The sequence below is a fragment of the Cricetulus griseus genome, chromosome X (assembly GCF_003668045.3).
Source record: "Cricetulus griseus strain 17A/GY chromosome X, alternate assembly CriGri-PICRH-1.0, whole genome shotgun sequence".
In the NCBI taxonomy this organism is placed as follows: Eukaryota; Metazoa; Chordata; class Mammalia; order Rodentia; family Cricetidae; genus Cricetulus; species Cricetulus griseus.
The window spans coordinates 118925287-119444014 of record NC_048604.1 but is presented as its reverse complement, the minus strand read 5'-3'; the positions used below and the strand labels follow the sequence as shown (position 1 = coordinate 119444014).

The 518728-nt window shown below is 40.6% G+C and overlaps 4 protein-coding genes, 3 long non-coding RNA genes, 1 other non-coding gene and 2 pseudogenes across 15 annotated transcripts; 6 read left to right on the top strand and 4 right to left on the bottom strand.

The window, feature by feature from the left end:
* The first annotated feature begins 18651 nt into the window (after positions 1-18651).
* Trnaq-uug lies at positions 18652-18723 on the top strand. Its single transcript has one exon. It is a non-coding gene; the product is annotated as a tRNA-Gln (tRNA).
* Positions 18724-31473: 12750 nt separating this feature from the next.
* On the top strand, positions 31474-360383 carry Cask (calcium/calmodulin dependent serine protein kinase). 8 transcript variants are annotated; one of them, XM_027433192.2, is made up of 26 exons: positions 31474-31666; positions 101040-101170; positions 163884-163989; positions 199193-199270; positions 203239-203311; positions 252523-252625; positions 258288-258463; positions 263842-263964; positions 270730-270813; positions 280296-280395; positions 293511-293632; positions 309712-309789; positions 312141-312221; positions 317933-318121; positions 321685-321763; positions 323572-323657; positions 326380-326448; positions 329514-329582; positions 330975-331010; positions 332557-332753; positions 336787-336902; positions 344421-344501; positions 344594-344674; positions 347842-348044; positions 355103-355186; positions 359000-360383. In XM_027433192.2, exons 1-26 carry the CDS (start codon positions 31608-31610, stop codon positions 359174-359176), a joined length of 2781 nt encoding a protein of 926 aa, XP_027288993.1. In that variant the 5' UTR covers positions 31474-31607; the 3' UTR covers positions 359177-360383. The 8 variants fall into 8 exon arrangements, with proteins under 8 accessions (XP_027288993.1, XP_027288994.1, XP_027289000.1 ...); XM_027433193.2 differs by having other exon boundaries at positions 101040-101152; positions 359000-359176; XM_027433199.2 differs by lacking the exon at positions 330975-331010 and having other exon boundaries at positions 101040-101152.
* Positions 88766-100169, bottom strand: LOC103163846. Its single transcript, XR_003488464.2, has 3 exons — positions 97885-100169; positions 92574-92754; positions 88766-90365 (listed from the first exon to the last, which is right to left on the bottom strand). It is a non-coding gene; the product is annotated as an uncharacterized LOC103163846 (long non-coding RNA).
* On the bottom strand, positions 214894-215877 carry Gpr82 (G protein-coupled receptor 82). Its single transcript, XM_027433203.2, has one exon. It carries the CDS (start codon positions 215875-215877, stop codon positions 214894-214896), a length of 984 nt encoding a protein of 327 aa, XP_027289004.1.
* Positions 237619-238829, bottom strand: Gpr34 (G protein-coupled receptor 34). Its single transcript, XM_035450220.1, has one exon. The coding sequence runs from the start codon at positions 238741-238743 to the stop codon at positions 237619-237621; it is 1125 nt and encodes a 374-aa protein (XP_035306111.1). The 5' UTR covers positions 238744-238829.
* A 32556-nt stretch (positions 360384-392939) lies between the features above and the next one.
* Positions 392940-395623, top strand: LOC113839159 (annotated as a pseudogene).
* Positions 395549-399102, bottom strand: Nyx (nyctalopin; the record flags this gene model as incomplete). Its single annotated transcript, XM_027433120.2, has 1 exon — positions 395549-399102. A coding segment is annotated over one exon (1449 nt), but the record flags the coding sequence as incomplete, so codon positions are not given.
* Positions 399103-407073: 7971 nt separating this feature from the next.
* Positions 407074-407612, top strand: LOC100770301 (annotated as a pseudogene).
* A 6327-nt stretch (positions 407613-413939) lies between these two features.
* LOC118239394 lies at positions 413940-415150 on the top strand. Its single transcript, XR_004771353.1, has 3 exons — positions 413940-414087; positions 414553-414675; positions 415093-415150. It is a non-coding gene; the product is annotated as an uncharacterized LOC118239394 (long non-coding RNA).
* A 90391-nt stretch (positions 415151-505541) lies between these two features.
* On the top strand, positions 505542-507550 carry LOC113837762. The gene is made up of 3 exons (XR_004771405.1): positions 505542-505853; positions 506005-506226; positions 507132-507550. It is a non-coding gene; the product is annotated as an uncharacterized LOC113837762 (long non-coding RNA).
* Positions 507551-518728: the final 11178 nt, after the last annotated feature.

The following is a 518728-nucleotide window of genomic DNA, read 5'->3' as shown; positions in this document are numbered from 1 at the left end:
TGTGTGTGTGTGTGTGTGCCCACCCTGTGGCCATCCCAACTTCCTTAAAGGAACTGAATTCAAATTGCTCATGGTAAACACAGATAGTTTTGTTGTGTCTTTCTTCTTTTTTGCCTCATTTATCTACTCTGCCAGTGTGTGTTGTGTTTACCTTTCAAATAAACCACATGGCCTTCTGCCATTGCTTCAGGGCTTGGTTCTGAAGGAGGGAGGCCAAGTCTAAAACCTAAGATACATTTTGTTGTTGAGACAGGATCTCACAATATAACTCAGGCTGATTTCAAACTTGAGATCCGTTCTACCTCACCCTCTCGAGTGCTGGGATCACAACTGTGCACAACCATGCCTCACTAATCTAATCTGAATTCCGGTGCTTCTCTGGTGAATTGTCCTGTAATTGATCCTTGTGCCCATGGCGATTTCACAATCTTGAAAAAATTATAATTAACAAGGAATAGTACTCTGCTATGATTTTCTTCTAAAATATGTCTGAAATTCAGAGAATTCATGGTAAGCAGTGGATTCTTAGCTTTAAATGATTAAAGAAAACTTGGCAAACAGTCAATGATATTTATTCTCTCATAGCTTAAACATAATCTTTGCCTGAAGTGTAAAGGTTATTGTTCTCATTTGAATGTTGTGCTTTCTCCCTTTCACATCCGAGGTGTGACAGATACATGTGCCCTTTGTTCTCTGAGACTTTTTAATATGCAATAATTATCACACAGAGACTACAGTTGTATATCTTTACAACCATCTCTCCTCTCACCTGATCGCTGTATTTAAATGGCCCAGTGGTCTCTTTTCTTTTGTGTTATTCCACCCAAGGAATGTGAGCACAAATATTTAGGCTCCATTGGATTCCCTAAACCTAAGTCCATCCAATGACGAAACTGAAAAGCTTTCTTTGTCCCCAGTAGATTGATTAAGCATGGAATTCCATAAAGCCACCACAGTCCTGTGAACTGTGAGGCTAGGATATATTGAGTTAATTTGTTTCAACAAAATTTTGTAGGTTCCCTTATATGTGATGATTTTCAGGTCTAGTTCATTGACACTTCATGTAGCAAAATAATTTCATTCAAAAGAAAGCACGCAAACTGCAACTTTTGCAGATTTATTTTTCATAATTTATATCATGAATACTAATAATTTCCATCCCCTATTCCCCTCCCTCATCCCTCTCCTGCTGGAACCCTTCTCAACCAGCCCCCCCCACCTTCATCTTTTCCTTTTGTGTGTGGCCACTGAGTTGAGTTACAGTTTCTTGCCAGAGGATGGGTGGGAGGTTATTTATTTAGGCAAGAGCAACGTCTCAGTGTCTACACCCCTAAGAAAGTGACCTTGCCCTGGAGTGTAATATTAGTTTAAGATGTGTTACATTTATTTATGCTGTGTAACATTTAGTGATGCAAAGATATGCTGCATTCTTTTATTTTGCATTTGTTTAACTCTGTAAAGCTGTGTTACTTTGCTTGCCTAAAATGGCTGATTGGTTTAATAAAGAGTTGAACGGTCAATGACTAGGCAGAAGAGAGAAATAGTCATGGCTGGCAGGCAGAGAATAAATAGGAGGAGAATTTTAGAAAAAGGAGGAGTGAGAAAAGGAGAAGGAGAGGAGGATGCCAGGGCCCAGCCACCCACCCTCACAAGTAAGCTATGAAGTAAGAAGGAAAGAAAGACATAGAATAAAGGTAAAAAGCCTAGAGGCAAAACGTAGCTAAAGAGAAATGGGATAATTTAAGTTAGAAAAGCTGTGTAGAAACAGGTCAAGCTAAGGCTGGGCATTCATAAGTAAGAATAAGTACCTGTGTACTTATTTTGGAACTGTGTGGTGGGTCCCCAAGGAGAAAAATCCAACTACATCCCCCAACAACTGTTCACTGCCCAAAGTCTCTCATGGGTTTCACTCCCCCGTGGATGATGAAATGTTGGTAGGACCCAATTTTGTGCAGTTTTTGTTCATATAACCATGACTCCCAGGAATTCATGAATGTAACAGCTAGCTCCTATCTAGAAGACATAGTTTTGCTGTCTATTTCTCCACCCACTGGCTCTTACATTCATGTGTGACGTTCCCTGAATCTTGGATAGTGTTATATACCTATCCAGAATAGGCCCAAGCACCCCACCCTCACTTATTCCTGACATTTAAGCAAGTTATGGGTTTCTGCATTAGCTGCTGCTGGCCTGCTTCAGTAAGAAGCTTCTCTGATGACAGATGAGCACAGCCTTAATCTATGGTATAAACACAAACATTTAGAAAGACAGTTTGACAATGCGACCATTTAGCAAAGCAATGAGTAGGTTTCCACTTAGGTTCTATGACCTCCTTGGCCATAGGCTCTTGACAAGATTTACTGTTATATTTTATGACTTAAATTTCTACCCTCTGCAGGTGTTGAGGCAGAGGAAGGGCACGCGCGTGTGCACACACACACACACACACACACACACACACACACACACACACACACACACACACAGAGATGTTTCTCAAAAGGGACCAGATAGCTAAAGTACACCATGGAGCCATATCCCCAGGAAAGCATTAACTTATTTGTACTCCTGACCTGGTCATGAATGGTAAAGTAAGCCTTGGAGGCTGGGAATCATTTAAGGCCAATGTCACTCTGAAGTGGTAAGAGTGGGGGGACTTGGGCAAGGTACCATGAACAGATGCTACCCTTTCTTATGCAGTATCATTTTTTCTAAAGTCAGGACTAAACGGTATTCATAATTGTTTGTGGTGGTGGTTTGTTTGGTTTTGGGTATTTTGGTTTTGTTTACATTTTGTCTATGGATTTTTGAGACAGTCTCACTATTTATCTGCTTAGACTGGCCACAGAATCATCATGAAGCTCGGGATGCCCTTAGATTCATGAAGTTCTTCCCTCTGTCCCCTATGCTGAGATTGCAGGGTGTAGTGACACCACACCTCATTGAATTTACAATCTTCAATGGTGTGACTACTGGCTTCTAATCCACAGTCTTCCAAACAGTGTTGCCACATGCAGTACCTAAAATATTGGGTGAATAAATAAACAAATGGTTTTCCACCCAGTGTTATTGTTATAACTTAAAGGAAGCAAAACTCATTATACAATCTTGAAATTCTTTCCAAGTGTGCTCTCAAAATAGCATCCTCCCAAAATAGCATCTAAAAAGCCACGCAGTATGACCAAAGGTGTAAGGAAATTGCAATTTGCACCATTAGTGGGTGTACAAATAAGAAAGCTTTCTAGAGACCTATTTGTCAATATTTACCAAAGACTTACATGTACACACTTCTAGACCCAGTAACAGGAGAGAGATCTGGAAGACTATAGTAAAACCTGTTTATGGCAGTTTTAGCACCATTATCATAGACAGAAATGGGGTTTGTTTTTAAGTGCTTAGACTTTACTTTTAGAGCCGTTTTTGGAGATTTGTATTTATTTACGTGTATCTGTGCCACATGTACTTGTGAAGCGTGAGTACTCTTAACAACTGAGCCATTCCTCCACTCCCAGAGTTTCAGTTTATAGGAAAATTGAGCAGCAAGTACTGAGAGTTCCTTTCCCCTCCCATCCACTCTACCAATGTCTAGCGTTACAATGGTACACTTGTTAATAGAATGGTACATGTGTTACTACACATTGTTATTTACTAATGTTGTTAGTTTTTCACTACTTGGTATCATACACGCTATGGATTTTTCCAGATACATGACATCATGTGACCACCATTATTGTATAATACAGAAATATTTTCCTGGCTGAAACATCCCTTAGGTTCCTCAGACGCATCCTAATCCTTCTTCCCTTCAAGTTTGAAAGGACTGTCTTTTTAGTTGCTATAGTTTAGACTGAAACATTGTTTAGAATAAACACCTCTGAAACACTTGAAAATTATATGTTTACTTTTATTAAAATTTCCATCATTTTAAAGATACTTATCATTTTGCAAACTAATCAATTTGCTTTTATGTGTAGGTATCCACTTGCCGAAATTTTCCTCTTCTCACCTTCCCACATTTGAGCAGATACCCCCATCCCATCTATAGCTGGAATGAGCCAGATATCATCTGAATGCCCCTATCCCTTGAGTTCTGACATCTTTTGAGCTGCAAAATCTATTGCATTTATATTGACTTATTGTCTATGAATTGGAATTCAAAGCTTCTGAACTGACCATAATGCTTGATTATTGGAAAGGTATTTTTTTCCTGGTGTCTTTAGGAGATTGTTAGTAGAGCTGTTGTTTGGCACTCGTCTTGTCTTCTTTTGATTTTTTCTTGCAATTTTCTTTCCAACCCTAATTGCAGTGGGAACTGATTTCACAGTATCACATCACTCAAGGCCTCTTGACATTGCTAGCAACTTGTTATTTCTTCTCTTCATTGCTTCCTTCAATTCCCCCCAACCTGATTTCTATTCTAAAGCATCCTGTTAGAAAACAAACAAACAAGAATGTATCATAAGGAAAACTCATAACTAAGAATTCATGCTGCATTCTTCATATTAAAAGGCACTTTGGGGATTGCCTTCATTTCTACCAACAATAAGCATTTTCCCAGGGCTTAACAAAGGCTCTACTTTAACTGTGTATAAAGAGACTGGCAAAGTCTAACACTATATTAAAATGCTGATATTATCATGTTAGATTATACAGATAACACATAAAGATTATATTGGCTGAATAACTTGCTTAAAGATATTTCAGCATCACTTTATTACATTTTTCTTTATTGGTTGTCTAACAACATTAAAAAGCATCACAATGATTTTCATCATACAACTGTGACAGGGAAAGGGGAAAAAAAGAGAACAATGCTATGTGTTTTTATTCCATAATACACTGTTCACTTCAACCAGCATTTATTGAGCGTGCACTATGGCCTGAGAAGGTTCTAGGGGTCGTGAATACAAAGGCAAATGAAACCAGGAACTCAGAACCTGTGCTGTAGGCTAGATTTTCCAAACACACACCTTGAAATGGGATTGAGAATCAGTATGTATAAGATGAGTGTGAAGGGGGGTGATACTGGATCAAAAGAGAAGCTGCTGACTGTTATCTGAGTCTTCCGGGAGCCCTGGGACAAGAACTGTCCATCTGAATTGTCATAAATCTGCTGACTGAAGCTGGACATCCCTAGCTTGACCAGCCATAGAGCGTAGGATTCTAGGAAGGAGTCTGAGATAGAGAGGGAACTCTCTATGTCATGTGACCTAGTACAAAGGTCTCTCTCTAACAGAAGCAGCCTTTGGAGGGTCTGACCACCCTTCCTGCTGCTGGTGAATCTGAGCAGTGCATGTTGATTTCTACCATAGTCTAGTGGGAAGAATACAATTTTATCACAATGGGAGGGAAACTATAATAAATACATGTTCAGGTTACTACAGAAATAAAGGGCAGAGACTGGGCCAGAGAAGGGACAAAAAAAGACTATTGTACTAATGTATTATTGTATAGTTGGATGAATATAGAAAACAATAAGGTACTGTTTATTTTCTAAAACTAGGAAAAGGGAATTGTGCATAATCATCATGTATAAGTGCATTATGGGGGATTTCACATGTGTGAATGCCAGAGAACAGCTTCTCTCCTACCATCTTTACATTGATTCTAGGAGTTGAATTCAAGTTACCAGGCTTACATGGAAAGTACTTTTACTGCTGAGCCATCTCAGTGACCCAAAAAAAGGGATTTTGAGTATTTTCACCGTAACAAATGATAAATGTTTCTGGAGATGAATGTGTTTAACCTAGTGTGAACACTATGCAATTTATGCACATATTGAAACATCATCTGGTAACCCATAAATGTGAACAATTTTTTGTTTTCTGTATCTGTTAAAAAATCAATTCAGTAAAATATAAAACTAGATTTCAAAAGATTTCTAGGGACAGGTTATCTGTCACTCAAATAGGAGGTAGGGCTACAGATGCTGAACAATGAAGAAAAATTTGGATTTTCAGGGCATCCTTTAGCTTGAGGATCTCCAGTAACTCACTTTATTTGGTATCTCTGTGGATTGAGACTTTGAATAACTTAATTATTTTCTTTCATAGCAGGACAAATAAGCTCTTTGAAACAATTTAAACACGATGCCAAGAAGAAATTTTAGCCAAGACCAAGATTTTAAGCACTAACTTGAGGGGCAAATATTTTTGTTTTGTTTTGTTTTGTTTTCTGTCAGTCTATTAAAGTATTCCAATCTGTGGAGGTGAGGGATTCTGAGGCAGCACCCAGGCTGGTTAGTCATTGAAGGCTTAGCCACTGTTTATTGGTTGTGTGGTGTGAAACATGTAGCTCTAGGGAAAGTGCCAAAGAACTGACTAAATCTTCATATTTTTAAAGTAATTTTGCTATCAGATAGACACAGTCCAACTCATAATCATTGCCCAAAATATAAATGAAAGAATAAGGTCGGGCGTTGGTGGCACACACCTTTAATCCCAGCACTCAGGAGGCAGAGGCAGGCGGATCTCAGTGAGTTCGAGGCCAGCCCGGTCTCCAGAGAGAGTGCCAAGATAGGCTCCAAAGCTACACAGAGAAACCCTGTTTCGAAAAACCAAAAAAGAAAAAAGAAAAAAAGAAAAAAACATCAAAATATGACTAAGGTGTTACTCGACACCTGTTGCCACTCACCACTGAAGTGTTCAAAATCAGCTTCAATGCTCACATTGTTTGCTTAATGTCAAGCGAAGTCCATTGTATTTACATATGGCAATGATTTCAACCAGGGCTTATTTAATGGGTGGAAGACCAATCCAGTCAAATAAAACTCTGTGATTAGAAGGGGTTTACACTTCCTTTAATGTTTGCTTTACTTTTGCAGTGCTGGAATTTGGAACAATGCTTGAATGGGAGACCCATGTTTTCATTTTATATAGGGCCCACCAATCATGTAGCCAATTCTGATCGCCAAAGAAGAAAATGTTTACATTGTAATGTCAATTCTTGTTTGAGGTCTATGATACATCTAGTGGTAAGATTATATTGGAATCTTAAAACTATAAACATGTTACTTTTTTATCTTGTAGTTAATTAGAAAACTACACATTCATTGTGAAATATTTGGTAAATATATGAAATTTAATAAAAGCATCTTGCTGGGCGTTGGTGGCGCATGCCTTTAATCCCAGCACTCAGGAGGCAGAGACAGGCGGATCTCTGTGAATTCAAGGCCAGCCTGGTCTTCCGAGAGAGTGCCAGGATAGGCTCCAAAGCTGCACAGAGAAACCTGGTCTAGAAAAAAACAAACAACAAAAATAATAATAAAAAATAAAAGCATCTAGAGACTTGGTTCATGTTACCTATTAATGAAAAGACATTACTATTTTTGATTGCATCTTATAATATCTTTTAAAGAGACATTCTTTAAATTTTTACATTTTATCTTTATTTGTGTATGTGGAAGTGCCACAGTGCCACAGTGTGTGTGTGTGTGTGTGTGTGTGTGTGTGTGTGTGTGGGTGGGTGGGTGTGTGTGTGTGTGTGTGTGTGTGTGTGTGTGTGTGTGGGTGTGTGTGTAGGTCAGAGGGCAACCTAAATAATCAAAGATTCTTTTTCTATCTCACTTTATTTCTTCCACCTACGAAGTCCGCTTTTCTGTGTAACCTTCCATGTTCACAGGTTCTCAGACATGCTGTAGTGGAGTGAGTACTATTCTGCCTACTACAGTTTCCATTCCTGACACTATTCCTAGCATTCCTCATCCTCCCCAAACTAATCCCTTTTGTTCCTATTGCCTAAGTATCCTGCTACTCTCCAGCCACATATCAAAATAGCCCTTCATTTAAATGACAATTAAACAAATAGTGCTCCAGTCTGAACTGTAAGGAAGAGAAATCACTGCTAAGGGGTTCGTTCCCTTTGAAGTTTCCTCTCTATATTTATCCTGGGTAGGAAGCCCCATGGAATTAAGTTGATCTCTGTGTTTTTCCTGACTGCTTGGATCTGTGTGGAGAACATACATCTCATGTTCAAGTTCTTACTACCTTAGCCATTTCTCACTTTAAAAAAAAAAAAACAGTATTTTCAGCATCCTCATTTTTTTTTGTATTTTTTTCTGCATTCCCTTAGTTTTGGAGTCTGGTAGGAGAAGCATCTTTGTAGTAACATGTGAGGTAAAAGATACAGGGCTGGAGATGACCAGACCTTCTTTCTGTCAGATATCTTGTCACAGCAATGTAAAGGTAACTAAAATACAACAAATGGGGGGCTGGAGAGATGGCTCAGAGGTTACAAGCACTGACTGCTCTTTCAAAGGTGCTGAGTTCAATTCCTAGCAACCACATGGTGGCTCACAACCATCCGTAATGAAAACACTGTATATATAAAAAGAAAATCTTTTTAAAAAATACAACAAATATTATCATTCTCAGCTAAGAGCTCATGGCATCTATTTCATTGGTCATGAAAATTAAAACTCTGGATTGGGTGATGGGAACAGGGGGTTGGGTTGGGACTGGGAGGAGAGGAAGGAGGGGAAACTGCAGGCAGGATGGAAAATAGGTAAAAACTAAATTTATTTTTAAAAAGTAAAATTCTGGAAGTAACATTTTTATGCCTGTAAATAATGTTGTTTTTTCATCATCAACCATCTTCCTAAGCTTTCTTCCAACTCAGTCTCTAACCTGTTCACTCCATTTCATATCCCACCACCGGGAACGGCACCAACAGGAAACAATACAACACCTTCAAGCTAGAAGAATTGGGAGAGGAATTACTTACACCGGGGTTACATTCAGAGAAATCATACCAAGTAGAAACTGTAGAAAGCCTTCGGAGTGAGCCGTCAACAACCCTGAAGTGAGCCGTCAAGAAGCAGTTACTAAAAGTTATAGAGTCATGGAGGGCTAGAGGTTAGAATGTTTACCTAGCATAAGAGAGGCAGAGTTTCATCCCCAGCATACACACACGCACGCACGCACGCACGCACGCACGCACGCACGCACGCACACACGCAAACACGAGAGGGAACAAATTTGACACTTTTCATATCAGGGGCTTGAAGTCAGAGAAGAAGGAATGGTGTTCTGTGGTTAACACAGTTTGACTTCTCAGGACATAGAGTAGGGAGAGAAGGCATAGTGAAAACAAGGAAGGCGAATGGCATGTTCCACACCACTGCATGCAACCGGTTATTCCTCATCTTTCTGCCACACTGAAGCCCAAACACTTTTGTCCTTCATTCTTGCTCCCCTACATTGCAGCTCATGTTCTCAATATGCAGGTTTGATTGTGGTAGATTAATACTTAAAGTCCCAAAAGATAAAAATTTCTACCATGGGCCCAATATCATTTAAGGGTTTTTTCCATCACTACCTTTGTTCCTGCCTACTTTCAGTTTCTTTCTTTTTTAATGAAAATGTTTTTATACAATATATTTTGATCATAGTATTTCCTTTCTCCTAACTCCTCCTAGATTCTCCACACTTTCCTACCCACCCAACTTCATGTTCTCCCTCTCTCCCCCCTCCTCTCCTCTCCTTCTCTCTCCCGCCCCCACCAAAAATAATGAAAGTCAAAACAACAAAAAAAGTACGACAAAAGATATCAAAAAGCACAAATAAACATGGAGTACATTTTTATAGGCCAACTAATTCTGGGCATGGGGCCTGCCCTCAGGTGTGGTTGATATACTCAGTGCCACTCCATAGAAGAATTTTTTTACTTTGCAAGCAGGTGTCAATTGCAGAGTGTGTCTTGGTTATGAGCAGGAGCTCATATCCACTTCCCCTTCTCGTTGCTGGGAGCCGGTTTGGCTTGGACCTGTGTAGGCCCTGTGCAGGCTGCCACAGTCTCTGAGTTCACATGTGTACCAGTCCTTTTGTGTCTGGAAAGCTCTGTTTCCTTGGAGTTATTCACCACTCTGGCTTTACAATCTTTCTGCTTCTTCTGCATAGATACCTGAGCCTTGATGGAAATTTACACAGCTACCTAAAACTGGACATTTTGCAGAGACTGAGAAACTTTGGAGTATTCCCTAAAAAGACTGTCCTTACCAAAACCCAGGTCTTTCTATTCCCATCACTAGTCATAGCCCGCCAAAATCCATAATACAAGTGCTAAAATCACAAAAGACCCAAATTCCAAGGTTATTATTCCAAATACTGAAAATATTGAATGCCAAACTCTTGAAACAAAGACTATAGGAGAGAAATAGAAAACTAATTTGCTGGAAAGGCCTGGACGTATAACGTACCAATGATGAGAAATTTAGATTGACCATGTATCATTTTTCTGCACTGGCATTCATTACAGGTGAGGAAATTCTAGGGACTCTTAATAAATCAGATCTACACTTACCTAAAAGAAAGCCAGAGAAGTTACTGGCTAATTCTAAAATAATTACATGCACCATAGGACAAGAAGATATATAAGGAACTATGTTGCTGTTTAAGCACCTGTATTATTACAGTTTTTAAGTTGCATTTAGTGTGTGTGTGTGTGTGACATAATTTTCATGGTGAACAGGTGGAGGCCAGAGAACAAATTTCAGGAGTTGGTTCTCACCTTCTATTACTTGTACCTAAAAACCAAATTCAGGTAGTCTGGCTAGCATCAAACCTGCTGAGCCATCTTGCTGACCTCATCGCTATTGTTTTTGCCAAATCTGTGGTCTATGTATGAGTGAGTGTGGAATGGATTTCCATGTGCCCAAAACAACATAGAAACATTGCACAGATGATGAGAAAATTCCATTCGACATGCTCACTTGTATATGGAATCCTAAAAGGACTTTAACAGGGGCAGTGCCCAGCAGGAAATGAATGTGACTGTGTAATATTGTCTGAGAAGCTGTGCCCTAAAGGAAAGGAGCAACTATTTATGATAATGCAAGACTTCAGAATCTATTAGCTGATGACCTTGTATGGAGTCTCACCATATAATTGCTCACAATCTATTCCTGTAGTACGCTTCTTCCATATGTCAAAATTATGTCAAAACAACTAATTTGGATATTTCTATTTCTATTTTTCTTTTTAGTTTTTTCCTGCTAGTTTAAACTGTCAATATCATCATCATCATCATCATCATCATCATCATCATCATCACCATCATAATCACTATTATTACTATTAGCATCAACTTATGATCCTCCTTCCTCCACCTCCAGAGTGCTGGGATTACAGGTGTGTGCCACCATGCCTGGCATCTTTATTGTTTACAGTTTCCTTGATATGCTGTTCATTTATATATCACTTGCAGTTCTGGAGGTACAAGCTATACAGAGTTCTAATTAATTTTGTGCATTTGTTACAAATTTAACTCCACAAAGCACATATCACAACATTGTCCTTGTGTGTAAGCACTGGGAGTGTATATTCAAATGTTGAAATTTTTCAATAATGAGGAGATACTCTGTTTGTGAACATGGATTGGCAGCAGACCCAATTCTTGGCTGGGCATAGTGAAACACATCTTTAATACCAGCAAAGGCAGGTGGAAACCTGTGTGTTCAAGGTCAACCCAGCCTCCAACAATTTCCAAGCCAGCCAGGGATACACAGCAAGACCTGTCTCAAACAACAAAAGATAAAATTACTTAAGCTAACCATTCTTGGGTTCTATTCATGAATAGTGAATGAATCGTTCTTTTGTTTTTAATCAATTTTGTCAATAGTCTTGGTTTAAAAACTAAGGATGTGTAAAACTCTCTTGTGGAAACCCACTGCTTTGTAACCTAATTTTAAAATATAATTTTTCATAAAGGAGTATGAGCACAGCTACCCTGCATTGTAAACAATACTTCCCCCAAAAGACTTGGGTTATTAAATGAAAATCTCAGTGCTAGGCATGAGACAACTCCCTACAGATTGGACCCAAAACAACACAGGCTATTGCCATTGTTCTTGGTTATCTACCATAACTAAATGGTGAGATCTTATTGCTAAAGACACAACACACTTGGTTGCTAGACATAGAGAAATCAAGCTGGAACTAAGATCAAACTTCTTCCCCGCAGGCTGGCTTTCACAATTCTAGAAGGTGGGAGCCTTGGAGGATAAAAGTCATCAACGGTATTACCTAGTGGTGAACCCTGGGTGCTACAAGACTGACCTGCCAGGCAAGATATTCCCACTGGTGCAATAGTAACATGAAGGCTCAGTTTGGGTTTGAGGACTGCCTCTCTGAAGGTTGTGATTCATGCCTGGTACTGTAAACCTAGTCAAAAGTCCATGGCTTGGGAAGTCACAGGTCTTGGCAGAGGTAGGGGTAGGGAATCAACTACTATTGTTCTCTTAAACGGACACGTTATCAAACTGCCTTCTAAATATTTATGGTTATAGCTATAGATTACTGCTGCTCTGAACATTGGCCAGAGAAGCTTCTTTCTGCAGTGGATAGCAGTTAGTGCAATGACTCATAATTGGTCCAAGATCTGAGAATAAGTGGCTGTTGAGTGCTTAGATCAATGAGACATCTATATTGTGGTGGTAAGAATGAGAATGGATCCCATAGGCTCATATGTTTGATGCTTGACCCCCAGTTGGTGAACTGTTTGGGAAGAATTGAGAGGATGGCCTTGGAGGAGGTGTGGCACTGGGGGTTTGACTTTGAGGTTTCAAAAGTCCATGACAGGACAATTTCTCTCTCTCTCTCTCTTTCTCTCTCTCTCTCCTCCCTCCCCCCTCTCTCTGCAACTTGCAGATAAGATGTGAGCTTTCAGCTACTTATCTAGCACCAGGCCTGCCTGCCTGTCTGTCTACCTGGTGCCATACTCTGTACCATAGTGCTTATGAACTAACCCTCTGAAACTCTAAGCAAGCCCCCAATTAAATGCTTTCTTTTATCAGTTACCTTGGTCATAGTGCCTTGTCACAGTAACAGAACAGTAACTAAGAAATATATAAACCCATCCAAACTCAGGGAACATTGCAGAGGAAGGGGCAGAAAGAGTGAAAGAGCCAGAGGCGGCAGGAATGCCGAGAGATACTGTCTGTCAGACATTATAGCCATTGCATTCATGAATCCACTTCAGTTATTGTTGCCTACCCAAAACTTGCACAAGATAAAACCAACAAGATCAGTCAATATTCTAGCAGGCCGTACTAACTGGACTCAGTATTTTACATATAAGGAGGATATATGAAGGTGGGAAGGGGATGTGTTGGGTAATATAGTAGGTGGATCAAGATATACTGTGTGCATGAATAAAACTGTCAAAGAATAAAGATTTTTTAATAAAGAGAAAAGAAGAAATGAAAGAAGGGATATCTCACTGGTATTACAGAAGTAAAAGGGATTATTAAAAAGATGTTAAACAACACTGTTAACAAATTAACAAATTAGATAACCTAAATGAAGCCTAAAAAGACTCACTCAGGGAAGAAATCTGAATAGGCCTATAACACATAAAAAGACTGAAATTGTAAAAAAGAAACATCTGAGATTAGCCCATACTGGATAGGCATGTCATCTCAGCACTCAGGAGGCAAGAAGACAGTGTGTTTGAAATCAGCCTGGCTGCTAGAAAATCTCAAGAAACTTGTGCTGCAAAGTCACACACACACACACACACACACACACAAGGGGTTATCTCTCACAGTATTTTGATAACAGCAGTTACACACCTGAGTGTACTCAATTACTAACCACAGTGATATGCATTTACACACTTACTTCTTGGTCTATTTATGCTTGCATACGGTTTGTCTACTCATGGCTCTTACACCTGTGCAATCTTCTTATGCCTTGTACTTTCTGTTAATTTAGTTACCTTAATTGAGCTCTTCACAAAGCAATGAGCCTCTTTCTGTTTAGTTTGAGAGCCTCCATTCGTGAGTAGTCTATATGGTCTTTCATGTGATAAATCTACTCAAAAAATATCCCCTGTTTCCTTAAAATATTCATTACAAAACATCTTGGACGCCAGCACTCTTTTTAATGTTTATTATATTGCTTTCACCTGCAACACCTGAGTGTTTATGCCTACAAAAATATGTATGGTTTTGTTTCTGATTTTAATGTGCAAAGCAACCTATAAAGTGTTCTGTCATGTTTTCCTATGCTTCTCAAATTGATGTTCTTTTAAAATGTAAATAAATGTGTTCAATGAAGTTTTAAATTATTTCCTCCAGAATATTTTGGGGATTTTAAATACTAGGAACTTTAGATGTTTGTGGATTTCAAAATTAGGCATTGTAGCATTTAGGATTTGTCTTTTAATATCATGGCCTTGTATAGGTATTCTTCCTTTTATGTGTGTGCTTCCCAACATCTAATCCAACCTTTGGCCTAGCCCATGCCTCCTCTAGGGAAGCCTTACCTAACTTCCCACTAGCACATTCCTAGTCTAGGTTAAGTCCACATTTTCCTCAGGATGGGATGGTGTCATTCTAAGAATATCTTAGTTTGGAATTCTGTGACCACTAGGTATGCTCCTTTGATGAACTCAGTTCCCCCTACCTAGGTACCAAAATGATGAAAATTTAATTTTAACAAATTACTTAAAGGTTGAATTTACTCCTTTGAATTCAAACAGGAGCTAAAGTGGATGTGGAAAAGAAAATTAACTTTAAAGCCCACTTCCATAGGCATCAGCTAGAGAAAGCAATCTTTTCCTTGCAAAACTGTCCTCGGTCTCTTTGTTTCTGAGAACAGTGTTATTTTCCATCATTCTCTTGCAAGCACTTCTCCAGCATAGACACAGTGCCAAATCTCCCAAAGGAGAATTTCCTACAAGTTCCTTGTAGGGGACAGTGGAACTGTCTCCATGTTCTAGACATAAAAGATGACTTAAGTGGGTGCCACTCCGCATGTGCTCTTCAACTTTTTGTCCTGACTCTTGGGTCAGAAAGGACAGGAATTCATGACTCAGGACATTTCAGCTTCTAGACTAGCTGCACTGTTTATTCCTCTCACTCTAAAATCTGATCTCAGCCAGCTGTGCTGATGTACACCTGTAACTCCAGCGTGTGGTAGGCTAAGGTGGGTTGATCACGGGCTAACCTGGGCCATATGATGAGACCTTGTCTTAAAAAACATGTCTGGAGCTGAACAGATGGCTCAGTGGTTAAGAGCACTAACCACTTTTCCAGAGGACCCAAGTTCAGTTCCCAGCACCCACATCAGATGGCTTATAAGTGCTTGTAATTTCAGTATTTCAGTTCCAAAGGTTCTGAGATGCTCTTCTGGCACCCTCACACATGACATTCACACACACACACACACACACACACACACACACACACACACACACGGTCTTAAACTGTCTGATATCAAATCAGGAATTCAGTGACAGCCTGAACTACTTGAGACACTGTCTCAAAACACAAAAGCAAATAAGAGACCATGATATTGAGTGATACTGTTATTTGTGTGTAGATGTGATTTTGGTGGGTTCTGAAGTTTTATCTCAAAGGGTTGCTAAGGAACTTAGGTGAGATCCTGATATGTATTAAACAGAAGTACAGCTGATGAGGTGAAGCCTAAGTCTCAGAGGAGATTAAGATGTTTTTACTGTAGACAAAATTTAGAGTCTTATTTATGAGACTCAAAGAAAATTTCAGATTTAAATGTAAGAAAGAAGTAATGCCATATGTAATCTCATGTATTTTCAGGCCTTAAGTATATTTCTTTTTTTAATTAATCTATTTATTTTGCATCCCAGTCACAGCCTCCCCATCCCCGAAGCCTCTCCCCCATCCTACCCTCCCAGTTCCTCCCCCTATTCCCACCCCCAATCCTCTCCTCTCCAGTCTCCGTCCAGGAAAGAGCAGGTCTCCCATGAGTATTAATAAAACATGGCATATCGAGTTGCAGTAAGACTAAGCACCTCCTCATGTGTTAAGGCTGAGCAAGGTGACCTAGCATGAAGAATAGGGTCCCAAAAGCCTATAAAAGAGTCAGAGACAGCCTCTGTTCCCACTGTTAGAGTCCCACAAGAGGACCAAGCTACACAACTATAACATATATGCAGAGTGCTTGGGTCAGTCCCATGCAGGCTTCCTGGTTGTTGGCTCAGTGTCTGTGAGACCCATGAGCCCAGGTTAGCTGATTGTGTGAGCCTTCCTGTGTGTCCTTGACCCCTCTGACTCCTACACTCCTTTCTCCTCATCCTCTGCAGGATTCCAGAACTCTGCCTAATGTCTGTCTGTGGGTCTCTGCATCTGCCTCCATCAGTTGCTGGTTGAAGCCTCTCTGACAACAATTGGGCCAGGCACCAATCTGGTCACAGGAGGCTGTTGCTAGGAGTCTAAGCTGGGGTCCTCCTTGGAGACTCTCCTATGCCAGGTTTCTGCCTGACCCTGAAATGCCTTCCCCCAGTAGCCCCCACTCAGCACTCTCCCCCTCTGCTCCCACCCAAGCCTGATCGTTCATGTTATCATCCCCACCTGCCCTCAGTCCACTCACAAAATCTCGTCTATTTCCCCTTCCCAGGGAGATCTGTACATACCAGCAATCCTAGCACTTGGGAGGATGAGGTAGGGGATTGTGAATTGAAGGCCTCTCTGGGCTACATAGTGGGACTCTGTTAAAATAGGGAAACGTGAGGCTGCAGAGGTGACTTAGTAGTTAAAAGCACTGGCTGCTCATTCAGAGACTCCTAGCTCTATTTCCAGCATCCAGGTGACAGCCAACAACTGTCTGTAACTCCAGTTCCCGGAGATCCAATACCTTCTTGGGCTTCTGTGGACACCAGACATGCACATGGTGCACAGAGAGGCATGTAGACAAAACAAACATGTACATAAAAAAAAAAAAAAAACAGGAAAGGCACTTATAAGGAATACATCTTAGAAGATGAGGGAATAGTTTGGTCTTTTCTTCTTTTGAGACAGGGTTTCTCTGTGTAGTCCTGGCTGTTCTGGAATTCACTTTGTAGACCAGGCTGGCCTCCAATTTACAGAGATTCTCCTGTCTCTGCCTCCCAAGCGCTGGGTTTAAAGGCGTGTACCACCATGCCTGGCTTAGTCTTTAGTATTATTTAAAAGCATTACATCAAGTTGGGCATTGGTGGTGGTACATGTCTTTAATCCCAGCACTTGGGAAGCAAAGGCAGGCAGATCTCTGAATTCAAGGCCAGCCTGGTCTATAGGAATGATTTACACGACAGTCAGGGATACAGAGAGAAGCCCTGTCTCAAAAAAGAAAGAAAAGAAAAAGCATCACATCAGATAAAGAAGTTGCATTATCAAAATTTTTGCCTACGCTGGTTGGTGGCGCACGCCTTTAATCCCAGCACTCCGCAGGCACAGGCAGGCGGATCTCTGTGAGTTCGAGGCCAGCCTGGTCTCCAGAGCGAGTGCCAGGATAGGCTCCAAAGCTACTCAGAGAAACCCTGTCTCGAAAAACCAAAAAAAAAAAAATTTGTTTTACCTACAAATACGTTCACCATGCACATGCAATACCCATAGAGGACAGAAGAGAACAGATCACCCAAAACTGTCATTATAGACAGTTATAAACTGTCATGCTTGTTTTGAGAACTGAACCAGGGTCCTCTGCGGATACAACTGCTCCTAACCACTGAGCTATCTGTTCCAACACCTCTAGCCACTCTTTAATTTCAAGTTCCTGGCCCAAAAGAATTTCTAGAGAATCAGACCTCTGGTAATGAAATCATAGTCTGCTTGTGCAACCCTGAGTGAGTTCTATCTAGTCCTTCAGAGACAAAGCAGGATGGCAGGGCTACATTCCTTCCTTTGACCACAGTTCTATCTATGTTTGGTCCCACTTAAGCCAGTAGTACTTCCAACACATGCCCAAAACTACCCTTGCCCTATCCTAGCAGTTCTGAAGTTCTCTTTTGTCCCTCCCTGAGTACAGTCCTTGCGGAACCATTCCATGGGCATGGCTTTCTTTAGTGTCATAGTAGCTTTAGTAGCTTCTTCACTCTTAAATGTCTCAGTAAGCTCCAGCATGTTATAATACCACCAACATCCCCCATGATTGTGCAGTCAGACATATGCCTGTTTTCTTCCCTGAGAAAACTGCTTCCCAGTTCACATCCACCAGCTACCATATTTAGGAACCTAAATATGTTCCTCCTACAGGTTTTTGAGGCAGTTGCTCTACTAAAAAAAAAAAAAAAATTCTAGGCTCTACCTCCACTTGGGTTTAGGGTGTTATCTTCACTGCAGAAGGAAAAGAGAGCTTTTAGAATTGAAATGAAAGAAAGCAAACTGCTATCCTAATTCCACTTTTAGATGCATTTCTCTTCATTCTAAATCTAGAGCTTTGTGATTTCTCATTCCTTGGTCACCAAAGGCCATCATCAAGAGGTGAGGTGATTTTCCACTTTTTTTTTCTATTTTATTTTATTTTAACTTTTTTTTTTATATCTGGTTATTTAGGTTGAGTGACAATGTAAATTCTTTTTTCCCCCGGATGTTTTTTTTTTTATTTGAATTAGAAACAAGATTGTTTTACATGTCAATCCCAGTTCCCTCTCCCTCCCCTCCTCCCCTACCACTCTCCCAACTAAAACCCTACCTATCACATATCCTTTCTGCTCCCTAGGGAAGGTGAGGCCTTCCATAGACAGTGTAAATTCTAAACCCAAAAAAATAAATAAATAAAAATAAAAAACAAACCTAAACGTCAGGAAATGCAATTAAATTCCATCTGTAACCATGAATTAGGCATATGAATTGGCTTTTCTGAAACTAAAGTTGTCCTTAAAAGGATGATAACACACCCTATTTTGCGAAGTGGTCTCATGGTGTAATGGTTAGCACTCTGGACTTTGAATCCAGCGATCCGAGTTCGAATCTCGGTGAGGCCTGCTAGCCTTTTGCACTAGGCTTTTATTTTCTAACAAAATGGCTGGGTATAGCCGGGCAGTGGTGGCACATGCCTTTAATTCCAGCACTCGGGAGGCAGAGACAGGCGGATCTCTGTGAGTTCGAGACCAGCCTGGTCTACAAGAGCTAGTTCCAGGACAATCTCCAAAGCCACAGAGAAACCCTGTCTCGAAAAACCAAAAAAAAAAAAAAAAAAAAAAAAAAAAAAAATGACCGATGAGAACCCCCCTCCCCGTTTTTTGGTTTTTTGAGACAGGGTTTCTCTGTGTAGCTTTGGAGCCTATCCTGGCACTCACTCTGGAGACCAGGCTGGCCTTGAACTCACAGAGATCGATAACCCCTTTTTAAAGGTTTGTTTTATTTTATATATGTGTATGTATGTCTGTGTGTGTCTGTGTGTGTCTGTGTGTGTGTGTGTGTGTGTGTGTGTGTGTGTGTGTGTGTGTGTGTGTGTGTGTGTGTGTGTGTGTCCATGAAAGTGGATCCATGTGTTTGCAGTGGCCAGCAGGGGGCGCACAATCCTCTGAAGGGGGAGTTACAGGCAGTTGTGAGTAAGTAGACTTGGGTGCTGAGAACTGAACTCTGGTCCTATGAAAAAGCAGCAGATGCTCTTAACTGCTGAGCCATCTCTCCAGTCCCATGAGCTTTGGGGCTGCATGAGGTCTGTGCGGGAGGGTATTGCACAAATGAATTTTGCTTGCAGAGGCCAGAGCTGTGGGATCCCCTTGGAGCTGGGGTTACAGGTGACCATGAAGTAACCTGATGTTAATGCTGGAAATCAAACGCGGGTCATCTGGAAGAGCAATACAGGCTCTTCACCATTAAGTCATCTCTCCAGCCCTGTTTGTGAACATTTTTAAATTGACGTGTTCGGGGGTTTGTTGTTGGGTTGATTTATAAATATTGTCTCCCCTTCCATGGGTTACCTTTCTATGGGACTTGCTACGTAGTCCAAAGTGGTTTAAAATTGGGAATCTCCCATCTTCCCTTACTGAGATTACAGGTCTAAGCTATCACACTCAGTCTTACCTTTTCGTTCCAAGAATGTTTCATTTCTAAGCAAAGTTCCTAATAGCAAATTGAGAACAAAGGAGAGGAACAGCTATTGCCAGACGTTCCAACTTGCCTCCCCTCCCCCGCCACCAAGAGATTGAAGAGATGTTAGCACAGACTACTCATGGCCAGAGGACATGTAAAACTGTGAAAAGGAGGTTCAAGTATCAGTTAGTGTGGCAGATTGGGGACAAGGAAAGCAGAGGGCATAGCCGCACTCAGTGGGGCTGTGCTGTATCCAATGAGAGTAATAACTAAGCTAGTTATAAAAGATTCTTGTTTATGTGGGGGAAAACATAACATATATTAGCCGGGACAGTTTAGGACAAGCAAGCGGGATTGCTTAGAATGACCAAGCCTTGATTACCGAGGAGAGCACCCTGTCCCCCTACCCCTCCCCCCTCTTCCTTTTGGGAAGTAAGAACACAGCTTACACTCCTAGACATACTGCAGTCCTACTTTTTCCTCTCTCTTCTCTAGGGCTGTGCCCGGAGAAATCTTAAACCTTTTGTATCCTTGAAATTTTTTTCTTCTTTCATTTTTCCCACCACCACACTCAACATTTGATTGTACTCGTTTTGGACAAGGTTTCACTGTGTGGCCCTTGCTGTCCTGGCACTTGCTATGTAGACCAGTCTGGCTTTGAACTCACAGAGATCTGCCTGTCTCTGCCTCCCAGGGTCAGGAGGAAAGTCATGCCACACCATACCAGGGTGATTTCATCTTTGGTGCACAGGAATTTTAAATCTTGAGGTAGCCTCATTTACCTATTTTTAGTTTGGTTGCTTTTGCATTTTACATCATATGTAAGAAACCCTTGCCATAATCCAATGTCACAAAGATTTTACTATTTGTTCTATCCAGAATTTTGTGGTTTTAGGCCATATGCTTAAGTATTTGATGCCTTTTCAGTTAAGTTTCAAATATGGTAATAGAAAGAATCCATTCTTTACGCATAGATACCACTTTCCCCATCATTACTAAGGGAAATAATTCTTTTCCTATTGAGTGATCCTTGTATTCTTCTTTTTAAGACTTGTTTTTATTTTTATTTATGTTTCTGTGTGAGTGTATGCCAACTTGTGTTCAGATGTCTTTGAACTAACTTAAAATGTAACTCATGAAGGCTGACAAGATGGCTCAGTGGGTAAAGAAGCTTTCTGAAGAAGCCCAGTACCTTGAATTCAATCTCAGGGACTCATTTGGTGGAATGAGAGAATTCACTCTCACAGTTTTCCTGTGACTTACACACACAGACTACAGTGTGTGCGTGAGCACACGCCCGCGTACACACATGAACAACCAGCTAGGTGTGATGGCATACAAATAAAATAAATAAATGTAATTTAAAATTTTTTTAATGATAGCCAGGAATTGGTGGCACATGCCTTTAATCCCAACACTCGGGAGGCAGAGGCAGGTGGATCTCTGTGAGTTGAAGGCCAGCCTGGTCTCCAGAGCCAGTGCCAGGATAGGCTCCAAAGCTACACAGAGAAACCCTGTCTCAAAAAACCAAAACAATTTTAATGTTTAATAAATAAATAAATAAAATCATTTAAATGCTTAACTTTTCCTTTACTCCTTTCTATCTCTTCTTTTGATACCAACCAAAACCCTAAGCTGCTTGTCCCCCACTCTGAGCTTTCTCTCCGTATCTCTGAATCCCGGCTTCCCACCCCATCTTCAGACAGCTGCTTGCAGACCTCTGTTGCTGACCTTGATTCAAAAGGCATGCCTTTTTTCCCTTCTGCTTCTCCATCTCCCTCCTCTTGGCAGCTGCTGAGATTTACAACTTGCCTGCCTTGTGGTTTTTCTTTCAAACTCTAATAAATGGAGCTTAAAAAAAAAAAAAAGATGGACAGAGAAAATCAGTTGATTTAACTGACTATTGTACCTTTGGTAACTACTATATAATAAAGGCTCAATAAAGTCTTACTCAATGAGCAAGTAAGTGTTTAGACATACACACTGCTGTGCTTGGCGCTTAAAAAAACTTCAGGAAGCAGAAACTGTCATTGTTGTTATTCAACCCATTGTATCATTTGCCCAAGGCAAACTCTGCTTAGTCTAAGAACGCAGACCTACCGCTGCCTCTGAGAAAGCCAATACCAGGGTGCAGAATGACTCAGGCTTTGAGACTTGGCAGAGCTGTTTCCCACACTGGTCCCATCTCTTTCTAGTTATATCGTCCTTGGCATATCACTCAACCTTTCTTCAAGCCTCAGTTTCCTCATCTGGAAAAGGAAGGCAATGATACTTACCTCACAAGGTTGTAGCATGGATGAATGAAATATGTGTAACATTCCTTGGATTGCCTGGCATTTATAATGAGCCCTCAACAAATGGTCCTTCAGTTATTTCTTTACAAATCATTAGGATCTCTCTCTTTCCCCTTAGTTCATTTTAAAAGGTTACTTTCTTAGCTATTGTCCCCATTTACAAGACAATTTAAAAGCCATAACCAGGGTAAACAGGTTTGAGTGGAAGGTATTTGATTAGTACACAGGAATTGAAAAATTCCTGTCAGACCTGAGAGCTATGGCAAACAGTATGTGTATTTTTTTTTCCTCTTGACCAAAATGGAAAATATCACGTGAGTACAGAGCCTGGCATTATAGATCACTTCTGTGAGAATAAGGATTTTTAGGAAGAGAGCCTCCATTTATTTTTGAGAAAATAAGATAAGAAGGAAATCCCTGCCTGAGAGGTCTGCAGAGTCTCAGCGCCACAAAAGACCCCCAGCAAGGATCTGCTTCCCCTGAGCCTGCAGAGGGTAAATGATTAAACTTCCCAGCGTTGATAGGCTTGTATTTCATATCGGTGACTTATTAATCACTTGACCTTTTCCACAGTGCACTTAGCATAGTAAATTATACTCCTTTCTAGAGAAGCTTGGGTGACTTAACATGACTCTTTGTAATGCAGCCAGGCCCAAGCTCGATAGAAGTCACGCACTGAACATATTGCAGCTCATCTCATGTTTTTCCGTGTGTGACAGTTTAATGCCAGCCTGGAAAGAATGAGCTAGGAAATCCAGACAAAAGAAATTAAGGAGGGGATTTAATTCCCTATGTTTACCTTTGAAATCTCTTACATCTAAGCAGGAGAAAAAGCTCCAATGCTGTATGAGATTTTTAATTTGTTTCCCCAGACAAAAGATAACTAATAAACCTTTTTCAATTATTAGAAATCAATTCAATGGCCTTTATGAAGATCTGTCAGCTATGATGCCGTTGACCATCTCCTCCATAAAAATCTTGATCTTTCTGTTACATATTTCCATTTTAAAGATTCCAATCATTTTATTTCTTTAGGTTTCAAACTCTGGTTCTAACTATGAAATGGTTCTCTAACTCGATTCAAGAAGCACATGAAATTGTCTGTCATAATGTCACATCCCTGTAATCTTAGCTTACTGGAGGCTAAAGCAGGTGGATCATGAATTTGAGCCAGCCTGGGCTATACATAGAGAGACTTAACACAGTCTCAAAAAAAATGTGAGTTGAGAATGTGGCTCAGTGGTAGAGCACTTACCTAGAATTTAGAAGCACTGGGTTCCTTCCCCAGTATTGCCAACACACACACACACACACACACACACACACACACACACACACACACACACACACAGGCACACACTCACATGCTTGGTTTTCTACATACAATGGAATGATGTTCCTATAAACACATTATAAATTGAAAATACCTTAAGTATAAATGCATTTAATATACTGTGTCCCATTCATCCCATCTTAGTCACACAGCACACTGAGGAGCATTGATTATTTCCTTTGTGATCATGAGGCTGACTGGTGTGGTGATATAGTATTTATGATTTATTAAAGCTTGCCTGAGGATTCAGAAAGCAAAACCAGCCTCAAGCCATAAAAGCTAGGCACACACCTTTAATCCCAGCAGCCACAAGCTAGGAGGTTGTGGCACACACTTTTAATCCTAGGGCTCAGGATTAAGAGGTAGACAGATCTCTGTGAGTCCAAGGCCACCCAGATCTCCACAAGATTGACCCAGTGCTAAAAAGAAACAGCTCAAACAAAGATGCATTCAGCATCTGGAATCACACATCTTTAATCCCAGCATTGCGGGGTGGGGGGAGGTATATAAGACAGGAGCAAGGTCTCAGTATGAGGCATTCATTCTCCGGCCACGTTGAGGATAGGAAGACATTGAAGTCTCAGGATTCTTCAGCCATGCTGAGGAGAGGCAGCAGTCTGAGGTTTAGTGGAGCCAGGATCGCCTTTCAGCCTGAGGTAGAATAAGAGCTAGTGACCAGCTGCTTTGCTTTTCTGATCTTCAGCTTGAAGTTTGAACCTCAATATCCGTCTCTGGGTCTTTTATTGATTGTGCTACAGACTGAGAGTTGCCATTGATGCTGCTGATGCTGCTGTCCATCATCACTAGAGAAGATCAGACCATATACAGCTATCCTGGATAAAGATGCAAGTTCAAAACCCAATGGATGGTTTCTACTGAATTCATGTCACTTTTTGACAATAGAAAAGTTGGATAATCATAAACCAGGGACTGTCTGCAGTCTTTCACTTATTTAACAAATACACATGGAAGAACTAGAGTGCTCCACACATGTTCTAGGGGCAGGCATGAAGGAACAACACTATAAGCAAAGGTCAATAAAGGAGACTCTCAGGAATTCATGAGATCTGTAAAGCGATTCACTCATTAAACATTTGCCAAACATCTTCAGGAGTTTACTACACACTAGGCCCAATTCTTGATGTTGAGATTTTTCTTTCGTGAACACAAACTGGATATCCCAATCCCTGTCCAGTGAATAGGATAGGACAAGCAGTTGAGGGTAGTAGCCCAGTGAGTACAGTGGGCAACATATAAGTGTAGGCTGGTAGGACAGTGGATTTGGAGTAGAGACTGACAAAATGGAAATAAAGGGAGGAATCTAGGAATCTAGATGAAACTTTGAAAGAAAAGTTGACAGGATGCAGTGACTAGGTGAACTGGAGACCAAAACAGAGCACTAAGACACAGTCAACGCTAGTGTTTTTAACTAGAACAGGAGGTGGCCTCTGCCTTTCTCTTGAGTTTCCTTTGTGGCAGCATAAGGGTGGACCCTGATTGATGAAATGAGGTGAAGACTCGTTCCCTGCCTACAATGGTTGGTCCCGCATAGTTAGGAGCCTCACTGTCAGGCCAATGAGAAAAAAGAAAACTTTGAGCATGGATAATAGGTCCTGACAGAGAAGACTCTGTTCTCTTGTGTATCAGCTGGTGAAGTCAGAAACACTGACAAATGTTTTGATAGTTCAAGGGGAGAACCTAGAGACCCAGTAAGCATCTTATGACACCGAAAGATAAAGCCAATATGGAGGCAGAGGTCTGTGAGTTCAAAGCCAGCTTGGTCCACAAAATGAGCTCTAGGCCAGCCAAGGCTACCAAACCCTGTCTCAAAAAAAAAAAAAAAAAAAAACAAACAAAAAAACAAAAACAAAACCAACCCATGAGATAAGATAAGATAAGATAAGTTTACAGGACTGAAGCTTGAAGAAACTGGGTAGCAAACATTTATATCCAGGCCCTCTCCTGCTCCCTAGAGAGTTCGTGTACATTTCCTATGGATTTCCCACCCTAGTGGGGATGTCAATCTTGCTTTCTTCCCCTCAAGATAGTTCTCCAAGCAAGTGTTAGAGAAGGGATTATTCAATTTTAGGTATATAAGATTCATTTGATGGAAGCATATAAAAAAGAGATACCTGTGGCTGGAGAAATGGCTCTGTCATTAAATAGCTCTGTCATTAAGAGTATGTACTTCTCTTGCAGTGGACTCTAATTCAAGTTCAGCTCCTAGCACCCACTTTGGGTAGCACACAGCTGCCTGTAACTCGAGATCAAGGGGGATCTGAAGCCTTTAGCTTCCTTGGGCACTGCGCTTATGTACACACACACACACACACACACACACAGAGAGAGAGAGAGAGAGAAAGAGAGAGAGAGAGAGAGAGAGAGGGAGAGAGAGACACAGAGACACAGAGACACAGAGACAGAGACAGAGACAGAGACAGAGACAGAGACAGAGAGACAGAGAAAGACAGAGACACAGAGACACAGAGAGAGATGCACACATATAATTAAAATTTTTAATCCTTTAAAAAAAGATTCTAATATACAATCCACGAACAACTCCAATGGAATCAGATTTGTTAGGTTTGGGGTAAGGCTTGGGAACCTACATTAAAAACAAAAGTTTTGCAAACTTCCAGATGATTTTGATGAAATTGTTACTTTCAGGTTCCCCCAAAGTTAACCTTGATAACAGATCCATAAACAAGTGAGTCACTAAGGTAATGATACTCCAAGAGAAAACAGGAAAAGATAGAGGAGGGGAAATGAAGAGGAAGAAGCTAAGCCAGGGTGTGAATTTAGGTAAAGGCCTGCAAAAGGGCACATACCTTGAGCTCAGTCCTTCAGGGAAGCTATGCTGATCCCTTTCCCAGACAAGGGAACTGAGCTTCCACATTCTTGCACTATCAGCGATTGGCTAATAGCTAACAGTCAGATGTAGGAGACCTAAACTCTCAGGCATTTCCATATTGCAAAATAGTTCCAGCAGCTTGTGGGAAGTCATCGAAGTCACAAGCATAGTCTTTGTAAGCAAAACCATGCTGAAGCTGGAGTGGGGAACTCAGAAATGCTGAATGGGATCAGAGAGGATTGAAATAATGTATTAGAGGAGTTTCCTACATTTTATAATGTAATGAAGGGAGAAAAAAAGTGTGCACCAAGTACAAAAGGAAGAACTACTTAAAAGCATAATTCCAGGGCTGGAGAGATGGCTCAACAGTTAAGAGCATTTGCTGTTCTTCCCAAGGTCTTGAAATTAAGTTCTCAGCTTTAGGTGATCCCAAGATCTGTTCTGGTGTGTGTGTGTGTGTGTGTGTGTGTGTGTGTGTGTGTGTGTGTGTGTGTGTTTTGCTGTGCACACACACAACAACAGACACAAACACATTAATAAAAAAAATCATTAAAGTGTAGCACTCCATTTATGCACAGGCCTAGGGAACGAAAGCTGACATAGAAGTCAGTATCACTGAAATCAAGCATTTAGTAGGTAAACTCTTTAACAGGGCATTTATCATCTACTATCTGGCTGCTGTCTAGTTCTCTAACATATTATGGCCTCTTTCTTCCTATACTGTATGACCCAGGACTCCAAAAGAACATTGTCCTTTTTTTTTTCAGGGAGTATATTCTTGATCACCTCCATAAATCCATAAATGTTATTCTCTGTTGATTACCCACAGACCCCAATCCTCCCAACTGGCTAATTTCTATACTTTTTCAGTCTTGGTGTAAACATTTCTTCAGTTTGGTCTCCCTCAACCAATATATACATATTGATAGTTAATTGTGGATGGATGGATAGATGGATGTGGTGTGTGTGTGTGTGTGTGTGTGTGTGTGTGTGTGTGTGTGTGTGTGAAGGTGTGGTCTATCATCTGTGCACATAGGTAAGCCAGGGGCTGAAATCCGGGTCTTTCTCTATGCCGCTAACTTATCTCTTGAGATAGGGTCTCTAGCTAATTCCAAATCTTACTGCTTCAACTTGACTGGTTGGTGAGATCTGAGTTGAGGTCCTTATGCCTGCACAACAAACATTTCATCCACAAGTCATCTCCCTAGCCTATAGGCCCTCTTCAGATTGGCTGCCTCAAACTTCCAAAACCCTAAGGACAATTACTTCTCATAATTATTTGCCTGATCCTTGTTTTCTTTTAGGGCACAGCTAAAAATGGACAGGGATTGTGCCTGCCTTATTTGTCACTTTAGCCCTGTTGGCTTGTTTAAACATTCAATCAATGACTAACAAACAAAGACTATAAAGTATTGAAGTATAAGTGTAATCTATATTGTTTTAACTGGAACATTTGAGCTTAGAATACCGGTTTGTGCCATGAGGCAATAACTTTATTCCAGTTGATAACAGTGTCCATCTTAATTTTATTCATTAACTCAGTGATAATTTATATGATTAAACAATCAAACTGAAGAATGAGGCTGATCTCTAAATTGACTAAATTAGGCTTGTGCCACACTGCCTTCTGTGTGGCCCTCATCCTAGTATTTCCCTGGAGTGTGTTTTCCCCTTCTATATCTGTGTAATCCTGAAATTATATGGGAGCTGTGCAATCTTCAACATCTATCCCAATTTTCAGAAATTCAAACAAGCACTCAAAATCATTGGAGATTTGTAATGATGTCTAAGAATCAAATTTATGTAGTATCTACAACATCCTTGAGGCTTTTGGAGACTTCCAAAAAAAGTTCAGACTTATCAGTTATACACTAGTGGTATATCTAGATTTTGATGGCAATAAACGGTAATTTTCCCATGCTAGATAGATTGCTAATTGATTATTGGAGACTGTTCCCCACCTGCTTCTTTCCCATCTACCTCGGTAGAGAAGGTAAAAACACCCAAGTCCTTAGCCTCCCTTGCAAGTGAGGTTGCCTGCTAGGTGACTCTGAAAGGGACAAGTGAGAAGAGAAAATGTATTTGATTTCCTTAATACAGATGAGACAGGGAGTAAAAAGACCTCACCTGCCCTTCCTGCCTTCTGGTCCCATACTGTTGATGTTTGAAACAATGGCATCCATCTTGAGATGACAAAACAAGCTAAAGGAAAGAGGCAAACGATCAAGGATGGCAGAGTGGAAAGAACAAACTAGGTCACTGATGAAACTGGGGAGTAGTGGATCCAATGTCAGTAACCACACATCTGCAGACTCCTCATTAAATGAGAAAGTCACCACCCTTGTTTGTTTAAATGACTGTTACTAGAAGATTCAGTTATTAACAAAACCGAATCTAGCTTTAACTCATGCAAAGAGTTACTTGAACATTTCCTTTAATTAACTAAGACAGAATTGAATTATTAACACTTGATCATTTACATTGGGGGGGGAGTATTGAATTTTTGAAAGAAACTTAGAAAAAGTAAGTTTATCTGAAAGGTTTGGTTATTTTCATCCTGGAAGCAGACAGGAGCTTCCGCTTGCCATCAGCTGTGATGCAAAGTCTTGGCGCTGTGGATCACTGAGACTTCTCTGTGTGACTAAATACTCACAACCTAGGAGCTGGGAGATGTAAGCCCTAGCTGGAGGGAAACTTTTGAACTTTGTGCTGATGGGAAGATGTTGAACCATTCAAGCAAGGACTGACCAGGAAGAGTCAGGAGCAGATAAGATTAGAACAACCCCTATGGTGGGGGGCTGCATTGATTAACTTAATGAATCTAGTGTCTACCTCTCCCGACAAAGACTGAGTCTAATCCCACATCAAACCTAGAACTGCTATCACATAGTGGTGGTGTGGGGTGGCTCTTGGTAGAGCAACCGACCTATAAATCCCCCACTCCTGGAGATAAGGGAGTTGGACTCTTCTCAGTTCTAACCCAGCTGTCTGAGAGCAGAGACCATGCCTGTGCTTACAGTTCTTCCTTTCCCCACCCCCACGTCCTTTTCGGTTTTCTAACTGTCCGTTTCTGCTTCTGAGAGGAATGCTCCATGAAAGACAAACTCCAAAATGAAGTAGATAAACTCAAAACTAAAGGCTTAGCATAGCTCAAATATGGGCTGGAGAAAGGAAGCTAAACTGGCAAGGTGACTTGTGAGGATTTATGTGCACTTCAGAGCAGAATGAGTGATGCCTTATTCATTAGGTGGCAGGTAGACATGATAGGTTGAGGTAAGCTACTTGTAACTGTTGTGCCCTCAAAGACCAAGTTTCTTGGGCTCTGAAGCTCATTCACAAAATCTTTGGGAAACGAGGACAACCTTACGCAATTATATTTTCCTCTGATTTGCTTTTCAAAAAGGAAGAAAGAAAAGAAAGGTTTAGCTACGAAATATTTAACAGGCAAATCTCCCAGCCTCTTGAGGAAGCTTTCAAGGGTTTGTGCAGATCGTTTCTGAAAGGGAAACAGGCTGCGTCTTCACCCTGCCCTCTGCACTTTGGTACATAGTACTTTAAAAATACCGCGCTGAGAATTTTAAGAGATGATTTCTGGAAAGCCGACTTATGAACTAATTGGACACTTCTGCCGTGTGGAGGAACAAAGACTTCTTTTTTATTGGTCTTCAACTAAGGCATATACCTGTCTCATGGCGTTGGCTCCTTCTGCACATGCTCAGTTGAACAGAAATCTTCATATTGCATATATCCTAGCACAGCGGCAACACCCACAGCCTTACCCCGTGCCTGACCCTGTGCAGCCATTCCTTCTAGTTACATTTTTATGCGGAGAACTCCAACATTTGTAGGAAGTACAGTAAACAAAGTAGATGCTGGGGCTGGGGAACAATATACAATGGATTGAAAGTCGCCTTATGTCACTATCTTCCTGACCGCTCTCTCTAGTTTGTCTAGCAGGAATAGGCACACTGCATAGATATTTGGTGAGTTTGGGGCAGGAGGCAGGAGAAGCTGTTTCTCGAGTTCCCTGTTCGTTCTTGCACACCTTCCTCTGCAGTTTTTGTTTGGTCCTTTCCTTGGACAATTCTCCCCCTCCCCCACCCTCATCTTCATTAAGGAATGGCAGGGTGCCACTAAAAGCATCCGCCGCCAAGTGCCGTCCTGAGTGACAGTCTCTCTCCACCTCCTCTCTGGCTTTTCCATTCATTAGAACCCTTTCCCTGCGTTTTTTTTTTCCCAGCCCCAAACTGGGAAAGGCTTCCTGAGGTTACGAAAGAACGGGGAAAGCTGCCAAAGTGCTGAGCATGCTGTCCCAAAACGTGCATACTGCTGTGGACCCTTTGTCCCCAGCCCCCTTTCTCCACTTGGTCGCAGCTTGAGAATAGAGGCGACGACCTCCACCAGCCCCACCTCAGTAGCCGCAACCCGCGGAGCTCCGCCAGCCGACCCCCAGCGCCCTCTAGATTCCCCGCGCTTGCCGGTTCTCCGTGACGTTCCGGGCGCTGCGCGCATGCGCCACGGGGAGCGCTTTCCTCGCGCCCCCCCCCGCCTCCCCCCGTCCCCCGCCTCTTTCCGCGGTCCCCGCCTCCCAAAGGGCTGGAGTGGGCGGGGCCTGCGCTCCAGCAGCCGCGCGGGCCGAAAGGGAGGAGGCTTAGTGTGCGCGAGGCGGGTGCTCGGGGCTGGCAAGCCAGGCGGCAGCTGAAGCTTAGGGGAGGAGCTGAAGGCAGCGGTCGCCGCTCCCGCCCGCACTGAACACTCATCCCGCGAAGCCCCCTCCCACACTTGGGCGGGCGGCGGCGGCGGGAGGAGGAGGAGAAGGAGGAGGGAGCGTCTCTGCCGCCGCCTCCTGGTCCCCAGCGCCGATCAGCCGCCACCACCTCCCTTCGCGACGATCCTCCTTCCATGGTGCTGTCGCGGCCCCCCCTGTAGTCCGAGCTGCCCCGCGCCGCGCCGGAGTCGGTCTCGGGCAGAGGGAGCGGTCGCGGCCTCGCGGCCCGCGCGGGCTGACGAGCAGAGAGTGCGGCGCCTCGCGGGTCCCCGAGGGTCCGCACGCCCGGCAGCGCGGCGGCGAGCGACAGCGCCAAGAGCAGCGGGCGGGCGGGCGGCGCCGGGGCCCGGGCCGCCCTCGCTCCCACGCCCCGGCCCCGCCGCCCGCGCCGGGGCGGCAGCCGGCAGAGGAAAGGCGCTGCAGTCTCCGGGCCTCGCGGCCCCAGTTGAGCTTCCTCGGCACTGAGGGCTTGCGGGTCCGGTGGGGAGGACGCGAGCCCGGAACCCGGGCACTGAGCTCTTGGGCGCCCCCAACCCAGTTTTCAGAACCCTCCACGCTGCGGCCACTGTCCCCTTCGGACCATGGCCGACGACGACGTGCTGTTCGAGGATGTGTACGAGCTGTGCGAGGTGATCGGCAAGTGAGTCTCCACGCGAGGGAGCGGGAATGTGGAAAAATGCATTTCAGCGATGCCCGGGGCCTCCCGCACCCGCTCCGGGCCTGCCCCCTGCCCTCTTTCCCTCCCCTCTGCCTCCCTCGTCCTCTTCACCCTGGAGTATTTATAGACGTGTACCTGGATCTCCTGCCAGGAGAGGGTCTGGGGGCTTCTCAACGACCCGTGGAGGCCAACGAGCCCGGGTCGGCCACCCCATAAGGCGTGGGGCGGGCTCCCTGCATTTTATCTGACGGTTACACAGGGACGTGGCAGGACCGATTTTATAGTTGCTTCCTGGGAACAGTTGGGGTTATTGTTACCTTTCCTGTACCATAGACCTTTTCACGAAAAGAGCAGCCTGCATTTCGTGTGCGTGTGTGGAGAGAGCGAGGAGCGCGTCCAGGGTTTTTAATTGTGGGGTGTGTGTCTATTGTGCCAGGATATTAGACAGATGCCTTTGTGTTCACCCCGTGCCCGGATTTAAGAGGGTCATTGAAGACGGGTGCGTCCAGTTTCAGCAAATTCTTCACCTGCCTTAGACGAACGTAGAAAGAGTTAGGGGCACCCAAATTTTTAATGCCTCGTTATGCAATGACTGTACAATCAGTGCTCGAGGCTCCCTTCCACTGTTGTTGGGATGGTGGTTAGCGTGGTAGAGCCGTCTGCTTTGAGTCACCGGGCTGGTCTAGAATATAGAACTGACAGTCCAAATGCTCATCCTTTCATCTGTGTTGTATAATTACACTAGGGAAAAGAAGGGAATCAGATTAATCACAGTACTGATTGAGAATTAAATCTGCAGTTCCTCATCTAATTGTCCGGTCCTGAAATCTGTTTTGAATTGTTTCCTTTTCATTCTTGTCAAACAATATTCCAAGTGCACAATCCTGCTAATTTGCTTGTGAGGGAAATGCTGGCAATCTGAAGTTGATTTCCTAGCTCAGCGTGTATTCTGTGGCTTTGGAAGTTGAGATGAGATTTAAGAGCGATTTTTGCTTATTTAATAGGGCTCGTTAGATAGCTAGTATTGAAATATTTTCCCTCTTTTTGGAAGCGGTGCTTTATTGTCTATTTTAAGGTTCACAGTTGGGAAATGAAACCAAGACAGAGCAGTTGGCTCTACCTCTTTTAAGTTGTCTGCAGTATACTCAGTTTCAATTTTTTGAGTACTGATAACTCATTTTTTCCTCCATATTGAGGTATTACATTGCTGCTCACATGGTGAAATTGTGGGTAGAGCTTGCTACACTCTTTTCTTAGACCCAAATGCTTCGAGGACGCATTACTCCTTGCCCCATTGTTCAATGACCAGCCTGTCTGTTAGGAGGAAGATGTCCAAATGTGTCTGATAGAGTCGTGGTTGTGCCCTAGAGCAGCGCTGCCCAAAGCTATTTAATGAGAGCCACGTGTAATTTATAATTTTCTAGTAGCCACATTAGAAAGATTTAAAACAAAAAGGTACAATTAATTTTAATAAAATATTTATTTAATATATTACATCTGAATTAGTGATTTCAGCATGAATTTTTTGCAATACTGTGCATCTTTTCATACTAAGCCATTTAAATCCTATGTGTGTTTTATACTAACAGCACATCTCGATTTTGACGCTAAGCTAAATTTTCACCAGAAGTACTTGATCTGTATTTAGGTCTCATAAAATTTGCATGTGCAAAAGTAGATTCACATACTCAAGTTGTTCCAAACATACATAAAAGTTTTCCAGTAACGGAATTTGCTATTTCTAAATTTTAATCAATTAAGCAGAATGCAAAATTTACTGCCTCAGTTGGATTAGCCACATTTCAAGTGCTTAATAGCCACAGTCGACTACCACATTTCTAGAGAAAAATATAAAAAAATCTCCTTCACTTCTTCATTGTTGAGAGCACACAAAGAAGGTAAATTAGATGTTTCTCAAAACCACCCAAATGACCAGGTGTGAGTGAGTGATGTTTGTTGTATCTTAGTTATGGCTGTTGTAAGTGAGCCTGCAGTTGGAAAATGTGGGATTACGATGCTTTCATATATTATGATGTTGGAAAATAGCCATAACTGAATCAATAATGGTGACTGCTTCTGATTCCTTCAGGTCTAAAAGGATGACAGTGTGATCCCCTTGGATTTTGGAAAGTGGTCAGTCTCATGTTAGCAGTCTTTTTGCACTGACTTAAATTTGATAATATATTTTCAGAAGACACCCCTGGTAGAATTAAGTTTATCTATTCTGTTGTTTTGCAGCTACATAAGGAGGAAGAAAGAACGAGCTAATTTTGAGATGCTAGGTAGTCAGTGGCTGCCTGCACTTCTGTGAACTGTGAAATTTCATTCCTAGTCTACAAAATCTGACTTGGTGTCATTTATAAAATGCCATTTCTTGAAATAATGAATCCAAGATAGTCTCAGTGTTAAAGAATGTAATAATGGTGTTTTCCAGCCTGTGCAAAGGTTGAAGGTTTCTCCAGTAAATTGTGTCAGTATATATTGATCCTGAAACTGAAATTCGTTTGAGATATTTTTTTTTTTTGCAGGGACCTAGACAGCATACATTTAAACTAAGAATTTGTTCAGTTATGAGCTTAAACAGAAAGGCCTTGCAGATCATCATTCCTCCTGAAAATCTTTTTGTTGATTTCTATCCAGACTCTACAGAATTTTGGTTTTCTTTTGTATCAAATTAGTATCACAAATTGTGTTTACACCACAATGTCTTAATAGTTTTAGATTTTCACTAAGGTTCTTTAAAATAGATTGCAGTTTTCAAGACGTATTGGCCACCCACTCACTCCTCTGCCTCCCCATCCACCCACTCACCCATCACCAGAGCTAGGCATTATTGGTGGTGTAAAGCAAATTTCCAGTTTGTTTGTTTGTTTGTTTGTTTGTTTATCTATCTGATTTCTTGTTTGTTTGTTTGTTGAGATAAATGTAGCCCTGGTTGGTATGGAGCTTGATATGTAGATCAGGCTGCTCTTGAACTCATAGATCTTCTGAGTGCTGGGATGAAAGGTGTGTGCTGCCACACTTGGCTTTAATTCCAATGTAATTTAGATCCCCCTTAGATGTCTTTTTCTTGGTTAAGAACATGGCTCTAGGTAAGGAGGTTTGAAGGGAGATGCTATTTGGAATATATTTTTTTGTAGTTGTTGCAACCTTTACTCTTGCTAAAGCTATTTTGAAAGAATCATCTATCTTAATTATAAAGATTGGGAAGATGCCATTTCTTTTTAAAAACTTAAAACTCCCAGAAACTCTTCAATGCCTCTTCTTTCCATCACATTTTTCATATGGAATCTTTCAAGTTATTGAAGGAAATTCAAAAAACTTCCCTGTTTGTTTTTGAGACAGGGTCTTACTATATGTAGCCCAGGCTGGCTTGGAACTTGATTTCTAGACTAGGCTGGCCTCAAACTCACAGATACCTACCTGCCTCTGCCTCCTACATGCTGTGATTAATTGTATTTTACCACCATACCCATCTAGCCCCCAATCTTCTTGTTCTAACAAATGTAGCAATTACTGGAAATAAAAGGTATTACACAAATGCAAGTTAATGACTAATTTATGTCATAACTGTCCCTTTTGCAGATTTATAGTGTTGTAGGTAAATGTAAAACCAGTAATAGTATATGAAAGAAGTTTAAAAAAACAGTTTTAAATTAAAACATAAAAAAACAGCATTGTTCTGGCACAAGCAGTGTTTGAAAAAGGATCACAAAATGTACAATTTTTAACTTGTGGAGGATGAATATTTGTCTTGGATTTTAGGATATTCAGTAAACTGGAACTTCTGACTCTCCTGCTATGCTAAGACATAGACTAAAATTGGGATGATGCAGCATGACCCTTGCTCAAGGATGACATGCAAGTTTGCCAGGCATGCTGTATTTGCTTACACCCCAAGAGCACTTATCATATTTAATTACAGTTACTTATTTATGGTCTCTACCTAGCTAATAGGTAGCTTCTTGAAGGCAGGGAAATATATAACACACATCTTTCCCCATTGCTAAACACACTGCCTGCAATGTAATAGTCACTCATTAGCTGTGGAATAAATTGAGGAGTTTTAATAAAATCTCATTAAAAGACAAAAAGTGTATTTATCAACCTCGGGGTAATTATTGTCCCAAAAGGCAGAATTAGTTTAAAGTAGTGGTGCTCTACCTGGCTACATATTAGAACTATCAGGGGAGCTTTTAAAATGATCAGTGCCAGGCCCTGTGACAGAGCAGTGTAAGACAGACTCTCTGGGACATGTCAGGTAGTTTTTAAAACTACATCAATCTTGGGTGAAGAGTCACTGTTTTAAAACTTAGCTGATATATGCAGTTTTCTGGGACTAGCTTTTCAAAGGCTTAACATTTTTACAAAGCAGAGTAAATATGTTTTGTAATGCATTTAAGCTATCAGACCAAAACATGGATTTTTATCTTCTATGCACCTATGTCTCAGAGGCTGTTGTGTAAGAATTTCGTTTCAGCCTGTGTTTGGCTTTGGCTTCATGGGCCTTTTAAGATTCACATTGATTTATGACACTCATCTAATGCTAACATGGTGATTGTTTGATGTTTGAAACAACACAGAACAAGGATTGCTTCAATAACCATTGATGATAGTTTTCTACTACAATGGCTTAATTTAATAAGAAATTCATTAGTTTAGTATGGATTGTTTGCACACACATTTGATTAAAAGAATGGTTAAGTTACTTACATACTTTAAATTCTGTACCTGTGACTACAATAATGCAATTTGCCAGAGAATTGAGTTAAATGCAGTCTTATGTAAATACTGGGTTAATAATATAGAAAATATATAATTAAGCATGAAAGGAAAAACCAGCTTTACTGATTTGTACTAATCACTCTGGATTTCCCATATATTGATTATCTCAGTGATTTTGAGTTCTAGTACCTCATGGGGAATTTTACATCATGCAGAAGAATCTTACTGAAAATTTAAGTGGATCATGTACATAAACTAGTTTTTAATGTTAGCAGAAGGTCATATGTAAGTCTGAATGATTTGAAAGTTTCCAAAAGCAAGTAGTGTTACAAGAAAAAAGAACATGATCACAGCAATAGCCATGTAGTAATGCAAATGAAACACACAGTCACCAGCTACATTTCTAAGAATCTAGATAATTCCAACACTTGAGATTCAGCCGCCTTTCCACAGAAGACAACCTACAGAATTTTGGGACAAGGTCAATTCCTGAGCAGTTGATTCTGGGGCGCTCTTGGGGGGAAAGTGAGCTCTTCAGTTACTTGTCTATGTACATATCTTTTTATGTACATTTTTTACCAATTGTACTTTGTCATTTGCAACTTCTTCCTAAGTGTTTCATGTGGACTCCAGTAACTTCCATAATGGTGACATACTTTGTGTACAATTTGACATCCACAGTTCACCTTCCATTTTTCTCTTGTGTATATAAGCATCACACAGTGGACTATATTTCTGATTTCCCTTAAATTGTGTTCTTAGATATTTCCCTTACATTGAAGTTCTTGCATCTTTATAACTATGATCAATAAATTATAGAAATAGGTGTACCACAGTGCTTTGAGATTGTACTTGAATGGTTGTCTTTTTGTAAATGTTTCATACTTTAACTGTGAGTTTTAAAAATAAAAATAATGTTTTATAACCTAATGACTATTTGGCAAAGGACATCAACTCATCTTTCTAATATTAGGCATCTTACTTGTATTGTGTCATTTAATTTTAACCCTTTTAGAGAGAAGACTGAGCACAAGAGGTGGTGAGGAGTAATCTGGCCAAGATCACATGGGGTTCTATCTGCTTCTAAAGATTGTTCCTTTTGGCCACATTCTACTGGTGTGAAAGAGACTGCATTGGACTTCTTTAAAATAAGACTGATTTTCACTTTTTCAAATTTATTACTACAAAAGGCGATTTCTTTACTTTCCAGTTATATTTCCAGTATATAGTATAGTTATATACTATTCCTTCCATCATTGCTTCTTTTTTCTCTTGCTCCAAGACAGTGATTCTCAGCCTGTGGATCATGACCTCTTTGGGGGTTGAATGGCCCTTTCATAGGGTTTGGATATCAGATATCCTGCATATCAGATGATTACATTATGATTCATAACAGTAGCAACATTACAGTTGTGAAGTAGAAATGAAACAATTTTATGGTTGGGGTTGCCATAACATGAGGAACTGTATTAAAGGGTCACAGCATTAGGAAGGTTGAGAACCACTGCTCTATGATGCAATATTAACATTTACCAAATTAACTGAAAAATCTACATATTCTTTAGCAGTGGAAGTAAGGACTCTTGACCATCTATCCAAAATTTAATTGGTACTCCATCTCCTTCACTCTTCAAGTGTTTATTTTCCAGACTAATTCTACACTTCTAAGCCAGAAGTAGTAAGGTTTTCCTAGATAGGCATTTGCTGGATTGTAGGGTGGGGTGATTTCTTATGTCCCGTGATAAATACTGAATTGCATTTTGACTTTGAAAACCATGTCCTGAACTAAATCTGTCTCAGCTGGTCACCAGCACTGTTCAATTAAGTAGTCAAAAGGCTCCTTTTGTACAGTTACTACTGTAGAGTAAGTATCTGTCACCAGCCACCAAGCTGATGAGATGTTCTGCTTTCACATTTTTGGAGCTTATATTTTAGTTGCAAATTTATAATACAGATTGCTTTTTTTGCTGTATTTGTGTTTTGTAGATTTTTGATTACTGGCTTTTAAAAATGATGCCATTTCCATTCTCTTGCTTGCATATGGCCATGAATTAGACAGAAGCCTTTCACTGAGTGACAAAGTAAATATTTGATCTTTTAAATTTTACGTTAAGTTCTTGGTATTTATCACACTTACATCATTCCACTATAGAGATCTTAATTCTTTCTAGTATCAAGGATCCTTGTCTTTGGATAGTGCTAGTATACCCCTCCTCCTCTCCTTTCTCATCCTCTTTCCCTCACATCTAGTCACAACACAAAATGGGTATTTAATCATTCCTAAGCCAAGATATGTTTTTGTATCTAAGTATACATTTTTTTTCATTTCAGCTTCTTGTGTTCTGTTATTGGGTTCCTGTATTATGTTTTTAAGCCAAATTTCCTATTTCTTTTAGTATACTTTTTTGGCTTTAGAGCCATTATTGTACTGTTTTATGTACAGTGAATGAACAATCCATACTCATCCTTCCCTTCATTCTTTCTTCTTTCTCCCCTGTGGTTTATTCTCCCAAATACATTATATTGCTAGACATGATGTGACACACCTGTAATTCCAGCACTTGAGAAATAGAGACAGGAAGAACAGAAATTCAAGACTAGCCTCGGCTACATAGGGAGCAGCCTATGTAGCCTATATTGAGGGCAGCCTGGGCTACATGAAATTCTGTCTCAAACACACACACACACACACACACACACACACACACACACACACACACACACACACTATTGAATATGTATTTGGTGTATGTCAGTCTGAGATTATTGTCATTTTTGCTGGTTAGTTTTTGTCACCGTGACACCAACTAGAGTTATCTGTGAAGAGAGAACCTCAACTAAGGAGTGCCTTCATCAGAATGGCCTGTAGGAATATCTGTCGGGTATACTTCTTGGTTAATGAATGATGTGGGAAGGCTTAGCCCAAGTGGATGGTGCCATTCCTGGCAGGTGGTCCTGGTTTGTATAAGAAAGCAGGCTGAGCAAGCCAGTAAGCAGCTTTACTTTTTGATAACTGCCTCTGCTCCTGTTTGAGTTCCTTCCCTGACCTCCCTCAATGGTGGACTGTGACTGGGACATGTAAACCAAATAAACACTTTCCTCCCCCAAGTTGGTTTTGGTCAATGTTTTATTGCAGCAGCAGAAAACAAACTAGGACATCACCAAACCATATATAGATTTTACTGTGTATTGAATGACAGATGGTTTATTCAGTTACAGAGGCGTCTACCCCTGCTATGGTATGCAGATAGCCATTATGTCACTGCTGTTTCATGCATCCATATTTGTGCTTTAAAGAAACATAGTTTTGGTTTTTTGGTTTTTTTTTTTTTTAGCTTGTCTGCTTCATCTTGTTTCCCCTGAATATATGATTTCCTTGCTTTGGGGCTTGTAAGGCAGCCCCATAAGATCCAATTTAGTCACATTTAGGCACGATGTAGCCATTTTCTTCTTGATAGAAGGAATGATATCTACTTCACAAGCTATTTGCGTAGATTAGTGATTATTAGTGCAGCATAAGTGTCTTTTTTTAATTGTAGGATGTCTCTGCCATACTCAAACTTCTTTTGGCAGTTATGAACATAAGTTTCAACAAATTTCAGATATGTACTTTCTCAATGCTAAACACATGCTCTGTTACATAAATAATATGAGGAAATGAACATTCTTTCCTACTGTGTAGGTAAAGTCATCTGAGGTGCTAGTATTTATTCATTTATCAATTCATTTGTAGCTGTGAAGCCAGGAGCAAATTAGTTAACAACTCTGAGCATTAGTTTCTTTGCCTGTACAATGAAAGTGATAGTACATTCTCCTTAGGGAGATTATGAGAATTAAATGATACAACCTATGGAAATGTCTACATGTTTTTATTTTAGTTGGATTATTATTATTATTCAGTGAACACTTGAAATCTCTAGCCTCAAGGAGCTCTCTATCAATAAAAAGAGTAAGATGATTAAATCTAGACAATATCTCATTAGTTCTTGAATCCTGATAAGGCAGGAGTCGCAGCTGATTTGTTCACACTGCTGTCTCTGCATAGTTCTTCAGCTAGCATGCAGAATGTCATCAGTAGAGAATATTGAGTGCGAAATCCAGAGACAGAGTGACCACCTAGCAGGACAATAAAGTTGAGGAAATCTTGTAGAGGACATGAAACTTGAAGGGTTTGTTAGTCTCCTCCTTAGGTAATTTTTGAAATGTTAGGCCTGTTTCCTCGTTTCTAAAAAAGGAGTAGAGGAATTCAGGTAGAGGAACTCGAATAACTCTTAGGAAAGTTTTAAGACTATATTCAAGAGAATTTAGTGTCTTTTAGCAAAAAATTGTTATATACTAGGAAAGATACTCTGGAGTCTACAGCTTTTCAGAATTTGTGAGTCTGTCCTAGGCTGTAGTTTTACAGTGCTATGGAAAGCTCCAAAGATTTTGTCAAACAAAAGGTTTGTATCACACTTTTGTATTGTGACATTTGGTAGAATTAATTAATTGTTCATAATCTGAGATTTCATGATGAAGAAAAGGAAAATCTAGGACTGGTGAGATGACTCAGGGTAAAGGCACTTGCTACTAAGCTTGACTACCTGAATTTGATTCCTGCTGGGACTCACATTGTGGAAGGAGAGAGCCAATTCCTGCAAGTTGTTCTTTTGTGTGTGTGTGTACACATATACATACAATACAAATTGTAATTTTTTAAAAGAAAGGGGAAGTCCTAGAATATGTATTTAAAAATAACTATATACAGGATTTACTAAATTTATAGTGTAATCGTTTCCCAGATTTTGTTATGACAGCAATTTCCATGTCTTAACTGAGGACGAATGAGACAGAAAGACCCTAAAATTGTAGTCTGTGAAAGATTGGGCACTGACTGTAAATTACCTAAATGCATACTCTGTAAGAGTGATTGTCATGCTGGAAGAGGGTGGTCTACTTAGACCACGTCTATGGAAATAGGTTGATTTCAGAGGACAGTTAAAGGTATCCTATTCTCTGATCCTTGAACAGTGTTATGTATATTGCATCATTTAGGTTAGAAGTTTTGCTGACTGGCCCTTTCTCCCTTAACTCATTAGTTTAAAAAGAGAATTGTCTGACTTTATTTGTATATGAATAACTTCCTGTATAATACTTAGGCTTGATATCATCTTAATTAGGACTTAGTCCTAGTAGTATAATATGACATTATATTTGAGATTATCTTTTTTGTGAGACAGGATCTCAACTTGTAGACCAGGCTGGCCTCATTCACTGACATCCACATACCTCTGCTTCCTGATTATTGGGGCAAAGGCATGGGCCACCATGCACACTTCAATATTATCTTTTTCTCTTTTTTAAATTTAAATTAAATTAGAAACAAGCTTGTTTTACATGTGAATCCCAGTTCCCTCTCCCTCCCCTCCTCCCCTGCCCCCCACCGACCCTCTATACTATCCCCTTTCTGCTCCCCCGGGAGGGGGAGACCTTCCATGAGGAATCTTCAAAGTCTGTCATACATTTGGAGCAGGGCCTAGGCCCTCCCCCATGTGTCTAGGCTAAGAGAGTATTCCTGTATGTGGGATGGGCTCCTAAAGTTCATTTGTATCCTAGGGATAAATACTGATCTACTACCAGAGGCTCCAGAGATTACCCAGGCCTCCTAACTGACACCCATGTTCAGGGGGTCTGGGTCAGTCCTATGCTGATTTCCCAGATATCTGTCTGGGTCTATGAGCAACCCCTTGTTCAGGTCAGCTGTTTCTGTGGGTTTCTCCAGCCTGGTATTGACTCCTTTGCTCATCACTCATCCCTCTTTGCAACTGGATTCCAGGAGTTCGGCTCAGTGCTTAGCTGTGGGTGTCTGCTTCTGCTTCCATCAGCTACTGGATAAAGACTGTAGGATGGCATATAAGGTAGTCATCAATCTCATTATCAGAGAAGGGCATTTAAGGTAACCTCTCCACTATTGCTTAGATTCTTAGTTGGAGTCATCCTTGTGGATTCCTGGATATTTCCCCAGTGCCAGAATTCTCTTTAAACCTATAATGGCTCCCTCTATTAAGGTGTCTCTTATCTTGCTCCTCTTCTCTATTCTTCCCCTCCTCTATTCTTCCCCCTGACTCAATAGTATATTTTTAAAAATGAGTTATTTACTTTTATGAGTAACCATGTGAGTGCTAGGAACCCACAGGATCCTCTGCAGGAGTACCATGTGTCCTTAGCCACTGGGCCATCACTCCAGCAAGGTAATCTTTTTAATATGTAGTTTTCTTTTTTAAATTAAATTACTTGTGAAGTAACTAGATACCTGTAAAACAAACAGGATGCTGTTTTCACTGAGAACATTCTTAAGTATATTTCACATGAGTTTGAAAAAAATCATACTATTCAGATAACAGGTCAGATTGAGAATATATTTAGCTCACACTACAATCAACGTATTTTTAAGAGAAAAACCTTTACTAATCATACATTTTGTAAACTATGCTTTTTTTTCTTAAAAAGATTTCTCACAATGGACACATCTACAAAACACTCTCATACCTGAGGCTCAGGGAACATTGAGGAAGAAGGGGCCAAAAGATCTTAAGAGCCAGAGATAAGTGAGGTTGTGTCTCCTAGTAATATCAGAAGCCACACTCATAAGTCTCACCAAAATGACTGCCTAAACATTAGCTAAGCAAGAATGACGCCAGGGAGCATGCCAAAATGGGTAGAGAGAAGCCCACGAGGCTTCAGTCCTATAGAGAGAACTACCACTGATGAAAGCTGTGAGGGAGAGAGGCGGCCTTCCCCAGGGAAGAGAACACCAATTGGTTGCCCAGTGCCAAACAGCCCCGAAAATACACAGACAGGTAGCAATATACAGACTGAATAGGTTATATTTAGGAATATATCTTTATATGTTATAGATGCATATACATAGGTTATATATATGTGTGTATATATATATATATATATATATATATATATATATATATGCATACAATAGCAATTAGTGAAAAAAGAGGCCATGGATTTGGAGAGTGGGGAGGAGTATATGGGAGGTTTTGGAGTGAGGAAATGGAAAGGAGAAATGTTGTAATTATAGTCTCAAACATTTTTTAAGAAGATTTCTTTCATGGCAATTAAACTGATCTGTGTAAACGTCTATTCATGTGAAAATGCTTTGTTATCATCATTGCAGAAAAAGCCTGGAAATCTGAAGAGGGAGCATTCAAGGCTTGCTGCTACACCTTTTAGATTCTCCACAATAATATTTCTTCCATGGCTGAATGTTCTCATTATACTGCTGGATGGTGCTTCATATTCTATGACCTGTAAGCAGGTTTAGTGGACTTTAGTTAATGTCTGGAACCTTGGGCTTCTTGGTTAGACTTAACCTGGTGGCTTCGTTATTAGGCTTACAAATATGAATATGGATTTGATGGCCTCATTAGCACATATCCCCTTATTTCCAGATCCATTTCAAGATTTGAAACAAAATGCAATTTAATTGTGGATCCAGGCATGATGGCTCATTCCTGCAATTCCAGCACTTGGAAGACTGAGACAGGAGGGTTATTATAAATTCAAGCCTAGACTGGGTTTTGGAGTGAGAAACTCTCTTAAAATGTACCCCTTCAAAAAAAAAAAAGAAATAAGTATCCTAAAGAAGCTTTATTTCTAAAATTATTCATTTGTTTGTTTACTTGGCAGGGTCTCCTTGGCTGGCCTGGAACTCACGATGTAGACCAAGCAGGCCTCAGACTCACAGAAATTCATCTTCTCAGCTTCCTGAGTACTGAAAAGGCATACACCGTCATGCCTGTTGGAAAATTATTACATAATGGTTCACGAGATATTAGTATTTGAATTATTTTCTTCTATTTCATTTTTTAATCATTTTTTATTTAAAACAATCTTTTCTCATTTTACAAACCAATACAAGTTCCCACTCCCTCCCTTCCTCCTGCTCCTCCCACTCCCCCCCCCCACTCCTTGGAGTGGGTAAGGCTTCCCATGGGGAGTCAACAAAGTCTGGCACATCACTTTGAGGCAGAACCAAGGCCCTCCCCCCAATATCTGGGCTGAGCAAGGTATCCCTCCAAAGAGAATTGGCTCCAAAAAGCCAGTTCATGCACTACAGATAAATCCTGATCCCACTGCCAGTGGCCCCACAGACTGCCCAAGCCACACTACTGTCACCCACATTCAGAGGGCCTAGTTTGGTCCTATGCAGGTTCTCCTGCTGTCAGTCCAGAGTCAGTGAGCTCCCACTGTCTCACGTCAGCTGTTTCTGTGGGTATCCCCAAAGTAGTCTTGCCCCCTTTTGCTCATATTGTCACTCCTCCCTCTTCTATTTCTTTATCTCATAAAAGAAGAATGGGGAGCTGGAGTGATGGCTCAGCAGTTAAGAGAGCTTGCTGCTCTTGCAGAGGACTCAAGTTCTGTTCCTAGCATCCTTGCTGGGCATCTCACAAGTGCCTCCAATTCAGCTCCAGGGTTCCAGTGTTATCTTTTGGTCACTGTGAGTAACTGCATGCACATGGCATACATGTACACACAGACACACATACAGGCTCATAAAATAAAAGTGCCCCCCTCCTTTTTAGAGGGATATTAATAACTGACACTGCTGATTTTATGAGGTTCTTATGAGCAGAAGATGGCATGATTTTCAAAAAGTCTTGCCAGGCGTTGGTGGCACACACCTTTAATCCTAGCACTTGGGAGGCAGAGGCAGGCGGATCTCTGTGAGTTCGAGGCCAGCCTGGTCTACAAGAGCAAGTTCCAGGACAGGATCCAAAACAATACAGAGAAACCCTGTCTCAAAAAACCAAACAACAACAACAACAACAAAAAACCCAAAAAGTCTTAAATACCCTAGACTTATATAAGTTTTGTTGGAATGAAGCACATCTACTTAGAAATAGTCTTTGTTGAATTTTCTTTGATTTTGAAAGGATGATTTACCTTATAAAAATGTATGTATGCGTGCGTGTGTTTGTGCCTGCATGAGAGAGAGAGAGAGAGAGAGAGAGAGAGAGAGAGAGAGAGAGAGAGAGAGAGAGAGAGAGAAAGAGAGAGAGTGTATTGAGTGGCCACAGTGCATATGTGGAGGGCAGAGGACAACTTGTGTAGTTGGTTCTTTTCTTGTATCATGTTGGTCTCAAGGATCCAATCCAAGTCGTAAGGCTTGGTGCAGTGAGTATTTTTACAGACATCTTCCTGGGTCCTGCCTTTGTCTTTAAACTATTTTGTGTTGTCTTTATGAGCCTTACATTATATGCTTTGCCTCTTAGGTAGGATTTAGAACATATTAGGTCAAAATGTTGACTATTTGAAGGTGAGGTATGTTTATTTTACTGATGGAGCAACAATAAATTAACACTGAAGTCAAAGCAAAGAGAAAGAATGTAAATTAGCTTAGCATGCTTTTCTTTTTCCTTAAATTGTAAAATTTTAGTTGATTTTCAAATTTGAAACTTCAGGTGAGAAACATGTGTGTCCAATCAGATATGAATTTAAACTCTTCAACATCTGGTTAGCTTGTAATGAAGAATGTAAGCATTCTAGGAATGTGTTAGCAATGCAGATCTTAGCCGGGCGGTGGTGGTGCACGCCTTTGATCCCAGCACTCGGGAGGCAGAGGCAGGCAGATCTCTGTGAGTTCGAGGCCAGCCTGGTCTCCAGAGAGAGTGCCAGGATAGGCTCCAAGGCTACACAGAGAAACCCTGTCTCAAAATACCAAAAAAAAAGAAAAGAAAAAGAAATGCAGATCTCAGACCTCACCTTGACCCTTCAGATCCGAAGCTAAAGAAGTGGAATACCACTATCATTGCTTTAACAAGCCCCCCAAGATAATTCTGATGCACACCAAATCTTGAGAACTATCTATCCTCCTAGATCTCTGGATCAGTAAATGATGATCTACAGCCTAAATTGGTTCCTACCTGTTTATTGTCTATGGCTGCTTTTCTATGCAGGACCATTGTCCACTGAGCCTCAGCTATTTGCTGTCTGGCCCTGTAACCCAAAAGCCCATTGATCCCTGCTTGAGATGTAGTCTTATTAGTGTTTCCTTGTGAGTAGTTAAAATCATTAGGTAAACACTCATGTCTGCCTTTATACATGACCCTCACATTTCTACAAGCCCATTCCTCTCTTTAATATCAACTTAGTCACTCAGTGACTAATGTTCTACATTGCCCTTTTTGTGCTTGGTAATAGTACTAACTGTTTGATAATGCTATGACCTTTTCTCACGGATTCATCGCTGGTATGTCCTCAGTGTTACTATATTCTAGTATAATCTAATTTAATCGTCTCTTGTAATCTTCCTTTCTCTCTATTCTTAACTGCCTTTTTTATTTCCCCAAGACAAATCCTACTTTGTGACTGTTACGTTTAGGAATCTGTGAGCTGATTGCTGTGCCTGGAGTACTCTTATTCTTGTCCTGCAGTGCTGGAGTTGCTTGCATGTCACCAGAATGATTGGAACACATAGATATCTAGTATTTTGGGTAATCTGAGCATTTCCTGGGAGAGTTATTGTTAGCATTTGCACATCCAACCAAGGATGGTTGTTCATGTCTATAGTTGGGGTGCCATTTGGAATTCTTGATTTTTCCTTTGAATTTGCTCTAAGTTGTTAAGGTGAATGGTGGTCAGCTTCACATAAAATATAAGGAGTGACTTTACTACAGTTTGGACTGGGATACTTTTGTCTCCGCACACCACTGAAGGAAAACCAATGGGTTTCTTTGGAAAGAAAGGCCATTCCATAGCCTACTGCTCTAGTATCAAAAGCACAAAAAGTGGTTCTGTTGCAGAAGTGATTCCATGCTTGCATTTCTTTTCCTTCTACGACTGATGTTTTAAGTTAGAAAGTAGTATTTAACTAAGTGATCCTGAGCTATCTTTCTTACTTACTTGGTTTTGGTTCTTGATTTATCCCACTCTAGGAAAGTAGTCAATTAATTTCAGACTGACATGACTGAATTAGCCTTTTTTGGTTTTTACACTTTTCCAATCAACTTCTAATTCATACCTTTTGCCCTACTTACTCATCCCAGTGGTGAGATACAAACAGAGAGAGAGAGACAAAGTCGAGTACACAGAATGCAGTCATTCAGGTCTGTTGCCCAAGGCAACTAGCCTATCTGTCAGATAATCCGAGTTTTGCCGTTTCCTCAAAATAGTGTTGGAAGGGAAGAATTTTTAAAATTATTTATGGCGATGACTAAATCGTGAACTCTTTTAAAAAGGTAGTGTTATTTTCCCAGACAGTACCATCCACCCACAGGGATTGTCTGCTTTTTATCTTTCTGCTTTATCTAGCTGAAATAGAGGTCAGGGGTGGGTGATGATAGAAGTTTGGTAAATTGCACTATACTTTAGGTAAGAGGAATGATCCGGTGGTCTGTGCTGTGTTGTCTTGTCCTTGTGCGCAGAGGTGTCTGGGACAACCCTACAGAGTCAGAGGTAAGCGTCAGTAATTTTTCTCACTTCCTTGGCAGCCAGTTATGCTTGAGCTGAGTGTTCCTTTCAGAGAAGCAACTGCTGTAGATAAATTCTGTCGAATGTGGGTTTTGAACCATTTGCAAGGCTATAATGTTCAGATTCAAAATTTCTTAGTAAGCAGAGAATGTTATTTAAGAGTGTTTATGCTGCAGTATCAGATGAGGCTCATTATGAAATAGACATCTCACCTAGGTCTTCAGGTAACAAGTCTGTCTTCTTTTTGACATTTTTTAATTTAAATTAAAAACAATCTTAATTTACATACCAATCCCAGTTCCCTCTCCCTCCAGCCCTCCTATTCCCCCATCCCACCCCCATCCACTCCTGAGAGAGGATGAAGCCTCCCATGGGGGAACCATCAAAGTCTGACACATCATTTGGGGCAGGACGTAGGCCTTACTCCCTGTATCTGGGCTGAGCAAAGTATTTCTCCATAGGGAATGGGCTCCAAAAAGCCAGTTCATGCACTAGGGATAAATACTGGTTCCATTGCCAGTAGCCCCACTAACTGCCCAAGCCCTTCCCCAACTGTGTGTTTTCTTTTAGTACTAGTTTAATACTAATATTTTCTTGCTTCAAAAGCATTGGAAGTCTCATAATGCCTCTAAACACATTAATAAACATAGAATTTTATTCTAGATATTGAACATGATAGTAGAATTCTATCTAGTACTAATAACTAATTAGTTTCCCTAATTTTTGAGAACTTTTAAATTGTTGGGCTTTATAATAGGAACCACCTTTTTCTATCTTTTGCATTGATTTACCTTTCTTCTCTCCTTGCCGGATTATTAATTGTTTTACTAGGACCATTGAGTGCAGTGCTGTGACCCTTTAATACATTTCCTCATGTTGTGGTGACCCCCAACCACAAAATTATTTTCATTGCTACTTCATAACTGTACTTTTGCTACTGTTATGTATTGTAATTATCTGTGTTTTCCAATGGTCTTAGGTGACCCCTGTGAAAGGGTCATTTGACCCTCAAAGGGATCACGACCCACAGGTTGAGAACCACTGATCTAGTGCGATCCATGATGCTAGACTTTCAGTCAACTAGCTAACCCTACCTAGCCTTGAGCAAAGGTAGGTAATATGGTAGCTGCTAGGAGCAGCTGCTTCAGGTTAGTTATTTGTGCAAAAATGATTTCTAAATCACCAGTGGACTCATGAAAAAGTGTACAACATTAAATCATTGCTAAATGCAAATAAGAAACCATAGTGACAAACACTTGACACTTAGGATGGCTAGAACTAAAAAGATGGATGGCTGTGCTTACACAGGTGGCCCTAGTTAAACTAATGGATCATAAAACCAAAAGTCATGAATCTGGGAAAAGGAGAGGCTCACATGAATGGGAGGAAGATAAAAGAGATTGGGAAGAGAAAGTAACCAGAATGCCTTATATACATATGAAATTGTCAAAGAACATGCTTAATTGATTTGCAAAAGATGAATGATAACAAGATTGTAGATTGATGAAAATATAAAGTGGTACAGCCACTGTGGAAAACAAGCTTTCAATTCTTTGAAAAGGTATAGTTTCATGTGACCCAGCAATTCCACTGTTAGGTATATAGACAAGAGAATTAAAAACTTATGTTTATGACAAAAGTCATAAGCAAATTATAAAATATTCATACTAACATTATTCATAATGGTCAAGATGTATAAACAACCCCAGTGTTCATTGTTGGATGAACAGTTAAGAAAATGTCATAATTGCACAGTGAAATATTTTTTTGGCCATAAAAAGATTGAAGTATGTGTACAATTTTCAACATAGATTCCCTCTAAAAGTTATGCTAAGTGAAAGAAAGCAGACGTAAAATATCACATGATGTATATAATTTCATTTCTATGAAATGTCCAGAATACATGAGTCTTTTGAAGGAGAAATTAGTGGTTACCAGGAGTTATGGGGAGGACAGGATGAAGAGTAACTGGAACTGGGCATGGGATTTCTTCTTTGGTCTCTGGAATAGTGTTTGCTAATCAGGGCACAACTTGGAATATACTAAAGCCCATCAAATTGCATACTTTAGAATAGTGAATTTTATTACCTCAATAAAAGTTTTTTGTTTGTTTTTTGTTTTGCTCCCTGGTAACATCAGCCGCATTTCATGTGTTCAATAGCTTTATGTTGCTAGTGGCAATTTGTCATCAACTAAAGCTTTGTTGGATAGCACTGATCTAGAGGAACTGAGATTCTCAATTTGGGACCCCTCCCCCCCAAAAAAAGAAGACAAAACAAACCAAACAAAAAACAAAAGAGGAGCCACAGTTTGTAAATCACAAAGAACCTAAAAGAGATTTGAAGAAATACTGCTTTTACTCCTTACTATCTGACTGTTCCATTAAGAGATTTCCCCAGCCTATTTCCTATCATTCTCAAATGTCTGGTAAATGCTATTATAATTTATATCTTAAGAATGATGCAATCGAGGCGTTACTCGGTATTAAGAGATTTTCATAGCTAGCGGGGGCCAAGCCAAGTTTCTAATCTATGTTTTTAGTTTCTAGTCTAAGGACTTATATTTTCTTCACTTGTAGTTTGTGATTTTCTTCTGATCCATCTTTTTTGTCATTGGAACTATTTGTATTAGTGTCATCTTAGATGTATGCACACACTTAGTGATGTCACCTGACTGAAAGCATAATGCATGTACCTCATCTTTTGTGAAGCTATCTATACGCATAGTAACCCTTTTTGCTATTCCCATTTCTGTAGTTAATTATTTATCTCTTAAGGAAACAATTATTCACTGTGTCAGGCAACTTTGAGGGCCCTTGTTTCACCTGGTTGAGATTTGTATGACATCCTTAGATATAAGCAAGTGTGCTGACAAAATTATTGTTTGTGACACTGTGACACATTGAGACCCTTCCATAGTGCTTGTGTTAGTGACTCTAACAAAGATGCTGTCTTCTAGTCATTGCATCACCCTTTTTTCCACACATAAGCATCTTCAATCCCCCACCTAAGTAGCATACAACTTGACTGAACTTTGCCCTTTTTTTACGCTCAAATTTCTGTTTAGTATTTTTCTGTCCATAAAACTTTGTCCATGAAGTTCTGTGTGTATTGGGGGATGGGGTGTCTCTGTATATATACAGTGTATGAACATATATGTTTGTGGGTGAGTGTGCTCATACCAACACACGGAGGCCAGAGGAAAATCTTCTCTTAATGCTTTATTACTCTCTACCTTATTCCTTTGGGACAGACAGGGTTTTTTACTGAACCTAAAGCCAACAAACCCCAGCAATCCTCTTGTCTTTACGGCCCACAATATTGAGGATACAGGAACATGACCATGCAAGTGTGAAGACCAAATGTCAGATCCCTATCATCTAAGTAAAATTTCTGAGTGTGGCAGCACTGGGGAGGCGGAGTCAGACAGATCCTTGGATCTCACTGGCTAGCCAGTCTATCCAAAAGGGTGAGCTCCAGGGAAAGTGAGGGACTGTCTCAAAATATAAGTTGGAGAGAACTGAAGAAGACACCTGATGTTCACCTCTGCCCTACACATGCACCCACATCACATGTGTGTACATGTACACATGATGTACACATGAACACACATACACAAGTCAACATCAAGAAAAAGCAGAGATCAACCGGGCTTTGGTGTCACACACCTTTAATCCCAGCACTTGGGAAGCAGAGGCAGGCGGATCTCTGTGAGTTCGAGGCCAGCCTGTTCTACAAGAGCAAGTTCCAGGACAGGATCCAAAACAATACAGAGAAACCCTGTCTCAAAAAACCAAACAACAACAACAACAACAAATAAAAAAACCAAAAAGTCTTAAATACTTATATAAGTTTTGTTGGAATGAAGCACATCTACTTAGAAATAGTCTTTGTTGAATTTTCTTTGATTTTGAAAGGATGATTTACCTTATAAAAATGTGTGTATGCGTGCGTGTGTTTGTGCCTGCATGAGAGAGAGAGAGAGAGAGAGAGAGAGAGAGAGAGAGAGAGAGAGAGAGAGAGTGTATTGAGTGGCCACAGTGCATATGTGGAGGGCAGAGGACAACTTGTGTAGTTGGTTCTTTTCTTGTATCATGTTGGTCTCAAGGATCCAATCCAAGTCGTAAGGCTTGGTGCAGTGAGTATTTTTACAGACATCTTCCTGGGTCCTGCCTTTGTCTTTAAACTGATTTTGTGTTGTCTTTATGAGCCTTACATTATATGCTTTGCCTCTTAGGTAGGATTTAGAACATATTAGGTCAAAATGTTGACTATTTGAAGGTGAGGTATGTTTATTTTACTGATGGAGCAACAATAAATTAACACTGAAGTCAAAGCAAAGAGAAAGAATGTAAATTAGCTTAGCATGCTTTTCTTTTTCCTTAAATTGTAAAATTTTGGTTGATTTTCAAATTTGAAACTTCAGGTGAGAAACATGTGTGTCCAATCAGATATGAATTTAAACTCTTCAACATCTGGTTAGCTTGTAATGAAGAATGTAAGCATTCTAGGAATGTGTTAGCAATGCAGATCTTAGCCGGGCGGTGGTGGTGCATGCCTTTGATCCCAGCACTCGGGAGGCAGAGGCAGGCAGATCTCTGTGAGTTCGAGGCCAGCCTGGTCTCCAGAGAGAGTGCCAGGATAGGCTCCAAAGCCACACAGAGAAACCCTGTCTCGAAAAAAAAAGAAAGTTTTGGCTTTCTTTTAGACAGGATCTCTGTGGCCTGGCTGATCTTTACTATGCACTTGAGACTGATCTCAAACTAGCACTCCTTCCTCAGTCTCCTGAATGCTAGGATTACAGGCATATGACATCTTAACTGAATGAGTATTTTGTTTATATTCCTTAAATCCTTGGTCTGTCTTTCTAGGGTTTTTCATTGGGTCAGCATAATTTCATGAGTAGTCAATGATTGGCTAGTTTTCCTTAAACATTTTGAGCCAGTAAGCCTTGCATATTTTGTTAGCGATTGGAAAATACTAATACTTAGGAAAATACTAAGTGAGATATTTGTATGTGGAGTGAAGCCTACATTTGAATTTCAGGTAGTTTGAAAGTCTTTGCGGAGACCTGAATTCAGTTGTCAGCATCCATGTCTGGTAGTGGTAGGTAGCTCACAACCCCCTGAAACTCCAGCTCCACAGTATCCAAACCCTATTCTGGACTCCTTAGGTGCCTACACTAATGTGCACATAAAAACACATTTATATATGACTTAAAAATAAAATCTTTAAAAATTTGCCTTGACTTGTTGACTAATGAACCTCTAGTAGAACACCCATAGACAAACCCATACAGCACTGGACACCAGAGTTTTTATAAAGGTATCAAACATTAATTGGAACAAGCCTAGACAATAAATGGTGCTGTTAGAAGATTGAAATTAGAGCCATATCTCTCATGTTGCATAAAAAATCCAAACTAGATCAGAGATATTAAAACAGGAAACACTGGAACTGCTAAAGGAAAACAAAGGGGTAAGACTTCAGAATGTAGGGACAGGCAACAGATTTGTGACTATAACCCAGTAACACAGGAAACAACCCTATTAATTACCAAATGAAATTACATGAAAATTAAGCTTCTGTGCAATAAAAGAAACTGACAACATTTAACCTTTAGAGTAATACAAACTAAAACTACTTTGAGATTCCATCACACCTCATTGAGAATGGTAACCAGCAAGAAAATAAATGAAAACAAATTCAAATTGGGATATAAGAAAGGGGAGCCCTTGTATGTGATGGGAAGTGTAGGCTAATGTACCTCTATAGGAATCAGGTAACCCAGCTGTACCATTCCTGGGCATCTACCCAAAGTATTCCTACTACAGAGGTACTTGGATATCCATGTTCATCAGTTCCTTTCACAAAAGCAAAGAAATGAAATCATCCTGGATAGCCATCAAAAGAAGGTGGCATTATGAGAGTGTGTGTGTGTGTGTGTGTGTGTGTGTGTGTGTGTGTGTGTGTGTGTGTGTGTGTTGGAGTTTTATTCCACAATAAAGAAAGACATACCTGGGATTTCGCAAGAAAGGGTGGAACTGGAAAATACTAAGTGAGATAATGAAGGCTCAGAAAGACAAATATGCTTATGTTCTTTCCAATATGCAGATTCCAGCCTCTAACCATAAAATGATGCATATCTGGGGGGGTATGGGCAAGGAACTAGAAATGGGCACATGACAGGGAAAAAAGAGACTCTAGCAGTGATCAATAGGGAACACAATTAAAGAGGAAGAGAAGGATTTTGGGAGAAAGTATGGCGAGGAAGGCAAACTGATGAGGGATGGTAAGAGAGACCCAGCCAAAACCAAACGTGTGAAAACCTATTACTTGGTTAACTAATACAAAAAAGAAGCACACACACACACACACCTTTACTCCACACAGAGTTTGTGTAGAGCCTCATAACCAGACAGCAGTAATAGGTATTTGGGACCCTCTCCACTGCTTCTTGGGCTTGTACATAGCTCTGCACATATGCACAGTGTTCCTGAACCTCCAAAGTACATCAGTGCTTTTAAGCCTTGTGTTGTTGTGTCATTTTGAAGAGCTCCCATTTACATGCTTGGCTATTGTCTTATTTACCTCAAAGAAATAGTGCCGGTTTAAGCAGCTGTGGTTTTTGATTGTTCATTAATGATTGCTATTCTTTTCAGTAGTGCCCCAACAATGGGGTTCAAAATCAAGTCAACTCCCTTCAGTGACAGTGTCCACAAAGCTACGAGACCACGGAGTTCTGGTAAGGGATGAAAACAGCCCCGTGTCAAGTGCCACAGACCAAGATGCTGGTCTTACCTATCATCAGTAGGCAGAGGCCTCGTGCCATTTTTCTGTCTTGCCTTTCCCCATAGGTTTATACTGTATCTGTAATTTGATAGCTTTTCATTTAGTACAAGTATTTTCTCGTGTTCTTGATAATTCATTATAAATAATTTCTGATGACTGTGTGTCATCTCATTTATTTGAATGCCTCATAATTTGCTTGGTGATTCCCCTATTATTGTACTTTAGATAATTACTTGTATAATTTGACTGGCTTTCCCAGTAGGCTCTAACCTCACAAAAGCCTGGAACTGTTTTGCTTTTTCACTCTCAGTGCCTAACATAGTAATTTTTGTTTCCCCACTTTTTAAAATATTCCAGTTAGTACTTTAGAAAGGTGTTCACGCGCATTTTTTTAAACCAAGAATGGAGTTCCAGGAATGGAACGGCTTAGTCAAATGATAGAGACATTAAATTATTATTGGCTGTGTGTTAGAGGAGAACTTGGTGGAGTCAGTTTTCTCCTTTCACCTTCACATGGATCCCAGAGATTGAACTCAGGTTGCTGGGCTTGCAGAGCAAATGCCTCTGCCCACCGATTTATTTCATCAGTCTCAATATTTCTAAAGCTCCAGGTTTAGAAACATTGTCAGTGTGATCCCTAGAAAACTGACAACAAAATGTTTGATTTTAGTGGCAAACTAATTATCTATTGTATTGTGCATTTGGCAATACTGATTGTGCTTATTGCTTAAGACTGTTTGTTTTGCTTTGTTTTGAGACAGGATCTCACTATGTAGCCCTGGCTGGCCTGGAATTCACTGCATAGACCAGGCTGGTCTCAGACTCAGAGAAATTTGACTGCCTCTGCCTCCCAAGTGCTAGGACTAGAGTTGTGTGCCACCATGCCTGGCTTATCAATTACATTTTATTGACCTGATAGGCAAAGAATGGTATCACATAGAACTGTATTTTATCTTTCTTTCTGATCACCAGTGAAAGTATTAATTTTCATTTTTAATTTTTAAAATTTTTCTTGAGCGGGTCGATGGTGGCACACACCTTTACTCCCAGCACTTGGAAGACAGAGGCAGGTGGAACTCTATGAATTCAAGGCAGCCTGGTCTACAGAGTGAGTTCCAGGACAGCTAGGGCAGTTACATAGAGAGACCCTGTTTCAAAAAGCCAAAAATTTTTTTTTTACAAATTGCTAATTTGTTTTACCTTTTGCCCTTTCATTGCCTGGTACTTTTCTTTTTAAAAAAATACATTTTGTATAGAATATGCTTATAGAATATACGTTTCCCCTCCCCCAATCCCTTACAGGGCCTTCCCACTTCCCCATCCACCCAAATCCACACCCTTTCTTTCCCTCTAATTTATATAGATTTCATATAGAAAAGATACTAATCTGTTATTACCTTTTAAATATATTTCAAATTTACTTAAACATTTTTTCCTAATGAGTTTGAATGTTGAAAAACTAAAAGTCATCTAGAAGAAGCCTCTATTTGATGTGATTGGATATCATCAGTGGTCTATTAAAGAGAGAAGAGGTTATTTCCAGTTTTAAACATGGGCTATAGCCTTTGCAACTTCTAGCTTAATATTAACAGATATTTTAAAATATGTATTACAAATTTTAATTGACATAATTGTACCTATTTATTAGGTATGATGTGATAATAATATATACTATATGTAACAATTAGATCAGAGTGAGCTATCAATATGGTCATCATTTCAAACATTGATCATTTCTTTGTGTTGGGAACATTCAAGATTTTCTGTTGAGACAGGTCTCACTATGTCTCTGGCTGGCCTGGAACTCACTATATGGACCAGGCTAATGTCAAACTCAAAGATCTGCCTGCCTCTGCCTTATAAGTGCCAGGAAAGGCATGTACTACCATGTCCAGCCCAAGATTGTCTTTGTTCTAATTTGGTATAGATAATTTTTGTCAACCACATTAACTATCCTTTCTCTATCTACCTACCCCCGTACCTTCTGCTATCCTTACCTGCCTCTGGGTACTACTGTGTTTTTAGCTTCCACATATAAGTGAGAACATGTAGTTTTTGTCTTTCGGTGGCTGGCTGATTTCACTAGTTCTGTCTTCTCATTCTGAGTTTATACATCTTTAAAGTGGAGTAATAATGAGCTGTAATCTGACTGTTGGACCCTTTCATGTCTCAAATGTTTTGCAGCTTTGTCACCCACATTTAATATGGGATCACCTTTATCTGGCTTTTGCAGCAACCTATAATTAAGAATTCCAGAAATACCTACAAAACTAGCATAAAAAGAAACATTTGTGAACAAACATAAATGACTCTTGGTTCATAGACATTTTAGTTTGTGGAGCTCTTGAGCATGTGCACTTTCCAGTAGCCAGTCAGTGTTGAGCAGTCAGTGTGCTCTGGCCATTCATGAAATCTCATCCTGTGAAGTTTGCTAAGTGGAAGTTGTTTAAAACCACCTCTCCTGCCTCCTCCTGGTGGCGCTTGCCTTTAATCCCAGCACTTGGGAGGGCAGAGGCAGGCACATCTCTGTGAGTTCGAGGCCAGCCTGGTCTCTAGAGCGAGTGCCAGGATAGGCTCCAAAGCTACACAGAGAAACCCTGTCTCGAAAAAACAAAACAAAACAAAACAAAAAAAACCCACCACCACCACCACCACCACCACCACCAATAACAACAAAAAACCCCACCTCTCCCATAGTTAGATTGTAACAGTCCTTTTCTTTACTTCTTTGGTTGTTTTGATGCTTCCTGAGCATCATGGAAAAATTCACCTACATTTTCTTCTTTTGTTTTGATTTCTTATTGTCTTTAGCTAATCTGACATTTATTTAGTTTTTGAGTGAGTAGTGGAGATACTAAGTCTGGAGAATTAGTTTTTTTCTACTCTCAAATTGTGTAGCAGGATTCCCTCCTCACACCCCAGGATAGCAAGTGCTTTCTTCAGAGAGACAGATCAAAGACTTCATTTCCATTTTCTCATAATTAGAAAAGTGGTCAACAGAAGAGAATAAGGCTTGTCCTTGGGAGTGGAAGTCACTCTTACCCCTTGGGGTTAGGGCAGATGGAATATGGAGTGAAGAGCAGGGAAAGAGGAAGGAATAAAGGTAGAAGGGGCAATGTCACAAACACACTGTCAGAAACATGGATGGACTTATTTGTGTTTTTCACAATGCCAGAATTTGTTAAATAATAATAAATATACTAGCTATGTTAGTTTCCTTGGCTGCAACTTGTCAAGTAGTCCCAAGTAGTCTTTTACTGTAATCCTAATTATTAATATTTAAACTCTTAGATCTCCCTCCCATGCATGCCTGTATATTATATATCTCACAGTAATTTTATCTCTATCATCGCCCTAATTACCTAGCTTACAAAATGGCCATAAAAGGGCGGCAGAGAACTTGTAGAATTGTAGAGAGTCATTTCAGAGTTTAGATATGTATAAACTGGGTTGGAAAGCTGTTGGATGTATGAAGCTAAGCTGGAGGTGTTTCAGGTCCACAGGGTTGAGCTGGTGGGCCTTAGAGTTGAGAACAGCTGCATAGACACACTGCACAACTGTGGAAACTGTAAAAGGTAAGATGCAGGGACCACTGGGCCTTGGGGGTGAAATGCAGGGTCAGATCCTGATGGAAAAAAATGGATAGACTGTTGGATGGCCATTCCAGGTAGACTGTGCCAGTCAGCAGTGAAGATGGAGCTGAATCCTGTCAATTCCTTGGTCTCTTGACACACAGAGATAATAGGTCAGATTATAGGGCAGTGGGGCAATCACCTTGTTAGGTGTTCTCCTTTTATGAGGTCCAGTTGGGGGCAATGCACCATTCTTTGATCTGGTGTTGGATGAGTTCTTGGGCCTGTTTTTTCTGATGTGGATTTAATATACTTGTGTATCAATACATACCAGTCTATTTTTGCTAATTCTATAGGGTGGTGCCATTTTACTTTTAGGAATAATCAGTGTCTCATAAGCAGTGCTGCATAGGTGGTAATATATATGTGTACAATAAAGTACAGAGTCCTCCTGCTTGAGTACTGCATGCAAAATGGAGCCAAATGCTGTTTATAGAATGAAGTTACCCAGAGCAAGGTACAACCTGAAAACCACTGTTTTATACAATTTGCAGTAGCTTAGAGCAGAGCACACATAGCACTTTCATCCCAATAGAGAGGAAGTGGGTCAGAGAAAGAGAAAAACAAGAACTGAAAACTTGGGCAAGAACAGAGCTAATTAGAAGTAGGTATTTCTCCAGGTGCCCTTTACAGTACCTGGACTCTTCCACAAATGGACATTTGAAAGGATAGCTGGTCTCTAATTAAACAATAGTGGATAAAGTAGCTTATTTACTAAGCAGTTTAATAAACGTAGTTATAGTACAGTTCATTAATAAAGACTATACCTACAAAGATGTAATTAAAAAATGTTCTGTCAAACTGTCCAACTTGAAACCATGATTTGCTGGAACATTCTTCATCTTATGACTTCCTAGTATTGCATGGTAAACAATATTCAGGAACTGCTATGAGGCAAGAGTTCTTAGTAGAAAATGTGATTACATGGTAGTGTTTGTGCTAGGCCTAGCTTTTTAAATAACTTTAAATGACTAGTGTTAAATTTTATCTTCAAAATGTTTGGCATTGATGGATTCTGTTTAGTTTTCCTGCCATTTGTTGATATCATGAGTAACTTCAGAGTGATTCACCAGCTTTGCATTGAAGCACACAGATAAGAACCAACCAACAGGGAGATTGGGTTCTACTGCAGAGTTGCAGTGTCCTAGGGTAGTTACTTCTCTTCCCTTCCCCTGGAATACACTAATGTCAAGGCCTATACTTTTTTCTTCTCCCAGGGTTAAGCCATGGATGTTCTTGCTAGAAAGCACAGCCAAAGCACATGGAGCCAGTGCCCCCAAGTTCTTCAGACCATCTGGAACTACCTGTGGCTGCTTTGTAGTCTAAAACTTCAGATGGTTTTATGATCTGTTGGCAGATGGCTAAATTGAGAGATGCTTTGTGTCGGGAGTTTTCATTTATCTTGCTTTTTTATTCTACAGTAGAAGGGAAAATGAAATGGAGGAAGGATACATTGAAAGTTGTGCTTTCTTGACACCTATGGGACGTCTGCCCCTTTCTGAAGGGAGATGGAGGAGTGTATTGGGGGAGGCGGTGGGGAGGAGTGGAGGGAGGGCAAACTGTGATCGGGATGTAAAATAAATGAAATTTTTTAATTAATGAAAAAAGGAAGTTGTGATATTTTCTGTGATCTGAAAAACACTGATACTTCTCAAAATATGTAGATAGATGATAGCATCACTGTTTAGGATTGGGTGTAATTTTTGTTCTTTGTTTGGTTGGTTTTCGTTCTTTCAGATTCACATTTTTTTACCTGGAATGAGCTAAGGCAAATTGGCATTTATCAGAGTTAATGATGTAATAGATCTGATTTATTTCCTTCCTTCCTTCCTTCCTTCCTTCCTTCCTTCCTTCCTTCCTTCCTTCCTTCCTTCCTCTTTTGTCCATCCTGGAACTTTCTATGTAGACCAGGCTGGCTTCACACAAAAAAGCCACCTGCCTCTGCCTCCCTACCTAGTGTGGGAAAGGCATGAACCATCATACCCAGCCTCCACAGATATGATTTATTGCTGGTGTCTTCAGCAGTGAGGCTTAAAGTAATTAGAAAGGTGTCACTACTTTCTATAGGTTTCAAGAAGAGTGTTACAAATCTTTTTATTCAGTATTTGTTGACCTGATGTGTCTGGCATATTAAAATAAAGTCTTGGAATCTACTGAAAAGGGTAAAATAGCCCTAAACACACACTGTATTCTGACTGCCCCATTTAATTGAACTGAAGGTGATTCCTCAATTTAACGTGTTAAGTTTTAATGTTTCACATATCTGGCTATTTAAGAGCATTTATCTTAGAAATGCAGCAATACACTCAGGCTTATTTGCATGGGTATCTGATAAAAATTCTAAATGTATTAAAAATTTGGTTGTTTGGCTAGAAGTTTGAGATTTTTGTGTGTATTTATGTGCATATTCTCTCTCTCTCTCTCTCTCTCTCTCTCTCTCTCTCTCTCTCTCTCTCTCTCTCTCTCACACACACACACACACACACACACACACACACACACACACACACACACAGCTAGCCTAGAAGAAAGATACATGCTCTTTGGTCAGAAGTCAGAGGAGTAATATGAGAACATGTTTAGGATATACCTGTGATGAAGAATTTGCCTTTGGTTTTTTTATACTATATTCCATTTTTATCTCTATTTTTAGAGGGTTGAGACAGAGTTTATCTGTGTAGTTCTGGCTCTCCTGGAACTCACTCTGTAGACCGGGCTGGCCTCAAAGTCACAGAGATCCAACTGCCTCTGTCTCTCTGAGTGCTGGGATTAAGGTGTGCGCCACCATTGCCCAGCTTTTTTTTACCTCTTGATTCATGTTTTATTTTTTGGTCATTTTCCCCAGAAGTTGTTACTTCCATTTTTCAAAATCTAATACCATTTAAGTAACTACATGTAAATAAATTTGTACAGGAGAATATGAAGCGTATTTAAACCTTTTGGCTTTTTCCTTGTATTACTCTCTTAAGTCAGCCCAGATGGTGGCCATTATGGATAGTAATAGCAAGGAAGAAAGCTGTTACTGCCACAGTGTCTAGCATATGGCCCCTTATTATGAGTTTGTGAACTAGCGTCAAAGGTGTGTTGCAGCATGTATATTATGCAGAGTAGCTTTTAGAAAGTTTCTGAAGCTTTCCATCTACATCAGCCTAGTAGCATAGATTAGATAACAGATTTAGCTTTTGTTTTTAACTCTGGCAGGTAACTGCATTTTTTTAAAGGAAACCTTTTCTTATCTAGTCAGATTTTCACTTGAAATTTTCTTACCTACTTCATGGTCTTAATTGGTACCTTTTAAAAACTAAGATCCTGGGGCTCTAGATACAGTTCAGTGGTAGACAATTTGCTTAGTCTGGGTTCGACCACAAGCACAGCCAAAAAGCCCCCAAAACAAATACTCAGGTCCTTTAGCATTAGATACATTAACTTGTAGCCTCCAGTAGAGGGTATATGCATACATGCCTTTTGCCCCCTGGAGTTGGGTTCTGTGTTATTTGTGTACATGTCTTTGTAACTTGTTCTACATTGCTTCCTTTTAATGGCCTTTTAAAGGTAACATTTCTAGACTTTCCAAATGTTTTCCTGTGTGTTGACAAGGACATTGAGAGATCTTAATAGGGGCTAGAACTGTGACTAAGTGGTTAGAGCACTTGTGGAGCACACACAAAGCCCTAGTTTCCATCCCCGGTATGGGAGGAAAAGTTAATGGACTTCAGAGAGAAATGTATTGTAATAATACCTGTTTTTAAAAACATGGGTAGTGAGATTTTAATGGATTTTAATATTACTGAAATTTCAGTTATATTTTTATCTTGGGTTGTTTCACTGTTCTCCTTGAGATCAGAGGGAGCTGTGATATGTACTATTATCATAACAACAGATGATTATGCCTAGTCAGCAGTCAAATGTATTCTCTCTGGAGAAACAAGAGCAACAGAGACCATTGGAATATACCCTTTGATCTTTTTTATGCTCCCTCTATCCCGGGAACATTGTTTCTTTGGTATAAAATCAGAACTATAAGCTCTCAGTATACTTGGGACAGCATAGCTGTGTCCTTTAAATGAACTTAAAACCTAAAAAAGGTGTTGAGTATATTAAAGCATAGCAAATTATTATACTAGAGGTGAAGAATAAATTACATATTATAGATTTAATTTATGATTTATGTATTCATGGTACATGAGGGTTTAGGGGTTTATTGTTTTCTTATTGTGTTGTGCCTGTGATATGCTTTTGCAGGTGTGCATGTCATGGTATGTGTGTGGAGGTCAAAGGGCTACTTTTGGGACTTGGTTCTCTTCCATTTTTTATGTGGTTTCTGGGGATTGAACTCAGTTTTCCATGCCTCATTGGCAAGTGCTCTACCTGCTTGAGCCACAGCATAAGTCCTCTGTTTTCAGAGCTCCCCCCACCCCCTTCCCCGAGACAGGGTTTCTCTGTGTAGCTTTGGAGCCCATCTGGGCACACACTCTGTAGGCCAGGCTGGCCTTGAACTCACAGAGATCCACCTGCCTCTGCCTCCCGAGTGCTGGGATTAAAGGCAAACACCACCACAGCCCTGCCAGAGCTTTTTAAAAACACTTATTGTGTATATGTTCTTCATGTCAGTTATATGAGATTAGTCAGTTTTCCTAACTTTCTCATCTCTGGATGGATAAACAGCTGTTTTAGTTTTTTTAATTAGTTATTTTTATTTTGTGTGCATTGGTGTTTTGCCTGCATGCTTGCCTATGTGAGGGTATCAGATCTCAGAGTTACCGACAGTTGTGAGCTGCCATGTGGGTGATAGAAATGGAACCCTGGTACGCTGAAAGAGCAGTCAGTGCTCTTAACCACTGAGAAATCTCTCCAGCACCCCCCCCCCCCGTTTTTGTAAAAATCTGAATTATACAAAGTTGAAGAATTGGGTGATTTAATTAAATCAGCATTATTTAATATTTAGAGAAATCTTAACACACCTTCTCCATTCTAAGGTCTAAAGTTTGTCTTTGAATCTGTGAGATCTAGAGTTGAGAAGAAACTGAAGTTTATACAAATAGAAAATAGGTTCTAAAACATCGAACCAATAGCCCTTGAAGGGCATATTCCCAGTTTATTGGCAGTGACTGTCCTGGTCAGTTACCCATGCCTGAACTGGACATATGGTAACATGGGAATGATAAATTTGTAGTGATCTGACTAAACTGTTACAACGTTTTAAAAGTACTCCATAGAGCTTTTTCTTACAGATTCTGTTTTGTCAGGTATATTAGGAAAAAGTATGGACAATATCACAGTAAGCTACAGAATTTTGTATATATCATTAGGATTTAAATTTTCCTGCCTGTACAGAAAATCTAAACAATGGCCTAAGTAAATTTGTGTTCATTTTCCCAGAAAATGAGAATTCCAAAGTATATTCCATGGCTGGTATGGTGTGTCTAAGGTATTTGGGACCTGGCTCCTTCTAGCCTTTCTATCAACTATTATATATTTAGGGTTGCAAAACAGTCCCCAAGTCTCTATTCATCATGTTTATGTTCCAGCCATGTTGAAAGACAGGACAAGATGGTGCCTGCCAGCTGAATGAGCCCTTTTGACTGAGCTTTCCCATAAACCAAATCAAGTGAAATCTGCTTTTATCTTACTGACTGAATTATCTCATGTAACTATCTCATCTACTACTAAGCTGGGAAATGTATTTTACTTGTATATTAGTGCCCAACAGCATTGGGCTTCTGATAGCATGGAAAAAAAGGAGAATGAATATTAAGCAGATGATTAATAATCTTAGCTACAGAATTAACTCTGCCTATCTAATCCTTATACTACTATCTTTCTGAACAGGTAACTGCCCTCCTTGTCCATGATAAAACATCTGCATATTGTTATCATTAAGCCCTCAGTATTTTGATGATGTACAGCCTTCTCCATTAGGATAAGACAAAGAATTTTGGCTCAGATTCAGAGGCTTCAGTCTATACTCCTTGGTTTCACTGCTTCTGGCTCCTTGGTGGTGGGAGCTTGTGGCAGAGGTGACTTTCTTCGTAGAAGAGCAGGAAGCAGGGACAGGGCAGGATAAAATACAACCCCCAAGGACCAGCTGGCAGTGGCCTACTTCCTCTAATTACATTCTGCCTTCCAAAGTTTCTGGAACCACTCTTATGTAACATTGCCAGATAGGGACCAAGCTTTTTTTATGGTGAGACTTCATACTCAAACCAACCCATAATAAGAAAAAAAAAGAATAGATTAACTAGAGAAAGTTCCTGCCCTGAAAAGATGAAGTAGAAGTTATTATTTCTATTGGTCAGGGAAAGTAGACTCCCTGCTCTGGCTCGTTGGATGACCTATGTGAGAAGAACCCATCTCTTACTCTGCTATCCAGAGTGACTGTCTTTGCCTGGAAGGCAAATTTGTGAGGGGAGTCCCATTATCATAGGTGAACTTTTCTGTCCCACCAGCCAGCTCCCAAATAACCACACAGAGACTTATTATTAAGTATAAATGCTCAGATGATAGCTTAGGCTTGCTTCTGACTAGCTCTTATAACTTAAATTAGCCCATTTTTATTAATTTACTTGCTGTCATGTGGTTCATGGCTTCTTACCTCACCTTGTACACGTCTTGCTGGTGTCTTGCTCTCTCTTGCTGGTGACTCTGCTCTTCTTTATCCCAGAGAACTTTCTTGTTGTCCACAAGTCCCATCTAACCTTTTCCTGCCTAGCTACTGGCCATTTAGGTCTTCATTAAACCAATGAGAGCAACACATATTCACAGTGTACAAAAAGATTATTCCACAATATTGTGATACCTAGAGGTTTTCCTTTTACCCACAGAGAATCCCCCAGGCTGTCCTTTTGGAAGTTCTTTATCATTCTTCCTTCTCTCTGTCCCCATATCAAGTACTAGAAGTAAAACATCTTTCTTGGGTACTTTGTAGCTTCACAGCCAATGTCCTGTTGATGTGAATTTAGGACCATAATTTATTTTAGAAATTTGATAGTTTTTGTTTGCTGCAAGACAGTCATGGGATTTTCATTGTAGTGTTTACCTAAAAAATGTATAGGATTTTATTTCTCTTTCTTCTTTTAGTAAAAGAAGAATGGGAAAGAACCCAGTACCTGGAAATGGAGGGAAGACAATCAGAATTTGAGGATTATCCTTGGCTATATGGAGAGTTCATTCTCCACCTTATTCTGTTGAGTCAAGGTCTCTCACTGAACCTGGAGTTAGGCTGGCAGCCAGCAAGCCCCAGAAATCCTCCTGACTCTACCCACCATTGCATTCAGATTACTGGTGTGTGGCTACTCCCAGTTTTTTACATGGGTACTGGAGATTCAAATTTGAGTCAAGGCTTTCATTTTCCTGTGATATAGGTGCATTCTTTACTTGTTGGACTCAAAAACTAACAGAAATTAGGACTAGAGAACATGATTCTTTTCAAGGACAACAATGTTTAGAAAAGACAAGTTAACAGTATGAAAATGAAGATATGTAGACATGCTAAGAAGGAAATTAATCAATGTGGAGGAGGTAAATGGTCAAGAAAAATGGGCAAGGTAGTCTTTATGTGATACCGTTGAACCCAAACAGATAGTATGGTAGCTACTTAAACCAAGTAGTGCAATTTACTCTGAGCGGTAGCTCCTGCTTGTAGTGAAGGGAACCATGATCAAGAACAAAGTAAACCCATTGCTGGTAGTTTATATTTACCAATATTAGAACCAGTATTAGTTACTTTCCTTATTGCAGTGACAAAATAACCACAAAAACAGCTTAAGCAAGGGAAAGTTTATTAAAGAATGTTTTTATTTAATTTCATGTGTACCAGTGTTCTCCTTGCATGTATTTTTATGTGCATCATGTGCATTCCTGGTGCCCACAAATGGTCAGAAGAGGACATCAAATCCTCTGGAACTAAAGTTAACAGATTGTGAGCCATCATATGAGTACTGGGAATTGAACCTGAGTCCTCTGCAAGAGCAATATGTTCTCTTAACTGCTGAAATATCTCTCCAGCCCTGGAAAAAAAGTTTTATTTTGGCTCACAGTTTCAGAGGCATTTCAGTCCATCAGGCCTCTTTTGTGTGGCAGCAGAAGAACGTGGCAGATGTTTGTTCTCATCATAGCCAACCAGGAAGTATAACACACTGGCTGGAACCAGGGATGAGTTGTATTCTGACCTCCACACATGTGATGGGGTATACATTCTCTCTTACTCTGTCATTTTTAAGCATATATCCATATATACTAATAACTATGAACAAATTTTTCAAAAGAAAAATAGTGCTACAAACTGGGGATTAAGCATTAAAAATATGAGCTGGTTAATGAAACATTAGATGAAAAATATAATAGGAACTATTATATATAATCACTTCCTTCTTGAAATAAATTCTTATGCTCTGCTTTCTATAGTACTTACTTTGAATATTCTTTTAAAATATTTTTATTTATTCTTTGACAATTTAATACATGTATACAATGTATTTTGATCATATCTACCCTTCCAGATTTCCCCTCCCACTTCCTCTGAACCCTCTCAACACACACCCCTCTCCCACTATTGTGTACCTTTTTTGCGTGTAACTCACTGAGTTTATTTAATACTGCCTGAATGGATATAGGTATGGGAACATTCATGGGCAACCTAGCAACAGCCAAATACTGCCAGCAAAAATTGACTCACCTTTTCCTAAAATCTATCAGTTGTCAATAGGTTGTCAGCTAGGGATGAGGTATTGTGAGTGCCTCCCTTATCCATGCTGGAATTTTGACTGGCTTGATGTTTTGTTGATCTTGGTTATGAATTTATGATTACATAGCTGCTGTGAATTTATGATTACAACACCTATGATACAGCTAGAAGACAGCATTTCACAGCATGCACACACATATTCTTCAGTTCTTTCTTTCTGTTCCTACAAGCCTTTGGTTAGAAGGAGAGTGTTGGTTGATACAGATGTTCCATTGATACAGATGCCTATTGCCTTACATATTTTTAGTTAACATTTATGAAAATATGCTCAATCAGTTTTAGTAAGACTTAAACCTTATAAACACTACTTTTTAGTAGTGTGCTAGACTTAAGAGTTAATATGAAAGACAAGTTCTAATAGAGAACTTTTCATGCTATTAACTTGAAATGTATTTTTTGTAACTTTTCTACTTTGCTAGTTTTCTTTAATTATATCTTTTAAAAAAGGTAAAGAAGAGACTAAATAGCGTGTGACATTTACTAGAATTTCATCTTCTAAAACACCCAAACAATTTTACAACTTTTAAAACATTAAGAGAAAAATCATCAGAAAGTATACTTGTGCACCAGTTGTCAGGTATTTTAAAAATGTTTTGCTCACATATATTAATTATGCAATACAATGAGTTTCATTTTCTTAAATGCAGAATGTATTTAGATCATTCACAATAATGCATTCAGATCATACACTCACACACCCTATTACCCCCTCTTGTCCCTCTCCTAGTCCCTCTGATTCCTTGATTGTCCTCTTTGCTACTTTCATGTCTTTCTTGGTGATCCATTAAGTGTATTAGAGTTGACTACAGGAATGTTTTCAGGACCATATGTACCTTTTGAGTGGCTATACCTCTGAAGAAAAATGTCTCTCCCCCCCCCCATCAACCATTAAATGTGTCTCAATCCTCTTGGAGAATTTGGAGCCCCTTGAATCCCTGCCCTTTTTCACAACAGGTTGTTGATGGGCCCGGTCATGTGCAGGTAACCGCAGCTGATGTGTGTTCAAGAGTGCAATAGACATTGCATGTCTAGAAGTCGATATTCCACCAGTTCTCCACTCTTCGGTTTCCTCCAGCTCTTATTTTTTCCCCTTATGTGATATTCTCTGAGCCTAATAGAGGTCCCATTTGTAGCTGAGCATTCAACAGTCACCTATTCTCAGACTTTGAACAGTTGTAAGTCTCTACAGTTACTACTGGCCTCCACAAAAAAGTTTTTCAACCAAAGCAGTTGTTAGTTATTACATTAGAAATCAGGGTTTAGTAATGGTAAATAATAGTTGCTTTATTATTTCTTAAATACCAGGCATAATAGTAAACATTATACATCCTTTAATCCCCAGAACAATCCCCAAAAGACAGATAATATTATCCTGTGTTAGTTTTCTGTCATAGTAACACCTACTTGAGATAATCAGATTGTAATGAAAAACAATATATTTGCCTCAGATTTTGGAGCATGATCAATTGTACCTATTATATTTTGCATCTGTGACAAGGCAGCCCATCATAACTGTAGAGGTAAACTGCTTGCCTCATGACTGGGTAACTAAAGAGACAAAGATGTTTGGGGCCCTATACTGTACCTTTCAGGGGCACACCTGCAGGGATCCTAAGATCACCCATTATGCCCAGTTTTTATAGGTTATACAACCTCCCAAAGTACCCCCCCCCCCGTGTAAGCCAGAGGTTGACACCATTTATCATGATCAATTGTTCTCCACCACCTTATTTTATGAGGCAGAGTCTCTCACTGAACCCATGGCTCACCCATTTAGCTAGACTATCCGTCCAATAAGCCTCAGAGATTGTCTTGATGCTGCCTTCCCAGCACTAGGTTTACAGGAACATGTCACCTGACTATTTTATGTGTGTGTTGGGCATCTAAACTCAGGTCCTTATACTTTCATGGTAAGTACATTTCCAACTGAGCCATTTCCCTAGCCCAGCACATGAGGGAGATTTAAGATCTAAAGCATTTCCTTTCTTTATAGAGATTTGTAAACTGAGGCTCAGAGAGATGTAAGCCATAAAGTTGACAGTCTAAGTTAATTTGATTCTGAGTCTGAGATTTTTAGGCATAATTATGTATGGCCCTTGCCATTTGGGAATTCATTTTAATAGGGGGAAGTAAACAGAAATAGCACATTGAATTATTCCATGTTCTTAGTTTAGATATAGTTGCTGTGTTCCTTTGCAGTGTCTGAAAACTATATGCAAAAGATCTTTGGAATGCTTAGTGAACTAAAATGGTATTTCAACCCCAAATGGTGTGGAACTTTTGGAAAATATTTATTCAACAAAATTGGTTGAGAAGTTGTTATGTTTTGGGTTCTTTTTGGCCTTGAGGATACAGTGCTGACTAATGCAGGAGATTCTGTTTCTGTCATGGAAATCACAATTGGAAAGAGAAACATGTTAAATAATTCTATAAACAAATGTCTAAAATTCATTGATGCCTAATGCTATGAAGGAAAGTCACTGAGGTTCTATGATAGACATTAAAAAGGAAATTAAACCTACTTCAGAAGTGAGAATTAATGGAATGGTCCATTTTCTGAGGTGAGATCTCTGAATTTCCACAACCTAATTATTTTATCGCTGAGTTTTGTGACTCCTGATTCCTTGTTCTTTCTGCAAGTATACTACAGACCTGTACTGGGAAGAATGAGCTTAACTTGATCTGAGGGGAGTGAAAAACAGTTCTTTGAGGTGAGTCCTGATGGATTATAGGTAGGTGCTGATGTAAAGGAAAGGTATTTTAGACTAAGAGAAAGTTTGTATAAAATTTCCACAGAAGCACTGGGAAAGAGAAGAAGCTAATCTTAGGAAGATGATTGTGATTGGTGTAGCTAGGTGTGATACAGGTCTAGATTTGTTTAGAGATGAGTTAGGAAAGGTAAGCAGAAGATAAAAATATTTATGTAATCAAATCTGGTTTTCAGAGTATTATTTCTATTAACCTTTCTCCCATCAATTAAGTGAACCTAAGAAATGTGAAATTTTATTTTTTTCCATTTTCTAATTGCTAACATTTTAAAAGGGAAGCATATCAATATTGACTAAAGTAGTTTGGATAATGAGATGTCTTATGGTTCTAAAAATATGCATTTGGCAATAATAATGATGGGAATCGCATTGCCAAAGTGTAGTGGTTTGAATGAGAATGTCTCCCATAGGCTCAAATACTTGAATACTTGCTCTCCAGTTGTTGGAGCTGTTTGGGGGAGGGAGGTTAGGAGCTAGAGCCTATCTGGAAGAAATACATCACGGGGGCCAACTGTCTCTGCTTTGTGGTAGAGGTTCAAGATGTAAGCTCTTAGCTTCTCCTGCTTCCATGCCTTCCTGTTGCCTTGCTTGCCTGCTATAGTGAAATTTTATCCCTCTCAAACCATAAGATAAGATAAACTTGTTCTTTTTTTTCTATAAGTTGCTTTGGTCGTGTTATGTTGTCACAGCAGCAAAAAAGTAACTAATACACAAAGCCAAGGATATTAATTAGTAAAATGCATGAGGGGCTTATAGCTAAGCTGATGCTTATGTATTATAAGATTATACAGTTAACTTTCCATGTCTGAGTCCCACATCTGTGGATTCAACCAACCAAAGATTAAAAATATTGAATCTCTACTAACACTGTACATGGTTTTCTGTATATTATCCAGTATGAAAGCTACTTATAGCATTTGCATCATATTTGGTATTTTGAGTAACAGAGAATTTAAAGATTGTAGGTGGATATGCCTTAGTTCTATAATAAAAATATCCCATTTTATATAGCGAGCTAGAGTAGGAATCATTACACATAGATAAGGGGGAGGACTGTATTATCATTCATATAAGATCAAGTCAACTAAAAAAGAAAGGTGGTACTGTTCATTCTCTCTCCCCCTCTTCCTCTCCCTTCTCCCTCTCATTTTCTCTGTATCCCCCCTCTCATTTGTGTGTGTGTGTGTGTGTGTGTGTGTGTGTGTGTGTGTGTGTGTGTGTGTGTGATATGGGGATGGGACCCAGACACTTACCCATGCTAAGCAAGTGCTCTACCCCTGAGCTACAAACCCAGTCCCAAGAATCAGCATTGTTGTATTTTTCCAGTGCTAAGGATTCAATTTAAGGCCTTAAGCATGCCAGGCCAAGTGCTTTACCACTGACTTTCATCCATAGCCCCTGCAGAGAAAGTTGGAATGACTTATTGTATTTTATGTACATGAGTATGCTTGAGTGTATGTGTGTTTACCACGTACATGCAGGCACCATGGAGGCCAAAAGAGTGCATCAGATCCCTGGGACTGAGTTTTACAGGTGGTTGTGAGCTGAGTGAGGTGGGTACTGGAATTGAACCTGGGTCCTCTTCAAGAGCAGCCAGTGCTTTTAACCACTGGGCTGTCTCTCCAGACCTTGAAGATAAAGTTTTCAATCATGGTATTCCAAATACTTTCTCTTGATGGAGCAGAGAGTTTTCTTAATGAACAGAGGAGGAAATAAGAGATCAAGTAAGAGGAAATAAACAGTGAAAGCGGCACAGGGGTGTTGATATGATATTGAGAACTACCCATGAATTACATGCTCTGCATCGGAGCTGGACACTACTAATCTTTGGCACTAAATGCTGAGCATTCTGGAGTGTGAATCAGTATTTTACTTTTCAAAGCTTCCTCTTGGTGTATACCATGACACATAGTAAGTACAGCAGAAAATCAAAAGTGTATGTAGTTTACTCCTGTAAACTAGCACCCAAGTAAAGAAATTAAAACATTACCAAAAGCCCTATTCTTTAGTTCTTTTAGTTACTTTTTCACTAGTTAGAAGTACCAGGAAGCAACAAAAACAAAGCAAAAAGAAAGAAAATAAACAACCCAGTAACAGTATAAAGACATAGGATCAGTTTCCCCAAAACAGCTTATTTGCAGCATCACTAATAAAACTAGTACACTGAAATGATCTAGGAAATACCTGGAAAACCGCCAAGCAAAGGATGAAATAGTTGTCTAAAACTGATCATATAAGGATCAGCAAGATGGTTCTGTGGATAGTCACTTGCAATCAATCTGATGGCCACCTAAGTGATCCTAGAGTCTGCACACAGTGGAAGAAGGGCCGACTTAGTTATTATCTGGCCTCCATGTGTGTGTCTCCCTTCATGCCCATACAAGAAAATACATACATGTGATAAGTTTTTAATCATATTTCTGTGGGCATAGCTCATGCCTTATATAGTTCCTATAACCCACTATTCTAAACAGAACAATATGTTTAGTTTTTCACAGCCAAGGAATGTGCAACCATTCTCACTATCTGATTGTCTAAGAAATAGTGTAGCTAGCTCCCTGAAATGAAAAACAAGTCAAGTATTGAAAATGGATACACAAGTCTTGAATTGACTGGATACTTTTGGACTTGAGTCATTATAAAGAAACCTAGTACTATTTAGAAGACAGAATGTAGGTTAGTGCTTAGAGAAGGTGTCTTAAATATGAACACAACATAAGGTAATTTAAATTCGTCCATTTAGGGAGACACTGCTGTAATTGTCTCATGTATTTGGATTTCTTACAGCTGTTTAGGCAGAAGGGAATGGTTACCCCATTCACCTGTACTGGAAAAAATATTTTCCCATACTACACTGGAGTGTTTCCCAGGCAACAAAAGCTTATTACTGAAATAAATCTTATATTCAGTAAGGGGCAGGGCTTGTTCCTGCCATCTATTGCACAACTGATAAAAGTTTGGAAACAATTATAATTCATATCCCATAGTTTGCTGTTTTTGTTGATATAACTAGATAGAATATTTCAAGTAGCATGGGATATATGTAATTACATTTTATATTAATTTCCAAAATTCATTACTTGTAGAATTTAACTTAATACTATTCTGATTGTTTATTGTAGGCTCAGCCATCCCTGCTACTTTAGATTAGCAGAAAATTTACATCGCCTCTTCAGGTTGCCATCAAATCTTTATAATCACTTCAACAGAAAGACGTCTCCACAAAACATAGGGGAGAATGTCAATTTTAAAAACACTTGTTCTTTGAAGTAGAAATAGCATGTATTTTGTTTGCCTCTAATGTGTCAAAATCTTGTCCTTGGAAAAAAGTTTGTGTCCATGTAATAAAGACATTCAACATCAGAACGTTTGCTTTTTATAGTAAATGGTCAAAGAAAAATAATTTATCGGATGTTAGGCTTTCTTTTTGAAGGGTCTATTAGTTTTATATTGTGATACAGTTTTTCTTCCCTAAGAATTAGATATATAGCTAGTTAGTTGATGGCAATTCTTTTTACTAACACTTTATGCACTCTGTTCTGTTTTTAATGAGATACAAATAAAAATGTTTGAAATAGGAGTAACCACTTTAAAACATCATATGGACCATAAATATGCACAATTTTATGTCAACAAAATGAAATGAAATTTAAAAACAGTAAATGTAGCAGAATTATCAGGACACATCCTATTCCAGTCTCCAGTGGAAAATATTGGTAATGTTCTTGAGATTGACAAAGTGTTGTTAAAGTTTACATTTAAAATCAATTATATATTTATGGTTTTTTTACAGAAAAAATACATTACATCCCAACCAGTTTCCCCTTCCTCTACTTCTCCCAGTCCCTTTCCTTATCTCCCCCTCCCCCAGATCAACTCCTCCTCTGTTGTCCTAAAAGGACAATTTAAATAATATAAAAATTACACAAAAAATCTGCTGGTGAGATGGCTCAGCAGTTAAAAGCACTTGCAGCTAAATTCTGATAACCTGAGTTTGACCCCAAAACACAAAAAGTGAAAGGAGGAAACTGACTCACAGTTGTCCTCTGACCTTCACACACATGCTGTGGTATATATTCACATACATGTGCACACACATACATACAGGTAATTTTTAATTACATAAAAAGTCAAACTTGAATTTTAATGTTTATTCCATTATGTGAACAAGACCCAGAGTCATCCTGAGTTTTAATAATCATATCACAAGGGTGCAAATAGTGGCACTTATATTTTGGCAGTAACCAACAGCTCTCTAATTGAACTTAAGGGCTGCTCAATGGAAGGGAATTCATGCCTAGCCAACTACCCATGACTAGTGAGGTTTTCACTTTTTTCCAAAAGCCCTGGTGTTTCACATGAATCTTGCACTCTTGAGCCAATATGGACATTTAGAAGGAAACAAAATAGAGTAGTAATATGATGTGAATGAAACTGTTAATGCTTTTAGCTCTGTCCCTGTCTCTAGTGCCTTGTGTGTCTATGCATGGGTTCATCTGAGATGTGTGAGAACTAGTGATCATCTCTTGCATTTTACAGGCATAGAGTCACCAACAAAACAAGGGGCTGGATCAAGTAATGCCTTGGAATCATCTCCACACCTGACTTTATTTTATTCTAAATGTATCTCTTGTTCCCAGATACAGCTCTTGTTCTTGGATATATCCAGACCCCAGAACCATGACCAAATGAATGTTATAAATTACCCAATCTGTGATAATGTTATCCTGGCACAAAGTGGCATGAGAAATTGTAATTATATAGATATCAAATACCCACTACATGCCAATCATTCATGTAATTCTCACAATAATTCTGAAACAATTATAGTTAGTATTAGTTTCTTTGCCCCATTTTACAGATGAGCAAACTGAGGTACAGAGAAGTTAAATAACTTGGCAACAGCCCCCAAATTCATAACTGATTCAACTAGATTTCAAATTTTAAAATTCCTGCTTCAGACCTATATTTGATCCCCACTAAAATTATATAAACTTTATCTCTTTTATTAGAAGTACACTCATGTGTTACATGTGTCAGAGAATTCCAGCCACCTAGCAGTGGCCTGAGGTGCATCATCAGTGTTCAACCAACAGCAGCCAGCAGGTGCGCAGCAGAAAGCCAATATAACCTTTCAAAGGAAGCATTAGTATGCCTTTATGATTGTCATGCTTCATTTAAAATACATTCTTGTTTCCCTTGCAGTCATTTCTGTCAGTCTCCTTCCACTGTGATACCATTAATGCACTATCTTCTAGCATTCCGTTAACTTTAGATTCAGAGAGCTTAAGCAGGTCCAGATGTTGGCACAGAGAATGAGGGTCAGGTGTCCCTGTAGCAGTGCTGTAGCCCATTGGGAAAAGGCTAATAGACCTTACAAGTACAATAGAGAAACGAAGTCACAGAACCTTCAGCTGAGAAAGAAGGCCACAACGTTTAGTTTGGTGGTAAAGAAGACTCATAGAAACCTAGAGACCCAAGAAGTATTAGTATGGTGCTTTTCAAATACTCATTGTTTCAATCAGTTCCACTCCTATCAAAGATACGAACACCAAATTTCACTCTTTAAAGAATGCATTATGGAGACCATTCTCTTGCAAAAATGACTTTTTCATTCAGGGTAGAACTCTCCCAAGATTTTAGCTAAAGCAATGAAGACAGATTTGCTCTAATGACTTTAGCACTATGTGCTGTGGTTAATAGTTTATTTAATTTTCAAAGCATTGTACATTCAAATCAAGTACTAATCCAAATTAGTAAGCATCTGTTACTATTCATGTTTGTCTCTGTTCTGAGGATAACAGTGTTATGGCAAGGCTAAGGAGTGTGGAGCTGGGATTGAAGTAGCCTTCACTAATGCTGCCAAAATCACATCATATTTTCTGTTTACCCTGAAACATTTTATTATGACATTTAAGGTTTAGGCTGAATGATGTCTTAAAAACGGCTAATTTTATCAGTAGTATATTACCTGTATATGAGATTTTTACTATCATTTGATTTGCTTACCTAGTATCAAGATCCATTTTATCTGTGTAATAAAGGAAAACAGCAGATGTATAGTACTTTAGCTTATTTGTATTACAGATCAGATAAGTATTTGTGGGAAACCACAGGCATAAAACAAGCTTTAAAAATGCAGTCTGTTATATGGAAGTTACAAACTACAGTCTCATTAACTCAGATAGTAACTCTGAATTTGTGCACTGTAGAAGTACAAGAAGTTTTGTAAGTGAAGTGGTAATAGCTTTTTTGATGTGTTCCCTAGAAAGAATTATGAGTCATAATTTTGCCACTTGATAAACTCTTTGTTGTTTAGTGCTTCTAGTATTTTTCCTAATAATATTACAATCAAAGTAAAATAATTCTGTGCAGTGGAACTCACTTCTGTTACACATAGCTGACTTTCTAAAAGAGGTTTGAGGAAACCCTAATTGTCTACAGCCTGCAGTGAATTGCACAAAAGATGCAGTTGGAAAGTTTTGATTCTTGGCATTTTTTACCTTTTCCTTCCATACTTGCCTTTCATTCGGAGCACTTAGTGTTAAGTGGTATAAGTGTGTCTTCTTAGAAGATAATTGGATTCTCATAATTTTCCCCAAAGGAAGAAAGCAAGGTCAGCATTGACTTTGCATCTTCTTCTTGGGGTGTTCTTTGAATGGAGTTGGTGTTGGTTAGGTCAAAGTCAAAAGTACGCGTTGCTTTTTGGCTGAAATTTAAAATTAATAATATAATAACTAAATATTTTGGATGAAAAGCCTTTGTGAAAATCTTTCAGGTAGTATTGAAGTGATCTTTTCCATCTTCTTGATTGTTGTGTTGAAAAAGAAAAAACACTTTTCTCTTGTAGACTAGGCAGGCTGGTCTCAAACTCACAGAAATCTGTCTGCCTCTGCCTCCTGAGTGCTGGGATTAAAGGCATGCGCCACCACTGCCCGGGGGAAAAAAACACCAACCCACTTTTCTATAAGGTTTTCATTTATTTTACTTTCTAAGCATGAAGTAGATGGTTATAATGTGGGACATTGAAAGAAATCAGGAGCAAGTGTGCAGCTCTGAGCTTTCTTAATGCTGTGACCCTTTAATACAGTTCCTCATGTTGGGTTGTGGAGACCTCCAACCATAAAATTATCTTTGTTGTTATTTCATAGCTGTATTTTTTGCTACTGTTATGAATTGTAATATAAATATCTGTTTACTGATGGTCTTAGGCAACCCCTTTGAAAGGATTGTTCAACCGGCAAAGGGTTGCAACCCACCAGGCTGAGAACCGGTGCTTTAGGGCATCTTCACTCTTGCCAGGATAGTTACAGTCTTACTCTCCAGTCTTACACTATTAGAGACCATGCTTTTCTCCCCAATGCCACCCCCCCACACACACACACACAAATGGAGAGACTGAAGACTCTTCCGGAAAGTAGTCTGTTCAGTACTTATCTCATTATAGGTCTTGGGGGTACTTGTGATATGGTGACAAGGAGATCTCTTCTCTGACTGTAGTGTGACTGGATTAACATAATAAAATATTAGTTAGGAATTCCTTTAAAACATCTGGAAAAGTTAGCTTTCCTATCTATTGGATTTTAAATTTTCCTTATTTGGGAGAAATCACCCAGAATGTAATTTAAGAAGTGAAATCCCGCTGGGTGTTGGTGGCACACACCTTTAATCACAGCACTGGGGAGGCAGAGACAGGAGGATCTCTGTGAGTTCAAGATCAGCCTGGTCTACAGAGTGAATTTCAGGACAGGCTCCAAAGCTACAGAGAAACCCTGTCTCGAAAAACCAAAATCAATCAATCAATCAATCAATCAATCAATCAAATGAATGAAATCCTAACATTTCAGACTAGAGAAAGGTAGTAAGACTAAAACACTGTGTTGTCTGCAGCTAAGATTATGTGAGTATTAGGATGATACAACCAAAGAGAATCCTTAGAAACCAAAGCAAGGGAGGATGGCTAGCAATGAAATATGTCGTGGAGCTATTGGAAATGGCTCAGTGGTAGGTTTGTGCATTATTTAATATACAATTTTCTTCTCTGTACTTCTTATCCAGCCAATGGCTTGATGAGTATCCTTAATAGGCCCCAAAGCATCTACCAACCTTTGGGAGGCAGAGGGATCCCCATCCTTCTACATTTACTTTTCCTTTTTCTTGGCCTTAATGGTTGGCAGCAGATATAGTACAGATAAGTGGAAATCTCATAGACCTTACAGCTACATAACATTTGTGTTAGAATTCTAGCTCTTCGGTGTGGAGCATTGCATAACATTTTAAAATTAAGTCTTGATGGTTTTCTGCATGAAACCTTTTGTAACACACTTATTAGAGTACCTGGCAGTCAGCAAGTGTCCATAAAATGGTAGCAATACTACTATTGTCATCCTCTGGACATATCCAAGATATTTATTGAATGTAGGAGCACCAACAAAATGGAGGGATTCACAAGTGTGATAAGGATAAAATATATTAAAACTACTCGAGTGCTGCCATTAAAAGTCTGTGTCCACAGCTGGTCTAGACTACTTTCTTAATGAGCCTTCCCCTGGCTGCCCTATAAAATACTAAAATCCACCACAACCCCACTTTAGTTCTTCAACCCCCTTGCCATATTCTGCTTTTTCCCTTGTAGACTCATTTTCCTTATTGCAGTTTATAGTTTGTTTTATTATTTGAATATTTCTTCCTGTTTGGACACAAGGCAGTAATAAATTTTAGTCTCTACATATCCTGTTTTATTTTTTATTTTCATTTTATTTTATGCAATTTTTCTGAAATCACTCCCAAATCTATTACTTAAAAAAGCCACCCCCCCAATTTGAAAGGTAGACATCTCTTTTAACCTTTTTAGTGATTAGCCTTAAAATATCATATACCATGCAGTTGTCAAAGCAATTCTAACCAGTCTCAATTTTTTTCTGTCTCAGACATTACAAGGATATTAACACATTTAACTTCAGTTCCCCCAACATATAATATCTATAATGTATTTTAATGTTTTCTATACTTGAAAAACACGAGAATGTGTTGTTTTTACAGATGACTTTTGTGTAGGTTTGCCCATGTGTGTACATCTTGTTTTCCCATTCATTTTGCTGCATTTCTGTTTGAAATATGAAGTTTCTGTTTCAAAAATTTGTTGAGTTTTCAGCAATTTGTTGAGTTTTTAGATATTTGTTGAGAGATTTGTCTTCTATGACAAACTATCAGCGTGTGTTTATCTTTAGTTTCCTTCCATCATCAAGTAATTTCCCTTGGTACAGAAATGGTTGAATGACACTTTATTTCAACACATAAAATACATGATTATTTAATTGTCTTCTGATTTCTATTATCAGCTGTCACACTGTCTTTAAAAATAATTCTCTTTGTAACCTCAGGTTAATAATATTTTTCTCTTTCATTATTTCGTATTCTGTGCCTAAGTACAAATTTATTTTTAACGATCCTATAATTCACTGAGAATCTCAAGCTTGTAGATAGATATGTTTGATAAAAATTCTCTGACAATATTTTGAGAAATTCTGAACCATTTCCTCAAATATTGTCCTAGCTCATTCATTCTCTCCCTCATGTCTTGCTGTGCTCACAGTCAACATATTACAACTTCTTACTTCAGTCATCTTTATGGAACCTGGCTCCTTGCTTCTCCATGGATTGTTCTTCATAGTTCTTTCTTCAGCTCTCAGTTGCACTAAAATCTACTGAGGAAGGTTTACATTTTGGCTTTGCATGCCAAAATACTATTTTGGCATCATATGCCTTTGTGTTTTATTCTAATTCTTGCTCATTCTAAGATAACAGTATTTATTTTCATGAGATTTGTCTTCCTGTTGGGAGGGATAGAGTTTGTCACTGTTAAGAGTGCCCAATCGTAACTTCTTTGAGATTCTATGGACCACCAGGTGAGAGGGAGCCAAGTCCCCAAATTCATGTAAGGTCATGTATGCTTTTGATTTACCTCCAATCTGGGAATGATTCGGGGGCAACTGAAAAGGAGTGGTATAATTCTCGCATGTTGGCTAAATGTCTTTTTTCTCATCCATTCTTCTGAGGCCCCTCTGAGTTAAATAAGATGGTTGATTACAAAGGGTAAAAAAAATGTTCACTAAGCAAAAACAGATCCCTGTGGTTGAAGTTAACACTATATGTCCTCATCTCTGCCTAGATTTTTTTCTCTTTTTGAGACAGGGTCTTGTATATCCTTGGTTGGCTTTGCACTTGCTATATACCCAAGAATGATCTTACACTTCTAATCCCTTACTTCCTGCCTTTACTTCCGTAGTGCTAGGATTGTTAAGAATGGGCCACCATGTCTAGTTTTATGTGGTGCTAGGGATCAAACATAGGACTTCATGCATCCTAGGCAAGTATTCTAACAACCGAACTAATCTATAGCCCCTTACCTAATCTTCAACCAGAAAAACAGAAGTATCTTATAAGTTATTTGATACTTTCAAAAAAGTCTCTCGGTTTCTATCCACACTCCGTGTGTGTGTGTGTGTGTGTGTGTGTGTGTGTGTGTGTGTGTGTGTGTGTGTGTGTGTGTGTGTGTGTGTGTCTGTCTGTCTGTCTGTCTGTCTGTCTGTCTGTCTGTCTGTGTCTGTTTGTCTATCTGTGCAAGTTTTTTGTTCTCAGTAGGAAGGTTGACCTAGGCTACCTGTTTCACTATCATTGAAAATAGCACTCCCTAGTTATTTCTTGGTTCTTAGTGTTAGCTAAATGATACTCTTGTAGTGTAAGTAATAGCATATTTTAGGGGGGAAATGGTGAAGGACTTACCCCTAGAAGTCCTGTCTTGTGTGTATGTGCTAGATATTTCTGTTATCTTCTGTATTACTCAGGACCTTCTGAGGTACCTTCCATCTCTGTTTCGCAGTTCAAATAAGGGAGTCTCTAAAATGTTAAATAACTTGGCTCATATCATAATAATTAGTAATGATATGTGGGATCCAACTCATGGTTTATGAACTCCCAATTACTCCATAATAGATTTGACTCAAAGAAGAAAATGTTGAAGTCTATCAAGAATGGCTTCTTTAAAGAAGACAATTTTCTAGTTAAAAGATGTTTGGAATCGGAGTGCTTGTACTACCAAGTTGCCTGGGCATGCCAAAAGGAAGCTGTAAATTCATCATAAAATGTTAATGTACAAGGATTCTTGGCTAGTATAATGAATTTGGTTTTCCTTAGTTCAGTGGTCAGTCAATGAAGGTGTCTAAAAAACCTCACATGTTGAGGTTAGAGAGATGGCTCAGTGGATAAGAGTGCTTGATATGTAAGTATGAGGACCTGAGTTCAAATCCCCAGTACCCACATAAGAAGCCTAGTGTGCTGCACAAAACCTCAGTGCTGTTGGGTAGAGATGGGAGGATAGTTGGGGCTTGCTGGCTTCCACTCTAGTTAAAATGGTAAGCTGTAGATTCAGTGAGAGACCATGCCTCCGGTAAATAAGGTAGAGCATGATAAAGCCTAACATCTAATACCCTCTTCTAGTTTTCACTTGTATACACACATATCATACACACACATGCGCGCCCGCGCGCGCACGCACGCACGCGCGCGCGCACACACACACACACACACACACGCACACACACACACATACCACCTCAAAAGAAACCTTACATTTAAAACATGTTCTTTGCTATGATTGCTCCATTTATTTTGTGTCTGTACTAGATATCTTTCATGCATTATTCTATATGTTTTCCTATTGGGTGATATGAAAGAAAGGATTTGGCTCAAGCATAAGACATGGTAATTGCATAGGTATTAGTTTGAAAATGAACTGACGAATGGATATTGGCTAAAGTGTTTTGGGGGACTTGGGGGGGTGGTTTGGTTTGGTTTTACCTGTCTCGTGGCTATCTACCAATTTAAACTCATGCTCAGCATTAATTTGGAACCATGACTTTTTAAAGTCTCTTTCTGCCTGTAAAAAAATTGATTATATGGATAATATAGTTTTCTTTCCACTTAGCATATCTTATGTTGGTAAACTATTAGAATAGCTGAAACTCATATTTAATCATACAAACTGAATTGCTTTTAGTGAACTATTGAAACATGTAACAAATTACTGTCATAACTGTTTTGATGAAACTTTAGGATGGAAAACTTTCTGAGCTTTAAAAGAGCTATGTTTGGTTCTCTGCCATTACAAGGTGCTATTTTGGAAAACATCTCAAGTTTACAAGGCGGGTTTTCAGTCATTAGAATAATAAAGTATGTAAGCACAAACTGTGCCCAGTGGCCTTCCTCAAATGAGACTCCTTTTCATAACGTTTCTACAACTTCCCCAAGTATCACTAGCAGCTGAGGAACAACTGTTCATAACACAAACCAAAAGGGAACATTTCCAATCTAAGCCACAGCATCTCTCCCTTATAAATACAGCTAAACTGTCCTGAAAATGGGGTCATGTAAAAAACAGTAAAAAGCTAACTGAATTTTGGTATTAAAAAATGTAGAGAGCAGTCAGGAACCTTAGAATTTTAATAAAAATAGCAAGCATTAATTAGCCCACTAGATTTTCAGTTTACCTTCTATTTGCTCCTAGACTGAACACCAGAGAGATCTACAAAACATGTCATCAAGTGACACAGAAGACAAAAATCTCCAAAGCACACTTCCTCTGACAAAAGAATCAGGAAGTAGGAAGCCCAACAGAGACCTAGTCAGACTTACTCATCCCTGCTGCTCCACACTGAACCCCTATGGAGCCAAAATATCCAGTCCCTCTAATCCCTTGTGCCACAATTGGACCCTAGCAGGTAGTCTGATCTGACAGCAACTACAATACCTGGTCATGTCATCCTCTGTGCCACAACGCTGGTCCATGTGGTCTGAAATGACAGCAGCAATAGTTAGGTTATACCTATCTCTACTCCTTGCTGCCATCAACAAGGGGTATGTTTCATAGGTTGCAGTCATGTCTGCATCTTCCCTTTACCCTGTGTCTTAAGGAGACCAAGGCTCAATAGCTTCTGAGCTCTCTCCCTCAGAACTGCCCAATGATAAATAATATGTGGCCCTGGGAAATACCTTTTGTCCCTACAGATGATATATCAGTAGAGATTAGATTGGAGCCTGTCTTGGTTTCTTTTCCTGTTTCTTTAACAAAATATTCTGGCACAAGTAACATAAGGGAGAAAGGATTTGTTCTGGCTTAGAGTTTAGGGGTATTATGGTGAGGAAGTTGGGGTGGCAGAAGCTAGAAGGAGCTGGTCACATCGCATCTAGTCAGCAATCAGAGAACACTGAACGCTTGCTGCTGCCCACTCCCCTCCTTCTCTACCTAAGTAGTCCAGGATCTGAGCCAGGGAATGGTGCCATTAACAGAGGGTGGGCCTTCCAACCTGAAATAATTCAATCAAGGCAGTTTCGTAGGCATGTCCAGAGTCCCATCTTCCAGGTGATTCTAGACTCCGTCAAGTTGACAATGAATACTAGCTATTACAGAGCCCCAGAAGAATAAGCCAGAACAGCCTTAGGAAATTAAACTTCCATTGGAGCTAAAACCTACAGAAGCACTCTATGATCTATCTATACACTAAACCTAAGCATGGAGGCTACCTGCCAAACTAAGGGATCCTATAATCCCTGCTCCCTGAAGAATATACACACTTACCAGATACTATCGGCACAACTAGTACCAGGTAAAACAATTTAAATGAGAATACGAATTCAACTGACTCCAAGACTGAGATGAAGCAGATATTGGAATGATCTGATGAAGAAGATTTTTGTTCAGGAGTGCTAAAGTTGTTCCGACAATCAGCTGAATGAAAAGATTTGCAAAGTGTAGCCAGAGCATTGCCTCATTAATTAAAATGTAGAAGAAAATGGTCAGAATGGTATTATAACTTTTGGCTAGGCTATTAGGAGTTACCTTCAATTGCAAAAGGGAGAGGTGGGAATAGAGCACTCAGGATTTCACTTTCACTTGTTTTGAGGGATATGGTTGGTTGTTCTTTCCTTGTTCTCCATGTTCTGTTGTGTGCCTTATTTATTAATAGGAAGTCATTTAAGTACTGAGAAGTTCTGTTCTTTGGACTGGGTACAGTGAGCATTACTGACTAGCATATTCTATTGTTGCATTGAGAGACTTTGGTTTCTTACCTAACTTAATTTTTTTCCCTAAATGTTTTGATATTTTACTATCTTGCTTAAACAATTATATCCACTGTACTCTTATTTTTAGATTTCTTTGCCCAAAGCAATTATTTTCCAGATCATCTACTTTACTTCTTTAGACCTAGAAACTGATTACTACAATTATAATTCAAAACCTATTTTCTGCTGCCCTGCACTGAGCTGGGTAATTGAGTGTAAATGGTGATTTCCTTTGCATGCTTTGCCATTGTGTTAAGTGGGGTTTTTTGGTTAAAAGACTAGAGGTTGCCTGCTGAATATGCTTATATTAACAATTGTAAAAGAAAGTAAATTACTTTGGGGAGTATTAATGAATAGATATTTAAATTACATAGCTAAATCTTTTCCATCCTTTATTAAGCAAACAATTAGATTAACACCCCCAAGTTATTTAATCAACAGTTTATATGCCATATTTGGGTATTTGTTACAGAGAAAAGTGATATTTGCATGACTCCTAAGACATTACAACATCATAATTCATGTTGTTATTTTAAACATTAAGATTCAGAATATATATATGAGTTTACAAGGGAACAAGTTTAATCCTTAGAAGAAAGATTCATATCACTGTAGCATCAGTTTTTCTAGAGAACACCAATGATTAGTAGTTTCTACATGGGTGGTAGGGGTAGAGCACAGCAAGGGAAGGATGCTTGTCCCCAACTACAAGGCTGGGTCACTAACATGTTACAGGATATGAGGGGGATATAAGGTAGGTCTTCATGTGATATTTCCCAACCTCACTTGACACCGATTTCTTCCTTTAAAGAACGTCACATAGCCAGGCAGTGGTGTTGCATACCTTTAATTCCAGTACCCAGGAGGCAGAGGCAGGTGAATATCTATGAGTTCAAGAGGGCTACACAGAGAAACACTGTCTCAAACAAACAAACAAAAGAGCTCCACAAGATACCAATTTAGGGTGTTAGCTAATTAAATTTATATAACCTTAAGCAGCTAAAATGAATATTAGGGGAAGGAAGGAGTATTGCTGGCCTCAAGGTTTCTTTTACTAACTTAGTTTAAATTAGATACATTAATTTGATGTAGTTTCCAGGAGGTTTAACTAGGGATCTTTAAAGCATGGTTCTGAACAGGAAGAGATTAATAACACTCCACAGAGATATCACTGAAAAACAGACCGTTAAAGGTAGCTTCTAAGCCTAAGTATTAATCCCACCTCACTCTTAGGGGCAGTTGTGATAATGGCTTCCAACAACACTATTATATGATAATGTGCTGTCTTGAAAACAATCTGTTAGTGACATAGCAACAAAACACATTACTTTAACGGTTTGATTTACAGTATAATTTCACACTCTCAGACTTCAGTAATGATTAGTTTCAGTTTATAAGCATTGGATTATGCACAGAAAATTTGACAATTGTGAATATGCTAGCACTAATTAGAAGTAATTTTATTCATGAACACTAGTAGAAAATTAGTAAAAAGGAGAAAAAGTAAAGACGGTTTCAAAAATACTGTCTCTCCAGTGGGCCAGTATCTGGTGTGATAGTGTGCAGGGCAAACTTTCTTAGATATTTGGTCATGGTGTTTTATTTCTGCAAGATACTAAAGTCTAGGAGCTTGTCTTTCAGCATGCTGACACTCACCTTTAATCCCAGCATTCAGAGGCAGGTGGGTCTCTATGAGTTCAAGATAGCCTGGTCTACAGAGTGAGTTCCAGTACAACCAGGGCTATATAGAGAGGCCCTGTCTCAAAAGAAGTTTTTTATGTAGTATATTTTGATCATGTTCCCTCTCTCTTCCCAACTCCTCCCAGGTCCAAGTCCCCCTACCTCCCAACTTTATGTTCTCATTCTCTCTTGCAAAAACAAAACCAAATAAAACCCACAAAAATAAAAATCAAAACAAGCAACAAGACAAGAATGCCAACACATACATACACAAAACAAACAAAAATATTGAACTACAGAATTTGTTTTGTGGTGGCCAACTACTCCTGGGTATGGGACCTACTCTGTAGTGTGGTTGATATACACGCTGACACTCCATTGAAGAAAACTAGTTTCTTGATTAGGGGTGGGAACCCGGGTCTACTTTCCCTTCTCGGTGCTGTGACCCTATGTGGCTTGAACCTGTGTAGGTTTTGTATGTGTTGCCACAGTCTCTGTGAGTTCATGTGTGTATCAGTCCTGCTGTGTCTGAAAGACACTGTTTCCTTGGAGTCATCCATTCCCCCGGCTCTTATAGTCTTTCTGTCTCCTCTTCCACATAGATAGATCCCTGAGATTTGTGGGGAGAGCTTTGATGAAGACAACCATTCAGTGCTCCAAAGTCTTTCACTCTCTGGACATTGTCTAGTTGTGGGTCTCTGTTAATTCCCATTTACTGCAGATAGAAGCTTCTATGATGTGGTTGAGAGAAACACTGATCTATATGGGTATAGTAATATGTCATTAGGAGATATTTTATTGCTATGTTCCTTTGGCAAAATACAGTATTAGCTTTCTCCTATGCCCATGACCTGTATGGTCTCAGGTTCTTAGTGTCAGCTATAGGTTCCATCTAATGAAGTGGACTTTAAATCCAACCAGAAAGTGGTTGGATACTCATATAACATTTGTGCTGCTATTACACTAGTATATCTTGCATTGTTTTAGGCCACAGGGTTTATAGTTGAGTGATATTGATGATTTATCTTTATCTTCCAGTAGTGTGTAGTAGTGAAGCTTCTAGTAAGGTACTAGCTCTGTATTTGATGGCATACATAAGTGTTATCTTCTGCAGTAGAGCCTTATCATTAGTTGTAGAGAATAACCAATAGCCTTGGCAATAGCCTGTGATGTTTTAAGGGAGTTCCATGGGATCCCGTTGATCAACAACTCAATAAGATATAACCCTTTCCTGACACTGGAGGTTTTACTTGGTGGCATACGATATCTAGAAAGGCATTGCCTCCCCTATTATTTAGATTACTTTCACACATGTATATATTTTAGACTTATACAGTAAGAGCTTTCCATGTGGGTTCTCAATGGCCTTTAACATTAGTTAGTTCTTATTATTTTTCTTATCAGATTACTTTGTAGCTTTTCTATAGTGTGGTGTTTCTAGCAGTCTCTTGAGGAGAAGCTTAGGACATCATCTGTTATCTCAATGGTTCTCATTTATGACAGTGGCTTCAGTTACTTCCTGTTTACTGATGATTTAAGAAGACAGAAAATATAAATTTAGAGTTTGTAGTTCCTTAAGTCTGAGCTCCAGTCCTCAGCCTATCTTAGTTTTAGTTTTCTGATCTATAAGATAGGAGCAAGTGTTGTATTATGGGTGATCTCAAATACTGAGAGAATCTTTGAAAAGTCCTAGCAGCTTGGCACTCTGGTATGTTATAAATAGTATTTGTTAATGTCTTAATCCTCCTATCCATGCTGACCCTTACTCCTCCTTTTTGCATGTGCATGAGCTCCTGTGGGGTACGTGCAAAAGCATGTGTGCACATACCTTGTGGCAATCAGCAGTCTATGTCGTATTTTCCTCAGCTGATCTCTGCCTGGTTTTTTGAGTAAGGACTCTCACTGAACATAGAGCTCACAGATTTGGCTAGAGACTGGCTGTCTAGCAAACTCCAGTAATCCTCTCTGTGCTTCTGGCACTGAGATTATAGATGTATACCACTGTGCCTTAGTTTTTGCTTGGGTACAGGAGATCCAAACTCAGGACCACATACTTGTACAGCATGCATTTTACCAACTGAACCATCTCCCCAGCCTTCCTACTACTTCCTTAAAATTTCAGGTTTTTACCTTTCTGCTCTTTCTAAGTCTGGACCTGGGTGTCCTATGGAAATAATGCTTAATAAATAAACTTCCAAATATATTCCCTTTCTTTCAGAGTAATATTCCAGTTCTTTGCCCCATGGTTTCCCTCTCTCATTTATCAATACCATTATTTACTTAATAATTATTGTCAGAAATCTATCAGTAGTCCATCAGTTCACCCTCACTATGCCTCAAGATTGTTTTTCAATTTATATACTAAAGTGTCTCTCATTTTTTCCTGTTAAATTAGTTCAGGTCTTTACCTTTTTGTTGGGCTAACATAGTAACTGCTGCCCTGCCCCCCCCCCCCCACATCGTCCACTCTCCCTTTCCAGCCACTTCATACCCTCCAGTTTTTCCTGCCAGCACTCAGAATAGCACAAAGTATGCAGCACACATTGCATATTTCATGTCACTCTAGGCCATTGCACGTGGTTTTGGCCACCTTTTGAATTTTCTATCTCCTTTTGTCTTGGAAATCTGTTGACCATTTCTTGCCTTCCTAAACTTCCCTGTCTCATAGAAGACTTCTCTGGCCGTTTTCCTATACATAGACAATACACTTGTAGCATTGTGTTGTTTAAGTACTTAGTTCTATAGACTCATACTAACATCATTGATACCAATAGCAGTGTCATCTAGTGTTTTTTTTTTTTTTTTTTTGGTTTTTCGAGATAGGGTTTCTCTGTGTAGCTTTGGAACCTATCCTGGCACTTGCTCAGAGCCTATCCTGGCACTCGCTCTGGAGACCAGGCTGGCCTCGAACTCACAGAGATCCGCCTGCCTCTGCCTCCGGAGTGCTGGGATTAAAGGCATGCACCACTAATGCCCGGCTTAGCGGGAGTTTCTTAGAAATGGGAATTGCTTTGCTAAACCTTCTTATCTGTGTGTCCTTTTGTTTTTATATTTTTTTCATTGTAGACAATGATGTGAATAAATAAATTGTGAACACATCGATTGAATTCTTAAAATGTCAGTTTTTCTGTATCTGTTTCTGGATGTCCTTTATCTATTGTGCTAAGAGGATCTACACATGTATAATGAAGTCAAAGTTTTTTGTTTTTTTTTTTGGTTTTTTGAGACAGGGTTTCTCTGTGTAGCTTTGGAGCCTATCCTGGCACTCGCTCTGGAGACCAGGCTGGCCTCAAACTCACAGAGATCCACCTGTCTCAGCTTCCTGAGTGCTGGGATTAAAGGCCGCGCCACCAACGCCCAGCCTGAAGTCAAACTTCTTTGTGCTGTTCTCTTAGAGCACTTCATGTTTTCTTATTTCTTTTTGCCTATGTATAATCTCCTTCCTATTTCTTACACTTAAAAATAATTTCTCTTTTCTTAGCAGCTTTTCTTGAGCTGTGGTCCATCATGTGTGAGTTGGCAATGTCCTTTTTCCTAGTTCTAACCCATCACCACTATTATCAAAGTCTAGAGCACTTACTCTGAGCAGTTTGCTATGTATCTTCTATAGTTCTCATTAAATAAAGGGTGAACGCATCATATATAGTGTTAGACTGGATGACAGCATGGAGCATGAAAGCTAAAGCAAGGCCTACTAAAACTTTCATTAAATTATTAAGGTTTGGCAGAGGTACTGATTATGTCAGTTTAAGTGCTACGTTAGTAAATGTTCTTAACAAGTGAATGTTAAGTCTTAACTCTCTGAAGACACAGGTGAACCTGATTTGTGCTGTTAGGTTAGTGGAGATCTATTGCCAGCTTTTCAAAGTAAGCTTTTCTATTCTGTTTTCAAAGAATGTCATCAGTCTTTCGTTGTTAACATTTAGACGGCAGTTCCTGAGACTTCCTCTCTCAGCTGCTAACAATTGCCAGTAGCTCCTTGGCTAGGGGTAGAACTTTGTGCCCATCTCCCCTCTCCATGCTGGGATTTGGTCTGGATTGGGCTTGCACAGATCTTGTGCATGCTGTCACACATGCTGTGAGTTCATATGTGCAACTTCCCTGCTGTGTCTAGAAGACACTGCTTCCTTGTAGTCATTCACCACTTGTGGCTCTTACACTCTTTCCACCCCCTCTTCTGCAATGATCCCTGAGCCTTTAGAGGAGGGGTATATATAGTATATCTGTTCCATTTAGGGCTGAACCTTCTGTATTCTCTTATTCTCTGCACATTGGCTAGTTGTGGTTTCCTGTGTTGATCATCTACAGGAATCAGAAAGTTCTCTGATAAGGACTGAGTGGGGCCTTCATGAAGAGTTTACTTCATACTGTGTCCATTTAGCAGAATACAGTAGTAGGTTCTCTCCCAGGTTCTGTGATCTATCTGGCCGTAGATTCTTGACCTGATGCCAGGGATGAGATTTATCTTGTGGAAGGATCCATACATCCAATTAGGAAGTGGTTGGTTAATTCCACATTGGTGCCACTGTTGTATCACTATTGAGCATGTTTTGGCCAGCCACTCCTTGTAGCTCACTGGGTTGTTAACAGCAGGGTAAGACTCATGATGACATTTCTCCTCTGGTAGAGTGCATGCACTTTCCATGAAAGCTAGCCAGTAGGGATGAATCTTCCAGTTCAGTACCAGCTTGATTTCTGTAAGTCCTGTAACTCAAGTGTATGGCATCTTCAACAATAGGGCCTGATTGTCAGGTTCTGGAGGGAAGCCAAGAGCATTATTAATGGCTTGTAATATTTGGAGATCTTTGGGACCTGACCAGTAACCCATTCCTGAGACTATGCCTTTTATTTGTTAGCCTCTTGTGTCTGGTAGGGGTATTGTTGCTTTGTTAAGATAAGTCCATTTTAATGATTTCTATTTATTTATAGATATATCTTAGGAAGATTCTACAGTAGTAGGTTTCCATATGACTCTTTTTGAAAACTCTTTATTGTGATTTATCTCTTCTAGTTTCCCTGTTCTACCCTGTCTTCCTTTCCCCACCCCAATTTATCCTTTCCTTACCATGAGTCCCCTTTAACCTTTAATAACAGTGCATTCTATCTCCTCTGCCTCAAAAACCGCATCTCATGGCCCCTTAGTAAGTTCCTGACCTCTGTGGATATTCTAAGCAAACCACGTATATCTAAATGTAATAAGTTTAATAAGTAATCTAGAGATGATTTTTAAGTATACAGAAATTTTTGTGTAGATTATACTCTAATAGTTGCCATTTTATATAAGGGACAAAAATATCAGTGAAATTTAGTATTCTTGTGGGGGTCCTGCAATCAATCCTCTTCAGACACCAAGAAATGTGAATTCTTGCCTTGATGAATGTCATCTAACACATATTTTCCACATGAAGCCTTCTTGTGCCTAGACACATTAGACAGCACTTCATCACTATGCTTGGGGACCATCTTGAGTAGTGAAACCAACAAAAAGCACAAAATGTAAAGCATGAATCAAATAGACTCCACTAAAGGAATTTGTTTATAATGTGATCGTGGGAACAAGAAGAGGGAATATTATCTCATTTTACCTCAACTGGCCTAATGTACAGTTCATCAGGAGACTCAATTTTTGCTGCGGCTGTGTGTAACTGTTAACTGTAAACATGCTTCAAGTATCGATTTCAAAGGTTACAAATAAATTTAAGCAAGTAAGAAAATTGACAGATATGGAATCTGAACAATTAGGATCAACGATATATGAACTATTATATTTATATGTGTAGTAAATGTAGGTATAAGCCTTTATAGTTGGCCTTCACTTTCTTTGGTGTTTTCTTTCCCTTTAAAGATTATTATTCATTGTTTTCCCACATACCTGATAGTACATTGTGCAAATCATTATAAATATGACAAAGTTTCCAGGCCTACAATATGGACAAGTTTACCCTATTTATTAAAAGCTTCCTAATAATACAGTTTTTTTTTACTTGCAAATCTTTCATAGGGTAAAAATTTATATGATAGAGGTAGCATAAAAATTTGCATATTGAAACTTAATATTCTAAATTTATTTCATTTAGATATAAAGTTATAATTAACAGTATCGACTTTATTGTGTTTGAATTACCATTGTTTTCTTCATTAATGCGTATCAAGCCATTGGAAATAATTTGCATTATACAGACATATAGAAATTAAGGCTTATTTGATTAGCAAAATCCTAGAAATTTATCCACTCGGCCACTAAAATATTTTAAAGGTAAAAAAAAAGCAATGTATGAAGGAATTTATAATATATATGTGTGAAGAGTGATAATAAGCTGGGCGGTGGTGGCACATACCTTTAGTCCCAATACTCAGGAGGCACAGGCAGGTAGATCTCTGAATTCAAGGCCAGCCTGGTATACATAGTGAGTTCCAGGACAGCCAGGACTGTTACACAGAGAAACTCTGTCTCAAAAAAAAACAAAACAAACAAACAAAAAAAAGAATGGTAATAAAATAACAAGTTACTAATCTAATGTCATAGTAGGAAGTAGAATATCACTATTGCTTTCAAAAATCTTCTCTTTATTTCTCAATCTCCCTTCCTGTTTAAACCATCATCTTGGCCTTTATAGTCATTATTCCTTTTGATTTATTTTGTTGTAGCTTTATCTGAAATGTGTGTCCCTTAACAGTATACTGTGTTGCATACACAAATTTAGCTATGTAAGCAAAGGACAGTATTGCTGCCATCCTATGAAGACTTTGAAAAGTGGAATAGTGAAAAAGAATCTTTCTTATAGTGTGGCTTCAGATGCCTGGAACTGTTTAGAACTCCATTTTGACAAGTCAGTTAGCATGATCACTTGCAAATCCTAGAATTTGGGGCTTTTGCCAGGAAGGAAAGGAGATTGGGGCTGTTGTGAAAGTAAGCTGTTGTGAAAGATTCAACAGGAATGTAGTCTAGAGCATAGGTCTTACCTCATTTCCTGCTCTTGAGCCCACTGACACTTGCCTCTAGCACTTAGAAGTACCTGAAAGCAGGATGCTGGAGTGGAGTAAAATGAAGGTCCTCACTTGGTCCATACAGCAGAAAAGAACAGGAGATCTCATCAGTCCATGGCCAGAAAATGCCAAACAGGAGACTCTGGATCCAACACACCTGACAATTGTGTTTCCAGGTTAAAAATGTAGTCAGTAGTTGTGGGAACCCCCTGTCACACAGCCTGGATTGGTTCCCCTCTCTATATTTGGGTGCCTAACAGTCAGCCTGGAACTTCCCTTCTTTACATTCCTAGGGATTTCCTTCATCTGTCTTCTGTGTTGAAGCTCCTATTTGAAATCCTTTAGTGTCTTTTTAATCGGTACACTCGTGTACAAATAGACTCTATAATAAGTTTCCCTTAATGTAGGCATGGTAAGTAAATTGTTGACCTTCCAGTGTCTGAGAATACCTTGATGCTCTGGCTGGATACAGAATTAAAGGTTTGAGGTCATTTTCCTTCATTATGTGTTCTTGTTCTAGTGCTGCTATTGAATGCCTGGAGCACCGTATGTGAAGTGCGGTCATCTTTGCTTTCTGTGCACTCTTACCTCCATATCTGGAAATGTGAAAATTTGACCTCACAATGGTGTGTGTATAGACTTGGCTTATGTATTTTGCTGAATCTTCTGCAAGGCCTTTTAAGAGGAATTTTTTTCTATTTATTATTTTTGCTTTGCTTTATGGGACATTTCCTCAGCACTGCCTGCCAACCTTTATACTGAGTTTTAGGATCCTTTGTGTGTTTATTTTTCCAAAGCCCTTTTTTGTTTTCTAAAATTTCTGGTTTTGTTCATTGTTATTAAACTTTAGAAAGGAATATTAATGCTAATTTTTAGTGTTTATTTTGTTTGGTCTGTTTCCTCTAAATTATTCTTTCTGTTCTTATTTGTCTCTGATTTTTGACTCTTCTCCAGAAGTCTTAAGAGCCATGGTTGTCTGGTTATGATTATAAATTATGATTATAAAGCATTGTTTCAATTGGTGGCTGTATTACCCCCTCCCCCAGGCAACATTTGAAGACATTTTTTGGTTATTAAACCCTGGGGTAGGGGTTATTACTAGTCTTCAGTGAATGCAATGCATATTCCTAGACAAGAAAACATTTAGCCCAAAATGGTAATAGTGCTAACTTGAGAAATCTCACAGCAGAAGGACTAAAAGCTGATTGAGAGACAATGAATCTCTCTAGAAGGTGATCTAATTAATTTAGGGCATCTTAAAGTTTTCTAATTATGACTCCTTTTCACCTGAGAAATTTTATGCAACTTCAGGTAAAATTAGTACACAAATCAATCACTTACTTTACAAGTCATAAATAAACTTATTTGAAAACAATTCCTTTGTGTATATATAGTTTTACCATTTGTTAAGGATGAAAGCAAATTTTCACACTAAGCCATTGTGCTTATTTTTACATGAATTAAATTTTGGCTGAATGTTTGAAACGAAAGAGCTTAGAGCATATTAAATATTTTTCAGAGTTGATTGATACTGATGTTGCAATTGTCAATGCTGAGGTCATTGTTTTTCATAAATACAATGACAGAAATGTGTTTAGAACCATTTTAGAAATTGTTAAAAATTCTGTCTTGATACCAACCCAAAATGCATTTAATGATTTTTTTATGAAACCCAAGTCAGAAACTCAAACAGTAATTTTAAAAGTCAGTCATTCTAACCCAATCCAATCCAAAGGTACACTAATTTATTATATGCTCAGGAATCATAGTAGGAAAATATTAAAGGTCTGTTTTCATAATCAAAACATTATGTTTCTATAAAAGCAGAAAACATTCTATGTACAATAAGTGCACTGTAGTTCATAGCATCAGTCTCAAATCTGAGCTAAGGTGTAAAATGGCCATGCTGTGTTTTCAAAACCAAAGCTGTGACTACTGCCAGAAACACCTCAGATTCATTACATGTTTGGTTTTGAATTAGTCTTTTCGGGGAGGGGGGCATTGTTAAGCATGTGAAACCTTTCACCATGTTTTTTTGTATCTGCTGTGTCTGTGACACATTCAGTTTTGTGGTCTCATAGGGTCACACCCCACATTGTAAGAAGCTGGGATGTAGTTGAATGATATAGAGAACTTCATGTTATCTTTCATCTTTTCCACTAGACTGGTTAAATATTCAATAGGAAAAAATTCATCTCTTAGGGTTAAGATCCAACTTTCAACATTCCCTCTGATAGGAAAAAGGACTGAGACTATCCAGAAATATATGGTATATTGACAGCTAGAGATCTAACTTCTTCTTTAACACATTTCTTCTAGTTCTAGCTTCATGAGATTCTTTTTTATTAAAAAGTTTATTTCATTTAATATACCAACCCCAGTTTTCCCTCCCTCCCCTTCTTTTTTTCTGTCCCCACATCCCCCTCTTTCCACCCCCCATCCACTCCTCAGAGGGGGTAAGGCCTCCCTTGGGGAGTCAACAAAGTCTGGCATACCAAGTTGAAGCAGAACCAAACCCCTCTCCCCTGTAACAAGGCTGAGCAAGGTATCCCTCCATAGGGAATGGGCTCCAAAAAGCCAGTTCATGCACCCAGGATATGTCTTAGTTCCACTGCTACCCCCCATCAACAGATAAGTCACATAACTGTCATCCACATTCAGAGGGCCTAGTTTGGTCCCATGCAGGTTCCCCAACTGTCAGTCCATAGTTCATAGTCTGTGAGCTCCCAGTAGCTTGGGTAAGCTGTTTCTGTGTTTTCCCCATCATGATCTTGACCCCCTTTGCTCCTGCCTCCCTCTCTTCAACTGAACTCCAGGATCTCAGCCCAGTGTTTGGTTGTGGATCTCTGCATCTGCTGCCATCAGTTACTGGATGTAGGTTCTATGATGACAATTAGGGTAGTCATAGATCTGATTATAGGAGAAGGCCAGTTCAGGCATCCTCTCCACTATTGCTAGGAGTCTTAGCTTAATCTTGTGGATTCCTGGACATTTCCCTAGCACCAGGTTTCTCCCTAACCCCATAACGGCTCCCTTTATAAAGCTATCTCTTTCATTGCTCTCCCCCTCTGTCCCTCCCCAACTTGGCATTTTTGATCCCCCACGTTCCCATACCTCATCTCCTCCCTTCTACCCCCTCCCAATTTACACAGGAGATCTCATCTAATTCTCCTTTGGGCCCTTCTTGTTACCTAGCTTCTCTAGAGCTGTGGATTATAGTCTGGTTATCCTTTGCTTTGCATCTAATATCTACTTGTTAGTGGATACATACCGTGTGAGATTCTTTATTATTCTGTAATGTAAATGGGTTTGGTTTCAAATAGCCTTTCTTGTTTTCTCTAAATCAGCTCTTCCAAGTTTGCTGCATCAGTTAACATCACTGCATCTATGTATGCTCTTATCCCTCAAATTTGATTATTACTATTTCACCTCTCTTGTTCTCTCAGTCCTTTCCTTAAACTCCTTCCAGTAGATTTGGCGAATATGTTGGATGCACTGTGCTAGTTTATCTTGGTATTCTGGAAAGCAGCATACTAGTTTCATATAATTCTAGTCTCTTTTTTTCAAATATATCTTCTAGCTCATTAATATCTGCTTTGATCTTAAAATTTTGAGACCAGATCTCACTATGTAAAGTTGGGTGGCCTAGAACTTCGTACATAGAGCAAGCTGGCCTCAAACTCACAGAAATCTGTATGGGATACCTCCACAGGACTTCATCAAGGAAGCCCCAGGTGTCCCCCAATACAACACAGGTTCTGTCAGTACTTTTAGTTATCCACCATTAAAGGCTATGACTCTTTGCTAAAGACACTGCCTACCCTGCTTGCAAGATAGAAAGAAAGCAGGCTGAAACTGAACTGGAAACTTCCGTCCTGCTGGTGACCCTCATAGTCCCAGAAGGTGCTACTCTGCAGGCTTCTGGGAGAGAAAAGGATGGGTCTTACCCATCTGTGTACTCTACAAACAGTTAAAAAAAAAACTGCCCAGCAAGATGTGCCTACCTTTACAATAGTGGCACAATTGTTGTGGGGATAACCAACTACCATCTTATAAGATTTGAGGTTTGTTCCCAAGAGAGGAACTCACAACTAGGACAGTAAGCCCACTTCACGACCTATGCCTGAGGAGGTTGTAGGCCCTACTGATGTAACTAAATTGATACAGCATCAAACTACCGTCTAAATATGTATGTTTATACCCATTGACAAAGGTTACTCTCAACCTTAGTTAGAAAAGTCTCTCTTTATAATGAACAGCAGTAAATATAGAGAGACCAGACTCATATATCCCTAATATTCTGAGAATATGTGTTGGTTGAAGGCATAGTCCTAAACAAGACATTATACTCCACCCTCTAAGGCTCAGAGAGCACTGTGGAAGATGGGTGTAGGAAGTATAGAAAAGCCAAAAGATAAGCCTGTGAGATACCATCTTCTGAACTCAATATAACTGTCACAATCATGAACTCAGCAACTGCAGTTACCCTTGCTGGCCCACATAAGACAGGCCATGTGAATAGTCATGGAAAAGGAAGGGACTCATACATCTTACTGTTGCACTATTGGCTATTGACAGTTTCTGAGAACAGGGCAATAATTGTCTCTAGTTACATATCCACGGCTGAGCCTACCAGGCTCCAACAGATTAGCTCCAAACCCATAGTAATTTGTACAGCCCTGATTAAACACAGTGGGTCCCAGAGAAAAACAAATAGACATGAATAAGAAAGTTGTGGGAAAGAGGGGGTGTATGTATAAAGGAGTAGTAGTGAGATGAGAGAGATTGAAATTAAGAGTGGTTAGTATGCATTGTGTACATGAATTCAATCGTCAAATAGTAAATTTTATTTAAAAAAATTTAAAGCCCATAGAATTATGTAAGTTCCATTCAATATTTGGTATTTGTAAGGAGTTGAATAGAAAGTGTGTGTGTGTGTGTGTGTGTGTGTGTGTGTGTGTGTGTGTGTGTGTGTAGATGTGTGTATGTGTGTTTTGTCTTGTTATGCCTTTTTATTTTTGAGACTCTCATACATATACAGAATGAAATATGATCCTATTTACTCTTAACTTCCCTCTCTAGTCCCAAGATCTGCAACACAGCCCCTCCCAACTTCATGCCATTTTTTATTTAATGACTCATTAAGTCCAGTTAGTGCTGCTCATATGTGCATGGGTATGAGGCTATCACTGGATCATAGGGAACACATCAGTCACTGGAGCATAAAAAACCCACCACTCACTGGATCCTGGGGAACTTACCAATCACTGGAGCCTGGAGAACTTACCAGTCACTGGAGCATAGGGAATCTACCAGTCATTGGAGTATAGGGAGCCCACCAATCACTGGAGCCTGGGAACTTACCAGTCACTGGAGTAAAGTGAACTCATCAGTCCCTGGAGTATAGGGAACCCACCAGTCATTGGAGTATGAGGAACCCACCAGTGGCCACATCACCCAAAATAAGTAAATAAGCAAACAAACAAATAAATAAATAAATCCCCCCCCCACCGCAATATTTAATCAAATCTGAAAAGCTATCAGTTACACATTCTATTTTGGTCAATACTCTAGTAGAGAAAGATGACTTATTTTCTTTCACACCAGTACTCAGGAATTGACTATACAGTACATTTTTAAAACTTGAAGTAGAAATGTCAAGTGTCAATAAGGGTACAATCCAAACTGAAATCTGTTCTTCCTGGATTTTTATCATTCCCCAAACTGTCAACCAAATATAACTAGTAAATATAATATGGCTATACATTAACACTTTATTACCCTTTCCATTTTTGTAAAAGACCAACTCAAATTATATCTTTTATTAGTATCTGTTGAGTTGCAAGTTGTGAATGAAATCACAAGCAGTCTCAGAGTGTGGTTTGATGTCTTTTAAGGTTATTAAATTGGCTCAGCATACCTTTGTTAGCTTCCTGCATGTCATTAAAGAAAATTCTTTAATGTGCTTTACTTACAACTTGTGCTCTGGTCTTGAAGAATTCATAAATACACTCCTCTTTCAGCCTCATTAAATTAGCTTAGTGATTAGTGGCTTTAACTTGATTTTTATTCAGATTTTTAAAAGTAGTTTGAGATTATAATGGCATGCTTTTCCCTAGTTTTTCTTCCCGACAAGTCCTCCTATTATGTACTGCCCTGCTCTTTCAAATTCATGGCCTCTTTTTCTTTAATTGTCGTTGTTTTGTGCATATGTGTATGTTCCTATTTTTTTAAAAGGTGGTTTGTTGTCTCATTGCCTTTTCTCTACTTTCTTCTTACCTATATTAGTTTTAAGAAAGGGTAGCAGGAGAAGCTTATGCTTTCTTCCTTGCCTTTATTCAAGCAGGAAAGAGGTTTTAAAATTGACTGGATTGACCACAAATAATTCTACAAGCAAAACTTGGAAAATTTCCAAAATGATGCAGTGAGTTGAATCACACCACACAAATGTATCTATAACCCTGAGGAGTTTTGTGTGGACAAAAGCTGATTATGTTAAATATTTCCTGAAATTGCATGCTATTGTCAGACCAAATAATCACAAGCAAGACATCCATGTTAAATATGGAAACATTTGTGTGAGTCCTGCCTCACATTGTGCTGTCACAGATGAATATTTTTAATGGTTTTGAGTGATTATGGAAAAGGTTTTCTTTGTGTAGATTTCTGAGCTGGATGTTAATATTATTAACCCTTCCGTGATATTAGCTTTGCTGTTTGGAGAAAGACTTGAGGCTGGATGTAACTGATGGCCATGATGATGGCAAGGCATTAATGTGATTTGAAAGAAAAATTTTATGTTTCTGTTTCTGTTAGATTAAATTTGTTTTCTGGTTCTCTAAGTGAAAAAAAAATAAAGAGAAACATTATTACAAGTCAAAGGAACACTATATAAATTATTTATTTTCTTCCTCTATGTACCTTGAGCACACATATAAGTATTCTATAAAAGCCAGAGAAAGTGTTCTTTTCTCTATCTTCCACCATTAGAAAGTGAAAAAAATGTATATATGCACGTATGCTTTTGTATCTAATGGTTATATCATAGTTGAAGTGCCAGTTCCACACACAAATCTGTCTTTGGGTTAACTTGAACTGTGACATCTATTTGATATTTATTCATCTCAAAGAACTCGTGTGTGTGTGTGTGTGTGTGTGTGTGTGTGTGTGTGTGTGTGTGTGTGTGTGTCCTGGACCCCAGATATTGACATTTTATTTCACTCTTCATATCCAACTGTGTGGCAATATTGAGTTGCTGATGAAGATTGAAGGGAGGAGTGGGTAAGCAAATCACTAGACTAGTACAGTATTAGTACAGTGGTAAGGCACTTCATTTCTCATGAGTGAGAAAGGTTTTTCAGTAGTCACAGCAAAAAAAATGGTAGCTTGAAAATTATGACATGGCAAGAAGTAATAGAAACTCAGAAGGATATGGTAGTAAAGATTAGGTTTAAGAAACAGCTGGCCTGAACAAGGAGGAGCACATGGACCCCAGACTTCTGTCTGGGAGGTCAGCACAAGACTGATCCAGACCCCTGAACATGGATGTCAATGAGGAGGCCTCTGCACTCTAGGGGGCCCCTGGTAGTGGATTAGTATTTTTCCCTGGTGTAAGAAGGGATGCACTCTTGCCCCGGACACATGGGGGAGGGCCCAGGATGATGCGGTAGACTTTGGGGATCCCCCATCGAGGGCCCTACCCTGCCTGGGGAGTGGAGGGTGGATGGGGGGCAAGTGAGGAGGTTGGGGGAGGGTTGTGGGGGAGGGGAGGGAGAGGGAGAGGGGATTGACATGTGAAGCAAGCTTGTTCCTAATTTGAACTAATAAAAAAAATATTTAAAAAGATTAGGTTTGTGGGCAAGATAAGAGGGATATGTTAACAATGCTTTAATTTTTCTGCTTCAAAAACAGTATTCTTATATGAATGCAATAACAATTGATGAAAAGGAGGCTGAGAATTTGAAGAATAGTGTGGAGGGGTGTATATAGAAGGGTTTGGAGGGAGAAAAGGGAAAGGAAAGCTGTCGTAAGTAAAATACAATCTCAAATTAAACAAAAAGGAGTATGTCTCTGTATACTACCACTTCTACAAACTTCCCTCTGTTTAAGATGTTTATAATTATATGGAATTACTACAGTTATTGTTTGCCTTGAATATAAGGATACTATTTAGAATTTTTTAATTATCTTGAATCAAAACCCTAATTATTTGGCTCCCATTTTTTTTTGTTTTAAATATCTTAAAATGATGGGTTACCTTTGAATTAGATAATAATGTTCAAAATTAAATCAGTTAAATTTTATTGTGAAGTTCTATATGATGATTAAAATATGATAGGTCACTGGTTATATAGCTTGGCTGTGGTAAATAAGGAAACACAGTAAGATATTGGTCAAAAAGAGGAACTTAAAATGAATTACAATTGACTTTTTGTTTTCTAGGGGTCCCTTCAGTGTTGTACGGCGATGTATCAACAGAGAAACTGGGCAGCAATTTGCTGTAAAAATTGTTGATGTAGCCAAGTTCACATCAAGTCCAGGGTTAAGTACAGAAGGTAAGAGATGGATTTCAAGTAAGTTATTTGATGTCTGGCTTTATTCCATCTCCCAAATCCATTTATCAACCTATCCTCATCTGGGGGTGGGGAATCGGGGTGTGATATAGTGGGGAAGTGGGTGGAGACAGTCTGAACTCCAGTTGAAACAGTTGCTCAGAAATCTAAAAGATAGCTTTTGAAATATGGAAGGGTTTTAGTCATCTGGGATCTTTATGAGCTTGTTTTTTTGTTTACTAGAAAGAGAATGAAATATGATCATATTTTTTAGGGTTTAATTTGAGTCATGTTGTGTGAGATATAGGATAGAAAAGGCAGTGATTGCAAAGATGATAATTGAAGATATAAAAGCATCCAAGGTTCTTCTAAATATAATTTACCACCTTTAGGATTACTATCTAGTATAACTAGAGGATTTATATTTGATTCACATTTGGCTTAATCACATAGAATTTGTGAAAGTTGAAAAGTCAGTAGTATTGGAATTTGTAGGGCTTAGAATTATGTTTTAAGATATTGTTATATATAAATGTGCATTTAAAGTTACTTATTTTTAAAAATAGATGCCATAAGTCACACTAAGGGTAACAAAGCTGATTATTATATTGACTTTTCTAATTAGCCTATCTACTAACTTTAGACTTCCACAGCCTTCTTTTTAGTCTTGCTTTTTAATCTTAAAGCAATGCAATTGAGAGATTAGATTAGAAAATTCAAGGTGAAGTATCCCATTTGTGTTTTATCCAATTAACTTGTTTTGGAAATTAGAATCTCACACACTGTGAGCTCCAACTTAATCTATTCCTATAGATTTTTATTCAGGTTGATTACTTTTAAATATTTTGTGACTCTTTTATAAAAAGAAAAAGTTTTTTTCTCTTTTGGGGGTGCCTGCCATCCAGCTCCCAAATTAATCACACATGGAGGCTTATTCTTAGGAATGTCGGGCCTTCGATTGGCTTGTTTCTAGGTAGCTTTTCTTATCTTAAATTATCCCGACTACCTTTTGCCTCTGGGTTTTTCCTGTTCTTTTACTTCCGTAAATCTAAACTCTTACTCCGTGGATTGCTGGGTAGCTAGCCCCAGAAGTCGCCCTCACCTTCCTCATTTTTTCTTTCTATTTATACTTTCTGCCTGCCAGCCCAGCCTATCCTTGCTCCTGCCTCAATATTGGCTTTTAAGCTCTTTATTAGGGCCACCAGGTGTTTTAGACAGGCACAGTAACACAGATTCAAAGAGTTAAACAAATGCAACATAAAACAAAAGTCACACACCTTAAAATAATATTCCCCAACACTCTTTAAGTTATTATTATCAATATAATGTTTTAGAAGATTCTTAAAAATTACTACTAAGAGGCTAGAGAAATGGCTCAGTGATTAAGAGCACAGGCTGCTCTTCCAGAGGACTTAGGTTTGATCCCAGCAACTGAGGGCTCACAAACCATCTGTAACTCTAGTTCTAGGGGATCCAATGCCTTTTTCTGTCTCCTGTCAACACCAGCCATTCGCTTAATACACAGATATGTAAACAGACAAAACCCCCATACAAATAAAATATAAATAAATAAATCTTTTAACAAACTGTTTTCTTTAAGTTACTACTAAGAAAGAATCCCTTACTGATTTGTTTTCAGGTTAAAGGGTATGCATCCAGTTAGATTAAATAAACATGACCATACTGCGGGAGGGAAAATCTTACAATAAAATTTAGATGTTTCATAGTTGATGATTTCATTGTCAGAACTGGCCATTAGCTACTTTTAAATATAGGTTATTTTATATGCTTAGCAAAGTGTAAAGTTTGCCTGTCAGTGGACTTTACAGTTAGTTTTTTCCTTTGAACTATTTTATGTTTGGTTGTGTTGTTTTCTTTGTAGTGCTGGGTCTCAAACCCAGGGCCTTAGGCACAATAGGCAAGTACTATTTCTCTTAACTTTCATTTGTCAGTAGTCTATTAAGGGAAACCTTTCTGAGTACTGAGATAATTTTGTCCAAACCTGATTATTAAACAAGTAGATGTTTTGAAATACTAAAAAAAGCTCTGATATTGTTTATAAACTTAGTAAGGTTCTAATTTAAAATTACAAATACTAAATCAATTATTAAATCACAGTAACATAAGTGAGATATTCTTATATAACATTACAAATAATTGAAAAATGAATACTCTAGCTTATTTCTTAGCCCCAAATTTTTAGTATCAAAGATTTGATTTTTCTTATCACTATACCTAATTGTGTGTCTTTCCAGGGTAACAATATTTTTAAAGGAGACAACTCATTTGTCTAGAGTGGATTATTAACAGATTTCTTTAGCCAGATCTCTGAAACTCTAAACCCAGAACATGAGTGAGAGTAAATCTCTATTACCACTTAGAGCAGAGCATGGCTATTTATATCTTTAATTCTAGAATTTAGGAGGTAGAGGCAGAGACAGATGGATCTCTATGAGTTCAAGGACATCCTGGTCTAAAGAGTTCCAGGCCAGCCAAGACTATATACTGAGACCCTTTCTCAAAAAAAAAAGCCCCCAAATCTCCACTTTGTCAGAGTGTCTAAATTATACACCAAATTTTAAAAAGGAAGGCAGTAGTATATACAGTTTATTTATATCCCTGGTTTGAATTCTGTCTCTACTTAATATGAGATATAGATATAGATATAGATATAGATATAGATATAGATATAGATATATGTTGTAGTTCACACTTTCATTGTTTTGGTGATTAAAAAAATGTCAAGTTCTGTCCTGAAAGCAAAACAAAGCAATTCAATTGATCCTTTATACTCTATATCTCTTTGAACCAATTGGAATCTTGTATTATTTTTATATCAATGTTATCTACCTACCTACTTTAAATGATACCCATTTGAAATCTTCATATTACCCATGGCTTTATCTGGTTTAGGTCAGAATTCAGTGGTATTCTAGTGAAACTACGCTATTGGCATATTCATGGTAAGATCCTTTAGTTTTTCCTGTCTTTATCAGCACAGTGACTTACTATAAGTTAACCAAGAAACAGAACCAAATTTCACATTTAGTTGTTACAATAAATTTTTCCACCATAAGCTGCCTGAGCCCCACCGCCATATGTGTGCTTTACGCCAGCCACCTGCCAGAGTTAGGCCCAAATGAATACACAGAAACTTGTATTAGGTTCAATTCTGCTTGGCCAATGACTAGGATTCCTCATCTGTTAGTTCAGTCTTAATTAACATAAATCTATATTTTTTATGAGACTTATCTTATCAGACGCCTTGTTGGTGTCCCTCCTGGCTGGTGGATCACATCGTGCCACTGGAGCAGGAGTGGAGGAGAAAAGAGGGCCCTTCCTGTTTCTCCTTCGCTTAAATATGAGTCTCCTTGCTATGTCACTTCCTGCCTGGATCATCACTTCTCTACTACATTTCCCAGAATCCTCTTTGACTCCTAGTCCCGTCTACTTGCTGTCTCATTGGCCAAACAATATTTCATTTAACAATCAATAAGATAAACATATACAGTACATTCCCCATCATTTAGTGCAGTCTCATTTTTTTGTAATGGAATGCCCATACCCTCTATTGCTCTTATTCACACTAGTTTACTTCATTTTGACTTTGTCACATTTTATTATATATATATATATATATATATATATATATGTGTGTGTGTGTGTGTGTGTGTGTGTGTGTGTGTGTATGTGTGTGTATGAAAGAAATAGTAAATTATTATATAAAATACTCTGAATATTGACCCATTTATGACCTTTCTTCCCAACTAATTTTATTCCTTTTCTAGTTACTATAAGCAAAATGTCTGCTTCTTTGTCTTCTATTCCATTTATAAATTTTTAGGATCCAAAAATAACCTGTTCCATGGCAAAGCATATAAGACATACTATATTAAGAAGAAACAATTTTTGAAATGACATTTAGCATGGTAAAGCAGAACCCATAAATTCAAGTAAGACTAACTAGAAATATCTTTGATTTCCAGCCATTTAAGACAATTTCTTAAGCAGCAAATAATTTTAAAACTCTATCCCTTATTCTTACCTTACACATATCGTTCTTCCCTTTGGCTTGTGGTTTATTTGACCCTTCTCATTGCCCATTTTTTTCCTGTCACAATATCTGTTTTTAAAATATATTATGAGTGAGATATGGTTGAACAGGATTAAAATCCAAAAATTAGGTGGAGACTTGAAGATTGGAAGTTGAAGTTCATCCTTGCAACTTAGTAAGTTTGAGGTCAACCTATGTTACACGAATAAGTAACATACAAATTTAATTTTGAAACAAAATATTTATTAATCAAAGATAACTAACTACATAGTTCAATAAATTTTAAATTTGTATTGTCTTACTGAAGAGTCCATATTATCATTTGAATATTTATTCTTTATTTTTTGCCATCAATATTCTAATTTTTTGCTCAATAAGGTTTTCATATTACATAAAATCCAATAGTCCCTTGAAAATAAAAACAGGTTTTTATGTATATGTTCATTTTAAGTTTAGAAGATTCTGAGGCATATCACTCCTAAATGGTTTATAATTTCTTCCGTCATATGTATAAAGATGTAAAATTGCTTGTGAGATGAGTAAAAGGTTTCTACTAAGTGAAAGCAAATTGAATTTATGTTAAGATATTCCTGACATGGGGTCAGTGAGATAGCTGAGCAAGTAAAGTCACTTGCCTCTAAGCATGACAACTTTAGTTTGATCCCAGGAACCAACATGGTAGGAAGGACTTGACTCCTGAAAGTCATGTTCTGACCTCCACATACACACAAGCACACAGAATGAACAAATAAATGTAATTAAAATTCTGAGATTTTACTTTTTATATGTACATGTCTGTGTGAATATGTATAGGTTTCTATGGAAGCCAGAAGGTGTCAGGCCCACTGGGGCTGGAGTTACAGATAGTTGGAAGCCACCTGATATGGTTGCTGGGAACCAAACTTGGATCCTGTAGAAAATCAGGAAGTACTCTTAACCACTGAGCCATCTGACCAGCCCCTGATTGGAAGATAATTTCATCCACATGTGTACAAAAATACATCATACATGCATTAGTGAATTTACTAGATTATTACCATTAAACTTTTTTTTTTGGTTTTTTGAGACAGTGTTTCTATGTGTAGCTTTGGAACCTATCCTGGAACTCATTCTGGAGACCAGGCTGGCATCGAACTCACAGAGATCCTCCTGCCTCTGCCTCCCAAGTGCTGGGATTAAAGGCGTGAGCCACCAACGCCCAGCTTACCTCTGAACTTTTAATTAATACACTCTTTGTCTCTTATTCTGCTGAGCCACTAATTAGATTTTGTTTTAAAAATAGTATCAGAGTTAATTCAGGCAAATAAGGATATTAAAAGATATAAAACAGATAGAATTAGAAACTGAATAAGTTCTGAGTTACTTTTAATTTTATTTACTTATTTTGAAGCCTGGGTTTGAAACCAGAGCCTTGATCATGCTAAGTATATGATGTACCAGTGAGCTATACTCCCTGTCCATAACCACAGTTTGAATAAAGATTGGTTAGTGAAAGATGATCTTTTTGTGTAGGCATTTCCTAAAAGTTCAAACATTCTCTCCTAGAGGAAAGAGAAGACTAGTGAAACTCATAAGGCTTAGGAAGCTTAGAAAGTTGTAAGAATCTCTTCCCAGGATTCTATAAGAAGTAAGAACTTGCTGGAGAGACAAAACTGATAAAAAGCTGTCTACAAAGCCCTTAAGAAAAGCGTAAGCAAACCAATCAGGATTCACTGGCCACACATAAGAACTAGCTGGGTGATGGTGGTGCATGCTTTAATTCCAGCACTCGGGAGGCAGAGGCATGTGGATCTCTGTTAGCTCAAGACCAATCCTGGTCTACAGAGGGAGTTCCAGGACAGCTAGGGCTGTTACACAGAGAAACACTGTCTGGAAAAAAAACAAACCAAAGAATAATTACTAAATATTAAAGAACAATAATAAATCTTTGATAGAATATTCTGATTTTACAGGTGATATTATGGTAAAAAAAATCCAATTATAAAAAAACTAGCCAATTAGGAGGTTTTCATTGAATGAAGCTACAACAACAAAAATACAATTCATGCACAAGCAGTTGAAAGGAGCAAGCAACAGGAATTATCTATGATCAAATGCAGATATTTTAATTAGCTGTTTTAATATGCTCAGAAAAATAGAAGAAACCAGTATAAAATGAGTAAAAGAAGGCATAAAAGCAATATCCTGACAAATAGAAAATATAAGCAATGAGATAGAAACTACACAAGCAAAAAGAAAAGGTAAATAGTAGAAATTTTGAAGTTGAAAAGCAAATCATCCAAATGAAAAAAATAGACAGAAGAATTATAATCAGAAGACTTGAAGATAGGCTCATTAACATTATATAGTTGAGGAACAAAAGCAAAATAGAGACCCTTCCCCCAGAAAACCATCAGGCATACCAAAATAATTATACTAAGAGTGCTGAGATTGTAGGAGAAGTGGAAATAGAATGTTTGAAGAAATCCCTGAGGACATAATGGCACAGAAGTTTAGTAATCTCTACATAGATAAACCAAAAATATATATCATAATCAAACTGTCAAAAATTATGGACAAGAAAAGTTCCTAATATAAATCCTACCTTATTGGTAATAGTATTAAATATAAATGAATTCAAACTAATTTCAAGGCAGCGATTGGCACAATGAATGAAGAATTGAAGAACATGTCCTGTAATATATTATCTACAAGAGGTACATTTTATTTTATTTTTATTCAATGTATCTAATTTGTGTATATGCATACATGTGCATGTACACACTCCACAACAACATGTATTTAGTAATTAGAGGACACCTTATAAGAGTTGGTTCTCTCCATCCACCATATGGGTCCCAGTGATTAAACTCAGGCCATAATGCTTGGCAGCACACACCCTTACCTGTTGAGCCATTTTTCTGGCCTAAGTCACATTTTAGATTCAAAAGGCATTCAAGTTGAAATGGTAGGAAAAGATTTTTCATTCAAACCATAACCAAAAGAATTTAAAATACCTCTACATAAAACAGAACTTTGTATTTGAGCGATAATTTATTTCGGGGCTGAAGAGATAGCTCAGTCAGTGGATTTAAATTCAGTCCTCATAACTCATGTTAAAATGTCAGCATGGTGGCTTCTGCTTGTAATCCTTGTACTTAGTACAGGATGTAGCAGAAACATCTCAGGGTGCTCTGGCCAGCTAGTGTAGCTGGTGAACATCAGCCAGGTGGGAGACCCTGTCTCAAAAAGCAAGGTAGATAATGCCTGAGGTGCAACACTCAAGGTTGGCCACTGAACTTTACATCATATGCTCACATACACATGAAGAGAGAAGAGTCAGGGAGGAGAGAGAGAGAGAGAGAGAGAGACAAGAACAGATTGGAGAGAGAGGTGATAGAGTCAATATACAGAAGCAAGGTGATAGAGTCAATATACAGAAGTCTATTGCTTTGATATATACTAGCAATCAGCTATTGAAATTTAAAATAGAAAACCATTATATTAACATAAATTGAAATGTCTATGTATATACTTAACAAGAGTTACATAAAGAAATCTTGAAGCTTATGACTTTTTTTAAAGATTGAAATAAATGGGGAGGGTCTTTTTTGTATTTGTGGATAGGAAAACGGTATTTTAAAGGTCAGTTCTTCCCAAGTTAATCTATAGATTCATTGCATTCTAAATTGTGATTACAGATTCCAGCTAACTACTTTTTGGATATTGACAAATTGATTCTAAAGTTATATAAAAAGGTAAAATATATAGAATAGCTACCATATCATTCTAGAAAAAAAAACAGACCAATGCTCAACTCCAGAGCTTACTTAAGAGCTACAGTCATTATGACTGTGGATATTAGTGAAAGAATATATATGTAGACTAGAGTTCAGAAATAGAGCCACACAGAGATAGCTTATTGATCTTTGACAACACTGAGGAATCCATCCAGTGGAAGAAAGGCATTCTTTTCAATAAGTAGAGCTGAAACAAGAGGCCCATTCTCATGCAAAGCAATGACTCTAGTTAGAGATCAGAATGGGAATCAGGCAAGTTATCTACACGCTGCATTCCTATTTAACATATTGCTGGAAACAATCATAACAAGTTTAGGAAAAGTTAATATACACATATAGAGAGGAAAGGAAGAAATAAAGTTTTAGTTGCAGATAACATGAGTCTGTGTACAAAATCTCTAGGGAAAAAAGACCTAAAACTAGTGAAATTGATGAAACAAATATACTAAACAATTATATACTGTATCCCAGAAATCATAGTTAAAAATTCAAAACCATTTAGAATTAGCTAACACAAAACCAAACTCTTAAATATAAACCACACAAAGCACATATAAACCTGTTACATTGTAAACAGTTACACAACTCTAAAGAAACAATCTCTAAATAAATGGAGGCCAATTATAAAGAACAAAGAGGCTATGATTTTGAGAGTGAGGGAGGATGGTAGAGGCTGGATGGTGACATAGGACAGGATGGAGGGAAGAAAGGGAAGGGGCAGAGTGATGTAATTCTGTATTAGTAAAAAATGTATTTGAAATGATACAAAATATTTCTGTTCCTCAGGAAGTCTACTGTAGCTATGTCTAGTAGAGTTGTGTGTGTTATAGGAAATATTGCTCTAATTTTTGTTCGTTCGAATCAGACAATGACCAGATAGAAGCACTCACTCTACCACATGAATTCTGGAGAGAAAACTCAAGTCATTAGGCTTGGTAGCAAGAACCTGTCGAGCCACCTCAGCAGCTCACAACTGAATTTTGACAGATTTAAACCCGTTCAGTGAAGAAAGCATAATATATTTAAGCAAATGGCAGTAGAGTAATTGGACATCCATAGGCCAAAGTGGACTTCAATCTAAACATGTATAAGATTTATTCAAAATGGCTCACAGATTTACATGTAAATTTTAAAGCAATATCACTTATATATTATACCAGAAAATCATTGTGTTTGTACATTAGATGAAGAATTGTTAGATAGGATAGTAAGTGCACAATTCATACATTAAAAAGCCAGTAAGAAAATAATTCAGTTACACGTTAAGAAAAAGTACAAAAACTACACAGTAGTATGTTCAATATCATTTTTCAGTAGGGGAATCAAAGCAAAAATGACATCCACTACGTACTTACAGGAAAGTTTGAAGTAAAAGTAATGATACCTTTTTCTGGCAACAATGCAGAGAAAATGGCTTTTTTCATATATCACTACTGGGACTATAAACTGGTATTCTAACCCTGGAAAATAAGAAGTTAAAAATTCTAAGCAAACCCTTTCCACACAACCCAGCCATTATATTCAAAGAAAACATACATCCCAGAGAAATTAAAATTACGTTCATGGCAAGATCATAATCAAGTTTTTATTGTACTTCTATTCATACTGCATAAAATTTGTAAAGTACTGAAATACCTTATAAGGGGTTAATAGTTAACTAAATTGTGGTCCATCTGTGATGTGGAATACTACTGCACGATAAAAAGAAAAATAGTAATGCATTGAACAGTTTAATGGATCTCAAAAACTTGTGCTTCATTTTAAAAACTACCTGTAAGTATCATTTACTATATAGACTCCTTTATGCAAGTTTCAAAGTGATAAAAGTTTAGAACTGCAGGACAAACTGATAGTTGTCTGGTATGCAGAACTGCAATGTTAGGGTAAAAAATCATGAAATATGATCAATGTGATTTTAAAGGAATAAAATTAGGCTCATTGTGGAATATCTTCTTTGTGGAACACAACTGATTCCCATTTTGTTGGTGACAAGAATTTGCACATAATGATAATATTGGATAATTTTACATATAATGTATTAATACATGTAAACCTATGAAACCAAATTGAGGTCTATTGTTTGTATCAATGTCAATTTCCTGCATTTGATATTGTACTGAGATTGTGTAAGATGTTACCAAGGTAAGGAAGGACTAGGTTAATGATATACAAAGCCTCTTTGTATTACTTTTGCACATTTCTGTTAATGTATAATTATTCTAGAATAAAAGATGTTCTTTAAAAGTTTCTTTGTGGTTTGTACAATCTTCTACAAGAGTAATAATTATCTGTCAAATATTCAAGAGTATAGGAAAATGCATTTTAACTAAAGGTTTGGGTTTCTAATAGCTCAAATTGGTACATACAGGCAAATTGTGATTGATGTAACTGAGAACATCATCAAACGCTGTTACTTGCTTTTCCTAGGAAACATGAATATTCAATAATTCTAATTTACATAATGAATTTACATTCATTTTGTAGGATAATTACTGGTTTAGCGAATTAATCTATATCCCCTCGTTCTACATGCAGAAAGCATATGAGAACCTTTTCTTTGCAGTGATATTTCTTAGTGTCATCCTTTCTTCTGCTATGGTATATATAGAAGTAACACAGCAAATACCAATATATTAAGGTTTATACTTTAATTTTGTCATGTAAAATACTATAGAGTACAGTTCCTCATCAGTTTCATCATGCGTTATGAAGTCCTGGTCACAGATTTAATGAATCAAATTGTAATTAGTGGATTAGTATTTAAAATGAAAACACCCATTCCTTCAAGCATTATTGAATTATCCTGTGCGTGTGAAGCATAAATTCATTTTATGTGGAGTTATCACATAATCATCTTTAGCATTGATATTATAAACAAACATGGATTCCTGAGAATCATAAAATAATTAGCTTGACTAATAATTTAATCACTTTATTTTCAATAGTTCTGTGGTAAAAACAAAGGATTTTGCATTGAATGAAATATTGGAACAAAACTGGTTGGAGACCAGCTTCTAGCTAGTGGTATAATTTTCTACAGAACTATTTTCACCATTTCTGATCATAGTTCCCACTTTGATACTGCATGGGTAATTGAGTAGTATATTCTAAAAGATTTTCCATTATTTTTTTCCTATACTGTTGAAGCATATATTAAAAGCAAAAGGAATTTATATGCATCTTAGGTGATAGAATTTGCTTTTTTAAAATCAAATTGCATTGATAGTACATCTTTGGCTATTTTGAGTGAGTGAGTGAGAGAGAGAGAGAGAGAGAGAGAGAGAGAGAGAGAGAGATTGTGTATATGTGTGTGTTTCTGTCTGCCTTTCTGCCTACCTGTCTGTCTGTATTGAACCCTGTTGAGCTAAAAAGTCAACTTTGAAACAGATGCATCCATTTTTTAATGATCACTTGTGGTGCCGTGGCAATTATTTCTGGATAGCTACATTTAAAATAAGATGCACATCTTCCAAATGTGAAGTTTCTGATTGTCTTGCTAATCATATCCTGCAACTAGTTCTGTCAGAAAGTGCTAATGTGTCTCTGAAGTGGAGCAATTTACAGTGACTATTCTTGAGATCATCCATGGGGGAAAAGAGAGCTCTGATTTCTCACATACTTTTTTTTAAACCCTTTAAGAATGTGGAGACAGGGAGGGTCTAGGCCCTGCTTCAAGAGATATGGCAGACTTTGAAGATCCCCCATGGAGGGCCTCACCCTCCCTGGGGAGCAGAAAGGGGTTGGGATTGGGTGTCAGTCGGGGGCAGGGGAGGAAAGAGGAGGGGAGGGAGAGGGGGCTGAGATTGACATGTAGAAGATGCTTGTTTCTAATTTAAATTAAAAAATTAAAAGAAGAATAAACCAATCTGTCAAGTTTAAAAATGAACAATAACTAATTAGTGATCTCTAGTATCATACTGTGATTCTGTACTCACACATGCACAAATGTTTAGACAAAATAAGATATATCACAGAAAAAAAAAGAATGTGGAGACAGTTTTGTCCAGATTACCTGCTCCTACAAGTATACAGCTGTTTGTTAACTAAAATTACTCCAACTCCCTAGGTGTAATTCTAGATGTGATTATTTAATATGTTGACTGTAATTTCTGATATCAGGATTATGAATGTCTCTTAATCTGGACTTTCCATCTCATATACTAGATGTTTTGATAAAGAGGCTGTCATGTTTACATGTTTATATATTAGGCCTCTCAAAGCCCTTTTGTTTATATACTCAATTCATCTTCATGTCACATTCAGGAAATATAACAGTATGAAAAACTGTAAAATGAGAGCCTCTTCTCAATATTTATTCTGAAATGCATAAAATAGTATCTTAAGGTTGTCTCACCTCCACCATATGTGGATTTTAAAAATTTTTCCACTTCCCTCTTTTATATAAATAGCTACCTTTCTTTCAAATCTTTATTTCATTATCCTTTACATTATATGATTTAGGGAATTCCTTGGAAGCCATGAAGATAGACAACGATAGGTATTTTGGTAGGTTGGTGGATGCATAAATCCTGCTAGGTGTAGATGGAAAAAATTCTATAAAATAAATGTAAGAATTTTATAGTGTAGTTGATGATTATAATATTTAAGTCCAAAGTAGCTTAGGGGTAATTCTTATATGTTTGAGTTGCTGTTATTATGGATAGATGAATAGGCATTTCAAAAAACCTAAGAAATCATCTTTTGTTATTAAGGTGGTTATTCTACAGAGGTTTGAATTATGTAATTGAGTGTATATTTTTAAAAAAGCAAATTCTAACTTAGTAAGGAGAGCATCTATTCAAAAGGATTATTGCACAAAAGAGAAAGAGGCTTTTGCAATTTAGTATGGGTAAGAGTTTGTATTAGTCCCACTTGCAATCTTATTATGGTCCACTGAAATATGTACAAAATCTTCAGGATGCCAAACACAGGGAGTGTGATATGTTTTATAGCAGAGAACTGTGTGTTCATTGAACATTTATTTACTTCTCAAAGATTAGACAAAACAGATTTTTATATTGTTTTTATTGATTAAGCAGTTGAGCTCATGAATTCTAAGGTAAAGAATAGTAGTTCAGGGAAGTGAAGGAGCACCATGAATCTCAGATGAGTCATAAAGGAAAGGTCTCTTCACTGTAAGCTGTTTTCTAAAACATCAAAGTTGGTAAATTTATTAACTTATGCTATTTTTCAAGATTAAGGGGTTTAAGTAAAATTAACAAGTGTTCAACAGTAAAGACTTTGAAAGGTTACTAATATTCACTCCATTGTTTTCATATTCCTAGTTTATACAAGAATATATTGTTGGTCCTGCTTTTCTTTGGCAAGGACTAGACTTTATTGTCAGGAATTTTTTTTTATCTACAGTCTAACCTAATTATTCATGGGCTCCAGATTACTAGATTCATCCAAGCACAGATTGGAAGTATATGGGGGGCAGATGTGTCAGTACCAAACAAGTACAGAATTGATCTTGTCATGAATCTCCAAATAGTATAATTCAGCAACTACTTGGGGTTTGAAAACAACCCAGACATGATTTCAAATGCTGGGTACCCCTTAACAATATGCCCAACAATATGCCCATCAGCAATATGATGGGCATTCAAAGAAACTGAAGCAGTCTGTCTGGTTGAAATTTGAAACACTTGGGGATAGTATGGGAGTTAAAAATTTTAAGTGTTAACATGCATTACTGTTCAGTAGAATTAAGAATTCAATTTGATGGCAAAAAAGAATTTAGAGAATTGATACTTGAATTTTCACTCTGTAACAGGCAGTCTTCAGACTGGGGGTTACAAGTGTTCCTAAGTGTTTACAAAGACTTCCACACAGCACCAGACATAGGTGTTGCAAAGGAACAACTTTCTGAATTCATCTCTCTTATTGTTTCTAAAATTGATATGCTTAAGAAAATGCTCATGATGGATATACAGTTTTTTCTCTCATATTTACCTTCCATAATATTTTATTGTCTCACATTACAATGAGTCTTCTTCTCTCCCGACTAAAATATTGTAGTGTGTTGCAATATCTATAAAAGTCTCTAGAATGGCAGATAAAGGGAAATGTTGAAAACTGGCATCAGGGTTGAAAAAGGGAATTAGTTAGATTGATTCTGTTTACTTCCGGTAAAATTCATGGAACACTATCAACTTGCTACCTGGTAATCACTAAAACTAATTATTTATTAAGTCATTGTGGAACTCATGCTATATAAATGAAAAAGAAATTTCTCTTACAAAGAACCAGCCATTTGCATCTACTTATTTCAAAAACAATAATAAAGTTGAATCAATAGAGAAGAAACAACATATAGAACAGAAGAAATATTTGCCAACTGTATATCTGGCAAAGGATTAATACCCAATTATATATGTGACCTTTAATACATACCCCAAATAAACCCAATTTTAAAAGCTGGCTAAAGGCCATATAAAGGCCATACCTGGTTCAACAGGTAAAGGTTCTTGCCTGAATACCCGAGTTCAATACTGTGAACACATATGATGGAGGAGAAGAATGCACCCTGCCAGTTGCATGCATGCATTGTGGTACATGCATACTCACTTATGAGCAGGCATGCATGGGCATATTGTTCAATTACAAAGAAGAATCAGAACCCATCATTTGTAGCAAACTGGTTGGAATTGGAGGACATTTTGTTTAATGAAATAAGTCAGCCAGAGAAACACAAATACTGTATGTCCCATCTTTAAAACAAAGAAGTCGAACTGAAAACAAAATAGTATTACTGGAGTCAGGGAAGGATGAGCTACAGGTGTTCAGGTAGTTAGAAGCAGGGAGATAAAAGCAGGCTGGATTTGATTAGTATATGGTATTTTCATGTGTTGAAATACCAGACTTAGCCTCATTAATAAGTAGAACTTAATGCAGGTTAATCAAAAATGAAATATTAAAATGTCTTATTCAGATGTAATTTATACACCTTAAAATTCAGTCCTTTAGCCTGTATATTTGAGTAGTTTTCACTGGTGCAACTCTTACTTCTAGAATATTTCATCAACTCCCCAAAGGAACTTTTTGCCTTTTGTAGACCCACGATCCTCCCCCACCCCACCCCCTGCCACCACCTGGCAACCTTGAATCTACTTTGTCTCTAATGGATTTATACATTTTGGACATTAACGGAGTCATACCATAGAAGACCTTTCACTTTTAACATATTTCAAAACTTGCATTTACACATTGTAGATTGGATCAGTGCTCTGGTGGCTTTTTTTTTTGGTATATATGGTATATATCCATTCATTAATTGAAGGTGGGTATTGGACCACTTTATTAGCTGTAAGGTGTAATTCTGCTATTAATATACTATCAGTCTTCATTCATGGTTTTTATACATTATGCATTCATCTATTCAGCAATATTTCTTTGTACCTCTCAAACTAATACTCAGTGGCACTTTTGTGGTCACCCACAAACCTGTAAAGCAGTGAAATTTTTGAATTGCTCAACACTTGGGTTCCTAGTTGAGGTTAAACAGTGCAGCTCTTTGTTTTGGCTATCATTCTATAAATGAGTGTCCTTTTCAAGGTCTGTTTAGTTCCACACTTCAAATTTTTGTACTTTTTACTGTTGATTTGGCTTCTTTAAAGTAGCCACTAAGTATAGTGCCAAAGTGTTGCCTAACATTCCTTAAATGTAGGAATGCTATTATGTGCTTAAACAGAGGAAATGCATCCTTCAGATATGAGTTACAGAGCTGTTGGTCATGAGTTCAGTTAGCAGATGAACAATATATGACAAAAAATGTATCTTTACACAAACATCTATAGAGGATGTGGAAAAATCAGTTGACCAAAAATGTGTGACCAGAAATTCACAGGAACCTAACCCTCTATTTCTTCTGAAGAGCAATGGTTCAGTGTTTATTCCATGTATGGGATGACTTAGAAAATATAAGTACTGGGCTGGAGAGATGGCTCAGAGGTTAGGAGCACTGACTGCTCTTCCAGAGGTCCTGAGTTCAATTCCCAGCAACCACATGGTGGCTCACAACCATCTGTTATGAGATCTGGTGCCCTCTTCTGGTGTACAGATATACATGGAAGCAGAATATTGTATACATAATAAGTAAATAAATAAATTCTTTTAAAAAAGTGTTACTATTAAAAAAAGAAAACATAATTACTACGAATAATGAAAAACTCAATTGTATTAGTTTTCATGGATATATATGTTCACAATCTTGTGAGTGTACGTTCAAGAGTAGAATTGTAGTAGTATCTGTAACACTCTAGGTTCCATTCCCACTACTAGCATTGCTAGGCTATATGATAGCATCTTGTTTTTTATGAACAAGTTTCCTCAGCCGTTATACATATAAAGATGACAGTAGAATTCAAATTTAAGTTAAACATCGTCATATTCTACCAGGAAGTGGCTTCCTTGTTGGACAGTATGGGAATTGACCTGGCTCATACACCCGTAGCACATAAGAGTGATTATATTTTGTGATACTTAAATATGCATAGCTTTCAAGGGACCCTAAAGAGAAATGCCCAATTTTAAGGAACATTTACAATTTTCCTAAAGTGGATTCTTTGTTTTTTTTTTTTTTTATTGTATCAACTTTTTACCTCCTGTCTCACTTCTCTATTGCCCAATTCCCTCTTGGCCAGTTTGTAGCATTGCATCTAGAATGCTTAATCCTTATGTAGGAACTTGTTAAGCCTAGAAGGGGATTAAGACAGTCTTTTTAAGTTGACAGTTTCACATGAACTCAATGCTTTTAGTATGGTGAAAAATTGAGTATATAATGAAAACATTTTAATAACAAGTATCAAAAAGAATTGTGTCCATAAACAGAAGCACAAAAGCTTCTGTTTATAGTAAATATTGTATCCATTCCCAAATGATAATCATGTTCTACTTTTTAAAGAGCTGTCATGTGCTACTCGTCATTTGCTATTTGAAACTCAAGGCATGTTGGTAAGTGCTGCTTATCAATGTGTTGTCATATTTTATCTTCTGAAAAAATACATTTTGCAGTTGTGGGAAGTGATAGAACCAGGTGAATCTAAGTTGATCTGTGTTTTGGACCCCAAGACTATATTTTAGTCACATTTCAGGTTGTCCTCCCCCACTTTCTATCACAGTGCTCAGATTCTCTTGGCTGCACATAGCCCACACCTCAAAACAGAAATGTATATAGGTGAAGTAAAGTTGAGGATATTTTTCTCGATTTTTCCAGCTTAATTTATTCTTACCATCTAGAATTGTGACTGCCACAAAATAGACACTTGATGAATATTCAGTGAATAAAGAAATACCATAAAATTTTTTTAATGGATTGATGTTCTAGGGATACTAGAGTAAAGCAATGATGTGGTATTAATAGTGCATGAAGATTTCTACTTGTTGGTGAAGGTTGTTGCGCCTGGAAAAGTTTAAATGGTAATGTTACATACCATGGTCAGTCCTCCAAAGTTGAACTATAAAATTTATAATACATGATTCTAATACTGCTTACCCCCTTTACCCTGGCCAACTCTCTAGTTTATCCAAACCACTTAGTTTTGCAAGCTTGTTCTGTAGCTGTCTATTATTAGATCATATATTCAGTTATGGTAGTAGCTGGTGATTCTTTCTCATACTATAAGAAGTCCAGTCTAGGTGTCCTCAAAGTAAAGCCTGCAAAGATTCCAGAGGCAGATCAAGAATGAGCAAAAGACTTATAATATTTCAAGATTAAAAAAAAAATTACTCACATGGTCAGCAACTGGTTCACAACTTAGTCATCAGAAAAAGCCATGTTAAACCACAAATTGGTAGCACTGTATTACTAACAGAACAGCTAACAGTGAAAACAACAATGCCAGTTTCAGTGAGGATGTAAACCAACCAAAACTCTTCTAATTTAAAGCATAAATTTGTAAACTGGAAGGATCTACCAAAGCTGACATACATACCTAATGACCTTGTGATTAGCATTTCCACTCCATGGGTGTACACACAATAGAAATATCTCAACATATATCTACCAAAAAATGAAAGTGTACAAGTGTGGTTTTAGTATAATTCTTCATGATATTCTAAATTAGAAACACCCATGTTCCAAAAAGGATATCACAGTATATTACAGAGTATTCATAGTGAAGCAATAAAAAGAGAATGGATGAATCTTTGTTATGCAAAAAATATAGAAGACTCCCACAAGCATCCACAGCCAAGCATTGGGCGGAGCTCTGGGAGTCCTGTTAAAGAGAGTGAGGAGGGATTGTACAAGCTAGGGGAAGTCAAAGTTATTACAAGGGAGTCCACAGAAACAACTGACCTGGGCTCATAGGCTCTGGACGGACAGCTAGGAAGCCTGCATGGGACCCACCTATGTCCTCTACACATATGTGACAGTTACCCAGCTTGTTCGATTCCTAGCAGTTGGAGCGGGGTTTGGGGGACCTATTCCTCATACTGGGTTGACACGTCCAGTCTTAATACAAGGGGAGGAGCTTAATCCCACCTCACCTTGGTATTCTATGCTTTGTTGACACCTATGGGACACGTATGGGACACCTGTCCCTTTCTGAACAGAAACAGAGAAGGAGTGGATTGAGGTGGGGGATGGAATGGGAGGAGAGGAGGGAGAGGAAACTTCGGTCAGGATGTAAAATACATGAAAAAATTTAAAAAAGAAAAGGATAGGAAAAAAGAAGCCAGGCATAAAGAACTACTCATGTTGGGCTGAGGAAATGGCTCAGCAGATAAATGTGACAGCTGCACAAGCCTGATGACCTGAGTTTCACATGTCATGCTTCTGCAATCCCAATATACTGTATGTAGGATAGGATGCTCAGGCAGGGTACTTGCCTACAAGTTCAGGTGCCAGCTAGACTGGAGTATGCAGCACAGCAGCAGAAACAAAGGGATACCCTGTATCAACAAGATGGAATGGTCCTCGAAAGTTCTCTGACTTTCACATGCATGCTGTGGCATGTCCTGCCCTCAGCATACACATATATACACATAAAATAAGATTGCTCATTATATGGCCACATTTATTTAAAATAGAAAACTACTGTAAGTAATCTTATATTTGAGTTCAAATTAGTAGCTACCTCTGAGAGAAGACAGTGGCTACTGGGGAACAGAAGGGCTACTAAGCTGTTGGTTGTACTCTTGTTTCTTGATTGTTAAAGAATTCGCTGAACATTCAGCAAGCCACACACATAGTTTACATGCAATGAGTAGGTATGCATAGTGGTTTGAAAGAAAATGTCCCTCATAGGGAGTGGCACTATTAGGAACTATGGCTTTATTGGAGTAGATGTGACTTTGTTGGAGGAAGTGTGTAACTGTGTGGGTGGGCTTTGAGGTCGCCTATGCTCCCGGCCACTCCCAGCAGACAGTTCACTTCCTGTTGCCTATGGATCAAGATATAGAACTTTCAGCTCGTTCTCCAGCACCATATATGCCAGCACACTGCCATGTCCCTCCATGATAATTTTTTTCATTTTATTTATTTATTTTTTATTTATTTTAATTAGAAAGAAGATTATTTTACATGTTAATCCCAGGTCCCTCTCCCTCCCCTCCTTTGCCCCCCCCCAACTAACACCCTACCTATCCCATATCCTTTCTGCTCCCCAGGGAGAGTGAGGCCTTCCATAGGGGGTCTTCAGTGTCTGTCATATTCTTTGGGATAGGGCCTAGGCCAACCCCCTTGTGTCTAGCCTCAGGGAGTATCCCTCCATGTGGGATGGGCTCCCAGAGTCCATTCCTATGCTGGGGATAAGTACTGATCCACTACAAGGGGTCCCATAGATTTCCAAGGTCTCCTCACTCACACCCACATTCATGGGGACTGGATCAGTCCCATGCTGGTTTCCCAGCTATCTGTCTGGGGACCAAGAGCTAAACCACTGAACTGTAACAAGCCACAATTGAATATTTCCCTTTATAGGAGTTGCCATAGTCATGGTGTCTCTTCACAGTAATAGAAATCCTAGGTAAGACAGTTGTATTGTTCTAAGGGAAAGAGGCAGGAACAGTTTTAATACGTTATTTTGTCCATTCATGTGGTAAAGATGAGGTAGTTAGATATTTATATTTTAAATAAATGGGTTTTATTTGTTCTCAAAAGCTTTCTTTGAATTTTGTGCCAGGAAAAAGCTTATTAGGTAACTATTCTGCAGAATAGTAATGACATGGATGAGTACAAATATGTATACAGCATAGATAATTGTGGGTCTGGTAATCCAGACAAAAGGTCGTCATCTCAATTGTAAACATTAAAGAAAAAAATTACTCTGGTCACTCGTAAATCTGGTGTTATCCTCATTGGATACTTAGAAAATGATGAAAAGTCATTTGGTTCAAAATGATTACAAAACTATTTAAAATTATAATGTAATGCCATTTCTGAAATGTTTAGGAAAGAATTTTTCTAATCTGTTTGAACTGGCCTTGTATTTTCTGCACTTTAACCTTTATTTTGGCTTGCCTAAATTTCTTCCCTATTAGTGTGGTAAATTGTATCCATTCTCTGATTTACTTCAGAAATAACTGCCAGCAGATTTAACACTACTATTTGAGGAATGATTGCCAAATTACTCATTATTGAGTGTAAAGTTAGTAAGCAATGCTGGCTTTCTGAGAAGCTTGGCCAGTTTGTCTCTATAATGTGTACATATTTTGAACACTTTCAATATGTGAATGAAAGCACTGCGAAGGATCTTTGCTATCTCCACTGTAATTGCTTGCTTAATCAGTTCTGTTGTTTAGCTAAGCTTTACTACCTAACTTTGTACTGTTTTGAAAAATACTTTAGAAGATTTCATACATGATACTTGTGTTTACATCATTTCTACCCTACCTCCTCCCCGTTCCAACTCTGGTGTCCCCCCACTTCTCAAGTTCATGACCTCTTTGTGTGTGTGTGTGTGTGTGTGTGTGTGTGTGTGTGTGTGTGTGTGTGTGTATGTGTGTCTGTGCACATATGTATGTATAGAATCTGATGCTGAGTTCACTTAGTTTTAATGTGATCAACTTGTCCCATGATATTTGAGAATGCTTCTCTTATTCATGGCGATTAAGTAAATGACATTTCTATCCTGTTGAGTTCTTATTAAATCCAAGAAAAGTTTAAGGTTGTTAAGTTCTAAGTCCATTATAGGTAAAAAAAAAAAAGGCTTTAGTTTTTCTTTCAGATCCATCAAATCGGGAAAAGCCTAGGAAGAGCTGGAGTTAGACATGCCAGACATTCCAAATTGTCTGTACACCATGACCTCAGTTTTCATGAGGACAATGATGCTGTCTTCACAGGGCTGGCAATAGATTAAGAGTAAGGATAAGAGTGTGTAATTTCCCTGTCCTCTGTCGTGACAATGTATCTTCAATTTGTTCTGGAGTTACTTTGATCTTAGAAACATCAATCTCATTCCTACAATTTCTGTTTGATTATTTTATTTTCTTTATTCCCAAATAAAACTACCAGCCATGAAAAGACAAAATGGTCTAATACTGATAGCAAAGTGTCCAAAATATTTTAAATAAAAAATCAAACATCCTCCTGGATATTACTGTTTCTTTTCAAACTCACTGTCACCAGAGTGACTAATAAAATTAATTTTTTACTTCATAAGTCAGACATTAAAGACAGCTAACTTGTGGAGGGCTTGAGTCTACTACCATGTGAATTCTTGTGTCTTTCCCTAAATTCATAGTTGAATTCCAGTCTCCAAGGATTAGAAGGTAGGGCTTTGGGAGGTGATTAGATCACAGAGATCAAAACCCCATGAATAGGATTAATGTCTTTTTAAGGAGACCCCAAACTCAGTTTCTTCACTTGACAAGTGAAGATGATATAGGAATGTGATTGTGTGGAATAATTTGGATATCATATATAATTATGTAAGGCAATGACATTAGTAAGAAGAAATACTGCACACTAAATACCAAGCACTTTGCTAAGAGATTGCTTTATCATTATCTCTTTAGTTCTCACAGCAACCCAGTTTGTTGTGCCCAGCTGGCAGAAAGGAAAATGGAGTTTTAAAATGGAAATAACTTACATAGCTGGCATTATAAGGCCAGAATTGCAACAATTTAATGTGAGATGTTACTCTTAAAATCTCTAGTTTAAATCATTACACCATAGAATACAAAATTAGTATATTGATGGCAAAAATAAAAAGCAAATATTCAAATAACTATAATATGGAATCTTCAATAAGGTAATACACATTGAAAAGTTATTGAATCATATACTGATCTTAATTAATAAGCAAAATTGCTTATAAGCATAAGATGAGTAAAAGATTTCTACTAAATGAAAGCTAAGTGAATTTATATTAAGATATTTCTGGTAGAGGGCCAGTGAGACAGTGGGTAAAGGCACTTACCACCAAACATGACGATTAAATAATAACAATTTAAATTACTATTATTTACTAATAACAGTACTGTTATTTAGAAAAATGATAGTAATAAATTTTAATGTAAAGACTTATTTTGAATGAAATTTGGCAATTATTAGACTACCCTTACACAAAAATGTGACATTTTAAAACTAATCTCTCCAGGACAGCCTCCAAAACCACAGAGAAACCCTGTCTCGAAAAACAAACAAACAAACAAACAAACAAACAAAACTAATCTCAACCACAAATCCAAGTGGTGTGATGACAGGGCTATCCTAAGTTAATAAGAAAATGATCCACAGGAAATTTCTCTTCCACTCTTCTTTATTGGTTTGAGTAGTCACAACTTTTTGGTGTTGAAGAAGAAAGGATATAGATCCCATCTCTGAATGAGAAAGAAAGAAATTTCTGGCTGCCTTTACTCTGTCATACCAAATACATTTTTAAACTCAGACTATTACCTTAATTGTTTGAGTGAGGATATAGTTGATCTTGGTCCTTATTCCATCTTAAAGCAGTATGCAGATGTCCTCAATTGAAGATAAATATGACAACAGTGAATAATTTGTCTCTGAATCAAAGACTAAAATAAGTATATATTGTGTTCTGCAATTAGACACTAAAATCCAGTCTAGCACTATTCATTAAAACTGAATTTTAATGGTTTTACAATCAAAAGAAAATTATTTTAGGCAGATTATTTTTGTATGCTTTTTAGCATGGTTCTCAGGAATATTATAAGGAAACAGATAACAATTGCCTTTTGAACTGTAAAACAGTTCTTGTTTTTGCTAAATGTTTGGGTCTACAGAAACCAAAAATCTGTAAGGACACATCATCAGTGGTAGAATATCTTGGAAGACAATGTGAAATTCTTTTGTAAGAAAGTGTTTAGATTTGAGCACACTGGTATGGTGTGATCACAATAGACAGATGTAGGTGGTTTAGCTGAAAAAAAAATCATGTAAGGAAGTGCACTTGCTGTTGTTGCTTTCATAGTGTATTTTTAAATGTTTGATCCTGAAATAAGGGGAAAAAATTCTAAAGCCATTGTCTTTGATTCTATTTGTAACCAGTTTAATTTCTATAGTTTTGAGAATTCCAAGGAATTGCTGAATACTTTTATCATTTTAAATAATCTGGTTGTACCTGAGCGGTGTCATTCATAGTCCCTTCCCAAAATGGAAGCCAACAGCCATTATTTGAACAGGAAAAGTTTAGTATGATGAATTATTTCCTCCTGTGGTATGGGTTAGTAAGGATTATAGACTCTGAAAAATAAATATAGGAATAGCAGGCATAAGAAATAGCCACTACTCCAAGGGCTGAAGTGGAACACTTAGGCAGGGGTTTGGCCACTCTCCAGTAGTCTAACACGAAAAATAAAAACCCAGAGACTGATATTGGGATTCAAGCTTCAAGCAGAAGATCAGAAAAGCAAAGCAGCCAGCCAATAGCGCTACCTCAGACTGAAAGGGTTGATCCTGTCTCTATGAGCTTTCCTCCAAGCCTTAGACTAAATCTCAGAATGCAGCCTGAGACACTGGGTTCCTGTCTTTTCTATACCTCTCTAGGGCTGGGATTAAAGGTGTGAGTTCAAATTCTCTTTTAGACTGATTCACTCTTGTGTAGGCCAGGGTGGTCTTGAACTCAGAAAGATCCATCTGCCTCTGTCTCCTGAGTCCTGGGATTAAAAGTGTGTACCACCACTGCCTAGCTTCTATGCCTGACCTCTATAGTTTGTGGCTGGCTTCGAATCCTGAATCCTCAAGCAAGCTTTATTAGATCATTAATAATATTACCACACAGTAGCACCGAGATTCAAGCCTTGTTGAAGAGAGCATGTGGCAGCTAATTGGCGCTCAGGTTTGCTCATCATGGTGGTAGGAAACAATGGCAGTCTGCCTTCTAGGGTCTACCGGAAGCCATCTCCAGGAGTGTGCAAAAAAAAAAAAAATGACTAAAGATGTGCCTGAGGAAACTGGTCACAGAGAGAGTACTCTACCAACAGCACTCTGCTGAAAAGCTACCTAAAAAGGTTCTGAGAGACACTGTGCATGCATGGACAGGTGCCACATGCTAAGCCACAAAAATTAAATTGCATGCACTTTGACACCTTATAAGGAAAAAAAAAAAAAAGACGCAGGAACCAGAGAGCAAAATACTTCTCCGGTATCCCTGCCGTGCACTCTGTTGACAAAGCTTAATGTTGTGCCAGCCTGGGGAGGGGGTTTGTGGGGAGGACAGGCGGCATTCAGTCCAACTTCAGTAGTGCATAGCAGTCAATGAAAGATGGAAATACAGAGACTGTGCATTAGTAAGTAGTGTAGGGGCATGGAGCCTTTGTATTGAGCAATGAATATAGTGGAGGTTTTGTTGTATTTTTTTTTTTTTGAGACAGAGTCTCAATCTGCAACTCAGACTGGCCTTAAACTTCCACCTTGTCCTCCAGAGTGCTGGGATTATAGCATATACTATCATACTTAGCTGAATATAGTGTGGTTTGTTGTTGTTGTTTTAGCTTTTAAGTTAGCATACAAATCATTGAATGTCAGTATGATGTTTTCTTGTATACTTTGTTATTCATTCCCTCCCTGCCGCCCTTCCCTGTCTCCTTGTCCTTCTCCTGATGGTCCCATCTCTCAGGAGACTTCCTTTCTTCTTCTGTGTCAATTTTATGCCATTACCTTCCTTTTTCTGTTTTTACCTCTCCCTTAAGATTATTTTCCCTTGTAAGAGTTTGCTTTCTAGTTTCATGACTTGCACCCAACACAGATGGCATAGCTTAATGCCATATTGTACCTAGCTACCCCCATCTTAGAATACTTGGCAGTGTTTTCATTTTATTTTGCTTTCTTTTCCTTATTTCCCTTAAATGGTTAATGACTAATACCATAGCATATCCACAGTAGAATTGTTAGTATTAATTTTTATCAATTTGGGAAAATTCAGTTTTTAAAATCAAATTTTACCTAAAATATCATCCACATAAATGAAATAAATGCATGATTGGATTCAGAATATCTGTTAGGCCATATTGTGTATTTGGGCTGGTATGGCAGGATTTCACAAATATTACCTAGAGAATTTGTGTAGAATAATATGAATGACCAAATGAATTTTGGTGAAAATGCTATTGCTCTGTATATTAAAGTAAAAGCCAAGATTTCTCTCTGAAAAGTAAAGTACTTTAAGAAGAGTATGAAGAAGTAGATGTGATCAAATGGATTCCTTCAGTAGTATGTCATATAAATGCCAAACACCACGTTAGGACATTGGGAAGTGATAAAACTAATAATGCTGTCCTAGACTGTAGTTTTTTTTTTTTAACTATTCAGGGGCCCACCACCCAGCTCCCAAAACAATGCACAGAGATTTATTCATACTTATGAATGCCTAGCCTTAGCTTGGCTTGTTTCTAGCCAGCTTTTCTAACTTAAATTATCCTGTTTCTCTTTAACTACATTTTACCTTTCTTTATTCTATATATCTTTCTTTCTTACTTATTCTGTGGCTGTCCCCTGGCATCATCCTCTCCTTCTTTTCTTGGTCCTCCTTTTTTCTCTTTGCTCTCCTCCTGAGCTTAGATTTCTCCTTTATTTTCTCTGCCTGGCAGCCGCACCTATTTCTCTCTCCTGCCTAGCTATTGGCTGTTCAGCTCCTTATTAGACCAATGAAATTTTTTAGTCGGGTAAAGTAACACAGCTTTACAGATTTAAACAAATGCAACATAAAAGAATGCAATCCATCTTTTCATCATTAAACAAATATTCCACAGCATAAACAAATGTAACTCATCTTAAACTAATATTCCACAACACTGGAGACTAATTTATTCTATCTTTGTAATAACACGAGGTGTATTCCTTTGTTGCCTTTCTCCATTCCCACTTACCAACACATAAGTTGGGGCTCAAGTTTACTCATTGATGAACATTGCAAAACTCTTTTTATAGGCTATTCTTCATTTTCACCCCACCTCTATTTTGTTCTGCCAATGAACTGCAATGTTTTCTTTCTTAATTACTATTTTCCTCATTTCCCCCAAATCTTCAGAACATATTGTTAATAGTAGCTTTCTCTGTATGTAACCCCCTTTGCTTTAAGACTGAATTGAAGCACTGACATTAAATTATCTGACATTTGCATTTCCAGGACATTCATGTTTCATGTTACTTCCCAACAGGAATGCTTTGTTAGGTTGATTTAATAGATCTTTATTACCTTCTTCATATGTTACATACTAAGTAGCAAAATTCAACCTACTCTAAAGAATGTCATGAGGCAGCGAAGGAAAATTTATTTGGAATCTAAATTCTTTTTAATTTATTTTTATTTAAATTAGAAACAAGCCTGCTTCATATGTCAATCCCAGATCCCTCTCCCTCCCCTCCTCCCCCACTCCCCCTCTCCACCCTACCCCATATCCTTTCTGCTCCTCAGGAAGGGTGAGGCCCTCCGTGGGGGATCCCCAAAGTCTGTCATATCATCCTGGGCAGGGCCTAGGCCCTCCCCCATGTGTCCAAGCCGAGAGAGAGTCCCTCCACATGAAATGGCCTCCCAAAGTCCATTTGTATGCCAGAGGTAAATACTCATCTACTACCAGAGGCCCCATAGATTGCCAAGGCCTCCTCACTGACACCCACATTCAGGGGGTCTGGACCAGTCCCATGCTGGCCTCCCAGCCATCAGTCTGGAATCCATGAGCTCCCCCTTGTTCAGGTCAGCTGCTTTGGTGGGTTTCACCAGCCTTGTCTTGACCCCTTTGCTCATCACTCCTCCTTCTCTGCAACTGGATTCCAGTTCAGTTCAGTGTTTAGCTGTGTGTATCTGCTTCTACTTCCATCAGCTGCTGGATGAAGGCTCTAGGATGGCATATAAGGTAGTTATCAATCTCATTATCAGGGGAGGGCATTTAAGGTAGCCTCTCCACTGTTGCTTAGATGGTTGGTTGTTGTCATCCTTGTAGATCTCTGGACATTTTCCTAGTGCCTGATTTCTCTTTAAGCCTATACTGGCTCCCTCTCTGATGGTATCTCTTATTTTGTTCTCCTCTATTCTTCCCCCTACACGACCTTCCTGCTCCCTTATGTCCTCTTCAACCCTCCTCTTCTCCCCTTCTCATTCTCCTAGCTCCCTCTCCCCTCCCCCATGCTCCCAATTTGCTCAGGAGATCTTGTCCCTTTCCTCTTCTCCAGGGGACCATGCATGTCTCTCTCTTAGAGTCCTCCTTGTTGCCTAGCTTCTCTAGTGGTGTGGATTGTAGGCTGGTAATCCTTTGCTCTACATGTAAAATCCATATATGAGTGAGTGCATACCATGTTTGTCTTTTTGTGACTGGGTTACCTCTCTCAGAATGGTTTCTTGTAGTTCCACCCATTTGCCTGCGAATTTTAAGATTCCATTGTTTTTTTTCCCACTGAGTAGTCCTCCATTGTGTAAATGTACCACATTTTCTGTATTCATTCTTCAGTTGAGGATCATCTAGGTTGCTTCCAGATTCTGGCTATTACAAATAATGCTGCTATGAAAATAGTTGAACAGATGTCCTTGTTGTAGGAATGTGCTTCTTTTGGGTATTTGCCTAAAAGTGGAATTGCTGGATCTTGTGGTAGACTGATTTCCATTTTCTTGAGGAGTCACCATACTGATTTCCAAAGTGGCTGTACAAGTTGGCACTCCCACCAGCAGTGGAGGAGTGTTCCCCTTTCTCCACATCCTCTCCAGCATAAGTTATCATTGGTGTTTTTGATTTTAGCCATTCTGACTGGAGTAAGATGGTATCTCAGAGTTGTTTTGATTTGCATTTCCCTGATGGCTAAGGATGTTGAGCACTTTCTTATGTGTCTTTCAGCCATTTCAGATTCCTCTATTGAGAATTCTCTATTTAGTTCTGTACCCCACCTTTTAATTGGATTATTAGGTATTTTGGAAACTAGCTTCTGAGTTCTTTGTAAATTTTGGAGATCAGCCCTCTGTCGGATATGGGGTTGGTGAATATCTTTTTCCACTTCTGTGGGCTGCCGTTTTGTCTTGCTGACTGTGTCCTTTGCAACTCCTACAAGTTTAATGCGACAAGAAACAAGATTCTCCCTTCGTATCTCCAAAAGGAACCAGCCCTGCCAACAACTTGATTTTAGTTTAGTAGGATTTATTATAGAGGCTGACCTCTAAAACTGTAAAATGATTATTTTGTGTTGTATAAAGCGTAGAGTTTGAAGTGATTCACTGCCAAAGCAACTTGCTCAACTACTGCTCAGAAGGGAAAGTGACAACTTCTTCTATGACAGTGAATTAGTAAATGAACTTGTTGGAGTTACGTCACTGAAAGTAAGGAAAAGGATGTGTAGAGGTGCAGAGTGGTGAATTAGTAGACTTGTTGTGCAAGAAGTTTATTGCTGTTAGCTGCTGGTGAACTCCTAAAATATAAATTGTTATTTTTACCTAAAAATTAGGACAAAGGTCTGAACAAAAGATGAAAGAAACAAGGGAGGAAGGCTACCAGGATCATGAAGTATACCTCCAGTTTATAAAAGGGGGTGGCAGAGCCAGAGTTACCAAAACAGATTTGGAGAATTATCCTCTGAAAATGCTGTTATCAAAGCTGAGAGAAAAAAATAATTTCTCTGGTGTCAGAAATGGTTTAGAGACCAATTGATAGAATAACTGTGATGTCAGTGGGATTTGTCAGCATGGAAATCAGTGGGAACCCTGGCCAGAGCATTTTCTGTGCTTTTGTTGAGCCAGAAACCAGATTGCAGTAGGCTGAGGAAGGAATAAGCGGAAAGGAAGTAAATACAGGATACTTTATGAGAGGAAAATTGCTCTGGGAATATTCCAGAGATCTTCCAGAGTGGGAAGAAAAGAGTCATGTGTAACAGGGGTGTTCCACTAGATCCTGGCTTCTTAAACTGTGGATAGCAACCCCATATGACATCATATAACAGAATATGGGGGCTGTGAAAATTTGGCAACCAGAAACAGTTTCTGAAACATCCAACAACCAGAACTTGATTTAGCAGCAAACGCATACTGAATTTGAAAGATTTCTAGCAGCATTCACCCATATTACATCATGTGGCTTCGCTGTGGCCTTGCTTCTGAACACACAGTGCACACACTTTGCACTCCATCAGTCACATGATGTAATACTAACAAACCCCTCAGCTCAGATTCCACACTATCGTATGTTACAATTTAGTGTTTTCTTTGTACATAATAATTTTTGGCTTTTATAGAAACATAATAATAGTTTGATTATAGAATAAAGGCAATATTTCCCTATCATTGTTCCTTAGCATGTAAATCTCAAATAAGTATATCATTGAATTGTGTTTAAATGCATTTTTAAATTACTGTTTCAGTTTCTGGCTTTGATTTCATTTTTTTAAAATCATTAATTAAATTTGGCTTTCAGTTAGTATAGAATTTCCAGCAATTTCTGAAACAGTCCTAAGTATATTTCTGCCATTTTATACTACATATTTATGCAAAGAGGCAATCTCAACATTTGCAATTATAAAATCAAAATATTGATCAACACTGAAAAACAAAGATGCTCTCTGTCCTGCAGTAGCCAATATCCAGCCAAAATTTTGTTCTTTGCAAATAAACAAGCACATCTATCTCATTAGAATGCAAATTTGCTTTCGTCTTTAATCAATAGTAAAATTATATGAGTGCCAAAGAATTGTTGTAAAGCTTCTTTATGATTTGTTATTAGTAAATATTTGATTTTTATATACGGATGTATACCTGAGGTTGGATACAAATTTCTTGAGCCAGAAAACGATTATAAGTAGAAAAGGTTTAGAATCCCTGCTCTAGAAAGAAGAACAGTGTGTAGAGTAGGGGTGGAGAGTAAGGGGGTTTCAGCATCAGTATTGCTGGAAGGTAAAAGCTATTAGGAAAGAGAAATAAAGCCTAACTAGTGGGAGTGATTTTTGATAGGAAACAGCTGGAGGGGGCACCCCTTGGCATAAACGAGAAGCTGTCCTTGTTAGCTCTAACTGCCAGTTTGACACAGCCTAGATCACTGGTTTTTAACCTTCCTAATGCTGTGATCCTTTAATACAGTTTCTCATTTTTGGTGACACCATCCATAGCATTATTTTACTTGCTACTTCATAACTGTCATTTTGCTACTGTTACAAATTGTGATGTAAATATCTGATATGCAGGATATCTTATATATGACCCACAAAGGGGTCGTGACCCACAGGTTGTGAACTGCTGGCCTAGAGTAACCTGAGAAGGGCATTTCAGTTGAGAGATTACCTGATCACACTTTTTGTCAGCATATCTGTAGGGTATTGTCTTGATGGCTAGTTGATGTAAAAGGGCCCACCCCTCTGTGAACAGGGCCATTTCCTCCATAGGTAGTCCTGGGTTATATAAGAAAGCTAGCTAAGCAAACAGCCTTCCTCCGTGGTTTCTGGTTTAAGTTCCTGTTTCACTTCCTGCCTTCACTTCCATCAGTGGTGGACTGTAACCTGTAAACTGTAACCTGTAAACTGACCTCCTCTTAGTTGCTATCACAGTAACAGAGAAGAAACTAGAACAGAAACTGAAGGCAGGAGGGGCCAGGGTTATCTTGTTGGTAAAGTGGGAAGCATGGTGGTAGATAGTACGGATAGATAGGTTCACAATAGCACCTGAGGAAAATGGAAGGGAGGGGCTAAAGAGAGGAGATTGCTAGGCCTCCTCAAGGGGAGACACTACAAACTTCTTGCCTTTTGTTCATTAAGAAACTGCCAAATTATTTCCCATGGTTGTTTTACTATTTTACTTTGCTACCAATGATAATACCAACAACATGTGAGAGTTGACAGCTATTCAGCAGCATTGCCAGTGCTTGGCATTGTCATCTTTTTCATTTTAGTTATTCTAGTGGGTGTGTCATGGTAGTTCATGTAGCTTTAATTTGTATTCACCTGATGATGACATACTTTTGTGCTTAAGGACCACTGTATGCTATTATAGCAGCAGCAGCAGCAGCAGCAGCAATAGTAATAGTAGCAGTATATTAGTAGTGTGGGGGGTGGGGAGGAGAGAAGAGGGGATATCGTATTTGTATTAAGTTGCAATGACTCATATATTCTGGATACTTGTTATTTATCAAGTATATATATTGCAACTTTTTTCTCACAGTTTTGTGACTTTCCATTTTATACACTTTATAATCTTTCAAAGATTAAATGTTTGTAATTTGGCAGAAATTCAGTTTGATTTTTTTTATTTTAAGGTTTCTAGATTTTAAGAAAACCTTGTCAGCAACAGGTTTATGAAAATTTTTTATTGTGTATTCTACTGTAATTGTAGCTTTTGCCATTACTCTTGATTTATGAAGCCCTTTGATAGTAGTTTATTTTTCAGTGTGAGATTACTGATGGAAATTCATGCATAGCTACTTGCTCTGTTGGTATTTATTGGAAAAGCTACCTTTGTCTATAAGAGTATTTTGACACCTTATCAAAAATAATATATTGTTCTGTCTCTATACTTTCTATTCTGTCCTATTAATATCAGATCCATGCAGTATGGATTACTCTATAATTAACTCTTAAGTTATATTAACTTAAATTCTGTCATTACTTCCAAAAATGCTTGGTCAATTCTAAGTTCTTTACAATGTTGTAAAAAGTTGTAGAGATAATTTCTCTTTTTAAAAGGCCTGAGGTTCTGATTGTGATTGATTTTAATGTACATACAAATTTGAGAAGAATGAGAAATCTTAAATTAACTATGTTAAGTCTTTCAATACATGAACATTTTCCTATTTATGTAGGTCAACTTTGTGTGAGTAAATTATTTTTGTATTCTGAAGAGTAGGGAGCACATGCATAGTTATTTTATTTTTAGGACTTTTGTGTGCTATCTTGAGTTTAGACATATTTTTGTCTTTCTAAAGTAAATTTTCTTGCATTTCATTTTTCCCCATATCCTGGCAACATTTGTTGGGTTTTTTCTTTTTTTATTTCCTTAATGGTAGTCATTCTAAGTGGAATGAGAAATAATCTCAAAGTAGTTTTTATGTTTTCCAGATTACTCAAGATGCTAAAATAGTTTTTATGTATTATTGACTACTTATGTTTCTTCCTTTGAGTATTTTCCATTCATTTATTGATGTGATTATTTGTTATTTTGATGTTTAATTTTTTGAGTTCATATATATTCTGGATACTAATTCCTCATTAAATAAATAGCTGGCAATGACTCCCTCCAATTCTGTAAGTTGTCTTTTCACTCTGCTGATTGTTTAATTTCACGCAATCCCATTTGTCAGTTCCTGCTATTATTCGATAAACTATCAGAGTTCTATTTAGAAAGTCATTGCCTGGATCTGTTTTTAACTTTCTTTTGACTTATTCTTTGTGTCTTTCCCATCACGCATCTCAATCTCACTTATTTCCCATTCCTACATATCTGCCCTCTGCCCTTGCAGCCTCCTCCCACAAAATAAAATAAAATTTACAAGAAAAAAAAAGTGAAAATTTCATCATGGAAGCTGTAGTATGACACAGTAAGTCACTCAGTAAACCCTTTTGTTCATGTATCTTTACTTGCTAGTGTTCATTGGGGAGTCATTGGTTTGGTTCAAGGCCGCTGGTTTCTGCTACATTCTCGATGCTGCACCCTCACTGGGACTCTTCTCAGTTATCCTGTTGTGGTCCTGTGTCATGGAGATCCTTCAGGTTCGGGTCTGCAGGACTGGCCCCTTCACATGTTCCCATAGATCATGGATGGTTGGATGTTGGGGGATAGGCAACTCATAACCCTGGTTCTGGGCTGGGGTAGTTGCAGGGTTGGTCAGCACGCCAGCTCTCCCCAGTCCTTCCACCAGGATGAGCTCCCTTGCATTGCCTTGGCGAGTTCACCCTTTGCAGTGATGAACAGGGGGGTGGAGCCAGTTCTGCCTTCAGGCCCTCGGTGTCAGCTCTCCTACACATATACCATCAGGGCTTGCTCTACTGTGTTGCCCAGTTGAAGTGCAGGGCCCACTCTTGAAAGTGCTGCAGCTCATAAGCAGCAGTGTCAACTCTTTTGCCCACCAAAGGTGGTAGGGGTGATGCCGGGATCTTTTTTAAAAAAAATATTTCTTTTATTTTTGAGATTTATAATATAATTGCAACATTTCTCCCTTCCCTTTCCTCCTTCAGATGCTCCCATGAACACCTTCTTGCCCTCTTTCCAATTCATGGCCTCATTTTCATTTTTTGGTGTTACATGCACCTATGTATGTATATAGATATGTATATTCCGAAGCATAACCTGTCCAGTCTGTATGATGTTGTTTACATGTTTTCAGGGCTGACTGTTTGGTATTGGATAAGCAATTGCTGGGCTCCTCTCTACTGAAAACTGCTACTCCCACTCCCAGCATTTTTTAGTTGCCTGTAGTTCTTTGTGTAGAAGGCTGAGGCCTTGTGGTCTTTCCCCCATCTACTTTGGCATGTCTATTGTTGTCATCCTTGTTCAGCTCATGTCTAGGCAGACATGTTAGTATATCTTCCTACATCACTGGAAGACACAACCTCCCGGCAAACATCTCGATCCTCTGCCTCTTACAATCCTTTTGTCCCTGAGTCTTAGGTGCAGGAGCATTTTGTAGGTATCTAGTAACTCTGCATTTTAATTGGTTGTGGTTTTCTGTGGTGGTCTCTGTCTATTGCAAAGAGAAGTTTCCTTGATGAGAGATGATGACTACACTTATCTGTGGGCATAAGGACAAATATTTAGAATGTAGTGAGGGATTACACTGGTTTAATAAAGTGGTAGGTGTAGGTTTTCCTCCAAGATCCCTGATTTCACTCGACATAAGCAGTTGACTAGGTTTCCATTCCACATATGATTTACCTCTTGTGGAGTGGTCTTAATTTCAATTAGAGAACTGTTGCTTACTGCCAAGGTATGTGTGCCACTACTGACCCTTAGGGCTATTTGGCCATGCTGGTCCTTGTTGTGGTTTATACTCTGACTAGATCTTAAACTGTGTTTTCCACAAATAGTTTCAAATTTGGAATCTTACAATAAGATCCTCTTTTATTTTATTCTATTTAAGCTTTTTTGAGACAGGTTCTTACTATGTAACCCTGGCTGTCTTGGAACACATTTTGTATACCAAACTAGCCTTGAACTCATCTGCGTCTGGCTCTTACGTACTAGGATCCATTTTGAGTTGATTTTATGTAGTGGGGGAGAACAGGTTTTAGAACCAGTTTTCTACTGTTTGCCTAGCACTGCTTGTTAAAGAGGCTTTTTCTGCAGAATATGCTTTGGTTACCTTGGCCAAAAATCAGAACTGTAATGACATGGGCTTGTTTCTGAATCTTCTATTCTATTCCATGTCGTTCGTTCGTGTGTGTGTGTGTGTGTGTGTGTGTGTGTGTGTGTGTGTGTGTGTGTGTGTGTTGTGTGTGTGTGTTGCTTTGGGTTTTTTTGCATGTTTGTTTCTATGTAGTATAGTTGAAATAAGATATTGTAATACCTCTGTAGCATTTTCCTTTTTGCTCAGAATTGCTTTGGCTATTCAGGGTCTTTTATGTTTCCATGTTTTTTTTTTCTTTTTTGGTTGTTGTTTTGTGTTTGTGTTTTTGTTTTTGGGGGACAGGGTTTCTCTGTGTTAACAATCCTGGCTTGCCTGGAACTCCCTGTGTAGACCAAGCTGGCCTTGAACTCACAGAGATCATCCTGCCTCTGCCTCTGCCTCCCCAGTGCTAAGATTAAAGGCAAGTACCACCACACCTGGCTTCCATTTGAATTTTTTTTTTTTTTTTTTTTTTGGTTTTTCGAGACAGGGTTTCTCTGTGTAGCTTTGGAGCCTATCCTGGTACTCACTCTGGAGACCAGGCTGGCCTCGAACTCACAGAGATCTGCCTGCCTCTGCCTCCCGAGTGCTGGGATTAAAGGTGTGAACCACCAACGCCCGACTCCATTTGAATTTTAAAATTGCCATTTTTAGTTATCTGTCAGTCTGTATGAGGGTTTCATTGAATCTTAGCAATATGAATCCAATCCATAAACATGTGAGGTCTTCAATGTTTTAAAGTTTTTATTGTAGAAGTTATTAATACCTTTGATTAAATTTATGAATAGGCAATTTTAAGCTATTGTGCGTAAGTGATGTTTCCTTGAGTTCTTCAGTGAGCTCATTGTTGTATAAAGAATCTACTAACTTTTGTGCCTTGCTACTTTTGAAAAGGTGGTTCAAAGATCTAATAGTCTTATAGTATAGTCTTTTAGGTCTTTGAAATATAGGGTTTATTGTGTCCAGATAATTTTACTTTTTTGTTGTTTGTATCTATTTTATATCAGTCTCTTCCCTTATGTTTTGACTAAGATTTCAAACATTATTTTGAGTAAGAATGGTAATATTGGACATCTTTTGTCTTATTAATTTTAGAGGAAATGATTTTAGGTTTTCTCTGTACCTTATATTTTAATGCTAATAAATGATTTCTTATTGATTGTTAGAAGTTTATAGAAAGTCCTCCAATTCAATTCACACTCTTTTAATTATGTTTTAATGTGTCTAAATAGTATTTTAAAGCCAGGCGGTGGTGGCACATGTCTTTAATCCCAACGCTCAGGAGGCAGAGGCAGGCGGATCTCTGTGAGTTCAAGACCAGCGTGGTCTGCAGAGGTAGTTCCAGGACAGCCTCCAAAGCCACAGAGAACCTGTCTCGAACCCCCCCCCAAATATGTCTAAATAGTATTTAAAATTATTGCAAATCCTTTCACGTAGTTTATAAACTTTATTCCTTATATTTGATTCTATTATATGTTTTAGTCTTAGTGTCCAGTTTTTTATATTAGGATACATGCATATAATTGATTTTTGATATATTAGTTGTGTTGTATCCTGCAGTCCTGCTAAATTCAGTGCTGGAATTTTGTGACAGATTTCCTCATGTTTTTCCCCCATGGCAGACTGCTTATGTTAACTGTGCCGTCTCAAATACACATCTTTTCTAATCTGGCTTTCTTATGGTGCGCTAGCTAGAACTCTACTCCAGTATAAAATTATAAGTGGTGTTGAGAACAAATGTGTCATCTTTCTGTTAGAATGCATTTGGTGTTTTACCATTATGTCTGATGTCAGCTGTGGGGATTTTTGTGTGTGTGTGTGAATGACCTTTTTCAGATCAAGAAATTCCTTTCTGTTCCTACCTTACTCAGGTTTTTTTGTTGTTGTTGTTGTTGTTTTTCAGGAATGAATATTGTATTTTATCAAGTGTTATTTCTTCATTTATTAAAATACTTACATATTTTTAAGTTTATTAGTAGTCACCTATATTGATTTCTATAGTAATAAATCAATTCTGAAAAATTCAGATCTAGCTGGTTTTGATACTATTAATCAGTGATGCCACATGGGTCTGGAATTTTCATTGAGGGATGGTTTTAACTTAAAAATGGTACTTTTGAAGTATTTTTATTAGTCCAGAACACTCTTCTTCTAGAGCCTGCTCCCCTCACTTAGTTTCATGGAGTTTCAAGCTATGCATACCCAAATCACTACGAAGGTGAGGAACCACAGTGTTCCTTGTGTAGATTTTTGAAGCTTTTCTGTGCCTTGCTCTTTCTTCTAGTGCCCAGAATAGTCCTTCTCCCTTGTCTTCCTGAAACAGTAATCTGTCTTCTCAACCCAGAGAAACTGTTGTACTCTTCTCTGTCTCCTCTATGTTGGAATTGGACATTGCTTCTAGAAAGAATTAGTTCAATATCCGAAAAATATTTGTTTCATACATTTGTTCAGCTTTCTAGTTCAGTGGGAAAAGGAAGTTCTCTTTCAATTAAACTTCCATGCTTAGAAAAAGTCTTCATCATGGTTTTTCATGTGATTTCAAAGAATCTTAATTCTAGTGACTTCCAGAAAGGAAGTCGAATTCCTTGTTGAATTCTGTCAAATACGATCAAACTTACCTTATTTCCATTGATGCTGTAGTTGGAAAATTATCACTACACTTCCAATGTGGTTAAAAATAGAAATTTGTTAGGATGAATAGGATCTTACAGTGATGAAAATTAATAATACAAAAATATGCCAGCAACAGGTAACATTTACTTAGCATTTTAGTTGTGTAAAATGCCTTGCTAAAAGGTGTCTCATTTTTCTCATTACAATTCTATTATATAGTTTCCAAATTATGCCAGTTTTGCTGGCAAAAGAACTGAAGCGTGACAGAGGTTAAGTGGCTTGTTCAGACTCGGAAAACAATCAAGTAAGTGGCCTAGATTCTAATGCAGTATTGTCAAAGTCCAGGTCAGCATTGTCAGTCTCTGAGGTCTTGTTCATAATCACTACATTGTACTGCCTTTAAGTGGATAGGCAGCTCTGACAGCTGAGGAATCGCCTTCAGAACTTGAAGTCTCAGATCCACTGCTTGGAGTGGAGTGGAGGGCGACATCTCCAGGTTTCATCGAGCAGTCTTCTTCAGTTGCCTTCTTAGTGCTTTTTCTACTTTAAAAGACCAAGCCTTCCATCTTTTAAGCACAACTTACATGAAGATTCTGATGACAGCTACATGTCTACATATGATTGGAAAGCTAAGAGAAACTATTGGAAACCTTGTTTTCCATTGATTATCATTTTTATTGTAACTAGGTTAAAACATTTTTTTTTTTAGTAATGAGGAAGTCGCATGGAAACGGAGGACACTACTGGAAACATGGTAATTGTGCTTATAATCACAAAGCTTCCAGTAATTTTCTATGTCTGAAATTATTTCAAAGTAAAAAGTTTTAGAAACAAAGTTTACTTAAACATAGCCATTCTTTGGTTTAGCCACTGATTGACTATATTAATTTGTTTCACTGTAATTTTATATCTAGCTATTTTTAATTTCTATTTAATGTTTTTAAATTAAAAAACAATTTGATGTTTCTAAAAGTGAACTGTGAAGTAAAGTAGGTGCATTCACATAAATATGTTTTCTATTCCTGATTCCTTCATATTTAATCATTTTCAGTAGCTTTTGTTCTTTATCTTTCAGATTATATAGTTTTGTTTCAGTATTATAAATGCTGTATTGTAAACACACATAAACACATCCTTCTTTATTGAAAAGTGGCATGTTTCATGTACTACTTCGCATCTTCCTTTTTGAAGAAAAATAGTTATTTTATGACTTGCTCCATAGCAGGATATGTAGATTATCCTTATCCCATTTGTAGCTCTAGATAGACATTCTTCAAAATCTCATTTGGTAAACATGAACTGTCTGCTATGTGTACCATCTATGATAGATTCTATCAGATGTAACGCATGGCCTTAATAGAATTCTCACCTGAATTCAACTTATGGAATTTAAAATTATTTGTAAATATATTCCTTTCTCCAATTTATAGTACTGGTTCATCAGTATTTATTTTTTTATCAGTTTCTTTTTTACTGAATACATATTAGAACAGTTTCTGCTTTACTTAATGTTGTTCAAATATTATTTGTAAACCTAATAGTGACTGTACCCCAATGTTTAAAATATGTGGATAGATGGTTGTAAAATGCAAGCCAGAAGTGTGTCAATAAGGGCCAGCAAATTGGCTTGACAGGTAAAGCCACCTGCCATACAAGCCTGAGCACTTGAGTTTAAAACCCAGAATCCACATAGAAGTGAAAAGAGAGAATCAGCTACACAAGGGTGTCCTCTGACATGGGAAACACAGACACACACAGACACACACACACACACAGAGTTTTCAAAAGATGTTACCAATGAATGTATGCTACTTCAAAATATTTTCTACCCTTGTAAATTCAGAATATATCACATAGTCTGACTTACTATATGTACACTGCCCTTTTGAAACCCCAGCATCTATTTATTGACTGTATTACTCCTACCATTTTCTTTTGGCTTTTTTTGGTCTTGGAATTTTGAGACATGGTCTCACTGTGTATCTTGGGCTAGCCTTGGAGCTCATAATTTTCCAGCTTCAGCCTCTCAGGTGTTGGTAGTACAGGGTTAAAGGTGTATGTTACCATACCTGACACTCTTACAATTGTCTTTTTATTTTCTGTTGGTTTTTTTGTTTTGTTTTCTGTTCTGAATATCACTTCTCTCCACCCTATTTTTTTTTAATTAAACCCTGGCTTTAAAAACCTGAACTTTCCCTCAAAGACTTAGGCAGTAGATTTGTGGGGATTTAGTCCAGAATTATAAATAATTATAACCCTTTGTCACAGAACCGGACAGACGTTGTAGATATTGTCCTTCAATTTCTATGTTAGGTCTATGGACAGTTTCTTTACACTACTTCAAGATCCTAACTCTGATTTTTCATTTCTAAGTTTGCTGTCTCTCCTTTATCTTGGTGACATCTTGGGTCTCCTTTTCTCTGTTCTCCAATCTTGGCGCTAAAGCCTATCAGTGGCATTGTTTGCCTACTGCTGGCTCTCCTGTCCATAACCTGCTATGCTATTCACTCTTGAACTGTGCATATGATTCTCTCTTTCCCCTCTGCCTCTCCCTTTCTTCATATGTCCTCCTGCTCTCTTTTCACTCAAGAGAAACCTTGGCCACAAAATATAAAGCTAGAGAGTATGCAGTCTTCCTAGGGACAGACATTTAATAAGGTTTGTATATGCTACTGCATACATCAAACAAAAAAGGAACATAGTTCAAGACTATGTTCATTGCATAAATGAGATTTGGCAGTCCAGCACCTATCACACTAGTCAAAGCATTTCCTACAGAGAAAGCTTCTAAGAAAATAAATACTATACAAGAAGTAGCTTCACAGAACTCTTTTTTTTAATTCAGGAAATTGATTCCATGTGCATGAAGTCAGCATTTTCTCTCAGCAGGCACTGCAACTAATGGCATTAATGAGACCCATGCCATATTAAAAAGACAGAAAGAGAATAAAATAGGCAAAACTGATAATTTTAAAAGGAAATTATTTCCAGTGGTCTGTTTGAACATTGTAATTAACCAAGAAATAAAATGAGAAAGGACCTTTTTAATTGTGGTTTTTAGCACTCCATTAAGAGTGGATCAAACTCTATGTGAATTGGGACAGTATAAAATGAGTGCTTATGTTTAAGTGGGAGAGCCATCCATATTCAGTACAGAGGTGTGGATTTATTTCAGAGTATCTTAGACTTAAGTGAGTAGTAGTATCATTTTGGTAATAATGCTTTTTAAATCTCATTTTGACAAGAGGATTTTAAAAAATATATAGGAGAACAAACACTAAAGTTGACTAATAAAGCTTATACAATAAAGAAAACAGCTAAAAAGACCTTTTTGTTATTGCTGTTGGTATACTTTTGTAGCCCCAGTAGACTATATCAATTTTGCTACCCTTGAAAACAAAGCTTTATAATTTGTAACATGTAAAACAATACCCCCCCAAGAGAGCCAGTTTTGAATTACTTACAAAGTCAGTTTTATCCAAGATCCCTGATGTTCCATTATTAAATTTAATAAAAAAGATGCTTCTCAGGTAGGTTCATTCACAGCTGGGCTCTCCTTTTCTATCTTTTTGCCTGTTCTAATTTGGTTTTCTTTTGCTGTGATAAAACATTCTGACCAAAAGCAACTTGGGGAGGGGCATTATTTCAGTTTGCACTTCCAGGTAACATTCCATCTCTCTGAGAAAGGAACTATACCCACAGCCCTCTACCACTTCAGCAGCAACACAGAAGTCATATCTGTCCTAATTCATTCCACCTCACCCAGCCCATTATCTGAGACAAACACTTGAAGCATTTATCACTGTTCCTTTTGTACCTAGCAACATATACTATTTCTTGACTTTATAGCTTTAAATATCACCAGTTATCACCTTACTGTTTCAAAAAATATAGCTCATCTATTAATTGCCTCTATCTTCCTTCCTGTTTCTCTTTGCTTTTCTTTGTCAATTTCTTTCTTTTTATTTATATTTTTAATCTTCTTAATTTTTTCCCTCCATTCTTTGTCCCCCCACACCTGATCCTTCCCACTCCTGGCCTTATTCACGAAGCCCACTTGCAAAATCTACTCTATTTTGCCATATCTAATTGTTCACACTTGAGTTATTGGTATAATGTGGTATTTACTATAATTATTGCACCTGAAGCAAATACTTGCCTGTGGTGAGTCTTTCTCTGTCCCACCAGCTCCCAAATAACCACATGGAGACTTCTTATTAATTATGAAACCTTGGCCGATAGCCTAGGCTTGTTTCTAACTAGCTCTTATAACTTAAATTAACCCAGTTCTACTAATCAATGTCTTGCCCTGAGGCTTTTTACCTCATCTATGTACTGTCCACCCTGCTTTCCTACTTCCCCCGAGTCTCCTGGCATCCCTGCCTTCTTCTTCCCAGCTTCCTCTGTGCCTGGAAATCCTGCCCAGCCATTGGCCATTCAGCTTTTTATGAAACCAGTCAGAGTGACACATCTTCACCGTGTACAAAAAGATTATTCCACAACACTTAGCATAGTTCTTTGCTGAGATTTTTTTGCGTCTTGTTGATTATTTATCCATAGGCTGTCCCCCTGAACTGTGTGAGTTCTCTCAGTCCATTTATTGTTTTTCATGATAACAGATGGTTCCCCTCTTGCTACATCTTGGTCTAGTTGATTGTCATTGAAGGAATTCCTCTGTGTTGGTGTCCCTATTTTCTAGATTTCCCATGTCTTTTAGTTTTGTTTTTCATTTAGTAGAGTATACTCTCTAATAACTTCCTGAGAAAAGGTACTTTTTTTCGAAATGCGAAAATGTGTTTATTCAGTTTTATGCTTTGATCAGTAATTTAACTAGGTATAGAATTCTTGGTCAGATGGAACCTCAAAGTGTTTTGAAAAAATTTTAGCATATATAAAGACTCATACATTGCAATTAGCTTGTTTACATCAAACCTACCAGTTATGTGACATAGGTATATCTTATAACATCTCTGCCTGTTTTTTCATCTAAGATTCAGGTCTCCAAATTTGCTGAGAGGATTTAGTGAGCTATGTATTTCATTTAGAAAGATATCTGGCCCAGTTTCTCTCTCCAGTAACCCCTGAAATTTCTCAGTAATACGCTTTACTGTGGAGTCTTATAAAAAGTCACTATGCTTAGGAATCTTTTTGTATCTACAAACTCATTGTTCTTTGGTTGAGAGGGAAAAAAATCCATGAATACATCCCTCCAGTTCCTCTGTTCTTCCTTTTTTGTTGCTGTTATTTATTGTAAATAACATGGCATATATAATTAGCCGCCTTTTCTTTCCTTCTTCTATCGCTTGTTCCTTTGTCCTGGCTTTAGTTTTTCAACTTGATCTTCTAACCCATCTATTTGACTCTCCTATCTTTGCTCTAATTTATCTAATTTCCAAAGGCATTATTCTGTTTCGCTTTTTAACTTGTCAGTGTTGTACAGTTTCATATCATTCTTACCTACTGTGTTAGTTTTTATTCATTGCTCCAACAAAGCATCTGAGAAAAAAAACAACTGTTTGAGTCAGGAGGATTTATTTGGGCACACCATGCCAGGGGCTTTAGCTCATCATGGCAGGGATGGCATAAGCAACTTACATAATGGTTGCCAAGAAGCAGACACAGAGAATGCTTATACTAGAGGGCTTTCTCACCTTTCCCCCTTTGTTTTACCTACAAGTCTAGCCTATAGGAGAAAGATCCTCTTTCCATAGTTAATTTCTGGAAATACCTTCAGAACCAACCAGAAACATGGCCTTACTAACAATCTAAATGTTTCTCAGTTCAATCAAGCTAATAATCAAGATCAATAATCACTGGTCCACTCTTATCAGCTTGACACCCAAACATGTCTCCTGAAACTGTAATGTTTTACCCATTCCCCTACCCCAAAAAACCTATCTAGTTTCATATTGCAAAAATATATTCATTCTATCGCCAAGAGTTCTCTTAGTCTTAACAAACGAAAACTGTTCAAAAGCCCAATTTCAAAATCTGAGACTCCATGCAAACTCTTAGCTGTGAGCCTCCATAAAATCAAGAAGACACCAGATATTTCCAGTGACACAGAGTTCATGTTTGTACTACAAAGGGCAAGCAGGAGAGTAGTAAAAAAGAGTGGGACTAAAACACCACTGAAAACCTACAGAGAAAACATTAAATCTTGTAAATCTATATGCAGCTTCCAGAATAAATGGTGGTGTCATATGAGTTCCAGGGAACTTGGGTGGCCCTGCCCCAATAACCTTAGTAGTTGCAGCCCATGTATCCATTGTCATGGCCTGGCTTTGTTCATTGCCATTAGCTGTCTTCAGCAGATATTCTTTGTTCCAGATATCTAACTTCCTAGGGTCTCCATTGCATCTTTGGCTTTACTCTTATAGCTTCCTGAATTTCCCTCTCAGGAGCTGCCTATGGGGACTGTCACACATTGCCTGGCCACTGAAATCTTGTTCTGATGCCTCCAAGACCCTACAACTCTTGTATTTTGCATGACTTCGAACCCAGCATCCCATGGACTATGCCAAAGTCTACCACAGTTCTAATAGGAGCCAGGATCCTTTAGGCCATGGCTGCAGTGGCCGCTGAGTGCCTGAATTACTGTGTAAAGGGAAATGCATTCTTAGGCAGCTCTGTGTAAGCAGAGAGTCCTGGATGTTTTTAATTACTTGTTATTAAAAAAGAAACTTTCCACTCTTGAGGCTTCAGTGGTGGGGTCTGAGTAATAGTTGAGATTCTTTCAAGGCATCTTTCCTATTGTCCCAAGGCAAAGTATTTGGCTTCCTCTTAAGGACTCTAACCTTTTCAGCACTCACACTTTCCTTGGCTCCAACTTTACACATTTCTGAGCAAATTGCAATTTTTTTCAAACATTTCTGTTCCTCTTTTTTGCTCATGATTTAATTTTGAATTTGGCTAAAAGCAGTCAGCAATGTTCATTCTTCAGCCTGAACACTGGGCTGCTCTGAGAATTCCTCCACCACATTAGTCTGCCACTTTTCTAGTCAGCTTCACACCAAATATCAAAGCAGGCTGCTTGCTAGAATGCAATGTGCTCTCCACATTCCTAAAACCATTTAGGTCTTAGCTCCCACCGGAATCATTAGGTTATATTTATAGCATTCTAGAGTTCCTGTAGCCCACATCTCTAAACTCTTCCAAACTCCTTCCATGAATCAATTCTAAGACTTCTGAACCACATTGTCAGATAGATGGAACAGTAACATCACTTCTCTGGTACCAATGTCCTGTGTCAAATACTTGTTCAATGACTTCCACAAAATATCTCAGCAAAATGACATTAAGAGAAGGAAGATTTACTTTGGGTTTCAAAGGTTTCCTCCTTCATGGTGAGAAGAATGTGGCACAGTTCACATCATGGTGGCCAGGAAACAGAATGTATGTGGTCACTGGCTGAATTGATTTTCATCTTTAATTCCATCTATACCCCCAGGCTATAGGATTGTGCGGTGATGTTCAAAAAAAGTCTCCCGCTCATAGTTAATCTCGATTGGAAACACCCACACAGACACACTTTCATAGACACACCCAGAAGTGTGCTTTATTAATCCTCTAGAGCAGTGGTTCTCAACCTTCCTAATGCTTCAACTCTTCAATACAGTTCCTCATGTTGTGGTGACCCCCAACCATAAAATTATTTTTGTTGCTACTGTTATGAATCATAATGAAAATATCTGATATGTGACCCCTGTGAAAGAGTTGTTTTGACAACCACCAGGGAATTTCGACCCACAGGTTCAGAACCATGGTTGTAGGTGCTTCTCAGTCCAACTAAGTTAATCAAGTTAACTGTTATATTCATCATATTTAACATTCCCTTTGTTCAGCTTTTGTGAGAAATGACCTCATCAGAAAAAAATTTTCTCTATTTCCTTCAGACTTTTTCTTTTTAGATGCCTTCCTCATATCTGATGACCCTTAGTCAGTCTCTCTCTCTCTCTCTCTCTCTCTCTCTCTCTCTCTCTCTCTCTCTCTCTCTCTCTCTCTCTCCCTCCCTCCTCCCTTCCCTCCCTCCCTCCCTCTCCCTCTCCCTCTCCTCCTCTGCCTCCTCCTCCTCTTTCTTTCTAGGGGGGAAGTATTAAATAGTTGCCTAGAATCTCTGGATATAAGAGTAACTTAACTATAAGTGATCAGAAAATAACTGAGACATTTTTGACAGCCTCATAGTTGTCTAGTAGGTTTGGCTTGGTTTTGTCTTAAGCCAGTCAGTTTAATAGAGAAGAATCTTTTGAGTGCCTGTCTTGGGCTAGAGGTGTATCTGCTGGGAGGATGAGACACACAGGAATATCTAAGCCTAATTGTAAGACAACTTAACTACATGAGGTTGTTTATTTTAACATGTTTGATACATGAAATGTCTAGTTGACTCTACCATTTAAGTACAACACTTCATTTTGATCTGAGCTATACATCTGGGGTCCACAGTCTCCAGAAAATAAGAGAGGAACAAATTACTTGGCCACAGACTGCTCCTGTACAAGTTCAACTAGTACTCTTGTTTTCTGCTCTACTGGCACTACTACCCTGAAAATTCCTAGTGCCTCCTATTTCTGAACTTCCTTCAGTAATTTGGAATTTTTTCACAGGCTTCCATTGTTATAACATATAGTTAGTTCAGGTTCTACAAAGAAGCAATTGTCAGGAATGATTAGAGGCATAAGACATTTATTGGGAAATGACCAATGAGGGAACTTGGTGGGTAAGGGTCCTGAGGAGGCTGAGAAAGCACTTAAAGTTATGTATGTCTGAATCCTTTAGCAATGTGAAAGAAGAAATAAAGGGAGAACAGAATAGGAAATTCGTAGACAGTTTTAAGGGTGTTTTGACCTCTGTAGCATACTACTTGGAATCCTTCTGCCAAAGTCATCCATCAAAGTCTCTTATCTCACAAGGATAAACTTGCTTTGGTATGCTCTTATCCCTTTTATCAGTAGCTGGTTGTAGCATTTCTAAGCATAGTCTTAGTGAGAATGCAGTGATGGATTCTGATACATGACATTCACTGGGGAAGCACAAACACACCACTCACTATTCACCCTGTCCAGGGCACTGACAACAGGTCAGAAAAAAAAAAACATTCCACTCAAGCCTAGCTTATGGAAGCAATGAGTTTATAGGAGTTTAGATAGGAGTTTATAGGAGTGCAGTTTATAGAAATGCTACTTAGAGGAGCATGAGTGGCTTAAAGGCATCACTGAAAAAGCCAATCCCAGCATAGATGGAAACCAGTGGAAGCTGTGTCCCTGGAGCCCCTGCAGGTAGCAGGGCTGATCAAAGTGTGCCTTCTCCCCAGAGTGGTTAGTGCTTATATACATATAACCTTGCAAAGGAGCTTGTAAACTGTAGGATTTTCAGAAGCTTCTTAGTTTTTTAAGTTTTAGTTTACTTCCTGGGTTGTATATGTTTCCTTTACTTCCTGATCTTATATGAGCCTCCTTCCTCTCCAGGACAAAGTACTTCTGTTGAGAGGAAGTAGTGTATAATAAATTCATTGTGCTCTACCTTGCCCGTCCTTTACACTCCCTGCCCTCATAGATGGAGGAGCACATCATAATAGTAGCCACATTTGGAGTTCAACTTCCTTTGATCCACTAACTGACCATTTACTTTCTCCTATCTGAAATTTGTTTTACTTATCCAGTATACTTCGGCCTCCTAATTTGTTTTCTTAAGCTACTGACTTTTAATTCATTTATTAAAATATTACCTGGCTTTCAAGGAGTAGTAGAGAGATTGGGGGAACTGGGGAATGGGTTTTATCAAAACATCTTATATGCATGTCTGGAATTCTCATATAATAAAGCAAGACTATGAAGAATTTATAGAAGTAGAGAAATATGTGTTTAAACCATTGATTAAATGGAAATACTAGTTCAGTTACTCATAAAGTTCAAACATAATTTATTGAACAATATGTGCTCTATTTTTGTTGTATTATATGGCTCTCTAGTAGTCCTATGTGAGCACACACTAAGGCCTGGTGGTGACTAATTTTATTTATTTTGAATAATGGCAAGGAATTGGTAACTCACACCTCATTGGCCATTCCATGCAGATCCTCCTTTTTTGGCAGGAGCAGGGGCTTTGTGCCATAGGGGAGAGTGTAGCATGACTTGATGCCCTCCTGGTTCTATATTAAGTGGTATAGATACCCTATAGCCTAAAGCCAGGGAGCATGACATCTGCCAGTATTCACCAGATGCTGAATGGACTTGGGATAGACCTTTTACCCCAGGAAGCTGAAGATGGCAGTTCTCAGTCAGCTACCAACCCCATCTGTGCAGCTGTCTTACAACTCAGAGCTATTTGGAAAGGGGTAACTATACCCACTCACCTTCTTCTCCTAAATCATCTGAGTTTAGCTGTAAGTGAAGGTGGAGGACTGGCTGCTCCGTTGGCTGTTTTCACGCGTTCACTGTAGGCTTGCCACAGTATGCTGTCTGCTGGTCACCTACTCTACCCTTTTACCTTAAGGTAATCTGAAATCCAGTTCTTTTTGCAAGACACACTGGGGAAGTAAGTTCCCTATACATTCTCTCTGATTGTGGAGGCTTTTCATTATTCTTACCCAGTTTCTCTAGATTGTACTGAATAAACGCTTCTCTGTTTGTTGTAAGTCTTTTGATATGTCTCCAGAGACTATAAATGGTTGTATTTGTTGGTTCTAACCAGCTAAATGCAGTAAGACCTCTGTACCTTCAGTGTGTGCATCCAGGGACTCACCCAATCATCGGCTGAAAATATTTGGGCAGAACTGTGTGTGTACTGAGCAAGTAGAGACTTTTACCCTTTGTCATTATTCCCTAAATAATACAGTATAAGTACTACTTACACAACACTTACATTGCATTGGTATTATAAGCAATCTAGAGAAGACCTAAAGTATAAGTTACATGCAAATACTACACTGTTTTATATAAGGTACTTTACAGCCACAGATTTTGGTATGGGGGTAGGGTTTTGGAAACCATCTCCTTCAGATAACTATGGGAGGATTTATATGTCTCTCCAGGTGACAAGTTTTCCCTGAGCTCCTCAGACAGCTGTCCTAGAACTCCACCTAGTCATTGTGCTGTAATGATTTTTGAATCTTAATTAAAAGTAATTTTCAATATTCTAATCAGGTGACTTGAACTGAGAAAACAAAGATTTTTCAAAAGATTTTAGGATGTAATTACTAAACTTTGATTAAGCTTTTTAAAAAATAATGCAGAGAGATGGCTTACCTGTAAGTTTCCTCCTGAAAGCTGATCAGTTCGAGATTTAAGAAGCACTGTGTCAGGGAATTAAGAACATAGATTCAGGAGTGAGGAGATGGCTCAGTGGGTAAAGTGCTGGCTGTGCAAACATGAGCAAGTTTGTATCCCCAGCACCCACCTAAAAGTCAGATTATGGAATGCACTGGTGACCACAGCACCTACAGGGAAGTAGCAGAGACCTGGGTCTCCCTAACCAGCCATCTAACAGAACAGTGAGCTCTAGCGTCACTGAGAGACCCTCTCTCAAAAACTAAGATGGAAAGGCAATTGAGGAAGACTTCCCAATGTCAACTTCTGAGATCCACATGTCCCTTCATGGGTGATGATGTCCCTTCATGGGTGATGCACCTGTGCATAACATATGTGAATAAAACACACACACACACACACACACACACACACACACACACACACACACACACACACACAGAGAGAGAGAGAGAGAGAGAGAGAGAGAGACAGACAGACAGACAGACAGACAGACAGACAGACAGACAGACAGACGAGTCCCTAGGTTCAAATCTTTGTTCTACAGCTTATTCTGTCAGTAATTTACTGAATTGCTCTCTGCCTTTGTCTAATATAAGTATTGTCTGCCTCTTAAAGTTGTGAGAATTAAGTGGGTCAACCCATTTAAAATAGAGCCTGACTCATACATACCCAGTAAAAGTTAGCTGATGTTTATTGTTGTGATAGACAAGTTAAGGCAAATCCTCATCACATTTGCGCATTATCTTATCTAGACCAATAATGATAGGGATAAGAGGAGTCCCCATACTCAAACCCTGAGGGCAATAAATTGCTGGTAGTAGACTGCCAATTGACAGCCCCTGTTGTCGCCATCCAAAATATCAATGAAACAGCAGTGGGGACCAAAGCAAAGAACCTTGGCCGAAGGAAAGATGACAGAGTGGATCAGAATGAGGAATGGGCTGCCGCCTGCACCAGTCAGACTGCTGCCCTAACAATGTTCTCCCTGACTACAGCAATGGGATGGCACCTGGAAGACAAAGCAACCGAAACTGTTCTGATTCCTTTTGACAGCGAAGTGTACCTACCTCTGTAGTGGTGGAAAGCCGATTGGATACTTTTGGTGGGATCAGTGTTCTTTCCCTCCCACTCCAGGCTGGACAACTGTTCTCTGATTGGTCCCATTTTTCACCTTTTTTTATGCACACACGTTCAGCCAATCCGGAAGCAGGTGGCTCAATGTAACTGAGTGGATGAGCATTAAAGAAACAGTCTTGTTGAGGTGCTTGTTCTTCTGAGGAAAAAGAAAAGGAAGACTGCCTTTAAGACAATCAGAGACAGGCTGGGAACAGAGAGAACTCAGTGAGGCAACCTAAAGAACTGAATCCACAGCTACAGAGGGACTCACTAATGCCTCAGTCTCCAAGACTTCTGCAACTAACAGGAACTCAATCCTGTGGCTGTTTCTAGCTTCCAAGACCCACTGCCTCAGAAACCTGTGTCTCTACACTTCAAGACCCGCCACTGCTCCGAAGACCTGCAAGAGTCATAACACTTTAATAGCTGTAACAACCCTGGCTAATGCCCCACAGCTACCAAGAGTTCAAATCTATTCCATTCTTAGCAGTTTCACAGAGACCTGTTTTTCCAGTTTAAAGTTGTTTGATCTCATTTCTGGCTGTTAATCCTGTGATAATAAAGTACCGGTCCTTCATAAACTCTTTCCTGTCTGCCCACCTCATTCTTGGAAAGGGCAAGAAAATAACCCAGTTGTTGACAAGAGAGCCTCCACCAGCCACCTCGATAATACTATCTGTATACATAGATCTTAGTTATATTTTTATTCCTCGCTGAGTATAGATGATTTTTAGTTCCCTCTAGTGGAGGAAAATCAGATACACTCTTTTTAAAAACCCCTTTCTTCAGAATTGTGATTATTTAATCTAACTACTCCTGAATAGGTAACCTATAGGTAACAAAAACACATATATAAACACCTTTAATTGTTAAAATTTTCATGAAACCTTTGGTCTTAAGTTTTCTTCTGAGAAGAACCTTGACACCATATTATAATATTAAATAATGCAATGTATAAACTACACAATGGCATAGAAATGCTAGGCATACATTACTTTGCCTAAAGCTGGTGTATTCTGAAATGGTAATACCTTGAAAGTATTCCATTTGCAATCATAGCAATCAAATGTCCAGGATAATATCCGTACCCTTTTGTTGCATATAAATTGTATGTCTTGACCAGTCTCTAAAAAGTCTGTCTAATCAATGTCAATATGACACTGAGAAGAGATTACCTCAGAATTTGGATGATTTTTAGCATCATCTTCCTTAGAAAGTATGGGATAACAGAGTGCTAGATTGGGAATCAAAACCTGTGCTCATCTTTCACTAGGGTTATAAATTAGCCATGTGAATTTGAGCATGGCACCTGCCTATCAGAGCCTCATTTTCTGAGTAAGATGTGAACATTAAAAGGGGTGTTACAATGATGGCTTAGTTCATTTTTAACAGACCATACTTTGACGAGGCATACACTTACTTCTGCGTGTCAAAGATATGTAATAGGCATAGGTTAAATGGGTCCTGGGTGCTTGGTGCTGCCTTCCAGCAAGACTGGTAGAAAGCTTGATCACCAGCAATGGGCTAAGTTGATAATGATGAGATCTTCAGGCATGGGGATGCAGGGGGAAGCGGAGGTTGCTATGTCATCACAACAGCATGTGCCTACCTCTGCTGAAGACCATCAGGGACAACTGTGAGGCAAATGTAAATGGGATTTTGGTGACTGAGTGGCTTTCATCAGGGTAAAGAAGCATAAAGTAGTAAATGGGAAAAGAGCATTTATTGCAATGCATTTCATAGGCATTTTTGTTCAAGTACATCATGAACTTTGACCGTATTCACCCTCCCCTACCTTCCAGGTTTTCCACCAATCCTTCCCACTAGTCCCCTTTCTTTTGTATGGGAATCAATATGGAAGTTCAAAAGAAGGTGCCTTTTAAAGCACATAAGCGTGGCTCAGAGAAGCCAAAGGGAACACAGCTGAAATAGAATGTAGGTATGTGGGACTTTTAGAGAAAAGGGGAAAAAGCCTTTAGATTCCAGTTATGTTGCTAAATGGGTCTGTCGACTGCAGTCAAGTCGTTGGAGGTAAAAATCAAAGCCATCCTGAAGATTATAACATTTTAATGCATGGAACAGCGCAGTGAAGGGTTTGGAGTAATATGATAATACCTGCTTTAAACTATGAGAACACTTTATTGTGTAGAATCAAAAGAAGATACTGATGGTGAAGGAGCCTGTTAGATGATCCTTGCTGTGATCCAGACAAGAGTTGGTGAAGACTGAAACTGGGGAAATAGCAGTAAGAGGAAGGTAGTTTTGACAAGTGATGAAGAAATAAAATGGACAGGTTTTGGCAGCCGTGACTACAAAGTGGAGGAGAAGCAGTGGGTTGTGTAAGGATAACTCCAGGAAGTGCCTAGATGAATGATTTCCCAAAAAGTTATAGATGAAAAAGTATTGTGAAAGAGGACATCAAACTATGTCACCGTGAGGCTTGGTAATGGGTGTTCACATTGCCATCTTTCAGTTTTCAGTTGGTTTAAATGATTTTGGTAAAGATAGGAAGGAATGATTTCCACCAAAAAATGGTCAGAGAAAAAGAACCATACTCCATGTCATGCACTGTACAAAGTGCTTTCACATGCTTTATAAACTCTCTAGACCTCTCCATAATTCTGAGGGGAAGTTTTTGTCTTCCTCTTCCCATTTTACAGATGGGGAAATTGAGGCTCTATAGGTGATACAGCTACCAGTTGTTGGAGACAGCATTTTAAAATAGACCTTTTGACTAGAAGTCTATTATACTATCATAGCATTAATCACCTTCCGAAAACTGTTAGTACTTGGAAGGATACGTGCCACATCTGTGGGATAGCATGACCAGCCTGGTTTGCTGTGACTAAGGGTAACTTATCAGGACACAGCACTTTCAGTTCTATAGCCAGGAAAAGTCCTAAGCAAACCAAAGAAGCTGGTATGAAATTTTATAAGAAATGAGCCGTTATCTAGTATGACCTAAATAATGTGTCTATTGTAATTGTTTACCTTTTGTTACTACTGAGTGAGCCCTGAGTCTTAAAATGAAGAAGAATTGAGGTCGGCCTGTCTACCTTGCATTTGTCTGTTTTCCCTAGCTCTAAGGAGCCTGCCTTGCTGTGGCTCCACTCAGCTGTATGTGAATCAGATGTGAGAAGCCTCTGCCACTCAAACTCCATTGGGTTTTTTTTTTAATATAACATTTTTTAATTTTTATTTTAGAGGCACTCATATTTATATATCCATCCCCCCATTCCCTCGCCCTCCCATCCTCCCATGTTCCTCCCCAACTCCCCTCATCCCATCCCCTAACTCCTCCCCAGGGATAGTGAGGCCCTCCACAGGGGACCTTCAAAGTCCTTCATATCATTTGGGGGCGGGCCTAGGCCCTCCTTGCTGTATCTGGGCTGCAATAGTATCCCTCCATAGGGTCAAACTCAGTTCTTAAGGAAACTTTTGTTTTATTCATCCCCAGTTTGATGAACTGGCAAAGAGCTATTCAAAGAAAAAAAAAAACGAAAGATTGATTATGAATGTACACTCTTTATGGAGTAAGAAATGCACATTTTGGCATTCTGCCTACAAAAAAAAACTAGAGAAGAGCTTTAGTGTCATTATTTGGCAGACACTCTAAAATTTATTTATTTCATTTTGTAAACATTTATGCACTAATTAGTGCATACTTTATATTATTTTGATATCAAAATGGGAAACAGCAAAATGAACCACATAGAATGTCCCCAAGGGAACTTCTCATAATTTTTCGAAGCACTGACAAATACAGTTAATGACAGCTTTATCTCACATCTCACATAGCATAGGGCTAGGTTTGGCTGCAAACAGATGAAATGATATGACTTGTACTTTTTAAAACCTAAAAAATTATTCTCAGAACTGATCATTGCAGGTGTACAAGGCAGAGCCTGAATTTCCGGGTTTGTATATTGCTCTCAGAAGAGCCAGAAGGTGGATTAGACGATTACCTTCCTGACCCTGACCTCACTCATCGTGGCTTCTGTGCTTCTTTTAAATGTCATTGCAGACTGTTTGGGGACAGAGCACCTGCTCCTTCAACAGACTTTCTGAATGATCTCTGACTCCAAATAAATTTTGAATTGCATATTTAGATAGCTACTACATTTTGAGTACTATACAAGAACCTTCCTGTTTTGATACTTCCTTATTTTTTAAAAAAAGATGAAATAAAAGATTTGTTACAAGGACAGGACAATATAACGCGTACCTAAGAGTTATTAGAACACTGGGAAAACAGAGACCTTCCAGAAGGCTGTTCCCTTGGGTCAGAGTTTCATTATGTATAAAACATCTTTTTGCCACTTTCCAGTAACTTTTGGGCAATTCTTCTTTGAACTAAAAATTTACTAATGTTTTTCAAAACTTTGTGACTGGTTTAAAAAGTTAAGACTAAATGGTTGACTATTTACCTGCACACACCTGTTAGCAAGCTTCTCTTGATAATATACTTTGAGTTTTGTCAGTAGACTAACAAAATAAAACACACAAATAATTTGGTGCTTGTATGTGTAAGTCTGCAAGTATTATCTCTATCCCTGATTTTATAGTATTTATTAAAACAATTATCTTATTCTTTACATTGGTGTTTTCCACAATAAATGTTAGATATTGATACTTTTTGATACACATTTGTTTCATAGTTCTTTTTGAGACAGTTTCACTCTGTAGCCCATGCCTAGCAGTCCATCTGCCTGGGACTCGATTTCCTGGGATTCCAGGTGTAAACTGCTATGCACACCTTTTATGTTATTCTATGAGATATTGTTGACAAAAGGATTTTATGACTAGATGGAGAAATCTATATAACTAAAAACCTTGGTAATAATTTCACTGTACCATAGGGATTCCTGATCTTGGTTATTTGCTTATTTGTATGTTAAAATAAATCACAGGTTGTTTTCTGGGGAAATTATTGGCCTTACTGGCTGTATTTTTTTCAGTGGCTCCTTCATGGAGAAAGGTGTGGTAAAGAGATGTAAATAGTAAGGAAATGTCTTACTGTGTGTCCTTTGGGAGATCCCCAGCTATCAATAAATAAATAAAAATAAAAAATAAATCTAGATAACATAATCAGGAAATATTATGCACTAGGTATGTACCTAATATTTGTTACTTTGATAAATTAGTTGAATTGTTATTGTAATAACATTTTCTTTTGCTGTTTAAACTTTATTGGATAATTTTTGTACAATTATCCAATTGTACAAAAGCCCTTCTCCGTCTGTAGTTCAACAAACTTTAACAAATGTATACATTTCATTGTCTTACAAAGCACACCCATCTCCCAAAATGTATGATGCTTTTTAAGACTTTAATATTGAGAGGTAATTGAAACATAAACTAGGGTTTCTCCAGTTTCCTTTTATAAAGTGGAGAATACCATGTTGAAACAGGCATCTGGTTTTTGTCGTAAAATGCCCTAATCTTTGCCTTTTTGGTTTATACCTCCACAAAAGAAAAACAAGCAAAGAACTGTACCTATTAGAGACATTAGGAACATTGTATTTAGTTACTATCATGCATAAAATATACTCTCAATAGTCATTCATATATTTGAGAAAATGAAACACTGAAACTTAATTTGGTTTGGATTTCAGTTCTTCTCTTTTTGGCTGTCTGATTAACATCTGTTTTATTAGTTGCATCTCCAAACAGACTTCCACCATATTTATGGTTGAGTAATTCCATGCATAAAAAGACTGAGAGCTATATTTTCTGAGACAAATAATTTGGTTTCTTTTTAATCTAATGTTGACTCTTAACCACAAATAGCTTTTTAAGCAAATACTTCTCTTTAAAAGACACTTTAATATCTCTGGAGATTAATATTAATAAAGAGCTTTGAATTTTTCACTTGGAACATTTATTAATATCTAGCTAGTAAGATCAATGATTTTTAGAAGTTAAACATGAATTAGCAATGACCTGACATTTTTATAACTTAAATACGAAGAAATTAAGTGACATTTTAGGCAGTTATTTACCAACTCATCATAATGAAAGACAAGTAGTTGTCACACAGTAATTGGCTTCATTTTATAGTTGATTGGTATTTTTACATATAGTATTGGCTTTATTTTAAATTTAATGTTAAACAGGGCAGTGTGTTTTAATGTGTTTGTTTCACTTACCAGAATCAAAACTTGAGATATACATTATCAAAATCTCATTTATTTTGAAATAGTCAATTCAGTTGAAATTAATTTCTAATTAATGCACATTTTTGTCTAGTTAAGAAACAAAGGAAAACCCTTTTAGTCCATCACTTCCAATTCCTTTTCTTCATTCGAAGTACAGTTGAGATTTTAGCTTATAGGTTTAAAAGGTGGACAAGAACACAAAGAAATTAGAAAATGCACAGAACTCTACCAGTATGTGAAAACAGATAATAAGATTTGTAGTAAAATGTGTGAAAGATCAAAGAAGTAATGAGTTTGCAGTTAAGCAAAATGTTTGTATGGATCTGTCTGAGCCTTTGGTCGTCACTTGTTAAAAAGGTCTTTCTTAGCCATGGTGGTATTACACATCTTTAATTCCAGCACTCAGGAGGCAGAGACAGGCAGATCTCTGTGAGTTCAAGGCCAGCCTGGTCTACAGAGCTAGTTCCAGGACAGCCAGGGCTATAGAGAAACCCTGTCTTGGGGAAGAAGTACAGAAGGAAAGGAAGGAAGGAAAAAAGGAAGGAAGGAAGGAAGGAATGAGAGAAGGTCATATTTGATTTACAGAAAAATAGCCTTATTAAAACAAACCTGACCTGTACTTTAGCCTTCATATTGGTTATTATATAAAGGTGAAACTCAGCAGCAGAAAATGACTTTACTACTGTAACTTCTCCAAGGTTCTGCTTAGATTTCTTTCTTAAAATATCATGTGGTCATTACTTTTATGACAACAAGGAAAAATATTGTCAGTACTGATTTTCATTTACTTATTTTGTTATTAACATTTGTTCAAATAAACACATTACTACTGGTCTTAATTATTTCTAGGACAACATTAGGATATTCTGTTTGAGTTTGGAGCTTGAGTCAGCCCTTAGTAATATAAGTTAGCCATTATTTAGAAATGGATGAGAATATTTCTGTGTGTTTTGTCAGGAAGTCAGTGTCTGGCTTCTGGCCCTCTGTGGTGACAGTGTAGCAGGAAGAAGCTGAGTGTCTAACATCCTTGCTAGCTACACAGCCAAGCCTGCATTACCATACTGGCACCATTCGCCAGTTGGACCTTGGGACATAGGTAAACTACACAGTCCTGCAAGCCATTATGGTGTAATATCTTGAGCATTGGGTTTTTGTCATTAGTCTTGTCCTCTACTGACCAGTTATATGATTTTTCCAACAGCTTATATCATTGAACCCAGGACCTCAGTTTCTTTCTCTGTAAAATGAGGACACACACACACATACACACACACACACACACACACACACACACACACACACACACACACACACACACACACTAGAGGAAGAGACCTGACTTCCACACTTTGTCCTCTAATTGCCACATATGACTTTGTCACACATGAGCACATGAGCATACAGTTAAATAAATAAATGTAATAAAGAAGAAAGCAAATGAACTTATCTAGACCAGTAACTTTCTAATTTGTAGCCACTATTCACATGTTGCTGTTAAACACTTAAATTGTGACTAGACTAATTTTATAGAGACTGTAAGTGTAAGACACATACTGATCTGGCACTAGGAAAATATCCAGAGATCTACAAGGTTGACCCCAACTAACAATCTAAGCAACAGTGGAGAGGCTACCTTAAATGCCCTTTCCCGATAATGAAATTGATGACTACCTTATATGCCATCCTAGAGCCTTCACCCAGTAGCTGATGGAAGCAGAAGCAGACACCCACAGCTAAGCACTGAACCAAACTCCTGGAATCCAATCGTAGAGAGGGAGGAGTGATGAGCAAAGGGGTCAAGACCAGGCTGAGGAAACCCACTGAAACAGCTGACCTGAGCAAGGGGGAGCTCATAGTCCCCAGACTAACAGCTGGGAAACCAGCATAGGACCGAACCAGGCCCCCTGAATTTAGGTGTCAGTTAGGAGGCCTGGGCAATCTATGGGGCCTCTGGTAGTGGATCAGTATTTATTCTAGTATATGAATGGACTTTGGGAGCCCATCCCACATGGAGGGATGCTCTCTCAGCCTAGAAACACAGGGGAGGGCCTAGGCCCTGTCCCAAATGATGTGACAGACTTCTTGATTTCCCCCATGGAAGGTCTCACCCTCCCTAGGGAGCAGATGGGAGGTGGGATGGGGGTTGGTGGGGGATATGGGAGGATGGGAGAGAGAGGGAACTGGGATTGATATGTAAAATAAGATTTTTTAAATTTAAATAAAAAAATAGACTCCTGTTATCAAAAAGACACATACCAGATCTCAAAGAGCACAAAGCTAACATTTTTTAAAATTTTAAATATGTGTTGAAATAATACCTTTAGTATATTGGTTTGAATATGATATTATTGAAATAGCTGATCTAATCTTCATTGAATGTTCCTGGGCAAACTCTTAAATGTAGGCATTTAAGTTCAGATACGATTCAGATTGCTATTTGAAAGCTAAACATTTTTGAAATTGTTCTTTCTTCAATCATATTCATAAATACCAAACCTAGCTTTTACCCATTGTTGAATAAGTTTACTGCAGAGTTGTAGCGCTAAGTGGTACCCAATTTTTATGAAAGAACTCTACTAAGTGGAAGTAAAATGAATAACGAAGATATTTTTCAGCAAAGCTGTTTTTAAACTTATTACTGAAACAGATTCCCTAGCTATTCCTTATTTAAGAGACTGATAAGCCAGTCCTAGTTCCGAACTCGCTTTATTGCTCTTGGACAGACCAAACTTCTTAGGAAATTAATAGTAATTTTAAGATTATACAGCATGTTGATTTCATTTTAATACGTTACTGAGTTGAGCTATAAAATTAAATATCATTAGTGCCTCTTTTAAAAGGAAATGAGTTCAATGAATGGGATGGAGATGCATGATGTGAAAGACAATGAATAAATAGAAAGAAGGAAAAGAAAAAAGGAAATGAGTTGATTAAATATGGTTACATAGTTAATTGTTAGGGCACTAAATAGAGAAATAGAGGATTGAACATATCTTTCAGTTTTTTTTCCGTAGGAAATTATAAAATGAAGTATGATGGGAAGAGAGGAGGGGGAGTAAGGAGAGGTGGACGGTGAACAAAGTAGTCACTCAAGGCAGAGGTGGCACCACTAAAGCCATGTTACTCACAGGTGTCTTTCATGCTAGTATCTTCGAGCACTCAGACAGTGGCACATTAAAGTAGTACCATCTACTTTCCAGTTCTTCCTTCCTTTGCTCATGAGTCAATATGTAGGCAAACTGTAGTTTTAATCCACTATGTCCTCATGGACTTAATAGCATTCAGTGGGTGCATATTTCCTTAGGTCATGTTCACATTTTAAAATGACCATTTTGAATTTCCTATTTTGGGAGTAGACAGCTAAAATGCACAAAGAATGTATCTGTGCTTTTTGAATTACTTCATTTAAATTTTTATTTTGATATTTGTTTTTTAAAGAATGCTTTTTGATTTGCACTATCTGCTTGATATTTGATTTCATGGAAAATAATTGTGCATCTTTTACATCGCTGTCCCTATCATTTCAAATTTATTTTCATATTGTCAGACTTGTGCTATCCTGGCAGCATTCTGATTTTAGTCTCCAAAATGTCAGATCTAATGACATTTATCCCACTTTGTTATCGGAAAGCAGGGGCCCCAGAAATTCTGTCTTTGTTTGGAGTGGTGGGGATTAAGACTAGACCAAGAGCTTGTTCAGCTGTTCACCATGCCATGCACGGGGGCGGGGCGGGGGGGCAGATCTGTTTCTACTAAAAGCTCTCAGTGTAACGAAGGTGTCATGTAGCAAAAGGTGATAGGAATTGAAGCATGTTGTAGTTACATGAAAGGGGCAAAATGGAAAAGAGCAGGAAAGAGACCAGCCTTTATTGTGGCAAACACTGAATGTGTTTGCTTTATGACTCCAGTATCAGAGCACAGAGTTAAAATTGCCTTTCATCAGAACAGAAACTAATGGGAAGGAGTCACTAATGTGGAAAACAGAAGCACGAAAGGGTGACTTCTGATAAAATGAGAAGCTAGGGAAAACATAAAAAGAAGTAATAAAATTCTCAAGCTTTCCCTGGAGTTGGGAAGCAGACCATTCTTGAGAGGAGAGAGCCATGCAAGCATCTGATTGATGTGTGGCTCAGTTTGACCCTACAACACGATTGTTAAGAACTTACCTCAGGCTAATCGGTGGTGGCACACACCTTTAACCCCAGCACTTGGGAGGCAGAGGCAGGCAATCTCTGTGAGTTCGAGACCAGCCTGGTCTACAAGAGCAAGTTCCAAGACAGCCTCCAAAGCTACAGAGAGAAACCCTATCTTGAAAATCAAAACAAAAAACAAACAAACAAAAAACACAAAACAAAACCTTCCTCATGGTTAGCATCTCCCTGCTCAAGCAGGCAGCTGCTTTGTTCTCTCCTCCGACGGTGCCTTCCCAACTGCTTCTGAGCAGAGGGGCATTTTTTCCTGGGCCTCAAATCTTCTCTTTTGAGGTTCACACTGAACACAGGCATACCCACATTTGCCCCCTGTAGCCCTTTCCCCCACATGCTCTACGTGGTCCTTTCCTGTGTGGCTTCTTGATGCAATCTTAGCACTGCCCTGTGAAGTCAATTAGTAGCCTCTGAAGGTACTGCATTAACCAACCCCATTCTCATTTAGGTCGCTAAAAGGAAGCCCTTTGTAGAAGTTGGTACTTGGTGTGCAGGTGGCAAGGACAAAGGCTGACATCACACCCAGTTTCTCACTCCAGATTCTGTGGGCTTCTTATCAATGCAGTGTGACTCACAGCCACACACAGGGTTTCTTTCACAACCCCAGTGATCAAACAAGCAAAACCTGCTTTGGTCCAGCCATTTCTTTTGCTTTTTTTTTTTTTTTTGCCAGATTCTTCAACTGTGATCACACTCACACCCATAACACAACTTAATGGAAATATTGCTGAGTTTGGAGCCGGGGTTCAAAGTTCGCTCTTGGGATAGCTATATATCTGTGTGATCATGAACATGTTTCCAAGCCTGAGTGAGCTTCCTCATCAGGAATGTACCTGCCACACAGAATGGTTGGAGTGCTCAACTCAACGAGAGAAATGATCAATTTTAATCTAGCATTAAATAGCCGTCTCTTGTATACTAAGCTCATCCCTGACCTGCCACATCCTTTCATGGCTTGAGTTCCAAGACCCTGCCTAGGGGCAACAAGGGAATGAAGAAATGGTAGGCACGAGAAAAGATGGGATCAGGTGGTCTGTCCTCTTGGATGGAGAAGCTACAGTACTCCTCCACCCCCAAGCTCAGCGTGGTTCTTACTTATAGCCAAATTGGTTTTTCGAGACAGGGTTTGTCTGTGGCTTTGGAGGCTGTCCTGGAACTAGCTCTTGTAGACCAGGCTGGCCTCCAACTCACAGAGATCCTCTGCCTCTGCCTCCCCGAGTGCTGGGATTAAAGTCTCGCACCACCAATGCCCGTCAAGGCAGGGTTTCTGGTATGCAGCTGAATCAAGGAGGCATGCTTAGCAAATCATAGCAAGAGCTGTAGGGGAACAGTCATCAGGCTGTAAACATGGTGGGGGGAAAGAAAGCTATATTTTCTGCATATACTGTCACATTCACATTTGGACCCAGACGGAAAGCTGTCATTTACCTATGCCAGAGCCAGGGCAAGTGTTGCCGTTTCCCATGGGTTTAAGGCATTGGGGTCCTTGTTGTGACCGTGCCTGTGTCAATAGCACACATTCACTCAAGGCATCACTAGTTCCATACACTAACTGACCTCTCTTTGGAATTTTACCAGCTCAGAATATTCATGACCTTTTCTCAGATTCCAGTCTTCTCCACCTATATGTACCTTTATTTCCTCTATACCCCTGACTTCCTTAACATTGTATTATTGATCCCTCCTTTTCTGATGGGGTCTATTCTGTAGTGACTTCTTTTATCTATTTTGCCTGTATGTGAGTAGCTTTTGTAAGCTTCTACCTGCAGCCCATTGCTCTTGTTGACAAGACTAAGTTGAATTAATAAACCAGAAAAGAGATCCTGTTATCTATGGTATTGTGTAGTCTGTCCTTGGTTCTTACTTTCTTGTCTCCCCTCTACATTCAAATATAAAAACACCACATGGTATTTTATACATCACCAAACAGGTATAGCACTAATAGTAGTGGAATGCCCCTACCCAAACTTAGTGTGAGGATGTTCATATTAATTTTGTTTTCCAAATAAGGCCTGTTTGTTGTTGTTGTTATGAGATACTGTCTCATGTAGTCCATATTGGCCTTAAACTCACCATCTGATCCTGCTACTTCTACCTCCCAAGTGCTAGGAGTACAGGCATGTATCATGATGCCCAGAAGGTACTACCTGCATTATCTGTTTGTTCTTCAGAATAACATTGCAAAGTACTTAAAAGATCCTGAGTTACCCAACATATTTTATAGATGGTATTAAAAAAAAATGTTTCCAAGGCTAGGGGTGTAATTCAGCAGCAGAGTGCCTACTTGTAATATACAAGGCCCTGAATTCCATTCCCATCCTTGCAAAAACCAATTAATTGTAACTTTGACTCTGTGTAAGCTGTACTACTTCTTTTCGTATTTCACATAACTTCTATGATATGTCTGTAAATGCTACAGTTTATTCTTATCTGACTTAAGGAAAACTAAAGCAAAGGTAAAATTCAAAAGCATAAATTGTCTTACTTATCAGCAGATCAAGGAAAGGCTATAAATTTGGAGGCAGAAAGGTGACTATAAGAGTTTATGGGAAATATGCATGTACTTATTTTACTTTGGGACAAGGTATTTCTTTGCTCTAAGAAATGAAAACATGTGTTAGTAGGAGCTTCCTCCAATAGTTACATGGAAGCTGACAAAAAGTATAAAAAGGTGTATTGCCATAGTCTTGAAAGGGTAAGAGGATAAGCTTAGTTTAAAACGGGGGATTTCATCTCTTTAGTCAGAGAAGTAGTCATGTTACCATAGATCATATCCATTCATTCATTCACCCTTCACTCTAATTGTCTTTTGTTCCTACCTAATGAAGTTTGTTGTATGTTTATTTTGCAGATCTAAAGCGGGAAGCCAGTATCTGTCATATGCTGAAACATCCACACATTGTAGAGTTATTGGAGACATATAGTTCAGATGGAATGCTTTACATGGTTTTTGAATTGTGAGTGTACATTTTATTTCTCCAGTAGAGTTTTAAGTGATGCTGGTTGTAGAAAATCTTAACACCTTTCTTTTCAAGTTTAGCAACAGCCATGGACTCATCTGTTTCAAGAGACCTGAAGTCCCAGGTAAAAAAAAAAAAAAAAAAAAAAAAAAAAAAAAAAAAAAAAAAAAAAAAAAAAAAGGATTTTCTCATTTAAGGTTACAAGTGGGAAAGAAACACAAGCTGGGCATATCAGGTACACATATTTTCAGCACACTTCAGAGAAGAGGCTCCAAAATGAACTAGAGTTTAAAGGGATAAGACACCCCAAAATATTCAGTTTACATCTTAGTGAAGAAGAGGGAGATGAGAGTAGAAGATTCCATGTAGGAAGTCTCTCTGGAAACTCAAAATGTGTAATAACATGCTTAAGTTTCTCTTTTGATATAATCATATTGTCATATAAAAGAAAACTTCACAACTAACAGTATCTTGATTTTAATATACTAACTGCTTCACTTGTTTCTCACATAATTTTGTTTAAAATGGAGCAATGCGAGCCAAGTACAGCTAAATAGTCTGCAGATGCCTAGATAAATGTCCAAAGTGATTATGTAAAGCTTTATGGGATGATGTTATACAATACTTTGTCTTGAATCTTATTCTATTCAAAATTAACCCAGGACTTCGATTAGGAAAATAGAAAAAGGAGGATATTCTAGCTTCAATATTCAACATACCAAAATCAGATTATGTATTGCTTCATAACACATTGTTCCAAAGTTTAGGGTTTTTAAGCAACACCCATGTATTAGTATTACCTCACTCTCTGTGAATCAGGAATGAGGCCCAACCTAGCCAAATCCTCTGGCTCTAGATCTCTCACAAGATGACTCTGGACCTTGCCAATACTCTGGCTGTTAGAAATCATGTACTGAGGGACTCATTTCCTAAGAGCTATTGTCCTGAGGCATCCCTTGGTCCCATGTCACATGGACTTCTTCATAACTAGCATGGCTACTAGCTTTGACGGAGCAAGCAACAGGAGTAGAGATCAGTCTTACAAGTTAATAACCAAAAGTTGAACATTTCTTCTGCCATATTTTATTAGCTGGAAATGATTCATTAGATCCACCTCACATTCAGGACCTGCATAGCAAGAAGTAGGAGTGTCTAGGAGGCATTTCACAAGTTGCCCCCTACAGAAGGCTAACTAATATGCTGCCTGTCTGTATAGAAATTTGTATCCAATGAACTGAAACAAAGAAAGTAAACTTGAAGACAAGTGCAGCGATGTAAGTGCAAGATCAGTGTGAATTTAATTATGACTATTTACTTGGAAAAGATGTAAATGTTTTGATTAGTTTTCTGCAACAGCATAGAAATCCTAAATGGAATCTTAGGCTACATTAATTAGAAAGTATATAGAATTCAAAACAAAGCCATACTCCTATCCTTACACACTGCTCTTTCTCCCTGGAGTGTTCATAGTAATCAGGACACCACAGTGTTTGTCGAAGAGGGTAACCAGAACAGAAAAGCCTGCCAATTTCATCCTAGAGTTGCAGCCTTCAAAACACTGGCTGACAGATGTGCTAGAACTGTGAGCTGGGCCTGCTATAAGTTGATAGATAAAAACTTTTCTTGTGGAGCTAGCTAGAAAGGTGACTCAGAGGTTAGGAGAGTTGACTTTAGCAACCACCCTGGGAGAGCCTATGGGCCATAACAACCAGTTGACCAATCAACATAGGGCAAGCCCTCCAAGCCTGGAGGCACACCAATCCTGAGCCTGTGTGTACCCCTAGTCACTCCCCTGACGCTGCCCTATAAGATCTCTATGCAGACGCTTCAAGCTGTCTTTCCTAGCCATCCGTCATGGTAGATGGATGAGAGGCCCAAGCTAACATGGGGTTAGCTCGTTAAACAACTATAATAAAGCCTCATGCAGTTTGCATCAAAAAAGAGAGGTGACTCAAGGTTAAGGCTGCTCCTGGAGGGGACCTGTGTTTAGATTCCCAGCACCCACATGGCCACTCACAACCACTCCAGGTGCAGAAGATGCATCGGCCCTCTTCTGGCGTTTGCAGGCACCACGAATGTATGTGGTACACAGACACGTAAGCAAAACACCCGTACACAGTAAGTTTTATTTTAAGAATATTACTTTCAGCACCTTGAATGTTCTTTTAAATATATTTCCTTCACAACAGTATAGCTACATTTTAGGAAATGTCCACTATGTGACCTACATGGCCAAATAGATCCTCTGTCAAATCACAGAGCCCAGTGAGACTTTCTTTCTGTCAAAGAAAAAAAATCTGGCTTCTCTTTTCTTTTTAAAATTAAAATGTTAATAGGCACGCTTATGACATTCATATAACTATTGATTTCAAATTTTAAAATAGATGAAGCTCTCCCATGAACACATTTTCTAGATATAAGGTAGTGCCTCCTTTTGTTCCTCAAGGCCTCAGCTTTGCTTCGAGGGCACCTTCCCCAACTGCCTTGGAAGGTAGACAGGCTTTTTGTGATAGGAAACAGTTGGTCTTTTGAGGTGGCTGATTGTAGATCCAGAGATATGAAAGGAAAACTAGCATTTGTTTTCAGGCAGACCAGATTATGGTAAATGAGGAGATGGAAACTGATGGCTTTAAAGCATCCGATGTCTGGAGTCCAGCAATGTGGCTTCAACAGATAAAAGCTCTTGCTGTGTTGAATGGGCCTGATCACCTGAGTTAAAGTCCCAAACCAGAATAGCCTGGAAGCTCTCAGGCAAGCTAGCCTGGAATATACAGTGCCCCAGAAACAAGGGAAACCCTGCCTTCACAAAGTGGAAGAAGGTGAGAACCAACCTTGAAAGGTGTCCCTTGACTTCCATGCACACTGTGGTCCTCACACGTGATAATAATAGGTAATAGGTAAGGTTTTTAAATCTAGTTCACATGTTACTTGGAAAGATTTTGAGCATTTCTAGACATACTTGAATCACAAATGAAGTGCTCTGAGATGGAAGAGCTCTTAAAGACATTGGAGTCACAGCTACCCAGGAATGTATGGGTTTTCTTATGCTAAGAGTCCACCATGGAGAGAACATGATCAATCTCTTCAGTTATTTGAAATACTGTTATCTGTAAGAGTATATGCTTCACTTACAGGCCACCACTAGAATCAACAAGTGACAAATTTCACCTTTAAGTAAGGAAAGGTCTCTAATGATAAGATTTAGTCCAGGGATGAAGCTGCTCTCTTACAGGGCACACACTTACCTGCTCGTACTCAACGAGCCATATCTATCCAAGAGGGCTGAAGGTAGGATTTTACTGTGAGACTGGAGAGGGTCTCTGACATCCCACTCAGTTTTAAGATTAAAATGCTTTTTAAATCACTTTTTCTGGTTTAATTTTATTCTTCACTCAAGAACTCTATCTCTGCCCATATTTTATTCTGAGGGAACTAGAAGCAGTTCTGATGGTTTGCTATGAAGTAATAAGCACAGAAAGCAAAAGCTTAAAATTTATCTACATTTTGACAGTCATGCTGGTTGTATCAGGGGGTCCCCAAAATAACAGTGTAGTGGAGACAAAATGCCCTTTTGTTATAGAATCTGGGTTTGGGCTTCTTAGTGTTGAGGTGGTCCTTTGGAGATTTTTGTGACTTGATTTTGTATGATAGCTTTAGGATTAAAATAATCCAGTGGCTGTGCCTCATTAAAGATAAACATTTACCAGTGGCCTAATCCTAATGTTAGCCTAAATTGATAGAACATGGCTGTTTTCTTTTTTCACCTTTCATTTTGGAAAATTCCAGATAAAAAGGAAGACTAATATCATGAAAGCCAGAACTGAGCTTCAACAGTTATCAAAACATTTGCTATTCCCTGTTCAAGCTGTCCTTTCCTGTTATCATCTGCCCCTGGAGACTGCTAAAGCACTGTCATTTCACCTAGAAACACTCCTGTTTTAAATGATAACACTATTATCATGCCTAACAAAATCACAAATAATTACTTAACATCATATCATATTCACTTGACTTTCAGTTTTTCCTAATTGAACATGAATCTTAAATGACAGCTATCTAAATTTAGAACGTTTTTATGAGCTCTGGGGATCCAAAAGTAGATTATAAATTCACAGCTAAAATAACAGAGATTTCTTTAAAAGGCCAGAACCAAAATAGAAATAGAAAACTCCTCTTTTCTATCATTATTTTATAAATGAGGCTTCACAGGGATCTTTGCCCCGGTTTTCTACCTCTTAATCTCTTGGCTTCAAACCAAAAACAAAACAAAACAAAACAAAACAAAACAAAACCAGAAACAGATTACTATAAGAATTGTGGTCCTATGGCTCACACAGCATTGCCGGTACATTTGTATGTGCCTCCACCTACTGGCAAAAAGAGAGAATGCATCTTCAGCTGCAGTGTGGATTAAGCTACTCCAGAATTTGTTCCATTTTCCTAGCAATAAATGCAATTTCCCCTGGTATTCAAGGACTTATTGCTCAAGTTATGAGGGATCTGGATCCTTTTCACAGTTTTATAATGTTGCATCAATACAGAGTAGACAGGGAAAGCAGAAACAAATGAAATTACGCCAATTGATTTTGTTGTTTCATGGCTTCTTGGAAGCTCTTATGAGAGGGAAAGGCTAGACTGATCAACACATTTAGATTACCAGCACGTTTTTAAATTTGGTATCCATTATCTGTCTTTGCTGCAGTCTATGTGTAACCAATACTCTTTTTTCTAAATCGTGCTCATGAAATTATATGGCATAATTATGTGCCTTGAGTATTAGAAAATCCCAGGAAATAGATGATATCCACATAATTACAAATAGTTTGTAAATGGAAAGGATACTTAAATACAGACTCACAGAACCAGAGTTGAACTGGGAAAGATTTAGAGCAATAGATTTCAAATCTTAGAAATTCCTTTGCAAGCCAGTTGTAATGGCACCCACCTCTAATCCCAGCACAAGGGAGGCAGAGGCCTGTGGATCTCTGAGTTAGTGGCCAGCGTGGTCTACAGAGTGAGTTTCAAGACAGCCAGGGCTACACATAGGAATTCTGTCTCAGGAAAGGAAGAAAGGAGCAGAGAAAGAAAATGAGAATGAATAAATCCTGGGGCAGAAAAGGGGGCACATACTCAGGTTCATCTAAGGGTTCAGTTTGAACAGATGCAGGGTCTTCATGGGACCAGGTGAGTGGAGTGACCTTTAAAGCCGGGCTAATGTTTAGCGATTATATTGTCATCTAAACACCACCTGCAGTCAGACTGTTAGACAAGTATATAGTGCCATTGCTTTGGGATTATTCTTCAATTTGAACCTGTCTGCAATGATTTGCCAAACTTATTTTAAAATGGATTCAGTTTTGAAGATAGGGCTGAGTTGTGTTTCCCCTCCAAAAAAATGAAATATTTGTTTCTCAGTAGCACATTCGGGCTTGTTTTTAGTACTGTCTGGTACTTGAGTTAAGCTGTAAATCCTAAATTGGCTGGCTAAGGAATTTTAATTACCTTATTATAGTATGATTACATATACCACAGGGAGAATTTTACAGTAATTAAATATGGATTTAAAACACATCTGACATGAAAACAATAGTTTTTTATCTTTTAAAATAACATTCTCAGTTTGTATTTTTGAAGCCTACAAAGGAGATAATAGGCTGGAACTGCTTTTTTTTACTTTAATTTTTGTCTGATATGGATGCACGGGGAAGGAAGTATTTGTGAAATTCATTAAACTAAGTGGAACTAATTATTACTTGCCAGCAATGCTGTGAAAGACATTTTAAGCGAAAAATGTCTTTGTCTCCTATCACACCACAAATATCTGGCCTGTAGTGTCGTAATTTATTTGAAGATCTATACATATTTTAAATAGCCTTCTCTAGTCTATTTGACTTTTTTTCTTACGTATGACGATACAAATTACTATCTGTGCAGCACACTAACATTTTTCAAACTCACTATAACAAAATGTTCAGTTGTTTTTAGTTCTAAATACTACCTCATGGTCCCCAAGACTACTCTCAGGTTGGTGGTTTACTTAAGAGACTCAAAGGATGTGTGATGGCATCCACAGCTATGATTTATTGCAGCAAAAGGAAATGGCGCATAGGTTCCTAGGGACAAGCTTCCAATGGTCTTTTCTAGCAATCAGTTGTGAAATGCTGCAAACCAGAGAATCTCATTAGGAATCCTATGCCTGCCACTACCAGCTTCCAGACTCCCAGAACCCAAGGAGATTTTCAGCATAAACTGTTGTTTGCACAGTTTAGATGCAGGGAGCCACTCTTTTCAGTTAGTGAGATAAGGGCTTCATAGGGTTCAAGTCCTCAAATGCCTGCCCATCAGTCAACATCAAAAGCAAGCCTGTCAGATCTCCCATAAAATCTGCTATGCTCATCCTGCAAAAACTGAAACAGAGAGAACTGGAAGGTAGATTTTTGAGTTGATTAACTCGCTCCACAAACCGCACGTAATTGCTTATAAAGATAATTATAAGCTTTGGGTTTGGAATTGTTTTTAAGTGTAATTATGGTATCATTTTAACATGTAGTAGAAAAAAATTTTGAGTGGCCAGATCTCTGAAGCAAATTGTTGATTGAGGTTTTACAGTGTGGCACATAGATTTTAAGCTTTGAAGTTGCATTTGAAAATAAATTACATTGATACTGTTATTAGAGAAATATATTTAGAGTTGTCACTCCAGTAATTTTTGTACAGCATATTAAATCTGATCTTCAATCCAATAAAACAATTTAATTAACTATATGCCTATACACCAGGATAAATTCAGTTGAGTTTTCTGGTATTTAAAAGTACAATTAAGCCAGGCGTTGGTGGCGCACGCCTTTAATCCCAGCACTCAGGAGGCAGAGGCAGGCAGATCTCTGTGAGTTCGAGACCAGCCTGGTCTACAAGAGCTAGTTCCAGAACAACCTCCAAAGCCGCAGAGAAACCCTGTCTTGAAAAACCAAAAAAAAGTACAATTAATTTTTAAGATGTAAAATCTTTATAATATACCTACTTTGTACCAATTGACAAATGACTGAAAAGTATAATGACACGAATAATGCCACTCACAAAACTTAATCAGCAAAGATTTTGCCACATTTCCTTTTATATGCTTAATGGTGTTTCCTGGTTTTTTTTTTCTACTTAATGGTCTTAAGCACCTTTTGTGACATTGGATCTTTTGAAAATAGTATTTTATGGCTGCAGTAAGGTACATGTACATGTGTGCGTGTACATATTTAATTTGATAATTTCCCTATCAGAAATAATGCTGTGTTTAATATTCTTTTAATGTATTATTTTATTATTACTTTATTGTTGTATATGTTTGGCCTGAGTGTATGTCTGTGCACCATGTACATGTCTGGTGCCTATGGAGGCCATCAGATCCCCTGGAACTGGAGTTACAGATGATTGTGACCTGCTATGTCAGTCCTGGGACTCAAACCCTAGTCCTCTGGAAGAGCAGCCAGTGCTCTTAACTGCTGAGCCATCTCTCCATCCCCTAATACATATTTTCATTAAATCCTTGAAAACTTGAGGAACCTATCAAGTCCAGTTTGTGCTGCCCATATATTGTTGAATCTGAGGCTGTCTACTAGAGAATGGTCAACCCACCAGCGGCCACAGCCTTAAAGAAAATTGACTGTCCCTCTCCCAGCAGCTTTCAACCATCAATAACTGTTCCTCAGTTAGGAATGGGTGCTTGTAAGTACCTTCCCCCTCCACACTGGAATGTTGACTGGCTTGATTCTATATAAATCATATGCAGGCAACCACAGCTGCTGTACGATCATGAGTACTCAGTCTTGTCATGTCCACAAAACACTGTTTAGCCCCAGTCCTCCCTGACCTCTGACTTTTACAATCATTCTGCAACCTTTCCCACAATACCTGAGCCTTGAAGATGGGTGTATGATATAGATGTCCCATTTATGGTTGAGCACACTACAGACACTTGACAATTAATATTCCTGTATACAAATACCTAAACAGAATTACTTTATAATCAATGTGAGTATTAACAAACACGATATTCATAGATTTAAGTTAATGCATATATCATATTTAGAATAATGCATGCACATAAATACACACCCTAAGGAATTACTGTAGAAGGAACATCCACATAAATACAACCTAAGTCAAGAAATAAAAATACTTACCAGCACTTCTATAGCCTTAATTCTTCTAACCCTTTGTGATCATAACCCCTTTCTCTGTAAGAAATCACTTTAATCTGTATGTCATTTTTGTGCTTCTGTAGCTATATCATCCAAATAAGCACCCTTGAGTAATATAACTCAGTGGCAGTTGTTTTCATATGAAAACATATAGTATGTATTTTAGATCTCTAAGACCCATCCAAGTTGCTTTGTCCTTTTTATCGCTGTATAGTATTGTAATGAACAAAGTCTTACTATTTATTCTTTTTAAAGTTGATGAGTATTTGGAGCTTTCTAGATTTGGCTATTTTGAACAATGCTTAAGTACACATTGAGAGAGACAGACAGAGAGAACAGGATTGGTGGTCGTTAATATATATTCAACTTCAGTTTTTTCTAGAAAATCACAATCTATTTTCTAAAGTATCTGTATGAACCCATCCTCCATCTGTGGATGCTGGCTCTCTAGGGTGATCTAAGCCCTAGCTTTCCTGGAACTGCCTTCATTTCAGCCTGCTGTTGGTCCTTACTAACAGCACTCCTGCTTTATACCCAGAATTATGTGTTCCTATACTGCATATCCCTCCTGATACTTAGTGTTGCCAGAACATTGTTTTTTTTTTATTTTGCCAATTGGTATGCATTAGGACTTCATAGTAGTTTTTCCTCATTGTCCTTCCTAATTGCCACTTTGAGTCCTCTCCATTCTTTAATGAAAAGGAGGTTTGTAGTTTTAATCTAATATAATGTATGAAATATTTTGCTTTTGTTAGCATTTTGTGTCTTAAGTTTAAGAACCACTTCCCAACCCTGAGAAAATAAAGATTTTTCTCCTGTACTTTATCATCCATCTGGAATTGGTTTGAGATATACTGTGAAATAGCAGTCCAGTTTCATGTCTTTCCATATGGAGATTCAATTGTCCCAGCACAGTTATTAAAGAGCCTCCTATGCAGTGTAGCCTTTACCATAAATCAAGCATCAGTATATGAGTGATTGTTTCCAGGCTCAGTTTGGGCCAATTGGCTTGCTTGCCTGGCATCGTGCCAGGAGTCTGTTGTCTTATGAGTTCTGGAAACTTGTAGAGCAGGTCTTTCTAACTGTGTTCCTTTTCAGGCATGTTTGGAGGACATTGTCTCTGCATTTTCCAAAATGGTTTTAGAATGTTGCTATCAGTTTGCACCAGTAAAAACCTAGAAAGAGTTTTGACATTAATGTTTATATTCAATCTTTATAACAATTTGAGAATATTTGACCTGCTTACAATAGTAATATTGAACCCTACAATTCATTAATGTCATATGTAGCTTTCCATTTAGCTCCTTGACTTCTTTCAGTGAACTTTAATGCTTTTTCTATGGAGAGTGCATACATCTATATTAGCTGTATTTAATATAATACATGTTAGATAATGACAACATCTACATCACCTATGTTTTCTTAGATTTGCTCATATGTATTTTTGTTTTAAGGGTGGATGAGCCTTTCTTATTATCCTCTCTTTTCCTTCTTTTTTATACTAACTGTATCCATTTCCATTCAGCAGGCTTTTATTCCAGTCATTAATTAGTAAAATCATTTGGATTTTCTGAATACAGATCACACTATTTGCATATGATGATTTGTTTTATTTTATATCAATTATGTTTTTAAATTACATTTATTTATTTGTTTGTTTTGGGGCTCACATATGGAGGTCAGTGGACAACTTTTGGCAGTTGGCTCTCTTCACTGTGTGGGTTTCAGGAAGGGAATTTAGGTTGTCAGTCTTCTTGGCAAATACCTTTACTCACTGAACCATCTTGCCAGCCAATAAATCTTTTTCATTTGTTTCAGTTTTTTTGCTTTTACTGGGGTAGATAAAGCATTGAGAAAAAATGTTGGATATAATAAGTGTGAATGGAAAATGAGTTTCATCAAATAATTTTGTCTTAGGGTTTTGATTGCTGTAAAGAGACACCATGACTATGGCAACCTTTCTAAAGAAAACAATTGGGGTGCCTCGCATAGTTTCAAAGGTTCAGTCCATTATCGTCATGGTGGGGAGCTTGGTGGCATGCAGGCAGACGTAGCTTTGAGTCCTACATCTTGGAAGCAACAGGGAGTCGACTGAGACTGGGTGGTATTCTGAGCATAGGACACCTCAAAGCCTGTTCCCACAGTGACACACTTCCTCCAACAAGGCCATTCCCACTCCAACAAAGCCACACATCCTAATAGTGCTACTCCTTATGGGATTGTGGGGGCCAATTACATTCAAATCACCACATTCTACTCCCTGACCCCATAAACATGCAACAATATCATAATGAAAAATGCATTTAGTCCAACTTCAAAAGTCCTCATAGTCTCAACAATGTTTAAAAGTCTAAAGTTCAAAGTCTCTCCTGAGATTCATGCAATCTCCCAACTATAATCCCCTATAAAATCAAAAGAAAAAAAAAACAGATTACATACTTCTAACATATAATGGCACAGGAGATACAATACCATTCCAAAACATAGGGAAGGAACATAGTGAGGAAATACTGGACAAAAAACAAGACCAAAAACCAGCTGGGCAAACTCCAAACTCTATCTCTGTGTCTGATGTCAAAATGCTTTTCAGATCTCCAACTCCCTTCAGCTTTGTTGACTGCAACACATTTCTTTCTATTGGGCTGGTTCTACTCCCTGTTAGCAACTCTCCTCAGCAAGTACCCCCTTTCCACCCCACCCCCGACTCTGGCATCTCTAACATCTTGGGTTCTCTAAGGCAATCTAAGCTTAACTTCACAACTTGACACAGTGGCCTCTCTAGGCCTCCATTCAGGGACCCCTGACACATGCCTGTCCTCAGCATCTTTCTTTAGGTGTGGAGGCAAATTCCATAACCTGTTTCTTCTATCCTTAACTCTAAAGCCGGAATCACATGGCCAAAGCTACTAAGTCCTGCTGCATTTTAATGGGGCTAGAACTTGGCCCCCTCATTCAATTACATCTTCACAAGCTTTCTGTCCTTCGCTGCCTAAATTTGGTTGTCTTCCGTAGATTAGACTGGCCTTAAACTCAAAGATTCGCCAGCCTCTGTCTTCCCAGTGCTGGGATTAAGGGTGTGCCCTATCACACCCAGCTCTAAACTTTTTTTATAGTTCCTTTTTTCAAATTGGAAACTTAACTGGGTGGGGTGGGCTCTTGCCCTGAGGTTTCCACTCTCTATAGTCCATTTTTTAATCCATTTATCTCTTTGAACACAGCACTTGGCTCCATTCCACTTCTGGTGCTCTTTTTCTCCTCAAAATTTACATTTTGTAATTTACCCTACTCAGCTTGCTCCTTTTCATTATAAATCTTCATTAGAGTTAACACTAATAGCCACATGACAGAGTCTACACAAGCCTGTTTTGAGATTTCCTCTGCCAACAGAATTAATTCAAAACTCTTCACTTTAGTCTCAGGCAGATACTTCAGACAAGGGCAAAAGACAGCCACTTTCTTCACCAAAATATCACAAGAACTATCTCTAGGTAATATACTAAAATTCTTCTCCTCTGAAACATCTTGATCCCCACAGTTCATCAAATCACAATCAGTATCACTGTCTTTCATGCCCCTACTAGTATGGCCCATTAAGCAACACTTAAAGCATTCCACTGCTTTCCTAACCCAAACTTCCAAAGTCCATATTACTCCAAACAAAAACATGGTCAGCCTATCACAGCAATACCCTAGTCCCTGATACCAACTTCAGTCTTAGGGTTTTTATTGCTGTGAAGAGACACCATGACCACAGCAACTCTTATAAAGAAAACATTTAATTGGGGTGGCTCACTTACAGTATCAGAGGTTCAGTCCATTATCATCATGGTGGGGAGCATGGCAGTGGGCAAGCAGATATGGTGCTGGAGTAGTAGCTGTGAGTCCTAAATCTTGCAAGCAGCAGGAAGTTGACTGAGACTGGGCTATATCCTGAGCATAGGCCTCAAAGCCTGCCCCCACACTTCCTCCAACAAGGCCATACCCACTTCAACAAAGCCATACCTCCTAATAGTGCCTCTCCCTATGAGATTATGGGGGCCATTTTCATTCAAACTGCCACAACTTTTTTCCATGTATTTTGAAATGGTCAGATACTGTCAGCCTTTAGTCTGTTAATGTACTGAATTGCATTGATTCTTGGGTTAATGCAACATGATTGTGATGTATAAATAATCTTTATAATTCATTTTACATATTGCTGGGTTTTGCTTACGCTCTCTACATTTATGCTTATGGAACAATTTTGTTATAATTTTCTTGTACTGTCCACACCAGGTTTTCATATCTATATTACAGTAGTTTTCTAAAGTAGGTGAAGGCTCTTCTCTTTATCTGGCTTTTCTTTTCCTTCTATATATGATCCATAAAGCTTACATCTGAACAAGTTTCTTGTGAAAAGATTTTCTGGTTTTGGTTCAGTTCCTTAAATATTTGCAGGAATATTCAGAAGTTCTAGACATCAGAATGATATATGTTTAGCAATGGATCCTCAACAGTTTGTGCATAAAGCTATTCGTAGTATTTTTTGGGTTCTGTGGCCATATCTTTTTCATTTAGGGGTGTGTGTGTGTGTGTGTGTGTGTGTGTGTGTGTGTGTGTGTGTGTGTGTGTGTGTGTGTGTGTAATCACATTTGCAGACATCAGAAGGCAGCTTGGAAGAGTTGATTATCTCACTGTATGGCTCATAGGGGTTGATCCCAGGTTATCAGGGATGGTGGCAAGTACCTTAGACATCTTGCCTCCCTATTTCATACCTTTTGATTTACATGTGTGGTTTTCTTGTGTGCTTCCTTTGTTGCTGTTTATTTTGTTTTGTTTTAATTTTATTTTTATTATATCTTTTATCTTTGAGGTTATACTATTCTACTTGTACCAGTTGTTGATATGTTTCTTTCCCTTTATTGTATTTATTTAGATCAATTTAATTTCTTTTGTCATATTTCCCTTCTATTCATTATGAAGTTTAGACACTCTCCTGTTACTTCATTATATAACCCAGAAATTACAATATATACTCCCTAACCCATCACATTCAAATATTTATAAGCAATTATAGTCCTGAAAAGTACAAGTTCTATAGAATCCATTAATTTCATTTAATATCTCTTTGACTTATATCCCATGTTTCATTTAACTATTTACATAGATAAAATATGAGTTATGTGTATTCACATCGTTCATAGCTTCTTTTATTTTAGTTATTTAGTTTTACCCCCACATTTACCTATCTTTGTTCTTTATTCTTTGAGCACAGCTATGGTTTTATCTGGGTTGGTTTTCCTTGTGTCAGTCTCCTAAGTACAAACCTCTATTTTTATTAGTTTTAGAATTTTCTTATATTCCCTTTCATCTTGGGGCTGTTTGTTGTGTAGAGAATTCGAGACTGGCATTTTCTGTCTATTAGGCATCATTCACTCTTTTCCAGCTTCCATTGATGTTGAGAATTCAGCTAGCAATCTGACATTTCTCTAAAGGTAGTGGTGGTTGTTTCTCAGGCTATTAAATTTTTTCCTCATCCTTTGTTTTCTCTGTGATGTATCTTAAGAATTGCGTCTGTGTGTTTTAGCCTTGCCTTGAGTTCTGTAAGTGTCTTAAATCACTGTGTTGATATTATTCATGGTTACACAAACTTCTCTGCAATTATCTCTTCAAATACTGTCTGTCCCTTTCACTCATCATTTTTTACGACCCAGTTAAATATACTTAGAGATAAAACTTATGATATTCTTTATGTATTCTACACTTTCTTATATTTTACATTTTTCTTATGTGTAAATTTATTTATTTTGCATCCCTGCTGCAGTTTCCCCTCCCTCCTCTCCACTCAGTCCCTCCCCCCACCTCTCTCTATCGCCCCAATCCACTCCTCCTCCATTTCTGTTTAGGAAATGGCAGGTCTCCCATGGGTATCAACAAAGCATGGCATATCAAGTTGTAGTAAGACTAAGCACCTCCCCATATATTAAAGCTGAGCAAGGTGACCTAGTATGAGGAATAGGATCCCAAAAGCATCTAAAAGTGTCAGAGACAGCCCCTGTTCCCACAGTTAGGAGTCCCACAAGAGGACCAAGCTACTGAACTGTAACATGCAGAGTGCTCAGGTCAGTCCCATTCAGGCTCCCTGGTTGTTGGTTCAGTCTCTGTGAGCCCTTGTGAGCCCAGCTTAGTTGATTCTGTGGGTTTTCTTGTAGTATCCTTGACCCCTCTGGCTCCTATAGTCCTTTCTCCTCCTCTTCTGCAGGATTCCCAAACTCCACCTAAGTCTGCATCTGTTTCCATCAGTTCCTGGGTGATGTCTCTCTGATGACAGCTGGGCCAGGCACCAATCTGGTCACAGGAGATGGCCAGTTCAGGCTACACATCTGCTATTGCTAGGAGTCTTACCTGGGGTCATTCTTGTAGATTCCTGGGAGATTGCCTTGGGCCAGGTTTTTACCTGATCCCGAAATGCCCCCCCACCCCCTTTCCAATAGCCTCTTTCAGTACGCTCCCCCTCTGCCTCCCCTTCCCCTCACCTTGTTTCTTCGGGCCTCTCAGGTCTGTTTCTGTCTTCAGCAATGCTGAATTGCTGTCAATCTGCCTTCTAGATTCTTAATTACACTTTTTAGCTTTGAGTTTTATAGTTTCCATTTCTTTTTAAGTATCTACTATATTGCTTTTTATTATTTTTACAAAACTTCAAGATAGATTTTTGTATTCTGGAAACATAGTAAGCTTCCTTACTTAATAATCTTGTCTCCAAGGACTCCACATGTCCATTATTTTTGTCCATTCTCTTTTTCTGGCTCTTTCTCAGCTACATAATTCATTTTGACTTTCAGCTGGAAAGTCTTGAAACTTATTAGCCTAAGAATGTTGCTTTTCTTCCTCAAAAGAGAGTTTTCTCCCTTTTGCTAGATACCCTCAGGCTCCAGCAGTTTGAAACTGTTTCAAAGTTCAAGACTTAGAGTTTTGCAGGATACCTAGAAATAAGGTCAGAGTTCAGATCTGTGGCTTGGCTAATTACTCACAACACACACCTAGATCTTTGTGTAATTTCACATTCCTTTCCATAAATATTTATGTTTGTATTCACACCAGTTGGAGATGAGCAGGTCCATGATTACTTTGTGTGTGTGTGTGTGTGTGTGTGTGTGTGTGTGTGTGTGTGTGTGTGCAAGTGTATGTGAGTGTGTATGGAGACCAGAGGTCGATGTCCAGTGTCTTCCTTAGTTTCTCTCTACCTTATTTTTTGAGACAGGGCTCTCACTATACATGGAGCTTGCTGATTGACTAGACTGGGTGGCCTATAAACCCCAAGGATTTGCCTGTCTGTCCTGCCAGTGCTAGGATTACAGACACACACCACTGTGCCTGGGCTTTAAGTAGGTGCTGGGGATACAAACTCAAGTCCCATTGCTTCTACAACAAGTACTTTATGAACAGAGCCATCTCAGCCCCCAAGTTTACATTTGGATAGGGCAAAATGATGTTTTGGGTTAAATGGCATTTATTTTGTCCTTAGTGCTATAAATGCTTCAAAGCATGTTTGCTAGTTTCTTTCTCTGCCATTCACTTTTTTGCTGTTTTTAAATTTTCATTAGACTCACTCATTTTATTTTATGTGTGAATGCCTTCCCTTTATGTGTATATGTGTGCCACATGCATGTTTGATGACTTTGAAAAATTTGAAGGTAACTGGAGTTACTGATAGTTGTGAGACAACATGTGGATGCTAGGAATCAATCCCAGGTCCTCTACAAGAGCAACAGATGCTCTTAACCATTGAGCCATCTTTCTAGCCCTAGAGAATTCTTTATTTTCTAAGCATGTTTGCCTTTTTCATGTGTTTCCAAATATTTCTCCAAAAAATGCTTGCTTTTGTTTATAGTGTTTGATTATTTTGCTTGTTAATCAAAAACATTAAGTCAGAAGGCTAAAATGCTGTCCATGAAGAAGTTACAAATAAACAAGAGGACATTCTAGGATGGGCCCTATATTATTGTTTAGAGTTTGAGGGCAACTCCAAATCATTCATTATATGTGCACACGTTCCCAAGCCTTCATTTATAAATATGCCTCTGTAATAGAAGGAGCCAGGGCTTCTTGGGAAAAAAAGTTTAATTCTAGGGCTGAAGGGCTGAGACAGAGAAAATGCAAGATAAGCCTGAAGCATCTTAGAGTGCCTAACGGTACTGAAGTGTTCAAAAGGATACATGAATATTAAAGAGACACAGAAAACAATCTGAAAGTGTCCCAGGTAGCCAAACCTAGAGCAATTGGAGCAGCAAACTAAAGTAGTATTGTATAACAACACAAAGTGTGTCAGAATGTGAGTACTCAGAGCTTACGAAGAAGACAATGAAGGGGAAAAAAGCAGCAGAGCTCTAAGCAATGCCAGGCACTCTGTGGAGACAGTCCTCCTTCCCTTGAGCAGCTTCCCCTAAGTGATCAGGCATTTCACCTCTGCTACTCTTCTCTCCACCCCTCAAGGAAAGCACAGACCTGACGTAGGGAAGAAGAAATGATCAGGCATTACCCAATTGAGGGATGCTATAAATCCTTGGCCAGTGGTTTCTTTCTTTCTTTCTTTCTTTCTTTCTTTCTTTCTTTCTTTCTTTCTTTCTTTTTTTGTTATCTAGGTCATTAAAAACGAGAAAAAACTAAGAAACTGTAACCTGAGGTGTTAACCCTGAGAGAAATTGCTGGTAGATGTGCACAATTTCTCTATATTTGCAACTTATATGTAAATATAAAACAAAAATGATCATTCACGGTGCTCCTTGAAGGAAGACTGTCCCTTAATTTCTATTCGTCCCCAGCCCTGAGTGCACAGCACTTAGTACCATAATTTTTAAGTTGTCTTTAATAAAAACTAAGCATAAACTAAAAATAAACCATGAGTTTACACCATTATGTCCAGCTTAAATTAGCAATTAAGATTTTCATTCATTAGATAATACAGTTCTGATATAATAGTTCTTATTAGACAGCAAACTATTAGTTGTAATATATAATTTTAGTACTGAAATTATTTTACCAAAAAAAGAGTTCTTTCTGTATGGAGATAAGTAGTGAAATATTTATGCATTACATGTTACATCTGAGATTTGTCTCAAAACCAGCCAAATAGCAGTCCAAGTCATCTCTGTCTGGTATAGTCTGCTTGATCATACTTTGCCCTCAAAGTCAGCCATGTAAAACTTTTGGTACCACGGAAGTCCCTGTTGGAAACTCCTATTCTTAAGTGTTAAGATGTTCATCAATCATACCTGTTGTTCCTGGGATCCACGATAGCAGTAACAAAGAAATCCTCAAGGGAGTTAAAAATTGGGGAAATAGAATTAGAGAGGTCAGTGACTGGGCCCTCCTTCAAGACCTATGGGAATGGGGCTGACGGTAGGCCCATGACAAGATTATACATAAAAGAAAATTAGCCAATGTGTTATGTCTTTTACAGAAGGTTTCATATTTTTAACATTTGAAATTTTCTGTAATTATTTTTTAGTAAAATAAATTACAGAATTTTTTAACTTTTAAAGCTATACATCTCTAAATCATATCTTAAAGAATTTTTAGTTTCTTACCATGTTAACACACTTGCTTGCTTCATCCCACTAGTTTAAATATATAATATAAGTATGACTACTATAATCAGGTTGGTATTTCATTACACTTATTTTTTTCTTTGGTTGTAGCCTTACACAGATACACAATCAAAATGCCAAGTTTTAAAGTAATTTGAAATATCTCCTCTTTGTGGTTATGCCACAGACATTATGTGGATCTGATTAGGTTTATTTGGGTTTTTGTTTGTTGGGGGGTGTTGTTTTTTTAGACAAGGTCTTACTATGTAGCTCTGGTTGGCCTGGAACTCTGTGTGTAGACCAAGCTGGCCTCAAACTCACAAAGATCTGCCTGCCTCTGCTTCTGCCTCAGCACCTCCCAGGTGCTGAGATTTAGGGCATTTGCCCACCCCCACCCCCTTCCCTTTGCCTAGCCAGTTGTTTGGTTAAATTTTTATTGAGATAATTGCAGATTCGCATGTCAGTGTAAGAAAAAACAGATCCTTCCAGGCATGGTAGTGCATATCTTTAATCCCAGCACTTAGGAGGCAGAGGCAAGCGGATCTCTGAGTTCAAGACCAGCCTGGTCTACACTGTGAGTTCCAGGACAGCTAGAGCCTGTTACACAGAGAAACCCTGTCTCAGAAAAAAGAAAGGAAGAAAGGAAGGAAGGAAGGAAGGAAGGAAGGAAGGAAGGAAGGAAGGAAGGAAGGAAGGACGAAAGAAAGAAGACATAGACTTGTAGATTTGCCTATTTTCCATTCTGCAAAAGTAGTGTAATGCCACAGCATGACTACTGACATTGATAAAATCTAGCAGTCTTATTTGAATATTTGTATCCATTTGTTTGTAATTGGGGGATGACCATCTTTTCTTCTGACTTAAATTTTGTTTGTAGGTTATTAAAACATCTACATAGCTACAAAATCAAACTTAGTAATAGGCTTCAATCAGAAAGATTGAGTTTTCATCCCTTCACGTCCGCTTGCTTCCCTGCCCTATTAGAAACCTAAATTTATTTTGTTATTCTCTTATAATACCTTGACTTTGTATTTTGAGTGTAGAAAACACTGTAGGATTTCCTAGTAGAAGGGAGACATTTTCATGCCTGTTTATACCTGATTAGTAACCCATTTGTGATACAGAATAGTCATTAAACCTTTCCTTTGGTGGTAGATATTTGGATTATTTCCAATTTCATTTTGTCACATAAATAACATTGTGCAGGCTTCCTTTCATACTGTTGCTGATGTGAAATTCCTTCCATAAATATTATGCCACCAGCATTGTAGGAAAATGTGAGCTTTGATTTTACATTGTGATTAAAGACCTGAACTAAATGTCAGTCATATTAGCTAGTATATATTTACCCCATTATGAAGCTGCTGTACTTATGTGTATATGTCTGGACAATGATGATTATAGATAAATTATGATGTGTTTTATGGACCTCATACATATCTGTGGACTTGGCCAGGTGTTGTTGATTACATTGGGTTTCTTGTCACTATATGACCACTGAATCCAAGAAAATTGTAATACTTGCCATTGTTTACACAATATCATTGAATCTTAGTAAAAGATGTAAAAAATGTATGCTCATCTTCATTTCTGCCAGACTCTTTTTTTCAGATTTTTTTATTTGAATTAGAAACAAGATTGTTTTACACGACAATCCCAGTTCCCTTCTGCCTCCCGTCCTCCCCACCACCCCCCCCAACTAAAACCCTTCCTATCACATACCCTTTCTTCTATTCTTCCCTACTCAACCTTTCTGCTCCCTCATGATCTCTGCATCCCTCCTCTTCTTCCCTTCTCATTCTCGTAGCTCCCTTCCCCCCTCTTCCCATGCTCTCAATTTGCTCAGGGGATCTTGACCCTTGTCCCTTCTCCAGGGGACAATGTATGTCTCTCTTAGGGTCCTCCTTGTTTACTAGCTTCTCTGGCAGTGTGGATTGTAGGCTGGTAATCCTTTACTCTATGTCCAAAATCCACAGATGAATGAGTACATGTTTGTCTTTTTGTGATTTAGTTACCTCGATTAGAATACTTTCTTCTAGTTCCATCCATTTTCCTGCATATTTCAAGATTCCATTGTTTTTTTCCACTGAGTAGTACTCCATTGTGTAAATGTACCACATTTTCTCTATCCATTCTTCAGTTGAGGGGCATCTGGGCTGCTTCCAGTTTCTGGCTATTACAAATAGTGCTGCTATGAACATCGCTGAACAAATGTCCTTGTTGTATGAATGTGCTTCTTTTGGGTATATGCCTAAGAGTGGAATTGCTGGATCTTGTGGTAGACTGATTCCCATTTTCCTGAGGAGTCGCCATACTGATTTCCAAAGTGTTCTGCCAGACTCTTAACAGTATATCTTAAAAGAATATTGCTTTCCTTAGCATATTCTTCATAGTTCTCAAGCACACAATTTAGGAATCAAGGGAATCACAAGATTTGATAGGTCTTTTAAGACAATAGCAAGGACTCAGGATTTTATCCTAAAGATTTGATTCCATCGCAAAGTATATATTCTTAGATTACCATTTTAAAAGGACTTTTTAGAAATAGTGTGGCTGGGAGTTAAGAGGAACACATTTGGACATAGGGAGAATCAGGAGACAATCCAAGTAGTTAAGTATCTACATTACATTAGTGACCAAGGTAGATGAATGTCAACAGACAGCAAAGAAAGTGAATATAGTCTACAAGTACTTGGAAATTAGAAGGAGTGGGACTTGATGATTGGATATAGGCAGTTAGGAAAAAGGAGGAGCCAAAGCTGACTCTCCATCTCTGACTTGAGGACTTGGCTTGTGATGGTAACTTTGACTGCTTTGTAGACCAGGCTGGCCTTGAGAACTCATAGAGGTCTGCCTTCCTCTGCCTCCCAAGTGCTGGAATTAAAGGTGTGCCCCACCACTGTCCAACAAAGCATAAGTATCTTTAAGATTTCTGTTACGTCACATTGCAAATACAGAGAGAAAATAAGAATAGCTTTATCTGATTGTCTCATTTCTCCTGCTTTTCTAGCATTTAGTATCCTAAGTTATTTACCTGGTCTACTATGGACAGACTTCTTTTGAATCCAGAATATTGTCTTTGTTAAACCAGGGCAAATCAAAACCCACTGTTGTTTCCATGGCAGGATGGATAAGTTTAATAGCCTGTGGGTGCCAGATTGACTACATTTATGGGAAAAGACATAGGCATTACAGCCAGGAGAGCAAGCATGTAGAATGACTAGAAATGTGAGTCAGAGTGTGTGCTTGGGGCATTTCTAATAATGCTAGATCTTACTTTGAAGTAAAGTATAAGACAAGAACATGACTGGAGATAAGTTTGAACATGTCATAATAAAATCATCAGTAATATTTACAACTTCATGCTGCACATTATATCTTTAGTCTTTTAAGTCTTCTGAATAGCCAACTGACTTTAATTGCAATGTCCATTTTGCAGATAAAAAATAACGATACTTATAAAGTTGCAGCTTGTTCAAGCCTACAACACTGTGCTGCAGCCAGAATTCTGACTTAGGCAGTTTGATTCTAGGGCCCCACTCATAATTACTATGCTATGTCTGTGTCTTTTGATTCCATGTTACCAAGGTTTTTAATCCATATATTTAACAAGTACTTATAGAATGCCTGCAGTGTACCAGGTATTGTTCGAAGTGCTACAGATTTAACAGTGAGCAACTCTAAGTCCATAAATACATGGACTTAATATTCTAATGGAAGAGATTAACGAGTATGTAATACTAAAAGTGAGTATTGAATGTGCCATTAGGAGTGGAACCAGGTGGGAGGTAGAAAATGCTGAGCGTTAAAGACTGCTGCTTGCTTCAGATAGGATATTCATGAAAGCCCTGTCTCAGGAAGTGACCTTTAATCACACGTAAATTTTGACTGTATAGGTGATAGAGCACATTAGAATAATTTCACCAAAATAATAATATTATCGGATTTGTACATGAGAGAGAGAGACCTCTAAATTCAGTATGGAAAACAGTAAAAGACAGTTGAAACAAAAGTCAGTGAAGAATTCCATGCAAAATACAATTTGGAGTTCAACTTCTCTATTTAGAGATGGGCCAAAAGCTCCCTGTAGGGAAGAGGGAACAGGAGTTGTGCCCACAAATAAAGTTAAGAGATGGATGGAGATCCTGAACCTGCTGTTATGGCTGAGGAAGACTCTGGTCAGCAGATATGGAGGAGTATTTCAAGGGGTCAGAAGACAAAGAAATCTCCACATAAGATTTAGTATTTGTGTTAAAAGATACAAGGCAAAGCTAACATCATAAAACTCTCAGCATAGAAAATTTGAACTCAAGAAAATGTATATAATAGAAAAAGGAATTTTGAAGTCTCCAAAAATTTGAGCTCAAGAAAATATAGATAATATGAAAGGGGACTTTGAAGAAGTAACAACCATAGAAAAAGAGGCTGTTCTATTTGATAAATGTTGAAAAAGTCTTAGAGTGTGTGGTATATATGCATACATGTGTGTATCTATCTGTCAGTCTGTCTCTGTCTTTGAAACTGATATGGGCCAGCTGAAAGGTGGTGTTGAAGAAGCAATAGAGAACAAAGAACAGTTAGTTTGAGATCTTAAGTATAAAAGAGAAACTCAGAACCATGAAGGCCAATTGGACAATATCCAACATACTTTAGGAATAGGAATTCTAGAAGAAGAGTATAGAAAGAATGATGAAAAGGAAAGACCTTACTAAAGAAATAATAGCCAAAAAAAAAATGGTCCCAAGTCGAAGAAACACTAGCTTTTCAGAAGTAAGTTTGGTAATAGATAGGTATTACTCATCACCTCAGGTCATTTGCATTTGTGCTGATTCACACCTATTGTTGTCCAGTACAAGCCACCTTATGAGTCCGGCCCCCAGTTAGAGGTAGAACGTAGGAGTTACTACCATTGACATAGGGTCCATTGTACATCTTGGCACCTCAGTTTATACTTTGCCCACTTGTGAGAATCATCTTGGCACCTCAGTTTATATTTTGCCCACTTGTGAGAATGAAATGAAATGCAAGAGTAGTTTGATCACTGTGTTACATTGCCATAGTCATTAATGCCACTTAGTACAGAGCCTCGGGATTAGAGGTTAAGATTTTAGAACCCCAGAGCCTATTGCTTACATTCCAATTCTTGCTGTACTACTTTGTAACAATGTGACCTTGGACAAATTACATAACATTTGTATTAAGCTTCAATTTCTTCACCTGCAAAATAATATTTGTCTCCTAGTATTGTTATAGGCTTCAAATTAATACTTACAAGCCACTTAAAATGGTATGGCATATAGTTAAATGCTCCGTAAATCTTTGGTATTAGCTATTAACATACCTGATTTTAACAGGAACATCTAGCATTTTAATCCCAGAGGAGTGACTAATACAAAATTATAGTAAGTGGGGATAATAAATTTAGGTTTCTGTGTGTTCCTGTAATACTCAAAGGATCAGTTTAGTTAACTGCTGGCTTTTATTTGTCCATATAAACAGTTTTGTTGTTTGCAAATTGGCCATGATGTTATTTGAACATTCAAGGGCTCATATTTTTTTTTTGCTTCGTAATTCTTGAAATTTAGAATTAATTTATAGGCATATAAGATGTCCTCCTCAGGACATAGAATTGGTTTCATTTTCTTCTTGTCAAGTTAGAACAGTTCAGTCTTAAGCAGATACCAATGCTTGTACCTGGTTTTTATTTATCAGTTTATAAGTACCAACATTAACATTTTATTTTAGCTGAGAAATTCCTGGAAGTAAGAATTAAACTAGCTGATTTGATTTCAGTATGCAAATGACAGTAAAAAAGCAGAAAACCAATAATTAACTGCATGATTATTTAAGACTATCCATACATATGTCAGATATAAGATTTCCGGGGAGATAGTGCCTGCCTAAGGAGCCATGTGAAAAAGCCAGTGTGGTTGCCCATATCTGTAAGCACAGTGATCAGGAGGTGGAGACAGGTGGATCTTTTGGACTCACTGGCATGCCAATGTAGCTGAATCTATGAGCTCCAGGTTGAATGACAGACCCTGTCTCAAAAAAAAAAAAATAACAGGGTAAAAAGCTATCAGGAAAGACATTGGTCTCTGGCTTCCACATGAGCATGCGCAGGCTCTCTCTCTCTCTCTCTCTCTCTCTCTCTCTCTCTCTCTCTCTCTCTCTCTCTCTCTCTCTCTCTCTCTCTCGTGCTCACACCACAGAAACAGAATTTAGATGCCATTAGAAGCAATCTGGTGCATTGACTGTGACTGATTTGGGGTGGCAGGGGTTCTGACCCAGCTCCCACCTACAAGGTGTGCAGGACTAGATCAGACCTCTAAGAAACTTGAAAAGAAATGTGTTTAAACTAGATGAGCTAATATACACAGTAGGTGAAGAGTTGCATGTAAAGTATTTGCATGATTATGTTTTAGAACTAATGATGGTAAGAAAGCAATTTAGGGAAGAGGTCTGAGTGGAAAAGAGAGACTCCAGCACCTTGGACTTTAGACACTGTAATGTACAAGAGTTACTGTAATGTAACTCAGGCCACTTAGTGTTGTAGGTGAAATCTATAGATAGCTTGGAAATAACAGTAGCTTTGAAACGTGTTACCTAGTGAGTTCCAGACCAGCGTGGGATGAATAATGAGAATTTTTCTCAAAAAAAGGTCTGTGGTGTGACTATTGTCACTGATATCTGGAGGTTAGGGAGATGGTTAGGGAGCTGTGGGGATTACTGAGAACAGTGAGCACACAATTAAGTTGCTATATGATAGAACAGGGACTGTGGTTCCCATCTGCCACCTTTTTTGACTAGGAAATTCACAGAACTTTAGAGAGGTATGGAACCATGAACAGCTAATACTCCAGAGGACTGCTGCTGCTACTTTAAAATGCTCTGTAGTTCCTTGAAGCAGGAGTTTTGGTTTGGTTTGGTTTGGTTTGGTTTGGTTTGGTTTGGTTTGGCTTGGTTTGGTTTGGTTTGGTTTTTGTTTATTTTTTTATCCACTAGGAGGCACCATTATCAAACATAGTTCTAGTGAGGAATTGTGAGGAACACAAGAATTACAAGTACTTTTGAATATCTGTATGCAATTATGTTATGTTATGTTATGTTATGTTATGTTATGTTGTGTTATGTTTTGTTATGGCACTCTTTTTTTTCTTTAAGACAGTGTTGCACTATGTGACCCTGGCCAGGATGATGTTGAACTCAGAGACCCACTTGTCTCCTGAGTTCTGGGATTAGAGTTGTGTGTTACCACACTCGGCCTTGTAGAACATGTTTAGTGATTTGTAAGTTTGATGGACAAGTCAATATCCCTGATCCAAAAATCCAAAATACCCCCAAATCCTAAAGTTTTGAGTAGCAAAGTAAAGCCACAGTGGAAAATTCTATACCTTGCCTTATGTGATGGATGACAGTAAAAATGCAGGCACATGAAAATTTTGATAAAATTACCTTCAGGTTATTTATAGCCTTTATATATAAAACATAAATGAATTTTGTGTTTAAACTGGAGTCCTGTCCCCAGGGTGTGTGTGTGTGTGTGTGTGTGTGTGTGTGTGTGTGTGTGTGTGTGTGTGTGTGTGTGTGTGTGTGTATACATGCATGCTCTCTTGCTATTTAAAAATCAAAAAGCTTTTGAAACCCAAAACACTCTGCTCTTGAGTACTTTGGATAAGCAAGACATTGCCTCTCCAGCTCCTAAATTCTCAGACACAGGGTAACATAGGCTTCCTTTGCACACTTCCCATGCTCAGGACACATTAGGGGTGGCCTAAACTAAGGAAGGCTGCCTGTGTTGTGTGTTAAAACAATATGGATCTGTACACTGATGGGCTAGCAAAGTACAAAGGAGGAGAATGTGTTGGATTTGTACCGCCTTCTCTCCATGGCCTTTCCCCCTTCCTTTGGTGTTCTGCCTACTTGGGTCCACTTTCCCTTACTTGATGCTCTTATTGGTATATTAATTTCTTCCATGATTTTGAGAATTAGCTCCTTCAGCACCCACTCAGAGGGATCTTCTTTTTTGTTCTAGCAAACATTCAGATCCATAAAGCTATGAAAGGCCACACTGGGCAGCAGATGTCCCAGAGTTCCCAGCTAGGCAGTATTGGCATTCTGTTTCTGTAGGAGCCCATTGAGCAGTACATGTGATAAGGTTCAGAAAATTATAGAGAATTTTGAATAGTGTAGAGGAAACTAGCAATTCAGAAACCCACCCTGCCCCTGAACAAAAATAGGAATACTACAGACCAAATTGAGTTTGTGTAACTTATCAGCAAAAGCCAACAAGTAATAGAATATTGTTTAACAGATCTTTGGTTAGCTTTTAAAACTTCAAAGGACCGAGGTTCACAAAGAAAAACATCAATAGGTTTTTAAAACTGCAAAAATTAATTTGATTCAATATTAATATAGAAGAGTTACATTCCATTGAGCATAGAGTTCACTCCAATGAAAGACACTGGGGAAAAAACAATTTTAAAAAGAAAGGGAAGCTATTAAGCTTCATATACAAGTAGGTGAGGACAAAAATAGATGATTCTCACCAAAAGAAATACAACTGGCAGATAGGCACTTGGGGCTATATTCAAATTAATTAAATTTGGCAATATATCATACTTGCTTTATTAAGCATTCTAGTGACTGAGACCTTTCTCCATTGACATGGTGGTGTTTTTTCATTGACAATCCTAAGCACTTCTCTGGTCCCTGCCTAGGTTCACGCTGAAAGAATATGATTGTGACCTCTTTACAGTATCCATAGGAAGGGGGAACTTATATTAGAGCCTCACACATTTCCTTATCCACCACAAACCTACCACACATGCTGACTCACTTCTGGGACTCCATCCAGGCTGTATTGTTCCCTGTTTAGAGAAGAAATGCCCTGAGACACTACCTTCCTCTAAACTACCCCCTTGGCTCCCTTCTTGCACTTTTGTTCTTTCTTTCATCCTCTTCCTACCCCTTTTCTTCAGAGCCCATCTCAGAGGCTACCTACTTCATGGAAACTTTCCAAATCCTTCAAAGATAGAACATCAGAAAGTGAAGATGCACTCATCTTTGCTTTCATTTTTTCTTCATCTCCTCTTGTGAGATGTAGGCTCTTAAAGGATAAGCTATTCACGAAAACTGGTCTTTGTATCCTCTACCTGTGGGAAGTGTTCAGTAACTGAATGAGGCTAGATACCCCTCCCAGGTATGGGATGGTATAGATGCAGGAAGAGTGAGAAAGGTGTCTGTGTGTGATTTCTTTTTCAGAAATGAACTCATTCCCCACAAATGCTCATAAATAATCACTGTTATATGGGGTTTTATAATGAAGATAAAGTTGTCTGCAGTCTAAGTGTATAGACCAGACAGGTGCTTACCTGTAAAATAAACAGTAACTGGCAGTATGAGTCTAAATGGTCATAGGCCCAGATTCTTAAAGCCCGCATCACGTGTTCAGTAGAGAGAAGAGTTGGGAGCTGTGATAGACAGGAAGGTTCATAGGAAGTTAATGAAGGGCATCAGTGCAGGTGTAGGAGTCAGACATGTATAAAATTACACAGAGGATACCCTAGACAGAGGCATAACAAGGGCCAAAGTATTATAAGGAAGAGACACTGGTTATGTAGCATTTGTGAAGATACCAAACAAAACCACAAACAAAGCTGTAGATTTGAAGAAAAATAAAACAAAATTAAGATTCTTTTTAATGAGAAGATTAGTTTGTATATGCAAGCATTACAGGACTTATCATCAAGTATACTGGACAGGCATAATGGCATATACCTATAATCTCAGCACTTAAAAAACTGAGTCAGGCTGGGTGATGGTGGCACACACCTTTAATCCCAGCACTCGGGAGGCAGAGGCAGGCGGATCTCTGTGAGTTTGAGACCAGCCTGGTCTACAAGAGCTAGTTCTAGGACAGCCCCCAAAGCCACAAAGAAACCCTGTCTCAGAAAAAAAAAAAAAAACCCTGAGTCAGAGGGAGCCCTATGAGTTCTAGGCCAGCCTGGACTACAAAGTAAGACTTTGGTCTTAAAAGATCAGAGGACTTATTTAAACGATCTCAATAATAGCACCTACATGTATCATTTAGGAGGGTGCGGATGGGGAGCTCTGCAGTCTGAAGACCACCCCCAACATGTTCATGTTCCTGAGCACAGTGTTTACTCTTATGTAAGAGTGTAAGTGTGAATTTCCTAGTCTAACATATTTTTGTTGGTGTTGGATTTGGGGCTTATAGGCATTCTTGTTTTTAATTTTTTTAATTAAAAAATCTTATTTTACATACCAATCTCAGTTCCCTCTCCCTCCTGCCCTCCCACACCCATCACCATTTCCCCATCCCACCCCCCCATCCACTTCTCAGAGAGGGTGAGGCCTCCCATGGGCAAATCATCAAAGTCTGTGACATTATTTGGAGCAGGACCGAGGCCCTCCCAGATGTGTCTAGGCTGAGCAAGGTATCTCTCCATAAGAAATGGGCTCCAAAGAGCAAGTTCATTAGGCATTCTTCTGTTACTACAATTTCGGTTACTTTCAACTTCCTCTTTTTAATAACTATGATAAACTATTCTCATTAAAACTGGGAAATATCCATAATTCTTCCCTTTAGAATAAAATGAACTGAATCAGGAACACATATATATTTTAAAGAGTCTGACAAACACTGTAAAGTTGTCTCTCAAAAATTATGTTGATTGTTGATGTATTTTTCCATGAACAATGAATTTGCTGACTAAAGAAAAGTTTCTCCGTGGCCAAGTTATGTGTGTGTGTGTGTGTGTGTGTGTGTGTGTGTGTGTGTGTGTGTGTGTGTGTGTGTGTGTTTTACATGGATTGTCTTCTTACACTGAAAGATTAGAACTATGCCCCAACTTATTCTAATGTAGTGCTGGAACTCAACTATATATACCAGATTGGCTTAGAATTGATAGCAACCCTGTCTGCCTCCACTTCTAGAATTCTGGGATTAAAGGTGTACACTGCCACGCCAAGGCCAATACCTCAGTCTTACATGTTTTAACACCTACTCTTTATTATCGATGTTAGAAATATTTTCTAATCATCACTATGAGCTTTTCCTTGAAAGATAAGTTACTGAGCATGCGGTCTTCAACTAACAAGTTTTAGGGGGATTTTATTGTTGATTTATTGATTTACTTCTAACACAACTGCATTATGATCAGGAAGCATACCCTGAATACTTGCTTTGGCTGAAATGTCTAGGTTGGCCTTTTACCTACATAGTAATTCATAATAAGCATTTAGGGGTTTTCTATGCTAGCAGTATGTCACAGCAGAATGTACTCTATATTACAATTTTCAAAACACAGCTGTGTGGCCTTTGGCAGGCTCTTCAGACATCTGCCAAACAAGAGTTCAGTCTCTCCTCTTAGATCAGCCAGGTGCAGAAGCATCAAGACCCTGTCACTTCATAGTCCCCCCAAACTGTCCTCCCACAGCTGCCTCCTTTGTATAGCTCACTTTCTGTGTGCCACCACCACCACCCACCCTACCTCACCACCACCCTTACCCAGGACAGAAGCAGCTCTTGTTGTTCATGTCTTTGAGCTCTGCTCTGTTCTCTGTTTTCAACTTGCTGTCCTGTTTGTTCTTTCAAGATGTAAAATATTTTTTCTAATTTCATCTAGGTTTTATAGTTTATAGGGAAAGTGCCGGTCAGAGAAATTTGTCTGGCCTTTTTAACAGTGTTCCTCAAAGAGTCATTTGCATACAAATGCCAACCTGCCTTCTCTTACAAGTCGGTATGCTATGAGACAGGTACAGAAACTGACTGTAAACATGTCGAAATTGCTGTGACAGTGGCTCTAAAATCCTAACGTATGATGCTGTGCTTTCAGCTCAGAATTATCCTTAGGCCAGAGTGGCAGAACTGGGAGTGGCATATTCTGATCCTTTTCAGGATGCACACAATCATGCCTTGTGAACTGTTTTGTTTGAGACATTGGCTTTGGATCATTTTCTTCATGAGTAATTCTTGATTCATATAGACAAAGAAGGAGCAGTTAAAGTCATTCATTCATTCATTCATAATTCCACCACTTTTCATAATGTATAATAAACCTCCCCTGGTTTCTCTCCACATGCAGTATAGAACCCCTCTCCATCCTTTTCCAAACAGGATTTCTTCTCCCTCTCATTTCACTCTCTTCGAAGACAACTAGGAAAATCTAAAACCTGCTTTTTGAAGATTCATGAACTGCTGAATAAATACCCCAAGATGGGAAAACAAAGAGAAGAGCAGTAAAAAGCCTTCTCACTTTTTTTAAAGTATTGTATTTTCAAATAGTGTATCAAAGGAAACAAATCATCAGTTTTGTGTAAAATTTCAAGGTTATTATATCAGGATTGTGTATATTATGAATATGTATAGATTAAAATTTATGGTGAATAAAATTTACATAAATAGCAGTATTTTTAGTTTTTACTTCTGTATCTCATGAAACTAAAAATTAGTGCTTTTACTTAATACCAATTAATGTTATGAATAATCAGATGGCTCTAATAGTAGAAGTGTACAGCTTAGTGGTGCTGGTGCATGCCTTTAATCCCAGCATTCAGGAGGCAGAGGCAGGCGAATCTCTGTGAGTTCGAGACCAGCCTGGTCTACAAGAGCTAGTTCCAGGATAGCTAGGGCTACACAGAGAAACCCTGTTTTGAAAAACTAAAATAATAATAATAATAATAATAATAATAATAATAATAATAATAATAGAATGGTGTTATCTTTCATGATCATCATTCTTGCTGAATAATCCTTCCTAAAACATGCCAACATATTTGAAAATGAGTTATACCTGGGATTTTGTTTAGTGCTCCTGGTTATGAATCTCTGAATTTAAAGAAACATATAATGTTCAAAAGACCTCATTTATTAATAACTAAAACACCAGAGCTAGGAATGTAGCTCAGTATTGGAGTGCTTGTCTGAGGCCTTGAGTTCTACCCTCAGCACTACAGTAAAGAAGAAAGGAAGGGAGGGAGACAGGGAAAAGAGAAAACTAGCTACATATTGATACAATACCTATGGAAGAAACTAATATCAATATTTGAAATCAATATAAAAACCTTAAAATTGTAACTTAGAGATATGAAAAGAAATAAGGGCTATATTACTCAGAGATATAAATATTAGAAAATAATAAATTCTGGAAGTTAATATGTAAATAATTCCATCTGAGCTAAAATATAAAGATATTTTGCAGTTTCACAAAATTGTTTTAAATTAACTGGAAGAAAAAGTTCATAAAGACAATGTGAAACTTAATTTTGCCAAATATTATAATATACTATTATAGTATTTAAAATTGTATAATACTAAATACAAGAATAGACCAGTCAGTGGAAGGGAACAGAAACAAACAAACAAAATCCTATGTATGTATGTGCATGTGTGAAGATTGACAATTGAGGGATTAGTATTTCAGATATGACCAGAAAGGAATGGATTGATCAGTTCTGATAGCTGTAGCACTGGTCAGTGAGTAATTCCTAGTTATTTCTCAGACTCATTCCCTTCTTAGACTTGGACCTCTCATTACTTTGCCACCTCCCCACCACCACCTCCTTCCCCCTTTATTTCCTGCCCTAGATCCATCTGAAAAGTCTTCCTTTAGCCCTCAGGACAGATTCAATTGTTTATTACTGTATTATGTGATCCATTTGGCTTTCTCCTTTACCCATCTTTTTGAATGGCATTTATCCTTAAATTTCAATGAAAATGGAAATCGCCTAAATAGAAGAAATTCTTCACTATGAGATTTTATTTTGTCAATTCTCATAGATCAACTAACCAACTTAAACTGCAGCCATTTTGCACTCCACGGTAACAATAAATAAAGAAAATGCTCAGCTTTCCTGATAATCAAGGAAATGTAAATTAAAGCAAGGATAAATGACTGCCTCCTGTGGCAAATATGAGAAAGAGCAGTCATTGATGAGGGCATGCTAGATGAGAGGGCCCTCTGCAGTAACAGTATGAATTGTTAAAATGTGTCTGGCAGCATGGACAGCAAAAGCATTATTATAAATACTTTGACCTAAGAATTCCCACTCAAGAATTCTCTTCTAGAACATGGTCAGAGTTGTTCACAAGCTTTGAGTACACAAGGGAATACACAAAATTTTAAAAATGCAAATTTTTTATATCATAATAAACATTTTGAAGAATCTGACTTGACATTGAAAATTACCCAAGGGAAGAAAAGAAAAGAAAAATGCCCACGAAGTATGACATTTAAGACTCCTAGCAATAGTGGTGAGGGTGGCTTATTAGGCCTTCCTGTTAATCAGATAAGTGACTACTCTAACTGTCATCATAGAACCTACATCCAGTAACTGATGGAAGCAGATGCAATTACCCACAGCCAAGCACTGGGCTGAGCTCCAGGTGTCCAGTTGTAGAGAGGGAGGAGGGATCATATGAGTAATGTCGGGTCAAGTTCGTGATGAGGAAAACCACAGAGACAGCTGACCTGACCCAGCGGAAACTCACGGACTCTGGACAGACAGCTGAGGAAATTGCATGAGACTGAACTAGGCCCTCTGAATGTGATCTGTTGGGGGAGGAGGGCTGGTAGTAGCACCAGGACCTGTCCCAGGTGCATGAACTGGCTTTTTCGAGCCCATTCCTTTGTTCAGCCTAGATACAATGGGGAGGGGCTTGGTCCTGCCTCAACTTGGTATGCCAGACTTTGTTGACTCCCCAAGGAGTGGATAGTGGGTGGGGGCACAAAAAGAGGAGGGAGGGGACATTGGGGTTGGTATGTAAAATGAAAAAAAGTTTAAATTAAACAATTTTACAAGCCTTATATAAATATGGGAATGTTTCATTTGCATAAAACCACACTAAGATCCAAATGATGTAATCAGCTGTTCATTAAAGTTCTATGTGCTCAGTCTTCTGCCTAGTATTGAATTGGAGTGTGTTGAGTATAAACTGGTTTTTAGGACTTTATACTCTTGTTGGACTGTTGTAGGGTGTGACAGTGTACACTTGCATAGTTGTAGTCATTGGGAAAAGCAATGGACACAATCAGACTGATTGAGTCCTGTTCCCATCACTCTATACAATAATTAGATTTACTTGACAATCAAACTGTCAACTTTACGGGGTGCTTACTTATAAGTATGAAAGGAGATCTGACAGACTGCTTCCCAAGAAATCTTGTAATACTAATGTGTGAGTGCCCTGACTTTCCTTACCAGGAATTTCTGTTTCTCAATATTTTACCTGCAATAATTATACTCAAAACTGACCTAGAGAATTTTAAAATACTTCATAAGCATTATGAAATATTAGCTGTTAATATTTGAATTGTTTTTTGGAAGTGATAATATTTTATTCTCTGCTGTACTCATTGCATATAAAACAATGTATGGCACTTGCTAATTGAATGTGTATATTTATAAAACATATATGAATGTAATAAATTTACAAATAGTGGGCTATACATTTGTAAATGGGAATTGATAGGAGAATACATATACAAAGATCTTAGAACAATACTGTTTCCAAGAAAATTAAGCCAAATGTACAACAGGAGCTTGACTATAAGACATCCAGGAGATATAGAAATGACTGTTTATAACAAAAGTGATAGAAATGAGTTTTTATGGGCAAAGAAAGACAGTCATCATGACATGCGGAAAGCCAAACCTGTTATAAACAATCAAACATGTCACACATTTTAAGAGATTGCTATGGGTAAAGTGTTTCCTTGGAGACTCAGAACCCCATCCGTGGTGGTTTATGCCTATAATCCCAGGACTTGAGATGTGGAGGTAGGAGCAAAGGAAGTCAGTGTGACAGCAATAGCTACAAAGGGAGTCTGAGGCCAGTCTGGGTCCTAAAAGCAAACACACAAATGAAACTTTAAAACAGACAAAAAAGACTCAGACATATATGTACTCATAGGGATTGTGACTGCATACATAGGACCCACATAAGCTCAATTCTGACAAAAACCCTACATAGATCAAGGAGAGCTCACAAAGACTCACTAAGTTGTTAGTAGCCACTGATGGCTGCTAGGGAAGGGAGACTGTGAATTTTCTTTAGGGAGACATCCCTGATAGGCTGCCAGAGTTCCAGTGGATGGTCCTATACCCATGCATATACTGGCAGCAGTGGATGGATTCAGTGTTTAAAAAGAGTAGCATTAGACATCCTCACATTGCTAACATATATTAACTGTGAATTGCTTCCCAAGAAATCTTGTAATACTAATGTGTGAGTGCCCTGACTTTCCATACCAGGAATTTCTGTTTCTCAATATTTTACCTGCAATAATTATACTCAAAACTGACCTAGAGAATTTTAAAATACTTCATAAGCATTATGAAATATTAGCTGTTAATATTTGAATAGTTTTTAATATAAGTAATTTATCTGAATTTCATGTATGTATCTGTATGCTTGTGTGTACTTAGGTTGCATGCAGTCTAAAAGGTATGGGTGCAGACTGTAGTTTGTTAGCAATTAAAAGCTGATAATCACTGAGGGAATTTGTTTTATAGATGGTAATGAAATGGAAATTTGAGTTAAGGTAGGTTTTAAATATGAAAAAGTATGTACAGGAGCATATGCCAGGAAAAAGGAAAAGGAAATGGTATATTAAGAAAGTAATATTAAGATCAGTCTATGTAGAGTTTGATTTTCTTAAAATGTCATGAGAAGGGGCTGGAGAGATGGCTCAGAGGTTAAGAGCTCTGGCTGGTCTTCCAGAGGTCCTGAGTTCAAATCCCAGCAACCACATGGTGGCTCACAACCATCTGTAATGAGATCTGGTGCCCTCCTCTGGTCTGCAGGGATACATGCAGGCAGAATACTGTATACATAATAAATAAAATCTTTTAAAAAATGTCATGAGCAGATTAGATTGAAGAGATCTTACCTCCAAGGTGAGCAATTGAGAAATTTTAAGTTTTGGGGCAAGGTAGTATTACAGGGTATTATTAAGTATTGAGTAATAGAAGGTAAAATAAATAAAATCTGTATTGGTTTATTCTTTTTTTCCTTCACAGAATGTAACTTAAATTTCTCATTTATTGGTGATACCTATTGCAAAATGTTGGGGGAAAAAACTTTGTATTCTTAAAATACAAAGAGAATTTGGTAATTTAATTCAAAAATTATACACACCACCTCTAGAGTTGTTCTCTTCTTAGACTTATTACTGTGATATTTGTGTTACTTGATACTTCTGTTAGCTTAATCTCCATAAAAGTTTATTTTTCTGTAGATTTTCAGCAGGTGGTTATAATTCCTTTACAATCAGTGTGTGCTTGTCATTGAAAGAAGGGGAGTTTAAATAATGCACAATCGTCAGTAGTCAGTCAGCTCCCAACAATGATGTGTTTGCTTTGATGTTGTCTTGGAAGTTCCTCTTTTCTAATGCTATTTTTCACATTTCTCTGCAGTATGGATGGAGCAGATCTGTGTTTTGAAATCGTAAAGCGCGCTGATGCTGGTTTTGTGTACAGTGAAGCTGTAGCCAGGTATGTGATCTGCATGTAATTCCCAGAAGTAAAGTGGAAGTAAGAGATGGAATTGGGAATTGACCAAGGAATCACGGGAAGTCACTAGCTCTTCTGTCTGCAAGGACACTGCTGGTGCCTCTGCTGATAACTTAGCTGCTGCAGTCTATGTGCAGAATCTGACAGTAGCTGGAAATGTGCAGTGAGTGGACAACCCTGGGTCTGCTAACATGACTGCTTTTACACACAAATGTTCTTATTTTACCCATTCCTGGTGTCTTTCTACAAAGAGGGCTTTGGCAGCCCAGGAACCATGTAGAATTAAGCTTGAAGGTTTGGCAAATTGTACCTCATTAGTTCTTTATGTTGCTTTTTAGTGATTTTTCAGATTATTATGTGACCAGTTAATCTAAGGAAAGCACATAAGAATAAGAGGAGCAAAATTAAAAGCACCATTTTTCCGATGAATATGTAGCTTCAGGCCAATATGTGGTCTCTCAACCAAGTGACGGCTGTTATACCAAGTGGAGCAGTAGTCATAAAAACCTAATGACTCAAAAGAGAAGTAAATATGAAAAAATATACTAGCCATGCATGCACTACACCACTACCAATATACAGCTTTCTGCTTTGGTTGGATTCAGTCATAGCATAATTATGCACTGGCAGGTTACTGATTTGATAACATGAGCTAGAGGATTCTTCCTCAGTCAATGGCCACAATATGGTGAAGGGTTCAGACTCACAAACCTACACAGATTGGTATAACTGTTTCAGAAGTGAGTTTAACTTTCCTATCGTTCTTTTTATAACGATAGCATCCTGGAAGGACATAGTTAGAAACAACTATGTAACTACCTTAATACAACTTCTAGCCCCATGTGGATTGGCTGAAGACCAAGAGGCCCGAGTGTAGAGGATGAAGTGGATGGAACTTGAGCACAGAACAATAATATGCTCAGTGTGAGATAGTTGATGTTTTTGGACTCTTGGAGCTGGAGACCAGGAGCTGGGCAGGGGGAGGGAGCAAATAAAGGCTTAATACATTCACTATACGATTTACTTGTATCACTGACATATAATAGAACGAAAGCTAAATATCCTCTTATCATGTGTATCATGCTCACTAAAGCACATTCTACATGTTTTTAAGTCGTGCTTCTATTTTGGAGCTTATATCACAATTTTTAAATTGTCACACTTTGTTGTGCTTCCAAAGTAGCAAGCATGCTCTAATTAATACTCCACTCAGTGTTATCTGGATTTTTCTTGTGGCATTGTTGTGAAACACCTTATTAAAGTAAATGGAACTCTCAGACTTCTGCACACACACATGTACACACACACACACACACACACACACACACACACACACACACACACACACACACACACACACACACACCTTTCTGAAAGAATTCAAGGAATCAAGGAAACTTCTGTATATTTTTTTTGTCACCAACCATTGATCTGGACCTAGGACCTCTTGCATGCCATGCCTGTCAAGTCCTCTACCCTCTAGTAGTCTTTTTGTTCACTTACTAAGAACAACATGAAGTAAGAAAAATCAAAATTTCAGAATTTTCATTCTTTGAACTTTTCCTCAATGAAAGGAGGTGATTTTTTTTCCTTTTGAAGCACAGCACTGAAGCACCTGGCATACATGGTGGCCACTGCTTTCCCTCTCATCTTCAGTTTTTGGTAACTTTTCTTAGTTTTCTTTCAACTTCAGTCCTGGCTCTACAGTTGGTCTGGGTCTCAGCATAGGCTTGTAGAAGTGATGTTATGCAGTTAAATGACTTCTGGGCTCCTGCAATCTTGAGACTTTACAGAAAAGGTAGCTATTTGTGTATATATCAAGATGAAAGCCTATTGATTTTTTTAAACCCACTTATATTTGCTGTTAAATGGTAGTTTTATGAAAGGAACTCTTGAGAATGGAGCAGAAAAGAACAGCAGTGGGACCAGTAAGTGACATTGCTCAGAAATGTTTGGACACACCTTATTGAAGTCTCTTCTTCCCTAACAATGAAAAGGGAAGCAGGGAGACTCAGGTGGCCTCATTAGCTGTGTTCCCCCTTATGCTAGATCAATAACAGGGTATAGAGAGTCTCCTCACGGTGTGTAGCATTTGGCCAGGTGACTTCTGACTTTCTTCTCTCTGGTTCTGTGATTTTCTATTAGGAAATTCAGCTTGTATGGGTAGTCTAGTGATTCCAGCTGCAAGACTTAGAGACTCAAATAATAGAATGACTAAAGCTGGTTTTTTCTAACTGGCTGAGTTTCAAGCAGAATGGCAATCATGGCACAAAGCACAGATCTGTGTAGTGCTTATTTAGTACAGTATAGCACAGCCCAATTAGTGACAGCCTCTGAGCTTTCCGTACTAATGAGTTGTGGAACAGGCTAACATTGGGTTGTCAGCTCCAGCTCTTAAAATCAGATTGATCTCTTTTCCTAATAACTATAATAATGACTTTACTGCAAGGTTGAAACCACTTTGACATTTGTTGTTAGCCATTTCAAGGGATCACAACTCCTCCAAGGTCTACTTTGAATGAGTAAAAGTCCTCAACAGTAAGTTAAATCCTCCTGACTTAAATAGAACTTAACTGCAGGCTACACTGGTCCAAATAAACCTTTATGTGTCTGTTCTCAGCGGAGCATCACACTAAGAACTGCTTAGGGCCCAGTTGTGGAGAGATGATCCATACAGGATAAAAGGCTGGTTTACTTTGAAGTTTGGATTGTTTTTTCCTGTACCTCTTATTTTATAATCTATTATAATAAATAAAATAATCCATATGTTTACTAGAGGGATATTTGTATGAGCATATTAGACCATAGTGTACCAAAGAGAAAACTTGATAGAAACCTTTCAGCTATAAAGCAGGAAAACTTTTTGTCCTAAGTCATAAACATACCTGTAAGGTCTTTTGTGAGTGCTCTAATTTAAATTGCTTTGTTTTATTTTAGTGTCAGAAATATGCTATCTGAAAGCCCAATTACATTTAATAAATAATACAATAAAATGTTGAAATAGAGCACTTCTATACAGTGGCTGCTTGAGATAAAAAGGGAGGGCATCCCTGTCTTGCCTTAGTCTGACTTCCAAATTTTGTACTTTATGATGGCATAAAAAGGATGTGCAGTCAGTAGAAACTACACTTTAGGTTTTCATGGACCAGTGCTATGCAGTGTGACATCGCTAATGTTAGTGTTTTGTGCATACTTAAGGCATACTAAGCTTAGACTCTAATGTTTGGTAATAGGTGTATTTAATGCATTTTCAACTTAGCATATTTTCAGTTTCAGATGGTTTCATCTAGATGTAAACCTATAATAGCTGCAGGAACATTTATTCTCTTGTCATACTCTGTCACTAGTTGACCCTGTTAGAACTTTTAAAGAAACACTAATTCTTCCTTTGTTCTTTACCTGTACCCAGTGGAAGCCTCTGCAGACCCCAGCTGTCTAGAAATAGCCTTGCTTCATTCAAGAGTACCTTCAGCTAAAGCCTGATTAACTTACAAAGAGAAATCGCATGTGTACAGGTTTTTAGATTCTCCTCTTGGCTAAATGGACACAAGGCAGAGAGCTGCTTCAGCTGACTGAAGACCACAACCCCTTTAGTCAGAATCATTCCGATAGCTTTGAGCAGTTTCCTTCATAGCAATTCAGTTTATCTAAATAGAGGTAACCAAGATATTAGAGGGGTTTATTTTTATAGTTTAGGCTTGTCTCTTTGGTGTGTTTATGCTCTTAATTGATTATGTGGAATTCTTTTGACTTAGATCAAAAAACATTCTGTTTCTTGAAGAAGTACATAAGTTTGTCAACTTATTTATTAAGTCACTGCTTTGTTTGCTCAAATGAAAGATGTTTGTGCCTAGCTAATATAAATGTGGGAATTATAAAGCAGAGGCAGCATGTATTCATTTTTAACCATGAAAGTTTTTACAGTTTTCTATTTCTCTTGTATTTTACAGCCATTACATGAGACAGATACTGGAAGCTCTGCGCTACTGTCATGATAATAACATAATTCACAGGGATGTGAAGGTAAGTATTTCTTGTCACTAACTTTAATGCTTATGAAAGGAAACTAGGTGCTAATAATAATAATAACCAGGAATTTTTCTTTAATATAGAGAGCATGTTAAATTTTGCTTGCAAATAAGAATCAATTATTTTGTATTCAGAGTCATTGTACTAATCCCTATCAGGAACACTGTTATTTCAGTTTCCTTAGGTTTTTTCCTAAGAGATACATGCAATCTAATGTTTTTCCTCTTTCTCCATGAGAGAAAAAGAAATCACAAAGCCAATAAATAAGGAAAACAAAACTTTTTAAAAAATTAACTGTATTCTTAAATTTATCATTTGTTTTTCTAAAACTTTTCTGCAATCAAATTTCTTTCTGACAAGTAAAGCTGAAGTGTTTTGTAAACTGAAAAAATAACAGGAGACAAGGATAGTGCCAAAGTAGCAGATACCCAAAACCAGGTTAGAGCCAAGAGAGAATGTTGTCTTGGAATCAGAGTCATCTTGTGATCTTTGCCGACTTCACCCCCATTACTTTGTAGCATCATTGTTATTTGTTAAGTAGTAAAAAATCAGTCTCAAGACTTCAGAGAGTCCATGCCTCTTGAGGTCTACTGAGAGCATGATAAATTTGGTTGATAACAATATGCTATATTTTAAAAGTTGTGAGATAGTATACTTTAAGTGTTCTCAAAACAAAAAATGATGAACATGTGTGATATAACATGTTAATTGGTTTAATTTAGCCATGCCGTTGTGAACATACTGTATTCTGTATCATAATTGTGCATGACTTTATTTATTAGCTAAATAAATGAATGGGGGGAAAAAAAAGAAAAAAATCAGTCTCAAAAGCTGGGCGGTGGTGGCACATGCTTTTAATCCCAGCACTCGGGAGGCAGAGGCAGGTGGATCTCTGTGAGTTCGAGACCAACCTGGTCTACAAGAGCTAGTTCCAGCACAGCCTCCAAAGCCACAGAGAAACCCTGTCTCAAAAAAAAAAACAAAACAAAAAAAAAAATCAGTCTCAAAAAAGAAAGGAATGATGAAAGAATCCAATTCATTCCAATAATGACTTCTTAAAAGCACACCTATCAGCACAAAATAATTAAAAATAATACCTAAGACTAGAAGAGACTTAGTGTAGATTATAAATCGTATTACAGATAGAACTAGTGGGGCTGAAAAATCCTCTCACTGAAAGTCCATATGAAAATAATAAAATTTTTAAATGAAAATAGAATCAAAAGTCTAGTAGTACAAAGTAGCCTGAGTAGCTTGATGAACAGGGGTATTGGGTCAGCTGTCATTGTACTTGCACAAGTGGGTACCATTTTAACATTTCATGTTAAAGTGGCCCATGGATGGAAGCTGCATAAAGGACAACTGCTATATTTTGATGGGACGTTACGTTATATCCTAACAGTAAAACATAATTTACTATAATAACTGTCTGCATATGTGGGGACTCTTATGTAATCCAGCCCCATGGTAATTTGCTGTATAGTCCTTAACAATTGTTTTTTTCAAATGTTTTGCTATAAAGCTTTGACCCTACAGTGTTCACAGCACTCTAGCTGCCATCTAGCGTGTACCTTACTTGAGTTCAAGACATCCAAGATCACTAAAACAGCCTTAAATTACAGTTATATCAAAATAGGCAGTCTTGTTCTGGTTAGGCCTTTCTTTACAAATGCATCTGAATCACAGTGTATTTGAAATGCATGTAAAGTTTTAAATAGAGGGATGCCTACATCCAGAATGTTCCTATGACCTTCGAAGATTTCCCCATTCATAATCCTGACATCACAAGTATCTTCTTTCATCTAATTGTGGAAGAAATTGGCAGTTGTAAGAAGTTCTCATTTGGCCTACTATTAAATTCATAGTAACCTATTTTCTTTTTTAAAATTTTTATTTAATTTAATTAATTTTTTTCAATTATTTTACATACAGTTTCCCCTTCCTCTCCTCCCATTCTCTCCCCTCGACTCCCATCTACCTTTTTCTGATGTCATTTCTGACTCGTGGTATTTCTGATGTTGGCTTCATGGAGTCTGTTTAATAGGCACATGGTGCCTCAGGAGCAAGAGTTTCTTATAATTGCAGGTCCTTCATGAAAGTTCACCATGTCCTATTTGGGGAAGATCATGCTCCTTTATCCTCAAGAGTCTTTTTAATGCCAGCAGAAAAACATAAGGCTGGTACCCTTGGAATACCATAGCCAAGGATAGTCTGTGAGCTAGGACTGAGAAGAACTCTGGAGCTATGGCCCTAGGGACTTGGACCCAGGGAGCAAGGGAGTGATCACAGAATTGCTGAACATTGGTGCATCACACTGCTCTTCGCTCTACCTCCTGCTGCTGTGCAAGCTCATCCCTCCCCTTTCTGGTGCGGTCATGCAGCTAGTTTTTAAACATAGCAGGAAGTCATGATTCTAGATAGAATGGACATTGTACTCTTAGAATATCAGTGAGGTTATTATTCTTTCTTCTTGTTCCATCCTTGTATTGAGTTAATGAGAAGTCTCACTCCCTGCCATTAGTGTCAAAAAACATAGAAGCAGGCCATAAAGAAGTCCAGTGGGCTTTTCACTCATCCCTGGCACCTTCTAAGGCCTTATACCAGAGAGTCTCTGAGGTCTTTTTAGCCCTACGCTATGCTTTCATGCTTAGCTGTGCTGACCCTGGCCTATCTAACCTTCAGCATGCACAGAGGTGATGGTCTTTCCTTCGAGGCATATTTTTCAAGGCCTTACTCTTTGACATATTTTAAGTGTTTAAGGAAATTAGGTAGAAGTTAGTAGTGGCAATTCTGGTAGCTAAAAGCTGAGAACCCTCATGAGCAAGTCTAAAACCATCTAATTAAATGCAATAATAGCAAGTGAGAATCACTGTAAAATGTGCAAAATACCCATTAATGCAAATTAATTGCACAATATCTTATTGTTCATTCTTTTCAGATGTGGAGAATTGACATTGGTGCTGTCATTATGAAAAGTTAATACTAAATAAACCAATAGATACATAATACTTTTATTTTTAAAATCTTCAGTTTGCAAAGAGAGTAAGAATTGTAGAAAACTGTCTTAGTATTCTATTGTTGTGATGAAACACCATGACTAAGGCAACTTTTTTTTTTTTTTTTTGGTTTTTCGAGACAAGGTTTCTCTGTAGCTTTGGAGGCTGTCAAGAAACTCACTCTGTAGACTAGGCTGGCCTCAAACTCACAGAGATCCACCTGTCTCTGCTTCCCAAGTGGTGGGATTAAAGGCCACTCTTATAAGAGAATGCATTTAATGGGAGCCTTGCTTACTACAGTTTCAGAGGGTTAGTCCATCATCATCATGGTGGGGAGTAGACAAGCATGATGCTGAGGCAGTAGCTGAGTACTTTGCATCCTGATTCATCAGCAGGAGGCAGAGAGAAAGAAACCAGGCCTGGCACATCCCCAGTCACACATCTCCAGCAAGGCCGCACCTCCTATCCTTCTCAAACAGTTCACCAACTGGGTAGGGACAAAGCATTCAAACATGTGAGCCTATTGGGGCAGGGGGTCTTCTCATTCAAGCCACCACAAAAGTGAACAGAGGAAGAATTGTCAATAGAGTATTACAATGTGTGCTTCTTTTACATTTAATGAATACAAAAAATTTTCTCCATGTATCCATAAAGACAAATAATTTACTCTATGAAATGCATACTGAAAACTTAAAATCTGTAAAACAGATTGTTAGTTATGTAATAGCATTGTGTGTAAAACTGTTTGCTCAACCATTTCGTGTGAATTCTGTTCTTGACAGAAATTTTGTCAATATTATTATATAAAGTTATAATTATGTATAATGCTTCTAATATAGTCAGATTGTGATAGGCCATGATATTTGATATAATAGCAAGCCAAGTCAAATAAACATGAAAGTAGTTCTATTTGACTTCTTCTAGTTTAGCATCTGTTTACATACTCCACCAATATCTGATTGCCTACTTTACACAGAGTGCAAGCCCTTTCAGAAAGAAAGAGACTAAGGGACACATCTTATTATATACTGCTAGAGTCTGGCCATGTTGTCAACACTAAGTAACAACTGGCATCATTTGCACCTGGGCAGTTTGGTTAGAGATAGAATGGAACTGCTCACCTCTGTCACCCAGACTGTTGGCCAAGGTCATGGAGCCAGCGCACAGAGGCTTCAGTCAGTCTACTGACAGATCAGCTCAGCTAACTGAAACTGGAAAGCTGACTAAGCCTTCTTCCTTCTCTCATAGTCAACGCTTCCCCCACTCTTTTCGTGTGACCCCATCTCCAGAATGACAGTGGCTCAGGTCTTCAAAGGAATGGAAGTTACCAGGCCTGTAGATGTCTAGGTCTCAGTTCTGGTTCCATGTCACACCTATGGCATTTGACTGGTCATATCAATTATTAAAAAGTCATGGAATTAGTCTGAGTTCCAAGGAAAGAAATAAAACTGTCTTTTGCACTGTCTGTTCTGTTTGTCTTGGGTTTTGTTTGGATGGTTTGGTTTGTTTGGGTGGTTTGGTTTGTTTGGTTTTAGTTTCTTGAGACAGAGTCTAATGATTGCCCTAGCTGCTCTTGAACTTGCTGTGTAGCTGAAGTTAGCCTCCTGACTCTACCACCCCAAGTGCTGAGATTGCAGAAATGTAATCCCACCCCTACCATGCCTGGTTAGCTGCATCTTTTTACTTTTTTTGAAGTGCTAGAAGTATACAAGGATAAAAGAAGTTGTTGGGTGTGATCTTTACAGACAGGCAAACCAATTTTTGCAGAGGGTGGTAACAATCATTACAAGTTGGCATCAGAGGGTTTCCTGAAGGCAATCTTGTATGATGAGGTAGTTGTGTGGGGACAAGCGAATATTTCACAGAAAAGGAACAGTGTGTGCAAAGGCCTGAAAGTACTTTTATATTAGGTTATATTAAATTAGTTTCTTTTTCTGAGGGACATGCCATGTAATTTTTAGGAAGCACTTAGAAAGCCACTGAAGAAGGAAATAGAGAAGTAATTCTCAGATTGCAAATTAAGAAATGACTAGGTAAAAGCACTGTATTTCAGTTGTCAGGGAGACCCAACAGAATGCTTGCAGTAGTGTTGATGGCCTTTATTCTCAGGTACCATTAGGCTAATGGTACCTAAAATATAGACATTTTGCATGAGTGAATGAAATATTCAATTTACTTAATTGATATTGTTGAATTGGGTACATTTTCTTAAGGCACTCATCCAAAAGATACTTTTTGAGCACCTATGTGGCAGACACTGTCCTAGGACCTGGAGCTATACCAGTGAACAAGACACTCACAGCCCTCATGGAGCTGACATTCTAATACAGGGAGACAGATAGCAAGTCACTGTGCAGAAAGAAGTAAACTGACAGTTTAGAAACTGAGAGGCATGCAGGATACAGAAGCAGGCATATTTCTGTGTGTTTGAGGCCAGCCTGATCTACAGAGCATGTTCCAGGATAGCCAGGACTATGCAGAGAAGCCCTGTCTCAAAAAGAGGCAGGGGGAAGAGGAGGAGGGAGGAAGGGGAACATAGAAGAAGGAGCTACAGGCTTAAATAGAGCTGTCAAAGCAGGGACATTGAGATGACATGGCACCCAAGCAAAGACTTGAAGAAACTAGAGGGAGTATGCTGAGCTGATACCTAAGAGTAAAAAAAAGCCATCCTTCTAGTACCGAGACATGAGCACAAGTGGCCCTGCTAGGACAAGCAGCATGGAAGTCACTATGGCCCAGACAGAGTGATCAAAACTCAGAATGAGTTAATGGAGACTGGAGAGGACTGTGCTCAGCTCAGAGCAGAGAAGCGTTGCAGGTGGCCAAAAAGAACAGAAAAGAGTGAGCAGTTAGATTGCAGCTAAACTTTGAAGGTTGTGTCAACAGAATTTCCTAATACTTTAGTAACTTACCTAAACTTAGTGAGATTCAGGTGCCTGTTCTAGTGGGTGATCCTGCCTGCTGGCACTGTAAAGCCTTCATACCTGTTTGGTCTCAGGACATCCATAGATCCAGGAACCCTCCAGCCACGCCCTCTCACATACAATACCAGTATATTTCACACAACTAATGGTTTAAATTTTCACTTGGTTTATTATGTTAATATTTTTACCACTAAACCAGCCTATCCAGGATGGTTTTTCGTCCAAGTCAGTGATTTGTCTATATGTATATTTACTTCATATATGTACATTTTGGTTTCTACAGTTGAAAGATTTTGTTTACATACTTTATAGTTAATGAAGAAAATGAAGATCATGACAGTATTTCACTTCCATGCGGGAAATTTAGATTTAATTTGTTTCATCTATCAATCAATCAATCGTATTTTCTCATTCTCTCCCTCTCTCTCTTCCTCCTCCTTGCCTTACCAGATGATCTAAAAGCAATAGATTTTAGATCAATTCATTGTACTTTATCCTCTGCTTAGTGGTTGTTTCCTTTTGAAATCATAATTAAGTCGAAAAGAGTGTTTTGGTTAGATTTGAGCATATAGTACTGCATAACTATAGTGGAAGCTGCTTGCTTTGAAGAAGCAGTTTCTCAAGAAATTGTATTTGCCTCAAGAAAATGTTTTTCTTTGAAGTTTAAGGAGCCATGTCATGATAATGAAGGATCTCCCAGCAGTCATACTAGTGAGATTGGGGATTTGACGCTTGGTGTGGGAAGCTGTCTAGGATATTGCAATATGCTTAAACAGTACCCTGACCTTTACCCATTAAATGCCAGTAACATCTCCAGCCCTCCAGGTTGTGACAACCAAAAATGTCGCCTGAGGCATAAAACTGCCCCCTGTTAAGACGCATTGTTGTAATATTATATTGCTTGTGGTTTGCCTCCTTGTGGACACGGAGGCATTCGTGCTCTGGTTTTTCTTTCTTTCTTTTTTCTTGCCATCTTCCCTTTAATTCTGTGTCTTATGAATGGTCGGGGAAAGTTCCATTTTGATTCAGTGCTATTTCCCCCATTTTGTCCTCTCACCCCTAATTCAAAGTACATTGAAGGGAAATCAGACTGTTGTCAAGGTCAGAGCATTTCCTGGCCCCTTGGCTGACTCTGGAAGAGCTGGCCTAATGCTCTCAGCTCCCCTGAATCCGAAGGCATTGCCTGGGTTTGCAGAGACCCAGCATTCTTCAGCCATCTGTCTCTCACTCTCCGTGCATCTGCAGGAATTGAAGTCGGAGAAAAGTAGCTGTTGAGCATGTAAACTGCTTGCCTAGTACAACGGCTCTCCATTCTGAGCAGGGCCTGGCCCAGGAAGTTTGGGAGCTCAGTTTTTAGTTCTCAAAACTGCTAGCCTCAGTTGCTCATACACTCAGCCTAAGGCCTCCTGCCTCATTGTTTCTGGTTGTGCTTCCTCGGTGGTTTCCTTTGCAGCCTGTGTCAGCACGCCTGACTGCTCTTTGGTTCCCTTCTGCTCTCGGTTCTCCTTTCACCTGCTGAGTGCCTAACTTTATCATAAATATGCATTCTCCGCACTTACAGTAAACAGTGGTTGCTGTAGCAGTGCTGATCTCCTGAAATATCCCTTCCTCTTGTGCTCACTCACTGACATTTCTTTTACAGCAGCTACCATGACTCCAAAAGTCCCTTGCTGTATTCTCTTTTAAAGAAGCGATTCTCATTAAAACCAATTCACTTTTGTATTCTTTTTAATTGAACATAGATTTTTTTTCATACAATATATCTGGACTACAGTTTCCCCTCTCCCTATTCCTCCAAGTTCCTCCCCACCTCCCCTCCCATGCAGATCCACTCCCTTTCTGTCTTTTTTGTAAGAGGCATACTGATAATTAGTACTTGCCCATTGCTCTTAAAGGTCCTTAAGCATCTTGTGCAAGTTTTGATTGATTGTAAGCTCATAGTCATTGGAATTTGAAAAGGGGCCCCACAAGTTCTTAAAGGATAAATATTTCTTTTGCTTATTAAAAGTAGTTCCTTCCACTACGCCTCACCTGAGGCCGGGGGAGACGTATGTCATAGAGCCAGACAGGTTTTAATATCAGTTATAAAACTTTTCTATCTGCAGTAGCTTTGAAATGGGATCAGTGGAGCAGAGGGCTATCACATGGCAACCCCCGGCTTTGAGCTACATGACCAAAATGCTCAGCAAATTACCAGTGTTCCCTATGTGGTTTGTCAGCAAGCTTTCCTTTCACACACTTATCCATCATAGCTACCACCCTGACAGACTGCAAGACCAGGAAGTCCTCACCAAGTCAGAACCATGGGTCATCTTCGTCTCCTACCCAGGAAGGGCTGACTTGCTTCACATTAAGTAGTGCATTCTGAGTTTTGTTTGTCCAGAGGTCATAGTTTGAATTCCTAGTTTATAATTTCACAGTTGCCTAAGGAGACTGTGTCTGAGATAGGAAGAAACGGAGAATCGTGCCTGTTTTCTATAGTTAAAATATTGTTTGAGACCTCTAAAATACAAATGGTAAAATTAGGGTAGATTTAGAAAGGGATACTTTATGTAAAATATTTTTCTATCATATTAAATAACAAATTCTTCAACTACTAAGAAATTTAACACTAGTCACCTGTTTAGGAAGTCATGCAAAGACAAATATGTTGAGAATAAACTCAGCATATAATTTAATACAGCTTCCATTTTCTGTCAGAATGAGCGATTTGAAGAGAAACCACATACCACAACCTCTTTACATGCCATTTTTAAATATAAGTAATTCTAGTTTGGTAATGTCATTTATCTTTAACATAGCAAATAGTACTGTAAAGCGATTTTTTTAAACTAGGGCTCACTATTTAGCCCTAGTTGGCCTGAAACTCACAGAGATCCACCTGCCTCTGACTCCCAAGTGCTGGGATTAAAGGCGTGCACCACCACACCTGGCCTATAAAGTGATTTTTCAAATTATTTTATGAGTATGGGTGTTTTTCCTGCATGTATGTCTATGTACCATGTGAATGTGGTATCGTTGGAGGACATTATATTCCCAGGAACTAGAGTTAGAGTCGTGGGCTACAATATGCATGCTGGGAATCAAACCCAGGTCCTCTGGAAGAGTAGCCAGTACTCTTAACAGATGAGCCATTTCTCCAGCCCTTTAAAGTGATTTTTAAATAATGACTTTTTAAAGTTTTATATGTGTTTTAAACTCTTAGTGCAGTGAATTATTATGGTATAGTTTCCATAAAAATTATGGTCATGTCAGTTCCTCTTAGTCTAATGAGTTTGGGGTTTAAAACTCATGTCACGTAAGGATAATGTGTTATAACTGGAGAAATCTAAGTATCTCAGGCAGTCTCCCAATGGACTCTGAGTTATTCTGTGATTTGCATATCTATAAAGTCACTATATCAAATACCTCAGTTTTCAGCCTGCACACAAGAAGGTCACCAGGAATTTGTAATTCTCCTTTCTCTCTGCATGTTACTGAACCAAAAATTCAATCAGTACTATGAAAGAGTAGGTACACAGGCTGGGGAGATAAGTCAGTTTGTGAAGTACTTGCCACACAAGCATAAGGACTTGAATTCAGTGGCCAGCACCCAAGTGTCACTAACATAGGCTTAGAACACATAATTGTAATCCCATTGTTGGGGAGACAGGCACGAACCTGATGTTTGCTGGCCAGTCAACCTCATGTAATCTGCAAGCCCCAGGTCCCAGTGAGAGAGCCACCCTCTCTCAAAATTAACATAGATGGCTCCTGAGAGGTAGGACCTGCAGTCAACAGTTGCAATGCCCCAGCGCACACACACACACACACACACACACACACACACACACACAGAGAGAGAGAGAGAGAGAGAGAGAGAGAGAGAGAGAGAGAGAGAGAGAGAGAGAGATGCACACACGCACAAACGCAACCAAGAAAACACATACTCAGGATATACACTGTTAATACCTGATACCAGAATGGGTACCAACTTTGGATATTTTCATCTCTCAGTTAAGGAAAGAAATAAAAACAACAAGGATGTTTCTGTATTGGATTTTTGATGAAAATTACACAAAATGTCTACTAATTTTGAGCACATAGCTCTTAGAAAATCTGTTCTACACTACTAGTTCAGGAACAAAACCTGCCTTGAAATTAAAGACTTGTAGTATCACATGAACTTAATGTAAACTTCTTTTTGAATACCAAAGTAATTATGAAGTGGAAGAGCAAAAACTGAGTCTTGATCCAGTTTCTAACAAAGTGATAAGTTGTGGCTAATGGTTGATTTTACTCAACTCTTTTTTTTTTCTATGTGAGAAGAGAATGGAAGTAAAAAAGAAAAAAGAGAAAAAAAGATAGATTACAGCTCCAAAGGAGCTTTCGATAATTTAGGGAACACAGTTTTTATTTTTGCTTTTTAATCATAATATATCTAATACAGAATATAATCACTATTTTTCTTACTGGTGAGATTATATGAAAGAAATTATCACTAAGAAATAATTACTTGTTAAATATATACTGGGAGAATTGAGATAACCACTTAATTATGCATCTGGATTTTTTTCATCAGTATGTACATTAGCATGCTTTATTGTTGAGATGATTACATTTATACTCATGAAGCACATACACACAGGACCTAACACACGGCAAGTACTGACTAACTGCTCGCTCACAATATAACAGTATCTAATTTAATAGTAATGATATGAATCGGGTCATATTTTCTGTTCCACAAGTAGAGAAATTAACACGTAAAGAGGGTAAGTAATTTGCCACGATTGTCCAGCTAAATAAGAGATGGAGCCAGTACTGAACCCAGAGAGTTTAAATCCAGTGGCCAGTCTTTTCTGTAACATGATTACATTTCTTCACCATTCATTCATTTAGTTTACAAAAATTAATTGAACATAACTATATGACAGGTACTGTCATTAATAATAACATTATTTATATTGGAAATATATGAAAATAGCATGAAGATGGACATATGATTATATGTTACATTGCTTTTTTGACAAAACATAATATGAATGTTTAAGCATATTTTAAGTGAAATCTATCTCTTAAATATTAGAAACATTGTTTATTGCCTTTCCCAGTAAAATGAGCCAGATAATATCAAATTTACTTTACAATGCATTATTCATGAAATTAGATAAGACTTAAATGAAGGTATTTCTTACTGGTTGACTTTTCCAGTACTAACATTCCTAGTTCTTTTTTTTTTTTTAAGTTACCAGCAAAATAAAATTTAGTCATAGATGGGTTCTTGTGTTAGGTTAAAAAGCAGGCAAACCCATAAGCCTTTTGCATCTTCATCCTTCAAGTCATAAAATATTATGTATTAAACAGAAGATCCACAGTTGACTGAACCCCCCCAAAAAAAAAGTTTGTTTGATTGCATACACAGTGGGACCCTTTTGATAGTCTCAACTTGTTCCTGAAAGTCTCTTCCATCTCTACTTTCAGCATAAGTAGAACTATAAGTCCAATTTTATGCCTATATTTGTTTATAAAACCCAAAGAGAGTTTCCTTGGTGACCATTGTCAACCCAGCTGTGACATGTTCTTAATTAATGTCACCAATAAATCACACAAATGCTTTCGTCTTTTGTGATGGTTTCCATCCAAAAGTCAACTTTATGGTAGTATATGTGGTGAATTAAGATTTTGTAAGAAGATTATGTAGTGTCTTCTTGAATGTTTTATCTAATAAAAGAAATATAATGGGATCTGTACTACTTCTGGCTGACGCAAGACAAGTGAGTATATTTTTGGCTTCTATTAAATAATTCAGCTGCTGACAGTCTTCTCTCTGGTGCAGAACATAAAAAATGGGTTTAAAAATACTATATGGAAGAAAGCAAACTACTAAGAGGACCTGGATGATCAAAAGGTGCTTTCTTACAGATCTGTAGGTCAAATCTCTCTCTGTAATGGAGGTACAGGTTCTTACTCTTCTCAGATGGCTGACAAAAGAATAGTATGATGTTACTACAACTAAAAATGAGAATCCAATAAATGTGGTTCCAATGAGACCTGCAATCTGAGAGATGCTGGCTCCCAATTCCATCCTCCGATTGTAGCACTGACTTTCTCCTTCTTCTGTAGCCTCTACAACTGAGTAGTATAGGATAACAGGAATAATTATGACCAGCACAACTCCCCATATGTATATACACATTTTTCTGGCAAAGTTGGGCTGGCGAAATCTTTTTAATAAGTGACCATAGAACATTCTCTCATAGCATGAGGTGGCCTCTTGCATGGATTCCTTTTTCATTAAGGTAGCATAACGGCTTATGGCAATCCAGCTTAAAATTAAGAGGCTGACAAACATACTTACATGCATGGATAGGGTCCCCAAAAAATTGACCAGTCTGCATTGTAAAGATTGATATTTCCAATAGAAACCCTTCAAGAAGTAGATTCCCATGAAAGGCATGGCAGTGCACACAAGTAAGTTTGCAGTCACAAGATTTGCCAGGTAGACATGCGTTGATGTTTTCTTACCTATTTTTGTTAAAAATACCCACTGAGCAAGTGAGTTTCCAAAGAGACCAATAATACACAAGAAGATGTAAATGATTGGTAAAGCTGTGGTAGAAATCATGGATGGTTGAATGCACGTCGAGTTGTTATTCATTTAGATCAGATTTTCTTGAATTTTATCACAGGAGCTAGAACAAAATTACATATACTTCATATTAAAACTATATGTGGTATTTAGGTTAAGTCTCTTTTTATGCTTTTGGGTAAAGCAGCAAAATGCACTGGATGAAGATAGAAGATCCAGATGGTGTCTCACCTTTTCTAGCTGTCACAGTGGTCCAGTTGAAGTAGAAGCAACAATATTTAAAGTGATAGGTGATGCCTTCGTCTAAAAAGCAAAATTTGATACAGTTAAAAATGCCTGAGATTTATCATGCATAAGTTAGAGGAATTTATAGTCCTTAGATTATAAAGCAATATGTAACTCATGGTAGGTTTTGCCTAGAAATCTCAATGCACACACATGCCAATGAGAAGACAGTGCTACAGATGTGGCCACATTAGCACACAGGTAAAACCTATCACTTTATTAAAGCTGTTATTTTTAAAACTAATACATAAAATCTAGTCTTTAGTTACATTAATTACATATAATTTCTGAGTATATTTATGGCTAATTTAAAACACTTTCTATAGTACTACTAGAAGGGTCTTTTTTTCATAATTCAGAAGTAAACCCAATTCCAAATGAACAAAACTCAGACAAGGTCGTGAATTAAACAGAAGAAAAACATTAAGACCAAGGGTAAACTCCAGTGGTCATTATGAGGTCATCAATAAGCTCTCATTCCAAGTAGTGCTAAACTCTCATACTTCAGTAAATTAAATTATGTGTCAAAACTATACTTGGTATGCTTGGTGGCTAGAGTACCATAATTTGTCCTCCTCTGTCATGTAGTATCTGTGTTTTGCAGGATTTGTTTATTTGTTTGTTTGTTTAGAGGATATAGTGTTTTCAACCCAGTGTAAATGCAGGTGTGGTTTTCACTTTTTACAAAGCTTTCATTTTTATTTTATGTGCATGGGCATTTTACCTGCATATATGCCCATGTACTATGTGTCTGCAATGCCTGCAGGGTCCTGAAAAGAGTGTTGACTCCCCTGGGACTGGAGTTACAGATGGTGGGAGCCACTATAGCTGCTGAGACTCACCCAAAGAGCAAGCAGTGCTTTTTACCTTGTTTTGTTTTGTTTTCAAGACAGGATTTCTCTGTGTAACCTTGGCTGTCCCAGAACTCCCCCTGTAGACCAGGTTGGCCTCTGCCTCCCAAGTGCTGGGATTAAAGACAAGCTTCACCATCACAGCCCAGCTGGTTTTTACTTTTTTTTTTTTTTTGAAACAGGGTTTCCCTGTGTGGCCTTGGCTGTCCTGGAACTCATTGTGTACACCAGGCTAGCCTCAAACTCACAGAGATTCACCTGCCTCTGCCTCTGCCTCCCAAAGGCTGGGATTAAAGGTGTGTGCCACCACTGCCCGGCTTGTTTTTACATTTTTTTTTATCTTATTTTTAAGTCTTTCTTGTTACAGAGGTTCATTTTTCTCCTTATTTACTCTTTTTCAGGTGAGAATAATAGAAAAGTTACTAGGTTCTGATCAATTAGGAATCATGATTTCTGTCTTCCAAAATTTCCATTATCATAGCAACTTTTGTTTCTTTTGAGGAACGTAATTTCTCTTTAGAATGCACCATTCAATGTTGCCCTCACTGTTCACTTGTGACGAACCATATTCTGTGGGTTTTTTATGTTGTATAGAAGAGTTTCTTTTTTTAATCACCTTCTCTCTTTTGATAATAAACATAAGAACATTTTCCCATCTTCTGACCTCTGCCTCTTGGGATTATTGTATTCTCTACCCCTCTTCAGAATCATGGTCTTATTATTTTCTGTATCTTGGATTGCATTTAAATTATATGTCAGATTTTAGAAAAATGAGGATTATTTCCTAATACATTATCATTTTTGCAACACTTAAACACTATGCAGTTTGTCTGCATTCAAACACCGCAACCCTTAATTAAGGTCTAGCACTGTCTTCCTCATTTTATTTCTTTACAGTTTTTATTTAGAAATTGCACCATATGTTTCAGAGTGCCTTTACAACTGGTGAATTGCATGGACTGAAGTTGTAGATAGTCTTAAATATGCAAGCCTAATCTGTGTAACATTGCTGATTTTAGAATCAGACAGATAGAGACTGAAGTGAACCAGTTCGTTTCTTAAGAAAAAAAAACCCTGTTCAAAGGAGAATTTGATTGTGCAGAAGGGCCAAAGCATCTTTTAAAGGATGAAGTTTCTTTTATGAAAAGCAGTAGCTTCTTCCTCAGAGACAAGGCACTGAGTGCTAAAAGCAGCAGAAGTAATGGTGCCTCCATGAATATCCATAGCAAATATTCCCTAACAAAAGGAGGGCAAGAGAATATTGAGAACGATCAGTCAATGATGTTGCATCACTACAGAAACAAATGACAACTAGCTCCCTCTCTTTGGCTTCCCAAATTTGTGTCCTCTTCAGTAATAGCCTTGGATTCTAAAGCTAGTAGAAAAAAAACAGTTTCTAAAATTTGTAAAATACCATTAAACTTGAGAAGTCAAATAAAAGTGAGCTCTTACAGAATTGCTTCCAAGAAAATGTCTCCAAGTGTGCATTCCCCTCAGCCAATTGTGTGTGTACACACTGGGTCTGCTCATATGACAAGTGGGAAAACTTCCACAACTCTAGCCGTTACTCATGGCTAGTTAAAAACTTGCTGTGCTGACTACCTTCCTTAATGATCAGATTTCACAGTTCAAACACTCTAATCCTTCCAGACATTTAGAGTTAACCTTTAAGCTAAAACGGAACAAAGAGTCACCCTTACCTGGATGAGGAGCTTATGCTGCCTAAGGTTATACTGTTCAGGGGATTGATGCAAATTTCAGACTCAATTCGCTGATCTTCGCTCTTCCAGTATCCTTAGCCAGTATGGATAGAGTCTTGCATGACACTAACTATAATGGAGAGAAAAGGGAAATTAAAGTATTGAAGGAAATCAATAGTTATGGTAGATGTAGCAACCACCTCCTCAAAAAAAAAATAAAACACCTCATTTCTCTATTTCTTTAGTGGGAGGAAGTTAGTGGGCAATCTACCTGTAAACATATTTAGTATACTTCCTTATGATTATTTCCTGAAGTAGTTAGCATTACTATTGCGATTGGCTGAAGTTACATTAAAAGGTTTAACCCCACACAGCTAATTCTTTTTCTGTGAACATGACTGAAGGAATCACTCTCCAGTAACTTAACAAAATACCAGTATAAATTCTTCTCTAAGCTTAACTACATCGTCATCTGTGAGTGGCTTCTTGGCAATCCATCTTTCCCAAGAGTAGAGGGAAACAAAAGTTCTAGTTTTATTTATACCAGCTTGTTCAAATCAAGTATCACTGTGCTGGATTAAAACCTCATGGACATCGGTGGTCCAGACGCTGTTTTGAGGTTGAAAAGGCTGATGCCCAGAGATGCTCACTGTATACACAGACTATACCCAGGGACTGGACCTCTCTCTCTCTCTCTCTCTCTCTCTCTCTCTCTCTCTCTCTCTCTCTCTCTCTCTCTCTCTCTCCTTTAATAAGAATGTATGATGGATTTGGGGTCCTTGGAAGTAGCAAATATGTTCCAGAACAAGTTACTAGTTATAACCAATTGTAAGGTTGTTCAGTCTGTGTACTCACCACTAAGTGAAGGGGAAATGTACATAGCCAGAGCCGTGTACATTTAGCACTGTACCACTGAGCTACCTGCATCCCCAGACCAGTTTTGCCAATTCTTGTTTCCAAATCCAAGTCAACTCTATCTGCTTACTGCTCATCTGGTATGTAGAACATCCAGAAATCGGGTTTATTCAAAGATTGATCCTGAGAAGCTGGAGAGGGCTATTAGTGGCAAAGCTTTTTTATCTCAGAGAACTGGGTTACAAGAAGGGCTTTCCTAGGGAGGGAAAGTCTGGCTTATGCAGTGGTACAATGGGCAGGAAGATCTGTACCTATTCCCCTTCCCCTTCTGGCAAGAACATAGTAATCAACCTTGACCTCCTGGGGCTAGTTACAAACACACTAGTTTTCTACAATTTAATCTTCACAGCAGTTTGTATGCTTTGTGTTGATTGATGCAGAGAATTAAAAGAACAAGGAGGGCTACACATTCTGATGTTATCTGAAAGTCACCAGAAGTTCAAGTTCTATAAATCTAAAAATTGTTTGACAATTGCATCTTCATCATTTTGCTATGCTTTTTTCAGCATTTAGCATATAACAAACGGCAGAAGAGGCCAAGATAACTCTGCAGGCAAGGGAAGGGGAGATGGGCACAGCTCTCTCCCCATTGTCCAACTGGAAACCCAACCTCCCCCTGCCTTTATAAAAGCCCTTTCCCTTTTGCAGTACTGGGGATAGAACTCAGGGACTTTGCATATCCCACAAGCCCTTTCCTCTACCTGAGTAAAAAAGGTGGCCATTGTCACATTCTTGACTGTTTTGGACTTTAGAGTTCTGTATCTTCCTTAAACAGTGCAATTCACTCAGATATTTATTGGGGTTTCTACCACTTTTCTAGAGGCATGTGGAGGTCACAGAAGTAGAATGGCTAACTATATGCTAGAGTTCCTTAAAATTCAAGGAAGGTGTGATGTGTTATATGGACTTCAAATGCTCTGTGAATTAGAAAATGGAAGAAACAGTAAATCAAAGTGGTTCAAAAAAAAAACCCTTGTTTGAATATTTGAAAAGTGGTGGAAAACGGGGCTACTAGTATTGAGAAGGTAGAAAATATTTCCAATAGTAGAAAAATTAATGTTAGGTGATAATACACTAACAAGAATATTACTTGTCAAGGAGACATTTTAAGAACTTTAAAACAAGTTGCAAGCTCTCTAGGAAATAAAAAGTGCCCCTTTGTTACAAGGAGTTTTCTTTGGTTCTTTGTGTTCCCCCCCCCCCCGCCATTCACATCTTCAAAGTTTTGCTTTCTTTGTCCACATGTAAATTCTCTTATCTGATCACTTCTTTTAGCATCTGCCCAAACAAGGTATTCTGATCTGCCTCCTGGAAGTGTTAGCTTCCCCAGTTCAAATCCTGCCTTGATTCATGTATCAGGTACAGTTTTTAAATATGGCCCCACAATTCCTTTGGAGTACTTCAGTAAGAGTGGCCCAAAAGGCAGGCATGTGCTCATTCAGTTTTGCAACCCATGGTGAGCTGTTTTTACTGACTCTGTGGACTTGGGGAGCAGGAGGGGCTTAAGGTCACATGTACCACAATCCCTCAAAGCCAAAAGCCAGAGGACATAAGCTAGCTTAGTCATACCTGAATTTATTGTTTCAAATGGGAAGTTATTTTTGGCTCTCCAAGTTAGTATCTAATCTGGCTGTAACTGGCCTTTTAAATTATCCATCTGACTAATCAGAAGTTCAGGGCATTGAGAGGGAAGCTGGTCTACAAGACAAAAACACATGTTTTATTTTGTTCATATTAGAACGTTACATTCTAAAGATCAGGGGACCATGGTAAGCCTTGTTCAGTTCAATGCTGCTTACCCAAGCCAGTTAGCTTAAGACGTGAAGTGTAGCCCTGTTACTCAAAGCTGTGGTTTGTTCAAGCTCACTGAACCTCCTGTTCGCTTCAGGATGTGGTGTCTAGCCACAGCCCTGTTTCCAGTTCTACTGCTCTCCGGCCCTCCTGTCTACTGTAAGAAGCTATAATAATGGGAGAACCATCTTTAACTAGAGTGGTAGGATGCGAGCCTCTTCTCCAGTAGCCCTAACAGGCTGGTGGGCTACGGCACCCATCCTACTATGCCAATTCAAGAAACAATGAGAAATTGTGAAGAGCAGAGAAAGGAGAGCTAATCACATGCACACGTCGAAAAGAGGAACAGACAAGTGTCTAATAACCCCCAAGTCCTTCTGCAGAGTACTGACATCAGCTCTAGGTTTTAAATAGAAGACAAATTGAGGCAAGAAGGCAAGAGCTGTGCATAATTAAACAGCCTTGGTCAAGGAGTAGCCAATACTTTGTGTGAATCGCCTTGTGGTCAACAGATCGTTGTCTCAGTTCTGGTTCAGCGAGGTGGTCTGTCGAAGTTCTTACTGTTGGAGGGGACAGGGTGGTTCTCAAGAGATGATTGCTCATGCTGTAATCCTCACTGTGGATGACTGTCCTAATCTAGTGGATTGGATCCAAAGGACTGCTGGTTTAGAATAATGGCTGGAGGCCTTTAGGCACCTTTTAGGCATCTGGAGTAGGACATGGTAAAAAGCCGATACTGAGATGACTCCTTTAGTTATCGATGATTTTTTTGATAGACACTCCATGGGTGATTAAACATAACAAGTGAGGCAAGGTAAAAGGGAGAAATGCAAAATGAAGTCAGAGATGCCAGGCTTACATTGTGCTTTTAGTTACCTGCAGGTCTAAATGAGAAGGCACTGATTTTTTGGAAGATCATGGTTTCTTTTTTCCCTCTTTTTACATGTATGGACGTATACGTGTTTGGATGCATACAGGTGCATGTATGTGTACACGGAAAAGCCAAAGGACAAACGCAGATTCTATCCTCAGAAACACCATCCACCTCCATTGGGCATAGGATCTCTCATTGGCATCAAGCTCTCCAGTGAGCCTAAACTGGCAGGCCAGCCAAGCTGCATGGATCCACCTGTCTTTGCTTGCCCAGCACTAAGATTAAAAGCACTCCACCATATCTGGATTTTTTTAATGGGTTCTGGGAATCAAACTCAGGTCCTCATGTTTGTATCAAGCACTTAACCACCTGAGCCTTTTCCCCAGCCTTCTAGCAAAAGCAGTCTCTAAGTATCTAATAAACATTGTTTATTAGTGCCCCCCAAAAGGTGTTCTTGCTTTTAGGAGCTGATTTCTTACCAAGCAGCATGAATACTTGTCTCAATAACTACTAAAAAACATAGTAGAGAATACTATCTAAAATTTGGACATTTATAAATATTGCCAATTCCCCTAGTTTCAATCCCAGCACCAAAGACAACAAAAAACGAGTTATCAAGCTTGTAAAGTGTCTAATGACAAAACACAGTGGACCTGGTAATCCAGGTTTCCCTGCCCTTCAGCTGTGGCTTCTGACTTTCTTACAGGCCTGAGTACGACAGCTAGCCATTACCTTTCAGGAATGCACAGCACAGAAACATTATAGCAACCTCCTTAGCAGCCATCATAGAATTGGCATCACCTCAGAGGTGGCGGCTGGGATGCAAACAAGAAATTATCAGGTTTAGGGGAAGGGGAAAAATCTTAGTAATGTATTAAAGAAATCAAGAAAGTATTGAAGGAAAGAGTTTAACTTTTGGCATCTTTGAATCAGCCGAATTTAATTCTTATCATGTTTCAGAACCAGCCATTCTTTTCTGTGTGTTCTTTGAAAGGCAAAGATAGAAATGGGCCAGCAGTTCTGTTACTATCGTGCCTGTGATATCTTTGCAGTGCTCAAAGAAACGTACTTTCTTTCCTTAAAAATAGAAGCACGTGACAAGATTCTGAAGGTAATGTGACCTGTTGCACTGGTACATATAAACACGCACACATCACACCATGAAAGAGCAACTGGGAATGCAGAGAGATTAAGGTCATTGGTCATGCACCAGTGCCCAGGGGTCTCCTCTGCTCCTTTCTAAGAACAAAGTTTCCTGGCCGTTTTATTACTAGCTACTTTTGAGTTTCTACATCAAATTGCCTTAAGATTAAGGCTGTGTTCCATGTCACTTTCTGTCTTTACCCAAGGAACGGGGTAGATATCAAGAAGATGAGGGAGAAGTGGCCATGAGGTCTTCCTTCCTGTGCCTGTAAGGGTCTGTATGTAGTTTCTCCTGTTGACAGCCCCAGATATTGGAACAATACATTTTATATAAACTGCTCTGCGAAAATTGATAATGGCTGGACATGGTAGCACAGGTCTTTAATCCCAGCACTCAGGAGGCAGAAGCAAGTGGATCTCTGTGACTTTGAGGCCACTCAGCTTTGCATAGAGAGTTCCAGGTCAACCAATGCTATACAATGAGACATGGTCTCAGAGAAGGGACAGGTAGGAAAAATGGGACTTTGATAATAAATGACAATCCCTTACCTACATTTTTATGATTATGCAGATGCATACTGAGAAGTTTTATGATATCTCTGAGATAAATGCTGTCATTCTAATTTCCAGATGGTAGATAGAGGTCCGTAGAGGACAAACACATTTTCTATGGTAACACAACTAGCATAGGGCCTTGATTTGACCTGAGTATTAAATGCTACTTGATCATGACTCAGATCAAATAGGATAGCACTCACAGAGTCAGGGTTATTGTTTTTTATTTATTTATTTAAGAAGGTATTTCATATACTATATTTTTATATTCTTTCCCCTCCCTCAAATCCTTCCTATCTCCCTACCCACCCAAATGCATGTTCTCCCTCCCTCTCCCTCTCTGTGTCTCTGTCTCTCAAAAATTAAAACCAAAAGTAATTGTGCATGTATGATAAATAACAAAACAAAAGCATACACACACACACACACACACACACACACACACACACACACACACACACACACAGAAAACATGGAGTCTTTTGGGGGGATATTGCTTTTGATAAGGTGACTGAGCAAGTATCTCCTTTGAACAAAATCAGATCTTACTTATGTACCCATTGCCACCTTTCCATGTAATCTTAGGGTCGCGCTTTCAGATTCTGAATTTAATGTTACCCTTTTACCCAGTAGATTTTAGGAATCATTGATGATTCCTGCTACACTGAGATCTCTTCCATTGGCACTTGCATCTTGGTAATCTTTTGATGTGTGGAAATGGGTCAGAGTTGAAGTAGTCATTTCAAATCATCATTCCAAACAAGCTTTGTTTGGAATCTTTCAAATAGCACTATTTATGGAGCTGCTTATGATATTTTCTTGTTGCCTTTTCTTTCATAAGAAAGCAACCTTAAATGTAATTCTTTAGTAAAACTAAAGCATCGGTGCTTGGCAATAATAAATTTGCTTGAGTTCCACATCTCCAGATATAAATACCTGACAGAAAGCAATTGGAGAGCAAAACCTACATTAAAATTTAACACAGAGCATCTCTGTAAGCGGCTCGCTTCTTTAGAACTTTGGCCGCCAGAGGGCAGTGTAACACCAGTGTAAGCTGAACCTGCCTGCACTGCAGTCATTGCCAGCTGGAAACTAAGCAAATAGAAAAATGTGCGGTTTGTCTTTTTAAGCCCTAATAAATCTAGAAATGTCCTTATTCTAGTAGATGAAAACACTTTAAATATAAATTAAAATAATTTAAATACAATAATTTCTGTCCTTAAGATGAAAGACAACTCACTCATCAGCCATGAATAGGATAGATCATTTAAGGGTTCTTTGGTTTGCTTTTGTCTTGTCTTGTCTTGTCTTGCCTTGCCTTGCCTTGCCTTGCCTTGCCTTGCCTTGCCTTGCCTTGCCTTGCCTTGCCTTGTCTTGTCTTGTCTTGTCTTGTTTGTTCTAATGACTATCATAAGAGTCGCCTCTGTGAAATATGCATGACTATAATTATCCTGGAGGTTAAGATGTGACACGCTGGGTACCCAGGAGAGAGTAAGGTGGATCTCTGTGAGATCAGGCTGTCCTCCAGGACAGCCAGAGCTACAACATGAGACCCTGCCCCCACCCAAAAAAAGAAAAGAAAGTCCAACATTTTAGCATGGGACAGTTTTGTGACCATCTTCCAGTATCTAACTTTTCAAATAAGATTATGGTGGCTGATGGATAGGATTTGGAAAGCCAGATAATACTAAAAGGCTTATAATGAAAATAACTAATAAATGCATTTTAAGTAGATTTTACCTTAACCTATCAGCTATCCTGACCCTTCCTGCTACAGGCTTCTCACAACTCAGCACTCTATATCAGGGACATGTATGTTGTTTTGTCCCTGAGGACATGGGGTTTGTCAGTCATTCTGCCACTCCCCATCTTGCCTGGGGCTCTCACATAGCTATACCATTCCCTCTTCCCATCTCACAAACAAAAGAGCTGACAAGTAAAATCACTCAAAGAGCTCACTTTTTCTTTAATCTTATATGTGTAGAAATTGATTTTATACATTCTTTTCATTTTAATCTACCATATTTCTTTTAATATGCTTTCAAATTTGATGTTTGGACTAAGGTTTTATATTTTTTTCCTCCAAGTACAGTAAGCTGGCTCTCTCCTTAGGCATTAATAAACTGTGTGTACCTTCGAGTCAGTTCACTGTTTCCTAGGGAACATTCCTCAGAGGAAGGGAAATTGTGCTTCGCAGAGGACCACACTTGTCCCAGGCAGGTCTTGGAGCTGTCACACTGCTTTGGTTCCTCTTCATATTAAAAGCTACATTAAATGTGCTATGAATCCGGGCTATTTCCTTTGTATGTTTTTTATCCACTATGAATAGCCTTTCCCTTTCTTTTTGCTTCCAGAACACTAATCAGCTTTGCAGTAAGACTAGAAGAAAAACCTAGTCCTGCTAGCTCCTAGTAGTTCAATCCTGAGAGCAGGGTAAATTGATGCAAAGATGATTATTCCAGAACAGCTCCTCCACACCACTGAGCTGCCCTCGTCGCTCAAGGTTTCAGTGCTATGAGGTCCATAAATCGCCAATCATTGGAGGCTCACATATGTTTACTTAGTAGTCTTCTCTCCCCAGTTGCCACAGATACTTAGAACCTTGTAATCTTTACCCACAAGATCTGACCCCATGTGTCCTGTGTTTTTCAAGCCTCGCTGGCCACAAAGGGGAACTGAATATGAGTATGCATGCAAAGCTGTCAGTTCCCTTTGCAGCCAGCTGAATGTGTTTGTTTAAAAAATATAGAGGAAACGGTGTTTTTCTTCTGAGTACAGACTGAATTTCCCCATCCATGTGAGCATTTCTGCTTCTGACAGATGGAGAGGGGGTGTAGAAGAGAAGAGGGCATGCGATTGTGAAAAACGGAGTCTTAAAAGAGAAAGTCGGGCCGGGCATTGGTGGCGCACTCGGGAGGCAGAGGCAAGCGGATCTCTGTGAGTTCAAGGCCAGCCTGGTCTCCAGAGCGAGTGCCAGGATAGGCGCCAAAGCTACACAGAGATACCCTGTCTCGAAAAACCAAGAGAGAGAGAGAGAGAGAGAGAGAGAGAGAGAGAAACTCGGGACACAGACAAACCTGAACTTCTTCAGAAGAGAAAGAGGTGCTGCTGAGAACAGGAAAGAAAGACAGCGGAAGGGAGAGTCCCAGCTGCTAAGAAAGTCTGCATTCCTAGGATGCCAGAGAGGACAGGATGGAAACAGACAAAAGAACTGCCGCTAAAGGACCGTCTGTAATGTCTATGCCAGCAGTAATAGTTGAAGGCATAAAGAACTTTTGATCTAGAAACTTACTGTTGGGCTGTGTTTGAAGATAGGGCACAGAGTGGCCATGGTGGTGTATGTTTGTAATCCTTGAACTAGGGAGAGTCCGTCAGTAGATTAGTGTGTTGGAGGCCAGCCTGGGCTTTATGGGGAGTCCCTGCCTCTAAAAGAATAAAAACAACACAGCAGGGAGATTAGGATTGCTACTTCCACTTGAGTTCCTACCATTGAGGAAGATTTTAGGGAAGGTGCCTTGTCACCTTTTTCCATCACAATGTGATGACTAGTTCAGACACCTAGATTATATAGAAAAGCCAAGGCTCAAATATATCCTAATGTGTTTTCTGGAACCTTTCTTGCTAAGTTTCAGAGTATGGTCTGGGTAGTGTATAACAGAAGAGATTTGCTTTCCTCTCCATCGCCACTGTTAGGAATGGGAGCCAGGATTCAGTTGCCTTTTGAGTTTCTCCCGGAGTTGACCTAGAGCAGTTTTCATTGTATACCTCCCTAGATCTCATGTTTACCCTCAGCTTCTGGCCATCGTTCTTTGTATAGTTCTGCCTTTGCCCTGGAAGTTGGCTATTTGGATAATGTACCAAATATTTCTCTGCTTGCTGGGTACATTCATTAACTCATTCAGACCTCTTAACAACTCTCTGAGTGAGGTACCGCTATTGCTCATGTTTTTGGTTTTTTGTTTTGTTTTGTTTTTCTGGAGGAGGAAGAGCTTGTCCAAGGCAATTCGTGAATGATGAAGCAAACATTTGAACACAGGCAGTCTTCTAGCCTGTCTATTATGCTACCTCTCTGCTCGTTATTTATTGAAATGTTATTAAGCTCTAAGTTGGATTCATCCTCACCACATTCTCCCTGTGGTCATATGAATGAGGTCATAGATTGTACTCCATAGCCATTGGGCAACACTAATTTCCTGGATTGTCTGAATAGGTAGCACTGTCTTTTCTCCAGTGCATCTTTCCCTTCGTTTTCTTTCATTCCCTAGTGAGTCACTAATTCTCTTTGTTAATATATTGCATCAAAACATCTGATCTGAGACATCGTGCTTCTTAAATGTGTTTTTACATATTTCTACATAAATGTTTGGGTTTTGTAGTTTTAGCCCTCAGAAAACATTTCTATTTTTATGTCCTTAGAGGCCTCCTCATTTAACACCTCTATTATTTATATCTGAAGTGCTAAGCTATCAAAAATATGATTTTGCCTACAAATTTTAGAGTCCTTGAGGAATGTATACTAAAAGACTAGTGATTAGCAAGATTTATTGATAAGGTTATTTTTTTTCCTGGCTACTTTTGCCTGGCAGAAAAAGCCATTGAACTAAGTATAAGCACATACAGGTGGAAGTTATTTGTTATCCATTTCAACAAGAAAGGATTTATGTCCAGACTATATAAAGAACTACTTCAACAATTTTTTATTAATTAATTTTTTCCCAGCCTGATCATAGTTTCCCCTCCTTCCTCTCCTCCTAGTCTCTCCCCCCAGCCTCACCTCTCCTCCATCCACTCTTTCTCCTTTCTCTTCAGAAAAGAACAGGCCTCCCAGCCATGACTGTAGACAGAAGTTTCTGTCCCGCCCAGTCTGGCTGCTGTTTAGTCCCAAATAAACACACAGAGACTTATATTAATTATAAACTGTTTGACCCGTGGGTCAGGCTTCTTATTGGCTAGCTCTCTCTTAATTATTAACCCGATTCTATTAATCTGTGTATCTCCACGTGGTCTTGGCTTACCGGTGATGCCCTGATCTCCTGTTCCTCGGCAGCCACATAGCATTTTCTCTCAAGACTCACTCTCTGCTTTCCTCCTCCCAGCATTCTCATAGTCTGCTAGCCATGCCTATACTTCCTGCCTGGCTACATCCTGCCTGTCCATTGGCTAAAACATCTTTATTCATCAGCCAATACAAGAAAGATATATTCACAGCATACAGAAGAACATCCCCCATCACATGACTTATCAAGCCGCAGTAAGACTAGGTACCTCCTCTGCTATTAAGGCTGAAGGAGGCAGCCCAGTAGGAGGAAAGGGTCCCAAAAGCAGAGAATAGAGTCAGAGACAGTTCTCTGTTAGGAGTCTCACAAGAAGACCAAATTATACAACTGTAACATGTGTGCAGTACCTAGGTCAGCCCCATCCAAGCTCTCTGGTTGGCAGTTCACTCTCAGTGAGCCCCTGTAAACCCAGGTTAGTTGATTCTGTAGGTTTTCTTGTGGTGTCCTTGGCCCCTCAGACTCTCATCGTCCTTCCTCCCCTCTTCCACAGGATTCCCTAAGGTGTGTCCAGAGTTTGGCTGAGGGTCTCTGTATCTGTTTCCATCAGTTGCTGGATGAAGCCTCTCTGATGACTATTAGGCTAGGAAGTTGAGCAACTAGGGAGGAGGTGGGGGATACAAATTTGAACAGACCATTTGTTTACACAAGAGAAAGCCTACTGTGGCAAGTGTTGAGGAGCTATGTTCCATTGCGCTAGTGATCAGGAAAGTGCATGCTGAAGCCACAAGGAGATACCATCTTATACCTATCTGACTGATAAAAAGTAGAGTGTGATGAAATCAAGTGTTGGCAAGGATGTGGACAGCTAGGAGCTCATTTCTGCCTAGTTGTTAGATTTGGTATGTAAGTAGTAAAATATAAGTAGTAAAATTGCTTTGGAAAATAAATGATCAGAACTGGGACATGGTAAAGACCTGTAGTCCTCCAGGCAGGCACTGTTGCTTGTAGATTTCAACTCTAAGGAACCTCCATGCAAGGACCCTGGGTGAACAGAAGACTGCTCTTTGTCATTGTTCCTACTAACAGAAAAACTGAAAATCACCTAAGTGCCTATTGGTAGAAGAAACGCATCCTAAAATGCTTCATCTGGGAAAAGAAACAAAGCCTCTGTGTTAGACACATAGATAAGCATACGCTTAGTGGGGGAAAGTTATAAAATAATAAAAAATAGGGGCTGGGGAGATGGCTCAGTGGTTAAGAGCACTGGCTGTTCTTCCAGAGGACCCAAGTTCAATTCCCAGCACCCACATGGCAGCTCACATCTGTCTGTAACTCCAGTTCCAAGGGACCTGACAGCCTCATGCAGGCAAAACACCAATGCACATAAAATAAAAATAATTGTAAAAAAAAAGAAACTAGAATTTAAAATAAAATAAAATGGTAAAATACTAGCTACACCGCATGTAAACTTTTAAAACAAAAAGTATATCTTTGTTATGCACGTAAGTGTTATAAGAGTACAAAACTATGAATTGTAAAGATATACATTAACTTTAGAAAGTACACTGTGGGGGACGCTGTGAGGTAAGTTAGTATTATCTAACTTTGAACTGTGTATATGAGTATTAGAGAATTGTTATTATTATCGCCACCTTCTGTGTTTAGACAAGGTCTCATTGTGTCACCCCAGCTGGCCCTGAACTCACTGTGTAGCCCAAGCTGGCCTTGAGTTTTCAATTTTCTTGCTTCAATCTCCTGAATGGCTGGGACTACAGGCATGCACCACCATGCCCAGCGAGACAACTTTTTAAGTAAGACCAAAACATTAACATATGTTACATTTGAGTCATAGGTCCTTAACTGTCTATTGTAGTGTAGATTTCCCCCTCCTTAAAATATGTTTCTAATTTTAAAAACTTAGCCAGGTATAACAATGCACACCTGAAAAGTCCCGGCATGACTAAACAGTAAGATCGAAAGTTCAAGGCCAGCCTATACTAAACATAACTGTTCTGTTTCAAGAAAACAATAATAGTTAATCAATAAACATAAGGTAAAGCTTGTATGTGAAATTACCAATAAGATAACTAATAGCTAACTATTGCTCCTAAAGTAGTTTCCCTAGGTGATCACAGCTCAAAGAGACATGCATCTAAACTGTAACTAAAAACTTTTCTAAAACTCCTCTTATAGTTCCTTGTGTGTTTTATGAACTCAAAACAAAATTAATTCAGGTAAAATGTACTATGTTACTTTTATTTTTTATTTGTTCTGTTACATTTTTTATTTGCTCTGATTTAGCTTTCAAGATTCAGGTTGACTTTGCAAGATAAATGTGTGACAACTAGAAAGCCGGTCTTGAAGGTTTGGGGATTTGGCATGATACAATTTTGATAAAAAATAAACAAAAGTTTTTGCCCTATATACATGTTAGGAGTACTTTAAGGTTTGGGAAGGTTGGGGTTTTTTTGGGAGGGGTGGTTTTTGGTAAATATTTTCTTGGGGTCTTGGGGAAATGACTTGGTCAATAAATTGTTCACCACACAAGCATAAATACCTGAGTTCAGTCCCCAGCACCAAAATGAAAACATAGGCCATGCCAGTACAGAGCTATGGGGGGCAGACATAGGAGGATCCCTGGGGCTTGTTGGCCAGCCAGTCTAACCTGATCAGAACTCCAAGTTCATTGAGTGAGCTTGTCTCAAAACTAAGGTGGAAAGTGATTGAGGAAGACATGCTGACCTCTGGCTTCCAGTGTGCACCTGCACACATACATGCACATGAATGTGTGCACATGAACATATAAAGACATCTTCTGGAGAGCTACAAAGATGACCACAACTAACAATCTAAGCAACAGAGGAGAGGCTGCCTTAAATGCCCTCTCCTGATAATGAGATTGATGACTAACTTATATGCCATCGTATAGCCCTCATCCAGCAGCTGGTGGAAGTAGAAGCAGACACCCATAGCTAAACCTTGACCTGAACTGGAATCCAGTTGCAGAGAAGGAGGACTGATGAGCAAAGGGGTCCACACCAGGCTGGTGAAACCCAAAGAAACGGCTGACCTGAACAAGGGAGAGCTCTTGGTCCCCAGACTTGGGGACCAGCATGGGACTGATCCAGACCTCCTGAATGTGGGTGTCAGTGAGGAGAGCTTGGAAATCTATGGGACATCTTGTAATGGATCAGTACTTATCCCTAGCATAGGAATGGACATGGAGAGATACTCCCTGAGCCTAGACACAAGGGGGTGGGCCTAGGCCCTATCCCAAAGGATATGACCAACTCTGAAGACCCCCCTATGGAAGGCCTCACCCTCCCTTGGGAGCAGAAAGGGTATGGGTGTTAGTTGGGGGGGTGGAGGAGGGTCAGGAAAGGGACCTGGGATTAACATGTAAAATAATTTTCTTTCTAATTAAAATTAAAAAACAAAAATAAATAAATTCCAGATGTGGGAGAAATGTGGGGAAAAAAAGACATCTTGGCAATTACTGTGGTGCTTAGGTAGAGTGAAATGACAAGGAAAAGCATTGTCTTAGCAGAGACAGTGTCTGTGTGAGGAATGAAAGTGCCTCAGTTTGCATTCCCTCAGGTAAATGCAGCTGCCCTTTCCACACCACTAGCAGATTGAAAGGCACTTGAATACAGTTTTAGTGTGACTCCCATTCAGTTGCTTGTGAACAGGAAGGAAGGAAATAAGAGACGAAGTGGAAATTCAAAATAAACCTCTTATCTCCTTTCCAGATCTTCCCAAGCAGCTCACCAAGTCTTCATCTGCAAAGCCACACAGAGCATTGCAGCAGCCACTCAGCTGGGCCATGACATGGACATTTCTCTACAGAGATTTCTATCATTGCACTAATAGAAAACTACTTCTAATCATCCACAGATGATCTAGTCGTCTATGTTTTTTAATGTTTATGGCCTCTTATTTACAACTAAATTTTAACTCTACTTATAATTGCTTTAGTGTGATACAAGGTGAAGCTGTAAATTGGCTTTTTATTTTACATTTGCTCAGCACTTTGCATTAAGCCATCTCTTCCTTCTTGAAGCTTTTTGTGATGGTTCCTTTATTTGCAGTGATTATCTCTCAGAAAGAGGGATTTGACAGTCACCTTGGAAGCTTTTCAAAACCATGCATGCCTTAACTTACAAAGCTTTGGGTCTCCCTCTGATTAGTTCCTGTCCCTGCCCCCCCCCAGAGGCATTCGCATGTCATACACTCCCCTTACATCATCAAAGTTGTTCTCCATGCCTGCTCCCTTGTTTTTCTTATTGAGGATAAGAATATATTCGGTATCAGTGAAGTAAGTTTCTGTTGTCAGATTAGGTATGCCTTATCTGAAATATTTAGGGCCGTAAGTGTTTCTAATTTTGGAGTTCTAATCTGAGAACATCTGCATACACTTTACTAATTGAATATCCCTACCCTAAAATTCCAGGATCTGCAATTTAAAATGGTTCAGATTTGGGAACATTTTGACTTTCCGATTTTAAAATTAGATATGTCCAGTACTACTTTAGATACCTAAAAAAATAGTTCTGCAGCATCATATTGTCTGTTGAGAAAATTCTATCTTGTGTTTATGAATAATTTTCAAAAGCCTTTAGTTGAAATTGTTATCACTTTATTAGTTCTATTTTTGCATAAGCAGGATGAATCCATTTTTTAAATTAAAAATCAAGGCTTATATAGAATTGACTTTTTCTAAACGGACATCTGTTTCTACATCTAGCCTGACTCTGTGCAGAATACTTTCCCAAAACTAGCAGCAATTGATGTGTCACTCAGGGAATGAGGCCATTCATGTTGTCCTTATATGGCATTGAATATGTGAGATATTATGTAGAAGCTTGTTCTGGCTGCATATATTTTACAAAATGAAGATACGCATGTACTTCTGAATTTCTTGTCTCTGTGTGTATCTAGAACTAACCCTTTTGTTGACAAGATAGAAGAACAGTATTTCCTATGTACATACACCAATGTACATACAAAGAAAGAAATAAAAGATTTTATCTAATAAATAACCCTAAATTTAGTGAATCCATAGCATATTTTTAAAAAAAAAACTCTAGAACTATTCTCAAGATTCAGATTATTTTAAGGAATAATTATAGATGAAATATCTATCACTAAATAACCCATTATGATATTACAGGTGGATAGACTTCAATCAAATTTTACTTTATTTCAAATAGCATAAGATAATTCATTTAATTATTATTGTTACATATGTGTGTAAGTGTATAAATGTATAAATACAACATACTGTTTCTGCTTAGTGTTGCTTATATGTATATGATTTCAGAGTTAGTCACTTGGTACTAGATAACCAGTTAGGGGTACCTCCCAGAGGAAAACTAGTTTGCCCTCTCTTGGCAATCGTTAGCTGTCTGTACCTGTTCATCTGGGGGTGTGGTCCAATGACATTTCCCTCATCCATGTTGGCAAGTCAACTGGTATTGTCATAATTCAAGTCTTCCTAAGCAGCCATATTGTTGAGATTTCTTAGGTATAATTTCTGTACCCTATCTAGAAGATACTGTCTTGCAGCAGATATCCTACTCCTCTGGTTCTGAAAGTATTTTCACATCCCTCTTCCACAATGTTCCCTGAGCCTAGGGTGTGGGGGTTGTGTTGTAGATGGATCAGTTAGTTGTGGCTGGGTAGCCCATGATCAATTGCTGTCTACATTTTGACAAGGTGGTGCTTTTTGCAGTGGTCTCTGTCTGCAGCAAAAGAAGCTTCTTTGAGGGCTGAAAGCTGGCTATCTGTGGGCATAAGGGTATTAAGAGTCCCACTGGATCTGACCTGAAAGCTTTCTCCTTGAGAACTAGCTTTCAAAGTACTGCAAAGTACAAGCTGCCAAGAGAGGGATGCAACCAATAGTTCTACTGAGCTATGACACCTGTGAGCCACAATAATAACCAGCATGACAAGATAATCTCTAAAGGTGCAAGAAGTGACATATTTTGGTAATAACCAACGTCTTTCTAATTGGATTTAAGGCCTGACGAGCAGGAGGGAAATCATGTCTGGTACTGTAAACCTAGGCAATTCTCCAGGGCTAGTGAGGTCATGGGTTTTAGAGGAGAACCTACTAGTGCCACAGTACTTAAACCAGTATAATTCCTAACTGCATTCTTAATACTTAATACTTTTTGACATTGATTTCCCAGCCAGTGGTCTAACTGGAGTTTTAAGAAGTATTCTAGACTGTGATGACACACACCTTCAATCCCAGCACTTGGGAGGCAAAGGCATGAGGATCTCTGTGAGTTCAAGGCCAGTTTTGTCTACACAGCGAGTTCTAGGCCAGCCAGGACTACATAGTAAGACTCCATCTCAAAAAAAAAAAAAGTAGTAAGTAGTCTTGTCGTTGTCATCTAGGTGCCAGAATAGCTCTGTGGGGAGAGAATTCGACTGCAGAAGCATTCTGACTTTTTAAAACAACCCATGTTCTGTGATAGAAACATATCATAGATTCTTAGAATTTGTCACAACAGCCTTTTACACATTTAGGCAATGACATTCTGGTTCTGTGTATAGCAGAAAAAAATGTACAGACACTGGCCAAATTTTTGCGCAGTTCCCCTAAGGATACTTCCTCTCTAGACTGCGATGTACAATGTTCCTTCCACTCTATTCAGAATAATGACTGGGAAAATGCTAATTATGCCCCTTTTTTCCTTTAAACATCTTTTCCTCCCCATCTTATTTATCCATTTATCTTTTCTTGCTTTGTTCATTCAACAACTACTTGGAAAATATTTAATGGTTTCTGACTTGCCAAGCTACACTGACGGAGTTAGTTCTAAGTCCCTTCTCCTTAAAGCTTACTATTTGTTCTTGAACATACATGAAGTTTTCAGTTTGCCCCTCTCAATTTTAACCTGCAGCTGTACAAAGTTTTTTACTCAGAAATTTGTCAAAGTGACACTTAGGCACCTGGCTTTAATACACATTAAGCTTTTTACCATGTTTGTGTCAAAACTCTTCACGTGTGACCATTAAGTTTAAATTGGTATGTGTGTTGTATGTTTCATGCATGCTTTGAACTTTTATTGTGTGTACATAAAGAAAATGATAGTGTTTTAATATTTTATATAAATGATTTTCTCTTATGTGTTTTTTGGGTTTTTTTTTGTTTTTGTTTTTTTTTTTTTTTTTTTTTTTTTTTTTTTTTTTTTTTTTTTTTTTTTTTGGTTTGTCAAGGCAGGGTTTCTCTGTGTAGCTTTGGAACCTGTCCTGGCACTCTTTCTGGAGACCAGGCTGGCCTTGAACTCACAGAGATCCACCTGCCTCTACCTCTGCAATGCTGGGATTAAAGGTGTGCGCCACCAACGCCCGGCCTTATGTGGTTTTCTTTCTCACTCAATACTACTTTTTTTTTGTAACGACAATTTTTTTTAAAGATTTTATTTTTTATGTATGCAATGTTCTGCCTGCATGTATGCCTGCAGGCTGGAAGAGGGCACCAGATCTCATTATAGATGGTTTTGAGCTACCATGTGGTTGCAGGGACTTGAACTCAGGTCCTCTGGAAGAGCAGTCAGTGCTCTTCACCTCTGAGCCATCTCTCCAGCCCCCAGTACTACTTTTTTTACTCAGTACTATTTTTTATGTGGGTGGGTATTTTGCCTGCATGTATGTCTGTGTACCACATTTGTTCATTGCCCCAGAAGGGGGTGTTGGATCCCCAGAAACTGGAATTTCAGATGATTGTGTGCCATCAGGTGGGTGCTGGGAATCAAATGAAGGTCTTCTGAAAGAGCAGCCAGGGTTCTTACATTTCTCCAGCCCACTCAATACTGCTTTCTGAGACATCCCCATGTTTGATGGATGTGTATGTACTTTCTTGCATTGAAGTGTTAAAGGTACTTCATGTTGTAAATAAGCCAGTTTACTTCTTCATGCTTTTCCTGGAACATCCTTAATTGCTCCCAGTTATGACAACTGAGCCTCATTGTACATATGCTCTTCTGTGTGTGTTTGCATGCTTCTATAAGAGCTGTACCTTGCAGTGGACTTCCTGGGTCATATTATCACACGCACACCCTCTTCCTCTGTCAGTGGATAGAGGAATCATTTATGAATCTGCTTTAAGTCAGTCCCTTTGCCAGGTCATTGGGTTCTTAGCTTATATATGTAGTATTTCAATTCTTCTCATTTTTATCTTAGGAGCGATAGTGGGTGGTCTCACTTTGATTAGAATTTTATTAACTCATTTGTTAGCAGAGATTTAGGCATAAATGCATACATCAGCAAGCAATATATGCTGTTGAAGTACCAAACATGTTTTCTGACATTTCAACACAATCCCCAAATTGCTTTATTTTTCAACATATTTAAAATTAGTATCAAGTGCCTAATTTTAGTAACTCTTTAGTGACTTGAAAAACAATGTCACTTCATTCATTTTGTTTTTAAATCCAGGAATTTCACTTAATGTTATAACTGATGTTAAACGTGTTAACAATAAGTTCTGAGAAGATTCTACATATAGTTCTAAAAATGTAAGGGATAATGTAAGCTTTTCTTTGCCTTGAACTATTTTACAGTTAAGCAAGTGAAAGATCACTTCTGAAGATCTGGGTTTTGGATATGCTGGGGCTTTGTTCCATAATTTTACCAATCTCAAGGAAGGAAGAAGCCGGCTGGTATCATTTTATTTTAGCACATTTGCCTCAGTTACCCTTAGTATTGTACTGCATTTTGGCTGCCACAGATAGATCATGCAGGGAATACCCTGGCTTAAATTCTGAAGTACTTTCACTTCTGCTTGCTTCACTTTGAAATCTTCTAAAAAGAAGTTGGCACATGATTTTGCGAATATTACTGGACATCAGGAAATACATGACTGGATCTAAGCAGCTGTTGAAAGCGGAAAGAACCAACATGATCTCATTGGTTTTGTGAACGATTCTCTTCCAGTAGCAAGAAGGCTCATTTAGCTGTGAAGAAATGTAGATGAATCGAAAGGCATGATAAGGCACAAAACATATAGTAAAAATGATCAGTACGATAAAGGAGTTCCGAGCTGTTGTAGCATATTTGCCAGAATTAGGAAATTTTGACCTCCTTTTAGAAATCCTTAGTAGATTCTTGCCAATCTTAATATATGAGAGGATTATCAGTAGGAAAATAAGCCAGAACATTACCACAAGAACATAGTTAAAAATTGCTTCTCCCTTTGCATTATGCCTGTCTCTGTAATGGAAACACAATGTGGAATTGTGCCCTCCCTTCTTCAGTGTCAAAATGATCATAGTTAAAAACCCAGCAAGAGCAACTGCCCATACTATACAGCAAACATAAATACTTTGCCTGGTGGTTATTGCCCTCCTTTGTTGTATAGACCGATTAATTTTTACATAGCGATCCAAACTGATAAACCCAAGCAAAATAATACTGATGTACATGTTCATGTAAAATAGCGTCCCCACAACCTTGCAAAGAATCACACCTAGTGTCCACTTATTTTGGTTGATGTGATACATTATGCGGAAAGGGAGGCAGAAGATGAGTAGAAGGTCTGCAATGGCCACATTAAGTAGATAAATTTGAATGGAATTTCTTTTGCGGTGGATGCCCAGAAATACATAGAGGGCAATGATGTTCCCAACCAGTCCCACGATGAAAATAACAGAGTAGAAGGTTGTTAACACTGTAGATAGTAGTTTTTCATCCATTGGACAGCTAGTATCATTTGGCACTGTGGAGAAATTTTGTGAGGATTCGTCACTGTGATTCGTTATAAAGTGCATTCCATAGGAGGAGCAAGGCCAGCTGTTAACTGAAGTAGTCGTCATTGTTACAGTGTGACTTCTCAGTGTCTTCTGTAGCCCTCAGAACAGAGTATTTAATGACATGCTCTTTGTGTGTACTTCTTTATTTCTTCATGTTTTCCTACAATAGAATGGCAAATATTGAGTCCTTTGCTGTGTTAATAACAGCTGCTTTAACACAAAACATAAATAAGGATTTCATTTTGGACCTTATTTGGGACCATTTGGCTATCTACACAATGTGTGTAGTAGCATTATTGCATCACAAGACAGCAAAAAATACAGTAGGATCCCTAACCTTTTCTGTTGCTATGGCATGTGTACAGAGTTCATTTCATTTTTATATTAAAATAAATAATTGAACCATATGAGCATCATTTCTTAGCATTGTTATTATGGGAATAGAGATAGTAAAAAGAAACAGCAGCTCATTTTTTCAAGGATGCATATAAATGTACCCTAAAGTTGCTTGTTGTCATGGGTGAGCTGAGTTCCCTGCTGACCCTGCCCAGCTTTTCAGAAATGCTTCCTGGCCTTCCCCTTCCCTTATAGTTGGCATCCATTCATTTTGACACACATTGCCACATGGTATTACTGGATAAGCTGTAGTGATCTCTGTTTCCACAGAGACAATAGAAAAGAGGATCCCAAATTTCTTCCTTCACCTAAGACCAAGATAGGAGTATTAAAATTACTTATCTATAGGAATGTAAACTTATCAAAACAGACCATGGCTGGGACCTACCTCCTTTCACAGACTCGTGTAGCACTTCACAGGAGAATTCAGTGGTCATACAGTACCAGATCAGATAGCAGCCAACAAACCACTCCCACCCTTGAAGCCTGGGGCAGTAATATAGATGGGAAACAACACATGGAGTCCAAGATTATGACTCCATGTGGTTAACTAACTACATTTTAATTATGCTCTGGATTATATCATTTGAGATTGTCACCAGAAACTTCTAAGTATGTCAATTCTACTTGGTCCCAGAGCTACTTGTTATTGGACAATTCTCATGCATTTGACTGTTGGGGCCTATTATATATGTAAGGATAATTCAAGCAGGTCTCCTCATATTCCTTTATTATAGTAACGGCCCTGTTTTTCTGTAAAACCCTTTCATGGGTGTAACATAAAAACTTTATAGCAGAGGGCAGATGAGATAGGGTAAAGGTATGTTCTGCCAAGCCTAATTACCTGAATCTGATCTCCAAGATCTACATGGTAGAAGGAGAAAACTGACTCCACAAGTTGTTCTCTGACCTCCAGATGTGTGCAGTGGCACATTCATGTCACACAATACATACATACATACATACATACATACATACATACATACATACATACATACATACATACATACATACATACATACGAATGAATAGATGTAGTGAAATTAAATACTTTAAAGCAGGGCTTTCAAAGTCATACTTAACTTCATTTAAGGACAAGTGATCTTTTCTAAGCCTTTTTTCTTATTTGTAAAAATGAAAAGCTTTTATGTGAAACACCCCTGATACATATAAGTGTTCAAAATAGTTTGCTTCGAGCCTAGGTCTTATAGCTTGGTGGTAGAACACTTGTCTGGTATGTGTGCAGCCCTGCTTTACTTCCCAGCACTGAAAACAAAAGCTAGCCTTAAAAAACTCGGTACCTTGCCTGGTGGTGGTGGCACATGCCTTTAATCCCAGCACTCAGGAGGCAGAGGCAGGTATAGCTCAGTGAGTTTGAGGGCAGCCTAGTCTACAAAGTGAGTTTCAGAACAGCCAGGGCTACCTGCACAGAGAAACCCTGTCTCGAAAACACCAAAACACCAAACCAAACCAAAGCATTTCTAGAGCAAAACAAAACAGCAAAAACCACCAAACTACTTATTACTGCATTTAGGCTTTCAATATACACTCTAAAATGCTTACTGAGAGCAGGGTCTCTGTGTTATATTCAAATGTTGTTATCCTAGTCTTAATTTCCAGGCAGTACTTATATGACTGTGAAATGTTTAGTTTGATCATTAGGCACCTAGATTTTTGTTGTTGTTTTTGTTTTTCCAAGGCAGGGTTTCTCTGTGTAAGCCTGGCTGTCCTGGAACTCTAGACTAGATTGGTCTCAAACTAAGAGATCTACCTACCTCTGCCTCCCAAGTTCCAGGATTAAATGCCTGAAGCACCACTGCCCAGCTATAAAGAGTAGATCTTAATTATGAAAATTAATTTCTTCTTGTTTTTGTCATTGTTTTATGGTACTGAGGATTGAACCTAGAACTTTATACCTACTAAAATTATATATTAGAACTAATAATTTACTGTCTAATAACAACTGTTATTATTACCACTGAGCCACATCTCGCCACAATATTTTTTGCTTCCTTTTAAATTAGGTATTTTTAGTTAGTCTGTAAAATGTATTTCACTAAATATGACATTTTTATGTGTGTGTCATTGTACTTTACTCATATTCACCCCACCACTCTCCCTTTCCCTTCCTCCTGTCCCCCTGCTTCCCTCCCCAAATAGTACTCCTCTGCTTTAATGTCATATGGATCGATAAATAAATAGACAGATATTTCATGATAATCTACATGTAAGAAAATATGCTGTATTGTCTTTTCACCTCATTGCTCCTTGTTCCCCATTTCTTAGACACATTCTTCTCCCACATGATCCTCCTGCTTTTATGTCTTCTGCATACTGTATTTTTACATCTAGAGTCTGCATATGAGAATAAGCATGCAACATTTGTCTTTGCAGAATTAATTTCTTGATTTGATGCTATAGAGAGAGGAAAATATTTGGAAGAATGTAGCCTCTCCTAAAACTATAGTTTGGTTAAGTACAGGCTTTTAATAGAAAGTAGCATTCAGCTTTAAATTTTGACAGAGCAAAGGAGTTGGTTCCAAGGAAGAGGAAGTGGCTGGTGAGGAGGAAGTTCTGTTAAGACATCTTGAGAACTGTCTCCATAATTTAGGACCATGGAGGGAGAAAGAGAGAAGGACTGGGAGGAAGGAATGAAGGAAGAACTGAGGCTTGGCTATGCTATGTCTCAGATGCAGGAAGACAGATTTCACAATGTTTGTAGGAACATGCAGGCCTGGTTCTTCTGGTCTGACATCTTAAAATGAAGAGACAATCTAGGAAGGGTAGCAGGCTGGTAATAATGCAACATGCTATGCCAGTAAGAGGGCAAGAAACCTCTGTTGTGTATTTATACAGGAAACTCTCAGATGCTCAGGTAGAAGCATCCTATCCATAGGTGAAAAGATGCTGAGACTCAGGTGTTATGACTAACAGCTCAGGAAGCTGAAGTGACTTGGAATAGGCATCCCCAAATAGTTCTTCTTCCTAATATATTTTAAATCCCGTTAGGATTAAGAACTAAGTCTGTTTTGTTTGCCTCTGTGTCCAGGTGCTTAGCACAATAAATATTACTGAATGAAAGAGGGAATTTAGGAAAAGTAGATGTAAAGTGTTAAAAGTACAAGTACTGGAAGCTTCCACTTCATTCACAGAAACCCAGTTCCCTGCGTTGTATCAGCAATATAGTACAGCCACAGCAAAAATTAACACCATCTTTGGTTTAATTCATAAGTCTATAGTGTTTTAAATAAAACTTGTTACTGTTGACCTGGATTCTGTCCCAGGCTGATAGCCTTCCCTGTAATATCATTTTTTTATCATCCTTGGTGGTGTACTTAAGAAAGACCATGCACCAAACAGGCAGAAGAAGTAGAATTCAAATTATATTGTAGAGAGAAGTTGAAGTAAAAAGGCATATTAACCTATAGACGAGTATGTTTTTGCAAGGTCATGGAGAATAGGATCTCCCCTTCTTATGTCTTCAGGGAGCAAAGCAAGTACCAGTGATAGAAAGTGCAGAGACAGATATTGCCTCTTTGTGAGTAAATGCTTTTGTAGAATGAAACAATCTAGCTTGGAAGGTACTAACAGTCTTTGTACCAGAAATTCAAAGCTGCAGCAGCACTCTGTAGAAGGGATTCTCAGTGGTACTCCAAACTGTGGATGAGCATCCCTTTGAGGCTTTTTAAAGATACCAATGTCTGGCTTCTTCCCAGATAACCTGTATCTGGAATGGGCTTTGTACACTGGTTTCTTTTAAAAGTTCCTGGGAGGTGTCCAGTGTGTAGAGTCAAAATTGAACTGAGCTAAATGGTCAAATGATGATCACCTAATCATTATTTAGCACTTGCTGTGATCCAGATACTGTTTGAACACATGATATAAATTCTTTTACATAGACTTTATAATAGTATGTTAGGTCAAGAAAGAGCCATAAGTAGGCTCTTTACCCATGACCTTAAAGCTCCTAAGTGGCAGTACCCAAGTTGAGGCTGCACTCTGACTCTGAAAACCCCTGAACCTCCTCAGTAAACTTCACTCCTATCATAGCTGATCACCATTTCCATATTAATGCTGAATTCTATCAGTCAATAGTAGTTTGACATGATTCTTTATCACTATCTACCTTGGTTGTCTTAGGGTGAGATTGTACCAGCTAGCTTTGCTCCTTTGGAAGAGTTATTAATCTTTGCATTTGCTAGGTCTAGAACAGTAAGCAAATAAATCTAGACTTCAAAGAAACAAACTATTGATCAGAATTTTCATACTTATTTCTAGGCCAAAGAGCAATAATCAAGTTGTTTCTAGGAAGATATTAGCACAAAGAACATATCCTGTAATATGCAAATATAATGAATCAATAATTAATAATGGTTGGACAGAACCACTAATAAATCTTTTGAACCGAGTTAGTGTCAAGTTGAAGGAGAATAAAGCAAAAGCAGTGTGTTCGACAGTCACAGGATCATGGCATGCCATACCAGATAGTAGATAGCCCAGCAGCTGATGACTATCAACCAATTCACAAATTATATCCTGTCTCAAACTTGGTAACTAACTCCTGTTACCTTTAAAGTTGGGAGCTGGGCTTGATGGCTCATGGATGTCTGTAATCACAGCTCCTTTAGAGTCGGAGTTAGGAGAATCACAAGCTCAAAGCAGTGCAGTTGAAAGGAGGCAAGAAGAATATCTAAATGGTAGATCAAGCACAAAGCCCTTGTAGTTCAATCTCCAATACTGCAAAAGTAAGAAAGTAAATAAGTTAGCTATACGTCAGCCGATGTGTTGGTGTCGTTCACTCATTATTATTATCATTTTATTTTTTTGGTTTTCAAGACATTGGTTTTCTCTGTAGCCCTGGCTGTCCTGGAACTAACTGTACAGGCTGGCCTCTAACTCAAAAATCCACCTACCTCTGCCTCCTAAGTACTGGGATTAAAGGTGTGACACCATGCCTGGCTTCACTAATTAGAATTAAGAATTAGTTAGAATTAATTAAGAATTAGGGATGTTTATTCATATTCCAAAGCTACTTGTTTGATGAGTCAAGAATTTGCCAGAAAAGACAAGAAAAAATGAATATGCTCTGTTCACATAGTGGACCTGACTTGTAACTCATACAGTAGTCACACTTCATTTGAGAATAGCAGGTAGTGTTTATTACTCAACAAATCCTGTTCTTTTTTTTTTTTTTCAAGACAGGGTTTCTTTGTGGCCTTGGAGGCTGTCCTGGAACTAGCTCTTGTAGACCAGGCTGTTCTCGAACTCACAGAGATCCACCTGCCTCTGCCTCCCGAGTGCTGGGATTAAAGGCGTGCGCACCAACGCCCGGCAACAAATCCTGTTCTTATGTTTGCAAACCCTGTGTGAGCACTTTTACACACACACACACACACACACACACACACACACACACACACACACACACACACACACACACACACTGTCCCCTTCCTACTTTCCCAGTTTTTCTTCAGTGGCTGCAACCAAGAAAATAGCTTTTGCCAGGCAGTGGTGGCACATGCTTTTAATCCCAGCACTTGGGAGGCAGAGTCAGGTAGATCTCTAAGTTCGAGACCAGCCTGGTGTACAGAGGGAGTTCCAGGACTGGCTCCATAGCTACTGAGAAACCCTATCTCTAAAAAACAAAACAAATGTTTAAAAAACGAAAATAGCTTTTAAAATACAACTTGGGTGTTATTTCTATCAATATCATGTGTTGAAATACATACCTATTTGATAATTTACTGATAATATGAATGAATCCATTCAGGCCATGCTTCAAAAGTTGCAGTAATTGCTGCATACAGAACAACAATTGAAAGCATGTTACTTGGGAAATAATATTAGTAGTATATTTAGGTCCACTTTTAATTTTAGTTGTTTGAATAAATTCTTTTTTAAAAGTATATAGTGGTTTCTTTTTCTTTTCTTGAGTATTCCTGTTATTTCCCAAACACAAAACGTAAATTTTAATTAGTCTGGTAAGTTCCCTAAGATAGTAATAAAATAATAAAAGATATTTAAGATAGGGAGACAATATAGTTTAGTGAAGTCAAGAGATTAGATGCATAGCTTGTAGTACATTACAGTTAAGTTTACAATGTCTGAAAATAACTTATAGTTGCTTTAAGTACCACTGCAAATCATGACACTATACAATGCCATATAAATGATGTGATCCTAAAGACAGACCCTCGTTTGAAAACCAAGCAGAGGTATTGTCCAAGCAGTTTACTCAGTGACTCTAAAAAGTAAAGATTTGCTAGTATCAAAATAACATTGTCAGCATACATTGAGCTTCGCTTTGAATGTTCACATAATCAAGTCTTAACTAAAACAGAGGCTTGTGTATGTAGTTTTAAAATATCAGAGAATACTTACAGTGGAGGCTTTCTTGAAGTAAAGGGACTAAACCCAACGCTCCCTAGACCAGGTTGTGACAGCTGGGCTCTCCCATCCGGTGATGGTGCAATTGGCTAGAGGTCTCTTCTTTATATTCACATGTGGTACATTTGTTTTTCCTCTTTTCTTTCTTTTTTCAGTGTGACAGCCCTTGGGCTCCTTGTGAAGCTATGAAAAGACCCCACTCTGAGCAACAGCTTCAAGCTGAACTTTAGGAAATTACATATTCTGTATGTGTCCCTTCTAGATTAAACTAGGGAGTGCTTCAGTCGTCCTCTAAAATACAAGCAGAAATGAGCAGACTCCCCTTTTCTAAGAAATGATGAGTGATCTGCTATATGGATTTTAGAATACAACCCCTGATTTTTGTTTCTTCTCAATTCATTTTACAAGTTGCTACAGCCATGAAATGATCTTTCTGCCCTGAATTCTACTAACATTGGTGATAGCTTTTTTAACTCCAGTTTTGCTGAAGTTTTATTTGGTCTCTACATTATTTTAGTATACTTTCATATCTTCCTTTAAGACCCTGGATTTATTTTCTGTAACAACCTTAAAAATTGAGGAGTAGGTGGGATTTGCAGTGCTAGTCTCTCCTCATCTCAACAATAAACTTACCCAAGTAAACTGGAGCGGTCTCTCCTATTTCAAGGAAAATCTGACGAGGCTCTGCAGCTTCCATTCGGGTCCTAGTCCACTATTTAACCACCATCAATTCATCTGTAACTGCTACCCTGCACTTGCGTGTCATTTCCCCTTTTGGTCGTAGTTTAGAACATAACCGTCATTCTCTACTTTAAGTATTATTTAACTCATTGGGCTTCTAACATTCTAAGTATTTCTGGGTATATTATTCTGAACATCATAGTCTCCAGAGCTTTTAGTTTGTTAATAATCTAATACACAAGACAATAATTAGACATTGCTAGAACAAAAATATTTTATAATTCTTACTTCCCCCTGAGAATCTCTGAGAAAGAAGAGGCTTACTGTCTGTCTGGCAGTCTTTTTTTTTTTTTTCTTACTGTGGTAAGCAACACATACCACTGAATTTACCATGTAACCAGTTTTGAGTGTATCATTTTCTGGTGCCAAGTGTACTTATATCATCATACAACACATCACTATAACATTTTCATGTTGCAAAATGAAAACTCTAAACCACTATATACTAATGTTCTCTCCCTCTAATCTCAACATTAGCAACCTTGATTCTGTGACATTGAGTAAAATAAACCTTTGGTGACTTACCTATTTCATGTAGCCTACTATCCTTGAGGTTCATCTATGCTGTAGCATGTAACATACTTTCCTTCATACTTGGAAGGAAGTCTATATATTCCATTGTTTAGCTATGTTTCATTTTTTATTCATTTATCTTTCAGTGAGCATGTAGGTTATCTTGACTTACTGGCAATTCTGAATACTGCTGCAACAAACATGTATGTGCAAGTATCTCTTCAAAATCCTGGCAGGATTTTTTTATGACTAAAAGAGTCATAAAGTGCTTCTTATCTCCTAAAATATAATATAAATACTATTTTTGTATTGTACTGTTGTCCCCCATGTAAACCATCCCATTTCAAAATTGTGTTGTTAAACTTTAGTGTTCTCATATTGTAGCCACATTTTCTCCTCAATGTCAGTTAGCAGTGTTGCCATCAGCTTGGAGTATCTTCTAGATCTTTATATGAGCCTGTCCTGTTCATTCTGAACTTTCTGTTTGTCACCATCTCCTCTTTATGTGAAACCCAACTTTAGTGAAGTTCAGCTCACCACCTCCCCCAGACCTGAACTTCCCCACTGAAGATGAGGACAGCTAGGTATAAGTATACAATTCTACACAATGGTCTGACTTCAGATTGGCTATCAGAAACCTTAAGTGGCCCCCTGGACAGCCATCGGGTCCTTAATGTGAATCCTAATGCCCTGAGTTCAGGAATTCTCAAAGGATGACTTCTGGACTGGTAGTGTTAATAAATCAGAAGCTTGTAACAGATGTACACTCCAAACCTGACCCAAGAGCCAGGAAATCAGGGGACGAGGCCCAACAATCTGTGTGATGCTTGTGCTAAAATTGGAAAGCTACTGCCCTGGTTCATCCTCCTTCAAAAATAGTGTTTCACACCTTCAGCCTTCTCAAACTGCCAGCAAACCCATTTCCTTCCCCCACTCTCACCTGGTAGCTGCTTTTCATTTCCCTAAGAAAATAAAAGTGGTTAGAAAGGAACCTCCTCTATATATACAGGGCACATCACATGAAATATATTTTGTATGCATTTTATTTATTTTTATATCCTACCAATGAGGAGGGAGATATTAAGGGGTAATAAAAAGAAGACAAAAATGAGACCTCTCTGAGCATTATCTGTCTGACAGTTTTGAATTTGGAAGTACAGGCATGTTTTATGTAATTAAAACGCCAAACTGTACAAATCTAATTAAACTAAATGAGCTTCATTACATGACAAAATGAAAGCATAACCACATGGAGAAGTTATTTTAGGTGCCTTTGAAAAACAGGATGGGGATTCAGGACATAATTTCAGACTTAACAAAAAAAAAAGCTATATTGTGCGATAGGTACAGTAATCAAAATCAGGAAATTTACATTGAAAGAGTTCCATTATGTATTTGACAATCCTTGTTACAAATTTCATCAGTTGCCCTAATAGTATCCTTTAGAGCAAAAAATAAAAACAAGATCCCATTTATCTGTGATACTTCTTTAGTTTCACTGAAACCCTTGAATGCAAAGCTAATTTTTGAAGAACATAAGCCTGCTACTTTCTAAAATGTCTCTTGGGCTTTTCTCTATGATTAGATCTAATTGTACTCTTTGCCAAGGATACCATGACAGTGTCACTGGCTTCTGAGTGCATCGTATCAGAGACCATGCATTATTGCCCAATCCCATTATTAGCAATGTTCTCTGTACCAGTACTGGTCTTCCAGGCTTCTCCCTTGAAATGTTGACTATTCCCCATTTGTAACTAGCAGGTATGTTGTAGGGAGGTACTTTGAGAATATATAAATATGCTATCACTCTTCAAACTTTGCCCAACTAGTTAGCATCCTTGTGAAGATTCTTACCTGGATCAATTATGTTCATGAAAACTGCAGGTGGTGATTTTTCCGATTCCACCATTATTCAGCTGACTGAAACATATCAAATGTAGTAGTCTATAAATTCATAATATAAAATGCTTGTGAGTCACCTTTGAAAGTTGCCTAGATATCAACTCTATATTCTGGAAATGGTTCATAGTGCCTTTATTCATAATAAATATCAAGAAAACAAGAGGAATGGAGAGATAGCTCAGGGCTAAGAACACTTGTTCTACAATGATGACCCATGTTCAGATACCAGCATTCATAAAAGCTGGGCATGGCCATACAGGCCTGTAACTTCAGTGAAAGGTGGTGGGTGGAGTCAGGAGGATCCCTGTGGTTTGTAGGTGTCCAGTCTAGCTCCAGGTTCAGTGAGCAACTTGTTCTCAGAGGTATAAGGTGAAAAATGATAGAGCATGACACCTAATGCTTCCTCTGACCTCCATGTTTACACGCATGTGCATATAGCACACACAGAGACAGAGACAGAGACAGAGACAGAGAAAGAGAGGAAACAGCTCAAAATGTCCATCCATAGGAGAGTAGAAAAATGGGCTGATTAATACTATGGAATCAGTAATACAAAGAAATGACTTCCTGATCACAAGAAAATGGCTAGATCTTGGAAATGTGCTAAAAGAAACCTTGCATGAAACAGGGCATATGCTTTCATATATATGAAGTCCAAACACTGGCAGAGCAAGCCCTTGCTGGAAAGTTCACCGAAGAGTGTGGGATGGCAGCAGACACTGGATGGGAAGTGGATAAGGAGGTTTCTGGGGGTGGTGGTATAGTCCTTGTAGGACTCTGGTTTGCACAGATGCACGTCATCAAAACTCTCTAGTAGTACATTATGACATGTGCATTTCATGCTATGTAAATTTTCCTTCAGGATTTTTACAGATACTAAGATTTTAGGATCCCAAAGTATGAATCTATGAAATGAGGCTGCTAACATCATTAAGTGAACAGTTGATAATAAATCTCATGATGGGTCAAACAAATAGCACCTGAACCTACAGTTGAATCCTGTAACTAAAGCAGAGCAACCAGTTCTTACTGATGAGATATAACAATTAAACCACATGAAGTACCAGTACATAAAACTGAAATTGAACCTGACTCTAATTAAGATTAGGGGAGGAGCTCAGTCCTGCCTCAACTAGACATGCCATGCTCTGCTCAAGCCCATGGGAGGCCTGCCCCTTTCTGAAGGAGAGAGGGGAGGTGGAAAGGGGGTCAAAAGGAGAAGAGAGAGGGGAAACTGTGATCAGAATGTAAAATAAATTTTAAAATGTTATTTAAATAAAATAAGAGTCTGGGCCTAACAATGAATCTCCATGAAATGCAGCAAAGTACAAAACATAGTAAATTACAAACCTTGTGCGTACCACTAGCTAAATCTAGACTATAGGGGATTTTTATGGAGGAATTTACTGAATATCTTAAATTACTACTATGAAAATTAAGGAGGGAAAAGAATATACTAGAAGGGGGAAATCAGTTCTGTAATACAGCAATATATAGGCCATGGATCCCATTTAATTTGGGTGTTTGTTTTGAGATAGAATCTTCTGAAGCCCAGGGTGACCTCAGAGTCACTGTTAATATGCAGTTGAAACTGCCCTTGAACTCTTCTGATCTTTCTGTCTTCCCCTCCCAAAGACTAGGTTTTGGTTCTTATTTTAAACTAAAGCACAACTATAAAGCATTGTTTTTATAATCAAAAAATTGAATGTAGTACAAGTATTATAGGGACTAGAGAAATGGCTCAGCAATTAAGAGAACTTCCTGCTCTTCCAGAGGACCATCACCCATGTCAAATGGCTCACAACTTCCTGTAACTACAGCTCCAGGGAGTCAGATACCCTCTTCAGCCTCTGCAGGCACTGCACTCAAACACACACACACACACACACACACACACACACACACACACACACACACACACACACACACACAAAAATAAAATCTTTTTTAAAAGAAAGGAAACTACAATCATTGCCTTTTTGATGTGGTAATGATTTATAGAAAATGTTTTACATAAGTTATTTATATTTAAAAATGTAATTATTTTAAGTCCTCTGTTAGAAGCACTAAACTTGGTAAGCAGATGAAATTATACAATTGGTTTTTGAGTATTTGAGCAAAAAGAGTAACTACTGAGGATAGATAACACAAAAATGGCAGAATAGGGGCCAACAGAATACTCAACTAGTAAAGATGCTTGCCACCAAGCCTGGTGACTTGAGTATGATCCCCAGAATCTGCATAGGGAAGGGAAAGTACTGACTTGTTAAAGTTGTCCTCTGAAATGGCACACACACGTGTAATAAAAAGCTTTAGCGAATGACAGAATGTCAATAATTATTTGTACTAGATGGGGTGGGTATATGGAAGTATATTTTCCCCCAGCTGTAAATGTTAAAAGTTTGAAGGGGGCAGGACTTATTCAGTTCCATATGTTCCTCTAACTGCATCCCCTATCTCCATGCCTAGCACAGAAAACTTTGGAACCTATCTATACTGTCTCCACATCATCTCTTCCCATTCCCTGCCGAACCTAGTCCAATGAACATTTTTATCTCCACTGTGCCACTGATACCACTTTCATCATGGGTACCAGTGACTTCCAAACTGCCAAATCTAATCATCTGTTCTCAGTTCTCAATTTAAAATGGCCTTAATAACATTGATCACTACTAAGCATTTCTTCTTGAAAAAAGTTTCTTCACTTGGCTTCTAAAATGCAAACTCTCTTGCTCATCTTGTTTCACTGCCTGACCATTCTGTTTTCGTTTGCCAGATTTTTCTCATCTTTCTGTCTTCCATTTACCCATTAAGACCCAACTCTCCACCCTCTTCTCCAATAGTAGTCACTCCCTTAGAAATTGATTCATTATCTCGGCTGTTAGCATGCTGTGGGTCCCCAAATTCACATCTCTAATCTCAGCCCCTACCCTACCCCATTTTTTAAGTCCTAGCAGTCAATAGTCCATCTTTCAAACTCTTCCCCTAGGATTCCCCATTTCAGTAAACAGTATCTTTATTTTCACTCCAACGCTAATTGCATGAACCTGTTTGTCAAGCTTGACCCATCTCTTTGTCTCACACATGTATCCATCAGCAATCCTCTCAGCTCTACCTTTAGAACATAAGCCCTGTTTGATAAGTTCTTGTGAATTCTAAGATAGCCAGGGCAACACAGAGAAACCCTGTCTCAAAAACCAACAACAAAATAACCATTCAATTCCTTTTACTCAGGGGTAGAAAAAAATAAAGAAAAGAAGGGATGGGGAGAGTGAACAAAGAAAAAGCTATTGGCTTAAGGGTCAAACTATAGTAACTATAAGTAAAATCGCATTGTAGCAGGAGGAAGTATAGCATATATTTTTGCTGAAACAAGTATAAACTGTCAATCAAATGAAGAGACTATTGCACAAAAAAAGAAAATTGGAAATAATTCTTAAGTCTTTAGAGAAAGTATTCAGAAGTGAGAAGAGGACAACGAATGCAGCAGAAGCTTTATTTGTTTATTTGAGACAGGGTTTCTCTGTAGCTTTGGAGCCTGTCCTGTAACTTGCTCTGTAGACCAGATTGACCTCAAACTCAGAGATCTACATGCCTGAGTGCAGCACTGTTACCCAGCCTCAGAAGCTTGTTTTTTAATAATAGGTTGATGTATTTTTTTAACACATGTAGTTTTATTGGGGGAGGGGGGCAGAAGACAATTTGTAGGAGTTGGTTCTCTCTACCTTGTGGGTCCCAAGTTGTCAGACTTGGGCAAGTACCTTTACTCTCTGTGCCATCTTGCCAACCAATTCCAACATTTTTTAGGTACTATTATATTGTATTATTTAGTTTTGTGTAAATTGAATTATTTTCCGTTAATTCTTATCTTTGGGTTTGATTGTCTGTTTTTCTTTTCAGCCCCACTGTGTTCTCCTCGCCTCAAAAGAAAACTCGGCACCTGTTAAACTTGGGGGCTTCGGGGTAGCTATTCAGTTAGGAGAATCTGGACTTGTCGCTGGAGGTAAGGCCATTGTAACATATTTGTTTGCCCCCTTCAAAACTTGATAACTTTAAAGTTGGTGTAAAATTTTAAAATAGATACTAATCCAGCCTGAATGTTTCACACCCCATTCTACCCAGCACTGTCCAATAGTTTACAGTTTAGTAACTCTGCTGTCATAACTAGAATTTTAGTCCCCTAAGTAGGCTCTGGCCAAGTGTTAGTGGTACACACCTTTAATCCCAGCACGTGGGAGGCAGAGGCAGGAGGATCTCTGTGAGTTTGAGGCCAGCCCTGTCTACAGAGTGAGTTCCAGGATAGCCAGGGCTACACAGTGCAACACTGTCTCAAAAAACCAAGAAGAAAAAAAAAGACTCTGGGCTTATAGTTGTAGTTTGGTGGCTGAGCACTCGTTTAGCATGTATGAGGCACTGGGTTCCATCTCCAGCACTGCAGAAAGTGCTGTGTAGGTTCCTCCATTGTGTCCCTAGCACTTCACAGAGAAGGTCCAAGGAAGCACAATATAAGAACAGCACACAAAGAGGTTAATGTTTGGAGCATAGAAGCTTTGGAAGTTGAACTAGACACATAAAGTCGCTTCTAGTATGTAGGGGTTTACCTTGTAGGGTTACAGTGTGTCTAAGTTTAAATTTCCTGCCATTTTCCTTTTTCTGTATGTCAAAGAATCCTGCTGAAGTCTCCAGCCTGTGTGTTTCTAAAGAGCAAATAGATAAACATACAGGCTGATTGTCTTATTAACCAAAGCAAAACATGGTTTTAAAATTCCTATGCCATTGGAGAAACCCACAGAAACAGCTGACCTCAACATGGAGTTGCTCGTGGTCCCCAGACTGATAGCTAGGAAACCAGCATAGGACTTTTCCAGATCCCCTGAACAAGGAGGTCAGTTTGGATGTCTGGACAATCTATGGGGCCACTGGTAGTGGATCGGTATTTATCCCTAGGACACAAATGGACTTTGGGAGCCCTCTCCCCATAAAGGGATACTCTCTCAGTATGGACACACTGGGGAGAGTATAGACCCTGCTCCAAATGATATGACTGACTTTGAACATCCCCCAAGGAAAGCCTCCCTGGGGAGCAGAAAGGGAATGGAATAGGGGTCGATGGGGGACAGGGGAGGGAGAGGGAACTGGGATTGACATGTAAAAGAAGCTTGTTTCCAATTTAAATTTAAATTTTTTAAATATTCCTATGCCATAATAGAAAAATATGAAAGTAAAAATAGTAACTTTTTCACTGGTGTGTAGAAGTAGATTCTAATTAAGATTTCAGTATTATGGGGTCTTTATTTATTCTTTTCCGCAGACTCCAGCCCACAGTGTTGTCCAGAGTTTACCTCTATTTCTTAGTTTTACAAAGTGTATAGTTCTCCATTCCACACTGCCAGCGTAGCCAGTGCTTTCTCTTTTTCACCTCCAAGTACTAACAGCTTCAGGAAGAATAACAACAACCCTTTATCACGGAGTCTTCAAGTTATACAGGTGTGGTGAGGTACACATGGAATCCCAGCACTACAGAGGCTGAGGCAAGAAGATTGTTTTGAGTTTGAGACCAGCCTAGACAATATAACATGACACTATCTTATAAAAGAAAACAAATGCTGATGTTAAATTTAAATGCTTTCCAAACCATAACTATCGAAATAGCTGTGTTACACAAGACATTTCATTCAATTTGGTTATGACTAGAGCACCTAGCAGTAACGACATGGACTGTCTTCTGAAAAAAATGAGTATAAATTATAAGTGTATTTTGAAAATCACTCTCTACCACATTCTCTTTGAAATTAAATTGTGTAACGTTCTTCTGATCTTACGTACTTTTCCAGCTAAACATTTCCAGTAACATGAGAATGTGAGAAATTGAGCCAAATTCCTCTTATATGTTCTGTAGTAAATGACTTTCTGTCAGTTAGTTACTCCAGATCTGTGTTCTGTTCATATTCTCTGTAGCTTGAACTCTATTTCATTTCACAAATCTTGATTGAAAGGAGGAAGTAGATTCAATTAAGTTTGCCTCCATGTTCAGCCATTTTCCTAAAATCCATGAACCCTCCCCCTAATTTTTTATTTTTCAACTAGTTTTGAACTCACAGCATGTCTATTATTCAAAAATTGCTATTCTCGATGCTCTAGAATTAAAATCCTTTTTAAACTTTGTTTTGAGGCAGGATTTCATGTGGCCCAGGCTGGCCTCCAATTTGATAAAGAATCGAAGAAGACCATAAACTTCTGATCCTCCTGACTCCACCTCCTGAGATCTAGGATTACAGATGTACATCATCACACCAAATTTTAATATGGTGCTGAGGATGGAACTCAGGGCTTGTACATTCTAGGCAGGCACTCCGCTGAGCTACATCTCCAGTCCTAAAATACTTCCTAATAGTCAAAATGTTGTCACTTCTTAATGAACCTTTCTATATATTCTTGAAGTAACTATTTTAAATATTGCAGTGTCTTTAAAAACACAATATGAATAAAGGGATACATGATTTCCCTTAGAAAAAAAGAGCTTCCCTATTGTTCAAAGTACTTTCGAAATTTTGCTAATGTTTATCAACTTTGGAACAGAAAGCTTTTTTTTCCCCTGTAGATTGGGATCTTGGATTACCTGGGTTTCCAAATAGAAAGGATTATCTCCTTTACATGTTCTATATGCTAAAACCACTTAACTCCATTTATACTTCCCCCATCTAACACTTGACTGATTAGAGAATCCACTTACCCTGAATACAACCTAGAAAATAATTACAATGTAGTAAAATCATTTACCTTTAAAATCCATTCATAGTCCTCTCTGTTGAGAAGTAAATGCACACACAGAAGGAGGACTTCTGCCTGGTTTTCATAAAACTGTATGATTTGTGCCCCCTTATAATTTGTACCTGCTATTCCATCTGCTTAGAATGACTTTTTTCATTTTATCTGTCAGGTTTAGTCTTTTGCTTGAAGACTAAGCTAGCAATTATTGCCTTTTTAAAGCAAGTACATTATAATTGTCATCCCTCTTTCATGTAACCAGAACTATCTAGGTTACCTACTTCCTTAGAAAATTTGATCAAGGACATGAAGTAACAGCAAAGACAAGAGATTTGTTAGGGGTAGGAGAGCCATAGCTCATCCCTCTACATATCTGCCAAACCTACTATGGTGTGAGGACCTAACAAGCGCTTTGGAAATGTTTACATCAAAGACTGGCAGATGATAAGCAACAAATTAAGAGTTTCCAAAATGGAAGAAAGCATGGCAAGAGGAAAGAAAATGAAAGCCTGAAGACAAAAAATATATATATAGTAAAGGTGACAGCAAGGCGGGGACAGCTTAACACAGAGATCCATCCTTACATACCTATGAGGTTACTGTAGTGGAGCTTCTTTGTTGATAGCCAGAATGACAGCTGCAAGTCACCACGAAAAGGCTGGCTAAAGTGTAACATCCTATGCAAAAAGTAGGAAATTGTAAAATGCCTTTCAAAAGGTAAAATAGGCTGAGTGTATGGAGATTCAAATCCTAAAGTATTAAAATGCATAACCACTCAGAACAACTCTCTCCCTGAAGTTTGAGGGAGGGTTTTATCATTGCATTAAAATTAGCATGTAGATATTTATGTAAATATCTGAGGTATCTCATAAGCAGTTGCATGTTTGGTTTGGTAATTGGTTTCCTGTTCTTAGAATTTTGTGATCAAAGTCATAAAAGTTAAGTGGTCGCAAAAAAAAAAGAAAAAGAAAAGTGAAAATTAGTAGCAAAAGCAAAGAGTTTAGTGAAGAGTTTCACATTACTGATGTAGTTGAAATTTGAAAGCCACCAGTGTATCTCTGTCATTCTGAGCAAATTCTTGACCTCAGAGCATACATCCTCTCAAAGAAAGAGTGCTAACTTCTCCATAGTTGATCAGTCTTCAGTACAGATGGATGGAGAGAGCCTCTTTGGGATGGCTGTTTCTGGACTGGGTGGTTTGGATTATTCCCCACAAGGAGACACACACACACAAACACACACAATGAGTCACTTGACCTGAGTAGGAAGTCATAGGAGTTGATCATCAAAGTTCCATGTGAACTTTTCAGCAGGTACCCAACTGTCCTGGGAGCAGTATTTCAAATAGTACCCTGAACCCTTGACCCTCCTTTTCCCTAATTCTGCCAGCCCCTGCTGTGTCCATCAGAACAGTGTTTATTATCCTGGGACTCTGCCTTGTCGAAGCTGCCAGTGAACTGAGAGGTTCAGCTTCCAACACTGCAGCTCCTTTATGCTGCTTGAGGAAGCAATATCAGACAATGCAGAAATAAAAAGTATGCCTTTCATCAGGTCCTCGTAGTCGGTACTGAGTTTTCGTTGTACATTTTAACTGAAGGTGTTTTCCCTGTTGGAACCCTGAGCTGACTCTTGCATTATGAGGAGTGGGAGGAAAAGCAGACTGATCTGCAGCAGAAATGGTTAGGCCTCTCCACCCCCGGCTGAGTTTGATAACCACCAACAGGCCTTTGCAACATATTCTCTGTAGATGGACTGAAAGATTTCTTAGGTTCTTTTTAAACTCTGGACCACAGTGAGATAAAGTATTTTTGCGATCTTCAAAGTAAAGATGATCTTGGATTCAGCATAAGAAGAGACAGTCGGACAAACAGAGGAAGGAAGGCAGGGCTGGGCCTGCAAAATGTAAGAGCTGCCAAGTCTGGTAGGCAGTGGCCCACCCCAAAGTCCTTTCCCTAGAGCTTAAGCCTTTTATTCCTCCATAGAGGAAAAGACTATCTTGAGGGTACTCAGTTAAAGATGGTTACAATGTGCAAAGGGAGGAAAAAGGGAAAATTCTTTAAAGATGAAAGTCAGAGCCAGATGGTACTTTGGCACTCAACTCCTATGAGCCAGGCCTGCACACCTTTAATCCCAGCATTCAGGCAGAGGCAGGCAGATCTCTGTGAGTTCGAGGCTAGCCTCGTCTACAGAGTGAGTTCCAGGACAGCTAGGGCTATACAGAGAAACCCTGTCTCAAAAATACCAAAAAGAAAAAAAAGAGCATTGCTTGGGAGGGAGTTCCTGATTTTGCTTTAGTGTACGCCATCTGTTTGCTCTCATTCTCTTCAAATGTTAACATTAGGAGTGAGCTAAATCCCATTCCAGTAATCATTGAGAATTGGCTACAATAACCTGATAGGAACTTGGCAGTTAAAAGTAAGTGTTTTGCCATCAAATTGGTGCTCACTTATGCCCTCTCCCCTGCCCCTGCCCCTGCCCCTGCCCCTGTCCCGGCTCTAAATTAGTACATTTAAACATCTTGAAGGAAGAAATAACTAGACCCAGTGTTTTCAAAAAGTGGTCAGATAAACTATTTTTTCCTTCCATTAATTCCTTTTAAAAGGGGAAAAGAAGTAGTGTAAGAACATTGATATTGGTAAATTTTTCATTCAGACTGATAATTGCTTTTTATTTTTGTTTCTCTGTGTAACCCTGGCTGTCCTGGAACTCACTTTGTAGACCAGGCTGGCCTCACAATCACAGAGATCCAACCAGCCTCTGCCTGCCAATTGCTGATATTAAGGTGTGCACTACTACCACCCGGCCAATGTTGCTTTTTTAATTTTAGATTTCAAGTAAAAAAAAAAAAACTCATTTCATAAAACCAGTTTTCTAGAATGTTGTTGTTTTACATATAGGACGCGTTGGAACTCCTCACTTTATGGCCCCAGAAGTAGTCAAGAGAGAGCCTTACGGAAAGCCTGTGGATGTCTGGGGCTGTGGTGTGATCCTGTTCATCCTGCTCAGCGGTTGTTTGCCTTTCTACGGAACCAAGGAGAGATTGTTCGAAGGCATTATTAAAGGAAAATACAAGGTAATGGATTATGACTTTTATTTTCCATTCAGATTAAAAGATCCCAAAAGGTGTTTTGAAGTTACTGTCTGTCTTTGCTCACCAAGGTACCCACTCCACCTTAGCAAAGGGCTGTATTGGCATCAGGGACCCAGTTGTCTTGTAAAGCACAGTGGGGTCTGGGTAAGTTTGAGTCACCATGAGCTCAATTCAACGAGAAGCAGACTTCCTGGGCCTTTCTTATAGTTAGGAAAAGGCTTTTACTTGTAAAACTTTTTTCTTAATATATAGCATTCAAATGGAAATTTCACTCAGGTACTTTAAGTCATTTCTTATCCTAATTTTAAATTCCCACCATCATAGCAGAAAAATGACTTTATAATACAGAGTAAACTGACATGGGCGTCACAAACATGTTTCATAACAATTCAGAGGTATTTTCTCTAAAGAATTTATTTTATTGATTTAAGTGTGTGTGTGTGTGTGTGTGTGTGTGTGTGTGTGTGTGTGTGTGTGTGTGTGTGTGTGTGTGTGTGTGTGTGTGCGTGTGAATGCAGATGCCTGCAGAGGCCAGAGGTATTAGATACCCTGGAGCTAGAGTTACAGGCAGTGGGGAGCCATCCAACATGAATGCTAGGACCTAAACTCGGGTCCTCCAGAAAAGCTAAGCCATCTCTTCAGCCCCAATATAGAGGCTTTTTGATACGAGTTAAAACATTCATATTCTGTAGCTACTGTGCATTGAAAACCTCAGCTATTATCATTGCCTTATATTTACCAGATTACTGCTTTCATTATTTTAAAAAAAAATAATGCTGTTACTGATATTGTGGAAGGTTGTATGAAAAAAGGCATACGGCGTCTCAGAAATAAGTAAGCTGAAGTTCCTCTTAACGTTTTTAGCCATATCCCAACATATGCAGCTGGTAGGGTTTGGAACTATGAGAATGTGTATCTTTGTATCTGGTCAAGGCACTTAATGTTGGAGTTTTTTCCCCCATGACCACTAAAGCTCTTGTTTTCTATTCAACTCAATCATTGCTTCATTTTTGGCCATGCCTGGTAACATAAGACCAACTACAAGTTTGGTAACACTAGACTCCCAAATGGAGGCCACTAACATTTTCTTTTCATTGTTAAGATTTATTTGATTTGTAATTGTGTGTATGTATATGTTTGTGTGGGGGTATGTGCACCAGAGGACAGGTGCCAGTGGAGGCCAGAGACATCAGATCTCCCTGCCACTGGAGTTACAGGTGGTTGTTAGTAGCCTTGTGTGGAAGCTGAGCCATCTTTCTAGCCCATAATGTGGAAAAGTAGTTTCAGAGTTGCAGCCTCATCCTTTTAAACTATAGTTAAAGCACATGGAGGTGAAAATGATGGATAATTTAGTTTGTTTGCCTTATGCACTGTCAGCTCATAAAAGCAAACAGTATCCTTCTGGAACAGAAAGAAGTCGTAAGTATGGCATTTTTCTGCTTCTCTTAGAGTCAGTTGACCACTAGTAAATAAAAGTACTACTCTCAAGGTAAATAAATACTCCAGGAGATTGCTTATTAAGCAGTCGTCACCCTCCTATCCTTGAAGATTGTGAGCGATTATCAGAAATACATAGACTGGGCTTTCTGGTTAAATGTTACCAAATCAAACGAAATTATAAATACTAATGTATTGGAAGAAATCAATTGAAAAATGCAAGGGCCAGGCATGATGGTGATGCCTTTAACCCCAGCACTTGGGAGCCTGAGACAAGAGGATCTCTGTGAGTTTGATGCCAGCCTTGTCTACATAGAAAGCTAAAGACTAGGCAAGGCTACATAGTGAGGCTGTCTCAAAAATACCAGAAAGAAAGAACGAAAGGAAGGAAGGAAGGGAGGGAGGGAGGGAGGGAGGGAGGGAGGGAGGGAGGGAGGAAGGGAGGGAGGAAGGGAGGGAGGAAGGAAGGAAGGCAAGCAAGTACCAGGTTAATAAGAATAACAGCAATGCTAGCAGCTGAGACATAGTACTTCATATGCACCCGGGAACTGCACTGAGCACTTCACTGAATCTTCTCAGCAGCTGATGGCATAATCACCATATAATAAAATCTCCCACCTGCCCTTTTGAGTTATAAGCATTTGCTAATAATAGAATTCCTCCTTTGTGTTTGTTCAGTTGCTAACTTCCTGGTTTCCAAGGCAATGTGCTTCATTCCAACAGCGTCTGGTATTTGATTTTGTCTATTTTTAAAGCATTGAATACTTATTTTTATGCCTTGGTAAGAAATTTGGACTGTTTGTGATGTCCAAAAATCAAGTTATTTTAAAATTTCCTATTCCTAGAAAATGGTGACAATATTATAGGAAGTGATAAGGTAGCAACTATACCATAATTTCTGTACCAAGGCGTAAAAATAAGTATCCAATGCTTTAAATACTTGAAGCTTTGCGCCTTACAACTTATTTCCCATTTTCTTTGGCTAATCTCACTTCTTGTTTGTCTTCAAGGCTTCCTTTACAAAAGACCCAGATTTTCATCAGCAGTTTAAAGTATGGGTCCATTTCTGCCACCTCTGTGAACTTCATGGGCCTTGTCTTTATTTTTATACATACTGTGATACAATCTGTCAATATGTACTGCTGCCTCTTTATTATGGAAATCATCGATCACACAAGGATAGGGAGAGTTCTCAGCTTCAATAACTAATATGTTATAATCTTATTCTGCATTTCACAGACTTTTAGGTTATTCCAAAACATCTCAGAAACTAAAATCATTTTGACACCCTGATGGTACTTATCAAAAGAAGCAGTAAAATCCTGATCTTGGACAATTCTAAGAAAAGCTCCATGACACCTTCTGAGAGTAGTATAGCTCAGTTGGAAGCTGCCCCTGCTCTTGTGATGGGACTGATTCTCATTGGCTGACTAGCTTGATCCTTTTTTCCATTGTCTTATTACATTTTTGCTAGCATACAAAACAGTGGGTTTCCTTATGACATTTTTGTGTACACACACACACACACACACACAAACATTTGTTCCTCCAAATAACCCCCTTCTGGTTTCCTGACATGTATATGTTTTAAATCTAGATTCTGTGTAGGAGAGAAAACATAGTATTTGTCCTCCTCCCTACATGCCGTCATTCTCCCCTTGCTTGCTCTCTTAAGGTAGATGTCAGAGAATACTATTAAACTGGAATACATGCTAGCATTTCAAGTAAATGCTGTTCAAATAAATGACTGTTTTCTAACCCAGGTTTTCTGCCCCCAATAACTCAATTTTATCTAGCTTTGTGCTAAAGGACTGTGTTGTCAGTGTTAGACACCCTCACAAAAAGAACAGGAAATTACCATTGCAAACCCTTTCTTCAAAATTTGTAGCCACCACTTTAGGATCTTTTCATTTGCCAAGAAAAAAAAATCAGATTTTGAAGATCCCATGAGTCCCAGGATAGGGAAAAAGGGTGTCTTAGTTAGGTTTCTGTTACTGTGATGAAATACCATGACCAACAGCAAGTTGTGGGGGAAAGGGTTTATTTGGCTTACAGATTACAGTCCATCAGTGAGCGGAAGCCAACATAAGAACTTGGAAATAGGAAGTGAAGCAGAGACCATGGTCCTATGTTGAGTATGGACTTGTGTCTCATGGTTTGCTCAGTCTGCTTTTTTATACAACTCAGGACTGCTGGATATGGCCTGGGCTTTCCCCTCCCACATCAATCATTAATCAAGAAAATCCCCACAGACTTATCTACAGGCCAATGGGATGGAGGCATTTTCCCAATTGAACTTCCCCTTCCTAGAGCTTCCCCTTGTGTCAAGTTTACCAAAAAGTAAAATAAAATAAATAAAATAAACACAAGAGAGCATAATTGTCTAGGCCCTGCTAATTAGTCACCACTTTCAAACAGGTCCATTGACCACAATTCCAATAGGGTGACAAGAAAATAGATCATCCCATTGTAAGAGCCCTTCCTAGCATGAAGATGCTTTTCCTCCCCATCTGTAAGTTCAAAGCCTGGCCTGAGCCAAAGCTCAGTATCTATTGCTAGCCCTTGGCCAAATTGGAATGATTCCTTCATGCTGTGATGCAAGTACTGTGATTTCCTTTGGCTTTAAATTGTTGTACTCATTCTCCATCATTTTCTCTTAAGAGGTGACATAGTGATTACGGCCAGCACACTGAGCCAGAGATGTAGCTCCTTAACAGAACACTTGGCCTTGCCTGTGTGAGGACCAGGGCTTTGTCTCCAACACTGAAAAACAATAGCAACAGTTACAAAAGCTATGCTACTACACGAAGCACCTGGCATCGAGCAGCTCCCATATGGTCATTCGATCAAGCAATTTCCTGGTGTTGAACCGGGAATAAGATCCACCTCCGTCACTACCTCCAGTTCCCACTTCCCTTCCAAGCTCCGAGCATTTTCCTTGAGTGTTTTTCTCATTTCTGGGCTTAGACATATCCCCTTTCCCAGGAGCCTTCCAGCCTTTGCCTCAAAAATCCACAGCCATTATCAGGAAGAATTTTTGAAAACTCGCAATTCTTCCTGTTTGGTTTTATTCAATTTTACCATACTAATGGGTTATCTCCTCTCTAACAGACAGAAGTGACTTCACCAAGTATAGTATACAAGTAGAATTGGCTATTTAGCAGAGTTATGATGATAGTGTATTTTTCCTTAGATTTTGAATAGACTGGTCAGAATATTCAATTAATGAATTTTTATAGCTTCACAATTAATGTTACTCCCAGTTTTGCTTTAGGGATTGTGTGCATCTTTCTTTGAGAATTTCTATCCAACCTAGGCTTACATCAAACTCACAGTCCCCTTGCCTTGGCCTCCCAGTCGCTAAAATTGAAGTGGTACATACAACACTCAGCACCTGATCCCAGTATTTGAAGACATTGCTTTTAGTGGGTGTGGTGGCACAGATCTGTAATGCCAGCACTCAAGAGACTAAGGCAAAAGCAACTGGAGGTTCAAGGTCAGCCTGGGCTACAGTGTGAGTTCTAGTCCATCATCGACTTAAGGAAACCTTGTCTCCAAAAAAAAAAAAAAATCTTTAATTTCTTCATTTCAAATGTATTCCAGTATTTTGTAGATCTGTATATTCTGCCCCTTTTAGTTGAGAATCAAAACCTAGAAACCAGAATCATGGTCATTCTACCTTTTAAATATTAAAAATATTACAATTTGGCAGCACCAAGAGAATAACTGCTGATCCAAACCCTCATATAATGAGGAGAACGATCCCGAAGCATTGCATGTGTTCTCCTTTTCCTTGGGAACCAGGTCTTCCGCTCTCTGTTCTTTGCTCTGAGAATGTTACATTGAAATAGTATAGATTATGGAATGGTAAACAATAGTAAGTGTTGAAGATAACTGTGGAGCTTTCCGTGTTCCCTCCTCAGATGAATCCAAGGCAGTGGAGCCATATCTCTGAAAGTGCCAAAGACCTAGTGCGCCGCATGCTGATGCTGGATCCCGCCGAAAGGATCACTGTTTATGAAGCCCTGAATCACCCATGGCTTAAGGTACCTGCACTCACGGGTCACCACCCACACTGGACTTAAAGGCTAGCAGCAGCAGTGCACCGCCCTAGAAGATGGAGCTTTTCACTCTTTGCTTGTTTCTCAGCCTTTCTATCACTTCTGTCCATCGTGCTTGCTGTCTTGCACCTTGTCTGAGACATGTAAGATATTCAGCTGTTGCACAAGGCACAAAATCACATTAAGAGAGAATCTGTGAGGGCAGACAGACTGTTGTCTGCCAGTACATCTACCAATGATGAAAAGGAATAGATGAAGTAACCATGTTCTCTTACATTACCTTTATTTTGGTGTGACTGTATACTCTGTAGGACTTCACTGGTAGGCGCTAGGTATAGACCTACTGATTTAGGGGAAAGGCACACTTCAAAAGATTTGGATCCCGTTTTTTCTAGATTAAGGGAAATCATATCTTGATGCATCAGGAAATAGTATTGTTTCACTAAAACATTCTGCTGTAATTCCAGGAAATTCTTGCTTTATAAGGAAGAATACATCCTCAGAGATGTTCAGAATTTTGCTGTTAAGTCACCAAAGTTGTCACTGATAGAACCAAGATGTTAGTGCAGCCTATCATGACCCATTATTTATGTTCTATATCCTGTCCCTTTCACTAACTAGATGGCATTGCTGCAACCACTTTCTTCTTTCCCACATTATCAGTTTTCTGGATCTTTTGGGCCTAATGTGTTGTGATTTGTTTTTATTGCTTACATCCACATGCATGCATAAACATCTGCCTAGCATGTGCAAGGCCCTAAGTTTGAACTCCAGAATCTCAAAACCTCAAAAGAAAACAGCTCTTGTCTAGTCACTACTGACCTTGACGTTGCTAAATCTAGTGATCAGATTCCAGAGTCAGAGCTTCTTGGTCTGTTGACAAAAGTTCCAGCTCCTGAAACTTTCTTCCCTTGGCTCCCAGGGTACCTGCCCTCTGTTTCCCTTCTGCTTGTCTGGCTGTCTTTCCTCAGGTCTTGCTGATTTTCCCTCATTTCCTTATCTAGCACATCACATAGATATGCCACTGACTGGCCTTCATTCTCGCTCCTCATCTTTTTCTCCATCTCACGCTATACCTAGAAGACCTCATTGAGTTTTACTGCCTTTAAGTGTCTATACATGATGAGGCCTGAATCCAGGTCTCTCTCCTGAAGTATTCGTCCTTAACCTGCTATCTAACTAGGTTTCCTGATACCATTCTGGTTTCACCCTGCCCTAGTCTTCTCAGCATGTTTCTGTCATTCTGGCCTCTTTGCTGATTGGTCCTCAGGCCACAGGTACATCAATGCCTCAACCCTCCTGGATTAGTCATACCCTTTGCCTAGAATTTTCTTTATCTAGGTTACTTTGTTCTTTGTTTCCCTCACCATCATCAGATCTTTATTTAGATACCAGTTTCTTGGAAAATCTTCCCTGGCTACTATTATACCATGCTGTTTCCCCAGGGATATGCAAGCTACAAAGATATGTAAAAATATTGGTTAATAATGTATTCCTGGAAATTTTGACATTTCAGTGAATCTTGATTCTCCTTGGAAATATGGTTTCTTAGAATGAGGGCTACTGTTCATGATAAAGCATTTTCCTAGCATGCATACAATCTCAAGTATAGTTCCCAATAACATTAAAAAGAATATTACTTTTGAAATATGCATTCAACCTTTTAATATTTTAGTACTAATATTTCTGATTTCCCCAGCAAAGAATAGATTCTTCAATATTTTTTCACTTTCTTAGTTGTAGTATTTTTTAAACAGCTTAGAAGATTACTATTCTTTTTTGCTTCTCTCAGTTTTCTCCAATGAAGATCTTTTGTCATTTAGAAGTTACTTTTGCTGCCAAATAAGGACAATAGTAGCTATTTAAGTCATTTTTAAGATCCTTTAAAAAATGTCTTAGCATTATATATGTTAAAGTGACTTTCATTATCAAAGCCTACCTTGGCTAATAACATATTTCTTTCTGGAAATTCTTGTCTCTACCAATGATTATAGTTCTCATTCTGAGTAGTCTGCACTCCATACAGAATAGATTCCTGGCACTGAAATGTTTTAAAATGTCAGTAGCATAAAAGGAAAAGTCTGGAAAGCTGAACCCAGAGTCACTTGCCATGTGTGAACTACTGGTTATTCTCATTGCTTACATGTCATCTAGAATCGAAAAAGTCAATGAGGAGATTATCTAGCTGGAAAGAGCAACTTTATATTACATTTAGCCCTTGTTAATGTATATATGTGTCACATTACAGGGGATGTAAGTTATGTTGATTTAGAATGGCTAAAATGTAAGGCTTAATGGAAATGCCCTCAGTAACTACAAAGTAAAGAAATAGAATGATGAATATTCTTGTAATAAAGGGTGTCCAAAATCAACATTGTTTTGAGTCAAAAATGAGAGCAAAATAATTATTTCTTTGGTTAAAAAGAATAGGTCTTTCTTATTCATTCCATGTTGAAAAAAATTTGAGTATTAAACCAAGTAATATATGAATGCCTTACAATTGTTGGCTTGCACCTGTTTAACATCTCTATCTACCTGAATTAATGATACTTGCTATGAATATCCATCCCAACAACAGTAGGATCAAGTACAGGCAGAGTTCAGTGTCACAGTTGTAGTAAACTTCCTAGTCAGAAAGGAAGCCAGAGCCAGGCTGTAAAATAGCCACAACGCTTTGTCCTACACAGATATCTTCCCCATGGGCTTTTCTTGGGGCTCATTGGTCAGTGTTACTTGTTCTTTGGCTCTTCAGGCTACAACCTTCTACCAAGGGTAGGATGTGTTAGGAATCAAAGCTATAGGAAAATAGAATAAAGAAAATAGCAGCAATATCAGCCTAAGCTTTCTCCTGAAACCCCAGGATCTCTAAAGTATCTACCTTCCTTTCTCCAGCTTGCAGTCTTGTAGCCATTACATTAAGTAACCCAGGGTCTTCACTCAGCAGAGGCATATGATGACATGTGCTTGCTCTGTCTCATCACTCACCACTAGGCAGTCATCTCAGTACTTCGCTTCTGAACTGATTTCCATATTGCCGATACCTAATACTTTGGGGAAGCTGTTTATACTATTAGGTAGGAAGTGTTTTCTAAATCAACTGCAAACCCCACTTGTTGCCACGCTTGCCTAGTTTTCCCACTACAGCTGGAATCAGACTTCAGTTACTCATATCCAAAACTGTGCTGTATCATAGTGTTCTCTTCCTCAAACTACCCATGCTCCTGTTCTACCTGCAAAATACAAGCAGAACTAAAAGCTTCTATTATTTGAGAGACACTATTAATAGAATGAAAAACAAACTACAAACAGAATAAATTCTTCCATATTATGTATCTGATAAAGGTCTTAATCTAAAGAATGTAAAAAATTCTAAAAAAAAACTCCATTAGAAAACCATATAATCTAATGTAAAATGTGAATACTCGAGCAGACATTTTTTTCACAAAGATACACAGATGACTGGTAAGCACAGGCAAAGCTGTTCAATATTAGTAGTCATTAGGGAAATCTAAATAATGCCACAGTGAGATCCCTGTACACTTGTGTTAGAGTGGCTAAAAGAAAAATTAACTGGGGCTAAACAGATAGCTCAACAGTTAAGAGAACTGGCTGCTGTTCCAGAGGGTTCAAGTTTGATTTCTAGCATTCACATGGTGGCTCACAATGATCTGTAACTCCAGATCCAGAGAATCTGATGCCATCTTTTGGCCTCCACAGGCACTGCACACACAGATACATACACATACATGTAGGCAAAACACTCATACATGTTAAGTAAATAAACAAATTAATAAATGACTAATCACACCTAGTGTTGACAAAGATATAGAACAACTGGAACTCGTGCTGTTACTGGGAATGTAAAAGGATACATCCAATTTGTAATACAGTTTGACCACCTCTTAAAAAGCCATTCTGTCTGTTCCTTAGATAAATTAAATGTATATTCATACAAAGACTGAGGTGCTAAGAAGCTTTATTACATATATTTTTTTATTTGGGTGGTGTGCCATTGCACACATTGGCGGGAGGGGTCAGAGGATAGCTTGTGGAGTTGGTTCTCTCTTCTATGTGGGTTCTAGGGATCAAACTCAAGTCATGAGACTTGTTAGCAAGCACCTTTATCCCTGCCGTCTCATAATAAAGCCAGCCTAGCCTTCCCCATCCTCAACATCCCTCCCATCCGATATGTGTCCACTGTCCCATCACTGCATTCTCTCTACATGTATTAATCTGCTTGCTCTTTATGAGAATTTCCACACATCCTCACTCCTTAAAAGTTTGTGGTGAGTACTTGCTCTATTTCGACCACTGTCTCAGGAAATAGTACCCCAACATTTGTTAATTGTTTGCTTAAGGACTGGCATTCTGGATAGCTCTGACTTGAATTTCTCAAATGGCTAGTGAGGTCAAGCAGTTTTTCATAATATTTATTGAGCATATTTATTTCATCTTTAGAGATCTGTCTGTTCATTTCATTAGCCCATTTGTTCAACTGCTTGTTTCTTAATTTTTGTTAGTCCTTTACATATTTCAGATACGACTTCTCTGTCAGGTGTCTGACCAGCAAATTTTTTTCCCATTCCATAGGCTGCCTTTTCAGTCAATTGACAGTTTCCTTTGCTATACAAAAGCCTTTTAATACCATCTGGTCCCATTTGTTGATTGTTAACCTTATTTGCTAAGTGACCCAGTCCTGTTGAGAAAAACCTTCTGTATGCCTATATTTTCAAATGTTTTCCCTATTTTCTCCTCTAACAGTTTCAGAATTTCAGGTCTTACAATTAAGCTCTTTGATCCATTTGGAGTTGACTTTTGTGCAGGGGTAAAAGATAGGAATCTCGTTTCATTTTTCTAAAATAAAATTCTAAATTGCTCTATTGGAACTCTAAAGGGTTGCCACAAAGGAAGTGATTTCTTTCTGGGCAAGGACTGAAGCAGACCTGCATGGAGTTAGTGAATGAATTGGATACCCTTGAAAAGTCTGTCCTAGTTGGAAGACTTGTGATTTTTGTAGTTCAGTTAGTTATTCCTGACAGTGCAGAATGCGAGTCAATATAGACTTAATTTTTGTTGTGGTTGTTGTTTTGAGTTGTTTTGTTTTGTTTTTCTCTCCATTTTTTATTTAAATTAGAAAGAAGATTATTTTACATGTCAATCCCAGTTCCCTCTGCCTCCCCTTCTCCCCTGCCCCCTCCCAACTAACTCCTTACCTATCCCGTATATACCCTTTCTGCTCCCCTGGGAGGGTGAGGCCTTCCATAGGTGGTCTTCAGAGTCTGTCATATCCTTTGGGATGGGGCCTAGGCCCACCCCCATGTGTCTTGGCTCAGGGAGTATCCCTCTATGTGAAATGGGCTCCCAAAGTCTATTCCTATGCACTACAAGAGGCCCCATGGATTTCCAAGGTCTCTTCACTGACACCACGTTCATGGGATCTGGATCAGTCCCATGCTGGTTTCCCAGCTATCAGTCTGGGGACCAAGAGCTCTCCCTTGTTCAGGTCAGATGTTTCTGTGGGATTCACCAGCCTGGTGTGGACCCCTTTGCTCATCACTCCTCCTTCTCTGCAACTGGATTCCAGTTCAGTTCAGTGTTTAGCTGTGGGTGTCTGCTTCTACTTCCACCAGCTGCTGGGTGAAGGCTCTAGGGTGGCATATAAATCAGTCATCAATCTCATTATCAGGGGAGGGCATTTAAGGTAGCCTCTTCTCTGTTGCTTAGATTGTTAGTTGGTGTCATCCTTGTAGATCTCTGGACATTTCCCTACTGCCTGATTTCTCTTTAAATCTATACTGGCTCCCTCTCTGATGGTATCTATTATCTTACTCTCCTCTATCCCTCCCCCAACTCAAACTTCCTGCTCCCTTATGTCCTCCTCACCCCTCCTCTTCTCCCCTTCTCATTCTCCTAGTTCCCTCTCCCCTCCCCCAATGCTCCCAATTTGCTCAGGAGATCTTGTCCCTTTCCCCTTCTCCGGGGGACCATGTATGTCTCTCTTAGAGTCCTCCTTGTTTCCTAGCTTCTCTGGCAGTGTGGATTGTAGGCTGGTAATCCTTTACTCTATGTCTAAAATACATATATGAGTGAGAACATACCCTGTTTGTCTTTTTGTGACTGGGTTACCTCGCTCAGAATGGTTTCTTCGAGTTTCATCCATTTGCCTTCGAATTTCAAGATTCCATTGTTGTCCCATCCCCCCAACCCCCGCAGAGTAGTACTCCATTGTGTAAATGTACCACATTTTCTCTATCCATTCTTCAGTTGAGGGGCATCTAGGTTGCTTCCAGGTTCTGACTATTACAAATAATGCTGCTGTGAACATAGTTGAACAGATGATAGACTTAATTTTAAAGTCCTCATTTTACCTGACAGTTCATGAGGAAGACAACCTCAGCACAAATATATATATGAAAATGTCATAATGAAATCTGTTATTTTACATGCTAGGTAAAATATTAGGTAGAAAAAGATAACTTCATATTTTTACAACCATTATAACTTTAGCCACAAGTCTACAAATTAGATGATCTATTACTTTAGTCCTTTATTCTTGCTAGAAATACTATTTAGCCATCAATTTTAGTGCTTATATCCCTTATTTCAGAATATGTGTCAGAATTTTGAATAAAATAACCAGTTTCCTAAAATTAAATCTAAACTTCACATCTAAGACTTGACCTTCATAATTCATGTTAAGCTTCTTCACTGTTTTCAGTAGTTGTATATGATCATAATCTTTTCTTATAGGAGCGGGATCGTTATGCCTACAAAATTCACCTTCCAGAAACAGTAGAACAACTGAGGAAATTCAATGCAAGGAGGAAACTAAAGGTAAATTTTAAAACCACCAAAATGTCTACTAGATGGAGTTGGTGATCATGCTTTTATTCTGCTTTGATTCCTACAGACACATCCTCATATTAGCCATTATTTTTGCTATAGCTAAATTATTTCTAAAGATTGTTGCCATTTCCGTAAACTTTTGTGTTTTTAAGATTATATTAAGTTAATAACTCAGTAGGAACCAAAACAAACTTTAGCAACTAGAAGACTTTATATTTTTTGATTTGTTTTGTCTTTAAAATTCATAGCAGAGATATGGTTATGGTATGAATCTAAGCTTTGTTTTCTCATACATAAATATTTTGACAGAAAATATAACATGACATAATCTATAATCCAACTACTGAAAAAACTGAGGCAGGAGGTTCATGAGTTTCAGGCCAGCCTGGGCTACATAGCAAAACACTGATTCAAACAATGAGAATAAGACTTTAAATTTTTTAAGTGCAACTGGTTTAACATTGAATCTAAAGTTGAACAACCATCATAAAGCAATAAATGAAAGCCCCACACCATAATCTATAAGAAAATGTTTGCAGATCACCTGCCATTCTTTATTTTTCCCAGTTGGTCTTCTTGCCACTATCCTTATCCTCTGCCTCAAAAAGTGAAAAGGCACAATGATAATGACCCCTCGAGGGGAGCCATTGTGAATTCTGAACTTTCTGAAAAAAAAATAGCTTTCAGTGGTGGAGGTATCCAGCACTATGGGGCAGCAGCAGGGATGGAGAGGAAATGACTGATGGTGCTTGATCTGTTAAGTCTGTTCTGCAAGGGCTGCCTGGATAATGGTTTCTAGTCACGTGACTCCTACCTGCTGCAAAATTTCTTGAGTATTTTCAGATGTACTAAATTATAATACTGTTAATTTATTATTCTTCATCCCTTGAAGATTATGAATGATTTTATACAGCTGTAGATTTTATGTAAGTGTTTGGAAAAACTCTCAGGTTATAGTAGTATCATGAAAGTCTGAAATGCCCAAAATTGTATTCATTAGCCACATGTACCTCTGTGAATTTAAGTTACTTAAAATTTAAAATTCCAAGTACCTGTTCCCCATTCATGCCATCATGTTTCAAGAACTCAGTAGGCTAGTACCTACCATATTGAACAGCACAGTTACAAAACATCCCCACCCTTGTAGAAGTTTCTATTTTATGCTAAATGCTGCTAAACAGCAAGAGAACTCTTCACATATCATTATTAATGTTGAACATTCTAATTTAAGCTTTTCTCTTAATTTTTTGTTGTCAGGACTTCAAACTGGCTCTTTTCTATCTGCTTTTCTAAAATCCTTGACAAAAATAATAATATTGCCATCATTGAGGTAGTGCCCAAAGAAGTTTCTGTTCTTTTAAGGGTTTCTCTGTGTGGCCCTGGCTGTCCTGGAACTTGCTATGTAAACCAGGATGGCCTCAAATCTAGAGATGGCCTGCCTCTGCTTCCCCAGTGCTGTTATTAAAGGCATGCCCCACCACTGCCTGGCCAAAGAAGTTGCTTTGCCTTGACATCTACCTAAGATTGTATAGGCATTAAATGAAAAAAATCAGTCATTCAGAGTAAAATTTAGTCAGCTCTTTTGCAGTTTGTTTCCTGTCCAATTGTCCAAAGAAACTGTCTGTGCTTCTTTCCTTAACTCTTCTCTAAATCTTTTTAATCCTTGGTCCTGCTTTGGCTTCATATAGCATAACGCTATACAAGGTTGAGCCTTACATTGCCCAAATACAGATGCTTCACTCAGGCTTGGGCTCACCCATCACAGGAGACATGTTCTTCCCCTGGTGCCACAGAAGCAGACTTAGACCAAAAATAGCCAAACTGGTGACTAAGATTCATTTGGTCAGGGCCAAACTATCACAACAAATAGGGGTCATGTGGATTTACCACATCCCTTTGCAGGCTATTTAAAGTCTCAAGACCAGCCAAGTAACATAGAATTAGAAACGTCAGCCTAATCATTATGGGCTTGTTTTCAGCTTCTGGCAAGGCTGTATTCCTGAGAATTGTCAGCCACCAGGTTAACACATGCCATGTCTGCTCTCCTCAAGGAGCTTATTCTCCTTATGCCTCTCCTATTAACTTCTAGAACAAAAGTTGTAACTTCCCTGGTTTACAACACCTACTACCCCACAGCTGATTTCCCCAAGTGAATGGCTAGGTGCCCAATCATTTTTTTTTTACTGCAGACAACTGATTTGAAGTTCCCCAAATGGTGCAGCAGCCTAATTTTTCAGGCTACCTTCGAAGTGATTAAAAAAGAAAATTCACTGAAAGCTGATTGTTACATTTTAATTACTGGTAGCAGAAGAAGTAAGAATCATGCAGCAATACAGAAGAACTGCTCTTGCTATGATGGGTAGGGGAATCCCAGTTCTGACCCTCCCTCATTGAAAGCCTTGAGAAAATTATCTAACATCTCTGTGCCTCGATGTGTGTCATTATCTGTAAAGTCTGCATAGCGGTAGCTGCTAATTCCTAGGAGTAGCAGGATTCAATGAGTTACTTTTAGAGCAATTAGAAGAACACCAGACTGTGGTAAATGCTCCAAAGATGGTTTTTACTACAACTCTGTGCTTTTTGTTAATACATAATTATGATTTTAATGGTAGTACCTTTGATTTAGTGATCTATAAATGATTGTAATTCCTGAATAAGCATTGTATACCATTTCGGATTCCTGCTAGTCATTCGACTTTAATATTTTAGAGCTTTTAGGAACTTTTATTACTTTTTATTTATGTATTTTATATGGCTAAAGGACAGGCAGTATACTAGCCATGCTAGGCATGTGGAGGTCAGAGGACAATTTGTGGGAGTTAGTTTTCTCCTTTCACGATGTGGGTTCCAGAGATCGAACTCAAATATTCGGGCTTGGTGGCAGGTACTTTTACCCACTAAGCAACCTTGCCAACCCTTAGGAACTTTTAAAAATGCATAAAACACTGGAAATATTTACTGAATAATCTCTGTTCTTATTTTTCTTCCAAAGATATTATGCTTAGGCTTTTCTCTCTTATTTTGATCATCATTTTCCTTTACATTATCTACAAAATGTTCTTCTACTTGTATAATTTTTTTTGGTTTTTCGAGACAGGGTTTCTCTGTGTAGCTTTGGAAACTGTCCTGGCACTCGCTCTGGAGACCAGGCTGGCCTCGAACTCACAGAGATCCGCCTGCCTCTGCCTCCCGAGTGCTGGGGTTAAAGGCGTGCGCCACCAATGCCCGGCCTTCTACTTGTATAATTATACTCACTCCCTTGCCACTATTTTCCCCAAGTAGTAGAGTGGTCATGTAACATGTAAGACCCTTAGGTGCCTGAAATCTTTCTGTCTTGCATTCCATGTATTCTGCTGTTTGTATATACAAACATGTTCCTGATAAAGTATAATAATAAATTAGGCACAGTAAAATTAACAATAACTCAAAGTAAAATGCAATAATTGTAACAATATGCCATTATAAAGGTCATTTAAAGCATATAAAATATTGACTTCTGGGATTTTTCCCTGTAATGTTTTCATACCAAGATTGTAAGTTATTGGAACTAAGGAAGAAGAGAAACCACTCTACACTTCTCATGTAAGGCTTTTGATCAACATCATCTGGAACATATCAGAAGTAGGGATAACTGGGTCGTAATATATTCAGACAAGGCTTCCATTTGGGAAGAGAATAAAATTGTCTTGGCAGATGAAATGGTTCCATATTGTAGAAAATCCTAAGAAATTCACTAGAAAGAACAAGTTCATAACAAGTATAGGTTATGAATCACTACAAACGCGAACCAGCCATTCATATATGAGCAATGAAGAGTCTTAAAAGGAGATTAAGAAACAAATCTATTCACTACAGCATAACAATGAAATGTTCAGGAATAAATCCAGTAAAAGAAATATAAGATGTGTACTAATATTCCTGGGAGAATTAAGAGTCTGAGTAAAGGGAGGTTTAATGTTCATGGCCCAGAAGACTGTGTTATCTAGGCTGTGAAGAGGATCTGTGCTCTGAGGTGTGGACTCCTTAAGTGATATATTAGTTACTGTCTTGATGTTACAACAAAATCCCTGACAAAAGCAATTTAATTAAAGACAGTTTACTTTGCCTTACTGTTCGAGTGTATGAGGACATGACAACCTGTATGAGGAAAGGAGTCATGTTGTGTCTGTCCACAGTCAGGAAGCCAGGAGAGATAGATGCCAGTGCTTGATGTCCTTTCTCTTTAGTCAGTCTTGGTCCCCAGACCAAGGAATGGTGCTGTGACAATTGGGTAGATCTTCCCTCCTCAGAAACTCTCATAGACTCACCCAGTGTTGGAATCTTTGGTAATTCTGAGTGCAGCCAAGTTGACAGTGGAAATTAAGCATCACGAGAGGGCATACTGCCTTCTATCTTGGGCACCAACTATTTATTGGCATGTGACTTTGCTAAGCTAGGGACAAGCTCAATAAGATATCTGTTCCAAAAGTTATCCCCTTTGCTTCAGGAATTATTTTGACCCCTAGAAAGCCTATTTCTCTATAATGAAGCAAAACACATTATATGCATATATGGAATTCTCAAACAGTTAAAAAATGTTTCATATTTTTTTTTTGGTTTTTCAAGACAGGGTTTCTCTGTGTAGCATTGGAGGCTATCCTAGCACTCGCTCTGGAGACCAGGCTGGCCTCAAACTCACAGAGATCTGCCTGCCTCTGCCTCCGGAATGCTGTTTCATAATTTTTTTTAAAAAAAATCTTTACATCAAAGTGGTATGTTTTAGGATAAAATATTTTGATCCCCTTCATTATCACTACTGGTTTTTATGTAAGCAGAAATTATCTGTTTACAATATCAATTTTCATTTCAATGTATTTTCTGTTTAAAATAACTTCTATTAAACAAATATAAGAGGACATAAATATAGGATTTGGACTTTAAATGAAAAAGTTCTATCTAAATAAAGCACTATTCTATATTTGAGTGAATATAATGCACTCAGATTAGGAAATGATGGTTTGAGCCAAGCATGGTGCCACACACCTGTAACCCCAGCACTGAGGAAGCCGAGGCCAGAAGCTTTCAAGGCCAGCCTAGGTAATCTTTTAAAAGCCCCCTTCCAGCAAACAGCTATAGTGAGTTGAAACCAAGCAGTTCGATTAAGAGTATAAAACCATGTACCTCTTAACATGAAAAGCAAGGGAAGACCCTCCTCAAGGACACACGTAAACTCTCAGCCTGCATGGAGTCTGTATGAGACTCAGCCCCTAAATATTCAGTCACAGATGGGAGAAGGGTTCCTGGGACCACACCCCAGCTTGAGAAGCTAATGGCAGTCCAGGCTTGCTGAGGGAGAAGTCATTATCTTTCTTAGTGTAGTCACAAGTGAGTTGCCGGTGTTCCAGTAGACAGCTCCACACCCATATCCATGCAGGCAGCTCTGGTTAAGCCCAGGGAGGTCCCAAAGGGAAAACAGACCCCAAACAAAAGGATATGAAAGTAGGAGGATGCAAGGGGATGGGTATGACCAGAATATATTAAATACATGTAGAAATTATAGAATTGTCAAATAAATTCTTTTAAAAAGGAAGAGTACACAGGCAAGGAAGATTTCTGACAACTTTCTATGGCTTTCCTTTACTGGTTTCACAAATTACAAAAGTATTCCTTGCCTGCTTCTCTGCCTGCTCATCAGTCTCCTCTAACTTCCCTTAACTGCATAAGACAAGGCATAGGAATGCTGTTTTAGTATTTGAAAAGCAGAAAGTTTTCATTTTATCATAGTTTTCTTAACAGATTTTGAATAGTCTTAACTTAAAAATTATCTTTCATCCTTAAAACATGCTAAAGCATCTTTGTCAAGGTTGAATAAACCAAAAAATGGAGAACTACTTATATAAGATACCGTTTATATTGCTGTACCCAACTGGCTGTTCACTAGCTGTAGTGTACTGTGAGAGTTGGCAACAGTGGCCTGGGGGTCCAGTCCAGCCTTTGAGGTATGTTAAGTTTTATTGAAAATCAACGCCATATATTCATATACATTTGATCTGTTGTTGCTTTTGTGTGGCAGAGTTGAGTAGTAGCAAAAGTAACTATGTAACCTTCTAAGACTAAAATATTTATGATCTATCCCTTTTCAGAGTAAAAAAAAAAGTTAACTACTGGTACAGTAGAAACCCTTAAATTAGGAAGAATGGTCTCAGTTCTGAGCACTGTTGTTTACTCTTTCAATCATAACAGGTTGCTAAGCCTGTCTGGACCTCAGGTTTCCCACCTATGAAATGAATCTTTTAGAATGGCTCTCAAAGCATAATAAAATTCTGTGACTCTGAGCTATTTTGAAACTGTTTTCCTATTCCACATAATTGCCTAGTGGAACCATGTATGGTCACTGAGCTGAGAAAACTAAATAAACCAAACTGCTAGTCATAGGCCAGAGAAATCAGGAACTTACTACTTCAAAGCAATTTTTCTCTCAGGTTCTTTTAAGTACTGGTGTAATATGTGTTTATAGGATCTTCAATTACAGAAGAAGCTGGGGAAAGCCTTAAAACCTAACACCAACATACCAAGAAACTTGGGTGAACTTCACTTGGAAATAAAACATCTCTAAAATTCTGATTTGGGTGTGTGGGAATTAGGATTCAATGCATGACAGTTCCATTCTGCCCAGCTTTTAGGGACCATATATAATAAGCAAAGTGAAATAAGATTCTTTTGTAGCTGTGAGAATGGGATAGCTGGCCATGCTCCCCTTGTCTGCCATGTTGTGGTGAGGGCAAGGGAAAGATGCCCTGCCCCCTGCCCCTGCCACCTGTGGTGGATGAGGGAGTTCACTCTCCCCCTTACCAGCGGAAGCACTCGGAAAAGTGGACCCTGCATCTCACCTGGGCAGTACAGTACCCTGTTGGCAGAGGTGTGGGTGAGCCAGCCCCAATGTTGTGAGCATGGGAGAGCTGTCTCTGTTACTCATCTGTCATGTGGTGACATGGGAGGGAGAGAGATGCCCTCTCTTCTCCTCCCTCCCTCCCCTGCCCATCCACACCTGAGGCAGGTGGGAGAATTGGCCCTAAGGTCACAAGAGCAGGAGAGCGGTCCCTGCCCCTCATCAGCAGCAGCAATTTGAAAGAGTGGCCCCTACATCTTGCCTGGGCGACACAGTAGATCTCGTCCTGAAGGTGTAGATGCGGGAGAGCTAACCCTGAGGATGGGAAAGGCGGAGAACTGACCGCACCTTTCATCCAGAGGCATGATGTGAAAGACACAAAGAATAAATAAAAAGAAGGAAAAAAGATTCTTCCATATAAAGAAGAAATCAGCATTCACTAATTTCTTCCTATATGGTTGATATATTCTGCATTCAAAACCTTGTTTTAACCCCATACTATAGGAAATCTAGGCAGTTGCCTCAAATAGCACTATCAAAACTACTTGTGTTTTTGTGTGTGTTTCACTTTTTTGTCTTTTTTTTTTTTTTTTGATGATCGTAGTGATGGTAGTTGTTACTGCTGCTGCTGCCATTTTGAGACATGGCCTTGCTATGTAGCCCAGGCTAGCCTGGAACTCCCACTATTTCTGCCTCAACCATAGACACAAAACATCACATCTGGCATTGGTTCTTTACTTCCTTTAGTCTATTTTTTCAATTAAAATTTAGAGAAAAAAAACTTAACATGACCCCTCCAAAAAGTGGACCGTGTGGAAACACATTGCCACTAACATTTTTATGTATTTACGAACAAGTTCCTACATACATGGCAGATTTATCTTTCCTCTCAGAAAAAAAAAATCATGAGCTCATTATTTAGAATTTACATAGAAACTATGATAGACCACTTTGGTAATTTGATATTTAAACTACCTAAGTGAATAATTCTATATAGAGAAATAAAAGATTTACACTTATGTTCTGCCTTTATTTTCGTAGGCTTAGTAATGGCTTATACTTCCAGAATGTTCAATAGCTTCCAGAGCACTTTTGTGTATATTAAGACTGTTGGCAATTTTATAAACTAAGGCACATCCCCTTTCATATTCTCCATTTACAGATTAAAAAAAAAAAACTAGAGAGGTTGAAGAGCTAGATAGTTCAGTCAGAAAAGTACCTCCTACACAAGCATGAGAACCCAAGTTCCATCCCTAGCACCCACAGAAGAATACACAATCCCAGCCCTGAGGCAGAAACAAGTAGATGGCTCCTGAAGAATGACACCTAGGTTTGACCTCTGCCCTTCACATGCACACATATGCACACACATCGACATAAACATGCTCAAATACACACACAAGAACAAGAAAACCTAAAGAGCTTTAAGGATCTACTCAAGCAGTGTTTCGTAGCTAGAACCAGGCAGAGCTAGAGAGCAAGCATGGCAACTTATGGCTTTTCCTATGACTGAAACAATAACTCCCATTGCTGTCCCACACTGTATAGTCCTAAAAGATGCCAGGCACTCAGTATGGCAGTACTTCTCTCCTAGGTTTCATAACCAGGAGTGATGTTCCATGTCTATAATACCAGCACTTAGGAGGAGGTAGAGGCAATAGGATCAAGAGTTTGGGGCATCCCCAACTACATAGCAACTTCAAGGCCAGTCTGTGATACATAATACCCAGTCTCAAAGATCGGGGAAAAAAATTACATGTAGTTGATTCTAATGTGCGGCCTGGTTGAGAATTGATGTGCAAGAGTAGTATAGTCATTGTTGCAAAAAGAGAAGAGGAAAAAGATTGAAAAATAAAAACAATCCTACTACTCAGTGATACTATGTTAATATTCTCATATATGTTTACTGTTTTATACTTATTAACTTTTTTCCAAAGAAGAAATCAGACTGTACTATTTTGAAAGCTTTTTTTCTTATGGTTTTTCAAGACAGGGTTTCTCTGTGTACCCCTAGCTATCCTGGAACTCCCTCTGTAGACCAGGCTGGCTTTAAACTTACAGAGATCTGACTGCTTCTGTGTCCTAAGTGCTGGGATTAAAGGTATCTGCCACCACTGCTTGGACTGAAAACTTTTTAAAATATAGTTTATTGCAAACATATTTCTATTCTACTAAATATCCTTCTGCCACATATTTTTATGATGACAGAGTCTTGTACTATGTGGTACATATGCAGGTTCAAGAAGGAATTAGTTCATACACTTTATTCTGAATTTGGAATTAGTGTAAAGTAATCCAAAATTGTTCTGAGAGCCATCACTCTCCCAGCCAGCATTTCTTACAAGTTTACTTTCTATGCCAGGCAGTGGTGGTGCACGCCTTTAATCCCAGCAGAGGCAGGTGGATCTCTGTAAGTTCGAGTCCAACCTGATCTATAAAACGAGTTCCAGGACAGCCTGTTACAGATAGAAACCTTGTCTGAAACAAACACACAAAACCAAATTTACTTTCTGAATAATCTTTAAGGTAAATAACCATTTAGGTAATACCTTATGTTTGTGTGTATGTTATAATTGTATGCTTTTTCATCTTTTTGTATTAGGGTGCAGTACTAGCTGCTGTGTCAAGTCATAAATTCAACTCCTTCTACGGGGACCCTCCTGAAGAGTTGCCAGATTTCTCTGAAGACCCTACCTCCTCAGGTAATTGGGAAATTCACTCATTCACCTGTGTGAATCAATTGGCGTCTATCTTTTCTCATCCATTCTGAATAATCTTTGCGGGAATTTAGTTAAGTACTCCAAGAGATTCTAAGGAAGTTTGTCACCCACCAAATCCTACCTACAGGTGCCTGGTTCCTCTTTATTTGAACACCAAAGCTGTCCTCCTCAAATGCTCCCAAACCAACATTATACCAGTTTCTTTTTACCACAATACTTCTTCCCCTTTGTACACTCCAAATTCTATAGTCTATTCACCCACCCCAGGGTCGTAATCAGACTCGCTGGGTCTTGATGATCATCTTCTTCCCCTGAAAAATCTTCTAATGTAAGAGCTTCCCATGTCAACCACATGGGATCAGACTTGGGGACAGCACTTCTTGAAATTAAGTCTTTCCGTGTAAAAGCTGTCTTGTGAGCTTTAAACAGTTACCAAGTTCTTCTCTCTGTAAAGTCTCTAACTTGTGTGTGCAAGTATTCAAGGAAGAAGCTCATAGAAGAGTTACCTGTTTTGATGAATGGTATGTAAGTACTCCTGGGGGGAAAAAACCTGCTAGTGCTTACACAATCATTCTATAAAATGCTCACATTGACATCTGACTAGTGAGGTGTTTTCCAGGACCATTCACTAAAACTCGAAATGACCAATTTAGATGCAGAGTGGTTAGAGTTCTTTCTTTTCTTTTTTATTTATTCTTCTCTCATGCAATACATCCCTATCACAGCCTCTCCTCCCTCCACACCTGCCAGTCTTCCCCTACACTTCCTCTCTCCCCCAGATCCACTGCTCCTTCCTTCCCCTTCAGAAAAGAGCAAGCCTCCCAGTGATATCAACTCAACAAGGCATAACAAGATGCAGTAAGAGTGGGCACAAACCCTCATATCAAGACTGGACAAGGCAACTCGGTAGGAGGAAAAGGGTCCCATGAGCAGCAAAATAATCAGAGACAGGCCCACTGTTTGGAATCCAACAAAACCCCCAAGCTAAACAACCACAGCATGTGTACGGAGGACCTAGCTCAGACCCATGTAGGTTCTGTGATTGCTGCTTCAGTCTCTGGGTCTCTATGAGCCCTGTTTAGTTTGTGGGCTGTGTTCTTCTGGTGTCCTTGACCCCTCTGGCTCCTAAAATCCTTCCTCCCCCTCTTCCGAGGAGTTCTCTGAGCTCTTCCTAATGTCTGGCTGTGGGGCTCTGCATCTGCTCCCATCAGCTTCCTGAGGAAGCCTCTCTGATGATTGGGCTAGGCACCGATCTATAGCAGAATGTCATTTGGAATCATTGCATTGACTTTGTCAGTCATGTTTGGTTCTACCCTAAGTCTCTTAGCCATCCAGCTTCCAGATCCTGTGGCTGTCCAGTGTTGGGCATGGGCTCCCTCTTGTTTATTTACTTAACTCCTGAGATGTATGTCATCTGGCCTCTGCTTTACTTCTGTTGAAGACAATTTTTTATGTGGTGGAATTTGTCCTTCTGATTGGTTTTCATATACTTAAACTGGCTTCTTCAATATTTGTGTATGAGCATTAGAATCCAAGCTTGAAGCCCTCCTATAGCATGAGTACTATGTCCCACAGTCAGCAATATGAGGACTTTTTCCTTGGTGGGTCTGGGAATGTCTGTCAATGCTCCTGCTTCTTCATGCACATACAGACTCAAAATCTCTTAGCAATCAGTGTGTCCCTGTACCATATACAAAATGACAGGACTGAGTTTCCCAGTCCAGCAGGTATGTGCTTCCTCCTTTTGACTTCTACCAATTGGGATATGAATCTTCCTCTTTTGAGTGAAGGTGATTTCCAAATACATTCAGAATCTTAGAGAAGTGACTGGGGACAAAGCCCAGAGGCTTCCTCTTGTGCTGCCTTAGAAAGCTGCCTGAGCCCTTCTGGTGCACTGGGCTGGGCCGTGGTTGTTATTATACACATGCTCTGGACCAGTTCGTCTCTTCCCTTTTCTTTCCTACTATATTTTGCTTCCATTCCCTAGACAGTTTTTAGAGCTTGAACATCTCTGTTCTGGCTTTCAGCAGATTACAGTTAACCTTATTTAGGGAGAGTGGATCCAGGCATGGATTTTATTTAATATTGGTGATGACATGATCGAGTCACAAGTTGTACTATATTTAGAGTAACTTATCTCTTTGGGATTTGTGGTCAGTGTCTATACCATCACTTTTGTCTTTTGAAATGGGTCTAGAAAACATTGTAGTCCTTGTAAATCACTTTTTGTAGACCTAATCTCCAGAATTTGCCTTTAATTAATATCTTCCTCTGCCCACTGAGAACATTATGAGGCCATAAATGTTCTTTTTCTGGAAGAGTTGAAATTTTTCTTCACAGAAAGAAATCATCTATACTCATAGACATGCTTATTTATATTAAGTATGTCTTACCACCTAGGTTTTCCCTTTTTCAGTACATTCTTTAAGTGGTTTGGTTGAAACAGTTTTGTTTGTTTGTTTGTTTGTTTTGTTTTTATTTTTGTTTTTTTTAGTATACTACTTTGTTTTAAGCAACAATGACAGCAAAACTTCCTCTGCCATCTTGCAGGCTACCCTGCAAGACCTCATATTAATTATTCACAATTCAGCATTCCATTTTGCCTTTCCTTTACTGCATTCTCACATTGTTATGTCCTTTTTCTTTTCTTTAATTCTGGGAACTTCATGATCTTCTAAGCAGTATATATTTTAAATGGCTATGGTAAATACCTGTAAAGGATCTTTTCCAGTGATGCTATCTGGGTGCTACAAACAAAAGTAGAAGAATTAAAATCTAAATGTAAATCACTACCCTCAATGAAGAGGAAATTTTTATATAGTCAGTAGGCAAAAGCAAAGGAGATTTTTAAAGAAAAGTATAACATTTCCTACATATTTCACATAGCTATCAGAAATTATTTGTACATTTCTAAAATTAATTTTTAATACTAAGCCTTTTTGAGGAAGGCATTCTGCCCTAATCAACATTACTGACCAAGCCACCATCTGCCAACCCCTGTCCTCTCTGCAGCCAACACTAGTGCATCAGTTGCAGAAAGCCATTTCTGTATTTTATCTAGATTCAAATAGAGCTTTGCACTTTTGTAAATGAAAATATCTACATTTGTTTTTCATTACTTCCATCTCATTTTTAGTAGTTCCATTAATTTTCAAACCTAGTCTTCTCTGTTTATCCTTATGCTTGTTTATTTTAAATTCCCAAAGTTATCTTTTCCTCTGTCTTTCTGTTTGAATTTGCACGGGTTTATTTTACACTACAAAACCAGAAGCACTTTGTGTGTTTACCTGCAAGTACATCCAAGCCCAAGTCGAGAGAGAGAAATGGCTGTAGAGCCTATACTTGTAGGGTGGTTCTGGGGGTGGGCAGGAAGGGCTGGGAAGACAGGGAACAGTATTTCTCCAGCTGCCTATTCTTTCCACAAACTGTCTTTGTATTCTATCTTCCATAGTACATTTTCTATTCTTATGAAATGATAGGTAGATACATTTTTTTAAATAAGCCTCACAAAGTAATAATTGGCAATCCTAATTTTGTCTCCCAAAATTTCTTAAAATTCTCTCTACAACATCCAAAGTTTGAGGACAGTGACTAAAGCTGCTTGCTCATAAAATATGGCATGTCATTTCCTTAAATTAAAGTTTATTATTGTAATGAGTATGCATTTGAGAAAATGTGAGTATTTAAAAATCACAGCTTAAAAATTAATCAGCTCCCCAACCTGTCATCCAAAGAAAGGTTGGGCATGTTTAAGTGTGTAATTGTAATGTAAAACAATTTTTTGATGAAAGATTCTTTTCTATTTCTATTATTGAACTTCATTATGCGTTTACTAGATTCGCTAAGGTTAATCTTATGGTAAACAGTATCTTGTTGCTTTGGTACTTAATTCAAAATAGAAATAGTCTATTGTCATATTCCAAAGCAAAGAATTTAGAATTAGATCCCAGTAATTGATGTCTGAAGTTTTTTTTGGGGGGTTGACTTGGTGGGGGACTGTGCTTGTGGCGTATCTAGTGGGCCCAACTATGGCTTGATGACCTGCTTGCTCTAAAATCTTGTTTGTCCTTTGTCCATATGCTGCCTTCCTCCTAGGACTTCTAGCAGCAGAAAGTAGGTATCCCTTTGTTTACCTCTATGGTTTATCTTTATGCAAAAGTGTTTGGCTTTGCATGGTTCATATTGGCTTGACTTTTTCCATGGCTATTTGTGTTTGGATATTTAAATGTGAATTTTAACACTGTCTAACCATAAAATGAGAATATATATATATATATATAATTATATATATATATTATATATTGATTTCCTGAGGCATTGTCATTCAACTTAATTTGTCACTTCTTTCAAAAGTTGGGGGGGCAGAGTTAAATTTTCAACCACACTTAATATTATTTCACATGTAAATTTCAAACACAAATATATTCTGGGGAAAAGGTAACATTTTATTTTGTCATTGGCTTTCAAGTAAACTTTTAGGGTAACTGAGTTTTGACAGTTTCATTACACATACACATGTAAAAATGTAATTTGAATATGTGAGAACATTGATCTGTAAGAAATATGCACACATAAGTAAGTAAAACTGAGACAGTCCAGATAACAGGAGTGGATTGCATCAATGTCAGTATTCAAAATGCAAAATAAAACTTTACCAAGGAAAGTAAATAAGAGACAAAGATAAATTTGAGTGCTAATAAATTCATTGTCACTTTTATTGCATTTGATATTTATAGCTACAAAAACTTCACCATATACTAGTGATCTGTGGCTGAGTACTGAATTGCCTCCTCCTCGCAGGCCCCATGGGTCCAAAGTAGGGGCATGGCTTTGCTAAGTGCCTCTGCCTCAAGATCTCTTGCGATGGCACTCCAGAGCTGAAGGCCTTTGAAGGCATGACTATAGTGACATCTTTGAAACCTACCCAGTGGTCAATAGAAAATTTCTGTTCCTCACTGGCTGTGGCCTTGTCTACAAGGCTGTTCACAACCTGGCAGCTTACTGCCCCAACACAAATGACTAAATAGAAGGCAAGAGTTGTTCCCTTGTTTTCCCAAGACAGGGAACAATTTTTCAACCATGCCACAGAAGTGGCATTCTATATGCTCAGTCCCCATGCCAGGAGAAGTAATTGATCACAAACAGTAGGGATAGCAGGGGACAGGATCTTAGGGGTCCAGCGGCTACCTATATATCCATGCTAATGGCTGTAAAAATGGAAATCAATCAAGCAACCAATCTCTTCCTCCCTCCTCCTCTCTTTCCTTTTTCCTCTCTCACTATCCTTTTAAATCAACCACAGCTAACATCACAATTGATAATGAGTATCCTATCAGTCATACCAATCTGTGTAAAACTTTACACAAATGAGCATTTAAGGGCTAGCAGAATATTGTTAAAGTACTTTGAAAAAATAGTGCCCCAAAATGTTACTCTTTATGCCTACTGTTGCATGTTTTCCTACTTATGCCTACTGTTGCATGCCTTTAATCCCAGCATTTGAGAAGCAGAGGCAGACAGATCTCTGTCAGTTCAAGGCCTGTATAGTGAGTTCCAGGACAGCCAGAGCTGCATAGTGACATCCTGTCTCAAAAATAAAGAAATAAAAATGAAGAATGTTACTTCTTGGAAACAGACTATTTCAATAAGCATGATGCCACTAGAATTTTAGCCTCTATGTGCTGATGAAACATTTATGTAGAGTTTCTTAAGAAACCTAAGCTAATACATTTTTGAGGTATCTATACCATAATCTACACATAATGAGTCTGAGATATGTATCATCATATACAAATTTTCAGAACTGAAATTGCTTATAGTGCATATGCCAGGGTTTAAAATACAGTTTCCATTGTGGGATTTCTTATTGCTTATAGCTTGATTAAAAGCCTGAATTTGCTTTGTGCATTGAAAATAAAAGCTGTTGGCTAGGAGTGGGTGAGAAGAGACAGACTGCAGTTAGACACAGGGAATATTTTTGAGTGATGACAGTGTTCATATAAATCGGTGAGCTTAACTTAATAAAGTACACTTTTGAGTAAGAAACAAAATTTTGAGACCAGGTGTCACTATGTAGCCCTGGCTGGCCTTGAACTCACAGAGATCTGCCTTCCTCTGTCTCCTGAGTTCTGTCATTAAAGACATGTGCCTCCAAATCTGGCAAAACAAAAATTGTAAGCATTATATTGCTTAGCTGGGGACAGGGTTCACACCTATAATCCCAGCACCCAATGAGACTGAGACAGGATAATCATAAGTCAAGGCCAGCCTGAGGTACACAATGAGACCCTTTCTTTAAAACAAGGTATCATGTTTACAAGGGAGAGCTTTGATTGGGCAATGAGAGTGTGTGTACAGTGCTACAGTGTTGTGTTAATGAGCCACTCCTGAAATAGGCAATAGAAGGTATTGCTTACCCTTCAGAAGAAAAGAGTTGCATTCACATGCTGCATTTGCCAGTGCTACCAAGTTCCATAGCTATACGTGTATATGAGAAATGCTCGCAGATCTTTCTTGAAATAACTGCCAGGTGAACATGGGAACAGCAAAGCCCATTGAATGGTGAACTTGAGACTTGTATACTTTGCTGTATCTAATTTTTTACCTGGAAAAGAATTGAAGTCTTTGCTAAACTGTTTCAGAGTGAAGTGACTGGTGTGAGTAACTCTGCCACTTTGACAGGGATGAGAAATACAATGAATTGCCAGATGGCTAGCTGGCTATACATATGCTAGAGCCGTACAGAAAGCTGCTAACAACTCCATGAACTGTGTGGTTGTCAGACTCTCTGCCCATTTGGAATTGTTTGTAGTTTGATATGTGTGGGGGGGGGGAGATTTTGAGAGGGACTTAGCGTACACTGACTCTGAGAACCTCTTAGTTTAAATATTATTCTGTTTATTTTTCTGTTGTCCCTTTGGGTTTATTTTTACTTGGTCATTTTTTGTGAGACTTTTCCACTCTTGAAATGAAACTGTTCTGGATCCAAAGCTTTTATTGACTTTAAAAACATATTCCTCTTTAAATAAATAGGCCTAGAAAACATTTTTAAGGTAGTTGACATATTTATGCTGTTTTGACTATTTTTTTCATAATAGCAACAGAAGACTTCACAAAAACTTTCTGAGAAGTGAGATTCTTAGGAAAAGTAGATATGTTTAAAATTCAAGTGTATGATTTTTAACCTGAATTTTTAGAAACACACACATGATTATTGAATGAACTGTGTGAAATATTATCCTAAGCCAGGATATAATTGCTTTTAGTATATTTATCAGTGTAAGAGTTTGGGTCAAATGCTAGAAAAGAACCTTATATGGTAAATGCAAATGAAATTAAAAAGAGAATAGAAATTGGAGCACAGCATTACTGAACACATGATCTTGGGGCATTGCTGAGGTAATATGTGGTTTGAGGTTATAGAGAGCACACTGGAACAGGAGTCACAGTTGGGTGCTGGGATTCATTCCTCTACTCCCTGCCTGAGAGTGGCCCTTGGCTAGGTTATTGAACCATGATAAGCCTCCAGTTTTTCAAATATAAAAACACTCAACTGCATAACAGGGTTATTATAAAATCACATAAGATATCAAGAATAAAAAAATAATTTCCACTATGATTTTTATCTAGGCATGCAAGTCATACCTGTAATCCCATCTCTTGGGAGACTGAAACAAGAAGAATTTGAGGCCAGCCTGAGCTATATAGTCAGACTCTGTCTCCAAAAAATAAAATATTTTCTATGGGCAATTTTAATAATTAGCTCTAAAATCTCCTATTTTAATCTTAGCTCTTCTATTTTAATACTTAGCTCTAAAATCTTCATAATTTGTTTAGAAAAATACTTTTAATCAAGAATTCTTTGATAAAGCATCCCTTTGAACCACACACTCTACAAAGCACAGCCCCGAATACAAAAGCAAATAGGAGTCCTGCAGTTGTGCCGTTAAATAGCTGTCTCCTAGGGAGAACTTGTGGACCACTTGTTGGCTGGTTTGTTTCTTTAAGGCAGTTAGAAATTTACTCAAGGATTTTATAGGAAAAGTATCATTTTCAGTCTTTGAAAAGTTCCTATATGACAACATCGATCAATAAAATGAATACAAGTAACAGCTTAGTCATCTGTGTGTGTGATTACCACTAGTGCCTGTGTTTAAAATCAGAAGCAATAGCAATGGAGAAGACCTATCGAAATCTTTGTGTCCATTTATTTTTTAACTAGGTTTATTTTATTTTATTTTATTTTATGTTTATGAATGTTTGTGTGTGTGTGTGTGTGTGTGTGTGTGTGTGTGTGTGTGTGTGTACACAAAAATCAGAAGAAGCACCATATTCTCTAAAACTGGAGTTACTGTGTGACTGCTGGGAATCAAACCTGGGTCCTCTGAAAGTGCAAGCACTGCTTTTAGCCACCAAACTAGCTCTCCAGCCCCATGTTAATTTATTTTTGTTAACTTTTTTCTTTCATTGAAAAACTATGGGCCTTTTAGATGGGCTTGGTACTTGAACAGAGATGCTAGTTGTACACATCTGTGAGCCCATAATGTGTTTTGTGGTTCTGTTGGTCAGCCCCAAAGAAAGAAATAACAAGACTGCAGGCCATGGTGGCACAGCATAGGCTGGAGGTTCTCTTATAAGTTCTAGATCAACCAGGGCTACATAGTGAGACCCTGTCTCCAAAAAACAAAAGCAGAAATAAAGAAATAATAAGACTATAAGAGGTTCTTTAAAAAGAAGCTATTGATATGGACACGGTTTGGGATGGAGTGTAGCTTAGTAGAAGGGTATCTGCCAGCCATCAATGGAGCCTGAGCGTCAATCCCCAGCTCTCAAAATAACAATAATAATGATATAACAGTGGTAAAGTGAAGAAAAGATTTTAAGATTAGAGCAAAGACATTTATTCAATTTTAAAAATGAAAGAAAAATTAAATTAAACAATTCACCTGCATAATTGCTGAAACTTAACATTAGGGACCTTTCTTCAGAGCTGTAAGTAAGTGACTTGAGTACAACTGGAGAAATGCTCCCTTTCATGAGGGACAGTACATTAAATGAATCTCATTTGTGTACAAGCTACAACTGGAAGTCACTCCAGAAGTGACAGATAGAGGCTTAGCAGACCATTGGAGACCATGGGATGCAGGCTAACAGATGCCTTCAATGTTTTCAGACAGACATCCATCCAGTGGGCCCATCAACGGATTCATCCCCTGGTTAAGGCAGGGACTTCCTGCTCATTCTCCTCTTTCTCCCCAACCCTGTCCCAGGAACTTTCATGTCAAAGTGTAGTTTTCCTCCTGCATACACCAATTTGAGAGCCCCTTGAGGCTTGAGAACATATTTCTGTTTTCCTTGAAGCCCCTACCTAGCACCTGGCATGAAGGAGAAGCATTCAGTTCAGTAAGGAACTTGGTTATGGATTGACACAGTAGGGTCAAATTCTTTTCCAACCTCCATATCTATGTATGAACCATAATTATAAAAGTTTCTTCTGTGCCTCCTAACATAGCCAATTAGTGTAGTAAGTTGGGAAAAACATGGACTTTGAAGCTAGACAAGCCCAGAGCTGAGCACTGGTTCTACCACTTTCTAGCTAGAACCCTTTTGGACCCTTCTGAAAGCAAATCTCCTATCTAGAAAAATGGAATGATGTCTGCCTTTATGTGGTGCAAATGATAACAATCTAAAGAATTAGGAGCTACCATTATTATGAATTCCTTTTATTTATTTTTATTATTTTAATTATATGTGTGTGCAGGAGGTATATGCTATGAGTACAGGTCCTCACAGAGGTCAGAGGCATCAAATCCCCCTAGAGCTGGAGTTACAGGCAATTGTGAGCTAGGAATTGAGCCTGGTCCTCTGCAAGAGCAGCAGGTGATCATAACTACCAAGCCATCTCTCCAGCCCTATTAATCATCCTAAAGGACTTAACCCAGTGCACAGCCTGTAGACATTATAAAATAAATGACATGCAGACCTGCCTTGGGGATTTTGCAACTCTTTAAAAAAAAAAAAAGGATAAACAAATGTCCAGTGAGTAACTCGTGGAATGTGCTGACAGGACAAGAATGTCACAAGTACTTGAGGAGTTCACAGATCAACCAATGATATACCCTGTTCGGGTACAGGTAAAAGAACTTTCCAATCACTAGCCTGGCCATCTTATATTCATTTAATACATGGTCATTTGTTGTTTTAATCTTATTAGTAAACTGCTAAATAGCGTATACATAGTAGCACAATAATTACTAAAAATGACTGAACGAAAATAATGACTAGGTTTTATGTTGTCTGTTGACTTTAAGTTTACAAAACAATTTCCTTAAATATTTTCATTGTTTTAGTTTCTTAACTTCAGTACTTTAGAACTGATTTTAAAAATGTGATAACCTCAGTGTCATTTAATCTGCTAGTGATGATGTACTTTAGGGAATCTGATATTCATAGGGACATCGGGAACTAATTTTTTTCTACATGTTCTCTTAACTTTCCAGATCTTTCAGTAAGAATGAACAAAATTGGTTCTGTGATGCTTTACAGGGTGGTGTTGTGTTGTTTGGTTGTTTTGTTTGGTTTGGTTGTTGCTACATTGAGCAAAGTAAAATTCTAAGAGCAGGTAAAAGGCAGTAGATTGTGCCCATACATCTTCAGGACTAGTGGAGGCAATGAGAACTGATTTCTACCTTGTACCTTTTGATCCCATTCAATATCTACTTAGGTTTCTGGTGAAAATCTCGATAGCCTGATAAGCATAAATTATCCAAAATGTAAAAGTACCACTAGTTACTTCTTAACAAATAAATGGTCAAACTGGCATATCCATGCCATGAACTGCAGCTCAGCAGCAAAGAGGAACTAGATGACTGCAGAGTATACTAGTTTAAAAAAAAAAGAGTCAGTCTCCAATGTTATATGCTGTGTGGTTTCATTTATATAACATCACCAAAATGGCAAAATGAAGGCACCTTGTGGATCTTTGTGTCTTTTTTCTTACAAGTGCATTGCATCTATAACTGTCCCAAAATAAAGACATTTTTAAAATAGCCACAGTAATTTCCATGTGGATAGCCACATGATTTGTGACTTAAACACCAAAAGTTTAATGTGCTAAATAGTGCTACAAAAAATCAGTAGCTTAGGTAGCAACTTGTTTTTGCTATTGTAGAAACATTGGAACATATGGAGAAGAACAGGATGAACTAAGTAGGGAAATGATAGCTACTGTTACACTTCTGGTGCATTTAGTTCTATTTTTACACTGTATGTATGTGTGTATGTACATGTCTATGTACGTGTGTGTGTGTGTGTGTGTGTGTGTGTGTGTGTGTGTGTGTCTGTCTGTCTGTCTGTCTGTCTGTCTGTCTGTCTGTCTGGGTTTTCTTTTTTACCGTAATTAGGAAATGTGTTACATGGTTTTGTTTTCTACTTTTCTAAATTTTATATAATGAGAATTTTCATAAGTCTTTAGTTTTTTTCAAAAACAATTTTTATCCAGCTATATATTCATTATGTGAGCATACTATAATTTAATCATTATCTATTATATTTGTCTTCCATTTATATGTTAAATATCCTTATACAGAATCTTCCTTTTTTTCTCTTTAAGGAAGATTTTTGCAAATGAAATTAGCAAGTTGAAATACATTAGCATTTAAAGTTTCTTGACATATGTTGCCAGATTACCTTCTGGAAGATAACACTGATTTACATTCTCACCAATGAGCCCATTGTAATGGATGGGATCTGAGACAAGAACTAGAAACTGTTACTAAAGTATATTGTACTTTTGTCTGAAACAGGGTTTTCAAAGTCAGCACTGACATTTTGGATGCTGTCCTAGACCTTGGACTATCCCTAGCCTCTACCACTACAGACCAATAGCCACCCTCCCTTCTGCTACTGTGACAAACCAAAATAGCCCTAGACATTAAGAAATGTCCCCTTGGAGAGCAAAATCCAAGTCCCCCCCAGGCTGAGAACTGCTGATCTGAAGACTTAACTGTGAATGAAGCACTTGTTTCTTAGACTTTCTTGCTATATACAAATGTTCCTCTTGGGAGTCTTTTCTATGGAATGTATATTTGCATGTCATCTGTAGAGTAAAACAAGTTGAGTGGTTCTTTAAGGCTATGTAACTGACTTTAATAATGCTCATAAGTATCTTTCACTAGTGATACCTGCGTAGTGGTCCTGAGGAAATGTAGGGAGCCTGATAACACTTCCATTTTCTTTGTCCTACCAAATGATTTTCCTAAAAATTTTCATGTGATATTTGGATGTGTCCTTTATGCGTATGCCAGTTTGTCTGCCATCCCTTTGTCTGTGGGTCTGTATAAGGTGCTGGGACAATGAGAATGACTTTGGTTCTCCTGACTTCATATGTATAATTTAGAAAGGAAAAAATTGACTGAGGTCTTGGCCAACTAAAACTATTTTTCAGCCGGGCGTTGGTGGCGCACGCCTTTAATCCCAGCACTCGGGAGGCAGAGGCAGGCGGAACTCTGTGAGTTCGAGACCAGCCTGGTCTCCAGAGCGAGTGCCAGGATAGGCTCCAAAGCTACACAGAGAAACCCTGTCTCGAAAAAAAAAAAAAAACAAGTATTTTTCAAAAATTCCAAGCTTATTTTAAGCAGCAAGAGCTCTCAATTGATGGTCTGTTTGCCTCATACCCATAATTGATTGTTCTCTTGGTTCTTGAGAGAATGTCCATGTGTAAAAGGCCCACCTGTGTTGTTTCTATAATATTGCAAATGCCTTGGGATCCTGATGCCCTTACTATCTAGATGATGTATATACCTTACTGTACCCAGATCTTCTGTCATAGTAGCCAGTTATGTTGACAGAGTGCTTTAAGTATACAAGCTTAAGTTCACTTTTAAAAACAAAAGACACAAATACTTTGTTGAGAACATAAGCACTCAAAATATTCTGCCCTTAAATGACATGAAGCACATTTAAGCCTCTCCTTAATAAAAAATGTAAGCCTTCTGAGTTCTGAAGCTCATTGTTATTAAATGCAAGCTTAAGGTTGCAATCTAGTGTAACATTGATGATGTACTAGCGGTTTCTTTTCCATTTCACCCTCCCCCCAGGAGCCGTCTCTCAGGTGCTGGACAGCCTGGAAGAGATTCACGCACTTACAGACTGCAGTGAAAAGGACCTAGATTTTCTACACAGTGTTTTCCAGGATCAGCATCTTCACACACTGCTAGATGTAAGTCTCGTCTTTTTAGTTTTCTTGTTTGGAGAACATTTAGTATTTGGCAGACCTTTTTACTTCATAGGGATTCTCAGATCTCTATCAGTTTCTTTGGTTCTATAAAAAATGGGGCAAACTACATAGTATAGATTCCAAACTGAAATAAAACATATGCATTGTACAAATGCAGTATATCCTCACCAGCCACAATGGGGAAATTGTATTTACTTATATTTATAAATAATGTGTGCATGCAAGTGATGAGTGAGTTTTTTAAAGAGTGACACAGCCCTAATTTACCAAGACATTTTTGTTTCTATTATAATAAACTGTTAGTCTTAACAGTCATTTCTTCCTATTGCCTTAAAACATTATTCCTCAGACATGCATATAGAAGTGATAAAAAAAAAACAAATGAGATACTGTGCAGTGGACTAGATATATTCACACACATAAATATTTAATATTGCTGGAACACTGGGATTCATAAATTTGGTGTCTTCTTCAAACATAAGAGGATGTTCCATCATTAAATTTGGCAGGCTGCTTCGACAGCAGATTAGGGCACAAATAAACAAACTGAAGAGAAAAGAAAAGAAAAGACAGGAAAAGAAAAGAAAAGAAACAGAAGCTAAACCAGGTGTGGTGGCGCATGCCTATAATCCCAGCACTTGGGTGGCAGAGGCAGACAGATCTCTGTAGTTTTGAGGCCAACCTGGTCTACAGGGTGAGCTCCAGAACATAGAGAGTTCCAGACCAGCCAAGACTGTGTAGTGAGACCCTGTCCCAAAAAAGAAAAAGAAAAGTATAGGGACAGAAAGTAGCAGTCCATGCCTACCTTCAGTTTAGTGTCAGAAAACTTGATTGATTTCTACAGTGAAATCTTGGATGGTTCCATGGTAAGAGTAGATGTCGGTTGTTTTTTGCAGGAAGCTCTTTGCCTTAATAAGAGAACAAAACTTGCTTTGGAAGACCTAGAACTGTTTGGTACTGCTTGATTCACCCACTATAGGGTGTAGATCACATTAAAGCAAAACTTTACAGGATGTTCTATAGAGTCTTCTTCTCCTGGGTAATACTATGGCAGAAATGGAGAAAAGACTTGAACTGATTGGTTATTTGATGACTAAATAAGTGTAGGATTCAGAATGGACATAGTTATAGTAACAGTGCTAAGATGCTCTGAAGAAAGAAATCTTTTGAGATGTATTTAATAGCACTTCTCAAGCTAAGTCAGGCACACATCTTTTCCTTTGAAGTCCTGTAGAGCCCCATTTTGATGAGGACCACTGTGGGGAAAGGTAAGCTAAGAATATTGTGTGATGTTTCAGTTTCACACTATATAATTATAGTTATTGAACAGTGGCTTCTGTCCATAAATTTGGTCAACTATCAGATTTTCTTCTTTAGTTTGACTTTGTGTGGGGGTGGGGGTAACATTTATGAGGCTGTGTGATACGTGTGTACATGTATATGCATACATGTAGAGGTCAGAGATGGACATGGAGTGTCTTCTTCGCTCGCTCTCTACCTTATTTTTTGAGGCAGGGTCTATCACTAAACCTGCCACTGTTTGATTTGTCTAGACAGACTGGCCAGTGAACTGAAGGGATCCTCCAGCATTGAGGTTAAAGACACAATGGATTCTGGGGATCTGAACTCGAGCCCTAATGCTTACATGGTGCACACTTTACTCACTGAGCCATCTACCCCTCCCTGGTTTGGCTTTTTATATAGTGCATAAATGAGTTGGAGCTCATTAACTGCTATAACACACAGTTCTAAATTATGTATGTAGGAACTGGAGAGAGAGCACTTGCTGTTCTTCCAGAAGACCCAAGTTCAGTTCCCACCACCCATATCAGACAGCTCACAACTGCCTGTAACTGTAGCTCCAGGAGATCCAACACCCTCTTCTTGCTTCTATAGGCAAATGTATTTACGGGCACATACTTACACATAGACATATGTATATAAACATAATTGTAAGTAAAATCTTTAAAATGAGTGTGCAGCTGGTAAGATGATGGCTCAGCAAGTGAAGGTGCTTGCTGCCAAGCTTAATGGCCTGAGTTCAATCACTGGAACCCACATAGTGGAAGGAGATAATTGACTCTTGTAAGTTGTCCTTTGACCTCTGACTTTAGAATATAAGGGACCTAGAAAATACAATTTAGACATGGGCCTAGATTGGGGATGTAACTCGGTGGTAGAATGCTTGCTTAGCATGTGCAAGGTCTTTGGTTTGATCCTCAGCATTCAGGAGACTGAGGCAGGAGGATCACAAGCTAGAAGCCAGCCTGGTCTATATAATGAGACTGTCTAAAAGAGAAAAGGCCAATAAGATGACTCAGCAGGTAAAGGTACTTGCTGCCAAGTCTGATATCTAAAGCCCACATAGTGGAAGGAGAAAACTAACACCATAAAATTGCCTCTGACCTCCTCACACATGCAATAGCATGAACCCCCCCACAAACACATAAACATCACACACACACACACACACACACACACACACACACACACACACACACACACAATAATAATAATAATAATAATAGTAGTAGTAGTAGTAGTAGTAAACAAATTAAAATTTTAAAGTGAGAGAAAGTAGGCATGAACAGCTCTTGGGGAGAAACTTTTAAAACTTTGTTTATCCATATTTCTTCTTCCACTACTCCATACCCCATGCTTGGTATGAATTGTTTTGTTTTGTGGGGTCTTTAGTAGTGACAACACAGGCATTTCAACAGCCATGGATTCTTTCAGGTTGCTGAGGCCCAGGGAACCATTTTTTGTTATTCTTCTTAATCCAATAATACTGTAAATATCTAAGTTTGAGACCAGAAGTTTTAAGTTGACAAAACAAACAAGAGTAAGAAATTCCTAAGGATGACTGAAGACCATCTGAGAGCTTTGTTTGTCCTAGCCATGGCTTTAAATTTAAACAACAAGTTTAGCATTCATTAGAATTTGGAGGGAACAAAAGTACCATGGCATTGAAGCACCTGCCATTTGCAGCAACATGAGTGAACCTGGAAAGCATTATGATTAGTGTAATGAGCCAGACACAGAAAGACAGCTGCAGCATGATGTCATTCATATGTGAGATCTAACAGTGATCTCACAGAAACTGAGTAGGAAGAATGCGCGGCTGGGGAAGCCCGTGGTGGAAGGATGGGGAGAGGTTGACCAGTGGTCCAGAGTTGTTGGGAAGAATGTGATCTGGTGATGTACTACCCAGTAAGGTGGCTTTGGTTAACAATATTGTATTGATTATTTCCAGATAGCTACAAGAGAGAATTTTAAGTATTCTTACCATAAAGAAATGATAAATGTAAGAGGTAACAGATATACTAAATACCCTGATTTGATTGCTGCCCAATGTCTACTTCTTAGACCATCACACCATTCTCTACAATTATTATGTGTAGATTTGTAAAAGAAAACCACTGGTTCTACAGAGGAAGATGTGTTCTAATTTGAATTCTAGTTTAATCTTTAGTTAGAAATGAGTCAAAAATCTCCAAATATTTGCTGCCTAACTATTCCCAGCACATGAACGCTGTTGAACACTGTTCCTCATTTTGTGGGCAAAAATAGAGAGAGGCATGAGGGAGACCTGCTTGGGTCAACTTTTTTCAGCCTCTGTTTAAAATTCTAAGGTACCAGTGTTAAAATTATCTATGTATGAACTCTCGAAGTGATTTTAGTAAGATATAATTTGGTGTGAGTACTAGTTGGCTGAGGCTGCCAAATCAAGTGGTTTAAAGCAGCCACTTCCAACTTTTGCTGGTTGCCCCCAACCCCTTGGCTTGTAGACACTTCCCTCCAAGCTCTGCTCTATTCCTCATATGCCATTGTCTTCTGTGCTTTAATCTGTCTTCACATGGCCTCCTTAAAAGGATACCAGCCATTGGGTTTAAGGTGACCCTGATCCAATATACCTCATCTTAATTACATTTGAAACCCTACGTTTCCAAATGTTACATTCTAGGGCTCTATGCAGAGCCGAACTTAGGGAGAGACAATTCAACTCAGTACAATGTGGAAAACTGACTTTGCTCTGAATTACCACTTCAATCAGGTATGAGTACTAAGTGCACAGGTCCAACAGAAAATAACTCAGTGTTATCCTGTCAGTTACTCACTTCCCGTTCTTGGAAATAAGCGCTAAAATATAGTCTTTGTCTTCTTATGGTCTTTTGAATCAATGATGGCTTAGAATTTGTTGATCATTTTTGATGGTTTTATTTTCAGATTAAAATGTGTTTTGAAAATGTTATTTCATAACAATTCTTAGTCTTCTCATTCTTAGAGAAATTTTCCTATTACAGAATAGGTGTTTGCTTTGTAATAAGGTATTATAAAATATTGTTAAATGGTACATTCATAATCTCTGGCACACTTTGACAACTAAGTTTCAATACTTCCCTGCCCATCTGCATACCTCTTGACTGCTAGCATGGAGTGCAGTTGTCTCAGTAGTGAATATGATGCCCTGCCTAACTAATATGATTTTGTAGGAAAGCTTAAGCTTATTCTCTAAAACAGTAACCAGTAAATGAATTGCTAAAACCACAAAGCCAACTCTAGGAGTAGCTCAATTTGGATGTTGCATCATAGTAGACTGTCTAATAGATTAAGTAGTGTTTTTTAAGTAGTATGTTAAAGTATTGCATTAAAAATAAACAAGTGTTGGAATCCCTTGTATTGCATATGACTGACATCTTTAATGTATTGCTTTACTGCTTAGAGAGAGTTCTAGTTTTTCCATCTAGCCTGGAAAACTACAACTCTGGATTTACTGTCTTGTATCTTTGAGATGACATTGATTTAGTAGACATGTTTGGAATAGAATATTTTTAGAATAAGTTTCCCAAAGGAAAAAAGAAGTATGACTTTTTAGCTACTTAGAGTCTGAGAAATAAGTTACAACAGTTTGAATGTATAACAACCTTGCCAGTCAGGAAATGCTAAAACTATTTCTCATGAATTCTGGACTTAAATGTCTGGAATGAGACACACTGAGGACCTTGGGAGGCCAAGTTCCTGGTAGCCCCCCTCATCCAGTCTCAAAGAGTCATCAGCTTTGACAGGTACTAACTAGCTGGTTGGTGGGCCCCAGCCTAGTGGTGGTGGTCTTTGTGCTGTTGTGTACTTTCTAGGGCTGAAGATCAAAGTGTTTTTGCTTTGTGGACTCATTTACTCTACCATTTCTAATTGGTTAGAAAAAAAAAACCAAATTTCTTATATTCCCATCTCCATAGTAGGAAAGTACTACAAGAAACAAGATACCTGAGAACTGGGTTCTTTTTAGTGTAGCTAGTTCAGCATACCATTAAACTTGATATGGTCACTTGTTTTGTTTTGTTTTGTTTTCTCTGTGTAGCCCTGGCTATCCTGGAACTCAGTCTGTACACCAGACTGGCCTCGAACTCAGGGATACACCTGCCTCTTCCTCCTGTGTACTGGGATTAAAAGCATGCCCCACCATCGCCCAGCTGGTGTGGTTACTTTGTAAACAGCAACAGAAAGCAAATACAATTAGTCATAAAGCAAGGGTTGTCCACTCCTTTTTACTTGCTTTTAAAAAGTTATTATCATGCCAGGCGTTGGTGGCCCACGTCTTTAGTCCCACGTCTTCTGCACTCGGGAGGCAGAAGCAGGCAGATCTCTGTGAGTTCGAGGCCAGCCTGGTCTCCAGAGTGAGTGCCAGGATAGGCTCCAAAGCTACAAAGAGAAGTCCTGTCTCAAAAAACCAAAAAAAAGTTATTATCGTATATTAATTGTACAAAATAATTGGTTTTGTTGTGATATTTTCATGTATTATTATGTTTAACTCCCCATAATCCTCTATTGCCCTCCAAACTTCTTCCATTATTCTCTTTCTTCCCATATAGCCATTTCACTCTCTTTTTTAAATCTAGATTCTCCATGTGAGAGAAAGTATGATTTTCTTCCTGAGCTTATTTCACTTAACTTGGTAATCTCCAGTTCAATCCATTTTCCTATGAATGACATGATTTTATATTCTTCTGCTATATTTTATACTACATTTTATTTATCCATTCAAAGGATCATCCACTCTTAACCACTTCTATTCAACATTATACTGGAGGTTCTAAGCTATCTAATAGAGCAAGAACAAAATTCAAAGCATGAAGGTTGGAAAGGAAAATATAAAATTATCCTCTCACAAAGATGTAAAAAGTTGTTCTCGGGTCTTTTTTACTTTTTTATAATTTAATTAGTCTTTTAAATTTCATTTTACATTCCAACCACAGTTCTCTCTCCCACCTCTCCTCCCACTCCTCTTACCTCCCCCCAGTCCACCCCTAGTCCACTCCTCCTCATAGGTGAGGGCTCCCATGAGTAGTCAGCAAAGTCTGGCACATTAAGTTGGGGCAGGACCAAGCTAGTCCCCCTTGCATTAAGGCTGAGCATGGCATCCCACCATAGGGAGTGGGCTCCTACAAGCTAGCTCATGTACCAGGGATAGATCCTGGTCCTACTGCTACTGAGCATGGTGTCCACCATAAGGAATGGGCTTCAACAAGACATCTCTCCAGCCCCACTTTAGTGCATTCACATTACTGTGCAACCATTGCCACCATCTGTCTCCAGAATTCTTTCATCGTCCTCAACTGAACTAAAACATAAAACAATGTCTCTATCACCTCTCCCTCTTAGCTCATGACAGCCACAGTTCTACTCACTGTCTCTATCAGTATTACTATTCCAAGAACCTCAGTGAGTCACACAATAGTTACCTCTTTTTAATGTTTTTTTTAATTGTGTGTGTGTGTGTGTGTGTGTGTGTGTGTGTGTGTGTGTGTGTGTGTATGTTGCTTAGGCACACATGTGCATAGTGCATCTGGACCTTTCGGGAATTGACTTTCTCCTGCAACCATGTGGGTCCTAAGGATTAATCTCAGAGGGTCAACAGGTTTTGGAGCAAGCAACTCTACCCACTGAGACATCTTACTAGTCCAGTTTTTGTCTTTTTTATGATTAGTCTATTTTATCTAGCGTCATAGTGGGCACCTGAACATATAAGGAATACACTCAGACAGACACACAGAGGGGTGCTATTTTTTAATTGAACAGGTTGGAAAAGTCTGTACTATGTAAGTTTTTAAAGGAAGAAGGTACTAATAGGATATACAAATATTTACTCCATAAAAGAAAAAAATGCCCTGGTGGTTTCCATATCCTTTTATAAACCATGGACTCACAATGATGCATAATCGTTCTTAAATGTGTAAGACATTTTTCTTGGAGGTTATAAATTTATAGCTCCTTAATTTTCTTGAAAATTCCATTTTAGCTTTTATAATATTTCTTTGAGACCTCTATGGAGTACCTTTGTGCTATCTGATGTTTAATGATACTAAGGAGATGTGGCCAGCCCCATCGTGCTGTCTGCACTGTCTCATGTTTCATTATGCCAATTGTTTATATTTAAGAGATGGGGTTTCCCATGCTGTCCAGGAACTCCTCTGATCAAACCTCCCAGGGTGGTGTTTATGCTGAAGATCTCAAGTTGGTATGTTAACTTGAGCAGAAAAATAGAGTTTAGATCTCAGAAATTTTTCCTCCAATTTACAACTTCAAAAATTCATCTGTGGTGGCTGCTTGTCAGTTCCCTGTATGTTAGTATTAAATCTCCTACCTTTCCTTAACATTTTGCTGCATTTCAAATCTATTAAAAGTGAAAAACATCCTTTGCCCATCACTTCTCAGTTCGCTAATGTGTGATATTGGAACTTGGTTCACAGTCACGGAAACTGTGAAGGAAGTTCCTAATAAGATAGTCTGTTTCTTATCTCATCATTGCATGCAATCTTGCTCATGCTCTTATTATCTGTCTTAGTAGGACTGCAGGCACATTTCATTATTTTGTGGCTAAGGACAGTGAACTTGAATTATTTTCCAACAGGAAGTTGCTTCAGTTGTCTTTAAAGTGAATGGTTGCTAATGAACTTCAGTGTCCTCTGTAGCTCTACAAGCCCATTCTATAGTGTCCTCTGTAGCTCTACACGCCAGGTGGTGGTGACACACACCTGTTAATCCAAGCACTCAGGAGGCAGTGGCAGGTGGATGTCTGTGGCTTTTACGGCCAGCCTGGTCTACATAGTAAGTTCCAGGACAGCCAAGGCTACACGGAGAAACCCTTTCTTGAAAAACCAGAGAGTTATAATGTCTCAAGTGGTTTATGTCATTGTTCTTTGATATGGTTTTCTCTGTGGGAGAAAAAAAAAGCAAATGTGTTACACAACCCAGGGATAGTTATTTCATAGTGCCTTCCCACTAATTTTATTTTAAATATTTAATGATAAATAAAACAATGAGTAATAACTGCTCTTTGAAGACTACAAAATCAAGAATGAGATGTAATGGAGTATGACATTTAAACAAAGAATATTTATTTAATGCTTTACAAGTAAATTAGAAGTGATATATTAATTGATTTCATCTTTCTGTTGGACAGCTCAGGAGATAGGAATTGCATATTACCACTGAGTTTACTCTGCTTTGTTTGTAACAGCTACGGTGTAGAATGCAGGTTGCCAATGGAGCTGCGCCTATTCTCTGTCTATGAGACAGAGGTGAAGTGTGTCCATGTAGCTGTGTGTGGTCGTATCTGACACAGTGCCAAAGACTGGCAGGGAACAGGCCTGTCTGGGAGTGACAGTGTGAGACAGCCAGTTTCCCTTGCAGCTGTTCACATTTCCTTGTTTGTGCCTTGATGCTATGTGTGTGGTTTGGATATAAATATACATAGTGCTGAACTTGAGTAGCTAATGGTTTTAGAAAAAGAATGCAAACAGTCATAGAGTTCCGCATCCTTGTTTTTCATCTAGGAATAATTTATTAACATCTTCCCTTCCTTTTCCCCACCCACTTCAGCATGCCAGCTTTATAAATATGCTTCTTTATCTTCAGCTTTATGGAATGCAAATAACAAAAAGAAGGTTTTTTGACGTTGCCAGACCACCGTGAATTTAAATTTCTACAGCAGAGGTTACAAGTTCTCACCCTCAAGTCAAAATCCAGGCAACCACTTGTTTGATAAATATTTTATTAAAACACAGCCATGTCTGTGCATTGTTAACAGCTGCTTTTACACAACACAACAGGCTTTAATAGTAGTGACAGAGACCAGATAGCCCCTAAAGCCTAAAAAATTTCTATTTGGCCAGAATAAGACTAAGATCTTAACATGACAAAACCTGCAATTGATTGACTAATAACTTCTAAATCATATTTACTTTATTTTTCCATGTTCTATAAATAGCATTTTCTCCAGTTTTACCCCCAAGTATTACTAAAGGCATCTCCCTCGCATGGGTTGTTAGTTGTTATGTATAGTCCCAAGAGATCTGGTGTGAGACAAAAGGCTGTGTTATCATTCTGTGCTGCTCTGGTTGTATAACAGTAATTGTAGCATTTCACCTGAGTAGACATTAGTTTTAGCTTCTGCATTGGTCAGCTTCTAGTTGCTATGACATAATACCCAGATAATCACCTCAAAAGGAAGAAATATGTATTTTGGGTCACAGTTTTAGAGGTTTCAGGCCAGTTCTCCTTATTGCTTTTGAGCCTGTGGGAAGGCAATACATCATTGCAGAAGAGGCCACCCACCTCATGACATGCAAGTAGTAAAGAAAAGGGAATGGAATACTGATATCTACTTCAAAGGTACAGCTCCAGTGACCTAACGTCCTTCTACTAGGTCCCACTTCTTAAAGGTTCTACCATCTCCCACTAGGGCCATAAGCTGGCAAACAAGACTTTTAATACATAGCTGTTTGGGTCACATTTATCCAAACTCTAGAATTCTCTTCAAAATGAAGGAACAGAATTATATTTATATCTCAGGTCTTTTCTATCTTGTTAAGTAAGGCAGACTTAAAATATCAAAAAAAAAGAATTAAATATGGCCAAAATGTGTTTAATTTCATTGAGGTAATTTTTTGTGTGCAAGCAGGAGCAAATAAAAATTGTATCTGGTTCCTTAAAAAAAAGAAACAGCTAAAATAAGTATTTCTGCTGTGCTTATTTTTGTGGTGCTCTACATTTTTTGCAATTATGTATTATAATTTCTATGTACAAGTTCAAATTTTTAATTTTTGAGGAAATAATTGTGCAATGTACACTGTGTCCTGTTACCTTATACTGGAGAACTCTGGGGTCGAGGAGAAGCAAAAGAAGCCCTTACACAGCATGTTCTATAATCATGAACATCAGACAGCCACTTCCTTTTTGCTTGTTGATACCCTTGATGTGGCAGGCATCCCAGAGTTGCTGCTGTCCTGAGGTGCAAATGTGCAGCTTTAGCATTGTTGGCGCAGCCTCAGAAGCACACACATGTCTCCAGCCCTGTGGTGTTACCCATAGCCCCTATTTCTGGGTCCTCTTGCTCTGTGCAAGCAGTCCTCTTGGACAGGACTCCATAAGAATGGCCTTGGACAGGTTACCCTCTCGGGTGTTTATTTGACTCATAGGAAGGACACGTTCTTACCTTAATATTTACTGGGGGTTACCCCAGGTGAGGCATAAAAGAAGCAGACACTAGTCACTTTTCACCTAAGACCTAAAATATCACATGTTGAGCCTCCCCAAGCAGGCCCTGAACAAAGCTAGCCCATTGCACCAATGCCGGCCAGTAAGTTACTGCAACGCAACAAGCCCTGGCCAGAGACCAATGCAAGGAACTCTCCTGTTTGCAACTTCCAGTTCCTGCGCAAGCTTTTCTGGAGGGTCCCTGTACCCTTCACTTTAGATGGGGGTTAAGAACAAGAAACAGGGGAAGGAAAATCAAATATGTTCTCTCCTCAAGCCTGTGATTCCTACACATGGCATGCTTGTGCCTCTGTAGGTAGAATAAGGCTTACCTAGGCCAAGTGCAGAAGTTAATGCTGACTGCTACGCAACAAGCCCTACACCAGCACTGGCAGCTTCCTAGTAGACTTGGTGCCACAGACTTCCTGTTGGCCTTGGTTTGAGATTCTAGAGCGTGTGTTTGTATGTGTGTGTGAATGCATGTAAGTGTCAGGCCATACCAAAGGCACAGAGGGGTTTTATCTGAGCACCTTCCTTACAATATAGCCACGAAAGCGATGAGACTCCAGACACATGCACACCACCCATCCTAAAGCTAGAACTGTGGTTCTTACTTCACTGTTGTCTGTTTTCCTCATCTGTACAGAGGCACCAGCCTTGCAAAATTAGCTGAGGTTAGATGGGTACATTTGTATTTAGGTCTCTGACTAGTAATTAGCATCTAGAAAATGCTCAATAAAAGAAGCAGTTGTCGATGTTCCTGGTAATGCAGATTGAGCACCCCTTATCTGAATTGCTCGAGAACTGAAGTGTTTTTTATTTGAAGGTTTTTCCAGTTTTAAATATTTGAGTACATATAATGATAATTTGGGATTAGGACCAAAGGCTAAACATAAATTTCAATTATATTTCAAATATATCGTGTACACACAGCCTGAAAATAATTTTATGAAACATTTTTAGTGTGCCTAGAATTTGATTACATCCGTCGTGTGAGATAAAATGTGGAACTTTCCACTTTTAGAGTCAGTTCATTATTTCTAACGTTTCAGATGGGGGGCATTTCAGATGTTGGAGCATTTCTGATTTTGAAATATTTCAAATTTGTGATTTTTTTCTTTTTTCCTTTTATTGAAAATAGATGTTTTTCCTCACATAATATATCCATAAAAGTCCCCTTCCCTTTATCCATCCCAGTTCCTCACCTCCCATCCAGATCCAACCCCTTTCTGTCTCCAATTAGAAAGCAAACAGGCTTCTTTGGGGGGGGTCTTTTTTTCTTTTTTTTCTTTTCAGATTTTTTTTTATTTGAATTGGAAACAAGATTGTTTTACATGCCAATCCCAGTTCCCTTCTCCCTCCCGTTCTCCCCTGCCACCCCCCAACTAAAACCCTACCTGTCACATACCCTTTCTTCTATTCTTCCCCTGACTCAACCTTTCTGCTTCCTCATGTCCTCTGCATCCCTCCTCTTCTTCCCTTCTCATTCTCGTAGCTCCCTCCCCCCTCTTCCCATGCTCTCAATTTGCTCAGAGGATCTTGTCCCTTTCCCCTTCTCCAGGGGACCATGTGTGTCTCCCTTAGGGTCCTCCTTGTTTACTAGCTTCTCTGGCAGTGTGGATTGTAGGCTGGTAATCCTTTACTCTATGTCTAAAATCCACATATGAGTGTGTACATATCATGTTTAGAAAGCAAACAGACCTCTAAGGGATAATAATAAAATAAAACAAAACTAACACATCAGAACAGGACAAAACAAACCAACAGAAGGAAAAGAACCCAAGAGACGGCACAAGAAACAGACCCATTAGTTTGCACACTCAGGAATCCCACAAAAACACTAAACTCGAAGTGATAATGTTACAGGAACTGCAGGGTAAAAAAAGAATAAAGGAGGAAGAAGAAAAAACGACAAGTGTATGTGTGTTTGTGTGTGTGTGTGTGTGTGTGTGTGTGTGTGTGTGTGTGTGTGATTTTTAAAAAGAAAAAGGTCCTGATGCAACATTATGAGACAAGGAACCTTCAAAGATACCATTGAGTTTGCTTTCTGTTGGCCATCTCCTGCTGGTCATGCAGCCCACCCTTAAGAATTGTTTCCCCAGTGAGACTTCCTTGGAGAAAACTAAACTTTCATTTGCAAGTGGTTATCAATAGAAGATAGCTTCTGGGTTACGAATGGGGACACATGTCCACTTCTCCTTTCAGCTCTAGCAACTCATCTGGTACAGACCCATCCAGGCCCTGTGCATGCTGCCTCAGTCTCTGTGAGTTCATATGTGCATTGACACTGCTGACTTATAAGGCCTTATTTTCTTGCTGTCCTCCACCATCTTCTCATCCTTATGCTCTTTCTGCCTGCTCTTCCACAGGGTTCTCTGAGCCCTGAGAAGAAAGATCTGATGAGACATCCCTTTTAGGGTTGAGTGTTCCAAGGTCTCTCACTGTCTGCATAATGTCTGTCTGTGGGTATATGTTCCCATCCACTTCAGGGGGATGCTTCTCTGATGATGGCTAAGTGGGACACTGATCTATAAGGATAACACAATGTTGTTAGGAGTCATTTTATTTCTATGCTTCTAGAACAGTGGTATTTGGACCACTGGGCCATCTGGTCTCAGGTTCTCAGTCACCCAAACAGTGGCAGGGATGGATTTCATCTTGTGGAGTGGGCAAGTAGAATGACTACTATTACTCAAAAGTTCGTGCTGGCTAGATTTCTAAAAACCCACAGAGCATATGAAAGCACCTGTAGTGGGTCTAGAGTGAGGTTCAAGGATGTCTCCTAGGCACCAGATAAAAGTCTTCAGGACAATATACTGACTTATAATTATTAGATGCCAGCAGAGTCAAAGCCCTGAGTGTTGGGCCTAGCACCAAATTTTTTTCTAAAAGAAACTAAACTGGCATAAAACCTAGACGACTATACTTGGCATAGTAAGACCAGGGTAAAAGTCAAGTCTCCAGGTTCAGAAATTGGGAAGGATGGGTGTTTGTTGCTCTGTGAGTAAAAGTTGGAGTACATTTATTAATTGTGTCAATACAAAGCAAACCTAATCATATCTGAAAGTATTGAAAGTGGTGTCAGCAATAGTCTTTGGTTATGAAAAAGGTAAAGCTTTTTGAGGTAAAGAATTTGCAGTGTAAACAGTGACAGTGCAATCAACCTAAAAAGCCTTGAGTTAAATTTGCTATTCTCTTAAATGGCCTTGAGATCTTACTGTTATTGTTATTATTATTTATCTAAGTTCTTTAAGCTGTAGTTATTAATACATTGACATCAGGGATAACTAAGTATTTTTAATTACACTTCTATTTGTATGTATGTGTGTGTGTGTGTACATGCACACATGCCACAGTACATGTGTAAAGGTCAGAACAACTTGTGTGAGTCTCTTCTTTCCTTCCACCATGTGGGTTCTAGGGATCGAACTCAAATCATCAGGCTAATGATAAGCACCTTTGCCCACTAAGCCATTTTGCTGGCCCACTAAATAGTTGTGTTGTTTTGGGTTTTTTTTTTTTTTTGAGACAGAGTCTCTTATGTAGTGCCAGCTGTCCTAGAATTCTATATATAAACCAGGCTGATCTAAAACTCACAGAGATCACCTACCTCTGCCTCTGGAGTGCTGGGATTAAAGGCATGCACCACCACTTTCAGAACCACTAAATGTATTTTTTTAATCTTTTTAAATTATATTTTATTGGGGAGGTGATGAGAATGTGCTCATGTGGGTTTCAGAGGACAGCCTGCCAGATTTGGTTCTCTTCTTCCACCATGTGAGTCCTGGGGATCGAGTTCATGTTTACATGCCTGGCTGACGGTATCTTTATATACTGAGCCATCTCTCAGGCTGACTGTCTTTTCTAAGTGTTAAATATTGTTTTATTTTGCTAAGAACACAACATGGTGTTTACTATCAATAAAAATTTATGCGTGAACTACAGACACAATGTTACAGGATTTATTCATCTTGCAATTATAATATATGTAAATGTTTCTGACTGGTGGTTTCTTTTGTTCTGGTTTTTCAAGTGGGTGACATTCACTTTGTTTGAGGTTTTCTTAATATTTTATATATGAATTATTTCATGTCTTTTCATAAGTTAGTCTGGGGAAGCTAGTCACTACATTATTTCTGTAAGCTGCGCATTGAGGTACACATCTTTAATTCTAATACTGGGGGTGGGGGTTAGAGACAGACAGAACTCTGAGTTCAAAACAAGTACATATCTACAAGTAAGAGGCCAGCCTGAGCTACATGGTGAATTGCAGGCCATCTAGGGCTACATAATGAGACCCTGCCTAGATATATTTCTATTAAAAAGTACATTTTTTCATTCCAAATGTTACTTGGCAATCACTAGAGATGTAAACCTTAAGAGGACAGACAGCATCCACATATATCCTCCCAAGGATTTGGCCAAACAACATACCACCAGTCCCCTAACGTGTTTTAAGTAGAGTAGCATTTTACTTTTCTGCTTAAACTATTAATTCAGTCTTCAATTCAGTAGTACTTTCTTAATTAATGATATCATATAAAATGGCCACTCCTATTTTCACTTTCTCTTAATCATTTTTTAATGCTTCAATAGGGATTTTCAAACATATGGTATACAAGTCATAAAGATTTTTCTGGCATCTAACTATAATCTGAAGAATGTTTAGAATCAGTATTTCACCTCTGGACTAGCATTAGTGTGCAGAGAAAAGTGGGGGAAAGGGACAAACAACCCCCAAATTTCAGAGAAGTTAGGAAACAGAAGCCATCAGACTAACCAAGGTCACTTTTAACTTTGTACTTTTCACAGCCTGCTATTGATTGTGGGTTAGTCCATTTGAGTCAGAACTAGCATTTTAATTGCACTTCTCAACTGCACAGTATTTTCTCTGATAAATTAAATTAATCTTCTTTAGCTAGTTGATGCTTGAATGGTTCATGTTTGTATAGGGGGTGTAAATTTATTTAGCTCTTTTTCAGTCTTGTCATGCTCTGAATTCGCAAAGACAAAAGAGACAAGTTTCTGTCTTGGCTCCCTTTTGAAGGCTCCAGCACTGATTCTGATGGTGAACATCCTTATCCTTAGTAAGACAAGAAAAACCTCTGTGAGAACATTCCTTCCAAGAAGGAGTTGGCTTTGCCCTTTCCCAAGATCTAGGTTTCTGTGAAAATTCTTTTAGACTCTTCTTGGCCAGAAAGCATTCTTTCATTTTACTCCAGTCACATTAGTGAATGTTGCTTCTGTCTGGAGAGAAACCCTGGGATTGCTGCTTTATTGACAGATATTAATTGCTAAGGATAGAATTTTGCTTCCTCTCTTTGAAAGTATTTACTTTAAAAGATATGCATGAAACTCATACTCTGACAAGTTCCTGTGAATGATGAACAATTGCAAAGAAGACCCACTGACATCATCTCTGACTTCTTAAGAGGAAAATATTGTTTGTTGAAGTAATGAACAGAAAACCGTAACTAGAGCAAAGCCTGATGAGTATTGATTGGATTTTCTCCTTTGCTTTTTAGCTGTACGACAAAATTAACACAAAGTCTTCACCACAAATCAGGAATCCTCCAAGCGATGCAGTACAGAGAGCCAAAGAGGTAAGTGACATCTTTTCCTCGAAGCATTTAGCATTGTCACATTTGCTACCTTTACTGAAGATGTTTGTGCTGTGTGTTAAGAGGCACACTCTTTAGGATCAAGATTTGACTCATACTCAGATTCCGACTGCTAAATTTATCGTTGAGCATCCATGTAGGGAAGAAAAAAGTCTCAGCAGCAGTAGTTCCCAGACTTCTCCTGGTTTTGCTGTGTAAATGAACATATTTATATAGTCTTCCCCTTTTTAATGTTATTTTTACTGCACCTGGTAGAAATAGACATGCCTTAAAAATCTGAGTTGCTTTTTTAATGTGGTACTATGTGGAGGTTAATTGACTTTTGTATAACAAATAACTAGACAGAATTCACAGAAGTCATTTTTATGCATCATCAATGATCAACACATAAAAGTTTGCCCCAGGCTTTTTCATACTTGCCTATTATAGAAGCATGGCTTTGCAGAAAGCTTGAAAAACAAAATTCACCCAGAATCCCATCACCCTAACACAGTAGTTTCCATTTTGGTATATTTTTCATTTGCATATAGAATTTGATGCATTAGCAATCAAAATATATTGGTTTGGGCCAAATATTATGTAATAAGCATTTTCTATCTCTAGTTGATCTTTATGAATATAGCACAATGACTGTGTAATTTTTTCTTATTACTGGAACGATGTAGAAATTACCCCATTGGTGAATACATTGTTGTTGGTTTTTTTTTACTGTTTGATCTTTTAAAGTTTTTATGCAAATAAATATTTCCTTTAAAAATATTTCTTACAAGGTATGATTAGTAAATGAAAGAGATTTGAAGACATACTCTCTTTCTTAGCAGATTTGTTTCTGGGTTTTGTTTTGTTGAGACAGGATCTCACCATATAGTCCAGTGTTGGGATGACAGGTGTATACCACCACAGCCAGCTTCCTAGCAGATGGGAAACGTGACTTTTGATATATATGTGTGTGTATATACAGCATATGCTTATATCCTCACTGAGAAATTAGACCATTGCTGCCAGGCCTTATCACTTGGTGAGAATAGGGTAAGACAAAGTTGTCTTAATTTGCCCAACAAGCCTTCTTTCGTTCTTTGAAAGGAATTACACTATTAGGAAGGAATCATGAGTCACTGCCCAATCTTGTCAATGCCCAAATAGACAGAAGCAGAGACACCCAGGTGAAAATCCTTTGTCCTAATTATACAGTTGAAAAATTTCCCCTAGCTTAGGAGATCACACCTCTGTACACAAGATCTAAGGCGTGAAGCAGAGAATACGCCAAAGAGAACTTCTGTAATCTCATCAAGCAATATGAAATAGCTGCATAACCAGCAATCATCAACAGGGCATTTGAGTAACAAACACCAGTATGAATGTGGATTGTAGGGTGCTGAAATCTGAGACTCGGGCCAAGTGAACCCCTTCCTGAAGTTCTGGCAGGTTGAGGCAGAAGAGTCATGCTGGTTGAAGGGCTGTGTGCCCATTACACCCAGTGAGTGGTGCTGAGACAATCCTGAAGCAGCTTCTGCAGATAGAGCAGTAATGGGTGCCTGCTCAAAAAACCAAGGCGCTAGTTGGCTGCTAGTCCTGGATTAAGGGGAACAGGTGGACTCCGTTTCTGGGTGAAAGGGAGAACGTTTTAAGAGCAGTTCACTTGCAAGCAGCATTTTCACCAATGCAAACAAACTGGTAATGCCTAATTGGCGAGGAAAACTTGAGTGCAGAAGAAAAACTGCTGAAGGTGTGTGAGTTATTAATTTTGGTCTTGGGTTCTCTGGAATTTCATCAAAGGAGCCATTGGCAGAAGCATGGTTTTCTCTATGTTGGGAGATAAGCATGGAGAACAGCATTACTTCCACTAGACTGCAAGGAAAATTACTTAAGTGTATTCTTAATTAATTATTCTACTTAGTTAGCCATTCTCTTGTATATTGTTTTCATTGAACCTCTGGTCATGTTTTTAAAGAACTAGCAGTGCTGTTCAGTTTTAAAGGCCATTACTAACTTTAAGTTGATTTGGGGATTGAATTTGAATTTTCTCATTAAGCTACTTGCGTTTCTTAAACCTGTAATAAATATGTGTTACAAACTTCCCATTTTGTTTTTTAGTGTTTCATTACCTTTGGGTCATAGCTGGGTTTTGAAGGCAAACTATTATTGCATTTATTTCATTTACTACCATCAATATCATTCTCATATTTTAATAATCTTTGAACTCAACAAATGTTTCCAAAGTAATTTCCTTCCCTTCTACAAAATCCCACTCGTGGTTTTTAATTTAAAGAAGTTCCATGCTTTGGAAATTTCATACCATTTCTCACTAGTATGTATCTTATTTGTTTTTCTAGGTGTTGGAAGAAATTTCATGTTACCCTGAGAATAATGACGCAAAGGAACTAAAGCGTATTTTAACACAACCTCATTTCATGGTAAGTAACACATCAGTGGACCTAAAGCATACTTTCACAAGAAGGTTTTAATATCCTTCATAAAATACTGCTAGTGTCATCAAATGTATTTTATCCTTGTACAGTCATCTATATCACTGGGATAAATTATGAGGAATATGCCATTAGGCAATTTTGTCATTGGAAGCATATCATAGATTGTGCTTATAAGACCCTAGATGATATAGGCTGCTAGTGTACACCAGGCTACACAGTGTATAGACATGTATATGGCATAGTCCTTGGAGGTGCTTAGAATCATAGTGAGCAAAACAACATGAAATTTAACAAGCACAAGAGAAATGATGAAATGGAGATAAAAGTGAAAACAAGCATATGAGGCTAGTGCCAGGATAGCAAGAATAGCACAACATGCATTTTTACAGTACATGTGTTGTTTCTTTGTTTTCATTTTGGTTTTGGTCCTGATTTATGTTTCACCTATGATCTCACTAAGTCGCCCAGACTAGCCTCAAATTCAGCATCCTCATGCTCCGGCCTCATAAGTGCTAAGATTATAAGCATGTGCTACCATGATTCAACTTTTTTCTAAATAGATGGAACACACTGTAAAATAATGACAAAAAGTATAACAGTAAAGAACTAAGCCAGTAACGTCATGGCTCTCTAGTGTGATCGCCCATGGATAACTGTATGTATTATGCTTTCATCTGACTGTGCAGTCTCTTTGTTTACACCAGCATCACCACCACAGCCATGTAAGTAGGCACTATGCCATGAAGTCACTAGGCCCTAGGACTTTTTCGGCTTCAACATAATCTTGTATATTTTGTATATCATTGACTAAAATACCATTTTGTGGTTCATGACTATAGTTTCAGACTAAGATTATAATCCCAGATAATAACAAATACTTTGATTTTATTGTTTTTGTTGACCTTATATCATAGTTGCAAAAGTGGCTCTTTAAAGTTGGTGGCGCACACCTTTAATCCCAGCACTTGGGAGGCAGAGGCAGGCGGATCTCTGTGAGTTCGAAGCTAGCCTGGTCTCCAGAGCAAGTGCCAGGATAGGCTCCAAAGCTACACAGAGAAACCCTGTCTCGAAAAGAAAAAAAAAAGTGGCTCTTTAAGAACTCTGTATACCTCAAATGGGGATTTGCTTCCTTACAGTTCTTATATAACTCACTAGAATTCTATGCTGCCTTAACCGCAGAGAGCTATAATTGAGAAACATTTTAATGAAAAGTGGCTTTGGCTTTTGCATTGTATTTATTAGGGTGGAGCATGTGCCACGATGCATGCATGGAGATCAGAGAACAAGTTGAAGGAGTCTTCCTTCCATCACATGGCTCCAGGAACCAAACTCAAAATGTCTTGTTTTAGACAGTGCAGAACTCCTGTACATTTTTCATTGGCTCCTGTGAAAAATGGGAATAACACTTGCATTTAGCCAGTTATTAGAAATTTGAAATAGCTAAGAAACTTTTTGTAGAAAAAAGTTCATAGCTATCTACTTACCTGCATTTCAAAAGCAGAATTACAGGGGTTGGCAAGATGGCTCTGTGTTTGAGAGTGCTTGCTGCTCTTCCAAAGGACCCAAGTTCAGTTCTCAACACCCACATCATGAGACTCATAGCTGCTGTAACTCCAGCTCTGGAGGATCCAACATCTTCTAGCCTCCAAGGTCATCTACACAAAGGTATATATACACAGGCAAATAAGCAAAAATAATACAGATCTTTTTTTCTAAACAAAATAGCACAATTACAGATGGTAATTCATGCTGAGTATAACATTTTTAAACAGCCACAACTGTAGATATGGAATATAGGCAAAGAACTGAAAATCCAGCAAACTACCCTCTGGATGAAAATACAACTTTAAAACCTTGTTGTTCTTACTGCAATTATTTATTTTAAATGCTAGTTTTAAAATAATAGTTATAATATAACATGTATCATACCCATACCTGTGAATTTTGACATATATGCTATTTCATTGTACAAGTAATGTTTCTAAAAGTTTAACATTGTCCTTCAAAATAACAATCTTGAAAGAAACAATCCCATTAAAGATGGGATTTAGTAAAAGGGACGAAAATGGTATAGAAATGCTTACAGAGCTTAGCAGAGGCCAGACCATAGTAAAGAGTCTAAGGTTTTCTCCTGGTTAAAGAATGATTGCAAGCAAGAAAATATAATCCAACCCATGCTTTCAAGGTTGTTCCTGGGCATAGTAGCACATTCCTACCATCATAGCACTTGATAGGCTGAGGCAGGAGAAATGCCACAAGTCTGAGTCCAACCTGAGGTATATAGTGGGTATCGGGCCAGCCACTACGGAGCAAGACCCTGTCTCAAAGGAAGGGATGGAAAATTCTGGAGTTCCCAAGTTGTAAATGGATTGTAATAGAGAGACCAATTAGAAGACATTGAAAGAAATAATGGAGGCTTACAGAAAGATGGAGATGGTGGCAGAGTGAAATTCCGTGTTGGAGATAATAGGAAACAAGACTTGATCATAATTGGGATGTAAAGTTGTGTGACTATCCTCATTAGTACAAATTGCCCTGTGAGGTAGACACTTGTAAAATGGCCTCCCTAAGGTTCAAGCCAGAACCACTGGCTTCAAAGCCCAGACTCTCAGAAAGCAGACTATTTGTAGTGCTAATAAATCTCCCCATAAGCTTATATTAAGCTTATCGATACTTTTTGAATAAGCATACATGTGGATAATGTCCCTTGTAAGAAGTAAAATTCTGAAATATATATTAAATAAGCTTTTAAGTACTAAAGTTTTCTGTTGTATACATACTTTTAATAATGATTTTTTTAAAACCCTGGTTTTTTAAAGTAATAACAGCTATGTAGAAATATTTTAATAAATGTAGTATTTTTGCTTTACCAAAGTTCTGGTGTTATTTTTAGCATATTTGATATTTTATACTTAATTTGCTCAATTATCTGGACTTTGCTTTCTAATCATTATAACCAGAGCATTTCACTTTCAATTACTAAGTACTTAAAGCACAGACACTTGGAAAATATTTGAAATAACTTAAAGGAGAGAAAATGAAGGGGCCGGTGAGATGGCCTGGCAGGTAAACCCTGATAACCTGAGTTCAATTTCAGGAACCCACGTGGTAGAAAGAGAAAACAAACTCCTGCAAACTGTCCAATGACCTCCACACATGTGCCAGAGCCAGCATGTTCATGGGTGCTAACACATGTGCACACACTGAAAACAAATAGACAAATGTAAAAATAGTTTACAGGAGAGAAAAATTAGGATAAATTTAAGCTCTGTATGGCAGCCCAAACCTGCTGTCCAGCACTCAGGATGGCAAGACAGAAGGGGTGCAAATTCTAGGCCAGCCTGTTTATATAGCAAGACTGTGTCTAGAAACAAACAAACTGCCAGCTATTTCAGCCTAGTACTAATTGTTCAATCCTACGCTGTAAGACATCTAAAGGAAAATATTTAAACTTTAGTTTCCTTATATGTATCGTATATATTCTTTTTTAACCTTATTCTGAGCATTCTATACAAATTTCCCTTTTCTATTTGCAAGTGAATTAGAACTGAGGATTTAGTGTTATTTTGTCATTAACAGCAGCAAATTCGGGTTAATATCAAGTGTGACCTTATTTGACAATAAAAGTTAAACTTTTTAAAAATTCAAGTTGAAGGCCAGGCTTTGGTGGTGCACGCCTTTAATCCCAGCACTCGGGAGGCAGAGGCAGGTGGATCTCTGTGAGTTCAAGGCCAGCCTGGTCTCCAGAGCAAGTGCCAGGATAGGCTCCAAAGCTACACAGAGAAACCCTGTTTCGAAAACAAAAAATTCAGGTTGATACTACTTTATGATTGAGGGCCTATTCTTCCTTATGAATAGTACATTAAATGCAAGTGCCTATTTATAAAACTTAAAAGGATGGATGGAAATAATCTACAAAAAGTGACATAAACATTTTATCCAAGTCATGGGACTTCAGGGCTGACCTCATCCCCATGAAAGCTTGCCTGTGTTTAGCAGTCAAAGTATCATGAGTCATAAAAGACATCTCTGTACTTGATATGATGAACCTGATTTTAACAGATGAATTTCTCTAGTTGGCCCCTTCCTGATTTGGCCTCTCTAAATCTTAGCTTCTTTGGTGACTACCATTAAAGCACAGAAAGGATCTGCCCATGTGTGATCCAACCTCCACACTTGGTAGCCACGGTTCCCAGGGCCTGAGGAGCTCTCCGTTAAAGCTGTGCATTGTCAGTGCCTTTCAATAACCCTCACCTAAACCTGCAGTTGAGAACAGTGGCCTGGGGTTGTGGCAGTATGGACCATTTCCATTAGAAATAGAATACATGGATTACTCTGAGCACCTATTGATGACAAGTCAGTACCATCTCCTTTCTGGTTTTAACACCTTATTCTTGCCCTGTATGCATAACTTTAAAATAGCTAAGTATGGTTCTGCTAAGCCTTTCAGGAAGTGATTTCAGATGGGGAAATACTGTTTAATTGCATTTCCATATCCACACATATCTTGTTACCACACATATTACAGAGGAAAATGAAACTAAATTTAGAGTTAGCATACACACTAATATATATAGTAGTATATCTGTATAAAGTTTCCAACAGACCAACAATAATCAGTTGTAAATTCTCTTTAAGCTAAGATTTCTCATGCTTATTAAAAAGGGTTTATGATAGGACAAAGCAGGATGATACCCATTTTAGAGAAACAAAAGAGATTTATCATCAAAGTTCAAAGTTCACCAAGATGAAATACAGATGTCAGTATAAAGAAATCATTTTTCTTATTTAGTGAGTTTTACAAAATGAATAAATAATCATTTTCAACTTAGGGGTAGGGGTGTAGCTCAGTTGGTAGAGTGCTTCTCTAGAGTTCACCACACCCAGGGTTACATCCCCAGCACCACATGAACCGGGTATGGTGATGCACCCCTGTGATTCTGGAGCTTGGGAGGTAGAAACAGAAGCACAAGGTCATCCTTTCCTACTTAGTGAATTCAAGGCTGACCTGGAATACATGAGACCCTATCTCAAAAAAATAATAATAATATTAATTGTCAGATTTATCCAAGAGCTCCAAAAAACAAAAATGAACAAAGCATTTCAAATGTTTCCGTTTCAGACTCGACAGCTCATTAAGTAAAGGCACTTTTCACCAAACCTAACAACTTGAGTTCGATCCCTACAACTCACATGGTAGAAGTAGAAAACTCCCGCAGGTTGTCCTAACCTCCACACAAACACCATAGCACATGTGTGTACTTACACGTGTGTGCCTACACATACACAAATTTGTAAAACATTTTAAACTTTCAATTTTGAATTCTATATGTGTGATATTTTAGAAAACTGGTGTTTTAAGTACATCTATACAGTTTAATTTTATTTCCTAAATCATGTTATAAATTAACTTCATCCTTTGGGCTGTATAAAAATATGATAAGTCTCCTTTAATCCCAGCACTCAGGAGGCAGAGGCAGGCAGATCTCTGTGAGTTCGAGGCCAGCCTGGTCTCCAGAGCGAGTACCAGGATAGGCTCCAAAGCTACACAGAGAAAACCCTGTCTCGAAAAAAAAATATGATAAGTCACTATATAATTGTCCATTCAGTTGTATGATATTACACATGTTTATGTAGCAGATTTCTGCTAGATTGGTCCGATAGCTGATATGTTTCTACTTTCATAAAAATGCCAGGCCTTACTTCAGACTCACGACGTAGTGGCACATGAAGTTTACAGTGATGAAGCACTAAGGGTCACACCTCCCCCGACCTCTCCCTATTTAAATGGTGATTCTCCAGAAAGCGCCAACGGAGACATGGACATGGAGAATGTGACCAGAGTTCGGCTGGTACAGTTCCAAAAGAACACAGATGAACCAATGGTAAGTAGGAAGCACTTGAGTTACAATCAGCTAACTCCAACCTGTAAAGGCTGCTACTCAAGGAGGAAGAGAAGGGTGGACATGGATGATTTGTGTAAAATATATATTAACAATAATAGTATATAATTCTACTGCAATCACTATGGCTGTTTACCTATTCAGTTGTCTTCTTCGTAGTCTGAATTACTCTGAAGATTCTATCTATATGGCGTCTTCTGCCTGGGGAACCTTTATAATGCATGCATTCCCTAAGGGTGATACACTTCCTTTATAGTCTATATTTTCCCAGTTTGTAACACTGTACTCAGAGTTGTTTCCTTATTGATTGGGACTTCCATAATTAGAAATGACAAAAACCATACTTGAACTAGCTTACACAAGAGGGGAAAGGCTTGTTTGTGTAAGCAATGAAAGACCAGGAATATATGCCACCCCCAAGTTCCTCAAGCTTTCATAAGTTCATACTCATCCCAAGCTGACCCAATACTTTCCCTGGAGTTTGCAATCTTGGGAACAGAAAGAACATGAGTCAGTTCTTCTCTGCAGAGAAATTTGGGGGCAGACAGAATGGAAAGCATTGACTATAATTTACTACTGTGCCTAAAAGGGTGTCCACAACATAGTAGGTTCCCATTCATGTTAGTTGACTTAATATAGAAACCTAGTAGCTTTAAGGGTTGGATCTCTGGTATGCCATCATTTCCCTTATGAAACTCAGTTTGACGTATGCATTCATCTACAGCATTTTCCAGAACACTGCTCTAAGTAACCATACATGCTGATTGACTGTACACGTTGGAAATGAAACCTGAACATTACATTTGAATGTTAGGATCAAAATCATTTTTGAAAACTATACTTTTCACAGTACTTGCCTAATCCTTCTGAGAGCTTCAAACTAGGAACCATGCAAAGTATATTTCATGGCATGGTTCAAATTAAGCTAGAATATAAATTCTCAGATAATCCCATGAAGTTTTCTGACAGAATGTTATTCTCCAAAGAGGCAAAATTGAATGCCTACTAATCACCACTTCAAATTGAAGACCGCCTTCCTATAAAGTGACCTTGTTAAAAGGTACATAATTCTGGGCTCCATTCCTGAGCCCATGAATATAAATCTAAAGAGTGTGCTTAAGAGTCAGCATTATTAACAGCTCCCTGTGTGATTCTTAGGACCAACCAGGTCTACTGCAAAAAAATATGTTTATGAAAATTTGTCTTTTAATAGGGAACATTTGAAAAAATATAAAATGGCCTTAAATGTAAGTACAAAACTTAGGCTTCTGGCCCTCTCATCTGAAACATGAAATTATGACAAATATTAAATTACAGGTAAGAATTGTTTTTGAGATGTTGGGCATCAAGCATCAAAGGACAGAGATCGGGGGGGGGGGGATACAAAGGCAGTAACACCAGTAATTTCACATCTTACCTTCCCAGTGCCTGGGAAGGGAGTTGTGAAGCAAAACAGGCAGAGTTCCTAGATTGAGGGAGCAGAGATAAGAATCTGTTGAGACCAAAGGTGTCTTTCAAAAATGGGCCAAATATAAGCATCTGTAGATACACCAAACCTAAAAGACTATAACTTTTTTCCCTTATGTCTTAAATCTCTTTCAAAGATACTTGGCGTTAGGATGTACAACTTGGAAAATGGACTACAAGGGTAACACAAAAGGTCAAATAGAAAGAAATGGCTGTGTGCTATTAGAAAGTTCTCATAAATGCAGTAGTATAGTATCACTCAAAGACTAAATACATATGTTATAATAAAGCCAAATGCAGCCGCTAAAGCAGCAACATGAGGGGTTGCAGATAATTTGGATTGGGGAAGACTGGAGAGACGACTCAGTGGGTAAGAGAGCTTGCTGAGTTGGGACCCAGCTCTCGTGTAAAAAGTCAGATGTGCTTGTAACTGCAGCACTGGAGATGGAAAGAGGAGCATCATTAGGACTTGTTGGCTGTCAGCAGACCCAAAACATACCATAAGATACAACAGAATGAGAATAAATCCACCAAAACAGAAAAAAGAGGTTAAAAGGGAGCACAAGAAGTTATATTTATGTTTATATCTCAAATACTTGAAAACTAAGTAACACAATTTGAATTAACCCATAGATAAAAGAAATCAGAAGGTAAAAAAAAAAAAGTAGAAATCAGTGGAATAGAAAACAGAAACTCAACAGCATCACTCAAGCAGAAGATCAGATTGGTCATGAAAAAAAATGGCTATTGCATTAGTGTTTCCTAAGGAGATGTAAACAAACATCTATTCACCCCAGACAGGCCTCAGATAATTCTACATGAACTTTTCCCCAAAACAATGAGAAGGAATTTTTTCCCAACTCATTCTATAAAGCTAGTGCTACCCTATAAAACCCAGATAGTAATATTATAAGGAAGTGCAGATTAGAATCACTCATGAATATAGATAAAAATGTCTAAACTTAATTTTAGCAAAGCAAATAAACAAAATATGAAAACACTAACATATGCTCATTTCAACAGTGTCTATACTAAAATATTAACACAGAAAAAGTTACCCTGGTGTCTGTAAAAAGATGATCCACCAATACATAAAATGTCCCAAATCATCTTTTAAAAAAACAAAAAACAAAATGTTATCAGTGAAGATTAAGCCCAGAATGCTGATTTATTTATAACTGCCAAAACTGTAAGCAGTGCAGTGGACAAATGAATGAGTAAGTTGTGTCTGAACAATGCAATACTGTTCAACAAGGACAAAAAATAAGTTAAAAAGAATTATAAGTTAAAGCAACCAAAATGAATGTGGTCCGTTTCTGAATAATACAAACTTAGCTATAGTCGAGAAAGGCCCATCAGTAGGTGTTTGGGCATAAGTGGAGAGCATAGAGCAATGGAAGTAGATAACCAACAAATAAGAGGAAACTTTTGGGGATAAGACACAGTCACCAGACTTTGATGGTTCCCCCATGGAAGGTCTCACCCTCCCTGGGGAGCAGAAGGTGGATGGGATGGGGGGAGCATTTGAGAATGGGGGGGGAGAGGGGACTGGAATTGATATGTAAAATAAGATTGTTTCTAGTTTAAATAAAAAATCTGGAAAGGGAACAAAAGACACAGTCACCATCTGATTGTAATGAAAGATTGACACATGTTTACACATGTTAAACTTAGCAAATTTTATAGTTTGAAATAATTTATGTGGATTATAAAATAAATATTTTGTGGAAGAAATATAAGGAATATACTAATAGAAAGTATATACCCTTGGCAGGAGTAAAATCCTTTAAAAAATAGTTGGCAACATAAAAAAACAGAGTGATGTAAAAAATAATCATAATCAAATGATTAAAAAGCACTATATAAAATGCATGCATGCTATTATAGCAATGAAAACACCTACAAGTAGCGTTTCTATCATAGAACAATGTGTGTAAAGTAATAGAGTATCTTCATTTTCTACATATTGTCTAATAATTTTATAACTCTTCTTATTAAAATTACCTACAGTAAAATCACAAATACAGTGTTTCCGTTTAATTGTACCCTTACCAACTTTATTTTCTTTTTTTAAATAGGGAATCACTTTGAAAATGAATGAGCTAAATCATTGTATTGTTGCAAGAATCATGCATGGGGGTATGATTCACAGGCAAGGTGAGCTCCATCTGTAATTCTTTCTTTACCATCCTTAATTCTTCCTATACCTACTGCTAGAAGTGGGAGGGGTCATTTTGTTTTCTCTTTATGGTTCACATAAAAAAGCTCTTTGTCTTTGAGTGTCAGTCATTGTAGACCATGTTCCTAAGCTCCATCCTCACCACTGGAATGAAATAAAGTAAAATGAAAACTCGAAGTACAATTTCATCTGTATCCCACCAGTTTTGATACACAACGATTTGTTATCAGTATTCTTATATTGCTATTATATTTTTTCATTGGCCCATACGTGATTTAGTATTTTTTATCATATTTGAAGATATTTTCTAAACATCTTTCTGTAACTTACTGCTAACTTAATTATGCTGTGGTCAGAGAGTGTGGTTTGTATGACACCATTTCTCAGAAGTTTAAGACTTTCCTAATGACATCGCACATTAATCATTTTTGTGAATCTGTATTTATGAAGAACCTTTATTTTTTTTAACTGCTGCATACAGAGTTCCCTATATAATGATTGGCTTGGTGTTGTTAATGTTTTTGTTTAAATCTTCTATGTGTTGATTAATTTTTGTATGCCTGCCCTACCAATATTTAAATATTCATTTATAGTAGTAGAGTGGACTTACATATTTGACTATAGGAATTAGGTACATCAGCCTCAAACTCATTATGTAACCAAGGGTGACTTTAAACTTGTAATCCTCCTGACTCCACCTCCTGAGCACTGAGATTAAGGTTGTGCACTACTGTGACCGGTTTTGATCACTATTTTTTGATAGTTTATTGGTATTTGTTGTGATGATTCTACCATCTTGCTTTCCTTGTTCATTTTTTTTGAGATTTGTTTGTTTGTTTCATTAACCCCTAAATACTAGCTTTTAATTTCAGCACCCTATTTCTGTGCTATTAGTGGTTACCTTTTAATTTTAAACTTTCTATATATTCAAGTTAAGCAATATCTTTATTATGTTTATTTATTTTTGTGTGTGTGCTCACAAGTGCACACATGCATGCACACAAACATTCACACATACACATGCCACAGTGTGTATGTAGAGGTCACAGGACAACTTGCAGGAGTCAGTTCTCCTTCCACAATGTAGGTTCCAGGGATTGAACTCAGATTGTCAGAATTGGTGGCAAGAGCCTGTTACTGCTGGCCCAGATTTCTTTTTATCTATCTTACTCTTCCTGGATCTGTATGGTAACATTTTTATCAGTTCAAGAAAACGTTCAACTGCTCAAACATTGCCTCTTCATTCTCTCTATACTTTCTCTTTTTCACTTACATTAAACACTCCTATATTCATTACATAGCTTTTATTTATTCTTTATCCATTCTTTATTCTTGTTTTCTCTTTTCCTTATGTCTTTATTTCTATGACCTATATTATATGTAATCTTTTGTTGTATCTTTAGGTTCACTGAAACTCTCCCCAGCCATGTCTGAATTCTTATTCAACTTATCCATTTATTAACTTATATCACCATTTATGTTTTTGTTTTAGAAGTACTAGTCATTTATCTTATTTTCAATTCTGTCTGTTCGTACCTGATAGTCTCTCATTGGGTTGTCAACAAATTTCTATGGCCATCCATCAAAACTGTGCTTTCTGAAAGTAGATCTCTCTTTTGGTTTTACTACATAAAAGTTAAATACTTCTGCAGCTAAATGTGGCTCTGTCTCTGAAAATTAGCTTTTAGATGTATAACTTATTTTTATTACATTGAGACCTTTGCCTTTTCATTATTACAAAAACATTTACTCACTTCATTTTTATAATTGTGTTTGATTTTTGTAGGTACTCTTCATGTCGGTGATGAAATTCGAGAAATCAATGGCATCAGTGTCGCTAATCAAACAGTGGAACAGCTACAAAAAATGCTTGTAAGTAAATGAAAGTTTTCCCTTTTCTACGATTAATTGTTAGCTCATTCGTTAGATTTTGATTTTTTTATTGCATTTATTTACTACCTGTGAGTGTGGTTGCACACATGCCTCTACTTCTGTGGAGTTCAGAGGACGGCTTAAAGGAACTGGTTCTCTGCTTCCTCTTTATGGGCTCCAGGGGTGGAAGTCAGGTTATCAAGCTTTGTGGCAAGTGCCTTTACATGCTGAACCATCTTGTTTTTAATTATTGTGTTTTTAATTAAAATATAATTACAGCATTTCCCTCCTTCCCTTTCCTCTCTCCAATCCCTTCTATAGACCATCCCCTCAATTCCTCTCACTCATGGACTCTTTTTCTGTTATTATACATGTAGAAATGTTTACATATATAAATACAAGTTGCTGAGTTAACTGTGTGTACATGCTTTCAGAGCTAACCACTTAGAATTGGATGACCAAGTGGGAGGCTCATCCCTGGCAATGACTAAGTCTCCCTCTCAACAGTCCTTAGTTGCCTGTAGTTCTTTGTCTAGGAATGGAGTCCCATGTGTTGTTTTTAACTTCAGCACTTAATCCACTGCTATTTCAGCCAACAACTGTGACTCCACAGTTACCAGCCTGTTTCTCTGGCAGAGGCCCAGCTGCTCAGGCTGCAGCCTGGTGGGAATTCTGTTCCCACAGGCAAGGGCTCAGTTGCTGCCACTAAAGGTATCTTTACCTAAATCTCTATCATTATGTTTATAAATAAGACTCAAGATTCAAAGGCTGGAGTGAAAACCTGCTAGCTCAGAGAAGTTAAGTAGCACCTTGCTAACCTTCTTTCCTCGCTAGAATCTCCCAAAGAGAGCATCCTTCTGCTTTGCCAAACAAACAAAACTGTACACCATTCTAAATCCCTCCCTACTCCTTCCATTGCATCTCTCTCTTCCAGACACCCTCTGATGCTCTAGGATTACTCTGTCAACTAGTTGCTAACTCAGCCTCCTGACCCAAGGTTCATTTTACTTAATTAGTGCAAATGCAAACTCAGGGCGCACAGTGTGATTGAATATCTGCTAACACCCATGAGATTTTCCCCTTCCGTGATAGCATGTCTATCAGTCTTCTCATTGTTCAGGTCCTGTTGCTGAGCCATCTTGATAGCTCTATTAACTTCTTACTTTGTAAATACATACATAATATAGAAGATGGAGAGATGCCTCAGTGAGTAAAAGCACTTGTGAGAGTACCTGAGTTTGGATGTCACACCCTTGTAAAAAGCAGGACATGGTCTCATCTGCCTATAACCCCAGCATTGTATCTGGTGGAGACATGAGGGTAGCTGGGGCTTGCTAGCCAACAGCCTATTTCCAGGTTCAGTGAGAGATCCTGTCTCAAAGAAATATGGTGGAGAGTAATAGAGTAGACTACTCAAACTCATGTTTGTCTGGCATGCACACGCATATGCACACAGGTGCTTGCACTCACATACCTACATGCACATACATCAAACACACATACAACCATATTGCCACTCATACCTTACACACACACTAAATAGATAGCTAAAAACACACACTGTTCTTCAGTCATAAACAGAACGAATGCTTCTTGTACCATCATGTATATGAAGTTGAACTTGTGCCACGTTCATTAAAATCCAACACCCTAGCTGGGCATTGATGGCTCATGCCTTTAATCCCAGCACTCGGGAGGCAGAGGCAGGTGGATCTCTGTGAGTTTGAGACCAGCCTGGTCTACAGAGTGAGTTCCAGGACAACCTCCAAAGCAATACAGAGAAACTGTCTCAGGGGGAAAAAAACCCTGCCAACTAGGAAATTGCAATGGAATTTGGAACCATTTTGCCTGCCTTTAGCAGTGTGGCCCTTTCACACAGCTCATCCTTTATCTGATCCTTACCAACCAGATATTTACAGCAAAACCTTCCCCATATGTACTGGTATAAACTAGTTTCTCACTGACCTCAAAAGGCTCCTGACATAGCAATATCAGAAACCTCTTTCCTGGTTAGCTGAGTCATAGCCAGCTGTAGTATGTCTCTCTACAATACAAGGGGGTAGAAAGTCATGGTAGGCCAGGCCGTTATTGACTGTACTCGGAAAAAAATCTGTATTGAAGTTAGGCCCTCAATAAAGAGCATTGACACCCTTGACAGACCCCCCATCTGTGTTGTAGCAAACAGGGGGAAAGTTTTGTTTCATGCCCTGGGTCCCTCTTTCTGCTCAGGGCAGCATCTTCTCATGCAATGAATACCTATTAGGCATGAAGTAAGCATGCAAGACTTGCTGTAATAAAAAAAGAGTGCCAAAATTGATAAAGTATAAGAGCAATTTTACGGAGATAGCATCAGACGGTAGCATATTTGATAGAATTTTTATGTAATTACTTAATCTCTTGTTTAGTTCAGTGTATAGTCATTTTTGGAAGGTATGTCATTTCGACTCTTTTTGTATTTCATGTCTACAAAAAGATAACCATCAGAGATCTATAAGAGCCTTCACTGTTAGGTACAAGCTGATCAGCCTTTACTTCACTGACCCTTTCCCAGAAACTTCTACCAGTAACCTGAGTGGTTCCTGTCTTATAGTGAGGTTTTATTTTAGGGCTGTGTGCTGTCGGGTGGTGCATACTAATTGCACCCATGTGTTTTGAATGGTTTTGCCTGTGTTTTGTTTGTACCATTAATTTGCATGAGAACTCTCCTCTTTTTTCCCCCCAGAGGGAAATGCGGGGGAGTATTACCTTCAAGATTGTGCCAAGCTACCGCACTCAGTCTTCATCCTGTGAGGTAATAACTCTAACAAGCCCCGCCTCCCATCTCCTCTGAGTTAACTAACTGTCTGCTGATGGCTGAATGTTTTTGCTTTCTGGGAAATTGTTTCTGCCTGTGCTGTTAGATCACTGCACACCAATTTTACAACGAAGATAACGGAACAGAGGGGGTCCCACCCACCTCCTCGGCCCCAATTCCATGCAGATATCTTCAGCCTTTCTGCAGCCAAATCTAAGCCAAATATAAGAAAGCTGCAATAACATAAAGCTTGATAAAGAAAAAAAATGAAATCCCGGAGGCAAAAATTACATCAGTGTTTCCAGGAAGTCCACGCACTTCCCTTGCTAAGAAATTTCACAGATAGTTCCAAGAATCTGAGGAGTGATCAACTTCTGTTGAGATACTGATGTTTGAATGACTGGCAGGTCTCAAGATGAGCATTAAGACCCTGATGAATTGGTAGCTGACTTCACGGCAGGGATGTAGGCTCTTGCAACATTTTGCAAAAGTCTGCATATACGAAATATCAAATAACTCATAAACAAATACCTTTTGTAGAATAACAACCCCAAAGTTTCTTTTTTTTATTTATTTATTAGTTCTAGTTAGGGAACATGTTTCACATGTAAGTCCCTTCTCCCTCTCCCTCCCCTCACCCCCATCCCTCCTCCCCCACCCCCAGCCTACCCCCACTCCATCCACCCACCACTCCCCAGGCAGGGTAGGGCCCTCAACAGGGGCTCTGCAAAGTCCACCAAATCTTCCTGTGCTGGTCCTGGGCCCTTCCCCATGTGTCCAGGGCCAGAGTGTAACCCTTCACATGGGATGGGCTCTCAAAGTCCCTTCTTGCACCAGGGAAAAATACTAATCCACCACCAGAGGCTCCCTGGAGTGCAGAGACCTCCTTATTGACATCCATGTGCAGGGGTCTGGATCAGTCTTGTACTGGCCTCCCCGACAGCATCTGGGGTCCATGTGCTCTCCCTTGTTCAGGCCAACTGTTCCTGTAACCCCAAAGTTTCTTAAAACAGATTTATCCCCTGACAATTAGAACTCTTTCAACTTATATTTTTTTCAGTTTTATGTTGTTCATTATAGTCAAAAAACTATTCTGTCTATATTGAGAGACACAGATTATCATAACAGTATCATTCTTTGGTTATAGCACATTCATCTCTGGTATTATTTATTGAAACTTATTTTAAATTTTTTCCTGTGGACCTTCCAAGTATGTTATTATGAAGTACAAGAGCTGGGGATATAGCTCAGTGGTAGAACGCTTGCCTAGCATGTATGAGGCCCTGGGTTCAATTCCTGTCACTGAAAATAAATAAGATATGAAGTATACATTTTCTAAAGGTAATTTTTAAAGGCTGGTAGCTAACTTATTAGATTTGTGCTTAAGAAAATTTGAAATAAAAATTATACTTTTCAAGTCTATAATGATGCTACACATCTCATAAGAAAACAATTCATCTAAACCTATTCAACATATGTATAAGAATCTGTGCTTTTGTCAAGTAGATTTTTAGTGAGCCAGTGACAATTAAAATGTCTATTTTGTTGGGTCTTGAGCTCCTCTTGGTGGCTTCCTATGGAATGTCAATTAATAATGTATTTCAAAACTTTGAAGAGCTTTTCCAGCTTCAAGATTCAGAGCATTAACGTTTGCTACTTAGAGTGTGAACCCTTCAGGGAAAGAGAGAATAGCATGCATACATTTTTATAGATAATTTAAATACTTTAAAACCATAGGTTCTCCTCACAGCACTTCTCATGTGTTGAAGAAATTGAATAACTAGATTGGAGGGGGAGGGTGCTAACCAGAAGATATTGTTAGTTATTAATACAAGTTTCTCTCTTTTTTCAAGGTGGTTGAGCTAGTTTGAGGGAGACACAAGTATTATACATATAAATTCTATACCTTTGAATATCAGGGGGAAAGTAATGATTCCCTTCTTTTATTCTGCTCACCTCCAACATTGGTTCTTGGTTTTGTTTTGTTTTGTTTTGTTTTTTTAGCCCTCCTGGGCTTGGACTCTTCTACCTATGGCAGCGCATCTCAAATGAAGGCTCATACTTCCGCTATACCCTACCCTACTGACTTTAATCCCCAAGGGTGACAAATAAAGATCAGGCCACTCAATATTATATGAGAATGTCCCTCTAAAGAATCTCATTCTATTTCAGTATTCTATTACATTCTATTAACAAATTCCAGAAGTTTTCTTTCAGTATTCTAGGAAAATATAAATTTTGAACCAAAGTTCATAAAGAACTCTACAAATTAAGTAGTTAAAGCCCTTATTTTCTTCTTCTCTTAGTGCTTTTCATTAAAGTTGACTTGATCACTAAGGAATGGAACCTGTGAAGGATTCTGAATGGGTTGAACAACAGAGAGATCTGAGAGTGTGGCTCTAGGGAGAGTGCTGTGGCTCCCAGGAATTTGGCCAAAGTAGAACATTGTTGCTTAGAGTTACTATTTTACCCAGTCTGCTAAAATGATACAAAGGAAGTGAGTTGTTCTCTGATGCAGCTTTCTCTTTTACCCCCATTAGTAATATTTATTCTAGAAAGGTCTAAGTTGATTACATGTGAAGTCCTTCTCTTAGGTTCATTTACTCTCAATGGAGTTACTTGGTAGTCCTTGATAGTGGATACCTAAAAACCATTGCCTACTTCTCAAACCCATTCTTTAACCTATTCTTTAATATAAAACTAGGCAGTTGAGATATTTAGCACAATAATACTGTGATATTTATCATCATGAGATATTTAGTAGGATCTTAATCTCATTCCTGGGGTCCAAATAAAAAAGCAAAGATAGTAGAATTTGGGATTCAGGAGAAAAATAATCATTAGTGTATGGCAACACCATCTTCACTTATAATATGGGAATCTTCAAACTACAAAAAAAGTTTTTTCATACTTCTGTGAAATCATGCAATTAAGTCAGTAAGGCACCTTTTGTAGCATTAACCTCAAAGGAAATGGTTGTCAGACTGTGGTTGTAACTGTTGATGTAAATATCTGTTTCTGTGCTGGTGTTCTGTGTTAATGAACCTTGTGTCTTATTTCAGAGAGATTCCCCCTCCACTTCCAGACAGTCCCCTGCTAATGGTCATAGCAGCACTAACAATTCTGTTTCGGTAAGAACTCTAGCTCCACACAGCCAAGTGTGACAATTTTGTTGGTGCTCACCTGCCATGAGTGTTTAGTTACATGTGTTCAGTGGAAAGATTGTCTTCTGCAGGCATACAAGGCTACTGCAGCAGCAGTGCAGTGTACTCCTGGAAAAACCTTCCTCAACATTTCCTTCTCCTTAAAAATCAGTTACATTTGAAGAAACATAGTTCAAGACTGCTATAATTGCTCTAAAATACCTCTCTGCCTCCCTGACAGTATGTATGACTGCTCAAAGGAATAAATAGAATTGTGTTTAAATTTCTTTAAGAATTTTTTTAATTTAAAAAAAATGATGAAGAAATATAAGGGATTTTGCAGAATAAGCATTTGGGTGTTCTTGGGTTTTATAGTCTTCCATTCTGAGGGATATCAGCAACATGTTATAGTTTCCGCTATCTAAGTTTACGAATTGGTGTGCCCTCTTGTTATTGTGGTACGTGCACATATTTTTGTGAATTATAAGCCTTGCCTGGATCTGAAAAGCAAACGGAACTGGCTTCCAACTGCACTTAAGCCACGCTGGTATCACATCTTTAACACAAAGTACATATTTGACTCGAACTTGGAAAGTTGCCATTTTTTTCAGAACTCTCTGTTCTGGATTATAGAAAGAATTGTTTAATCAAACAGAAGCATTTACATGTGCAGGTTTGCCATTTTTCTTGATAGCAAGTCTCTTAAGTTGCTGATGCTGCTGCTTGTCAGCCAGCTCTAAGAATGCAGCAGTGTTGCCTTTTGTCCTGACTTCTAATTTGCCCTTTAAGAATATATCGACTTTTTAATCAAATAAAGTCATAAATCATTCAAAGATCATCCCAAATGGAATGATATTCCAAGTATCTAAGTAAGAAAAATTGTACGAGAAAATTGTTCCTGTGTTTCCATTGTGAATCTAGGCTCCCAAAGAATTCCTTTTTAACAATAACATGTGACGCTTTTAAGATGGTAAAAAGCTATAGACCAATTAAATTTTTCAAAATCTAAACGGTTGCAGTGTTGAAGTTGAAAAAGACAACCGTTCTTTGGTGCTCAGGGGTTTTTGTAATAGGCTATTTGAACCGCAGTGGCTTTTGTGTTGAAGATGCTGAGTTGTTTCTTAAGAACACATTTTCTCTCTGCTTCAACTTACCTGCTTTCTTCAGCTTGCTGCTAAATGGCCTGGGTTTGATTTTTTTTTATATATATATATATATATATAACTCAACATTTCTGAGAAATGTAATAATGCATATGATCTCTTTACAACTTAAATCTAGTTCATTTTTAACCATATTGTAACAGAAACACACAAATTACTTTGTGCTCTTGACAAGTAAATGAAAATTTTTTTCTCCTGGGTTGGCTTTATTCTACAGGACTTGCCGTCAACCACCCAACCAAAAGGACGACAGGTGAATAGATACCCTCTATAGAAACTTCTCTAAACCGAGCTAATAGTCAATCCTTTATTAACCCTTTCCATCCCATAATGTCTGCATTTTGGACCATAACATTTGAGCATTGAAAGCTTGTACCATTTCATTTTAACACATTATACATGACTAATTTTCTATAAAGATTTTTTTCTTCACACCTCTGTAGCTGTGATGGTTATTGTAATTTCAACCTGATCATTTTTTGCTCACAGTAAGGAGGTTGGCCTTAGAGAGACTTACCTGCCTCTGGTGCATAAAGTTCATAGAATTCTAAATACAAAGTCACGCCTTAATGAACATTTTAAAGGATTTTTCTGACATTGAAAGCTAAATTAAAATTAAGTCTATATTTGCTTGTGTGTGTTTAAAAGCTACATATAATGAAAAACAGCATCAGTACCCTGGCCTTTATCCTGATATTCCTGTGCTAGTTTAGAAATGCTAAGTGCTGTGCAGCATCAGCAGGTACCTTTCAAACAGCCAGCACTTTTGCAGTGTGGATTTTAGGTACAAATGTAGAGATCTGTTCATTTTAAGGGCTAGATTGTTAAAATAGAAATATTATACAGTAGTTCCAAAGCCTTCAGGTTGGTTTTACAGTGACTTAAATGTAACTATTCAAACTTAACATCAAGAGATAGAATCGTGGAGGTTTTTTCCTTGAAATGTAATGCTAAAAATAAAATCTGACTTTAAGTTAAGAATTGTATAAATTAGTAATTGGTAGACTATGCCCACAGTTTAGTCTCAGAACTGCATAACTCAGGCAACCTTGGGTATAGTACCTTATTTTAAAGTACTCAGAATTCCAGTCATTCATAAAACGCTGCTTTGTTATAACCCCTGTCTGCTATCATGTCTCCTAAATTCACACACCATAAAGCTCAGGACCTTAAACCATGCATGCTTTGATGCTATGTACTGATTTCAAGTGTTACATTGACAAAGCAAGGGTTCCGATTCATCTTTATTTTCCCGCAAGAGTAAAGCACAAATACAAAGCCAAACTTCCTCTAAAGAAATAAAGTGGTATTTTGAACTTTTTAATATTGTTTGAGCTGCATATAACTTTGTCTGCAGTGTATAGAGACACTGCCAGTTGTCATGACAGCATCCAACAGCAAGATACCAACCCAGAGAGTTCTTGCTAGTTTAAGATAAAAACCCACCCACCCTGAGTGCCAGTTTCCATGCCTTAAAGGCTGCCTCATGGTCATGACAACATATCCATACCATCACCATAGTCATAGCCAATTTTAAAATTGGTTGGCCTACTGCTCTATACTATACACACATCCTATTACTCAAAGCAGAATTTACTCAACAAGTATTATAAATCTCAAAGTTGAAGCTGTAATTATTAGATGTGGCACCCTGTTTCTTGTGTCCTATTTCCATACATTGTTTCACCATCTGATGTCCTATTTGTGTTGTGAATCTGGATGTGTGGTTATTAGATTAGTGCTCGCTGTTTTCCTTCACATCACTGTGGCCTCCTTCCTTACAAACTCCTATTTTATAGATCTATGTAAGAGCACAATTTGAATATGATCCAGCCAAGGATGACCTCATCCCCTGCAAAGAAGCTGGCATCCGATTCCGAGTTGGTGATATCATTCAGATTATTAGTAAGGATGACCACAACTGGTGGCAGGGTAAACTGGAAAACTCCAAAAATGGAACTGCAGGTCTCATTCCTTCTCCTGAACTTCAGGAATGGTATGTTTTTGTTGTTTTATGATGCAACAATTCCCTCCCTTCCAGTTCTCAATTTCATGTTTTGTATTGTAAAACTTGCTTGATAAATCCTTTGCTTTGCTAACTGTACAAAATTCAACTGCCCTCGATCAAAGATCGCATCCTAAAATGAGTTATCTAAGAATTCTCAATGCTCAGCTGCTAGTCAGATACTGGTTCCAGTTAGATCTGCACATGGGTAAGGAAAGGAGGCTCAAAGACAAGCTGAGTGACTAGCCTCAGATCATTAGGGCAGAGCCCTCAACTCCTACAAAGTGTTCTGATCTTTCTAGAATGGCATTTTCGTCCAGACGTGGCTACCTCTTGCCCCTCTGTATTATTTTGTGATCATCCTACAACACCAGGAAGAAAACCTTCAAGTGCCATGACTCAGTGTCACTTGGGGTATTTAAAGACCTGTTCCACCGTTGGGAGAAAGGACAATCAGAAGCTTTGTTCTTTGCCTTACCATTCTTTAAGAATGGTCTTTCCGGCTCAGAAGTAGATGCTTGCCTGGCATGCCCTGGGTTCCATCCACAGAACAAGAGACAGAGAGGGGGAAAGATGACCTATTCTGTTAGAAAGCCGAACTTGTGAACTTGTGAAACAGGCTGAAGTCAGACAGGCATTTCAGACACTGTTTTTAACTGAGAGAAGAGAGTGTGTGTATCATCTATTAAATGTCCGTAATCTTACCCTCTTAAGTATTTGGCCAATATCTACCAGAAATCTAATACCAAAAAAGATAATTTAATGCCTGGGTTTTGTTTTTTGTAACTGTTGTAATTTTTTAAAAAGTGGCACATGAGAGAAAGATGCCATGCAACAGAGCTTGGGTGAAGGGGATTTTTTTATTGGGGGAAAGTGAATGGGAAAGGGGGAAAGGGAGAAGGGAGACAGCCTCTGGGGACAGGAGCAGCAGGAGAGAGGTGGGAGCGAAGGAGGGACAGAGAAGCAGAGAGAGACAGAGATGGGAGGTGGACAGGGCCCTTTTAAAAGGGAATGTAGTGAATGTGCACAGGAGGTGCTCTTAGTGGCTGCAGCTGAAGGTGTCTCCTATCAAAACCCCAAGGGCAGGCCAGTACAGATGACTGAATACTAACAGTAACAAAACATAACCTGTCAAAAGCTGGACTTCTGCCACACCCTAACCCGTACCCCCCCACACACACACAAATACTTGAACTTATTTAAAAATAATCAAAATATCAAGCCCATAAATATCTGCTTTTTCACCAGTCCTTCTCACTAAGAGATTTCTTGGTTAATCTCTTTGCCTTAATTACCTCTTTCAACTATCTCATGTTTCCCAAAACTATTATTGAATTTAGAAAGTCGATGAGGACTTCAGGTGTCATCATGTTACACATGGAGAAACAGCAGCAAGCCATTTGGCATTGCCTTTAAATCTGATCTGCAGACAGTTTAGCAGAAGCAGAAGGAAAGCAATTTCTAAGTCATCTTGTTGTTGTTGTTGTTGCTGCTGCTGCTGCTGCTAGGAATGCTCCATTTCACAAAATGTCTCTAGAGAGCTGTCATATATTATGAGTATTCATTCAGAATACTCAAGTGTGGGATGGGGATGTAGTAGCTCAAGTGGTGAAGCCCTGGGTTTGATCCCCTGCACAGAGAAAAGCAGGTGTGGTGGTGCAGGCCTATAATCCAGCATTTGGGATGCTTAGATGGGATGATCGGAAGCTCAAGGTCATCTTTAGTTACATAGAGTATCTGAGGCCATCCTGGGATACAGGAGACTGTAGTGGAAACAAATTTTAGGGAAGAAAAACAATAATTATGTAGATTCCAGGCTTCCTCCTACTTAGAGCAGCTATATAAATTATGAGCTCTTAGTCCTGTGCAGCAATCTAGAGAAACTGCAGTGGAAAAAGATGGTTTGCTTCTCGGCTATGCTGAGGTCTAGGCTCTTCAGATCAGTCTTCTTGCTGCACAGGAAAAAATGCTGCAAAAAAAAATGAAGGGGTGTTTTGTTTTGTTTTAATGAGCTTGAAAGCACTGAATAGCTGAAAGGGTACTGGGAAACTCAGCAACCAGTTGTTCTATAAGATCCTTTCATCAGAGCCATAAGATGGAGTACTCCATCTTACCAAGAAAGCATTTGCTATTATGCCAGAGAACCAAGAGTACGCCATAGGCTTAACAAAGATAGAATCTGTCAGGCACCCTTCCTCACATTGGGAAAAACAATTCAGTCAGTCAGGTATTGTGGTACCTATCTGAATTCCCATATAGTGTGAACTAAAGATGAAAATTTCCAGGAGTTCAAGGTTAACCTAGTTTACATAGTGAAGTCCAACCAGCCTGGGCTACAAAGACCTTCTTTCATAATGGAAAAAAAATTAGACTCTCCTGAAAATACAGGATTAATAACTGGTTTTTAATTTATTGAAACAAGGCTGGAGATGTAGCTCAGTGGTAAAATGCTTGCCTAGCAAGGCTGGAGATATAGCTTAGTGATTGAATGCTTGCCTAGTGTGTGGCCTTAGCAGGGAGTTTTGAACTGGGAGTGGTGGCTCATGCCTGTAATCTCAGAATTTGGGAAGGTGGAGACAAGAGGATCAGTTCAAAGCCAACCTTTTTTTCATAGTGACTTTGAGGCCAGCCTGGGCTACATGAAGTCTTGTTTAAGAACAAGAAAAAATGTCAGTAGTGCACATTTGCAATCCTAGCACTGGGAGGTGCAGGCAAGAGCATCCGGAGTTCAAAGTTATTCTTGGCTTACATAAAGACTTTGAGGCCACACTGAGATACATGAGAACGTGTCTCAAACAAAACAAAATAAAATGTACCATGGTATTAAAGAAGAGACAGGCAAACATTGCATTCATGGACTATAATACTCAATATTATAAAGATGTCTATCTCAGTCAAAATTCCAAGTTTAGAAATTGACAAACTAACTTTAAAGTTTACTTGGAGAGGTTGGAGAGATGACTCCAGGAGTAATTAAGAGGACTAGCTATGCAGTCATGAATCCCAGAGTTCATATCTCAGGACCCACATAGCAAATCAGGTGTATGCCTGCTCCTAGGAAAATGAAGACAGGAAGATCACTGAGACTTGCTGATTTCCAGCCTAGCTGAGAAAACATGAGCACCAGGTTCAGGGAGAGACCCTGCCTCGAACGAATAGGTGGAGAGTGATAAGGAGGACACCCAGCATACATACATACATACATACATACATACATACATACATACATACATACATACATAAATTATCTTTAAAGTTCATCTGGAAATGCACAAGTTCAGGGATAGCCAGGATATCTTGAACAAGGAACAAGGTCTTACTCAACCAAATGTCCAAACTCACAAAGGTGTAGTAATTCAGAGATGCTCACATAGACCAACTAAAGAGAAAGAAATCCTAAAGCACTCCCATAACAAAATAGGCACTTGCTATGTAACTAATAGCATTGCCCAGCAGTGAGGAAAGGTCTTCCTATTTTCAGTATATCCTGCTAGGAGACAAAAGAGACTGGATTCCTACTTTATATGATGAGCAAAAATCATTTCTAATATAGTAAAATATGAAAGACAAAACTACAAACTTTAAGAATTTCGATGCAATGTGTGATTGAGTGTGTCAGAAAGATTACCTGGGCTAATACATGGAAAATTCCTAGAAACATGCCTAACACTAAAATAGGCTGATGAGTGACAAATCCAGGATGCAAAACAGGCCTTCCTTAACTCATCATCCCATGCTCATCATACTGAATCTCATAACCACATTTGAAACTCATGACCCTTATTAACAGTTAATGTGGGCTCAAGGAACACAAAGCAATTTTAACATATGCTTGTAGTTTTAAACCATTTCTAGGAAGCTGTCATGAAAGCCAAAGAACGGCCATTATGTCAGTGATTTCAAGGACTGAGGAGGGAGGATATTCTTGCTATTTTGTGTAGCTTTCAAATGACTTTTTCTCTTTTCTCAGCATAAAACTATGCATTAACTTTGTTGGATTCTTCTTCCTTTCTTTGTGTACTAGGCGAGTAGCTTGCATTGCCATGGAGAAGACCAAACAAGAGCAGCAGGCCAGCTGTACTTGGTTTGGCAAGAAAAAGAAGCAGTACAAAGACAAATATTTGGCAAAGCACAATGCAGGTAGGAAAAGTATGTCTGTTTCTGAGGCCAGGTCAAACATCTCCAAGACCTAAACAAATCCAGCATTTACTTTTGGTCTTCAGAGTTCTCTTTCCAGAACCTTGTATCCTATGAGACCTTGACCAACTTGCAGATGCCTTAAGAACCTGTTATTTGGCAGAGCTCTACTTTATAGGACAAAGGTTGAAGACAGTGTTTAAATGAGTTCACCAGACCCAAGATAAATGATAAATAGGTATTTATTAGGGAAGGACATAACACAGATAAGAGTAAATAACCGCCGAGGTCTTCCTGCTCCAGAAGATGCAGTCTCTGCTCTCCTGCTCTCCACAACTCAAGAGAGTGCGAGCCCATGAGCCCGCAGCTCCTCTACCTTAAAAGATTCATGTCTGCACCTGAAACCACGCCCAAAGGGTGTGACCACTACTATAAGTTCACTGGCAAGGGAAGACGCCACTACAAAAAGGTGCTGTTTGGAGGTAGTATCTTCTATGATGAAAGAAACATTGAGAACCAAGTGTTTGGGGGTGTGTTGAGTCCCTGGAGTTCTCTCTGGCTGAGATTGACCTTGAGAGAATGACCCTCCCTCCTAGTTCCTCTTGGCCCTTGGATATGGACCCATGACAGTATTAAGGGCAAAGTTGCACAGAAGGGCCATGCTACAGGGCCTTTCTGTAGCTAGCTTGCAAGGGCACGGGTGACATGCATACTATCTTGAGATAGCTTCTGTGACTATGCATCTTCCCTCATAGTTCTTTGAAGTTCTTAAAAAAACACAAGGACATTATCTAGGCCCTCATTACCTTCCCTTCCCTTTGTCTGTGTGGAAGCTGGGATTGAACTGAATCACAGGGTTCACTGTTGTGTTAAAAACCAAAATGCATACCAAGAAAGTGTGATCTGTTATTGCACTTGAATTCCCAGCAGACCCGCAGGATGGCATCTAAACTGAAAGAAAATATGTGGTGGTATATCTAATTTCAATGACTTCTTAGTGTGACTCCTTTCATACGGATTTTTCCTGAGAAATTAAACGTTGGTGATAGATTAGTTCCCAAGGTTTCAGAAATAACTCCAGAATATCACACATGTGGCCATGAAAGTCAAATGACTTCCGTCATTCATACGCAGCAATTCAGTATGCTTCTGAGGAATCTGGAGTGTGGCTTTCTTTGTGCAATGTTCCAGCATGCACCAACATGTAAAAGACATTTGTGACTTCTGAATTCTTATTTCTCAATTAGAAGTTAAATGTAAGCATTTATGAACTTCTATGTATACTGAATGAATGTGAATGTCCACATGGGTTAAGTTGAAATGGCTCAATTAAATGAGGGCCCTTTCCCTTTGCACCAGTTACTCTGTGCATTCTTATTCCCAATTGAAAGTTTGTTTCTTATGTACTACCACGGTACAGTAGCCTCACAATGGCTTCTGTGTTGGCTTCATAAAGGGAAGAAATATTTAAAGCAGAGTATCTAGACAGACTAGCAACCACTATGTTTAAGTAATACTGTTTGAAAAACTACACAGCAGCAGCAGAAAATAGCTTGCTTTTCCTGAGACGGCTTCTCCTCTCTGCTTCCATCAGGCTAACACTATCAAGCCAACTCACAAGGAGATTAGTTAGATACGGAAAAAGTGATTAGCTTGGGTTGTAGCTTTTCGTAAAGTGCTTGCCTAGCATGTGAAAGGCCCTGGGTTCCGTCCCCGGCATCAAAATGAAAGAGGACATTCATTATCTAGCTCAACTTATAATTTGTATAGTGTTAAATGATATATAAATACTGATGACACTCAAATTAGTTTAAACCTAGAAAAGCAAAGAAATAGCTGGGTAAATCTGCTAATATGTCATTAGCTTTATACTCTACTAATTGGAAGGGATGTGGACATCAGTATTCAATCTGCCAATATTCTATGAGGATAATTAAGTGAATTGGTCAGAAAACTCTACTTCTCCAACTGTTGACAAAGACCTAGTCAAATCATTTGTTGAAGAATTGTGCCAGAGAATCAGCATCCTATCTGACAGCTGGTGATCCTCATTTTCTGTGATTCACATTTTCTGTTCATGGAGCACTGGGGCATCGCTGTGCTTCTTCCCTCATGCCCATTTGGATTCCCAGTAGGCAGTGTCCACTATTCCTGCAAATGTGACTGTCAGCCAAATAGGTGGCCGGAGACAGGATCATTAGCCTACCCAGAGGAAGTGTATGACTTGGTCACTTAGCCCACTGATGCCTTCAAGCTAGCCAGTCAGGTTGTAAACGTCAGTGGATCTAAGGTTCTTTCATCACTCAGCCTGGCAAACAGGTACCCTTGTGATAGATCTGAGTAATCTTTCAGTGCTCCATGGCTCGGGATGTAGCTCTCTGAGAACTGCTGCCTGTCCAGGGTAAAAAGCATTTGTCCTTGATTTAGACAATGGGATACAACTGTTTTCTTCTCCATCCTTTGACGTGTCATCTCCTATTCCCAAACCATGTGCCAAAGTTCTCATAAACTCAAACTGAGGAAAAGTAGTAACCTTAGCTATACAGGGGACAGAGGGCTACAACACTTTTTGTTGCCCTTAGTATTTTCCTAACCATGACCTCTTCTAGGCATCCAAGAAGTCCTTGTCATGCTTGAGGGATTGGTTGTCCTACCTGTCCATGTCTATCTACCTGACTTCAAAGAAAGTATGAGCAGCTTGGAAGGAAGATCCTTGCATAGCCACTTAAGTTTCTTTCTAAATCTTTGTGTTTCTGCTTATCTGGGAGTCTAGTCAGAATATTGCCGTCAGGGTTCCTTCCCCCACAGAGTTATGAGTTCTTCTTAATTTCTGCTCAGGAGAAGGTGGCCAGCTTTTATCCTGGCCTGTCTGCAATGTACTTGCCTACCTAAGCCTAGCATTCTTTTCTGTCACCATCCCTTCAGGATTCCTCTACTTTATCAATGAATGTTTCCATCTTGTTTATCCCAAGGTCCAGAAGCCTTTGCTTATCCCTACAAGAGATGAAGCTGTCAGGAGACAGCTGTCTGCTTTAGCTAGGATGAAGTTGCCTCATAAATTATCGTATTGCCCATATAAAGAATTGCTGTACACCTTCAGCAATGATGATCTGCTGGGGTGATGGTGCAGTTCACTTGCCCCTGAGGTGTCTTCATCATGCTTATCTTAGAAAGAACATCTGCTTTTTACAAAGTTACAAACTTTTTTTAAAAAATTAAAAACAAAAGTAACGCTACACTTGAGAAGATTTAAGATTAGCAAATTTTTAGTTACAAATAATTTTATCATTTTGTATTGGTTACAACATTTTATTCCCAGAGCTGTGTATAAATTGTGAGAATAAACCTGGCATGTATTGTTTAAAAAAAAAAAAAAAGAATTGCTGTAAAATACTGTTGGCCTCCATCTAGGTAAGGCAGATGCTGTGAAAACATGAAAGTAGTGTATTCTTTCATACCAACAACTAGCCAGATGCTCACAAGTCAAACTATATTTCTCAAGGATTTCTTTCAGGAACTGACCATAAAACACAGCACACACTATTCTTCCTATGTTGTGCAGTAATTCACAATAAGGTCATGAGTTCTGTTACCTGTTCGAAACCTTGGAAAATTCATCATGCATTTGTGACAAGTTCTAAATGTTATCATCAAAGTTGGAAATTACTTGTATTTTCAAGTAGAATAAAGGATAGAGATTTTTGTCAGCAGCACCATGAATTGGCAATAATAACATCAAAATCTATTATTTCTGTCACCAGGAAAATCCACATGTCTAGTTAAAGCAGAAGTTTGCCAAACTGTGCAGCCTACATCCTACATAATACAGTGGCATAAATTTCAACCATACACAATATTTAAATAATTTATGATACCACATTTGAAAATGAAATTATGTAACACAAAACTTTGAGTTTTAGACATCCTTGACAAAATAGTAAATGCAGCATCACTAAGCTACTTCCTTTTTTAGGGTCTATGGGTTGCTAATATCCCTTTTGGATGAGCATTTCATTCCCTAGTCCCCCCCCCATACACATACACCCCTGCTTTGTTTTGTTTTGCATTAGCTATCTGGCCACTACAGACATACTGTATCCTCTCTGAGCCAGTGCCACTATTTGAAATTCAGTCTTACCTGGAGTTGTTGGGGCGGGGGGGGGGGGGGTGTTCTTGTTTGTCTGTTTGTTTTTCAGCATTTGAAGCTACTTGTAGCCTTTCAAACACAGGCATGCATTCAGTGTTACAGCTTGCTTTTTTTTTCCCAAATAGTTGCTTAGATACTTAAATGCCTGAAATGTTAAGTAGCTTACCAGGAAATCAGAGAAATATAAACAAAGTATGCCAGGAAATAATTCTGAATTCTTGGGAATGAATTGGATTATGGTATGTGTAGCATTTACACCAAATACACTTTCTGCAAACTCATGAGACTTTCCTTTTAGCCACATGCGTCTGATGCAAACAGTATTGTCATCCTGCTAGAACCGTATTCTAGGTGCACTGAGCTTCCTAAGCCCAAGACTTCAAGAAGTCACTTTCAGAGGGTTGGAGAGATGGCTCAGTGGTTCAAGAATACTGACTGCTATTCCAGTGGACCTAGGTTCAATTCCCACTATCCACATAGCAGTTCACAACTGTCTGTAACTATAAGGTCTGACACCTTCACATAGACATACATGCAGCCAAAAGAACAGTGCACATTTTTTAAAAGTCACTTTTATTTTAGTTCATGTTACTGATTTAAACTTTTTGAGAAATTAGAAAGCCTGAATTCATTTTTTAACATGAGACATTAGAACAAAGGTATTTCATGTCCTCAAAATACTGCTTATGTGGGTGTATATGAACTTAGAGTATTTCTGGAATAGTGTACATTCTATGTTTAAACTATGTTTAATACTACAAACTAGTAATTGGCCTTTTTAAACTATCCTGAAGAAAAGTGGCCTATAGCCTCACTGACATTGGCATTTTTAATAATAAAAGTAGGGCTGGAGGTGTAGCTTGGTGGTAGGGCACTTTATTAGCATGTACAAGGCAAAGCTCTGAGTTTGATCCCCAGAACCATTGATAATAAGCTAATAAGCACACATAACTAGAAATTGCAGATGGTACAGGAATGTTCAAAGTGAAAAGTAAAAGGCACCTACATTTATTCTCTCTAAAAAGGATTCCTTATCATTCCCACATAAATTCTATACACGTACTAGTATATAAAATCCACTGGCTTTTATATAAGGGTATGATTGAATTTGTATTAAAATGAGTTTGTTTCTTAATGTGGTTTATTTACATTGTGTTTAAAATATTGCATGACAAAGTTTATTTTGTGCCTATTATACTTTTATTTTACTAATATATGAAAAGTCATATTTCAATGACCCCTGTACATTTTTCATGCTGTCTCACTCCCAATGGCCTCTGTGCATGTAAGTAACCTGTTGAATGACTATGCCTCTGTGTTTTTGATGATTTCATTTTATTAAGTCCTTTTCCTTTAATCAGCAAGCAATTTCAACCCTTTAAAAGTACAGTCTTTAAGTGTTCTTCTAATATACCTTGTATCTCTTATTTTGAAATATCCTGTTTTGCTTTGTTTTGCAACCCTATGACTATGTGGCATTTTTTATTTAGACCAGAGTAACCTCTTCATGCTACTCATTCATAGCTAAGATTCTAATGTTTAACCTATATGTTCATTTGTTTGTGGTGTGTTGATTGTTAGTCGCTAACTTGTGTACTTTTAGAAAATGACAAAGGCATAAATAAACAAGACTCAAGTTAGAACTCTAGAGAGAGAGGTCTGCCTTCCAGAAAACTTTGTGTCATCATCATCTTGCTCTTTCATGAAGCACTGGATGATTTGTATACCTTAAAACACATCAATTTGCTGATGACTTCTTCCCATAAGCATACTTTTCCTTGATAGAAATACGATTCAGGGCAATAGGTACAGAAAGCAATGCCATAAGCACTCCTGCTTTTATTTCTGCAATTCTCATCATTCCATTATCACGGTAGCACAGCAAGCTAGCTCTACCACAGGGAGTCTCATGTTCATTTTAATTTTGTGACCACGCCATTCTGCAAACATTTCTCCAATATAAGCTATTGCTAGAGAATCTTTAGTTTTTTACTCACCTTTTATAGAATCAACTTACCAAAAGAAAAAAATGCACAAAGACCCATTAATATGCACTAACCTTTATTTTAATACATTATATTTCTTTCTCTGTATATTTTGAGAATGATGCTTTTCATTCATTTATGTGTTTGTGATGTATTGCATTCCATGATATCTTATTTTTGCATCATAAGGTTCTTTGCTACTGTGCAGATCACAAATGTTAAAGACTGAGCTTATTCTCAAGATCATTTGGCCATATTGTTTCAGGGAGCAGAAGCTCTCTGCATGATTCAACCATGGGATCCACTTCACTGAATTATTTACCCCCTCTGAAATCCTGGGAGGACTAAGTATTTTAAGAGGAAACTTCACTATGTACTTGACAGTAGTTGGGTATGACCATGGGTGGGTAGATTACAGGAAATGCAGATGTCTGATTTCAGCCTTCTCATGAGAATTTTCAAATGTGTGCGAGAATCAGACCCTTTCAATAGCAATAATCATTCACTATGATAGCTTCCCCGTATTGCTTGAAATTGTTCTCATCATAGTGTTGTTGAGAAACACATTTCTGAAACATATTTTTAAAGTATTTCTCTGTCTATAATAATTAAAGAACTTCCTTTTCTTAAAGGTTTCAAAGCTCAGACTCTCCGTGATTATTTCCATCCTGTTCATCCTGATTTATCATGTAGCTTCCCATATAATTAATGGCTGACATGGTTTCTGGGCCAGGAATGCATGATTCCCTGCTTAAAAACCCATGCCTTCCCAAGACCTGAGTTACAGTACAATTTGTGAATGTTCTATTAAAAGCTTATAAAAATCCATCCAGAACCTGGCTTTGACAGATTGTAACATGCCACCTTCATCAATTCTAAAGGAGTAATAAAAGAGCAATAGCATTAAATAAAAACTGGATGACCATGCATTTCTCACCCATCTCTGGAAGCGCTACAGCTGGGCCTCACTCGCTTAACTTCACTTGTACCCATGGTCTACTTGTGTTGGTTACTGCCCAAAGAGTCTTTCTTTTTAACATTGCTAATTTCTTAGAATTGTGAAAAGATGAACAGCATGTGGTTCTGAGTCCACTCAAGTGATTTGTTGGAATACTGCATGAAAAACTATGAGGTATCCTTTAGAATTGGACTTTCATGCATGTACTCATCATCTCTTTGGTTGTTCCTGGTTCTCAAGTGCATTTTCATGGGCTTAAAAATGAAACTTTCCCCCATAATGGCACTGAGAATTAAATCACATGTAAGCTCCATATCATAAGCAGGATTCGTGATGTTATTGTAACTTAGTTTTTCCAATAAAATTATAATTCGCCTCCATGAAATATCCATCCCATGAACTTACCTTTCTTCTAAATCCTTGCATTTTAGTGTTTGATCAATTAGATCTTGTCACATATGAAGAAGTAGTCAAACTGCCAGCATTCAAAAGGAAAACACTGGTCTTATTAGGTAAGTTTAGCTTGTTTATTCTCACCTCCAAACCATTTTACAAATGTTATTACTAGCTGTTAATTTTACCACTCTTTTCAAAAATTACATAGGTGCACATGGTGTTGGGAGAAGACACATAAAAAACACCCTCATCACAAAGCACCCGGACCGGTTTGCGTACCCTATTCCACGTAAGCAATGGATCAATCTGAATTCTTTTTATCCTACCGTATTGTTATCATTGTAATATGCATATTTTTCTAATTATATAAATAATTTATAACTGTGTACTATAGGAAATTTGTAAAATCCAAAACAAGAGCAACGAAGGAAATGAGGAAATTCAAACTTATTTTCCAAGTAATAAGTACCATAAATGTTTGTTAAACCCCCTTCTAGGCTTCTCTTAATGTCAACATATACACAGTGAGGAGTCACAGCATTAGTCTTGTCCATTGTTGTTTGGAACCTAATTTCCCCAACAGTATGTCATAAACATTATCTAGATGAATGATTCTTTTAAAAAATAAGCTTTAACTGTTTTATATGTTTCTGTGATGCAACCATGTTTCTACCAATCATCATCTACATTATTGACTCAATACTTTTAAAGTCCAGTCAATGAACTCTTTGCTGTTTAGTATAAGGAATTCGAATCTGTAATATCTTTCAATCACCTTCAGTTGTCTATTTCATATTGTTAACCTCTTGCTCTTTTCATTTCACCAACTGTGAAATGGAGTAATCTCATGATTGTCCAAAGGTTCAAGAGTATGTGTATGAAACATAACTCATAGTTATGTGACCTATTATTTTATTTGTTCACATCATTATTCTGTAGGTTAACATTTCAGTTCCAAAAACTATCCAGAAGATAGGCAGGGTGGCAGAGCTCATGGAGAATGAATGACTCTAGAGCGACAGGAGTCCACATACCTATATACAGCACAAAAAGAGGCAGATACAATAGGACCCCTGCATGCTTGAGGCCAGCCAGAGCTAAATGTCAAGACTGGCTCCTTCCTGCTGAGTGTTCAGAGGCTTCCTGAAGCAAGGTCAATGTACACCTCAGAGCCAGGGGCCCTCAGAAGTGCACAGGTTAGCACAAGAAAAGCTTACTGAGTATTGCAATTGGTGCTAATGTGATTTTCTACTCAAACATTTTGAAATGTTCGTTCAGTTCTGGTGTCTTTATCATGACTATATTACATTTGAGTAATGTTTAGTTTCATCTTGATCACATAGCAGTTGAACTTCCTGGTTATTAAGTGTCTAGTTGTGTTTTGTTTGGTTCCGGTTAGTTTTTTGTTTTGTTTTGTTTTGAGACACAGTTTCTCTGTATAGCTTTGGAGCCTGTCCTGTAACTCACTCTGTAGACCAGGCTGGCCTTGAACTCACAGAGATCTGCCTGCCTCTGTCTCCCAGGTGCTGGGATTAAAGGTGTGTGCCACCACGGTGCAGCTAAGTAGCTTAGTTTTTAAAGCTTTCCTTTGATAAAATCAACCATGTCTGATCTCTTAAATACTTGACCCTGATGTGCATTACATGCACTGTACATTACCTGAAGTAATCTGTAATATTTCCTCAGATAACTGAAGATTAGGTATGCCAACTTCAGCTTTCAATGTAACTAGAGAAAGCATCCTCTTTGAGTTGGTGGGCCCATGTATTCAGCACAGAGTAGCATAAATTTGTCTTTATTCAAGGAAGGAAGGAAGCAACACAGAAGGAGGAAGTTGAGAGAGACGAGAGAACAATTAGGGAGGACAACAGGGAAGGAAGACAGAGATAGTGTATGTGTGTCCAATTGTGGTAGGCCTTTTGCTGATGTGACAAATACCTGAGGGAGGGGAACAACTTAAAAGGAACAAAGTGATTGTAGGCTCACAGTTCAGAGATGTCAGTCCGTCGGTAGCTGGCTTACTCCATTGCTGTGGGTCTGTGGTGAGATGGAATACCATGATGGCAAGAGCTTATAGCAGAGCAAAGATACTTACCTCGTGGCAGCCAGGAAACACAGAGAAACCAGGATAAGTTACAGGTTTGAGTCCAGCCATGGTGACATACCAAAAACCAGGCTAGCCAGGGTACAAAGTAAAACCTTGTCTCAAAAAAAAAATCTCTGAAGGACCATTTGACCTATAAAGCAGTTCACCACTTCCTTGCCTCGCCTTTTGGTTTAGTTCTTCTATGATAATCACAGCCACACCCCTTTAAGTCCTTTGTGTTTTCAGTATGGTGTGCCTTTTGCTATATGCAACAAACATTCTCATTGTGAAGTTATATAGACTAACACTATCTAGAACAAGTCTCAGTATCTAAACTGTCCAATTGAATAGTCCGCTGTCTCTTCAGTCATTGAAATATGGCTAGTGAGATGAAGAAACTGAACTATGTCACTACCATTCGTTTAAATGTAAATAGACACATGTAGTTACCCATTCTTTTATCCTTTCTTCCTTCTGCACGGACCCAAGTAAGCTAAGGGCTAGTAAGTTATGTTCATCTTGGGTCACCCTATTAGTTATTTTTCTGTTGTTGTGATAGCTTACAGAAAAAAAGTCTGTTTTGGCTTACAGTTCCAGGGGGTGAGAGTCCCTCATAGCAGGGTAGACATAGCAGCAGGAGCAAGAAGCTGATAGGTCACATTTCCAGCCTCAAACACAAAGCAGAGAGAGCAAACTGGAAATTGGACAAGGCTATGAATCTCAAATTCTGCCCCAAGTGACGTATTTCCTCTAGCAAGGCTCACACTCCCTAAACAGTGGGAGTTTAAACCATCGGGGGACCAAGTGTTCAAATACCTGACTCTATCAGGGCCATTTTTTATTCAAAAAGCATCACCACCACTTCATGTCTTTCCTCCTGGGGCAGTGTGAAATACATCTCACAACACTAAAATATTCACCAAACAACAAACAAGCCAAAGGAAAAATCTGATATGCTGCTGTACATAGATAAATACGGTTTTTAAATTGCTTCTGTGACATTATTGGAAACAGAGGCTATGAGACAATGTAAAGAATCAACGGCTTTTTTTTTTTCTTTTGAGACAAGGTGTCTTGTATCCAAAGCTGGCCTTGGAATTGTAATCCTCCTGTTTGCTACCTCCCAAGTGATGGAATTGCAGCTGTGTGCTATCATACCTGGTTTAACCAGCTTTTAAAAAACAATTGAGGAGCTTGCCTAATATACACAGAAGCCTAGGTCTCAGCACACACACACACACACACACACACACACACACACACACACACACACACACACACACACACAGAGTAATTGAGTTCAGTAACTCCATTGGGAGTGTAACTCATCAATCTAGCCATTTAAACCTCTCATGAATGAAATTTTGCAGATACAACCAGACCTCCAAAGAAAGATGAAGAAAATGGCAAGAATTATTACTTTGTATCTCATGACCAAATGATGCAAGACATCTCAAATAATGAGTACTTGGAGTATGGCAGCCACGAGGATGCAATGTACGGGACAAAACTGGAGACCATTCGGAAAATCCACGAGCAGGGGCTGATTGCAATACTGGACGTGGAGCCTCAGGTAATGTCCAAGCCACCCTGAACCTACTCCATCTTGCCTGCATGCTGATAAGCTCAGATTCTGAAATCCAAAATGTCATCAGAAAGTTTTGGGTCACGGAAACCATTTTCTAAGCCACAGGAAAATTTCAGTTCTCCAGACCGCCTGGGTCAACAGTCTAGGGTGCAAACTGACCAGTCACTGAACTCAGCGCACATAGCATGCATTTGAAAAGCACATGGTTCTCTTCTGCGGCTTATACTCAGGAAGGAGCTCGGTGAAGTACCCATTTGGGTCTGTGCCTGCCAGAATTCCTACACTTCCCCGACCTCAGGATGAGGCTCTGGCAATTTGTTATCATAGCAGCCCCCCTCTGATCTCCTGGTACAGCCCATGCTGGACCAGTAGAGCATCTGCCGATATCTTACATTGATCATTTGTAAGAGACTGATCCTGAGGTCTGGATGTGAAACAGCCATAGCTTTCATGAAAGTAGTTGTGAGTGCTTCCACCCAGGGTTAGGTGAAGCAGGGATTAAGAGCCCAGGTGGCTCTCAGCCTCTGCTATTTCCTTTCCTCGGAGGGGACTCAAAAAGGAGCTAGATACAAAGTTGATTGGTTTCGGGATTTGTAACCAAGTGTTCTGTAGGAAGCAATAGTGATAATAGAACTTGAGAAAGTTGAAGACTTTCATATAGGGATTGACATCACTGTAGCTCAGCAGTAAGGTGGGCACATGCTTAGCATACACAAGCAGAACAGAAATGCTGACAAGCTAATTTTTCATGTCTGAGCATAAGCCAAGTAGAAGTGGGGCTTAAAGCATGAGGAAAAGGACTTGGAGTTGATAGACATCAGAGGAAGTTGCAGAACAGGCTGATGGGGACTCTTAGGACTCAAATGTACCCTTTCCAAGATGGATCTATATCCCACATCTTTCATCACTTACACTAGATACGGAGAAATGTCCCTGGTTGAGCAGGCTCTGCTTCAGCAGAAGGAGACTTATGTACCTGTCCCAGACAGGGAAAAGCCCTGTTGAGGGGTCACTGCATGAGACTTGTTCTCATAGCATATCCCTAAATCAGTAGATTTCATTCTGTGTGACCTGGGCCCTGATGGCTCCATTTCTGGGCTCCAAGAGTCTAACCCATGGCCAACAGCTTCATCCATTTCCATTATAGCACCAAGTGGGGTTCTTGAACTCAAAACTTTGGAAATCACAATAGGATTTGGTTAGGGGCTAGGGAGGAGTACAACCATAGGGTAAACACTGTAGTTACGTAACAGTTAACTTGGACCTATAAAGAACTAAATATGATGATGTGTAACGCAGATTGATCTTTGTTTAACTACTAATCCCTCCTTACTAGGGATTGGAAAAATCTTCTGGCCAGGGGTGGCTAGAGGCAAAGTCTCAATCCTGGTCCTGGTCTTCGACATCCTCTCCTTGGGTTCCACACTGGTCTTCACCTGAACGTCGTTTTCTGCTGGTAGTAATGTCTCTAGCAGTATGCTGGCTGCAGGGCTCCTCAGATCCCTCTGCATTACCTCAGGCCACTTCCAAGGGCTTTCTGCCTTCCCTGCTGCTGCTGCTGCTGCCACCGCCGCCGCCACCACCACCACCACCACCGCTGCTGCCGCTGCTGCTCCACTCATAGCACCCAGCTGTCCCTGTCCCTTGCCCTTGCACAGCCATGCACTGCTCTGCACTGCTGAGCGGGAGACCCATCTCTCAGCCTCATCAGGACGTCCACAGCAGATCCTTTCTCCATTGCACTTGGCCCGGCACCTCCTCCTGCCGGGCACACTGGCCCCTGCTGCCCTGACTGCTGGATGAGCTCACCTGTACTTCCTCTCCTGCTTCCTGTTTCCCCTCCTCTCACAACTGTGATCTCTCAGTTCCACTGGCTCCTGAGGGTGGGCCCTAAGCATCCTGGCCTCTGCCCTAGGATGGCCCAGGGCCATCTGGCCCCTGTATGGACTGGTTGACCACTCTGGTCCCAGGCTCTCCTGCCCAGTCTAGACTCCTAGCTGGATGCTATGTATGGCAGTACAATCTGGGATACCTATAGAGTCCATACTAACAGGGTTCTGCTGGGCCTCCCTGCCCTCAGCCCACTCTCTCCAGGGCTGGGGAGCACCCTCATCCTACTTTCAGGATGTCTGTGGCCATGCGTGACTTACTCTTAGGCAGGGCCTTGTTCTTAGAACGTTTTCCTCTATGCTCCTTTCCCACCCCAGCTGTTTAGATTAAGGCCTCCACTGTATCTCAGTCTGATTCAACACACTTGTACAAAGCACTAATATGCCAGGCTATGTGCCAAGAGCTAAGAATACAGTTAAGGAGACGAGCTGGTGAGGATGTAATTCCTCCCTGCATGTACCTCAGAAACTCCAAAATAGGGAAAGTGCCTTGTGGCTTTTCTTGTTTAAAACTGCTCCGCCACTTGTCCCATAGGTGGCCCAGTGGATGACCACCTAACACTGGTGCTCAGCTCCCTCTAGGGACACATCTAATGCTTTGTGCCATTTTAATCTATTTCAGACAAGTGATGCTAAATTTGAGCACCACTACTAAATGATAAGATGTGGTGGTCCAACTTCAACCTGGAGGGCCGTAGCAGTGGTACTAAGCTAGAAAAAAAAAATATCCTGGCTGCTTTCAAAATAGCAAGAGATTATATCCCTGTACTGCCAGGATACTGAGGAACTCTATCAGTATCTCCTGCCATAGGTGAAGAAAATAGCTTAATGGAACCAAGCTTCTCCATCCAGGAGAAAGTGAGCTTTGAACTGTGTTGGGTTTTTACTTTTTTTAATGCTAAATCCCAACTTTTGTGCCATCATAGGCAAGGCAATCTTGGGCACCCTCTAGGTCTCCCACCTTATACATAATACTACAATTTAAACCTTCTTTTCTTTAACATCTAGAAAAGTCTATAGTGTATTGAAACTGAAAAAAAAAAAAGTATAAAGCTCATTTCTCGTGGAAATAAAACTTGAGGAACTAATCTATACCAATAAAGTAGAAACTGTAGAATAATAACTGGTAGGGAACTGGAACTTAATATAACGGTTTTTAACTTGATCTGTGTTCTGATTTACCAGTCAAAAGTGTTGCAAAGTTAATACTAGTTGCTAGGAGCAGCTATGCATGCCTGTAATACCAGCACTCAGGAGGCTATGGCAGGATGATCATAAATTCAAGGCCAGCCTGGACTAAATAACCAGATTCTATGTCCAAAACAGTTAATGGCAGATTGTTTGTAGTTTTGCCTTTGCTCAAAGAGGCAAAAGTTGTCAGCCAGAGATAAATTTCAAACATACTAGAAACTTAAACTTTTAAAAAAAGAGTCAGGGGCGGGGGCGGATAGCTCATTGGTAGGGGCGCTGCTTAGCGTGCTGGAGGATCCTAGGTTCCCATCCTCAGTACCAAGACCAAGAGACAGAGGTTATCACTGTTCTTCCTGAAGCCCTTGCATTGTGCACAAGAATAACTGAGCTGCTTGCCCTGTATAATTTGTAACTTTGCAATCCACATTAATCTAATGAAACCTGCATTGTAGGTCCTTAGATCAAATTAATTCTTTTTCTTTGGCAAGATAACCTAAGATTAATTCTTGGCCATACATAGATGAACTATAAAAATGAATATCTCCATAAATTACCTCTCAAAAATGAATGGTACTTTTAAATCTAGTATGAATCTAGTGATTATTTGAATCCAGTATGATGTTTCCAGTGGTTTTTCTAGAGTATGTGTTTGTTCTCCGTCTCTCTGTCTCTCTGTCTCTCTGTCTGTCTGTCTCTCTCTCTCTCTCTTTTCTCCTCTCCTCCTTTCTTCTCTCCCTTCTCTTCTTTCCTCTCACCTTCCCTCCCTTTGTTTCCCTTCTCCCTTTCAGAAAGAGAGATTTACTTGTGACTATTAACAAATTAGTATCTCACCTTAAATCAGAGGTTTGGAGTTCATCTTTAACTCTGATGTTAACCACCTGAGGGAGGGGACTCCTTATGAGCAGTTCCATTTCCTGTCCCTGAAGCGACAATGAACTTCAGCCAAGAACCTGGGCCTAAAATGGCTCTTGCTTGAAAACCATAACTAGAACAGGCTATGAGCTAGAGACTGTCAGAAACAAATGATGTGTGGTGATGGTGCTGAAACTGAAGCCTAACGAGACAAAGTCGCAGTCGGGATTCGCGGCACACTGGAATTTTGGCAAATGAAGTAATACAGGATAGAAATAGAAAAACATGGAAAAGACAGGGGAGCAATATGCTAGCCACAGGACCTACTGCAGTTGTTATGATAAACATTAAATTTGGTTCTAAACTTTGTCAGCTGTGGGGTGGGAGGGGGCACGGAGAGCTGATTTTTCAGGCACAAGAAACTTCTGGCAATGTGATGAACACGCCCTTCCTTGGGGCTTTCCTGCAGTTAAGAATCCAGTGGCCCTCCTTATTTACAGCTGTAGACTTAGGGCAGCACATGGTGCGTGTGTGGCTAGTCCACTGAGAGCTAACCTGCTGCTTTCCAAGCAATGAGTTTGTTTGTGCAGTAGCATGATAGCAGGCTAGAACTGAATGCACTCACAGGATTGGGTGGCTAGCAGGGTGGGTGACTAAGAAAAAGCAAACCATCTCACGTGGGGCATCATTGTTGTCCTCTGTGAATTCCATTCGGAATACAGGCTGTGTGCACTTCTAATCTGGCACTCAGACCTACTGTGTGTGTATCCATTGGAAATGATGGGAAAGCCTTATATCCTGTCTGATGTTGTATTCCCTTGCTGCCAGAGCATAGGAAGGAAGAAACAAAGACCCAGAATAACAGTGACAAAGCAGACATTTCTAAGTGAGAACCCTGGTTAGGCTTACTTGAATCATGTTCAGTCACAAGTAAACAAAGAAATGAGCAGCTACCTCTATCAAAAATGAACACAGGCATTCTTGGAAAGCATTCTGAGCCTGTGGCTTGACCACTAAAGAAATTTGGGCAGATAAGACAGTGAACCAGGTTCCCCTCACCTACCCAAAGACAGTCTGTGACCAAATCTGGAACTAGAATCCTAGTGCATGCTAGGCTTATACTCAATATCAGATTGGCTCTTAGAATTCTGTGTGCTTGGAGATGCCAGGAGAGCAGCAGCTCTCCCGTTAGACCTGCTTCAAAGGCCAGGAGACATGTTGTACAGATTAGATGTACTGTTTTTACATTTTTACTGAATCATAAAGGCAGGTTATGTGTACCATATTGAGTATAAGACAAATACCTGAACAAGACACAGCCTTTGCCCTCAAACCTCCCCCAGTGACTGTTTCCAGTGTGATTGATGGGTACTTAGTAATACACAGCAGAACCTCAGAACCCAATGGTAAACTTTCCAAATAAGCTGCCAGGTGTGGTATCTGCAACACAAGAGGATCCAGAGCTCAAGGTCCAGCTCAGTTGCTAAAATGCATGCCCTACATTCAAACCTCACCACTACATAAAACTGGGCATGTCTGTAATCCCAGCACTCGGGAGAAGGAGGCAGGAGAATTAGAACTTGGAAGTCATTCTTGTCTGTATGAGATTGTATCCAAAACAATACTTTCCGGAAACTAGGTTCTGAAGGATTATTCAGCCAAACAGAAAGGACAGTGGGAAGGGGTGGGAAGGAAGGATTAGACGTCCAGGCCAAGAACCCAGAAAGAGTTGGGCCTTTTCTAGGACTGAAAGTTGTTCAATAAAACCAATCCACCCAGCAGATGGAGCAGAGATGGGCAGAAGAGTTTAAACATGGGACCCAGCCTTTATGCTAAAAGGAGCATGTGTTTTCCTGCAATGCAGAAGGGGCTGTTGAAGGGTTAGGAGGGGAAGATGGAGTTTGTGTTTCAGAAAGAGCAGGTAGCAGTGGATTAGAATATGGATTTAAAAGCCCCAAAAATAGAGACAGGGAATCAGGCTAAAGGCTAACACTATAAAGCAGGCTAAGGATGGAGCCCAAGAAATAGGGGAAAGGAAACAAAAGTAAAGATCATTTACAAAGCAAATATATAGGTAACAAAATAGACATGTTTGGTTCTTGTGTCACGAGCAGCAAGCAGTCTGACGTACTGGTGTACACATGTAACCCCAGGCCAATACAGAAGGATTGCCAGTTTGAGGCCAGCCTGTATATACTAAGACCCTGTCTCAGGAGAGAGAAAACTAGAATTAAATAGAACACCAAGGTGTTTACTCTGGTGCCTGTGAGTCATTCACATGTCGGTCACGTGTGCGTTAGGTACCTGGGTGTGGTCAGCTTTGTACTGGGATGGATATTTATTACCTGTGAGAGTATCATGGCTTCCCAGGAGAGGAACAGAACAGTGAGCCTTCACAGAATTGCTGCGCGTCTCTGCAAACTACTCACTTGCATAGATTTGCCGCGTTTTGGAAAGTTGCTAGAAGTAATGTCAGAAGGCCTTCCACTTGAATGCCGTGTCCTCACGTGGGTCAAGTTATTGACTACAACCACATGATGTCTTCAGTGGAAGGACTTCTTGATTGTAGCCCTGAGCAAGGGTTTCCCTTCCTCCCATGAGTCCCACAGAGGGCCATTCACCAGAAGGCCTGTGTAAATGTGAATGTGGTCCACACAGTGGCTGCGGCCAGGGTTTGCCGTCTTTGGTTAGCAATTTGCAGTTTGATGCCTGACAAAGCGGGTTCCCAGTCAGCGTGAAGGCAGCCTGCAGATCTATGTCTCCCTAGAATGCATTTCCTGTCAACTAAAATGTAGTCCATCCAGTCACCAGGTTTAAATGAACATTAACCAACATAGTCAGTGGTAACTACTACAAAGAAAAAAATTAATTCAGCAAAGTCATGAAAGTCATAAGAAACATGTCCAATTTGTCAGCTCCTATTTTCTGAACCATTGTCCACCCTTTAGGAGGAAAGCAATATACATTACTTATAAAGTTGGTGCATTTAATTATTACTTGCCAAAAACCGGAACCAAGGCCTTAACATTTTGAGTTGTGTCACATCTTGTAGGCTCCTTTGCATGTTATCTTGGTTATTTCTTCCTCTAAGTGTCTTTCTTTTCCACACAGGCACTGAAGGTCCTGAGAACTGCTGAGTTCGCTCCTTTCGTTGTCTTTATTGCGGCGCCAACCATCACTCCAGGTTTAACTGAGGTAAGAGTGAACTTAAAGCGTGCTCTGTGGTAAAGAATGTGTGTGTTGTGAAGATACCTGAGCAAGGCTCTGCTTTGTCCTTACCTGGGCACTCTGATTTCCAGAGTGCATGGCCTTGTTCAATATTTGGAATTAGACTGCAGAAGCAGGGTTTTCTTCTGTGATTAGAACATTAGACAAATTCCAGCCTCCTCCCTAGCACAGTCAGAAGCATATCAGTCTCCATTTGCAGCAGGATGTCTGCTCCAGGAGATCCGATGTGGACTAGAGCAGTCAGTGAGACAGCCTGCAGCCTTAATCAATACATATGCTCCTGAAGTACAAGGGGAAATCCCCTCAGTTCCCAAGGACCGAGGTGTTCCAAGCAGACCCTACTGTGTTCCAGGCAGCCCCTACTGTGTTACAAGCTAGTCTACTGCCTCCCTGGCAGGATTGTGTTAAGACAGTGGCAGCCCCTGGAGCCAAGAGGAGCTATAAGGAATCTGTGACCCTGATGGCGCTGCCCAGGATCCCCCTGCCTGTGAAGACCCCTGGACACTACCAATCCTAGGAATGAGCTGCCCTGGGCAGGGAGCATCCTTTCTCACTTGCCAGTATGAACATTGTCCTAGGTTCTAGCCCCAGCACCACAAAAGGAATACATTTGGGGTGCTTTCAAGCCAGCTCAAGTCAGCCGTTGCCAGGCTGGCCCAGGTCTTACTTAGCAAGCCCTCCCAAAGGCTCTCTTCCTGGGAAGAAAGGGCGGCAGCATATGCTGACAGTGTAATTGTTCTTTTATTTCTAATTTAAACAAAAATCTAACAGTAACCACATCTGCTTCCTGTGGTCCTGAGCTAGGAAGATGCTCCTGTGCAGTTATCCTGATGAGCATGATTTTGCAGGTTCTAGAAAGCATCAGCAGACTCTTGACTATGTCTAGTGAATGCTGCCCCATATTTGCAGTACAGTGAGATCGAGACTTGGAAGTTGTGTGTATCTTTAATGTTTAGATTGACCTTTACTGCTCATATTTTCAGTCTCTGTTCTTTGTCATTTTCATTGGCAAAAGGCATATTCCTTTGTAAAATTCTACTTTCCGGTGTGTGTTTGAAACTCCTCATTGTGGTTAACGTTTTTCCTTGGTTACTATGTATTTTTCTTGAATTATCATCTTTGCTTTGTTTTTGTTTTTTGCCTGTTGTCCTGCCCTTTTACTAATTTTCCATAGCTGCCAAAATGGTGCAGAAAACTGCCTGTAAGTACCATCTAGGAGGTGATGGAGTGCAGCCTGTGTCTTTCAATAGATGTAGAATGTAGACAATGTGTTCCCATAAATCCTTGTTTTTGCTGTTAGACTAAAGGCATTTTGTTTTCACTGAGTTAAGCCTGCTTATATGTGAAGGGACAAGCTGCTACAAAATGAGGTGACCGAACCTTACCTTAGAGGGTGCAGACACAAGGAAGCTTTGTTGTTCCATAAAAAGAACTCTGTCTAGCCATAAATTTCCCTGAATGTTTGCATCAGCCCAATATTCTGAACAAACCAGAACCTGCTAGCAGTGTCCCAGGCCCAGGACCACATAGCACATAGAACCCCCTGGCACATAGAGTCACTTCTCAGGAACTGTGCCTCCAGGGACTGGTAGGAAGCACTCCTGCCTCTGGTGAAAAGGAGGGGGGTGTTTCTTATGGAACTGAGCCACAGTGAAAATACTGTGCTTTTCAGGTACAAGCAAAATGTGTGTATTTGGGACCTCAGAAAGTGACTAGTGACCTCAGCCACTAGTCATTGGGATACTCAAAGAATGTTGTGTCGTGCTTTGAAAGCCCTGTAGAGTGCCCACATAAGGAATATTGAATTCCTGGCTGCTCTGGTGTCTGCCTGTCCTGCACAGGACTGGAATAGAATTTCCTCCCTGCTCATGCCCTTGCCAGAGAGCTGTATCCTGAGAGAAGAGGAAGAGAGGTCCTTAGCCAGGGCTGGGTACCCAGCACTTCTTGGTCCCTTAAGGTATCACAATTTTGACATTGTCTAGAGACCAGATTCTGTTACCCTGAGCCCCATTTCCTAGTGCAATCATCCAGTTTCTTGACAATAATAGGCTTAACACTTACAAAAATCCTGAAAGGACTAGTATCAGTCAAAAAATGCTTGTTCTCTCAATAGCCTCTATTAAGCACCCCACTGTATGTGTATGCCACTCTGCTCAGCTCTGGGGCACAGCAATGGCAGAACATGCAATACAAGTCTTTATGCCCTGGCTGAGGAGGGGGACAATAATCAAATAAGCATAATGCTATAGATATATACATATGTATATGGAATAAGGCTCACTGGGGCTACACAGAGACCCTGCCCCTGTCTACTCCCTAGGGCAGAGGGAAGTGTGTGTGTGTGTGTGTGTGTGTGTGTGTGTGTGTGTGTCTAAGACTCCAACTAATAGTTTGCAACTACGTAGTGTTTGGCATATAGAGCAGAGAGCTTGTAGTTAATTTTACTCACAAAGTTCAAATTTGAATTTGACCTTTGTGAATTCAGCATTTGAAATTTGACCTGCCAGGTGTTGGTGGCACATGCCTTTAATCCCAGCACTAGAGAGGCAGAGGCAGGTGGATCTCTGTGATTTCAAGGTCAGCCTGGTCTACAGAGCTAGTTCCAGGACAGCCAGGGCTTCATAGAGAAACCCTGTCTCAGAAAGAAAAGAAGGGGAGGGGAAGGGAAGGACAAAAAGGAAAGGGAAGAAGAGGAAAGGAAAGGAAATTGACTCATAAAAAGAGAGAAACAAACTGTCTTCCTGGTGGCTCTTTAGAACACTAAAAGAGTATTCAAGGTGTGTGTGATGGCATGTGCCTATAGTCCTAGCACTTGGGAAGTTAAGACAGGAGGATCCTAAGTTCCAGGCGAGTCTGGGCTAGATAGTGAGACTCTGGCTCAAAAAGAAAAGCAATATTCTTGGGACAAGCTGGAAACTCCAAATTCCCTCCTGGTGTTGGCTCAGCCTGCGGAGAGTTCTGATGGTCTGACCAGCTGTGTATAGGGGTGTCATCCTTCAGCAAGCCTTCTTAGAGTTCAAGGCTTTGGAGTTGTTTTCTTAAGAGACATGAGTACGTGCAAACAGTAACATTTGCCTGGCCATTTCTAGTACGGACCAACTTGGGGGTGTTCCTCAGATGCCAGTTGGGAAATGACCTTATTCCAGCCATTATTTGTAGCATCCAGAAAGCTTTGCCTCCGGCATGAACTGCTGTCAAATGAGGGCTATTATGTACCATTCCTGGAACGCACTAAACCTTTTAGGTAGAAGGGGGGAAATACAACTTAATTTGTTATCCAAAGACAAGGATTGTTAGCACTAACACAGGGAGCTCAAATGGGCTTTAAGATTCAAGGGAAAGAGACCAAGGTTTCAACCCAGCCACACCAAATAGGAGGTAGCTCTGCTCCACCCTGGCTTACAGGAATGATGAAAGAACTGTAGCCACTGGAAGCCCATGGGGATAGGTGGCTCTGGGGATAGGCCCAGGTGGGCCTGAGTGGGGGCCATGTGTTTGCTGGAATGTTGGTTTTGTCTATTTTTCACAGTGACCCCTGTTGCATGTCAACCAGTCACTGTTGCCAGTGCAACTTCTATAACCCTCTCATCATAGGACAGGGACCATCATCTCCTGTCACACAGCCATCTTGGCCTCGTGCCCCACCATTGTTTAGTTTTGACCTGTTCTGACCCTGGAATGAACTGAAATGTAGAAAGAAAAAGACTACAACTGACTTTGCTCTTATATTTGCTTTGCCTTTCTCCCGTACCTGCCCCTCTACCATGCCACCCTATGCAGGATGAATCTCTCCAGCGCCTGCAGAAGGAGTCCGATGTCTTACAGAGAACATATGCACACTACTTCGATCTCACAATTATCAACAATGAAATTGATGAGACAATCAGACATCTGGAGGAAGCCGTTGAGCTCGTGTGCACAGCCCCACAGTGGGTCCCAGTCTCCTGGGTCTATTAGGCTTCTCCCTGGCTATCTGAGTATAAAACTGGGAGCCGCCTCCTATGTGGAAAAGCCTCTTTGTTATCGGCCTTGTGTCAGCAGGTCGTGGTCCCTAGAGACTACCTAGTTGTAGTGTGACCTACATTTATAATTATTGTCATGTCCGAATAGATAGGAGGAGAAAAACAATTACACACTAATTTAAAGAGACAGTATCTTTTTTAATCAGTTCTCCTAAACTTTAATAAAATGTATCTTTAAATGTATGTATTATTCAATCCTTTGGAATGTTATATTTTTGGAAATCATAGCTTTTTATTTCCAAGGCCCCTAAAAACTGCACAAAATAGATGCTGCTTTCTATAATCTATTTTAATAATAATAAACAATGATTCTGTTACCTTGACTGGGGGTGGAACACTACATTCTTTTTAGAGTCTGATTTTATGGATTGGAATATCTTTCTTTCCTTTATTTATTTGAAATAATTAGTCTAGTGATTACAAAACAGTCATAAATTTTTAAAAGCCTTTTTTCTCTCTCTTTTTTTGAAGTCCTTTATGTAACACCCAGATACTGTGATACTGTCTCTTTGAAGCACCCTGTAAACCTTTTAGAGATTTGAAGTTGGGTCTTGACTCTTAATGCATGTGGACAGTCGCGAGCGTTTATGCTGTCGGTGTGTCTGTGTTGGACAAAACAATCTGTAATTACAGCAAAGTACATTCCGTTCACGGGGCACACCCAGGGGAATAAGAATAAATTGCTATTATGACTAAGTTGTAAACCTATGCACATCCCTTGCATTTCGGGCAACTTTATAAAACAGAAAAAAAAAAGAAACTGATTTTTATTAATAATAATCACGTAGTGAAATGTGTTTGTAATTTTGTCTCAATTTAATTTGTTGTAAGGTGGGAGGGGGTATTGCTGGTTTCGCCATTTCAGATCTGTGTTGTCTAAGAGTATTAACGTTTTAATTAAGCAAAGAAATGCGGATTTTTAATCTGTATGGAATTGTTTTAAGCTCCCATTTAAAGAGAATATACTGTGCAATGAAGAAACCAGTTTAGGCATTTGCTATAAACTGAATTATTCCAAAAGAATAATCTATAACAGCTCTGTAAATTCCTTTAAAATGATAACTAACAGGACAGTCTGACCAATTTTTTTTAAATATACTTCATTGTATGTGTTCAATAATTAAATGCCTTTGGGTCCTTCATTTCATTGCAGATTTGTTCAGATCTCCAAGCTGCTAATTTTTTCAGTTTTAAAATTTGCTGAATGCTCACTGACCCATTGAAGGCCCAAGAGTGAGTATCAGTTGGCAGGGTAACAAAGCAGCCTGCCAGAGCACAGCTTGGAGCACATCTGACTCGAAGGGCCACCTGTGGTCTCTCCTTCTTCTTGCTCTATCCCTTGGCACAGGGGAGTCACCTGTCCTTGTTGCTTTAGAACCATTCACCATCTCATCCCCTGCCATGTGAGAATCACTGGAGGAGGTTCAGGCTGGGATCCTCAGACTCTTTGCCAGAGGCCACTAGTGTTCACCTTCATATGTTCGAGAACAAGGCATTGATGTGACTTTGGTCCTTGGAAACATACCATCACTTTCATCGCTTGTGGATTAGATGGCCTCTGTCACTTTGTGCCTTGGCAGGATGTGCAGAACGAGTTCTGGACTGAACGGCTCCTCTTGGGCACTGAACAGAAAAGGCATGCTTGTGCTCATACTCCTCCTCCATTCTCGACATCCCACCCTCCCCAGCTATTAGTACACAATGCCATTTGGTTTCTGTTTGTAGACAATTCTTTGTCAGTGCCCAGATGGGTCACAACTTACCCACAAGATATTGTGAGAATAACTTGTGTTTGCTCCTGCAGTAGGGGGACCAAATACCATACTAGAGACAGGTTCAACAGTGGCCTCTTGCTAGGTGGGAGGAGAAGATTCCAGGAGTTGCTTAGGGCTGGGTAGTGCTGACCTTGATCTAACTGGTGCCCAGGCCAGAGACCATTACTGCAGTAGTACTGACCATAAGCCACTCTTTCCAGTGGCTATGTACCTGCTCTACCTCTTCCAGTAAAGCACAAACAAAAACCACAACTAACATGGAAAACAGAGCTGTCCCTCCCTCCGATAGAATCCCTCACGATCCCACATGCTCTCGAGAGCTCATCTCCAGAGATGCTGACAAGGCCAGTCTGTAGCCATCTGCCACATTGCTGCAGGTAGAATGAGCATTGCAATGTGAAGCCAGCTTAAATGTCTGTGACCCCAGACTAAGAGATGCTCTGGCACTTGGGGGTCTGGGGGACTTCTCACTGACCTTCTGGGGCATCTGAGAGAAGAGCACAAGCAAGCATCCTTCCTGCCCTCATGCAGGGGGTGAAAACCCTGCTCCTAGAGTGCAGTGACTTCTCCAACAGGTCATCTGTTCTTTTCCACTAATGCACCACTCTAAAGCAGTGTGTTTATGACCTAGAGAAGAAATCACTTCTGAAATCAGTAATATGAGGACAGTCATACCTGGAGCAGAGGATACTGCTAAAAGCTTCCTGACTGCCTCCATCTCATCAGCAGAACCACACACACACCCTTTTAAATGATCAGAGATCACTAAATCAGTGGCCAGTTGAAGCGTGGGAAAGCCATATTGCGGGTCCTCTCTGCCATCCCAGCCCCACTCCCCACACCACGAGAGGGAGTGTTTGGATCTCCTAAGCCCTTTGTTAAAAAGATGGAGTGGCCTGATTTTTTAATCATAAGGCAGTAATTACTTCTCACATGCATCGTATTCCTATCTGAACACTGAAAAGGAAAGTGTCACTCAGTTTAATTTATCTGGAAGTTTCCCAGTGTCGAGAGAACATTGTAACTTTTTTAGATGCAGCCCCTGTCAGGTGAGATGGTTTAAAATATCTTCTCAGAAAGGCAAAGAAACCAGTTGACCTATTTCTTGCTATTTGCATTCAGAAGGCAGAGTCTCAGCCCATCCTATTGGTGACAGAATAAGTAAAGCTGCAGGGTCCCCCACCCCGCAAAGATCACTGGAAGTGACCCCTTCCCAGTATCCAAGGCCTGGAGCAGGCAGGCAGGCCAAACCATCCTTTGAAGGTACTGTTATCTTTTCACACTTTTCATCCTAGAGTTCTCTTGTTTTTCAATCAGGTGTCTCTTCATTAAGGCTACCAGTTTATTCTTCGCAAATTTCAGTCAACTGAGCCACCCTCCAGGAAGCAAAGGCTACCCAGAATGGAAACCACCCCTTAAGAACGAAGCAGCCCAAAGCATTCTCTTGTCTCCCACTGATGGGATGTTCCTTGAGCATCTCAGGTCAGTTTCTTACCCAGGGCAAAATTAAGCTTCGCTTGCCACTAACACTATTGAGAAAACTGCTTGGTTAGTGAATTCTTAATAAAAATGTCTCCTTGGAAAGAATAGAGGTCACACTGATTAGCATGCCATAAAAAGCCCCTTGCAGCCCTCATCACTCCTTGTTTCAGATCAGCAACGTGGTGGGCAGCTAGTGCTGATTGTTTATCAGAACTGAGCGCAGCATTCCCAGTCTAGTCTCTTAACAAGAGCTGTCTACGCCTAGGCACACTGAAGCCCCTATGGGCATCTTCCTTATTCTGCAGCTTGGGTTAATTCTTTAGAAAGATGCTTTGCTTCTCAGTATGGCTTTCAGAAGGGCTGCATGCTCTTCTCATCACTGCTTTTATTTGGGGGCACTTGCCCTTTTCTGGCCCCCTTTAGACATAGGGTCTCTCTCTTTATGTGGCACAGGACCATACTGTGAGGCCTAATGTGTAATCAATCGGCTGTGCTTGCCTTAATCTTGTGGGAAGTCTCAGATTGCCCAGCTTACAGAGTGAAGTTCAGCTATCACATCCATCCAGGAAGTAGGGGAAAAGAGGGACAGTGTCCCAACCTTCCCATTTGCACTTCCTGTGGGTGCCCTTGGCCCACAGCAGCAGCATCTGTATAGGGAGAGAGCAGCAGCATCCCTGGGGCAGGCATCCCCAAGTCTTAGCTGTTAGAGGGATGGGAGAGAACAGCCTGAGTTCCCACCATGTGTCACCTGACCCTCCATTAACTCCCTTGATTGAACCTGTGCAAATGGACCAAGCAAAAAGAAAATGGAAGGAGATGTTTGCAGCCACACAGGTCACCTCATTTCTAGCCCCCAAGCACAACTCCAGCTCTGTGTGTGGGCAAAACCTGGGCATGTGAAAGAGTAAGGTCCAGTCAAGTGTGTCTTTCTGGACCAGGGGAGAGTCTCAGAAGGACTTGTGCTTGGGAGTAGACATAGGCATTCCTCCACAGAGAGTGGCCTTGCCTTTATTTTTCATTTGGCAGAGACCAAGAATTGGGGGTTGGGGTTGATTTCCAGTCTTAATGTCGCCTGGGATGTCCTCTGCAGGCAGGTGGTGCTGAGACCACAGCATCGTGTTTCAGTGCAGTGTAGGTGCATTGCCATTCAGACTCGGTTCTGGGGTGGTTTTGCTTAAAGCTTTGCCAACGTGTTCTTTCTTTCTGTATGTATTATTGCCTTTTTATAAAAGGTTTTGAAGTATTGTCTCAGTGATAAAAAGAGAGAGATGTTAATGGTTGTTGTATATTTCACCGTATCCGATTGTAAGTATTCGCAGGGTACAGCAAAGCCTTAGCTTGCAAGAGGAGCTGAAGGGGTTGGAAAGGTTCGGATTCTTTGTAAATGTCCTGCTTTTCTTTCTCTCTGTGTGTATCTATTTACATGCCTTAGCACACGCCCTCCCATCCCAATCCCTTTGCCCTGTCACCTGAACAACCACAGTGCTGGTGGCAGTGCCAGCACAGTACAAGTCGAAACCCTAATCAGTTATCTCGTGTGACAGGGGAAGAAGAGAAACTGCATAGTATTCTTTGTAGAATATACCTATCTGTAGGATGCTGTGTAATGGGAAACCATAGACTTGGGCTTTCGTCATTTCAAAGTTGGAGAAATGTATGAATAAAATGTATAAAACATGAAAAGGCACTTGTCTCCTCCGATTCCAGGCCAAACAGCTTGGAAACAAACACCATGAAAGGTAGAAGAAGATGGCCAGATTTCAACCCCTCTGCATGGCTAGGCCTCTCAGATACTCCCCCAACCACCCAGCAAAGGTCTGTACCAGAAGAGTAGAGCATGTCCCAGGCTCCTGATGTCCATCCTGGAACCCTTCCTCTCCAGCCATGGCTATCACAGCCTTCAACTTGCATTTGGAGGCATATTTCAAATAACTTCTGATCTTTATAAAAAGGGAGACAACACAAGTTGTGACATCTCCTGGAAATAGAAGTCTAAATTGATTTCATGATGTAGGTGCCTCAGCTCCAAAAATGTGCCTGTCTGACGTTTGCAGTGAAAGCTGTAGGAGGAAGCAGTCCAGGCTCGTTGCTTAGCTTCGGTGCTGCCTTGTCGCTTGGTTTGCTTTGCTTTGATGTCTATCTAGAGTCTGGGACATGGCTTCTGCGGTGCCCCTGCTTACCTAGTTGACACACTCCCTACCCTGGTCTTATGCTTTTCCTGAGTAGGTAGGTGCAGAGCCCCACACGTGCCTGTGTTGCATACACCCAGAAACGAAGCTAAGCCCCGGTGCATTTCACATGCTCACCTGAAGACTCACAATAACAAACATGAATACGAGTGATTAGAAGCCAACACTTTATTCAAATTTCTCACTATAAGAGGAGTGTAGACATGATGAGGGTGATGGGGGCATCTCTGCTGGTCAGTAAAGTGCCTGCCAGCAGGCATGAGAGCCAGAATTTGATCCCCAGCACCAATGTAAAAAGCCAGGAATGGTGGCACAGTTGGCCTCCCAACCTAGCTGAAGTGGAGTACCTCAGGCCTCACTGAGAGACTCTCAAAAACAAAGAGAATAGCTACTGAAGAACGTGAGGTTGACCTTCAGCCTTCACACATATGTACACACACACACACACACACACACACACACACACACACACACACACACTGTGAGTGACTATCCTCCTAGCCAAGCAGACACCATCTTGGGGAGTTGAGCTATTCCCTCTTGCGGAAAAAAATCCCATTATCTGGGCTTGTTGACTATTTACACCCATTCATGAAGGAGGGGAGGGTCACAAGACCTCACCTAAGTGTGGCCACTCTACCACCTATTGTGTGAAACTCTGCCTTAATTGCATATGGCCAAAGGGAGGAGCTAGACTGACTGGGGACTAGGCTGGGAAGACTGATGGGGGCAAGGGGAGCATCATGAAGCTTGGACCCTCCTCACAGCTACTCACTGCCAGAGCATCTGGCTCAATTCTGATGAGCCACTGGAGGGAAATTCAGAGGAAACAGCCTGCTGAGACTTCACAAGTGACTTCTGACTGTGAGGTGGTAAACTGAGGCAGGAGGCGGGGAAGCAGAGGCTGCACATGGCAGGTTCACCACCAATTAACAGCTTTCACAGAATTTCTCCTAGAACATTCTTGAATGCAACGAATGTTCACTTTCTCTTGTAGAGTGGTGCTTCCAGAGATATCTGTGACAGTGACAACGCATCAGACCCAACACCTGGGATCTGTGTGCTTTCTTTGATATAACAGATATCTCAGTTACAGAACAAAACAAAGCAAAAACCACCCACTGTGATTTTTGCAGCTTCCCCAAATAATCATTTAACAAAACCTAATGGCAAGTTCTAATTTGAAAAGGATCTAGTCAAAACATAAAGCAAATATGCTTCAAAGCTACATTGCTGCTTCTGGGTCTACACGGGCATGAAGACCTCAAGCCAGGTCCCCAGCACCCATGTGACAAACCAGACACAGCAGCACAACACAGGACTGTAATGCCAGGACTGAGAAGGTAGGAACAGGAGGATCCCTGAAGCACACTGCCAGCCAGTCCAACATAATTGGTGAGCTCCAGATTCACTGAGAGACACAGTCTTAAAAACTAAGGTGAAAATCGATCGGCGAAGACTCCTGGCGTTGAGCTCTGGCCTCTGCACGCACACACACACACACACACACACACACACACACACACACACACACACACACACACACACACACCCCTACCTGCACATGAAGCCATGTGTGCAAGGAGGAAACGTGGAAGACTTCCCCTCCAGGGGCACTTGCCTCTTCCAGGAAAGGTTGCCAAAGGCTGGGGTTGAAACACAAGTAACCCGGAGCTCTTTTGACATCTGCTGCAGGCCAGCCATCTGCTTCAGATGATCCCAGACTGCCTGTGCCTTGGGTGCCTCCTAGAATTGGATCCCATTCCTCTATGAAGGAAAGACACATCACCCTAAGCTTCAAATAGTTTCTTCGGGAAAGTTCGATGGTATAATGTCTGACATACAACCAAAACTAAACTAGCTAGGGGCCAGCAAAATGGCTGAGCAGGTAAAGGTGCTTGCTTTAAAGCCTAACGACCTGAGTTCAATACCTGGGGCTCACATGGTAAAAGGAAAGAGTTCACTCCTGAAAATTGTCCTTTGACATGTACTGTGGCATTCACATATTCAAACACATACATACATACATACATACATACATACATACATACATACATACACAAAATAAATGTTTTAAAACTAACTAGAACCATGAAGAGAAAATAGGAAAGTAGATAACTATATCTGTACATACAAATAACAATATTGTGTTTGAATTTTAAATATACATACAATTAAAATACCTTATGAATGAAAAAATAAAAATGAAAAGGGGGGTGGACATGACTACTCTCTGGTTTTGGCACCAGATGAATGAAAAAATAAATAAAAAAGGAAAGGGCCTAACTGTCCTAGTATGTTGGAGGAGAAAGATTATTGTAGAGGCAGGGACATCTGGGAAAGTCCAGAGTGAGCTTGTCCTGACTGAGCCACGACGTGAGGAGAGGAGGAGGGGAGAGCAGATGCCAAACAAGAGGGGCAGCTGGGCCAAGAGACTGGCCAAGAGAGTAGATGAAAAGGCCAGGTAACCAAAATGGTTGATTCCATAGGGAAGGGCAGCTGGGGGAAGGGCAACCCAGAATCTGGGCTGGAAGTTTAGGGTAGGGGCTGGGTATGCCAGCCAGGAGGACCCTGGAACACGTAGGAACTGAAGGATGCTGAGAAAACCTGGTCCACTTTGATATGTTAGATAGGCATTTCCGTCCTTTGTCCAGGTTTGAGACTTAACACTTTATAACTCTGACACAGAAGCTGGGAGGGAGATAGCTTTAACATGTCTTAATCTCTACATTGTCAAGGGTAGGGGATTAACAGATTTTTTGTAAATCAAAGCTGGTAGTTGAGAGAGAGACAGAGAGATTAATTTAGCCAAAACTGGGGAGACAATTTCTCCATCTGCCTCTGCTTTGCCCATATAGCAGTGTTACAATTTATAGAAAAGATGAAGCAAAAAAAAAAACAGAAAATATGCATATTTAGATTTAGCTGTGGGCTCCATTTCCCAGACAGGGAGACAGTCTTTTTCCTGGCACCACAGATCTTAGGATGGGCTATTTTCACTCCAGTATGGTATTTCCTGTACAGAGATGGAACTGAAAAAAGACATTTTTTTGAAAACAGACCCTAATTCCTAGGAGCCTATTACATAATCACTAAAAGAAAAACAAGAAGTATAACTTCCAAGTTAAGTCAAACATACAGAAGCACAGAGCATAGAGGACAGTGTTAATAAAGTCAACTATCAATCTGGGATCTTCAGAATTGATAGAAGCCAGGCGTGGTGGTAATTGCAGCACTCTGGAGGCTGAGGCAGGAGGATCAAGACTTCCAGGCATAGAGAACTCAGGCCAGCCTGGGCTACAGAGATCCTATGCCAGAAGCAAATAGAGAATTAGGGTGGATTTGTCAAAAAACAAAACCATAGTGAATGTTCAGGCCCCTGTTTCAATCCTCAGCAGCTGCGGCTGGGGGTGGGGACCTGGCTAAAAAGCCCTAGAATCTTTTAAACACCTTCCAACACTGTATGTAATCTCCCCAAAGTGGAAGCCATGAGCTCTGCTCTCAGCTTCCCTGGCAGTAAACAGCAGACTGGGCTTGTGATCTGCAGCTCCTGCCCCCGTAGGACACCTGAACAGAGAAGAAAGAAGTCAGTGAGCTTTATGCTCAAGGTGGCAGCAGAGGCATACAACTGTAAGGCAGAGGTGCCTAAGGTGCTGACTCCACCAGGCAGCAGGGTCCATGGGGTTTTGCTGGCGCGTAGGGGGTGGGGGGTTGGGGGGGGGATCGACAAAACAGTTTGAGCTGTTGATTTGTTTGTTTTCCTATGGAACATCTGGTCTATCTTAGGTTCCTTAAGCTCCCCTAATACTTTCCCCCCATAATGCTGGGGATAGAACCCAGGGCTTTGTGCATGCTAGGTACCAATTGCATTTAAATTTTCTCTTTGCAAAATACAGAGAACATTACATAAAACTACAACCAATCAAAATGAGTAGTGGAGCCCAGTCCAAATGGATACACCTTCAAAACAACTCCTGCACCTAAGTCTCAGGGAATACTGCTGAAGGGGGGGGGCAGAAAGATTTGAAGAGCCAAAGGAGCAGGGACTTTGCTGGTGAGAGTGTCTCCTAGTAATGTTAGAAGCTACACCCATAAAGTCTCTTCAAAATGACTGCACTATTATGAGCTGAATAGGGATAACACCATGGGCATGCCAAATTGGATGGAGAAAAACCCATGAGGCCTCAACCCCACACAAAGAACTACAGGTAACTGAGGAATGCTCAAAGTGGAAGAAATAATCTTCCTCGGGGAAAAGCTCACCAACCAGTTCTCTAATACCAGACAGTCAGCCCTGAAAACATATATCCAAGTAACATTATACAGACTGGGTAGATTTTATTTATGAATATAGATGTGACAACAAGTAATGAAAACAGAGGCAATGGGTTTGAAAGACAGGAAGAAGGTATATGGGAGGGTTTGGAAGAAGGAAAGGGGAGAAATGATGTAATTGTAATTGTACTATAATCTCAAATCTAAGATAAAAGTAAATAAATATGAAATACTTTAAAACTTATCCAAAAAGCTACAAGGGGTCCTAGGAAACTGCTCAGTGGGTAAAAACACTTGCCACACAAGCATGATGGCAAGAATTCAGACCCACAGCACCACATATGAAGCCAGGCATGGTAACATGCTTCTGGAACCCCACATCGGGAGGAGGCAGAAACAGAAATTCTGGGGGTGGGCACTCACTTGCCATTCTGGGGGTGGGCACTCACTTGCCATTCTGAGGGTAGGTACTTACTTGCCATTCTGGGGGTGGGCACTCATTTGCTGACCAGCAGGCTAAGCTCCAGGTTCAGTGAAAGACTCTGTCTATAAAAAATAAATCAGTAAAGTGAGTGGAGAACCACCCAGGAAGATGTCAGACATCAATCTCTGGCATATGGCCATACACAAGCACATGCAGTAACACACATGTACACACATATATATACTCAGGCATACACAAAAGAAAATAAGTAATTATTAATAATAAAGCAAAAAGTTCCATGTACTCTTAGAGCAAATTTTCCTAACCGTATGCTGTCAGGCATCCATTTTGAATACAGGTTGGAGGTTCTCACAACAGAAGGGCTTAGTCACCCTTGATGGCACTTCCAGCTCCAGCTCTTTTCAGTTTCTTGTATTCATCGTGGGGGAAGGGGCAGCATTTGTTGTAAAAAGGAAGACAGACAGGCTTGAGATGGAAGCAAGAGAGGTATGTGGTTTTGAACTGTTTAGAACTGTCTCAGTTACTTTTTTCATTACTTTGACCAAATACTTGGCAAGAGGCAACGTAAGGGAAGAAACGTTCCTTTTGGGTTACAGCTTAAGACAGATAGCCCATCATGGTGGGGAAGGCATGGCAGCAGGAGTGGCTTGCTGGCATAGCAGGAGTATGAGACAGCTGGCCATACAATTTTGGCAGTCAGAAGCAGAGAGAGAAAGACAATATAACCCCCAAGCCTTACCCTAGAGCAGCAGCCCACTTCCTCCAGCCAGGCCACAACTCCTGTAAGTTCCATAACCTTCCCAAAAAGCACCACCAGCTGGGGACCACCTGTTTAAACACATGATCCTTGGGGGATATTCCCCACCCTTAGCAAGAATGACTTTCCCCAGCATGTGTCCTTCCTACTCAGGGAGATACTTAAACTCAGGGAGATGGAGCTCTACTCCCCACCTTAAACACCAAAGGATGAGAATATTCTTTCCCCTTTTCTCTGACAGGTGGAGGTGTGAGCAAAGTCCGACCCACTGTCCACCCCCATTGGAGTCTTTGAGTCTTAAGAAAGGGGGAAAATGAGACCGATATAATTCAAAGCAGAGATGCAAAAATAACTTCCCAAGAATTGTTCTGGGATACAGTGAAACCAAAGTGTGAGGATGAAGGAGGTGGCTCCGCAAGCACAGTTGCTGGTCCCAAGACTGCCAACCTCAGTTCTAGCCTCCAAACCACACAGTGGAAAGAGAACTGATATCAACAAGTTGTTCTCTCTCTCTCTCTCTCTCTCCACACACACACACACACACACACACACACACACACACACACAGGAAACAAAAATTGAGAGCTGGAGAGATGCCTCAGTAGTTAAGGGCACTTATGTACTTAGGGACCAGAGTTCAGTCCACAGCACCTACAGAGACATGTGAATCACTGGGACTTGGTGGCTTCCAGCCTAACCAAGGAAATATGAGCCTCAGATTCAGGTGAGACCCAAACTCAAAGAAATAGGCAAAGAGTGATAGAGGAGGACACCCAATGCCCCTTTCTGGCCTTCACACACATACTCTCATGTGCATAGACACATATGTACACATATACATACATCATACATATATACATACAAAAGTCTTAGGGATTCTGTTGCTATGAAGAGACACTATGACCATGGCAATTCTTTTTTTGTTTGTTTGTTTTGTTTTTTGAGACAGGGTTTCTCTGTATTGCTTTGGTGCCTGTCCTGGAACTCACTCTGTAGATCAGGCTGGCCTCAAACTCACAGAGATCCACCTGCCTCTGCCTTCCAAGTGCCTGGCCATGGCAATTCTTATAAGGAAAACATTTAATTTGGGCTGCCTTACAGTTTCAGAGGTTTAGTCCATTATTGTCATGGCAGGAAACAAGGCAACATGCAGGCAGACATTGTGCTGGACAGTTAGCGGAGAGTTCTACATCTTGATCCACAGGCAAGAGGAAGTGAACTGTGTTCCACATAGGGCATAGTTTGAGCATAGGAGACCTCAAAGCCCACCTCCACCATGACATACTTCCTCAATATGGCACACCTCTTAATATTTCCATTCTCTATAGGTCAAGCATTCAAACACACGAGTCTGTGGGGGCCATACCTATTCAAACCACCAGACAGACAGACAGACAGACAGACAGACAGACATCTAAATATTTGCTTTTCAAGATAGGGTTTCTCTGTGTAGCCCCTGGCTACACATGTAGATAACCCCTCATCTATGCTCCTGTAACTCCAAGAAACTCACTGGTTTACTCAGCTAGACTTGCCATGGAATCATTTCTTTATCTGTCATCATTTCTCTATCTGGAGTAAATAGAGATGTTTGTTCACAACTTCCCAAGAAAAGTCACATGACAAAGAAAAGTTGCAAATATTTCCCCCAAATTCAGGCTTTCTAATGTCACTGAAAATGATGCCAAAATACATGGCAAACCACTTGACACTCAAGCCTCTAGGACATATACCAAGTACCAAGTGAAGAATGAAGTGGCATCAGGGATGATCAGAACATGACAAGACCCTGATTCTGAAACTCTGAGAGACCCTTAGGAAAACCAAGGAAGCCCCAGATCCTTTTTCTCTGCAAAAGTCAAAAGGAAAGGGAAAAGGTATAATATAATTATTCTGTATCAACACACACACACATACACACACACACACACACACACACACACACGCACACGCACACGCACACGCACACGCACACGCGCACACACACGTATGCACGCATGCACGCACACAAATTTCATTCCATACTTCTATTTATTACAGTGTGGCTGTCATTGGGACATGGTTTTTGTTGGTTGTTATTTTTTTCCTTTCGTTTTTTAACATTTGTTTTTTAGAATTTCAAGCATCATTTCCCCCTCCTTCTCTCTCCAACTCTTCCCATGCCAACCCCACTCTCTCTCAAATTCATTACCTCTTCTTAGTTATTACTGTCACATTATGTGTATATAAATACAGCCTACTGAATCCATTTAGCATTGCTCATATGTATATGTGCTTAGGGCTGACCACTTGGGATTGGATAACCTAAAAGGGAGTTCATCCCTGAAGAAGATTGGTTGCCCCTCTTTTAGAGGTCATTAATTGCTTGTAGCTCTTTATCTAGGGGTGGGGTCTTGTGAGATGTCCCCTATCCATGTTGGGATGTCAACTGGTGTTGTCATTGTACAGGTCTTGTTTAGGCCACCATATTGTTAAGGTTTGATGGGCACAGCTTCCCTGTCATATCTAGGAGGCACTGTCAAGTAGCAGACATACTGATCCTCTGGCTCTTACAATCTTTCCACCCTCTCTTTGGTGATGTTCACTGAGCCATAAATGTAGGGTTTGTGTTCTAGATGTACTAAACGAGGATGGGCACCACATGGTCTATTATTCTCTACATTTTACTAGTTACAGGTTTCAGTGATGGCCACTATCTGCTACAAAAAGAAGTTTCTTGAAGGTAAGACCCTATTGCTGACTGGCTCTCTCAGACTTAGAAGGTGCTATGTAAGGTTCCAAGGGAGAAAAGCAATTAAAAGTCCTACCCAACTGTAAAGCTATGAACCACCACCATAACCAGCACAACAAGATATACCCTAGAGTACAACAGTGGCACTTACATCTTGAGGGTAACCAACAGCCATTTAATTGGATTTTGGAAGGAATTAATGCCTGGTACTGGAAACCTGAACTGTGATTGATGAGGTAGTGGACCCTAGAGAACATACTACTGCCACTTTTCAAAACAGTATAATCCCAACTGCATCCTAAATACTTATGCCCGCAGATAAGTACAGCTCTCACTGTCACCAGAGAAGTCTTTCGTTACTCTTTTTTTAAAGATTTTTTGCAGGGCAGTAGTGGTACATGTCTTTAATCCCAGCATTAAAGGGAGCCATTAATCAATCCCAGAATTAATTGGGAGTCAGAGGCAGGTGGGTCTCTGAGTTCAAGGCCAGCCTGGTCTACAGAAAGAGTTCCAGAACAGCCAGGACTCTGATACAGAGAAACCCTATCTGTCTTGAAAAAATTCTTTTTTTATTTGTGTGTGTGTGTGTGTGTGCACGCATGCATATGTGCAGGTGTTCATAAAAGCCACTGGATCCTCTGGAACTGGAGTTACAGAATGTTGTAAGCTGTCCAACATGGGGACTAGGAAACAAACTCAGGTCCTCTGGAAGAGCTTCGAGTGTACTTAACCAATTAGCAGTTTCTCCAGCTCCTTGTTGAGAGTCTTACTCTGTATCTCGGATTACCTTGGAACTCATTATACAACCCAGGCTAGTCTCAAACTAGAGATCCTCTCACCTCTGCCTCTCAAGTGCTGGGATTATAGGCATGCACCACTGCTCCTGGCCTGTGTCATGATTTTGATAGGCATGAGTTCAAGCATGCTCATTTTCCTAATATGTAAGTTTTATTCCTAAGGCAGCATTAAACATATCTCTGTCATTATTGTTTACCATGGTCTTGCTCTCCATTTTAAGTAGAGTAACTCAACTTTTTCTGGTTCTGATTATCTGAGAGTATGAGGAACTTCAAGGACAATTAGGGCTTCTCTGAATATATTACCTTAACAGAAAATCAGTATCTCAATAGGAGGCCAATGACATTATTTGGTAATGTTTGAAACCCATCCCTGAAAACACTCTTAGCAATCTAGGAATAGAACATCTGTGTTCTAGAATCAAAAACTGTTGTATGATATTTTGATTGTGTTCTGACAAATAAAGCTGTCTTGGAGTTAAGGGCAGGGCCAGCCACTAGCTGACCAAAATTAACCATAGAGGTTTGGAAGACTGTAGACAGAGAGGAGACAGGAAGTAGTAAGGCGGTCTGAGAGAGGATCTCAGCCCCTTTTGGACAGAGGAACGAAAGAGGTAGGAGGCAACTAGCTTCCCTGTTCTCTGATCTTTCAGGTTCTTACCCCAATATTTGACTCCCAATTTTTTATTGATAAAAATTAGATTAATGCTTTTAAAGCATTCAAGCTAGTTTAAGTATAGAGAGAGTGGAAGCTACTAAGCACAGGGGTACTGTTGGAGAGAAAGAAGAACGTCTAATGTTCTGTGATATGGTAACTATGGTTCAGGACAACCAATTAATAGAGATTATTAATTGTTCCCAGAACAACAACAACAACAACAAGGCATCTATCTGGGTTATAGATACATCAGTTACATTGATTTGATCATTGCACATTCTATACATGTACTGAAATGCCATCCTGTATTCCATAAATATGTACAGTTGTGCTTTTTTTAAAGCAAAGCAGGGTTGATAAGATGGCTCAGCACATAAAGGAGCTTGCCACCAAGCCTGATGACCCGAATTCAATACCCACGACCCATGTGATATTGTAAAAGGAAAGAACCTACTCCCAAACATTCCCTGACCTCCACATGGTACCATTGCCATGTACATGCCCTCACATACACACAAATAAATGTATGAATATAATAAAATTTGAATTTGAAGACTAAAACAAAAAGGTAAAGCAGATTGGTAGCACATAGATTCAAGCCTAGCATTCAGGAAGCAAAGGCAGGAGGATGACAAGTGCAAGGCAGCCTAGAATACATAGAGTTAAACACTGTCTTAAAAAGAAAGAGAAGGAAAGGAAAGGAAGAAGAAAAGACTATAAGGTCTGTTGCACTCATTACTCTATTCATGACTGTGAAAGAAACCTGACAAAAAGCAACTTAAGGAAGGAAGGTAGGCTGTGGGTCACAGTTCAAAAGGATACGGTCCATCGTGATGAGGAAGACATGATAGCAATGTGAAGCAGCTGGTCACTCTGCATCCTCACTCAGGAAGCAACAAGAGATGCATGGCGATGTTCCACTCACTTTTTCCTTTGTATTCAGTGCAGGATCCTGGCCCATAGGATGCTGTCATCCATATTCAGGATGGATCTTCCCTCCTCAGTTACACCCCTATGGAAACACCCTCAACAATACGGTCAGAGGTGTGTCTCCTACGGAGTTCCAAATCCCATAAAGTTGACAAGGTTAGCTATGACACTGGGTGTGGTGGCCTTTCACCTCAGCACTCCAAAGGTAGAATCAGGAAGAGCAGAAATTCAAGACAAGTTTCATCTACTTAATGAGTTTGACGCCAGCTTGGCCTACATGAGACCCTGTCTAAAAAAAAGACAACAAAACAAAAGGTTTAACCACTTGTATTTCCAGCTGTTTCCTTCAAGATAAAACCATCCATCATAGAGTGAAGCTTGTGAAGATGTAGACTATTCTAAGGGGAGACGAAGCATTCCATCCTGCAGTAAGTGTCTCAAAGCTCAGAACAACTCAAAGTCTTCAGGGGGTCCCTGAGACTGGCCAGATTCACTAGGATCCCCAATCCCCAAGCACATAGAAGCATTAAGAACTGCTTAGGGACACTCTCAAGACAAGCTGAGTTGACTAGAAGTTCAAACCAGCCAAGCAGTCTAGAAGAGGCAGAGACCAGCTGGTTCCCCCATCTCCCCCCAAAATAAGAAGAAATCAACAGAGCACCCTGTAAGAGGTTCCAGTCACCTTACCTGCTTGAAAGAGGCTGTTGAACTCCCTGCAGGTTGTGTGGTGTAATCTGGGTTTTGAGGGTTTTTTGTGAATTGTCACCCATGCTGGGTGGGCTTTGGTGGTGCAGCTGTCTGAGTCATTTCTGTTCCAGTAAACTACCCCTCGCCCACATTCCTCCTACTAACCCTAAGTTAGACTTCGGTGGTATCTGTACTTAGGTCTATTATCAGTTCCCTATCTGGAGTGAGTAGACATTTGTTCTTATCTCCCTAGGGACAGTGTCACATGACACCAGCATATCTACACAAGCTGCTTATTAATTACAGAAAGAAAAGCACGTTGTACCAGGCACAGCCATGTCATTTACTTCTCAAAACAGTCTCAGAAGGTAGGTATCACTATGTCGACTTTGTTAGACACAGGAACTGAGATCATTTGCACTGATACAGATGGTCCTAAAAGAGATGACTCAGTCAGTAAACCGATTGCCATGCTAGCACAAGGACCCAGGTGCCATCACCAGAATCCATTTCAAAGCAAAAACAAGCTAAACTAACAAACAAATGGATGCATGGTGGCATGCATGTGTCATCCCAACACTGCCAGGGGTGGGGGTGGAGACAGGCAGATCACTGATACTCTCTCACCAGCCATTCTAACCTATTTGGGGAGTTCCAGAAGAAAGAGACCCTTTCTAAACAAAACGAAAGTGGATAGCATCTGACTAATAACATCAGAGGTCATCCACACTCGGATACATGCACACACACACACACACACAGAGAGAGAGAGAGAGAGAGAGAGAGAGAGAGAGAGAGAGAGAGAGAGAGAGAGTTCTAGATGGATGCTCTACTCCTATTCCCTGCTTGGCGTCCCTCGTGAGTTACTAGAAGTGGCCATGGGAATAGGGGAAGTATCCCATGGGAATAGAGGAACTGCTGCAGCTGGGGCAGGGGCGGGAGAGGAGGTAAGCTGGTCATGCCCAGTAAACAGGAAGAAGCATTTTAGAAGAGCAGGAAGTAGAGGGAAGTAGAAGCCCTGGAGGCTGGGCAAATACAAGCTCCTTACCTTTATCCATACTCATGCCAAGGCAAGGCAGACCTCCTCGGGCCCTGAGATCCAGCACAGTCCAGAGCCCAGGCAGAGTGTGTCAAGGCAAAGTTCCTCCCAAGCCAGACATGACCCCAGAGAAGGTTTACTTCAAGTAGAAACATAATTGCGCATGTGAGTGTGCCCATGTGTGTTTACATATACGTATGCATAGGGAGGCCAGAGGTAAATACCAGGTAATTTCCTGAATGGTTCTGCACTTTATTTTTTAATTTCCATTTTATTTATTAGGCAAAGAGTGGGTGTATGGTGGGTGTAACTGTGAGTGTGTGACTATGAGACCAGAGGACAACTTTTGGGAGTCGATGCTCTCCTTCCACCACAGATTCAAGCAGGGGGCAAACTCAATCAGGCTTGTACACAGCAAGAACTTTTTCCCAGTGAGCCATCTTGCTAGCCTATCCACCTTTTTGTTTTCATGGCTGCTGCACCCAGTTTTTACTGGGGTGCTGGGATCAAACACAGGTCCTCATGCTTACATTGCAAGTACTTTACCAACTGAGCCATCTTTCCAACCCTTACCTGTTCATATTTTTGTTGACCAGGTAGTGCAGTCTTCTGCTAGGTTCCTAGCAAGCCACTCCTTTATCCACATAGGTGTAGCAGTCTCCTTTCTGTAATAGCCCTTTTCCTACAATAGTAGAGTCTTACGTGTTAGCTGGGACATACATACTTTAGTTTCTCTTCAGCATACGTATCTCTCTCCCCTTCAGCGGGAGATAGAACTAATTAGGATAAATAACACTTCTCAGCCTCCAGTATGTTTTTGTTTGCTCATATGTGGGAGGAATGCAGGGATGTAGGCAAGTAACAAAAAATAGCATGCATTTATTTATTCTTTCACAATTCCATACACATCTATAATATATTTTGATCATTGCCCTCTCTTCCCACCAAACCAATCTTTCTTCCCAAGTCTCCCTGCTTCTCTCACACATTTAATTAGCATTGCTTGCATGGGCTTGGGGTGGGAGGTTATTTACTGGCACTACTGGCTAAATCAGGCTTTTTCTCCATTGCTTCATGGATGGATTCCTTTTTAAAGGTATTTGTTGATTTTTATTTTATGTGTATGGATGTCTTTGCGTGCATGTATGTCTGTGCACCGCATGCATGCCTGGTGCCCACGAAAGGCCAGAAGAGGATTTCAGATTCCCTGGAAATGGGGTTATGTATGGTTGTGAGCTGCTGGGAACTGAACCCAGGCCCTCTGCAAGAGCAGCCATCTGTCCAGCCCCCTCGCATTTATCACTTCTATAATGAGAACATTTAAAAACCTCTCAGCAAATTTCAATAAGCATTGCTAACTAGAGTCACCAAGCTGTCAAGGAAGGCTTTATTCATCCTGTGCTGTGGAATAATCCTTTTGTACACTGTGAAGATGTGCTGCTCTCATTGGTTTAATAAAGAGCTAACTGTCCAATAGCTAGGCAGGAGGAGGTTAGGTGGGAGAGCCAGACTGAGACAACACAGGGACAAAGGGCGGAGTCACTAGCCAGATGCAGAGGAAGCAGGATGTATAGAAGATGAGATAACAAGCGTGAGCCACGTGACAGCACGCAAATTAATGAGCATGGGTTCATTTAAGTTATAAGAGCTAGTTAGTAACAAGCCTAAGCGATCAGCATTTATAATTAATAATAAATCTCTGTGTTGTTTATTGGGGAGCCAGAGGTTCAGAGGAAAAACCCTGCCTACAATCCTGTGTATCTGCAACTTTGTACTAACATGTCTGCCATGCCGCAGCAGCAGGCAGCCTCCCTTCTATTCTCTGCTTTTTTAGTTTCAACTTGTTTCAGGTTCGTATAGGGATGAGATAGTGTGATTTTTGGCTTCCTGTGTCTGGCTTAATATCCTTCAGGTTCACCCATGTTGTCACAGCTCTGGACTGAATTATGAAAAAGAAATGCACTTCTAGTTTATCTCAACCTCTGGCACCGGAGTTTGTTACCTCTGCTGAGCGCCATGCAGCCTCCAGCAGTGACTCACTTTTCCTTGGCTCCAAAAAAAAACAGGGCTCCATGGCTATTTCTCCCCCTTCACTCCTCACATCAGCTCCTTGAGGTGAAAGGAATTTTCCTAATGAGGAAAATGGGAGCCGCAGCACTGCAGGCGGTGGAGGAAAGACAAATGATGCTGGCTTTGTCTTTCCAGAAGGCTGCGCCTGCAGCTGCTGTCTTAGTCAGCAGAAGTGCCAGGGGACTCAGAAAACACAGAGCCATCTCTGCAGTCACAATCAGAAGTCCCGAAGTGTGCGGGTGAATCTGGGTATCAGGAAAGCTGCCCTCAATGAACGGGAGCCTTTACAAGGCTCCTAAACACACACCTCTCAGTCTGAAAAGGAAAATGTAGAGAAAGAAAGAAAACACTTGAGAGAAGGGGGGAGGGGAGGGGAGGGAGAAGGAGGAGGAGGGAGGCTGAGGCAAGAAAATACAATCTAAAGAGCTCTAAAGAGCAGCCTGGTCTGTATAGTGAGCCCTTGTACCAAAACTAATTTTGTTAAAGAAGAAATAGAAATGGCCAATAACTACTTGGAAAAGTATCTAACATCCTTAGCTATCATCAGGGAAAGTCAGGTAGACACTGCTTTGAAATCCTATCTCACCTCACTCAGAATGGCTGTCACCAAGAAACAAAATGACAAGAAATGCTGCTGTGGAGAGCCTTTCCTCACTGTTGACTGGAGTATAAACTGCTCCAGCCACTGGGAAATCTCCATGGAGGTTCCTCAAAAATCTCAAACCAGAACTAACCATATGATCCCTTATATGTACAGCCGGAGTGGTATATACACCCACTGGAGATACTTGTTCATTCATCCATGTTATTTCCTTTATCTAGAATTCCTTCCACTGGGGAGACCTAAGCAATCTACCGCCGCTGCCACCACTAGATCCCAGTGACAAACAGAGACACAATTCCCCCTCCAAGTTCATTCTGAAAAACCAACGATATTCTTGGGCTTCCTTACAGAGCACAGGTGAGAGGTTACTTACAGGGGTGTGGGTGTCCCTCACCAACAACTAGCCACAATGGCTCTTACCCAACAAGGATGAAGGTTTCTCTATAGCCACATAGATGGAGCCCTCCTCCCCTAGTCCCCCACCCCACCCTTATATATTCTAACTCCTTCCTGAGGTCACCTGCAATTAGGGGAGAATTGCTTACACCAGGTGATGGACAGCTGTTGGCTACTCAGGTGAGAGTCTTGTGACCTACATGATGGGGTCTAAGCAAGCCCAGCTGGAATAATCCTGTTGCAAAGGGATCGAGCAGAACTCCGCAAGCTTGCTTGGCTAGGAGGACGGTCATGCACAGTATAGCTGCACTGCTCATGATGGATGGATAGATAAAGGAAGTGGCTATCAACACAGTGAGATCCTGTGCAAACATGGAGAAATCAAATCATAGCATTGCAGCAAAATAGAACCTGAGGTCACCATATTAAGTGAGCCTAACTCAGATTAAGGGGGAGAGGAGAGAGAGTGCAGTGGCATTCATATGACATGAAAGCCCAGAGAGGGACAGGAGCCAGTAAGAGGAGGCAGAGGATGGAAGAGGACAGTGAGAGAGGAGGACAAAGAATAGCAAAGTGTAATGACAGACGTGTAGGGAAACGTGAAATGAAGCTCGTCACTTTGTGTGCTGACTTTAAAAGTTCCTAGTAATTCTTTTTTAAAAAGATCTTATGTGTACGTGTTTTGCTCTTGTGTAATGAGCAAAGTCAAGTCCACTGTTTGCATAGAGTGCCCACAGAGTCCACAAGAAGGAATCAGATCCCCTGGAACTGGAGTTACAGATCCTTGTGAGGTGCCATATGGGTGCTGTGAACAAACCTAGGTCTTCTGCAAAAGCAATGTGTTCTTAACCTCTGAGCCATCTCCCCAGCCCCAATAATAATTCTTTTTTAAAGAGTAAAACTGGTTAATCCCAGCACTAGGGGAGGCAGAGGCGGATGAATCTCTGTGAGTTTTAGACCAGACTGGTCTAGTACATAGTGAGTTCCTGGCCAGTCAGAATTGCAATGTTAGACCTTGTCTTGGGAAAAAAAAAGAGTAAAACTGGATTGGAGACACAGCTTAGTGTGCTCAGCATGCACACGGTCCTGAGTTCCATCCACAAGGCACCTGAGCATGTGCACACGCACCCAGAGCATGGATGGGGGAAGGGCTCACAATTGCCACTAGTATCAGAGGAGTAATTGGCAGTAATTGTCAGATCAGGAAGGGAGAGTCAGATTTCTTCAGGTATGTGGCCTGGGATAGATTGCCTGTGCTCCAGTGGATGATCCTATACACCCTCATAAATAGCCCTAGTGTGTGTGTGTGTGTGTGTGTGTGTGTGTGTGTGTGTGTGTGTGTGTGTGTGTTTTAGGTCATGAAGTTGGGAGGGCACTGTGCTGGACAGCTTTTTTGACAGCTTGACACAAGGTAGAGTCCTCTGGGGAAAGGGACCTTCAACTGAGAAAATGCGTTCGTCAGATTGGCCTGTGGGCAAATTGATGTGGGAGGTCCCAGCCCACTGTGGCAATGCCACCCCTAGGCAGGTGGACTTGGGTTGTACAAAATGTAAGCTGAGGGAACCTGAGGAACAAACTAGTAAGCAACTCTCCTCCATGGCCTCTTCAGTTCCTGCCTCCAGGTTCCTGCCCTGGGTTCCTGCCCTGACTTCCCTTCATAATGGACTGTGAGCTATAAGATGAAATAAACCCTGTCCTCTCCAAGTTGCTTTTGCTCATCATGCTTATAAATAATAATCAACCAGGACAGGGACAGTGAGAGGAGTCTGGGAAGAGTGTGGAGAGGGGTAAGTGGGGGGGATGAATATGATCAAAATACATTGTAGACATTCTTCTCAAAGAACAAATAGAAATATAGTATTAACCATAAATTAAATTTTAAGCCATTTTTTAAAAAATAGAGAAAGCAACAAATTTCAACAATGAGACTTTCCTGGGGAAAATTGGTGCCCAAATTTCCATAAGCTATCATGATTCAAGTTGCTATGACCGTGCATATGTAGGCCTGTGTGTGAATGTAACTTTTCATTTCAGTGGGATGAGGGGCCAGGAGTGCAAATGCTATAACACATGATAGTTGTGTGTTTAATTTCATAAGAAACTGCCAAATTTCTTGCAGAGTGACTGGCTGCACTTTTAGACATGAGCCACCAGCATTGGGTGTCATAATTGGTTTTTATTTTTGCCATTCTGATAGGCATGTTGACTTACCTCACTGTGGTTTAGCTGTGCCCTTCTTTGCTGGCTAGTGATGCTGAGCATCTTTTCATGTGCTTATTCTCTGTCACTCCATCCTCTTCAGTGATAGGGCTGTCTGTGGCTTCTGCCCATTTCCTAACTGCACCATTGGGGTTTGAGATTCCTTCATGAGCTATGTGGTTTTCAAATACTTTCTCCCAGAAATGGGGATGTCCTTCTGTATATATGTTTCTCTTATTGGTTGATGAATAAAATGCTGATTGGTCAGTAGCCAGGCAGGAAGTATAGGAGAGGCTACCAGACCAGGAGAAGGTTGGGGAGAGGAAGGCAAAGAGGAGCCGCCAGAGGGACGCCATGTAGAGACAGAAGGAATAGTATGCCGGGGCATCACATGGTAAGCCAAGACCACATGGGAATACTTAGATTAATAGAAATGGGTTAATAATTAAGAGAGAGCTAGTCAGTAAGAAGCCTGAGCTGCTGGCCAAACAGCTTATACTTAATAAAAGCCTCTGTATATTTATTTGGGACCAAACGGCTTCAGGCCCCGGTGGGACAGAAACTTTCGACAACATCCCAGTCTGTGACTTATTTTTCTTCCTTTCTTTATTTGTTTATTTATTTATTTTGAATATCTGTTGACCCATGCATTCCATGGCATCTGTGTGGTCAGAGAAGAACCTGCAGGAGTCAGTTCTCACCTTCCACCATGTGGGTCCCTGGCATTGAACTCAGGTCATCAGACTTGGGAGTAACTGTCTTTCCCTGCTGAGCCATCTCACCAGTCTTGTAACTTAGCCTTCCATTCTATACATGTGGCCTGTTGCAGAATAACACTTCAATTTTGATGAGAATCTGTCAGTTTTTCCTTTTAATGAGTTGTTCCTTTTGACATCGAGTCTAAGAATTGTTCCTAGCTCCAAAGCCCCCCATCCTATTTTTTTTCCAAAATGTCTTATATTTATACTTAATTTAATGATTCATTTTTGAGTTGTTTTTCATATGCACTGTGAGATTTAGGCTGGGATTCCTTTTTGCTTTTTTATTTTTTGATTTATTTATTTATTTATTTATTTATTTATTTATTTTTGGTCTACAAACACCCACTTGCCCCAATGCCCTCTGTTGAATAGGCTCCCCTTCTTGATTATGGTGAATGACTCAAGTGCTTCACCCCCAGCTTGGGGAGGTGCTTTGAAGGCTGTGAAACCGTACAGTGATTCTCACCTTCCTGATGCTGCAGCCCTTTAATACAGTTCCCCATGCTGATGGTCTAGACAGTGGTTCTCACCTTCCTGATGCTGCGGTCCTTTAATACAGTTCCCCATGCTGACGGTCTAGACAGTGGTTCTCACCTTCCTGATGCTGTGGCCTTTTAATACAGTTCCTCATGTTGTGGTGACCCCCAACCATAAAATTATTTTCATTGCTATCATAGCTGTCATTTTGCTACTGTTATGAATTGCAATGCCAATATCTGATATGAGACCTCAAAGGAGTTGTGACCCCCAGTCTGAGAACCACTGCTTAGGAGGTAGGCCTGGATGGAGGAAGTGGGTCACTAAGGCCAAGTCTATAGATGTTACAGCACAGCCCCAGTTCTGATTTTGGGTTGGTGCAGCTCTTTGGTTCCTGTATACCACAGTCATTTGAGAAATCCCTGATATACACTCCTACCTCCATGGTCTGAGCCACTCAGCCATGCCTTCCCTAGTATTATAGACGGCTCTACAACTAAGAGCCAAAACCAATCTTGTCTTCCTTAACAGGCTCCTCTCAGGTATTGTGTCAAAGTGATGAGAACCATGGCTAACCCAGAGGCCACTTCTTTGGGAATCATTTTGAACACGGCTCCCAACCTTCAACTGTGAGCTCCAGAGGAGAAATGCCTGTCTCCTTACTGAGTACAGCAGGGACATTGACTCAGAGTCTGGGGCTGAGAGACATCCATTCAAATCCTACTAGCTATACTAGTATACTAGTCATCTACTAGCTATGGACCTTCAGCAAGTCATCTGAGCCTCTAAACCTCAGTTTCCACATCTGTAAAATAGGCCTAACTGCCTGTGCCACAAGATTGTTATAAAACTAGATGATAGAATCAAATAATTCTGTATTGACCCCCTCCCTACCTGGCACATAATAAGCCATGAATGGTGCTAACCATCTCATTTCCAGAGGAACACACATTTTGAAATAAAGGGAGAAAATTTTTGGAAAAGGCAGCTATATATAGCTTTAGGAGTAGGGTACAGAAGTGGCATAATGGGGTTCCTCATATTGATGGCAATCTCTGTAGTTATTTCTCCTTGGGTAATTGGGTTTTTTTTTTTCATGATATTAAGAGAATTATTAATAGGTATCACTGCAGGATACCAGGAGGGTCATTCAAGGACATTCTCATTAATAGCTATTAACTTATTAAATGAGGCAGAGGCTCACTGCAGGAGCCCAGCACTCATTAGCAGATGGGTTGCACAGCCTTGATTGCCCAGGTAATTTTCCAAATGCCTGCTCTCACTTTCAGGGATCTAACTATATTAAACAGAGAAGACGGCAAGTGCACTGGCTGCATGAGAAAAGAGTGACCAAAAAGAGGGATGGAATGGAGTCCTGCATCTACTTCCAATGATACATTCTTTGAAAACAAAGGAATCAAAGAGATCTGTGGGGACTGGAGAGATAGCTCAGCAGTTACGAGCACTGGCTGTTCTTCCAGAGGACCCGGGTTCAATTCCCACCCACATGGCAGCTCACAACTGTCTGTAACTCCAGTTCCAGGGAATCTGACTCCTTAACACAGACATACAAGTCAAACACCAATGCATACAATTTTTTTTGAAGAAGAGATCTGTGGCCCTGATTTAATAGTCAAAATTAATCAGGTATAGTGGCCCATGACAACACTTGGGAGTCTGAGGCAGGCGGATCTCTGTGAGTTCAAGGCCAGCCTGGTTCACATAGTAAGTTCTGGGACAGTCAGAGCTACATAGTGAGACACTGTCTTGCAAACAAACAAAAATTATAGTGCACAAGGAAAGACAGATTTTTATATTGGAATCTTGTAAACACACACATGCAGTACATGCACATTTAAGTGAATCAAAAGTACACTGAAATAACATATTTTACTATTGATATAAGCTAAAATTTCCATTTACTTTGTTATTTGGGGGTGGAAGAGATCATTAGTGTTAATTGCCAATAAAATCTAGAATCCCTTGGGAGATGTACCTCCGTAGGAATATCCTGATTGCATTAATTAAGAAGAAAAGAACCTTACCACTATGGGCAACATCATTTCCTGGCTCGGATCCTGAACTGAACCGCAACATTTGTCTCTCTTTCTGGTTCAAGCTCCTGATGCCTTAACTTCCCTGTACCTTTAACTGTGAGTAAAAAAGCCCCCTTTCTCCTAAGTTGCTTTTGTCAGGGTACTTTATCACAACAACAGGAAAAGGAACCAAGACAAGGGACTAAGGGCTCGCTGAGGGCTGAGCCCACAGCCCTCATGGGACGCACACACTCTACCACTGAGCTACCCTGAGCAATTCTGGGTTTTTAAAAGCTGGTAGCTCTACCAGTTTCATGACCCACTAATGTGCCAAAAGATGAGTGACAAAAACCAGGCACAGTGACTCATGCCTGTCATCTCAGCACTCAGGGGACTGGGGTAGGGTGTTTGTCATGTGTTCAAAGCCAGCTTGGGCTACAAAATAAGATTCTCTCAGAAGAACAAGAGTGAGCTATGAGTGCCCTCAGGCATCAGGATCTGTTTGCAGGCCAGTCGGGAACTCTGCCAGTGGCAACGATGGGGAAAAGCCTCCATAGGGCTCCCCATGGGTTGGTCTTGGTGGGACTCAGTCTGGCTAAAAACAAACTCTTTTTCTCCTCGTAGGGTCACAGTTCTAAAAGTCAGCAAAATTTCAAAGGAACACCCTTCAAAATTGTATGTTTACACGAAAGGCTTTCAATTTCATCTGCCTGGAGCACAAACAGAGGGAATAAAGGTAGCATTCATTCAGGAACTGAAGTTGGCCAGGGGGGACTGGAGGCCAGGCCTCACTCCAGCCTGTACCCCAGGCCACAGAGAAGCAGGCACCAAGTTGCTCTTCTAAACTGGGGGAGGACTTTATGTAGTGTGTCAGGGAGGAGAGAATTAGATGTGGGGGACAAAGCTATCTCAAGGGGGCAGTGACCCAGTAGTTACTGCTGATGACACAAAAGCAGAACTGTGGGTATGTTTGGTACCAGAACACTTGCCTAATACGCATGAGGCCCTGAATTCCATCCCCAGAATTGAAAACAAAATCATCTCCGTATGGCCCATAGACCCCGCTCCACCCACATTCCCTGAAAGCTGGATATGATGCTGTGCCAACCCCAGCACCCACTAGACATAGATGCAGGGACAGACAGGATGGCAGAGTTCAACAGTCCCTGCCTCCTGAGAAAAAACCATGGGCTGGCATCCGGAAAGGCAGCCTTTGCGTCTTGTGTGAATAGAAAAACAGAGCCCAACAGGGCCTCTCTAAGAGGAACCTGCAAATAATCTCAGAGAGGGCCCCTAAGAGTCCTGTATGACAGCACAGAGGAAGGAAACATTGGTTATATGTGTAACACTTCAGAGAAGAGATTCCACCTAGCCCGACACAGGTTGGGATATTTGTAGAGAAATATGTCAGTCTATATAGCCATAAGCTAACTGGAGTCACCATTACCCTTGTTTGCTCCTTGTGGCTCTTAGCAGCAATCTAAGCAGTGTAGAACTCGGATGCAGGAAAGACTAGAAGGTCAATGGTGGGCTAACGGGCTCTTACTCTAGTGGCCACACAGTAGGACTAAGTGATGTTCCTGGGGAAGTTCTGCAGAGGAAAACGACAGTGACTTTCCAGACATGGAATTTCCTAGGTGGAGTTTCAGAGGCAGGCTTCAGAACATCAGTTTGGTTTGGGAAACACGGAGACACCTTGGCGGTTCCAGGCATGTGGGTGAGGCCTATAAGGAGTCTGAGGACTTGAGTGCTGCCAACAGTCCCTCCCAGGAACAGCTGGTTGGCCTACTTTCTTCTCTCCCACTCTAACCACCCCTTTGGAAAAGTTTCATTCATCTCCCTTCCAGACTGCTAGGGATCCGGACATCAGAGACAACTTTGCCCAAGAATGAAAAAGAATAGGGTCCTCTCTTGAAGGAGGAGGGAGGGTGGCGGTGAGGACCAAGAATAAGGACAGCTGTGCCCAGCAGACCTTCCTCTGGAGGGAGTATAGTGCTGACAAGGAAGAGAGTGAGCAGTGAGGGCTGTTGACCATTCTTGTGAGGCCAGTACAAGGGACCCTTTTGCAAACCACCTTCGGACCTTCCCTCTGGGAACTTTGTCCAAAGATCAAACTTTGGGGAGTTAAGTATTGCAAAGTGAGTGAGTGTATGGAATCCATTTTTAAGAGCTGAGGGTATAGCCCAGGACCTTATGCCTGCTAGATAAGTGCCCTACCACTGATCTTAGAAAACTTTTATTTTTATGAGACAGGATCTTTAGCCCTGGCTAACCTGGAATTTTCTATGTAGACCAGGATGACCTAGAATTCACCAAGATCCTCTTGACTCTATTTCCCAAATTCAAGAATTAAAGGTATGTGTGGATAGCACACCCAGCTGGAAAACACTTTTAAGAGAAAAATATGAACTCTGTCTCTACCTTTTTTTTGTTTTGATTTTAATATATTTTTATTCTTTAACAATCCCATACATGGGGCTGGAGAGATGACTCAATGGTTAAGAGCACTGACTGCTCTTCCAGAGGACCCAGATTCAATTCCAGCACCTACATGGCAACTCCCAACTGCCTGTAACTCCAGTTCCAGAGAATCTGACACACTCATACAGAATATATATATATATATATATATAATATATATATATATATATGCAAAACACCAGTGCACATTAAATTAATAAATAAATCTTTTTAAAAAGAATCCCATACATGTATACAAGTATTTTGATGATATCTCCTCGCTACCCCTTTCCTCTCCCTAACTCCTCCAAGATCTACCCCACCCCTTTATGTTTTGTGAGACAAGCTCACTATGTAGCCTTTGAACTATCCTCCTGCCTCAGCCTTTCACATGCTAGGATAACAGACATGTACCGCCATGCCTGGCATCGTTCTGCTTTCTATCCCACCAATAGAAAGAGACCATAGCATCACTATTGACCTGAGCAAATGCTGTGTTCAGAAGCCTTGGCGGCTTCTCCCTGGAGTCACTGCCTCTTCAAGCAGTTCTGAGGAGTGCTCTATCTAATGAGACACCAAATTAGAGCCACTAATGCTGTTCTTTGCTGTGTTCACATATAGTCCCATTTCTCCTCTCCTGGGCACACAAGGGACCCTACTTCCCTGTCTTGGTAAATATAGTTTCTTTTATACCACCATCCACTGTTGTGTAGCACTTTCCTCCTTTATCGGAACATTTCATCCAGCAGGGAAGCTTCTTAAGACAACAAGTAAACAACCTAAAATAGCTTCAGGAAGTCCCTGAAACTGATCAGATTCACTAGGCCCCTCCCAAGAGGAAATAGTAAAGAACTGCTGAGAGCTGCTCTGGGAGGGACCAAGCTGCAAGAAGACTGAGACCAGCTCAGCTACCTAGGAGGAACAGAGACCAAGCTCAGCTGCCTGGAAGGGACTCAGACCAACTGAGGCACCTGAAAAGGGCACCCTCCAACCTGTTGAGCTGCCTGCAGGCTGTGCAGTGTGCTCCAGGTTTCCCCATGCTGGGGTGGGTTTTGGTGATGCAGCTGTCTTTGAGTCATTTCTGCTCCTATAAGTAACCACTCACCCAGACTCCTGAAAGTGACCCTAGTAAAACTCATAGGTTCACCAAGTTGGACTTTGGTGGTATCTATACTTTAGTCTGTTGTGAGCTCCCTATCTGGGTTGACGAAATGTGTGTGTTACATCTCCCCAAGAAAAGCCTGCCACACAACATCAACATGTGTCAGTTGGGTGAAAACATTTACAAAGAATGCTTGATTCTCCCAACCTCCCCTTCCCTGTGGCTGGAAATGCTGAAGTTGTGTTTTGGTAACAATACCTGAGGTGGTGGATCCCTCATCAGCCTGAGTCCCTGGGTAGTGATGAGGAGAAAGCCCAGTAAATGATGCCCCTAATAAGCCTACATTGGCTATATACCATAAGCAAGAAATAAACTCCAGCAAGACAGTGATGTTTGGGGGCTGTTTGTTACTGCAACAGAATATGACCAATCCTGACTACTACATACAGTTTTGCTTAGCAGAACCCATAGTACCTAACACTTCCCTAAGTGCTAACTAGCCAGTGATGGGGGAAAGTGCTGTACCTTTGCCTGGCTCCAGGGATTAACCTGACTGCGGTGATGTGGGAATGAAGAAATGACAAACACATGGATACATATACTATAGGGTAAAAGGTCTGAGCTCACTTCTGGATTTGAAAACTCACCAATCCTGAGCTCAAAATCCCACCAATCCCTGAGCTCACCCCAAGCTCAGGACTTGAAATCCCACCAATCCCTACCTTAGAAATATCCACTCTGGAAAACTCCTCCCCAAGAAACCCTATATGAGCCTGCCTCCTGCTCAGTTCCCGGCTGCTTCTCACCTGAGCAAAGGGAGCCACCTTCTTCTGTCTGTCCCAATAAATCTGTGTGTGCGGTTTGTTATACAGTGTGACCTTGTGGTATTCCTTGGCTCCCGATTACTAGGATTCCTTTCCCTTAGAGCTGCAACACTTCCATTGGGAAAACCTTGCCATTCAGAGCTGTCACACTGTCACACTTACACATGCACTGAAAATTAAGGATTGGGCGAACTGATGGAGAAGCCTCAGCACCCCAAAGCCCAGCATATTTATTATATAGAGTTGAACAGAGAGGCAGGGTTTAGAGTATACAGATGGATCAAGGGGACGGGTTCAGCTAATCTCAGTAGGGGTCGTCTCTCTAGGGAAGCAATCTTCGGGTTGTAAATCTCGAGTGGGGAGGACAGCTATGCTGGACATTTTCTGCCCACACTGTCATCATTCACACTTAGACCCCCAGGAAAGCTTTTCCATCCCTCTGTGCCTCACCGGAAGAAGGCTTTGCCACTGACATAGGGCTGAGGCATTGGAATCCGTGACATGACCGTGCACATGGCAAACATACACATTCACTCAGGACTTCATTCACTCAGGTCTTCCTCTGCTCCCCACAGGATAGACTTCAATGAGCTCATAATTGGAAAAGTTCACTCCCTGATCTCTTGAGAATTTACTAGAGCTACTATTCAGGCATCTCTGGATCTATTTGGCAATAAGGAGCTCCCACATTCCCAGAATTCTATTGGACTAGGTATGTCTGCAAAACTCTGTCTCCCAGGAGGCTATTTTAGTGTTGATCCAAGTAAATGTTCATTTAAAAGCTGGTCACCACACAGAACCACAGGGTTAGTTAGCTGTGAGGCTAACTCCTGAACCCATTCCAAATGAAAGAAAGGACATTCCTCTCAAGGTGACACCTTGTTCCCCAGTAACCCAGGCTGTGTGCCCACTGTGGACATCCATGGTTACCCAAACACAGACCTGCCCTCTTGGAGTCTCGTGATCTTCTCTCAGTCTCCATGGCCAAGACACAAGTTGAACAAACAACACATCTGAACTCATCAGATTTTCACATTTGGGAAGTAAGACATGCATAGAATCAGTCGCTTTGAAACACTGAAGTCAGTGAACAGCTTTACAGTCTGAATATTGTGACCAAATGAAGACAAGTCAAGATTTAGGAATCTAATTTGCTACCACTAGGAAAATGGCTACTCAAAAAATTTCATTTCACAGTTGTTGATATTTCAACACAGTATCATCATCATCATCATCATCATCATCATCATCATTTTGGTTTTTCAAGACAGGGTCTCTCTGTAGTGTTGGAGCCTGTCCTGGAACTTGCTCCGTAGACCAAGCTGGTCATGAACTCACAGAGATCCACCTGCCTCTGTCTCCCGAGTGCTGGGATTGAAGTAAATTTACTTGTATATTGTGGATGGTGGAAGGTTCTTGCTCACATGCATGCAAACCATTCATGCACAAGCCCAGAGACCGAACACTGGGTCCTCTATTCTATCATACTGTGCTTTGTTCCCTTGAGACAGGGTCTCTTCTGAACCTGGAGCTCACAAATGTTTTTTGGCTAGGCTGGTAACCAGCAGGTTCCAGCAATTCTCTTGTCCCCATCCCCCCCAACAGAACTAGGACTATAGACATGCTCAAGACCATGACCAGCATTTTACATGAGTTCTGAGGATTTGAACTTAGGTCCTTGTGCTTGCACAGCAAGCATTCTTACCCACTCAGCTATCTCTCCAGTTCCAAAAGTAAACTGTCTTTTTAAAATCATGCATGCTCAAGAGCCAGTGAGATGGCTCAGCAGGTAAAGATGCTTACCACCAAGCCTGACCAGGACACACATGGTTGAAGGAAAGAATTTCCACAGCTGTCCTCTGACCTCCACACATGTCATGCCATGGCATGAGAGCGCCTCCCCAGTGATTACGTGTAATTCGTTTGTTTGTTTGTTTGTTTTTCGAGATAGGGTTTCTTTGTGGCTTTGGAGGCTGTCCTGGAACTAGCTCTTGTAGATCAGGCTGGTCTGGAACTCACAGAGATCCGCCTGCCTCTGCCTCCCGAGTGCTGAGATTAAAAGGCGTGTGCTACCACACCCAGAATGATTAAGTGTAATTTTAAAAGCAAAAAAAAAAAAAAAAAGAAAAGAAAATGTGAGCCGGGGCAGTGGTGGCACACGCCTTTAGTTCCAGCACTCGGAAGGCAGAGGCAGGCAGATCTCTGAGAGATCAAGGCCAGCCTGGTCTACAAAACTACACAGAGAAACCCTGTCTCAAAAACAACAATTTACACATTTTTAAACTATAACCCCACCATAAAATATAAATTATAGCCACCCAGTATACACATATACACACAATATGAACAAGAACATGCAAATTACAGGTTTCACAATACAATGCTTGCTCTTTTTTTTTTCTTTTTTTTTTTTCTTTTCTTTTTTTTTTTTTTTTTTTTTTGGTTTTTCAAGACAGGGTTTCTCTGTGTAACAGCCCTGCTGTCCTGGGATTTGCTCTGTAGACCAGGCTGGCCTCAAACTCAGAGATCCACTTTAAGGCATGCACCACCACTGCCTGGCTACAATGTTTACTGTTATGTCACGTGTGACACTTTTTGACTTTCCTAGTCTAACATATTTTTGTTGATGTTGGATTTGGGGCTTTTGTGTGGTGCTGTGCTGGGAATGCAACACAGGACCTGTACATGCTACACACACTGTCACTGAGCTACATCTCCAAACCACTCATGCATTGTATTTGCTCTTAAATACTTCTCTTATTTGTGTGTGTGTGTGTGTGTGTGTGTGTGTGTGTGTGTGTGTGTATGTGTGTGTAGTACCTGTGGAGAAGAGGATGTCAGATCCCTGGAGCTGGAGTCATAGGTAGTTGTGAGATGCCCAACATTATTGCTTGCAACTGACCACCAATCTTCAAGAGCAGTGTGTGTTCTTAACCAATGAGCCATTTCTCCTGCCTCTTATGTGTTGTTTTAAATGCTGGTCATTACTCATTCGACTGAATCGATGGCCATTGAAGGAGAGCCCAGTACAGCAGGGGCTTCCTCCCAGACCCCAGATCAGGCACAAACCACACCCAAACACCTGCTTTCACAGAGATATCCTTTATTAAGCAGGGAAGAAAAGTTAAAGTGCTGTTTTCTGACTCAGGCAGAAAAACAGCAGCAAATGACCTTACAGGTATAATTTTTGAGAGGAGAAGAAGGGGAGATCTGTGTTAGAATGGGCTAGGGTGCGGTGGTAAGGGAGATAGGGGACAAGGGAGAAGGGGAAGGGGACAAGGGAAAAGGGAAAGAGGTATTTGTCCTGGAGGGACAATAGAGAGGAGACTGGTGAAGCCCATAGGAAAATGGTGGTTTATAAAAGAAAAAAGGGAAACCCCATGTTAGGATGAGGTGTTTAATTTTAATTGGGCATGTTAATTAGGTGAGCCAAAGGGGGCTTCTGATTGCTGGACCGTAGTAGTCAGCCTCAGGAAGAGGAAGTGGCTAAATAAAGGAATGGACCTTGGTGGCTAGCTTTAGGAATGCAATCTAATGGTTTTTAGCAAGGTAGAGGGAATGGGGGAGAAGGGTAAGGCCTGCCAGAGCCACAAGCTCGAGTGGGCTAGTGTCCCTTCACCCACTAGGAGGCAAGCAGTAGTATTGACTTAGTACTATTACTTAGAATTTCTGGGCATGGTAGCCCATGCCTGTAATCCCAGCAATTAAGGAGGTTGTGTGAATAGGTTCATGACTTCAAGGGCAGCTATATAGTGAGACCCTGTCACACACAAATACACACAAAGCATGTATGAAATTATCAAAGAATAAAAAATCCTATTTCTAAGAAAGAAAAAGTACCGTTGACATTGACAGCTTGGCTCACCCTAATCTGTGTGTGTTTTCAAAACTCACCTGTCTACATATAAAGAAAGGAACTCAGCACAGGAAGACTGTCCATTGCCAGGACTTTTGACAAATACAGCTGTCGCTGCTCAGTGAGGAAACAAACTGGAGCATCTATTTAGCAGACACATGGCACATTTGCTGACATCATCACCTGATGGCCCAGTAAGACCCTGTACCTATTGTGATCAGCTCGAATGGTTCTACTGTCAACTACAGACTGAGATGGGAGCGTGACTGACCAGTTTGTTTTCTTCAGTGATGAGTACAGAAGCCAGGTCCTCACCCATATTAGGCAAGCACTCTACCCCTGACCCACAAACCCCAGGTCACAGGCCAATATGCAGCCTGCAAAGCCCTCATGGCCAGGGCTCAAATTGCTGCCGAAGCAAAATATCACCATATGCTGATTCTGAGGCTGACAAGACAGTCAACCTCTGTTCTTTTCCATATCCATCCTGAGAAAAGCTGGTGTGTCAGGGGCCCTGGGTGGGACTTGGCATCTGTACCCTCCTACACTCCACACTGAGAGTCCCTGAACATAGACTGTAGGTGCTGGTAGACCTTTGCCCTCAGGCATGCAGTTGGCCAACTCCCACCCTGAGGAATCTGAGTTCCCCCTTCCCAGGTCCTTGCTGCTCTCTTGGTCATCAGTCAGCGTCAATACGAGCAGCTCATAATAATTTCATACCTAGGTCTGCTCACACCTGTGGCCCTAGCACACCAAGGTGGAAGCGAGAGGATCAGGAAGTCAAGGTGATTCCCACATACAAAGATGTGGAATATTATCTTGTAAAGTGGGAAGGATGGCCAGAGTCTACAAGTACCAGGGAGCCCTTGAGAAACCTCAGGTGTCCACAACTGCTGCAGCAGTTCTCCAATGACAAGAGTAGTTACTTATCTCGGGTAAAGAAAGGCAAGGCAATCACTCCAAAAAAACAGTAGCAAACCCTTGCTACCAGCTGTCTCTGAGTACACTGTAAGGAAAGCCAAGCAAAGAAGAGCTCTGCAGAGATGGCAAGATTACCTCAACAGAAGAAAGAACTGCAAAGGCATGATATTTGTTGAAAATCTGGTTGACTTGGAGGGCCCGCCTTTAGATTTCTACTACATTAATGAATACAGGCCAGCTCCAGGAATCATCTTAAACAATGAATCTACCTTTGGATGTTCGTGTACAGACTGCTTCTTTGAAAAGTGTTGTCCTATTGAAGCTGGAGTTGTTTTGGCTTATAATAAGAACCAACAAATTAAAGTCAAACCTGGCACTCCCATCTATGAACACAACTCAAGTTGCCAATGTGGACCTGATTGTCCCAATAGGATTATACAAAAAGGCACACAGGATTCCCTGTGCATCTCTAAGACTAGGAATGGTTGTGGCTGGGGTGTAAAAATCCTTGCGAAGAATAAAAGAATGAGTTTTGTCATGGACTATGTTGGAGAGGTAATCACAAGTGAAGAAGCTGAAAGGCGTGGACAATCAAGAAATCACATACGTTTTTGATCTGGACTAGGAACCTGATGAATTCACAGTGGATGCCGCTCGATATGGAAATGTGTCTCACTTTGTGAATCATAGTTGTAACCCAAATCTTCAGGTCCTTAATGTTTTCATCGATAACCATGATACTCGGCTTCCCATAAGAACCATAAAAGCTGGAGAAGAGCCGACTTTCAATTATCAAATGAACGGTTCTGGAGAATTGTCTTCAGATTCTATTGACCATAGCCCTGACAAAAAAAAGGGTCAGAACTGATTGTAACTGTGGGGCTGAGACTTGCCAAGGTTACCTCAACTGAAACTTCAGGAAATGGAGCTCATGATTGGGTTTTGTTTTGTTCTAAGAACTGAAAAAGTATTTGGGGTGCCTTTCTATCATCAAGATTATATGTGTATGTTAATGTACAACTTGTGTCTCAAGGTATTTGCAAAGTACATTACTGTTGCTTCTGAAGAGGACTGCAGGGCCACATAAATAGAATGTATTTGGTGGTTACATACTAAATATGGAAAGTGAACTATTTACAAATCACCATACACTTAGTTAAGAAATCTGAATAGACAAGTGTCCCCTTTAGTGTTTGAAAAGCAATGAGGCAATGGTTGTTACTATGAAACCTTTTACCATGACAAGCAGATAATTCAGTCTAGGTAAATGTACAGATTTTATTTTTTTTACTCTATTGTTCCTGCTTAATACTCACTGATCTTGTATTTGAGATAAATAAGCAGCACTGAAATTTTTACTGTATTTTCTACTTTTACATTAAAACATTGGCATCTTAACGATGTATTTCAGGTATGAAAATAAATGTGAAAAGCTTCTTTCAGCTTGATCTCATTTCAGCTTGATACCATTACAAAGACTGAAATTCTTTAAGGAGTTTTTAATCCTGTTGGAAGAAAATCTCTGATCACCTTCTCTAGAAGTCCATAGTCCTTTATGCTTCTTTGAAATGACATAACAGTGTGACTAAGAGGACCGTTGGCGTGCTAGGCAGGGTAGGTGAGTATGGAAGAGAGCCACAGCATGAACAAGTAGCTCTCCTCTAAACAGAAGATCAAGACCCCTGGAGAGCACCTGCCCTAATGGCAGTGTCATTCACATCATGTTACTGTCCCTGCCAGGCAGTTTTAACAGTTCTTTTCCACTAAATTTAATTATTGTTCCATTTTCTACATGTCCTTGAAAAGTAACCTATATCTGAACAGATACTTGTTTTATAAAAGAAATTTTTAGATAGGGTAAAACTAAGTTTGGCCAAAGTTATGTCTGATTGAACTTTCAGTAACCTATAGGGATTAGATGGGATTTCTCCCTGTGTAGTAAAACCCAATAAAGAAAAAACTTACTTTCATCTCTCTGGGTCTGGGGGTGTGAAAAGAAAAAATGCAGCAAATCCTGTCTTTCAGTGTCCCGATTAAGACTTCCGTAAGCTCTCTGCTCCAGGCTGTAATAGACTACCATAAGCTCAAGAAAAATGAACTGAATTCAGCACTAAAAATAAAAATAATAGTAATTTCATACCTAACGGACTTGTCCCGGCTGGAGATGCTCTACACTGCTAACAAAGCATCTTGTGGGAAGGGACACTCTTCCCACAAAAGAAATGCTAAGAGGACTCTGTGCTTCCTTAAAAGTTCCCAATCACATTGGAAAGACTCTGCAAAGTCTTACATTAGAGAAACCGGTTTAACTTCAACTTTAGCATTTTATAACTTAACATAGGCCTGACACTGCCTATACAATTGTGGCATAAAAGAAATGAATCTTTGTTTTAAATTCCTCTTAACACAGACCACCTGCCTCGGACCTCAGTCTCATCCCCATGCCCCTTCTCTAATGCCCTGTCCACCTTCCTGAACCTTGTTGTCCCCAAGCCCCTGGGCATTGAAGGAGGGAGTGGATCATGTTAGAAAAGACAGGATTGGATTTAGTGGGCTACTGAGGCAGGAGAGATGACATGGTTCTTAGTACTTGGCCAATCGAGTCCCACTTTAATTTAGGCCTTGTGGGCATTGTTGCCTAGGGTGGAAGGCAACTTCCATTCCTCACCCCCTCCCCAAGAGCCCATGCTTATTCTCCTCCTTTTCAGTGGATGCTCACGTGAGAAGAGCAGAAATGTATAGCCACATCAGTTGCACTTCCCTGAGTGCTCCTTTGCCTAGGGCTGTCTTTAGAGACAAGCTGTTTCTTCCACCCTCAGCAAGAACTTTTATCACCAACCCCAGTCGTATTCCCTCTCTTCTCACCAGACACTCCTAATCACAGCCTACTAAATCTTCCCCTTTTGACTAAAGTAGTTTGGGTCACTTCAGTGTGGCAGAGTCAGTCCCTGTGCAGGCTGAACACTACATACTGTGCCAGGGTGAGCAAGAGGCAAGAGGCGAAGAGAAACGTGATCTTGCAGCCCAAGACCACCACTCCATGAGAGGGAAGGCTGTCATACAGAGAGATATTGACCAGCTCCCACGTGGTGTTGGCTACTTCCTCCACAGGGGCCCTTGGGGCCAGCAATTTGGAGAGGAGACTGCTGAACCTGCTCACGGTGGTGGCCACTGGCTCTGGACTAGGGCCTGGACCGGATGTGGTGAAGTTCAGCTCTTCAGGGTCCACACACAAGCCATCAGAGGAGCGCTCAAAGACCACCTGGCTGAGGTCCAGACCGGCCACGGAACCTGGGGAGGCGCATGCCACATCAGCCACACGCCCAGAGCCCTCCATCCAATCGCGCAGCCACTCCAGGTGGCAGTCACAATGCCAAGGGTTGCGGAAGAGGAAGAGGCGGCCCAGGAAGAAGCCAGGCTGGAAAGCAGCCCAAGAGAGCATGGTGAGGCGGTTGCCATTGAGATGCAGGGCCAGGAGGCCCGACAGGTTCTGGAAGGCTCCTTCCTCCACAAAAGCGATGCTGTTGCGGTCCAGGTAAAGCAGCTCGAGTTCCACCAGGTCGGAGAACCAGGCACGCGCCACACGGTCCAGCTCGTTGCCACCCAGATTGAGTGTGCGCAGGCGGTGCAGGCCTAGGAAGGCAGCCGCAGGCAGCGCGGCCAGTAGGTTGTCATTGAGCAGCAGATGCTCTAGGGCACCGCAGTCGCTGAAGGCCCCGGCGTGCACTGCGCGCACGCGGTTGGCCTGCAGGCTGAGCGAGCGCAGGCGCCTGAGGCCCTGCAAAGAGCTGGAGGCCACGGCCTCGATGCGGCTGCGCTCCAAGTGCGCGTGAGTCAGGTTAGCCAGGCCGCGGAGCGCGCCGGGCACCCGGCGGAACAGGTTGTCGAAGGCCGTGAGCTCGCGCAGGGCCGGCAGCTCGGCCAGGAGACGCTCGGGCACGCTGAAGAGGCGGCAGGCCGCCAGATCCAGGCGACGCAGGCGACCAAGAGCCGCGAAGGTTCGCGCGTGCAGATAGCGCAGCTCGCCATTGTGCGCCAGGCGCAGCTCGGCCAAGCGCGGCAGACCCTTGAAGGCGCCGGGCGTGATGAAGGACAGGTTGTTGTGGCGCAGCGACAGACGGCGCAATGACGGCAGCGTGCCAAAGGCCCGCTCGCCCAGGATGCGCAGGCCATTTCTGTCCAGGTCGATGGAGGCCGCCTCGCACGGAAACTCAGCGGGCACCCGCAGGAGGCCCGCACGATCGCAACGCACGTAGCAGCCTCGTTCCACGCTGCTGCAGGTGCAGGCCGCAGGGCAGGCCTGCAAACAGGCCCCGGTGGCCAGGGTGCAGGGCAGGCCGAAGACCATCGCTGGACAAGAGAAGAAGAAAAGATGGAGAACAGTCGTCAGAGGTCACCCCAGTAGCAGGTTACAGACCCTCCACCGAGCACTGCATCATCAAATGGCCTCTTCCCATCTGCTAATCAATACAGGTGGCCCCACTTCCAGTGCCCTCCCCTTTGCTCGCCAATTACCTTAATCAGCAAAATCTATACCATAGTCCCTGCGTCCCGCTTTTCTCTAAGTTTCCTTACCTGTATCATCGAGGTGTGCTTTTAGAATGTGACTAGAGGATTTGTTGGTTGTGTGGGTTAGGGGGATCTCAGAGGGTGTCACTATACCCTACATTAAGGCCTGTGCTCCCCAGTACAGTGACCAGTAGCCACATTGGGTCCCTAACCATCTGAAGTATGCCCAGCCCAAATTGAGTAATACCAGTCTATAGAGGGTGCCAAAAAAGTAGAATATTACATCAACAATTATGTATGGGTTACATATTGAAATGGTGTCTTATATTATACATTGGGTTAAATATTAAACTTAATGCCCAATGTTTCTACCTTTTTAATGTGGCTACTTGGGAAATGTGTTTACATGTGGGGCTTGTGTTATATTTCTATTGGTGGCATTAGCCCCTTTCGACATAAGAATTCAATTTTCGAACTACCCCAGTGAGTCAATTAAGCCTAGGGAAAAAGGAATTAGAGAGCATGGGGATGGGGGGCATGGAAATGAAGGAAAAACCCATTATCATTCATTTCTTTTTCTTTAACAGTCACTTAAAAGTTAAAAATTAAGGATAATCTCAGATCCCAATAATGGTGGAAATAAAAACTGAGATATACAGAATGAACTCTCAGACAAGTTTCAAAGAAAGAAAGAAAGGGGGGATAGCATTTATTATGGGAGATCACAGTTAAGTGCAGACATGGGGGGGTGCATTTTACTGGGTTGTTTGAGCAGTTTGGGGTCTGGTGGTTTTTGTTAGTCACCAGGCTCAGTGGCTGGTGAGTCACCCTGCAGGGTTTCTTGTTATATTGTGATAAAGGACAAGCTTGTGCCATACATTGTCTATAAGGGAAAAGGGACACTTGCTGGGTTATCAGGTTATGAATTAAGGGCATGAGAAACTTTTATTTTCTTGTCCCCATGAGAATTCCTAGTTTCCTTTCCCCCATCTTATTTTACTTTATCTTGTGCCTGTGTGTGTGTGTGTGTGTGTGTGTGTGTGTACATGCAGAGGTCAGTTTTCTCCTTTCTATCTTGTGGGTCCCAGGGATCAAACTCAGGTCATCCAGCTTTCAAGGAAGCACAGAGTCCTCTTAGCATTTCTTTTGTGGGAAGAGTGTCCCTTCCCACAAGATGCTTTGTTAGCATCTTAGTGCTCTTACCTGCTGAGCTGTATCACCAGCACTATATGAACTCTGTTATTTTAGGGACAGCATATTAAATACACTATCAGTGACCTCCTACATCTCAAAAGAAATGATTAAATGCAGTTAAGTTCTACTCACCAGCCCATACTCTATAGAAACCTTTCTATATCATACTGGGAAAGAAAAATGCTTATTAATTTTGTTCTGAAAATTCAAGTGGGTGATCAACTAAAGTCTTCAAAACCTGCCAGCTCCCAATGTTGTTGCCACTGACAACAAACAGGATATCATGGTCTTCTTCCTTGTGCAAGGCTGTGGTCCCAAGCCTAGTCTGAGGACCAATAGAAAAGGCAGTATTAAGACTAAGGATATAGGCCAGCCTGACCCCTACCGAGGTGAGTGTACCCTCTGCTCCTGTCCTTTTCCTACCCAACTTCCCATTTACCCCGGATCTCTCTGGGCCTGCGCCTGCTTAGAGTGGACCCACCCAGGCAGGGAGGAGCTCCCTGAGTCTGGAAACACCTCACTCTTCCTTCTCCCTCTGTTGGCCTGACCCCTACTGAGCCTGACCCCTACTGAGTGAGCAGACTACCAGGAGAGGCAAGACCATCCAGAGCTGCAGACATTAAAGTCTTGGCCCACACACACCACCAGGTGACAAGAGGAGATAGAGAGACCCCACCTGCACCCACTGGAAGAAGAGATGGGAAGAAGACAGAATAAGAACACACTCAACAACGAAGAGGCCAATATGACACCACCAGAATCTAGGGACGCCACACCAGCAAGATCTGAAAAGCTCAACACAGAGGATGAAGAAGAGATGGACCTCAAAAATTATCTTAGGAAGATGATAGAGACCTTTAAAGTGGAAACAAGAAAATCCCTTAAAGAAATAGAAGAAAAAAACAAGCAAAAAATTACATGAAATGGAGGAAAAGACAAACCAAAAAATTCAAGAAATAAACAAATCTCTTAAAGAATCTAAAGAAAGCCAAGAGAAAACAACCAAACAAGTGAAGGAAACAATTGAAACAGTTCAAGGCATGAAAGCTGAAATAGAAACAATAAAAAAAACAGAATGAGGGGATGCTGGAAATAGAAAGACTGGATAAATGATCAGGAACTAAAGATGTGAGTATAACCAATAGAATTCAAGAGATGGAAGAGAGAATCTCAGCTATTGAAGACTCCCCTGGTGTAAGAAAGGATTTTGGACACATGGGGGAGGGCCTAGACCTGGCCCAGGATGATATGGTGGACTTTGGGGAGCCCCTGTCGAGTGCCCTACCCAGCCTGGGGAGTGGAAGGTGGATGGGGTAGGGGGCAGGTGGAAAGTTGGGGGGAGGGTTGGGGGAGAGGGAAAAGGGATTGACATGTGAAGCAAGCTTGTTCCTAACTTGAACTAATAAAAAAATTACAAAAAAAAAAAGACTGATGATGTAGCTCAGTTGGTATAGTGCATGGCTAGCACACACAAAGCCCTGGGTTCAATCCACACCACTGCATAAACTTGGTGTCTGGTACATGCCTGTAATCCCAGCACTCAGGAGGTGAGAGCAGGAGGATCTCAAGTTCTACGTCATCATCACAGCTGTATAGTAAGTTCAAGACCAGCCAAGGAGACATAAGACACTGTAGAAAAGAAAAGGAAGAGAAGAGGAGAGAGGATGGACCATTTGGTTTTCCAATCAAGTGATGTCAGGCAGTGTTCAATTTCACAGTTTATACAAGGAAAATGAGTGTCCAAGTGTAAATGTGCCCAATTTCTAGCTAGCACCCCTGGCCTGTCATGTCCCTCTCATCATGTACACAGTGCCTTGCCTCTAAGCCCCTGTGGGAACCTGGAGGCATAGACAACACAGGAGTATGTTCAAGATGCTTGTTGTTGCCCCTGTAGGGTTTCCTCAGCTTCCAGCATCTCATCTTTTGTAAACACTCCATGGTTTTTCAGCTGCTCTAAAGGCCCTATCAGACTTATCTCTGAGTGTTCAATTGAAAACTGGCTACTTCAATATTCTGCTGTTGAAGAAGCTTGATATAGCTTTCCCTTCTCCCTAAAAACTGCAAAATAGACATCGAGCTACCAGGAAGATTCTTAGAACTTATACCATCAGATTGGCTGTGAATATGATCTCTGTTGAATGGTATACCCTGCTAGGGAGGCAGGGCTAAAAGCTTTAACTGCCATCCTCCACAGAACAGAGGAGTGGCCTGTTCTCATCAACGCTTCCAACTAGGTCAAGTTGAAGTATCACATTTCCTTACCAACAGCCCTTTATTATATTCTCTTCCTTCTAGTTAAGAAAAGTACACTATCAATCCTGTGACTTGTGTTTCTCCCACTGAACAGCCAGTATTGTTCCAAGCACACAGTATGGCTCAATAAATGTTTTTGGAAGTAAATGGAATTGATGCCTTCCTTTATGAGCTTCTTGCCAAAGAATCCATTTGTTTCAAGAACTCTTTGTAGACAACTCACAGGATTATAAATGGTGGCTCACAACTGCCTGTAACTCCAGCTATAGAGAATTATATTATTAACTACAATTTATAATGCAATATAGATTATCACAACTGATACATAATTATCACAAGTGATGATGCAAGAGATCAAAAAGGTGATTGCTAACGTTTTTAAATGCTTTCAAGCTATAAAGAGATATGGAATGAAGCTTTCTATTGTATTTTGTTCTTATTTGTGTTTGGTTGATTGGTTGGGTTTTTGTTTGTTTGTTTGGGTAGTTGGTTGGGGTTTTGGGGTTTTTTTGTTTGTTTGTTTGTTTTGGTTTTTCAAGACAGGGTTTCTCTGTGTAGCCCTGGCTGTCCTGGAACTTTTGCTTTGTAGACCAGGCTGGCCTCGAACTCAGAGATATGCCTGCCTCTGTGTCCTGAGTGCTGGGATGAAAAAACATTCGCCACCATGCCCAGTTGCTGTATATTCTATTTTATGATTAAAATTTTGAGCCATGGCCCAGTGGTGGTGGCGTTCACCTTTAATCCCTGCACTCAGGAGGCAGAGGTAGGGAGGCCAGCCTGGTCTCCAGAGTTCCAGGACAGCCAAGGCTACACAGAGAAACCCTGTGTCAAAACACCAAGGGGAAAAAAGAGGTGGGAGGAGGTAGAGCACCAGGAAAGAGTCTGTGGGGGTACATCTCGTCCCAGGACTCTCGGTCTCTCCTTACTTCTGATGTCCACGAGGCAAGCAGCTGTGCTCCACCAAACCCATTCAACATGCCGTACTGCTTCACCACAGGCCCAAAGTGATGTCAGCTGAAACCATGAGCCACATTGTGCCTGTGAGTGCAGGGTCCACAGAGGACAAAGGGTCCTCTAGCGCTGCAGTTACAGGCAGTTTGGGAGCCACCTGATGTGGATTCTGGAAACCAAACATGGGTCCTCTGGAAAATCAGTACTTACTTTTAACCACTGAGCCAAGCATTTTTAACACGTGGATGTATAAGCTATTTCAACACACAGATTGTAGTTTATTTTAAATTTCTATGACACAGTCACCATGAGGGACTTATTATTGGTCTTTGAAACTTTGATCACCATTAGAAACAGTAAGTAATTTAATGGATTCATAAGCAGAATTTTAAGTTGAATCAAACCAGTTCTCAAAACAGACAAAACTCCAGTGTTAGCTTAGCACGTATGAAGACTAGGTATGGGCTTAGTAAGCCAGAAAAGCAGGGCACCAAAAAAACTAAAATATAATAATAATAATAATAATAATAATAATAATAATAATAATAATAATAATAATAATATTGTGGTGAGTTCTGCTTGCAATCATAGAGTATCTTCCATCAAATGAATATGTCTGCTGATAGCCACAGTGTGTCCATAAGTAATGCCACAAGGAGACTGCAAAGAAAGGTCTATGTGGGTGTGCTAACCGGGGCTTCACATAGGAATTACACCAGAGCTTTTAATACAAACCCAAGCTAATGGCATCAAGATCTTTAGGGGTGGGACCAGGCACTGGTATTTGTAAAGCTCCAAGGGGCTGATTCCAATATGCATTCGAAGTCAGAAAGCAAGGGCCTAAGCAGACCTACTTTATAAAATAGGGACTCATCTGTTGGGAGGTGGGGGATTTTACAAGATATAAAATGTGACTGCTGGGTGCTGAGAAGTTCCAAGAATAAGTATGTAATGAAAGAAGTTCTAAACAGGTGCCATAACAAGCACTTGAACAGAAACATCCATAGCCCAATCTTCATCCCATCCAAGAGATACAAACAACAAATACATCAACAGACGAATGGATGATGAACAAATGGGACATAGCCAAACAAGGAATATACTTTGGGTGTGCATGTGTGTTCATGGAGGACAGAGGTCAACATGAACTGTCTTCCTCAGTCACCACCATGTTGAGGCTGTTTCTTGCTGAACCTGGGGCTCTCCCATTCGGTTAGATGGCTCCTCCTCGGCGAACCCCAGAGAGCCTTGTGTCTCTGCCTCCTCAGCATTGGGTTTACAGGCTGGAATCTTGCAGCTCCTGCTGTTTACATGGGTGCTAGGAATCAAACTCAGGGCCTCATGATTGTGTATCAAGCAGTTTACGGACTGAGCCATCTCTTCAGCCCTCATTTTTAGTGTCTATCTCTTTTGAAAGCCATGTTCCCTATGCTTCACTCACTATACCCATCTTTTCCTGTAGATTCTTTTAGCATATTTATAAGAAACCTTCCCTTGCTTATCCTAATATAGAAGCTGTCTCTGGGCCTGCTCTGAAGGAAAATTAAGCTAGACAAGAAGGTATAGGAAGGCAATGAAGAAAACTGGAAACGGTAGATGTCTCTAAACATATAAAACCTCTCTTTTTCTCACCTTAATTGCCTAACAGCCAAGGGATTGTTTAAAACAAAAATAGCAATGTGTTATGGAGTTTATAACACACATGAGTGAAAGATATGAGAAAGCAACATAAATTACTTTAATAAAGATCTTCCATTCTACATGGATCAATGTAAGACGGGTACAGCAGCCTTGATCTGGAGAGGCCAATTTGAGAGAGCTACTTCTCAGACGTAACACTGTAAGCTGCCAAAACTTAAGAGTTAATCCAGTTGAGCTGGTCAGTCACCTAGCCAAGGGACCACCTCCCAAGAAGACAGGCTCACCTTAAACCATACTCAAAAGATAGGAGCAACAATTGTCCCTCTAATGAGACACTATACGTTTCCTTCCCAGCACTCCCACCTTGTAAGGACAGTAGCATACGGGGAGGTTAGTCTGCCTGCCTGTCTGAATTACTCAGAAAAGTAGAACTTTCCCTTTTCTTCTCTGTCCATGCTAAGCAAGCTCATTTGTACCTTGCCTGCTTTGGGTTTTTTTTTTCTCAAAATCTAATAAAATTGTCCTCAAGATTTCTTCAGTCTATTCTCAATTAGTTTTTGAGACAGGAACTCACTATGTAGCCCTAGCTGCCATGAAACTCACTCTGTAGACTAGCCTGGCCTCCAACTCACAGAGATCCTCCTGCCTCTGCCTCCTGAATGCTGAGGTTAAAGGCATGTGCCACCACTGCCTTGCCAAATTCTTTTAGTAACAAAATTCAGACTAAGACCTCTGAAAGGGTCTCCATGCTCCCCAGTAACATTTAACAACTCAACCTAAACTTCCCAGATTTAGTTCAAGGTAGACCAGCACAAATTGGACCTTCAAATTGTAATTCCCTGAAAATAAAAAGAATCTCAACCCCTACCTTACACCATACACAACGAACAAAATCTCATAAACCATGAATTTAGGAAATAGCTTAGGAACTGTGGCAACATATGTCATATGGGTGACATGATCATATACAATGCCACTAAATTTTTATGGGTTTCTTTTTCTCTCATAAAAAACAACTTTTTTAAAGTTTGAAAGTGTTTCTGAAAGACCCCGAAGGGATACTTTCGTAGAGGGAGACCCACACACCCAGGAACCAGCGAGGCCACGAACTGGATGTAAAAAACAAGAGGCTTTATTGGAGACGCGGGTACCCGGGGCGACTTAGCTTTTCTGAGGCCAAGCGCCCCGAGCCAAGGGAAAGGGGTCCTTATATAGGGAAAAAGGCGCAAGCTAGGAGCAGGGATTCTATTTGATGGTTCAAATGAGGCACAGAGCCATTCCAGATCAGCATATTCTCAAGGTCTGGTGTCTGGTACAACAGACTTGATTCCTCCCTCCGCGCCCAGGTGGCTGACCTTGGGGGCGGAGACCTTGGGACGGAGTGTTTCTCAACGGGGGGGGGGGCGTGGGGGCGAGGGGTGCTCGGCCCCAGCCCCGGCGCGGTGCCAGGGCAGCCCCGCCTGGGTGAACCGGCTTGGGAGGGAAAACGGCAGCCGGGGGAAGTGGAGGCCGGCGGGGGCAGGATGAAGGTGAAGCAGGGCAGCTCTGCGGCAGCTAGCAGCTCCCGGACAATTATCGCCCCGCGCTGCACTCTCCAGCCCATCCCGGCTGCTCCAGAGAGAACACCCAGCATCAGCATAGGCGGGGGGAGACAGAGAGGCAGCGGGCCTTTCATTTCACTTGTCATCCAGGCTGGCCTTGAACTCACAATCCCCTTGCTTCAGCCTCCCAAGTACTGAAATTACAAGTGTATGCCCTCAGGCCTTGCTGTAATAATCAAGTTTAAGAAGTGTTTGTTCGCCTTTTCGCCAAGATGGCGCCGAAAGCAAAAAAGGAAGCTCGTGCTCCTCCCAAAGCAGAAGCCAAAGTGAAGGCCTTGAAAGCCAAGAAGGCAGTGCTGAAAGGCATCCACAGCCACAAAAAGAAGAGCCGCACGTCACCAACCTCCCAGCGGCCCAAGACCCTGCGGCTCCGGAGGCAGCCCAAATGCGAAGGAGCACGCCCAGGAGAAACAAGCTTAGGCACTATGCCATCATCAAATTCCCCCTGACCACTGAGTCAGCCATGAAGAAGATAGAAGACAGCAACACACTTGTATTCATTGTGGACGTCAAGGCCAACAAGCACCAGATCAAACAGGCTGTGAAGAAGCTCTATGACATTGATGTGGCCAAAGTCAACACCCTCATAAGGCCTGACGGACAGAAGAAGGCATACTCTCAGTTGGCTCCCGATTATGATGCTCTGGATGTTGCCAACAAAATTGGGATCATCCAAACTGAATCCAGTTGGCTAATTCCAAATATACACTTTTTCACCATAAAAAAGAAGTGTTTGTTCATAGATTGCTAACATTACTTCATTGACTCTTACAGCCTTGCACCTAAGCATTATTCCTCTGGTCTCTGAAGAAAAGAAAGGAGGGGTAGATAAATGGCACTAATCTTTATCTTTCCACTAAGCCGTACTATCTGCCAGTCCACGCATATAATCTGAGCTCCTGTGTCTAACTGCCTGCGATATGAAAGAACTCCGAGTCTGACCTTTGAGGTGCCTTCTGGCACTCATTGTCCATGCTTCTATAGCCGTTGTTACCAACCACTGTTTCTAAGAAAACATGCCCCACTCTAAGTCCCATGGGTCCCTGCTGTCTCCTCCCAGGCACAGCTGTTTGCACCATTACACTTTGGTGTAAGCACATCTAATTGGATTCATTCCTTTTCCATGAAAATGAAGTAAGCACTAAGCCACTGGCCAGCAAGCTCTTGTGAGTGCAAGCACTGGGGCTGGGGTTCGTATGGAAGCCACATGGGATATGGGTGTGTTGATACAGGGCTATAATCCCAGCACTTGATGGGGGAAGGCAAGACAAGCTGGAGTTCAAGGTCATCACTGGCTACATAACAAGTTTGAGGTCAGCTTGAGCTACAAGATATCCTGTCTCAATGAACAAAAAGCAGCATGTGACTCAAAGCTGTGGAGAAGCAGAGGCCAAAGGCAGTGTGAGGGAGCCAGTGGACAGTCCCTCTACTCATAGTGCCATAACAAAGTGTCCTAAACTGGGGTAAAACTTGCTTGTAAAAATTCCCTGGGGTTCTGCAGGCTGGGAAGTCCCAGATCAAAGCAGATTCGGTGGCTGGTGGGGGCTAGCTTCTTTTTGCTTTCTCTTCATGGCAGAAGGGGTGGAAGAGCTCTCCAGCATCTCCCTCATAAGGACACCCATCCTGGGCTAAGCGTTAGTACACACACCTTTAGTCCCAGCACTAGGGAGGCAGAAGCAGGCAAATCTCTGTGAGCTCCAGGCCAGCCAGGAATACATAGGGAGACCCTGTCTCCCTCACCCCAAAAAAAGTGGTTTTACGAGTTCCTCCTTCATGGCTTGTCACCTCCCGAAAGGCCCTGCCTCCCTCCTCATTCTAGCCCACTGGGAATTGGGTTTCAGATATGACTTAGGAATGCAACCCAGACATTCAGAGAGAGCAATAGATCTGAGTTCCCACAAGGCCCTGCTAGAACTTTCTGTGTAGATTTCCTGTTCCCATTTCAGAAATCCACTGAACCCATCTGCATGGGTAAGTGGATTCTGCTCCTTACCACCAAATGGTCACTGGTTACAGTAGACATTTGACAGCAGAGAATATGGTGCCTCTAAAATACTCTTCCTGCAGAAACTCTCCTTCCTAACTTTGTCTAGCAGTTAGGGCCCAGAGTAAGTGACCTAGATTTATCAAGCAGACAGCCAGCAAGATTTGGAAACAGAAGGAGGCTTCAGGCAGAAACCATCTTCTGGCAAGGCTGGCAGGTAAGCTGTCTGGCTTTCAGATTTACACAGCGGTAAGGAAAAGGAAGAAAAAGATGGCGGATTGCTGGCACCCAGCACCTAACATGTTTCCCATGTTTAGGTATACCCACTAAATGGCAATGGCTGTGGGGTCTCTGCTACGGTTGCCCACTTCCTGATGTAGGCATTTCTCCTGTCAGTGAAGCTTCCGTTCAAGAATTCTAGGAAGACCTAATGTCACCAACTAAGCTCCCTATTAGCCTTGGAAGCCTAAAGCAATCCTATAGTTTGCAGCCAGATTATTTTTTGCATTCTCATGTGTGTGGGGGGGGGGGTCAGAGGACATCTTGTGGTAGTCATTTCTCTCCTTGTTCCATGTGGGATCTGAGGATCAAACTCGGGTTGTCAGACTTGTGGCAAACACATTTACTCACTGATCCATCCTGTTGGCAAAATTCTTAAGCAACAGCCTAACACAAGTGTTATAGTTTGGCTTTGGAATGTCTTTGCAAAGGCCCATGTGCTAAAGCTAGCTCTATAATCCCTGGAAGTATTAGGAGAAACCTTTAAGAAATAGAGCTGACTGGAGTAGGTCTTTGGAAGGAGGGTTGTCCTTGAAGAGACTACCAGGGACCCAGCCCCGGCCTTTCTCTCCCTTTGATGACTGAATGTAGTTGAGCAGTCTTCTTCTGCCACCTGCCACCTGCCACCTGCCACCCACCATGATATACTGTGCCATCTTGGGCCTAAAGTAGCAGAGTCAAGTAACCAGGGACAGATACCTCTGAAATGCTGAGTGCAAAGCAACCCTTCATCCTTCTTGGGTATTTGGTACAGAAATGTAAAGCTAACACAACCAGCCCCCTTTGTAGTAGGCTCCCTCCTCTTTGTCCCTGAGGAGCTGTGAACACTTCACCTTGCCCAAGAAAATAAGCTAAGTTCAGAACCAAAAGAAAATTCCTCCCTATCCTTTGCCAGAAAGTCTGCAAGAGTGAACTGAGAGGGTCAGGGCAATCCTGGCTTTTCTGTCTCCAGATGGAAGGTGGTGTCTCTCAGAATCAGCAGTGACGATTCCAAAACAAATCTCCTTGACTGTTCTGAGCTGAGTTCCATGGGAAATCCTTGGCCAGAAAAGCCCATTTGCCCAATTAAAATAAAGATTACAGTCTGTGAGAACAGAAAGTCAACTCATTTGTCTGTTGCTTAGCAATGTCTCCTCTCACAGCAGTATTTTGGGGACATATCCATCTGGAAATCAGAAGTGATTTCAGTGTTTTTCTCCTGGTCTAAGGAATAGCCAGGGGAGGACAAGAAATGCTCGAGATGGGCCTGGCATAGTCTGAGGTGAGGCTTTCCAAAACATTCCTTCTTCAGGTCTGGACCCTGAGGACATGTTCTTCTTCCCTAGTTCTCTCATACACTTTGGGTCTTCGGGGCTAACTCTCCCCCCCACTTTCTCATTCTGCTCCCTTGTTTTGGTGTAGCCCTGGCTGTCCTGGAACTCACTCTGTAGGCCAGGCTGGCCTCAAACTCAGAGATCCTCCTGCCTCAGCCTCTGAGTGCTGGAATTAAAGGTGTGCACCACAACTGCCTGGCTTTTTTTTTAATTCTTCTCTCATACAGTAATCCCCACCACAACTTCCCCTCCCTCTCTTCCTCCCAGTTCCCCTCCCCTCCCCCAATCCACTCTCTGCCTCCATGTCTCCCCCCAGAAAAGAGCAAGCCTCCCAGGGACATCAACTAAATACAGCATAATAAGATACAAGACCACATAGACTTTGGGGAGCCCCTTTTGAGGGCCTTACCTTGCCTGGGGAGTGGAGGGGGGATGGCTAGGGGCAGGTGGGATGTTGGGGTGAGGGGAGGGAGAGGGAGAAGGGATTGACATGTGAAACAAGCTTGTTCCTAATTTGAACTAATAAAAGAATAAAATAAAAAAAAAGATACAAGACCACAAACCTTCTCATCGGGGTCCTAAAAGCAGGGAAAAGAATCAGAGACATTCCCACTGGTGCTGGAGTCCCCCAGAAACACCAAGCCAACAACTATAACATAGCCAGAGGAGCTAGCGAAGATCCGTGCAGGTTCCGTACTGCTGCTTCAGTCTCTGTGTGCCCTTCCCTTTAAGCTTCAGACAGAATATCCCGTCATCACTTGGGTCCCCTGTCTGTATAGTGTGGACAGCTATGAGGAACAGGTGCACTGTGGTGCTTTGGACAGCTGGGAAGGCACTGGGCCAAGCCAGCAGTGGACTCCACAAGGCACTTGTCACAGGATTAAAGCTCATCAAGGAACAAATCCCTCAGAAGCAAGTGCAAATATGCCCCAGAATAGGAAGCAAAACACCAGGTGCTGAAGGCTTGGTCCCCAGCCTGTGACACCATGGAAAGCAGCGAAGCCTTTCAAAGACCACAGGGCATGTGCTATCATGAAGGGACACTAGGTCTTTAGCACACATACCCCTTCCTAGCTACCATGAAGTGAGTAGCTTGGCTCCACCCTGTGTCCCCCATGATCATAGTCTTCTTTTCCACAGCCCCAAAGCAATACATTCACAAACTGGAACCTCTGAAGGCATGCAACAAACCCTCTCCTCCTCAGCACTTATTTAGCTCGGGAATTTTTGCCACAGCAATGGAAAGCTAGCTGACTGGCACATCAGGTATCGGAATATTGAAGCTATCACTATGGAGAGACTGCAAAGGGTGTAGGATGGTCCAGCCAGGGCTGAATCGAATCCCATGGGGAGTTGTTCTTTTTTTTTTTTTAACTCGCAGTGCCTAAGCCAATTATAACAAGGGTGAACCCCAGCATTAGTGTGCTTTTCTGTTGTCTGTTTTATTGTCAATGCTAGGCATGGAACCCAAGGCCTTGTGCATATTAGAAAACACTCTGCCTCTTAGATGCTACAGCCACACACACAGGCCTTGTTTTGTTGTTGTTGTTGTTTGGTTTTGTTTTTGAGCCAAGGCCTTGTTATATAGTTCAGGTGGGCCTGGAACTCACAGTGTAGCCCAGGCTACCCTTGAATCTGTGTCCCTCCCATCTCCACCTGCCAAGTGCTGGGATCACAGGCATGCACAATTGTGCTTTGATGGAACATTGGTGTTTGTAAGGTTCCACAGCTTGGGCTGGGTGACAGTACAGTCTATATAGTACAGGGATTACTGTATGAGAGTAGTTTTTTTTTTTTTTAGAAAAGCCAGGCAGTTGTGGTGCACACCCAGAAGCCACATAAAGAAGAGCAGAACAGCTCGCACCTATAATCCCAGAACTGGGGAGGCTGATCTGTAGAGTTCACTAGTTACCCAGACTAGTTTACTTGGCAAGTTCCAGGCCAGTGAAAAACCCTGTCTCAAAAAGCAATGACAGTTCCTGAGGATGACATCCAAGATTGTCCTCTAGTCTCCTCATGCACACACACACACACACACACACACACACACACACACACACACACACACCAAGCAAATACAGCCCACGGGTGATCCAATGTGAAACCAAAACAAGAGTCTTTGAGGACTTTGTACAAATGGGATCCATCTGTGTTGTGCAAATGTTGTAGTGAGCTAGGTGTTGGGGCACCTGTAATCCTAGCACTCAGAAGGCTGAAGCAGGAAGGCCAAGATTTCAAGGCCAATCGGACCTACATAGTAAGACCTTACCTCTAAAGAAAGAGAGAAAGTGCCAAGGTGTAGCATGGAATAAGTGGCCTAGCTATGTCTCTCATGGGTGGATAAACAAAGGAATTGAGAGCGGATATGCATAAAAATTCATGGCAGCATTGTGAACACTAGCCAAAAAAAGACTACTAGTGACTATGAACCAACAAATGGGTAAGTAAACATGGCATGCAGTACACTGGAATATCCCACCTTAAAAATAAAAGTGATGGGCACATGCCAAATGTAGATGAAGGATGAATTTCAAAACCATGCGAACTGAGCTTCACAGCACAGGTCAGTTATCTCAGATACTCAGGCAGAAAAAAAGCTCTGAATCCAGCCTGGTCTATAGAGTGAGTTCCAAGACAAATAGGACTATGTAGAGAGACTCTGTCCCAAAACACTAAAGAGGAAAAAAATCAAAAAGAGTCCTGGGGTATAGGTTGGTGATAGAGGACTTACAGAGCATGTGTGAGGCCCTAGGTCCAATCCCCAGAACTGCAAAACAAATTATGCTTGGTGAAATGAGGTAGTCACACAGGGGCACATATCATATTACCTCCATTTGCAGGAAATGTCCAGAACAGGCAAATTCATAAAGACAAAAGGCAGCTTAGTGGTTGCCAGGGGCTGAGAAAAGGGACAAACTGTGAGTAACTGCTTGATAACGGCACAAAATTTCTACACTTCTGGACAGTGCAAAGCATGTGGGGACTAGATAAAAGTGATAGTTGCACAATGTCGTGATTGTGCCAAATGTCACAGTTTAAAGGAGTGGAACAATTTGTGTGAATTTTACATCAATTTATATTTTTAAAAAAAGGTTACAAGGTGGCCCTAAATCTGGGCAAACACCAGAAAGGAACTCTGAGTTTGTGACCTGGTGAGATGGACAGGCCAGCTCCAAGCTCCGTGGAAGCATTGCTGGCCAAGCCTGAGTGCCCCACAGAATGTTGTCTGCTGTTTTAATGTGGACCAGCTGGGGAGCTTTTCTCTGGAGGCACTAGGCTCTGCAAATATGTGTTTTCCCCCCTGGGGTTTGCTAGGGGAACGGTTACTCATGGAGTTTCCAACCACAGGCTGAGCTTGAAATATTTTTTCTTTTCATTGTTTGAAAAAGGCTTGTGCCTCGCAAAACTAAAATAGTATGGGAAAATGTGGTGTGGTTTCTGGTTTCAGCAGAATTTATTTAGCCGCTTTGGCTCTAGAAATCATTCTCTTCCCATTCCTGGCAAATGCTTCCCCAATTGCTCCTCCAGCTAAGCCTCGTGCTAAGCTTTCAAAACAGAACTAACTGGGGTAGACAGAAATGCAATAGGGGGCACCCTGCCATGGCCTCTGGCCCCAGATGACCCCAGAACTTTCTTCTTGCACCATGCAGGTACCTTTTGTGACAAGAAGAAAAGGAAGGAGCTGAAGACATGGCTCAGCAGTTAAGTCTTTTACGAAAGCCAAATTGGAGAACCTTGTAATCCGGCAAATCCACTCAAAACATATGAAACTGACTGGGTACCAAAAGAAAATAGGAAAGAAAGAAATCAGTGTGGTGATGACGGGTACAGGGCTTTTTCTTTCTTCTTTATTATTTTTGTTGTATGTATGCAGTTGTTTTGCCTGCATTTATGTCTCTGCTCCAATTTTGTGTGGTACCTGTAGAGGCCAGAATCGGGCATCATGTGTGAGCCACCATGTGGGTGCTGGGAATCAAACCCAGGTCCTCTGCAAGAGCAACAAGTGCTCTTAACCACTGAGCCATCTCTCCAGTCCCTCCCCCTTTTTTTCTTTTTACTTATTTTTGAGATGAAGTCTCATGTAGCCCGGGCTGACCTTGACTTATTTATTGTAGCCAACGGTGGCCTTAAACTCCTGATCCTGATGCTCCTGCCTCTATCTCTAGAGTGCTGGGTTTATATGCACGTGTCACCATGCCCAGCTCACGTGGTGGGCCCTTCAAGAACTGGAACTTCGTGTAAGTAGTTTGGTCATTGAGGGTACTGCTCTTAGAGGGGATTAATGCATTTCTTTTTCTCTCAGGAAGTCCCACAAGAGTAGATTGTTATTAGCAAGCCTGGCACCTCCCCAAGAATCTTTCTTGTTTCCTCTCTCACCGTATAATTTCATCCTCTTGCATATTCATCTTCTATGAGACCCTCACCAAGGCTGAATACACACTGCTGCTGCGTTCTTCAACCTCCAAAATGTTAACCTGAATTCACCTCTTTTTTTTTTATAAGATACCTAGCCTTGGACATTTTGGTATAACAACCAAAAACAAGCCCTTAACAGGAAGCAACTTAAATCCCTAACAATGGGCAGTGGAGGAGAGGATGGCCTAGAAGCCCTTCCCCTAGAATGAGAGTGATGACTACTCTCTATGCTATCCTAGAGTCCTCATCCAGTGGCTGATGGAAGCAGAGACAGACATACACAGAAATACACTGAGCTGAAATCTGGAACCTAGTTGAAGAGAGGGAGGAATGAAGAACGAAGGGGTCTGTAACAGGTTGGAGAAACCCACAAAAACAGTTGGCCTGAAAAAGGGAAAGCAGATCGACCCCAGACGCTCTTTGGGAGGCCAGTACGGGACTAATCCAGCCCCCTGATCATGGATGCCATCGGGGAGGCCCCTGCACTCCTGGGAGCCTCCGTAGGTGGACTGGCGTTTTGCCCTGGTGTGTGGGGGGGACTTCGAGAGCCCATCCCACGTGAAGGGATGCACTCTGTCTCTGAACACATGGGGAGGGACCTAGGCCCAGCACAGGAAGATTTGGTGGACTTGGTGGAGCCCCGGTTGGGGGCCCTACCCTGCCTGGGGAGTGGTGGGTGGATGGGGTGGGGGGTAGGTTGGAGGTGGGGGAGAAGGAATGGGGGTGAGGGGAGGGAGAGGGAGAGGGGAATTACATGTGAAACAAGCCTGTTCCCTAACTTGAATTAATAACAATAATAATAATAATAATAATAATAATAATAATAATAATGAGAGAAAAAAGAAGGGGAAATAAGCAACCTATGAACACTACTAAAGAGAAAAAACTTACTTTTTGACATCTATTATTTGGCTATCTACATTGCATGTAAATTAAATATTCTTCCTCATTCAAAAAAAATGTCAGTGTAATGGTGCCTAATATTCTGCTATACTCATAGATTGGTGCCTAACCTAATAGTCATCAGAAAGGCTTCATCTACCAACTGGTGAAAAACAGATGCAGAGACACACAGTCAAATGTCAAACATTAGGCAGAGCTGGGGGAATCCTGCTGAAGAGAGGGTAGAAGGATTGTAGGAAAGGACATTACAAGAAAACCCACAGAACCAATTAACCTGGACTCATAGGAACTCACAAAGACTGAACCAACTAACAGGATGCCTGTATGAGACTAACTTAGGCCCTCTGCATATATCTGATAGTTGTGTAGCTTGATCTTCTTGTGGGACTCCTAATAGTGGGATCAGGGGATGTCTCTGACTCTTTTTCTGGCTTTTGAGACCCTTTCCTCATACTAGGTTGCTTTGCCTAGCCTTAATATAAGGAGAGGTACTTAATCTTACCACAACTTGATATGCCATGTATTGACAATATCTACGGGAGGCCTGTCCTTTACTGAATAGAAATGGAGGAGGAGTGGATGGAGGAGAGATAGAAGAGAGGTAGAGGGGAAAGGGGGGAAACTGTGGTTGATATGTAAAATAAATAAATGAATAAATAAATGCATATCAAAAAAATCCCTAACAATGAAGGAATATATAAACAAACACTATATCTATACAAAGGACATGTTGCTTGCATTCAAAATCAAGAACCGCTGGTCCATACAATAGCATCAGTGAGCCTCCTACATATATTGCTCAACATGCCACAGTATCTGACTCTACAATGAGAGAATCCCCCTTGGAGTACAGTTATTCTCTCCCCCACACTCCTGCTTTCTTCTTTTAAATTCAGTTGCTTGAGACACAGTTAAGATTGCCTTCAAGCCAGGCATTGGTGGCGCATGCCTTTAATCCCAGCACTCCGGAGGCAGAGGCAGGCAGATCTCTGTGAGTTCGAAACCAACCTGGTCTACAAGAGCAAGTGCCAGGACAGCCTCCAAAGCCATAGAGAAACCCTGTCTCGAAAAACAAAAGCAAAAACAAAAACAAAATTGCCTTCAATAAAATGTACCCATTTCATTTTGGTTACTCCATCACTGACTGTGGCTCAGTTGTGAGACTCTAGCAAGCATGAAGTCTAGGCTTCAGAACCATGTAAAAAGTAGGCATGGTGGCATTCGAAAAAGGTACCCATTTTAAAATACAGTTAAGTAAGTATAACAAATGTTTACATCTACCACACAAACAATTCAGTCGAATTTCCAGAAAGCTTCTTCAAGTCCCTTTGGCACGAGTCCTCTCTGCAGGCAACAACAAAGCTGCTTTCTGGGCTGTAGATGAGCTTTGCCTTTGTAGGATTTCCCAGAGATGGTAGTAAATGGCTCTTTCACTCACAACCATGTTCATGGGGTTCTTCCATGTCGTGACATGTCAACTGACCATTACTTTTTAGTTCTGAGTTGACTAGACTGTGATAAATACTGGGGGTACCTTGACTAACATATTCCCTTCCCTGTTGAGCCATGCTGTGGTCTGAATATGAGATGGCCCCCGGTAGATGCAGGTATTGAGTGCTTGGTCCCAGCTGTTGAAGTCACTTTGAGTGTAAATTGAGGAAGTAAGGCCTAGCTGAGGAACTAGGCCTGGTAGATGAGTCTTTGGGTGTATCTTGCCCCACCCCCTTCTTGGATTCCCTTTTTTCTTCCTGGCTACCATGATGTTAACTGTTCTATTCCACCATTCCCTTCTTGCCACGATGGACGACCAAAACTGTGAACCACAAGAGAAATAAAAAGTAACTAGTGGTTGACATTTGTATTGTTTCCAGTTTTAGTCTGTTTTAACAAAAGCTGACACAGGGTGTGTGTGTGTGTGTGTGTGTGTGTGTGTGTGTGTGTGTGTGTGTGTGTGCACTTGTGTGTTTATGGACATGTATTTTCATTTCTCACTTATCTCAGAGTGGGATTGCTTGAGCCATGTAAATGTTTACCTTTCCATGAAACTGACTAACAGTTCTCCAAAATGATTGCATGTAGTGGCATCTTGTTCTGCCAATAGACTTGAGGTAATGGCCTTAGGGTGTGGCTTTGGTGTGCGGGCATGACCCCTTATAAGGAAGAGGAGGAGCCCACTCAGGCTTTCTTGGGTTGTGGTCACAACATCCTGGATTGCAGACTCTGCAACTCCAGGAGCAGAAGACCTGGGTGATTATTTGCCATCATTGTGTGAGTCCTGCGCAAATAAATATCTGTCATTCTTTATTTGGACATTCATGGACTTCCTTTAAGGTGCCTTCAGTTGCACCATTTGATATTCTTGCCAGAGATACATGAGCATTCCAGTCCTCTTATATTCTCATCAAGGTTTGATGTTTGTCAGTCTTTCACACTTTGGTTATTGTTATGGGTCTAAAAAATAGCATCTTGTGATTTTTACTTTCCTATAGACTTCTTTTAAAATGCAGTCCTTAGCCTTCTAGAAGGAGACTGAATACCTAGTATAAATGAGTGCATCCAACTGAGGAAAAGCATCTACTCTGGGCTGCTTCATGCATTCGGTCGACAAACAAGTATTAGCCACCCATCACCTCTTAGATTCTAAGGAAGAGAAGTGAACAAACAGGAATCTTGATGACTCGTGACTCAGTGTAGAGCAAGCAGGTATGAAGGACCCTAGAAAGCAAGTCTGAAATACAAATATGATGCTGTGAACAACAGGGAGATGGGAGATTGGTAACAGTGGAGGGGGTATGGGGGTATCTGTCCTTATCCACCTGTGAGTAGAAGCATGTCCCCAGGAAGACTGTTTCTGCTTCATTCAGTCTTGCCTCCCATTCCCCTGCTTCTGAATCAATTCTGACTCTCTCAAGTCCTGGTTTGAGGATGCTCAATCAGCCCTTTCCACCCCCTCCCAGAACAAGGAGGCAGATCGCCATCCCTGCCTGCTTCTTGGGAACATGTTGTTCTCATTGCTTGTGACTCGTCATCAGAGAAATAGCCTCTGTGCTGCTGGAGTGTGTTCTAAATGAAAGCACTAGGGGAGCTGGTCATTAATTTTAAGTGTGTCTATTGTTAGCGAATGATGTCACCACTGAGCTTGCCAAACTGTCACAAGCAATCTAGATGTCTTTCAGGGTTCTGTAGCGGAGACAGCTCCATCCTGCAGCATGCAGGCTCTGAATACTATCTGGGCTCTGTGAGTGGCAGCCGAGCTTTGGGTACTCGTTGAAAATAATACTGACTCTTGGAAGCAAACATTCTGTCCCCATGACTCAGTCAAACTTCTCCTTTCTAAGGAGGAGAAATGGCAAGATGCTGGCTATTAGTGATTATATAAATGTCAACTCCCGTCCTTTGGAGGCTTCTCAAGTAGGAAGTCATATCCTATTTATCATGATGTGCCTGTGCCCTATTGACGATTTTTATTTTGGGTTTTTTTTTATTGATTGATTGATTCTCCATTAAGGAATGTAGGTTTCTTAAAGACAAAGGCCATGTGGTTGTACCTGTATAGCATCCCTTGCACACGCTAAAGCTATGTTGTCTGTTGCTTGGTGGAACAGAGCATGTCCAATTTAAAAAAAAAAAAAAGATGGAATATAGAGTATTCTGGTTAGCTTTCACTATCAATTTGAAACAACCTGGAGCCACCTGAGAGTGTATATTCAATTGAGGAAATCCCTAGATCAGATTAGCCTATGGTCATGTCTGTGAGGGATTATCCTGATTATTCACTAATTGCAGGAAGGCACAGCCTACTGTAGGCAGCGCCATCCCTAGGCAGGCAGTCCCGGGCCATATGAGAAATCTAGCTAAGTATAAGGCAACCAACAAGCCAGCAACTGAACTTCTTTGGCTATGAAGTGAGTTCCTAGGTGAGAGGTAACCCTATGTAGACTAGCCTTCCTTCAAGGTCCTGCCTTGAGCTTGCCTTGACTTTCCTCAATGTGACTTGAATTAATCCTTTCTTCCCCTTTGTTGCTTTTGGTTGGAGTGTTTTCTCACAGTGACATAAAGAAAACTAGAACACAAAATAAGAGAATCCTATTATTAGTATTTTAGAATCATCTGGAAAAATATTCTGTAACATGTACCATATACAAAGATCATTACATAGACTACCATAACTTCAAGTAATTAATTCCCCACAAAGAAAAACAGATTCTTTGTGTGGAGTCATTTATTGAAGAAATGAAAAGGAAATTGATTGATTGATTGATTGATTGATCGATTTTTTACCCTTGGGCTAGCTGAGATTTGAGCCACTGGAGAAAGTATTTTATGGCAAGTATTTCTAGGTGTTTGGGGGACAGAGGTGTTTTGGGACAATCCTGGGGATGGTTCCCAGTACCCTATTCATGCTAAGCACTCATTCTACCATGGAGCCACAGGCTGAGCCCATTTTTGGTATACTGACTGGAGGCAGGGGGGGTTAGGGGATGGTGGCATGGACTTGTAATACCAGCACTTGGGAAGCTGAGACAAAATGAGCTTTGGCCACATAATAAACCTAACCTGCATATATGAGACCCTGTTTCAACACACACAGAGTTTGAAAAATACAAATATTTAAACATCTATAATACACAGTTCCATTTCCCCCCTTGGGAAGATTTTGTTCCAAGACATTTTTGTTTTTCACTAAGAGAGCTTAAAATATGAAACTTTTTTAAAGATTTAGACTCACTATATATCCCTAGAACTCAATATGTAAACCAGGCTGGCCTCAAACTCACAGAGATCCACCTGCCTCTGCCTCCTAAGTGCTGAGACTAAAGGTGTATAGCACAACACCCACCTTGAATTTAAAATAGTGTGTCTATAAAATCACTGGTTTGGGGTTATTAACACTAATAAATTCACATCCAGGATATAAAAATATATAAGAATGTTGCCTTAAAAAAAAAGAACCCTATTCCAAAACCAAATCCAAGAACACATCAAAAAAAAAAAAACATCCACAATGATCAAGTAGGCTTCATCCCAGAGATGCAGGAGTGGTTCAACATATGAAAATTTGTCAATGTAATCCACCATATAAATAAACTGAAAGGAAAATATGCATGATCATCTCATTAAATGCTGAAAAAGCCTTCAACAAAATCCAACACCCGTTTGTGATAAATGTCTTGGAAAGATCAGGGACATACCTAAACATAATAAAAGCAATATACAGAAAGCTAACAGCCAATATCAATTCCACTAAAATCAGGAACAAGACAAGGCTGTCCACTCTCTCCATATCTATTCAATATAGTACTTGAAGTTCTAGCTAGAGCAATAAGACAACAAAAGGTGATCAAGGTGATACAAACTGGTAAGGAAGAAGTCAAACTTTCAATATTTGTAGATGAAATGATAGCATATATAAGTGACCCCAAAAATTCTACCAGAGAACTCCTACAGCTGAAAAACACCTTCAGTAATGTGGCAAGCTACAAGATTAACTTTAAAAAAATCAGTAGCCCTCCTATATACAAATGATAAATGTGCTGAGAAAGAAATCAGAGAAATATCACCATTTACAATAGCCACAAACAACATAAAATATCTTGGGGTAACTCTAACCAAACGAGTGAAAGACCTATATGACAAGAACTTTGAGTCTTTAAAGAAAGAAATTAAAGAAGATATCAGAAAATGGAAAAATCTCCCAAGCAGATAGGTAGGATCAACATAATAAAAATGACAGTCTTGCCAAAAGCAATGTACAGATTTAATGCAATCCCCATCAAAATCCCAGCATAATCTTTCATAGACTTTGAGAGAACAATACTCAACTTTATATAGAAAAACAAAAAACCAGGATAACCAAAAAAGTTCTGTACAATAAAGGAACCTCCAGAGGCATCACTATGCCTGACTTCAAGCTCTACTATAGAGCTATAGTAATAAAAACAGCTTGGTATTGACATAAAAACAGACACGTGGGTCAATGGAATCAAATTAAAGACCTTGATATTAATCCACACACCTAAAAACACCTGATTTTTGACAAAGAAGCCAAAATTATACAATGGAAAAAAGAAAGCATCTTCAACAAATGGTACTGGCATAATTGGAGGTCAACATGTACAAGAATGCAAATAGACCCATATCTATCCCCATGCACAAAACTCAAGTCCAGATGGATCAAATACCTCAACATAAATCCAGCCACACTGAACCTGATAGAAGAAAATGTGGGAAGTATCCCTGAATGCATGGGCACAAGCGACCACTTCCTATATTAATACCAGTAGCACAGATACTGAGATCGACAAATAAAAATGGGACCTCCTAAAACTGAGAAGCTTCTGTAAGGCAAAGGACATTGTCAATTAGACAAAATGGCAGCCTACAGAATGGGAAAAAAAAATCTTCACCAACCCCACATCTGACAGAGGGCTAATCTCCAAAATATGTAAAGAAGTCAAGAAACTAGACATCAACAAACCAGATAATCCAATTAAACAGAATTCTCACCAGAAGAAACTCAAATGGATGAAAGACATTTAAGGAATTGCTCAACATCCTTAGCCACCAGGGAAATGCAACTCAAAACCATTCTGAGATACCATCTTACATCTGTCAGAATGGCTAAGACAAAAAACACTGATGACTGCTTATGGTGGAGAGGATGTGGAGTCAAGGGAACACTCCTTCATTGCTGGTGGGAGTGTAAACTTGTACAGTCACTTTGGAAATTAGTATGGCAACTTCTCAGAAAATTTGGAATCAATCTACCTCAAGACCCAGTGATACCATTCTTGGGCATATAACCAAAGGATGCTCAATCATACCACAAGGATACTTGCTCAACTATGTTCATAGCAGCATTATTTGTAATAGCCAGAACCTGCAAACAACTTAGATGCCCATCAACCGAAGAATGGATAAAGAAAATGTGGTACATTTACACAGTGGAGTATTACTCATCGGTTTAAAAAAGAAAAAAGAAAAAACAATGACATCTTGAAATTTGCAGGCAAATGGATGGAACTAGAAAAAAAAACCACCCTGAGTGAGGTAACCCAGACCCAGAAAGACAAACATGGTATGAACTCACTCATAAGTGGATATTTACATGTAAAGCAGTAAAGCAAAGTATAACCAGGCTACAATCCACAACCCCCAGAGAAGCTAGGTAAAAAGGAGGACCCTAAGAGGGACACACATGGAGGGCACCAGGAAGGGAAAATAGTTAAGATCTCCTGGGTAAACTGGGATGGGGTACAAGGGAGGGGATGGGGGATGGGAACATGAGGGTTCAAATGGCTCAGTTTGGGGAGGGATGGAGAGGAAGAATAATGGAAGAGATATCTTGATAGAGCCATTATGAGGTTAGGGAGAAACCTGGTGCTAAGGAGATTCCCAGGAATCCACAAAGATAATCCCAGCTAAGACTCCTAGCAATAGTGGAGAGGATGCGTGAACTGTCCTTCCCCTATAATCAGATTGGTGACTACCCTAATTGTCATTATAGAATCTACATCCAGTAACTGATGGAAACAGATGCAGTGATCCACAGCCAAGCACTGGGCTGAGCTCCTGGAGTTCACTTGAAGAGAGGGAGGAGGGACCATATGAAGTGGGGGGGGGGGGTGTCAAGATCATGATGGGGAAAACAACAGAGACAGCTGACCTGAGCCAGTGAGAGCTCACAGACTCTGGACTGACAGTTGGGGAACCTGCATAGCACTGAATGTGGGTAACAGTTACGTGACTTGATCTGTTAGGGGGGCTGGCAGTGGGACTAGGACATATCCCGGATGCATGAACTGACTTTTTGGATCCCATTCCCTACGGAGGGATACCTTGCTCAGCCTTGATACAGGGAGAAGGGCTACCTCTACTTGGTATGCCAGACTTTGTTGACTCCCCAAGGTAGGCCTTACTCCCTCTGAGGAGTAGAGGGGGTGGAGGAGCACAGAAGAAGGGGAGAGGGGATCTGGGGTTGGTATGTAAAATGAAAAAAAATAAATTAAAAAAGAACTCTATTTCATATTTGGCTCCGGAGTTTTGTTATAAACAAATTAAGGAAAAACCAATCTACCACCTACTACTTTCTCATTTTCTACCCCTCCCCACAGTCACCCAGCAGATAAATCTGATCAGAGGGTACCCAGATACAGCTGTGACTGAAGCCACTTGGAGGCCCTACTCTCAAGGCAGAAGTCCTGTGACCCTTGCCTACCTTCCCAACCCAGAGCCACAGCAGCAGGACTCACCATGAAGAAGCAAGATCAGCATCCCTTGGCCTTCCTTGCACCTGGTGGCTTAGAGCCATTCAGCAGCTGGATCCTTACCTGCGGAGAGAAAAGTGCAGGTCACCAGGTCATAGGATACCCAAGAGGGGTCCGTTGCGAACTCTGACCACATCGCCATGCTTCCTTGACTATGCCCAGCCATTTTTCCCTTTTTTGCATTCATTCCTCCACACAAGCTTGTACTGTTAGACTAAGAGAAACCAGCGAGAAAAGCCGGCTCAGAAGCTCGCCCTGATTTCCCTGCGTCTACCCATTTGTAAAACCTTCATCAAGCGAAGGCCCAATGGGAACTCAGGTATCACTCAGGATTCGGCAAGAAAATAGACGGTGGAAAGCCTCTGGCCCATCCGACAGGTTGCTTACCATCCTGAGGGTCTGCCCACAGCAGCCCCAGCCCCTCCATCGCCCAAGAAATGTTGCAATAAGAAAGAAAGGCTAGAGCAGGGCGCACACGGGAGAAGAAAGAGGGCTGTGTGTGCAGATTTGACTCCTTTTTGTTTTTCCTGGAGATATAGTGGCTGGAAAATCGTCTGTATCAGATGAGGATTAGCAGAGATGAGAGGACGCGTCTGCCTTCTGAATCGCCAAAGCCAATGGCCGATTTTGCTGACACACCAATCAGTTTTATCCCAAGCGTTGGGACTGGAGCCTTCCTGCTCTCTCCATCTGCCAGGCCTCTCTCATTCCTTAAACCCTTCCCACATTCTGCCGGGTTCCCTGACCCCAGCCCTAGCCCCACCCACCAACAGTAAGCAGTCAGAAATCGGCTTCCTGCTCCCAAGTGCTATTATCAGTCTTTTCAACAAGGTCACATTATGTAACTTATAGGGCTGGAGCAAGGACCCAGCACTTTAACCTAACAGTTAAACAATTTGCCGATTTCATCTGTTTGGAGAGGTGGATGATCCCCAAGCAGACGGTGGCAGAGCCCCTTCCTAGCAGGCAAGATGCTTTGGTGTTGAGGCTTACAGCCATGCTTGGCCTAAGGCCATTAAGTCCAGTGTCGTGTTCAGAATCTAACTGAGGTTTTTACAAACCCGCCAGGCCTGGGTATAAGCTCTTGCCGCTCAGTTTGGTTTGTGCATGCAGGAGAGGCGACAGCTGCAGCAGCGCCTGGGAGCTGGGAGACTTGGCCCCAACCCCAGACCCTCTGATACCCGCATTTTAGCAAGTGAATACGGAGATTCCTCTGCCTGTCAGGTTTGTGGAGACTGATTCGTGTAGAGACAGCAGGAGCATGTCTCTCTGACCCCTTGGCCACAACTCAGCCATTCCACATGTTCCTGGTCCCAGCAGCTCCTCTAAGGCCTGAGTGGGGGTGGAAGGTGGCTGCTGCTCCCTTGTAAGACATCAGTCTCAAGTATCCATGAAAACCCACTAAATTCTGCCTCTGCTGAGAAGAAGCTTGGCTTTCCCTTCCATAAGGGCTCTGTGTGTGTGTGTGTGTGTGTGTGTGTGTATGTGTGTGTGTGTGTGTGTGTGTGTGTGTGTGTGTGAATTCAGCCATCTTAGGCTACTGTCCCCTGGGAAATTATTGTTTTCTTACACTTGGACCTTGAAAGCCAAAATACAACTGAATTGGTCTAACCTCTGATACAAAGGAACTAATGGAGATGGCGTAGAAGGAAGAGTAATGTAGGTGAAGGAAGAATTTTCCCCATCCCAGATGACGTCTTCATCCCTAGGTTAAGAGGCAGTGGTAGACATAGTCTTTGTAACCACCAGTCTTAGAGGTGCCCTCACGGAGCAGAGAGGCGGAGCTGGCAGTGAGTTCCGAAGGCCTAACACAAATGACACAAAACTAGCATTCCGGAAAAACACACCGGCAAACAAAGTCTCCAACCCTGGAACCACCCTGCTCCCCCACCACACACCCCCGCCCTGCTAGAAGTGCCTGAAGCCAGAGGCACAGGCACAGTGTCTGAAGATGCAAATGAGACAGGCGATCCATTAAGTTATGTGTGCGTCCACATGCAACAAAGCACGGGCAAGAAAACCCGTGCTGTTCAAAGATGTTGCAAAGCCCACACTATGGAACAGAAAAGCCTCAGCCTAGTGCAACGCTTACCATTTGAGCTGCTAAACTTGCCCCTGCTCTAGCTTCCTCCCTCGAAAGTGTCTTTTTCTTTTTTAAAAAAAAAAAGATTTATTTTTTTAATCATTTTTAGTTCTGTGTAGGTGGATATGTCTGCATATGGGTATGTGCATGCGAGTGCAGCTGCCTGTGGAGGCCAGGGGCATCTGTTCCCCTGGAGCTGGGTTACAGGTGGTTGTCAGACACCTGGCATGGGTGCCAGGAACCCAACTCCAGGCCTCTGAAAGAGCAGCAAGTGCTCTTGACCTTAACTGCTGAGGCATCTCGCCAGATCCCAAATGTGCCTTTTCTAATAAGCCATCCCTGCTTCTGCTACAATCTGGGTGTCTCCACTGCAGTGATTGTTCTGCAGCACAAAGCCTGGGACCCCTGGAGGAACCCACCAAGCCCATATCACTTGTACAGTCACTTCAAACATCCCTCCCCACTTCCGCCAGCCGAAGGCTGAAATGGGGCTATAAAATTGCGTCTGGTCACACCCGCAGCCCCTGTTGGCAGCTTATCAAGTTTGCCTTCCACCATCATCAGAGCTATGAGCCAACAGCTTTAGCAAAAGAGTCTCACTGAGGAAGACCCTTCCCACCTGTGAAACTGCTCCTCCCCAGTGGAAAGGGAAGGGGGACATTGAGGAACAAGTTGATGGACCAGCCTAACTCCATTTTAAGATTAGAAGCCATCTTCTTTCAAGATCAAAATAAGTTCATTCTTGTTTTCTGTAAAACTTAAATTTGACCATGTCTTGACCCTTTTTCTGGAATTTGACATGGTCCATACTCTATACCCCGACTTTCACGTGGAATAAGGTAAGATGTTCTGCCAAATAATTTTGAAATGTTTGGCCAAATTCCTACATAAAGAAAAAAATCCCCCAGCCCTTGGACACCTCCTCGTCTTGCAGGTTTTTTTAACACTATATAAACCCCACTGTCTTCTGTGTTCATGGCTGTGCTCAAACCCTGCTTTAAGGAGACAGCCCTGTCAGACAGAAAATAAAACTTGCTTAATTTGACTACAGGAATTTGGGTAATGGTTTTTACTCCCGCTTGGTGGCATTAACACTATCTGTAGTGAATAGACATATGTACACACACACACACGCGCGCACGCGCACACACACACACACACACACACACACACACACACACACACACAGGGAAGTCATACAACACTATGTCTCGATTTTTAAAAATGTAGAAGGCCCTTCTGTAAAGATTCAGGCATTATGCTGGCCTGCCCCTGTCACCTGGCAGAATGCACTCAGGCAGTACCCTGGTCGGCCCAGGGTTCCATGACTGTGTAGTCTGCACACAGGTGCAAAGGATCCCTTTAAAAGAAAGAGCCCTGCCCACTTACATTCTCTTTCCTGCTGTTCCCCTAGGGCAGACAGGACTTTTCCTGTCTCCCTCTTCTCTTCTGTCCTCTCTCTGTCTCTGTGTCCCTGTATATCTTTACCTTATTTTCTTACCTCCTCCTCAATAAAACATTCAATATGAGTCAAGTCTACAGGTCTTTGTTTCCCCATCTGCCCACCTTCCATCACCCTCCCCTGGAAGCACAGGACCAGAGACCTGCCATCTGCGGTCTCAATCCACTCCGCATTACTCCTAACACCTTCCCTGTGTACCTTTCTGGCTTTAGGTCATGATACATTTGACAGCAGGAGGAGGAAGAGTGTGGTAAGTGAAAATGTGAAAGAGAGGTGGTTCAGACCTATTTTCACCTTTGCAAGTCTTCTAAAGGAAGCTTCCTCACCAGAGGAGACAGGCTAGTGTTTCTGTGTTATTTCTTCCCAGTGGTTTGGAATTGACCACAATCGAAGGAAATAGAAAACTTCTCTTTTGCAGGGATTTTCAGTGTGACGGGACCTTTCACTGCACACTTATTTATGCATGACCCATGGACCTAAGACGCCAACCACTTATGGTCATCAGAGATTGACCTGAGACAGTAGCTCCAGTTTGTTCTCATATGCCAAAGAATGCTAATGTCAGACTCTTGTGAGGACCTGCAAAGCAGGGGAAGGCTTTATTCTGAGTTATTACAGAAGAGTGAGAAACTGAGGAAAGGGGGTAAATTAAGGAAAAGTGATGTGGGAGGTCCTTCTGTATGCTGTGATTATGTGTTGCTTTTATCGGTTGATGAATGAAGCTGTTTCAGCCAACGGCTTAGCAGAGTAAAGCCAGGCAGGAATTCCAAACAAAGATAGAGAGAAGAAAGACAGAGTTAAGGATATGCCTCTGAGGAAGCAAGATGCAAGGACATCACTGGTAAGCCACTACCACATGGAGGTACAAACATTAATAGAAATGGGTTAATATTTTAAGAGAGAGCTAGCCAGTAATAAGCCTAAGCCACTGGCCAAACATATATATAGTCTCTGAGTGGTTATCTTATAAGTGGCTTCGGGGACCAGGTGGGTGGAGAGAAACCGGTCCAAGTGGCTACATGGACAAAAGTCTCCCTCTACAGAAAAGTGAGAGAAACTCCTGAGAATTGGGGGAGGTTTACACGACAGGAGGACATCTGTTGAGTTCCCCTTTTCTAGAGTTTCTATAAGCAATGTTAGAAGCTAGACAAAGACTAAGAAAATATCTCCTAAGACTGGTTAATTCTCTGGGCTATCATGAGCTGAGCCAAGGAAGGGCCCACATGCTCTGCCTGCTTCCCTGGCCCAACCAGGGAATCTATCATAGGCTATTTATACACTACCCACCTAGTTAGGGGTAGCTGAAGCCCCTCTCTATCCATCTCTGACTCCAGCTTTGACCTTGACTGTCTGTCTGCTAGATGTTAGTCACTTGGCCAGTGTTCTAGTTTCATTCTGTTGCTGTGACAAATACCATGACCAAAAGCAACTTAAGGGAGAAAAGGATTTACTTGTCTTACACTTCCAAGTCACTGTTCCTCACTAAGGGACATCGGGGAATTGACTCAAGCAGGAATTTGAAACAGAAACCATGTAGAACCAATGCTTGCTGGCTTGCTCACAATCTCATGTTCAGCTAACTTTCTTGCACAGCCCAGAACCACTTGCCCAGGGAGTGGTGCTGATGTGGGAGGGCCCAGCCCACTGTGGGCAGCACCATTCCTTGGGCAGATAGTCCTGGTCTATATAAGAAAGCTAGTTAATCATGAGCCTGTGAACATGATCAACTTGTAGCTTTACCATGGCAGAGCATTGACTCTATGGGTACCAAGACATAACTGCAGTCTTTCTTACTTACCTCATGTTTAGCTCCTTATCTAGGCAGTGCTCAGGGGTGGTCTCCAAGCTGGAAGCTTCTTACCAGAAGCCATCTTTGCTAACAATTAAGCCTGTTCATTAGAAACAAGAATATGTGAAAGAACAATAGTGTTTTACGTGTGTTACTGGAGGGCTTTGGAGGGGCCAGGGCAGCCTGAGGTCACTGGATCAGAGCCCTGTCCTTCCTCTTATCAGTTATCTCATATCCAACTAATTAACTAAGCCCTCTAAGTAATCTTCTTCAGTATCTCAGACTCTTAACATTTTAATCCTTAGTCTTCCTTTTAATCTTCTTGATGCAGCATATGTAAGCAAGTTACAGCCCTCACCACAGGTCCTTTTCCCTCCCTCCCTACAGAACATTATCGCCTATCTTGGGCTCGTGCCTCCAGTTGTTCAAGGAATCTCCTTGTGTGCTCTCAGGTACTAAGCCACACTCTAGTTCTTTACCTAAAACCTCACTTCACATGCATACACACATCCCATAGAGACTAGACCATTGTGAAAGGCTGATGCATGTATGTCTGGCATGCTTAGCCTGACACCAAATGAAACCAAGAAGCAAGCTGTCCTGTTTCCCTTGTTGACAGGCAGAGACCTAGAGGGGAAAGAATTTTCTGCCATAGACCATGCCTTTATTTACGGATGCCAAGACTGTAGCATGAAATGTTCTCTGTCTCTCGTTCCTTCAGAAGCAGATCCTGGGACCACGACACAGATGGTATTACTTTGCTTGGGAGGTGATTGACAGAAGCCCCACAGGGAATAGGGAGGGTGGAAATACAGCACTGTTGTCAGGCACCAAGGGCCACTGAAGCTCACACTGCCCGGCACACACCTAAGCTCTTTCGGCTGCAGGGTGGGAAGCTTGGGCATTCATCTACCAACTCCTTCATGATTGACTGCCCCCAGCGGAGATGAGGGATTTTTTATTTGCTAGGCATCTTGAGCTATGCGTCAATATGATGTAGACACTCTGCTTCCCCAAGGCAGCTTCTGTTGGGCATGCACTGAAGATCCTGGGGCAGGAGGATTTCAAGCTTGAATTCAGGCTAGTCTCTGGGCAACACAGCAAGTCCAGGATAACCTCTGTTACACAGTGGGAGTTTGTCTCACGAAACAAACATGCAAAAGAGCTGCTTTTAGTGCCATCTTGGTGGGGTGGGAAGTTCGTGCAGAATTCTTTATGGAGGTTTTGAATAGCTCTCTCACCTTGAAACTATGGTGGTCGTGATCAGGAATCCAAGGCCATCCTTGGCTACCTAGGGAGTTGGAGGCAGCCTGGGCTACATGAGCTCATCTCACAGAAAGAGACAGAGATACCTTGGCAGTCAAGAATGCTTCCAGTAGCTGGGTGGGATGGTGCACTCCTTTTTAATCCCAGAGCTCAGGAGGCTGAGGCAGGTGGATCTCTACATGACAAGCCCCAGGCTAACCAAGGATACATGTTGAGATACTGTCTTAAAAAATAAAGCAAAACAAACAAGTGCTTCCTGCTCTTCCAAAGGATAGATTTTGGTTCCCAGCACCTGTGGTGATAAATTGTTTATGATTTATTAAAGTCACTGGAGATCAAAATACCAAAGCAGCCATACTAGTTAGTCATAGAAGCCAGGCAGTGGTGGCACACATCTTTAATCCCCAGACTCAGGAGACAGAGGCAGATGGATCTCTCTGAGTTCAAGGACACCCAGGGCTACATGAGATTGAATCAGTCTAAAAGAGTAACAGAGCTCACGTCTTTAATTCCAGCACTTGGGATCACATGACTTTTATCCCACCTCTAGGGAGGTAAGGACAGGAGTGTTTGGCTAGGTGGAGAAAGGAATAAAAGGATGAGAGGATTCATGGAGACAGGACTGCCATTTCAGCTGGCTAGAGGTAAGATCTACTAGCTTGGCTGCTTTGCTTCTTTGATCTTCAGCTCGAAACTTGAACCCCAATGTTTGTCTCTGGGTTTTTATTAATTTGTGCTACAAGCGCCCGTGTTGGACAGCTCATAAGCACCAGCTCCAAAGGATTCTTGACCTCTACTAACTTGCTCACCTTTAATCCCAGAGGCAAAGGCAGGTAGATCTCTGTGAGTTCAAAGATAGCTTGATCTTTGTATTGAGATTCAGCCCAGCCTGGGCTACATAGTGAGACACCATCTCAAAGGGAAAGTAAATCTTTAAAAAGAAAAAAAACCCTGGTATAGAAGCGTTGGTTACCAAGTTGGCATGGTACAGGGAGGGGTGTCCGACTTCTGCCTAGTACAAAGCTGCACCAGGATGGGTTTCAGTGTTTCACCTTGTTCTGGTAGAGGAGGCTGGCCCTTGAAAGCAACATAAACTGTAACAGGTCGGGGCTTTTACCATTTGGAAGACACATGTTCAGCCTCCTACAGTCCTTTGATAATTCAGAGACCCTGTCTCTAGGATGGCTAGTCTCTCAACCTTTGGTCTTTTCTCTCCTCACTTCTGCATCTGCATCCACTTCTCAACCTTTGTGCCAGCCTTAGCATCCCTGGTACCACCTCTAAGAAATAAGGATGCCCACCAGGCAGAGGTGGCACATGCCTTTTAATTCCAGGCAGAGGTAGGCAAATCTCGGTGAATTTGAGGCCAGCCTGGTCTACATAGCTAGTTCTAGGACAGCTAGGGCTGTTACATAGAGAAATACTGTCGAGAGAGGGGGGGAGGATGAAAAAGAAAAAGGAAAAAAGGAAGGAAGGGAGGGGGAGGGAGGGAGGGAGGGAGGGAGGGAAAGGAAGGAAGGAGGGAAGGAAGGGAGGGAGGAAGGAAGGAAGGAAGGAAGGTAGGAAGGAAGGAAGGAAGGAAGGAAGGGATTCCCTTCCCAGCACCCTCACACCTCCTCACCTGCACCACGTGCCTCATAGTTCACAGTGGATGTCTAGCCTCGGTGAAGGAGCTGTGCTAGATTCAAGGCTGCACCCCCACAGCACCTGGCCAGTACCACAGTTAGACTAGACATGAGCAAGGGAGACACAGGCAATGAGTCACTGGAGACCTGGGACCTCGGAATTCTCCACCCACCAGGTTCTGCACCCACTGATCTTGGTCTAGTTTCTTAAAGGTTGGATTGTGTCTTAAAGGTCACCAATGTGCACGCTCAAGAAGAGCAGCAGTTTGCAGATTTATACAGTGCTTGAACATGTGGGAAGATCCACCTCTTCCTGTGGTGCTGAGGTAGATCTTGTTATGATAAAGCATGAGGGGGATCTTGTGTGGGGCGACCTTGGTGGATTCCGTGTTGGGCAAGGTTGACTAAGGTGGAGGGACAAACATGCCAGGCAAACAGAGCTTAGTGAGACGTTTTATTAGAAAGGGAAAGGGGGTGGAGAAAAGAGGTAAAGAGACACAGAGACAAAGAGAGCACAGAAGAGGGGGAGACAGGAAAAGTACTGTCAAGAGAGAGGAGCAGGAAAAAGAGGAGAGCATAAGTAGGCAGAAGTCTTTCTTTTAAAGGGGCCCTCTGCACCTGGGATGACCAGAGCACTGCCTGAGTGCATTCTGCCAGGTGACAGGAGCAGGCCAGCATAAAACCTGAGTCCTTACAGATCTGGTCTGGGAGGAAGAGCTTGTGTTACTCTCTGTAGCCACATGTTCCAGCCACAACAGCTGAGGAATAGAAGAATTCCAAGTGCAGTCAGCCTTCCAGAATGCTAGGACTACATTGGTTAAGATAGGAAGATGAGAGCTGGAGCAATAGCTTAGTGGGTAAAGTACTAGTTATGAAATCATAAAGGCCTGAGTTTGGATCCCCGGCATCCATGTAAAAGCTGGGCATGGCAGTGTGTGTTTGTAATTCCAGCCTGGGGGCGTGGAGACAGGCAAATCCTTGGCACTTCCCGGCCAGCAAGCCTGCCCCAACTGGTGAGCTCAAGGTTCAGACTCTGCCTGAAAACCACAAGGTGGGGACACCGAGGAAGGCAATGTTATCAGTTAGGAGTCTTAATAGAGTTCAATTTTTCTGACAGTTAAAGAATTCAATCTTTAATCTCCACCTTGACAGGTAGCAGTGGGAAAAGTCTTGCTCGGTGGCAGACAGAATCAGCCATGAAGAATCACAGCCAAAGGAGAAAGGCTTTTATTAGGAAACACACACAGCAATAAACACAGACAGAAAAAGACCCTTGGCAAAGCAGAGGGCCTGGGGGAAACATCCAGTCTTTTCTGGATTTTTCTGGTGTTTTAAAAGTCTCTGAAGGGTCTTCCTCCCCTAATTTAAGGTTGGACAGCTTAAACAAAGATAGGATGGCTAATTGACCCATGACTATTGTGTAAGCATGTATTCATCCAACCTGAAACTCATCAGCAAGGAGGGTCCTACTGATGGGAGAGAAAAAGCCTACCAGGCCTTTGTTTTAATCTGCCAGGCTTTTGTCTCAGTTCAGAAGGGTGAGGAAGAAGCTGGCAATCTTGGAGGTTTGCCTTTTTTTATTTTCTACTCATGGCCCTTGAACCCATCTGTCTGCCTATCAGGGAATATGTCTAACTCCTAGTTCCTCAACACTGTTGTTTACCTCTGGCCCCCACATGCACATGCACACATACATACACAAATAAAGGATAAGACATATTTTATTTAATGGTTTGTTAGTTCAATTTATAACTTTCAAATATTTAGACACATGGTATTATGGCCCTCCCTGTGTTCTCTAACCCAGATGTCACAAATATCAGAGGCAAGCCTATGTTTGCCGTATAGGTGGAGGTGTCCACTGTTTGAAGAAGAGAACTGAAGCTTGTGCTGAAAGATCTAGAATAAAAGAATTTGGGTGATGGGCTGGCCTTTTTCTCTCACTTGCTGTCTCAGCCTGTGCCACATAATCTAAACCAGACCCGTGATTCCTCAAGGGAACTAGGGCCTCGAAAGGGCAAGAGACCTGCTGCCACAGGTGGCGAGTGTTGACATAAAGTGACTCTGCCTTAAAGGAAGTAAGAAAATAGTTTCTTCTGAGTCATGCATGAGTAACCAGAACCTGAGAACCTTGAATGCCATGTTCCACAGTGGAAGAGACAACATGAACTATATAGTCACAGAACAAAGCAAAGTTGTAAATCAATAAATTTCCAATTAGGCTGGTAAGAGCATCATGCAGACTGACTACAGCAATGCTGCTCCATTCATATTACATGTTATCTCCCAGTATTCTTTGTTTTAGGGTAGGTAGAGGCCAAAGGTATGCTAAGCTCCTTCTCTAATCATTAGAAGAATGTTAGGCCAGGTACCTGTAAAATGGTTCAGCCATTAATGATGCCTGCCACCAAGCCTGATAACCTGAGTTCAGTACCCCAAACCCACGTGATGGAAGGCAAGAATGGACTCCTGTAAGTTGGCCTTTGGCTTCTACTCACATGTTGTGGCATGCACACCTACGCACATAAACACACACACATTCTTTTATTTTAAAGAATTTAGGTCAGGGCTGGGAAGACAGCTTGGTCAGTAAATCTGAGTTGGATCCCCAGAACCCACATTTTTTTTTAAAAAAAAAGCCAAGGATGGTGGCAGAAAGAGACAGATCCCTGGAGCTTACTAGCCAACTAGCCCAGCCTACTTGGCAAGCTTCACACACTATCTCAAAATAAAGTGGATGTATTCTGAGGAAGGGCACCCAAAGTTGTCTTCTAAATTTTACTTGTACCCATATGTGCAGATGTACACACACACACACACACACACACACACACACACACACACACACACGATATAAAAATTAAGGCAAATGGCTAGTAAAGGTTATAAAACAAGACAATTTTGACTCTCTTTTCACAAAATTCCATCTCTCCACCCCAGGTTGTTCTGTTCAGCCTAATCAAGCTGTCTGAAGAATCTAATACAGACGCAGCATCTTCAGAAAACTTCAGTTCACAATGCTGACGGTGGAGCAAAGACCAACACTGCGGTCCTGCGGTATCTCCAGTAAAAAGACAAAAAGCCACTGCCTATGTGAGATCAGGAGGAGGCAGGTCATCCATTCTAATTTTTGTGAGTAAACTCCTAAATTGCTTTGGCCGAAACCATCCTTCTGATAGAAACCCTAGCTCCTTGTGGGACTGGGCAAATCCACCTAAACCAAGAGCCTGGAGTGAAGGAGGGGAGGTCACAGTTCGCTCATTCTGCTGACGCTCAGTGGAATGACGTCACCCCAAGGGCAGGCTCCGACAAAGTCGGGATGCAGACACATTCGTGCTTCCGGGCCCCAGGCACAAAGTGCGCCCCGGCAATGGAGGGACAGTTGGCCTCGAATACCCAGTATGAAGGTTTAGGTCCCTGTCCCTCCCTCCCTTCCGCGCTCCCTCCCTCTCTCTCTCTGGGCTTCGAAACTAGTTCAGCTCGCTAGCCCGGGATAGCAACCACGCGTGACACACTAGGGGATTTTTCCCCTCAAGGTCACGTCCTTGCGAAACTTGGGCAGCCTCTGCCAGTAACAGCCGCTGCAGCTCCGCCTACTCTCAAGGCCTGAAGGGGCGGGGCATCTGCTCGTAGGCCCCGCCCTCCCTGATGCGCCCATCAGAGGGCGCTGAGGCTCCGCTCTGGAACGCGCCCACTGCCATCACTTTATCGCCCCTGCCGGGACGCAGGCTCCAGCTTGGCGGCGCGTGGGCGATAGCCAGGCCAGGACAGCCAGGCCAGGAAAGGCCCCGGGCACGCCTGAGCCGGAAACCTTAGTCACGCACCTGAAGCCGCGGGAGAGCTGGCTGCTCTGGCCGAAGCCAAACCAAATGTCCCTCGTGGGAGGGTCTCCCAGAGTCCTACTCACCTGACCTGACCCTGGAGTCAGGAGGGTGGATAATAACCTAGTTTGATACAGCGCGTGAAGCGTTGCCCCATTACCCCAAAATATACTTTCCAGGAGCTACTTCTGAAATCGCGACTCTGTGGGGCCTCCAAAATAGAGCAGTAGAGCCATCTGTCTTGCCCAGGGGCGGGGGGGGGGGGAGCAGAACTCCGTGCAAGGCTGTTGCCAGTTGTCAACTCAACGTTCCAAACTCAAAGAGGCCTCTGGAACAATGATTGATGGCGCTGACATATGCTAAGAGGTGAAAACTGGTCCTGGGATAGGTTTCCTAAGCCACCAGCAGCATGGCCAAACAGCCGTTGAAATCAGTAGTTATAGACCTACAGAGCCCGTATGCTTTAGAATGAAATGTTGGAGGAAAGAAAAAATTGTTTACACCTATGATAATAAGGGTCAGGACAAGGCAAATGGGGCAGAGTCCCGGGATTGGGTTAGTCCGTAAGCAAATTCACTGCTTTTTGGTTAGTCTTTTTCTGAAAACTGAAAGTGAGGTGACCTTGATGGGCAGTCTGCGGCACACCGAAAATAATGCAGCCCAGCAGTTTTGTCTTTTTCTTTGTCGATTTTGTTAGAAGCTGTCAGTTAAAATAATCTCCTCTGATCTCTTCTCTTCCTCCAGTCTCTGGCCTGTAACTTAATTTAGAGAGTTTCAAAGGTTTCTTATCACGGGTACGTGGGGCAGGCAAAAAGCCCCGGGAACATCTGATTGCAGAAGACAAGCCGTCAAGGATACTTGGATCTGTGGAATGTTAAGCCACCGTGTAACTGTGAGTCTCTGCTGGAGAACAACTGCTGGGAGAGGCTGGAAGCCCTCCCTGCTGCTCTCAGATTAGCACCTTTTGCCATTTAGGAAATTAGTGTTTGACAGGCATACAGGAGTCTAGAGCTTGAGGCTGACCTCCAAAGAAAAGGTACAAAGGTTTCCGCTCCCTACCTGTCAAAGGATGGATCGAGGAACAAAGAAGTCTGTCAGGCCTGGAATGGGACAGGATCTGCCATCGCACAAGACCCCTGAAACACTTTTCTATTTCAGACCGGGAGAGCTTTAAACCCTTATTTTCTTCAGCATGGATTTGAATTAAAAACTTTGTTAGGTTTGAGGGTCACCTTGCCTGGATAAATGCAGCTACCACCCCCGTCAAAGAAGCCTCTCTTTACAGCAAAAGGAGACCATCACAGAAAATCACAACTGGAATATAGATATCAACAGATAATGAGGAGCCCAGCCCTAGTGACTGCATCTACCTCACAGTCCCAGCATCTATGGCTAAGTGAACATTAAGGAAGGGGGGGGGGGAATATGATAGCCAAAATATCAGGAAGTCTGCTGTGAAACAGTCTCTCCTAGAAATGGCCACATAAACAAACCACAACAATGGCAATTATCAATGGACATGTTAACACAGAAGGTGGAAAAATTCATGGGGCCCTGCCCCTAGACAAAGAGCTATAGACAACTAATGATTTCTGGAAGAAGGAGAATTAGCCCCCTTATTGGTTGTCCAATGCAGAGTGGTCGGCCTTGAAACTATATACACACCACCAACAAAAACGAACTCAGCGGATTGTGTGTGTGTGTGTGTGTGTGTGTGTGTGTGTGTGTGTGTGTGTACATATACATATACACACACATATTTAACAATAAAGAAAAAGAGGGTATCTACTTGAGAGGACAAGAGGACTTGAGAGGGGTTCAAGGGAGGGCAGCTGGGAAAGGTTGGCGAGAAGAATCGGAGAGGGAAATTGATGTAATCCTATTTCAATTATAAACATATTCAAAAGTAAAATAACAATATATAACATTACAGAGAGTAGTATATCATTGGTGGTAGGCATGGCAATGTACACCTAAAACCCTGCACTCAAGAGGCCCAGGTCCCCCTTTCTTAAGAAAGAACCAGTCAGCATGCCTCATTGACATATTTTCTAGGTGTTGTCTTATGACTTTCTATAAATTGTAAAATGACCAAAAGCACAGTAGGGAGGAAATTAGACTTCTCCACTTGTCCATTTGGCCAAACTCAGTAAGTCAACATTCCTTTACTAGTATCTGTGTCCTGCCTTACTTAAAAGCCAGGAAAACTAGCCAGCAGGTAAAGGCTCTTGCCACCAAGCCTGGCAATTTGAGTTCTGTCCCTTGGACCTACTTGATGGAAGAGGATAATTAATTACTGCAATTGTTTGCTGGCCTCCATATTGCACCCACACACATTAATAATCAAATAAAACGTTAAACTTTTTTTTTTTTTTTGGTTTTCCAAGACAGGGTTTCTCTGTGTAACTTTTCGAGCCTGTCCTGGAACTAGCTCTTGTAGACCAGGCTGGTCTCAAACTCACAGAGATCTGCCTGCCTCTGCCTCCCAAGTGCTGAGATTAAAGGCATGTGCCACCACTGCCTGACTATGTTAAACATTTTTAAATAAAGGAAATACAGAGAAACAAAGGCACCAGATTCATGGAAGTGTCTGCTAACAGTAGCACAGTAAAGAAGAGTGACTTTGTCAGGTGTGTGATGGCTCACACAAGTAATCCCAGCACTCAAGAGGTTGAGACAGGAGAATTGTAATAGTTATGATCTGTGATCCCCCACAAGGATGTTTGTCCTGGGGACAACAAGAAATGAAGTCTTCGGTAGTCCAGAGAGTACTCAATCAGCATGCTGATTAGAAAGAAAGCCAAAGGAACTCCTGAAGCAGAGGGGTTCCCACGCAAGATGCTATCTAAGCAGTGAGGAGGGTGCTTTTAAATAGTTAGAGAACAAAGAAAACATTAGTCAGGTAAGGCATAAAGAGTGGCTTGTCTCCTCCACGTACACAAGTGAAGCCATCCTACTGCTTCAAATGGATTTGCTGCCAGTCTGGATCAACTAGACAGAGTCATTTTCTCACTCTGCTGTCAGTTATATCAGTATACGGGGTGTATGACAAGCCAGAATATTGACTGGTTAGTTTCACCCAACCCAGACCGGGCAGTGGTGGTGCATGCCTTCACTCCCAGCACTTGGGAGGCCAAAGGCAGGCAGATCTCTGGGCTCAATGCCAGCCCGGTCTACATAGTGAGTTCCAGGATAGCTAGGGCTGTACAGAGTAACCCTATTTGGAAACAAACAAACAAACAAACAAACAAACAAAAAGATTGACCCATCCCAGAATGGTCCAGTGGCTAGGCTCACAGAGATGTCTCTTCAGGCTCGGATGGGTCTTGCTGTGGAAAGATCTAGCAATCAGAAAGATTTGTGAGTCAGGGTAAGAGGATATCAGTCAAGCTGACCAAGAGCCAATAACCACAGAAAAGGTAAACGAGAAGTCCCTTTCTCTCTTGGTTAGAGGAGCTAACCAGTAAGGAAGCCACAGGTTAGGACAGCCAGGAAAAGGAAGCCTCTGTTGTAATCTAGTTTGAGCAAGTATGCACCTCATCTGTTCTCCTTTGGTGTCCTCTATAATGGGTGACTGTCACTTGTTTGGGTTGAAATACGACAGAAAACAGTCTGTCTGTTTCTTGATGACATTCAATGGGAGATCATGCTGCTGTAAGGAAGTTTCTCTTCTTCCACAATGTGGCATGGACATGGAAGACTAAAATGGCATATTTAAAATCAGTGCAGACAGGGACCCTCTTGTTTTGACATGATTCTTGGGCTCTGGTTAGAGCTATGAAGTCAGCTACCTGACTGCTAGTTGGTGGGGTGGGGGTTTACCTTTTAGAGTGTCACAAAGGGTTGCTGTAGCATTCCTGACTCTGTGGGTCCCATGCTCAATGAAGGCATTGCCATCCATAAAGAAAACATAATCAGAGTTTGCAGGGGACTTCCCAAGTCTTCCATAACAATAGGAGTTTGTAGAATTATTGGTTGAGTCCTGTTTCTGACTATCTTCACTTTTGCCTTCCTTGAGGAGGAAGGTGGCAGGACTGAGGGTGTGGCATGTTTTTATTTACACAGCTGAGCCCTCCAAGAGTAAAGTCTGGTTTTTTAAGAATCTGTATTCAGGTAACCAGACTCCATTTTGATTCCAATTGCCCTGACAAGTTATTGGAGATAAACAGTCAAATCATGCCCCAAGGTCAGCTTAGATGCCCCTAGAACAAACAGTGACTGGCTTAGAGGCTCGGAGGCATGCAAGCCACCCTTTCGATTCAAGATCCAAATCCCAGCCAAGGTAGCCTATAGGTTATTGAGTGGGTCCCCTAGACTGAGTAAGCACCCCAAAGCCATTCTTTTTCTTCAAGCTACTTAGAAGCTGAAGTCTTTACTAGTGGAAGGGCTCAAAGCAAGGGCCCTAGAGGGTGCCTGCTCAAGGCCTTACTTAATTCCCTGGCCCTGGAGTCAGGGTTTGCACTTTTACTCTGCCCGGGTCTCTTTCACTAGCTGATATACAGCCAATCCAGAGCCTTTAGAATGCCCAATTCCTGAAACTCCTAAAATGGTTTAAGCGTTTTCGGTGGAGGGAAGGGAGAGATAAGCGGCGCCGGGCCCTCAAGTCTCTTTCTCCTTTAGGTAAGGCCCTGACTGACTCTTGGCAACCTCCTAGACCCTTTCAGCTAAGAAATTCAGACTGCTTTGCTTCTTTCTTGGGGATCTTCTATTTGTAGGAACACAAGAAAGAGGTCATCCATATGGCTTGAGAGCTCAAGAAGTCAAACAAGTCCCTAGCTAAAGCATCCCAAAGAGTGGGGCTGAGCCTGCATCCCTGGGGCAGGATCAGCCCGGTAAATTGGGCTAGCATGGGGAGTTGGGTCTTTAAAAGCAAGTATTGAGACTCGGAGTGTGTTTTAGTTAGAGTTTCTATTGCTATGTCCAAAAAGCAAGTTGGGGCAGAAAGAGAGGTTTACACTTTCGCAACATCATAGTCCATCACTGAGGGAAGTAAATTAACTCAAGCAGGGCAGGAACCTGGAGACAGCAGCTGATGCAGAGGCCATAGAGGGGTGCTGCTTACTGGCTTGCTCCTCGTGGTTTGGTCAGCTTGCTGTCTTATAGAACCCAGACCACCAGCCCAGGCATCAGCCACAATGGGTTAGGCCTTCCTCCATAAATTACTGATTAAGAAAATGCCCTACAGGCTTTCCAATAGCCTGATCTTATGGAGGCAATTTCTTTTCTTTTTTTTTCTTTTTTTTTTCTTGATGCAAACAGCAAGAGGCTTTATTGTAGTTGTTTAACGAGCTAACCCCATGTTAGCTTGGGCCCTTCATCCACCCGCCATGTGGATGGCTAGAAAGACAGCTCGAAACGTCTGCATAGAGATCTTATAGGGCAGCATAAAGGGAGTGTCTAGGGGTACGCACAGGCTCAGGATTGGTGTACCTCCAGGCTTGGAGGGTTTGCCCTGTGTTGATTGGTCAACTGGTTGTTATGGCCCATAGGCCCTCCCAGGGTGGTTGCTATGCTCTGCATGTCATTGCTGTGTACTTGTCAGAAGAAGCACACCCAGAGCTGTAAAGCATAGCACCACCAGCTAACTTCTGATTAGTTCCTTGCCACGAAGCAGGCATCTGACCTCCTAGTGACCAAGGCAAGGTTAGGGCAAGCACGTGTTTGGCTGTTATGGCTGCCGAAATGGGGAGCTGGTCCCTTCATTCCCCCATTTTTTTTTTTTTTTTGGAAATTCCAATCATGGAATTGCTGTCTCATGGAGGCATTTTCTTAATTGAGATTCCTTCCTCTTAGATGACTCTAACTGTGTCAAGCTGACATAAAACTATCTAGCACAGGATGTAAAAGGGATACAAAAAAAAGGCCTCCTTTAAGTCTAGGGCAGTAAACCATTTGGAGTCTTCTGGGTTCTAGGTCAGGGAAGTAGAATTGTCTCCACTCTCTATTAGGTTTTGGAAAACTCAGAATAGGGATGTTGCAGGGAATCACTAAATTAAACCCTACTGTTTCAGATTAGCTATGGTGTTTTGTAAGCTTTCTCATGACTCAAGTTTTAAATGTTACTGCTGGTGATGGGGAAACCGAGTCTTAGAGATGGATTTTAATAAGGAGGCGCAACTGTTCTTTCAGTCTGCCTCCTGGGTAGCACATACTCCTGAACTAATTTCAGTCTCCATTAAAGGAGAATGAGGTCCTGGCCTGGCCCCAATCCGGACATGAGATCTTGTCCCAGAAGAAGAAAGCTTTCTGGCACTAGCAGTTTCCACTGGGATGGGAGGGTAGGTAAAATAGCAAGCCATTTACTTTCGAGAGACTTCTGTCAAGGTGGTATTATCAGGAGGAGAACCGGGATTAGACTGAAGGGCTAACAAAGCAGTACCTGAATCTAATAGGAAGTTTATGTCTTGTCCCTCCACCATCAGGGGTACCCAAGATTCACATAGAGGTATTGGGTATTAAGTACAGGACAACCCCATGCTCCTTCAGTCCTGTTCTTGTTGGAGCAGGATCAGGTTACTTTCTGTCCACCTGTGCCTTTGCCACAGGGAAAGTGGTTCATCTGCTTTCCAATGTTTTGCTGACAATTGGGATAGGGTGGTGACACTTACTTTCTGTTTGGGCACTCCCTCTTGAAATGCTCTGTCCCTCCACACTCTCACACCATCTAGTAGGAGACACTAAATTCCAGCAGCTCTTTAGTATTGGAGGGTGGCCAGCAACAAGGTGGCCTTTATTTTCTTGTCACCCTCTTTCCCTAGTTTCCTCCTAGTCTAGATTATAGAACACCTTGGTGGCTTCCTTGAGGAAATTGTCAGATAATGTCAGGCCCCAGGGGAATCTTCTATCATTTCTGCTTGATGTCCAGGATCAGGGCTAACTAAATTATGCTCATGGCAGCAGATAGAGATAGACACAATTAAAGTGGTCTCTCAAGCTCGGGTGTCCTCTATTGACTCAGGATCTAAGTTGATATCTAGGAAGATTGTGTGGTGTCCTTTGCCCCCTGAGTTACCTAAGGAAGTTGGGAATCATTCACGAGTTTACTGCATTGCCTCTTTAAGCCTTCTAAGATACGAAACAGGAAATGCTGCAGACTGGATGTGGTGGCTCCCAGCACTTGGGAGGCAGAACCAGGCAGATTGCTGTGAGTTCGAGGTCAGCCTGGTCTACAGAGCAAGTTCCAGGACAGCCAGGGCTATACAGAGAAATCCTGTCCTGAAAAACATACAACAAAACAAAACAAAAAGAACCATATCAAGGTTTTCTGAGGGCTAAGGACATCAAAACAAAGTCCTTGTGGGTTGTAAAATAAACTGATGCTTGAGGGAAGGGTTGAGAAAACTAAAAGGCAAAAAATAAAAAAAAAAAAACAGATAAAATAGACACAGCAAAACAAATGCATGACTAAATGAATTATTATAAGCTGGATATTCTCATAACCACCATGAATGTCTACACAAGTCTCAGGCCAGCAAGGTGACTCAGTGGGTAAAGGCATTTGTCACCAAGCCCAATGACCTGGGTTCAATTTCTGTGCCCCGCCCATCTGGTGGAAGGAGAGAACTGGTTTCCACAGGTTTTCCTCTAAATTCTGCATGGGTGCTGTGGCATGCCTCTGTGCCCGAAATAGAAAGAAAATGTAACATTTTTTAAAGATGAGAATCTTTGGTCACCCAAAATTCCTCTGTAACGTCGGGGCATCCATCTTTAGCCTATAGACCCAGAGTGTCTGGTAGTTTTTCAATGAAGCAGGAATCTAGAAGGATCAAGATTAGCAAGTTTAGCAGTCACTTTTCTGTGTTTTCTGTGCATCCAGTTTACACAGCAGGCAGTCAAGAAGTCCTGGTAAGAGCAGTTTTTGTCCAAATGGCTATCCCTGGCATATTAAAGGCAAACTCCATAATGAGTTTCTTTGATGCCTATCATCCTCTCTGACATAATTGGTGTGGCCAGGAGCAGATGTGTCTCATTGTTAGGAAAAACTCTAAGTTAAGAAACCATTTTAAATATCATATTCTATAGGTCTTTGAAAGGTGTTGAAGATACTCATCCATCATCATATATATTTTTAAATGAGCTGTATAAACAGAATATCCAAACAACAATAGAAATATATGTAACAAAACTGAACTTAAATTTGTATCAATAAACCAAAATCCATACCAAAAAAAGAATCTTTGGACTGGAAAGATGGCTCCTTGGTTAAGGCCACCTGCTTTTGCAGAAGACCCTGGCTTGGTTCCCAGTGCCATGTTAAGCAGCTCACAACCACTTGTAACACCAGCTCCAAGACATTCAATGCCCTCTTTTTGTCTTTATGGGCACCTGGACACAGAAGGCATTTGCTCACACATTCACATCAATAAAGTAATAAAAGTAAATCTTCAGAAAAGATAATAACCCATTGCCCTGCTAAGGAACACCTTCATGCTTGTCATTTTAATCTCTGTACGTATTCAGGATGTCAGCTTTGACAGTAATCACAGAACTACACTTTATTGCTCAGCTATACATCTTCACACACTGAAGTTTAGCTTGCCTTTAAAATACTTTGTTTGAGGGCCTGGAGAGATGGCTTAGTGGTTAAGGGAACTCTTTGTTCTTGTAGTGGACCCTGATTCGATTCCCAGCACCCACATGGCTGCTCACAGCCATTTCTTAACATTGTAGGCTGGAGAAATGGCTCAGCAGTTAAGAGCTGTGGCTGCTCTTCCAGAGAACCCAGGTTCAATTCCCAACAACAGCATGGTGGCTTCCAAATGTCTGTAACTCCAGACCTAGGGATTTGACACCCTTTTCTGGCCTCTGTGGACACCAGGCATATGTGTGGTACATAGACATACATGCAGGCGAAACACTCAAACATTTAAAAAGTTAGCTTGTTATCTTTCCACATCAAATATAGGATTGGGCTAGTGCCTGGAAAACATTAGGTTCCCCTGAGAGTTTACCTATGTTGGCTTTAAGTATAGAGAAGTGTGAGGTTTGGTTCCCCCTAGATAGGTTGAGCAGCAAGGAGACATCGTAAGTACCTCCCACCTAGATGGAGGCTTTTCTCCTCTCTTGGATAGGCTCTTTCCCTTGGAAGTATGTCTAAGATTCGTGAATCTATGCAGTATTTTGCTATAAACTAGATTTACCTCTCAAAGCAAAGAAAGTTTGCATATAAAGAATCTCACACCACCAGACCACGGTTGTCGCCCCCCGCCCCCCTCCACATAAGTTTGATTGTAATATAATTCGATAATGAATACTTCCATCTGGGGACTATTTTCTTTCCCCAGCTGGTATTCAAACAAAGCTTGACAGCTCTAGGGGTCAAATCAGCCCCAGTTATTAAGGATCCACCCCAAAGGAAAAGAAACATGTGTGGTCTTTGACTACAAGTTGACCACCCGTAAAACAGCAAAGGGGAAAAAGGTTCCTTTTCCATTAGTCAAAGTTGGGGTATCCTCAATTTGCCCTCTGCATGAACCATGAGAAGGAATTCTTGCTCTGTGTAACTGGCTGGCTACTCAAGGCGGCTCAGCCATTCTAATTCCATCCAGATAAAATGATCCTCAAATGTTTCCCAAATAGGAAAGAAGAGTCTCTACTGGGGGCTTCTCAGAGTCCCCCCCCCCCGAGGAAAGGGCATTTGACCTGAGATAAACTGTACATACTCTAGAGTGAAGGGGGCTGAAGATAGGCATCATGGGTAAAAGTGAAGAGCTAGTCACAGAAATCTGCATCCAGCTAAGAAGCCTAGACCAGCCCAAACTCTCTCATTATATAGTGTGATGGGGGACAGAATGGGGAGAGTTGGGGTTAGACTTGTGTTCCTCATTGGCAGTGGACTAAGTGGCTATCATCTCCTGCCTTAATTCTGAGGATGGACCTTTCTCCCCTTACAGCTTGTATAGTCTGCGATTACATGGCCCAGACCTTTTTATAGGAGGGGGCTCCAGACATCCTGTTTTCCAGGGCACCAGGAACAGTTAAGGTGTGCCGGTCCAAGATTCTGTTTTAAAAATTCAACTCCTTAAGCCGGGTATTGTTGGCGCACACCTTTAATCCCAGCACTCGGGAGGCAGAGGCAGGCGGATCTCTGTGAGTTCAAGGCCAGCCTGGTCTCCAGAGAGAGTGCCAGGATAGGCTCCAAAGCTACACAGAGAAACCCTGTCTCAAAAAAACAAAGAAAAAGAAAAAAGAAAAACAAAACAAAAATGTCAACTCCTTGAATCGCTATCTGTTGCCGGGGCGGGGAAGGGAAAGAAGTCTGGCCCTGCCAAGAGTCCACTGTTTCACAGAGCATTCCGATCAACTGGGCAGGACTTCACAGGGAAATTCCACCACAACCTGTCTAGACCACTGAGGAGAGGGGGGTGGGAGGGATGGATCTCAGGACCAGTGCTCTCTGTCCCAGGGAATTGCACTTCAGGGAAAAGGAAACCTCCCAGATACCCATTCTGAAGGTCACGGTCTGAATACTGCCAAAAAATAGTCTTGGCTATCAGCTTTACCTCAGGGTGGCCTTTGGTCCCTTTGATCCAGAAATTGGTCAAAAAGGAAAGTGTCCTGGTGGCTGGCCAACATTCTGGCTCCTCCCAAAGAGGAGGTCTGGGAATTGATCAGAGCTGGCCCCATAGAGTCTTACACTGGAGTCTCAAGAATAGCTGCCATTCTAACTACTCTTAGGCAAGAGTGCCCATGATGCACAAAAGTGCCTTTTGTCTAACAGGGTAGAGGAGAAAGAGGCTGGATAGCACATTTTGATGGTGTTTTATGGAATCCCAGATAAAGCCTCAAAGCCACAATAGTCATGGTCTGTGACCTCGGGGCCATGTCATGTGAACAAGGAGGAATGAAGACTATAGATTTAAGAGAGTATGCTCGCCCAACTTGTTTATTAGAAAGAAAGCAAAACATATGCCTAGAAGACACAGGTTTTTCAATTATAATCTCATTACCAGGAATGAGCTATTTCCTTTGTGTTATTGATCAGGGAGGCCCTGGAACCCACCAAATGATGGCTATTGCCATTGCCCTTGGTTTCCCGCTGGAACTAGATGGTAAGGCCTTATTTCTCAACATACAACATACTTTGGTTGCAAGACATAGAGAAATCAAACTGGAACTGACTTGAAAACTTCCTCCCTAGTGGTTAGCTTTCACTGTTCCCAAAAGTGCTACAAAGGCTGCTGGGGTTGAAAAGCCATCAATGGTATTACCCCATTGTTGTGAAATATTTGATTACACTGTACTCTGCAATGTTCAAAAGTTAATTCAGATATTCATAACTGGTCAAAAGTGTTGAGAACAAGTAACTGTTTGGTGTTCGGCCCTAAATAGGTCATCTATATCAATCCCCTCTAAAGGTTCAGAAAATGTCAAAGAAGAGGGGAAGAAAAAAAATGTAAGAACCATCAATGGGTAGGGAAGAGTTCTGTGAAATGCTGTCTTCTTGCCATGAACTGTTGTGGTATAATCTTTTTGTACACTGTGATGATGTGTCTTTGCCAAGGTGCCTTCTGATTGGTTTAATAAAGAGCCGAATAGCCAATAGCTAGGCAGGAAGAGGTTAGTCAGGACTTCCAGGCAGAGAGACATAAGAGGAGATGTGATGGGAGATGTCCTTCTGTATATATGTTTCTCTTATTGGTTGATGAATAAAACACTGATTGGCCAGTTGTCAGGTAGGAAGTGTAGGCTGGGCTATCAGAGGAAGAGAATTCTGGAGAGAGGACGCAGAGAGAAGCTGCCAGGGAGACGCCATGCTGCCAAAGGAGTAACATGCCAGATTACGGGTAAGCCACAACCTCATGGCAATACATAGTTTAGTAGAAATGGGTTAATAATTAAGAGAGAGCTAGCCAATAGGAAGCCTAAGCAATGGGCCAAACAGTTTCTATTAATAGAAGCCTCTGTGTATTTCTTTGGAACTAAGGATAGCAGGACCAGGTAGAAAAGAAACTCGAGCTACGGAGATGAATCTAGATATGGAGGAAATGCCAGAAGACATGGGGGGAAACAGAAGGTGCAAGATGGGAGAGGTAAAAAGCCACAAGGCAAAACATAGATTAATATAAATGGGTTAATTTAAGTTACAAGAGCTAGTGGGACAAGCCTAAGCTATAGGCCAAGCTTTTGCAATTAATAAGTCTCTGTGTCATTTTTGTAAGCTGGTGGCCCAAAGAAAAGTCTACCTACAGTAACCTACACAAGATCAGCCAATGTTCAAAAGGCAGCACTAATTGAACTCAGCGGATTACAAAAAAAATAAAAGGGGGGAACATGAAAGGGAGAGGGGGTATATGGGGGTGACTATGATCAATATACATGTTGCATATATAGAATAGTCGACAAATAGGTAAAAGATATTCTATTTAAAAATTAGAGAGAGAGAAACAGAAACTCCCAAAGCAGGAGCCCCAAGAAAGGTTATCACTCAAGCAGCAAGGACAGTGTTTAAATAGTTGCAGAACAAAGAGCACAACAATCAGGTAAGGGATAAAGGGTGACCTTGTCTCCTCACAACAAGCTGACAGATTTCTTCCCTGGGCCAAGGCTCCCACCATAAACTAATAGAGTTACCTAAAAGCCATCAAGGACTTTGACCCGTGGAACCTCTGCAACTAACATTATATGAATGTTTGTCCAGACAGCTAGGGACAATCAGGGTCTTTCTGGAGCCAGTTCCTAAGGACCTAAGTTCCCTCTGTCCCCTGCCTCAGGATCATAATCAGTTCCAGGACAGCCTGAGCTACAATGGGAGACCCTGTCTCAAGTAAACAACAACAACAAAGCGTAATCCAGTGGCATACATCAAATCCAAAAAGAATTTAAATCTGTGAATTTAAATTCGTCTCCATAGATGTTAGAGGTTACTAGGACATCCAGCTGAAAAGTACTAACTAATGGGGGAAATTCCCACATTTATCTTGTCTCTCCTGTATTTTGGGATAACCAAAGAAATGTTTCCTTTATAAAAGAATCACAGTGGGCTTGCAGCTTGGCTCCATGATAGAGCCCTAGCCCAGCTGATAAAGACAGAAACAGTGGAGTAACAATATTGCAATAATATCAAGGATTCTACTATTCCGTATGTCAGGATATTTGATACCTCCTCCTGTGTGATGCAATGCAATATAACAGGAAGCACAGCTCAGGGCCTGGTGACACAGACCTAGAATCCCAGCTAGTCATAAGACTGAGGCAGGAAGATTACAAAATCAAAGCCTGCCTGGACTACCGGGTAAGTGAGTTTCAAGTCAGCCTGGCTCACTTAAGCAAGACCTTGTTAAAGGTCTCAAAACCAAATGTGAAAATAAGCACTAGAGTTAGTATCTGCCATGGGCAAGGCCCCAGGTTTAACCCCCAACACCAGAAGAAAAAAAAAAGAGAAAAGCCAGCAGCTTTGGTGCAGAAGTACACCAAACCAAAACCAAAGCAGAAAGATGTCAAAGCTCCAGATCTAACTGCCATTTAAAGAAATGTGACAGATGGAGAAATGTGCTGAATGACACCAGACAAATGCAGTTTAGCTAAATATAGACTGAAAGGTTCCATGTGGCATATGATCACTTATTTTCCACCAAATTAATAGAATGGGAGAACGTGAAAGGAAAAGAGGCTTCCAAGCAAAGAAAAAAAATAACAGAAGAACAGAAGAAACATCAAGTAATACAATTTCGGGGACAATCTTGAAACAGCCCAAAACAAACTAGACGGAGTGTCAGCATTCAAGAACTGGTTTCCTGATCGCTGTGATAATGGTCTTATGCTTCTGTTTTCAATGTTCTTACTTATTAGGGGAAAAAATGAAACAAATAGAAATGCCAAGGGTGAAAAGAAGGTTGCCTTTTGGATTTGACTTTAGATAGTGAAGCCGAACAAGTTTGGGGGGGGGCGTGACTAGGAGAAAAGGGGCCACTGTGGGAAGTGACTAATGAATGCATGGGTTCCCTTCACTGCTGCTGGGAATTCTGCACAGTCGCTTCTAAGATGCATGGCCCTCACTTGGCCCTTTTCAGATATAGCTGCTGCAAAGACTGTCTTCTGTTTTTCTCTGCATTTCCCTTCGGGCATCCCTTTCAGCTTCCTGCATCTGAAAATGGAAATGATCTATAAAAGGGAGGAAAGTAAGCAATCCAATTTTCCATTTTGAGTTAAGTAGCGCCACACATAAACCAGGACTGAAAATGCCTAAAGAGGAGAATGAGGCTCAGAATGGCTAAGTTTTATGGCCCGTTCGAACCTCAGGCTTTCTTTGTCAGCTATTTTGTTGTTGTTGTTCGTTATTTGTTTTGATACTAGTAGAGAGAAGGTAACTTAAAATAAGCTGTATTTTTCTTTGACGTGATCAGGAGGGAAACCCAGGGCCTGCTGCATGCTTGGCTCTACCACCGAGTCACACCCTCCCCCAGGCTCGATTAATCAATAGTTTCATCTGCATCCTCAAATGTGTGGGGGGTTTGTCTCAAATGTCTCAAGTGTCAAGCTTGAGCAAATTTGTATTCTTTATGTAAAGCCTATGAGCCTGTAAATGTCAATTCTTGATGGAAGGGAAAGAGGAAAGTTTCAGCCCACTGCTGGGCGGTGAGGAGTCAACCCCCCACCTCACCCCTACTCCCCTGACCGTCCCCAGCATTTCATTTTTCTCTTTTGTAGAATGGGCTGGGTTTACTTCTTACTAATTAAAGCCTGTGGAAGCACTTTTAAAGAAGGGCCTAAGATGTGTGTTGCTGGAGAAGTGAAAATTATCGTTAATATATTTTAATCATCATGTTAAATACCCTTATAGACACACCTACCTCTTCTCCATTCAGGCAGATTTGTGCTAAGGGATAATTAACAGTGATGATGTCATAATCGCAGATCGTTACTTTCATCCTGAGAACTGCAAAGTTTCCAAACACTGAGCCCTGACTGGACTGTGAAAGCACAGTTTATTTACAAATTCTCCGTACTGGAGTAAAAGTATCAGAGTAAAAGTGTGCTGGAGAAGAGAAAGCCCTTCGCTCTTTGTCCACACCGTAAGTGAACATCAAATTCACCCTCTGTTGGGAAAGCCTGATAAAAATTAAAAAAAAAAAAGTAGCAAGACAGGCTGAGAGTTCTAGCTTGGGCAATCAGAGGAACCACCTCTGTGAAGACCTACCTACTTTTTATATCTTCACCAGGAAATGAGGTGCTGCAAGCTTCCTGTCTCCTCTCACCAGACAACAAGTCCCCAGCCATCAAATGGCAAGCCCTCTGTGGGAAACAGGAGTCTAGTTCCTTGACACCCGGACCTGAGCTACACTCATGCAGCTCATTGAAAGTCCAGTGCACTTGGTGGGAAACAAGCGGTCCTTTTCCAGAATCTACAGGATTTGCCTAGAATGGTAAATCTAGGTAGGACTATAATGGGGGGACTCTAATGGGGGTATTAGGAATTAGGATGCCTAAAAGCATTAGCATGCTGACAGTGTGTGAAATGGGCCTCAGGCCCCACTACTACCCCAAGAACCCTGCCATCTTCAAGGGCATCCTCTCCTCTGTCTCCTGGTTCAGGTACCCTAAGCCATGGCTCTATCTCCATTCACAGATCCCTGTCTTTTATCTCATCTGTTTCTAGAAATGTTAACACTACAGTAGGCAAGACAGAGAAACTAAGAATTTTTCTCTCCCAAGTTCTGGCCAAACTGTAAATAAACTCACCCATCCGCATTTTTTTTTTTTTTTTTTTTTGTCATTTGAAACAGAATCTCACTGTGTAGCCCTGACTGGTCTGGAACTCGATGTGTAGACAAGGTCTCAAACTCACAGCAATTCCCCTGCCTCTGCCTCCTAAGACCTGGAATTAAAGGTGTGTGCCACCATGTCCAACTAAAATTTCCAGTGGTTTTACTTATTTGGGCAGGGGAGGAGGTGCCTCACTTGCCCTGTAGACCAGAATTTGGCAACAACTCACAGAAATCTACCTGTCTCCATCTCCATCCATATGCCACCTAAGATGTTTGCTTATGTAGTATGCGTCTTTTTCTTTTAATGTGGGAAACCATTCTTACCTACATCCCAGAAACAGGCTAGGGCAGGAGAGCCTTCCATTTACCCACTGACGTCCTGATTTCAAGCTTGCTCAGAAATCTGTCTTCCTCATTTGCCTCTTATTTTTCTCTCCATTAATCAACATATAACAAAGCTCCTCTTCCTCAGTTTCCCGAAACATCTCTTACCAAGGGTGATGTTAATTATAACAACAGATATTTAGTTTGGATGTGGAATAGCCATAGGGTACCACCCTACCCTACAGTGGGGTCTTAAGAAATCAGGATCCCTACAGGAAATACCATATCCAGAGTACAAAACAATCTACACCGAGAGCCCTGCACACTCCTATGGGAGAAAGATTTTAGCCAGAGCTGTAAATGAATCCTTTTTTATTTTAGTGGGGGTGGCTGATATACCTGCCATAGGTGCTTCTGAAGCCAGAGACCAGTATCAGATGCCTTCCTTAAATGTTCTCCTCCATACTTTTTGAGGTGGGGTCTCTCGTTGAAACTGGGTTTCATGGATTCAGCTAGAAGGATTGTCCAGAGAGGCCCAGAGATCACTTGTCTGTCTCTGCCCCCATCTCGGGACAATTGGAGTTACAATCACCAGCTGTGCCTTTCCTGTGCCTGAACCTGGCTTTCACATTTGTGCTGGGGATTCCAACTCAGGTCTTAATGCTTTTGTGGCAGACACTTTTTCCCACTAAGCCATCTCTCTAGTCATTCGGATGTATAACAGGCTTTTTCTTTTTCTTCCTTTCTCCCATTCTCCCGACCCCTCATTTTTCCAGACAGGGTTGCTCTGTAACAACAGCTCTGGCTGTCCTGGAACTCACTCAGGAGACCAGGCTGGCCTCGAACTTAGAGATCTTCCTGCCTCTGCCTCCCGAGTGCTGGGATTAGGGATGTGTGCCACCACTGCCTGGAGAGGTTTTTCTCCTAATTCAGGGTCTCACAGAGATCCCTGAAGATAATTTGAAAAATAGCAAGCAGTTACAGCTTCCTCCAGCCCTGCCAGGAAGCTTTCTTTGGCCATTCTCTCCTCTCAGCTCCATCTCCAGTCACAGTGCAAAGCCGCCGCCTTCTCCTTCACCTCCTTTGTCCTCTCCCCACATCCTCACCACATGTACTTCAAATTTTCATCCTTTTCTCAGGCTGAACAGTCTCAGCTCTCCCCTTCTCCAGCCATATGGGCTCATGAGCTTCCTTTTCCAACAAAGATGATGTCTCCCCCGAAGACTTCTGCTCAGGTATTCAGAAACGCTTTGATTAGTAGTTAATAAAACAGCCTACCTACTAGAAACATGATCCAGTGATGCTTTAAATCAGTAGCTCTCAAGATGCTTTTGTCTCAAGACTATTATAGCCCCTTTCTTTTTGCGATAGGGTTTCACTCTGGGGTGAGGCTAGCCTTGAACTCTTTTTTAAATTTTTTTTTCTGTATGGATATTTTGCATGTGTGCCTTGTGACTGTGAAGGCCAGAAGAGGACAAGAGAGTTGTTAGCCACCATGTGGGTGCTGAGAATCAAACCCAGGTACTTTGGAAGAGCAGCCCCTGACTCTTGATCTTCCTGCCTCAGCCTCTCCAGTTCCGGCTCTATAGACAGGAATCACTACACTTGACCTACACTCTTAAGCAACTTTGAGGACCCCAGGGAGCTTCTGTTTAGAGGTTTCATTTTCTGTTGTGGGATATTTGTACACTGTGTGAAAAATGTATTACTGTGACTGGTCTAATACAAGGCTAACCGACCAATAGCAGGACTTCCAGGCAGAGACAGAAAAGCTGTGAGAAGAGGAAGGAACGGAGTCGACAGCCAGATGGAGAGAAAGCAGCATGGGGAGAATAAAGGTAACCAAGCCATGTAAAAGAATGCATATTAAAAGATGTGGGTTAATTAAGTTATAAGAACTAGTTAGAAACAAGCCTAAGCTACCGGCCGAGCTTTCATAATCAATAAGAAGACTCCATGTTGTGATTCAGGAGCTGGCTGCAGGAAAAGAAAAATCCACCTACTGTTTATTGTATGTAGAACTGAAACGGAGAGTTTTAAAATGTGTCTCATCTTCCTGGCACTCAGGAGGCAGATCTCAGTGAGTTCAAGGCCAGCCTGGTCTACATAGGGAGTTCCAGAACAGCCAGAACTACACAGAGAAACGCTTTCTCAAAAAAGCCAAAGAAGAAAATATGTCTCTATCAACTTTAAAATGCCATTCAGGGCTGAGGGCATATGACTTAGTGGTAACAAGCTTGTCTAGCATGTATACCTTAAGTCCATCCTACGGGCATGGAACACAACTCTCACCTAAAGGGAATAAGAAATAGTCTATTCTGAAATAAAATATGAGTGACCGTGATGGCCTAGGAACACAGACTCAGTTTGCATCAAATACCATGTCCAACATAGTAACAGCTTCATGAAGGTTTTACAGCTATAGAACAAAATAAAGTCATAAACCAAGGTATTTTACCTTGGCTGGAATGTAAAGTAGACAGATTACAGCAAAGCTCGGCAGGCTTTGTGTAGTTTCAGGTGCTATCTGATGCTATTCTTAACTTTTGGGCTGGTGGAAGCTAGTGGTCTCAGGGATGCTAAATGGGACGTGGAAGTGGGAAACAAATGGCTACCAAGAGACTAAAGACAGCCCAAGATAATTTGGCTTCAGACATACAACATTCCAACTCTCCATAAATACCAAGTTCTAATCAGACATATAGAATCATTAACATAGATGTGGCTATTTTCTGCAAACTTCGGTTTACAATCCCTAGCATGTAGGGTCCAAGGCTACACAGAGAAACCCTATCTCGAAAAAACAGAAAGAAAGAAAGAAAGAAAGAAAGAAAGAAAGAAAGAAAGAAAGAAAGTCTCTTTCCTGTCTGACTTTAGAAGACAGCCAGATCCCTTATGTAGTCTAGAAAATCTGCCTCTTGGAGAAGGGGGTTGAAGGGGCAAAGATTATGATGTTAAAGCAAATGTGCCCACCCACATGTGGCATGGGCATACAGCCCTGCCCATACCAGGCTTTAACCACAAGGCAATTCTAGGAAACAGAGGAGGTCTGTCAATAGCAAGATGCACATGGGAAACCAGCACATTGTAACAGTAACAAAGGACAAGTTTGGCAAGAAAAGGCAACAAAAAACTTGACTGCAACTGGAATTAACTAAAGCCCAAGGAGCTAGATACATCTGTGAGGGATTTTTTTTTCTTAAATCGTTTGAAGTGAGAAGATCTACTTTTAACCCAGATCTTTTGAGGTGGGAAGATACACCTTTAACCTGGGCCATGCCTTCTGCTGGCAGCCCGTATAAACGACATGGAGGAAGGAAGCTTGCCGTCTTTGCTTGCCCTCATTCTCACTGGCAGGTCCATTCCTTCACTGGCATTAGAGCCTACTTCTTCAGGATCCCAGCATATACTGAAGAGCAGATGAGGTATCCAGCCTTGTGGACTGAGCCACTACTGGATTCTTGGACTTTCCATTCTTATAGGCAGTCGTTGGACTAGCTAGAACACAGCCTGTAAGTCACTCTCATAAATCCCCTTTCTATAGAGAGAGAGATTAATTCTGATCAGCACAGGAGTTTTGACCTGCTCCGTTTCTGACCTGGGCCGGTTCACCCCTCCTTAGGCAACCTGGTGGCTCCCCGCTCCTGGGAGGTCACCATATTGATGCCAAACTTCGTGCGGACACCCGATAGGCATAGCGCACTACAGCCCAGAACTCCTGGACTCAAGCGATCCTCCTGTCTCAGCCTCCTAAGTAGCTGGGACTACAGGCGTGCGCCACCGTGCCCGGCGAGAGAGATTAATTCTACAAACTCTGTTACTCTAGAAAACCCTGACTAATACAATTCCACTGGACCACTTCTTCCATGGAAAGGACACTTTGTCCTTACTGGAGTAGATCCTTATTCTGGTTATGGATTTGTCTTTCCTGCATGTAATGCTTCTGCCAAAACCACCATCCATGGACTTATAGAATGCCTTACCCACCATCATGGTACTCCACACAGTATTGCTCTGACCAGGAAACTAACCCACTTCACAGCCAGAGAAGTAAGCCCACAATTGTGGAATCCACTGGTCTTAAGGTGTTCCCCACCACAATGAAACAAATGGCCTGATAGAAAGATGGACTGGCCCTTTGATTTTATACGTTACAGTGTCAATTAGGTGGCGGCAGCCTGGGGGGCTGGAGCAGGGTTCTCCAGAAGGCAGTTTATGCTTTGAATCAGTGTCCAATGCATGGTATGACTTCTCCTGTAGCCAGGATCCACGGGTCCAGGAATCAAGGGATGGAAAAGGGAATAGTTCCACTCACTAGCACACCTCCAGTGACCCGCTAGGAAAATTTTTGCTTCCTGTTCCCACGACCTTAAATTCTGTTAGCCTAGTTGTTTTGGTTCCAGAGGGAAGAAACAAAACACTCCAGCCAGCAGACACAACAAACATTCCATTGAAGTGGAAGCTCGGACTTCCCCTGGCCACTTTGGGCTTCCAAAGCCCTTATGCCAACAAGCTAAGAAAGAAATAACAGTGTTGGGAAGGGTGATTGATCCAGATTACCAAGGGGAAATGGGATTGCTTCTCCACAATGGAGGAAAGAAAGATTATGTCTGGAGTGCAGGAGATCCATAAGGCAATTCTTGGTGCTACCATGTCCTGTGATTAAAGTCAATGGGACACTACAATAGCCTAATCCAGGCAGGATGACAAAGGGCATAGACCCATTGGAAATGAAGGCATGAGTCACTCCTCCAGAAAAAGAGCTAAGACCTGCTGAGGTTCTTTTTTTTCCAGTTATTTTGTTATTTTATTTTATTTTTGTTTGTTTTTTGTTTTTTTTTATTTTTTATATATTTGAATTACAAACAAGATTGAATTACATGACAATCCCAGTTCCCTTCTCCCTCCCTTCCTCCTCTACCACCCCCCAACTAAAATCCTACCTATCATATGTCCTTTCTTCTAATCTACATCTGACTCAAATTTCTGTTTGGTGGAGACAGATGCAGTTGGACTCAGTCTGATTGGTGGACACAGGATCACCCTTTCAGTCTGAGGTAGCCGTAAGAGCTAGTGGCTGGCCACTTTGTTTTTCTGATCTTCAGCTTGAACCCCAATATCTGTCTCTGAGCTTTTATTATTCATGCTACACTTACCTTAATTACTTACTCTGAAGTACAAAGAGGAGAAAAACAGAGAATTAATTCCAAGTATTCAGGTTAATAGTAGAAGCAAATATGAGTGCTAACAATTTTATGAAAGCATAACTGAAGATCTTAGGAAGACAGATTTATTCAGATCATCTACTGCTATGATTTAAAAGGAAACAAAGTTTAAAGTACCTTGCATAAGTACCAAAACCTGAAAATGAGGCAATACATAAAAATTAAAAAGAAGCATGGCATGGCAAAAATGTTAAAAATTCAGGTATTTCAGGCATTAAATGACAAGATGAATTCTTCTATCAAACGGTGGCTTCCTTGCTATAAAGCAATCTAAAAATTTGTTGCTTATTAGAAACACAAACCACCTGGCAGTGGTGATGCACACCTTTAGTCCCAGCACTCGGGAGGCAGAGGCAGGTGGATCTCTGTGAATTCGAGACCAGCGTGGTCTACAAGAGCTAGTTCCAGGACAGCCTCCAAAGCCACAGAGAAACCCTGTCTTGAAAAATAAAAAAAAAATAAAAAAAAAAAAGAAAAGAAAAGAAACACAAACCAAGAACATGTAAGAGGATATTCCTCCCGGATGCTGGGATTAGACATAAGCCACCCAAGCCCAGCTGTAGTTAGCTTTTGTTTTGTTTATTTAACAGTCACCTTGGAGTCCTCTGGACAAGTCATGGCCCCCAAGCCTCTGATCATGCCATCCACAGTCAAGTTCCAGATGAAAAGTGATGAAAAGCGTTCACAATATTAGTGTTTTTAAACTAGAAATGGCCAAGTCTGTAGTAAATACCTATAATCCTGGCACTCAGGAGGTTGAGGAAGGATTGCCACGAGTTGAAGGCCATTCTGGTCTACATAGTTCGAGAACTAAAGTGTTATTTATGTTGCTTGATCACACATGATGGGGGGGGGTTATGTAGGCGGAAATATGTCACGATGTACACTGCCCCTGGTTAGATATAGGCGGGGGTGTGTAGCCTAAAGTGCACAGCAAAATGACAGGAACAAAAGAGACCTTGTCTCAAAAATACAGTTGGCTGTCAAGAGGCTCACAGCCACCTATAACTCGAGATCCAGATGATCCAATGCACTCTTGGGCCGTTGTTGGTACCTGCACTTATGCCGCGCACACACACACACACACACACACACACACACACACACACACACACTTAAATAAAATCTTAAAAAGCCACAGTGAAAGCAAAGAACCAACCCATGTAAAATTGTCCTCTGATCTCCATATTTATGCCATAATATATATGCAGCCCTTACTCTATCTCTCTTCCTCTTCCCCACCTTGTCTCACACATACTCACAGTAACTAAATGAATTTTTAAGAAAAATAATACGAAGTTGGTCAAGAAGCTGGCCAAGATGTGAGACGGCTTTTGACCCCCAAGCCTCTGATCATGCCATCCACAGTCAAGTTCCAGATGAAAAGTGTTCTGCGCCTGGCTGTTGGACTTAGTCATGTGACAATGACAGCCTATGTGCTAGTCTACAGAAACTGCCTGACCATCAATTTCTTGATGACATTGCTCACAGATTGGTAGAATGTCCAGGTTTTATTCATCAAGATTACTAGGGGCACGCCTCACTGTCTGGAATAGGGCTCACTGTACTAAATCTCAGTGCTGACAAACCAAACCAAATATTTTGGGGAGACTGGAAACACAGTTCAGTTGATAGAGGGCCTGCCTAGCATATATGATGTCCTAGGTTCAATCCCCAATTCCACATAAACTGGAGAAGGGAGCATGCCTTTAATTCTAGCAACCAGGATGTAGGAAGATTAAAAGGTAAAATTCATCCTTGGGTACATATGAAATTTGAGACCAGCCTAGGTGTCTAAGTTAGGGTTTTTTATTGCTGTGAAAAGACACCAAGACCATTGCAACTCTTATAAAGGAAAACATTTCATTGAGGGGTCTCACGGTTCCAGAGGTTCTGTCCATTATCCTCATGAAAGAGAGAGAGCATGGCAGCGTGCAGGCAGATGTGGTGCTGGCTACATCTTGACCAAAAGGCAGCAGGAAGTGGCCTGAAACACTGGGTGGTATCCTGAGCGTGGGAAACACCAAAGCCGGCCTCCACAGTGACACACTTCCTCCAACAAGACCATACCCACTCCAACAAAGCCACCCCTCCTAATAGTGCTCCTCCCTATGAGATTATGGGGGCCAATTACCTTCAAACTACCACACTAGGCCACATGAGATCTTACCTAAAAAACAAAGGAGTAGGCCCAGAGATGTGCAGAAACCGGTACTCATGCGCACGCCTGCGTGCAATGCCCGTAGAAGACAGAACAGGGTGTCGAACCTGCTACAGGTAGTTGTGAGTTGCCTTGTCTTGGTACTGGGAAGCGAGTCATCTTCCCCGCCTCATCTCTACCATTTGTGGTTCTATTTCAGAGAATGGATGTGCTCCTGTGTGATCCCAACTCCCGGAGTCCTGCCAGGTACCTAGCAGGCACTCAGGAAATCACCACTGAGTGAAGTGATCTCTTAAAAGCCATTGGAGTTTATATGAATCAGACTCTTGGTCAAGGAAGGTTTCATTCGAACCAAGAACAGAAACTTGTCTTTCTAAATTCTTTTCCATGACAGGGAGAAAGTGGAGGATTTGAAACCAACAGAAAAATATGAAGAAAAAGAAGTGGAGGAAAAATATCCAAGTGTGATAAAATCAAGATGTCAGTCTGTGATCCCAGCACTTGGGAAGTGGAGGCAGGAGGATCAGGAATTCAGGGTCATCCTGTGCTACATGACAAGTTTAAGGCTAGCCTAGGATAATAAGACCTCACACACACACACACACCCATTCACATACACACACACACACACACACTCACACACTCACACACTCATACACACACACACACACACACACACACACACACACACACACACACAGAGAAAGGGGGGAGAAAGAGATTCCTGATATCTCATCATTTCAGGCTACTACAGACAGCAAGCAGTAGAAGGCTTTTAAGAATGTAATTAATCGGTCGGACGGTGGTGATGCACGCCTTTAATCCCAGCACTCGGGAGGCAGAGGCAGGCAGATCTCTGAGTTCGAGACCAGCCTGGTCTACAAGAGCTAGTTCCAGGACAGCCTCCAAAGCCACAGAGAAACCCTGTCTCGAAAAAACCAGAGAGAGAGAGAGAGAGAGAGAGAGAGAGAGAATGTAATTAACCAACCATCTGTGATAATAATAGAAATAGGGGTGAAATCATGATTAAAAAAAAAAAGAAAGAAATGGTGGCATTCTCCAAATAGAATGGTCACTTCAAGCCATGACTCACTAATCCTGAATTAGTGAGTGCTACTATATTGCCTTCTATCCTGGAGCACAAGGTCAAGATCCATCCCAGGCCCCACTGTAATGCTCTAAATAATGTTTGCTTGTCTTGGAATTATCTGAATTCATGCTGTGTTGCTTGTAAACCCACCTCATATTGGTACTGGAAACAAAACCATCTTTCCAGACCCTACACACTAGGGTTATCTGGGAAGATAGTGTAACAGGGTCCCAGATCTTAGCACAATGGTTCTCAACCTGTGGGCCATGACCCCTTTGGGGCAAATGACCCCTTTACAGGAGTTGAATGTCAGATATCTTGCATATCAGATATTTATGTTAGCAAAATTACAGTTATGGGGGCTGGAAAGATAGCTCAGAGGTTAAGAGCACTGGCTGCTCTTCCAGAGGTCCTGAGTTCAATCCCCAGCAACCACATGGTAACTCACAACCGTCTATAATGAGCAGGCATACATCCAGACAGAGTACTGTTTACATAATAAATAAATAAATCTTTTTTAAAAATTACAGTTATGAAGTAGCATGAAATAACTATGTTTGGGAGTCACCATAACATGAGGAACTGTATTAAAAATTGCAGCATTAGGAAGGTTGAAAGTCACTACCAAAAAAAAAAAGAAAGAAAGAAAGAAAGAAAGAAAGAAAGAAAGAAAGAAAGTCACTACCTTAGCACATCTGACTCCATGATGGAAGTGCCATTCAGGCTGCAAAATTCAGCACATAGACAGCACACCAGACAAAACTAAAATAAAGTCTTAATCCGTCAAAGTCCATAGTTCTGGAAAAGTCTCTAAATGTACTAACCTTGCTTTTGCCTTCTATAGTTCTATCTCTGGCTAACTGTTCTTGTTAACTGAAGTATGTCCACCCCAGGTTATGGTTTATGTGCTTAAAAGCTCACCCTGTGAAAGGCTCAGGGCTACACTGGGATCCCAAACACCCAATGTAGTCACCAGCCAGCTAGTAAAGACTTTCTATTGGCTTAAACCCGTGTCTGGGCAGTCTTCTCTGGTGGATACCCCATAACAATGGGACCTAAACTGAGACAATTCCCCCATCAAATTGATCTGTAGTCTGTAGACCATTTTCTTGATTAACGATTGAAGAGTGGACCCAGTGTGGGGCCACCCCTGGCTGGTGGTCCTTGGTGGTAAGAAAGCAAGCTGAGCAAACTATAGGGAGCAAGCCAGTAAGCAGCATCCCTCCATGGTCTTTGCTTCAGTTCCTGTCTTGAATTTGTCCCTGACTTTCTCTGATGATGGACTATAATGTGGAAGTGTAAACCTTTCCTCCCCAACTTGCTTTTGGTTGTGGTCTTTTTGTTTGTTTTGTTTTGTCTCTGCATGTAACAGCTCTGGCTATCCTTGGAGAGGCTGGTCTCAAACTTCAGAGATCCACCTGCATCTGCTTCCCAAGTGATGGGATCAAAGATGTGGGCCACCACCACCCAGCTTGGTCATGGTCTTTATCACAGCAATAGAAACCCTAAGACCTGTGCTATCTGAAAGGAAGGGTTTGATGAGTTCATTTTTTCCTTTCTTTCACCTGAGCTCCCGTTGTCCCAGCACTTCAAAGGAGTGCTGGGAGTACCTCCAAGATCTGCAGAGCACAACAACCACACCTTCACAGTATCAATAAAGAGCCACCTTTTCCTTATAGAAGAGTAAACAAGCATTGTACAAAAAAAAAAAATTTTCCTGGAATCTGTTTGTTTAGTTTTCTTGGGAAGGGTTCTCACACTGGAATCCAGGCTGGCCCAGAACTTTCAGTTAATCCTCTTGCCTGAGCTTCCTGAGTGCTGGGATTCCAGTCATGAGCCACCACACCTGGTTTTCCCTGAAGTCTGAATACCAGTCACAGCTTGCGGCTATGTCAGCAATGATCTGTCCACTGGATCCCAAGACATGCCCATGCAATTTTCTACACATATGCTTGTGACAAGTGGCAGCCTCTAAAGTGTGAAGCCTAGGGCAAGACCCTTTCCCCTGGGGCCACCTGGAATAGCCCTACCCATGTGTCTTACTTTTCTATTGCTGTGTGTGGTGGCACATGCCTTTAATCCCAGCACTCCGGAGGCAGAGACAGAAGGATCTCTGTGAGTTCAAGGCCAGCCTGGTCTACAGAGTGAGTTCCAGGACAGCCAGAGCTACCCAGAAAAACCAAAAAGGAAGGAAGGGAGGGAGAGAGGAAGGGAGGGAGGGAGGGAGGGAGGGAGGGAGGGAGGGAGGGAGGGAGGAGGGAGAGAGGGTTAGATTTTGTTGGGGGATTGCTTAAAGTTTTAGAGGGTATCCATGACCATCATCATGACAAGAGCATGACAGCAGGCAAGCAGGTATTTCACTGGAGCAATAGCTGAGAGCTCACATCTGATCCAAAAGTTGGAGTCAGAGAGAGAGAGAGAGAGAGAGAGAGAGAGAGAGAGAGAGAGAAACTGAATCTGTGTCATGAGTTTGAGAAACCTCATACCTCCTCCACCAAGGCCATGCCTCCCAGGCCTTCCTAAAAACAGTTCCACCAGATATGCAACAAGCATTCAAATGCGTTTAGCCTACGGGGGCCGTTCTCACTGAAACCACCACGTGGTGTCCTGGACTTACCCATGACAGGGAAGGAAAAGTCTTCCACAAAGAACCTTCTGGTCAACTAACCACCTGATTTGTTTGTCTTGTCTTAGTTTCATTTTTATTGTTTGAGACAGGGTCTTTCCATATATCTCAGACTAGACAGGCCACTGACTGGCCTTGGGCTCCTGGGCTCAGGTAACTGTCCTGCCTTAACCTCCTAAATAACAGGGACTGTACTCTGCCATGCCAACTGAGGCCCTTTTGTAGGGACTTCCCAGCAGTGGCAGCAGTGCAGGCAGAAACAGGTCTTTGGTAGAAAGACAAGTCGCAGCTGAGGCAGGCTCTGGCTGCTCTTTGATGAGGGCCTGGCTTATTTCACAGCCCTAGGGAAGCCTGCCAGAACTGAGAATGAAGCCAGCAGAGGCCATGTGGAATGTTCCCTAGGCCTGTCTGGCATGGCATGGGAAATTTGAGGAAGGAAACTGGCCAAGATGGGACCAGGATAATGAGGCAGATGTCACCACAGTGATTAACAATGAAATATGCACCAGCCCTATCTAAAAGCCCTGAGTGAGTTGGTGAAGTGGCCAACTGTCTTAGGGTTTTGTTGCTGTGAAGCAACACCATGACCATGGCAGCTCTTATAAAGGAAAACCTTTCATTGGGGCTGGTTTACAGTTCAGAGGTTCAGTCCATTATCATCATGGCAGGAAATATGGTGGCGTGTAGGCAGACATGGTGCTGGAGAAGAAGCTGAGAGTTCTACATCCATATCTGTAGGCAGCAGGAAGTGACTGCCACACTGGGCCTGACTTGAGCTTCTAAACCATCAAAGCCCACCCCTAGTGACTGTTATTCTTTTGTTTAAAAAAAAGGAAAAGAGAATGCTGAGGTTCAGGCATTATGCTGGCCTGCCCCTGTTACCTGGTGGAACAGGCAGTACCCTGGTCAGCCCAAGGTTCCATGGGAACTAAGTCTGCACGCAGGTGCAGAGGACCCCTTTAAAAGACAGGTCCCTGCCCATTTACTCTCTCTGCTTCCGCTCTGTTTCCTCTCTCTACTCTCTCTCTCACCTATGTGCTCGCTCTATCTCTCTGTGGCGACCGGCCATGGCGGGTAAGCCATTTACCCTGTTCCTTTCCTCTTCTTAGTCTCCCTGCTCTGTCGGGCCTTATAATAAACTTACAGTCAACATGTCTCATGTCTCAGCATTTCTCTTTTCTTCTTTTTAAACAAAATAATAACAGTGACACTTCCTCCAACAAAGCCACAGCTACTCCTAAGTGCCACTCCCTACGAGCCTATGGAGGCCATTTTCTTTCAAGTCACCACACCAACTTTGCCATTCTTCTTTTTTGTAGGCAAAATCACCTCTGGTGGAAGACAGAAGAACATGGGGAAACTACAACAAACAAATACCAACAGCCGATAATCCCAGCCATGATGTTTGTCTATAAAATGAGCTCCAGGCCAGGCTAGGTAGGTTACAGAGTAAGGCTTATCTTAAACAAACAAAGGTTTTTTGGGGGGTTCTCTCATGAAACAGTGTCTGACTATGTATACCTGACTGGCCTGAAATTCACTATATAGTCTAATCTGGCCTCAAACTCAGAGATCCAACATCTGCCTCTGTAGTGCTGAGATTAATGGTGTGTGTTACCACACCTGGCCAAAAAAAAAAAAAAAAATTATGCATTTATCTAGATCTTTTATTTCATTCACCACAATTTTGGATATGATCCTATATGTATTTTGTTATTTATGTTCATATGAATGGCATCATAGTTTTAATTTAACTTTCTCTTGCTTTGGGCTGCTTATTAAGAAGCAACTGACTTTTAAAAATCATATTTTCATGTATTTTTTGAATATTTCATACATATATACAAAGTATTTTGATCTTATCCACTCCAACTATTCCTTTCCCCCAGGACCCACCAGCTGCTCTCTCCCCCAACCTTATGTCTTCTTCTTTTGTATTATTATTATTATGAATATGTCCTTGAGGTTAGTTAGGTCTGACCATGCATGAACGGGAATGGAGTCGTCACTGGGGCACGGGCAACCTACTTGTAGCCACATCTCCAACAAAAAGTGATTCTTTCTCCCCAGCAGCCATCAACTCCCCAAAGCTCGTCAGCTATGGATGGGGCCTCAAGAGCCCATCTCCCCTTGCCTATGCTGGAATTTTGACTGGTTTTATCTTGTGCTAATCTTGTGCAGACGAACACGGTTGTTGTGGGTTCATCAGCTATAACATATCCAAAAGACAGCATTTACAATTCACCTTCCTATCCTCCAGCTGTTTTTATTCCCACCCCATTCCAGACCCTATTTCATTTCCCAGCAAAAAGCCCACCACAGAACACAATTGGAATTTTTGACCTATCACAGAGAAGCCAGTGCTTCATAACAAACTAGAATGCATGCTCCCTTTGTTTAAATAAATACTTAGACACAAGGCTGGTCCTACAAGCATTGGACTCTAAGTCTACCCCTGGGCCTGTGGACCTGAAGTGATGCCATGAGACTCCCCATGGGACAGGGGATTCACAATGAGTCTCCTTCAGACATGATCTGGGCAGGACACAGAAAGTCAGTGGTCCTTTACCATGAGCATTCTATGGGTTCTCATGGCAGTATCTGTGCAGAGGGAAAAGCTTAGATAACTTTTTGTGAATTCCTCATTGATGACCAGCACAAAGGACCCACCCATGCCATGCCATGCAGAATGTTGGACCAAAGGCCCTTGAGGAAGTCCTGTCCATCGTCATCTTTAAAGACCTTTCTCTAGCAACCCACAGGGCCCAGGCATGTGATACCTGCCCCTTTCCAGCCAGACTACATCCTCATATGTCTCCATTACCACCTGCACTATCATCCAGCTATACCACAACATGCATATTCTTGGGGTTCAGGAACATACCCTTGCAGCATGGTTCAACCCGAAGTTAGCAGCATGGTAGATAATGACATCCAAAACCAACAAATTGAAGCCCTGGTATGGCTGCAGATTCTGTCTGATGTGCTGATCTTTTGCAGTTTCCCAAAGCCTTTGAACTCACACTCAGCTGGACTCATTCCAATTGGCCAGGACCTGGGTAGACTCCAACGGGAAGACAAGGCACTGGAAGGTGGTACCAGTGGAACCTCTGGAGACCAGGCGGCTGAAGAAATACTACCAGAACTGGGTATGGTTTTTTCCCATGCTGCCCAGGAATACCTGCTCATATTTGTCCTTGAAGGCCAAACGGGGAGCTTGAGTGGAAGTAGTGGATGGTTTTACCAGGTTGTCATAACAGAAGAACAGCATATCCTCATCTTTGGAGATTCGAACTATGTAGTCTATAATGCCCAGATATTGCTTGTCTGCCAGGATCTGCTTGTCAGCTAGAATCTGCTTGCCAGAGTTCTGCACCTGCAGGAGCAACTTGACTGGCTTGATCCAGCCCAGTTGTCATGGGAATGGGACTGACTGGACAGCTGCAGCCATGGAGAAAGGAGCTGGCTAAGATCTGCTTGCCTCTGCTAAACTGATAAAGCTAGGGCTCAGCATCAATGCCATCACAGAGATCTGAGAGGGATAAAATTGAGCAGAAAGTGTAAACCAAATGGCCTCTGTCTCAATTAAAACGACAAAGACCTGCCTGCTATCGGAACAGCTTGCCTGGGATCTTCCAGCACAGCATTAAGTCTTCAGCTGTCACACAGGGCAGCATTAGGTCTTCAGCTGTCACACAGGACAACATCAGCCAGAACCAGAAGATCTCAGAGGTTTTACTACGGAGGAGAAATTTGGGGATACTGACCTACCTTAGTGAGGCAGAGTAGATCCATCAACCCAACAGTGTCCACAGTGTGGTCAGGGCCCTGCCAGGGATGACACATGGGGCAGTTGAAGCAAGCTGCAGATAGAGTCTGTTGCTGCCCATATTTTTGGAGATAGCCCCAGTTGCTGCCACCAGAAGCTGGTATTTTGCCATATTCACAGATCTTTCTCAGGGGTTTGAGAGCCATCACCTAATCTATTAAGTATACCTGATTTTAAACAAACTTGACTTGTTTGTTGTTACTTGCTTCAGGCTTAACCTTGACAACATATACAGAAGGCTAAAGGTTGCCCTTGTAAATGAATTACATTTGTACTTAACATGACTACAAGCATAGTTCTGAGCACATTTAAAAATATCTGATCACTTATAAGGTGACTGACCTTTAACTTGTAACTTGTATGTTTTATCTTTAACTGTTTAAAAGCTAATAGCTGTCCTAGTTACTGTAACACACCTTTAACAGTTAAAGTAATATTCTGCAGCATGTAGAAAAGTAACACATCTTTGCCTAGCTAAAATAATACTCCACAACAGTATTGGGCAAGACCAATGATGGCTTTTCTCTTCCGGCAGCCTGCATGTCTGTCTGTGCATGACCTGATACTTCAGTCAGTCAGATGAGAATATCAGATGAGAGAGAGAGAGAGAGAGAGAGAGAGAGAGAGAGAGAGAGAGAGAGAGAGAGAGAGAGAGAGAAGAATCAGATTCATTGAAAACAAAGTTGAAGAATGGCTGTGAGCAGCCATGTGGGTGCTGGGAATCGAATCAGGGTCCACTACAAGAACTAAGAGTTCCCTTAACCACTAAGCCATCTCTCCAGGCCCTCAAACAAAGTATTTTAAAGGCAAGCTAAACTTCAGTGTGTGAAGATGTGTAGCTGAGCAATAAAGTGTAGTTCTGTGATTACTGTCAAAGCTGACATCCTGAATACGTACAGAGATTATAATGATAAGCAAGAAGGTGTTCCTTAGCAGGGCAATGGGTTATTATCTTTTCTGAAGATTTACTTTTATTACTTTATTGATGTGAATGTGTGAGTAAATGCCTTCTGTGTCCAGGTGCCCATAAAGAGAAAGGAGGGCACTGAATGTTTTGGAGCTGGTGTTACAAGTGGTTGTAAGCTGCTTAACATGGCACTGGGAACCAAGCCAGGGTCTTCTGCAAAAGCAGATGGCCTTAACCAGGGACCCATCTTTCCAGTCCAAAGATTCTTATCTTTAAAAAATGTTACATTTTCTTTCTACTGTGGGCACAGATGCATGCCACAGCACCCATGCAGAATTCAGAGGAAAACCTGTGGAAACCAGTTCTCTCCCTCCACCATATGGGTGGGCCACAGAAATTGAACCCACAGGTCATTGGGCTTGGTAACAAATGCCTTTACCCACTGAGTCACTTTGCTGGCCTGAGACTTGTTTGTTGACATTCATGGTGGTTATGAGAATATCCAGCTGATAATAATTCATTTAGGGGTCTGGAGAGATGGCTCAGAGGTTAAGAGTACTGACTGCTCTTCCAGAGGTCCTGAGTTCAATTCCCAGCAACCACATGGTGGCTCACAACCATCCGTTATACGATCTGGTGCCCTCTTCTGATGTGCAGATATACATGGAAGCAGAATGTTATATACATAATAAATAAATAAAATCTTTTAAAAAATAATTCATTTAGTCATGCATTTGTTTTGCTGTGTCTATTTTATTTGGGTTTTTTTGGCTTTTAGTTTCCTCAACCCTTCCCTCAAGCATCAGTTTATTCACAACCCACAAGGACTTTGTTTTGATGTACTTAGCACTCAGAAAACCTTGATATGGTTCTTTTTGTTTTGTTTTGTTGTATGGTTTTCAAGACAGGCTTTCTCTGTATAGCCCTGGCTGTCCTGGAACTTTGGATAGAACAAGCAGTACTTGAATTCAGAAATCCACCTGCGTCCGCTTCCCAAATGCTCAGATTAAGGGAGTCTGACAATACTGTGGTTCTTAAAATGTCCAGTTATCTTGCCTTTGTTGCAGCCACACAGCTCATATAGAAGTTTTCTTGATGTCCAGATGTCTATTATATGTTCTAGCTATTCTGGGGCAGTCCTGATTTCAAAGCTGGTTTGTTCACTGCAAATCATTTCTTCACCATAGACACACAAGATCTTTAGGGATGTTGGTGAGGGTGGCTTGAATGTTTTGGGGGTAAGGAGTGTTCATATTGTGAAGCCTTGGCTCACCTAGAACTTACCATACAGCCCAACCTAGCCTCAAACTCTTGTCTTTTCTGCTTCAGCCTCCCAAGTGCTGAGATTATAGGCACTATCCAGCTAAAATGGAAAGCCCTGGGCTGGGAATATAATCAGTAGCTGGTGCCAGTCTAGATGCACCATCATGGAGGGTACCATGCCACACACCTGTAATCCTAGCAGTTGGGAGATGGAGACGCAAGGATCAAAAGTGCAAAGCAATCTTGGCTATACAGCGCGTTTGAGGCCAGCCTGGAATACATGAGACCATATCTTAAATAAAAAAATAATAAATGCAAACAAAGCACAATGTTTTTTCTTAATTTTTAAAGGTGTATTTTACCAGGCAGTGGTGGCGCACGCCTTTAATCCCAGCACACGGGAGGCAGAGGCAGGCGGATCTCTATGAGTTCCAGGACAAACTTTAAAGCTACACAGAGAAACCCTGTCTCAAAAAACCAAAAGGAAACGTATTTTATTTTTATACGTTTTAATTAAAATATAATTCTATGACTTTCCCCCTCCCACTAACTCCCTCCAGGCCCTCCCCCAAATTCCTTCCATGTCTCCCAACTTCCAATTTGATAGCTTTTCTTCCCCATTACCCTGTTAAATGTGAGTGTGTGTGTGTGTGTGTGTGTGTGTGTGTGTGTGTGTGTGTGTGTGTGTGTGCAAATATATGAATACAGCCTCCTGAGTCTGTTTTTGTTGTGTGTGGGGGGGGGGTTCAGAACTGACTACTTTGTATTGGACAATCAATTAAGGGGCTCATCTCTGGGAGAGGCTAACTCTCCCCCTCTCAGTTGCCTGTAATTCCTGGTTCAGAGGTGTGACCCGCATGACATTTCCCCACTTCTGTGTTAGCATATCTACTGATATCGCCATTGTTCAGATCTTGTTTGTGCAACCATTTCTAGGAGACTATTTCACAGCACACCTTGTGGTATTCTGACTTTTACAATCTTTTCACCCTCTCCTCCTCGATGTTCCCCAAGCCACAGACACAGAACTGTCTTGAAACTGTATCCATTGGGGCTGGGCTACCCATGATCCATTTCTTTCTGCATTGTGTCCAGTTGTGATTTTCTGTGATGGTCTCCTTTTGCTGTAAAGAAAAGCTTCTTGGATGGAGGGTGGCAGTCACACTTATCTTAAAATGTAACTAGGAGTTATGCTGCTCTAGCAAAGTATCGGTAGTAGATGCTCTTCTCAAATTCATAACCTTACTAGACCCAGGAAGGTGGCTAAGTTCCCAGTACCAAGCATTATTTCCCTCCTGTTGAGAGGGCCTTCAGTCCAATTAGACAGCTGGTGGTTACCACTAACATGTGAAAGTCGCTTATTGCACCTTTTCAGATATCCTGCCATGCTGGTAATTGTGGTTCATAGGTGTCGCAGCTGGGTAGGGCTATTAATTGCCTCCATCCCTTGGCAACCTGCATAGTATTTTCTTGTACTGTGGAAACTAGACCACAGTAGGAAGGAGGCTTTCAGGTTATATACAGCTTGAAGCGTCTGAGTCTGGTGTCCTGAGTGTATAGTGTCTTCAGCAGTAGGGGCTTACCTTCAACCTCTGAGACGACCAAATGCAACAGTCTATATTGTTTTGGGAGTCACTTGGCCTACCCTAACAAGCCATTCTCAGTGGTTTTCTTACACCCTGGGGTTTTGTTAATCTGTGGTTCTTGTGGGGAGGGTTGTTAGCCCTTGTGGCATAACTTCCTTTAAGAAATATATTCATACACTTGTATGTATTGTGTATGATTTTAGGTAACTATAAAGTGAGATTCCTTATCAAACAGACTTGGTGTCGTTTTTCCCCATCTTCTGTATTGACTTTTCTCCCTCCTCCCCAGTTTGAGTCCCCCTCCCAGTTTTTCCATTTCCTACTTCATGTCGTCTGGTCCTGCTATTCTTCTCTCAAGCACCCTTCCTCCATGGTCCCTTTAGTCTTTCCTGGTTTGTGTGCTTACTCGAGGTTATATATTCACATCTAAAACGTGGAGCTAAGAACCACAGATGAGAGAGAACATGCAGCATTTGTCTTTCTGATCCTGGATTACCCCACCCACTCTGTGTTAATGTCTTCCATTTACCTGCAAATTTCATTATTTCCTTTTTCTTTATAGCTGAATATTATCCCCTAGTATATATGTGTTTGGTTGGAACCTCCAGCTCACTCCTGCACAGTCTGAAAGCCCCATCTCTCCCTTTCTCCAAACCCCACCCTCTCAGAAAATCTCCAACAAAGAAAAGGCACCAAAAAGCCCAGTTCTGCATTCTTGGCAGATGTGGCAGCTCCTCCCCTGAAGTTGCCAGCATCCCAATTCCCCACCTAAAGCTGTCAGTTTTTGACCATACTTGGGCACAAACCCAACTTGTGGGGGACAGAGCATCACCCCTCACCTACAGACTGTACAACCTCCCTGCTTTAGTTTGGGAGCATGACTTCTGCCTCCGTCTCTGGGACTGGAGGACTCACCCAGAAGTTGCTTTGCTCAAATAAACCTGTTCTTTGACTTTTTCAATTTGGCTTGATCTGGCTTACTGAGTCAATGGAGAAACCTATTATCGTGACACAGAAAATCTATTAATACGTGCCATGCTTTCATTATCAATCTGTCAGTTGAAGTATATTTTGGTTGTTTCCATTTCACAGTTATTGTGAATAGAGCAGCCATGAACAAGGCTGAGGGAATTTCTGTGGAGTAGGATATCAGGTCCTTTGGCCATATGGTAAGGAGTTAAATAGCTAGGTCATTTTTTTCCAAGACAAGGCTTCTCTGTGTAGCCTTGGATGTTTTGGAACTCACTCCATACACCAGAATGGCCTTGAACTCAGAAATCCAACTGCCTCTGCCTCTGGAGTGCTGGGATGAAAGGTGTGCACCATATGGTAGACTTATTTTCAGTTGATTTTTTGTTTTTTGTTTGTTTTTGGTTTTAGGATTATCCACACTGATTTCCAGAGCAGTTGCACCAATTTGCACTCCCACCAAGACAGAATAAGGGTTCCATTTTCCCCACATCACCTCCAGCATTTGTTGTTAGTTGTTTTGTTGATCTTTGCCATTCTAATAAAGATAAAATCTTTTTCTGTTTGTTTGTTTGTATGTTTGGAGACATGGTTTCTCTGTGCAAAAGGCTGCCCTGGAACTCCCTTTGTAGATTAAGCTGGCCTCAAACTCACAGACATCCACCTGCCTCTGCCTACTGACTGCGGGGATTAAAGTTGTACATCACCACTGCCAGGCAAGATAAAATCTTAAAGTGTTTTGATTTATATTTTCTAATTGCTAGGAAGGATAAACTTTTTCCGAGATATTTCTTAGCCATTTTTATCTCTTCTCCCTGTTTAGATACCTGGCCCATTTTTTAATTGGGTCATTTGTTTCCTTGACTCTTTGGTTTTTTTTCTTTTTTGATTTGTCTATTTTGGGTATTAATCCTCTGTCAGATGTACAGCTGGCAAGATTCCCTTACATTCTAGGGGTTTCCTCTCCACTCTGTTGGTTGTTTCCTTAATTATGCAGAAGCTTGATGAACCATATTTGTTTTGATTAGCTTTTTTAAGGTTTGTTTGTTTGTTTGTTTTATGTGTATGCCTACATGTATATCTGTTCACCATGTGCATCCTGGTGACCAAGAAGGCCAAAAGAGAGTGTTAGATACCCAGGGATTGGAGTTTCACATGGTTGTGAGCTGCCATGTGGGTGCTGGAAATTGAATCCCCATCCTCTGGAAGAGTGAGCATCCAATGCTCTTAAATTGTTGAGTCTTCTCTCCAGCTCTAGTTTGGCTTTTGATATAGAATCTCTCTATGTAGCTGTGGCCAACCTGGCCTCAAACATTCAGCAATCCTCCTGCCTCCTGAGTGCTGAGATTCCAAGCCTCTACACCCTGCTCAACTGATGAACTACATTTGAGTGAACCAAACTATTAATACTTTTGAGATTATCTGTCTTGAACTACATTTGAATGAACCAAACCATTAAGTACTTTTGAGAAAGTAAGTCTGGAGGGGGAAACCTCAATTATCATGAAGATAAGTTTCTATTCTGGAAAAAATCTGTGCATACAATGCATTAAGGTCAGAGCACCTATGGGCAAGGAGCTAGGGAGAATGAGGCAAGAATAGTGGTGAGTATTTTTAGATCCTTTGCTCAGACGTTGTCCACCTTCTTGAGGTATAGTGGTTGACATTCAGGAAAGCAAAGATGATGAATACATAGATTTCTATTGAAACAGAAAGAGCTAGAGGGGATGGGCCTAAGGCAATGACCACCAAGGTCAAGAACGAGAAACAGGTCAGCAGACATGTCTCCAGGTGGGAAGCAGAGCTAGAAACAGGGACAAGGACAATGCATATGGAAGTGGTGGCTTTCTCAGTTGGCCGTCATCTTATGAGGGGGATTTGTTGACCTGGTTGATATAAGGTTGGGTCACCACCTTGTGTTCACATCTACTACTCAAGGCAGAATCAAGGCTGCTCCATTCTTTTCCTGAGAAGATGGGTGTGTTTCCTTAAGGTTCTTCTGGTCCATCTCACTGTCCCACAGGGCACATCACTGGCATAGAGAACTGGCTAGTGTCTCTGCCACAACCAAGCACTTGCCTTCCCATGTCCTACTTCCTATCTCCAGCAATTGGGCTATGGTGGTGGAAGCTGTTCTAGTTACATTCTATTGCTGTGGCAAATACTTTGACCAGAAGCAACATATGGGAGGAAAGAGTTTATTTCAGCTCACAAGTTACAGTTCAATCATGAGGGCATTCAGAACCAGATCTGTTTATTCTCCCACACATCACTACTGATGACCAAGGATCTCACTGACAGTCAGGGAAGTACAGCAGGAATCATGGAGGATGCTGTTTGGTGGTGTAGACTCATGCTTAGGCAGCTTTCCTATACTGCCCAGGTCTACCTGTCCAGGGAACGGTGCTGCCCACAGTGGGATGGCCCTCTTACAACCATTAAGAATGATGACAGTCCTCCACAGACATGTTCACAGGTCAACCTGATAAAGAGAATTACTCAGTTAAGACTCTCTTCCAAAGTGATTCCAAGTTGGAGCAAGTTAATATTTAAACCTTACCGTTGGTGCTGGAGAGTTGGCTCAGCAGTTAAGAGCAATTGTTGCTCTTACAGAGAATCCAGGTTTGGTTCCCAGCACCATCGTAACTCCATATCTAAGGGATCCAATGCCCTCTTCTGACCTCTGCAGGTACAAGGCATACACATAGTGCACATACATGCAGTCAAAACATTCATACACATAAAACAAATAAATCTAAAGAGTAAAAAATATTATCACAGGAGGTATGGCAATTCTAGAAGCTGAGAATATATTATTTATTAATTATATAACAGAAGGGATTTTGCAGATGATTAAGTTGAGGATCTTACAAAGGGGAACTCATCCTGAACTATGGTCACAGTCAGAGAAGGTGATGTGACAGTGGACAAAGAAGCAAGGGAGAGAGAACTAAAAAGAAATTTGAAGATGCTATGCTTCATGCTTCTGGCTTTGAAGATGACGAGAGAAAGATGAACCAAAAACTGCAGGCACCTCCTGCAAAGAAATAGATGCTCCCTGGAGCCTGCAAAAGTTCCATGGATTGCCCTTTACTGTTAGGATTTCTTTTTGTGATCGTTGTTTTGTTTTGTTTTGTTTTGTTTTGTTTTGTTTTTCGAGTCAGGGTTTCTCTGTGTAGCTTTGAAGCCTATCCTGGCACTCGCTCTGGAGACCAGGCTAGCCCCGAACTCACAGAGATCCACCTGCCTCTGCCTCCCGAGTGCTGGGATTAAAGGCGTGTGCCACCAACGCCGGGCCTACTGTTAGGATTTCTAACTGACCAAACTGAAAGGCAGCCATAAATGTTGTATTCTGTCACTTGCTTGTGGTCATATGTTACAGCAGCAACAGGAAACTTGTATAAGAGGAAATGGGACACTGAGGCAGGGATGGCAGATGTTGTTGGATCAGATTCTAGACAGGGTCGGTCACTGACAATGACTGAGCATGAAGCTGATTGAGCCTGGTACCTAGCAAGGTCCTCAGAAATGGATTTTGTTTGGTTTTGTTGTTGTTTGGTTGGTTGGCTTAGTTTGGTTTTGGTTTTGATTTTTTGAGACAGGGTTTCTCTATATAGCCCTGGCTGCCCTGGAAATAGCTCTGTAGACCAGGCTGGCCTCGAACTCACAGAAATCTGCTAGCCTCTGCATCCTGAGTGCTGGATTAAAAATGTGCACCACCACCTGACTTGTTGTTGTTGTTGTTGTTGTTGTTGTTGTTTTGATTTTTGTTTGTATTGTTGGTGTTGTTTCACCAAGGAAAACAGACAGTTGATTTGGGCCCTCTCCTCTGGCTCTCTTGGAGCCCAGGGTCTGTTAGCCCTTCTTATATGATACCCCACAGGCTACTTGAGATTAGTGGGTAAAAAGGCTTGCCTTACAAGCCTGAAGCCTTTGGGGTTTTATGGCTGTGAAGAGACACCATGAGCAAGGCAACTCTTATAAAGAAAACATTTAATTGAGGAAGTAGCTTACAGTTTCAGAGGTTCAGTCAATTATCCAATTATCGTCATGGCAGGGAGCATGACAGCATGCAGGCAGGCAGAGGTGGTGCTGGAGTTGAGACTGCTACATCTTGCAGGCAACAGGAAGTCGACTGTCACATTGAGTGAAGCTTGAGAAAAAGACCACAAAGCCCACCCGTGCGCAGTGACATACTTCCTGCAGAAGGTGTGGCCCAGATTAAAGATGTGCCCTCCAGCCTCAAGGTCTGGATTAAAGGCCTGTGTCATCCAGGCTTCCTCCAACTAGGCCACACCTCATAAGAGTACCAATCCCTATGAGTTTATGGGGGCCAAATATATTCAGACTGCCACACCTGATGACCTGAGTTTGATGGGGGGGGAGGTGGCACAAGATAAAAGGAAAGAAGCAACTCCTGCAAGCTTGTCCTCTACCCTTCATGTTCACACACCCCTGCTCACACAAGAAATAAATGAGACGGTAAAGACATAAATAAAAAGGAAAGGCTGCGAGTGTTGATGTACACTTCTAATCTTAGCACTCAGGAGGCAGAATCTGGCAGTTTTCTGTGAATTTGAGGCTAGCCTGGACTACACAGAGAATTTCAGGACAGCCAAGGGTTTGTAACTGAGACCCTGTCTCAAAAACAAGTAGAAACAAAAAGGTAAAGAAAATATGTGGGCCATGCTCTAGTGAGGCAGGAGAAGCCTTGTTAGATATTAAGAGGCAGTGTCATCATGACAAGGCTCTGGGGCAGTAGGAATGGATGCTCAAGTCACCAAGGAATGGAATGCTCTGGATAGAGGGAGGCAAATTTGCAGGTGACATCCTACCTGAACCACAAGTTAGCATGGTACCAAGTGAGTCACTCTGGCTGGTGAGGCAGGAGTTGGAAAGCTGTGGTGACAGCTGCCTAGTGATAGAAACTCTAGATGCTTCTGTTCCTTCATCCATGAAGTGGGATGGACCAATGCCTACCTTTCAGGGCTGTAATTAGGCCAAAGGAGATAAACTGCACAAAACACTTAGTGCAGTGTCTAGCACACGAAAAGTACTCAGGCTGTGATTACAGAAAAGTGCAGCTCAGCTGCAAATCTGGCGAGGTGGCCTGCGGAGGTGGAGAGGCTCTTTATACACAGGTCGGGTGGAGGTCTGTTGAATGCACGTACCAAAGTGACTCATGCCATATGGCACTGAGGCACCGAGTGGACAGGTCTCTTAGGAAACCCAGCAGATGGCTCCTGAGATGCTCTGAGATCCAGAACCAATGACCAGATCCTAAGCGATGCCTGAGCCTATGTTCACCTGGAGTAAATGTGCATGGTGACATGAGGATGCTCACCCCCATTGAGGATAAGCTTTGAATAGAAGCCACCAATCCTGTCTCTATAACACAGAGAAGGCTCCTGGATATAGCCAAGCAGTCCACTTCCATTCTAGGATCAGGCCAAAAGAGAGCATCAGTGATATCCAGCTGGTGCAGAAGGAGGCAGGACTGAGGAGCCATTTAAGGAGACCAAAGGGCCCTGAAGAGCTGAGCTTCAAGAGAGTTGTAGTGGGCAGAATAGCTCAGTAGTAGAGTGCCTGCTTAGCAATGACAGGTCCCAAGTTCATCAACAGAACAAAAAAAAAAACCAGCACAAACAAGAATATCAGCACAAACCCACAGGGAATCAGGGGCAGAGCGCAAGGCCTAGTACCATGGGCAATAGGGAAGTACGGGCAACTCCCCCAACATAAAACTTGGGTGTCCGTGAGTAAGTACTTCTACTGGCCTTCCATGTTGGGGTGTGCATGAGTCACTTTGGCTGTCTGAAGAGTTTGGGAAAACATTCAAATGTAATTTTTATTTTAGTGTCAAAATGAGAGCCAAGAACGTGAGCACTTTACATTTTGTGCTCAGGGAAGAATGAGATAAAGATTTTTTTTTTCCACTGGGGAACCAGACTTCGTGAACATAATCAAAGAGCCATCAGTTTCTGCCAGTCCTGAAACTTTCACTGTGTGTGCCTGCAGGTGTGTGTGTGTGCGTGTGCTTACGCATGTGATATTTTTAAATTATGTGGTTACTGTGTATCCTGTGGAGATCACAGGACAAATTACAGGATCTGAGTCTTGTCAGTCTTCGAAGCAAGTACCTTTGCCTGCTGAGTCATCCTGCCAGCCCCCTATTGTGTTCATGAACAAAATCTTCATGAAATTATTTGGTTAAAATGAAAAGTTTCAGTTGGACATTGTGGTGGTTTCAAACCTGAGCCTATGGGAGGGGCACATTTGGGAGGTATGGCTTTGTTGGAGTAGGTGTGGTCTTGTTGGAGGAAATGTATTACTGTGGAGGTGGGCTTTGAGGTCTTTTGCTTAAGCTTCACTCTGTCGTAGTTGATTTCCTGTTGCCTGCAAGCCAAGATGTAGCCAGCACCATGTCTGCCTGCATGTTGCCACGCTCCCCGACATGATGATAATGGACTGAACCTCTGAAACTGTAAGTGAGCCACCCCAATGGCTCATGGTGTCTCTTCACAGTAATAGAAACTCTAAGCAGACATAGTAACGTAAGCCTGTAATCGTACCACTTGAAAGATGTCAAAAGGTTCAGGAGTTTAAGGCTAGCCTTGGCTATATAGCAAGTTAGGGGCTAGCCTGAGCTGTATAAGACTCTTTCTCACCTCCCCCAACAGAAAGAAAAGGAAACTATCATTTTTGAATCATAAAAATAGATCTTAGGAGCTGGAGAGATAACTCAACAGTTAAGAGCACTTGCTGCTCTTGCACGGACTCATCAGTTCCATAAAAGCCATCAGTTCCAAGGGACCCTCTTCTGGCCTTTGAGAGTACCAGGCATACATGTGGTTCACAAACATATATGCAAGCAAAACACCCAAACACATAAAATAATCAAAATTTTTTTTCTTAGTTTTTTGAGACAGGGTTTGAAAGAAACCCTGTGTAGCTTCGGAGCCTGTCCTGGAACTCACTCTGTAGACCAGGCTGGCTTTGAACTCACAGAGATCCACCTGCCTCTGCCTTCCAAGTGCTGGGATTAAAGGCATGCACCACCACTGCCCATCAATATTTTTGTTTAAAAAGGTCTCATGTTGGATAGGCTCCAAAGCTACACAGAGAAACCCTGTCTCGAAAAAACCAAAGAAAAAAAAAAGGGTCTCATGTAAGCTGGAAAGGGCTTACTGCACAGCATGAGGACCATCTCTAGCACACAGATCAAAAGCCACTCATGGTGGCATGTGCTATCATCCCCAGGTTGGGGAGGCATAGACAAGAGGATTCCCAGGGCTCACAGGCCATCCAGTCTAGCTGAATCAGCAAGTTCCAGATCAAATGAGAGATCCTATCAACAATCAAGTGGGGGGGGGGCACTGAGATGGTTCAGCAAGTAAGCACATTTGCCTTCAAGTCTGACAACCTGAGTTGGATTCCCAGGACCCACGCAGTAGGAGATACCCAAGTCCCACAACTTGTCCTCTGACCTCCAGGTGGACACCATGACATTTACACACACACACACACACACACACACACACACACACACACACCAACACAATAAATAAATAAATACATTTAAAATTATAAATCTAAAAACTGAAGTAGTGTGTAACAAAGACACATGAGCTCATATGTGCACACATGAACACACATACACAATAGACTTAGGCTGCAGGCAGCTCTGTAGTGATTACTACTCAGCCACATGTTCTCTTTCAGTATATTCAATAAAAACTAGTTTTCAAATGTAAGTTTTGGTTATGTTGTTAGTTTTGCTCATGGTTCTATGGCTGGAACTCAAGTTTTCTCAAAAGGTGAACCCTACTCCCAGCTTGAGCATCTACTTTTTTAATCCATCACCCCATTACCTACCTTAGTTATGGAACCAGATTTGATTTGCTGTCCATACTTGAATTGTTAAAACCCAAATTTTCATCAATACCAACAAAAAACAAAACAATTACATGAATGTCTTCCCAGAATCACAAAAGATTTAACCAATGGTACTAATAGGTTTTCTGTCCCTCCCCTGGCTGACACAGTAAGCCAGGTCAAGTCGAACTGAAAAAGTATAACAACAGGTTTATTTGAGCAAAGCAACTCCCAGACAGGTTCTCCAGTCCCAGATATCAAGGCAGGATAAGTCATACGCCCAAACTAAAGCAGAGAGATTATATCGGTTGTAGGCAAGGTGTGATTATGTGTCTGCCACAAGTTGGGTTTGTGCCCAGGTATGGCCAAAAGCTGAGCAATTAGGCAGGAACTTGAGCAGCTGGCAAATTCAGGGGAGGAAGCTGCAGTAGCCACCAAGAATGAGGAACTGAGCTTTTTGTCACCTTTCCTTTGTTCAGAGACTCTGAGTGGGCAGTATTTGGAGAGAGAGACAGGAATGAGACATTCCAGATCATTCAGGAACAAGCTGGAGGTTCCAACTGAACAGGTACCAAGTGAGAATGCCAATTCTCCATAGTTTTTTATTCAAACATAAGCAATTGCTCCTATAGTTGGTAGACCATTTTATGAAGACAGTGTAGCTACTAGGAAGGCTCTGGTAGTGCGTATCACACTGTGGCCATCAACTAACCCTTACTGCTTCAGTAAATGTTTCTATTGTCATGCACCATAAAGACATGCTACTAAAACTGCCACTGTGGCTGCTTAAAATAGTAGTACTGATTTTGGGAGGAAAAAAGAAAGACTATAAATTGGATGCTCTGAAAAAAATTGGAAACTTTCAAAAATCGGTTTTCCAAACACAGAACCAAACAAAACAAACCTCACTCTTTCTTCTCTGTTCTAGACTGACAACATTCTCATTTTATTTATGTGAGAATGGTAGTCAAAAGGAACATGCTAGCTGGAGAGATGGCTCAGCAGTTAAGAGCACTAGCTGCTCTTGCAGCAGACCTGGGTTCAAGTCCCAGCATCTACATGACAGCTCACAACCATCTGTAACTCCAGTTTCAGAGGATCCGATGACCTCTTCTGGCCTTCACTGGCACCAGGCACACACATGGAATGCAGACATACATACAAGCAAGACACACATACAAATAAAAACTAATAATGAGGAGGAGAAGGAACATGTGGGCTGGGCATGGCAGCATGCACTGTAATCTCATAACTCACGAGGCTGAGGTAAGAGGTCTGCCTTGAGTTTGATGCCAAACTGGACAACATAGTGAATACCAGGCCATCTGGGGGCTACATAACAAGACCTTGTCTCAAAACCAAAAACCCAAACAAACCAAATACAACAGCATGAAGATATCGGTCTTCTCAAATCTGGAAAAGTAAGATTATTTGGTTGATTATCCAATTTGGGGTATGAGAAAAGTACTGACCATTGACTGTAAAGCATCTCCTAAGAACTCAGAGGGGCAGGTCAGAGAGATGGCTCAGCAAGTAAAGGCACTTGCCACCAAACCTGATGGCCTGAGAGTTTAATCCCCATGCTGAAAGGAGAGAACTGACTCCCACAAGTTGTCCTCTGATCTCCAAGAATGTTTGCACACACATGTACACACACCAAAGAAATCATTCCAAATCCCTTTTAAAGAATCTAAATTGATTCTGAGACAGGCCAAGAAAACTCGAAATTATAGAGAATAATTGATGAACAAGCTGACACCTGCCATTCCCGTGTGTGATTTTTGTTTCCTTCATCCCATAGTGGTAGCAGGGGAGATGACACTGCAAATAATGTCTTTTTGTGCTACTGAATTCTATGTGAACCATGTCCTATTGACCATCAATTTTGCAACCGAATGCTAACATGCATTTCAATAAGCAGTTTTCATTTCCATGTAAGTTGTACAATAAGTGTACAACTCTATTTGATTTTCTCTAATGTTGAAGGTATTTCTTATCAACATAGGACCAAGGAGGCCAGCACACAGTGAATGCCACAATGAAAGAAATACTTTGTTAAACTCAGTCCTGACAGCCATGGAAGCGGCATGAGCATCCTGACTGATTCTCTTGCTGGTCTTGTTTAGTGGGTTGGTTTCTGATTTAGGTTTTGTTGTTGTTGAGCAGAGTCAGGTGTAACCCTGTTGATCTTGTAGATCTTCCAGCCTTAGTCTTCTGAGTGCTGAGGGCCCACCACTCCTGTATTAGCTGACTGTTTGGTTTGGGTTTTGTTTTTTTGAGACAAGGTTTCTCTGGGTAGCCCCAATCTGGGAATTCACTTCGTAGACTGACTGCTCAGAAATCTACCTACCTCTGACTCCTGAGTGTTGGGATTAAAGGTGTGGGCCACCACCATCCTGCCTATTTGCTTGTTGAGACAGGGCCTCTCTGTGTAGTCCTAGATGTACTGGAGCTATGGAGACCAGGGAAGCCGGCCTCTGCCTCAAGAGTATTAGGATTGAAAGTATGCACCACCACACTCAGTTTTTTCTTTTCTGTAGTTGGACTTTTTCGTCAGGACCGTCTGCTCCCCAATAAAGACAGAGACATATTATTAATTATAAAAGCTCGACTTAATTAATTATAATTTAATTATAAAAGCTTACACTTGTCCCACTAGCTCTTGTAACTTAAATGAACCCATTTCTATTCATCTCTGTGTTGCCACGTGACTTGTGGCATTTACCTGTCCTCCTGCATATCTTGCTCCTTCTCTATCTTGCTGGCAACTCCTCGAAACTCTGCCCTTCTTCTTCCCAGTGTCCTCTGTGCCTCGAAAATTCTGCCTAGCTATTGATGGTTCAGCTTTTTATTAAGCCAGAGTGACACATATTCACAGTGTACGGAAAAAAAAACTATTCCACAATACTTTTCTTTTCTCTTCTTTTCAAGACAGAGACTCAGGTAACCCAGACAGTCCTTGAAATGACTTTAGAGCCAAAGATGACCTTAAACACCTGACCTTCCTTCTTCTACCTCTCAAGGGTGGGGATTACAGGCATGCACCCAGTTCCTGTCTGATTTTACAAATAAAGGTGTAGACTAGGGAATAATTTGCTTCGGCAACTGGTATAAGAGGAAGATGTTGTAAAAACCAAGTCACCTGTAAAAACATTACACGTGTAATGCCAGAGAAAGGTTTTGAACATTCAGCTATAACAGAGCAAATGTTCCTTCATCTTGTTTCTGCTGGAGCCACCTTCGATTTAACCTGAAACTGACCTCCCCTTTCTAGCCCTGCCATGAAAAGTCCTGTGGGAAAGTACCCAACCCTGTTCTAGAAACTTGGGGTCCAAATGCCCCAGTTCACTGCATGTTTTTTGGCTTCTGTTAAACTGCTTGCTTTCTTACTTACTTACTTTACCTCTCCCTGCAACTGACAACCAGGATGTAGCTTTTCTATGTTCTTTGCCTTTAAAAGCTCCCTGTAAAATGCATTTGAGGCTGCTCTGTGAGAAGTGTTTCTCTCCAAGATATTGATAGCTTAATACAGATTCTCAATTTGGACTTTGGTCAGGCTGAGTGGTCTTTGGGTCACTATGCTGTAGCCAGCTTTCTTGGACTGCCAGCCCCCAAAGCATGACACAGACACTAATTATTAGTTATGAATGCTTGGCCTTAGTTGATCTTGTCCCACTAGGTCTTATAACTTAATTTAACCTGTTTCCTTTTGTCTACATTTTGCCTTAGGACTTTTTACCTTTCTTTCATTCTGTATGCCCTATTTTCTGGCTGGCTGTCAGCTGCCAGGCTGGCTGGCCTCAGGTGTCTCCCTCTCTTTTCTCCCTTGTTCTCTGTCTGTGTCTCTGTCTCTGTCTCTGTCTCTGTCTCTGTCTCTGTCTCTCTCTCTCTCTCTCTCTCTCTCTCTTGTGTGTGTGTGTGTGTGTGTGTGTGTGTGTGTGTGTGTGTGTGTCTTTCTCTGTCTCTCTGATTCTTCATCCTACTTATTCTCTCTGACTGTCAGACCTGCCTATCCCTGCCTAGCTATTGACCATTCAGTTTTTTATTCGCCCAATCAGGTGCCTTAGGCAAGGTAAAACAAATGCAATACTTCTTTACATAATTAAACAAATGCAGCATAAACAAATGCAACATACCTTTACATAGTAATATTCCATAATATATTTACATAGTAATATTCCATAACACTACCCTATGACACCAGCCAACTCACTAAAGCCACAATCAAATAAAAATAATTTTACTATATTTTGTGACCAAATTTCCAAGAGGATTCTGAATCTATATAGAATTGGATCTGGTGGAAGTGTGAGGACTTCCTTTGAGGAAAGGCCAGATCAGTGGCTCTGAAGTAAAGCCGCAGTTGGCAGGCTTCTTTGAGATTGGATTATTAGTAGAACTATGTTTGTTCTGATTTGAACTGGCAACCATATATATTCTGTCCTCCTCTAACCTAGCCCCTACAAAGATACTTTGCAAAGGCTTTTAAGAAGAATTAGGGAGCTGGAGATGTATTCAGCTGGTGGAGTGCTTGCCTAGCATGCACAAAGTCCTGCATTCAAATGCCAACACAGCATAAGCAAGATATGGGGGCACATGTCTGTGATTCTAGCAATCAAGAAGTGAAGGCAGGCAGATTAGAAGTTCAAAGTATCCTCAGTTATAGGAGAAGAGGGGGGGAACCTTCATAAATAAAAAAATAAGAGAAAACAATGAAAATACAAGCACAAGAACTTTGTTTTGGTTTGGTTTGGTTTGTTTCTTGAGACAAGGTTTCTCTGTGTATCCCTGGCTATCCTGTAACTCACTCTGAAGACTAGATGTGACCCCCATAATCTCATAGGAAGTGACACTATTAAGAGATATGGCTTTGTTGGAGTGGGTATGGCCTTGTTGGAGGAAGTGTGTCACTGTGGGAGTGGGCTTTGAGGTTTCCTATGCTCAGGATACCACCCAGTGTCTCAGTCAACTTCCTGTTGCCTGAAAGATGTAGCAGCACTGTCAGCTTCAGCACCACATCTGCCTGCATGCCGCCATGCTCCTCATCATGATGATAATGGACTGAAGCTCTGAAACTGTAAGTGAGCCAGCTCAACTAAATGGGTTTTGTTATAAGAGTTGCTGTGGCCATGTCTCTTCCCAGCAATAGAAACCCTAAGATGGAAGTTGGTACCAGGGACTGGGATATTGCTGTGATAGGCCTATGTTTTGTTTTTTGGTTTTGGGGGATTTGGGGTGGGGTAATGTGGACTTTGGGACTTTGGATTAGAAAAGCAGGTGAACATTTTAAGTGCTGCTTAATGGGCCATACTAGCAGGAGCATGGAAGACAGTGGTGCTGAGTGTGATTTGATGAACTGGGTGGGAGGCGGGGGTCACTCAAGAGGTTTCAGAGGAGAAGAATTTTAGTATGTTGCCTAGAGATTGTTCTTGTAATATTTTGGTGAATAAACTGACTGCCTTTTGCCCTTGTCCAAAGAATCTCCCTGGGGGTAAAGTGAAGAATTTTGACAGAGGAAATCTCAAAACAGCCTACTATAGATTCTGTCGTGTGGTTTTTAGTGTTAACTCTATTAAAGATTTAGAATGAAAAGGAACAAGCTGAGCAGGGTAAATTACAAAATGTAAAATTTAAGGAGAAAAGGAACTCCAAAAAGTAAAATGGAACTAAGTCCTACGTTTAAGGAGATAAACAGGTTAAGAGGTGGAATAAAGGAGGTAGTGGCTTCGGGGCAAGATCCCACCCAGCTAGGTTCCCAACTTATAAAAAGGAATCAAAGAAAAGCTTAGAGGTAGATGTGATGGGACGGACGTGCCTTTAACCCAGCACCCAGAAGGCAGAGAGTGGCAGATCTCTGAGTCTAAGGCCAGACTGGTCTAGAGAGTCAGTTTTAGGACAGCCGAGAGCTTGGGCAGTGAAGGACAGAAAACTGGTGAAGAGTTTATTGAACAAGGGGGCCATGTTCCAGCCCCAGCAAGCAGCAGAACATGGCAGCTTTGGCCACATGGTTCTGACCTTAGAGTTAAGGATAAAAGAAACAGGTTATGAAAGTTTCTCCATGCCTAAAGAAAGCTGCTGAGGTCAGGCATGTGTCAGGGGTGACCCTGAATGGAGGCCTAGTAGAAAGGCCATTGTGTGAAGCTGTGAAGTTGAAGCCTGGATTGCCTTGGAGACAATGTTAGAGATGCCAGAGTTGTAGGACACCTGCCAAGGAGAGCTGCTAACAGGGAGTGGAACCAGCCCAAGAGAAAGAAGTGTGTTGCAGTCAACAAAGCTGAAGAGAGTTGTAGATCTGAGCAATGTTTTGACATCAGACATGGAGATGCAGATATTGGCATTTGCCCAGCTGGTTTTCGGTCTTGCTTTGGTCCAGTATTTCCTTGCTATGCTCGCTTCCCTGTGTTTTGGAATGGTAATGTATATCCTGTGCCTTTATATGTTGAAATATGTGATCTGCTTTTTTATTTTGATTTTTGCAATTGATTACAGTTAGGAGATTGCATGGGCTGGGTAGTGGTGGCACACGCCTTTAATCCCAGCACTAGGGAGGCAGAGGCAGGTGGATCTCTATGAGTTCAAAACCAGCCTGATCTACAGATCCAATTCCAGGACAGACTCCAATGTTACACAGAGAAACCCTGTCTCGGGAAATAAAAAATAAAAAAACAAAACAGAGAGAGAGATTGCATGGATCTCAGAAAAGACTTTGAACTTTGGACTTTAAAACATTGTTGAGACTGTGATATACTATGGGGACTTCTAATTGTGGGGGCCAGGGATCCTAAGCACACACTATAGTTGACAGCCAGCTAATAAAGACTTTCTATTGGCTTAAACCCATGTTCAATTAGTCTTCTCTGGTGGATACCTCATAATAGTGACAGGGCTTGAGAGGCTGAGGCAGGAGGATGGTTACAAGAAGCTTACCTGGGCTACACTGTATAACCCTGTCTCAAAGCAAAAAAAGGGACTGGGAATGTAGCTAGGTTGGTAGAATGTTTAGCTAGTATGCATGAGGCTCTGGGTTCAAATCTCAATTCCATATAAACCAGATTTATGGATTCACAACTGTAATCATACCACTCTAGAGGTAGAGACAGGAGGAACAGGGGTTCAACGCCATCCTCTGCTACATAGTGAATTCTAGGTCAGCCTGGGCTACACAAAACTTTGCCTCAAAGTGAGGAAAATGTAAAGAACTATGGCGATGGCTACTTGTGGGACACATAGAAGATGCAGCCATTGAAAACCAAAGATCCAGTTTTTAATTCAAGGTATCTATATCTCAATCTACTAGATAGTGGAAGCTTTTGTTGTTTGTTTTGTTGTTGTTGCTTGCTTGCTTGTTTTGTTTTTGTGACAAGCTTTTGCTATGTAGGCTAGGCTGGCCTCAAACTTTCAATCCTAGGGATACAGCTCCATGGTGGAACATTTAGCTATAAATTCTCAATCCATCTGCCTCAGCATCCCATGTGTGGATTACAGGTGCTTCCTATATCATCTGGCTTGATTTTGGTTTTGTCTTGTATACATCATATGCTCACTTTTATACAGCAATCTCTTTGTATCTATGCAATATAAAATGAGAACTCAGCAGAGCCAAATGTGCTGACACATGCCTCTTATGTCAGTCAGTACATGGGAGGATCAGGAATTCAAGGTCAGCCTCATTACATCAAGGGCAGCCTCACTACATAGTGAATTTCACTAGGTTCTATGAAACCCTGTCTCCAAAAACAAAACAAAACAAAACAAAACAAAAAGCTGGGTGTGGTAGATCAAGGCTTTAATCTCAGCATCCCAAAAGCAGAGACAGGAGGATCTCTGTGAGTTCCAGGCCAGCCTGGTCTACATAGAGAATTCCAGGACAGCTAGGGCTACATAAAAAGACCTTGTCTTATGCAATTGAGGTAAACATTCAAGTCTCAACTTGTGGTCTCCACACACACATACACTGGTAAGTACAAATGTGTACAAACGGGCACAAACATACGCCACACACAAATTCATTTACAAAGAAAATAAAGAATGAAGATCCTTTATAATACAAAGGTCTTGGGTTTACCCTGTAACCAAGATAAGCCTTGAGTTTTTTATTATACTGCTTCAGCCTCCTAAGCAGCTGTCTAAGTTTGAAAGTGGGACTGGAAAGATGGCTCAGCAGTTAAGAGCATGGGCTGCCCTTCTAGAGGACCTGGATCAATTCCTAGTGTCAGTATGGTGGCTCACAACCACCTGTAGTCCAGTTCCAGGGGATCTGATGCTCTCTTCTGGCTTCCAACTGCATCAGGCATCAATGTGGTATACATAAATACATTCAGGCAAAGCACTCACATACACAAAATGAGGTAAGTCTTTTTAAAAGTGTTTCTAAAGTTTAAATGTAGCTGGAATATAGGCCTCCACCACCAGGCCCAGCTTCACATAAATAAGTCTCTTAATGCTGGACATAGACCTCAGAGAGAGAGGTGGGGAGGGAGGGAGGGAAGGAAGGAGAGAAGGAGAGAGAGAGAAGATTGGCATTCTAAAACACAAGAAAGATTTGTAGCACTACTGAGGAGGCCATCTTGGTCCAGAATGCAGAGCAGGCCCCTGGCTGGACTTCAGAAACCACAAGCAGATGTCAGTCCTACATCCGGAAGGACCTGAGTTCTGAGTAAAGATTTCCTCATGGCCTCCAGCAGGACTTCAACCCTGTCAACGCCTCCATCTTAACCTGGTGATCTCTGAATAGGGCAGCTGGCCTGGTCACAGGAGACTTCTGACCTACAGAACAGTGAGCTCATAACTGAGTGCTGTCATAAGCCAACAAGTTTGTGGGAACTTATTACTCAGCAACAGAAATCCTGTAGGCTGTGTTAAAAGTATCTGAGAAAGCTGCCATTCACTGCTTTTGGTTGGAGAGAAAACAGGTGTAACCTCTACGGAGGGCAAGTTGGCAATATCTAAAAACTGAAGTTACTCATCCCTTTGAGCCCAAAGCTCTGCCTTTAGGGAATCCTCCTACAAATAGTTTCACACACTTGAGATATACATCACAGCTTTGTCTATGACAGCAAAAGACTGTTTGTGGTCTACATATATGTCAATATACAAGTCAGGCAAACACACAATGATATGAGCCCTCTTTAAGGCCATTGCAAATACACCAACACAGAAGGAGGTGCAAAAATTACATTTAGGTAAAAACATATGGTTTAAGAGGACTGGGGAGATGGCTCAGTCAGTAAAGTACTTGCCATACGCACACAAGGACTGGAGTTCAAATCCCATGTTAAAGCTGGGCATGGAGGCACAAGCCCACAATTTCAGCACTGAGGAGGCAGAGAGAGACAGGAGCTCTCTGACTAACCAGCCTGGCCCAGTCATTGAGTTCCAGATTTAGTGAGAGATTTTGTCCCAGAGACTAATGTGAAAAGCAACTGAGAAAGACATCTGATGCAGGCCTCTGGTCACCACAAGCACACGAGTGCTCAAGGACACCTCCACTTATGCCATAAGGTTTAGGGTGGTATAGAAAATGCTACTATTTAGGCAGAGGCTGAAAGGAAAACATAATCAGATGTGTTGATGGGTATCTGTGGAAGAAGATAAAATAGTCCAAAGGTTTCTTTGTGCAAAGGGGACAGGGAAGGAGAGAAACTGTTTCCCAATGACCTTTGTTCTCTTCCAAGAACAAAGACATGTTTCTACTACCTGGCAAGAAAAACAAGCACCAATAAAAGATTAAGATTGGTTTTGTTCATGTAGCCAGTTGAAGGGAACCAAGAAGGAAAGGAGGAAGGTTAAGAGAACAGTCAGGCCAGGCATGTCTGCCACTTCCCTTCTGCTCAGCTGAGCCCAGCTAAGGAACAAAGGGACTCCTGAGAAATTCGTCATTAGGTGACTTTGTCACTGTGCAAACATCAGTGCCTGTGGCTGCTCTTGGCCACCACAGAGTCCGAGTATAGGGCAAAAGCCTGGAGATTTGGATGAAGACTCCTGGTCCGTTTCTGAGAGAATGTCTCTCACCTTTATTGTGGAGCAGCCTTGTATACAAACTTACAAAAACCCCAGGTCAAAGGGTTCACAACAGGATATTGATCCCAGTGGGGTGAGGTCAGGAAAACAGGAGGTACCTGTGGTTATGCTGGAAAACAAATATTAGAGACACCATGGGGGCTGGGTTCCAACATCTCCCCCTTCTTTATATATAACAAAACAGTTATCAAGTAAGAACTATAAGATTTTAACCATTCTATCTTAGTGTGTTACTAAATCTATCTTCAACTCCATCAAAGACCATAGAAGGATAATATATAAACTCTAGAACTGACAGAGACATCTTGCTTCCTAGACAGTCACCCAAAGTTTCTTGGTAACGTTGGGGCATCCATCTTTAGCCTACAGGCCACAATGTGTCTGGCAGACTTCTCAGCAAAGCAGGACATTCTAAACTGTCCACCTGCATTGGCAGTTTGTCTGTCATCTTTTTTCTGTGTCCTGTAGAATGTCTGGCAGACTCTTTCATGAAGCATGGAATTCTAAACTGTCCTGCATTGGCAGTTTGTACTCCTCCATAAAGCAGGAACCCTTTAGGCAATTTCCTGTGGGTCCTGCATGTCCAGTTTATAAAGCAACAGTTAAACAGTTCAGACAAGAGTAGCTTCTTGCCCAAATGGCTGGTCTTGCCCTGTCAAAGGCAAACTCTATAACAAGTTTCTTGGATGCCCATCTTCCTCTCAGATATAATTGGTGTGCCAGGAGCAGTTGTGTCTCACTGTCAAGAAAAACCCTAAACTATTTAAATGCCATATTTTCTGTAGGTCTTTAAAAGTTTTGAAGAATATATATCTAGAAAACCTAACTAATATCAACAAATGAAGATCCATTCCAATACAAAGTAGCAACAAATGAGTATCCGTTCCAATACAAAGTATCAGCAAATGAGGATTCATTCCAATACAAAGTATCATTTCTATATCATATTCCTCCTTTTTCCTTTTAAAAGTGATTGACTGTGACCACTACCATTTCTAACCAACCAAATTCAAGTGAAAACAAATATTTGGATCACCTGGGCACTGCTTCAGGGGGTCCTGCCCTATGAAACCATACCAGTCTGGAAGGAATCCACAGCCCTTCACCTTCCATGGAAACAAAAGCAGACATTCCCCCCCCCAGTAGCCTGTACTTTAACAACTGTTGCTCCTTCCCCAGCAATTAACTATTTAAAGACAGCACAATAGCATTTTTTTTGTTCAAACATTTCTTTTGAACAAAACTCACAAAGGAGAGGAGATGTGAGGAGGAATGGCCATCCTTACCATAGCTTGGCATCTTTGGAGGGTCTTAAGGACTGCCACATCTTTGTCCATTCCTGTATGGTCTTTTTAGTGCCACTGGATACAGGGGATGAAGACATTGGGTTCTGCATAGGGACATAGTTCTCCTCACTGTCTCTGGAGTCTGTGTTGGTTATGCTTTGTGTGGAGATGGAACCGCAGTACTGAGAGAAGCTGGAGTTAAAGGTGTGGTTGACTGAGGACCAATACTTGGTGACAGGTGCCTTGAAAGGGAGCTCATTGGTGACAGCATTGTTTCTCCTGTCAAGGGGTGTTGGCTAGGTTTAGCAGACCAGCAGGTGGTTTCTCTGCCTCATGTTGGGTACGTGTCTTTGTTGAGAACTGCCCCACTGAGGTGTCTTGGTGTGCTGTGGTGGGGGAGCTATGGCTGAGTCCACTAGGAGGTCTCCAAATTCACTAGACAGGTTGTTGCTGGGTGCCTTGAAGGTGTACACATCCTCACTATCTGCCTCAGACCCTGTGAGGCTGTACTTGGTGTGGCTGTCTGAAGCCAGGCTACGAGGGAGGTCAAAAGCACAGTGTTGACTTGACTTGGGAAGGCTATAGAAGCCATGGACCTGACCACTGATTCTGATACAGTGTCTATTGTCCTGGACAAGTTTTTATGCGGCTGTATCACTCTCCTGTCAGGTGCCCTGAGATAAGCTGGCACTCCTTGAATTTTCTGTCCTTTGGTTTATGCATTGATGCAAGTGTTGATACTCCTGAGGTTCACTGGTGGACAAGGCAGGCTCGATGTGGCTTGACACAGGGGGCTGGCTAGAGTGTGAAAGAGATGAGGACTTCTTGCTTGGAGCAGATGCTGACTGGAGCTGCCGAACTCAGCTGGAGAAGAGCAGAGACTATGACTGACTGAAGAAAGGTTTCTCAGGGTGTTAGTGCTCTCTTTAGTCTGACTGAAGCTGCAGATCTGACAGATGCTCTGGACCCACCTATTCATGTCAGCCTCTGTCTCAGCCACCAGGTAGAAGGTGAGCTCGTTGGTCTTGATATTCCACAGGGGTTTCTTGGAGTGTTCATTCTTGTAGTATTCCAGAACATCTTGGTCACCAGTCATTTGACCTCTCCGCAGGATAAACCAGCTTTTCTTCCAAGCATAGCGCTCCGACTTTTTCTCAGGAGGCAATTTCTCCAGCCAGCACACCACATCCTTGCAAGCTGACTGGAGCCTGCAGCAGGCTCGAGTGGACAAAAGCACGGGCTGCTGGGTCAGCTGGCTGCTGGTGCACAGCTCAAGAGGGAGGGATTCCTCAGTGAATGATTTCTCGTATTTCTTTAATAATTTTCTTAGCATTATTACTTAATCCAAAATTAAAATGAAATCTTACCAGTACCTTGTCTCTTTAAACTTTCTGTGTGATTGACTGTGATCTCTATTCCAATCCAACTCTCTTAGGAGTTGAGGCACCCCTTTTCCAGTGCCTTTCCAATCCAACTCTCTCAGGAGTTGAGGTACCTATTTTCTAGTACCTTTTGCAATCCACCCTCAAAACTCCTTACTTGCTTGCCAGGCTTCTGAGGGTGATCTCTCAGTGTCCCCTTTCTTTCCCGATCTCGGTGGAATCTCCATTTGTGGCTGCTCTTGGCCATCAAGTCTGAGTATTGGGCGAAAGCCTGGAGATTTGGATGAAGACTCCTGGTCCGTTTCTGAGAGAATGTCTCTCACCTTTATTGTGGAGCAGCCTTATATACAAACTTACAAAAACCCCAGGTCAAAGGGTTCACAACAGGATTTTGATCCCAGTGGGGTGAGGTCAGGAAAACAGGAGGTACCTGTGGTTATGCTGGAAAACAACTCTTAGAGACCCCATGGGGGCTGGGTTCCAATGAGTGCCCTTAAACAAAGATGGCAGTGAAATCTTGGTTATTGGCAGTGTCACTGGGCAATCTAAGCATATGGGCGCTCCCTTGTATATGCTGTCTGTGCCAAGGAAAGTGTTAGACACATGTAGCTGTCTCTTGCACTGCCACTAACTCACTGGCTCATTTCTTTAGAGAAATGTCCACTTGCTACTTGGAAACAAAGATGTCTCCTACAAGAATGACTGCATGGGGTTGACTGTGCAACCAACCTTGTGTCACCCCAAGCAGTTGGTCCTTCTCCCAAGAACTCAATCCCGAGTGCCCAAATTTATTATGAGACTAAAACATGAACCAATTGATATTTTATTTTGTATTTATTTGGGGGTGGGGGACAGGGTCTTTGCAGTATAGCCCTGGTTGGCCTAGTACTCAATATATAGCCCAGGATGGCCTCTCTCAAACTCATGACATTTCTCCCAAGTTCTGGAATTGTAAGCATGCACCACCAAATCCACGCCAGTTAATACTTTATCCATGTTCCCTCCCCACTTTGAATGAAAATACTAGTTGGGTTGTTTTGTTTTGGTTGTTTAAGACAGGTTTTCATATATACCAGGCTAGCCTAGAACTCATTATGTCGCCAAAATGACCTTGAATTTTCCAAATTTTGTGACTACAGGCTTATGCCGCCATGCCTAGTTTATGCTTCAAACCCATGGCTTTGTGTATAACTAGGCAGTCACTCTACCAACTGAGCCACATCAATGGCCTGTAACTGTTTAGTTGAGAAACATCTACAAGATAGGGTACAACAGGTTGAGGGTTCTTGCCTCCAAGCCCGATGACCTGAGATCCATCCCTGGAATCCACGTGGTAGAACCTACTCCCACAAGTTATGCTGTGACTACCATGTGCACAGGCATATACACACAGTAAATAAAGGAATGTAAAACATTTTTATTTTATGTACATTGGTGTTTTGCTTGCACATATGTCTGTATGAGGGCATCAGATCCTCTGGAATGGGAGTTACAGACAGATATGAGCTGTCATGTGGTGGAAATTGAACCTGGATCCTCTGAAAGAGCAGCCAGTGCTCTTAACCACTGAGCCACCTCTCTAGTCCCAGTGTAAAACATTCTTAAATAAGAAAAACGCCTAAACTTTTTTAAAAAGGCATCAACATTTCAAGATTAGATGTCTCCTTTCAGTGGGTACCAGTATGGGGAGAACACTGGATAAGGTGATTTTAAAGTTGAAAGCACTTGACCACAATGTAATTCAGAGAAATGGCTTAACTGGTGAAGTGTTTGTCATACAAGCAGGAAAACCTGAGTTCAATCCCTAGCACACACATAAATTCCTGGTGCAGTGGTATGCCCTTGTAATCCTAGTGGGAAAAGGAGGGGCCAGAAACAAGAAGAAGATCCCTGGGGCTTGCTGGCCAACCAATCTGGCCTAACTGGTGAGCTCCAGGTTCAGTGAAAGACCCTATCTCAAAAACAATAAGGTAGAACTGGGCGTGTGTAGCGCCTGCACTACAACACTTCTAACAGAGTCTGAGGATTCAAATAAAGACAAGACAATGGGTCATTCTTGCAAAGAGAATGCCATTTATTTCAAAGGAGGAAAGACTTATATGCCAGTCAATAGGCACAGTGGAAAGCTACCCAGGTCAGAAGTTCATGTCCCCAAGTCCCTCTGGCAATAGGGATGGGCAGATATTTTGCATTCTTTCATTCAGTCCTTGTCGGAAGGAGGGAAACAAGGAAGTAAACGCCTAGTCACAGGGTGGGGGAAGGGCCCAACAGGCATGGTGGCACATGCCTTTAATCCCTGCATTCAGGAGGCAGAGGCAGGTGGATCTCTGTGAGTTTGAGCCCAGCTGGGTCTACCCAGTGAGTCCCAGAACAGCTAAAGCAACACAAAGAAACTCTGTCTCAAAGCAAGCAAAACCAATAGGGTGACAGAAGAAGACTTTTTTTTTTTTTTTTTTTGGTTTTTCGAGACAGGGTTTCTCTGTGTAGCTTTGGAGCCTATCCTGGCACTCGCTCTGGAGACCAGGCTGGCCTCGAACTCACAGAGATCCGCCTGCCTCTGCTTCCCAAGTGCTGGGATTAAAGGTGTGCACCACAAATGCCTGGCTAACAGAGGAAGACTTGAAGTTGGCCTCTGGTTTCTATATGCACACATACATCTGTGTACACACAGAGACATATACATGAACCCAGAAAAGAGAATGGAAACCAACCCCTGATGTTGTGGTGCATGTCTGTAATCTCAGCACTCAGGAGGAAGAGAAGGGGCGGGGGGGGGGGGAGGTCCGTCACTGTCATCTATGTTCCAGGATAGCCAAAGTTACATAACCAGACCCTGTCCCAGAAAGGCGTGGGGGTGCTGGAGAGAGGACTTAGCTCACTACTTTTGCAGCAGAGGACCAGGGTTTGGTTCCCAGTGGCCACATCTGGCCACATCAGGTAGCTCATAACCACCTTAGACTTCAGTTACAGAGAATTCTACATCCTCTAGCATCTGTATGCACATGATACATACACAAGTACATACAGGCACACATACACATAAAAAGAAAACTCTTTTTTAATTATATAAAACAAGGCAAAACAGGAAGAGAATTTAGAACAAGCTGAATACCTGGCTGCACTTTGCACACATATGTACACTGCATTCTGGCAGGTCTGAACTACAGGTTGGCCTAGACTCCTGATACTTCAGTTTGCCTTCTGTGTTTTGAGCTGTATGATGGTGGGCATGCAAATGTATACATTCTGCTTCTCACTTTAAGTATAGTAGTCAACAAATCATATGAGGTATCCCCCGTTTTCTTATAAAATGGGCTTTGTGTTCAAGGGGCTTGCCCAACTGCAGGCAAATGTAAGTGAAGCCAACCCTTTTCAGGAGGGAGGGACTCATCAGGTTTGACCAGAAGGTAAGGGAAGCGGCCACACAATCAATTTGGGATATTTTCTAAAGATGTAGTTTTATTTTTAATGTGTGTATTGTGGGTATGTGAACATGAGTGTAGATAGCCACAGAGGCCAGAAGGGTGTGTCAGATTCCCTGGAGCTGGGGTTACAGAGAGTTGCAAGCCATCTGACTTGGGTGCTGAATACTGAACTCAGGGGCCCCAAGGACTCTAACGACTGAACCATCTCTTCATATGCTAAGAAAGTGAAGGCGTATTTCCTCTGTTATTGAAGATGTGTTGATTTCTTTATGCTGTGGAATATTTGTTTAATGATGCAAAGATGTGTTGCATTCCTCTGTGTTTGTGTGTGTGTTGCATTCTTTTATGTTGCATTTGTTTAACTCTGTGTAGCTGTGTTACTTTGCCTGTCTAAACATCTGATTGTTCTAATAAAGAGCTGAACGGCCAGTAGCTAGGCAGGAGAGAGAAGAGGTGGGGCTGCCAGACAGAGAGAATAAAGAAGAGAAAAAAATAAAGGAGCAGGAAAAGGTAAAGGAGAGAGGACACCAGGGGCCAGCCACCCAGCCACACAGCAAGCCACAGAGTAAGAAGTAAAGATAGGTATAAAGAAATAAAGATAAAAACCCGGAGGCAAAAGGTAGATGGGATAATTTAAGAAAAGCTGACTAGAAACAAGCCAAGCTAAGGCCAGGAATTCATAACAAAGAATAATAAGATTCTGTGTGATTTATTTGGGAGCTGGGTGGCGGGCCCCCAAAAGAGCAAAGAACAAAGAGCCAAAGAACAAAGAGAAAAAGACAAGCTACACTCCTCCTCTAGTTTCTCACATCTACACACCATTTCCCTTGCTAGTGTCTCTGCCTAGGCCCCAGTCCTTCCTTTTTTTATGGCTAACACACTAGGGGTTTGTTTTGCTTTGCTTCATGTATGTTCATGTTTTGTCTGCATAGATATATGTACATGACAAGTGTTCCCGGTGCTCACAGGGGTCAGAAGAGGGAGGGTATTCAATCCCTGGAACCGGAGTTATATATGGATGTAAGCCATCATTTGGTTCTGGGAACGGAACCCATGTCCTCTGCAAGAGTAACAACTGTTCTTAACCACTAAGCCATCTCTCCAGCTCCATGCTAGGATTTTGAATTCAATTTGGCTCAGGGCTTTTGCTTGGTGACACCCTGTGATCCAGCTGATCTGGGTGGAGCCCCCTCCTTTGTGCCCTCCGAGCCTCCACTCACATCCCTGTTGCCTGTGTTGGCAGTCCCTTACACAGATGCTGACTCAAGGACTCGGAGAGCAGATGGTTTATTCTGGACATGACCCCAGGAAACACAAAAGAGAGATAGGGTAGGGAGGAAAGACAATGAAGGGTGTCTTTATGAACTGGTTACTACCATAGGGCTCAATCCTGTTGGGGAGCACCAGAGAGACAGTGTGGAGCAGTCTCAGAATTGTCCTCCTGGGGATACTGTACCACACACTGTTAAGCAGGAGCTCAGAGGTACAATATATACTTAGCATTTGTGAGAGCCAGGGTTCCAAACCCAATACCCTCCCAAAATATTAAAATGGTTAGTGTTACATTAGGCAATTTCTATGGCAACAGTAATTGTAATAACAATAAATACTGACTCAGCCAGATATAGTGGTACACCCTTAGGATTTCAGCACGCAGGAGATGGGGTGTCATCAAGGCCAGCCCCAATTACATACAAAGTTCAAAGCCAGCTGGGATGGCATAAGACACTGTCTCAAAAATATATAATAAAATAACATAAAAAGGGGGGCTGAAGAGACAGCTCAATCAGCAAAGCTCTTGGTGCTCACATACCTGGAATCCCGATGCTGGGACCAGACAGCCGGTGAGCTTCAGGCTCAGTGTGACCCCATCTCAAACACTAAGATGGTGCTGGAATGATGATTGGTGGGTGAAGGCACTTGTCCCATAAGCTTGGTGAACCCACATAAAGGTGGAAGGAAGAGAAGTGACTCCACAAAGCTCTCCTCTGACCTCGGCATGCCAGCTGTGCCATGTGTGCCCACACACCCATCCACCTCCACAATAACAATACATTTAAAATAATGAGGACAGCAATGTGCCTACTCATTCATGCACACCACCGCACTCATGACCATGCACACACAAAATCGCTCATTCATTAAAAACCCTGTCTCAGTAGAGAACAAAATGATTGGAGCTAGTATTCACCAAGGCCCATCTCTATCAACTTCCCTTCCCACAAGCACATACACCATTCACAGCTGGTCCTCTATTGGCACCCAAGCTGGGAGAGTGGGAGGGGCAGGAGGTCAGGACTTGTCCGCCACAACAGCTAGTGGCCTCAGATGGACCCAGAGCTTACAGAGCAAGCCATCAACAGCATCTGTAGTATTCGCCCTTAAATCTCTATGCCAAATGCTCATGTTGTTTCTTCTTCTCACTTCTGTATATACAGAACTACTTCTGGATGAATGAACGCACAACCACAGAGTTCATGGTAAGGGATTGAGAGAGAAGATAGACTTGGGGCCGGGCAGGAGGATCAAATTACAGACACTTTCAATGCTATCATGGGTTGTTGCCCTTAAGAAGTAGAAGCAATAACTTCAACAGGTAAAACTTGGCAGCTATTCAGGATTCCAAGTTCAAGGTCGTGTTAGGCAACTTAATGAGACGCTATCTCAAAAGCAAAATACAGGGCTGAGTGCTAACTCAATGACGCAGCTTCTGCCTGGTTTGGGGCCTAAGACTGGAACGGGGGGGGGAGCAGAAAACACAAGTTGCAAATCATAAAAATTCCCAGACGCTGAGCCTTTAATCCCAGCACTCGGGAGGCAGAGGCAGGAGGGTCTCTGTGAGTTCAAGGTCAGGCTGGTCTACAGAGCAAGTTCCAGGACAGCAAGGGTTGTTACACAGAGAAACCCTGTCTCAAAAAAAATACAGACAATTGGGAAAATCAGATCACATGAAAAGCAGGGGGTCATTTCTCTCATACTGGGAGTTTTGAGGCCTTCAGTAGCTCCAAACCTCCCTCTCCATCCAAGTAGAGGGCTGCTACTGCTTCTCAGTTTCCTTTTCAAGCCTAAATGCTATTAAAAGTAACAACAGGGGCAAAACTAACCTTACCCCAGACAGGAAGAACAAGTTGTGTGGAAATCAAGTGCCCATACTTAATTACCCGGCACTCCCTCCTGGCCCAATTCATGGCCATGAAAGTGACCTGCCCACCACCCTTGGGCCAATAGGTGTGTCTGTCCAAGAACTCCCGAGGCCTCTCTATGCTGGCACTTAGATTAGGCCATTACACCCTGGTGGTGTGGAAGGGGAAGGGAATTAAGTTGCTCCTATACCCTATGGTCTGGAGCCAGGCCCGGGACTCGCTGCTCTGAGCCACTGAGGGCCCTGAATCACCTGTTCTACCTAATATAAGAGCGTCTGCAGCAGGGACCCTACCATAGGGGATTGGGTGGCTACAGAGAACAAAGACCTTGTCTTCTATCGGCCTGGGACCTAACTCCACCTCCATACACAGAAACTGAATGCGCAGAGTCACACAGCGCATATAGCCCTTCTGACAGGGATCAGCCTAAGGTACAGGAAACAGAGAATGTTCTATGAGCTCTTGAGGTTCCTGGAACTTCTTTGTTGGTTTTCCTGCAGTACTTCCAGACTCTGTGGCACCTATCTCCTGTGCTGTCTTTAGGTGGGAGTGCATACAAGCTTGAGTCCCTAATGATGAGTGTGCCCGTCCTGATTGTCAGTGAGCTTAGCTTAGTTTCACCTGGCTCCTCCTCCTCCTCCTCCTGTCCTTTAGTGTTGGGAATTGAACCTACAGTCTCATGCATGCTAGGCAAGTACTTGTTTAATATTTTTTTAAAAACTTCTATTATTTATATGTGTTGTGTGGGGGGAATATCTAGAGGAGGATGTCAGAACCCTTGGAGCTGGAGTTGCAGGTGGTTGTGAGCTGACTGATGTGGGCTAGGAACTGAACGCTGGTCCTCTAGAAGAGAGTATCAAGGCTCTTAACCTCTTAGCCATCTCATCATCATTAGCCTCTTTCTTTTGAGGCAGGGTCTCTCTAATTTGATCAGGCAGGCCTTGGACTCATTCTGAAGCCAAAGAAGACCTTGAACTTGTCATCCTCCTGCCTCAGCTTCCAGACTTACTCAGGTTATGGGCCTGAGCCATTGAATCCAGATTCAAGGATCCTTTTTTTATTAACTAAAACTGTATCTCATTCACAGCACCCTGTTTTTGTGGCAGAACTTTCTAGAAGGAGCTCAGTAGATGTTGATGCCTCAATATCTGCCTGTAGTTTAATTTCCTTTTCTTTGTCTAAATCCATCCAGAGCAAAACTTTCTGTCTGGGCCACACAGCACCATAGAGCAACTCAAGATAAAATTCCTTGTCCTGTTGTAGCTCATGTACCTCCCAGACACTCCACATGGCTCTGCAATGCATGGGGGAATGGGGCATGGTGACAGAGTCTCATATCCTCTCAGAGTCTCAAATGGGAATTTGGCCAAAGACATCCACATGTGGCTTCTCTGGCACGTCACTCAACGTTCCACCCTTCTCTCTGGCCAGAAGCCCAGAAGAGTGACCTTGGAATCTGCTGCCACTCCTTTCCTGGCCCTGCCTCCAGGTTTCTGTTCACAATTCGTGGGAACCAGAAGGGATAGGTCATATCTTCCTACTCTAGGGCAACAGTGGCCAGACAGCTGTCAGTTCTCTATCTTGGGAAAGACATGTGATTTGAGTTCTGCAGGAGTGACTTGAGATCTACTCAAGGAATTTAGAAAAATCTTTCCTGTTACGAAGCAGATGGTTTTAGGCTACCCATGGAGAAAGTTGTTTGCTGGTTTGTTTTGAAATAGGCTGTGTAGCCAAGCTGGCCTAAAACTCATAACAATCCTCCTGCCTCAGCTTCCCTCTTGAACACTGAGATTACAGGCATCAACTACCATGCCACCCAAAAAGGTCATGTATGTACAATACAAGGTGAAGCTGGAGGCTGGTAAAACATAAATGGCAATGATACAAACAAGGTATAAATAATACAAACAAGAGTTTTGTCTACTCCAGACCAGCCTCGAACTCACTATGTAACTGAGGATGAGCCTGCATTCCTAATCCTCTTGCCTCCATCTCCCAGTTGCTAGGATTACAGGTGTATGTTGCCATGCCAGGTTTTATGTGGTGCTAAAGATTAAACCCAAGACTTGGTACAGGCTGAGCAAGCACACTGCCAACCAAGCCCCCACCCTCCTCCATAATGTATATGTATGTGCTTACATGAGTATCGTGTGTATTACAACACTTATGCAGAGGTCAGAAGGGGCCATCAGATCCTCTAGAACTGGCATTAGAAACAGTTGTCAACTGCCATGTGGATGTTGGGAACTCAAATTGGGTCCTCTGGAAAAGCAGTAAGTGCCCTTAGCCACTGAGCCACCTCTCCAGTCCCCTTCCACCTTACTTTTAAAACAGAATCTGCCATTCTGCTCTTAGCTCCCCAGTTTACTGGACTGGCTGGCCAGGGAGATCTGAGAATCCACCCATCTCCATTCTGGCAGTGGTAGGGTGACAGGTGGGTGCAACCATCCAGCTTTTTACATGGATTCGGGGAACCCTAGCTCAGGCCCCCCAGCTCACATGGCAGGCACTTTACCACCGGAGTCACCTCGACAGCTCCACAAAATCAACTTTTTCTTGTCAGTCCAATGGCGTTATCACCAGGCTCTTCCTCTTGTGATGCTTCCTTGACATCACTGCCACGGCCCCTGGAACCACATTCCCATCAGAATGTGTCCCAGCTTTTAAAATGGCCTTGGCTCCCCCATCTATACACTAACTGCCTCAATTTCACCTTCCAAGTCAAGATGGGAAAATAGCCTCCAGAACAAGGCAGCACAGGCCTTACTGACTCTCTGTGCCTGGCCCATTCTCCTGTCAGCCTGTAGAATCTTGTCCATCCTCCTGGACCACCTTGACCCATACTGCCCTTGACCTTTTTGTGGTTGGTGGAGCACAAAGCCAGGGCCTGAAACTTGTGTCCTCTCTTGAGTTACTGCATGTTTCCCTCCAGAACCATACAGACTGGCCCTGAATTTTTACCTAGTAGGAAGCCACATTTCCCAGTGTGACTATGTCTGGGACCCAAATTGTGTCATATGCTTCCTTGTAAATCATCCTTCCACTAATGCTTAGAAATGTCACTAAATGGACAGTCTAAGCCAGGCCTGATGGTACAGTCCTGTAATTCCAGTACTGGGGAGACTGAAGCTTGAGGATAAGAAGTTCACACCTTCATGGACTACACAATAAGTTCAAGGCCAGCCTCAGCAATTCAGGGAGAACTTATCTATCTTGAAATTATATTTTAAAAAAAGGAAGGGTGGGGATTATAGCTCAGTGGTGGAGTGTCTGCTTATATTAGGCCTTATGGCCATCACCAGCATCCCAGCCAGGCCTGGTAGCACATGAATGACATAGGTAAGGTGAGAGGATCAGGAATTCAGGGCCAGCCTGGGCTACATTGAGGCCCTATCACAAAAAGGCAAAAACTGAACAAATGTTTAAAATGCAGATTCCCAGCTCCCTGGACTCTCTGAAGGTAAACAGATATGATTTTTAATAATAACTTAAACTGAAATGCAGTTCACATCCCATATGGATGATTCAACTGGGGATGCAGCTGAGTAGTGGCGTGCAAGAGGCTCTGGTTTCCATGCCAACAATGCAAAAGAAGAAAACAAAGTGCACAGTCCAATCAGTTTTGTTGTAACCACAGAATTTTGCAACCATCACCACTACCTAATTTTTTTAATTTTTAGATTTATTTTGTGTATATGAGTGTTTTGCCTGTATACGCATCATGGTGCCCTCAGAGGTCAAAAGAAGCATGATGCCCTGAACCTGGAGTTTCAGATGGTTACAAAGCATCATGTGGATGCTGAGAACCAAACTCAAACTCAACACAAGAGCAAGGAGTGATCTTAACCACCGAGCCATCTCTGCAGCCCCTGTGGACTTTTAGAACATTTTGGTCTCTCCCAGAAGAAATCCCTTACCTATTAGCAGTCATTTCCCATCTTCATCCCCGACTCTAGTAATCTGCTATCTGCCTATAACGGTGCAACTGGGCTGGACTCCAGATAAACAAAATCATAAACTGGGCGGAGTGGTGCAGGCTTGTGATCCTAGCACTTGGGAGGTGAAGGTTATCCTCAGCTACTTACAAAATTCAAGGTCAATCTGGTTTCCACAAGACCCTGTCTCAAAAACACAAAACAAAAAACCCAAAAGCAAACAAGCAAAAATGGAATCCTACAGCCCCCAATATATGACCCTTTGTGTCTGGAACTTTAGCAGAAGGTTTCTCCAAGGCCTTGCATTTCGTAGGGGAATGAATGAGGCCATGCTTGAATTTTTGTTGTTTTGTTTCTTAAGACAGGCTTTTTCTGTGTAGCTCTGGCTGTCCTGGAACTCATTCTGTAGACCAGGCTGGCCTACGAACTAAGAGATCCACCTGCCTCTGCCTCCAGAGTGCTGGGATTAAAGGCATGAACCACCACTTCCCGGCTGCATGTTTGACTTTTTAAAAGAACCTCCAAACTTCTTTGTAAAGCACCTACAGCCCTTGACATGCTCTCTAGCGATCAAACAAGGGTCGAGTCCTTGACCATATGTTTTTGGGTTTTTTTTCCCCCTAAGAGCCACAGCGTGACTTAGTTTAGGCATTCCAATGTTGAGTTTAGAAGTTACTTATCTATCATCTGGAGTGTTCACCGAGACTCCTCAGAGGTGCTGTGGTAGCCTCAGATTAGACCACACACACACACACACACACACACACACACACACACACACACACACACACACCCCACACCACAGCCTGCAGTAGCCTCGGATTAGACCCACACGCACACTCACCCCAAAGCCCCAGGGTGGGGATGGAAAGAATGGTGTGCTTAGAGGCCTTAGCACTGCCAAGGGATTAACTACTCAGCACCAGACAGTCAGGGCGCTAAAACCTAAAAGCCCAAGTGATGAGAGATATTGAGGAGGAAGTAGCTGGGGGAGGGGAAGGACCCAAGACCAAGCCCAATCCTGACTCAGTCTTCTGAGCTGCAAATCCACCACTGCGATTGCATCATCATGGAGCCTCCGCAGCTCAGCCCTGACACGAGGGGGGGAAAAAAAAGACTAAGGCTGGTATCTGTTCCCCTTCTCCGCCCCCGGAAGGATGCTGCGTGGTTACCCGAAGCTAGATGACAGCACCTGCTGCGAGCGCCCCGCACCTCCTTGGTATTATTATGGTATTAGCCCTGCCTTGTCCGCGGGCGGGCAGAATAATTGGATGCAATGCTGCAATTGTTGCCCTGATCCAGCAGTTTTGATTCTTTCCTAGAGCCACAGGCAATCGCTCCTATCACTGCTCCCAACCCCCAGCTGGAAGACACTAAACTAAACAGGAAGTGGCCGTTTCTCCCAGGGGCGGGGGCTGTATGGGACTTCAGCAGTGGGGTTTCTTATCTGTGATGGGAACGGAACCTTTCAAGTTGGGGCGTGACTTTGCGCACTCAATGCTAAGAGCGCGCTTGCTCTTTCTCGCTCCTCCTCCCTTTTCCTTATCTCCCTTCCCTTCTCCTCCAATTGCCCTCTCCCCCTCACCCTCTCTCCTCCGCCGCTCCCTTCTTCACCTCTCTCTTTCTCCCCCCACCCAATAGCTTCCTATTTAAAGGTAATTTCTTTCCCCTACAATGTCTCAAGGGTATGTGCTGAGGGTTAGAATTCAGGCCCAGCATCCAGATGGTTGCAAATGAACATTAAACCGTCGGCGTGACTGCAAATTGTTAAACATGCACAACTCCCGGTAGCCAGAGTTTGGAGAGGGACGTCTTTTTGTTCGGTTTGTTTGTTTCTTTGTTTTGTTTGATTGAGGCAAGGTCTCACCGAGTACCATCGATAAGACTAGCAGTAATTCTCCTGCCTCGGCTTTACAAGTGCTAGGGTTTCAGACACTCCTGCCACTTGGGATTTGTTTTGTAGGAGTAGGTGTGATTGGGACTGGACCCTGAGACGTGCGTGTAAGAATGTAATGGAATTCAGCAGCTGCTCACACTGCAGCAGCCCTTCCCCCATGCAAACACAGACAAGCACCCTATCTAGACATTGTCTGCATATCTCTCACTCACAGACTTGCAGGTGCCAGGCTTTCTCACCTGAGTTTACATCAAAGGCGATATTGGAGGCTAGGCTACACATGCGGCTCCCCACCCCCTTCCCTGACTTCCGCCTGGCTCCGGGCACCTGCCCTGGAACCTCCATCTATGCGGCACACAATCCCAATTCTGCCACTTAGGCCCGGATTCCTCTCTTCAAAATCCTTGCTGTGCCTGCTGTCTGTCCATGGCGTTAATAACTCTTCTAATAACTATATTGCTTACTCCCAAGAATCTGTCTCTTGTCACTTTGAGCCCCACATCACAGATGTTTTTAGTGGGTATGCTGTCAGGCCCTTCACCACTGAGCTACACCCCCCCAGCCAGTTTTCCTTTTCAGTGTTTATTTTATTTTCTTATTGCATTTATCCATTGATTTAGTGTGCATACGTGTGTGGGCGCATGCGTGCCATAGCATGCCTGAGGAGACCAGAGGATAAACTGCTGGGAGCCTTTTCCTCCACCTTGTGTGTGCCGGGGGAGGGGGGAGGCGGGTCCTGAGAATGAACTCTTGGGACACTGGGCTCAGCAGCTGGCCCAGATTGGGGGGCGGGGGGGGGGGCGTTAAACAGTGAAACTTAAGTCTTTTGAGCTCCATTTGTCTTTAACCTGGAAATAAATGCGGTTTGTTTCTGTGTCCTGTCCGTGTGTTCCTTTTGGAATAGGTCAGAGTAGCACTGTGGCTTTTCTTTTGTCTGTGGGCTCAGCAGCAGATGGATGTAGGGCTGCTTCGTGTGCCTGTCCTGATGGCAAAAAGCAGAAGAGGAGTTAGCAATGACTCCATGCGCAGGAATCTGCCCTTTGTTTTCTTTTTGTCCCACAGGACAGCCGCTGCTTGCTCCTGGGCCACAACAGCAGGCCTCCCTAGCTTCCTGGAATTGTGGTACTTGGGCTGGTAGGTGGCAGATTGTGTTTCTTCATTTGTGGCTTTGGAATTAAGCCCCCCCACTTTTTTTTTTAGAAAAGCTAATGGTTTCCTTATGGGCTGCCACCCAAATTCTTGCTAAATTTTGCTCAGCCTTTATGGCTTTCTTGTGTCTTCTCAGCCAGCTCTCTCCGTCATGAATAAATAAACCGAAGTGAACCTCTGCCCTTTGCCTTTCCCGAAGCCAAATGAATCACCCAGCTCCTCCACTTCCCTCTCACAGAAGCCAGTGAGAGCATAGCTAGAGGGGACTCTACCCCAGGAAAAATCCAGCCAGCCCCCTGAGTTCCCAGAACAAAGAAATTCCAGTGCGGGTGGGGAGAGAGGAGCTTTGTTCTCAGCGGTAAGAGACCAAAGAACTTCCTAAGTGAGCCTAGAAATGTCACAGTGTTCTGAGGAACTAGGCATGGTGTTCCTTTTAGAGTGAGACAGAGCCCAAGCTCTGAAAGTCCTGAGCTAGCCAGGTTCAGTCACCTGTCCTCAAGAAGCCAACGTACCCAGCATGTGGTAGTGAAAAGCAGAAAAGGGAGACGTATTCTGCGGGACCACATTTCTAAGAAGAACAGAGCTCCAGTAAAACCCCCCAAGTCCATTTTCAGGATCCTAACCTTAGGATTCTGGTCTTTTATTTATTCCCAATTATATACATATATGTGATGAGCTTTGATCATATACCCTTATCACACCTCCTCCACTAAACTCATTCTTTCCCAAAAGTCCTCCTATTTTCATGTCTTTTTTGTTTGTTTGAGGCCACAGCATTTTTGTTGTTGTTGCTGCTGCTTTTTTTTTTCAGGGCAAGGATTTCTTTGTGAAGCTTTGACTGTACTCTGTAGACTATGCTGGCCTTGAACTCACAGAGATCTGCCTGCCTCTGCCTCCTGAGTGCTGGGATTAAAGCCTTGCTCCCAACCATCACTGCCCAGCTGAGGCCACTGCATTTAATTAGAGTTGCCCACCAGAACTCAGGGATGGGGTGTAATTTACTTGAACAGAGGTAATTTAGCAGTGGGTACGCCACTAAGGAATGATTTCTATCCCACCGCAGCCTTTTCCTTCACCCAGCATGAGACTCCTGGGGAAATTTCTGTTTCTTGGGGTCCATTGTCTCAATAGTCTGATAGCCAAAGGGAAAGAAACAAGTACTTATTTGAGACAGGGTTTTTCTGTGTGGTATTGGCTGCCCTAGCTCTTGTAGACCAGGCTGGCCTCACACTCACAGAGATCCTCCTGCTTCTGCCTCCCCAGTGCTGGGATTAATGACTGTGCCACCACACTTGGCTCAAGTCCCGGGCCAAAATAGCCGAGTCCCGTGCCAGCATGTGCGTCCTCGGAGGTCTTTCTCATCTTGCTCGGCTTCGAGAAATCCAGCTGAAGCGACTGAGTCCACGATGGAGACAGAAAAGGAGCAGTTCTGTAAACTCTTTATTGGTGGCTTAAGCTTTGAAACTACAGAAGAAAGTTTGAGAAACTAGTATGAGCAACGGGGAAAGCTCACAGACTGTGTGGTTATGAGAGATCCTGCAAGCAAAAGATCAAGGGGATTTGGATTTGTAACATTCTCATCCATGGTTGAGGTTGATGCTGCCATGGCTGCAAGGCCTCATTCCATTGATGGCAGAGTAGTTGAGCCAAAGCGTGCTGTAGCAAGAGAGGAGTCTGGAAAACCAGGAGCCCATGTGCCTGTGAAGAAATTGTTTCTTGATGGAATTAAAGAGGATACTGAGGAACACCACTTTAGAGATTACTTTGAAGAATATGGGAAAATTGATACTGGTGGCGCACACCTTTAATCCCAGCACTCGAGAGGCAGAGGCAGGTGGATCTATGTGAGTTTGAGGCCAGCCTGGTCTACAAGAGCTAGGGCAGCCAATACCACACAGAAAAACCCTGTCTCAAATAAGTACTTGTTTCTTTCCCTTTGGCTATCAGACTATTGGAGCCAGGATAGGCTCCAAAGCCACAGAGAAACCCTGTCTCAAAAAAAAAAAAAAAAAAAAATCACACCATGGTCACAATGCAGAAGTAGTTAGGCATTGTCTAGACAAGAAATGCGAGAAGTCCAAAGTTCTAGGAGTAGACAAGGAGGAAACTTTGGTTTGGGGGATTCTTGGTGGTGGTGGCAATTTTGGACCAGGACCAGGAAGCAACTTCAAGGGGGTTCTGATGGATATGGAAGTAAATATGGATTTGGGGATCGCTATAATGGGTATGGAGGAGGATCTGGAGGTGGCAATTTTGGTGGGAGCCCTTGTTATGGAGGAGGAAGAGGAGGATATGGTGGTGGAGGACCTGGATATGGCAACCAGGGTGGGGGCTATGGAGGTGGTTATGACAACTATGAGGAAGAAATTATGGAAGTGGAAATTACAATGATTTTGGAAATTATAACCAGCAACTGTGAGGAGCCGCACTCACATTCGCCATTACAAGATGGCGCTGACATCCGATGCCGGATCAAGTAAACAACGTTGGTATCCATGTGCTCAGTGTTTTTCCACTGCCTAGCCCCGCCTATTCCATGGCGTCATATAGGGTGACGAGTCATCCACCTATCCCAGCTGTACACGCATCGCTCAGAGTTTGTGAGCCTTTATTAGGGGACGGGATTCTTGGCTCGGGGTCTCCGCTCTGGTAAGCTTATGCTCTCCTCTCAAGACGCATTAAAGCTTTACTGCAGAAGGATCCAAATGTTCTATGTGGTTCTTGCCGGCAAGACTATCGCGCGGGACAAGCAACCTTCTAACTATGGCCCAATGAAGAGTGGAAACTTTGGTGGTAGCAGGAACATGGGAGGACCATATGGTGGAGGAAGTAGAGGAAGTAGGGCTATGGTGGAAGGAGCCGATAGTGAGCTTCTTACTACTTACCATGGGCTTCACTGTATAAATAGGAGAGGATGACAGCCCAGAGGTAACAGGACAGCTTCAGGTTATTGAAATAACAATGTTAAGGAAACTCTTATCTCAGTCACGCATAACTATGCAGTGACATGGCAGAAGACACCAGAGCAGATGCAGAGAGCCATTTTGTGAATGAACTGGATTATTTAATAACATTACCTTACTGTGGAGGAAGGATTGTAAAAAAAAAAAAAAAATGCCTTTGAGACAGTTTCTTAGCTTTTTAATTGTTGTTTCTTTCTAGTGGTCTTTGTAAGAGTGTAGAAGCATTCCTTCTTTGATAATGTTAAATTTGTAAGTTTCAGGTGACATGTTAAACCTTGTTAAGATTTTTCTGAAAAGCTATTAGCCAGGACCATGGTGTAATAAGACAATGTTTTTCATTTAAAAAATTTAAGTGCTTGTGTAGAGTTAAGAAGCTATTGTACATTTATGATTTAATAAAATAATTCTAAAGGAAAAGAAAAAGAATATAGTCATTCAGGTCTGGATTGTTATAACCTGTGTAAATTCACCTGGTCGGTCACACCCCACCCCCATTCGATGCCCTGGAGATGGAGCTTTGTTTGAGAAAAGAATTTGAACCAGAAGAACTCCAGGCAAGTTCTAGGTAATGTTGTGAATTTTCTTAGGAGCCACTCTGAAACCTCATCCAAGCCCAGGCCTCCAATGGCAGCCTCAAAAGTGGCCTCAAGTGTAACCTCCCTAACCTTACTGAAGCTCAGGCCTGAGGATGTACCTTCCTTTCCAGCAGAATAGCCTTTGCCTCCTCAGTTCTCTCTCCACCCCGTTTCACTGGTTGGTGACCACTCCCACCACAAAAGCAGTTTTTCCAGGGACATCAGAATCAATGTAAAAAAAAATGTATAAGCGGAGCTCTCTTGCCTACAAGTGAGTAAGAGTTTATTCAGGAAGCCAGACAGTGGTGGCACACACCTTTTGTCCTAGCACTCGTGAGGCAGAGACAGGCAGATCTCTATGAGTTCAATTCCAGCCTGGTCTACAGAGGGAGTTCTAGGACAAGCTCCAAAGCTACAGAGAAACTCTGTCTCAGAAAAAAAAAAGGAATTTATTCAGGAGCCAAATGAGAGGGAACATTGCCGAATGTAAGCGAGCATTGGCGAATGTGAGCGAGCATTGCCGGGGAACACAGATTTACATTACCCTGAATACTATGTCCCAACAAAAGTTTCATTACATTTTATAGTAATAGAATAAAGAAAGTCATAAATCAGACATCAGGCAGGTTAGAGTAAGCAGTAAAGCCTCTCTCTGTTGTAGGTCTCTGAAGACATTCTTCACTTTCAAGCTGATGGAAGCTGGGGGTCTATTTGTACATTCCAAAAGGATTTACCTAATAGCCATAAGGATGTTAGGTCAAACACAGAAGTGGGCAATAAATGGTTATTTAGAGGGCTCAGATAGCTGAAGAGAGTTTGGCTCTAGAACTGCAAATTCCAAGTCTCCATAACCATTGAACTGCTAATCGGTCAATCAGTCTTGTAGAATGTGAATATAGGTGCTGTCTTTTTCTCTTGGAACTTCTCTTTTGGTTTTTTGAGACAGGGTTTCTCTGTGGCTTTGGAGGCTGTCCTGGAACTCACTCTGTAGACCAAACTGTTCTCGAACTCACAGAGATCCGCCTGCCTCTGCCTCCCAAGTGCTGGGATCAAAGGTGTGAGCTACCACCACCCAGCTCCTGGAGCTTCTGTTAACACTAGCATCCATCACCTGGTACCGGCAGCCCATCCCAAACATTGTCCAGAATCAGCAATGGTCAGAAGATAGCTGTGGAAATAACTTGAATTAAAAAATAACTAGCTGGTGACTCTTACCCCTCTCCCAGCTATGTGAAAAGGAGCTCATTTTCCAGAAAGTTAGCACATGACCTACTGATACAAGAAGTCCTAAGCAAGCGCTTCTAGGAAATCCACTGAGAACTTAGCTACCCATCTGTCATGAGGACACTACCATTCTGACCCCAGGGCCATGGGTCACAGCATGACAGTATTCCTAGGAATCGACTGGGGGCAGATAATGACTGAAAGGGACATGAGAGGGGAAAAAAGAAAACCTTCCTTTGGAGTCTGGTTTGCCCTCCAATTGAGAGTTAGGAAAATGATAAAGCCAAAACTGCTTACGAAGATAATGCAAACAAGACATTCAAGCAAGGATGTTGAAAACAGCAAATAGGGGCTGAAGATGTAGTTCAGTTGACAGTAGTAGGCTTGCCTGGCATACACAAGGTCATGAGTTCAATCCCCAGTACCACACAAACCAGGTATGGTAATATACACCTATAATCTCAGCACTCAAGAGGTAAAAGCAGGAGGCTCAGAAGTCATTCTGAGCTACATAGTGAGTTCAAGGCCAATCTGGGTTGTATGATGCTCTAGCTAAGAAAAAAAAGTATAAGGAAAGAAGGAAGAAAGAAAAATAAATAACTTTTTGCTTATTTAGAGCCCAAATGTGTATTGAGTTGTACCATAGCAACACTCCTTACAATTTCATTCACTAAAGAAAACACTTGTTTTGTTTCTAGACAGGTTTTCTCTGTGTAGCCCTGCCTGTCCTGGAACTCACTCTGTAGACCAGGCTGGCCTCAAACTCAGAGATCTGGCTGCCTCTGCCTCCTGAGTGCTAGGACTAAAGGTGTGTGCTGGGTGGGATGGTGCACACCTTTAATTCCAGCACTGGAGAGGCAGAGGCAGGTGGATCTCTATGAGTTCTAGGCTAGCCTGGTCTAATAGTGAGTCCAAGAACAGCCCAGGCTATGTACAGACCCTGTCTCAAAAAAAGGTATGTGCCACCATCCTTGGACTTTGCTTAACCTTTAAGCCTTGTAAGGACATCCTTTGAAGACTAACTGAGAAACCTAGGGGAGCACATCTAGCATCACTATAAAGACATCTCTGTATGGCTCTTGAGGTGTCTACTCCCCAAAATGGGGATAGCTATGTTCTACTGTCTTTTTCCATATGATGATGAATCAGCCTGCCTCCATCTTAGGCTTGAAAGCCATAGTAAAGACAAACTAGGTCAACTCCTGTTTATGGTTAAACCTCTGTTTCTCAAGGATTGGGCAATGCATTACTTGTAACCTTAACTACAAAAGGTCTGTACTGTCTGTTCTAGGAAATGACAATTATGCTTTTGTCCCAAAAAGTTGTTATGACCATGTTGAAACCCACCCTTTGTTTCAAAAGGTTATTACGACCACCTGTTGTCATGACAACCTTGTTATGACCACCTTGCAATCATGCCTGTTTCAGGAGTCCTTATGACTAACTTGTTATACTTTTGTTCTGCTCCTGTAACCCCACCTATCTGCCTGCTAAATGCCCCCATTTGGAAACTCCCTCCCCTGAGCTATAAAAACCTTGTCTTCCTCACATCCAAGGCTGACCTCTTGAACCCCACCTTAGAGGGAAGTAACCAGTGTACACGAACAAAAAAAATTGCTTTAATTAATTTGGCCATGATGGCTTGTGTTGGTTGACTTTCTCCTCCCATCTTCCGGATTAACAATGACTATCTAAAAGTTTAACAAAACTTAGTTTCATTCTGGAATTCTTTAGTGTTGTCAAGGGTTTGGCTTTACCTGAATGGAGCTGTGTTATGGAATAATCTTTTTTACACTGTGAAGATGTGTCTTTGCCAAGGAACGTTCTGATTGGTTTAAGGAAAAACTGACTGGCCAATAGCTAGGCAGGAAGAGGTTAGGTGGGAAAGCCAAACTGAGAGGACCCTGGGAAGAAGGAGGAATCTGAGGAGTCCCCAGGCAGACTCGGAAGAAGCAACATGGGAAGTACATAGATGAGATAAAGGAGCCTTGGGGCAAGACATAGACCAATAGAAATGAATTAATTTACGTTTTAAGAGCTAGCAAAAAACAATCTTAAGCTATCGGCCAAGCACTTATAATTAATATTAAGACTCAGTGTGGTTATTTGGAAGCAGGCTGGTGGGACAGAAAAGTCCACCTACTGCCTTGTGAGAAAGGGAACTAACTTCTCAGAGCAATGGTGGCTATGCAGGGCTTCAAACCCTGTCTCCTGCCACCACTACTACCGACATCTCTACTGTCCTGAGGATGTGGTGAAGGTAAAAGGAACTCTCAGGAGTCCTAGGATGTTCTGTGGCTTGATATAAACGTGGGTTCCCTGGGTATATGCATGTGGCAAAATTAGTTGAGCTGATAACTTAAGATTTACATCCTTTTCTGTGTGTAAATAATATCCAAATAAAGCACTACTGACATTTAAAAAAAAGGAAAAGACATAACAGATAAAGAAAGGCACTTTGTACTTTGTAAAGCCTTTTGTTAGGGACTTTTCAAACCTTTCAGCTAACTATGACTACTATTCTACTTACAATGTCATTGACTTTGTTTTGCCTGTTTTCAACCATTGTATATTGCAACGATATGGGATGGACTGTTCTATTTGTTTGCTTTCTCACCCAGCATTATGACTTTGCTCACCACTGCTTCTCTCCTCAGCTTCTCTCTGGAACTTTTAGCCACCCTCTTGCCACTATTGAGACTGCCACCGTCTCCATTATCTTCTTCATGCTTTCAGTTCATCCCATTTATAATTAAAAAAAAAACCTAGCAGGCCAAATTAAAAAGATCATTCAGAAGTCTTTTATTGAGCCTAATACCAGAGACAAGGAGACTCTCCCAGGCAACTTGGAAAGTGAGCTAAATAGCCTGGTTACATAACTAGGAGAATGAGTAGGTCATGCAAATGAAGAATTCTATTGGTACCAATCACAGCACATCTTCCAGTTCCATGAATCACAGTCCCCAAATAGGGACTATTTACAGGCCTTACATATAGACCAATCACAAGATTCTCACTGCACCAGTCTCAGAAGAGGAGCTCCTCCCACCACTGCCCTCACCACAGCACATCGCAGCCCACCACACACAGGTGAAGATGAAAGAATAGCTGCAGGTTGATCTAAAGCTCACTAGGGTTTGTCTAGCCTGAGATGCTGTCTTCCAAGGCAGGTGCTGATGAGCTCTAAAGGACATCCAGGGCTGTTACACAGAGAAACCCTATCTCTAAAACAAAACAACAACAAAGAAGAGCTACTGTGGTCTCTTCACAGCAATAAAATATTGACCAGGACAATGGGAACCATTAAGCACACAGAAACCAGAGACACTGGTTTAAGGAGCCCTTGGTTCTCACCTCCAAGATTCCCAAGTGATCACCATGGTACTCCTCTGATTATACCTACCATCGGCAGGAAGGAGATTGCAAGGAGAGGGAACCACACACTTGGCAGTTACTAGTATTAGGATACTTCTGTTACTAGTATTAGGATACTTTAGTATCCCTTGTTAATCCCTTAACCACGCCAGTGCCTTTACAAATGCTAACTTTGGGGCTGGGGTGGATCCAGTGGTATAAAGTAGAGTTCTTAGTGGATACGTGTTGCTTGACATGAGCCAACCATGGCCGAGGACCAAGGAATCAGACACATGGAGAATTGGCAAAGCCTTTCCCCTGAGTCAAGGTTCAGAAAAGCAAAGCCTTCCTCTGTTCAAGGACTGGTATTTACCAGCGATTGACTGGTGTGTGCAAAAACTAGCAACTGCAGCTCCTGTTTTAGGCTGTAAACTTCTGGGAGGGAGAAGCTGCAGTTGCTAGTTTTCGCACACACTGGTCAATCGCTGGACACATAGTTAACTCCTCCCCTGTACTGTATATAATGAATGCACTGAGCTTCCGGGATGTTGCAGTAGTTGGTGCCACTCCAACAGAACCCGAACAGTCTATCGGACCCCACCTTTTCTGTCTGTGAGTATGTGTGTCTCTCCTTCATTGCCTCCCCATCCAAATCAGGTTTCCAGACCCAAGCTTCAAGGGTCAAGGCAGTAAACGGCTTGCCTTGGATGCTAGAAGCCATGGGTTCTGAGTACACACCCATGTTGTAGAATATGAGTTGAAGATGTGTTACATTCATTTATGCTGTGGAACATTTGTTTACTGATGCAAAGATGTGTTGCATTCTTTTATGTTGCACTTGTTTAACTCTGTGAGGCTATGTCACTTCGCCTGTCTGTAACACCTGATTGGGCTAATAAAGAGCTGAACAGTCAGTAGCCAGGCAGGAGAAAGGATAGGTGGGGCTGCTAGGCAGAGAAAACAAATAGGAGAAATCTAAGGAAGAAGAGTGGGGAGTGAGAAAAGGAGGAGAGGAGGACTCCAGGGGCCAGCCACACAGTCACACGGCCAGCCACAGAGTAAGAAGGGAAGAAAGATATATAGAATAAAGAAAGGTAAAAGGCCCAGAGGCAAAACATAGTTCAGGAGAAATGGGATAATTTAAGTTTGGAAAGCTGGCTAGAAACAAGCCAAACTAAGGCTGGGCATTCATTAGTAAGAATCAGTCTCCGTGTATTTATTGGGAAGTCAGGTGGCAGGCCCCAAAGAAAAAAAAAAACAACCAACTACACAACTGTATGCACACACACTTCAAAGTTGGATAGATAGATAGATAGATAGATATAGATAGATATAGATAAATAGATATTTCTCCAATGAAAAGTCTTCCCACGTGTTTTGCATAAAGAAAAAAAGGAAGTTATCAAAAAATGGTAGGAGTATGCTAGAAGAGCAGTGGAGCCCACCTGAAGGAACTCCCAGACATCAAATTAGAACAATGTGAACAACTACATAGAAAACATATTGGATCAAAATCTCCAGAATGAAATAAATAGCTATGCACCCCTACTGATTTAAAAAGGAATAAACCTGGGTGCGGTAGCACAGGCCTTTAATCCCAGCACTTGGGAGGCAGAAGCAGGCAGATCTCGATGAGGTCAAGGCCAGCTTGGTCTACATCAGTGGTTCTCAACCTTCATAATGCTGCCACTCTGTATTAACAGTTCCTCATGCTGTGCTGACCTCCAACCATAAAACGATTTTCATGACTACTTCATAACTGTAATTTTGCTACTGTTATGAATTGTAATGTAGATACCTGATATGCAGGAGATCTGATATGTGACTCCTTTATAAGGGTCATTCAACCCCCAAAGGGGTCAACCCTCAGGTTGAGAACCACTGGTCTACAAAGTGAGTTCCACAACAGCCAGGGATATGTAAAGAAACCATGTCTCAAAAAACAAAACAAACAAAACTAACCAAAGGCTGGCAAGATGTCTCACTTGCTGCCAAACCTGATAACCTGAGTTTGATTCCCTAGGACGCACATGGTAGAATGAGAGAGTAACTCCTGCAAGTTGTATGCTGATCTACACACACACACACACACACACACACACACACACACACACACACACACCACCTTCCAAAAAATGATTGGACAAGGATTTGGCTTATTCTATGAGCTACTTGGCACAAAAGCATGAGCATCTGAGTTCAATCCCCAGTGTTCACAGAACTGGCCAGGCAGAGAGAGGAAGATCCCTGGCTCACTAGCCAGCCAGCCTAGCCTCAGGTCCTAGTCACAGACCCTATCCTAAAACCCAAAGTGGACTGCTCCTGAGGAGCAATACTGGACAGTAGCCTCAATACACAATCACACGTGTGTGCATGCATATTCACACCCGGGAACATGCACACACATCTGCACATTCACACACACAAATAAATAATTCAATAAATAGCTGAGTGGTATAATCCCACATTGGGAGGCGGAGGCAGTAGGATTACAAGTTTGAATCCAGCACAGGACAAAGTGAGAGCCTGTCTCACAAAGGGAGTGCATGGGGGCTGAAAACAGAAGTAAATGATGGTGGATGGACAGGTAGCAAACACAGGAGTGAGCATCTACAGTCATAGCACCCTAAACACGCCCAGTGTTGTCTGATCTCAGAAGCTAAGTAGGGACGGGCCTAGTTAAGTGCTTAAATGGGAGGAGTGAGGGACATACAGATAACAAAGACCTCCTTATGTAATGGGGTGTGGTGGTTCCCACCTGGCATCCCAGCACTGAGGAGATGGAGACAAGAGGATTGCTATGAGCTCAAGACTAGCCTGGGCTAACTATTGAGTTCTAGGCCTGCCTGGGCTACAGTGTGAGACATTGCCTCTAAAACAAAACAAAACAATAAAGAAATCTGCTGAACTGGGTGGGGTAGCACAGGCCTTTAATCCCAGCACTCGGGAGGCAGAGGCAGGTAGATCTCGATGAGGTCAAGGCCAGGCTGGTCTTGAAATCGAGTTCCAGAACAGGCTCCAAATCTACACAGAGAAACCCCGTCTCAAAAATAAATAAATAAATAAACAAATAAATAAATAAATAAATCTGATTTTGCTCAAATCAGTAGGCCACAATTTGAAAAGAAATAGGATCTATTCTCCAAGGAATTATGTTCTTAATTTATTCTTTCACAATGGCACACATATATAAGTACTTGATCCAATTCCCTATTACCCTCTCTCTTCCCCTCCTTTCCCCTCCCCCTGGACCCCTTCTTCCCAATAAGTCATCCTCTTACCTTTCTGTGTTTTCTTTGTTCTGTTTTGTTTTTTTGTGGCCACTGCACTTAATTTTAGGCTTGCCTAGATGAACATGAGTCAGGGTTATTTACTAGAACAAAGGGAACTTAGTGATGACTGAGGACTACACTTCCCCCTCTCCATCAAACTTCAACAGGCAATAGCTCCTCAAGGAGGGGAGGGGCACTGTGAGACCCTCCCCCATCTGTGACGGGAGCTTCATAGACCTGTTCTTGCACAGGTCTGCACTGTACAAGTGCAGGTGTGTCATGCCTGCCATGCCCAGGGAATAGAAGGCTTTGTTTTATTTGTTTGTTATTGAGTGTTGTTTTAGTTAGGGTTTCTATGGCTTTGAAGAGACACCATGACCACAGCAACTCTTATAATTGGGTGGCTTACAGTTCAGAGATTTAGTCCATTATCATCATGGTGGGATACGTAACATGCAGGCAGATATGGTGCTGGAGAGGTAGCTGAGAGTTCTACATCCTGATCAGCAGGCAACAGGAAGTGAACTAAGACACTGGGCAGTATCTTGATCATATATGAGACCTCAAAGCCCTCCTTCCTGGTGACATACTTCCTCCAACAAGGCTACACCCACTCCAACAAAGCCATACCTCTCATGACTGCCACTCCCTGTGGGGACCATTTTCTTTCAAACCACAATTGTTTTGACTTTTGAGGCAGGCTCTCTCTACATAATCCCTAGCTGTCCTGGAACTCACTCTGTAGACCAGGATGACCTTGAACTCACAGAAGTCTGTCTCTGCCTCCCAATACTGGAATTAAAGGCATGTGCCGCCACTCAGCCAAATGACCAAGATCAACATCACTAGTCTGCCATCCAAGCATTTGGGAGGCTAGAGTAGAAAGGATTGCCTGGAGTTTGAAGTGGGCCTGGGCTACATAGTAAATTCCAAGCCTGTCTGGGGCTACATGAAACCTTGTCTCAGAGAGAGGGGAGAGAGAAACAGACACTACTGGTAGCATCCCACTGTAACTACTGATGATTTAAAAAATACATCATTTCTGTGATCATTTTTATATTTTAGTTATTTTTATTTATTCTTATTTTATATGTAAGTGGTTTTGCCTTTGTGTATGTCTGTACACCTCTTGGATGTTTGGTGCCCATGGAAGCCAGAAAACAGTGTCAGATTTCCTGGAACTGGAATTACAGATGCCTGTGAGTTGCCATGAGGGTGCTGGGAATCAAATCTAGCTCCTTTCCATAGCAGCAAGTACTCTGTGGTGGTTTGAAAGAAAATGGCCCCTAAAAGGAGGGGTGGCCTTCTTGGAATAGGTGTGGCCTTATTGAAGTGTGTCACTGTGGGAGTGGGTTTTCAGGTATCCTGTGCTTAGTCTGTATCCAGTGAAACAGATCACTTCCTGTTGCCTGCTGATCAAGATGTAGAACTCTCAGCTCCTTCTCCAGCACCATGTCTGCTTGCTTGCTGTC

Coding starts and splice junctions, on each gene's coding strand:
- Gpr34 (XM_035450220.1), bottom strand. CDS start 238,743: ATGACGACTACTTCAGTTAACAGCTGGCCTTGCTCCTCCTATGGAATG.
- Cask (XM_027433192.2), top strand. CDS start 31,608: ATGGCCGACGACGACGTGCTGTTCGAGGATGTGTACGAGCTGTGCGAG. Junction 203,312..252,522: donor TAATTCACAGGGATGTGAAG/GTAAGTATTTCT, acceptor TTTTCTTTTCAG/CCCCACTGTGTTCTCCTCGC. Junction 309,790..312,140: donor CAGTACAGAGAGCCAAAGAG/GTAAGTGACATC, acceptor TTGTTTTTCTAG/GTGTTGGAAGAAATTTCATG.
- Gpr82 (XM_027433203.2), bottom strand. CDS start 215,877: ATGAATAACAACTCGACGTGCATTCAACCATCCATGATTTCTACCACA.